This window comes from Bombina bombina, chromosome 9, assembly GCF_027579735.1.
Source record: "Bombina bombina isolate aBomBom1 chromosome 9, aBomBom1.pri, whole genome shotgun sequence".
In the NCBI taxonomy this organism is placed as follows: Eukaryota; Metazoa; Chordata; class Amphibia; order Anura; family Bombinatoridae; genus Bombina; species Bombina bombina.
This window is the reverse complement of record NC_069507.1, coordinates 171687065-172263780: the sequence shown is the minus strand read 5'-3', so window position 1 is coordinate 172263780 and position 576716 is coordinate 171687065. Positions and strand designations below refer to the sequence as shown.

At 37.7% G+C, this 576716-nt stretch overlaps 1 protein-coding gene across 1 annotated transcript; it reads left to right on the top strand.

Moving 5' to 3' along the window:
- The first annotated feature begins 198034 nt into the window (after nucleotides 1–198034).
- Nucleotides 198035–496551, top strand: KCNIP2 (potassium voltage-gated channel interacting protein 2). The gene is given in 10 exon segments (XM_053692956.1): nucleotides 198035–198137; nucleotides 445385–445509; nucleotides 458498–458567; nucleotides 464062–464105; nucleotides 464107–464133; nucleotides 464371–464462; nucleotides 465947–466055; nucleotides 481937–481999; nucleotides 483544–483579; nucleotides 496504–496551. Coding segments are annotated over 10 exon segments (717 nt in total).
- The last annotated feature ends 80165 nt before the right edge of the window (nucleotides 496552–576716 follow it).

Below are 576716 nucleotides of genomic sequence, written 5' to 3'. Positions count from 1 at the left end.
TTTTGGGCTAGATTATGAGTAGTGTGATAACAGCTACACGCAAGTGATATCGGGTTTATCGCGGCTCTGCGTGCTTCGGATGTAGCACTCGTATTATGAGTTGAAAGTAAAAGCGATTGAGCGCAATTGAAGTTAACGCGAGTCGGAATAGTGCAACCTTAGAGCTCTGGTTAGCTGTTTCACAAGACAAAAAAGAGTCACAAAACACATCAAAAATACATTGCAAAGTACAGTTACACCCATAACACTATCTAATAAATTTTTTTTTTAAATAATTGCACAAAAAAGTTATAAGGGTTCAAAGATATAGAGGTCTCAGTTGTAAGAAAAAGAGGCAGGCTTTAACATAGAGATATGCACATGTGTAAATTTGTGTGTGTGTGTGTGTATATGTATGTATATATATATATATATATATATATATATATATATGTACAGTATATATATATATATATATATATATATATATATATATATATGTAAGTGTGTGTGTGTACAAATGTATTTATATGTGTGTGTATATGTATTTAGAGACATACTGTATATACACATATAAACACATAACTACATATATAGACGTCCTTTGCAGTCAAGTAGATGAAAACATGAACAAACATATTTATGCAATATTCATATTTAATAAAGTGTTATACTGTGTATTTACTGTAAATAATTTACAATCCAATGTTCTACACGTAACAGAATATCTTCTAAGTATTTTTAAATAGATAAACCTATATATATATATATCTGTATATATCTATACCTATATATAATCATGTTATATGTAGGTATAGATATATACTGTACCAAAATACCATCAGATATATGTAGAAATATGTATTTATGAATAAATAGAACATATTCTTCTATGTGAAGAACATTGGAATGTGAAATATTCATATTTTCATGTCGGGTTAGAGCACTTACTAATATGTGATTGGGTTTTCGTACGTGCGTTAATGTGGTTGCGATATTCTAACTTAAGCTTTTTGCACACATAGAGTTAGCGAGCGAGTGAAAACTTTTTACTTTCAAATTGTAATAGGACAAGTGCAAAAAGCTTACTTCTAGCAGAAGTAAGCTTGCGAGTGAGAGCGTTCAATACCGCTCCACTCATTATTTTGCCCCCTTATGAGGAATAACATTTTAAGTTTAATATCCTTTACATTTGCATCTAATCTAGAAGAACTGATGGTATCAACTTTAAATTTGATATTTATCATTTGTATGTTAATTTTACATTAAGATAACATATCTGTCTCTAATAAAATGGCTATATTTTTATTGGAAGCTTTACTTAGTAGATGAAATATAGACAATTAATTACCAATAAGTGGTGCTTCATGAGAATATAACAGATATATATATTTTTTTTTTTTGTAGTGATTGTCATCTATCATCTGGGGCAGTACACGTGTCACAATCAGTGTTCCCTTTAAGGCCAGTTTTTTGAGCAGCCCAGCAGCGAAACAGTTAATAAGGGAACCACACCTTGCAGTCTGCATTGTGTAGTGTTTGCTAATTGCTCTAATTAACTGTTTCACTGCTGGGCTGCTCACAAAACTGGTGTTAGAGGGAACACGGCTCACAACCTGATCCAGCATATGAAACCATTTTTTTATACAACAAAGTTTCATCTCTATCTAATATTGTAAATCTTTCTTGTTTAATATATTTATACTCCCTGCAAACTTCTATACCCTATAGACATACACTGTACCAATTTAATCTTCTAGCAGTAAGTCCAGTAAGAGAATGAAATTAATGTATGGTAAATATAAGCACAGATCTGAAAACTCTTGGTAAACATAATTCTCACAACCCATCAAGTATCACCAGGTCAGCCAGTGTTACAATTCAACTGTAGCCATTTAATTATTTAATACATAACATATATCAATACAGACAACATGTGCAGCCCTTCAAGTAAAATAAGTTACCCAGAAGGGACATGGATGTTATTGCTCATCAATGTAATTTCACATCTCACATTAACAATAACTCCTCACTTAAACCAAGACTTTTAAACATGAGACAAAATAATTTCTAGAAATAATTTCTAAAACACTAATGGTTGGAACTATTGTGTTAGGTGCTTCAGAAGACCATTTCTCACAGTGGAAAACAATACCCAATGACCTAGTAAGCAGTTGCTATAGTTTAAAGCAAGAGTATGGAACCTATGGTATGGATGCTATGGTGTGGCCCTCCAGTGCTTTATAACTAGTCTTATCAGCATTCAAATCTTAAAGGGACAGTCTAGTCAAAATTAAACTTTCATGATTCAGATAGGGCATGGAATTGTAAACAACTTTACAATTTACTTATCATCAAAGTTGCTTTGTTCTGTTGGTATACTTTGTTGAAAGCTAAACCTAGGTAGGCTCATATGCGAAATTCAAAGCCCTTAAAGATTTCTTCTTATCTGCATTTTGACCGTTTTTCACAGCTAGACAGTGCTAGTTCAGATAACGATGTCCTCGCTTTCCGTGGAGTAATTTATGATTGGCTAAAATGCAAGTCTGTTAAAAGAACTGAAATAATGGAGGCAGTCTGCAGAGGCTTAGATACATGGTAATCACAGAGTTAAAACGTATATTAATATAACTGTGTTGGTTATGCAAAACTGGGGAATGGGTAATAAAGGGATTATCTAACTTAATAACAATTCTGGAGTAGACTGACCATTTAATTCTTCTATTTAGAATTATTTGTTTCTAAATCTAAAGTAGCATTTGAAATAACAAAATTGTTTGTTACAATCCCTCTTCCAAAGTCTATAAAGGCAAAGCATTATAATACTCTGCATAGAGAAAGAGCTACAGAAGTTAACCAGACTTTTCTCATGATTTTTGGACTTTTCTTTTTCAACCTCCTCAACCCAATTTCGCCTCTTTGGTCATGATATGTCTTTTTGTGCAGCTCCCCTTTCAGTGTTAAAAGCTTTTGCACATGCTCATTTCCCATTAATAAGTACAATCATTTCCAAGTTTAATAAAACATTCTAATTTATGAGTTAAAACATTATCAAAGCGGTTGAGAAATTATACATTTCCCATATTCCGTTAACTGTTCAAAAGATATTCTAATGTAGTGTTTGTTAGAACATTTTTTATAAATTCCTTTCTTTTATTATGTTTTTAATCCCTGCAGAGGGATTCAACAATATATAGTGAAAGGTTGCCAGAGAGCCAATAAAGAGCTGACATGTCAGTGGACTTATCCTCATCTGGAGCAGAATGGGGGTGTTCCAGGAGTGCAACTCCAACTACAAGTTGACCCATTTTGAAAGAGTTCAACACCTAGTAAAAGGAGGATATTAGCTTAAAAATAAAATGCTATAACAAAATACAGTGTTTTATTTATTAACCAGAACATCCCTTTAAGTGAAAAAAATTGGAATGACAAAATCATCATCATAACCATTTAATCAAATTGATGCCATTGCTATACATTTGCTATAAAACACATACAGCTAGATTACGAGTTTTGAGCGCTATAGGGAAAGTAACGAACGCAACAAAAGTTGCGTTATTTAACCCCCTATAGCGCAGCCATTACAAGTTTTTAAAAACCCGGCTTGTGCGGGCGCTATGGTGCTTTTAAGCTCCACACTGCACCAAAATACAAGCCCTGCTTCAACGTGCTCGTGCACACTTCCCCCATAGACATCAATGGGGAGAAAGTGTCATAAAAAGTCTAACACCTGCGATTGCGGAAAGAAAAGCTCCATAACGCAGCCCCATTGAAGTCTATGGGGAAAGAAAACTAATATTTAAATCTAACATCCTAACATAAACCCCATGTCTAAACACCCCTAATCTGCCCCCCACCGACATCCCGCCACCTACATAATGTTATTAACCCATAATCTGCCTCTCCAGATATCGCCGCCACCTAAATAAATCTATTAACCCCTTTTCCGCCGCACCCCAACATCGCTGCCACTATATTAAAGTTATTAACCCCTATTCCGCTGCACCCCAACATCGCTCACACTATAATAAATCTATTAACCCGTATTCCGCCGCTCCCCAACATCGCCGCAACTAAATAATAAAAATAATATAATAATAAAGTTATTAACCCCTAAACCTCTGGCCTCCCACATCACTACCACTAAATAAAACTATTAACTCCTAAACCGCCAGCCCCCACATTTCAACAACCTAAATTAAACTATTAAGCCCTAACCCTAACACCCCCTAACTTTAACATAATTAAAATATAGCTAAATTAAAGTTACAATTATTAACTAAATAATACCTGTGTACTTACCTGTGAAATAAAACCTAAGATAGCTAGCCAACTTAGATTTTATTTTTATATCACAGGTAAGTTTGTATTTATTTTAACTAGGTAGACTAGTTATTAAATAATTATTTACTAACTACCTAATCAGCCAATAGAATGAGAGCTGCTTAAATCCTATTGTCTGATTTGAACAGACATATGATTTTAGCAGCTCTAATTCCTATTGGCTGATTCAAGATTTTTAGCCAATAGGAATGCAAGGGACACCATCTTTAATTGCATCCCTTGCATTGAAGATTTAGTGTACGTCAGCGACCGTATGAAGAGGATGCTCCGCGCTGGATGTCTTCAGAATGGACCCGCTCCCCGCCGTCGGGATCAAGATAGAAGATGCTGCCTGGATGAATATTAAAGAGGCCACCTGGATGAAGACTTCTTGCCACTTGGATGAAGATCGTTGAAGCAGGACTTCAAAAACTGTAAGTGGATCTTTGGGGGCTAGTGATAGGTTGTTGTTTTTTTTTTTTTAAGGGTTTTTTGGGTGGGGTTTTTTTTTAGTTTAGGGTTTGGGCAATGTAAAAGAGCTAAAATGCCCTTTTAAGGGAAATGCCCATCCAAATGCCCTTTTTTTTTAGAGTTAGGTTTTTTATTAGGGGGGTTTGGTTGGGTGGTGGGTTTTACTGTTGGGGGGGTCTTTGTATTTTTTTTTTACAGGTAAAAGAGCTGATATCTTTGGGGCAATGCCCCACAAAAAGCCCTTATAAGGGCTATTGGTAGTTTTTTGTAGACTAGGTTTTTTTTTATTTTGATAGGGCTATTAGATTAGGTGTAATTCTTTTTTATTTTTGTTAATTTCGTTTTTTATTTTCCGTAATTTAGTGTTTGTTATTTTTTGTAATTTAGTATTTTTTTGTATTTAGATATTTTATCATTTTAGAGTAGTGTTATGATTTTTTTAATGTGTAGTTTAGTTTTAGTTAATTGGTAGTTAGTTTAATTTTAGTTTAATAGTTATATTAGTTTAATTGTTAGTTTAAATGTAATTTAAAATAGGGAAATTGTAATATTAATCTAAAGTTAGGGGGCGTTAGTTTTAGGGGTTACTAGTTTAAATTAGTTTATTGCGATGTGGGGACTTTCGGTTTAGGGGTTAATAATTTAGTTTAGTATATTTCCTTGTGGGGGCTTGCGGTTTAGGGGTTAATAGGTTTATTATAGTTGCAGTGGTGTAGGGCTTAAAGGATTACTTTCTGTTATAATTTTTAAGCTAAACAACTAACATATTAAAGTTAATAAACATTAATTAAAACCTACTGACCTATATTTTCTCCAAAACGAAGTTTCATAACGTTCTAAATAAGTTATATATTTTATTCGCCGATGATGTCACGTTATCCTGCCCACTATTTTCAGCACTGCATGTTCAAAATACTTAAACCAATAACTTTGTGTTTAAAGCGCCATTTTGAAACCTAGGTATTGTAAACGGATTGGTACAGAGCAAAAGATACCCACGGAGTGGGTTTGGAAAACAATTAAATTTGCAGACAAGATTTCTGATATACGGTAGAGATATGTTAATGAAATGCTATTGATAAAAAGCGTATTTGGGGTAGTTAGTTAGTAACAGGCATAGAAAATATTTACTTACAGTGGCCCTTTAATAACTTTAGTATAGTAGGGGCAATGTGGGCAGATGGCAGATTAGGGGTTAATTATATTTGAATAGTGTTTGCAATGCGGGAGGGCAACGGTTTAGGGGTAATAAGTTTATTATAGTGGTGACGATGTCAGGGAGCGGCGGAATGGGGTTAATATTTTGTTAAAGTGGCGGCGATATCAGGAGCGGAAGATTAGGGGTTAATAAATTTAATATAGTATTTGCAATGCGGGAGGGCCTCGGTTTAGGGGTTAATAGGTAGTTTATGGGTGTTAGTGTACTTTTTAACACTTTAGTTATGATTTTTATGTTACAGATTTGTAGCGTAAATCTCATAACTACTGCCTTTAGATGATGGTACGGATCTTGTCATTTTAGGCTGTAACTCAGTTTTTTTAGCCAGAACGCAAAACTCGTAATACCAGCACTATGGGAATCCCATTAAAAACGTAATTTTTAAGAGTGCGGTACTGACGTTGCGTTACAGGCTAAAAGGCTTGCGGTACACCTATACCATATTTTCAGCGTTAAAAGACGAACGCACAGACTTGTAATCTAGCTGATAATTTTTAATTACGTGAAGAGCTGTGAAAACTACCCTTGAAAAGCACGTGAAAAGTTTTCCTGTGTAAAATCAAATTTTCTCATTATATTGTTTCTCTTATTTAGGCATTTTAAATGAGTATTTAAATCAAGATTTCATTACCCATAAAAAAAAAATATTACACTTAATTAAAACAAATTGCAATGCACTTTCATTATTTATTTGTCCACCTTTACTGTAACTAAACTCAGTTTTCCACTTTCACAAAGAAGCTGTAATGCATTTAGTAGAATGCAGAACCCTGACAACCCTGCATGCAGCATTGTGATTGGTAGATGTATGCAGGAGCTTTTTTTTATGTCTTTCTCTAATTGGACGAAGCAAAGGAAGTAAGAAAAATAACATTCAAGAAGCTTTTCAAAGGGAGTGTCCTGGACTTGGATAACAATCTATATTCTTCAAATAAAATGGCAAATGCACAGGATTTTAAAACATTTTGTTTTGCATACAGATTTTTCCACTGCAGTAAATAAATGTGGATACATAAAAAAATGATATTTTAATGACCCTTTAACTAACTTGAAGAGCAATGTTGGCGCTTCTCTTTTCCGGAAAGGACAATGTAAATCCCCTTCAGAATCCAACTCAACAATATCTGCTATACCTCAAGATGGAGACTTACAATAGAAAAGCAAAGCACCAGCACTGAGACAAAGGACAAATGAATGTACTCACAGTGAAGTTGAAGATTCCAACGTTTATTTAATAATAAATATATCAGAATACTTTGAAAGAATCCAAATAGAATTAATAAAAACTAAAAGCTTAAAAACAGGTCATAATAAATTGTTCAAGCCCCCTTTCTCAAGATTAAATAACACAATAAAAGAGCTATATAACTAATTCAAATGGTGTAAATTCAAATGGACTTAAATGCTTTAGAATAGGAGCAAAAGCTATTGAATGGCTGAATTATTTTAGGAAACACTAAATATGGAAAAATGTGCCTGCAATTTATTACCTGGAGCATTAGTGACAAATAATCTTTAACAACTTAGATTTAATTACTAGCAAATTAGTGTTTTACAGATAAATCAACACAAAGAGAAAAAATCCAATAGCAGTTTAAATTAAACTCCACTAGAGACGTTAGATAATATGGTGTGTTCGTTAAAAACTGCCTTTTGTAAATTGTATAAGTATTTAATTAATTCCTTAACTAAATATGTTTATAAATCAAATTAATTTAGTAATAAAATATATTAAACACATGATTCTAAAACTGAGTTTATGATTAGTATATACTAAAAGTTTTGTTTAATTAATTTCCATTTATCCTAATTTTGTGTAATCACATCTTTTATGGGATAATACAATATATGTGGAAAAGAATGTTGGTTGTTTTTGGAGACAGCATTGTTATGTATGCCAAGTCCAGATGTTTTTCACAATGGCAAATACAGATTGTATGACAGGTAGCAATTAATGCAATCAATGCACAATAAATGCAATTATATATTACTAAAGGCAACGTGAAAAAATAGTACACTGATGATTCTATTGTCTATTTGTTTTCAGTGTTATTGTTTATTTTATTATTTATTTGTTTTTATTTATTTTTTAAAAAAAGGTTATAGCAAAATGGTTTTTTGGAAAGAAGAAAAAATATATAAAATAAATGTCAGATAATAATTTTTACAAAAGCATTATTGATGCACGTGTAATACCAAGTTGAATATTCTTAAACATCAAGGGCTCGATTTATCAAGCCTCTACGGCTGCAAGTTCTCACAAGAACTTGCTCGCCGTGATTTATCAAGCAGCGGTCACCAGAGCGGGATTGCATGTGAGCGCAAAATTGCGCTTGTGTGCAATGGCGAATACCTGCAGGTAATTTCGCCCCGCCACAGGCGAGCTGAGGTGTACAGGGGCGCGTTAATAAATCTAGCCCCAAATATGACATACCACATGAATTAAACAGTCTTAAAACAAAAGAAAAAGGAATAAGTGGATAAGAGGAAAAATAGATAAGGGGATTACAGTAACAGCAAGAAAAAAAATGAAAACATATTATCCAGTAGATTGTAAGATCTTCAGAGAAGGGTTCCTCTGCTACTGTATTAAAAGACCAGTAAATACAGTAGATTTGCATAATCAACTAATGCATGATAAAAAGACAATGCAATAGCACTTAGGGGGGCGAATTATACAGCGGATCATGTCCGCCGCACATCGATAAATGCCGACAGCATACGCTGTAGGCATTTAACATTGCACAAGCATTTCTAGTGAAATGCTTGTGCAATGCCGCCCCCTGCACATTTGCGGCCTATCGGCTGCTAGCAGGGGGTGTCAATCAACCCGATTGTATCCAATCGGGCTGATTGCTGTCCTCCACCTCAGAGGTGGCGGACGACCTCTGCTTCTTAACTCCTGTTTCTGGCGAGCCTGAAGGATCGCACAGAAACAGATATATTATATATAATTATTATTTTTTTATTTTTTTGACAAATAAACATATATGCATTTGTTAGCTGATGGCTGTCACATGATACATGAAGAGTCTATTTCCACTCACAAATGCATATATGTATATTCTGTACATTCCTGCACATGCTCAGTAGCAGCTGGTGACTCAAAAAGTGTAAATATAAAAACACTGTGCACATTTTGTTAATGGAAGTAAATTGGGAAGTTGTTTAAAATTACATGCTCTATCTGATTCATGAAAGTTTAATTTTGACTTGTGTTCGTTTAAGTTGTTTTGTATAGTCTGTAAATCATAGTAATAATAATGACAGTGAGAATGATACAATTGAAGGAGGAAACAGAATGGGAAGAAAAAAGCTAACAAATAGGGTTGGTCAAATATTTTGGCAGATTCTTTAAAAATAAAGACATTTTGGGAAAATGTACTAGTGGTTTATTTTTATTTATTTTCTTTTGTTTTTCTGGTTAGCTACCATTAATATAATTTTAATATTGTATATAAAGTTCAATTACAAAAAAAAATCTGAATTTTAAAATTAAATGTAGATTCTCAGAAAATTGAACATTTAAAGGGATATGAAAGTTTTTTTTTTTTATATGGGCATAGTATATATCCGCATTTAAGAAAAACAAAGCATTTTAGAAGCCAGGTATATAGCACACAAAAAGCCTCCTGAGTCTGTGAACAAGGTTTATCCGAAGTGTATCCGGCAGATATACTTTGGCTAGCTTTACGTATTAATAGTTTGTAATGGATTCTAATAAAGTTGATATTATTTTTATGAGTGAATATATATTTTCTTGTTTGACCACATTGTTTATTTTACCTCCCTTGTTGTACCCAATCAGGGACAGGTCTATACAATCACAGGCAACCTGTACCTATTAGGTAGACCCGCTAGTTAAAGGGACAATCTAGTCAAAATTAGACATGTGCGATTCGGTTTGGTTCGATTCGGAAATTCGGAAAATTCAGAAAATTCGGCGATTCGGATCGAACCGAATTTCCAAATTAAAATGTTGCTGAATTTTCCGAATCGAACCGAATCGAAACGATTCGTAAATTCAGATGGCCATTGGGATTACACTAGTATTATACAGTATGTTAGGTTAACACCTAATATACAGTATAATACTAGTCTAATCCCACCTAACACTTACCGAATTGCCGAATTTCCGAACTGAATCGAATCGAACCGAATCCTGCCGAATTTCTTCGAATCCGAATGAATCCGAAATGAATCAATTTGAAATTTTCCGAATTTGAATCGATCCGAACCGAACTTCGAAAAATTCCGAATCGATCCGAACCGAACCGAATTTTTTCACCATGCACATGTCTAGTCAAAATTAAACTTTCATGATTCAGATAGGGCATGTAATTTTAAACAAATTTCCATTTTACGGGGGGCGGAGCAAGCCTGGCAACTGAGCGGTCGCATACAGAGAGAGCTCTGCTCATACCATAAAGTTTATTGCTTACTAGACCGCTCAGTTTTGCCGAATATTACACAAAAGGGTACCTAATGACCTGGAGACCAGTACTTATGAATCTGAAGAGACAGTGAGAACTGTGATGGAAGATTAGAGCGTCTCTATTTTCTCTGCAACCTCAACCCGCTAGCTGCAGCGGCCATTTTACAGCCCAAGTGAAACAGTCGGCAAATGCAGAGTTGATAATTATATCTTAGTAGTTGACCTGATCACAATGCAGAGCTCCGGAGGAAGCCCTATCTAAGCAGACATCAGATTGGACCTTTAACCCTAGTGTGAGGTACTCTTAAGGTTGGCAGCCTAGGAGCCTACATAGATAGACATGGGTGATCAAATTATCACTGCGCTACGCTCCATGATTCACAGAATGGCCGCTCAACATGATATTCTAGTTGGGGAAATTAGATCTCTGTGTTGCCCTACGCAGGATACCCAAGGAGATGGCTCAAAGAACTTGAGTAACAGTTTGCATAACTCAGATACCACTCAGCAACCAAAAGAAGACACCAAATGCACTGAGAACGCAACTACAAGAGCTCCTGGTGAAACGGAGGATCGGTACAGCGTCCCTATGCTTCAGAGTCCCCTTGAGATCACGGTAGTGCAGAGAGGGGTTAGTTCCCCATTTTCAAGCAATTCGCTGACCTGGAAGGTACTTTGGCCCTCTGATCTGATGCCTCACCATTTTGCAAGGGGAGCGGCACTTCCTGTTCAAAGCCTGGCCCGGGAAACAACTCAACAACAAACAACGGACTTAGCTTGTTCACGGTCTGGGGCTGACACTGACAACGTTACATATCTAAGAGGTCTGCAGGTACCGCTTACAGCAGTGGCAGAATTGAGAGATGGAGCTGCGGTATTCTTACCTACTTTGTTAACCCTGCAAGGCCCAAACTTTATATTGCTTATACATCCTGACGTCTCAGTAATGGGAGTGGGCTGAAAGTCTCAACTGATATCCTATCTTTGTTACGGACGCTGCTTATATATAATATATCTGTTGTTATAGGAGTGTGCCGCTATTTGTTTACTCTGCCTGGACGCTAGTTTAGTTTATGGCATGATGTTAATTACTATTTAAACTTCAGATACTCCACAATATATACTCTAAGGCCTTAAGTTAAATGTATCAGGAGGTGGGTTAAGGGCTCTGTACAGAGGCAGTAGGAACTCAATCTCTTTCTACTATGTTTTGCATAAGTCCAGAATTGGCTAAAATATCTTTTATTTCAGGACAGGTAACTTTCAGTTTCATTACTTCTCCTTATTAGTTACTTAGGCATTTGTGCAGCCCAGGACTTGTTCTTTTCTCCTCTTATCCCTGATTAGTATCTATTGCATGTATGTGGTTTTAATCCTACTGTTTAAAGTTGGTTAAATGGGAAAGTGTTTTATCTAATTTCTATCAAAGCTCCTATATTATCTTGGTCTTATAAAGATCTATAATGTTTAATATGTCATATTTCAATGGTTTATACTTCTCTAGAACAGATATAGAGGGCTCTTTACTGATTGAGCAAATTTAGTCCTTGATCTCCAGGGTTACTACAGGACTGGCATACAATTACATAATTCCCCCTCTGAGCTCTCTTTAGATGTACATATGATATATAAAGATTGCAGGTTAAATACCCAGTTCACAATACAGGAGGGGTACATCCTGGGGACCCTGAGAATCCCATATACAGTCATATAAAGTGATCCTCTTCTCAGCCCAAATGTTTAAAATGTTTAAAATGTCCTGTTTAACCTATGCAGACTCACTTAAAAACCTCTTATAGAAAAGACTTACATTCTAACCTCATTTGAATTACACTCCCCATGTAACTAACAGGTCCCACCTCCAGACTTGTTGCGCACTATAATAGCTCTTATAAAATTCCTCTAGCCAGTTAATTACAATGTGAAAGCGCCAGCTTCACGCAGTTCTCCTAGGCCCATAATATACTAACCCCACTTAAGTGGCTCTTGTTCATACTGCCCTCCTCTCTCATTCTCCCACATAACTGTGTTCCATCAACTCGCTACCTTTCCTTTATGTTCTTACCCTCAGATGGAGCACATTTGTAACAGGGGTCCAACCTCCTCCCCCCCCCCCCCCCCGTTGTCGTTCTCTTTCTTTCTCTTTTCCTTTTCTTCTCATTCTCTAAAAGCAGCTTTTGTCTGCTGATTTTCCCCATCTTTCTATCCCCATACTAGGTCCAAAAGTGGCCACTTCAAATGCCAAGTTCCTTCTTAAATGTTCATAAGTTATGTAAGGTTCAAGAGAAGCCTTCCTTATCAATTGAGGAACCCACTATACAACTTAATATAAATATAAAATGAGGTTCAAGATGATTACCCATACTGACTCATTGTAAGACTGTTACTTTATTTTGAACATAACTGTTTGTCATATCATATGTTATATATATTTCATGGTATTTCATATTGGTTGTACTACTCTTATAAAGGTGAAGATAGAAGGATAACTCCTCAAAAGTGCAGTCAAAATATTTTAATAGATACAGGTTCAGACAAGTAAAAAATCACAACGTTTCGGGGTCAATACCCCTTAGTCATGTGATACAGCATAACCTTAACACACCTGTTTAAGTAGGCTAACAAATTAACCCTAAATGCACTTTGCAATTTTACTTTAACATAATCATGTGTAGATACTGACCCCTGCAGGCCAGGTGTGAAAATGGCATGTAAATTTAAAAACAATTTATCAGGAAGCCTCCAGTCACAATTTCTTAAAGAAAAGATGCAAAGTAAATACAAAATAATTGTTATGTGTGGTCACCCAAATGGATACATATAAAAATATGTCTAATTACTCAAGTGCATATATACAAAAGTGCATATATACAAAAAATTCATGTATACAGAAACACATTTTATGTTATTAAACAATAGATTGCATATCAAGCTGCCCCAATGTTGCTAAATTGGTAAATAAATGAATGATATTTCAGTATTTTTGTATATCAGTATTTTTAACTATACAGAGGGTAGTTACATAATAAAAGGACAGTCATGTCTTATTAAGAGATAGAGAAAGAAAACCTAGAGTGAAAACTCATAGCCTAATATCTCTTAAATACCTAATCAAAGGAATAACTTAATAAAACACAGACCAGTCAATCTCCCTATTCATCCCCTTCGGCTCCAGGGTATCTAATTTGAATATCCAAAAAGATTCACGTTGTTTTAATAGACGTGTTCTATTGCCACCACGTCTTGGGATCTTAATATGATCGATAACCTGGAACCGAAGTTGACTGACTTGATGGCCAGCTGACAAAAAATGATGTGCTACTGGGGCAGTATACACCTTGCACCTGATGTTACTCTTGTGCTCAGTGATACGGTCGCCCACCCGTCTGGTGGACTCACCCACATAGGCACGCCCACACGGACATTTGATCAAATAAATGACAAAGCTCGTATTGCAAGTGTAATAGTCCTTGTGCTTAAATTTATATCCTGTCTGAGGGTGCACAAAGTAGGGACTCTTAATGACTGACCCACAGTTTACACACCCCAAACAGGGAAAACAACCCAAGTTCTTTTTGGTGATATATCCCTGCTGAGGAGCTCTGCCAGCACCCAAATCTGCCTTTACCAAAGTATCTCTCAAGCTTTTATTACGCTTATAGGCTGGTAATGGATACTGACAGAACTCCTCAACATTGGGGATGCAATCTTGTAAAATACTCCAATGTTTGCGTACAATACGGGCAATGTCATTACTTTGTCTGCAGAAATTGGAAACAAAAACCATTCTTTTCCCTTTATCTTGTGAGGATTTTGGTTTAAATAATGTTTCTCTGTCTAGAGCAGACACATTTCGTATGGTCTCTTGAATCAAAGAAGGTGGATACCCCCTCTGGATGAATTTTTGGCCCATCTCTGCAAGTCTGATTTGTGATATATTGGAGTCGTCAACAATCCTTTTAACTCTGAGCATCTGACTGCGAGGCAGAGAGTGCACAAGAGGTAAAGGATGAGCACTTTCATAGTGAAGTAAACTGTTCCTATCAGTGGCTTTCCTGAATAAATCAGTCTTAAAACCTAGGCCACATTTGGTAACAGTTACATCCAAGAAATCAATATTGTGTTCGCTCCACACCAGTGTAAATTTAATATTGTTGGTAGCCTGATTTAAATCCGCCACAAAAGACTCCAGAGCCCCAACGTCGCCCAGCCAAATACCAAAAATATCGTCGATGTAGCGCCACCAAGTGGCGCCACACCGGCGAAATTCAGGGTGTTCAAAAACAAACCTCTCTTCAAATAAATTCATAAAAATATTGGCATAATTAGGGGCGACAATGGAGCCCATGGCAGTACCCTGCAGTTGCATATAAAACTGGTCCTCAAAAAGGAAATAATTGTTATACAAAATTATTTCCAATAGTTGTAAAATGAAGCCAACCTCAAAAGCAGAGTACAGCCCACAGGTTGACAGTGCACTATTCACAGCACCGATGCCACTAGCATGTGTGATGGATGTATACAGGCTAGTGACATCAAGGCTAAACAAGATCAATTTATCAGTGCCCAATTCCAGATTGTGTATCTTTGCAAGGAAATCATTAGTGTCCTTAATGAAAGTACATGACTGCTCCACCAATGGTCTCAAAATCTTATCCAAATAAATCGCAATATTTGAGAAGATGGAGTTAGTCCCTGCAACAATAGGACGACCAGGTGGAGCAGTCATGGACTTATGGACTTTGGGTAATACATAAAGGACCGGAGTGATCGGATCCTTAACCAGTAAAAATTGGCTAGTTTTCTTATCAATGATATTTGATCTCAGCGCAAAATCTACACAAACCTGAATTTCTTGTTTCAGTTTAAAAATGGGATTAGATGACACAGGTTTATACACAGATTGGACACTCAATTGGCGATTAATTTCATCCTTGTAGTAAGACTTATTGAGAATGACGGTAGCGCCGCCCTTATCCGCCGGTTTCAAAATGATGCCGGTATTCTCCTTAAGTCTACTCAAGGCTTGAGTATCGTTTTTAGTAAAATTGCTTTTATTGAATTTACCCTTCAAACGTTGGTTCTGCACACGTAGTTGTAATTTTTTAAGATCAGATAATACCAACTTTTCAAAGGTCTCAATGCCAAAATGTGTGTGTTGTGGATAAAATGCACTCTTATTCCTTAAACCTAAATCACCTATATTTAGAGACGGTCTGGGAGCAGGCAATATTGTATTAACACCATCTTTAATAGCATCTACAACATTCACCAATTTAGCAGCTACATTAGGAGCAACTGATGTTTGCCCAAGTCCCGGATGAGACCCATATGAGGTAGCATGCCAATATTTTAATCTAATGTTCCTGAAGAACCTATAGATGTCCTTATGAGTCTCAAAGGGGTTGAAATTGCTTGAAGGGCAGAATGACAAGCCTTTCTGAAGTACTCTCGCTTCACTGTTATCCAGTTGGTAATCTGAACTGTTAATAATTATATCTTGCGGGATCTCGTTGCCCTCCCCGGCTGTGGTCTCCCCGTCGTTCTCACCTTGACTTTGGGTGTCTGTTTGCCGCTTGTGTTTGCGGCCGCCACGTTTCCAGGGACCTCTTCGCCGTCGCTCTGAGATAAATCCGAGGAGTCAGAGCTGCTGTTGCTAACCGCCCCCGGCTGCTGCTGATGACGTCTTCTCTGGCCGGATGCGCTACGGCGCATCTTACCCTGTGGGTCATAGATCCATCTGTAAACACGATTGGACGAGTAGTCCTGCTCGTCACGTTGGAACTTGGTTCTCTTTCGTTCTTCGATGGTCTTTCTCATGTCGGCTATGAGATTCCGGTTGTCAGCCATTAGTTTGTCAAAGTCCACTGTGGAGGCGGTTTGTCTCATCTCATCCTCCAGCTTGGCAATGGATCCCTTGATCTCATCAATCTCCATTTGCAGATATTCTACAGTGAGTACAATAATATCGAAAGAGCACTTGTTTAAGATAAGTTCAAACTTGCGGCAATATTCAGTGTTCTCTTTCAGCAAGGTAGGACGTGTATTCATACGCAATCCACTCAGAGCGACGGCGAAGAGGTCCCTGGAAACGTGGCAGCCGCAAACACAAGCGGCAAACAGACACCCAAAGTCAAGGTGAGAACGACGGGGAGACCACAGCCGGGGAGGGCAACGAGATCCCGCAAGATATAATTATTAACAGTTCAGATTACCAACTGGATAACAGTGAAGCGAGAGTACTTCAGAAAGGCTTGTCATTCTGCCCTTCAAGCAATTTCAACCCCTTTGAGACTCATAAGGACATCTATAGGTTCTTCAGGAACATTAGATTAAAATATTGGCATGCTACCTCATATGGGTCTCATCCGGGACTTGGGCAAACATCAGTTGCTCCTAATGTAGCTGCTAAATTGGTGAATGTTGTAGATGCTATTAAAGATGGTGTTAATACAATATTGCCTGCTCCCAGACCGTCTCTAAATATAGGTGATTTAGGTTTAAGGAATAAGAGTGCATTTTATCCACAACACACACATTTTGGCATTGAGACCTTTGAAAAGTTGGTATTATCTGATCTTAAAAAATTACAACTACGTGTGCAGAACCAACGTTTGAAGGGTAAATTCAATAAAAGCAATTTTACTAAAAACGATACTCAAGCCTTGAGTAGACTTAAGGAGAATACCGGCATCATTTTGAAACCGGCGGATAAGGGCGGTGCTACCGTCATTCTCAATAAGTCTTACTACAAGGATGAAATTAATCGCCAATTGAGTGTCCAATCTGTGTATAAACCTGTGTCATCTAATCCCATTTTTAAACTGAAACAAGAAATTCAGGTTTGTGTAGATTTTGCGCTGAGATCAAATATCATTGATAAGAAAACTAGCCAATTTTTACTGGTTAAGGATCCGATCACTCCGGTCCTTTATGTATTACCCAAAGTCCATAAGTCCATGACTGCTCCACCTGGTCGTCCTATTGTTGCAGGGACTAACTCCATCTTCTCAAATATTGCGATTTATTTGGATAAGATTTTGAGACCATTGGTGGAGCAGTCATGTACTTTCATTAAGGACACTAATGATTTCCTTGCAAAGATACACAATCTGGAATTGGGCACTGATAAATTGATCTTGTTTAGCCTTGATGTCACTAGCCTGTATACATCCATCACACATGCTAGTGGCATCGGTGCTGTGAATAGTGCACTGTCAACCTGTGGGCTGTACTCTGCTTTTGAGGTTGGCTTCATTTTACAACTATTGGAAATAATTTTGTATAACAATTATTTCCTTTTTGAGGACCAGTTTTATATGCAACTGCAGGGTACTGCCATGGGCTCCAACGTCGCCCCTAATTATGCCAATATTTTTATGAATTTATTTAAAGAGAGGTTTGTTTTTGAACACCCTGAATTTCGCCGGTGTGGCGCCACTTGGTGGCGCTACATCTACGATATTTTTGGTATTTGGCTGGGCGACGTTGGGGCTCTGGAGTCTTTTGTGGCGGATTTAAATCAGGCTACCAACAATATTAAATTTACACTGGTGTGGAGCGAACACAATATTGATTTCTTGGATGTAACTGTTACCAAATGTGGCCTAGGTTTTAAGACTGATTTATTCAGGAAAGCCACTGATAGGAACAGTTTACTTCACTATGAAAGTGCTCATCCTTTACCTCTTGTGCACTCTCTGCCTCGCAGTCAGATGCTCAGAGTTAAAAGGATTGTTGACGACTCCAATATATCACAAATCAGACTTGCAGAGATGGGCCAAAAATTCATCCAGAGGGGGTATCCACCCTCTTTGATTCAAGAGACCATACGAAATGTGTCTGCTCTAGACAGAGAAACATTATTTAAACCAAAATCCTCACAAGATAAAGGGAAAAGAATGGTTTTTGTTTCCAATTTCTGCAGACAAAGTAATGACATTGCCCGTATTGTACGCAAACATTGGAGTATTTTACAAGATTGCATCCCCAATGTTGAGGAGTTCTGTCAGTATCCATTACCAGCCTATAAGCGTAATAAAAGCTTGAGAGATACTTTGGTAAAGGCAGATTTGGGCGCTGGCAGAGCTCCTCAGCAGGGATATATCACCAAAAAGAACTTGGGTTGTTTTCCCTGTTTGGGGTGTGTAAACTGTGGGTCAGTCATTAAGAGTCCCTACTTTGTGCACCCTCAGACAGGATATAAATTTAAGCACAAGGACTATTACACTTGCAATACGAGCTTTGTCATTTATTTGATCAAATGTCCGTGTGGGCGTGCCTATGTGGGTGAGTCCACCAGACGGGTGGGCGACCGTATCACTGAGCACAAGAGTAACATCAGGTGCAAGGTGTATACTGCCCCAGTAGCACATCATTTTTTGTCAGCTGGCCATCAAGTCAGTCAACTTCGGTTCCAGGTTATCGATCATATTAAGATCCCAAGACGTGGTGGCAATAGAACACGTCTATTAAAACAACGTGAATCTTTTTGGATATTCAAATTAGATACCCTGGAGCCGAAGGGGATGAATAGGGAGATTGACTGGTCTGTGTTTTATTAAGTTATTCCTTTGATTAGGTATTTAAGAGATATTAGGCTATGAGTTTTCACTCTAGGTTTTCTTTCTCTATCTCTTAATAAGACATGACTGTCCTTTTATTATGTAACTACCCTCTGTATAGTTAAAAATACTGATATACAAAAATACTGAAATATCATTCATTTATTTACCAATTTAGCAACATTGGGGCAGCTTGATATGCAATCTATTGTTTAATAACATAAAATTTGTTTCTGTATACATGAATTTTTTGTATATATGCACTTTTGTATATATGCACTTGAGTAATTAGACATATTTTTATATGTATCCATTTGGGTGACCACACATAACAATTATTTTGTATTTACTTTGCATCTTTTCTTTAAGAAATTGTGACTGGAGGCTTCCTGATAAATTGTTTTTAAATTTACATGCCATTTTCACACCTGGCCTGCAGGGGTCAGTATCTACACATGATTATGTTAAAGTAAAATTGCAAAGTGCATTTAGGGTTAATTTGTTAGCCTACTTAAACAGGTGTGTTAAGGTTATGCTGTATCACATGACTAAGGGGTATTGACCCCGAAACGTTGTGATTTTTTACTTGTCTGAACCTGTATCTATTAAAATATTTTGACTGCACTTTTGAGGAGTTATCCTTCTATCTTCACCTTTGTACCATTACGTTGGAGTGTGGCAGTCATTTCATAAGGATTACCCTCACCTTTTTGAGGATTTTTGCTGTATGCTGGACTCTATTTCAAATTGTACTACTCTTATAACCTCAATAAAAAATGTATATATAAAAAAAAAAAATTCCATTTTACTTTTTTCATCAAATTTGCTTTGTTCACTTTGTATTTTTTGTTGAAAACTGAAAAAAGGTAGGCTCATATTCTAATTTCTAAGCCCTCAAAGGCTGCCTCTTATCTCAGTGCATTTTGACAGTTTTTCAGAGTTAGAAAGTGCTAGTTTATGTGTACCATATAGACAACATTGTGCTCACTCCTGTGGAGTTATTTATGAGTCAGGCACTGATTGGCTAAAATGCAAGTCTTTCACAAGAACTGAGTTAAGGGGGCAGTCTACAGAGGCTAAGATTCAAAGTAATCACATAAGTAAAAAGTGTATTAATATAACTGTGTTGGCTGTGCAAAACTGGGGAATCTGTAATAAAAGGGAATATCTATGTTTTTAAACAATAAACATTCTGGAATAGACTGTCCCTTTAAAGCAGATAGCTAATCAGTTAATCATGTGACAGCAACTCAATGCTTAAAGAGGGACATTGAACACTAAATAAATTCTAGATAGAATTATGCATTCAAAGAAAAGATTAGTCTGAGAATAATGTAGATGTATTTTTTAAAGTTTTAATTAGTTGTTTAAACATTGACAAAATAAGTGCAAAGTGTTAGTGTCTATAAAACAAAGTGAGCTGCCATGTTGTAACTTAGGTTACCTTCTCTGCTGTGGCCAATTATGGACAGTTATAAATAGATCACTAGAGTGTGCAGCTAATGACTGTGTGAAATGTAACAGTGTTCTGCACTTTCATTTCTAACAAGATCTGAAAAGCTCACATTCTCAGAATGGAATTACAGGAAAAGGGGGGCAAAATAAATATGGAAAGTATATTGAAGAGTAAATGATACACATTTATCATTTTATATAACTATCTCAAAGTGTTTACTGTCCCTTTAGAAGCATGCAGACATGGTCAAGAGATCCAGTTGTTAAAACCAAGCATCAGATTGAGGATCAAGCATTATGTAGTGGCTTTGACTGTGGAGTAATTGTTGGGATTTTGAAGCACAGTAGACTCTAAAGTTTACAGAGAATGGTGTGAGAGAAAAAAAAAATACATCCAGTGAGCAGCAGTACTGAGGGCAAATATGTTTTGTTAATAGGTGAGGTGAGAGGAGAATGGCCAGACTGGTTCAGGTTGACAGGAAGACAACAGTAATTGATATAACTGTTACAAAAGTGTAGGTCCGGCTCTATAATGGGTCCTGGTGGGATCATGTGACCAAGCAGCACTTAACAGAGGCAGCACATAGGGAGAATATGGTATCTTTAAATTATCTTAAAGGACCCAAGTCACTTGTATATATCTGGGAATCTTGTCTGCCTTTAGGATGCAGTGTAATGGTTGGGTCTAGACTGTAGTTGAAAGACAGTCAGAGACATCATTTTGTTCTTGGACCCGGGCAGCACTTACTTGAGCCAGCTCTGTTTCTAAATACAGAACATCTACAGCAACAGAAGACCCCACCAAGTTACACTCCTGTCAGCATAGAACATGTGTGAAGTAGCTGGTGCAGTAACTGGTACACGATCACCGAACTGGAAAGCAGAAGATTGGAAAAATGTTGCCAGGTCTGTTATATCTTGCGCTCTCTTGTGACATGCACATGATGTAAGAATCCGAATTAGGTGTAAACATGAATCCGTGTATTCATCCTTCCTTACACTGTGTAGTAAGGCTCACGCCATCTTAAGCTGATTACACAAACTTAATGAGTTCAGTGTACTGCAATGGCCCTCACAGTCACAAGATATATTAATGTTTTTATCTCCTAGTTAAATCCATGCCACAAAGAATTTGGGCTATTCTGGGACACAAGAGATTAATTTGCAGTATGAATATGTTCCTAATAAAGTGGCCACTGAGTGTATAAGATCCTGCACTGATCATGCAATCACTAAAGTCTGCTGAAAACTCTAATACACAATTAAGTACAGAAACGGGTGGCAATAAAAAATGAAATTATAATGTAACATTCTTTTTACTCTGCCAATTATAATATCTAATGGGCAATGTTGAATTGGCTATGGCAACATGTTGGGCCTACGGCTTTTATCTGCCATCAAAATCTAATTTCTGAGTATCCTCCTGCACCTCATCCCTCAATTAAACTGGTCCCTATTAGGAATGAAATTTGCTTACACCTAGCAAACGTCCTTCATCTCACAAACAGCCAGTTAAACAATAAAACTTGGCACTTTTACCCACATTACAGTATACAAGGTGTATTTACTGATATGGTTAAGTCATACAACTTTCCCATTTAGCCAAATCTCTTCCCAAACTCTTTTCCCTCTTGGACTCTCCTGCAATGTTTGCCCCGTTTCCCTTCAAAGGACCCCATTGATCAAGCACTTTAAAGTCATTAAACTTTACAATTACGCTTCTTTTTTTAAATACTCACCTTTTTGTTACTGTAAACTTACCGCTGATCCTCTGCCTGCAGCTCCTTCAGTATTTAGCATATTGATGACGAGCGGCTTCCTCCAATCGTTGTGTGCCTCAGGAGCTGGATGCCAAAGGGGGCACACAATGATTGGAGGAAGATGGATCGTCATCGATCTACTCAATACTGAAGGAGTTGTGGGCGGAGGATCGGCGGTAAGTTTACAGTAACAAAAATGTAAGTATTTTAAAAAAGCGTAATTGTAACGTTTAATGACTTAAAGTATCCATGTTTTTAAGAGTATTTTTAAATACCAGACTTTAAGACATTCAACTTTACAATCACTTTAACTCCCCAGACTTCAGGAAAAACATAAGACTCTCTTTTTCATAGCAATATAAGAAAGCATTAAAGCAAAATTGCTCTTTAATGTTATACGTTTTATTCATTTTACCCTTTGATCCTCAAGTTGCAATACCTTATATTTCTACTTCAATGTGAAATACAGAAAAAGATTAAAATTGCACTGGGGTCTTTAAAACACATTATATGTCAGACACATTTATTGTTTTGAAGGAAAAAAGATACTTCCTAAATCTAAGAACATACTGGCATCCCAGAAGAAATCATCGATATATTAGAGAATATTGGCACATCTAAAGACATATTTGTAGTTTTTTAAGCCATTTTACTCTCAACAAAGTCGCTGGATTTTAAACTTTCTACTTTTCCAGTTTCTCAAACCAAAAGCAAAGCCAGTTACAGAATTATCACCTGTAAGTTTGCAGCAATTATGACTGGATCACCAAGGGAATGTGCCTGAAATGAATTTAGTCCTTGCTCACTTACATTGGAGCAAAAGGTTATTGCAGCAGATTGTGCTTAAACAGAACTTGACTAAATGAACAGACAGAGCACACTTGGGGCTTTGTATCATGTAATCTATTTTCTGAAAATAGATGCTTTCAGGGGGGTTCTGAAATTTAAAGGGACCTTGTAATGCAAAAATTAAATGTTCTAATGTTTTACAACATGTAAAGGGATAGTAAGCAACCAAAATGTTATTGTTTAAAAAGATAGATAATATCTTTATTTCCCATTCCCCAGTTTTGCATAACCAACAATTTTATAGAAATATACCTTTTACCTCTGTAATTACCTTGTCTCTTAATCATTACCCTATCTGAATAATGAAAGTTTCATTTGGACTTTGCTATCCGCTTAATTATTGTTTTGCTGGTGGTAACTGTGGGGTTGATCATAATCTATCATTTTATAATTATCTGCATGTTAACGACTACAGCTGTGTAAGTGATCCATCTCAAGATCACATTACTTTAATTTGTTATTTAACCCCTTAATATCATGGAAATAACTTGTATACCACATGCCTTTAATATTGTGGGTCTCACAACACTGGTAAGACTGCACTAATAATGCATATCTGCCTCCCTGAGATATTCAGCAAAAGAGTGAATACACCATTGTCAGCGACACCCCTGCTATTTAAAGGGACATTCCAGTCAATATTAAAATGCACATTGATGAATTACATCATTGAACAGAACGATATTTGCAATATATTTGTATTGGCAAAAATGCTTCTAGTAAAAGTTATGACAGTTTTTGTGATAACATTTTTCTCTGCACGTGCATGTGAAGCATAGCTAGATATTCTCAGTGCACCCGCATTTCTAAATACTGCAACTGCTCAGAGCACCAGTGGGGTTTGTATAATGTCAACCATTAAAGGGGCAGTAAACTTACAAACTAATGCTATATAATTCATTAAAATGAATGTAGCTCGCTCCCACTCTGGTCTAGTAGCAGCTACATTCATTTTAATAGCGCGACCGGGCACACTGTGACTAGACGGTGTTGCCGGATGTGCTGTGGAAAAACCAGACCTGCTCAGTAGAGCAAATACTGTTGTTCTGGTATAAGGAGCTTTTACATATAATTTCTTTGCAATAATTTAGTGTATAAAGCTGCCGGTAAGCTAATGTTATATAATTCTGTGCAGAATTATTTAACATTAGCTTGTAAGTTTACTGCCCCTTTAACAAATGGAGTCATTACTAGATGATACAAGCACCTTAGCAAGTGCTGTGTTTAAAATGCTGGTGCACGGTGCATACTTTGAAACAGCTATAGCTTTTATTAGAAGCATTTTTGCTAATACATGTATATTACAAAAGTGCTTATATTCAATTAATTAATGTATTACAATTTGGGCTGTAATGTCCCTTTAACTCCTTAGACTAAAAACAATAGTCATGTACTACTCGGTACATTGGCTGTCATTAAGGGTTTAAAGCTTATTTTAGTTTACATACATTATTTTTCCACTTCTCTAATAAACAATTTACATTTATTTATTTTATTTTATTTTTTAAAATCAAATATTCCAGTGAGAGAAACATTTTGTTTAGTTTTTTGCTTTGATTATTGGGCTTGCCAACATCCACTAAAAAGGTTTATTTTTTATCAGCTAATGACTAACTTGTCAACAGTGATAATTTGGGACCAAACTTACTTCATCATAGTTTCATAATTGAAATAAACAGCTTTCAAGGGACAGTCTGGCCAAAATGAAACCTTAATGATTCAGATAGTGCATGCAATTTTAAACAACTTTCCAATTTACTTTTATCATCAAATTTGCTTTGTTCCCTTGTTATTCTTTGTTGAAAACTAAACCTAGGTAGGCTCATATGCTAATTTCTAAGCCATTGAAGACCGCCTCTTATCTCAGTGCATATTGACAGTTTTTCACAGCTAGGCAGTGCTTGTTCATGTGTGTCATATAGATAACATTGTGCTCACTCCCATGGAGTCATTTTTGAGTCAGCACTGATTGGCTAAAATGCAAGTCTGTCAAAAAAATTGAGATAAGGGGGCAGTCTGCAGAGGCTTAGATACAAGGTAATCACAGACGTAGAAAGTATATTAATATAACCGTGTTGGTTATACAAAACTGGAGAATGGGTAATAAAGGGATTATTTATCTTTTTTTAAACAATAACAATTCTGGAGTAGACTGTCCCCTTAAGTTAACTTTTTTTGCTTGATAAAGAAAATATTTTAACTTGTGTAAATAGTGTTAATTTGCAGGAATTATAGAAATGTTTAGGTTTAATATAGTTTTAAGTAACTCTTGAAGGTTATGTGTTTCATGATCTATTTAAATGGATGCTAAACAATTTGAGATTGTTATATCAAATGCTTATTTATAAATAGCTAAAACAATTTACAGTATAATGTTATTCTTTATTTTGTCATCTTATCTTGTAATTTAAAGGGACAGTGTACTGTAATTTTATACTCCACTGATTGTATTTCCAATGATTAATTTTACATTTGTATTAAATTGCACCTTTATTTTTATTTTGTCATTTTAAATAACTGATGTTACTGTTGAAACCACCAACTATACTTAAAAGTACTGCAGTAATACCTATAAAAAAAAAGTGTGGCTTAAGAAAGAGAAAGTGCCCAACTCTTTTTAAAGGGTGTTCATGTGCCAGCTTTGAATACAACACATATCTGTGCTTCTTCCCAGTATAATTCTTCAGTAAACTGACTCTTTAACCCCTTAATGACCGAGGACGTGCAGGGTACGTCCTCAAAAAAAAGGCAGTTAACGCCTGAGGACGTACCCTGCACGTCCTCGGTGTGGAAAGCAGCTGGAAGCGATCCTGCTCGCTTCCAGCTGCTTTCCGGTTATTGCAGTGATGCCTCGATATGGAGGCATCCTGCAATAACCATACATGGCCATCCGATGCAGAGAGAGCCACTCTGTGGCCCTCTCTGCACCGGACATCGATGGCCGGTATCGTTGGTGGGTGGGAGCCGAATTGGGAGGCGGGTGGGCGGCCATCGGTGTTGCGCGTGACGTCACGGGGGGCGGGATCGGGATCGGGACCGTCGGGGGCGCGCACGGGCGCGCGCGCGCGTGCACGGGGGGGTGGCGGGCGGGCGCGTGCACGGGGCGGGAGCGGGTGGGAACCGCTACACTACAGAAAAGTAAAAAAGTAAAAGTAAAAAAAAAATGAAATAAACTTTTACTTTTACCATCTAAGGGATCTGGAAGGGGTGGGGGGTTGGTCTTGGGGGGGGGGGAAAGCTACACTACAGAAAAGGGACATATTTTATTTTAAAAAAAGCATTTTTTTTTCTCTAAACTGGGTACTGGCAGACAGCTGCCAGTACCCAAGATGGCGCACATTAAGTCAGAGGGGGAGGGTTAGAGAGCTGTTTAGTGGGGGATCAGTGAGGTTGGGGGCTAAGGGGGATCCCTACACAGAAGCATATGTAAATATGCTAACAAAAAATTCACAAAAAAGCCCAAATATACCTTTTATTTTAGTACTGGCAGAGTTTCTGCCAGTACTTAAGATGGCGGGGACATTTGTGGGGTAGGGGAGGGAAGAGAGATGTTTGGGAGGGATCAGGGGGTCTGATGTTTCAGGTGGGAGGCTGATCTTTACACTAAAGCTAAAATTAACCCTGCAAGCTCCCTACAAGCTACCTAATTAACCCCTTCACTGCTAGCCATAATACACGTGTGATGCGCAGCGCCATTTAGCAGCATTCTAATTACCAAAAAGCAACTCCAAAGTCATATATGTCTGCTATTTCTGAACAAAGGGGATCCCAGAGAAGCATTTACAACCATTTGTGCCATAATTGCACAAGCTGTTTGTAAATTATTTCAGTGAGAAACCTAAAATTGTGAAAAATTTTACGTTTTTTTTAATTTGATCGCATTTGGCGGTGAAATGGTGGCATGAAATATACCAAAATGGGCCTAGATCAATACTTGGGGTTGTCTACTACACTACACTAAAGCTAAAATTACCCCAAAAAGCTCCTTACATGCTCCCTAATTAACCCCTTCACTGCTGGGCATAATACACGTGTGGTGCGCAGTGGCATTTAGCGGCCTTCTAATTACCAAAAAGCAATGCCAAAGCCATATATGTCTGCTATTTCTGAACAAAGGGGATCCCAGAGAAGAATTTACAACCATTTATGCCATAATTGCACAAGCAGTATGTAAATAATTTCAGTGAGAAACTGAAAGTTTGTGAAAAAATTTGTGAAAAAGTGAACAATTTTTTGTATTTGATCGCATTTGGCGGTGAAATGGTGGCATGAAATATACCAAAATGGGCCTAGATCAATAATTTGGGATGTCTTCTAAAAAAAAATATATACATGTCAATGGATATTCAGGGATTCCTGAAAGATATTAGTGTTCTAATGTAACTAGCGTTAATTTTGAAAAAAAATGGTTTGAAAATAGCAAAGTGCTATTTGTATTTATGGCCCTATAAGTTACAAAAAAAGCAAAGAACATGTAAACATTGGGTATTTCTAAACTCAGGACAAAATTTAGAAACAATTTAGCATGGGTGTTTTTTGGTGGTTGTAGATATGTAACAGATTTTGGGGTTCAAAGTTAGAAAAAGTGTGTTTTTTTCCAATTTTCCTCATATTTTATAATTTTTTTTATAGTAAATGATAAGATATGATGAAAATAATGGTATTTTTAGAAAGTCCATTTAATGGCGAGAAAAACGGTATATAATATGTGTGGGTACAGTAAATGAGTAAGAGGAAAATTTCAGCTAAACACAAACACCGCAGAAATGTAAAAATAGCCTTGGTCCCAAACGGACAGAAAATGGAAAAGTGCTCTGGTCATTAAGGGGTTAAAAGGAAATAAAACCCTTTTTTTTTTCTTCCCTGATTCAGAGAGAGCATGTTATTTTGAACAACTTTCCAATTTTCTTTTTTTATTTAGTTTGTTGTATTCTCTTAATATCCTTTGTTGAACAGGAAACCTAGGTAGGCTCAGGAGCTGCTAATTGGGGGCTGCACATAAATGGCTCACATTTTCTTGGCTTACCCAATGCGTTCAGCTAGTTCCCAGTAGTGCATTGCTGCTTCTTCAACAAAGGATACCAAGAAGATTGAAACAAATTAGATAAAATAAAAGTACAGTAAATTAAAATAAGTAAATGGGAAAGTTATTTTAAAATGTATTCTCTGTATGAATCATTAAAGAAAATGTGTGGGTTTCATGTCCCTTTAAGTCAGAAACTGACATAGCACTGCCACATGCCTGACCCTAATTAGCCTCAACATATGTGATAAGATAAGAACTGCAAAACAATTGAATGTTTTATGACTGTGACTAGCTATGTCTATCACAGTCCAAAGAGACAGCAGCACTCACCAAATCTTCAAATTCCACAAATTTATTGGGACACCAAACTGCAAATTAAGACAACGTTTCTGACCTCTAGTCCTTAGTCATTTTGAAGAGTTGCTGAGTGCTGCTGTCTCATTGGACTGTGATTCTATGTATGGAGGACCTGGTGTGAAGCCCATGACAGATTTGCACCCCTTGAATATATATTGTTTGCTTTATATTAATTAGACTGTTTACTAGCTATGTCTATTCCAGTAACAACTTCAAATATGGCAAGTGGTCAGTGGAGTTTGGCTACTGAAAAACTGTTGCAGCAAATAAGATGTTAATGCATTCCACACATTTTCAAACTCACCCAGTATGTTAGATTATTGCAACAATGCAGACACATTTTGTAATTATAAGATGTTTACTGTCCCTTTTAACAACATTAATAGTATTAAACAAACAGGAAATAATCTAGATTCAGGACCACTTAATTTAAAGATCCTAGGCCCAAATCATGACACATACAGTAGCATCAGGCTGGAGATCCCTGCTGTAAAAGGGTGATTTTCTCTGCTCAACCCAAAGATATTGTTACAATAAAAGGTACCTTTTAATTATTTGTTTTCACACCACTTTGCTGTTTATTTGCGTCTGTTATTTTCAAGGTAATGCTTTTCAAATATTAACATGAACATTTGTTATTTTATACTTATGTTTCCCAGTATGTCTGTTACTCAATTAACATCTGTTAAGCCCTGTAATTTTCTAATCATTTGTACTTTTTGGGTAGGCTGACTGCATTTTAGTGTCCTACCGTTGTCATAGAAACAAATGACTAAGATCGCCTACCGTTGCTATAGTGTTTAGAACTGTTGTAGTCCCAGTACCTTTCACTCGCTCAGTCACCATCATTTACACGACGGAAAAATAACATTGAATTTCACTTTCCATACCATATGTTTTTCATACTTTCATTCCAAAAAATGCATAAATACAGAACAAGAAAGTAAAATTAAGTATTAGAAGAAACAGAGAAATGTCATATACATATGTGCCTGTTATATGTTACCTTGGATTAGTTGCTTTGCTTTGTTCTTAAAGCAATATTAAATTAAACATTAAATCAACCATAAATGTTAATTCTGCATAGTACAAAACATTTTGCAGTGCACTTCAATTATTTTTTGTCTGCTTTTATTGTAGTTTACTTACTTATGGTTGGTGCTGGAGAGCATCCTATTGGATCCAGAATTCTTAAGGCTCCATGTACTACTAAGGTTGCTTTTGAGCACTTGAGGGAAAGACTTGCTCATGTTAGCATCCTGTCCCCAATGAAAAAAGCAGCTGTCATAGGACAAGTTTCCATATACAAAAAGGCAAGTTTGTTCAGGGTGGTTAATAGGTCCAGCTCGCAAGGCCAGATTGGCCTACCAGGATACCAGGAGATTTCCCGGTGGGCTACAGAAGCTGGGGCTGTAAATCTACAATTTAAAGGAGTGATTAATGGACGCAATTAGGTTGTAGGTGCCTATGTAACAACAAGCTGACACTTATATTTAATACAAAGTAATATTATTTAATTAACAATATTGGGGAAGTAGTGTCCCAGTAATGCCCTTTGAGAAAAATGGGGCAGGTGCATTCTACTGACTCAACAGAAAATAGGGCTGGTATTCATATTTTTCCAGGGCTGCTTTTTATTCCCAATCCGTCCACGGAAACCAGTATGCAGAATTGCACAAGGCAATCCCTATGCAATAGCGCATGCAGGTAGCAGACATACAATGTCTGCTGCCTGTTTACTGCAAAGATGAAGAGACAGGTTCCCAAGTCAGGAACTGTATCCACCCACAGATTAGTACATGTTGTCCTAAGCCTACAACATACTATATATGGGGTCCTAATCCTACAACATTCTATATATGGGGTCCTAAGCCTACAACATTCTATATATGGGGTCCTAAGCCTACCACATTCTATATATGGGGTCCTAAGCATACAACATTCTATAGATGGGGTCCTAAACCTACAAAATACTATTTATGGGGTCCTAAGCCTATACAATTATATGTATAGGGTCCTAAACCTACAGCAGTCTATATATGGGGTCCTAAGCCTACCACATTCTATATAGTGATTGTTTTATTAGTGCAGTAGCACTCTTAAATATATACCTTAATGGTTCAGTACAAAGATAAGATAAACAATTGTAAAGAGGCCTTTTAAAGGAACATTTAACTAAAGGGTACAAATACAGTAGCATTACTGGTACTAACCTACGGCTAGATTTGGAGTTTTGTTGGTAACGACCCGAAAAGCTAACGCCGGCTTTTTTCTGGCCGCACCATAAAAATAACTCTGGTATTGAGAGTCCACATAAAGGCTGCGTTAGGCTCCAAAAAAGGAGCGTAGAGCATATTTAACGCAGCTTCAACTCTCGATACCAGAGTTGCTTACGCAAGCGGCCAGCCTCAAAAACGTGCTCGTGCACGATTCCCCCATAGGAAACAATGGGGCTGTTTGAGCTGAAAAAAAACCTAACACCTGCAAAAAAGCCGCGTTCAGCTCCTAACGCAGCCCCATTGTTTGCTATGCGGAAGCACTTCCTACGTCTGTACCTAACACTCTAACATGTACCCCGAGTCTAAACACCCCTAACCTTACACTTATTAACCCCTAATCTGCCGCCCCCGCTATCGCTGACCCCTGCATATTATTATTAACCCCTAATCTGCCGCTCCGTAAACCGCCGCTACTTACATTATCCCTATGTACCCCTAATCTGCTGCCCTAACATCGCTGACCCCTATATTATATTTATTAACCCCTAATCTCCCCCCCACAACGTCGCCTCCACCTGCCTACACTTATTAACCCCTAATCTGCCGAGGGGACCTGAGCGCTACTATAATAAAGTTATTAACCCCTAATCCGCCTCACTAACCCTATAATAAATAGTATTAACCCCTAATCTGCCCTCCCTAACATCGCCGACACCTAACTTCAATTATTAACCCCTAATCTGCCGACTGGAGCTCACCGCTATTCTAATAAATGTATTAACCCCTAAAGCTAAGTCTAACCCTAACACTAACACCCCCCTAAGTTAAATATAATTTACATCTAACAAAATTAATTATCTCTTATTAAATAAATTATTCCTATTTAAAGCTAAATACTTACCTGTAAAATAAATCCTAATATAGCTAAAATATAAATTATAATTACATTGTAGCTATTTTAGGATTAATATTTATTTTACAGGCAACTTTGCAATTATTTTAACCATGTACAATAGCTATTAAATAGTTAAGAACTATTTAATAGTTACCTAGTTAAAATAATTACAAAATTACCTGTAAAATAAATCCTAACCTAAGTTAGAATTAAACCTAACACTATACTATCATTAAATTAATTAAATAAAATACCTACAATTACCTACAATTAAACCTAACACTACACTATCAATAAATAAATTAAATACAATTCCTACAAATAACTACAATGAAATAAACTAACTAAAGTACAAAAAATAAAAAAGAACTAAGTTACAAAAAAGAAAAAAATATTTACAAACATAAGAAAAATATTACAACAATTTTAAACTAATTACACCTACTCTAAGCCCCCTAATAAAATAACAAAGACCCCCAAAATAAAAAATGCCCTACCCTATTCTAAATTACTAAAGTTCAAAGCTCTTTTACCTTACCAGCCCTGAACAGGGCCCTTTGCGGGGCATGCCCCAAGAAGTTCAGCTCTTTTGCCTGTAAAAAAAAACATACAATACCCCCCCAACAATACAACCCACCACCCACATACCCCTAATCTAACCCAAACCCCCCTTAAATAAACCTAACACTAGTAGATCATCCTACCTTGTCTTCACCTCACCAGGTATCACCGATGATCCGTCCTGGCTCCAAAATCTTCATCCAACCCAAGCGGGGGCTGGCGATACATCATCCGGTGGCTGAAGAGGTCCAGAAGAGGCTCCAAAGTCTTCATCCTATCCGGGAAGAAGAGGCGATCCGGACCGGCAACCATCTTGATCCAAGCGGCATCTTCTCTTCTATCTTCATCCGATGACGACCGGCTCCATCCTGAAGACCTCCACCGCGGACCCATCTTCTTCCGGCGACGTCTAACTGAAGAATGACGGTTCCTTTAAGGGACGTCATCCAAGATGGCGTCCCTCGAATTCCAATTGGCTGATAGGATTCTATCAGCCAATCGGAATTAAGGTAGGAATATTCTGATTGGCTGATGGAATCAGCCAATCAGAATCAAGTTTAATCCGATTGGCTGATCAATCAGCCAATCAGATTGAGCTCGCATTCTATTGGCTGTTCCGATCAGATAGAATCCTATCAGCCAATCTCAATTTGAGGGACGCCATTTTGGATGACGTCCCTTAAAGGAACCATCATTCTTCAGTTGGATGTCGCCGGAAGAAGATGGGAGCCGGTCGTCATCGGATGAAGATAGAAGATGCCGCTTGGATCAAGATGGTTGCAGGTCCGGATCGCCTCTTCTTCCGGGATAGGATGAAGACTTTGGAGCCTCTTCTGGACCTCTTCAGCCACCGGATGATGTATCGCCAGCCCCCGCTTGGGTTGGATGAAGATTTTGGAGCCAGGACAGATCGGTGATACCTGGTGAGGTGAAGACAAGGTAGGATGATCTTCAGGGGCTTAGTGTTAGGTTTATTTAAGGGGGGTTTGGGTTAGATTAGGGGTATGTGGGTGGTGGGTTGTAATGTTGGGGGGGGTATTGTATGTTTTTTTTTACAGGCAAAAGAGCTGAACTTCTTGGGGCATGCCCCGCAAAGGGCCCTGGTCAGGGCTGGTAAGGTAAAAGAGCTTTGAACTTTAGTAATTTAGAATAGGGTAGGGCATTTTTTATTTTGGGGGTCTTTGTTATTTTATTAGGGGGCTTATAGTAGGTGTAATTAGTTTAAAATTGTTGTAATATTTTTCTTATGTTTGTAAATATTTTTTTATTTTTTGTAACTTAGTTCTTTTTTATTTTTTGTACTTTAGTTAGTTTATTTCATTGTAGTTATTTGTAGATATTGTATTTAATTAATGTATTGATAGTGTAGTGTTTAATTGTAGGTAATTATAGGTATTTTATTTAATTAATTTATTGATAGTATAGTGTTAGGTTTAATTGTAACTTAGGTTAGGATTTATTTTACAGGTAATTTTGTAATTATTTTAACTAGGTAGCTATTAAATAGTTCTTAACTATTTAATAGCTATTGTACCTGGTTAAAATAATTACAAAGTTGTCTGTAAAATAAATATTAATCCTAAAATAGCTACAATGTAATTATAATTTATATTGTAGCTATATTAGGATTTATTTTACAGGTAAGTATTTAGCTTTAAAAAGGAATAATTTATTTAATAAGAGTTAATTTATTTAGTTAGATTAAAATTATATTTAACTTAGGGGGGTGTTAGTGTTAGGGTTAGACTTAGCTTTAGGGGTTAATACATTTATTAGAATAGCGGTGAGCTCCGGTCGGCAGATTAGGGGTTAATAATTGAAGTTAGGTGTCGGCGATGTTAGGGAGGGCAGATTAGGGGTTAATACTATTTATTATAGGGTTAGTGAGGCGGATTAGGGGTTAATAACTTTATTATAGTAGCGGTGCGGTCCGCTCAGCAGATTAGGGGTTAATAAGTGTAGGCAGGTGGAGGCGACGTTGAGGGGGGCAGATTAGGGGTTAATAAATATAATATAGGGGTCAGCTGTGTTAGGGGCAGCAGATTAGGGGTACATAGCTATAATGTAGGTGGCGGCGCTTTGCGGTCGGCAGATTAGGGGTTAATTATTGTAGGTAGCTGGCGGCGATGTTGTGGGGGGCAGATTAGGGGTTAATAAATATAATACAGGGGTCGGCGGTGTTAGGGGCAGCAGATTAGGGGTACATAAGTATAACGTAGGTGGCGGTCGACAGATTAGGGGTTAAAAAAATTTAATCTAGTGGCGGCGATGTGGGGGGGGCCTCGGTTTAGGGGTACATAGGTAGTTTATGGGTGTTAGTGTACTTTAGAGTACAGTAGTCAAGAGCTTTATGAACCGGCGTTAGCCCAAAAAGCTCTTAACTACTGACTTTTTTCTGCGGCTGGAGTTTTGTCGTTAGATTTCTAACGCTCACTTCAGACACGACTCTAAATACCGGAGTTAGAAAGATCCCATTGAAATGATAGGATACGCAATTGACGTAAGGGGATCTGCGGTATGGAAAAGTCGTGGCTGAAAAGTGAGCGTTAGACCCTTTTTTGAGTGACTCCAAATACCGGAGTTAGCCTAAAACCAGCGTTAGGAGCCTCTAACGCTGGTTTTCACAGCTAACGCCAAACTCCAAATCTAGCCGCTATTATTTTCCTTCTGTGCTTGCATCTATTTTAAAAGCCATTCTATTATTTTAACCCTTTATAGGTGCAGGTTAATTTTCATGCTGGGCACTGCCATCTTGTAGCACCCGAAGACACAAGTCACAGATCAGTGATGTAACATATTTTTGACAGCTATAACTTGTTCCTCTATTGAGCTCACCAATCTGAAGTGCATGATACAACTTGTCAAAAAGACAACGTCACTGATCTGTGAATATTGGCCAGAGCTACAATAGAGGCAGACTAGGAGCCCCTGCAGGGGGGTGGCACAAATTAGGTGCATGAAGTAAAAAACATTTAATGTGTATATTTATTTATTTTTGATGCCTAACTTGGGCTTCATAGTAGGGGACATATGTGGTTGCATAATGGCTAAAATGGGAGAATGGGATGGCTTTAAAGGGAGCTACAGCCACAAGAGAAAAAAACAATTGATTGTTTAAAGCAACCCTTCTATAACCATATAACTATAAAACCCAAATTATTTTAAACAAATATTAAAGGGACAGTCTACTCCAGATTTTTTTTATTTATTATTAAAAGATAGATAATCCCGCTGCGACTTCCGGTGGGCGGCGATCCAAGATTGCCAAGGATTCTTGAGGCTCTGTGCAGCTTTAAGCAAAAAGTGGCTATATATCTCGCCATCAACATATCCCTTGGCAACATTTGTGCCCGGGAACTTCCCTGGATCAAGGTACATCACCCCTTGGCCGCCGAGAAGCAGATTAAAATTTTAAAAGGCCATTTGGCACCGTGGCGTGCGTTCTGCTGCCATGCTGTATATAGTTTCTTTTCACTTCAGCTACATATTAAACTTGACTATGCGCCTTTTTGCTGTATTCTTATAACTATCTGGCACACTAGTTCCACCACTCTAAATACAGAGTGAACCATAAAACCTACAAGATCCACTACAATGTCTGTGTACAATTCGGCATACAAAAGCAACACAATAATCACTTTGCCACCACGCATTTAACTTAGTTTATATAGGTGTTTAGTTTAGTTGTAATTATAATAATAAAACCCCAATAATGAGTACACAAATCATATACAGTAATTATTATTTTCATTTGTAAAAACCTCTGAGTTGTATAAACATAATTGCACTATTAACTGTTTGAAATATCCCTACTGATGTGCTTCTTTGTTCTGATAATTTACTGTAACCACCCTGCAAAGTGGAATGATGTCCACATTGTCCAACTGTACTTATTGTTGGAAATAAATAAATAAAAGTTTAAAAAAAATAAATGAGATAGATAATCCCTTTATTACCCATTCCCCAGATTTGCACAGCCAACACAGTTATAATGATATACTTTTTGCCTCTGTGATTACCTTGTAGCTAAGCCTCTGCAGACTACCCCATTATTTCAGTGCTATTTTTAGACTTTTTGATTTATTTATCAATGTGCGGCGGACATGATACGTTACATCGTATCATGTCCGCTCGCACATTAATAAACTGGCCCCTCTATCTGAATTATGAAAGTTTAATTTTGACTGGACTGTCCATTTAAACATTTTTAGCAAGCATTGTTGGTTCAATAATGTTTATCTATTCTGTATACAAATGGTTCAACTAAAGTAGTTTCTAGTTTGAACAAATCACTGTTAGGTATTCAGGGAAACAATCTCGATAGAAGAAAGAAAGAAATAAAGAAATAAAGAAATAAAGAAAGAAAGATGATAAATAGATAGATAGATAGATAGATAGATAGATAGATAGATAGATAGATAGATAGATAGATAGATAGATGATAGATAGATAGATAGATATATAGATAGATAGATAGATAGATAGATAGGACAGGACAGAAGATCATTATACATTTTACATTCTCATTAGATGACTACTTTCCATCAGAACTTGCTTTTTTATTAGATAACACTAAGGGTACACAGAGCTTCACATCATGGATGAATCATCTCTCAGTGAGTCAACCAGGGGCGGAACTACTATTGGTGCAGCAGGTGCAGTGGCACCAGGGAACAAGTGCTGGGAGCAACAAGTTTATACACAGCCGTGGCCTATGTGGTCAGTATCTTTGTAAGGATACTTACCAGAATTATGCAGCACAGCATGTTCACTATTAGTGTATAGATATTCAGTAATTATACAGTACAGCATGTTCACTATTAGTGTATAGATATTCAGTAATTATACAGTACAGCATGTTCACTATTAGTGTATAGATATTCAGTAATTATACAGTACAGCATGTTCACTATTAGTGTATAGATATTCAGTAATTATACAGTACAGCATGTTCACTATTAGTGTATAGATATTCAGTAATTATACAGTACAGCATGTTCACTATTAGTGTATAGATATTCAGTAATTATACAGTACAGCATGTTCACTATTAGTGTATAGATAATAAGTAATTATACAGTACAGAATCTTGATCAGAGTATACATACATCATATTTATTCAGAGCAGTGAACTCATTAGGGTATAGTGTATAGAAATGTACATCATTATATAGAACTGTGTATATAAATACTCAGTATCATTATAAAGTGCAGTATGCTCATTATCAGTGTATGTGTGTGTATGCATGTATGCGTGTGTAGGCATGTGAGTGTGTGTGTGTGTGTGTATGTATGTGTGCGAGCATGCGTGTATGTGTATGCGTGTGCGTGTGTGTATGTGTGAGCGTGCATGCCTGTATGTGTATGAGTATGTGCATGCATATGTGTGTGAGTGCGCGTGCGTGTGTGTTTGTGCATGTGTGTGCGTGTATATGTGTGCAAGTGCATGTGCTTGTTTGTATATATGTGTGTGTAAGTGCATGTGCGTGTGTGAGAATGCATGGGAGTGTGTGAGAATGCATGTGAGTGTGTGAGAATGCATGTGCATGTGTGTGAGTGTGTGTGCATGTGTGTGCCTGTATTTGTGCGCATGTGGGTGAGTGTATGTGTGTGCGTGTATGTGTGTGCGAGTGCATGTGCTTGTTTGTATGTATGTGTGTGAGTGCATGTGCGTGTGTGAGAATGCATGTGCGTGTGTGAGAATGCATGTGAGTGTGTGAGAATGCATGTGCATGTGTATGTGTGTGAGTGCGTGTGTGTGCCTGTATTTGTGTGCGTGTGTGTGAGTGTATGTGTGTGCGTGTATTTGTGTGCCTGTGTGTGAGTATGTAGGTGTGTATGTATTTGTGTGTGTGAGTGCATGTGCTTGTGTGTGTATATGTGTGTGCCTGTATTTGGGTGTGTGAGTGCATGTGCTTGTGTGAATATGTAGGTGTGTATGTGTGTGCGTGTATTTGTGTGCATGTGTGAGTGCATGTGCTTGTGTGTGTATATGTGTGTGCCTGTATTTGTGTGTGTGTGTGCATGTGCTTATGTGTGAGTATGTAGGTGTGTATGTGTGTGCGTGTATGTCTGTGTGCTGACTACTTCAAACATAAGTATATACAGAGAAATTATGAGTAACAGGATTCCCCCTGTCACATGCACATCGCTACCTGTCTGTACAGCGGTCAGACCACCTTTTTATTCGCCTGACGGAGCTTGACATGACCATAGAGACTGAAATGAGTATTTCCCAGTGGACCAGCTTATCTTTTATAAGGAATTTAATCAAATTTATTTATTATGAGCCTAGAATTGTGAGGTGTCCAGTATAAAATGTGACAGTCCAGTCTTTCACCAAACTGCCAAGTAAAATTTATACAAAAATACTGGACATTCAAATGCTCTTTTTAAGTCCTGAGAGAGACAGGTAATTTTAAAAGAAATCCTATTTGTCTTTGCATTACAAATATGGCCCTGAAAGAATCAACACTGTGCATGCTCTATTCGTTACTAGCAGCCAAGTATAGTAAAAAGAAGAGGGTGTTACAACACTGCCCTGTGTGAACTACTGGCAGTCAAAGGGGGTCAAATCAATGTTGTGGGATAAAATCACTAAGTTATGAACAATATGTATGAGAGTGTCAAGGGGGGACCTAAACTACAGCTCTAAAGAGGGGAAATTGTGATCTCACCACCAGTGCCCTGTCACCAACAGGTAGTCCAGTATTTTGTGATGACCGGCTGGCATCCCTATAAGAGCTACATATAAACATAGATAACAAACAAAGCTGCCCATCAAGCCTTCTATCAAGTGTGAATATCATACTACCAACCATACCTGGACTTTACCAAAAGAATTTCTTAAAGATTTCAGGACTATATTGAGTATCAGTACATGTTACATAGCTGAGGCAAAGAATCCAGCTAAGTTATTTCCACTAAGTGTATGGTTTGAGATTTATTATTGTTTTGTTGCACATCAAATGTTGTTAACTAACTAATATATGTGAATAGCGCCCCCTACAGTTGGATACCTAGGTATCATCAACAGGTTTGGATATAAACATAGATGCAATGGCTATCATTTTTTAATACAGAAAATATTACTTATAAAATTGAGTACATTTTAGGTGCATTGTCTCTCCACAACTTTGAGTCAACAGATAACATTTCACATGCAAAAATAATAAAACAGAGATATCCAAAATAATGTAGGAAATGTAATTATTAGAAAAAAAAAGGTTTGTATCCATGTTGCCTTTCTGGATACAAATGAAAGTACAATATGAATAATGTTCTATGTTCATCTAAAAATAGCATTAGGAGAATAGCAGCTGAAAAATAATGCATTATCGCCATCTAGTGTCTACTTTGTTTTTTTACTCTTCTACTCAATATTATAAATATTATTAAAAGTGTTACATACACTAATGTGAGAAAATGAATCTTAGAGCACAGACTGTGATGAATTATCAAAATTGTATAGAACCATATGAAGCATTTCAAATAGTCATGGTTTACATATAAGAAAAAAGCACAGCCATCTAGTGCTGATCAATATTTTTTAAAGGGACACAAAACCCATTTTTTTCTTTCATAATACAGATGGAATGTGTGAGTTTATACAACGTTCCAATTTATTTCTAAAATCTAACTTGTTTTATTCTCTTGATATCCTTTGTTGAAAAGAATAGCCAGGTAGACTCAGGAGCTGCTGATTGGTTGCTGCACATAAACTCCTCATTTTATTGGCTCACCCAATTCATTAACTAGCACCCAGTAGTGCATTGCTGCTTCTTCAAGAAAGAATACCAAGAGAATGAAGCAAATAAGATAATAGAATAAATAGGAAAGTTATTTGCATTCAAATTTTGGGTTTCATGTCGTCCCCACACTACATAACATTTCAGGATGAGCCACCTTCAAGCTTGTTTGCATCTTCCTTATCTTTAAAGGGGCATAAATCAGCTCTAAAGCATTTAACCATACAGTTCCCTTTAAAGGGATCAAACATAGTAAAAGTCATCTGTGGACTACAGCTGCAGAACTGAACACAACAAATCACAGATGGCACTTGTGCATAAGGTTTCACTTGTTCTTCAAACAAATTATAGGATAACTAGCAGTTATTAGGGCTATAGGAGGCGACAAGCAATGATCCCTCCCTCCAAAATTTTACTTGAGGCGCCACCCTAAGCCCTTCTATATATATTTTGTGCCAGTGAGAGTAAAGAGTGATCATTTTTTACACCTTCATGCCAGTAAAATATAAAACAGGAAGTTAAAGGGACACTAAACCCAATTTTTTTCTTTCATTATTCAGATAGAGCATGACATTTTAAGCAACTTTCTAATTTACTCCTATTATCAATTTTTCTTTGCTCTCTTGCTATCTTTATTTGAAAAAAAGGCATCAAAGCTAAGGAGCCAGCAAATTTTTGGTTCAGACCATGGACAACACTTGTTTATTGGTGCTGTCCAATCAGCAAGGACAACCCAGGTTATTCACCAAAAATGGGCCTGCATCTAAACTTACATTCTTGCTTTTCAAATAAACATACCAAGAGAATGAAGAAAATTTGTAAATAGGAGTAAATTAGAAAGTTGCTTAAAATTACATGCTCTATCTGAATGACGAAAGAAAAAAAAAATTGGGTTCAGTGTCCCTTTAAAGGGACAGTAAACACCTTGTAATTAAAAAAATATTTCTTATGTGCTGCTAAAGAATAATATATCAGCCAAGTCTTAAAAGGACATAAAACCCAATTTTATTTTTCTTTCAGGATTTGGATATAGCATATAATTTTGAACAACTTTCCAATTTACTTCTGCTATCAGATTTTCTTGGTTTCTTGTTATCCTTTGTTAAAAAGCACGAAGATAAGTTCACCAATTTTGCAACAAGTCTAATAAAAATTATGTTAAAAAAATAGTGCACACAAAAGTTATAAGGGCTCAAAGATATGCAATCTCGGGTGACGAAGGGATTTTACATTGGCATACATACATATACATAGAGAAACATGGAATATATGTATACCGATATGTTTAACTATGGATATAATGAAAATATTTCATATTACAATCTTATGCACATTAAAGAATATCTCAGAGGGAGTTTCAAAGAGATATTCGCATATAGATCTTGAGATATCTAAACATATATATATATATATATATATATATATTCATATACATATATCGCTATAAATAGATATATCAGTCCAAAAATCATCACATATAGAGAGAAATATTTATTTAAAAATAAATAGAACATATTCTGTTACTAAAATATTTACACAATATGAAATATTCGCATTTTCATGTACACTTTGCGAGGAGAATACGTCATCGGCTTTGCGCAACAGATTAGGGTTTTAGTGGAGGTTTCTATTTGTCTTCTCCATTGACTTCTATAGAGAATACGTGAATGCGATTTGGCTGTTTGAATTACGCGACTTAAGGCGCGCAAACTAAGTTATTTTGCAACTTGTAATACCTGTGCAACCAAAAAAGCGCAAAAACCTGAACACGTGCAGTGTTTTCGCAATTGATTTGCTGTGTGGGTTTCATGTCCCTTTAAAGGGACCCATAACACTTGTCTGCTAAAACTTCTTAAAACTAACCTCTGAGCAAAAAAACCCTGTAGAAAGCATGGATATATATGTGATTTGTTCAGCTTACCCCAACCTGTTTAAATAAAGTAATTTAAATTACAATGTTGTTCCAGTGCTTGATGCTGCTATGTGTGCAGCCATATTGTAACGCACGTCACACACAGCGGTCACATGATGTGACGTGCACGGCATATTCTGTTATGTATGCTTAGAGGCACATCTGCATTCTGCACTGTGCAGATTCAGAAGCACTCTCTTACCGTGACTACAAAGCGTGCCCTGCAGTGTCTGATGAGGATGTTGTTCCCTGTCAAAAGTTTTATTGTGCAAAACAGATCACACTTTTTAAAGTTCCTAAACAAATCTTAAAATATAATAATTTATGTGGTTAGTTTACACAATCATAAACATATTATATATAATCTTCCTCTCCCGGAGCTTACTATTTACAATTATACCCGTGTCTGGGACCATGCATTCATACACGCTCAGTAACTTTAAAAACTGTGCACTCATTTTTTTTTTCAATTCATTCCACAATGCTAATTAATATTTTCCACCTGTATAATTTTCGTATCCATTTGTATATTTAGTGTCCATTTTATTCAAGCAAAGCCCCAGTCCGTGATCAATGTTTTGAACTTACTGCTCCCTACTCGCTCTCAGAGTCTCTTGTTGTTCTGTTGATCTCTGCATGCTACGGGGAAGGGGAACTGATATCAACGCTGAAGTGTGAATTGCTTTGCGGGGCAGATCTAAGCCCGTGCACAGCTGTTTGTTTTAGAACGGCTCTCCTCTGCTTTATTATACTTGTGTGACAGCTGAAAATAAATCACTGCAGTGGCAGCAAGCAGCTCTGAACCTGGTAAAATCAGACATGGAGTACGGCTGCAATTACATAAATACTAGAATTTGGTCCCCCCTTGGATATTGACCAATATAACATTTGCAATACAAAGTAATTTAAAACGCTTCATTTAAAAAGTTTTTTTTTGCATTCAGGAAGCAATTAAAAATTGCATGGACGCAGCATCAACATACAAAATACACAGGCCTAGATTTTGAGTTTTGTCGGTAAGGACCCGCGTAGCTAACGCCGGCTTTTTTCTGGCCGCACCATAAAAATAACTCTGGTATTGAGAGTCCACATAAAGGCTGCGTTAGGCTCCAAAAAAGGAGCGTAGAGCATATTTAACGCAGCTTCAACTCTCGATACCAGAGTTGCTTATGCAAGCGGCCAGCCTCAAAAACGTGCTTGTGCACGATTCCCCCATAGGAAACAATGGGGCTGTTTGAGCTGAAAAAAAAACTAACACCTGCAAAAAAGCTGCGTTCATCTCCTAACGCAGCCCCATTGTTTGCTATGCGTAAACACTTCCTACGTCTGCACCTAACACTCTAACATGTACCCCGAGTCTAAACACCCCTAACCTTGAACTTATTAACCCCTATTCTGCCGCCCCCGCTATCGCTGACCCCTGCATATTATTATTAACCCCTAATCTACCGCTCCGGACACCGTCGCTACTTACATTATCCCTATGTACCCCTAATCTGCTGCCCTAACATCGCCGACCCCTATATTATATTTATTAACCCCTAATCTGCCCCCCACAACGTCGCCTCCACCTGTCTACACTTATTAACCCCTAATCTGCCGAGCGGACCTGAGCGCTACTATAATAAAGTTATTAACCCCTAATACGCCTCACTAACCCTATAATAAATAGTATTAACCCCTAATCTGCCCTCCCTAACATCGCCGACACCTAACTTCAATTATTAACCCCTAATCTGCCGACCGGAGCTCACCGCTATTCTAATAAATGTATTAACCCCTAAAGCTAAGTCTAACCCTAACACTAACACCCCCCTAAGTTAAATATAATTTACATATAACGAAATTAATTAACTCTTATTAAATAAATTATTCCTATTTAAAGCTAAATACTTACCTGTAAAATAAATCCTAATATAGCTACAATATAAATTATAATTACATTGTAGCTATTTTAGGATTAATATTTATTTTACAGGCAACTTTGTAATTATTTTAACCAGGTACAATAGCTATTAAATAGTTAAGAAGTATTTAATAGTTACCTAGTTAAAATAATTACAAAATTACCTGTAAAATAAATCCTAACCTAAGTTACAATTAAACCTAACACTACCCTATCAATAAATTAATTAAATAAAATACCTACAATTACCTACAATTAAACCTAACACTACACTATCAATACATTAATTAAATACAATACCTACAAATAACTACAATGAAATAAACTAACTAAAGCACAAAAAATAAAAAAGAACTTTTACAAAAAATAAAAAAAATCTACAAACATAAGAAAAATATTACAACAATTTTAAACTAATTACACCTACTCTAAGCCCCCTAATAAAACAACAAAGCCCCCCAAAATAAAAAATGCCCTACCCTATTCTAAATTACTAAAGTTAAAAGCTCTTTTAACTTACCAGCCCTGAACAGGGCCCTTTGCGGGGCATGCCCCAAGAAGTTCAGCTCTTTTGCCTGTAAAAAAAAAACATACAATACCCCCCCCCAACATTACAACCCACCACCCACATACCCCTAATCTAACCCAAACCCCCCTTAAATAAACCTAACACTAAGCCCCTGAAGATCTTCCTACCTTGTCTTCACCATACCAGGTTCACCGATCGGTCCTGAAGAGCTCCTCCGATGTCCTGATCCAAGCCCAAGCGGGGGGCTGAAGATGTCCATGATCCGGTAGAAGTCTTCATCCAAGCGGGGCAGAAGAGGTCTTCTATCAGCCAATCGGAATTAAGGTAGGAATATTCTGATTGGCTGATGGAATCAGCCAATCAGAATCAAGTTCAATCTGTTCCTACCTTAATTCCGATTGGCTGATAGAATTCGAGGGACGCCATCTTGGATGACGTCATTTAAAGGAACCGGCATTCGTCGTTCAGTCGTCGGCCAGGATGGATGTTCCGCGTCGGAGGTCTTCAGGATGCTGCCGCTCCGTTCCAGATGGATGTCGATAAAAGATGCCGCCTGGATGAAGACTTCAATCTGATGGAAGACCTCTTCTGCCCCGCTTGGATGAAGACTTCAATTGGATGGAAGACCTCTTCTGCCCCGCTTGGATGAAGACTTCTACCGGATCATGGACATCTTCAGCCCCCCGCTTGGGCTTGGATCAGGACATCGGAGGAGCTCTTCAGGACCGATCGGTGAACCTGGTATGGTGAAGACAAGGTAGGAAGATCTTCAGGGGCTTAGTGTTAGGTTTATTTAAGGGGGGTTTGGGTTAGATTAGGGGTATGTGGGTGGTGGGTTGTAATGTTGGGGGGGTATTGTATGTTTTGTTTACAGGCAAAAGAGCTGAACTTCTTGGGGCATGCCCCGCAAAGGGCCCTGTTCAGGGCTGGTAAGGTAAAAGAGCTTTTAACTTTAGTAATTTAGAATAGGGTAGGGCATTTTTTATTTTGGGGGGCTTTGTTGTTTTATTAGGGGGCTTAGAGTAGGTGTAATTAGTTTAAAATTGTTGTAATATTTTTCTTATGTTTGTAGATATTTTTTTATTTTTTGTAACTTAGTTCTTTTTTATTTTTTTGTACTTTAGTTAGTTTATTTCATTGTAGTTATTTGTAGGTATTGTATTTAATTAATGTATTGATAGTGTAGTGTTAGGTTTAATTGTAGGTAATTGTAGGTATTTTATTTAATTAATTTAATGATAGTATAGTGTTAGGTTTAATTGTAACTTAGGTTAGGATTTATTTGACAGGTAATTTTGTAATTATTTTAACTAGGTAACTATTAAAAACTTCTTAACTATTTAATAGCTATTGTACCTGGTTAAAATAATTACAAATTTGCCTGTAAAATAAATATTAATCCTAAAATAGCTGCAATGTAATTATAATTTATATTGTAGCTATATTAGGATTTATTTTACAGGTAAGTATTTAGCTTTAAATAGGAATAATTTATTTAATAAGAGTTAATTAATTTTGTTAGATGTAAATTATATTTAACTTAGGGGGGTGTTAGTGTTAGACTTAGCTTTAGGGGTTAATACATTTATTAGAATAGCGGTGAGCTCCGGTCGGCAGATTAGGGGTTAATAATTGAAGTTAGGTGTCGGCGATGTTAGGGAGGGCAGATTAGGGGTTAATACTATTTATTATAGGGTTAGTGAGGCGGATTAGGGGTTAATAACTTTATTATAGTAGCGCTCAGGTCCGCTCGGCAGATTAGGGGTTAATAAGTGTAGGCAGGTGGAGGCGACGTTGTGGGGGGCAGATTAGGGGTTAATAAATATAATATAGGGGTCGGCAGTGTTAGGGGCAGCAGATTAGGGGTACATAAGGATAACGTAGGTGGCGGCGCTTTGCGGTCGGCAGATTAGGGGTTAATAAGTGTAGGTAGCTGGCGGCGACGTTGTGGGGGGCAGGTTAGGGCAAACTGAATTGAGCAAACTGAAAGCTGTGTCCTTAAAGGGTTAACCAATTGTTACTAGTATTACACAGAATATGTTTATCCCCTTAGTATCAACTCAATAATACAAACAGCAGTGGTTTTCTGCAGGCAGCAGTACTTACTTGCTTTCTCATTTCTGCCTTCCATCATGAGCACTATTGAAAACAATATTATCTACATATTTGTTATTAAAGTGATTGTAAACTTTCGAAAAACAAACTACTTTTATTTTTTTCTACGCTCCGCCTGCAAAGCATCGGCTTTTAGTGATTATAATGACGAATCAGTGTTTATCCAATCCTATCGGATTCCCCCATAGGTTTTTTTTTCCCAACTTTTTTGGCTCCATTGAAGTCTATGGGGTAATGTGATTCTGTGTTTGCGACTTCTCAAAGTCTATTTGTTGCCACAAACTTTTTAATTTCAACTTGTAATACGAGCGTAAATCTCCAAGCGCAAAAAAAACTACTTACAGTTTTAATGCTCAAATGTGAGTGAAAACTACCGCTCCACTCATAAACTAGCCCAAAAGCAGGAGACATACCAGTTCCAGAAATGTCCATTTTATCTGTATATATGTATACCAATAAATAATCATGTGTATATATATATATATATATATATATATATATATATATATATATATATATATATATATATATATATATATATATATATATATATATTTGTGCAAATATCCATCAAATATATATTTAAATATTTCTTTAAGAATAAATAGAATATATTCTGCTATGTGCAGAACATTAGGATTATGAAATATGCAATATTATCTTCTTATGTTGCACTTTTAAATAACAGCAATCACTTTGCTAGTGACTTGTGGGTGCTAGGTTTTTTTCCAATTTTTTCAGCTCCATTGAAGTCTAAAACCCACAAGTCACGCAAACACGGCTGTGGTTATTTAAAATCGCAACATAAGAAGATAATATTGCATATTTCATAATCCAGTGTTCAGCACATAACAGAATGTGTTCTGCTATCAGCCCTTTTCAGGGGTGTTCCAGGCTAACCTCATCAATAGTGCTTAATTGGGAGCTTCTAAGTACATTTTTAAAAGGTTTTATACTGGATTTTTATATCAGTATCTGTTTATATTCTTCTTTATAGTAGTGTCTATTACATGCAGTTACATGAAAATTGGTATATACTCTCCATTTAAAGCAGTTTGCAGGCCTTTTTTCCATAACACCTGAGACCTCTAATCTTTGAGCTTTTTTATGCAATAATTTTACTTAATCATTTTTATTAGATAGAGTTATTTTGAGTTTAATTGTACTTTTAAATGTATTAAAGCTATTTTTTGTGACACTTTTTTTCTAATGTAACAGTTAACCAAAGCTCTGAGGTTGCGGTAATCATTCTAGCGTAAATAGGGATTTTATTACAAGACCAGAGACTCATATTTTGCTTTCTTTCCTTTACTACTTAAATGCAGTTTTAAAAGTATACAGATATAAATACAAATAACTGTCAATATTTGAAAAAAGACAGCAAAAACAGTGTACAAACCAGTGACCAATAGAAATGGAGAACTGGTTAAACTAGAACAAAGTGACCAATCAGCTTGATAATATAGCCTATAAACTGTCCAACATCAAACAGCAAATCCTCTTTCTTTTACTGCTTCAGGAAAAGATAAGTATTGTGTTATCTCACTATTGTTAATAAACTTATATTTGGTATTTGGATAATCTTGTTATTTTTATTTAAAGTTATTTGGTTTATTATTTTATTATTAGCTTTTGTTTCTTATATATATTTTCCGTTGTTATAATTATTCAGTTTTTGTCTTTATTTATTGCAGTTATTATTATTATTATTCTTTATTTATAAAGCGCCAACAGATTCTGCAGCGCTGTTCATAGGTAACAAAGATAAAAGGACAGTACAATATGAGATACCAGACAAAATTTAACAAACAAATACAGGAGGAATTGGGAGCCCTGTTCCCGTGGGAACTTACAATCTAAATGGGTAGGAGGGTGAGAAACAGGAGGTGGGGACTGCAAAGGTGGGAGTGATGTTAGTGTGAAGTTAGATGAGGGCAACTATTAGGCAAGTGGAATTCATTAGTTACTGATTTGGTTATAGGCTTCCCTGAACAAGAAGGTCTTTAGGGAGCGTTTAAAGGAGGAGAGGTTGGGGGAAAGTCTGACAGCACGAGGAAGTGCGTTCCAGAGGGTTGGTGCCGCACGAGAGAAGTCCTGTAGTCTAGCATGAGAGGAGGTGATGGTAGAAGAGGCAAGGAGTAGATGGTTGTTGGATCTTAGGGGACGGGCTGGAGTATATTTGTTGATGAGTGAGGACAGGTATGGGGGGGCTGCATTGGTAAGAGCTTTGTAGGTCAAAGTGAGAATTTTGAATTTAATTCTGCTGTGAATGGGAAGCCAGTGAAGGGACTCACAGAGGGGTGCGGCAGATACAGAGCGTCGGGAGAGGTGGATTAGCCTAGCAGAGGCATTTAGGATGGATTGAAGGGGGGAGAGGCGGGAGAGAGGAAGGCCAGTTAGTAGGTTGTTACAGTAGTCAAGCCGGGAAATTACTAGGGAATGGATTAGCTGTTTAGTAGTTTCAGCGCTCAGAAAAGGACGGATTTTGGAGATATTGCGTAGGTGGTTGCGACAGGATGAAGAGAGCGATTGGATGTGGGGTATGAAGGACAGATTGGAGTCGAGTGTAACTCCAAGGCAGCGGACTTGGGGTGATGGGGAGATAGTGGTGTCACCGACAGTGATAGTAAAGTTAGAAACTGGAGTAGAATTAGTTGGGGGGATTAGAAGAAGCTCAGTCTTGGACATGTTGATTTTTAGGTGGTGAGAGGCCATCCAGGAAGAAATGCCAGATAAGCAGCTGCTGATGTGGGAAAGGACAGACGGAGAGAGTGCAGGGGTGCATAGGTAGATCTGAGTATCATCAGCATAGAGGTGATAGTTGAAGCCATAGCTACTAATAAGTTGACCCAGCGAGGAAGTATAAATAGAGAAGAGTAGTGGGCCTAGAACAGAGCCTTGAGGTACTCCAACAGACAGAGGCAGTGGAGAGGATGAGTCACCAGCAAATGAGACAGAAAAGGATCTATTAGAGAGATAAGAGTGGATCCAGGAGAGGGCAATGTCACAGAGCCCAAGGGAGCTGAGAGTCCGTAGGAGGAGGGGATGGTCAACAGTGTCAAAGGCAGCAGACAGGTCAAGTAAGATAAGTATAGAATAGTGGACATTGTTTTTAGCAGAAAGAAGATCGTTCGTAACCTTGGTGAGGGCAGTCTCAGTTGAGTGTTGGGGACGGAAGCCAGATTGCAGGGGGTCAAGCAGTGAGTTGGAGGATAGGAAGTGTGTTAGGCGATCGAAAACTAATTTTTCTAGGACTTTAGAAGCTAGCGGAAGTAGTGATATGGGGCGGTAGTTTGCAGGAGAATTGGGGTTGAGGGAGGGTTTTTTGAGAATGGGGGTGACCTTTGCATGTTTGAATGATGATGGAAATGAACCAGTAGTAAGGGATCGGTTGAATATGTGAGTAAGAGCTGGGGTGAGGGTAGAGGACAGAGAGGGTATTAGATATGAAGGGATAGGGTCAAGGGGGCATGTAGTGAGGTGTGAGGAAGATATTAGGTAACTCACTTCATTCTCAGTGGTTGGGGGGAAGGTACTGAGAGTGTTGGAGGGGGTGACCGGGGGTGCAGTTGAAAGGTTGCAGTCTTGTGGTGGGATGTTGCTTCTGATGGTAAGTGTTTTGTTGAAAAAGTAATCTGCCAAGTCTTGAGCACTAAAGTCAGATGAGGGGGGTGGTGCAGGTGGATAGAGGAGAGTGTTGAAAGTGGAGAAGAGACGTTTAGGGTTTGAGGAGTGAGAAGATATGAGAGAAGAGAAGTAGTTTTGCTTGGCTAAGTGAAGGGCAGAGGAGTAAGAATAAAGAATGAACTTACAGTGTAGGAAATCGTGTTCAGAGCGGGATTTCCTCCAGGCACGTTCAGCAGCACGGGAGCATTTTTGTAGATATCGTGTTTGCTGAGAGTGCCAGGGCTGGAGCTGACGACGTGGGGTTTTGCGTATTTGTGGAGGAGCAAGGGTGTCGAGTGCAGAGGAAAGAGTATTGTTATAGTGGTCTGTAGCAAGGTCAGGGCAGGATACCATGGAAGTGTGGGGAAGGCGTTTTTGAATAAGGTTAGAAAGTTGGAGAGGATCCACAGTGTGCAGATTTCTACAGGTGCGGAGGCGAGGGGTAGAAATAGGTTTAGCCTGTACATTGAGATTATAGGTGAGCAGATGGTGGTCTGAGATGGGAAATGGGCGACAGGTGACATCAGAAGGGGCGCAGAGGTAGGAGAATACCAGATCAAGAGAGTGTCCATCACGGTGAGTAGGGAATTGGGTGGATTGTGAAAGACTAAAGGAATTTGTGAGTGAGAGAAGTTTAGAGGCAGCAGGGGTAGATGGGTTATCAATGGGGATGTAGAAGTCCCCTAAGATTAGAGCAGGTGTATTTGTAGAGAGAAAGTGAGAAAGCCAGGCAGCAAAGTTGTCGAGGAATTGGGAGGTTGGTCCAGGGGGGCGATAAATAACTGCCACCTTGAGGGAGAGGGGGGAGAAAATGCGGATGCAATGAACTTCAAAGGAGGAGAAGGAGAGAGATGGATGAGGATGGAGGTGTTGATAGGAGCAGGAAGGGGACAGTAAGATTCCAACACCGCCACCATGTCTCTCACCTGGCCTAGGTGTGTGGCTAAAGTGCGTTAGAGCAGCAATGGAAGCAGTGTCAGAGGAAGAAAGCCAGGTTTCAGTAATTGCTAGAAGATTGAAAGCGTTAGAAACAAACAGGTCATGAACAGTTGTAAGTTTGTTACAAACAGAGCGTGCATTCCAGAGGGCACAAGAAAAGAGAGGGGATAAGCGCTGTGGGTTAATGGAGATGAGATTGTTGGGATCGCGTGACCTTGAGTTTGTATTGTGGGGGACTGAGCGAGAGTGTATGAGTGTGGTGATTGCTGCAGGGCCAGGGTTAGGAGAGATGTCACCACAAGCAAGCAGTAGTAGCAGTGAGAGTGACAGAAGGTGAGAGTGAGACTTGTAGGAGCGCGTATGACTAGACACAGGAGAGTAAGATGGGGAAGTGTTTCTAAGGAAACAGAGTAGTTCATGAGAGGACAGCATAGGGGATGAGAGGAGGGAGGGAGAGATAAGGATAGTGTGGGGATTATTGATGTTATAAGGGCAGTGAGTTTTAGGAAGATGGCAGACAGAAAGATCAGAAAGGACATAGAGAGCATTGTGCAGGTGTACAGTTAGTAAGGATCAGTGGCGTAGCGTGGGTTGTCAGTGCCCAGGGCAAGGCAAGTATTGCGCCCCCCCCCAACCCCATTTTAGATATGCTGCTTCTTCTTACATTTGGGAGAAACCAAGCAAAGACCCAAGCCTGGTAGATCACATAAAGCAAGGGACACTGTCTCCTCTCCCACAAAAATTTGTTGGAAGGGAACTTACTTGCTGGGTAATAGTAGAACCGTAATTAAGCTGCATTTTGCGTGTTGCTAGTATCAGGCAAAAATAGGGCTATAAGTAAGTCTGGTCCTGACACCTTACCTTAGTCGCGGAATCACCACATTCCTGACGGGTCGCAGAACAGAGCTGGGGGCCTGTCAGAATTTTTAGCCTCCCTTCTTCCCTTTGCTAAGTTGAGGCTGGAAGCGCCCCTCAGAATTATGCGCCCGGGGCAATCGCCCCTGTTGCCCCCCCCCACGCTACGCCACTGGTAAGGATTACCTGTTAGTGGGGTCTGCAGTTTACCCTCCAGTTTCTTAACTCGGACACTTATAATTCAGAGCCACTTTGAATTTCAGAGCCAAGGCTTCACAGAGCCAGCTCTCAGCTGTATATAGTGCAAAAATTAGGGATGGAATGATCTGATTCAAGGCAGCTGTGATTACAAGTAGACTAGTTAGGAAGACTGGAGTTACACACTTGTAAATTAGATGGGGGGTGAGCAAATGGCTGGGGGATGCACACAGAAATTATACAATGGAGCTGATAACAGTTATACAGAAAAAGTCATAAATTCAGACATCAGAGGAAATGCATAACAACCAGGGCATGAAATACAGAGAAGGAAATGCATACCAGTATATTGAAAAAACATTAAAGGGACGTGGGATAACAACCAGGGCATGAAATACAGAGAAGGAAATGCATACCAGTATATTGAAAAAACATTAAAGGGACGTGGGATAACAACCAGGGCATGAAATACAGAGAAGGAAATGCATACCAGTATATTGAAAAAACATTAAAGGGACGTGGGATAACAACCAGGGCATGAAATACAGAGAAGGAAATGCATACCAGTATATTGAAAAAACATTAAAGGGACGTGGGATAACAACCAGGGCATGAAATACAGAGAAGGAAATGCATACCTGTGGAGAGATGAGATGATGAATAGTTAGAACAATGCTCCTTCGTTTTTTTCCTATGTACCTTTCGTTTGTTTATCTTTTTAACCCTGCTTGTGCGCTCCGCTCTTGTGTATCTTCCTTCCGACATCCATCTTACTCCTGCCGGCTTAGCATGCATGCATAGTGAGTCTCCATTTTCCTACTGCGTAGTAGTCCCGCCTCCGTTTTCCCGCCCTCAATTTCCTCAGTACAGCTGTTGTTATACTTTGAATAGTCGCAATTTTGTTGCGTTCCTCATGAAAGTTTGTAATTTCAATCCGGTTTTATACTTTCAGCATTTCATGGTCTGTGTCTCCATCTAGTGCCCTGTTATTTATTACACTTATTTATAAATTGTTTTAGTCAATTAAATTTTTTATATACTATTTATTGGTATCAGTTCATTTTTGCTACTTCCTCTGGGGTCACTTTCTAGTTATACATTTTAGTGATTATATAGTTTATTTATCCTTATCAAATTAAATTTATTTATTAATTTTAGTTTTTTTAAAATGTATTTTTGACACACAAAATATCTCAGACTCCTGAATTAAATCCTTCACTTAATTCTGAAGGTGTTCAAAAAATGATAGATGTTTCTATGAACTCAATGTTGGAAAAAATTACCTTTTTAATCAATAAATCTAATTAAAAAAAGGCTGTTAAAAGAAAAAGAACTGTTTCCAGTGCTATTAAAGCAAGTAAAAAATTGGTTAAAAAATCTCGCCAACTTGCTTCTGGCTCTTTTGTTCCTTGCAGGAAAGGAAGAAAAACACCTGCTTTATCCTCTACTCCCAAGAAGTCACTGATCGGAGAGGCTTTGGCCAATAAAGATACTTTTGACGTTTGTTCTGATACTGAGTATAATTCCGATTCCTCATTGGATTTAGTTAAGTCTGATGATTTTTATCTCAATCTTCGTCTGAGGATTCTTCGGCCTCTCCGAAGGTTAAAAAATTTAAAAAATGTTTAAAGAAGTCTAAACATCTTGATTCTGAAAAGGGAAAGTTTTTTGATTGCCTAGGTAACCCTAGATTTAACGCTGATGATTTACATCATCCAAGATCTGCAGAGTGGTGTCCTTCTTCAGACATCGCAGATTTAAGCTTTGTCAGCCTTTGAAAAGAGATTTGCGTAATAAAATGAGGGCTGAATTCCCCAGACCTATTCTCCCTAATAATGCAGGCTGTACTCCTGAGGTTGACCCTAAGATCCTAAAATATATAGGTTCCCCGGGATTTAAGCTTAAAAAAGGGATGGATAGGGCCTGGAAAATATGTCAGGATAAAATGTTAGATACAATAGGTCCTTTATCTAAGCTTTTTGATTTATCTGATCAGGCACTTTATGATGACAACTCTTTATTAGACACAGTCATTGTTAGAGAATGGCTGCATAGGATGCTTAGTTTTCTAGGTAATGCTAATTCAGCTATGTATACAGAACGTAGACGTAACATTCTCAGAAGGATTGACCCCAGAGTATGTGACTTTGCTGTAAATGAAATTCATCCTGATACTAATGGCTTATTATTTGGAGACACTTTTAATAACCCTTTTGAGTGCTAAGCACTTTCCCACCTGGGTGCTAAGATTTTTTTTTTTTTTAATGTATTTTTTTTTAACAAATTTTTTTAAACTTTTTTTTATTTTTCTTCAGACCCCCAAGACTTACACTGTTGGAAAGGTTAGGCGGTCTGTAGCTGCTTAGATGCCTGAGATACAGGCTTCTAAGCAGCATGCCTCCTGCTCCTATACTTAACATTGTTAAGTATAAATAAAGTTGTGTGGTGATGTCATCACGTTATTGTGCGTGACGTCACCAGACAAAACGGGAAGCCCCGGCAATGCCTGTCACTATACAGGCACGATCACCGGGGTAGGAGCGGGTGGGAGCCCCCAGATCTCCCTCCAGGTGGGAGAGTGCTAGTGACAGCTCTGAGCCGTCATTAGCACCAGAGTGAGAAACTCTGTGACGGCTCAGAGCCATCATTAGCACTCAAGGGGTTAAAGAACTGAACTGTTACGTTAATACCTTTTCAAATTTAAATAAAGTCAGAACATCTATGAAAAAGATCTTTTATCAAGATAATTTTTCTGATCAGACAGGGAAAGGTAGAGGCCGTTTTCCCGGCCGTGCATCATATCGAAATTGGTCTCAATTCTCAAATCAGCAATTTCAACAATTTTATCAACAAAGACAGTTCCAGAATCCAGCTTCCCTTCCAGAGGGAGATCCTGGAATCCAAGATTTCAATGTTCAAGACAAAGATCTTGTGCCCCTCAAGGTAAATATTCCTTTTCTTCCTTCTCATGTTTCTTCCCAAAACATAATAGGAGGCAGAATCGCCCTTTTTGCACACAATTGGAACCTGATCACTTCAGATCAATGGGTCCTTCACACTGTTTCAGGACTTTTTATAGATTGTATTTCTCCTCCTGTACAAAATTCTCTTCCTCTTCCAATAAAATTTTCAGTTTCAGACAGAACTTTGGTTCAAGACGACATATCAAACCTTTTATCAAAACAAGCCATAGAACCGGCTTTAAATCCTCAAAATTGTTTCCTAAGCAATCTTTTTCGCATAAAAAAGAAAAATGGCCAATTTCGTCCAGTTATAAATTTAAGATCCTTAAATGCCTTTGTTGTCTATCAACATTTCAAAATGGAAGGCGTTCATCTTCTCAGAGATTGCCTTCTAGACAACAATTTCTTAGTCAGATTAGATCTGACAGATGCTTAGCTTTCAGTTCCTGTAGCTCAGGAACACAGGAAATTTCTCTCCTTTGTTTGGGAAGGCAAAATTTGGAGTTTCACTTGTATGCCTTTCGGTCTGTCCTCAGCTCCTTGGATCTTCACCAAATTAATGAAACCTATAATTACTTGGCTTTGTTTATGAAGCGTTCATCTTATCATCTATTTAGAAGATATTTTGATTATGAATCAGAGTTTGGTCATTCTAAATTCTCAGCTCCAGCTTACTATTTATATTCTGGAAAATTTGGGTTTCTTAGTCAAGAAAGAGAAATCAGTTATTTCTCCTTCCAAATCTTTAACCTTCTTGGGATTTCAAATAGACACATTGAATTCTACACTCAGTCTACCCAGAGAGAAAATTGTGAATATCAAGAAAGAAATTTCAAAAACTCTTTCTTTATCTTTGGTTCCCATCAGGACTATAGCCAGAATAGTTGGGTTACTCTCATCCTCTATTCAGGCTATTTTCCCTGCCCCTCTTCATTACAGGGAACTTCAACATTTGAAAATCTTTCATCTTCAGAAAGGTTTTTCATATTCCCACTTGATTCTTCTGTCTTCAGAAGCCAAAGAAGAACTTTCGTGGTGGCTCTCCCATATAGAAGCTTGGAATGGGAGGGCCATTTTTGGTAAGCTCCGGATTTAATTATAGAATCTGATGCCAGTCGTTTGGGCTGGGGAGCTCATTGCGGCCCTTCAATCACAGGCGGAAAATGGTCTTCATAAGAAAAAAGTTTTCATATCAACTGCTTAGAACTTTTGGCAGGCTCTTTTGCATTCAAGAGTTTTGTCAAAGATTCTTCGCCTGTGTCCATTTTACTCAGAATGGACAATATTTCTGCAGTATGTTATCTCAATCAAAATCGAGAGATTTATCGATTATTACGAAAGATTTTATTCACCTTTGCTTGGACAGACATATTTCTGTCAAAGCAGAATATATTCCAGGTTTATCCAATGTCACAGAGGATTGGGGTTCTTGCTATCTGACAGACTCGAGCGATTGGAAACTTCACACTCAAGTGTTTCATTTGCTTCAGTCTCTCACAGGACCATTTTCAATGGATCTGTTTGCTTCGAGACTGAATTTTTAGATTTGTCCTTATTTCAGTTGGCGTCCAGATGCCTTGGCGATCGATGCATTTTTCCATCCCTGGCCTCTTCAGACAGCGTATGCGTTCCCCCCATTTTCCATGATTCAGAGAACCATCTCAGTAGTCCAACGGGATCTCCTTTCAATTCTCCTAATCACTCCCCTTTGGCCATCTCAATCTTGGTACCCATCTCTTCTAGAATTGTCTGTCAACCATCCTGTTCTTCTTCCTCTGTTTCCTCTTCTTTTGTCAGATCCAGAAGGTCTTCCTCATGATCTTATCGTTCACGGATCTCTTCGTCTCATAGCTTGGTCAATTTCGGGCAATCTTCACCTCTCCAAGGCTTATCACAACAAGCTAAGGCGCTCCTTCAGGACTCTATGGCCCCTGGTACCAAAAAATGCTATTTTTCCTCATTGGTTCAGATGGTCTTGCTGGTGCTTGGAGAGAAGTTTGGATCCCTTTCAGTTGATGTAACTTTTATTATTAATTTTCTTACTACTCTTTTTGATTCAGGATTAGCATATAGGACCATTAATGTTTCTAGATCTGCTATTTCTGCTAAACATTTTTTTTTTTAGTAATAATTTTCCTGCTGGCCAACACCCTCTAATCTGTAAATTAATTAACGCTATTAAACTTAATAGACCTCCTGCTCCCAAATACTCTTCTTTTTGGGATGTTGACCTTGTGTTTTCTCTTTTTAAATCTTGGCCTTCTAATGAATTGTTATCCTTAAAACAACTTTCTGCCAAATTAGCTACTCTTTTATGCTTAATCTCTTTTCGTTGAGTTTCTGATGTGAGAGCTTTGGATTTAAACTCTAAATGTTTCACTCCTGAAGGTGTCACTTTCTTTATCTTTAAAAGAACTAAATATTTTTCAACTTCTATATTCTATCCTTATTTACCTTCTGAACTTCTTCTCAGTATGGTTGTATGTCTCAAGGAATATGAACGTAGAACTTCTTCCTTTCGTACCTCTTCTTCTAATCAACTTTTGTTATCTTTTGTTCCTCCTCATCATCCTGTGACATCTATCTCTATTGTCAGGTGGGTTTAATGGGTTATGAGTGAAGCAGGTATTGATTTGTCTTTTTCCGCTCACTCTGTTAGAGGATCAGCCGCTTCTAAAGCATTTTTGAAAGCTGCTACTCTTCAACAAATTTTGGATGCAGCTGACTGGTCTTCAGATTCCATATTTTAACAATTTTATTTTAAACCAATTGAACATGCCTCTCTTAATTTATTTTGTTAGTTGCTTTAAACTAGCAAAATATGAGTCTCTGGTCTTGTAATAAAATTCTGATTATCCTAAGTTATGAAGGTTTCATCTAGATTTTATTAAAGACACAGAGACAAGTATTTTCCCCCCTCTTCATTGATGTGTATATTTTCCCTCCCTTTATATGTATTATCATATTATTAATCTGTTTTATTGTACTTTGTTTTAGTTACCAATCCATAACCAGGATATCGTTTTAAGTGGTTTTGTTCCTTTTCATTTGAGTGGCAAGTCATCACTTCAATCAAGTTCATCCCAGTTTCTGCAAAGTTCCAGTTGGTTGTCAAATTCTTCACATCGTTTGGATATTTCCTCATGGATGGTCTTCTTCTTCCAGATTCTCCTCTTCAGTATTTTTTGTTGCCTTTTTGGTTGGTTTTATTTTTCATCAGGGACTTGGTTTTTCCTTCAACAGATGCCAAGAAAGATGATTTGCTGTTTGATGTTGGACAGTTTATAGGCTATATTATCAAGCTGATTGGTCACTTTGTTCTAGTTTAACCAGTTCTCCATTTCTATTGGTCACTGGTCTGTACACTGTTTTTACTGTCTTTTTTCAAATATTGACAGTTATTTGTATTTATTTCTGTATACTTTTAAAACTGAATTTAAGTAGTAAAGGAAAGAAAGCAAACTACTTGTCTCTGTGTCTTTAATAAAATCTAGATTATACCTTCACAATTTAGGATAATCCTGTGTTTGCATTTACTTTCAACTTGTAATACAAGCAGAATGACAGTGAAAACCCAATATTGCTTTAATTTAACCCTCTGTGTGTAAAATCAGTTGTTTTCTTATTATATTATTTTTATATTATATATTTATATTGTTAGAGATATTATGTAAATATTACTAGTACTCCTCATCTAATTAAAACAATATTTTTTGTAATTGCAGTGAGGGCACCGTGGGTACCTGAGAGTTTGCTAAATGCTCTCTACAGCACCATAGTAGTTACATGCCATAACTTTTCCTTGGATGTTAGATATATAACAACAATAATTAAATTGAATCATTCTCAGAGGCTGGCTATATTGCACACCGTGAGGATCTCTTGAATTTACTGTTACTAGTATACTATCAGTATTACATATATTGTATAATGGTGTATCCCTCAAATAATTGAAACCATATTTGTTAATGCAGTGGGGGTACGATGTAAGGTTGCCACCTCTCCCATGTTTTACTGGAAAATTATGCATTGCATATGCTGTAGGGTGTGCAGGGAGGAACATGAATAGTTCTACCCAGCAGGACTATTTATGTGCTGTCCAGATGCACAACACATGTTCCTCCCTGCAAACCTTGCAGCATGTGTAACTCATAACTTTCTAGGAAAACATGGCCAAAGTGGCAACCCTAGCACCATGGGTACCTGTGATTTTGCCACAGGCTCTCTTCAGCACCATAAAAGTTATATAGCATAGCTTTTCCTTTGGGTGTAAAATATATAACAAAAACAATAATTAATAGCAATAATTCTCAGTGGCTGGCTTTACTGCACACAGTGCAATCCCATGTCTGCCAGGAGTAAGAGATATGCAGAGCCAACTGGTACCAGAACTAGTAGCAGCAGCATCAGTAGCAGTAAGTGTCATCTAAGTCCACCCATAAAAGTAAAGAGGACAATAAGGGGGACTGAAGGTTTAGGTGCTGAATTTACATTGTTTGGCTCCAAGCCTCTTAGTATGATCAGGAGGGGGTCTAAAGTTACCAAGCAGTCTTTATGTACATGTCACCTCTTTAGTCTACTCCCAAAACCACCTGTACCAATGTTAGACCCAGTGTCACGATCAGTTTTACTACTGACATTTCTACCACTCTCAGCAGGACAGACAATGCAGGAGTAGTAGATGATCCCTTTGTACAAAGCAGTCAGGGAGCAGAGGCAGTTGATCAGATTTCCCCAGTCTCTGGTTTGACCAATGAGGATACATAATTCTAACTCCCAGCATCTCTTCTATAGCCGCCCTTTAATCTGGGTCAGGAGAAACTTGATTATGAGCCTAAGGATATAGTGAGCAAGGGGATTCCACCACATTGTGGGTTTTAGGCCAGAACATCCGGTGATGGGAAAGGGAAGCAAGGCAGGCAATCAGCTATTACATTTTCATTTCCCAGCCTGTATTTATATATAAAAAGAGACTAATCTAGCTGACCATCTAGTAATGAAATTTTCTGCTTGACCCAGTCTGTTTGTAGTTAGTAAAGTTTTTAAGAGCCTATGACCAGTACATAGTTTGAATATATTTCCCCATAGATAAGTTCTCCACTGCTTACTATATTTGCATTTATCTTTTATGACCTCATTGCAGAGTTCTACGTCTACCAAATAGTATTTTCATCTTGAGTGACAACTAAATACAACTCTGTCTTAAAACAATATACACACAATCAGCTACTTCCCTTAACTGTATGGTCATAATACCATTACTTCTGGATGCAAGCTTTTACTGAAAAAAAGTTTTCAACTGAGACACTTTGCATGCGATCTTTCATCTACTCCTTCAGCCTCCTGACAATTGCTGCTACTTTTCTACTTAGAATGCCACCAGGAACCACTTCACAATATTCATGGAAGGCATCAACCTTCCTCAAGAGATGAATGAACAAGGCTATGTCTTGACCAAGACTGACAGTGTGTGTTGGCTCCAGTTCCCTGTGATTTACCTATAAGGCTTTAGGACTGCCACCAACTGACCAATCATGTTCCACTTAGCTTTGACTACTGGGCTCACAATCCCAATGAATTGACAGGAAGCCATAGCATGGAGGATATCCCGTTGATGCTACAACATTCCACCATCTCCAAAGTCATTGGGATTGGGAGCCCAATAGTAATAAATGATAATCTGATAACCTGAACCTACAGCTGTATCAGTTGTACACTACCTCCTAATGAACATTTCTACCTTTTAGCAATGTAATCAGTGCTCCATCTTTTATTTTTCCCCTGCTATTTTGTAGCTAATGGTCAAAGTGGAGTTCTGAGAGACAAAGCCCTGTCCCCTGCCGTTGCAGTTGTCTCAATAGCCCCTTCCCCCCATTCATTTTCTGTAGGTAATATATGAAAATCAGCACTGCTCAACAAATATCACAATAAGCTTAATAACAAAATCACATAAAATAGTTATAAATGTCAAAATAACAATTCAATACACATTTGTTATCTGTTATTCATACTGTCAGTTTTCCTGTAATTTACCTTTGAAGATCATACATTATCATATTGATTTTAGAGAAACACAAGTTGTTGGCGATAGATGTTCTATTCCAGTGGAACTGCTAACAAATATTTACAAATAAAGTTTGAAATCTCTTGAATATACAAATTTTATTTTTCTAGGCCTCCACTTAAACAAAAAAACTTTTAAATTTTAAGAAACATATATATATTTTTTTTTACTTATTAGGCAATGTAAATAAATTAAAGCATAAAAGTAAACAAACCCATTTTAGAGTAGATTAAAATTTAAAATATTTTCTTCTTGTCTGAGGTGGAAATATTTAGTAATTCATTGCTCTGCAACATGAATAATTGGATTAGCAGTTAGGCTTCAAAAAATAATCTTTGGAAAGAGAAAAAAGGATAAAGCAAACAGATTAGGAAAACGATATAGTTACTCTTTAACATTATGCATTATATCATAATTAATAATATGCCCCAACTTGCAAAGAATATGTATTTTTGTTGTTTGAGAAATTAATTTGTAATGACAAAATGTTTACTTTCAAAATTATTGTGAAACTGAAACAAAACATTGACAAAAAAGATCTTTTACTACAATATTTAGATTACTAATATACAGTTAAAATCTCTTCAAAACAGTTACATGTAAATATGTATTTAAACTCAGTAAATTCAAATAAATTGAGACAACTATCAAGATATTATTTTTCAATTCTTGAACTGAACACTAGATGTCTCACTCAACTGTGCTATCCTTTGGAATCTTTTTTTTTTTTTTTAAAGGAACACTGTACCCAAATTTTTTCTTTTGTGATTCAGATAGAGCATGCAATTTGAAGCAACTTTCTAATGTACTCCTATTATCAAATTTTCTTCATTCTCTTGGTATGTTTATTTGAAAAGCAAGAATTTAAGTTTAGATGCCGGCCCATTTTTGGTGAACAACCTGGGTTGTCCTTGCTGATTGGGCAGCACCAATAAACAATTGCTGTCCATGGTTCTGAACCATAAATTTGCTGGCTCCTCAGCTTAGATGCCTTCTTTTTCAAATAAAGATATCAAGAGAACGAAGAAAAATTGATAATAGAAGTAAATTAGAAAGTTTCTTAAAATTACATGTTCTATCTGAATCACAAAAGAAAAAATTTGGGTACAGTGTCCCTTTAATTATTAGGCAATATTAAAAAGTTAAAACAAAAACAAGCAAGCCTGTTTTAGAGCAGATTAAAACAAAAGCTATCTTCTTTTTGTCTGAGGTGGTGCAACATGAATACTTGGACTAGCAGTTAGGCTTCAAAAAATAAACTTTGGAAAGAGAAAATAAAGGTAAAGAAAACAGATTAGGAAAACTATATAGTTACTCTTGAACATTATTAATAATATGCCCCAACTTGCAGAGAATATGTATTTTTGTTTAATTAATTAATTAATTTTTAAAGACAAAATGTATACTTCTCAAAATTAGTGTGAAATGAAACTAAAGACTGGCAAAAAAATATTTTACTACAATTTTTAGACTACTAATATACAGTTTAAAGAACCTGTAAAACAACTATATGTAAGTATTTATTTACATCTATCAATATGAAATTTTGCAATTCATTAACTGAACACTAGATGTCTCTCTCAACTGTGCTATCCTGATAGTAGTCTAGTTCACAAGCAATGATGCAGTTTTAATTCCTTGGTACAAACTAATTTACAGCTTCTTTTGAAAATTTTAAAATAAAAAGCATTAAAAACATTGCTTTTGTAAAAATGAAGATCTACCCTTTGTTATGCTGCAGCATGTGCATGTCTTTGCAGCATTTCAGCATGTATTGTTTAGAAAGAAGGCAGCATTAAATAGGCGATTTATTTTTAGTTAGTTTAATTTCAAAATTATTAAATATTGTATAAAAACAAAACCTCCTTGTCTTTCTGTAGGATAGGAGCAAGGAGAGGGTACAGATAAATGTCAAACAGTGGCATCCAGGAACAGATTTACATATTGTGTATCCTTAGGTGGCCCTAGTATTGCATGTCCCATAATGCTCAGCAATATCACCACTAGCATAAGCACATTTTAAATAAAGTAATGCTAACATCCTCCAGTACAATATTTACCTGACTGCACAGTCACATTACTATCCTGTACCCCTAAGATTAAAAATATCCTTAGACAACTGCCTACTATATGCAACTAGCTCTTATAGGCAATCCTGATGTCAATGGTTCCCCTGACACAGATAACCTTAAAATGATCTATTTGCCTTGTAGATAAGACTGATATCATTGCTTCCCACAACTCTCAAATGCCTGTTTGCTTTCTTCAACCTGGGATCGGCTATAATCTCACAAGCAATGTCAGACAGGGTCAATATTTTATCAGACTTTTAATGAAGTTTTCATTTATAAATCACAGAAGCTTTTTTCAAGGAAATTAAATAAATGCAATGTCTGACTTGGCTGATCCAAAGCAATACTTAATCTTTTTTATGCTACAGACTGGCTGGCTACTTTGCTGAACTGTTGCAGGCAACATCTGAAATCCAAACTAATTGAATGGTATATAAGCAAGGTACCTTCCATCACATGCATTAACATTTCAGTTTTCACTCATGTCATATACATATTTTTGTCCTATAAAATATTAAATTATGTGTAGGAAAGATATTTGCAGTATACTTTAATTATGTTTTCCCTTTTTCCTTGTGGGCTTTCCAATTACTGTTAAAAGTGGAATCGGCAGACACCAGACTGTTATATTCCACACACTCATTGGTTACACATTCTAGTGACCCATTTTATAACTGTGCCTGATTGGCCTCAGCAGAGATGGAAACCTAGGTTAAAACATTGTTGCACCAAGTGTTTTATGGACACTGAAGCTTTGTTGATATTTGAGCAACTAATCTAATTATTAAAAATGTTTCTACATCATTCTTAGGCCAATCATAGCTTTGACTACATCATTTTTTCTAGCATTTATTTAGTGTTCAATGTCCCCTTTAAGTGCAGAACAACTATTCAATAATGTTAATTTTCTGACTGAAACAAAATATATAAACACATATCTAACTAAATAGTATAATTTATTGTCATATGAAAAACCAAATGTTGTTTTCAGTTGTGCACTTCCAACTAATGCTCAACTAATGAGAACTTATAGGAAGTACCTGTCAGGTAATGAGCATTAGCAGGAAGTGCCTTTGAGCCAATGAGTATTAGTAGGAAATGTGAACGGTAGATGTGGAACAGCAATAGGGTTAATACTTTACACAAGCTGTAGATGCACGAACTCCACAGCACCACTCGTTATAAAAAGCATCTTCTTTTATTCCAAAAATTTGTAGGAAGTGCCTATCAGCCAATCAGCACTAGTAGGAAGTGCCTATCAGCAAATCAGCACTAGTAGGAAGTGCCTATCAGCAAATCAGCACTAGTAGGAAGTGCCTATCAGCCAATCAGCACTAGTAGGAAGTGCCTATCAGCCAATCAACACTAGTAGGAAGTGCCTATCAGCCAATCAGCACTAGTAGGATGTGCCTATCAGCAAGTGGCCTAGATTCAAGAAAACTAGTATGTAAAACTAAACGTTCTGAAAAAAACTTCACAACTTGAAAATTGTAGAATTATGAGAGATTTGTAACCTACCTCCACACGGATTTGGGTTGCAAGATCAGTTCTATTATATAAATTGAGTCTGATCTATCAGCTGCAATTTTCTTGCCATAGAGAATGAGTTCCACTGCCAAATACACTGACACACAAAAATACTGGGACCGATTTATCATCAGTCTGTCCGACATGATACGCTAAGTGGATCATGTCCGACAGACATCAATTAATGCCGACAGCATACACTGTCGGCATTTATCATTGCACAAGCAGTTTACAAGAACTACTTGTGCAATGCCAACCCTTTCACATTTGCGGCCAATTGGCCGCTAGCAGGGGGTGTCAATCAGCCTGATCGTATAGGATCGTGCGGATTGATGTCCGCAGCCTCAGAGCAGGCGGACCAGTTATGGAGCAGACCGCTGCTTCATAACTGCTTTTTTCAAGGCTCGTGCGGAACCTGGGGCAAGTTCCATTCAGAGCTTGATAATTCGGCCCCACTGTCACAACTTACATACAAAACAAAACTTTTAAAAGGTTTAACAGAAGTTAAAAAAAAAAGCTGTGAGGTTTCTGAAACGATTCTTGTTCTATCCTGCAAAACTACCCTAATAAATCACTTCTGCAAATATTTTACAATTATAAACATTTACAAAAATTTAATTTTTAAAAAATGTTTCCTAAGTGTCGCGGTATGCTGTGCAAGATATCATATGTTGGAGCACTTAAAGGGACATAAAACCCAAATGTTTCCTTTCATGATCCAGAGCATAAAAGTTTTTTTTAAAAAAAAAATCCAATTTACTTCTATAATCATATTTGCTTAATTTTCTTGGTATACTTTGTTGAAGGAGCAACAATGCACTACAGGGAGTTACTGAACACATCTGGTGAGCCAATGACAAGAGGCATATATATATATGCAGTCACCAATTAGCAGCTAGCTCCAAGTAGTGCATTGATGCTCCTTCAACAAAGGATACCATGGCAACAAAGCAAATTAGTTAATATAATTAAATTGGAAAGTTGCTTAAAATTACATACTCTGAGCTTGTCCGGATGGACAAGGTTTGCTTCTGTGAACCCACCCGGGTCACATAAAGTTGGCAGCAGCACAAGCATCTTTGTTTCGCAAAATCCATAAATACTGGTCTCTGATCTCGGAATGGATCGTGGCGGTATAAGCTATAATGCTAGCGTAATAGCCTGACCGAACAACTTGTAATATGGGAGAACTGAAAATTCCACACTCAAAAGCCATTTTTTGAGTGTGGAATGGAGAGTTGCGGTACAGGCTAAAACGCTAGTGGTATAGCTGTACCGCCGCTACTTGTAATACGGGAGACCTGCCATTCTGCGTGCAAAAAGCCAATTTTCAGCGGTATAGTTGTACCACAAAACTTGTAATTTGGCCCATTATTAGTTACGGCTCGCTTCCTAATCTGACACTGCGCTAAAGCCGAAGGTGCAATAGGAATACTTCACATTCCATGTTCTTTACATTTTTTTTTATTATTTTTAAATAAATATTTATATATAATATGTATATATATATATATATATATATATATATATATATATATATATATATATATATATATAAATATACAGATACATATACATATACATATGTAGATATAGATATATGCAGTATTATATATACAGATACAGATATATATAGAAATATCTAAAAATAAAATTTTCTACTATGTGAAGAACATAGGAATGTAAAGTATAAAAACACATTAAAACGTTAAAGATGAATATATATATATATATATATATATATATATATATATATATATATATATAGAGAGAGAGAGAGAGAGAGAGAGAGAGAGAGAGAGAGAGAGAGAGAGAGAGAGAGAGAGAGAGATTTGTTTATACATGTATATGTGCACATACATATTTACACAGCTAACAACATAAATACAGATATATACACATAAATACAAATATATAGACATGTACACATATGCACATATTTAGATAATATATACAGTATATATATACATAGGAGCCCTTGCAAGTCAAACACTTTGCCATATACCATATCCCTTTTAAAACTTTTTTTTATCAATATTAAAATTATATTTTTTATTTAAAAGTGTTAATATGAGTGTTATAGTTTATTTTAAAAAAAATCATGTGTTTGTGTAAATGTTTTAGCCCTCACATTTTACTTCAGGCCTTAAGTTGCGCTAAATATTCTAGCACAGTTTTGGCTTTTTCTTGTGCGCAACCTATAACCTTCAACTTGTAATATGAGTGCTATTTAGCGCGGTTGTGATTTCCATTGAAACTATAGGTTGTGCTAGAGCGATGACGGTCGTGCTAACCCTTCTCTGGTAAAAGGGATTAACCATGGACTTGTAATATCAAGTGGCACACTAATGTTAGCATAGTTTTGCGACATTGCTTATCGTGTCCCGTGCTATCATTAGCGCGCCACTTGTAATCTGTCCCTTTATGTCTCTTTAAAGGAATTCAGGTCACTTGTATATGTACCTTGTAACTGTGCCACTGAATAAATATTCCCTAGCTAAATATTGTTATATGTATTTGTATGGAACATGATTTATTTTCAGCCCAATAGATATCAGTAATATGCCAGTTATGAGTTAATGAACAAACTGTCTGCCATGCAGAGTACTCAGCTGCACTAAATGATGCTCTAATGTACGCAATTGCCACTTCACTGAAGTGTGCTGGGGGATGGGCTACTGTAAGAGATTGCAGAAGCCTCCCCCACCTGACAGAGTACATGCATAATCATCATACCCTAGTTTATTATCGCTCAGCATAAAGCATATCATATCATAATGCCACCCTTGGGCACTGCCATATTCACACAAAGCTTTGACCAATCACAACTTGACACATAGGGGTCGATTTATCAAAGGTTTCGCAAGCCTTTCGACCACCTACGACTGCAGGTTCTCACAAGAGAACCTGCAGTCCATATTTAAATTTCAATCTCCCGGTCTCGTCCGACCGAGGAGATTGACAGCTCCTGCCCGCGCATAATTAGCTGTGTGTGGGCAGGGGGTGGGATTGCACGTGAGCGCAAAATAGCGCATGTGTGCAATGCTGAATTCTGCCAGGGAAATTCAGCCCGCCAGAGGCGAGCTGCGGGGAGAGGCGTGTGTATGTGCGCCCTGTCCGCTGCAGCGTGATAAATCGAGCCCTTAGGGTATAATAATAAAAAAATCTTGTCAGTATGGAAAGAAATCAATCATATCCTTGGAGAGGGTTGGCAAATTATACTGTAAAGTATGTGTCTCTTAATTCAGAACCATGTATATATAGATAAACAGTTTTTAAGCTATTCCTTTTTAAAATGATTTGAGGTATCTTGCAGTACTGATGAGACTTCTTAGATCATCTCACCATACCAGAGAGCTTCAGATCAACAGGCCCTTAGTCTGTTTATTAGGTTCTGATTTATGCTGAAGTAAACTATTCTATGTACATTAGGACAAACCCTGTAGGATAATATTTATTATCCCTGGTTAATATAATCCATCAATAGATTAGATTTCTACCTTAGCATGCATGAGTTAATCAGCTTGTTTTTATTCCATCTTCGTTTGAACCATAAAGATCAGATATATGTTATACCTACTACATAGCTCCCGTCTCACATTTTGTGGGACTTTCATAGTCTGTGAGCACTGTCCCATTATCTATCCTCTCATTTTCCATTCAATATTAAAGTCACATATTCACAAAGTGAACCCGGGGAGCTCTACACGCCATCCTGACTCCATCCAGGCCAGAAAACATGTACCCAGGTAGCCCTCAGATTACGCCGGGTTAGGTTCCAGAAGGAATGGTTGTAAATCAAAACCGTTGTAAATTGAAACCCAGTTTATAATGTAAGTCAATGGGAAGTGAGGGAGTTAGGTTCCAGGCCCCTCTCAAAATTGTCATAAGTAACACCTAATACATTATTTTTAAAGCTTTGAAATGAAGACTTTAAATGCTAAACAGCATTATAAACCTAATAAAATAGATTGTATCATCATCAAAATAAGTTTAATGAACAAAAACATTTGCTAACAGCACTTAATAAAATTATCACACAAACACAGACTGTATCATCATCAATCTAAGTTTAATGAACAAAAACATTTGCTAAACAGCTACTAATAACATAATTACACAACAGGCTGTATCATCATCAAACTAAGTTTAATGAACAAAAATGTTTTTTTACTTGCCGTTTTCTGCAAACAGTTCTCTGCATTGAGTCTGCAGCTAAGGGAAGTAGCTGCTAGATCTTGTTCCTTAGAAAGCTGATCCATTGATCACGTCTGGCTTGCTTGCCTTTGCATCTCTTTGCTGCAACACAAGCGGACAGCTCCACCTACTGGCTATTTTAATGAATGCACTGCTTCTCAATGCTTTTCAATAGCAGTTAATGCTTTTCAATAGCAGCCACATGACTGAAAAGGGGCTTTATTCTGAAACGGCGCAAATTGAACCATCGTAAACCGAGGGTCACCTGTACTAGAATTAACCAAGTGGCAAATTAAAATGATTCTCAAGCATTTAGGGGATGGTTCTCACGCTTGAAAATTGCTGGTAAAACCAAAGGTTGTCAGAAACTTATAAAAGTTGAAAAGTTGTGAGTGGAACTTCTGTGTTTATGTGTGTGTATGTGTGTATGTATGTGTGTGTGAGTGTGTGTTTGTATGTGTGTGTGTGTATATGTATGTACGTATATGTGTGTGTATGAATGTGTGTGAGTGTGTATGTATGTGTGTGTATATGTATGTGTGTATGTATGTGTATGTATGTGTTTGTGTGTGTATGTATGTGTGTGCATGTGTATGTGTGTGTGTGTGTGTGTGTTTATGTGTGTGTGTGTATGTATGTGTATATATAAAAAGAGAGAAGCGCTCAACCTGGGAACGAACAATAGCATAATAGCTTGTTCTATGGCTAGTTACCACCCTAGAAGCAGCCTCTTTTTGCTCAATATGTGCCTTTCACAGAGAGAAACTTTCCTGTAGCATATCAGTCTGATCCTGACTTCACAGTACAGTCCAGCCCCGAAATACCAGGCAATCCCTCTTTGAACAAGAGAAACAGCAAAACCCCAGACGTACGTTTCGGCCTATTGTGGGCCTCGTCAGTGAGGTGCAGCCATATCCCTCTAGGCACACTGAGCAACGGGTCCACGTCTGGATTCCCGCATCACACTTAGGGAGACTTCCCTAAGTGTCATAATTTGCATAAATAAAAAGAGAGAAGCGCTCAACCTGGGAACGAACAATAGCATAATAGCTTGTTCTATGGCTAGTTACCACCCTAGAAGCAGCCTCTTTTTGCTCAATATGTGCCTTTCACAGAGAAAAACTTTCCTGTAGCATATCAGTCTGATCCTGACTTCACAGTACAGTCCAGCCCCGAAATACCAGTCAATCCCTCTCTGAACAAGAGAAACAGCAAAACCCCATACGTACGTTTCGGCCTATTGTGGGCCTCGTCAGTGAGGTGCAGCCATATCCCTCTAGGCACACTGAGCAACGGGGCTGCTTCCGGGTGGTAAATCGCCATAGAACAAGCCACTGAGCTGTTGTTCGTTCCTGGTAGAGCGCTTCTCTCTTTGTATGCAAATTATTATGACCCTGGGGAAGTCTCCCTATGGGTGATGGGGGAAACCAGACGTGGACTTCTTGCCCAGTGTGCTTAGAGGAATGTGGCTGCACCTCACTGATGAGGCCCAAACGAGGCCGAAACGATTGTCTGGGGTTGTAATGTTCCTTGTTCAGAGGAGAATTGCCTGGTATTTCGGGGCTGGACTGACCTTACTTGGCAGGATGAGACTGATATACTTCAGGAAAGTTTTCTTCTGTGAAAAGCACATTGGTCTAAAAGAGGCTGCTTCCGGGTGGTAAATCGCCATAGAACAAGCCACTGAGCTGTTGTTCGTTCTTGGTAGAGCGCTTCTCTCTTTGTATGCAAATTATTATGACCCTGGGGAAGTCTCCCTATGGGTGATGGGGGAAACCAGACGTGGACTCCTTGCCCAGTGTGCTTAGAGGAATGTGGCTGCACCTCACTGACGAGGCCCATAGGAGGCCGAAACGATCGTCTGGGGTTGTCATGTTCCTTGTTCAGAGGAGAATTGCCTGGTATTTCGGGGCTGGACTGACCTTACTTGGCAGGATGAGACTGATATACTTCAGGAAAGTTTTCTTCTGTGAAAAGCACACTGGTCTAAAAGAGGCTGCTTCCGGGTGGTAAATCGCCATAGAACAAGCCACTGAGCTGTTGTTCGTTCCTGGTAGAGCGCTTCTCTCTTTGTATGCAATGTATGTGTATATGTTTGTGTGTGCATGTGCATGTGCATGTGTGTATGTATGTATGTGTGTTTATGTATGTGTGTGTGTGTGTGTGTGTGTGTGTATGTATGTGTATATGTTTGTGTGTGTGTGTGTATGTACTGTATGTGTATATGTGTGTGTTTATGTATGTGTGTGTGGTTATGTGTGTGTTTGTTTGTATGTGTATATGTTTGTATGTGTATATGTTTGTGTGTGTATGTATGTGTGTGTGTTTATGTATGTGTGTGTGTGTGTGTGTGTATGTGTGTGTGTCTTTATGTGTGTGTGTGTGTTTGTATGTGTATATGTTTGTATGTGTATATGTTTGTGTGTGTGTGTGTGTTGTGTGTGTATGGGGAAGGTATAATTTTCTACTGGTTATTCCAGCTTTAGGGGTCTCAAAAAATAACAAATAACTTACGGCTAGATTACGAGTTTTGCGTTACAGGCTGTGCGGTGCTAACGAGCAGTTTATGCTCACCGCTCACTTACAGACATCGCTGGTATTACGAGTTTTTACAAACCAGACAAGAAGTGAGCGTTGAGCAAAATGTTGCTCATTACCGCACTCCAATACCAGCGCTGCTTACGTTAGCAGTGAGCTGGTGTCGCCGCCACCTACCTACACTTATTAACCCCTAATCTGTCGCCCCCAACGTCGCCGCCACATAAACCTAAGTCTAACCCTAACACCCCCTAACTTAAAAAGAATTAAAATAAATCTAAATAAAAATTCCTATCATTAACTACATTATTCCTATTTAAAACTAAATACTTACCTATAAAATGAACCCTAAGCTAGCTACAATATAACTAATAGTTACATTGTAGCTATTTTAGGATTTATTTTTATTTTACAGGCAAGTTTGTATTTATTCTAACTAGGAAGAATAGTTATTAAATAGTTATTAACTATTTAAAAACTACTTAGCTAAAATAAATATAAAGTTACCTGTAAAATAAAACCTAACCTAAATTACAATTACACCTAACACTACACTATAATTAAATTATTTCCCTAAATTAAATACAATTAAATAAAATTATCTAAAGTACAAAAACAACAAACACTAAATTACAGAAAATAATAAACAAATTACAAGATTTTTAAACTAATAACACCTAATCTAATCCCCCTAACAAAATAAAAAAGTCCCCCAAAATAAAAAAAGCCCTACCCTACACTAAATTACAAATAGCCCTTAAAAGGGCCTTTTGCAGGGCATTGCCCCAAAGTAATCAGCTCTTTTACCTGTAAAAAAATTACAAATACCCCCCCAACATTAAAACCCACCACCCACACCACCAACCCTACTCTATAACCCACCCAATACCCCCTTAAAAAACCTAACACCTTACCGGGAGAAGTCTTCATCCAACTGGGCCGAAGTCCTCAACGAAGCCGGGAGACATCTTCATCCAAGCCGGGCGAAGTGGTCCTCCAGACGGGCAGAAGTCTTCATCCAGACGGCATCTTCTATCTTCATCCATCCGTCGCGGAGTGGGTCCATCTTCAAGACATCCGTCGCGGAGCATCCCCTTCATCCGACTGCTAAGACTGAATGAAGGTTCCTTTAAATGACGCAATCAGCCAATAGGATTCAGCTGGCATTCTATTGGCTGTTCCAATCAGCCAATAGAATGTGAGCTCAATCCTATTGGCTGATTGCATCAGCCAATAGGATTTTTTCTACCTTAATTCTGATTGGCTGATAGAATTCTATCAGCCAATCGGAATTGAAGGGTCGTCATCTTGGATGACGTCATTTAAAGGAACCTTTATTCAGTCTTAGCCGTCGGATGAAGAGGATGCTCCGCGTCGGATGTCTTGAAGATGGACCCGCTCCGCACCGGATGGATGAAGATAGAAGATGCCGTCTGGATGAAGACTTCTGCCCGTCTGGAGGACCACTTCGCCCGGCTTGGATGAAGATGTCTCCCGGCTTCGTTGAGGACTTCGGCCCAGTTGGATGAAGACTTCTCCCGGTAAGGTGATCTTCAATCTGGATTTCGTCCCCATCACTCCACAAAGACAGCAATTGTTAAGGTTACCAACGACCTACTTATAGCAAAATCAAAAGGCCACTTCTCTCTGTTTATCCTCCTTGATCTGTCCGCAGCCTTTGACACTGTTGACCACCCTCTTTTGCTCCAAACCCTCCAATCCTTTGGCATCTGTGACACAGCCCTCTCGTGGCTCTCTTCCTACCTGTCAAACCGTACCTTTAGTGTAGCCTTCTCTGGGGCCTCCTCTGCCCCGTCACCAGTTTCTGTTGGAGTACCGCAAGGCTCTGTCCTCGGTCCCCTTCTCTTCTCAATCTACACATCATCACTAGGTTCCCTAATAAAGTCCCACGGTTTACAATATCATTTTTATGCTGACGACACCCAAATCTACTTCTCTGCACCAGACCTATCTCCTTCCTTGCTAACCCGTGTCACTAACTGTCTTTCTCACTTTTCTAACTGGATGTTCTCTCACTACCTCAAGCTAAATCTCTCCAAAACTGAGCTCCTTATTTTCCCCCCTTCTTCAAAACCCTCCACACCCAATCTCTCTATAACTGTCGACAACTCCATCATTACCCCTACCCCGCATGCCCGATGTCTCGGGGTCACATTTGACTCAGATCTGTCTTTCACTCCTCACATTCAGATTAGGGATTTAAAAGTTAAACCGGTTAGTGCCCTTCAGCCAATCCAATGTTTTTACACCCTTTATTAGGCCCATCTGTTGTAAGGGATTCTGAGAGCTATGAGTACGGCTAATATGCTGAAACGCGTAAGCTTATCAATTTACTGAAGGGCATGTCAATTGTCGTTTATGTTACCATACCTGTTTTATGGTTAATAAAGTTAATCATCTTTTACTGCGGCTTCGGACTTTCTTTAAGTATTCTACTTTGGGGCATGCCCTTTTAAGGGCTATTTGTAATTTAGTGTAGGGTAGGGCTTTTTTTATTTTGGGGGGGCTTTTCTATTTTGTTAGGGGGATTAAATTAGGTGTAATTAGTTTAAAAATCTTGTAATTTGTTTATTATTTTCTGTAATTTAGTGTTTGTTTGTTTTTGTACTTTAGATAATTTTATTTAATTGTATTTAATTGTATTTAATTTAGGGAAATAATTTAATTATAGTGTAGTGTTAGGTGTAATTGTAACTTAGGTTAGGTTTTATTTTACAGGTAACTTTGTATTTATTTTAGCTAGGTAGTTATTAAATAGTTAATAACTATTTAATAACTATTCTACCTAGTTAAAATAAATACAAACTTGCACGTAAAATAAAAATAAACCTTAAGCTAGCTACAATGTAACAATTAGTTATATTGTAGCTAGCTTAGGGTTTATTTTATAGGTAAGTATTTAGTTTTAAATAGGAATTATTTAGTTAATGATAGTAATTTTTATTTAGATTTATTTTAATTATATTTAAGTTAGGGGGTGTTAGGGTTAGGGTTAGACTTAGATTTTGGGGTTAATAACTTTAGTATAGTGGCGGCGACGTTGGGGGCAGCAGATTAGGGATTAATAAATGTAATAATATTAAACTAATGTTTGCGAGGCAGGAGTGCAGCGGTTTAGGGGTTAATATGTTTATTATAGTGACGGCAATGTCCGGTTTGGCAGATTAGGGGTTAAAAAATGTATTTTAGTGTTTGCGATGCGGGAGGGCCTTGGTTTAGTGGTTAATAGATAGTTTATGGGTGTTAGTGTACTTTTTAGCACTTTAGTTAAGAGTTTTATGCTACGGCGTTGTAGTGTAAAACTCTTAACTACTGACTTTATAATGCGGCACCAGTCTTGACAGGAGAGGGTCTACTGCTCACTTAATACCTCGTAATACCGGTGTTATGCAAGTCCCATTGAAAAAAGAGGATACGCCATTTACATAAGTGGATTTGCGGTATTTCAAAGTCTGGCCAAAAAAGTGAGCGGTAGACCTGTACCTGCAAGACTCGTAATACCAGCGGGCGTTAAAAAACAGCATTAGGACCTCTTAACGCTGCTTTTTAAACCTAACGCACAACTCGTAATCTAGCCGTTAATGTTTTAAAGGACTTTGGATGTGGGCATGAAGTATATTAAAGGGACATAGTAATCAAAATCTGTATTTTATTTATATGAAGGAGCAGCAGTTAAACATGCATGGAAAAAGTTAACTAAACTGTTGCTTACTAAAAAAAAGTTAACTAAACTTTTGCTTACTGGCTGATAGGGACAACTCCCACAAAAAAAAAGTTAGTTTATTCAGCACAGGAACATAATTTTTTTTTTTTTTTTTTATCAAAACAAGCACTGTCATAGGTTCGTCAAACATTCTCATTCAGATGGAAGAGAGAACATGTTCAATTTATTCTGCACAGGTCAATAAATAAAGGTTAATGACAAATCATGTCTTATGTGATTTTTCAACACAGGAATATATTTTGTTAGATTGTACAGAAAATATTTTGAGTACAACGTCCCTTTATCAATTCAGCAGCACATAATAACTATACTTTAGGGATTTCAATCTGTACACAACAAGCAGAAATTATGATTCCATATGGCACACAACAGGATTTCTTTATTCAAGTAAAGCAGGAATTATCATTTCCTACAATGTCCTAAACTAATTAGAGACATTTTGCTTTACTGTGCAATTGCTGGCACTTTGACAAATCAGAAATACAGTGGGCCTAGAGACCTCAGAGCCTCGATGCAAGAATCAATTAAAGGGGCAGTCTAGTCAAAATTAAACTTTCATAATTCAGATAGGGCATGTAATTTTAAACAACTTTCCAATTTACTTCTATTATCTAATTTGCTCAATTCTTTAGATATCCTTTGTTGAAGAAATAGCCATGCACATGTGTGAGCCAATCACACAAGGCCTCTATGTGCAGCAACCAATCAGCAGCTACTGAGCATATCTAGATATGCTTTTCAGCAAGTGATATCAAGAGAATGAAGCAAATGAGATAATAGAAGTAAATGGGAAAGTTGTTTAAAATGACATGCTCTTTCTAAATCACGAAAGAAAAAATGTGGGTTTCATGTCCCTTTAAGACCCCGCCAAAAAAACACAACCTTCTTCTCAGCTTCTCAGTCCCCTCACCCTCTTACCCACTCTCCTTTACACAGACCCTCTTAGCCCCGACTACCTCACCTAGCCCCCTCTTAACCCTTTCATCTCCCTCCCCCCTCACACAGTCCCCTCCTCACCATCTCAGCTTCTACACATACACACACACACACAGCCTCATCCTTCTTACCCTCTCAGTTCCCCTCTCCTCACAAAGCCCCCTTTTTCACTTCTCAACCCTCTCTCACAAGCAGGTAGCTCCCATAAGCTACCTCCCACAATCCCCTTCTCCCCCTCCCTCCGTCACACACAGCCCCCTCCTCATCCTCTTAGTCAAGCTCTCACTCACACACAGCCTGCTCCTCAAAAACACAAAAACATCTCCCACACACACACATACCATTCTCGCACACACCTCTCTCTCACTCACACACAGTCCGCTCCTCACAAACACACAATCTCTCCAACGCACACAAAAACTTCTCACACACACACACACACACACACATACCATTATTGCACACACCTTTCTCTCTCACACAAACACACACACATACACACCCCTCTCTCACACACATACCATTCTCGCACACACCTCTCTCTCACTCACACACAGTCCGCTCCTCACAAACACACAATCTCTCTCACGCACACAAAAACTTCTCCCACACACACACACACACATACCATTATTGCACACACCTCTCTCTCTCACACAAACACACACACATACACACCCCTCTCTCACACACATACCATTCTCGCACACACCTCTCTCTCACTCACACACAGTCCGCTCCTCACAAACACACAATCTCTCCCAAGCACACAAAAAACGTCTCACACACACACACATACCATTATTGCACACACCTCTCTCTCACACACACACACACACACACACCATTATTGCACACACCTCTCTCTCTCACACAAACACACACACATACACACCCCTCTCTCACACACATACACACCTCTCTCTCAAACCTACACACTCACACACAGACTTCTCTCTCACTTACCATGTTCTTAGTTTAGAGGAGGATTGCCTGGTATTTTGGGGGTGGACTAACCTGTATAGGCAGGATCAGACTGATATACTTCAGGAAAGTTCTCCTCTGTGAAAGCAGAATTGGGTTCCTGGGTGGCAATTTGCCAGAGAACAAGCTATTGATCTATTGTTTATTTCTGGTTGAGTGCTTGTACTTGTTGTTATTATGGAAAATATAACTCTTGGGGGTCTACCTAAGTGTCATGGGGGAAAGCTGACGTAGACTCCCTGCCCAATGTGCCTAGAGACATATGGCCACACCTCACTGAGTTCAGAGCTCCAGTGCCCGGCCGCACATGTGACGTCTTCAGACATGGAAGTTATGCCATTCCATTGTGATTTAACTGTCAAAATAAAAAGTTAAAATGAAATAAATAAATAAATAGAGAACATTTATCTATTTATCAAGCTGTCAACTTACTTGAATTTGACGGCACCAATACGCTCGCCTAAGATCGCCTAAAATCGCTGCCGCGGACCTGAATATGCTCTCCAAAGTTACCAAAAAGCTGTCAAAAAAACCTGCACCAAGTACGGGGCGATGACGATGAGCAGCGGACTGTTGTTAACTAACAGTCATTGATCTCGCTGCTCTTCAGCTTTTTCCCAGCTTTATTGGTATACTGTCACTAAACACCTCCACTATACTATACTGTTTTACCCCTAAACCGCCGCTCCTGGAGCCCACCACAACTCGAATAAACTTATTAACCCCTAAACCACCACTCCCGGACCCCGCCGCAACGAAATAAATGTATTAACCCCTAAACCGCCACTCCCGGAGCCCACCGCCACCTACATTATGTTATTAACCCCTAATCTGCCACCCTCTACACCGCCGCAACCTACATTACATTTATTAACCCCTAATCTGCTGCCCCCCAACGTCGCCGCCACTATTCTAAATGTATTAACCCCTAAACCTAAGTCTAACCCTAACCCTAACACCCCCTAACCTAAATATTATTTAATAAATCTAAATAAAAATTAATATTATTAACTAAATTATTCCTATTTAAAACTAAATACTTACCTGTAAAATAAACCCTAAGATAGCTACAATATAACTAATAGTTACATTGTATCTAGCTTAGGGTTTATTTTTATTTCGCAGGCAAGTTTGTATTTATTTTAACTAGGTAGAATAGTTAATAAATAGTTATTAACTATTTAATAACTACCTAGCTAAAATAAATACAAAAGTACCTGTAAAATAAAACCTAACCTAAGTTACAATAACACCTAACCTTACACTACAATTAAATAAATTAACTAAATTAACAACAATTAAATAAATTAAATTAAATTAGCTAAAGTACAAAAAAATAAAACACTAAATTACAGAAAATAAAAAACTAATTACAGATATTTAAACTAATTACAACAGCTCTTTTACCTGGAAAAAAATACAAACAACCCCTCCAACAGTAAAACCCACCACCCTCACAACCAACCCCCCAAATAAATTACTATCTAAAAAAACCTAAGCTCCCCATTGCCCTGAAAAGGGCATTTGGATAGGCATTGCCCTTAAAAGGGCAGTTAGCTCTTTTGCAGGCCCAAAGCCCTAACCTAAAAAATAAACCCACCAAATACACCCTTAAAAAAATCCTAACACTAACTCCATGAAGATTCACTTACCGGGAGACGTCTTCATCCAAGCTGCAAGATGTCCTCAACGAATCCGGCAGAAGTGGTCCTCCAGACGGGCAGAAGTGGTCCTCCAGACGGGCAGAAGTCTTCATCCAGACGGCATCTTCTATCTTCATCCTTCCGGCGCGGAGCGGGTCCAACTTCAAGACATCCGTCGCGGAGCATCCTCTTCCAACGACGTCTTCTTGCTGAATGAATATCACTTTAAGTGACGTCATCTAAGATGGCGTCCCTTCGATTTCGATTGGCTGATAGAATTCTATCAGCCAATCAGAATTAAGGTAGAAAAAAATCCTATTGGCTGATGCAATCTGCCAATAGGATTGAGCTGGCATTCTATTGGCTGTTCCAATCAGCCAATAGAATGCGAGCTCAATCCTATTGGCTGATTGGATCAGTCAATAGGATTGAAGTTCAATCCTATTGGCTGATTGCATCAGCCAATAGGATTTTTTCTACCTTAATTCCAATTGGCTGATAGAATTCTATCAGCCAGTCGGAATCGAAGGGACGCCATCTTGGCTGACGTCACTTAAAGTGATATTCATTCAGCAAGAAGACATCATTGGAAGAGGATGCTCCGCGTCAGATGTCTTGAAGATGGACCCGCTCCGCGCCGGAAGGATGAAGATAGAAGATGCCATCTGGATGAAGACTTCTGCCCATCTGAAGGATCACTTCTGCCCGTCTTGGATGAAGACTTCTGCCCATCTGGAGGACCACTTCGCCCGGCTTGGATGAAGACGTCTCCCGGTAAGTGAATCTTCATGGGGTTAGTATTAGGATTTTTTTAAGGGTGTATTGGGTGGGTTTTATTTTTAGATTAGGACTTGGGCCTGCAAAAGAGCTAAATGCCCTTTTAAGGGCAATGCCCATCCAAATGCCCTTTTCAGGGCAATGGGGAGCTAAGGTTTTTTAGATAGCTTTTTATTTGGGGGGTTGTTTGTGTGGCTGGTGGGTTTTATTATTGGGGGGGTTGTTTGTATTTTTTTAAAGGTAAAAGAGCTGATTTCTTATGGGCAATGCCCCGTAAAAGGCCCTTTTAAGGGGTATTTGTAGTTTATTGTAGGCTAGGGTTTTTTTTATTGTGGGGGGCTTTTTTATTTTCATAGGGCCCTTAGATTAGGTGTAATTAGTTTAAAGCTTTGATAATTTATTTTTTATTTTTTGTAACTTAGTGTTTATTTTTTTGTGTAACTTAGTGTTTGTTATTTTTTTGTAACTTAGTTAGTTTTTTGGAACTGTGTAATTTTTTAGTGTAGAATTAAATTATTTGAGTAGGGTTAGGTGTTTAAATATATAATATATTTATTTTAATTTGTAGTTTTATGTTATTTTAGTATAAAAGTAAGGTTAGATTAATTATTAATTTAATATAGTTTAATGTAATTTTATTATAATAGTTAGGGTAGGTTAATTAATAGTTTAATATAGTTTAATGTAATTTTATTATATAATAGGTTAGATTAATTAGTAATTTAATATAGTTTAATGTTATTTTATTATAACAGTTAGGGTAAGTTAATTAATTAATAGTTTAATATAGTTTAATTTAATTTTAAAGGTAAGTTTACATTTATTATAAGATAGGAATGAGTTAATATTTAATATAAAGTTAACGGGTTGTTAGGTTTAGGGATTAATAGGTTAATTAAGTTTATGGCGATGTGGGGGGCTGGCGGTTTAGGGGTAATACATTTATTCAGTTGCGGTGGGCTCCGGGAGCGGCAGGATAGGGGTTAATAACTTTATGTAGGTGGCAGTGTTATAGGGGGTGGCAGATTAGGGGTTAATAAGTATAATGTAGGTGGCGGTGGGCTCCGGGAGTGGCGGTTTAGGGGTTAATAAGTTTATTTAGTTGCGGCGGGGTCCAGGAGTGGCGGGATAGGGGTTAATAAGTTTATTTAGTTGCGGCAGGGTCCGGGAGCGGCAGGAAAGGGGTTAATAACTTTTATTTAGGTGCCAGCGGTGTAGGGGGTGGCAGATTAGGGGTGTTTAGACTCGGGGTACATGTTAGGGTGTTAGGTGTAAACATAACTATTATTCTCCCATAGGAATTAATGGGATATCGGGCAGAAGCAAACATAAGCTTTCGCTGCTTTCAGACTCACATTGGTTCCTATAGCATCCGCCACCTCCAGGGCGCCGGATTGAAAACCAGGTATGCTGGGCCGGAATAGCTGCGAGCGTACCTGGTAGTTATTTGATAACTAGCAAAATTAGTCAGATAGTGCCGAATTTGAATTCGGAACATCTGTAGTGACGTTAGCATCGATCTGTGTTGGACTGAGACCGGCGGATCGTATGTTACGTCACAAATTTCTACTTTTGCCAGTCTGGAGCCTTTGATAAATAAGGCGAATCAAGCTCTCCACAATTACGCTGCGGAATTCCAGCGTATTTGCGATTGACGGCTTGATAAATAGAGGCCTCTGTCTCTCTCCATACCTATTATTTCTACTTCCCTTTCTCACCCCCAAGACTTCTCACACACTGCTCCTGTACTCTGGAACTCTCTACACCGCTCCATCAAACTGTCTCTAACCTTGTATAGTTTCAGACACTCTTTGAATATCCACCTATTCAGAGAGGTTTATAATTTCTCCTCTAACTGTTTTTCATTCTAACCAAAATCAATCTTGTACTCCTTTGACTTGCTGCTGCAACTTCAATCCATGTGACAAGTTACCATACATTATGTCTCTGTACCCTCAACCAGTAGACTGTAATCTCTTTAGAGCAGGAACTTTCTTATCCTGTACTAGTTTTGTTTAGTATGTTATGCTTTTGTATCTCATCAGAAATATTTGTCATTGTTTACCCCTACTTTTGTATCCAGCGCTATGGAATATTGAGGTGTTATACAAATAAATAATAATAATTATAATAAGATCTATGGATTAAGCATATCCATTTATTTATTTGTTATATGGTAGAATGTCTACTGATGTATTTGCACTGAATAAATAAGAATAAGAATAAGATCTATGGATTAAGCATATCCGTGTATTTATTTGTTATATGGTAGAATGTCTACTGATGTATTTGCACTGAATAAATAAGAATAAGATCTATGGATTAAGCATATCCGTGTATTTATTTGTTATATGGTAGAATGTCTACTGATGTATTTGCACTGAATAAATAAGAATAAGAATAAGATTTATGGATTAAGCATATCCGTGTATTTATTTGTTATATGGTAGAATGTCTACTGATGTATTTGCACTGAATAAATAAGAATAAGATCTGTGTATTAAGCATATCCGTGTATTTATTTGTTATATGGTAGAATGTCTACTGATGTATTTGCACTGAATAAATAAAGTTTAAACTATTTTTAGCTACACAAGTAAATTTAGGTATAAGCAGTTTGATTTGTGTAGTTTCTTTTCCATTTTGTACACAAGAAGTAGTGGTATGGAGTACAACGTTATACTCTAGAACTTGTGTTCTCTTGTTTACCTTAGTTAAATATACAGGGCATCGGTTAAATATCAGGTTACTCCATCGGAAACATCTTGGAAACTCTAGAGGATCAAATGATTGAGTGACCTCTATTAAAATAGACTGCAACTTACAGTGTTAAGGACAATACACTAAGATTAGTCTTGCAGTAACAACTAAAGATGCCATTTACAACCATTAACCCAAATTCTCACTTAAAGAGCTTGGTGCTCAGAGAACTGTGAACATATTAGTCACTCACATTAGGTCATTTTGGCTGTTAAAACTTTTATTATTTCTCTTACAATTAATTTCTTGTCGCAGTTTGATTCATCACATTTTATCACACTAGCCTGGATTTGCAAGATCACAAATATGTTGAATGATAAAAACTGTTTGATTTTGCATCCTTCCTTCCTTAAAGGGACATGAAACCCCAATTATTTTTTTTTTCATGATTCAGATAAAGCACACAATTAAAAAAATATATATAAAATTTGTTTTGTTGTCAAGGTATTATTTGTTAAAGAGCATACTTAGGTAGATAGTGTGTAGGTGTCTGGAACTCTACATGACAGGAAACACTGCTGCCATCTTGTGGTCTTGCAAATGTATAACATTGTTGCAGATCTGCTGTCATATAGTGCTGGAGAAACATACATGCACCTGAGCCTACTTATCTGCTTTCCATCAAAGGATGACAAGAGTATAAAGTTAATTTGATAATAGAAGTAAGTTGGAAAGTTTTTAAAATACTATGGGCTAGATTACAAGTGGAGCGCTAAATTATCGCGTGCAAATTTGCAATAATTAACCAGCCATTATAAGTGGCTACCATGAGCTTGCGGTAGCAATAAGAACTCAGAAATCAGATCTCTGGTTAATTTTCTAAAAAACAACTGCACTAGGCAGTTTTTGAGGTCTATAGTTGGTGGGAGTGGGACGTTAGAAAAAAACAGCACTGAAAAGTTCCTTTACTTTGCGGTCTATGGGAACTGTGTGTTCCCAGTTAATATATATTTATTTGATTATATACATTTTTATGTGTTAATATGTGTATATACACATATTAACACACATATAAAGGAACTATCTGCGCTAATTCCCAATGATAGTGAAATACACCGGTTAAAATATAAATGCTACATAATAGCTATGCAACAGTCAATGATATAAATGTGCAAACAATGTTTAAAGAGAATGTCTCTGATGTTGAATAATTCAAACAGAATGACAAGTGAGTGTAGCACAGTGACGGCCGTATAAGAATGTCAAACTAGGTGTTTAATATAGAGCTGACCACAGTACCTCACTATGTTGATCTGCCAGTGTAGCAACAAAGCACAAATCGTGCCCTCCAAAATACGTTGGATTGATCCTTCCAAACAATCCAGCTCATAGTGGCGGCTTTTGCAAACGGATCCTAGGTCTGGCCGGAAGATGACGTCACCCAGTAGTGGGTATGGTGTCCAAGATGCTGCTCCAACGATACTGAGCTCGATCCTCTCAGCAAACCGGGTATACAGAAAGACAGGGAGACAAAAGGAGCGCAAAACTCGATTCAAGTGAGTTTTATTAAACAGAAATATAACGCAAACAAAGAATAACACTTACAAGATATGCAAAGAATAACAGCATGTAGTCAATACAGACAACCAGGTAAGCGGTTCACAGGATCTGGTCTGGGGAGATGAAAACCAATTGCCCCACACATAATACCACTGTGTCTACCAAAAGAGCAATCTCCGGTCATAGGATTTAGGAATTCATTATAAACAACCCATGTATTGTAACAAAATAACATTTATAGCACAAGTCAGACACAGCCCTGTGTTCTCTGGATTCCTAACCCAGGGCACTGTTTCTGAACCTCCAACAAAAACTATCACATAGTTCAGAAACAGAGCCCTGGGCTAGAAATCCAGATAACTGGGCTAGGAATCCAGAGAACACAGGACTGTGACTTGCTGCTGTAAGTGTTATTGTGTTACAATACATAGGTTGTTTATAGTGAATTCCTGAATCCTGAGACCGGAGATTGCTCTTTTGGGAGACACAGTGGTATTACGTGTGGGGCAATTGATTTTCATCTTCCCGGACCAGATACTGTGAACCGCTCACCTGGTTGTCTGTATTGACTACATGCCGTTATTCTTTGCATATCTTGTAAGTGTGATTCTTGGTTTGCGTTATATTTCTGTTTAATAAAACTCACTTGAATCAAGTTTTGCGCTCCTTTTGTCTTCCTGTCTTTCTGTTACACATATTAACACATACATATATATGTACATAAGCATATACATATATATTTCCTAACTGCTAAAGCGATATATAGTGCTCCACTTGTAATTGGGCCCTATGTCGGAATCATGAAAGAAACACTTTGGGGTTCCTGTCCCTTTTAATCACTCAATAATAGTGGAATAGAACCCTGTACCAGTTAGGGTGATACGAGAGTATCCCCAATCTATATATAGGGAGGCAATGCTTTTTGCATTTCACATGCCCACTCAAAGCTGTTTCCATTAAATCCCCAGTTTCCCATATATGCAATAAAGAGCATTAACAAAAAAACGAATTTGAAGAGTTTCATCCATAAAACCCATACACTTCCAAGTAAAGCTAAAGCCGTCCAATCAAAGGATTCATACACTACCAAGAATTACCACCAGACTCTCATCAGAATCTGGTGAAAGACTAAGATATGTTTTACTAGTTTTTTTTTTTATTAAAGTTTTAGGATGAATAAAGCTTTATATTACTACTATGATGGGGAAGATTTGACAAGCAGTCGTCTTGCTTAATCCACCATATCTGATTACAAAAACATTTAATTTTGCTGTTGCCTTAATGTACAAGATACTTACTGTGAAAAGTAATGGACTCTTTAATTTCTCACCTTGACGCTCTTCTGCAAAATTAAAGTGACATGATTTGAGTCTCTTAATCCTAAATGAATAAAATGATCTCATGTTTGTTTCTTGTTACATAATAGAGAAAGACTTACTTTATTCTCTAATAATTAACTTATATTTCAGTATATATTAAAGGTGGTACAATGAACTGGAGGACAAAGGTGTGTTGACCATTTTGCATGGGTGATCATATAGATTAAGGATAATGGTAGTGTAATCAGTATGATTGACTGAGTCTGGTAAACATGTCTCCCAAACTGACATCTTGCGTTCATTGCTCAGGTTTAATGAATCAAGATCAGTAGCTATGTTTCTTTGTCAGTGGCATTCAAGATGTCTCAGTGTGAGTCTGTTGCTTGTGCTCATGAATAGCAACATAGAAAATCCTGGTCTTAATTTTAGATTACTTAAAATTCTAATCTAACATATTGTAATACCTATTTGTGGTCAAATGTCGATACTTTGCAGGATCCCGTTCTGTGCAGTGAGAGTATATAGTTTTGAGAAAATGAAGTGGCTCATTAGTTTCAGTGGTAGAAATGGTGCCTTTTTACAAAACATGTTTACAGTGTGATACATGGTTAAAAGCCCCTATTCTAAATAGGAAAAGTTGCAGCCATTTTTTAATGTCAGATATGAATATCCTTTACAGCTATTCTTGTTTCTATGCCAAAAAAAAATATTTTTTTTATAATAAATGAATAACGAAAAATGTTACACTATAATTTATAATTACATATGCGGCGCCACCGGTATTTAGTTGGGTATTGCTATCACATATACGGTGCTGCATATAAATGCGTTGCGTATATTTCACCCATCGTCCGCTAATTTTACTCCCATAAACTAACATAGAACCGCGTCGCAAATCGGTATCACATATTCAGCGTAAGGACTTACACGGCGAAAATTGAGAAATTTGACTCCATTTTCACCTTGCCACACATAGGCAGGCGCAGAACACCTTGCTCTGAGTATATGAGCACTGTAACTGCCTAAAAGTATTAACCAACACCTAACGCATGTGCAATATCTACTTATTAACCGCCATCTCCCCCACCGCATTAACTATTAAAATATATTAACCCCCAATTCACCAAGCCCCACATCCCAAACTACCTAATAAAGTTATTAACCCCTAATCTGCCACCCCCACATCACAAATCTACCTAATAAAAGTATTAACCCCTAAATCCACCAACCTCAACATCGCAAACTACCTAATAAATCTATTATCCCCTAATCTGCCATCCCCCCACATCACATTGCAAAATATCTAATTAACTTATTAACCCCTACTCCACCAACCCCCCACAACGCAATAAAGCTAATTACACTATTAACCCCTAAAGCGCCAACCCCCCCACAAAGCAAATAACTAATTTAATTACTAAGCTCCCTAACCTAACACCCCCTAAATTAACCCCAATTACCTAAAATTATAAAAATACTAAATTACAATTAAAATAAAAAACCTAACATTACTGAAAGGTACCCGTTTAAATATGGGGTACCTTGAAAAATTAAAATCAGCCAATAGGATTAGAGCTACTGAAATCCTATTGGCTGATTTGAATTAGCCAATAGGATTTCAGTAGCTTAAATTCTTTTGGCTAATTTAAATCAGCCAATATGATTTCAGTAGCTCTAAACCTATTGGCTGATTTTAATTTTTCAGCCAATAGGAATGCAAGGTACCCCATATTTAAACAGGTACCTTGCATTTCATCTTCAGTGTGCGGCGACGATCGTACGAAGAGGATCTCCACTCTCGATGGCTCAACAGTCACCTCCGCTCCGCTCCGCACCGGCTTGGTCCTGGATGAAGATAGAAGAGGTCGCCGCGCTGGAAGAAGATATCGCTGCCTCCAAGAAGACCTTCAGGAATGGTGAGTAACTATTTGGGGGTTAGATTTAGGATTTTTTTTATTTTGTGGGTTTTTTGCCCATACAAATGCCCCTTTAGGGGTAATGGGTAGTTTAGGTTTTTTTAGTGTTATGTTTTTTTTATATTGGGTGGTTTGGTTGGTCGTGGGATTTTACTGTTAGGGGGACTTAGTATTTTTAAATGTAAAAGAGCTGTGTTTTATGGGATATTGGTAGTTTAGTTTAGATTAGGGGTTTTTATATTTTGGGGGGCTTTTTTATTTTCATAGGAATTTGGTTTAATTTTTTTATTTTTGATAATTTGGTTTATTATTTTCTGTAATGTTAGGCTTTTAATTTTTTGTAATTTTAGATTAATTTTAACTTAGTTTTTTTATTTTTAAAGTAATGTTAGGTTTTTTATTTTAATTGTAATTTAGTATTTTTTAATTTTAGATAATTAAGGTTAATTTAGGGGGTGTTAAGTTAGGGGGCTTGGTAATTAAATTAGTTATTTGCATTTTGGGGGGTTGGCGGTTTAGGGGTTAATAGTGTTGATAAGTACTTTGTGTTTTGGGGGGTTGGCTGATTAGAGGTTAATAGTGTTGATAGGTATTTGGCATTGTGGGTGAATGGCGGGTTAGGGGTTAATACATATATTAGGTAGATTGCAATGTGGGTGAAAGGCGGGTTAGGGGTTAATACATTTATTAGGTATATTGAGTTGTGGGGGGTTGGTGGTTTAGGGTTTAATACTTTTATTATTAGTTGTGATGTGGGGGGATTGCAGATATATAGGGGTTTTGACGTGTCGGGTTTATTTTTGGGAGGCGGTTAGACTTTTACAGGAGATTTAACTTTTTTTTTTCTTGTGTTCCGGCAGTTTCTAAACTGCCGTAAGTCACTGGCGACTCCAGAAAAGTCTATTTGCGCACATTTCTGGACAACGCTAGGTTATCCGACTTACAACAGTTTATGAACTGCCGGAGCCGTATATGTGATTTCCCGATGTGCAGGGTGAAATTACGGGCGACACAGGTTTCAGTAGTTACGCTGAAGCCTGTGCCGCATATGTAATCTTGCCCCAGGTATCTGAGGGAATGGAAATAAAATGATAAATATGGAATATATAATGACATTTATTATTTTATGAGGGGATTCAAAGTTTGATTTATTTTCTCTCTATCTCAAAACAGATCTTGGTTGTTATAGGCCCCTGCTATTTGATCACTGAGGTTTCTTATTCATGGCTTTCAAAATACTCTAAATCAAGTGTGGAAACCATAAGCCTGGGTTGGAGTCAAGCGGACCCCTTCAACGTGACCTAAACAAATAGAAAGGATGGGGATAGAGGGCAATTTATTTAGAGTTAAGGAGGATGTTGAGAATGGGATGGAAAGAGATGGTACCAAAAAGCAATATGGATGAATACAATGTATACAGCCTGGTAGAAAAAAGAAGGTTAAGGATGAAGATGAGAAATGATCAATAAAAAATATTGTTTAGTACTTAACTGTAAAACTTTACAAATATAAAGTTACAGATTTTATATTTATCCTTCCAGAAAAGTATGTTGTATTTTTTCTGTCAGATTATGAATTTTTCTTAAGTTTACAATAAAAAAAAAATCTTCACAGTCCAAGTGGTAAATGTGTAAATGCTTCAAAAATCTGTTTCCCTGTAGGATTCCAAGAATCCATTCACAGTATTTCAAAGGTCACTAAGTTTACAGTATAGCTAGTGTTACATAGAGCCACTTTGAAAAGCTATTTAACTTTTACTTAATTTTGCATTGGCCTAAAGCTTACAAAAAATGGTTTTGCTAATATTTGTGCCTGTGTAGAGCACAAATTCTTCCCCCCTCCCAAAACTTTGCCTGTCCTTCATAATTTAAAAGGGATGAAACATCCATTCCCATTTCCAAATAGGCATAATGCAGGAGGCTTGTAATTGGTTGCCTAGGCCCGTAGAGTCTGTGGTTGCTATGCCAACCATAATCACCTCTAGTTCACAGGACCCAGGCGCTGTGACATGAAGTATTCTGCAGGCTCACAGCATGAGTGAGTGAGAGAGAATATCACATATTATTTATAATCGCTATACTTGAAAATAGCATTTGACATTTCTGTTGTTAGAGGGAGTAATTTGCTTCAAAACATATTTTTTTCCATCTTACAATCCTCAAGTGTGAATTAAATTTTTTGAAGCACAAGTTATTCAAAATTAAGAGAAAGGAATTAAAAGAAAGCTTTTGGCTACTTGGAACCAACAATGATTTATTTCACTGGGATCATCTGCTAAATATATATTTTATTTTTTTCATCAAATGATGCAAAAAAGACTCAAACTTTTTTTAAATGGACGGCTTTTAAAAGAATTCTTGCATTCTACTGAAACACTAAAGTAAAATATTCCTCCACGCATCCTGCAGCTGATTTATTCAACATGTGCTGAATCTCCATAGGGCACGGAAAATCCGAGAAAGAAGACCGCACTTTGCCAGAAAACTGTGAAATTTTAAGAATTGTTAATGCACCATAACTTAATCTATTTCTGGGTTGGTCAACAGTGCCTGTATGTTTTATTTGATTCCATTACAATTGATTATCTGGGGCTGGATCTATTCATTGTTGCAAGGACAGGAGGGTCTTCTTGAAGCTGAAAATAATTGCAATTCAGACAGTGTGTACACTGTGTGTTACTGAACAATCCTACATCAGTGGTGCAGACCGCAAATATGAGCAGGTGTCAGAAAAGGTGCAAAAAACAGCTTAGCAAAGTAGCAAGATATTTTTATCATTTTGTCACTGGGACCCTAACGCCAGGTAAGGGCTTCTAGCTTTAACTTATCTTCTGCTTTACAGGCACATTTATCTTTCCAATTGTCTATGTGATGGGTTTGTTATGTCCTGCATATAAAAAGAATTGCAGGCCTGTGCAGTAATGAAATGGTTAATTCAAATCATGGCTCTTATTGCCAATTCATTTGTTTCTCTCGTCACCTTATATGCCAACCTTGTCAGCTTCATTTAACTAATAGGCATATTTTAATCGTGTCTTGTTATTTTCTTTACAATAGTATATAATGATATTTACATGATTATGATGTTTTAGTTGGCTATGCGTGTAATATATAGCATTAATTGTGTATGGAACTAATTAGAAACCAGTGAACTTTTTGTTAGAGCTGATATTACAAGTATGGCATGACTTAATTATGCAGATTGTAACACTTTTATTAGCAGTTCACTATGCTCATTAACCTTAGTGATGAAAGCTACTGTTTTTTTGCAGTATCTTTTATTTTTATTCTTATAACCCTTATTTTATTAAATACTAACAAAATGCAATAAACTTTATGTTAATTATTTGTTTTTGGAAGTACAAATAATTGTGCATATAGATTTCAATAAATATAATTATTCATATAGGACTATTTAAAGGAGAAATAGGTCTTTTGTTGAGGAAATGCCTTTCTAACATATTGCAAAAGGATATGTACTTCTCCTATGTCATAATACAATAAGATATTGGCATATTTTTACATAAAAAAGAAACATTGTATATATATATATATATATATATATATATATATATATATATATATATATATATATAACACACACACACATATATATACTGTATATACATTTATACACACACAGACATATATATATATATATATATATACACACACACACACACACATATATATCACATATATATAACACACACACACACACACACATATATATACTGTATATACATATACACACACACACAGACATATATATATATATATATATATATATATATATATATATCTATACACACATATATCACATATATATAACACACACACATATATATACTGTATATACATATACACACACACACAGACATATATATACTGTATATACATATACACACACACACACACATATATATACTGTATATATATATATATACACACACACACATATATATCACATATATATAACACACACACACACATATATATATACTGTATATACATATACACACACACACAGACATATATATATATATATATATATACACACATATATCACATATATATATATACACACTCACACACAAACACACATGCACACGCAGTATTACACATGCATGTACACACAGTACACAGTAACATGTTGTAATTGGCTCATGCCAAAATAATTATTTTGGTAAATAATTAACTGATTTAAGGTAGTAAAGTACAATCTTTAAAAACAAGACTAATACAAATGTGTGTATTATAATTAAGCAGAAGGCTTTTTTGTGTCAAAAAACGCTGTGTTCTGACTGTAATTAAAATGTTGGCATTTTCTCTGTCACAGATTTAGAAAGTTAATCAGTTCGTGTTTGGCAGCAGCAGAAATAAATTAAGGCATTGGTCTGCATTACATTGATCTTCTGAACACTTTGAAACAATTGGTTTCCATCCTCTTTACTATTGTCTATATATTTGGGGCTGAATTATCATTGTCTGGCATACTCTGTTAGCATTTAGCATTTATTATTGTTCAAGCAGTTCTGGTGAAATGCTTGTGCAATGCCGCACCCTGCAGATTCACGGCCAATCGGCCGCTAGTAGGGGTGTCAATCAGCCCGATTGTATAGGATTGGGCGGATTGATGTCCGCAGCCTCAGAGGCAGCAGACCAGTTAAGGAGCAGCAGTCTTAAGACCGCTGCTTAATAAGTGCTGTTTCCGGCGAGCCTGAAGGCTCGCACGGAAACAGGGGCATCAGGAGCCGTTCGGCCCTTGATAAATTGGCTCCTTGGAATCTATTTGCTAGGTAGAGTTTATAAGTCTATGGGACATATTTATCGAGCTCTGTATGGAGCTTGATGCCCTATGTTTCTGGTGAGCCTTCAGGCTCGCCGTAAACACAAGTTATGAAGCAGCGGTCTAAAGACCACTGCTCCATAACCTGTCCACCTGCTCTGAGGCCGCGGACAGACATTGCCAGAAATCAACCCGATCTCATACTATCGGGTTGATTGACACCCCCTGCTAGCGGCCGATTGGATTCACAAGAACTGCTGGTGCAATGATAAATGCCAAGAGCGTATGCTGTCAGCATTTATCGATGTGCAGCGGACATGATCCGCAAAATCGGATCATGTCCGCTCACACAATGGTAATTCGGCCCCTTTGTCTTGTCTATTTCTTCTGGCAGCAGAAAGATGCACAGATTGTCCAATTAAAAAAAAAGTAAGAATCATTAGATGTTGTTACCCTTTACATTGTTATGCTGAATTACCATGTCCCAAGATTCTAAAAACTGTTACAAAGTTAAAAGTTTTAATTTTGGCCCCTTGGCTCAGGCTGCCAATGTGTTGCAGCCCTCTGGCAACCAAAGGTTAAAAGTAGTGTAGCAGCTGTTTTAACAGGAATCATCTTTTTCTTGGCACTGAAATGTTATCTCACTGATAAACCTAACATATAGAACTTGTGAATAATCTTGCAAAGGATCACACAGCTACAATTACTACTAAATATGTTAAAAAAATATGTGAAAAGGTTTACTTTTAAACCCATAATCTCCACAATAGATTTTACATTTTGCTGTATATGTGCAGTATATACAGTAAATTTTTCGTCATTCTCTTGCTATCTTTAATTGCGAAAGCAGGAATGTAAGTTTAGGAGCCGGCCCATTTTTGGTTCAGCACCCTGGGTAGCGCTTGTTGATTGGTAGCTACATTTAGCCACCAATCAGCAAGTGCTACCGAGGTGCTGAATCAAAAATGGGCCAGTTCCTAAACTTACATTCCTGCTTTTCGAATAAAGATACCAAGAGAAGGAAGAAAAATTGATAATAGGAGTAAATTAAAAAGTTGTTTAAAATTGCTTGCTCTATCATGAAAGGAAAAAAATTGTGTTTCATATCCCAATAAGATATGCTGATTTTATGTCACTTTCTTCTGTACCCTTCATAATTAACCCTCTATAGTGCTTTATAATTGTATATATTTTAAAAAATAATGTATTGTGATCTAACACACCACAAATCTGTTTTCCTAGAGTACTGCTGTAACTGACACACCTCCCTACTGCCTGGTAGCTTACCATACATAAAATCAGAAATGTGAGACATAATGTGTTAACCTGTATAATGTGTTAACCTGTATAATGTGTTAACCTGTATAATGTGTTAAAAACCTGCGTCACAAATAATTTAACCTATGTGCCACAGTTTACTCACCCCAAATGTCTCCCTCCCTTTTCCTCTTCCTCGCTCCTCTACTCTTGCTTCGTTTTCTACTCTCCCACCCTCCCTTTTCTCCTCTACCTCCTTCCCTTTTCTCCTCTCCCTCCTTACTTTCTCTCCTTCTCCATTCTTTCCTCTTACTTCTCTCCTTTCCTTACCTCCCTTCTCTCTTCTCCCTTTCTCCCTTCTTTCCCTCCTTCCCTCTCTTTTCTCTTCTCATTCCCTCTCTTTTCTCTTATCCTTATTTTCCTTCTCTCCTCTCCCTTCTTTCCTCTCCCTTTTTTTTTTTTTTTTTCTCTCTCTCTCTCTCTCTCTCTCTCTCTCTCTCTCTCTCTCTCTCTCTCTCTCTCTCTCTCTCTCTCTCTCTCTCCCTTCTCTCCTCTCCCTCCCTTCTCTTCTCTTCTCTTCTCTCTCTCTCTCTCTCCCTCCCTCTATTTTCTCCTCTACCTCCCTTCATTCTCTCCATCCCCCCTTCTCCCCTTCTTTCCCTCATTTGCCATGTTTCACTCCCTTCCTCCTTTTTCTTCCCTCCTCTCATTAACTTTAGAAATGCCATGGAAAAAAATGGTAATGTAACACCCTGAAGAAAAAATATTATGGCTAAAAAATGCCTAAAACCTGGGGGGGGCAGCAGAATGTTGAGTGCCTAAAGCAGCACAAAACCTAAATATGTCACTGGTCCGGAAACATACCCCTTTTAAAGGTCAGGGTTAAATTACAGCAAAATATGTAAAATACACATAATTAAGCATTATGGGGTATAACATTTTAGTTTAATGTGCATTAAAAGTAATTGAGGTGCTCACATTGAATAAATACATATGGTCATATTTTTAACAACCTTTGCATTATGTAAAGTTACAAAATACTTTGTACAGGTACTGTTACTTTAATAAAATTGTTCCCACATAGCTACTTTGACATTGCTATACTATACATAATGCCTATTTAAACAAAAAAATATTTATTATTGATTTATATGTAAGATGGTAACTTCAACAAACAACATACTGTAAAATTGTGAAACATGACATAAATTGTGCAGCCATATGTATAAGATCTGTTTTAAAACAATTTGCAGTTTTTTTATGCCATGCTTTTTTTAATGTGCAATAAAATATTGAACAGTCTATATCCCTGGCTTTATCATATGTTTTCCAAGAGACCCCGGTGGTCTCTTGAATCTCAACTAAATACTTTGGCATCTACTTTTCAAGCTGTCAACTTTCTTGCATTCGACGGCATCAATACGCTCTCCTAAGATCGCCTAACATTGCGGCCGCGGACCTGAATACGTTCTCCATAGTTACCAAAAAGCTGTCAAAAAGCTGCGCACCAAGTACGATGAGCAGCGGACTGTTGTTAACTAACAGTCATCGATCTCGCTGCTCTTCGGCTTTTTTCAGCTTTCTTGGTACCCTGTCACTAAACACCCATACTATACAATACTGTTTACCCCCTAAACCACCGCTCCCGGACCCCGCTGCACCAAAATAAAGTTATTAACCTCTAAACCGCCGCTCCCGGAGGCCACCATTGCCCCAAAGTAATCAGCTCTTTTACCTGAAAAAAAAGTACAGTACCCCCCCACACATTAAAACCCACCACCCACACACCCAACCCTACTCTAAAACCCACCCAATACCCCCTTAAAAAAAACTAACACTAACCCCTTGAAGATCACCCTACCTTGAGACGTCTTCACCCAACCGGGCTGAAGTCCTCAACGAAGCCGGGCGAAGTGGTCCTCCAGACGGGCAGAAGTCTTCATCCAAGCCAGGCAGAAGAGGTCTTCCAGACGGGCAGAAGTCTTCATCCAGGCGGCATCTTCTATCTTCATCATCCAGCGGATCGTATGTTACATCACTAAATTCTACTTTTGCCGGTCTGTAGGGTTTGATAACTAAGGCGAATCAGGCTCGCCACAAATACGCTGCGGAATTCCAGTGTATTTGCGGTTGACGGCTTGATAAATACATGCCTGAGTGTGCTTGAAGGAGGGCTGAATTGTGCAACAAGCCATCCTACAGCCAGACTGACATATCTTTCAGCCTTGCTTATGAACCACATTGGTTCTTTTGTGCTATTGTGATACATTTCTTTGTGAGCCTTCACTTATATTAAAAAAGAAAACCAGACACTCACAGATCCCATTGTGCAACAGGTTCATACAACATCTGGGAGCCAAATTATGTTTTTCTGTTATTGTAAACCCTGGACACATAAGATTTTAAAAGAAAGATGCTTGCAAGGACATGATTGTGCAGCTTTATAAAGAGTAAGAATTGTAGTCTTTAGATGATTTGTTTTTATGTAAAATATGTGCCAGTTTTTATAATGTGTACGTTTAAACTGTAATCCAAATGTTTCCCTATATATGTTGTATTAGAATTATGGCTTCTTTTTTTTTAAATCTGGTCTTTTGTGCTACAACTGAATACTGTGTGAGTTTGAAGCAGGGCTGAATATTGTAGCAAGCAACAGTGTTTTCTTTGTGCCATAGTAATGCATTTGTTTGTGAACCGTCACTTACTTATCTCCAAAAGCTTCCAACAGTGCAACATAGCATTCAGAGTCAAAATATGGCGTTTGCTTCCCCTCTCTGACAACTTGGATGTTCGGTAATTCTTGACCTTCCTATGTGGGTACTCTAGCGTGTTGGTAAGGGTGGCTCTAGACCGTAAAGATAGGTAGTAAAACAAATGTGGCCATAAAGCCCCATATCAATGGTACACTGTGGTACTGGTGTGGGAGATTATTGTTTTTTTAATACTTATTCTTAGTTTCCTTAAAGGGATACTGAACCCAATTTTTTTTTCTTTCAATATTCAGATAGAGCATGAAATTTTAAGCAACTTTCTAATTTACTCCTGTTATCAATTGTTCTTTGTTCTCTTGGTATCTTTATTTGAGAAAGCAGAAATTTAAGCTTACGAGCGGGCCCATCTTTGGTTCAGTACCTGGGTAACGCTTGCTGATTGGTGGCTAAATGTAGCCACCAATCAGCAAGTGCTATCCATTGTGCTGAACCAAAAATGGGCTGGTTCATATGCTTGCATTCCTACTTTTTTAAATAAAGATACCAAGAGAATGAAGAAAATGTGATAATAGGAGTAAAGTAGAAAGTTGCTTAAAATTGCACGCTATGGGCCGTATACCCCTGTTTGCCCACGAGCCTTCAGGCTCGCCAGAAACAGAGATTAAGAAGCAGCGGTCTTAAGACCACTGCTCTTTAACTCGTCCGCTGCCTCAGAGGCTGCAGACATCAATCCGCCCGATCGAATACGATCGGGTTGATTGACACCATGTGCTAGTGGCCTATTGGCCGCGAATCTGCAGGGGGCAGCATTGCACAAGCAGTTCACCAGAACTGCTTGTGCAATGTTAAATGCCGATGTCGGGTTTTATCATGTACAACCGACTGTTAATAAATAGGCCTCTTTATCTGAATCATGAAAGAAAAAATTGTGTTCAGTATCCTTTTAATTAAACACTGAATTTACGTTTTTTTGGGGGGGGGTGTTTTGCTTTTTGTTTTTTTAAAGATTAAAGCAAATTTTTTGCAAAGATTAGAGCAAAGGACATTCAAAAAGCAACTGACTTGCAAATGAATGGCTATTTAAACCATGAAGAATCGGTGGTCTGTGGAAGATATAAAGGAACAGAAGCGCCACATGGCTTAGCACTGTATGTACTCTTGTGAAAAGGTATAAAAGATGTTTTACACTCACATTTAGTGGAGCACCCCTGTGGTGCTAATGAAGCAGGCTGGGATCAAACAGTCACCCAGCAGACTGACCTCAGGTGAGACTCCAAATCCAGTGTCACAGGATAAGGTACAGGAAGCAATATCCCAGCGAGGGGAAACTGTATGAGACACACGGTCCAGCCATCCCAGGGGAACCTCCACAGCAGGTGGAACACCAAACAACACACTGCTGATTTTTGGATCCTGGACTTGGTTCCCACCACAGACAGCTGCCTGGACCTAGTCATCTCACGACTCCACAGGAGTTATTGATATAATACACTCTTACCCTGTTATTGGGACTTACATCTTATTTATATATCCTTTGGTTTAATATTGTTATTTTATAGATATTAATTATATTTTTGTTTTTTTGTGTTTTAGATACTTCTGTATCACAGTTTCCCATATAGTTATTATATAGCCATAGAGCTAAAATTGTAAAGCGTCTATATATAGTTATATATCACTTTGTATCAGCTCTATCACACCACAATATACTATATAATTGTGCTATATAATCTACAATTGAGACCTGGAATATTGATTATTTGGTTCAACGGCGCCCCCTATTTAGCTTTTTTTTTAATATGAAGAATTGGTGGCGCTACAACAGTTACTTTGTGCGGATAGATGGGGGGCAGTAGAATTTAGAGCAAGATAGGCCTGTGGGTAGCATCACTGTTGCTCTATAGGTGGAAACTTTATGGGTGGAGGCAGAGTTGTGAGTGTTTTGTAAATGAGTTTAGACATGTCCTCCCCCTCAACCCAACAAGTGTCTTTATCCAATAGAATGCACACTAACAGATTGAGGAGCTTGTGCACACCTCTGTATATAACTGAACTGAATTTCCGTTCTGCAGTGTCCCCCACCAGCAAGCTCAACTATTTATAGCAATCTGAAACAGTGATCACTGTTGCATGCTCTCTTGTTACTCATTGTAGGTTTCAAGTCCATAACAGTCTAACCCACCAAGATTATCCAAACCCCATCTCTGGGTGCAAAAATCGTCTGTGCCATACATTCTCTTGGACTACAAAACCTCACAGCTTTAGACTCCAGTACCAATTTACAGAAGCAAAATAATAATTCATAAGATAACATTTAAAAACTGTAAAGGAATGTAGGCATCTTGATTATTTTGTGAAATTCATACAGCTTCTACTTTAGGCTTATCTGGATACTCATGAATAGGATTTATTGCTGACTATAATTTTTGTGGATGTAGAGAAGATTATTATTTCAGAAGAAGGGGCCCATTTATCAAGCGCCCGTGTTTCTGGCAAGCCTGCAGGCTCGCCAGAAACACCAGTTATGAAGCAGCGATCTAAAGACCGCTGCTCCGTAACCTAACCTCCTGCTCTGAGCAGGAGGACAGACATTGCCACAATTCAACGCAATCGAGTACGATCAGATTGATTGACACCCCCTGCTGGCAGCCGATTGGCCGCGAATCTGCAGGGGGCTGCATTGCACCAGCAGTTTATAAGAGCTGCTGGTGCAATGCTGAATACGGAGAGCGCATTGCTCTCTGCATTCAGCGAGGTCTGTCGGACCTGATCCGCACTGTCAGATCAGGTACTACAGACCTTTGTTAAATAGGCCCAGAAATGTTTTTACGGACTAACAACAACTTCATGATGAACATACATCTCTACAAAATGCATCAAAGCTTTTTACTAACTTTGTCTCTTTGCTTTACTTGAAGTTTCTGAACACAATATAGAAATCAATAGCCAATGAGTAGCATCACGTTTGTTGTTTTTTCGTTAAAAAAAATAATTAAAAAAATGATGTATATATATATATATAATTTTATTAGTAGTAGTATCTGAATATGCTTCTCAGGTATACTGAGAGATTGAAATAAAAGGATTCAGATATGGTACTGTGTGGTAACAATATAAATTTGTTCATGATTGCGTAAAATGAGAGAAAATAACACCCAAGCTTTCAAGTGATTCAAAAGCCTCTCAGCTTCCTGAACTTCAAAGAAAGATTAGAAAGAAAGTGTTTGAAAGTGTAATCAGGTTGAAAGGGTCTTTAAACATTAAATAAATGCTAGATAAAACGATATATTTAAAGAAAAGATTAGTCTGAGAATTACATGTAGATGTATGTTCTTAAAGTTTTATCAGTTTAAATATTGACAAAATAAGTGTAAAGTTTTAGTGTCTATAAAACAATGAGTGCTGCCATGTTGTAACTTAGGTTACTTTCTCTGCTGTGCGACAGTTAAATAGAAAATAAATAAATAGGTCACTAGAGTGTGCAGCCAATGACCGTATGGAATTTAACAGTGTTCTGCACTTCCATTTCTAAAAGGAACTGAAAAGTTCACAATTTCAGAATAGAATTACAGGAAACGAGGACAAAATAAATAATGAACGTATATTGCAGAGTTTTTCTTATATATACAGTTTATCATTTTATATTACCATCTAGGTGTTCACCAGTAATGTCCCTTTAAAGGGACATTCTAACTAAAAAAGTAAACCACTCTATTTTGTTAGAGCTGCTTATTTTTTTAATTATTTCTCTTCTGTCACTGTATGTTTAAACTCTGGTAAGAGGTGAAATGTGCTGTCAAAGTTGTGCACCCTAGAGTTATCCCCTACTTATACAGATAATAAGTCTATTGATTGAAGGATACACAAGTATGCCATTATAGATTAACTGACCAGCTGTATCCTGATATGAAATGGGAAACAGAAGAGTACTGGGTACATGTGTTTACACCTTAGCAGTTTATATTTTAGCTACAGTGTTCCTTTAAAGGGAGACTAAAGTTAAAATTAAACTTTCATGATTCAGATAGAGTATGCAATTTAAAGAGACCAATTTGTCCAAAATAGAGCGATGTTGGCCTCGCTAACCCATCTCTGGTAAATGCAATTTACCACGGACTTGTAATATCAAGTTGCAAGCTAAAGTTAGCATGGTCCAACAATACTGCGCTATCATTAGTGCGCCACTTGTAATCTAAGCTATCTAGACAATTCTTCTACATCATCATTTATTCAAAATAGAATTCCTGCAATTTCTTGCCATTTTTGTCTTTTGGGAAGGTAACAATTGTTCCAAACCAGTGTATTTTTCTTGTAGTACATTTCAGTTTCAGATGAAGAAGATGTGTGATCATTTACAAAAAAACGACAGAGACCATTAGATTGTATATCTTTGATCTGCTCCTTGCAGAGCATTAACCATGGTGTCATAACCCAGTTCAATTCAACAGATGGTAACCTATGTCCTGACATTAAAGGGATAGTAAATTTCCGACTATAAAAATGTTGCAATGAAAAGTATATTAGTTTGCAAGTAAAACCACATTTTTTTTTTTTTAAGTTTATATACATTTTATAATAAAAGATTTATCATCCTAATTGTTCCTCTGCCACCCCCCCCCCCCCTTATACATTCACTCTCTAAGGGCTTTAAAGGGGCTGTACTTCAAGATTGACATATGACACACACATTGATTGGATGTTCACTGGAATGGTCATTTAAAAAAAAAGAGTTAATCCAAGTGGGTTGGAATAACATTGCAATATAAGCATTACTATATGCACTAATTTAACCATTTCACAGATGAATTTAAAACAAAAAAAGCTACACATATACTTTTTTATGTCAAAGATTAAATATATGGCATTTGATTAGTTAAGGTTTACCATCACTTTAAAGTGTGACAAGAAAAAATACTTCTTTGTCATAGAAACGTTCTGCAGGATTTACAGTTTTGATAATAGTGATTTTTTTTTAACTTTATTCTTGATATGGAATAGTCTGCATTCCTCACAAATGGAAATGTGCACGTTTGATTAGGACACCATCCTTATAATTGCTGGCTCTGATAATCACCATGGTGATTGTAAAGGACTATCAACAATGTACATAGACAGAAGTGAATCATCATAAGCCTTTGGTCTCTTTTTTACATTATCTTATGTGCTATTTCTATGGTTACGATACAAACTACTCTAGTAAATCTGTAACTATGGGAAAAGAGAATAGATAAAAATAAAAGATGATATTTAGGAGCTATATATGAACTGAAATTGTGGTTGGTGATGGGGATTCTTGTGTGCTGAGATACTCATGGGAAGTTAAAGGGACATAAATACAATTTTTTTATTTTATGATTCAGATAGAGAAAACAATTGTTAAAAAAAAGTTTCTAATTTACTTCTATTATCAAATTTGTGTTGTTCTCATGTTATTCTTTGTTGAAGAGATATCTAGATAGGTAGCATATGTCTGAAGCACCACATAACAGGTAGGTTTGACTTTACACTTCCTGCATATTTTTGTGAATGGTTAAAGTATTTGTTTTGAAAGATATTTCTTTAGTAATGTACGCATCTCCTCCCCATATGAAATGCAGTATATACCCCTTAGCGAGACACCCTGTTTTAAGGGTAAAAAGTGGCTTTAGATCATTCCACATGGGAAATAGAAGTACTGGCGAGCATTCTTTAATAATCTAACCAGCCCAGATACCTTTGCATTACAGAGATCTCATGAGAGATTTCACTAAAATCTCATATTTCATAGTAAACTTTTTTTAAACGGAGGAGGGAAATAACATGACAATGCCTGCACATGCCAGATGTAAGCTCCCTTACAAGTCCTAGGACTGACATCCTCATTGGCTGCTTAAAGGCACAGTACACTGTAAAATTGTTTTTCCATAAATGTATTTTAAATGACTTGTTATACCAACTGCAGAGTATAAAATATTTGAGAAATTGCATTTTCAGGTTTATTTGTGTATATGAAGTAGCTGATTTTGTGCTTTGAAACTACAGCCTATTACAATGGGTTGAGCTTCAGGTAATATCAGATCTCATTATGTTATCACTTTGTGTACACAGACTTGCTTCCTTATCTTATATTTGTCTGGAACACCAAAGCTCAATACATAGAGAGAACAATGGAAGATTATATTTTTATTGCTTAACTATCATGCCCCCCACTGAGGGTGTAATCTCTTCTGCTGGCTGTGTTTACTTAGGCTTGTCAATAGCATATACGCCAGTATCAAAACTTTCAGTATAGGTTGGGAAACCACAAGCTAAATCAGCTATTTCAAATGCTGAAATATGAGTAAAGGAGCTACTTGCAACCAATTTAATACACTCTAGCAGGTAAAAAGGATCATTGGGAATAATTTAAAGGGGAGAAAGTTTTTGGGTGAACTGTCCCTTTAAAGTCTCTGCAATGGGATGTGGCTACTGAGGAAATATTGAGGTGAAATATCTTCCTTTTTTACATAGACATGTTTAGGTTATATTTTCTAGTCAGCTCTTTACAGCTATGGTGCATCACTTTTAAGTGCTTCAACATTTGGGTATCATGTCTCTTTAAAGGGAAAGTCTACTCCAGAATTGTTATTGTTTAACATAACCCACACTGTTATATTAATATACTTTTTTACATCTGTGATTACCTTGTATCTTAGCCTCGGCAGACTGCCCCCTTATTTCAGTTCTTTTGACAGACTTGCATTTTAGCTAATCAGTGCCCTCTCATAAGTAACTCCACAGGCGTGAGCACTATGTTATATATATATATATAGCACACATGAACTAACACCCTCTAGCTGTGAAAAATTGTCAACTGCATTTAGATAAGAGGGTTTAGAAATTAGCATATGAGCCTACCTACGTTTAGCTTTCAACTAAGAATACCAAGAGAACAAATTAAATTGGAAAGTTGTTTAAAATTACATGCCCTATCTAAATCAATTTTGACTAGACTGTCCCTTTAACAGCCTTCTCCAGTGGTATTGACTTGGCCTACAAAACAATGCAAATTTGCTAACAAAATGTTACATGCTTAGACTATTTTGTACGCAGTGCTTAATTTCTGATTCTAAACATACATAAATAAAAAAGAATTTAGTGTCTCTTTAAATGGTTGTTACTCCCATGTCAATCAACTTTGATACACATATTTTTATCCTCAATTTAAACTACAGGGAATGAAATGTATTCCTATTCGTTTCACAGATTCTCTGAATATTATTCATATTAATCACTTTACATAATCCCCTTTCCTCACTCTCATTTGCAGATTTCTAGTTGTGTCGTTCTTTTTTGCCACTTAAAACTTTGCAACTTCGTCATCATCTTTTCTTGAGGGATCATTATCTGTTGCTATGGAGAAAGTGCATGTTATAAATAAAAGCTGAACAATAAGTTCTCTGCTCATCAGTGCTAAACAGACATGAATTTGAAAAGAAGCTAGAGAAAATGATAGTTTATTGAAATAGGGAGATGTTGCTTCGCAAAGCAGGGGTAGATTAGGACATGAATACAAAGTTGGATAAGTGAGAACGAGATTTAAAGTGCACCTTTAAATATATAGGTTCAAAATAAAAGGATCTGAAAAACATTATTATTATTACTACTACCAATATAATAATAACTAAATAGAAGGGATTTTTTTTTCTAAAATGAGGGGAAGATGAACAACACCAACTACAAAGACTTCCTGAGGATTCTGAACTAACCTATCTATCCTTCATAATATTTATATATACAGGTGGCCCTCGGTTTACGCCGGTTCAGAATAACAACCTTTTTTTCATTCATGTGACTGCTATTGCACTAATTAAAATAGCCAGTAGGTGGAGCTGTCCGCTTGTGTTGCAGAAAATGTATGCAACTTAGCAGACTGAAATTAATCTGTGTACACAGAACAGACCTTAGCTATCAAGCAGCTTTCAAGCAACAAGATCTAGCAGCGCCTTCGCTATTATCTTCCTGTTTAGCTGCTTGAGGTGAGGGTGCCTAACTGCCTATTAATCACTCCAGATTAAAATGCATAGAATAGGTGCAGACCCAATATTATCTAACATGCTAACAATGCAGAGAACTGTTTGCAGAAAAATGCAAGTAAAACAATGTTTTTGTTCATTAAACTTAGTTTGATGATACAGTCTGTTGTGTGATTATTTAATTAGGTTTATAATGCTGTTTAGCATTTAAAGTCTTCATTTCAAAGCTTTAAAAATAATGTATTAGGTGTTACTTATGACAATTTTGAGAGGGGCCTGGAATCTAACTCCCTCACTTCCCATTGACTTATATATTTACACACACACACACACACACAATGAATAAGTAGAATCATTCTCAAAGATAAAAACTACTGAACATAAATCTCTACATAGAAATATAGATAAATAGATAGATGATAGATAGATAGATAGATAGATAGATAAATTAGATAGACAGGTAGATGATAGACTGACAGACAGGTAGATTATAGATAGATAAATAGATAGATGATAGATCGATACATTAGATAGACAGGTAGATGATAGACAGACAGGTAGATGATAGATAGATAAATAGATAGATGATAGATCGATAAATTAGATAGACAGGTAGATGATAGACAGACAAGTAGATGATAGATAAATAGATAGATAGATAGATAGATAGATAGATAGTGGAAGGTAAAAAGGGGTTACCTTAGAATCTTAATGCCGCCAATATTTTTTATCTCCCCCTATACAGACATGTGCATTCAGATTTGGACAAATAAAAAAATAACTAATTTTACTGTATTCTTTGGAGAGAGAGGGAGAAAGAGAGAACGGGATCCAAAAGAGTCATGGGGGACACATTACAATGCCACTTATTATTATATTTAGCTTCAGGGCAGTTTACTGTCCCTTTAATGAGTGCTAGGAGCCTTAGGGGTCGATTTATGAAGCAGCAAATGCTGCTTCCGACCCACTCCGCTTCAGTTCTGCCTGAAGTGGAAGTTAAGAAGCAGCGGTCCTAAGACCTCTGCTCCTTAACTCGTCTGCCACCTCTGAGGTGGCGGACAGCAATCAGCCGGATCGAATACGATCAGGTTGATTGACACCCCCCTGCTAGCGGCCAATTGTCTGCGAATCTGCAGGGGACGGTATTGCACCAGCGTATGCTGTCGGCATTTATCAATGTGTGGCAGACATGATTCGCTATAGCGGATCATGTCTGTCCGCGCCATGATAAATTTACCCCTTAGTGTCATATAGTTGTGTATGTAATGAAGTCAAAATCTCAACAACAACAAAAAAACAATCTACTATGTGTCATAAATCAATATAACCAGTCAGGCCATAAATTGCAATAAAAGAAAAAAAAGGAGAGGGCGCCACATAGTGTGAAAATGTCTTGATGATTCAAATCGTATTGCCTGAGGAAACGACCAGCTTACGGTCGAGAAACGCATTGCAGTGTTCGAATAAAAGCTTGTTACTTTTACATACACCGGGAGTTGTCATCGCTGCTTGACCGCATCACAAGCTGACCGCTATACCAGTGCATCGTATGGATTAAAGGTTTTCTGGAGCATAGCCGAGACCATTCCGGTACAGATCCAGACACAGCGGAATCAACGAGCTGAATCAGTGCACTAGCCGCTGTTGAGAGCTAGTCTGTCTGCTGGCACCGGTCACTAGTACAGTGCATTGTCATCCGGTAAGCCTTTTCAATTTTCAGTATACTATTTTATCAAGACATTTTCACACTATGAGGCGCCCTCTCCTCCTTTTTCTTTGATTACTTAGATATCCCACACACCGGGAAACAGAGGAGCAGCCTATCTTCAGATATTGCCAAGACTGTCTTTATTATTGTTGACCAGCTACCATTCTGGGTGATTTCTCCCATCCGGGAGCTAAACTTCATACATTGCATTTTTGAACATTGACTTGTGGGATCAGACTTATCGTTTATTATATTCTGAGCGCGCCCTTTCCAAGTTTCCAGTAGGGGAATTTGTTCATAACTTGCAATAGGACAAGGAAAAAGTGCCGTCATCCCAATGGTAAAGTGAGACTAAGGACTAGATTTATCATTTGCCAAAAGTCCTGATCAGTTGCAGGCTTGCTTATTTGATCCTGCAACTAATATTTATGAAGCACGGTTTAAACTTTGTCCGCCAACTTAGAGTTGGTAGATGAAAATTAACCCAGGATTCATTTGACAGGGGTGACTTGCAAGCGCTACTCTCACGCAACCGGTTGTGCGAGGGTAGGGGGGAAGCATTGCATGAGCGTTTGCTCTTGCAATGATAAATACGGGAAACACATGTACCCCACAATTTACAATGAAATGCGGACAAATTCACAACATGTGAACCCTGTCCACCTGCAAATTGATACATTTAGTCCTAAACTAATCATTATCTTTACAAAATAGAATAGGGTTCAAAATTCACTGTGGTCTAGCAGGAAAATCTGGTTACGTTTTGCTAGTAAAAAAAATCGCTATTTAGGCCAAGATTTATCAAGGGTACTCAACCACATTGGGTGCAGGTTCACACGAGCAAGGCTGCAGTCAAGATGTTTAAATCTGACAGCTGCGTCTCAACCCTATTCTCTACAAGTTATGTGGCGGATAGCAATCTCCCCAGACTTTTCCGACCAGGGAGATTGACAGCCCTTGCCCACGCATTATTGGCTGCATGCAGGCAGGGGGAGGGGTTGCACACGAGTATACACAAGCACATGTGTGCATTGATGAATCCGGACAGCGCATTTCTGCCCACCAGAGGCGAAGTCAGGTAGACAGGGGCAAGGATGTACACCCCTATATGCCAGTAGTATGATAACTCTAGCCCTAAGTAGTATTGCTAGCAGCAAAAAAAGGTATTGATTCAGCAAGTGTGTAAGATGTTTTCAGTAGTGTATTATTATACATTTGCAACCTTAGTAACTTTTCCAAAAGTTTGCAAGTCTGGTCTTAAAAAGTATGCACCGTGTACACCAGTACGGTATCCTATGTGGGTACGTATTACCATGCATGATAGATACAGAAAATTATTCTAGCAAATCTTGGACTGAGTATGTTACCTAGAATTGTAGTGTTACAAGAAGGTTTTTTCAGCACAGGACACATTTGCCAAGTCTTTGTTCTTACAACCTCAAAAAATAAATAATGCGCACAAGTGCATGTATTTTTTGGAAAGGTCAGTGAGGAATTATTTTTTTTAATAAATGGGCTATCATATTCCAGTTGTAAGCTTAAAGGGATACTGAACCTAAAATGTAGCCACCAATCAGCAAGCAATATCAAGGGTTCTGAACCAAAAACAGGCCGGCTCCTGAACTCACATTCCTGCTTTTCAAATAAAGATACCAAGAGAATGAAGAAATATTGATAATAGGAGTAAATAAGAAAGTTGATTAAAAATGCCTGCTCTATCTGAATCATGAAAGAAACAAATTGGGTTCAGTATCCCTTTAATTAGTGATATTAACAATAAAAGTTTTCATAGAGTTTAGTTGCTTTTTTTGCTTTCACTAACAGTTTTTAGAAAGACATTGAACACCTCTTGTGTATACAATTGTGTTTTGTCTCATACTCCCTAGAGTGGCCAGAAAACAAATTCTGTAATGAAATGCTGCAAATCAAATAGCTGGTTTAGGGAATTTACAGTATTTTGAGAACCTAAGTGACAATTTACTTCTCACTCTAGGGAGTGTGGGAAGACGTACAATGTTCATACAAAACAACAAGGTGTTTTATGTTCCTTTACATTTACAAATGGGAAAATATCTATTATTTTGCTATCACACACTAAATATAGGCATTATTTTGGATTAGAACATTTATACTTATTAAAAAAAAAAGTTAAATGATTTTGGTTGTTTTCCACAAAACTCTGTAGATAAATTTGCAATACTCCCAACAGCACGGGTCACGATATGTCAACATTGTTCTAGCACCAGAGTCGGTTTTACAGCCCAGGTGCCTGTAGGCACCAACACCTGAAGCACCCCCCACTCTCCCTGCTCACCAATGTGCCGTTGAACTTAACTAAGATGGCCGTCAGCAGTACTGCAGAGCGTATATTGTATGTATGTCCCCACTAGGAGGCTCAGGATAGTGGCCATAAGTCTATGGGGAGAAGTTAGCATGGTTGCGATATCCAAAGTCCTAAAGTTAGCGCGCCTCAATCTTTTGTTTACATGTTAAAATTTTCTTTTCAATTTTTTATATGCGGCTAATTCAACCATGATCATTTTTTACTTTAAGCACAGTTAGCGTGTGATGGGGGGGAATTAGCATGACACTTTTAATCTGGCCCATTTACAGGAGGCTTTCCAGGACAGATTGTTGAGGGGTCTTGTGAGCAGTGGCCTATCAGTATTGGGTGGGTCGAACTAAAATGGGATGGGTGAGCTCTTGGTGTGTTGTGGACAGGAAGATGTTTGCCCTGACTGTTTGGAGGTGTGGAATGACAGTAGCCATTCCTCCCTACCCTTGACAAGCGCACAAATCGGAGATGGCTGGGAGGTCTACTTAGTTGTGTATAGATACTGTATTACCATGCTCTGCATGCACAATCTGCCTATTAGAGGAATTATTATTTGTCTTCTTTGCCATTACTAGGGGGCATATTTAACAATGTGCGAGCAGACATGATACGACGCTGCACATTGATAAATGCCGACAGCTTACGCTATCATTGCACCAGCGGTTTTTGTGAACTTCTGGTGCAATGCCGCCCCCTGCAGATTTGCCGCTAACAGGGGGTGTCAATCAACCCGATCATATTTGATCGGGTTAATTTCTGTCTGCTGCCTCAGAGCAGGCAGAAAAGTTAGGGAGCAGCGGTCTTTACACCGCTGCTTCATAACTTCTGTTTCCGGCGAGCCTTCAGGGGCATCAAGCACCATACAGAGCTTGATAAATATGCCCCTAAATATCTAAAAGCAGTGTATTGTCATGGTTGTCAAGGTTTCTATAACAAATGTTTAGCTTGTTCCAAAAATAAAGGATACAGTGGAAAGTATTGTGGAAAGAATAGGAAAATGAGTTATAGGGAAATGAAGAGAGCTACATGGGTTGGAGAAGACCATGGATCCGATTCTCTGAATCTCTCTAGTCTGGTGAGATTCTATAAGATACTAAGACAGTATTACAAGTATCACAAGTCCCATCAGATATTGTTTAAAGGGCAATTTTATTCTGCGTACCTTTAAGAGGAGTTCACCTAAATTATGTATTTGAAGGAATGAACCTTACTTTACAATATAGTGCTCAGTAAAACAAATCTTTGTCCGGATTCCTGTTATGTATTTAAAAATACACCCAAAAGGATCTACTATATATGAGCAGAAAGTAGTTTAATTCTGACACAGTCTATAAGATTGTTTCTTTAATAACAGGCTACAAAATTGCTGACGAAGAAGATTTTCGATCTCAAGGACATCTTGCCTGCACTATTGTGACTTTCTTTCTCACATATTGGTCAGAAACGTTTTAAAAATTCCACTTAAAAATATGATTACTAAGAATAAGCATCAGCAGTTTTTAGCTTGTTTTATCTGTTTTTAAATGATAAAATGAATTGACACGAGAATATAATTATAATATACATTGGGATGTTTGTTTCTATTCAGCTTTCTTGTTCTATTTAATCACAGTAACATAATAACATTCTACAATATCTTTTTTCTTTCTTTCATTATATAGGACGGAAAATGTAATCATAAACAAAAACAATCGTAGGCAACAGCTTCAGACTACAAAATAAATCGAGTTTCTATTTTTTTAACTATGCAAAAACACTGTATTTGGTCATTTTTGTATATATTTATCAGCAATTTATGAGACATGAAAATCAAAATTAAACTTCCATGGTTCAGACAGAGGGGCCTATTTATGTAAGTGCGAGCGGACATGATCCGATATAGCGTATCATGTCCGCTGCACATCGATAAATGCCGACAGCATACGCTCTCTGCATTTATCATTGCACCAGCCAATCGGCCGCTAGCAGGGGGTGTCAATCAACCCGATCATATTCGATCAGGTTGATTTCTGGCGATTTGTGTCCGCCGCCTTTGAGTAGGCGGACAGGTTATGGAGCAGCGGTCTTTAGAAACACGGGGCATCAAGCTCCATACGGAAAGATTGTTCATTTAAAACTTGTTATCAAATTAACTTTGTTTTCTTGGTATCCTTTGTTGAAAAGCATGCATGTGTAGGCTCAGGAGCAGCAATGGACTACAGGGAGCTAGATGTTTTTTGATGACTACACACATATGCTCTGGAGCTAAATTTAATATGGCCTTACTCCTCCTGTATTGGCCCTTGTTTATCCAGTAAGACTGCCAAGCCCTGCTTGCATGCAATTGGTTGCATGCAAGCAGGACGTGGGGTTGCACATGTGATAGTCTGTGCAATTTTAAATTTCGGCAGCAGATGCTGATCCGCAAGACCGGAAGCATGCGAACAAGGTTCTCCCGAAGAGAACCCCTGTCCTCACGGATCTTATTGAATGAGGATCTTATTAAATAAATAAATATATATATATATATATATATATATATATATATATAGTTTTAATTGTTGATATATATATGATGGATTTATTTGGGGGGGGGGGAATTAGGGGTTGAATGTACCATGGGCACACAAGATCATTTTTATAGAAGAATATTGCCTATATGAACAAATTGTGATTATCCAGCATATATGTATCATTTAATTTTTTAAACAGCCATAACCAGCAATATGTGTGTTTCCAAAGAAGAAAAAGATCTATATTGAAGTAGAATTGAAAGAAAACTAATTTGATGTAATTTGATTGCGCCCCAGTAAAGCATTAACAACACTATAGGCTCAAAATAAAATAATTTCAGCCCCTAGTAGCCAACCTTAACAATGATCTGCAGTCAACTGCTTACTTTTCATTCATATCGATATAACATTTTTCTCTCTAATTATAAAAAATGATTCTGTGCTGAGTTTTCCAGGAGTTGGACAGTGTGGCATACGTTCATTTAAATTATGGATAGGTGCTTTGAAATGTTTTCTTTACTAAATCTGGTTTTAAATATTGATTCTTAATATTAAAATCATATTACATTATATTATTACAGTAATTACTGGAAATCCCAGCCCTGGTTTACTTAACCTGTTGAAATTCCAGTTTAAAAACTGGAAAACAGTGTATAACTTGCATATTGTATTACTTGCCTAATTAAATAAGCAATAACAAGAATAAAACTGGATTTCAGGATACAAATTGTTTCTAAGCAGTTACTATTTTAATTTTCTAATAAAAAATTTAGAAATATGTAGTGACATCTATATCTAAAAGAAACATAATTTATACTTACCTGATAAATTATTTTCTTTCCTGGCATGGAGGGTCCACAAAGCCATTCAATTACTAGTGGGAATTCAACTCCTGGCCACCAGGTGGAGGCAAAGAACACCCCAGGAAAATGACAAAAAGCAGTCTTAAAAATAAGGGCAGGTTGTGGACTCTCCATGCCAGTATAAGTATAAATTATGTTTTCTTTCCAATGGCATGGAGAGTCCACAAATCAATTCAATTACTAGTGGGAACCAATAACAAAGCTAGAGTCCACAGAATGGAAGGGAGGGATACACAAGACGGGCAAACCTAAACAGAAGGCACCACTGCTTGAAGAATTATCCTCCTAAAAGAAGCCTCAGCTGAGGCAAAAACATCAAATTTGCAAAATTTGGAAAAATTATGCAATGATGACCAAGTGGCTGCCTTGCAAATCTGTTCCATATAAACATCATTTTTAAAGGCCCAAGAGGGAGCCCTAATGGAGTGAGCCATAATTTTCTCTGTCCAGCTGTCTCATAAGCCAATCTAATAACACTTCTCAACCAGAAGGAAAGAGTAGAACAAGTTGCCTTCTGACCTCTCCGTTTACCAGGAAAGACAACAAAAAGAGCAGAAGATTGATGAAAATCTTTTGTAGCCTGTAAATAAAACTTTAAAGCACGCACAACATTCAGATTGTGCAATAACTGCTCCTTCTTAAAAGACGGATTAGGACAAAATGAAGGAACAACGATTTCTTGGTTAATATTGCGTTCCAAAACCACCTTAGGTGGAAATCCTAATTTAGTAAGGAGAACTGCCTTATCCACATGAAGAATAAGATAAGGAGAATCACACTGTAGAGACGAAAGCTCCAAAACTCTACGGGCAAAGGAAATTGCCAGCAGAAATAAAACCTTCCAGGACAATAACTTGATATCAATAGAATGCATAGGCTCAAATGGAGCCTGCTGCACTGCAGAACTTTAAGAACCAGATTAAAACTCCAAGGAGGAGCAATGGACCTAAACACAGGCCCAATTCTAACCAAAGCCTGGACAAAAGACTGAACATCTGGCAAAATTGCCAGACGCTTCTGCAGAAGAAACGACAGACCCGAAATGGAGTGAGTCCTAATTTTCTCTGGAGGCTGCTGTCCAGCTGTCTCATAAGCTAATCGAATAACACTTCTCAACCAGAAGGAGAGAGTAGAACAAGTTGCCTGCTGACCTCTCGGTTTACCAGAAAAACAACAAAAAGAGCAGAAGATTAACAAAAATCTTTCGTAGCCTGTAAATAAAACTTTAAAGCACGCACAACATCCAGATTGTGCAACAACTGCTCCTTCTTAAAAGAAGGATTAGGACAAAATGAAGGAACAACGATTTCTTGGTTAATATTGCGTTCCAAAACCACCTTAGGTGGAAATCCTAATTTAGTAAGGAGAACTGCCTTATCCGCATGAAGAATAAGATAAGGAGAATCACACTGTAGAGCCGAAAGCTCCAAAACTCTACGGGCAAAGGAAATTGCCAGCAGAAATAAAACCTTCCAGGACAATAACTTGATATCAATAGAATGCATAGGCTGCAGAACTTTAAGTACCAGATAAAGACTCCAAGGAGGAGCAATGGACCTAAACACAGGCCCAATTCTAACCAAAGCCTGGACAAAAGACTGAACATCTGGCAAAATTGCCAGATGCTTCTGCAGAAGAATCGACAGAGCCAAAATCTGACCCTTTAGGTTACTGACTAGGGATGGGCAAATGTTTTTATATTCAAATTTGAATGTTAGAACGAATGTTATTGTGAAATTTGATTTACATAATTGAATGTTGATAAAAACGAATATTCATAAAAATTCTATTATCGAATGTTATTTACAGTTTTTGAATGTGACATTCGAATTCGAATATGACATTCGAATTCGAATATTACATTTATAAAACACAGTATTAGACTCAAAATACTATTTCAAATTTGAATATAGTAGTCTCCTCTGAAAATAGAATGAGTCACACCAATAAGAGGCTGCACCAGCAACTGTCGCAATACTAGCAACTGGTGCAAACCCTGATGATGAAACATCTTTCTTAAATAACCCTGCAGTTTCTTATCCATAGGGTCTCTAAAGAGGAACTATCCTCAAGAGGAATAGTAGTTCTCTTGGCTAAGATAGATATAGCGCCCTCTATCCTAGGAACAGTGCACCACAGATCTCGCACTGAATCATCCACAGGAAACATCTTTTTAAACACAGGAGACAGGTTAAAAGGAACACCCGGCTTCTCCCATTCCTGAGATATAATGTCAGACATGCGATCTGGAAAAACCTCCATAGATTTAGGTTTGACATCAAAAACTCTATTCAGTTTATTAGACCTTTTAGGAGCCTCTGCAACTGTTTCAGAGTCATCCAAAGTAGCTAAAACCTCCTTCAAAAGTAAATGGAGATGCTCCAGTTTAAATCTAAAATTAACCTCCTCAGAATCTACTGTACTAGGAACTGCAGATTCTGAATTAGATATCTCGCCCTCAGAAGCTGCAGAGGAATGATCCTCTCTAGATAAATGATTAGATTTTCTCTTCCTTTTACCAGAACTAGGTAAAGCACTTAGGGCTGCAGAAACTGCAGAAGTCAACTTCGCAGCAAAATCTTTAAGGCAAACACTCCCAGAGACTGACTGAGAGGAACGGCAGGGCACTGCATGTGAATCTGTCAAAGACTGGGAAATGTTAGCAGAAGGCTGAGACAACCCCTGAACAGCATTATCCTGAGAAAAAGAAGGCTCAGATAAGGAATCCTTATCCTTAGATAATAAAACCTTATTAAGGTAAGGGAAACACAATTGCACAGGAGGTATAACCTGGGCATCTGCACAATAAAGACATTTATCAAATGACAGAGAAAGCTTGGGATCGGCATCCTTACTGACATAGACCTGTAGATAAAGAAAAAACAGAGTAACCAACCCTGGTTTTCTATATAGTGCTAGCAAAATGTTGGAAGGTAAGCAAAGACCACCTCGCTGTCTTCCAACTGCTAAAATCCACCATTATTCTTACTAAAGAGAATTACATGGACATAGCATAACCCCAGTCCTTGCTTCCAGGCAAAAGTACCCATTAAAGGATTAACAACTTGATTTCTTCAGACACCTTCTTCGCACATCACCTACAATGTTACACAGGCAAAGAATGACTGGGGATTGTGTTAAGTGGGAGGATACTTGAAGCTTTGCTGGGGTGTTCTTTGCCTCCACCTGGTGGCCAGGAGTTGAATTCCCACTAGTAATTGAATGGATTTGTGGACTCTCCATGCCATTGGAAAGAAAAATTACTTTATTTTCAATAAATTGCTAGATGTAAACAATAATGCAGCTTAAGCATATTCTAAGTAACTAAATATCTTTGCACTAGCTCTGTACCCCAGATAAACCTATGCTGGTCCTAAGTCAGACCTGGCTGAATGGTGGCCATATGTGTTTGCTGCTCCTCTCCAGGGTCATGTGAGTTTGCGGAACTCCAGTCTCTCTGGGTGCACTAAAGAAAAACTATTTTCCTGGTTAAATTACAAAAAATAAAGACAATAAAAAATACATAATTCAATTTTCATGAGGAACTAAATTGTGTATTTAGGGCTAGATTACAAGTGGAGCGCTTATATTAATGTACGCTAATAAAAGGGCAAATTTGAACGTTTATGTGCACACGTTAACCAGCCATTACAAGGGGTGGTAATGCTCCCGCAAGTTTGTGATTTACTTTGCGCTAAGCGCAATTAACCAGAGGTCAGACCTCTGTTTAATGATAAAAAGTTGCCCCAATAGCCTCCCAAATAAAGTGGACAGTATGAGCATTTTTCTTTTATTAATAAAAAAACTGCACAAAGCAGTTATAATAGTTTAAAGTGAGGAGATGTGGGGTGAAGACAAAAAACGGCACTGAAGGTGCCTTTACATAGATGGAAATGAGGACTGTGTTTTTACTCTAAATATATATGTATATGCTTATATACATATATATTTATGTGTTAATATGCTTATATACATATATATTTATGTGTTACTATGCTTATATACATATATATTTATGTGTTAATATGTGTATATACATATATATTTATGTGTTAATATGCTTATATACATATATATGTATGTGTTAATATGCTTATATACATATATATTTATGTGTTAATATGCTTATATACATATATATTTATGCGTTAATATGCTTATATACATATATATGTGTTAATATGTGTGTATACATATATATTTATGTGTTAATATGCTTATATACATATATATTTATGTGTTAATATGCTTATATACATATATATTTATGTGTTAATATGTGTATATACATATATATTTATGTGTTAATATGTGTATATACATATATATTTATGTGATAATATGTGTATATACATATATATTTATGTGTTAATATGTGTATATACATATATATTTATGTGTTAATATGCTTATATACATATATATTTATGTGTTAATATGTGTATATACATATATATTTATGTGTTACTATGCGTATATACATATATATTTATTTGTTAATATGTGTATATACATATATATTTATGTGTTAATATGCTTATATACATATATATTTATGTGTTAATATGCTTATATACATATATATTTATGTGTTAATATGTGTATATACATATATATTTATGTGTTAATATGCTTATATACATATATATTTATGTGTTAATATGTGTATATACATATATATTTATGTGTTAATATGTGTATATACATATATATTTATGTGTTACTATGTGTATATACATATATATTTATGTGTTAATATGCTTATATACATATATATTTATGTGTTAATATGTGTATATACATATATATTTATGTGTTAATATGCTTATATACATATATATTTATGTGTTAATATGTGTATATACATATATATTTATGTGTTAATATGTGTATATACATATATATTTATGTGTTAATATGCTTATATACATATATATTTATGTGATAATATGTGTATATACATATATATTTATGTGATAATATGTGTATATACATATATATTTATGTGTTAATATGCTTATATACATATATATTTATGTGATAATATGTGTATATACATATATATTTATGTGTTAATATGTGTATATACATATATATGTATGTGTTAATATGTGTATATACATATATATGTATGTGTTAATATGCTTATATACATATATATTTATGTGATAATATGTGTATATACATATATAATTATGTGATAATATGTGTATATACATATATATTTATGTGTTAATATGTGTATATACATATATATTTATGTGATAATATGTGTATATACATATATATTTATGTGTTAATATGCTTGTATACATATATATTTATGTGTTAATATGTGTATATACATATATATTTATGTGTTAATATGCTTATATATATACATATATATTTATGTGTTAATATGTGTATATACATATATATTTATGTGATAATATGCTTATATACATATATATTTATGTGTTAATATGTGTATATACATATATATTTATGTGTTAATATGTGTATATACATATATAGTTATGTGTTAATATGTGTATATACATATATATTTATGTGTTAATATGCTTATATACATATATATTTGTGTGTTAATATGTGTATATACATATATATTTATGTGTTAATAGGCTTATATACATATATATTTATGTGTTAATATGCTTATATACATATATATTTATGTGTTAATATGCTTATATACATATATATTATTGTGTTAATATGCTTATATACATATATATTTATGTTAATATGTGCATATACATATATATGTGTTAATATGCTTATATACATATATATTTATGTGTTAATATGTGTATATACATATATATTTATGTGTTAATATGCTTATATACATATATATTTATGTGTTAATATGTGTATATACATATATATTTATGTGTTAATATGCTTATATACATATTTATTTATGTGTTAATATGTGTATATACATATATATTTATGTGTTAATATGTGTATATACTTATATATATATTTATGTGTTAATATGCTTATATACATATATATTTATGTGTTAATATGCTTATAGACATATATATTTATGTTTTAATATGTGAATATACATATATATTTATGTGTTAATATGCTTATATACATATATATTTATGTGTTAATATGTGTATATTCATATATATTTATGTGTTAATATGTGTATATACATATATATTTATGTGTTAATATGCTTATATACATATATATTTATGTGTTAATATGCTTATAGACATATATATTTATGTTTTAATATGTGAATATACATATATATTTATGTGTTAATATGCTTATATACATATATATTTATGTGTTAATATGTGTATATTCATATATATTTATGTGTTAATATGTGTATATACATATATATTTATGTGATAATATGTGTATATACATATATATTTATGTGTTAATATGCGTATATACATATATATTTATGTGTTAATATGCTTATATACATATATATTTATGTGTTAATATGTGTATATTCATATATATTTATGTGTTAATATGTGTATATACATATATATTTATGTGATAATATGTGTATATACATATTTATTTATGTGTTAATATGCGTATATACATATATATTTATGTGTTACTATGTGTATATACATATATATTTATGTGTTTATATGTGTATATACGTATATATTTATGTGTTACTATGTGTATATACATATATATTTATGTGTTTATATGTGTATACATATATATTTATGTGTTAATATGCGTATATACATATATATTTATGTGTTAATATGCTTATATACATATATATTTATGTGATAATATGTGTATATACATACGGGAGTGATCACAATGTTATCTATATGGCTCACATGAACTAGATCTCCCCTGTTGTGAAAAGCAAATAAAAAATATATTTATGTGTTACTATGTGTATATACATATATATTTATGTGTTTATATGTGTATATACATATATATTTATGTGTTAATATGTGTATATACATATATATTTATGTGATAATATGTGTATATACATATATATTTATGTGTTAATATGTGTATATACATATATATTTATGTGTTAATATGCGTATATACATATATATTTATGTGTTACTATGTGTAAATACATATATATTTATGTGTTTATATGTGTATATACGTATATATTTATGTGTTACTATGTGTATATACATATATATTTATGTGTTTATATGTGTATATACATATATATTTATGTGTTAATATGCGTATATACATATATATTTATGTGTTAATATGCTTATATACATATATATTTATGTGATAATATGTGTATATACATACGGGAGTGATCACAATGTTATCTATATGGCTCACATGAACTAGATCTCCCCTGTTGTGAAAAGCAAATAAAAAATATATTTATGTGTTACTATGTGTATATACATATATATTTATGTGTTTATATGTGTATATACATATATATTTATGTGTTAATATGTGTATATACATATATATTTATGTGATAATATGTGTATATACATATATATTTATGTGTTAATATGTGTATATACATATATATTTATGTGTTAATATGCTTATATACATATATATTTATGTGTTAATATGTGTATATACATATATATATGTGTTAATATGTGTATATACATATATATGTATGTGTTAATATGCTTATATACATATATATTTATGTGTTAATATGTGTATATACATCTATATATATATATATATATATATATGTGTTAATATGTGTATATACATATATATTTATGTGTTAATATGTTTATATACATATATATTTATGTGTTAATATGCTTATATACATATATATTTAAGTGTTAATATGTGTATATACATATATATTTATGTGTTAATATGTGTATATACATATATATTTATGTGTTAATATGCTTATATACATATATATTTATGTGTTAATATGTGTATATACATATATATTTATGTGTTAATATGCTTATATACATATATATTTATGTGTTAATATGTGTATATACATATATATTTATGTGTTAATATGTGTATATACATATATATTTATGTGATAATATGTGTATATACATATATATTTATGTGATAATATGTGTATATACATATATATTTATGTGTTAATATGTGTATATACATATATATTTATGTGTTAATATGCTTATATACATATATATTTATGTGTTAATATGTGTATATACATATATATATGTGTTAATATGTGTATATACATATATATGTATGTGTTAATATGCTTATATACATATATATTTATGTGTTAATATGTGTATATACATCTATATATATATATATATATATATATGTGTGTTAATATGTGTATATACATATATATTTATGTGTTAATATGTTTATATACATATATATTTATGTGTTAATATGCTTATATACATATATATTTAAGTGTTAATATGTGTATATACATATATATTTATGTGTTAATATGTGTATATACATATATATTTATGTGTAAATATGCTTATATACATATATATTTATGTGTTAATATGTGTATATACATATATATTTATGTGTTAATATGTGTATATACATATATATTTATGTGATAATATGTGTATATACATATATATTTATGTGTTAATATGTGTATATACATATATATTTATGTGATAATATGTGTATATACATATATATTTATGTGTTAATATGTGTATATACATATATATTTATGTGATAATATGTGTATATATATATATATATTTATGTGTTAATATGTGTATATACATATATATTTATGTGATAATATGTGTATATACATATATATTTATGTGTTAATATGTGTATATACATACGGGAGTGATCACAATGTTATCTATATGGCTCACATGAACTAGATCTCCCCTGTTGTGAAAAGCAAATAAAAAAGTATGTGATAAGCGGCGGCCTTCAAGGGTTTAGAAATTGTCATATGAGCCTTCCTAGGTTTAGCCTTTAACTAAGAATAACAAGAGAACAAAGCAAAATTGGTGATAAAAGTAAATTGGAAAGTTGTTTAAAATTACATGCCCTATTTGAAACATGAAATGTTTTTTTGCACTTGCCTGTCCCTTTAAACAAATGTAATGAATGAAAGTGCCCCAGTTTTGAAGACTAATTGTCAACTTTGCAATCACTTTAATGAAGCATGCTCATCTTTAAAAGGACACTGAAGACAAATTTTCTCTTTCATGATTCAGATAGAGCATGCAATTTTAAGCAAATTCTAATTTTTCTCCTATTATCAAATTTTCTTCATTCTCTTGGTATCTTTATTTGAAATGCAAGAATGTAAGTTTAGATGCCGGCCCATTTTTGGTGAACAACCTGGGTTGTTCATGCTCATTGTTGGATAAATTCACTCACCAATAAACAAGTGCTGTCCAAGGTCCTGAACCAATAAAATAGCTTAGATGCCTTCTTTTCAAATAAAGATAGCAAGAGAACGAAGAAAAATTGATAATAGGAGTATATTAAAAATTTGCTTAAAATTGCATGCTCTATCTGAATCACAAAATAAATAAGTTGGTTTCAGTGCCCCTTTAATAGTTGTGAACTTCATAGGGAATAAAGAAGAAATGAAGAAAAATAAATAGTTTAGTATGTAGAGAATTTTGGGAATACCATGCTGCGTGGTTTGGAAAGGCAAGAACATCCGTTTGTACTTTTTCAAATTGTTAATTTGTGTTGGTTCCATGACTGTTGTTCCTCTGCTGCCATAAAAAATGTCTCCCATAGGAAATATAGGGTTGCCAGGTGACCAGTATTCAACCGGACAGTCCAATATTTTAGCTGGCTGTCCAGTAAAATCTTCACAAAAATACTGGACAGTTAAATGTCCAGTTTTTAAAGGACATCAGTGTAAATATTGCCGCAATGCACTACAAATGTGAAGCAGAAAAAAGTGCGGGCCATGAACTACTTACATGTGTTACTAGTAACCAAAGTGGTACAATTATTGATATGCATGTCATTGGCAGCCAAGGGGTAAAATGGCTGCCTAGCTTTGAAAAACGGGGATCACAAATGGGATCTAAGGTGGGCTTTGGTGGAGGGCAGCCTTGTGTGACCCACAGTTCATTATGCCCACTCACCTACAGATTGTCTGGTATTTTTACAGCTGGCAACCCTAAGGAAATAGCAGACAAATAGATTTTCGTTAATAAACAAAATTTAAACAACCCCATTAATGAATTTCAGATTAAACTTAAGTCTTTATTTTTGTAAATTTTATAAATGTTGACTTCTGGGTACCAATAGCAATACAAATTCTATAAACTGTAAAATACATGATGTATACTAAGAGGCATATACATTATCTGACAGCACTATCAAAGTTTGATCATTTAGAATACAATTTATATACTTTAAATTATAATACAAATGATTAATAAGATGTTTCAGTGGTGAAAGATAAAGATATTTTGTTAATATGCCCTTTTAGTTAATGAAAAAGCCAGAGAATGAAGTATTCTTGATTTATAGGCTCTAAATTTGTCTCATCTTGAGGAATAATCACATAGACTGTACCTGAATGACTCATCTAAACTCAACCAGGGAGATACTGTAATCCTGTGTGTGTCTCTTAAGGGGAAATTAAACACCTTGTAATTAAAATAAATTTCTGATATCTTGCTATAGAATAACATATTAGTCAAGTATAAACATTTTAAAACAAATGAAAATCTTGTTTACTGCAATTGTTTTCAGAAGCTAAATTCCACCCACAACTTAGCTTATTTATTGGAGACTGGAGTGAATCGAAGCTTGAGTCTGCAGACAACAAAGCTAGCCAAGGTCATTGGGTTTGTATAATATGCATTGTTTTGATGTTATTATCTGATATAGCCAATTAAGAACGGATATGTAATAGGGTTAGCCTGCAGTGTGCATTTACGGCTCTGAGAATTAGAAAATCCACAATTTTTGAAGCTTAATTAAATGGAAAATAAATAATAAAACTAAACTGCAAAGTTGTGTTACTACCTATAACTAAACATTTTATATGATAAAAATATCAAGGTGTTTACTGTCCCTTTCAAGGTTAAGGTTGGACAATGATATAAAAAACATTCTACAAATAGATATTAGCATTAAACTTATAGCATATTCTAAGATATAATATTTGCAAGCTAATTTTATGCTGCAAAAAATGCACGTTTATATCATATTCTAAAATTGTATAGAATGTCTGTTGCTATAAGAAACATGTTTTTGAAATGTATAAATATTTATGTAGCTATAAATTATCTTAAACTGAATGTTAGAATAAAATATATAGTGAATTACTGTATATATTACATGTATGAGTGCTGCATGATAGAGTGTATATTACATTGTTAGTTACCTCCCAATGGACTGATTCTCCCACTCACAAAGACGGTCACTCCCTTGACCTGATCTTTAGCTATCAATGCACTATTTTAAACTTCACAAACTCCCCTTTTCCTCTTTCTAACCACCATCTCCTCACTTGCAACATATCATCCCTCCCTACAACTCTCCCTCCTTCTACTCCTTACACCAAACTTCACAGAAGCATTATGTCATTAGATCAGCAACAGCTTGCTAATTCCCTCAAACCTCTCTACTCATCCTTCTCCTCCTTTTCCTGCCCTGACCAATCTATCTGCCACTATAATTCCACCCTTACATCCATCCTTGACAATCTGGCCTCTCTTACTATAGTTCGGAAATCACACACTCATCCTCAGCCGTGGCATACTCCTCTGACACGGTACCTACGCAGATGTTCCCGTACTGCTGAGCGGCACTGAAGAAAATCTCAGAGTTCAGCTGATTTTCTTCATAAAAAATTCATCTTGAACTCCTACTATTCTGCCCTTAATTTCTATAAGCAACATTACTTCTTTACTGTTATCTCTACTCTTTCTTCAAACCCAAAATGTCTGTTCTCCGCTTTCAATACTCTTCTCCACCCACACCCACCTACTAATGCAACTTCTCTGTCAGCTCAAGACTTTGCCAGCCACTTCAATAAGAAAATCGACTCCATCAGAAACTAAATCAGCTCTCAACATACTTCCATTCTCTCACCCCCTCAAACCCTCGCAATCAATCACAACCCACATAGCCATAAACTTAACTCTTTCTCCCCTGTTACTGAGGAAGAAGTTTCTGCACTTATACTTTCACCTCACTACCTGTCTGTCAGGCTGCCAGGAATCAGACTGAGACGAGAAGTGCAAAAATAATCACACCTTTATTAATAACAAAAAGCAATAAAAAGTCCACAAGTCAAACAACAAGCCAGGAGTCAAAGCCAGAGCTGCTAGTCAGATGAGCCGTGTCAGGAGCCAAAGTGAATAGTTAGACGAGACGAGACGAGCCAGGAGCCAAAGCAAGTAGTCAGACGAGCCAGAATCAGGAACAAGGAGAACACCAGAGTCAGGAACAAGCCAGAGATCAGGAACCAGAAGGGACGTCAGACAGGAACTGGAACTTACAAACAGGTCTGAGACAATGCAAGGGCAAAGCATACTGAACAGAGGCCCTTTAAATAATAAGTGATGACATCACAATTCTGAGACTGCAACCTCTCTCACACGGATGATGTACACCAGTCTGGCCATAAGAGGGCATGCAGGAAATGAGCAGCATCACACACTCTGCACCAGATTCAGCAAGAGAGGTGAGTAAAATGGCGGCCAGCAGCACATGGCAAACAAAGCAGGGAAAAAACCATGACAGTACCCTCCCCTCAATGACCCCTCCCCAGCGGGAGGACAAAAGGCTTATTGGGGACATGGGCATGGAAGGCACGGAGGAGAGTGGGAGCATGAACATCAGAGGAGGGAACCCATGAATGCTCCTCCATACCGTAGACCCTCCAGTGAACCAAATACTGTACGCAGCCCCTAGACATACGAGAGTCAATAATGCTGCTGACCTCATATTCTTCATGGTTGTCAACAGAGATAGGACGGAAACGAGACAACACAGTGGTAAACTGATTACAAACCAATGGTTTCAAGAGGGAGACATGAAAAACATTGGAGATGTGCATTGCAGGAGGAAGGTCAAGAGCATAGGCCACAAGATTGACCCATCAGGGGAATTTGAAAAGGACCAACATAACAGGGAGCCAGTTTTTTTGGAAGGCACATGAAGGTTCAAGTTGCAGGAGGACAGCCAAACCCTCTCACCAACCTGGTAGGAAGGCGCAGGCAGATGCCTACGATCAGCCTGGAACTTTTGGCGCTGCATATAATGATGAAGTCAATCCTGAATCTGCACCCACGTGGAACGGAGTTGCCGGAGATGCTCTTCCAAAGTCGGAATACCCTGAGACATGAATGAATCGGGCAACAAGGATGGTTGAAACCCATAATTCACCATAAATGGGGATAACTGGGAGGAAGCATTAATAGCACTATTACGAGCAAACTCTGCCCAAGGTAACAGTTCAGACCAATTATTGTGGTGATCTGAGACATAGCAATGGAGGAACTGTTCCAAAGTTTGATTAAACCGTTCCGCAGCCCCATTGGATTGAAGGTGATATGCCGAGGAGAAGGAAAGCTGGATCCCTATTTGAGCACAAAAGGAACACCAAAATCTGGAGACAAACTGGCTACCCCGGTCCGACACTATCTCCTTGGGTAACCCATGTAAACGAAAGACCTCCCGGGCAAAAATTGAAGCAAGCTCCTGAGCGGTAGGCAGCTTCTTCAAGGGAATGCAATGTGACATTTTTAAAAAACATTCAACCACCATAAGGATAACACTATTGCCATTGGAAACAAGGAGCTCGACAATAAAGTCCATAGAAAGATGTCTCCAAGAAGGTTGAATAAGACCCACAGGAAGACATTGAGGAGTCTTATTCTGTGCACATACTGAGCAGGAGGCAATATGCGCAGCAACATCAGAACGAAGACCAGGCCACCAGAATTTTCGAATGACAGACCAAATCATTTGGTTCTTTCCAGGGTGACCTGCGGCTTTAGGATAGTGGTAAGTGTGCAAAAGTTAAGTTAGAAGATTCTCAGGAACAAAACACTTACCACTTGGTGTCTCAGGAGGTGCATTGGTTTGTGCAGCCAGGATCTCCTCCCCCAAGGGAGAAGTTAAATTAGTATGGTAGCCAAAATATGGTCAGGAGGTATAACTGGAGTAGGTACAGACTCCTCCTTGGACAGAGGTGAAAATTGTCGAGAGAGGGCATCAGCCCTAACATTCTCACTACCAGGCAGGTAGGAGACCACATAATTAAACCGAGACAAACATTTTTGCTTTGGATAGTTAAGTTAAATTCTTGTGGTCAGTAAGAATGAGCACTGGTATGCTAGTACACACGAGAAGATGTCTCTATTCCTTGAGTGCCAAAATTATGGCCAGTAATTCCCTGTCGCCAAATTCATAATTGCACTCCGCTGGAGACAATTTCTTAGAGAAGAAACAGCATGGATGCAAGGAACCGTCAGGCATAGGACGTTGAGACAAGAGGGCACCTACTCCAGTCTCAGACAAATCTACCTCAAGAACGAAAGGCAGGACAGGGTTAGGATGAGCCAGAACTGGAGCAGCAGCAAATGCAGTCTTAAGACTATCAAAGGCCTTAATGGCAGTAGGTAAACAATGGAGTGGATCATTCTCTTTACGGGTCATGTCTGTGATAGGTTTAACCAAGGATGAAACGTTTTTAATAAACTTTCTATAGTAATTGGCGAACCCCAAAAAACGTTGAATAGACCGGAGACCAACTGTGCGAGGCCACTGCAGAACTGCAGATAACTTGTCAGGATTCATGGAGAACCCTGCAACGGAGATAACATAACCTAGGAAGGTTACTTGAGTCTGATGGAACTCACATTTCTCGAGTTTACAAAACAGGTCGTTCTCACATAGTCTCTGAAGAACCCGTGTAACATTAGAACGATGAGCCTCAAGTGTGGGTAAGTGTATGAGGATGTCGTCTAAGTACACCACAACACACTGTTGCCACATATCTCGTAGGACATCATTAATAAAATCCTGGAAAACAGCAGGAGCATTACATAGGCTAAAGGGCATTACAAAATAGTCATAATGCCCACTCCTGGTGTTAAATGCTGTTTTACATTTGTGGCCCTCCTTGATCCTAACGAGATTGTACGCTCCTCTCAAATCAAGTTTAGAAAAGACCGTAGCTCCCTTGAGGCGGTCAAAGAGTTCTGTAATGAGCGGAATAGGGTAAGCATTCTTAATGGTAAGATGATTAAGACCCCTATAATCGATGCATGGTCTTAACTCGCCACCCTTTTCCTTCACAAAGAAGAAGCCAGCCCCTGCAGGAGAGCAGGATTTGTGGACGATTCCCTGTGACAGAGCATTGGAAACATACTCCTCCATAGCACAATCCTCCGCAACAGACAGAGGGTAAACCCGACCCGAGGAGGAATGCCTCCGGGTTGCAGGTCTGTGGCCCAATCGTAAGACCGGTGAAGAGCAATGTACCGACACGCATCTTGTCAAAAAACATCTAGGAACTCTCGGTACTCCTCTGGCAATTGATATACCTAAGAAGTGCACAAGACTTTAACTGGTTTCCGAAGACCATTGGAAATACATTGCGGAGACCATGACAAAATTTCGGACCTGCACCATTCGAGACTGGGATTGTGCTTTTGGAGCCAGGGATAACCCAGAACAACTGGAAAATGTGGAGAGTTTATCACCTGGAACTGGAGGGTTTCAAAATGGAGAGCCCCCAACAGCCATGGATAACGGAGCGGTTTCGTGAGCAACAAGTGTGGACTGAAGGGGCCTGCCATCAATGGCCTCAATAGCAAGTGGAACGGACTGAGGCAAAACAGGAATGGAGTGCTTTGATACAAAAGCACCGTCAATTAAATAGCCTGCAGCACCGGAGTCAACAAGAGCTTGGAAAGGACAACCGTGACCAAAGGTTTCTCCTTTAGCGGTTCCGGGGACGAGGATAAACCACCCAAGGTCTTCCCCCGACAGGACCTTAGGTGTGAGTGTTTCCCAGCCGTGTAGGACAAAACTTTAAAAGGTGACCCTGTAACCCACAATAGAGGCAGAGTCCCTCCCTCCTCCTAAAGGCCCTCTCCACCACGGAGAGACGCTTAAATCCCAACTGCATCGGCTCAGCAGTACCTGGTGACTTGGGACCAGGAGGCATGGGAGGAGAGGGAGGCATGGGTGGGAACGAACACGTAGGAGACAACAGAACAGGAGGCTTCTGCAAGCGCTCCTTTAAAGAGGGCCTCTCTCTGATGTCAATTAGGATCAAAAAAGACACCAATGCCTCGAGATCCTCTTGTAAATCTCTGGCAGCAACTTCGTCTTTAATTGCATCAGAGAACCCATGAAAGAAGGCGGCAACGTGGGCTTCATTGTTCCAACCTACCTCGGCGGCAAGCGTACAGAACTCAATGGCATTCTGAGCAACAGATCTTGTACCTTGCTGAATGGACATGAGTCGTATAGCAGCAGAGGAGGAGCGAGCTGGAATATCAAATACCCTTCAAATACCCTTCGAAAGGAGGCCACAAATTCAGAGTTATTTGAAATCACAGATTTATTAGTCTCCCACAAGGGATTAGCCCAAGCAAGAGCTGTGTCAGAGAGTAACAAGATGAGAAATCCCACCTTAGCTCTGTCAGAGGGAAACGCCTGAGGTAGCATCTCAAAGTAAATGCCCACCTGATTCAAAAACCCTCTGCACTGAATAGGATCGCCTCCATATCACTGAGGTAGAGGTGCAGAACTGGACATGCACCTGGTAGGACTAGGTGCAGTAGTGGAAACAGGAGCAGCCATAACTTGCGGGACACTTTGGTCCAAATGTGCAGTGCTAGTCAGCAGGGTTTGCAGGACTAGTCCAAATTGATCCAAGCGGTGATCCTGTTCATCCATCCTGGACCTTGCGTAATGTCAGGGTGCCAGGAATCAGACTGAGATGAGAAGTGCAAAAATAATCAAACCTTTATTAATAACAAAAAAATAATAAAAAGTCCCCAAGTCAAACAACAAGCCAGGAGTCAAACCCAGAGCTGGTAGTCAGACAAGCCGAGTCAGGAGCCAAAGCGAATAGTCAGCCGAGTCAGGTGCCAAAGCAAGTAGTCAGAAGAGCCGGAATCAGGAACAAGGAGAACAGCAGAGGCAGGAACAAGCCAGAGATCAGGAACCAGGAGGGACGTCAGACAGCCAGGTAATACACAGGAACTGGAACTCACAAACAGGTCTGAGACAATGCAAGGGCAAAGCATACTGAATAGAGGCCCTTTAAATAATAAGTGATGACATCACAATTCTGATACTGCAACCTGTCTCACACGGATGATGTACACCAGTCTGGCCATAAGAGGGCGTGCAGAAAATGAGCAGCATCACACACTCTGCACCAGACTCAGCAAGAGAGGTGAGTAAAATGGTTGACAGCAGCACATGGCAAAAAAAGCAGGGATAAAACCCTGACCTTGTCCCCTTGACCCTATCCCCTCACAGCTACTAACCCTCCCTCTCTTCTACCCTTACCCCTATACTCACACACATTTTCAACCTCTCCCTCAGCACCGGTATATTTCCCTCATCTCTCATACATGCACTGGTCACACCTATCCTCAAAAAACCATCCCTTGTTCCAACATCCCCATCCAACTACCGTCCTCCTCCCCCTTGCCTCAAAGCATCTCAAAAAGCTAGTATATGCACACTATTCCATTTCCTTACATTAAACTCCCTCCTTGACCCACTGCAATCTGGATTTTGTCCCCATCACTCCACAGAGACAGCAATTGTTAAGGTTACCAATGACCTACTTACAGCAAAATCAAAAGGCCACTTCTCTCTGCTTATCCTCCTTGATCTGTCCGCAGCCTTTGATACTGTTGACCACCCTCTTTTGCTCCAAACCCTCCAATCCTTCGGCATTTGTGACACAGCCCTCTCGTGGTTCTCTTCCTACCTGTCAAACCGTACCTTTAGTGTAGCCTTCTCTGGGGCCTCCTCTGCCCCATCACCACTTCCTGTTGGTGTACCGCAAGGCTCTGTCTTCGGTCCCCTTCTCTTCTCTATCTACACGTCATCATTAGGTTCCCTAATTAAGTCCCAGGTTTCCAATATTATTTGTATGCCGACAACACCCAAATCTACTTCTCTGCACCAGACCTATCTCCTTCCCTGCTAACCCGTGTCAATAACTGTCTTTTTCACATTTCTTCCTGGATGTCCTTTCACTACCTCAAGCTAAATCTCTCCAAAAACTGAGCTCCTCATTTCCCCCCCTTCTTCCAAAATCTCCAGAATCTCCAGAAAATATATATTTTTGGAACTAAATGTTATTTGTATTAGGAGAGACTACATATCTGTCATTAGGAATTACTATCTGTAAATTCTGACCCTACATCTGTATTTGTATACATTCAAAGGGCGTAAATAAAACAGCATTGCAATATAATCTAATTAATTGTCTTATCTGCTTTTGCTGTAAAATATATATAAATATTGTGTTACTTCCTTTTCCTTTAGACAGGCTGAAGTGCCTCCATTATTAAGAGATATAGGTTTGTATTTGAAATAGATGGTTTTGCTTATTGAACTCCCCTAGCCTTAATTAGCTTTTCAATACCTAAATAAATGAGAAAACATGAGAAAGTCTGTTCTTTCTATGGGGTCTGCCTACTGAGGGTTAGATTACAAATGGCAATCTAACTGTTGCCCGTGAGCAAAAAGGAGTTTATTGCTCATGGCAGAAGTAGCGCACATATTATAGGTTGAAAGTAAATGCTTTACCTTGAGCGCAATTAAATTTAATATGTGTCAGAATAGCGCAACTTCAGAGCTCTAGTTAAAGGGACACTCAAGTCAAAATTAAGCTTTTATTATTCAGATAGAGCATGCAGTTTTTTTTTTGTTTTTTTTTTATTCTTTATTAACCAACAGTAAGAGAAGAAATAAATGATATTGTACAATAGTATAGTCTTGACTTGTTTCAAGATCAAAGAGATAAATAAAGAAAACAAATAGCAAAAAAAATAAAAAAATTCATCCACCTCTCTAGAAATTTAAAGGATTTCAACCTGGAGATATAGAGGAAAACCAAATAGTCAAAATATATTGGATGATCTTTAGCCCTCCATATTCTCCTGGAGGAATTTATATTTTGTCAAAGGATCAAAGCTAAAAAGTACCCTATTACTTTGTACCATTTTCTGTCGGGATTTTCTAGTTTTATATAGAAAAGAAAAAAGAAGGAAAAAGAGAAAAAAAAAAAAAAAAAAAAGAATAAATAAAGAAAATAAAAAAATAATAATTTTTAAATATCTCCACCTCTCGCTCAGCTCCCCCCATTCCCTCGGCTACCAAATGCCCAATAGCATTAAATCTGAGTTTTGAAAGGGAAAGATCATATATTCCTTTTCGTTTTCAGGGAGTGATTTAATATATACTATCCATTTGTTAAAAAATTTCCTTATGTCATCATCATTATTTATGTCTGTATCCTTTTGTTCTAGTAGGCATTGCTTTTTTAAGCAGTTCTGGATTTCAGACACGCTGGGCACTGAGCGCATTTTCCATTTTTTGCAGATTAGATATCTAGTAGCTAAAATGGAAATAGATATTAATTTATCATTAGGGTGACCTTTAATCTGGTTGTCTTTACAAAATATAATTTGATGTGGGGTGAAAGTTACAGGAGGGATTTCCAACACCTTATTTAGCCAGTATTCTAACTTGCACCAGGTTTTTCTCACTTTTGGACAAAACCAAAACATATGTTCTATATTGGCTGCTAGAAGTGAACATTTGGGGCATTTATCAAAACCTGAGTTGTAAACCCTGCGACCCATCTCCGGAGTGAAGTATGCCCTATGAAGAATTTTGAAATGCGCTTCCCGCCAAGTGGCTGAAAGAGTTATTTTTTTCACTTTACTTATGGATTGTTGGATTGTTTTTGAATCAACCCAATTCCATCCCGATAAAGAGGACCATGTTGCAGCAAGTCTTGCTAAGTTCTGATTACCCCTGTTAATTCCTAGGAGGTGATAGCACACTGATATAGACATCCGATTCACAGTCATGAGAGTAAGCCAATTTTCGATTTTACCAAGTTTCCAACACCACCCTGCCTCCCTAATTGCATCCAAAAGATAGTGCCTTATCTGCAGGTACGCAAAGAAGTCTTTATTAGATAAATTATATTCCCCTTTTAATTTTTCAAATGTTTTGATAGTTTTTTTGTCATCATCTATCAAAAGGGTCAATTTATTAAGCCCATTCTTATGCCATCTATTGAAGACCTCAGATTGCAGACCAGGTTGAAACTTTGGGTTCCCTATCAGGGTAAGATAATTTGAAATCTCAGGATTAAAAGACAGAAGTTTTGAAATTTTCCACCAAGCCTTTATGGGGTTAGAGATAGATTTAAGTCTTTTAATTTCTGGGGGTAACTCTTTTGGAGAAGAATGCAGGAGTGCTAAGGGTAAATAGGGATCGCAAATATTTAATTCAAGTTGGTTATTTAGAACATAGTCCTTAGATAAAATCCAGCCACTCGCTATTCGTGCTAGGGAGGTAAGATTATATGCTCTAATATCCGGGAGTGCCAAGCCTCCAAACTCTGATGGGAGAGAAAGTTTATTAAGGGAAATTCGCGCTTTTTTCCCTTGCCAAAGAAATTGACTGATTAAACTATTAATCAGCCTTACATCCCTCTCAAAGAGAATCACTGGAACATTCAAGAGTATATATAGCAGCTTGGGGAGAAGGATCATTTTAAACAGTGCCACTCGGCCCGAGAGCGAGAGAGGTAGTGTATGCCAAATTCTCAGTTTTTCTTTAATTTGTCTAATGATAGGAGGTATATTAAGTTCATATAATTTATCAGGGTTCACCGGAATATTTATTCCTAAATATTTAAATGAATCTAAAATTCTTTTGAAGGGATTATCTATACATGAGTCTTTATCCTTACGGATCCAATAAATTTCTGACTTAATTTTTGTGTTTGATATGTACAATAGCACATCGTCTGCATATAGACCAATTTTGATCTCATAGTTTGAAATCTTTATTCCTTCTAGGCTTTGTCGTACCATAATTGCCAAAGGTTCAATAGCCACATTGAACAAGAGGGGGGAGAGAGGGCACCCCTGGCGAGTTCCCCTTTCCAGGGTTATCGATGAAGATACAGCACCGTTAATAATCAAGCGTGTAGCTGAACTTTTATAGAGGTTCTCCACAAATTCAGGAAACTTGCCCTTGATTCCAAATTTGATCAGAGATGTATTGAGGTGCTTAAAAGTAACGGAGTCAAACGCTTTTTCTGCATCAATAGAAAGAATAGCCATGTCTGATCCTCCATACCTCTCCTCTATCCCCCCTCCTGTCTGAGATGCCCTTTCAAAGTGTTCCAAGGTAAGAATTACTTCTCTTATTTTTGCCGAGGAGTTCCGACCATTCATAAAACCAGCTTGGTCCGGGTGGATCACCTGTGGTAATATTTGCTGAAGTCTAAGTGCTAAGATAGAGGTAAGGATCTTATAGTCAGAATTAAGTAAGGCTATTGGCCTATAAGATTCTTTAAGCCTTGGATCCTTCCCTTCCTTAAGAATCAGAGTCGTATGTGAAGCCGAAAATGCAGGTGTAACTGGTTTACCATTCATATAATAATTATTATATAGATTTATTAAGTATGGAGAGATTTCTGAAGATAATATTTTGTAGAATTCACTAGGTAAGCCATCCGGACCCGCTGCCTTATTAGTAGAAAGACCTGAAATTACCTCGGATAGTTCTTGCTCTGATATAGGGGAATTAAGGCTACTGATATCATCCTCCGCCAATATGGGAGTTTTGATCTTGTTCCAAAACTCTGCTGCCTTATCATGATCATATCCTTTACAGGAATATAGATCTTGATAATATTTCACCAGAGTGGATGTAATTTTATCTGGGTTTAAGATTTGCTCACCCTTCTCTAGAATTTCTTCTATGTAAGATTGCTTTTTCTCATTGTTAACCATTCTGGCCAACATCTTTCCAGACTTGTTTCCAAATCTGTAGAGTTTGGCCTGGGTTTTTAGTTCCTTTTGTGTTTGTCGTGTTAAGATAAATGTGTCCCGGGCTTCTTTAGCCTGCACATATTTAGACCAATTTAAAGCATTCTTATGTAACATAAATTTGTTGTATGCGTTAGTCAGTGCTTTTTGTATCTCGCTATCCCTTACCTTCAGTTTCTTAGTCAGGGTTATATTGTAAGCTAGGATTTCACCCCTAAGAACCGCTTTAGCGGCTTCCCAGAACAATTCTGGACATTCGATGTATTCTGAATTGAAATGAAGATATTCCACAAATTTAGATCTAAGATGAGTTTTAAATTTCATATCCATCGCTAAATAGTATGGAAAATAAAAACGCGAGGATTTAAATCTTTGTTGTTCAAACTTGATGTCCAAAGTAATAGGGGCATGATCTGACAGCAGTATAGGGGCGATACCTGCTTGCACTCTTAGAGAGCCAAGGCGCTCATCTACAAGAAATAAGTCTATTCGGGACAAGGTTTTGTGTGCTTTTGAAAGACACGTGAATTCCTGAGTGTCTGGGTTCTGACTTCTCCAAATATCATATAGTGCTAAGTTCTGCTTTATTTTCTTAAACATTTTAGATTCTAAATTGTCCTTTTTCTGCTTTTTCTGCTTCGCAGATTCTCTAAGTCTATCTAACGGGCAATGCGGTGCCATATTAAAATCGCCACCTATGATTAAAAGCCCCGGATTACCGAGAAGGAGTTTAGTTTGAATTCTGTTCCAGAATTCTGGATCAAAGATGTTGGGACCATAGATATTACAGATTGTATAAATTTCCTGGGCAATTTTTACCTTTAACAGGACATACCTTCCCTCCGGATCGGGTTCGCAGTGAATCACCTCAAGGTGGGCTCTTTTCCCTATTAGGATTGCCACTCCCCTTTTTTTACCTACACTTGGCGAGAAGTATACCTCTCTAACCCATGAAGATTTAAGTTTGATAGATTCTTCTGAATTAAGATGGGTTTCTTGAATTAGCCCTATATCTGTCTGAGATTTCCTTAACTGTGTCAAAATGGTTTTTCGTTTGATTGGGGTGGAAATCCCTCCCACATTCCATGAGACTATTCTAAGTTTTTCTATTTCTTTGTGTCTTTAACTTGACTTGCAGGGGAGGTAAGAGAGAGAGAGCGAGAAAAGTGGACATAATCACTAGCAAAAAAAAAGAGAGAAAAGGAAAGAGGAAAAAAAAAAAAAAAAAAAGATATGTAGAAAAAAGTGAGTAAAGACTAAGACAAACTCCATTTGCCCCATCGACCCCAAATTGTGGGGTTTTCCCAGTTCTGAATTTATGCTGACTAAGTAAGGACTGCATTCTCTGTTACTCCTGAGTCTAAGGATAAGAAGAATTTCTCGGCTGTGTGTGCCTCCAGAAAAAAGTGTACTGTTCCATTGATGTTTACTTTAAGTTTGGCTGGATAAATTATGGTTGCGTTTATTCCAGAGTTTATGAATTTAGTACATATAGGTGCCAAATTTCTTCTCTTGGAAGCTGTCTCAGCCGAGAAATCCTGAAACATGAGGATTTTAGTTCCATTAATGATAAGAGGTTGTGCTTTGCGGTAAAATTGGAAAAGAGAGACTTTGTCTTGATAATTTAGTAGTTTTACAATAACAGGTCTAGGCCTATTGGAGTTTTGGGCTGACTGTGCTGGACCCAGTCTATGAGCCCGCTCTACCAAGATGTTATTATGTGTGGATGGGAGTTTAAGAGCTACTTTTAATGTATCAGAAACAAAGAGGGCTAAGTCCTCATATTGTTTCTCCTCTGGGAGGCCTATTATTCTAAAGTTGTTTCTTCTGCTATAATTTTCTAGATCTTCTAGTCTCGTGAAAATCTTTTGATTACTACTATTAATACTGTCCAACTTAGTGCCTTGCACTGCTACCATGTCTTCTAAATCAGATACTCTCTGCTCAACTTCCTGTATTCTTGAGGAGAATTGTCTAATTTCTTGTGATAGAGAGGAAATATCCTGCTTAATCTCCATCCTTAGAGCATTGAATTTAGGAGAGAGAGCATCAGAGATGTTGGCAACTAAGTTTTGGACATTTAATAGTTCAGTTGTAGCTACGGTTGATAGGGTTGATTGAATGTCAGGAATTGGGTCCTGTATACTCTTAGATTTCTTATCTCTTTGTCTACCTGCCATTCCTAGTGGAGATGTTTTTTGAGAGATACCAAGGAATTTATCCATATACTACAATAGGGGGAAAAAAAAGAAAAAAAAAAAAAAAAAAAGAGAAAGAGAAAAGGGGGATAGGAAAGTGGGAGGGGGGAGGACCAAGTGAAGGGTGATTGGGTGACCTGTGTAAAGTGGATAACCGTGAAGGTGCTGTGATTGCACCAGTGTAGGTGGTGGCTTCCGTGTGGATTTATGCAATTATTGTGCTAGTGATTATAGTTAAGGAGGGGGATGTGTTGGGTAGTGAGAGAAAAAAAATAAAAAATCAGGACCCTTAATAGGGAGTCAGTGGAGTGGTGGTGAAAATGTGTCAGTTCTATGTGAGGGGCTATGGAGTGTGGTGCCCTAATTAATGTGTATGTGAATTGGTCTATGCCAGTGGGGGGAAGAAAAAGGAGGAAAAACAAGGAATAGGAATGAGAAGAAAAAAAAAAAAAAAAGAAAAAGAAAAAAAAAGAGAATTTCTTCTTTTTCCCTTCTCCCCTTTTATCTTTTAAAGATGAGCAAGTAGACTTGTTATTATAGTTTCACAATCTATGACTTATTGTAACAGTGTATCTAGAGACGTTTAAGATAATACTATGTATTTGAGACAATCCTACATATTATTAATTTACTCTTTCTTTTAAGCAACAGGGACCTTGATGTTTTTAGCCTCTGAGATTAATATATTTAAGTAAATAGTAACAAGTAAAAATTAATGTATCACCTTATGAGCAGTAGAAACAAAAATTATAAGATGATACCTTTCAGAGATTTAGTTTTCCATGGTATCAAAGACTTTCAGTCTCTTAGAAAGAGATAGTGAAAAAATGTAGACAAAATTTAGGTTATAAAACAGGTCTCAGCTGTAGTGTGCACAAGATTTTCTAGGTTCATAAACAATTGAGCACTGTTTCAGCCCCCAACATAATTCAAACATTGCAGGAATTAAATAGAAATAATTTGTTCTAAAAAAAAACAGAAAAAAAAAAGAAAAACCAGTAGCATATAAAAAACAAAACAAACAAAAAAAAAACAAAGCAATTTGATTAGGCCATTAAACAGTCTTATAGGACTAAGACTTATAATGTCTGTAAACCTGGAGTTGTTATCTCCTTTGGTAACGTTATATTCAATCTAAGATGTGTCAATTGGCTACAAAGTTATGGCTGTATTAATCCGTTATCCGCCTTTCTTAAATGTCCAAGCAGGAATGGAATATGTCTGTTTGACTTGATTAGTACTTTCCTATGATGCCTTCCAGGATTAAACAGTCAATCTGTGTATCAAATTAACTAACCTCTTTTTAATTAAGTTCAATATTGCCCCGCATTAGCAGTAACTTTTACTGAGGCTTGTGGTTTGCCGCTGCAATGTGAGATATAGTGCAGTGTTCTTTTTTTTTCCCTTTTTTTTTTTTTAAGCAGAACTCACCCCCTCCTACGCTGTTACTCCGCTTACCACCCGCGACGTCCGGCTTCAGGCTGCTGTAAGACCAATCCGGGCCAGTCAAACCGGAGCTCGCCCCCTCAATCTTCTGCTCCAGGTAAGGAACACGACCAACTCCCCCCGCGCAGCACCGGTGGGGGGGGAGAGGATGGCGCCGCACCAAGCGGGCAATGCAGCTCCAAGTCAGCCACACACCGGGTTCACCAGCCCGTCCAGGCCCGACTCCTTCCCACGCAGCACCGGTGGGGGAAGGCAGGGGGCGGGCCCAAGACGGCGTGACCCGTAGGGACCGATGGAAGAGCAGACAAGCTGGCGGAGCTGCAGACCACTATTAGAGTTGACCTGTCAGGGGTGGGAGCCGCACGGAGGGGGAGAGAGTAAAATTTCCAAGGGATAGCGAAGATCCAGGCAAACTTAAGGACATTGAATTAAAGCTCCAGCAGTTCAAAACCTTTTCCAAAGCTAAGCGGGGAATAAGAAAAGGGTTCTCAGCCAAAAAAGCAGGCCAATTAGTCAGCAAGGTAGGCTCTAAACAGTGGGATGACGTGCCACTGAAAGGTTCCAGAGCGGTTATATAGTAGCTATCAGGGGGATAGCCCCAAGACCTGAGGCTGGTGCGGGAGTCCACCACCAATTTCCCAGTGACTGGAGAGACGAGCTGAGCAACACCTGTGCAGCACCTGTGTGTAGCTCCTCCTCCACCGGAACCAGAGCCTAGAGAATACCAGAGCATGCAGTTTTAAATAACTTTTCAATTTACTTCCATTAACAAAATGTATACATTCTTTTTTTTATTTAAACTTTTTCAGTCACCAGCTCCTACTGAGCATGTGCAATAATTCACAGAATAAACGTATATGCATTTGTGATTGGCTGATGGCTGTCACATGGTACGTGTATGCATTTGTGAATGGCTGATGGCTGTCACATGGTACAGGGGGAGTGGAAATAGACATAAATTTTAAAATTGTCAGAAAAATATCTACTCATTTGAAGTGCAATTGCATTGTCTTTTTATCATGCATTTGTTGATTATGCAAATCTACTGTGTTTGCTGGTCCTTTAACTGTTACGTGAGACAAAAAAGTTGCACAAAGCACATCAAAATAATTTAATATATGCAAAATAGGTGAATGGGTAATAAAGGGATTATCTATATTTTAAAACAATACAAATTCTGGAGTAGACTGTTCCTTGAAGTATGGTTAAATGTACCTGAGCTTGCAACATTTTACACAGAGATTGGTTGGGAGTGAATGGTTAGGAGACTAGGAACATGGATTCCACAAAGCTTTTTAAGAAGTGTATCCCTTATCGTCTCTTGATTTGCAATCGCTTGTAAACTGTGACAACTATATCACAACGTTAAAGGGACAATTCCAGCCAAAACTGGAATCCACATGGATACATTTCAGTTTTGAATAAAAGCATTTTGACGTATACATGTATTAGCATAAAGGCTTCTATTAAAAGTTATATTAGTTTTAAAAGTGTATTTAAATATGCACTGTGCACCAGCATTTTAAACACAGTGCTTGCTCAGAGAGTTTAAGGTACTTGCACCATCTGGTAATGGTTAATTGCTGACATGATACAAGCCCCACTGGTGCTCTGAGCAGCTGCAATATTTAAAATGCTGGTATACTGAGAATGTCTAATTATGTGTCACATGCAAACGGATTTTAAAAACTTTTTATTAGAAGTATGTTTGCCAATACATAGATATTGCAAATACATTTCTATTCAAAGATGTAATTCATCTATGTGCATTTATATTTGACTAGAATGTCCCTTTAAATGATTGTAAGACATCTTTTTTGCAATGATGACATATGAATACCAGGACAATGCTCTTTTATGTTTTAGATAAAGATGTGAATTTAAGCGACTTTCCAATTCACTTCTATTATCTAATGTGTTTGCTGTTTTGATATCCTTTGTTGAAAAGCATGCTTAGGTAGACTCAGGAGATGCTGATTGGTGGCTGCACATATATGCCTCATGTTATTGGCTCACCCAATGCATTCAGCTAGCTCCCAGTAGAGCATTGCTGCTTTTCAACAATGGATACCAAGAGAATAAAGCAAATTACATAACAGAAGTAAATTGTAAAGTACGCACTATCTGTATATGTTACCAATGCACAGAATAAAACCATCACTGCTGATATAATAGTAATGTTTAAAGGCAATTACAGTAGCTAAACATCACACAGTTAAAATGATCACTGGGTAATAAAGAAAAAATACAATTAAAATAAACAAAAGCAGAGGTGTCTATTTATATAGAGGAGGCTGGTGCTTTGCATCTATGGAATTAAACCTAAGTTGACTTTATCATGATATATCTTTGCCAGGGAATTGTGAGACTCCTGTATCTTTGTAATAGCCAAGGTGATACAAGGAAAAGTAGGACAGATCCTAATTAGTATGTGACTTATATCTGAATTGAGACCCACCCAGAATGAAAAATATTCTTCCTCTGTGTCTCCAAGGGAAACAGGACTGACAAATGTTGAACCTAGAGTGAAGTAAAAGATTTTTTTCCAATTACCTTGGACAGACTTTCTTTCCCAGTGAGATTATAATCGTGTGTGAGCAAAAATAGGTATGTGTTCTTCCTAAAGACACAATGCAGGGGGTTTATTCTATCAGCATGGCTGCACTGGTTGGCAAAAAATGTAGATCAGCATTTTATAATTTACCAAAGGTATACTGTCAGAATAAGAAACTGTTTTACATTGTTCCTATTAAAATATAATTATATTTAATTTTCTTTTATTTGTCTTGTTTTATATATTTGTCCATAACAGCAATAAATATAGCTACACAATATTGCAGTAATTGTCAAATGAAATCAATAACAAATTTGACTGCATTTTGATACTTTAGAAGTCATTTACACTTTTGCAGTCAATACAAAAACCTGAAAACTTCAAGAAAATCAGTTCAGCTGTTTTGAATTCAAGTTTTAAAGTTTAACAATTTTAAAATTGGAATCTAGGGGGAAGGTGTAGACACGGCTAAAGCCAAAACTACAAACCAGTAAACAGATCTCACAATAAACAGACAATGGCTTTCTTTTTCTTTTACTTCCATTGACTGGTTTATTGACCTAAAGAAAACACCTTTGTAATATAGCAATCTATGATTATATATCCTTGAAGAGTCATGCAGGCCCATTTATCAAGCTCCGTATGGAGCTTGAAGGGCCGTGTTTCTGGCGAGTCTTCAGACTCGCCAGAAACACAAGTTATGAAGCAGCGGTCTAAAGACCGCTGCTTCATAACCCTGTCCGCCTGCTCTGAGCAGGCGGACAGGAACCGCCGGAAATCAACCCGATCGAATACGATCGGGTTGATTGACAGCTCCCTGCTGGCGGCCGATTGGCCGCGAGTCAGCAGGGGGCGGCGTTGCACCAGCAGCTCTTGTGAGCTGCTGGTGCAATGTTAAATGTGGAGAGCGTATTGCTCTCCGCATTTAGCGAGGTCTTGCGGACCTGATCCGCCGTGTCGGATCAGGTCCGCAAGCCCTTTGATAAATGGGCCCCATTGTCTATTCCAAAAGGTGACCTCTGTAAAAACGAGGATTCTCCTGTAGGGAGAAATCTGTATTCTCATTCTGTTTTTGTCTGTACTTGTTGAACCCTACACTTATGTATGTATCTTTCATGCATTATCACATGTGAACATTGTCGTTATTTTTACTACTGAAAGATTGTATGTTCAAATATAACCTCAATAAAAAGTTTAAAAAAAAAAAAAAAAAAAAAACAGACAATGGCCTCTATTTATCAAGGTCTGTCGGACCTGATCCGACAGTGCGGATCAGGTCCGACAGACCTCGCTGAATACGGCGAGCAATACGCTCGCCGTATTCAGCATTGCAACAGCAGCTCACAAGAGCTGCTGGTGCAACGCCGCCCCCTGCAGACTCGCGGCCAATAGGCCGCCAGCAGGGGGGTGTCAATCAACCCGATCGTACTCGATCGGGTTGATTTCCGGCAATGTCTGTCCGCCTGCTCAGAGCAGGCAGACAGGTTATGGAGCAGCGGTCTTTGTGACAGCTGCTTCATAACTGCTGTTTCTGGCGAGCCTGCAGGCTCGCCAGAAACACGGGGCATCAAGCTCCATTCGGAGCTTATAAATATGCCCCACTGGGTGTAAGGTAAAATCTTGGTCTCAAGGTAAACTCTTGACAATTAAAGTGTGGCATCTTGTTTATGTAGTAGTGTAGTTTAATTATTGTGAGGAAGAGTTAAGTATTCTAAAGGTAGGTTGATTTTGTCCTATAATCTCTATGATAACAATCTTATCTTAAAATACAAGTCAGACTTGCTAAATTATTTCAAAGATTATCGGCTAGATTACAAGTGGCACACTAACAGTTGTGCGCGAGCGATAAGGGGGTATGCATACGTTGGAAGTAACGCGCCTTTTAATAAGTTGAAAGTAAACATGTTCACTTGAGGGCAATTTATTTTAACGCAACAGGATAGCACAACTTTAGAGTTTTGGTTAACTGTTACACGCAACAAAAAAGTTTAACAAAACACATAAAAAATACATTTAAAATTACAGTCACACTCATAATAATACTGCCTAATAAAAATATTGTAAAAAATATTGCATAAAAAAGTTATAATGGCTATAATATATGAGGTCTCACGTATTAGAAAAAAAGTAATGCAAAGGGATTTAACACAGAGATATATCCCTATACATCAAACCGAAAGGAAAAATGATATGGAGAATACCAACATTCCAAAAGTATGCACTTGTAGCACTCTGGGCCCTAAACTAAAGGGCAGGTGGTCCCACCAGGATTTTAAAATATAACTTTTATTATTGAAATTAAAAAACCAAATTGTTGGTTGAAGTACACACACAATTAAAATACACTCCAGTACCAAATTCTAGTGGTATTACGTTTATTTGATCACAAAATATTGAGATTAGGCCTATATATGTTCACAGTTATGAGTGATCTAAAAAGTAACAAATAATGTCCGCTAAATACTGTTGCAATATAAATGAAACAAACAGTAATTAGGAGTGTGAGTTGGGTACATATGATCAAAGATTGAGTGAATTTTGCCCCCTCTATTTAATAAAGATTCAAATTCCTAAATAGGAGTGTACCAGAATACCAGATAAAGATATGTCAGTAATATCAGGTATCTAATCAATATTAGTAAAGAACTTGAAATATATCAATTACTGTATAAAGTGGACTTGAAGTTCAGTGTTAAATTCCAGGCTTACTAAATCGGCCAGTGTGATTATGTATTATATTCAAACTAATAATAAACTATCAGTTGTAACTTTAAACAAATGCTGCCATATGCATCACAACTGCAGTATCAGTTGGATTCAATTATATGTCAGGCTGATGTCTATATTAGTTTTATTGGTTTATAGAATCACCTAAATACATAATGCTGACCCTTACATAAACCGAACTGTGTTTAATTATAATTTTCCATGTTAAATATGGGGACAAGGAAAATAGTCCTCAGTATCTAAGTAATTAGGATTATGTCAGGTAATCGTCTACTACTCCCTCTTCTCCAATATTCTATTCACGGTATCACTGGATCTGACACACCCCAGGCTGCTTTTCTGTTAATATTGTAACTTCGGTAAACTGCGGTAGCTTCCCACAGCTAATACTAGATCACATGAGATACAAAGTACTTGTTCAGCCCAGCTATTTGTGTTGGGTGTCAGAGTCAGTAATCCTCTATGGATAATCACGGTGAGCTTAGGTCCTGTTTTTCAGGCATCCACTATGTTTGAAAGGCTATATATATATGATATGACTAAGTCTGGCACAACCCAGGCTGTATAAATTATGTATTGTACGTTAAAGAGCCTTTTTAGTGGATCAATCTGGATAATAATTACCCGGTCAGCAAGTATAAGTCTACAGTTATTCATTCATCATTGAATTTATTCAGGCACACACCAATGCATATCTTGTCACAGAGTTCAGTTTATAAGTATGGCTAAGTCTGGCACAACCCAGGCTGTGTGTTTTATTACTGTTATAAATTACTGGAGCTGCGGTAACTCCCCACAGCTAATGTTCGTTCACACAAGCTGTGCAACACTCGTTCAGCCAAGATTTAAATATTCAAAGTCTGAGCAAAAAATCATCTGTGAGTAGACACAGAAAGTTTATATTAAGTTGTCCCAGTACCATTTATCTATGTGCCGCTAAGATTGTACTTTGCAAATAGTACTATCATTGAGTGATTTGGGTTCGTGTAGGGGTATGGTAATGACCCTAGTATGATAACAATACTACTTGCCCTCTTGATATTTAATTAATATAATAGAATATCCGTTTGAACAGTTATGTTCACAATATAGGAGCAGTGATGTGTGCCTGATCAATTCAGGAAACTAATAGTGACTGACAGTTTGTATTAGTGTACCGGGCAGTAAGCACCGTGCTGATCCACTACAAGGCTCTTTAACGTACAATATACAACATATAATCTGGGTTGTGCCAGACGTAGTCTAAACTTTATATATAGCCTGTCAATGTAGTGGATATTAGACAACTTAATATAAACTTTCTGTGTCTACTCACAGATGATTTTTTGCTCAGACTTTGAATATTTAAATCTTGGCTGAACGAGTGTTGCACAGCTTGTGTGAATGAACATTAGCTGTGGGGAGTTACCGCAGCTCCAGTAATTTATAACAGTAATAAAACACACAGCCTGGGTTGTGCCAGACTTAGCCATACTTATAAACTGAACTCTGTGACAAGATATGCATTGGTGTGTGCCTGAATAAATTCAATGATGAATGAATGACTGTAGACTTATACTTGCTGACCGGGTAATTATTATCCAGATTGATCCACTAAAAAGGCTCTTTAACGTACAATACAAAATTTATACAGCCTGGGTTGTGCCAGACTTAGTCATATCATATATATATAGCCTTTCAAACATAGTGGATTCCTGAAAAACAGGACCTAAGCTCACCATGATTATCCATAGAGGATTACTGACTCTGACACCCAACACAAATAGCTGGGCTGAACAAGTACTTTGTATCTCATGTGATCTAGTATTAGCTGTGGGAAGCTACCGCAGTTTACCGAAGTTACAATATTAACAGAAAAGCAGCCTGGGGTGTGTCAGATCCAGTGATACCGTGAATAGAATATTGGAGAAGAGGGAGTAGTAGACGATTACCTGACATAATCCTAATTACTTAGATACTGAGGACTATTTTCCTTGTCCCCATATTTAACATGGAAAATTATAATTAAACACAGTTCGGTTTATGTAAGGGTCAGCATTATGTATTTAGGTGATACTATAAACCAATAAAACTAATATAGACATCAGCCTGACATATAATTGAATCCAACTGATACTGCAGTTGTGATGCATATGGCAGCATTTGTTTAAAGTTACAACTGATAGTTTATTATTAGTTTGAATATAATACATAATCACACTGGCCGATTTAGTAAGCCTGGAATTTAACACTGAACTGCAAGTCCACTTTATACAGTAATTGATATATTTCAAGTTCTTTACTAATATTGATTAGATACCTGATATTACTGACATATCTTTATCTGGTATTCTGGTACACTCCTATTTAGGAATTTGAATCTTTATTAAATAGAGGGGGCAAAATTCACTCAATCTTTGATCATATGTACCCAACTCACACTCCTAATTACTGTTTGTTTCATTTATATTGCAACAGTATTTAGCGGACATTATTTGTTACTTTTTAGATCACTCATAACTGTGAACATATATAGGCCTAATCTCAATATTTTGTGATCAAATAAACGTAATACCACTAGAATTTGGTACTGGAGTGTATTTTAATTGTGTGTGTACTTCAACCAACAATTTGGTTTTTTAATTTCAATAATAAAAGTTATATTTTAAAATCCTGGTGGGACCACCTGCCCTTTAGTTTAGGGCCCAGAGTGCTACAAGTGCATACTTTTGGAATGTTGGTATTCTCCATATCATTTTTCCTTTCGGTTTGATTGATTTTGTGCACAAGCACCATTTCCTCTATATACTAACACAGTTACTATATATTAATCAGTTGAATATACAGGTAAATAAAATTAATATATATACACTGTGTGCAGAATTATTAGGCAAATGAGTATTTTGACCACATCATCCTCTTTATGCATGTTGTCTTACTCCAAGCTGTATAGGCTCGAAAGCCTACTACCAATTAAGCATATTAGGTGATGTGCATCTCTGTAATGAGAAGGGGTGTGGTCTAATGACATCAACACCCTATATCAGGTGTGCATAATTATTAGGCAACTTCCTTTCCTTTGGCAAAATGGGTCAAAAGAAGGACTTGACAGGCTCAGAAAAGTCAAAAATAGTGAGATATCTTGCAGAGGGATGCAGCACTCTTAAAATTGCAAAGCTTCTGAAGCGTGATCATCGAACAATCAAGCGTTTCATTCAAAATAGTCAACAGGGTCGCAAGAAGCGTGTGGAAAAACCAAGGAGCAAAATAACTGCCCATGAACTGAGAAAAGTCAAGCGTGCAGCTGCCAAGATGCCACTTGCCACCAGTTTGGCCATATTTCAGAGCTGCAACATCACTGGAGTGCCCAAAAGCACAAGGTGTGCAATACTCAGAGACATGGCCAAGGTAAGAAAGGCTGAAAGACGACCACCACTGAACAAGACACACAAGCTGAAACGTCAAGACTGGGCCAAGAAATATCTCAAGACTGATTTTTCTAAGGTTTTATGGACTGATGAAATAAGAGTGAGTCTTGATGGGCCAGATGGATGGGCCCGTGGCTGGATTGGTAAAGGGCAGAGAGCTCCAGTCCGACTCAGACGCCAGCAAGGTAGAGGTGGAGTACTGGTTTGGGCTGGTATCATCAAAGATGAGCTTGTGGGGCCTTTTTGGGTTGAGGATGGAGTCAAGCTCAACTCCCAGTCCTACTGCCAGTTTCTGGAAGACACCTTCTTCAAGCAGTGGTACAGGAAGAAGTCTGCATCCTTCAAGAAAAACATGATTTTCATCCAGGACAATGCTCCATCACACGCGTCCAAGTACTCCACAGAGTGGCTGGCAAGAAAGGGTATAAAAGAAGAAAATCTAATGACATGGCCTCCTTGTTCACCTGATCTGAACCCCATTGAGAACCTGTGGTCCATCATCAAATGTGAGATTTACAAGGAGGGAAGCAGTACACCTCTCTGAACAGTGTCTGGGAGGCTGTGGTTGCTGCTGCACGCAATGTTGATGGTGAACAGATCAAAACACTGACAGAATCCATGGATGGCAGGCTTTTGAGTGTCCTTGCAAAGAAAGGTGGCTATATTGGTCACTGATTTTTTTTTGTTTTGTTTTTGAATGTCAGAAATGTATATTTGTGAATGTTGAGATGTTATATTGGTTTCACTGGTAAAAATAAATAATTGAAATGGGTATATATTTGTTTTTTGTTAAGTTGCCTAATAATTATGCACAGTAATAGTCACCTGCACACACAAATATCCCCCTAAAATAGCTATAACTAAAAACAAACTAAAAACTACTTCCAAAACTATTCAGCTTTGATATTAATGAGTTTTTTGGGTTCATTGAGAACATGGTTGTTGTTCAATAATAAAATTAATCCTCAAAAATACAACTTGCCTAATAATTCTGCACTCCCTGTATATATATATATATATATATATACATATATATATATATATATATATATATATATATATACTGTATATATATACTGTATATATATATACTGTGTATATATATATATATATATAGGTATAGATATATGTTTTACCAAAATAACATCACATATATATAGAAATATATATTCAAGAATAAATAGAACATATTCTTCTATGTGAAGAACATTGGAATGTGAAATATTAATATGTAATGTAGGTTTAGCATACTTGCGAAAATGAGATTGTGTTTGTGCGTGAGTAAGGGTGCTATTTGTTCCCCCACTTTTCAGCTCCATTGAAGTCTATGGGGGAATATGTTAACAAGGTTGCGATATTCAAAGTTCTGCTTTTTGCACGCGTCAGGTTAGCGCGTGTGAAAACCTTTTACTTTCAACTTGTAATACACAAGCTACTCTACGCCTGCAAAAACCTGAAGACTAGTGGGGTTAACGTGCGAGCAGTATTGCAAACTTCCGCTCCGCTCATAATGTAGCCCCTTGTAATTACAAGACACTCCTGTTGTCTTTCTATAGAATAACATATCAGCCAACTGTAAGCATTTTTAAAACAAATTTAAATTGCCAAACTCTACCACCACTTACCTTATTTGGAGGAGCAAATTTGAACAGCTAGCCATGGTAATTTTGTTAGTATAAAGTGTTTTGCAGTTGTTATCTGTTAAAGCCAATTAGGGACATATATGTGGCAGAGTTAGCCTCATGCATTCTGTTGTTTGCTTTTTCAGCACTGAGAATTAGAAAAAGCCACACTTTGCAGAGATAAATTACTGGAAAAGGGGGTAAAAAATAATGAAAGCAGATTGCAACGTTGTTTTACTATACATAACTAAACATTTTAGATTACAATTTCAATGTGTTTACTGTCCCTTTAAGTATCACTCAATAGATCACTGTATAGCCCATCTGAACGACTTGTACATATGGGTTATACAATGATCTACTGAGAAGCACACATTTTAAAAATAATACCGCTATTAGTAGGTTTCAGTATTTAACTGTGTCTATAAAGCAGTTAAAAGGCACACCCTTTTCCACCAATAGAGCTATGAGGGTTGTCCTTATAAGTAGGGATGGGCGAATGTTTCGCAACATTCGAAAAACGGCATGAATTTTAACACATTCGTTCGAATTTCGAATGTTTACATAACATTCTAACATTCGATTTTCGAATGTTCTGTTTCGAATTTTACGATTACATTCGAAAATATTATTTTCGAAAAATTCGAATTTAGATTGTAATAGTATTTCTAATGCTTTTTCTTTAAATGTAATATTCGAATTATGCAATATTCTATATGGAAACATTCAAAATGATATATTTGTATCTATTATGTATCAATTTACTAGATTCCCGCCCTACCACATGAACTATTGAACTTCTGAATAGTATTTGTTAAATAGAATGTTAAATTCGAAATTTCGAATGTGGACATTCGATATAATTATAAACATTCGAATTCGAAAGTGACATTCGAAAACTGTAAATAACATTCGATTTTCGAATTTTTAAGAATATTCGTTCTTATCGACATTCGGATTTAGAATTCGAATTTCGGTAATAACATTCGTTCTACATTCGAAATTCGAAAATTTACACATTCGCCCATCCCTACTTATAAGCCTATCTATAAGCATTAGTCAGAAGTTTTAGACAATGTATATTCAGTGTGTATAAATGATAAAAATCTGCTATTTTATTTGTTTAGATTAATTTCCCTTTAATGGAAAAAATATGATATGGAAGTGTTGTTGCAAAACTTACTCTGATTAATTACTATATTCTGAAAGAGGTATCCATTTATTTACCCATGCTTACCTTATGCCTTTTCCTATAGGTGGTGAAGCGTGTCTGTGTTTGTTTTTTTCTAGGAGCGTCCATCAATTTATAAAATGTCAACTGCAGATCTATGGCAAAAGAGCTCATCAAACAAAGCAGAAATGTATGATTGCAAAAGCAAATATGTAAACAGGTGTTTGTGTATATATAGTGCACATACATGTTTGTTTAATGAACACAGAGTCAGCTAATACATCAACAATGAGAAAAAAAAGTATTTGTGAGTTCCTTAGTCAGGGGCATATTTGATTTGGATTATGTAACGTCAACACAGTGTTAAACTATATTTAAAGAAATATTAACCTCTTAGATGTTAAAGGATTACTTTCTGTTATAATTTTTAAGCTAAACAACTAACATATTAACGTTAATAAACATTAATTAAAACCTACTGACCTATATTTTCTCCAAAACGAAGATTCATAACGTTCTAAAAGTTATATCTTTTATTCGCCGATGATGTCACGTTATCCTGCCCACTATTTTCAGCACTGCATGTTCAAAATACTTAAACCAATAACTTTGTGTTTAAAGCGCCATTTTGAAACCTAGGTATTGTAAACGGATTGGTACAGAGCAAAGGATACCCACGGAGTGGATTTGGAAAACAATTAAATTTGCAGACAAGATTTCTGATATACGGTAGAGATATGTTAATGAAATGCTATTGATAAAAAGCGTATTTGGGGTAGTTAGTTAGTAACAGGCATAGAAAATATTTACTTACAGTGGCCCTTTAAAGATGAGTACTATACATTGTTTTTTTATGCAATGTGCCCCGCTCATTGATTTCTCTCTAATTTTAACACTATGTGGCCGAATTATCAAGCTCCAAGACCGCTGATCTATAACTTGTCAGCCTGCTCTGATGCGGTGGACAGAAATCAACCCGATCGAATACGATTAGGTTGATTGACACCCCCTGCTGCAGGGGGCGGTATTGCACAAGCAGTTCTGGTGAACTTCTTGAGCAATTATAAATGCTGACAGCGTATGCTGTCTGCATTTATCGATGTGCAGCGGACATGATACGCTACATCGTATCATGTCCGCTGCACTTTGATAAATATGCCCCTATACCTATACAACTTATACTTGAATACCATATGTGTTGTAATTTTGCTCACAAAAATCCTTAACTATCTACCTATCTGTCTGTCTGCTTTCTAGCTATTTATATGTTTATTTATCTATGTATATGCTTGTCTGTCTATCTATCTATATGTCTGTCTGTCTTTCTATCTATTTATGTTTGTCTTTCTATCTTTCTATTTATGTATATCTATTTATGTCTGTCTATTTATGTCTGTCTGTCTATCCATCTATCTATCTATCATCTATCTATCTATCTATCTATCTATCTATCTATCTATCGATCAGTCAGCCTGTCTGTCTGTTTATCTATCTATCTATCTATCTATCTATTGGTCAGCCTGCCTGCCTGTCTGTTTATCTATCTATCTATCTATCTATCTATCTATCTATCTATATGTCTCTCTATTTGACTATCTATCCATATTTCTGTATGGGGTCAATTTAACATGGTGCTGACAGACATGATCTGCTATAGCGGATCATGTCCACCGCACATCGATAAATGCCGACAGCATGCGCTGTCGGCATTTATCATTGCACCAGCAATTCTTGTGAACTGCTGGTGCAATAACGCCCCCTGCATATTCGCGGCCAATCGGCCACTAGCAGAGGGTGTCAATCAACCCGATCGTATTGGAACAGGTTGATTATCGGCAATATCTGTCCACCCCCTCAGAGCAGATGGACAGGTTATGGAGCAGCGGTCTTTAGACCGCTGCTTCATAACTTGTGTTTCTGATGAGCCTGAAGGCTTGCCAGAAACACGGGGTGATGGAGTTTGATAAATAGGCCCCTATGTCTCCAATTGCCACTTAGATTTTGAGAAGTCTAATGACAAGGCACTGTATTTCTTCTGTCAAACAAATCATTTAAAATTAGGCATGAGCATTTTTGGATATTCGGCATTCGTTTGTGCAAACGATTGTCGAATATGGCCACGGATTTGCATTAGATTAGATTAATAAATCCAAGCGCCGCTACCCACGGCCATATTCGGCATTTGTTGACACAGCAGAAGAACTAGGCAGGGGAAACCTATGTTACAACAAATCAGACATTACCATTCCTTTTTAGAAAATAAAACTTTACACATTTCTTGAATATTTAAACAACCAATATAATTCAAAAGAAAACAAAAAACACATCTACTTATTATTCTTAGGATAATATTTCCTTTGAATACATCAGATGTCTGACCCACAATGGCTGCTGGATCAGTGTAGGAGTTCAGTTATATCTGTCTTTTATTTGCTACCACAAAATAGATAAGAAAAACATACTCAAAAGATTTTTTAATTGGTCCATGAAACGCAAAATAATTGCAGTTTTAAATACATTCTAAATATGTATTTGTATGCAGATCTTTTGTCATGCAGTGATTAATTGCTGCTATATATTATGTAGAGCTTGTTAACTATTGTTGAGCAAATTACATTTGAATTATTTGCTAAGTATAGTGTTGCTGTCATATATTATATATTTCTTCATAAGCAAAACAGCTTCAGAGCTAAGGCAAGACCTGAGTATGCCTATTTTCAATGGCCATAAATGCATTACCAAATCCTTCAATATCTCTTATCTTTTTCTTGTAGCACATTATATTACATCTTAGCAAAACAAAACCACATACCAGTTATGTCTAAGTCATTTAAAAACGTTTTTTTTTAAAGTAATAATAAAACTGCATTCTAATGAACTAAAAACATTATCCTTCACTAATAGCATTTTGTATCTTTAATGTAGGGCCTTCAGGCTTTTGTACATTTTTAATGTGTACATCAATATTTATAATAAAAATGTTGAATATTTTGCTGTGGTTTGTGATTAGAAGAATTGCGTTAAGAATCATAAAAATACAAGTATTTAAAAAAAGCAAGAGTGAGTAAAATTACACTATATCTTATTTTATAGAGAATATAAATCAAATGATAGTTGAATCCATATTATCAAATCAAAATATCCTAGACACTTTGTATGTATATATATTTATAGTCACATTGTATAGTATTGGTATTTATTCCACTTTTTAAGAGAAAAGGGGCAACAGATGATAGATAGATAGACAGACAGATAGATATTTTATGTATTTAAAGGGACAGTCTAGTCAAAAATAAACTTTCATGATTTAGATAGGGCATGTAATTTTAAGCAGCTTTCCAATTTACTTTTATCGTCAATTTTTGCTTTGTAGTTGAAAGCTAAACCTAGGTAGGCACATATGCTAATTTCTAAACCCTTTGGAGGCCGCCTCTTTTCTGAATGCATTTTGACACTTTTTCACAACTAGAGGACGTTTGTTATCTATATGGCACACATGAACTTTGTGCTCACGCCCGTGGAGTTGGCTAGGAGTAAGCATTGATTGGCTACAATGCAAGTCTGTCAAAATAATTGAAATAAGGGGGCAGTCTGCAGAAGCTTAGATGCAAGGTAATCAAAGAGGTAAAAAGTGTATTAATATAACAGTGTTGGATATGCAAAACTGGGGAATGGGTAATAAAGGGATTATCTATGTTTTTAAACAATAAAAATGTTGGTATAGAAGGCCTGCAATTACATACCACAAAAGAAAACCATGCAGAATGAACTGCAAAGTTGTATCACTTGTTGTGCTGGTAGACAAATACCTCTTTATATAAGTTGCTTTAAGTAACTGATGACAAATTTGGTCCTATCTGTAAGTCAGATTAGATAACTTTTGATAATTGAGAGCAAAATCAACTTGGCTTCAAAATAAAGTAAAATTATATACGTTTAACAGACTTCTTATTTAAAAAAAAAAAAAAAAGCCAAATACATAAGTAGATACTAACAAGCCTCAATCTCTATTAAAAATGGTAAAAATTGTGTGAAACTTATCAAACAGAAATTAGAGTTAAACAACTAAATGTTTCTACTCTTGTGAAGATACCATCACAAGGGAACCAAAAGTACAAATATATTAATGTATTTCACATGTAAAGGCAATAAAATATAATAACAAATATTATTACAATAAATATAATTATTTTGCACAAACAAACTTATCAGTAGCTCCCATTCCAATTCAGCTATTCTAATCCATTTGAAAAAACTTTTCAAATGCATTTGTAGCACAATAGCATCCTCTATAACCTGTATAGGCAATTCACCAATGCTATTGAAATCTGTCAGAAAACACTTTTCTCCTTCTTTTTATTTTTTACAAGATTTTGAAATATTCAAATTCAACAGCATATGACCTCCTGAAAACCATACTGACTTATTTTAATCTGTGTATGTTATCTGTTTGCACAGTTTTTATTTATTGCTAATATTTTTGGTCATATTCAGCTCACATGTTAATAAATACAGATATTTTGGTTTAGTAAAAAGTGTGCAAGGGCAATAAATTTGGTTTGCGCAAATATTCGGACCGAATATTTCGAAAATGTTGTTTCCGTATATTTGGCTGCCATGCTATTCACTATTTGTTTAGGTTTAAAACAAAACGAATACTGAATGTTCATGAAACAAATTTAAATGTTCTTTTTGCTACAGGTGAAAAAGTTAACCTGCAGCGTTACATACTTATCTATAGCGCGCTGGAGAGCCACGCTAATCCGACCCAGGACACGCTAATAGGAGCGCACTCCGGGGCTCTGTGAAAAAGGGTCATGATTAGCACGGCTTTCCAGCTCACTTGACGTAAGTATTTTTAACCCCTAAACAATGGTGAGGTTATGAAATTTTAGCAACATGATCTCTAATTTCTCTGTAATACAAAACGATAGTAAATTTTCGCTGGGATATTAGAACCTTAAGGTAAAATAAAGGAAATAAATTAATAGTGATGAATTGCATCAGTATTTCTTAATTTTCTTAAATTTTTGTGGGGATTTCCTTCGGATATTCATGTCTTGAAAATGACATAAATATATCCGTATTTGTTAACAAATTTAAACTTGGAACGAAATGAATGCACATGTCAAGTCAAAAGTTGGAAATATTGTCTAATTCACACTTTCAAACTATGAAACTTATACTCATATTAAATGTGATTTTCTGAATGTTTATTTTTGATTGTAATAAAGTGTTTGGACATTGGAACATTTTTTTTATTTACGAGTAGTAAATAACATTTGGATATAATGTCATTGTTTATTTATTCCCTTTGTCCCATAATTTAACCCTAGAAATGATGCGATTTCCAATCGGCCTGAGTTTTTATAAAGTAATGGCTACCGACATGTTGCGATTTAGGGCTAGATTATCAAAAATGTGCCTTGTCAACAATTACAGGGGGCTGCCCTCCAGGAATTCTTTAAAAAGGGGGCTGTATATGGTTTTTGCAAGATGCTTCCAATAGTAAATCATGAAGTTCACTGGAAAGAGAAACCACAGGGAAGAGGGAATTTAGTAGGGAGCAGGAGGCAATTAAATATATTATATTACAATCACTACTAGTTTTTGTATGTATGTGTTTTTCTAATAGGGTATTATGTGTTTTATCATTATTATTTATTTATTTATATAGCGCCAACAGATTCTGCAGCGCTGTCCATGGGTACAAAGATAACAGTACAGTACAATACAATATAAAAGACACCAAACAAAGTTTAACAAATACAGGGGGAATTGAGGGCCCTGTACCCGTGGGAACTTACAATCTAGATGGGTAGGAGGGTGAGAAACAGGAGGTGGGGACTGCAAAGGTGAGAATGATGTTAGTGTGGAGTTTTGTGTATTTTTCATGTAGAGCATACATTTTTAAACTATTTCCCAATTTACTTTTATTATCAATTTTGCTTCATTCTCTTGCTATCCTTTATTGAATTTATTAAAGGAGCAGCAATGCACTCCTGGGAGCTTGCGGAACATGTTGGTAGGCCAATAAAAAAAGGAACAAATGTGCAGCCACCAATCAGCAGCTAGCTCACAGCTCCTGAGCATACCTAGGCATTACTTTCAACAAAGGATATTATTGGAACTAAGCAAATTAGATAATAGAAGTAAATTGGAAAGTTGTTTAAAATTGAACGTTCTATCTGAATTATGAAAGAAAAACATTGTGTTTGATTTCCCTTTTAGGGTTCTAAAGGGACATATTGTACTATAACATTTTCTTCCTTTTTATGTGTTCCGAATGATGTATTTTGCTTCTAGAGTGAATTAAATTGTTTGTAATCAGATTATTTACCTTTATTTTTGTCATTTGAAAAAGTTGATTTTGCGTTTTGAAACCACCACCTATACCGAAAAAATGAATACAACTGTATTCTCTGCACAAAATCTATGTAACCAGAAGAGAGTGAGAGGTTTTTGCATCTCAGATAGCTGGCTTTGCTCATTGAACCCCCAGCCATTTATGTGCAGGCTCAATCCACTTAAATGGGCGTGTCCTAGAGAGCAGCAGATGATCATTTTAATGAGCAAAACATCTATTTTAAATTAAAAAAAAAATCAAGGAAATGCCAATACATTTAACACTCTACATCAAGTCATATGGAACACATTAAAGAGAAACAATTTTTACAGTACAGTATCCCTTTAAAGTAAGTTTAACATTGCTTTGTTCCACACAGTTTGTGCAATTTTGTGACTCTTTAATATCTGTCCCTAATTCACTGCAGCAAAAAGATTAGATAAGGGAAACCTAGGTTTCATTATGGCAGCACCTATAACTTTAGATAAACTAAAGCTTTACACCTATTTCTTCAATTTTTTAAACAATTAATATATATTTAACTACTATATCAATATACTATTCTCAGGCCAATCTTTGCTTTGAAAACATTGTTATACCTAGAATTACTTAAAGGGACACTCAGGTCAAATTAAATTTTCATGATTCAGATAAAGCATGTAATTTTAGACACATTTCCAATTTACTTCCATTAAAAAAAATGTGCACAGTCTTTTATATTTACACTTTTTGAGTCACCAGCTCCTACTGAGCATGTGCAAGAATTCAAAGACTATATGTATATGCATTTGTGATTGGCTGATTGCTATCACATGGTACAGGGGGAGTGGAAATAGACATAACTTTGAAATTTGTTAGAAAAAAAAAAATCTACTGCTCATTTGAAATTCAGAGTAAATGCTATTGCATTGTCTTGCTATCTTGCATTTGTTGATTATGCAAATCGACTGCGTTTAGTGGTCCTTTAAGTGTTTAACCTCGCTGGAACCCTTTTTTTCATAATTCAGATAGAACATACAATTTTAACAACTTTCCCACTTACTTCTGTCATCACATTGTCTTTGTTTTCTTGGTATCCTTTGTTGAAGAACAGGAAGGTAAGCTCAGGAGTGTGCACATGCCTGGAGCAGTATATGGCACCAGTTTTGGAAGAATGTTATACATTAGTAAGAGCACTAGATGGCAGCACTATTTCTTGCTATGTAGTGTTCAGGATGTGTGCACGCTGCCTACCTAGATATCTCTTCAACAAAGAATATCATCACCAAGGGAACAAAGCAAATTTGATAATAGAATTAAATTGGAAACTTTTTTTTTCAAATTGTATGCTCTGTCTGAATCATGAAAGAAAAATGTGGGTTTCATGACCCTTTAAATATTTTGGTTCTTATATTGATCATTTTAAAGGGTCTTCAAGTAGATGCAAAAAGGTTTTATTTGGAGCAGGCTTCCATATAAGACAACAGGTGAGCTCCTATCTTACGCGTTTCGCGCATGAGCACATGCGCTTCATCAGAGATGCAGGATTCGGATATGAGCATGTAATTCTAAAACACTTTTCTATCCCCTTCTATTATCGTATTTACTTTTTGCTTGTGTTTTCCTTTTTTTAAAATCATATATACATATGCTTAGCAGCAGCAATGCATTACTCATTACTACACTAATTTGTCTTTAGTCGTTGGCTCACCAGATGGTTTCAGCTAACTCCCAGTAATGCATTGCTCCTCTGGGCAGACTTTACCTATGTATTTAATCCATTTGCAGGGTTTATATACTGTATATAGTTATATACGAGTAATAATGCAATAATAGAATGCACTTTTTTTGTCCTTTGACAAGCCCAGTAAATAAACTATGTGAGAGCATTTGGGGACTATGTATCAAAGGTCTTGCGGACCTGATCCGACAGTGCGGATCAGTTCCGCAAGACCTCGCGGAATGCGGAGAGCAATACGCTCTCCGTATTCAGCATTGCACCAGGAGCTCACAAGAGCTGCTGGTGCAACACCGCCCCCTGCAGACTCGCAGCCAATGGGCCGCCAGCAGGGAGGTGTCAATCAACCCGATCGTACTCTATCAGGTTGAATTGTGGCGATTCCTGTCCGCCTCCTCAGAGCAGGAGGACAGGGTTATGGAGCAGCGGTCTTTAGACCACTGCTTCATAACTGCTGTTTCTGGTGAGTCTGAAGACTCTCCATAAACACGGGCCCACAAGCTCCGTATGGAGCTTGATAAATGGGCCTCTTTGTGTGCATGCGCATGTGTGATGGATTTCTGTGGAGCTATAATTTATTGCATGCTGGTAAATGGGTAAATTTGTCTGTTTATGCGTGCACGATAAATAACCAGTCACAAGTGGCTGGTTATTGTTTCTGCGAGCTCGCGTTAACAATTAACGCTCCGAAAATTAACCAGAGATCAGATCTCTAGTTAATTTTCAAAATGTCCCCCAATTGCCCCCAAAATACAGTGTTGGTGTAACGGTTTAAGATTAAAAAAAATTGCAGCATTGTTATTTAAAAAAAAATAAAAACTAAATAACTGAGAGAAGCAGTTACGAGGGGTTAAACTGAGCGGTTGTGGGGTACCGCTTTAAAGTGCCTTTACATTGTGGTCTATGGGGAATGAGTATTCCCTATAAATGTATATGTATATGTATATTAATATATACATATATATATTTATGTGTTAACATTTGTATATACACATATTAACACATTAATGTATATGTATAAAAGCATATACATAAATATTTAAACTTTGCTGCCCATCGCTGCGCAATTTACCCCTTCACTGCACTAGGTTCTCAGCTGTGTCTGATGGCATGCAAATGAGGCTCCAATTGGAACCTATAAAAAAGCGTTCTTGTGAGTGCAAAGCTTCCATGCAATGCGAACACAAGGTCACATTCGCATTGCACTCTATTAGTAATGCCAGTGCACATTACTGAGTGGAGCGCAAATATCTCGCTTACGTAAGTAATATTTTGCGCTCCACTCCTAATCTGGTCCTATATTGGTGACTATTTTCTTCAATCATAAACACTTTTGTCAGCTATTTTCCAATGGAATTTTAGTATATTTAAAGGGACATAAAACAAGTTGGGTTAGAGAATTTGCCTGCAAATTTATACTGCAGTGCCTCACCATTGGTAAGGGGGTGGAGCAGACTGCTCCAGACAGCATGGTTTTGTAACTAATTCTGCTGATTTTTGAAAATTATTTTAAAATACTTCCTAGCAAACTATTTTTACTTAATTAGCCCTTTTAGAATATACACATATCTCATCCAGTTTTATGGCACTTTAATTTGTTCTTTTGAGGTTTGGTTTATCTGATGGCAGCAGAAAGATTTGAATATGATAAATTGATTTGAGATGTAATCTCTTCCGAAGAGCAACGTTTGGTGCTAAAAGTTTATTCCATTTTTATTAATGACACATATGGAACATATATTAATAAATTATGCATGCTAACAGATTAGAATTTTACAAAGTACACTTTTTTAACAAATCTCAAATCCTACTTATGTTTTCAGGCTATACTATAGCAATGATTGTTAAAGTACAACATATTGTTTTCTATTAAAATCATACAACTTATACTTCATTTTTTGTCTCATTAAGATGTATTAAATTTGATTTAAAGAAGGGGCATGAAGAGTAAGAGGAGTCTTCCTTCCCAAAATCTATTTAAAAACAGGAGGCAAAAATGTCTTTGGCATTTAGCAAAGATAACGTTTTTGCAAAAACTCAACTGAAATGAAATTTTAAGAACATACAGTGGTTGTGAAAATATATCATTTTATTAGGACTGGGCATGACTGGGCATGACATGGCACACTGAAAGCCAAGAACTGGGGTCATCTGATGTAGACTAGGTAGAGAACCAACAATCAATAACTATTATACGTACAGTGTGAGAGGGCACAACCATAGGTAAGGGGTATCAAGCAATTAGGGCCAGAGCCGGCTCAACCATGGGACCCAGGGGGTTTAACTGACCCAGGCAGCACATGACAAGGGGCAGCACTTCAGTTACTGAGACAGTCACTGTCAGACCCAGATCAATCCTGTCCTGTCTCCGTGGGGGAAGTTGCGGGTTCCAAGCAGCATAACCTCCTTCCCACTTATTTTGCAACAGTACATAAGCTTAGAAAGCATTACTTGCTAAGGAAGGCTTAGTAAGGTTTGTGGGCAGGCTAGTAGGTTGATATGTTAATCAGTGAAGTTATTACTGGGGGAGGGCGTCTTTTAATTCTCAGACTCAGGCAACAGAATAGCTTGACCGGGCCCCTATTAGAGGTATTGTTAAGCAAACACAGAAGGGGTTGTAACTGATGGAAGGGATGTAGGTGCAAACAATGGAAATGTCATAAGGAAGAAAAGAGATACATGTGAATATCCAATAAAATTGAATTTTACTACAAAAACAAGGAAGGCTAAAAATAACAGGTTGTAACACAGGGTCTGATGTTCTATAGCTCTCCACTCAGGGGAAATGATCTATGACGTCGTGTCAGTAAAGCGAGTTCCTTCAAAGAATTTTAGAAATGCAAATATATAGCGCTCTGTGTCGGAAGGGGAGACAATTATATTACAATACAATGGCTCTCCATGTCGGCGAGGTTTAGAATATCAGGCCCTAAGAGAGGACAAGAAGGTACAAATAATCAAGTAGTTGTAATAAAGAGAATGCGGAATTGTCGATAAGTTCTAACAAGCTGACAAAGGGAAAGTACAAATGGTGGAAAGGGTATAGCACAGGGAATCAGAAAATGTATAAAGGATGAAATAATTGTAGCATAGGGAATCGTGGATGGTGCAAATAATGTATAATTTGTAGCATAGGGAATGTACAGAACATATATATGTTGTAAAATATGCAATCAAGAAATCTACAAAGGAAAGAAAGATTTTAACAATGGGGAGAGTAAAGAGAAAGAATACATTGCATCCACAATTCAAAGTACACTTTAATATGAGTTGACACGCATAAAAAACACAATACACTTACAGGAAGTGAAGATAAAAACTGCACATCTGTGGGAAATACTCCAACAATCAGTATGAAACGAGACTCCACGGACCAGATGGGTCCCCCACTTTGCCGTCTGCATCTCAATGTGGATCCAGTAGATGTTGTTAACACAGTCCGTGTTACTGAGTCAATACTTAAAAGCAGCACCAAACAATAATATGTTTATACATGGGATCAAACTTTAAGAAACTCGTATGTCTCTGTCCGTAGTTGTCAGACACAACACGCTGCTTTGTTGACCACTCCCCTACGCCTTTCGTCAGCACGCTAGCCAACTTTCTCAAGGGTTCATTGGTGGTTAGTAGCATGTGTGTCTTCAAGCTGACAAAGGGAAGGTACAAATGGTGGATAGGTTATAGCACAGGGAATCATAAAATGTACAAAGGATGAAATAATTGTAGCATAGGGTATCATGGATGGTGCAAATAATGTATAATTTGTAGCATAGGGAATGTACAGAACATATATATGTTTTAAAATATGCAATCAAGAAATCTACAAAGGAAAGAAAGGTTTTAACAATGGGGAGAGGTTAATATATAAAGAATATATAAAGGATAGAGAGTAACATAGGGAATCTGAAAAGGTTTAATGGATGACAACGTTGTAGTACAGAGAATCAGAGAAGACAAAAAAAAACAAAAAAAAACAGAGGTTGTAGCATCAGAAAAGGTACAAAGGAAGGACAGGATATGGCAGGGAACAGGGGAGAGTACAGAAGATGAAGTAGTAGCACAGAGAATTAGGGAATGTACAAAGATTAGAAACTCCAAAGAATGAAATGGCTGAAGCATATGGAATCAGGGAAGCAACAAAGGGTGGAAAGACTGTTGCATAGGGAATCAAAAATGTTACAAAACATGAAAATAAGTATCTAAAAAAAAATTGGGACGTTACAAGAATGTGAAGCAACAAAAATTAAAAAAATGGAAGAAGGGAAGCGGGTAAAATACAAGAGGTGGGAACAAAGGGAAGAGAGGCAAGCGCACATGAGGCAATAGTACGATGCAAAGGTTCAAATGAAGAGATGAGAAAATGGTACAGCTGTTGGAATAAAAGATATATAGTAAGATTCAAGGGGGGGTGGATGCCTAGACAGAGCAGAGTACAAAAAGAACAGGTGTCATAATAATGGTAAATTAAGCAGAAAACCACAGTCGTGTATATATTGTAGTGAATATGTTAGTTTTGAACATTGTTGTCCTGTGAAAATCTAAGTAGGAAGTATAAAGATATATTTAGATTTAGAACCTGATATATTTAAGATTTGGTGCCTGATATTCAAAACCTCACTGGCATGGAGAGAAATCACACAAAATCTTGTGATTTTTTTTCAGACCTTGTATTGTAATGTAAGAGTCTCTGTTTCACATAAAGATCCCTACTTAGTAACAACATGTCTCAAGATAGAAATTGTGTTTCTAATTTTTTTGAAGGGCCTCACCGTACTGATGAGACTTCTTAGATCATCTCACCAGAACGGTGAGGTTGTGAATATCAGGCCCTTGATGAGAAGTAAAAGTAAGTTCTAAAGCTGCACAGACTAAATGTGGTAGAATACTGCTTTTATTGCATATTTCTGATTGAGACCTTTTATGAAATGTATGTAGCCCTGAGAAGAAAGTCATTATGAGTATTACAGTAACGATCATTTACTTGCATTGGTTTTTACCAAGCTCTCATAACTGTCAAGCAAACATTGTAAAATTAGAAGGTTGGATATTTATTTATTTCAATTATCTCCACCTCTCAAGTTATAGCTATTTGTCTGCCTTCATTGTTTTATTATTTTGCCTTGAGTAATTTCATGCGCTCATATTGTAGAATTTATAGCTTTCACCAGTTTTTAACTTCACCTATCTTTCTATCTTTCTATCAATCTATCGATCATGTATCTATCTGTCTAATCTATCTAATTTATCTATCTGACTATGGTTGGGAGCCACCCAACTTAGTTGACACAATGGGGTAGATTTATTAAATCTCGAGCGGACATGATTCGCTATAGGCAAAAGTCTGATGACTGGGTAACACCCGAAAATGTTTACTTGTTACACTATTAAAGGTGGTTATATTTACAAGACCGGAGAGTGTGCTTTCATCTAAGCATATATATATTACTTTAATGCCTCTTTAGATGTTTCAGTTTTCTTGGACTGAGTAAGGCACATTACCTCTTTTTTTATTTCTACTGCAAGATCCAAGTTTTCCACTGTTTATTAATTTGTGTCTAATTATAGATGAGTTAGTGGGTCAGATATATCACAGTCATTGACACAATTCTCAGGTGTTATTAACAGGTGCTAAATGAATTCTCTGTTTGGCAAACACAGGTGCTAGTTGTCAGCTGTGCTGTGTGAAAGTGCCACCGTCAAGGCAGAGTCCTTATTTGATTTACTGCTCTTGCCATTTTCTCTAAATTGCAGAAACAGATGGTTTATCTTTCATCTGTCATGAAAATTCTATAAATAGTGAACCCCATACAATGCAATTTCTTGAAACCTGTATCATTTTATAGTCTTTGACAATGCCAAGTATCTATACTGAGGTATTGTACAGGTAAAATGTAACAATGTATTGCTGGCAGAACTGTCTCAGATAGATTCATTCAAAATATTGAAGCATGGAAATATCTTCATTAATTAAAAGTACATGAAACCCATTTGTTTTCTTTTGGGATTCATATATAGGGCTCCATTTATTATTTTGACTCTGAGGAACCTCATCCGCTCGGAATCGATGCTTGTTAAATCTTGACCCCGGCTCATGCGTAGCCAATCGTGTGCGAGCATGGGCTGTCAATCATCTGGATCAGATTGGGAGGCTTTAACTCCATCTTAAAGGGATAGTAAACCCCAAAATTGTCTTTTATGATTCAGATAGAACATACAATTTTAAACAACTTCCCAATTTAATTCTATTATCACATTTTCTTCATTATCTTGTTATCCATTGCTGAAGAGACAGCATTGCACTACTGACAGGAAGCTGAAAATATCTATTTAGCCAATCACAAGAGACAAAGGTGTGGAGGCACTAATCAGCAGCAGCTCCCACTAGTGTATGATATGTGCGTATTCATTTTTTAACAAGGGATACTAAGAGAACGAATCACATTTGAAAATAGAAGTTAATTTAAACGTGTCTTAAAATGACCGGCTCTATCTGACTCATGCATGTTTAATTGTGACTTTCCTATCCCTTTAAAACTGCAGCAACTTATCTAGCGTTTCAGGTTCAGTTGCTCGAGCAGGAAATGCTAAGGCACCAAAGTTGCATTTGTATCTTAATAAATGGGGCCCAGACAGTACATTTCTAAACAATTTTCCAATTTACTTCTATTTTCAAATGTTCTTCATTCTATTGATATCCTTTGTTGAAGAAGCAACAATGCACTACTGGGAGCTAGCTGAACACATTGAGCCAGTGAAAAGAGGCATATGTGTGCAGCCACCAATCTGCAGCTAGCTCCCAGTTGTGCATTGCTGCTCTTGAGGCTACCTAGGTATGCTTATCAAAACAGGATACCAAGAGGACAAATGAAATTACATTACAGAAGTAAATTAGAAAGTTGTTTAAAATTTCATGCTCTTTGAATTATTAAAGTTTATTTTTTTTGTCCTTTAAAACCCCATTGTGGAGATGTTGCCAGCCACAATATCTTAGCCTAGATTCAATAAATCTAATTTTTTAAACTAATATCTCACTGAAAAAATGGCTGCAACATCACAACTCAAACATGGCGTAATTCATAAAGATGTGGACCTGCCTCGTGTTGCCATAATTGCAATACACAATTGTAAACAACTTTCCAACGTTATCAAAATGTGCACAATCTTTTTATGTGCACACTTTCTGAGGTACCAGCTACTACTGAGCAATAAATAGGTATATGCATTTTGTGATTGGCTGATGGTTGTCACATGATACAGGAGAGGGCAGAAAATGTAACTAACTTTGAAATTTGTCAGATAAAAATCTACTACTCATTTGAAATTCAATGTTGAATATTGTGTTTAATGATCCTTTAATGTCAGTAATGAGAAAATGTCAGAGTGATATTCCAAAATCATTCATATCGCCAGCAATATTTTATAGGAAGAACATTCCTTTAAAACATAAAAATAAAATGGAAAAACTGATTTATTGGAGTATTTTATTATTGCCCTCTTGCTTGCTTAACCCCCAAAGTTAAAGGGACATTAATGTCATTGTTTTATCTTTGCATCATAAATTATTCAATGCATTCCAAAATATATGCATGCAAAATACATATTTGAAAAGCAATTTCAACAACTGTAATTTTGTAAAAATTGTTTGACTGTCCTAGAAGTCTCAGGACAAACCGCTTGAAAAGCCTTATATATATATATATATATATATATATATATATATATATATATATATATAAATCCAAAAGGAAAACAAGTAGATGGCTCCAGCACTGTTTTTTAAAAGTGAAATAACCTTTATTAAGGTGACATAATGAACAGACAGCGACGTTTCGGGTAACGCAGACCCTTAATCATGCATGAGCCATCTACTTGTTTTCCTTTTGGATTTATACATTGGAGGTGAGCAGGACCCTCTGGCTACCGTGCACTCTGCTACCTATTCCTGAACTGTTGATTTGTGCTGGACCTATTGCTTCCTTTATATATATCACATCTCAAAAGAAACAGAAACATCTGAAAGGAAACAGCAACTGCCAGGGTGTCTAACAAATAAATTGTATCCAATATAGTAAAGAAGTAAAGATCCGCACTCACTGGACTTGTGTCAGTTGTGATATTTAATATAATAAATATCACAATTGACACCAGGCCAGTGAGTGCGGATCTTTACTATATTATATATATATATATATATATATATATATATATATATATATATATACATACAGATGTGGCCAAAAGTATTGGTACCCTTGAATTGTAACATTTTAAGGGAGAAACACAAAAAAGATTGTGTTGACAAGCCATAGTCCTTCTGGGAGACAGACAAAATAAAAGTAGAGCTTTTGGCAAATCAAAACCTGCTCCATATTTACAGAAGGAAGCTTTCAAAGAAAGGAACACCATCACTACCATGAAAGATGGAGAAGGCTCAGTGATGTTTTGGGTTTGCTTTGCTGCCTTTGCCATTGGATGCCTAGAATCTGTGCAGGGCACAATGAAATCAGAAGACTATCAAGGCACTCTGGAGTGAAACGTACGGCCCAATGTCAGAAAGCTGTGTCTCATGGGTCCTCCAGGTAATGGCCCAATACATACCTCAAAAAACACCAAAACATGGATGAGAAGAAAAGATTGGACCATTTCAAAATGGCCTTCTATGAGTCAGGATCTTAATCCCATTGAACATCTGTGGAAACAGTTGAAATTCACAGTTGGGAAAAGGCGCCTATCAATCTGAGAGAACTGGAGCAGTTTGCTCAAGAAGAGTGGTCCACAATCCCATTCGAGAAGTGTAGAGATCTTATTCAGAGCTACAGTAAGTGCTTGATTGCGGTTACTGTATCCAATGACTGTGCTACGAAATATTAGGTTAAGGGTACCAATATTTTTGTACGTGCCATTCTCATTTGTTTTAATGTTTAAAGTATTATGTGAAAGCATCAATCAAAAGAGAAATTTCTGTTTTGTTACATTTGAAATAAAGAATGGTGGATATCAAATACTTTACAGAGAAAATTGTGCGTTTTCCTAAAAAAGTGGAAGAGTTCCAATTCTCTCAGCCACATCTGTTTATATATCTAACCAAGCCCTGTATATCCGCCTAACCAAGCCCTGTATTGTCAGCACCCTACAGATATTTTCTGCTCGCTCACTTACTGTGCAGCTCGCTCCCAACCTCTATCTCCTTTTGACGCATGTACTGGGTTTGCAATGACGTCATCACAAGTGAGAAAAGCTGTTCAAGGCTTAAAATATGCTTGTGCCCTTTTTGAGCTAGATCTCCACATGCTGGATCTCACTGTCACATTTTCCTCTGTGCATGAGAACGCTAATGTGAGAGCGCTATAATGAACCACTGCCCGAGGTCAAATACATTGTCGCAAGTTTTCTCTGTCTATAAGTAGGGATCAGGTTACTTGTGATTGGTGGGGAGGTGGGCCCTCTAGAGATGATGATTCTGCCTTTCTCTAAGGACGGCTCTGCATCTTGCAGCACACATTAGAACTAAAAGGTTAAAAGTAAAGTATCAATATTTAAAGGGACAGTATACACAAATTTCCATACATGTAATAGACAATGCTATTAAGAGGAATATGCACAGATGCTGATCTTAAAATCCAGTATAAACCTTTTAAAAACCTTAGAAGTTCCCAGTTTAGCACTGTTGATGAGGTTAGGTTGGGACTGAAAGAGGCTGAGATAGAAGTAAGAGCAGACACCCCCCCCCCCTCTCCCACTCCCCTGCATATGAAAAGACAGATTACACAAACAGGAGCATGCAAGAATCTGTCATCTTGGGTCTACATCTGATACTTTGGGGCTTGGTTAGGAGTCTGAAAAACAGCACAATGTTATTAAATAATAAGCAAAACTAAACATTGTTACAAATACACTCCCAGATGGGCTATGGATCATCTACAAAACAGTTATGCAAATAAATATTTAGTGAACAATGTCCCTTTAAACATGCTTTTCATGATAATACAATCTTTAATGTAATTAGAACATTATTCTTACAATAAACTGCTGAAAGTTGTTTAAAATGGTATGCTCTGTCTAAATCATAAATGTATAATTATGACTTTACTGTCCATTTAATATACCTAACACACTGCTCTTCAGCGCAGAGTCAAGGTGACATACGAAACCTAAAATTACATTTCTGTCTTACTGTATATATGTCAGCATCCTTCTCTCTCTCCATGTGTCTGCAAATTGCCAGTTAGTATTGAAGGTACATTGCATGATCTAAATAAAATGTCAGTGTGTTTGTGCCGTACATTGGAGTATGATTTTATATTTCACCATTGAGACTTAGTAATGATGATGACTTTGCACTGTTTTTGGTTTAGCTGTTGAGGTGACAGCGGCTTCATAGTCGTACAAGCAACTAGACAAATTTTGCTTTTGAAAGGCCGGTTATATCAGAATGTGACAGCAACATCTGGGCTTTGTTATTTGGTGACAGCAAATGCATTGTGATTTTGAAGAGGTGACATTGCAAAGATCATGACGAGGGACGATTGTCCCATGTGCATTAAAACTCATTCCTCTTAAACGAGCACCATGATGATATGTGGAGATGTGAATTTGCTGTTGGGTAGATCCCTCCTGCCTTCACATTTACAATAAAAAAATATCATTCTGTCCTCATTTCTTATAAAGAGATATTAAAGTTTTTTTTACAAAAAATGTGCACAGTACATATCAGCAATTAAGAATTGCATTAAAAATTATCCATATACAGAATATTTTTAAAACTTTAGGATTTTTCAAAAAGTGTTTTGTAGTCCAGGGACACACCTACTTAAAAGGCAATGGAATATTGTTAATCTCCTTTCTTGTTATTTTTCTGCTGGAAAGCAGGTAGGTACATTCAGGAGTGTGCACGGGCCTGCAGTACTACAGTATATGGCAGCAGATTTGGAACAATGTGATACATTAGCAAGAGCACTAGATGACAGCACTATTTCCTTTCATGTAGTGCTCCAGACTTGTGCACGCTACCTATTTAGATATCTCTTCAACAAATAATAAGTAGAGAACAAAGCAAATTTGATAATAGAATTAAATTAGAAACTTTTTTAAAAATTGTATTCTCTATCTCAATCATGAAAAAAAAAGTTTTTGGTTTTATGTTCTTTTAAATATAAAACTAAATTTTCGGAGTAAAATGGACAGTCTAGTTAAAATTAAACTTTTATGATTCAGATAGGGAAATAAACATTTGTGTTTGTCCCCTTACTATTAATTCATTTTCATTGATTAATAATATACTTAGCTGATTGCTACTATGTCAACAGCTTTAAATGATAGTGCATACATGTATCCTCTTTAAAAGGGACAGTCTAGTCCAAAATAAACTTTCATGATTCAGATAGAGAATGTAATTTTAAACAATTTTCCAATCTACATCTATAACCAATTTTGCTTTGTTCTCTTGGTATTCTTAGTTGAAAGCTAAACCTAGGAGGTTCATATGCTAATTTCTAAGCCCTTGAAGGCCGCCTCTTCTCTCAGGGCATTTTGACAGTTTTTCACCACTAGAGGGTGTTAGTTCATGTGTGTCATATAGATAACACTGTGCTCACGCACGTGGAGTTCAGGTGAGCCAGCTCTGATTGACTAAAATGGATGTCTGTCAAAAGAACTGAAATAAGGGGGCAGTTTGCAGAGGCTTAGATATAAGGTAATCACAGAGGTAAAATGTGTATTTATATAACTGGTTTGGTTGTGCAAAACTAGGGAATGGGTAATAAAGGGATTATCTATCTTTTTAAACAAGAAAAATTATAGTGTAGACTGTCCCTTTAATATATTAGAGACTGAAATGTATCATTGTCATCTCTTCCTCTCTTGATAGCTAAAACCAATTAGTAGGCTTACAAAATAATTATTTTAATTCTAAGGTTAATTCTTTACTTTATTGATGGAATGTTTGTAACATTTTTTTATTGTTATACATGCGGAGCTGGCCCAGGGGTTTAAAGGGACATAAAACAAGTTGGGATAGAGACAAAATATAATAATGTGTACTTTAATTACTTTACCTGCAAATTTATACTGCAGTGCTCGTCATTAACACTTTCTTTTTAGTTTCTGAATTGTAAAGCTCTGACTCCCCCCACACATTTCCTTCTATGGCCGTATCTATATCTATTGTTGTTTTGGTCGAATGCAAAAGTGCATAGGGATTATCTGCTGGAGCATGACTAGAAGCTGTGAGCTCAGTTGGAATACAATGTCTGTGTCTAAACACTGATAAGGGGGGTGGAGTTGGCTTCTCCAGGCAGCTTAGCTATGTAATTCATTTAGCTTATTTTGAAAATGATTTTAAAATACTTGCCAGCAATTTTTAAACAATTTTTTATGCAAACTATTTTTAATTAATTAGCCCTTTTAGGATATGCACAGATCTCAACCTGTTTTATGTCCCTTTAATGCTCTTTTACCTGGCCCAGCACTAGGTGCACACACAATGCTGGCACTCAAAGTCTGGTGTCTTCTTGCTGTCTGTGTTTAGGGAGCACCGGCATGGATGACGGGGCTTAGTGGCAAATTACAGCCAGCTGAAGCCTCAAAATCACTGGCGAAATAGCTGAGGGAGGGTCAGAGGAAGCGGAGTGGAGGGCAGTAGGGAGGGTAGAGGTTGCAACTACTGGTGCTCACTCAGCTGGGGGGTGGTTCATTTAAGGCAGCTGCTGTCCCCTCGGGGCTCCTTGAGGCTCCTGAATGTGAGTGGTCCATAGGCTATGGGTCTATTGAAAGTGCACTAGCTGTAATTCTGCCCCTGGTTGTTATCCCCCCCCCCCCCCCACCTAGGTTCTTGGTGCCCTAGGCAACTGCCTAGCATTGCGTAATCGAGAGGCCGGTGCTTTATACATTCTAGTTTTTATTTAACCATTTAAAGTAAAAAAAATAACAAATTTTACATTAGTTAAATCATGTTTAACAATGTTATTATTGAACAAAATGTTTAATATACACTTCAGTACACTGTCATTTTTAAATGTCATCAATAAAGTGTAGTCATGCCTAATTCAGAATCTGTGTGACAGCAGCAAGTTGGCATCTGGTAATTATATGAATCACAGAAAGTTGTCTAAATTCATCATACCATGAAAGCATTCAGAACAAAAGCATATCAAGAATATACTTTGAACATACATAAGAAACAGGGTTTTTGCATATAAACAAGATGTTATAATACATTATATACATTCTAATAAGTCGTAGACATGAAACCCAAAATATTTCTTTCATGATTCAGGTAGAGAACACAATTTTAAACAGCGTTCTACTTTACTTCTAATATCTAATTTGTCTCATTCTCTTAGTATCATTTGTTGACTGAACACATGGGTGAAGCAATGACATTCGGTATATATATGCAGCCACCAATCAGCAGCTAGAACCTAGGTTCTTTGCTGCTTCTGAGCTTGCCTAGATAAACCTTTCAGCAAAGGATAACAAGAGAAGGGAGCACATATTAAATAGTAGAAGTAAATTGGAAAGTTGTTTAAAATTGTTTTCTCTATGTGAATCATAAAAGTAAAATTTTGGGTTTCATATCCCTTTAAGGCAACATGAAATGAGTTTTTATATAGCAGTTGATATAGTCTTAAAACAGCTGAAACACAAAATCTTGCAGCACCATCTTTTCTTGAATCATTGGGAACACATAAAAAGGGGAAAGAATTTAACAGTACAATGTCCTTTTAAGTGAAAGTATTCAGTAGTTAGTGAGTTATTGATTAGGTCTGCATTTTCAAAGTGATATTTTATTTGATAGAATTTTAGTGTAGACATTGACCAAATTTAGGGCTAGAATACAAAGTAGAGCGCTAAATTATTTGGTGCTTTTTCCGCGCGTCGGGTTAGCATTCATGAGAAAACTTTTTACTTTCAACTTGTAATACATGCGCTACCTGTCGCATGCAGAAAGTCTTCGTTTAGCTAATTTAATGTGCGAGTGGGAGCGATAAATTGTGCTCCACTCTTCAATCTTCAATCTAGCCCAAATTGTGTAAAACAATTGTCGACTTAGCATGCAACTAGGCAAATGCAAGTTGGCCATTTTGCAATTTGGTCAAAAATAATTCATTATAAAAATTGATATTAATTTTGGTTTTATCATTAAATTTTAATGAACTGTATTCATTTGCAGCAAAATGCTTTGTTTTTATTTTTTTGTTGTATGCAATGAAAATTACAGGGAAGAAAACTTATTTGAATAAATAGAATATAGATTGTTATTGCAAGAAACAATTTACATTACTTGTGAGGTGTTTTTTTTTTTTTTGGCCTTTGTAAATTTAAAGAGACACAAATTAAAGTTGTCTTATATAGAATACATAATCTAGATCAATAATGTATTACTGAGGATTGCCCACTGGAGGGCGCACCAACTCTAATTAATTATATCAAATTATTTACAGTCAAGTAACCATGGGAACTTGTGATGAAATATGTGAAAAGATCCTAATGAGTTTTTAAAACATTGTTATTATTATTATTGGTTATTTGTAGAGGGCCAACAGATTAAACAATAACAAAAAGATAGGAACTTTGAAGATTTATCGGGGGGGATCTTCTTTCTTGGAGAATTTATTGCACGGAAAAAAAAAAAGTTTTAATTGAAATTTTGATTCAAAGTTAAAGGAGGGTTTTCCAACCTACAACCTGTGGGTAAGAACAGACAACTTCTGCCATATACGCATGTTGTACAGAAGTGAGTGGAGGCAAATGTGTTGCTTGTAAAGCTTTTTTACTCATTTCACTTGCAGGGAGACAAGCAACATTAATTTTTACCATCTGGCGTATATTTATTATAGTGCAGATGACATGATACAATGTAGCGTATCATGTCCGCCGCACAACGATAAATGTCTTGTGAACTGCTGGTGCAATACCACCCCCTGCAGATTCGCGGCCAATTGGTCGCTAGCAGGGGGTGTCAATCAACCCGATCGTATTCGATCGGGTTGATTTCTGTCCGCTGCCTCAGAGTAGGCGGACAAGTTATGGAGCAGCAGTCTTTTTCCGGCGAGCCGTTAAATTTAAAATTGCATGCGCTATCTGAATCACGAAAGAAAAAAATTGGGTTCAGTGACCCTTAAAGGATAATTGAACAAAGTATACATTTTAATACTTTGTTACGTGGAAAAAAATATTTTTTCCCCACTATAGCTTCTTGTGAAGTGGAGATGCTGCTATAGAGGAAGTAGGTTGTGATAGAGTATGTACATCTAAAATGTTAAAATAACAAAATTATGCAGGATGCAGCACCAACATACTTCTTATTGCATTGCCCGCTATGGTTTCCAGCTGTGCGCCAAAAAATACTGGACACCAGTGGGTGGTCAGGAGAAACAGGTTGTCTAGTCATGATCAGACCCCATTGTCTACAGCCTGTCTTATTTATATGCTCCTATCAGAACTCGGATCAGACCTATCGACCAGTAACCCATCATTTAGGTGTCCAGTTTATATTATATATTTTAGTGGACAGAGAGCTAAAATACTGGATTGTCCATTAGTGGAAACCTGTCAACCCTATTGCACGCACAATTTGCTACACTACAAGTCCAAACAGGTCAAGCATATTGTCATGTTTATTCAAAAGAAAATAAACCATTAAAGGGGCAGTAAAAGTCAAAACTAAACTCATTATTCAGATAGAGCATTCATTTTAAAACAATTTTCCAATTTACTTCTATTATCTGATTTGCTTTGTTCTCTTTGCACCCTTTGTAGAAAAGCATAGGTAGGCTCAGGAGCAGCAATGAGCTACAGGGAGCTTGCTGTTGATTGGTGGCTGCACATATTTGCCTTTTCCCATTGGCTCACCAGATAGGTTTTGCTAGTTCACAGTAGTGTATTGCAGCACCATCAACAAAGGATACCAATAGAATGAAGCAAATTTGACACTAAAACAGGAGAAAATGACAGCGCTACACTGAATCAGGTGGGGCACCCGTAGAACTTCCCCTTTAAAAAAATAATCAAAAAGTAAAAACGGGGTGTATCTAATATCTGTTTCTCAGAAGACACACAACCACTCCCCTATAGTATAAACATATGGGACATAAATACAATCACCGACGTACACAACAGATATGTGAAAATACAACAGTCCCAAAATAAAACAGTCCCAAAAACCGTAGCTGGTTTAAGTCACACAAAAAGCATATAGACTGATTGTAGCAGGATTGGTGTGTTAACTTAGCTGAACCAGATGGAGGCAAAGTTTGTTCAGTAAATGTGCATACACGGCAAATCCGACGTGGTAATGTCCAGTTGGTCTGATGGAATATATGCTGAAGGATCCTTACAGGAGCAGCCGATGAATCACGGAACTCCAGCTATGTGTATATATATATGTGTTTTTTGTTTTTGTTTTTGTTTTTTTTTTATAGATTTAGTATTGGGCTAGTTTTATATCTTGATTAATTCTTGTGGCTTTATACATTGTTTGCATTTATGTTGGTGTTTTTATATGGATCAAATGATTTTATGAATTATAATATAGCTATATATATCTATTTTTATACAGCTAAATGCATTTAATACTTGTTTAGATATGTTGCTATTTTAGTGTAGTTATATATGTGTGAGCCTTTTTTAACCACTAGTGCCCATATAATCCAAGTAATCTGTCAGATACGAGTGTATTAGGATATATGTGGTAAAAAGGTAAATCCCTTCCTGAGAGTAAGTATGTCAGAGGTGTTTGTATAAATTGCAGTCATACAGGTAGTTTGTTAGCTTGTATTTTCATATACCCCTGAAGAAGTCTGCCTGTGTTCAGAGGAAACGCGTAGGGTAACTAACTCCTACCATCAAAGTGTTTAGGACTGCTGCTCTTTTGAGTTTCTCTTTGGCACCTGCCGTATGTGACAGGAAGTGGGTCTCTTGGTGCTGATGGTCGGCGTCTGAGGTGTTCCCGCTGAGATTTGCTACAGGCGAAAGACAACTAGCCAGAGGGCATTACCGCTCATACATTACTGTCATCTTGTAAGTGTGCAATTTTCTGTGTGTGTCATTTACCTGAATAAACGCTGCTGTGATTTGTGGATGCGCTGTTTTCTTCTTGTCATTTCTTATACAAATTTGACACTAAGGGGACGATTTAACAAAGTGAGGATGGACATGGTCCGCTGTAGCGGATCATGTCCACCGCACATCGATAAATGACTAAGGACCTATGAGAGGTCTGAAACGTTGTTTATTCATATTTTTATTCATATTTGGGATAGCATACGCTGTCGGCATTTATCATTGCACAAGCAGTTCTGTCAGGGGTGTCAATCAGGGGTGTCAATCAACCCGATCGTATGCGATTGTGCAGATTGAGGACTGCCGCCTCAGAGAAGGCGTACGACTTAAGGAGCAGCGGTCTTAAGACTGCTGCTCCTTAACTCTCGTATCCAGCGAGCCTGAAGGCTTGTGCGTAAACAGGTACATTCAGGGCCACTCGGCCCTTGTTTAATTGGCCCCTATAAGTAAATTGGAAAGTTGTTTAAATTTGTATGATCTATATGAATCATAAACATCTACTTTTGGGTTTTATTTTCCTTCATTGCATTAAATAAGTGGGACTCCTTAATTCACAATTATGGACACGTATTTTAATAGAAAACTGTGTCACATACGAAAAACATGTAAGAGCTTGAATATTAGTGTGTGAAACATACATAAATCTCTCATTCATTCATTTTTTTAAAGAAAAAAAATGTTATGAAGAAAATGTAAACGTCCTCCCTTTTAAATTACATTTAGAGTAACTGTAAATAATGACAAATGTGTACAATAATACACATAAAGATACCGTCTTTCATTCTTTTGGTATCCTTTGTTGAAAAGCATACCTAGGTAGGCTAAGACGCAGCAATGCACTACTGTGAGCTAGCTGCTGATTGGTGGCTGCACATCTATGCCTCTTGCCATTGGCTCAGCAAATTTGATCAGCTATCTCCCAATAAGGCATTGATGCTTCTTCAACAAGGAATACAAAAACAATGATGCAAATTATATTTAGGAAGTAAATTGGAAAGTTGTTTAAAACTGCATGCTGTATCTGAATCATGAAACAAAAATGTGGGGTTTCATATCCCTTTAAGCGTATATAAGATCAATATAAAATCGGCCACTGTATATTCCCAAAACAGGTTCTTCAAGCTGCACAGCTCCCCAGTCTTGCAGTACTTGTTCTAGCGCTTTCTCTGTATCTTTTTGCTTGGACCCAGGGGTGGACTGAGACCAATCAGGGTGCTGGACAAAAATTAGGAAAGGGCCCCCACTGTCTCACACTGACCCAAATGTATGCAAATGAACATGGAAACCTCCCTGCCCTGTCCCACCAGGCCCCAACCTCCAGGACCAGACCCCACACTCCATGGCCCTCACAGCGACAGACCCTTGACACACTCTAGGGCCACAGAGCATCAAACCCCACATCTAGGCACAAGGGCCCCCACTAAACCCACACTTAACTGCTTAGTTACTAATAGAGCCGCTGTCATCCCCAGCTAAACAGCACATCAGGAGACCTGGAGATTCCATTTGTGCCCCCCCCCCCCTTACATGTTGGGCCCTCGGTCCAGGTCCTATTTGCCAGGCTGATCAGTCCACACGTGCTTGGACCCCTGTAAGGAACCAGAATATTGGCAACGCATTTCAGCTGTATGAAAAGATCCTTTGTCAACCCATGTCTGGTTAAGTGCTAGATTGTCTATTTTATAGCGTGTTGCTTTGTTTCAGCAATTAACCCCTTCTTCTTCCCATATTGGTTGAGTGTATCTTTTCTAGATTTTATTAAAGCATTTCGGTCAGTCTGAATTCAGTATACTTTAGCTTACTTTTCTCGCTCATGTCCTGAGCATCTCCTGTGAATGAAGGACTTACACTGCAATAGATAAACTACTTTTCTAGATTGATTACGCTTGTATTTGTGTGGCCCAGGCAAGTCTGAGTGGTTTTAGACAGTGATTCCAAATAGAAAGCTTGATACAGGTGTGAAAAATTGCAAGTCCTTAGGTTATCTCGAGAAGTGTTTGAACTTGACAAAATACACCGGTTTTCATGCTGTCGCTCATGATTTTGAACAGCAGGTGTCCGTATTTCAAGTAGATTTTATGCAGATTCATTTGATTTTGAATAGAGCTGATTATGCTTTTAAACAACAAAAAACTTATAAAAAATATTAAAAAAAAAGTATAATTGACTTTTGCATTTAAAGGGACAGTCTACACCAGAATATTTATTGTTTTTTATTGTTTATTACCCATTCCCTAGTTTTGCATAACCAACACAGTTATAATTATACACGTTTTACCTCTGTGATTACCTTGTATCTAAACCTCTGAAAACTGCCCCTTATTTCAGTTCTTTTGACAGACTTGCATTTTAGCCAATCAGTGCGGGCTCCTAGGTAACTCCATGTGCATGAGCACAGTGTTATCTATATGAAACACATGAACTAACACCCTCTAGCGGTGAAAAACTGTCAAAATGCCCTAGCTAAGAGGCGGCCACAAGGTCTTAGAAATTAGCATATGAACCTCCTAGATTTAGCTTTCAACTAAGAATACCAAGAGAACAAAGCAAAATTGGTGAAAGAAGTAAATCGGAAAATTGTTTAAAATTACATTCTCTATCTGAATAATGAAAGTTTGTTTTGGACTAGTTTTGGACTTGTTTTGGACTAGACTGTCCCTTTAAGTTAGCTGTTGTGTTGCTGTAAAAAAATAGAGACACTAATTAATTTGAAATGCACAACGTTGTTATTTAAATTCACTTAGACGTACTTAGCAGGCTGAATGCACAAGGAAGGCTATCGCAAAACCTATGATAACTTTTCTCAGAAGCACATTGCAAAAATTCTTCAGAGTAAGGTCTAGATTACGAGTGGAGCGCAAAATTGTGCTTCACTCGTAATACCTGCACATGCAAATGCGCTCTGGTATTATAAGTTAAGCGCAATGTAAACTCAACCTTGTGTTCACATTACATGGAAGCTTTGTGCTCACAAAATTATGCTTTCTTGGGCTCCAATGGAAGCCTCGTTCTGATGCCGATAGACACAGCACAGAACCTAGCACAGTGAAGGGGGTAAGTCGCTGTTTGAAAGCATATTTAAAATATATATGTTTATGAATATGCATATATATATGTATGTGTTTATACATATATAAACATATATTTATGTATATAAGCATATACATATATATTTCAAGTGATAACAGTCCCCATAGACCACAATGTAAAGTTACTTTAGGTGCTATTTTTTCTAACACCCCACATTCACTCACGTTTACCCCTTTTAACTGCTTTGTGCAGTTATATTTTTTTTTTAAAAGCTCATATATTTTATTGTTAATTGGGGACATTTTTTTAATTTACCAGAGGTCTGACCTCTGGTTAATTTTCCTAGCGCAAAGTGCTACCTCAAGCTCGCGGTAGCATTAACCAGCCGCTTGTAATGGCTGGTTATTTAACATGCACACTTTAAATTATAGCTCCACTTGTAATTTAGCCCTAAATGTGTTTAATGTTCTACTGTGTATTTCAAATTCACTTTTATGCCAATTTAAACTTGTACAAAATGTTTTCAATCTGACCTAACTAGCAATGATGAAAGGAAAGAACCCCTTGACCCATTCAGTTTACTCTTTTCCTACCTGATTTATTCCTGGTCATTTATACTTGAGGGATAATTTAATGACCATTTAGTCTATTCCTTCCCTTCTGTCTGATTATATTTCATACAATGTTCTCTCAGGTAACATCATAGTGTATTTTCACAGCATCTTCATTTATCTGAAATAGCCACTGATCAGCTTTGTTGTTTTTATAGGTTAAAGGGACACTGAACCTAAATTTTTTTCTTTCGTGATTCAGATAGAGCATGCAATTTTAAACAACTTTCTAATTTACTCCTATTATCAATTTTTATTCATTCTCTTGCTTTCTTTATTTGAAAAATAAGGCATTTAAGCTATTTTTTTTTGTTTCAGAACCATGGAAAGCATTTTTTTATTGGTAGGTGAATTAATCCACCAATCAGCAAGAACAACACAGTGTGTTCACCAAAAATGGGCCGGCATTTAAACTTACATTTTTGCATTTCAAATAAAGATACCAAGAGAATGAAAAGAATTTGATAATAGGAGTAAATTAGAAAGTTGCTTAAAATTGCATGCTCTATCTGAATCACGATAGAAAAAAAATTGGTTTCAGTGTCCCTTTAATTTGAAGGTTTCTATCAGTTGTACCATATTTTCTACCTATCATATTCTCTACCACCTTCTTCAAGCATTGTTTTTAAAGTATGTGGACCTTCTCCCTCTATAAACTTCTAAACATCCTTCTACATAAAAAAATAATAGTAATAGTAATAATAATAATAATATAAAGTATTATGTGACACTTGATTTAATATTTTGTTTATGCATTTGATTTTCTAAACCATAAGTTAATCAATAAAATAAATACATTAATAAATAAATACAATGAATTAATACAAAGTTATAGAAAGTGTGCCATAGAGCATTATTTAAAAAAAATCCCATGATCTGAGTGCCCATGAGTGCCCCTTAGTACCCCTGAGTGTGCCCAGGTTCACTCAGATCAAGAAATAGAAGATGGATAGACCATTACTTGCAAGAACATGAACTGATAATTCCTTTGTTGAATGAGAAGTTATCATATTTGCTTTATTCTCTTTGAATCCTTTGTTGAATGAGAAGCAATGCGCTGCTGGGAAATAAACTTGTGAGCCAATAATAAGACACATGTGTAGAGCCACCAATCAGCTGCAACATTGCAGTTGCTGAGCATATATTCATGTGCTTTTCAACAAAGGATACCAAAAAATCAAAGCAAATTGTATAAGTAAATTGGAAAGTTGTTTAAAATCCTATGCTCTATCTGAATTATTAAAGTTAAATTTTCCCTTTACAGTCCCTTTAAAATTCCACAAATCTATTACAATGAATCATACATTCAGCATGTAATATGGTTTTGTTATTATAATCTCTATTACCCCTGCATTGTTATTTCAATTCAGTTGTATTAACAGGTTATTAAGGCTAAGGCAGATGCTATTTTTCACTGGCTAACACAATGCGTGATTATTAGACTCATTTTATTTGACATATTGACATCTCTTCTATATATAACAGCTCTTTCCCCATAGCAATGCTTTATATGGGATATAGTGAATATTTTATGTTACTCTAATCAATACAATCAGTAGACACTGACATTTTATTTATTGTAAGTTGCAGAGGCTAGAAGATATAAAAAAAGTAACTAAAATCATTAGAAATTAGGTGACAGAAATATGTTTTCTTCCAGTACATTATAACAGCTGTTTATTTTGCTTTCAAAAACATTTTGTTGACATAAACATTTGTATCATTGAAAATGAGAAACGTTTTACAGCTGCAGATTGTGTAATCTTTGCAACCAATTACTTTACAACTTGTTAATTGTAGACAAAGTTTAAAAATATAAATAGAACTGCAAATGTTTGATCATGCATTTACCATATATATTAAAGGGCTAGATTACAAGTGGAGCACTAAATTATTGCGCTCCGCAAACAGGCAAATGTGCCTGTTTGCGGGAGCGTGATAATTAATCAGCCATTACAAGTGGCTGGTTATTGCTACCGCAAGCTTGGGGTAGCAATTAGCGCTCCGAAAATGAACCAGAGGTGTGATCTCTGGATAATTTTCTAATAGTGCCCCAAATACACGCAAAATAAAGGGTATTGTAGTTTTTTATTTAAAACAAAATCTAGCTTTTTTTTTTAATAAAAAAACGGCACTAGGCAGTTTTGGGGCTTTAAAGTTGGTGGGAGTGGGGTGTTAGAAAAAAAATGCACTGAAAAGTGCCTTTACGTTGTGGTCTATGGGAACTGTGTGTTCCCATAGACCACAATGTAAATATTTATGCATATGATTATATACATTTGTGTATTCATATATATATTTATTAAAAATGATGCCCATTGCTGCGTTACTTACCCCCTTCGCTGTGCTAGGTTCTGATGCCATCTGTGACGAGGCTCCCATAGGAGCCTATGGAAGCATGATCTCGTGAGCGCAATGCTTCCTAGCAATGCGAACGTGAGCTCGAGTTTGCATTGCGATTAACTTGTAATACCAGCGCACATTATCGTATGCTGGTATTTCAAAGTGGAGGGCTAATATCGCTTGCTCGCAAGCGATATGTAACGCTACACATGTAATCTGACCCTATGAAATACCAGCCATAATGATGTGTTTAAATCAATGTCTAAAATTTGTTGTTTGAATAATAAATAACTACATAAATAAATAAGGACAATGTAATTGATGCTATATGTTACAACATAGACTTACCTATCTTCTCTTCTCTGCTGAATCAAATTAAGGATAGATTTAGATGAGTTATTAGAGTGAGCAAGACAATGACTGTGGCGTAAAGCAGTGTCAGACTTGTGAAGTCTGGAATCTGCACGTCAAATTTTAAAGCACACAGTTTACAAGATTAAAGTACAGGAAATGGGAACAAAATAAATCATGAAAGTATATATTTTTACTATATATAATGTAACATGTTTTATTTAATGTCTCTTTATATTCAAAGCTTAATTTCTCATAAAATATTTAATTTTTTACAGTAAAATAATGCAATTTGCAATGTACTTTGATCTTTTTTTGCATACAACTAGATAGATCTATAGATAGAAAAATAGACAAACATATGGCTAGATTTAGAGTTCTGCGGCCAAAGGGGTGCGTTAGCTACTCGTGCTTTTTTCCCCCCGCACCTTTTAAATATCGCTGGTATTTAGAGTTCACAGAAGGGCTGCGTTAGGCTCCAAAAAAGGGAGCGTAGAGCATATTTAACGCCACTGCAACTCTCGGTACCAGCGGTGCTTACGGACGCGGCCAGCTTAAAAAACGTGCTCGTACATGATTCCCCCATAGAAAACAATGGGGCTGTTTGAGCTGAAAAAAAACCTAACACCTGCAAAAAAGCAGCGTTCAGCTCCTAACGCAGCCCCATTGTTTCCTATGCGGAAACACTTCCTAAGTCTGCACCTAACACCCTAACATGTACCCCGAGTCTAAACACCCCTAACCTTACACTTATTAACCCCTAATCTGCTGCCCCCGCTATCGCTGACCCCTGCATTTTATTATTAACCCCTAATCTGCCGCTCCGTACACCGCCGCAACCTACATTATACCTATGTACCCCTAATCTGCTGCCCCTAACACCGCCGACCCCTATATTATATTTATTAACCCCTAATATGCCGCCCCCAACGTCGCCGCTACCTACCTACACTTATTAACCCCTAATCTGCCGACCGGACCGCGCCGCTATTATAATAAAGTTATTAACCCCTAATCCGCCTCACTCCCGCCTCAATAACCCTATAATAAATAGTATTAACCCCTAATCTGCCCTCCCTAACATCGCCGACACCTAACTTCAAGTATTAACCCCTAATCTGCAGATCGGAGCTCACCGCTACTCTAATAAATTTTTTAACCCCTAAAGCTAATTCTAACCCTAACCCTAACACCCCCCTAAGTTAAATATAATTTTATTCTAACGAAATAAATTAACTCTTATTAAATAAATTATCCCTATTTAAATCTAAATACTTACCTGTAAAATAAACCCTAATATAGCTACAATATAAATAATAATTATATTGTAGCTATTTTAGGATTAATATTTATTTTACAGGCAACTTTGTATTTATTTTAACCAGGTACAATAGCTATTAAATAGTTAATAACTATTTAATAGTTACCTAGTTAAAATAATTACAAAATTACCATGTAAAATAAATCCTAACCTAAGTTACAATTAAACCTAACACTACACTATCAATAAATTAATTAAATAAAATACCTACAATTATCTACAATTAAACCTAACACTACGCTATCAATAAATTAATTAATTAAAATACCTACAATTATCTACAATTAAACCTAACACTACACTATCAATAAATTAATTAAATACAATACCTACAAATAAATACAATTAAATAAACTAACTAAAGTACAAAAAATAAAAAAGAACTAAGTTACAAAAAATAAAAAAATATTTACAAACATTAGAAAAATATTACAACAATTTTAAACTAATTACACCTACTCTAAGCCCCCTAATAAAATAACAAAGCCCCCCAAAATAAAAAAATGCGCTACCCTATTCTAAAATTAAAATAGAAAAGCTCTTTTACCTTACCAGCCCTGAAAAGGGCCCTTTGCGGGGCATGCCCCAAAGAATTCAGCTCTTTTGCCTGTAAAAAAAAACCATACAATACCCCCCCCCAACATTACAACCCACCACCCACATACCCCTAATCTAACCCAAACCCCCCTTAAATAAACCTAACACTAAGCCCCTGAAGATCTCCCTACCTTGTCATCACCACACCGGGTCCCGATCTGTCCAGAAGAGCCTCCGATGTCTTGATCCAAGCCCAAGCTGGGGGCTGAAGAGTGACGTCCATCCTCGGGCTGAAGTCTGGATCCAAGCGGCGGCTGAAGAAATCCATCATCGGGCTGAAGTCTTGATCCAAGCGGGTGCTGAAGAAGTCTTCTTTCTTCCCGAGCCATCATCTTCCAGCCGACGCGGATCCATCCTCTTATACAGACGCCTACTCGCCGAATGACGGTTCCTTTAAATGACGTCATCCAAGATGGCGTCCGTCGAATTCCGATTGGCTGATAGGATTCTATCAACCAATCGGAATTAAGGTAGGAAAATTCTGATTGGCTGATGGAATCAGCCAATCAGATTCTAGTTCAATCCGATTGGCTGATCCGATCAGCCAATCAGATTGAGCTCGCATTCTATTGGCTGTTCCGATCAGCCAATAGAATGCGAGCTCAATCTGATTGGCTGATCGGATCAGCCAATCGGATTGAACTTGAATCTGATTGGCTGATTCCATCAGCCAATCAGAATTTTCCTACCTTAATTCCGATTGGCTGATAGAATCCTATCAGCCAATCGGAATTTGACGGACGCCATCTTGGATGACGTCATTTAAAGGAACCGTCATTCGGCGAGTAGGCGTCTGTAGAAGAGGATGGATCCGCGTCTGCTGGAAGATGATGGCTCGGGAAGAAAGAAGATTGAAGATGCTGCTTCATAGAAGACTTCATCCCGATGATGGACTTCTTCAGTGCCCGCTTGGATCAAGACTTCAGCCCGATGATGGATTTCTTCAGCCGCCGCTTGGATCCAGACTTCAGCCCGAGGATGGACGTCACTCTTCAGCCCCCCGCTTGGGCTTGGATGAAGATTTCGGAGGCTCTTCTGGACAGATCGGGACCCGGTGTGGTGAAGACAAGGTAGGGAGATCTTCAGGGGCTTAGTGTTAGGTTTATTTAAGGGGGGTTTGGGTTAGATTAGGGGTATGTGGGTGGTGGGTTGTAATGTTGGGGGGGGGTATTGTATGTTTTTTTTTTACAGGCAAAAGAGCTGAATTCTTTGGGGCATGCCCCGCAAAGGGCCCTTTTCAGGGCTGGTAAGGTAAAAGAGCTTTTCTATTTTAATTTTAGAATAGGGTAGGGCATTTTTTTTATTTTGGGGGGCTTTGTTATTTTATTAGGGGGCTTAGAGTAGGGGTAATTAGTTTAAAATTGTTGTAATATTTTTCTAATATTTGTAAATATTTTTTTATTTTTTGTAACTTAGTTCTTTTTTATTTTTTGTACTTTAGTTAGTTTATTTAATTGTATTTATTTGTAGGTATTGTATTTAATTAATTTATTGATAGTGTAGTGTTAGGTTTAATTGTAGATAATTGTAGGTATTTTATTTAATTAATGTATTGCTAGTGTAGTGTTAGGTTTAATTGTAACTTAGGTTAGGATTTATTTTACAGGTAATTTTGTAATTATTTTAACTAGGTAACTATTAAATAGTTATTAACTATTTAATAGCTATTGTACCTGGTTAAAATAAATACAAAGTTGCCTGTAAAATAAATATTAATCCTAAAATAGCTACAATATAATTATTATTTATATTGTAGCTATATTAGGGTTTATTTTACAGGTAAGTAATTAGATTTAAATAGGAATAATTTATTTAATAAGAGTTAATTTATTTCGTTAGAATAAAATTATATTTAACTTAGGGGGGTGTTAGGGTTAGGGTTAGAATTAGCTTTAGGGGTTAAAAAATTTATTAGAGTAGCAGTGAGCTCCGATCGGCAGATTAGGGGTTAATACTTGAAGTTAGGTGTCGGCGATGTTAGGGAGGGCAGATTAGGGGTTAATACTATTTATTATAGGGTTATTGAGGCGGGAGTGAGGCGGATTAGGGGTTAATAACTTTATTATAATAGCGGCGCGGTCCGGTCGGCAGATTAGGGGTTAATAAGTGTAGGTAGGTAGCGGCGACGTTGGGGGCGGCAGATTAGGGGTTAATAAATATAATATAGGGCTCGGCGGTGTTAGGGGCAGCAGATTAGGGGTTCATAGGGATAACGTAGGTGACAGCGGTGTGCGGTCGGTAGATTAGGGGTTAAAATGTTTTAATAGAGTGGCGACGATGTGGGGGGACCTCGGTTTAGGGGTACATAGGTAGTTTATGGGTGTTAGTGTACTTTAGAGCACAGTAGTTAAGAGCTTTATGAACCGGCGTTAGCCCAGAAAGCTCTTAACTACTGACTTTTTTCTGCGGCTGGAGTTTTGTCGTTAGATTTCTAACGCTCACTTCAGCCACGACTCTAAATACCGGCGTTAGGAAGATCCCATTGAAAAGATAGGATACGCAAATGGCGTAGGGGGATCTGCGGTATGGAAAAGTCGCGGCTGCAAAGTGAGCGTTAGACCCTTTCCTGACTGACTCCAAATACCAGAGGGCGGTAAAAACCAGCGTTTTGACGGCTACCGCCCAACTCTAAATCTAGCCGAGTGATAGATAGATAGATAGATAGATAGATAGATAAATAGATAGATAGACAGACAGATAGATAAATAGACAGATAGATGATAGATAGATAGATAGATAGATAGATAGATAGATAGATAGATGATAGATAGATAGATAGATAGATAGATAGACACAAAACACACACACAACGGTTTAAAATTCTATGTTTTGCATGCAGATCTTTTGCACGTTACAATGAATTAACAGTAACTAAAGATGACTGCCTATGTTTTCACGTGACAGTATGCTCTTAAAACCTTTATAGTTAAAAAAAATACATTCTCTAATTTGTTAGAGAGTGTAATTTTAAAACTGGAGACCCTGCATCTATGTGTTTAACCCTGGAAAAGGGCAATCTGGGCTTGAGTCTGCAGATGGCAATGCTAGTCACAGTCATTAAAGGGATATGAAACCCAACAATTTTATATTGGGATTTATACAGAGCATACAATTTAAGAAGTTTCCAATTCCATTATCAAATTTGCTTGTGTTTGCATAACCAGCACAGTTATATTAATATACTTTTATCTATGTGATTACTTTGCATCTAAGTCTCTGCAGACAGCCCCCTTATTTCATTTCTTTTGACAGACTTGTATTTTAGCCAATCAGTGCTGACTCATAAATAACCCCATGGGAGTGAGTACAATGCTATCTAAGTGGCACACATTAACTAGTGCACTGAGATAAGAGGCAGCCTTCAAGGGCTTAGAAATTATCATATGAGCCTACCTTGGTTAAGCTTTAAACAAAGAATACCAAGAGTAAATGTGATGATAAAATTGGAAAGTTACTTCAAAATGCATGCCCTAGAAGAAGACAAGGAGTGCTTCACATACTAGAGAAATATTATATAAATCATCTTAAAAAGAAGACAAGGAGTGCTTCACACATTAGAGATATATTATCTATACCATAATCGCGTTTGTAACGCGTCCGTCGGTGTCGCCAGTTGCGCACGCATCCTCAAAGGAATGTTGGCTGCATGAGGCAGCCAAAAGAATGTTGGCTGCTCGCGCATCCAAAAGAATCCACCTGGATGAAGTGAAGTGGCATCCAAGAAGCCTTAAAAAAGAAAAACACACAACCGCCCGCACAAAATAATTAAAAAACACATAACAGCCCGCAAGAAAAAAATATAAAAACACGTAACCGCCCGCACGAAGTATAACAAAAAAACCTAACCTCCAGCACGAAGTATCAACAAACACCTAAACCTTCAACCCCCACATCGCAAAATAATAAAGTGATTAACCCCCCCGAATCAGCAAATAACATAATGAAAATATTAACCCCTAAACCGCCAACCCCCCACATTGCAATAAACCCATTTAACATATTAACTCTAAAAAACGCTAACCTCCCACATCGCAATAATTCTAATTAACCTATTAACCCCTAAACCACCAAACCCCCACATCGCAATAACCCTAATTAACCTATTAACCCCTAAACCGCCAAACCCCACATTGCAATAACCCTAATTAATATATTAACCCCTATACCGCCAACCCCCACAACGCAAATAACTAATTTAATTACTAAGCCCCCTAACCTAACACCCCCTAAATTAACCCCAATTACTACTAAATCACAATTAAAATATCAAAAACTAACATTAAATTACAAAATATAAAAATTATCAAAAAAAAAGTATACCTAATCCCTAAGAAAATAAAAATGACCCGCCCCCCAAAATAAAAACACCACCTAATCTAAGCTACCAATAGCCCTTAAAAGGGCCTTTTCTTAGGGCATTGCCATAAGTTAAACAGCTCTTTTACCTCTAAAAAATACTAAGTCCCCCTAACAGTAAAAATCCCCCACCCACCAGACCCCCCAAAATAAAAAACCTAAAACTAAAAAAAAAACCTACCCATTGCCCCTAAAGGGGCATTTGTATAGGCATTACCCTTAAAAGGACAATCAGCTCTTTTTCTAACCCTAATCTAAAAAAAAAACACCCCAAAAATTAAAATAAAAAAACCTAAACCTAAGCCCCAAATAGGTACTCACTGTTCCTGAAGTCCGGCAGAGAAGGTCTTCTTCTAAATGGATCCATCATCTTCTATCTGCATCCGGAGTGAAGGAGTGCTTCACACACTAGAGATATATTATATATTTTATAAATCATCTGAAGAAAACAAGGTCTGTTTCACACACTAGAGATATATTATATATGATACAAATCCTCTGAATAAGAAGACAAGGGGGCCAATTTATCAAGGGTCGAAGGGCCCCTGATGCCCCTGTTTTCATGTGAGCCTTTAGGCTCGCTGGAAACAGCAGTTAAGAAGCAGCGGTCTGCCTGCTCTAAGACTACGGACATCAATCCGCCCGGTCATTAACGATCGGGTTGATTGATACCTCCTGCTAGTGGCCGATTGGAGGGGGTGGCATTGCACAAGCAAAACTAAATATGCTGAGTGGATCATGTTGGACAGACAGTTGATAAATCTGCCCCAAGAAGTGCTTCACACACTAGAGATATATTATATCTTATATAAATCATCTAAAGAAGAAGACAAGGAGTGCTTCACACACTAGAGATATATAATATTGTATATAAATCATCTAAAGAAGAAGACAAGGAGTGCTTCACACACTAGAGATATATTATATAAATCATCTGAAGAAGAAGACAAGGAGTGCTTCACACACTAGAGATATATTATATATTATATAAATCATCTGAAGAAGAAGACAAGTAGTGCTTCACACACTAGAGATATATTATATCTTATATAAATCATCTTAATAAGAAGACAATGAGTGCTTCTCACACTAGAAATATATTATATATTATATAAATCATCTAAAGAAGAAGACAAGAAGTGCTTCACACACTAGAGATATATTATATATTATATAAATCATCTGAAGAAGAAGACTAGGAGTGCTTCACACACTAGAGATATATATTATATAAATCATCTAAAGAAGAAGACAAGGAGTGCTTCACACACTAGAGATATATTATATACAGTATAATATAAATCATCTAAAGAAGAAAACAAGGAGTGCTTCACACACTAGAGATATATTATATAAATCATCTGAAGAAGAAGACAAGGAGTGCTTCACACGCTAGAGATATATTCTATAAATCATCTAAAGAAGAAGACAAGGAGTGCTTCACACACTAGAGATATATTATATATTATATAAATCATCTGAAGAAGAAGACAAGGAGTGCTTCACACACTAGAGATATATTATATATTATATAAATCATCTGAAGAAGAAGACAAGGAGTGCTTCACACACTAGAGATATATTATATATTATATAAATCATCTGAAGAAGAAGACAAGGAGTGCTTCACACGCTAGAGATATATTATATATTATATAAATCATCTTAATTAGAAGACAAGGAGTGCTTCACACACTAGAGATATATTATATATTATATAAATCATCTTAATTAGAAGACAAGGAGTGCTTCACACACTAGAGATAGAGAGGTCCATTTATCAAGCTCTGTACGGAGCTTGAGGGCCCGTGTTTCTGGCGAGTCTTCAGACTCGCCAGAAACAGCAGTTTTGAAGCAGCGGTCTAAAGACTGCTGTTCCATAACCCTGTCTGCCTGCTCTGAGCAGGCGGACAGGAATCGCCACAATTCAACCAGATCGAGTACGATCGGGTTGATTGACACCTCCCTGCTGGCGGCCGATTGGCCGCGAGTCTGCAGAGAGTGGCGTTGCACCAGCAGCTCTTGTGAGCTGCTGGTGCAATGCTGAATACGGAGAGCGTATTGCTCTCCGCATTCAGCGAGGTCTTGCGGACCTGATCCGCACTGTCGGATCAGGTCCACAAGACCTATGATAAATAGGCCTCATAGTATATATTATATAAATCATCTGAAGAAGAAGACTAGGAGTGCTTCACACACTAGAGATATATTATATATTATATATGATATAAATCATCTGAAGAAGAAGACAAGGAGTGCTTCACACACTAGAGATATATTATATATTATATAAATCATCTGAAGAAGAAGACAAGGAGTGCTTCACACACTAGAGATATATTATATATTATATAAATCATCTGAAGTAGAAGACAAGGAGTGCTTCACACACTAGAGATATATTATATATTATATAAATCATCTGAAGAAGAAGACAAGGAGTGCTTCACACACTAGAGATATATTATATATTATATAAATCATCTGAAGAAGAAGACAAGGAGTGCTTCACACGCTAGAGATATATTATATATTATATAAATCATCTTAATTAGAAGACAAGGAGTGCTTCACACACTAGAGATATATTATATATTATATAAATCATCTTAATTAGAAGACAAGGAGTGCTTCACACACTAGAGATAGAGAGGTCCATTTATCAAGCTCTGTACGGAGCTTGAGGGCCCGTGTTTCTGGCGAGTCTTCAGACTCGCCAGAAACAGCAGTTTTGAAGCAGCGGTCTAAAGACTGCTGTTCCATAACCCTGTCTGCCTGCTCTGAGCAGGCGGACAGGAATCGCCACAATTCAACCAGATCGAGTACGATCGGGTTGATTGACACCTCCCTGCTGGCGGCCGATTGGCCGCGAGTCTGCAGAGAGTGGCGTTGCACCAGCAGCTCTTGTGAGCTGCTGGTGCAATGCTGAATACGGAGAGCGTATTGCTCTCCGCATTCAGCGAGGTCTTGCGGACCTGATCCGCACTGTCGGATCAGGTCCACAAGACCTATGATAAATAGGCCTCATAGTATATATTATATAAATCATCTGAAGAAGAAGACTAGGAGTGCTTCACACACTAGAGATATATTATATATTATATATGATATAAATCATCTGAAGAAGAAGACAAGGAGTGCTTCACACACTAGAGATATATTATATATTATATAAATCATCTTAATAAGAAGACAATGAGTGCTTCTCACACTAGAAATATATTATATATTATATAAATCATCTGAAGAAGAAGACAAGGAGTGCTTCACACACTAGAGATATATTATATAAATCATCTGAAGAAGAAGACAAGGAGTGCTTCACACACTAGAGATATATTATATAAATCATCTGAAGAAGAAGACAAGGAGTGCTTCACACACTAGAGATATATTATATAAATCATCTGAAGAAGAAGACAAGGAGTGCTTCACACACTAGAGATATATTATATATTATATAAATCATCTTAATAAGAAGACAATGAGTGCTTCTCACACTAGAAATATATTATATATTATATAAATCATCTGAAGAAGAAGACAAGGAGTGCTTCACACACTAGAGATATATTATATATTATATAAATCATCTTAATAAGAAGACAATGAGTGCTTCTCAAACTAGAAATATATTATATATTATATAAATCATCTGAAGAAGAAGACAAGGAGTGCTTCACACACTAGAGATATATTATATATTATATAAATCATCTGAAGAATAAGACTAGGAGTGCTTCACACACTAGAGATATATTATATATTATATATGATATAAATCCTCTGAAGAAGAAGACTAGGAGTGCTTCACACACTAGAGATATATTATATATTATATATGATATAAATCATCTGAAGAAGAAGACTAGGAGTGCTTCACACACTAGAGATATATTATATATTATATATGATATAAATCATCTGCTTGATGCTTCTGTTTCTGTGCGAGCCTTCAGGCTCGCCGGAAAAATAAGTTATGAAGCAGCACTCTAAAGACCGCTGTTCCATAACTTGTCCACCTGCTCTGAGGCAGCGGACAAAAATCAACCCAATCGAATACAATCAGGTTGATTGACACCCCCTGCTAGCGACCAATTAGCCACGAATCTGCAGGGGGCGGCATTGCATAAGCAGTTCACAAAAACTGCTAGTGCAATGATAAATTGTATCATGTCCGCTCGCACTATGATAAATCTACCCCAAAGAGTGCTTTAAAACTTTGAAAGCTGCAAAAACGGATTGTGAATTATTTTGTGTATTATCTAAGGGACTTATTGCTTCCCAAATGTAGACTTTGCTGGGTTACCCTTCTTATATGTATTTTAACATGACTACTCCTAATAGGCTTTTTTACATTCCGTACATTTTACATCACTGGGGTCATCAACCATCTTTATTCCCTCTGAAATATAAGATATACCTGATTTGTTTGCTGTATTAATACCTTATATTTCTTTGCAGACATACAGTATAATATGGAGGAACCTATTACATGGGGAAAGAAGACAAGTTTAGAATCACTGAGTTGAAGCTGACAAACAGTAGTAGATACAAATGGGGCATCAATACCCCACATGCTAAACTTACTTGATAGCATTTTTGGATTGATACCATAAGTAGAGACCCAAAAGGAGACTATGGGGTAAATGTATTAAAGGGACAGTCAACACCAGAATTTTTGTTTTAAAAGATAGATAATCCCTTAATTACCAATTCCCCAGTTTTGCATAACCAACACAGTTATAATTATACACGTTTTACCTCTATAATTACCTTGTATCTAAGCCTCAGCAGACTGCCCCCTTATTTCAGTTCTTTTGACAGACTTGCAGTTTAGCCAATCAGCGCTGTCTCCATGGTAAATTCACGTGCATGAGCTCAATGTTATCTATATGAAATACGTGAACTAATGCCCTCTAGTGGTGAAAAACTATCAAAATGCATTTAGATTAGAGGCGGCCTTCAAGGTCTAAGAAATTAGCATATGAACCTCCTAGATTTAGCTTTCAACTAAGAATACCAAGAGAACAAAGCAAAGTTGGTGATAAAAGTAAATTGGAAAGTTGTTTAAAATTACATGCCCTATTTCAAACTCGAAAGTTTTTTTTGGACTTACTGTCCCTTTAAGCAGCGAGCGGACATGATTCACTGTAGCGAATTATGTTCGTCGACCTTGCTAAATGCCAACAGCATACTCTGTCATCATTTAATCATTTCTGGTGAAATGCTTGTGCAATGCGGCCCCCTGCTCACTGGTGGCCAATCGGCCGCTAGCAGGAGCCATCAATCATCCTGATTGGATTGGGATGATTTCAGTCCGCCAACTAAAAGGGCTCCGAAGCAGCATCCGCTGTTTAATAAATGGACCCCTATATGGCTAATTTGTATCCACTGAAACAGTTTTTATGGTCTGTTTTCTAGCAGCTGGAGAATTCAACATCAGCATCACTGCTATGTATTATTTTTTGCCTGCATAGTTCTTTGGTGTTACTAAAGCAAGAGAAAAAATGCATTCAATTTAAATCAATCTTAAGTTACAAGAGACAAACCAGCAGACGCCTCAGTTCTGCTGCAAATGTATTTCTAATAGGTTTGTGGTCTAGAGGCTGGCCAAGCGAAATGCTGATATATACTATGGATCTACAAATCCTTTATTTTACTTTCTAGATAAAAAGTAGTTTTCACTGTCACTTGATGGACATCAGTTGTATGTGAATGTGATAAACAAGTAGATCATTCATACATTTTAGTTTCATCAAGAAAAACACATTTTTATCATACATAAAATCTGCTATCTGCTGTAGTTACACACTGGCTTAGGTTCAGTAAAGATAAATATTTTGAGAAAAACCTTCCTATCTACTACTGAATTCTGCAATGCCAATTCCATGGCCTATATCCACTAAACATTTTTAGATCTCTCAAGTATGATGCATCATTTAAAACCTTTTATCACTTAGATTTTGTGCTTAAAGGGATAGCATGGTAAAACGGAATCAAGCATGGGTGTATTTCATTTTTAAATACAAGCATTTGTACAATATGCTTCCATATAGCAATATTGATCCTAGTAAAAGGCAACAATATTTAGAGTTTGGTGAATAGGGTACAATGGCCATATAGCAGTATTAATTAATTTGCTGCCACTGGAAATTCTGTAACAATTGGTAATATATAAGTATATATTCAGTAGTTTTCACTGATGATACATCAAAGATATATATATATATACTGTATATATATATATATATATATATATATATATATATATATATATATATATATATATAAAATCACTACTGACCATATATTGTGATAATTGTAATATATCTGATGCAGCATGTAAGCAGATGTGTTTCTAAATCGTAATGGGACATGAACCACTTTTAGATTGTAATATACATTTTTTTTAATTATGTGTAGAAAAAAAGGCTTTGCAGTGTACTTTTATTATGTATTTAGTCTTGCTTCCCTGACTTAATACTGCTATATTCCACAATGCACATTCTTTTAACCTATTTATAATTTCCCCTACTTGGCCTCAGCAGAGAGGGAAACTGTATTAATTAGTTTCATTATTAATCCCATTTTCCTGTCATTTATTTCTTAAAATTGTGGGCTTTCCAATTCCCTCTGAGTTTATATAAAGTAATGTTGTAACCCATCTTAGATTTATAAGCACGTTCTTCTTATTTCAAATCTCCTGCGGAGGACATTAGTAACCATTAGACATGAGCTGAGTGATAAAGTAACTATTTCATGGGGTTTAAAGTGTCTTTAATATTGCTATTTTCCCCACAGCCATTTTGTGTACACTTTAGTGAGTTTTTACACCTGTCTCTAATTACTCCCCACAAGCGTATAATGACCCAACCTCCTTTATGCCATGTAGGGGTACAAGAAACCTAATATTACAGGCTGATATACCTTTGATTTCCCAAAAAATATGTTTTTACAACATATTTCTTTCTTTCTGTTATTGGCCACAGTTTCTTTCTGTTATTAGTCAAAAAGATATGAAAGTCAAAATTAAACTTTCATGGTTCAGATAAAGGGGTCGATTAATCAAGGGCCGAATGGCCCCTGTTTGCCCTGTTTCCGTGCGAGCCTTCAGGCTCGCCGGAAACAGGACTTAAGAACCAGCGATCTTAAGACCGCTGCTCTTTAATTCATACGCTGCATCTGAGGCGGCGTACAGCAATCCGCCCGATCTTGTACGATCGGGCTGATTGACACCCCCTGCTGGCGGCCGTTTGGGGGGCGGCATTGCAGGGGGCGGCATTGCACAAGCAGTTCACTAGAACTGCTTGTGCAATGCTAAATGCCGACAGCCTATGCTGTCTACATTCAGCGATGTCTGGCGCACATGATACGCTGCAGCATATCATGTCCGCCAGGCATTGTTAAATCAGCCCCTAAGAATGCAATTTTTTTAATGAACTTTTAATATTACATGTACATTAGTAGCCTTTGTTTAAAAGCATTCCTAGGTAGGCTCAGGAGCATCACTGGTGACTGGTGGCTACACACATATGCCTTGCGGTAGCAATTAGTGCTCAGAAAATTAACCAGAGATCAGATCTCTGGTTAATTTTCTAAAAGTGCCCCAAATGCCCTCAAAATAGAGGGTATTTTATTTATTTTTTTATGGAAAAATGTCCCTTTGGTCTGCAAATAAATCAAGTGAAGTAACATACAATTCTTATCTTCGGGACTTATGACCCAATACGCACTCACCCCAGTTGTGGTACTTATACACTGTATTCTAGCATCCGTGTCTTATGAGTCTGCCGTCAGAAGTATTCCAGAGAGCACTGGGGAATCTGTATTTCATACAGACCGAGAGCTTACTCGGCAACCGCATTGACTGCTTCGTCCCAGCGACATCTCTATCCAAGTTATGGCTCGCGGCACTCGGCTCCAGACGATGACATCAGAAGTGACGTGTGGGGTGACAGTAGCCTTCACCCGGAGTTTGCGGTATCACTATGAGGAAAAACGGGATCCTTGAACTGGTAAAGCTTGTAGACAAAACGAAAAGGATAGGGTCCCGAGTCTGGTATGGTTCAAATCCCTTTTGCGGAAGAGATAATTTGCGCTCAACTTGTAATCTGGACCTAAATGTGTGAGGCACATTCACTTTTAAACAACAGGGGGAAGATAACGTAATATTTTCACACTATGCAGTAAAACATTGCAAGAAACAAGTAGTTAAAATACAAGTGATTTTCCAGCTAGTTATTTTTAAGATCATCAGCTTAAGAGCTGCTCTTGACAATCAATCCAGTTTTTGCATCTGTTCTGCACAGTATAACAGCACACTACAAATCAATTCCATTTATAAATAAGCACCAACCATACAACAGCGTAAAATGAGCCTATTTATGGGGTCTTATACACATAACTTTAACATGAGATTAAAGGGATTTAAAACCTACATTTTTTATTTTATGATTTCGATAGAACATGCGGTTTTAAACAACTTTACATGTACTTCTATTTTCAGATTTGCTTTGTTCTCTTGGTATCCTTTGTTGAGGGTGCAGCAATGCACTACTGGGAGCTAGCTAAACACATTAGGTGAGCCAATGACAACAGACATATAAGTGCAGCCACCAATCAGCAGCTAGCTCCAAGTAGTGCATTTCTGCTCTTGAGTCTACCCAGGTATGTTTTTCAACATAGGATAGCAAGAGTAATACAAAGTAATTTAGATAATAGACGTACATTGGAAAGTTGTTTACAAATGCATGCACTAAGGCCCATTTATCAAGCTCCGTATGGACCTTGTGGGCCCGTGTTGCTGGCGAGTCTTTAGACTCGCCAGAAACAGCAGTTATGAAGCAGCGGTCTAAAGACCGCTGCTCCATAACCCTGTCCGCCTGCTCTGAGCAGTACGATCGGGTTGATTGACACCTCCCTGCTGGTGGCCCATTGGCCGCGAGTCTTCAGGGGGCGGCGTTGCAATAGCAGCTCTTGGGAGCTGCTGGTGCAATGCTGGATACAGAGAGCGTATTGCGCTCCACATTCAGCGAGGCCTTGCGGACCTGATCTGCACTGTCGGATCAGGTCCGCAAGACCTTTGATAAATAGGCCTCACTGTCCGAATCATAAAAGAAAAACATGGGTTTATGTCCCTTTAAGATAAAGGAATGTCTTCATATATGAATATAATTGTTTGGTGAAGTACAAGATAAAATAATATACTAACATTTAGTGCAAATGTTTAATCTGGAAATATAATAAACCACTGACATGAAAATGATGCAATTTGTTGCAAACATACACACAGTGCTTACATAATTAATGTTACATTAAATGAACATTAAAGTATTTTTTTAATTTTGCATTAGAAATCATTCACAACATTGCAAATCACATGCGTGCAAACTAAACATTTAAAAAAATATTTTAAAACTGTCATTTTGTTAAAAAATTATGCATTGTTTTGCAGACCCAGGACACACCCCTTGGAAAGCCTATTGAATGTTGATTATCTTACTTCCTTTGGTGTGTCCAATTAAGGACAGATGTATATTATTTCCTGCACGTATCATCCAATCACAGATTGAAGGAGGATAGAGTTCTGCACTCAAGCCTCTCTGGGGGAATTAAACATAATTTTCAGAGCAAGAATACAGGAAAAACAGACAAAAAAATATATATAATTGTGCATTACAAAGTTCTTTATAATTATGCAAAATTAAACATTGTGGTCCAGATTACGAGTGGCGCACTAACAGTTCCGCTCAAGCAAAAAGGAGTTTGTCGCGGGTTTTTGCGTGTGTCGGCTTTAATGCTCGTTTTACAAGTTGAAAGTAAAGATGACCCCGTGAGTGCAATCATTATATATGCTAGGATGATTAGTGTCCTCAGAGCTCTGGATAACTGTTACGCAAATCTACAAAGTTGCACAAAACACATCAAAAATACATTGAAAAGTACAGTTACACTTATAACAACACTAATAAAAATTATTTTAAAAAAAATATTGCACAAAAAATTATATGGGCTCAAAGATATGAGGTATCAGGTATTAGAAAAAAAAAAGTCAGGTAAAGGTCTTTAACATAGAGATACATACATATACATGTCTAAATATGTGTACTGTATGTATGTATACATATATGTTTATATGTGTGTACATATGTATTTATATATACACACATAAACACATAAATACATATGTGCACATATATAAACTAAGGGTCTGTGTTGACTCGAAACGTCGCTGTTTTTATCTTTGTCTGAAACCTCAATAAAGTGAAATTTTATATGAAGAAGTGCTGACGCTATCTTGCTTTTTCCATAAACATATATATATATATATATATATATATATATATCTGTATATATCGATACCTATTTATAATCATCTCTCTCTATCGCTCTCTCTCTTTATAGATAGATAGATAGATAGATAGATAGATAGATAGATAGATAGATAGACAGATAGGTATATATATATATATATATATATATATATATATATATATATATATAATGTACCAAAATACCATCAGATATATGTAGAAATATGTATTTATGAATAAATAGAACACATTCTTCTATGTGAAGAACATTGGAATGTGAAATATTCATGTCAACTTAGTGCACTTGAGAATATGAGATCGGGTTTGTGTGCGAGTAGAGTGTTAGATTTTCCCTCCACTTATTTTGGTCTATTGACTTCTATGGGGGAATATGTTAACAAGCGCACAATATTCAATGCTCAGATTTTATACGTGTGTCGGATTATTGAGCGGCAAAAAATTTTAACTTTCAACTTGTAATACAAGTACTACCCAACACACAAAAAGCTTATTTCTAGAGCAGTTAATGATCAATGTATGGGGAACATCATTTTGAGTTTAATGTCCCTTTGAATAAAAAAATGAATCCCACATTTAATTTTATGAACCAAAATACATTTTTGCAATGTCCCTTCATTCTTTATTTTGTCCATTTATCTTATAATTAAACTTTGAAAATTGTGTTCTTTTTTCACCACCTCCAGAGACTGAAGTGCATGCCGCAGAAATCAGAAACTGACCTTGCAACATTCTAACAATTATTGATTGATTGGTGTATAAGTTTATTTATATATGTCTCTAACTTGTCACAAAAAAAGACAAGATAAACATACCCAATTGGCTTTGCAAGGGGTATGCAAATGGACTGCAAGACAATGAAAATTGTGCTATAAAAAAACTGTTTAAATAACTTCTAAAACAATTATATTGTAGGCAAACCTTTTGCAAAAAAAATAAACAAACTTTAGTCCCTTTCGGACAGTCGGTGGCAATAAAGTTACTGCAACAGTATGTTATTTAAATAGAACTTTGTCACTACCTATAGGGAGAATTGAAGCTTGACTTCATTGAAAGACATTTAACTCAGAATTTTATGTCACCAAACGTAAATAGAGAACACCAAATATCCATCATTGGTTTCCATAGTTACTGCGTTAAGCAAATCAATGATGTTGGTGTCATTGGAAAGGGAGGGCAAACTTCAAATCATTCTCTGCTTTCCTCTCTGACTCTTCACTTTCCTTTTCTCTTTCATTCTCTTTTTGTTTTTCTCCCTTATACATTATCTCTTTATTTTTCACTTTTTTGTATTTTTTCCTTCTTTGTTTATCTTTTTTTTCCACCCTGAACATTTCATACATTCCCATATTAACAAGGTGAAGATACAGAGATTGCAGAAACTTGAATCCATTTACTTTACTTTAGGACTAACAGCTATGACTATTAAGTGCATTGGTTTGGCATCCTACAGTTAATATATCTTGCCAGATTGTTCACTGTGCTTTAATGCAATGGGCAACAGGAATAAGAGACAACGTATATGGCAGCTACTTCAAATCTTTTTTCTTCTATGATGCTTTATTTTTCCTTCAACATTAATGGGAATTTTAGAATCAAGTATGATTTTGCTTCTGGCTAAAATGTTTGGATAACCCCAACCTTCAACATTTGAAGAAGACAAGTAAATAGAGAAAAAAAAAGAAATTTTATTTACATCTCTGCTTGTTTGGTGCCATGATACCATATCACCATGAACCTGGATGGACTTGAGATAATAGCAGTTATGGTGGTTTTAGTTCTCTTTATAAAGGTTCTCGAACAGTTTGGGCTATTTGAACCAGTCGGCGTAGAAGGTAAAATATGCTTTTTAAATACTGTTGAAAGTCTTTAAAATATTTTGAGTTGATTGCAAACCATTCCCAAGAGTTGATATAGTAATTGAAAGCAAATTTGCCACTGATAAATTGCAGGTAATGCAGGGAAGAACAGTATGATCTAGAATTAGATTTTTACATCATTTATGTTTATATATATATATATATATAGAGAGAGAGAGAGAGAGAGAGAGAGAGAGAGAGAGAGAGAGAGAGAGTTATATTTTCTTACATTATTTTAAGGGGATACAACAGTGGGGAAAAAATAAGTGTGTCAATAAAACAAAATCAAACCTCAGTATGTATTTGCCTTACAGTTGCAAGAATTTTTGTTAATATAAAAGATTGAAACTGATTATGGATAAAAGAAATATCTAGTTTTTTTAAAACAATTATGTTATTTCCAATTCTGTAATTTGAAAATAGTAGATTTCATGCTTTATGTTTTTTTTATAAAAGTTTTTATTGAAATGGATTGTCACAAATTTAACTTCATATTGTCGTCATGAACAGTAAAATGTATTTGCATAAAAGGAATGCAATTTTTACATTTTATTTGATTGTGTACAAAGTACATCATTTTGCTTTGCATATTTTATTTAGCCAGTAATATTTTAAATCTAGGCAGCCAATTACATTTTTATGAATTCTACACCGTTTTAACCCCTTGGTTGCTGGGGTGACTGCAGCATGTTGCAGAGTCATGTGTCACTGCAAAGTCAAGGGGTTAATATTTCCTGCTACACTTTTATTTTCAATATAAATCCAAGAAGTCATTGCCTGCTGTCATTTAGTTACACATTATAAAGGGTTAATGCCTGCTGCATAGTTACTCACTATAGACCGAAGATAATGTAACATAAAAAAAACAGCAACCTCCCACATGACTCTATCAGATGATTTCCTCACCTTGTAAAGTATTAATGAAGAGTTCAGGCCTTAGCTGTAATGGATCAGAGAGAGACCTGTGGCCACAATCCTCTTTGGACTGGCAAGATCAATTCATATTGTTCCTTTCAAATAAAACCAGGTTCATGATTCATCATACATTATAAACTTTATTATTATTTTTTTTCTTGCTTTAGAAATGACACCATGCAGTTTTCTTATTTTAATTTAAGGTTTATAGAGAGTTTCTTAGTTGTTTTATACAAACACATACACAGTACACCAATCAAACACATACAGATACCTTACACAAAGCAAGCACACAATTACACAAACAAACTCACACACACACACACACAGGACAAATATCACTTTGCTTTACCAGTCAGGGGGAATTACTATATATACAGGTTAGCTGTAGCAAGGACTTTATATGTAGATCAGTAAAGTTTAAATGATGTTGTGATCATGTGACTGGTTTTATAAAAGACTCTTTTACTAGGCTGAGGCTTTTATTAGGCTGAGGGGGTTGCTACCTCTGCAATTTTGTTCCTGGACATCTATACATTTACACAGACTGTAGGGTGTGTGGAGAGGAACTAAATGAGGGATTTCCACAACCACTAGGCACACTGAAATTAAAACAAACCAGAATTATTCAACTACATAAAGTTGTCTGTGCATGAAGGGGTGGAGGTGTGTGGAATGTGTTGGTGCTTATGGGGTGGGCTTGTGTGTGTTATGTGTTTGTTATGTAGTGTGGGTATACATGTGAATGCACGTGTGAGTATAATGTGTGTATGTAATGTGTGTGTGTGTGTGTGTGAAAGCTGTGTGTGAATGTGTGTGAGAGTAGTTTATGTGTGTGCATATGTGTTAGTGCATGTGTGAGTATAATGTGTGTGTGTGTGTGTGTGTGTGTGTGTGAAAGTTGTATGTGTATGTGTGTGAATGTATGTGAGAGTAGTTTATGTGTGTGCATATGTGTTAGTGCACATGTGAGTATAATGTGTGTATGTAATGTGTGTGTGTGTGTGTGAATGTGTGTGAGAGTAGTTTATGTGTGTGCATATGTGTTGGTGCATTATGTGAGTATTATGTGTGTGTGTGTGTGTGGGAATGTGTGTGAGAGTAGTTTATGTGTGTGCATATGTGTTAGTGCATATGTGCGTATAATGTGTGTGTGTGAAAGTTGTGTGTGTATATGTGTGAATGTGTGTGTGTGAAAGTTGTGTGTGTGTGAATGTGTGTGAGAGTAGTTTATGTGTGAGTGCATATGTGAGTATTATGTGTGTGTGTGAAAGTTGTGTGTGTGAATGTGTGTCAGAGTAGTTTATGTGTGTGCATATGTGTTAGTGCATGTGTGAGTATAATGTGTGTGTGTGTGAGTGTGTGTGTGAAAGTTGTGTGTGTATGTGTGTGAGAGTAGTTTCTGTGTGTGCATATGTGTTAGTGCATGTGTGAGTATAATGTGTGTGTGTGTGTGTGTGTGTGTGTGTGTGAAAGATGTGTGTGTATGTGTGTGAGAGTAGTTTATGTGTGTGCATATGTGTTGATGCATGTGTGAGTATAATGTGTGTGTGTGAAAGTTGTGTGTGTATGTGTGGGAATGTGTGGGAAAGTAGTTTATGTGTGTGCATATATGTTAGTGCATGTGTGAGTATAATGTTTGTGTGTGTGTATATGTGTGAATGTGTGTTAGAGTAGTTTATGTGTGTGCATATGTGTTAGTGCATGTGTGAGTATAATGTGTGTGTGTGTGTGTGTGAAAGTTGTGTGTGAGAGTAGTTTATGTGTGTGCATATGTGTTAATGCATGTGTGATTATAATGTGTATGTGTGTTAATGTGCAAGCGTAGTTTATGTGTGGGAGTATGTGTTAGTGTAATGTGTGTGATATGTGTAGTGTGTTTGTTCTGTAGTGTGTGTATTTGGGAGAGAGAGTGTAGTGTACGATTTATAATTATTCAGAATAAACCTATACCACAATATAGGCTCTACAAAAAATGCATATTAGCACAAAATGTATGTATAACAAACAATAAAGAAAAAGTACAAAGTCACAATTTAACTTTTATTATAAAATGTACAAAGCTCACAATGTATATACGGTCACACAAACCACTCAAAATCAATTTACAGATAGTGAGTCTGAAGAATCAGAATCAGACACTTCAATAAGCCGTAGAAATTCACAGTATTAGTACTACTCCAAAAGCATATACAAGATCACAACTATTAACCATTGGTAATTCAGTTAATTCAACCTCTTTCTTTTTTAGTTCAAACACAAACATTAGTAATACAGACCTCAACAGGCCTAACACCTTATCAATTCAGAAAACAAACACACACAAAAATCCTACAACTCCAACAAGACCAACCAGAAGAAGGCAACCAAGTTCATTCTCAAAAACCAGAATGGGAACCTAAGAGTCATAAATCTAACTGAAATCATATTAACAATAGATCACATTGAGGTACTGTGTAAGAGCCTCAGTTTTTGTCCAATTAATACTCTAAATACATTTGAAATTATTAAGGACATTAATCTCTTCACTAGAAAATAGTTAATAATAAAACTATTCCTCAAAACAGAATATGGAGACATTTGGACAATCTCTGCTCAAACTGCCCTAGACGACTTACAACATTTACTTCAGGAAAACAATATCAACCAAACTTTAGAAAGTAATTGTAGACTGCATATTGTAAATAAATCCAAAGACATATTACCTACTAATCTCTCACCTGAGATACAAGTATTTAACCAGTTAGTTTGTCAACAAATATAAAAACTCCTATATCATAGGTTTACCTGTAATTTAAACCCTCAGGAAACAAGAGCATTGAAAAAAATTCAAACTTGGGAGGACACTATTATTAAACCATCTGACAATGGTGAGAATGTGGTTCTGTGGCAGAAATATATTTACTTGGAAGAAGTTAATAAACAGATAAATAATGACAAATGCAACAAATAATTAATTGGCAATCCTACTGAAATGTTGTCATGTCGCGCTGCTCTAGCCGTTGCTAGGGGAACGGCGTCTCCTTCCCTGCTCGTTGTCAGGGGTAGTGTCGGGTCCAGATGCGTGCGGCGTTGACGTCATTGCCGCACGCTCCTGATGCTGGTCGGACCTCTGTGGCACGAATCCTGCGCCTATTTAAAGTTTGTACAAACGATCTGTCACTACCCAAGTATAGGTGTTACGTTGTGTGCTCCTGGGTGTGACAGATCGTTCTGGTATCTGGTAATGAGAGCCTAACTGAAAAAGCCAGTCAGTATGTTTATTTCAGATTAAGAGAATATCTGAATGCATTAACCTTCTTAGTTCAAAGAAACAATGGAGGTTTTACAAAAACTTGATATTTTACATTTATCTGAAAAATCCATACTAGTTACAGCTAACGTAGAATCACTCTACCAGTATAGAACACAAAATAGGAGAATAAGCTATATCAAACTTCCTGAAAACAAATCAGTTTGAAAATATGTTACTTACCCAGTTCATTTTACAGTTATTAAACTTTATTCTACCTTATAACTATTTCACATTGCAGGATTGTTTTTATTTACAGACACAAGGTACCGTGATGGGCATGGTATGTGCCCTCATCTACGCTAATTTATATTTGGGGTGGTGAGAAAGTTTAACAGCATTTACAGAAAAAAATTGTACACATACACAATATACAGTATCCCACTATGGATAAGGTATATAGAAGAGAATTCTGTTTTTTGGGAAGGTACACGACAGGAAGCTAACCTATGAGAGCAGCCAAAGTTAGGTTCATTTCTTGGATTTAAAAATACTTTAAAACAATGATGGAACACGTTGTACAATGTACAGAAGAGGAACAGCTACAAACACATTATTACATCAAGTACAGATGCCACTAGTAGCCTTAAAGCAATTCTAAAGGGGAAATTAATAAGGTTAAGAAGGGATTGTTCTATCTGATACAATTACTTTCAAAGTGAATCAATAGATTTAATTTCTTGATTAAAGGGACAGTCAAGTCCAAAAAAAACTTTCATGATTTAAAAAGGGAATGTAATTTTTAACAACTTTCCAATTTACTTTTTTATCACCAACATTGAGCTCATGCACGTGAAGTTACCCTGGAGTGAGCAATGATTTGCTAAAATGCAAGTCTGTCAAAAGAACTGAAATAAGGGGTCAGTTTGCAGAGGCTTAGATACAAAGTAATCCCAAAGGTAAAAAGTGTATTTATATAACAGTGTTGGTTATGCAAAACTGGGGAATGGGTAATAAAGGGATTATCTTTCTTTCTAAACAACAAAAATTCTGGTGTTGACTGTCCCTTTAAGACAAAGGGTTTTATCAAGCAGCAGGTTGCTGCTTTGGCGGCCCATCGTTTCAGGGTTGAAAGCAGTTAAGAAGCAGCGGTCGTAAGGCTGCTGTTCCTTAACCTGCCTGCCACCTTTAAGGTGGCAGATTGAATTCGTCCCAATCATATGAGTATATTTGAAAATGTTTATTGTTTAAGAAGATAGATAATCCCTTTATTACCCATTCTCCAGTTTTGCATAACCAACACTGTTATATTAATATACTTTTTACCTCTGTGATTACCTTGTATCTAAGCCTTTGTAGACTGCCCTCTTATATCAGTGCTTTCAACAGACATGCATTTTAGCCAATCAGTGCTGACTCTAAAAATAAATAGCTCCACAGGAGTGAGCACAATGTTATCTATATGCCACACGTGAACTAGTACTGTCTAACTTTGAAAAACTGTCAAAATGCACTGAGTTAAAATGCAGCCTTCAAAGGCTTAGAAATCAGTTTACGAGCCTACCTAAGCTAAGCATTCAACAAAGAATAGCAAGAAAACAAAGCAAATTTGATGATAAGTGTAAATGGGCAAGTTGTCTAAAATGACATGTTCTATCTGAATCGTGAAAGTTTAATTTTGACTTAACTGTCCCTTTAAATATGAATATTCCATAAATAGTTTTCATGTTTTCAGATACTTGACTGCAAAGGACTCCAATACACGTATATATGTCTATATATGTATACAGATGTATATATGTCTGTTAATACATATATATACAATAGGTACACACACATATTTAGACATGTATATGTATGTATCTCTACGATAAAGTCCTCTGCATGCCTTTTTTTCTAACAGCTAAGGGTCTTTAAATCCTTATAATTTTTTTATACAATATTAAAAAAACAGCTAGCGTGTCACTTGTAATCTAGCCCTATTGGCTGAACAATACCTTAACTTATATAATATGTTTAATCTTTAATAATATTAAGAACTATTGAATAGCTTTACTACCATGGGAAAAACAAAGGCGAGGGGGTTTCTCCTTTTATAAAATAGTTAATTTAGCAAACTAGTGGTATAATTATAGCTGTGTTCTTTTGGAAATCATAATACTAAACCTTCCCTATATTTCCCTATTGATATTCTGTCACTTCAATAGTAGTGGTTGAACTAAAATAACATTTCCAAATAGTTTTAATTTTCTAGCAGAGCAGCGAATACTTTATAAGACATTTGATAATGAAAGTTACATTTTAACTTCATTCTTTTTATTTAGTTAAATTATAATTTATACATAAATGTTGTGCTAATTTACATTCTTTGTAGCACCAACATTATATTGTCTTATAGGTTTGCTCTGTATAATTACAGATATATTAATGCGAATAACACACCAACCTGTATTGACCCAGTACTGCAATACAATTATTACAAGATCTACAGGAAGGATATGGTTTATCTTTCAATAATTTAGTCTCTCTTTCTCTTTTTGTAATATAGTGTATTGTGTGTGTAGTGCGTGTGAGTGCAGAGTCCTTAGCGTTTTGATGGTCTTGACTACGTTTTCAAACTATTACTATTTATTATGTAGGGTACGTTTTCAGGAGTAAATTAGAAAGCAATAGTATTAATATACATGCTGCTCTGTATAATGATTTTACTGACAGGTAGGTAGGTAGATAGATAGATACAGGCAGACAGACAGACAGCTAGATAGAGAGAGAGAGAGAGAGAGAGAGACACAGACAGACAGACAGACAGACAGATAGATAGATAGATAGATAGATAGATAGATAGATGTGTGGGATGTATCATGCTGTGTATGTGAGTGTAATGTGTTTGTTCTGTAGTGATTGTATGTGGGGGAATGTAGTGTGAGTGTGTGTGAGAGTAATGTGTTTATGTGTATGTAGGTTTATTCATGAATCATAAAGTATTGTGTGCTTTTCAGTAAAACCAGAAAAAGAACAAAGCAGAAATGTATAAAATCACACAAGGTGTAGGTGTGACATTATGGGAATTTATTATTTTCATGATTATATTCATCATGCTGTCTCATTGTCCTGGTCATCATTCCCGTTTCTATCATTTTAGATATAACCAAGTTAAGTTTTGTGTTAGAGGCTGTGCGGTGCTAACAAGCAGTTTTTTCTCACCACTCACTTACCTACAGCGCTGGTATTACGGGTATTTACAAACCCAGCGTTAAAAGTCAAGAAGTGAGCGTTGAGCAAAATTTTGCTCCTTAACACACTCCAATACCAGCGCTGCTTAAGTCAGCAGTGAGCTGGTCGTACGTGCTCGTGCACGATTTCACCATAGGAATCAACGGGAAGAGCCGGCTGAGAAAAAGTCTAACACCTTCAAAAAAGCAGCGTAAAACTCAGTAACGCAGCCCCATTGATTCCTATGGGGAAATAAAATGTATGTCTACCTAACACCCTAACATGAACCCCGAGTCTAAACACCCCTAATCTTACACTTATTAATCCTAATCTGCCGCCCCAGACATCGCCAACACCTGCATTATACTTATTAACCCCTAATCTGCCGCTCCGGACACCGCCGCCACCTACATTATACTTATGAACCCCTAATCTGCTGCCCCCAACATCGCCGACACCTACATTATATTTATTAACCCCTAATCTGCCGCCCCCAATGTCGCCGCAACCTACCTACACTTATTAACCCCTAATCTGCTGCCCCCAACATCGCCGCCATTATAATAAACATATTAACCCCTAAACTGCCGCACTCCCACCTCGCAAACATTAGTTAAATATTATTAACCCCTAATCTGCCGTCCCTAACATCGCCGCAAAATACCTACATTTATTAACCCCTAATCTGCCGCCCCCAACGTCGCCGCCACTATACTAAATGTATTAACCCCTAAACCTAAGTCTAACCCTAACACCCCCTAACATAAATATAATTACAATAAATCTAACTAAAAATTCCTATCATTAACTAAATAATTCCTATTTAAAACTAAATACTTACCTATAAAATAAACCCTGAGCTAGCTACAATATAACAAATAGTTACATTGTAGCTAGCTGGGCTTGTTTTTATTTTACAGGCAAGTTTGTATTTATTTTAACTAGGTACAATAGTTATTAAATAGTTATTAACTATTTAATAGCTACCTAGCTATAATAAATACAAAAGTACCTGTAAAATAAAACCTAACCTAAGTTACAATAACACCACACTACACTATAATTAAATAAATTAACTAAATTAACAATAATTAAATAAATTAAATTAAATTAGCTAAAGTACAAAAAAAACACTAAATTACAGAAAATAATAAACAAATTACAAGATATTTAAACTAATTACACCTAATCTAATAGCCCTATCAAAATAACCCCCCCCCCAAAATAAAAACCCTAGCCTAAACTAAACTATCAATAGCCCTTAAAAGGTCCTTTTGCAGGGCATTGCCCCAAAGTAATCAGCTCTTTTACCTGTAAAAAAAAATACAAACAACCCCCCAACAGTAAAACCCACCACCCACACAACCAACCCCCCAAATAAAATACTATCTAAAAAATCTTAAGCTCCCCATTGCCCTGAAAAGGGCATTTGGATGGGCATTGCCTTTAAAAGGGCATTTAGCTCTATTGCAGCCCAAACACTAATCTAAAAAATAAAACCCACCCAATACACCCTTAAAAAAACCTAACACTAACCCCCTGAAGATCGATTTACTGTTCTGAAGACCGGACATCCATCCTCAAGGAAGCGGCAGAAGTCTTCATCCAACCGGGCCGAAGTCCTCAACGAACCCTGGAGACGTCTTCATCCAAGCCGGGCGAAGTGGTCCTCCAGATGGGCAGAAGTCTTCATCCAGACGTCATCTTCTATCTTGTAATTTGTTTATTATTTTCTGTACTTTAGTGGGGGTTTTTTGTATTTTTGCTAATTTAATTAAATTTATTTAATTGTTTTTAATTTAGTTAATTTATTTGTAGGGTTAGGTTAGGTGTTATTGTAACTTAGGTTAGGTTTTATTTTACAGGTACTTTTGTATTTATTTTAGCTAGGTAGTTATTAAATAGTTAATAACTATTTAATAACTATTCTAAATAAATACAAACGTGCCTGTAAAATAAAAATAAACCCTAAGCTTGCTACAATGTAACTATTAGTTATATTGTAGCTAGCTTAGGGTTTATTTTACAGGTAAGTAGTATTAAATAGGAATTATTTAGGTAATAATATTAATATTTATTTAGATTTATTGAAACTATATTTAAGTTACGGGGTGTTAGGGTTAGACTTAGGTTTAGGGGTTAATAAATTTAGTATAGTGGCGGCAACGTTGGGGCGGCAGATTAGGGGTTAAGAAATGTAGGTAGGTGGCGGTGATGTTAGGGATGGCAGATTAGGGGTTAATAATATTTAACTAGTGTTTGCGAGGCGGGAGTGTGGCGGTTTAGGGGTTAATATGTTTATTATAGTTGTGGCGATGTCCGGAGCGGCAGATTAGGGGTTAAAAATTTTATTATAGTGTTTGCAATGCAGGAGGGCCTCGGTTTAGGGGTTAATAGGTAGTTTATGGGTGTTAGTGTACTTTTTAGCACTTTAGTTATGAGTTTTTTGCTACGGCGTTGTAACATAAAACTCATAACTACTGACTTTTAAATGCGTTAGGACTCTTGACGGTAGAGGGTATACCGCTCACTTTTTGTCCTCCCAGGACAGACTCATAATATCAGCACTATGGAAGTCCCATAGAAAAAAGACTTTACGAAGTTTACGTAAGTCGTTTTGTGGTAAGGCCAAAGAAGTGTGCGGTGCCCCTAAACCTGCAAGGCTCGTAATAGCAGCGGGCGTAAAAAAGCAGCATTAGGACCTCTTAACGCTGCTTTTTTACCTTAATGCACAACTTGTAATCTAGCCGAAAGAATGGTTATAGCCCACAAAAATGTGTATCTGGAATGGCCTGTGTGGTAGCAATTAGCACTCCAAAAATGAACTGGAGGTCAGACCTCTGGTTAATTTTAAAAAGATCCCCCAATTGCCCCCAAAATAATGTGTGTTTCCTTTATTAATAAAAAAAAAATTGTAGCATCCTATATTTTAGATAATAACTGTACAAAGCAGTTTTTAGGGGTTAAAGTGTGCGAGTGTGGGGTGTTAGAAAAAACGGCACTGAAAAGTGCCTATACATTGTGGTCTATGGAGACTGTGTGTTATCTATATATATTTATTTGTTAATATGTGTTAACACATAAATATATATGTATATATTCATATACATATATATTTACACTTTTCTGCCCATCGCTGCACTAGGTTCTCAGCTGTGTCTGACGGCAATGAGAACAAGGCTCCCATTGGAGCCTATAGAAACGCGCTCTTGTAAAAGCAAAGCTTCCATGCAATACCAAAGCGAGGTCACGTTCGCATTGCACTCAACTCGCAAAACCAGCGCACATTTACGTGCACTGGTATTACTAAGTGGAGTGCAAATATCATGCTCACGTAAGCGATATTTTGCGCTCCATTTGTAATCCGGCCCATAGTGTTCAAGGTAACTTAAAGGGAAATTGTAGCGAAAAAAATATAATCTTTCATTTTTTACACTACTCACTGATGATCTTTATGTGTTTAACCCCCACGAGATGGTTAACACATAGGTAAAGTCTAGCTCAGGAGCTAGAGTTCTAATGTGAGTAGTGCAAAAATGACATAGATAATAAATTAGAGCATGTTCCTTTAAAGGGACATTGTACTCATGTAGTCAATGGAGCTGACCTCGCCACTGTCGGAACTGAAGAGTGGCAGGTACAAATCTCTATATATCTTGCCATTTTTGAGCGGTTGTATTACGGAAACTTTTTTTCAGGAGATATTTCTTGTGTCACCTTTTTTTATAACATTGCACTGGCTACTGAAAGAACAAAATGAATTTTCTATGGCAATGAGTACTTCAGACTACACAGACTGTATAACTAAACACAAGAGTACGTACTTAATTATGAGACAAGGTCACCGGTAACAGCTCTAATGCATCTATCAAGGAATTTACTGTTCTCTGTGTTCACAAAATGCTTTTGATCTTTATTGATTGTTTTATTTTCCTGCACTGTCTTTATATAGTTACAATATAATGCAAGCAATAGACACGTTTATTTTATCATCCACTGTGTTTTTTTGTCAATATTTTATTTTGTAAATAGCATTTTTATGATGTCTGTATAAGCGGGGATCCTTTGACATACAGGTAGCCCTCAGTTTACGCCGGGGTTAGGTTCCAGAAGGAATGGTTGTAAATTGAAACCGTTGTAAATTGAAACCCAGTTTATAATGTAAGTCAATGGGAAGTGAGGGAGATAGGTTCCAGGCCCCTCTCAAAATTGTCATAAGTAACACCTAATACATTATTTTTAAAGCTTTGAAATGAAGACTTTAAATGCTAAACAGCATAATAAACCTAATAAAATAATCACACAAAACAGAATATATAATTAAACTAAGTTAAATGAACAAAAACATTTGCTAAACAGCATTATAAACCTAGTAAAATAATTACACAACACAGACTTCACTTGCATTTTTCTGCAAACAGTTCTTTCTATGCATTCCAATCTAGACTGATTTATAGACAGGAAGATCTTGTTCCTTTGAAATCTGCTCGATAGCTCAGGTCTGGTTAAACTGATTCATTTCAGCTTAGTTGGCTTTGCTGCAACACAAGCGGACAGCTCCACCTACTGGCTATTTTAATAAATGCACTGCTTCTCAATGATGTTCAATAGCAGTCACATGACTGGAAAAAAGGTTGTTATTCTGAAACGGTGTAAATTGAACCGTTGTAAAACGAGGGCCACCTGTATTTATAAAAGACAAATGTAAACTTGTTGTCTGAAAGGGGCAAGAGAGTCATAAGTAAACTTTTATGGTGCAGATAAGATATGCATGTCTTGTCTAAATTAAAAGTTTAGTAATGTAGGTGTAGACACTTTGAAAGACAATCTAATGAACGAGTTTGGACTTAGGAGTCAATTTATTAAAGTGCGGACGGACATGATACGATGTAGCGTATCATGTCTGCCGCACATCAATAAATGCTGACAGCATATGCTGTCGGCATTTATCATTGCACCAGCAGTTCACCAGAACTGCTTGTGCAATGCTGCCCCCTGCAGATTTGCGGCCAATCGGCTGCTAGCAGGGTATATCAATCAACCCGATCATATTCGATCGAGTTGATTTCTGTGACTGTCCCTCGCCTCAGAGCAGGCGGACAAGTTATGGAGCAGCGCGGCATCAAGCTTAGTGTGCATGAAGGCGCATCCACTATAAAAAACGTTCACAAAGGCCTTATCACATTCAAGGGTCTCTTAGGAAGATACAAAGCAGCAAGACAGTGGGGTAACGATTTACAGTTTAAAAAATAGTTAAAACCCAATAAAAAAGATTTAAGTATTTTGCATAGAAACTCATAATTGCCATTTTCTTTTCAGTTCACGCCAAAATGGAAATGGTCATTTAACAAACACTAGAAATAAATATTGTTTAAAACAAGCTTTGTGAAAGTTGCAAAGTAGCCATCTAGCGATAGAAAAAGAGTACACAGTCTGCCCATCCTTACAACCTAAAAAATGCATCTAGATGGGTTAGCAACGGTACGAATGGTAATGGATTGCAATAGTTAACTATCAAAGTCACAACTAAGCATTCTCATTAAAGGGACATTAAACACTTTGAGATGGTACTATAAAATGATAAAGCATAAATATATATATATATATATATATATATATATATATATATATATATATATATAACTCTGCTATATAGTTTCATTATTTATTTTGTCCCCTTTTCCTGTAATTCCTTTTTGAAATTGTGAGCTTTTCAGTTCCTGTTAGAAGTTGAAGTGCAGAACACTGTTATATTCCACACAGCCATTGGCTGCACACTCAAGTGACCTATTTATGACTTTCCTTAATTGGCCACAGAAGAGAAGGTAACCTAAGTTACAACATGGTAGCTCCCATTGTTTTATTGACACTAAAACTTTACACTTATTTTGTCGATATTTAAACAAGTAATGAAACTTTAAAAAATACATCTACATGTAGAATGCATCATTCTATCTAGCATTTATTTAGTTTAATGTCCCTTTAAAAACACGACTTACAATCAAATATTAAAAATGAAATATAATATCACTCCATTTGTAGACGGTGTCCTTAAGTGACTTTTCCTACAGATCCCCTACGCTGTTCAGGATATCATGTAGTCACACACAGGGGCGAAACTACAGGGGGTGCAGAGGTCGCAATTGTGACTGGGCCCCCCAGGGTGGGGGCCCAGCTTGAAAAAAAATAAAAAAAAATGTTTACAATAAAAAACGTTGACCTGCCACTGCCTGCACTGATATCATGTGAGTGTGACGTGATACTTCACTAGTGTCTCTGACTACAGGGGTTAGTGTTTCTGTTTTACCCATTGGTGTTTATGTGTGTGTGTGTGTGTGTGTGTGTATGTATGTGACTGTGTGTGTATTTATGCATGTATGTGTGTGTGTGTATTTATGTGTGTGTGTGTTTGTGTGTATGTTTGTGGAACCAGCAAATTACAGACCTTTTTTTACTACAGCATGGGGGGGCGGGGGGTAGACAGTGTCAGTCTATACAGTACCACTATATACAGTACGGGGGGGCTGGACAATTTCACAGACTACTGTGGTCACTTTATAAAGTACTGGGGCAGGTAGGGGCAGGTTGGGGCAGACCAGCCATCTCACCGGCAGATTACAGACTGTGTCACTAACTCACTGTATACAGTACTGGTGGGTTAAACAGTGTCACTATATACAGTAATATGGGGTCAGACCATCTCACAGACTGTGGGCACAGGGTACCTCCTTTTGCAGACATGTAATCTGATTCCCATTTTTTTTCTGTGTTAAATGTAAAAAAAAGATATGTATCAAATTCACTTTTTTTTGTGGGGGGGGGGGGCTTCTTAGATTCTTGCACCTGGGCCCTGTGGTTTCTAGTTATGCCTCTGACACACACACATATATATATATATATATATATATCTGTATATGAAGCTATACATATGTAAATGTCTGCCCTGGCCCCTGTATACAGCCTCTCCAGTAGGGATGAATGGAGTTTAAATTGATATGAAATGTAACTAAGGTGCATTTCTTGTCTTCTGTGGCCTTTTTAGAATGTTTGACATATTTGCAAAATAAAAGATGGTTTGCAAAAGCTGCAAAATAGTTTGAAAGTTTCCCAATGTGCCCTTTCTAGGACTTATTAAGTGCCTATAGGTGTCATACCATAAGCCAAAGCTGGACTTAAAATGCTGTTGAAAAGTGACCGAAAAATGCATTGTGATCGCCAAGATCCATAGGGAAAATGGACCTTGTATATCTAACTTAAAATAATTAAGGGGACAGTAAAAGTCCAAATTAAACTTTCATGATACCGATAGAACATGCAAACTTTTCAATTTACCTCTATTATAAAATTTGCTTTGTCCTCTTCATATTATTTGTTGAAGAGCAAACCTATAAGGCTGATAGGAGTGTACACACGTCTTTAGATTTTTATGGCAGCAGTTTTGGCAAATATGTGTAACATTGATATAAACATTGTTGAAAGCACTGCTGCCAGATGGCTTAAGATATGTACACTTTCCGTTTAAATTTAATTTTGACTTTACTGTCCCTTTAAGCTAATTAACACATCCCACAATTTAAAGTGTTGTATTCTTCAAAAAAAGTAGATGATCATTCAAATAGAAGTATTTATAAGTAATAGCAAATATAAATGTACCAATCATTATAAAATGAAGTCTAACATATCTGTTTACCATAATGATTTTACATACTGAATGTTAATAGAATCTTAGAAGGCAATGAGTTGGGAGATACACAGATCATACACTTCTATCTATATCTTCTATATTCAATTTTGAGCCTAATCATAAAAATATTGGCCAGTAATTTACTGATCAAGTGGAAACCTTTACTTTAAGCACCTTAGTTACATTTCTTGTGCATCCTTAATGGGTTTGTCTTGTATTAATGATTGTACAGGGATGGGAGAACTGTACTGTGGCAATAAAGGGACATAAACCACTAAAAAGAAAATGTGTTAAAACATTTTATTACTGCACTTTTGCTTGCATATCACTATATGTTTAACACTTGAAAGTGGTTAAATACATAGTTAAAGTGAGCTGTAGAATAGCATTGCACTACTGGGAGCTAGCTCAACACATCTGTTGAGCCAATGACAAGAGGTATATATGTATAGCCTTAGCCATCAACCACCAGTGAGCTCCCAATAGTGTATACTACTCCTTAGCCTATCTAGGTTTGCTCTTCAACCAAGGATACCAGAAGAACAAACTCAATTTCATAATATAAGCAAATTAAAAAATATCTTAAAATGGCATGCTTTGTTTCAATTATGTAAGTTAAAGGGATACTAAACCCAATTTCTTTTTTTTCATGATTCAGATGAGTGCAATTTTAAGCAACTTTCTAATTTACTCGTATTGACAATTTTTCTTTGTTCTTTTGCTATCTTTATTTAAAAAGCAGGGATGTAAAACTTACATGTAGCCACCAATAAGCAAGCATAACCCAGGTTCTGAACCAAAAAACTGTCCAGCTCCTAAATTTTAATTTCCTGCTTTTTAAATAAAGATAGCAAGAGAACAAAGAAAATTAGTTAATAGGAGTAAATTAGAAAGTTGCTTAAAATTGCATGTTCTATCTGATTCATGAAAACAAAATTGGGTTTAGTGTCCCTTTAACTTTGGACTTTTTATGCCCCTTTAATTTCTGAAGGAATTCCTGCTACATTAATGAATTCCTCTCAGAACTTCAGAGCTTGGACTCCTTTTAGCTTTCTCTCCTGGTTAACCTTGATTTACTATTACGGTGACTCAAAGACTTCTGTTTATCTTAGGCAACTCCACCTTCTCACTCATCGTTTCGCCTTGATTGTCTAATATCTACATTCTGTTTATATTCAAAATTATATTATTGTGTGCAGCAACAGCCTAGACTTCTTTATATACCCCAAGCCAGTAATGCATCCCAGCCTCTGTCCTACAGTTCGTCTTTAGTCATATAACTTAGATCAGTGTCTCTCAACCGCGGTCCTCAAGTTCGCATATTTTTATTATAGCTAGTAGAGCCTGTATCATTGTTCCAGATACCTGATAAGCTTTCTGAATTTAACTGAGAAGTTCCATGCTAACGTAACTTTACATACATGCAAATGTTATTACACCGTAGGTAGTTATATAGTGGAATAAAACTATTGATATGCTATATGATGGAATAAGACTAGTGATATGCTATATGCTGGAATAAGACAATTGATATGCTATATGCTGGAATAAGACTAGTGATATGCTATATGCTTGAATAAGACTAGTGATATGCTATATGCTGGAATAAGACTAGTTATATGCTATATGCTGGAATAAGACTAGTGATATGCTATATGCTGGAATAAGACTAGTTATATGCTATATGCTGGAATAAGACTAGTGATATGCTATATGCTGGAATAAGACTAGTGATATGCTATATGATGGAATAAGACTAGTGATATGCTATATGCTGGAATAAGACTAGTTATATGCTATATGCTGGAATAAGACTAGTGATATGCTATATGATGGAATAAGACTAGTTATATGCTATATGCTGGAATGAGACTAGTGATATGCTATATGATGGAATAAGACTAGTGATATGCTATATGCTGGAATAAGACTAGTGATATGCTATATGCTGGAATAAGACTAGTTATATGCTATATGCTGGAATAAGACTAGTGATATGCTATATGATGGAATAAGACTAGTGATATGCTATATGCTGGAATAAGACTAGTGATATGCTATATGATGGAATAAGACTAGTGATATGCTATATGCTGGAATAAGACTAGTGATATGCTATATGATGGAATAAGACTAGTTATATGCTATATGCTGGAATAAGACTAGTGATATGCTATATGCTTGAATAAGACTAGTGATATGCTATATGCTTGAATAAGACTAGTGATATGCTATATGCTTGAATAAGACTAGTGATATGCTATATGCTTGAATAAGACTAGTGATATGCTATATGATGGAATAAGACTAGTGATATGCTATATGCTTGAATAAGACTAGTGATATGCTATATGCTTGAATAAGACTAGTGATATGCTATATGCTTGAATAAGACTAGTGATATGCTATATGATGGAATAAGACTAGTTATATGCTATATGCTGGAATAAGACTAGTGATATGCTATATAATGGAATAAGACTAGTGATATGCTATATGCTGGAATAAGACTAGTGATATGCTATATGCTGGAATAAGACTAGTTATATGCTATATGCTGGAATAAGACTAGTGATATGCTATATGATGGAATAAGACTAGTGATATGCTATATGCTGGAATAAGACTAGTGATATGCTATATGATGGAATAAGACTAGTGATATGCTATATGCTGGAATAAGACTAGTGATATGCTATATGATGAAATAAGACTAGTTATATGCTATATGCTGGAATAAGACTAGTGATATGCTATATGCTGGAATAAGACTAGTGATATGCTATATGCTGGAATAAGACTAGTGATATGCTATATGCTGGAATAAGACTAGTGATATGCTATATGCTGGAATAAGACTAGTGATATGCTATATGCTGGAATAAGACTAGTTATATGCTATATGCTGGAATAAGACTAGTGATATGCTATATGCTGGAATAAGACTAGTTATATGCTATATGCTGGAATAAGACTAGTGATATGCTATATGCTGGAATAAGACTAGTGATATGCTATATGCTGGAATAAGACTAGTGATATGCTATATGATGGAATAAGACTAGTGATATGCTATATGCTGGAATAAGACTAGTGATATGCTATATGATGAAATAAGACTAGTTATATGCTATATGCTGGAATAAGACTAGTGATATGCTATATGATGGAATAAGACTAGTGATATGCTATATGCTTGAATAAGACTAGTGATATGCTATATGCTGGAATAAGACTAGTGATATGCTATATGCTGGAATAAGACTAGTGATATGCTATATGATGGAATAAGACTAGTGATATGCTATATGCTGGAATAAGACTAGTGATATGCTATATGCTGGAATAAGACTAGTGATATGCTATATGCTGGAATAAGACTAGTGATATGCTATATGTTGGAATAAGACTAGTGATATGCTATATGCTTGAATAAGACTAGTGATATGCTATATGCTGGAATAAGACTAGTGATATGCTATATGCTTGAATAAGACTAGTGATATGCTATATGCTTGAATAAGACTAGTGATATGCTATATGCTGGAATAAGACTAGTTATATGCTATATGCTGGAATAAGACTAGTGATATGCTATATGCTGGAATAAGACTAGTGATATGCTATATGCTGGAATAAGACTAGTTATATGCTATATGCTGGAATAAGACTAGTGATATGCTATATGCTGGAATAAGACTAGTGATATGTTATATGCTTGAATAAGAGTAGTGATATGCTATATGCTTGAATAAGACTAGTGATATGCTATATGCTGGAATAAGACTAGTGATATGCTATATGCTGGAATAAGACTAGTTATATGCTATATGCTGGAATAAGACAATTGATATGCTATATGCTGTTCCCCATGGGTGTATGTGTTCTTTAAAAAAACACATCTTATAAGAAGACTAAAGACCAACATAAGCCTGGCGAAGTATGCAAACATAGTTATAAAATAACAAGTATATGAGATAGTGAGTATTTCTAAGCAGAATTAGGGCCACTCTTTGTCTCAAATGTAAACCCAATATTCGCCGAAGGGTGACCAACAACTACCCTGAACACACACGGGCCATATAATAGGGAATTCAAATTAGAGAGAAGAGTTTTTAAGCTTGAAGTGTACTTGGTTATGGTTATACTGCTATACCCCTGAAATATCCTGGATTGTTACTAAAGTAGCTTTATATTATCATATAGTAACAAGCTGGAGGAGTTTCTTATTTTAGATGTAAAACTATGCAATAATCAGCCCCAAATTGCTAAAACAAACATTTGTTATGTGCACAACTATAGGACCGTAAAGGAAGTTATGAGGGACATTAAACACTTTTAGATGGTAATATAAAATGATAAATCTTATATATATATAAAAAAAACTCTGCAATATACTTTCATTATTTATTTTGTTCCCTTTTACCTGTAATTCTATTCTGAAATGGTGAGCTTTTCAGTTCCTGTTAGAAATGGAAGTGTATTCCACACAGCCATTGGTTGCACACTCTAGTGACCTATTTATAACTGTCTCTAATTGGCCACAGCAGAGAAGGTAACCTAAGTTACAACATGGCAGCTCCTATTGTTTTATAGACACTGCTCTTATTTTGTCAATATTCAAACAACTAATGAAATCCAAAAAATACATCTAAATGTTATTCTCAGACTAATCTTTTCTTTGACTGCATCATTCTATCTTGCCTTTATTTAGCGTTTAATGTCCCTTTAACAGAAACAGCTAAATATAGGTCTTAACTGGAGACAATTGGATATCTTTACCTCTTAGGTGCTATCATGGAATATGAGATAGCCTAGCCTTTAGCTGCACCAAATGCAACCTATGGCGCTCTAAGACGTATAAGGACCTCATAGGCATAATATGAACACATATACAATAACAGAGGAAGTAAAAGGCACATACGGGTAGATTTATGAAATGTCGGACCGACATGATTCACTGTCGCGAACATGTCCGCCGACATTGCTAAATGTCGACAGCATACACTGTCAGCATTTATCATTGCACAAGCACTTCTGATGAAATGCTTGTGCAATGCCGCGTATCCGATAGGGATGATTGCTGTCCACCACCTCAGAGGTGGCGGGTGAGTTAAGGAGCAGCGGTCTTATGACCGCTGCTTCTTAACTTTTGCTTCCGGTGAGCCTAAAGGTTTGCGCGGAAACAGCTGCATCTGCAGCATAATAAATCTACCCCATAAACGTATCTAATTAATGAAATAACAGTAGTGAGGCACATCTCAATAATCCTTATCCACCAACATTGTTTAGCTCATGCGGTGCTTGAATCTTCATATCATTAAGAGTTGAAAACTAGGTTCCCAAAGCTTAATATGGTGTTATTCCACAAGAGTTCCATTAGTGAAAAATAGCGTAATATAGACCAATTGATCAAGAGTTGCATGGTCGCTGTTCTTTAAATAATATAAAATTATGCCACACCAGTTCTCCTGAGGGGTGTAAAGCTTGGCATGATATCTTGGCTAGATTTATCACTAAAGTTCTGTGTTGCTCGAGGGTCTTCATCAAAGGTCCCAAAGCTTCCATATCTTGATCCTCCATGTGTCAGTGTATCAATTGAATTTTTGCTGCATTTCAGCAATGCCCACCAGTATGATCTGGACATTTTTGCGGATACATATGTCCCTGCAGACTTACATGGCACCTCTAAATCTGGGTCTGCAGTGTGGGCGGGTTGATGGGCCTCGGCTCCTGACCATTTTCTCCGCTTCGAGACCTTGTTAAATTCAATCTCTCCCAGCTGTATTATTTTAGTTTGCGTAGTGCTTGATAGAGCCGGAGGTTGACGTTGGGGCCCTATAACATCGCTCCGGATGAGTAGCACATGTATGCTGTTAGTTGGTGAGGCTTCAACAATGGAGGTTGAGCTGACTGCGGTCCGCAGCGTATCTGTACAGAGTGCTTGGTGATGGTCCAAGAGACGTAACTAACTCCATAGTGAAAGGAAAACAGGTTCTGGAGATGTTGTAACATAGATTGTATTATGGCAATTGAAACATTACTGCTTACCCCGAGTTACAGCGGGGGGTACCGAGATTCACAGGTTAGGCCGCCATCTGAACTCCCAGTGGTATAGAACACAGCCTGTAAGTCATACATGCAACATATATTGACCTATCTAACACTCTTAGACTCAGTGAGTCCCAATCTGTAATATGCTATTGTGGATGGTGCAGATATCTTGAGATAGGCAGCAGATTTCTCAGATTTCATTGCAGAGCTGCTGTTTTTGCGGCCATTTCAGTCGCTGCCTAGACACGCCCCCAGAACATCCATTTTATAACAGCTTTCCAATTTACTTTTATCATTAATTTTGCATATTCCTCTTGGTATCCTTTATTTAAGGAGCAGCAATGCCTACTGGGAACTAACTGAACACATCAGTAAGCCAATGAAAAGAGGCATATATGTTTAGCCGCTAATCAGCTGCTAGCTTCCAGCTCCTGAACAGAACTAGATGTGCTTTTAAACAAATGATACCAAGAGAACTAAGCAAACTAGATAATACAAGTAGATTGGAAAGTTGTTTAAAATTATATGCTCTATCTGAATCATGAAATAATAAAATTCGGGTTTTATGTCCCTTTAAGTATTATCATTTACACAGCCCAAGGAAACACAAATATCACCTTCATTTTAAACCAACAAACTTAAACCATTTTTTGTTTCCTAAAACTTTGTAAAGATAGTGGGAATCTAAATCAAGAAAGTTGACACAGGTTATAAATGATTAATTACAAACCACACAAACTCTGAAGCTTTTAAAGGATAATTTCATAGCACTTTTGGCCACAACCCAAAAGGAGGTATTTTCAAGTGCATTGAGTTAATCAATTTGCTGGCAGCTTTATAAGATAGTAAATCAGATCAGATACGCCTGGAATTGCATGGCGATAATAGAACTTTACATTTGTAACTCGATTGTTTTTTCTGTTTCAAAAATGGTGATGGACTACAGCAAAAAAGAAAGAAAAAAGTATTACAGGAATGTGCCATATTTACCTATGTTGTGTAAATTGAACGTTCTTACAAATAACAAATAAAACATTAATTTGTTGCATATTATTTTTACAATTCTTTGTCTGTCTATACCACTGGTTTACAAACCTGTCCTCAGACCTCCCTAACAGGACACATTTTGAGGATATCTGAACTGGAGCACAGGTTAAATAATCAGCTGATTAGTTAACAGGGTTATTTTACCTGCTCTCTTCCAAGGTAATCCTGAGAACCTGGCCTGTTGGGGAGGCCTGAGGACAGGTTTGAAGTCCAGTGGTCTATACATTATTTACATTATAATACAATCAGTGCCTTTCTGAGTTTCATCACTTTCATGTCTACTTTTTTCAGTTTATCCACTATTTTTGCAACATTTCAATGACATCTTTTTTTACCCATCATGACAATGTGTATCACCCAATTGTTTGGCTGTGTCTTAATCTCTATCATAACACAATAAGACCTTTGTCAATGAAGTCACTTCAGTTCACCAATGATTCCCTTAAACTGACTTCATCATTTACCGTATTCTTGATTAAATGCTCTTAGGTGGATAAGTTTTCATTTCATTTTGCACTTTTGTATATATTGGAAGCCAGTTTACCTATGGATTATACATTTTGTGAAAAAGATGGATTTATATATATATATATATATATATATACTAGTCCTAAAGCCCGTGTACACGGGCCAATTTTTTAGGTACCGCGGTTCTCTCTCCCCATCCCCCCCCCCTCTCTCTCTCTCTCTCTCTCCCCCTTCTCTCCCCCCCCTCTCCCCCCCTTTCTCTTCTATTCTGTTCTCTCTCTCTCTCCCCCCCTCTCTCCCCCCCCTCTCTCCCCCCTTCTTCTCTCTCTCTCTCCCCCCTCTTCTCTCTCTCTCTCCCCCCCTCTCTCCCCCCCTCTTCTCTCTCTCTCTCTCTCTCTCTCCCCCTCTTCTCTCTCTCTCTCCCCCCCTCTTCTCTCTCTCTCCCCCCCTCTTCTCTCTCTCTCCCCCCCTCTTCTCTCTCTCCCCCCCCCCTTCCTCTCTCCCCCTTCTCTCTGATTGGCTGCAAATCTGCAGGGAGCAGTGCTGCACCAGCAGTTCACAAGAGCTGCTGGTGCAATGCTGAATGCAGAGATCCACTGATCGGATCATGTCGGACAGACATTTCATAAATAGGCCCCTATGTCTGAGGAAGGGACCTCAGTGGTTTTTTAATAGTTTTCTTCTCATTCAATTTCTTTACGCCATTATACAAATCCTGTATCATTTCTTCTTTCTATTTCTTTGAAACATTGTGTAGAACTAAAGAATGTTTTGTATAGGTTATTTTGTTGATTTTTGCAAAACACGTTACTTACTGCACAAATTGCTTCCTAAATAATTTACCTGCTGGAGTGTATTACATTGTTTACAAATATTTCATTTACATTCATTTTATGTTTAGAAATAGTTTTGTTTGCCTGTTGTATGTCCGTCTATACTGAAAAGTTCACTACTTAAAGGGACACTCAAGTCAAAATTAAAATTTCATTATTCAGATAGAGCATGCAATTGTAACCAAATTTCCAATTTACTTCCATTAACAAAATGTGCGCAGTCTTTTTATATTTAAACTTTTCAAAATCACCAGCTCCTACTGAGCATGTGCAAGAATTCACAGAATAAACGTATATGCATTTGTGATTGGCTGATGGCTGTCACATGGTACGTGTATGCATTTGTGATTGGCTGATGGCTGTCACATGGTACAGGGGAGTGTAAATTGACATAACATAAGAAAAAAATCTACTACTCATTTGAAGTTCAGGCTAAGTGTTATTGTATTGTTATTAGTTTGTTGATAGTTTGTTGATTATGCAAATTTACTGTGTTTACTGGTCCTTTAACTACTGATTATATAAAAGCTATGTAAACAAGAAGGTTTAAATGAAATCATGCTCCCTGTGGGGATGAGATATTAAGGTACTAAAATGTTTATTTTCCATAGTTCTCTCAAAGTATTGGTCTGTACAGTGAGAGATAAGAGAAGGTTGACCCTGTGTATATCTACAGAGAGATAAAATAATGAGGTCTGCTTTCCCTGCACGCTGTGGGTTGTTATTTCAGTTAGCAGAAGCAGCTATTTCATGTGCAAGAAGAGCAATATCCCATACATTTTAAACTCTCCAGCTAGCATAAGAGGTCACTGGAGACACATAAGGGGAATCAATTTTACAGTAATCTGACCCTTTAACTAACAATAGTATTAGATTTGGTGCCATGTTTCTTTTGGGTGGTAAAGGGTAGCCAAGAAATACTTGGATTTTGGATAATTTATGTTATAATGCAGAAAACATAAGCATGTACCTACTAGAGTATTTCTATTTTTAGTAACTAAGGGGCCGATTTATCATTGTGCGGGAGGACATGATATGATGCAGCGGATCATGTCCATCGCACATCGATAAATGCTGACAGCATACGCTGTCTGCAATTATAATTGCACAAGCATTACTCGGAAATGCTTGTGCAATGCCGCCCCCTGCACATTCGTGGGCAATCAGCCGCTAGCAGGGGGTGTCAATCATCACGATCGTATCGGATTGGGATGATTGCTGTCCACCGCCTCAGAGATGGCAGACGAGTTAAGGAGCAGCGGTCTTAAGACCGCTGCATCTTAACTTCAGTTTCAGGGGATCCTAAAACTACGGGGGGGGGGGTAGATTGCAGCATCCGCTGATTGATAAATATACCCCTACGAGTACAGTGTATTTAGTGCTGCGGAATCTGTTGGCGCTCTACAAATAACCAATGATAATAATAATAGTAATGATATTTACATGTCTTTGTAAGCCTGCCTCTTCCTAATCCTAGATAAAAGACTGCTTTGTATATTATGCAACTCTATGATTTAAACTATTTTGGATTCATAATTATGTTTGATGTATATAAAAAAATGTCATAAATACTGATTCCCTATGTCTTTAATAGTAATTTATAATAAAATAATGTTGAAAGCATTGATGAAAAAGTAAATAAATACCCTTTATAACTACAGAAGATTTAAAAAAAAAAATCAGTTAAACAATTAATTAGATATATTATTTTTGCCATTTAAGTTCTGCTCTAAAAATCATAGCATAGAAATATATTGTATTGAGTCTACAAATGTGTTGTACTCAATGTTTTGTCTTATAAATAATATTACAGTATTCTGTAAGGGCAAGTATCATCTCTTATACCAATACCCCTTGTGGGGATCTCAATTTTATCTAATAAATATTAAATGTGCTGATTGGCTTGCTCAGGTCCGTATCTGCTTACAACACTGTATGTTGGGAAGGCATTGATTGAAACTGAAGTCATCTTAGTGACCCTCCGGTGAAATATAATAATATGTAGGAAATAGATTAATGGCAAAATGAATTGAACTAAATATTACAATGCAGGTATTTACTTACTAATAGGCTTGTGTCATGAAATTGGAACCAAAGCTACATTTTACCATTGTTTGTATATATTAATTAGTATATGAGTATTTTAAACAATTATATAAGTTATTGTGCCTGCAATGAACAAAACATTGCTAGTATCTAATCAATAGTATTCAATCAAAACTTCAGGCACTATAAAAGAGTAATTAGGTGTTTCCCTAGAAAAATGCAGCCAAAAATCACTAACTTATTATAGGTAAGAGCAATCCAGTATTTTCTCACATATATATATATATATATATATACATATATATATATATATATATATATAGTATATATATATATATATATATATAGTATATATATATATATATATATATCCTTCAAGCGACCTATGACTGAAATATGCCATCATTGCTTGCAAAAGTACTAGTATATGCCTTTCTATTGGCTGATTGGAATAGCCAATAGAATGCAAGCTCAATCCTATTGGCTGATCTAATCAGCCAATAGGATGAAAGCTCAATCCTATTAGCTGATTGCAACAGCCAATAGGATTTTTTCCCCCTTAATTCCTATTGGCTGATAGAATTCTATCAGCCAATCGGAATGTAAGGGACGCCATCATGGATGACGTAATTTAAAGGGAAACTTCATTCTTCAAGAGACGTCGTAAGAAGAAGTATTAACTTACATTCACTTTTGGTAATTCATTGCCTTTCATAGCATGATAATAATGTTTTAGCATTTAGTAAAATGCTTTTCCAATATGTGTGAAGTCACACTTTTTCTTTCTTTTCTTTTTTCTTTTAGTTTGGGCGCTCACATTATTTGCAATTAGGATAGACAATCTGTAATATTAAGCAACTATTACTAGAAGTCTGAGATTAGCATTTATTTTATAGTTACATAATAGTGTGAAATTAATTCATAGTAAAATCACATATAAATTGTAAGTATGTGGCTATACTGTAATTTAACACACATGTAACTTTTGTTAATTGTATATGAAAGTACAGTCTTTATAAGTATAAGAGTAAGGCTTTAATTGAATGTTTTGTTTACCTAAGTGTCAATTTGTATAGCCTAGATTTAGAGTTGGGCGGTAGCCATCAAAACCAGCGTTAGAGGCTCCTAACGCTGGTTTTTACCGCCCTCTGGTATTTGAAGCCAGTCATTAAAGGGTCTAACGCTCACTTTTCAGCCGCGACTTTTTCATACCGCAGATCCCCTTACGTCAATTGCGTATCCTATCTTTTCAATGGGATCTTTCTAACGCTGGTATTTGTCGTGTCGGAAGTGAGCGTTAGAACTCTAATGACAAAATTCCAGCCGCAGAAAAAAGTCAGTAGTTAAGAGCTTTCTGGGCTAACGCCGGTTCATAAAGCTCTTAACACCCATAAACTACCTATGTACCCCTAAACCGAGGTCCCCCCACATCGCTGCCACTATATTTAAATTTTTTAACCCCTAATCTGCCGCTCCGTATACCACCGCCAACTACGTTATCCCTATGTACCCCTAATCTGCTGCCCCTAACACCGATGACCCCTATATTATATTTATTAACCCCTAATCTGCCCCCCACAACGTCGCCGCCAGCTACCTACAATTATTAACCCCTAATCTGCCGACCGGAGCTCACCGCTAGTATAATAAATGTATTAACCCCTAATCCGCCTCACTCCCGCCTCAATAACCCTATAATAAATAGTATTAACCCCTAATCTGCCCTCCCTAAAATCGCCGACAGCTAACTTCAAGTATTAACCCCTAATCTGCCGATCGGAGCTCACCGCTACTCTACTAAATTGTTTAACCCCTTAAGCTAATTCTAACCCTAACACTAACACCCCCCTAAGTTAAATATAATTTTTATCTAACAAAATAAATTAAGTCTTATTAAATAAATTATTCCTATTTAAATCTAAATACTTACCTGTAAAATAAATCCTAATATAGCTACAATATAAATTATAATTATATCTTAGCTATTTTAGGATTAATATTTATTTTACAGGTAACTTTGTAATTATTTTAACCAGGTACAATAGCTATTAAATAGTTAATAACTATTTAATAGCTACCTAGTTAAAATAATTACAAAATTACCTGTAAAATAAATCCTAACCTAAGTTACAATTAAACCTAACACTACACTAGCAATAAATTAATTAAATAAAATACCTACAATTATCTACAATTAAACCTAACACTACACTATCAATAAATTAATTAAATACAATATCTACAAATAAATACAATGAAATAAACTAACTAAAGTACAAAAAATAAAAAAATATTTACAAACATTAGAAAAATATTACAACAATTTTAAACTAATTGCACCTACTCTAAGCCCCCTAATAAAATAACAAAGACCCCCAAAATAAAAAAAATGCCCTACCCTATTCTAAATTACAAAGGAACCGTCATTCGTCGGGAAGTCGTCAGAAGATGGAGCCGGTCCTCATCGGATGAAGATAGAAGATGCCGCTTGGAAGAAGATGGTTGCCGGTCCGGATCTACTCTTCTTCCCGTATAGGATGAAGACTTTGGACCCTCTTCTGGACTTCTTCAGCCATCGGATGATGGATGTCTAGCCCCCGCTTGGGCTTGGATGAAGATTTCGGAGCCTGGAACGATCGGTGATACCTGGCATGGTGAAGACAAGGTAGGAAGATCTTCAGGGGCTTAGTGTTAGGTTTATTTAAGGGGGGTTGGGGGTTTGGGTTAGATTAGGGGTATGTGGGTGGTGGGTTGTAATGTTGGGGGGGGGGTATTGTATGTTTTTTTTTACAGGCAAAAGAGCTGAATTCTTTGGGGCATGCCCCGCAAAGGGCCCTTTTAAGGGCTGGTAAGGTAAAAGAGCTTTGAACTTTTGTAATTTAGAATAGAGTAGGGCATTTTTTTATTAAGGGGGTCTTTGTTATTTTATTAGGGGGCTTAGAGTAGGTGTAATTAGTTTAAAATTGTTGTAATATTTTTCTAATGTTTGTAAATATTTTTTTATTTTTTGTTACTTAGTTCTTTTTTATTTTTTGTACTTTAGTTAGTTTATTTAATTGTATTTATTTGTAGATATTGTATTTAATTAATTTATTGATAGTGTAGTGTTAGGTTTAATTGTAGATAATTGTAGGTATTTTATTTAATTAATTTATTGATAGTGTAGTGTTAGGTTTAATTGTAACTTAGGTTAGGATTTATTTTACAGGTAATTTTGTAATTATTTTAACTATTTTAGCTATTAAATAGTTCTTATTTAATAGCTATTGTACCTGGTTAAAATAAATACAAAGTTACCTGTAAAATAAATATAAATCCTAAAATAGCTATAATATAATTATAATTTATATTGTAGCTATATTAGGATTTATTTTACAGGTAAGTATTTAGCTTTAAATAGGAATAATTTATTTAATAAGAGTTAATTTATTTCGTTAGATTTAAATTATATTTAATTTAGGGGGGGTGTTAGGGTTAGGGTTAGACTTAGCTTTAGGGGTTAATCCATTTATTACAGTAGCGGTGAGATTCGGTCGGCAGATTAGGGGTTAATAATTGAAGTTAGGTGTCGGCGATGTTAGGGAGGGCAGATTAGGGGTTAATACTATTTATTATAGGGTTATTGAGGCGGGAGTGAGGCGGATTAGGGGTTAATAACTTTATTATAGTAGCGGTGCGGTCCGCTCGGCAGATTAGGGGTTAATAAGTGTAGGCAGGTGTCGGCGACGTTGAGGGGGGCAGATTAGGGGTAAATAAATATAATATAGGGGTCGGCGGTGTTAGGGGCAGCAGATTAGGGGTACATAGGGATAATGTAGGTAGCGGCGGTTTACGGAGCGGCAGATTAGGGGTTAAAAAAAATATGCAGGTGTCAGCGATAGCGGGGGCGGCAGATTAGGGGCTAATAAGTGTAAGGTTAGGGGTGTTTAGACTCGGGGTTCATGTTAGGGTGTTAGGTGCAGCCTTAGGAAGTGTTTCCCCATAGAAAACAATGGGGCTGCGTTAGGAGCTGAACGCTGCTTTTTTTCAGCTCAAATGGCCCCATTGTTTTCTATGGGGGAATCGTGCACAAGCACATTTTTGAAGCTGGCCGCGTCCGTAAGCACCGCTGGTATCTAGAGTTGCAGTGGCGTTAAATTATGCTCTACGCTCCCTTTTTGGAGCCTAACGCACTGAAAACCCAGCCATTCTGTGAACTCTAAATACCAGCGGTATTTAAAAGGTGCGGGGGGAAAAAAGCACGCTTAGCTAACGCACCTCTTTGGCCGCCAAACTCTAAATCTAGCCGTATGTGAGGTCACAAGTGAAGATTTAAATGGTTAACATGATCAGAGAATTGTAAAAAGTATCAGGTTACACTAATGATGGTTTACAGGTGTTTCCATACAAACTTAATATGAGCCTATAAAAGGCTCCAGTATATGGTACTATCTAGGTATCTGATGACGGCTTAGGCCAAAACGCGTCATATCAGACAGCTTATACTTGCAAGTATATTTTTTTACTCTCAAATTGCTGCTTATTTAAATAAATGCTTTGAAAATTTCTATCCTGTGCTCCGTTTTTTCTTGTGACTATATGCTCCGCGCCGGATGTCTTGAAGATGGACCCGCTCCACGCTGGATGGATGAAGATGGAAGATGCCGTCTAAATGAAGACTTCTGCCCGCTTGGATGAAGACTACTTCTGCCCGCTTGGATGAAGACTTCTGCCGGCTTGGATGAGGACTCCGCCGCCTGGATGAGGATCGATGTCCGGTCTTCAAAAACTGTAAGTGGATTGTCGGGGGTTAGTGTTAGGTTTTTTTAAGGTTTTATTGGGTGGGTTTTATTTTTAGCTTAGGGTTTTGGGCAATGTAAAAGAGCTAAATGCCCTTTTAAGGGCAATGCCCATCCAAATGCCCTTTTCAGGGCAATGGGGAGCTTAGGTTTATTTAGATAGGATTTTATTTAGGGAGTTGGTTGTGTGGGTGGTGGGTTTTACTGTTGGGGGGTTGGTTGTATTTTTTTACAGGTAAAAGAGCTGATTTCTTTAGGGCAATGCCCCACAAAAGGCCCTTTTAAGGGCTATTGGCAGTTTAGTGTAGGCTAGGTTTTTTTTTAATTTTGGGGGGCTTTTTTTATTTTGATAGGGCTATTAGATTAGGAGTAATTTGTTTTTATTTTTGATAATTTCTTTTTTTATTTTGTGTAATTTAGTGCTTATTATTTTTTGTTCTTTAGATAAATGTATTTTTTAAATTTCATTTATTTAATTTTATTGTAATTTTAGGTGTTAGTGTAACTCAGGTTAGGTTTTATTTTACAGGTAACTTTGTATTTATTTTAACTAGGTAGCTAGTAAATAGTTAATAACTATTTACTAACTAGTCTACCTAGTTAAAAAAAATACAAACTTACCTGTGAAATAAAAATAAAATCTAAGGCCTAGATTTGGAGTTTGGCGGTAGCCATGAAAACCAGCGTTAGAGGCTCCTAACGCTGGTTTTAGGCTACCGCTGGTATTTGGAGTCACTCAAAATAGGGTCTATTGCTCACTTTTCAGCCGCGACTTTTCCATACCGCAGATCCCCTTACGTAAATTGCGTATCCTATCTTTTCAATGGGATTTTTATAACTCCGGTATTTAGAGTCGTTTCTGAAGTGAGCGTTAGACATCTAACGACAAAACTCCAGCTGCAGGAAAAAAGTCAGTAGTTAAGAGCTTTCTGGGCTAACGCCGGTTTATAAAGCTCTTAACTACTGTGCTCTAAAGTACACTAACACCCATAAACTACCTATGTACCCCTAAACCGAGGTCCCCCCACATCGCCGACACTCGAAAAAAATTTTTTAACCCCTAATCTGCCGACCGCCACCTACGTTATCCTTATGTACCCCTAATCTGCTGCCCCTAACACCGCCGACCCCTGTATTATATTTATTAACCCCTAATCTGCCCCCCTCAATGTCGCCTCCACCTGCCTACACTTATTAACCCCTAATCTGCCAACCGCAAAGCTCCGCCACCTACGTTATCCTTATGTACCCCTAATCTGCTGCCCCTAACACCGCCGACCCCTATATTATATTTATTAACTCCTAATCTGCCCCCCTCAACGTCGCCTCCACCTGCCTACACTTATTAACCCCTAATCTGCCGACCGGACCTGAGCGCTACTATAATAAAGTTATTAACCCCTAATCCGCATCACTAACCCTATCATAAATAGCATTAACCCCTAATCTGCCCTCCCTAGCATCGCCGACACCTAACTTCAATTATTAACCCCTAATCTGCCGACCGAATCTCGCCGCTATTCTAATAAATTTATTAACCCCTAAAGCTAAGTCTAACCCTAATACTAACACCCCCCTAAGTTAAATATAATTTAAATCTAACGAAATTAATTAACTCTTATTAAATAAATTATTCCTATTTAAAGCTAAATACTTACCTGTAAAATAAACCCTAATATAGCTACACTATAAATTATAATTATATTATAGCTATTTTAGGATTTATATTTATTTTACAGGTAACTTTGTATTTATTTTAACCATGTACAATAGCTATTAAATAGTTAAGAACTATTTAATAGCTAAAATAGTTAAAATAATTACAAATTTACCTGTAAAAGAAATCCTAACCTAAGTTACAAATAAACCTAACACTAGACTATCAATAAATTAATTAAATAAACTACCTACAATTACCTACAATTAACCTAACACTACACTATCAATAAATTAATTAAATACAATTGCTACAAATAAATACAATTAAATAAACTAGCTAAAGTACAAAAAATAAAAAAGAACTAAGTTACAAAAAATAAAAAAATATTTACAAACATAAGAAAAATATTACAACAATTTTAAACTAATTACACCTACTCTAAGCCCCCTAATAAAATAACAAAGCCCCCCAAAATAAAAAAATGCCCTACCCTATTCTAAATTACTAAAGTTCAAAGCTCTTTTACCTTACCAGCCCTGAACAGGGCCCTTTGCGGGGCATGCCCCAAGAAATACAGCTCTTTTGCCTGTAAAAAAAAAACATACAATACCCCCCCCAACATTACAACCCACCACCCACATACCCCTAATCTAACCCAAACCCCCCTTAAATAAACCTAACACTAAGCCCCTGAAGATCTTCCTACCTTATCTAAACCATACCAGGTTCACCGATCCGTCCTCCGATGTCCTGATCCAAGCCCAAGCGGGGGGCTGAAGAGGTCCATGATCCGGCTGAAGTCTTCATCCAAGTGGGGCAGAAGAGGTCTTCCATCCGATTGAAGTCTTCATCCAAGCGGCATCCATCCGGAGCGAAGCGGCAGCATCCTGAAGACCTCCACCGCGGAACATCCATCCTGGCCGACGACTGAACGACGAATGACGGTTCCTTTAAATGACGTCATCCAAGATGGCGTCCCTCGAATTCCGATTGGCTGATAGGATTCTATCAGCCAATCGGAATTAAGGTAGGAATATTCTGATTGGCTGATGGAATCAGCCAATCAGAATCAAGTTCAATCCGATTGGCTGATCCGATCAGCCAATCAGATTGAGCTTGCATTCTATTGGCTGTTCCGATCAGCCAATCAGAATATTCCTACCTTAATTCTGATTGGCTGATAGAATCCTATCAGCCAATCGGAATTCGAGGAACGCCATCTTGGATGACGTCATTTAAAGGAACCGTCATTCGTCGTTCAGTCGTCGGCCAGGATGGATGTTCCGCGGTGGAGGTCTTCAGGATGCTGCCGCTTCGCTCAGGATGGATGCCGCTTGGATGAAGACTTCAATCGGATGGAAGACCTCTTCTGCCCCGCTTGGATGAAGACTTTAGCCGGATCATGGACCTCTTCAGCCCCCCGCTTGGGCTTGGATCAGGACATCGGAGGAGCTCTTCAGGACGGATCGGTGAACCTGGTATGGTGAAGATAAGGTAGGAAGATCTTCAGGGGCTTAGTGTTAGGTTTATTTAAGGGGGGGTTGGGTTAGATTAGGGGTATGTGGGTGGTGGGTTGTAATGTTGGGGGGGGGGTATTGTATGCTTTTTTTTACAGGCAAAAGAGCTGTATTTCTTGGGGCATGCCCCGCAAAGGGCCCTGTTCAGGGCTGGTAAGGTAAAAGAGCTTTGAACTTTAGTAATTTAGAATAGGGTAGGGCATTTTTTTATTTTGGGGGGCTTTGTTATTTTATTAGGGGGCTTAGAGTAGGTGTAATTAGTTTAAAATTGTTGTAATATTTTTCTTATGTTTGTAAATATTTTTTTATTTTTTGTAACTTAGTTCTTTTTTATTTTTTGTACTTTAGCTAGTTTATTTAATTGTATTTATTTGTAGCAATTGTATTTAATTAATTTATTAATAGTGTAGTCTTAGGTTAATTGTAGGTAATTGTAGGTAGTTTATTTAATTAATTTATTGATAGTGTAGTGTTAGGTTTATTTGTAACTTAGGTTAGGATTTCTTTTACAAGTAAATTTGTAATTATTTTAACTATTTTAGCTATTAAATAGTTCTTAACTTTTTAATAGCTATTGTACATGGTTAAAATAAATACAAAGTTATATCGCCTGCTGGCACTTTACTCAGCGGCCAGTACACTGTGTATAGGCATGTATCCTCCAGGTGCTCCGTGGATTCAACTCAAGGATGTATATACCTTAGAAAGTAGAGAGGAGACTCCACATAGTGTAATATGTTTTTTCAAAAAGATGGAGGAAACATGTATTATGCTTACCAAAGGAATTGGCACTGTTCTGTGACCAGTGCGATCTCGCCTGCTAGCACCTTATACAGCGGCTAGTATACTGTGTGTTGGTTTGTCCTCTCTGTAAAAGGTCTGTAGTTTTAGCCGTGTACGTTACTTAGTAATAAAATGTCTGTTATATTGTAACAACCAGGTATATAATGGTTGTTACTATTTAAGTAGTTAAGGTAGTCTGTAACTTAACGGCACTAACATAAAATAGAATAAAATTTGGACAGCTTCCAGGTAAAATTTAAAAGGCTTTAATGACGCGTTTCTCAACCAGCTACGGGTCGTTTCATCAGATATAAAGCAGAATCTGCTTTATATCTGATGAAATGACCCGTAGCTGGTTGAGAAACGCGTCATTAAAGCCTTTTAAATTTTACCTGGAAGCTGTCCAAATTTTATTCTATTTTATGTTAGTGCCGTTAAGTTACAGACTACCTTAACTACTTAAATAGTAACAACCATTATATACCTGGTTGTTACAATATAACAGACATTTTATTACTAAGTAACGTACACGGCTAAAACTACAGACCTTTTACAGAGAGGACAAACCAACACACAGTATACTAGCCGCTGTATAAGGTGCTAGCAGGCGAGATCGCACTGGTCACAGAACAGTGCCAATTCCTTTGGTAAGCATAATACATGTTTCCTCCATCTTTTTGAAAAAACATATTACACTATGTGGAGTCTCCTCTCTACTTTCTAAGGTATATACATCCTTGAGTTGAATCCACGGAGCACCTGGAGGATACATGCCTATACACAGTGTACTGGCCGCTGAGTAAAGTGCCAGCAGGCGATATAGCACTGGTCAGAGTTCAGTGCAACTTGTTTTGGTAAGCGCAATATTTGTGTTTTATTATCTGCTGTGAACCAAACATTATCACACTATTGGCGCCCTCTTTTTTTCCTTTTTCTGCCTCAGTAATACCCACCCGCTCTCTGGGATCAAGAGGAGCTGCCCCGCCACAATCACCTCCTGGCGGCTATCTGTTTTCTATGGACCAAGACGCCGGATTTTAACACATTGGGACTTGGTATTATATCTATGATAACTATCACTCTGTCCTAGAAGATTTTTGTTTTCAGTTTTGTTGCATTTTTATTTTCATATTTGTATGTTTTCATTCTTTGTTGCATCGTTTGCTTTTCAATTTGAGTGTGGAGCTATTTGTCACTCCCATTTTTTCCCGCCCCGTTTTTTCAAAACCATCAGCGCGCCTTTTTTGTATCCCCTTCTGGGATACTACAGTTTAAATACAAAGTTACCTGTAAAATAAATATAAATCCTAAAATAGCTATAATATAATTATAATTTATAGTGTAGCTATATTAGGGTTTATTTTACAGGTAAGTATTTAGCTTTAAATAGGAATAATTTATTTAATAAGAGTTAATTAATTTCGTTAGATTTAAATTATATTTAACTTAGGGGGGTGTTAGTATTAGGGTTAGACTTAGCTTTAGGGGTTAATACATTTATTAGAATAGCGGCGAGATTCGGTCGGCAGATTAGGGGTTAATAATTGAAGTTAGGTGTCGGCGATGTTAGGGAGGGCAGATTAGGGGTTAATACTATTTATGATAGGGTTAGTGATGCGGATTAGGGGTTAATAACTTTATTATAGTAGCGCTCAGGTCCGGTCGGCAGATTAGGGGTTAATAAGTGTAGGCAGGTGGAGGCGACGTTGTGGGGGGCAGATTAGGGGTTAATAAATATAATATAGGGGTCGGCGATGTTAGGGCAGCAGATTAGGGGTACATAGGGATAATGTAAGTAGCGGCGGTTTACGGAGCAGCAGATTAGGGATTAATAATAATATGCAGGGGTCAGCGATAGCGTGGGCGGCAGATTAGGGGTTAATAAGTGTAAGGTTAGGGGTGTTTAGACTCAGGATACATTTTAGAGTGTAAAGTGCAGACGTAGGAAGGGTTACCGCATAGCAAACAATGGGGCTGCGTTAGGAGCTGAACGCGGCTTTTTTGCAGGTGTTTGGGTTTTTTTCAGCTCAAACAGCCCCATTGTTTCCTATGGGGGAATCGTGCACGAGCACGTTTTTGAGGCTGGCCGCGTCCGTAAGCAACTCTGGTATTGAGAGTTGAAGCTGCGTTAAAAATGCTCTACGCTCCTTTTTTGGAGCCTAACGCAGCCTTTATGTGGACTCTCAATACCAGAGTTATTTTTATGGTGTGGCCAGAAAAAAGCCGGCGTTAGTTTTTCGGGTCGTTACCGACAAAACTCCAAATCTAGCGGTAAGATAGCTACAATGTAACTATTAGTTATATTGTAGCTAGCTTATGGTTTATTTTACAGGTAAGTATTTAGTTTTAAATAGGAATTATTTAGTTATTAATAATAGGTTTTATTTAGAATTATTTTTAGGGGTGTTAGGGTTAGGGTTACATTAGGGTTAGGGTTAGACTTAGGGTTGGGGTTAGGTTTAGGGGTTAATATATTTATTTAATGTTAGTGATGTGGGAGGCCAGAGGTTTAGGGGTTAATATATTTATTTAGTGTTAGTGATGTGGGAGGCCAGATGTTTAGGGGTTAATAACTTAAGTATAGTTGCGGCGGCGGCGACATTGGGGGTGGCAGATTAGGGGTTAATAACTTTATGTAGGTGGCAGCGACATTGGGGCGGCAGATTAGGGGTTAATAAGTGTAGGTAGGTGGCGGCGACATTGGGGGCGGCAGATTAGGGGTTAATAAGTGTAATGTAGGTGTCGGCGATGTTGGGGGCGGCAGATTAGGGGTGTTTATACTAGGGGTTTATGTTAGGGTGTTAGGTTTAAACATACATTTTCTTTCCCCATAGACATCAATGGGTCAGCGTTACGGAGCTTTACGCTCTGCGATTGCAGGTGTTAGGCTTTTTTTTAGCCGGCTCTTCCCATTGATGTCTATGGGGAAATTGTGCATGAGCACATCAAAACACTGCTTGTATTTGGGTGCGGTATGGAGCTCAACCCAACCATATCACCTGCACAAGCCGTTTTTTTTGCAAACCTGTAATAGCAGTGCTATTAAAGGAGAGCAGTGACAATAACTTGCAAGTTATTCGCGAGCCAGCCATAACGCAAAACTCGTAATCTGGCTGATTATTTCTGAATATGCTATATTACAAGCCTTATCCGAGGAACATATTGATTCTCTATATATGCACACTTATCTTAACTATCCTAGATTAAGTCTCCTATAAAAATAATGAATTTCTATGATTATATACCAATGCTTAATAGTTGGACCACCAATCTAGAAAGCTGTCTGCACACTATACCAGTAATATTAAAAGATTGTATCTACAGCTACCTTTGAATTAATGGATACTGTCTAGTAATTAGTGTCTTTTACATTATAAATGATTTTATGTTATTAAAATGAATATAAGAATGTATATAAATATGTATATAAAAGATGTTTACAAATGTATATGAAAAAGGGGGGCAAGAGAGGGGGCAAAAAGGGAAAGGGGACCCCCTCCCCCAATCTGTATATATTTATCTAGCTAAATAAGACAAGCACTGACAAGTGGTGCTTGTGTTATTTAGGTTGTCCGCCGCCTGTAAATTTATCATGGGCTCTGAGGGGCCTGAAATTTACAGATGACAGGCAGGTCTTGTGCGCCATACGGGCCACAGGTTGCTGTCCCCTGGTTTAAAGGGACAGTATAGTAAAAAATGTTCAGAATTCAGATAGAGCATGCCACTTTAACAAAGGATGCAAAGAGAACAAAGCACATTTGATAGTAGAAGTGTATTAGAAAGTTGTTGTCATTGGCTCATCAGATGTGTTTAGCTAGTTCCCAGTAGGGCATTTCTGCTCCTGAGCCTACCCTTCAGCAAAAGATATCAAGAGAGGAGTAAGCAAATTTGGTCATATAAATACATTGAAAGTTTTTACTTGCTCTGTTTGAATCATCTCATTTAGATTTTACTGTCCCTTTAAGCATTCATCACTTTATTAAAATGAAACCCATACTTAGCTGGGTATAAACAACCAACCCAATTGGATTTTACTATTCATTTTGTTGAGTATAATTTAAAAAAATCAACTGCCCATCAATGAAGCTAATTCTGCTCTGTCCCTCTACCAGCTTTTCTTATAAATATCTTGGCTCACCCTGACTTCACCCATGGGCCTGCTAGTTTGTAAAATAACCTTTAACTGCCAAGTGACTTGTGTAATACAATCAGACACTATAACGGAGGAGAGGAAAGTGATGCCACCAGCATTTTTATGGATAAACAAGTGAACATTTAGTGGATTTAAAGGGATACTTAACCCAATTTTTTTCTTTAATGATTCATGAGCATGCAATTTTAAGCAAATTTCTAATTTACTCCTATTATCAATTTTTCTTTGTTCTATTGCTATCTTTATTTAAAAAGCAGGAATGTAAAGCATAGGAGTCGGCCAATTTCTGGTTCAGAACCTGGGTTATGCTTGCTTATTGGTGGCTAAATGTCAGCCGCCAATAAGCAAATTCTATCCATGGTGCTGAACCTAAAATAGGCCGGTTTCTAAGCTTTAAATTCCTGCTTTTTAAATAAAGAGAACAAGAAAACAAAGAAAAATTGATATTAGGATTAAATTAGAAAGTTGCTAAAAACTGCATTCTCTGTCTGAATCATAAAAAATGGGTTTAGTATCCCTTTAAGTCTCAAATTAGAACAGTTCTAAAGTTTTCTAAAACTGATAGACGGTATGAAGCCACAAAACCATTTTTCTATGTCAAAGCAAAAAGTCTTATAAGTGGTAGCTGATACAAACATGACTGACTACAAATTTTTGTTATTTTTATGTAGGCTTTTAAACCATATCTACTCCCCCCCCCCCACCACCACCACCCACCCACAGGTTTTAGGCCTTTTTTGGCCATAATATTTTTAGATGAGGGTGTAACATGGCATTTTTCATGGCATTTCCAAAGTAAATGTATATATATATAAAGTGTATTTATGGTGTGTGTGAAGTGCAGTGTGTATGTGTGTAGTAAGACTCAAAAAGTGCTGCCCCCCCAAATCTGCCGCCCTAGGCAAGTGCCTTGTTTGCCTAGGCCACAATGTGCCCCTGTATATAATATATATCAAGGGCGTATTATGGCCTAGACCAACAAGGCCAGTGCCTAGGGCAGCAGATTTGGGAGGGGCAGCACATCTGCCCTATCCTCTCTCTAAAAGCCAGCACACAGTACAGTGAGCGATAAAGTGCAGGCTTTTACAGAGAAGACAAGGCACGTGCGCTAATCAAGGTAGTGCTCTTTTAAACCGTGGCTTCATTTAGAGCTGCCAGCATTTTTGCAGTAGAAGCGTTCTTGGTGAGAAACTTGCCCAGGGATATGCTTTCAAGGTGAGGCTGGAGGAGATATGCTGTCTCACCTTGTCAGCTGTGGTGGGTCTGCAAGTGCAGTGCTTATTGCAGGTCTTAGTAACTAACTGACTGGATGCGTCTGTGCACTGCTTAGATCAGCTTGTGATGTCTAATCATTGACTCTTAGCGCTAATGCATGTTAGCTAGCTTTCTCTGCATTCATGAACCGACAGAGTAAATAGTAAACGGACACTTAAAAAGTGTCATCATTACTTGAATGATGGTAATTACTGTATGTTGTTGCATGTAAAGGGCAGTGATTGTTTTAAAGTGTATTCTTCTTTCTCTCCCTTCCTCTCTCCCTTCTTTCCCGTTCTCCCTTCCTCCCTCAACTCACTCACTCACTCCCTCCCTAAACTCCCTCCCTTCTTTCCCTCCCTCCCTTCTTTCTCTCAACTCCCTCCCTTGCTCCCTTCTTTCCCTCCTTTCTTGCCCTCCCCACTTTTCTCTTCTTTCTCTCCCTCCCTTCCTTCTTTCCTTTCCTTCCCTTTTCTACCCTCCCCTTCTTTTCTCTCCCTTCTCTCAGGGATAAAATGGTATGAGATGCATGCAATTCAACCCACCTGTATGCAAGTGTTTTGCTAGCCCATTTTATTTTGAATTGTTACAATTGTTATGAAAAAAAATAAAAAAAATTTTTACACACAGACCCAAAAAAATATTAAAGGGAAAAAAATGCCAAAACCTTTTTTTTTTGGGGGGGGGCAGCAGAATTTTGAGTGCCTAGGGCAGCACAATTCCTAAATATGCCACTGATAGATATATATATATATATATATATATATATATATATAGTAACAAGTAGGTGCACTCTCACAAACTCAATAGTTCATATGCCAGGGTACTGAGTATGTAACTGTAGAATTCATAGAAATCTGGACTTATGAAAGTTGCAATACTCCTTTATTACAAACCAGTGATGTTCCAGGGCATTCACCCCTTCATCAGACCATCATATATATATATATATATATATTTATATAAAACAGGTATTTAAAAAAAAAAATGCATTGAAGCCAGTGTACAGATAAGTTTTCTAAGGTGCCCTTGACTCTTTTGATTGCTGAAACATTTTTCGTATGTTAGGATAAATGTCTGTTGTTCTTTTCTAGCAAGGCTTTGTCAGCAAGGGCGTCCCAGTAGTTTATATAAATCATGATGATTGAACTCAAAGCAGATTCACCAAGACAGAAGTAGGTTAGAATATTTGTTGACTTACCAGAATATAGTTTTCAAACAATTCTTAATATGTACATTCCAGGAGGGATTAATTAGAGAGCAGACAGTTTTAATTATCACCAACTATATCTAGCGTTTTGATCTAGAAACCAATTTAAATACTAAGGGCCCAATGATCAAAAGCTCTCTTCTCTTACAAGATTATCTAAGGTGTCTTATCAAGTTATCAGTACTGTGAGGTCCTTAAAACATTTTACAAAGGCAAATTTTAGGTTCAGACCTGTTTATCTCAAGGTTCTAGAAGTGAAAGAGAGACACCTACATTACAACAGTGATGACTAACATTCCTGACATATGGGGCTACATATTAATATTCTGAAGCAGAAATGTAGTTCCAACCATATTCCAATACCATGACTGAGCCAGCCACAACATTTTGGATCTGATATGATGGACATTGGGCAAAAATATGGACAACAAGATGCTTAGGAAAGGTATCCCCATATTCTACCTAGCTTATTTCTTCCAGGTAAGCACTATTCATAATGTCACCTTTTTTCCTCTTCCCATCTTATCTCTCTTGTTTTCATTTTCCAGAGACTGGATAATATTAAAAGGACATGAAACCCAAATGTTTTCTTTCGTGGTTCAGATAGAGCATGACACTTTAAAGAACTTTCTGATTTACTTCTATTATCACATTTTCTTCATTCTCTTGGTATCTTTTGTTGAAAAGTAGAGACGTATGCTCAGAAGCATGCACGTGTCTGGAGCACTAGATGACAGCACTATTTCCTGCCATGTTGTGTTCAAGACACGTAGCTAGGTATCTCCTCAACAAAGAATACTATTGGAACGAAGCAAATTTGATAATAGAATCAAATTGGAAACTTTTTTGAATTTGTTTGCTCTGTCTGAATCACATGCCATATAGTTCTCCAGACCTGTGCACGCTCCTAAACCTACATCCCTTCTTTTCAACAAAAAGATACCAAGAAAATGAAGAAAATTTGATAATAGAAGTAAATTAGAATGTTGTTTAAAATTGCCTGCTCTATCTGAATCATGATTAAGAAATGTTGGGTTTCCAGTCCCTTTAAGCTTTAGAAATAAGAAAACCTAATAAATAGTACTGAAGCTACTCAAAAAATGTCTTCTAAAAAATGATTCCATGTAATTAGTAAACTGATTTATTAAAAGTCAATTTGAGGACTTGATTTAATATGTCTCCATTGTATTAATAAATGCAACAAATATTGATAAAAGCTTTCAAGCAAGCACCTTAAGTAGGGTTAACTTATATCTAATAAGAAATTCAATTTCAACTTGACTCTCTTTGCCTTGGTTACGTTCTTCATCAGACGCTTACACAGCATAATCATTTGAAGTCACTTTCACTGACTGTCACAGAGCTCTACAGATAATATGAAGGTCATTTGGATAGATGAAGGTCTTTTTAAATCTGTTTTCCTTGGATTGATGTTAAATGCTTAGTAGCATTACTTGTACCAACAGAAAAGAATAATATATTTAAAGGTACAGTATAGTCACATTTTTAATTGTTGTGTGTCCAGGGAGCAGTCAATTTTATAAAGAAAACAGTTACACTTCCTTACTTTGTTATTATATTATTATTATCAGTTTTTTGTAGAGTGCCACCGGGTTCCGTGTTAAAGGCCAATTGCTCTTACGAATAAACTAACTTCTCCACTGTACAGATATAACAATCCAAACGTTTCACTGTTACCTATTAGCTGCTACAACATCAACCGTGTTAGAATATCTGAAGGGGCAGGGGATTGTTATTGTATTTCACATTAAAGTATGCTAGGGGGCCTAGTTATCAAGCCGTCAACCTCAAATACGCTGCGTATTCCGCAGCGTATTTGTGGCGAGGCTGATACGCCTTAGTTATCAAAGGCTCGAGACCGGCAAAAGTAGAATTTTGTGACGTAAGCTTCGATCCGCCGGACTCAGTCCGACACAGATCGATTCTTACGTCACTCCAGATGTTCCGCACACAAGTGCGGCACATTCTCACTACTTTTGCTAGCTATCAAAAAACTAGCAGGTACGCTCGGCACTTTTACGGCCCAGCGTACCTGGTTTTCAAAGCGTCAGCCTGGAGGCGGCGGATCCCATAGGAATCAATGGGAGTCTGACCATAGCGAAAGTACAAGTTCGCTGCTGACAGACATCCCATTGATTTCTATGGGAGCTGTCTACACCTAACACCCTAACATGTACCCCGAGTCTAAACACCACTAATCTGACCCCCCCCCTACACCGCCGCAACTAAATAAAGTTATTACCCCCTAAACCGCCGCTCCCGGAGCCCACCGCAAGCTACTCTATACATATTAACCCCTAAACCGCCGCTCCCGGAGCCCACCGCAACTATAATAAATGTATTAACCCCTAACCCGCCGCTCCCTGAACCCGCCGCAACCTATATTAAATGTATTAACCCCTATCCTGCCCCCCCTACACCGTCGCCACCTATAATACATTTATTAACCCCTAATCTGCCCCCCCTACACCGTCGCCACCTATAATAAATTTATTAACCCCTATCCTGCCCCCCACTACGCCGCCGCCACTGTAATAAAATTATTAACCCCTAAACCTAACCCTAACCCTAACGCCCCCTAACTTAAATATTAATTAAATAAATCTAAATAAATTAACTCTTATTAACTAAATGAATCCTATTTAAAACTAAATACTTACCTTTAAAATAAACCCTAATATAGCTACAATATAAATAATAATTATATTCTAGCTATCTTAGGATTTATTTTTATTTTACAGGTACCTTTCAATTTATTTTAACCATGTACAATAGCTATTAAATAGTTATTAACTATTTAATAGCTAACCTAGCTAAAATAAAGAGAAATGTACCTGTGAAATAAATCCTAACCTAAGTTACAATTACACCTAACACTACACTATACTTTAATAAATTATTCCTATTTAAAAATAAATACTTACCTGTAAAATAAACCCTAAGATAGCTACAATGTAATTAATAATTATATTCTAGCTATCTTAGGATTTATATTTATTTTACAGGTAACTTTGTATTTATTTTAGCTAGTTAGAATAGTTATTAAATAGTTATTAACTATTTAATAACTACCTAGCTAAAAGAAATACAATATTACCTGTAAAATAAATCCTAACTTAAGTTACAATTAAACCTAATACTACACTATCATTAAATTAACTAAATAAACTACCTACAAAGAACTACAATGAAATACAATTACATAAACTAACTAAAGTACAAAAAATAAAAAAAGCTAAGTTACAAAAAATAAAAAATTAAGTTACAAACATGTTAAAAATATTACAACAATTTTAAGCTACTTACACCTAATCTAAGCCCCCTAATAAAATAACAAACCCCCCCAAAATAAAAAAAATCCCTACCCTATTCTAAATTACATAAATTTCAAAGCTCTTTTACCTTACCAGCCCTTAAAAGGGCCATTTGTTGGGGCATGCCCCAAAAAGTTCAGCTCTTTTGCCTGTAAAATAAAAATACAACCCCCCCCAACATTAAAACCCACCACCCACATACCCCTAATCTAACCCAAACCCCCCTGACAAAAACCTAACACTACTCCCCTGAAGATCATCCTACCTTGAGTCGTCTTCACTCAGCCGAGCCACCGATGGAACTGAAGAGGACATCCGGAGCGGAAGAAGTTAATCCTCCAAGCGGCGCTGAAGAAATCTTCCATCCGATGAAGTCATCATCCAGGCGGCGCTGAAGAAGTCTTCGATCCGGCCGATGTCATCTTCAAAGAGGCGCTGAAGAGGTCTTCTATCCGGGCGAAGTCATCTTCCAAGCCGGGTCTTGAATCTTCCTTCCGCCGACGCGGAACCACCTTCTTCACCGACGGACTACGACGAATGACGGCTCCTTTAAGGGACGTCATCCAAGATGGCGTCCCCTCAATTCCGATTGGCTGATAGGATTCTATCAGCCAATCGGAATTAAGGTAGGAAAATCTGATTGGCTGATGGAATCAGCCAATCAGATTGAGCTCGCATTCTATTGGCTGTTCCGATCAGCCAATAGAATGCGAGCTCAATCTGATTGGCTGATTGGATCAGCCAATCGGATTGAACTTGAATCTGATTGGCTGATTCCATCAGCCAATCAGATTTTCCTACCTTAATTCCGATTGGCTGATAGAATCCTATCAGCCAATCGGAATTGAGGGGATGCCATCTTGGATGACGTCCCTTAAAGGAGCCGTCATTCGTCGTAGTCCGTCGGTGAAGAAGGTGGTTCCGCGTCGGCGGAAGGAAGATTCAAGACCCGGCTTGGAAGATGACTTCGCCCGGATAGAAGACCTCTTCAGCGCCTCTTTGAAGATGACATCGGCCGGATCGAAGACTTCTTCAGCGCCGCCTGGATGATGACTTCATCGGATGGAAGATTTCTTCAGCGCCGCTTGGAGGATTAACTTCTTCCGCTCCGGATGTCCTCTTCAGTTCCATCGGTGGCTCGGCTGAGTGAAGACGACTCAAGGTAGGATGATCTTCAGGGGATTAGTGTTAGGTTTTTGTAAGGGGGGTTTGGGTTAGAATAGGGGTATGTGGGTGGTGGGTTTTAATGTTGGGGGGGGTTGTATTTTTATTTTACAGGCAAAAGAGCTGAACTTTTTGGGGCATGCCCCCACAAATGGCCCTTTTAAGGGTGGTAAGGTAAAAGAGCTTTGAAATTTATGTAATTTAGAATAGGGTAGGGATTTTTTTTATTTTGGGGGGGTTTGTTATTTTATTAGGGGGCTTAGATTAGGTGTAAGTAGCTTAAAATTGTTGTATAATTTTTAACATGTTTGTAACTCAGGCCTAGATTTAGAGTTCGGCGGTAGCCGTCAAAACCAGCGTTAGAGGCTCCTAACGCTGGTTTTGGCCGCCCGCTGGTATTTGGAGTCAGTGATTAAAGGGTCTAACGCTCACTTTACAGCCGCGACTTTTCCATACCGCAGATCCCCCTACGCCATTTGCGTAGCCTATCTTTTCAATGGGATCTTTCTAACGCTGGTATTTAGAGTCGTTTCTGCAGTGAGCGTTAGAGCTCTAACGACAAGATTCCAGCCGCCTGAAAATAGCAGGAGTTAAGAGCTTTCTGGCTAACGCCGGTTTATAAAGCTCTTAACTACTGTACCCTAAAGTACACTAACACCCATAAACTACCTATGTACCCCTAAACCGAGGTCCCCCCACATCGCCGCCACTCGATTAAAATTTTTAACCCCTAATCTGCCGACCGCCACCTACGTTATACTTATGTACCCCTAATCTGCTGCCCCTAACCCCGCCGACCCCTATATTATATTTATTAACCCCTAACTTGCCCCCCACAACGTCGCCGCAAGCTACTTAAAATAATTAACCCCTAATCTTCCGACCGCAAAGCGCCGCCACCTACGTTATCCCTATGTACCCCTAATCTTCTGCCCCTAACATCGCCGACCCCTATGTTATATTTATTAACCCCTAATCTGCCCCCCACAACGTCGCCGACACCTACCTACACTTATTAACCCCTAATCTGCCGAGCGGACCTGAGCGCTACTATAATAAAGTTATTAACCCCTAATCCGCCTCACTAACCCTATCATAAATAGTATTAACCCCTAATCTGCCCTCCCTAACATCGCCGACACCTACCTTCAATTATTAACCCCTAATCTGCCGACCGGAGCTCACCGCTATTCTAATAAATGTATTAACCCCTAAAGCTAAGTCTAACCCTAACACTAACACCCCCCTAAGTTAAATATAATTTTTATCTAACGAAATAAATTAACTCTTATTAAATAAATGATTCCTATTTAAAGCTAAATACTTACCTGTAAAATAAATCCTAATATAGCTACAATATAAATTACATTTATATTATAGCTATTTTAGGATTAATATTTATTTTACAGGTAACTTTGTATTTATTTTAACCAGGTACAATAGCTATTAAATAGTTAAGAACTATTTAATAGTTACCTAGTTAAAATAATTACAAATTTACCTGTAAAATAAATCCTAACCTAAGATATAATTAAACCTAACACTACCCTATCAATAAAATAATTAAATAAACTACCTACAATTACCTACAATTAACCTAACACTACACTATCAATAAATTAATTAAACACAATTGCTACAAATAAATACAATTGAATAAACTATCTAAAGTACAAAAAATAAAAAAGAACTAAGTTACAGAAAATAAAAAAATATATTTACAAACATAAGAAAAATATTACAACAATTTTAAACTAATTACACCTACTCTAAGCCCCCTAATAAAATAACAAAGACCCCCAAAATAAAAAATTCCCTACCCTATTCTAAAATACAAAAATTACAAGCTCTTTTACCTTACCAGCCCTGAACAGGGCCCTTTGCGGGGCATGCCCCAAGAAGTTCAGCTCTTTTGCCTGTAAAAAAAAACATACAATACCCCCCCCCCCAACATTACAACCCACCACCCACATACCCCTAATCTAACCCAAACCCCCTTAAATAAACCTAACACTAATCCCCTGAAGATCTTCCTACCTTGTCTTCACCATCCAGGTATCACCGATCCGTCCTGGCTCCAAGATCTTCATCCAACCCAAGCGGGGGTTGGCGATCCATAATCCGGTGCTCCAAAGTCTTCCTCCTATCCGGCAAGAAGAGGACATCCGGACCGGCAAACATCTTCTCCAAGCGGCATCTTCTATGTTCTTCCATCCGATGACGACTGGCTCCATCTTGAAGACCTCCAGCGCGGATCCATCCTCTTCTTCCGACGACTAGACGACGAATGACGGTTCCTTTAAGGGACGTCATCCAAGATGGCGTCCCTCGAATTCCGATTGGCTGATAGGATTCTATCAGCCAATCGGAATTAAGGTAGGAATTTTCTGATTGGCTGATGGAATCAGCCAATCAGAATCAAGTTCAATCCGATTGGCTGATCCAATCAGCCAATCAGATTGAGCTCGCATTCTATTGGCTGTTCCGATCAGCCAATAGAATGCGAGCTCAATCTGATTGGCTGATTGGATCAGCCAATCGGATTGAACTTGATTCTGATTGGCTGATTCCATCAGCCAATCAGAAAATTCCTACCTTAATTCCGATTGGCTGATAGAATCCTATCAGCCAATCGGAATTCGAGGGACGCCATCTTGGATGACGTCCCTTAAAGGAACCGTCATTCGTCGTCTAGTCGTCGGAAGAAGAGGATGGATCCGCGCTGGAGGTCTTCAAGATGGAGCCAGTCGTCATCGGATGGAAGAACATAGAAGATGCCGCTTGGAGAAGATGTTTGCCGGTCCGGATGTCCTCTTCTTGCCGGATAGGAGGAAGACTTTGGAGCACCGGATTATGGATCGCCAACCCCCGCTTGGGTTGGATGAAGATCTTGGAGCCAGGACGGATCGGTGATACCTGGATGGTGAAGACAAGGTAGGAAGATCTTCAGGGGATTAGTGTTAGGTTTATTTAAGGGGGTTTGGGTTAGATTAGGGGTATGTGGGTGGTGGGTTGTAATGTTGGGGGGGGGGTATTGTATGTTTTTTTTTACAGGCAAAAGAGCTGAAATTCTTGGGGCATGCCCCGCAAAGGGCCCTGTTCAGGGCTGGTAAGGTAAAAGAGCTTGTAATTTTTGTATTTTAGAATAGGGTAGGGAATTTTTTATTTTGGGGGTCTTTGTTATTTTATTAGGGGGCTTAGAGTAGGTGTAATTAGTTTAAAATTGTTGTAATATTTTTCTTATGTTTGTAAATATTTTTTTATTTTCTGTAACTTAGTTCTTTTTTATTTTTTGTACTTTAGATAGTTTATTTAATTGTATTTATTTGTAGCAATTGTGTTTAATTAATTTATTGATAGTGTAGTGTTAGGTTAATTGTAGGTAATTGTAGGTAGTTTATTTAATTATTTTATTGATAGGGTAGTGTTAGGTTTAATTATATCTTAGGTTAGGATTTATTTTACAGGTAAATTTGTAATTATTTTAACTAGGTAACTATTAAATAGTTCTTAACTATTTAATAGCTATTGTACCTGGTTAAAATAAATACAAAGTTACCTGTAAAATAAATATTAATCCTAAAATAGCTATAATATAAATGTAATTTATATTGTAGCTATATTAGGATTTATTTTACAGGTAAGTATTTAGCTTTAAATAGGAATCATTTATTTAATAAGAGTTAATTTATTTCGTTAGATAAAAATTATATTTAAGTTAGGGGGGTGTTAGTGTTAGGGTTAGAATTAGCTTTAGGGGTTAATACATTTATTAGAATAGCGGTGAGCTCCGGTCGGCAGATTAGGGGTTAATAATTGAAGGTAGGTGTCGGCGATGTTAGGGAGGGCAGATTAGGGGTTAATACTATTTATGATAGGGTTAGTGAGGCGGATTAGGGGTTAATAACTTTATTATAGTAGCGCTCAGGTCCGCTCGGCAGATTAGGGGTTAATAAGTGTAGGTAGGTGTCGGCGACGTTGTGGGGGGCAGATTAGGGGTTAATAAATATAACATAGGGGTCGGCGATGTTAGGGCAGCAGATTAGGGGTACATAGGGATAACGTAGGTGGCGGCGGTTTACGGAGCGGCAGATTAGGGGTTAAAAGTGTAATGCAGGGGTCAGCGATAGCGGGGGCGGCAGATTAGGGGTTAATAAGTGTAAGGCTAGGGGTGTTTAGACTCGGGGTACATGTTAGAGTGTTAGGTGCAGACGTAGGAAGTGTTTCCCCATAGGAAACAATGGGGCTGCGTTAGGAGCTGAACGCTGCTTTTTTGCAGGTGTTAGGTTTTTTTTCAGCTCAAACAGCCCCATTGTTTCCTATGGGAGAATCGTGCACGAGCACGTTTTTTAGGCCGGCCGCGTCCGTAAGCAACTCTGGTATCGAGAGTTGCATTTGCGCTAAATATGCTCTACGCTCCTTTTTTGGAGCCTAACGCAGCATTTGTTTGAACTCTCGATACCAGAGTTAAATTTATGGTGCGGCCAGAAAAAAACCCGCGGAGCGTTAACAGCCCTTTTACCGCCGAACTCTAAATCTAGCCGTAAATTTTTTATTTTTTGTAACTTAGCTTTTTTTATTTTTTGTACTTTAGTTAGTTTATGTAATTGTATTTCATTGTAGTTCTTTGTAGGTAGTTTATTTAGTTAATTTAATGATAGTGTAGTATTAGGTTTAATTGTAACTTAAGTTAGGATTTATTTTACAGGTAATTTTGTATTTCTTTTAGCTAGGTAGTTATTAAATAGTTAATAACTATTTAATAACTATTCTAACTAGCTAAAATAAATACAAAGTTACCTGTAAAATAAATATAAATCCTAAAATAGCTATAATATAATTATTAATTACATTGTAGCTATCTTAGGGTTTATTTTACATGTAAGTATTTATTTTTAAATAGGAATAATTTATTAAAGTATAGTGTAGTGTTAGGTGTAATTGTAACTTAGGTTAGGATTTATTTCACAGGTACATTTCTCTTTATTTTAGCTAGGTAAGCTATTAAATAGTTAATAACTATTTAATAGTTATTGTACATGGTTAAAATAAATTGAAAGGTACCTGTAAAATAAAAATAAATCCTAAGATAGCTAGAATATAATTATTATTTATATTGTAGCTATATTAGGGTTTATTTTAAAGGTAAGTATTTAGTTTTAAATAGGATTCATTTAGTTAATAAGAGTTAATTTATTTAGATTTATTTAATTAATATTTAAGTTAGGGGGGCGTTATGGTTAGGGTTAGACTTAGGTTTAGGGGTTAATCATTTTATTACAGTGGCGGCGGCGTAGTGGGGGGCAGGATAGGGGTTAATAAATTTATTATAGGTTGCGGCGGGTTCATGGAGCGGCGGTTTAGGGGTTAAACTATTTATTTAGTTGCGGAGAGGTGCGGGATCAGCAGGATAGGGGTTAATAATTTTATAATAGAGGGCGACGGTATAGGGGGGGCAGGATAGGGGTTACTAGGTATAATGTAGGTGGCAGCGGTGTCCGGGAGCGGCGGTTTAGGGGTTAATACATTTATAAGAGTTGCGGCAGGGTCTAGGAGCGGCGGTTTAGGGGTTAATACATTTATAAGAGTTGCGGCAGGGTCTAGGAGCGGCGGTTTAGGGGTTAGTAACTTTATTGAGTTGCGGGGGGCTCCGGGGGCGCCGGTATAGGGGGTAGAACAGTGCAGTTTAGTGTGAGTGCTTAGTGACAGGCTAGCAATAAAGCTGGGAAAAAGCCGAAGGGCAGCGAGATCGGATGAGTGATAACTGTCACAGTCCGCTGCTCATCGCCCCGCTGCTTTTTGACAGCTTTATTTGATAACTTAGGCGTATTTTTTCAGGTCCGCGGCGGCGAAGGTAGGCGAGCTTAGGCGGACGTATTGGGCCGGCGAAGCCAGAAAAGTAGACGGCTTGATAACTAGCCCCCTAGATCTCTATATTTTTATGGAAACAGCCTGTCCAAAATATAAACTGCTCTACTGATAATTAGATTTTTTGTGACAATATTGTTGTTCTAATATTTTTTATTATTATTATCATTTATTTGTATAGCGCTGCAGCATTTTATATTACTGGTTCAACCCTAGTGCCTCATTTGAATGTATGAGGGAGGTATAGTTATTGTATTGTCTATATTTCTCTCTACTGGTCTCTATGGTACACTTAAGAAGAACTGTTATGGTTTTCATTTGCTCTCTTCATTTTGCTCTGTCTTTTGCAATATTTTTGTAAATACTGTAGCTGTATTAAATATTTTTCTCAATGTACCAAACCACTGACTGAGGACTTATTAATTTCCTTTCTCCAATACATAAACCATTTCCTGTTTCAACCTTGCCTGCTGCTGCATTAAAGGAACATTAAAGTCAAAATTAAACGTTCATGATGTAGATAGAGCATGCAATGTTAAGAGGCTTTTAAATTTACTTCTGCTATAATTTTTTTTTTTCTTGGTATCCTTTCTTGAAACACAAAGCTAGATAGGCTTAGGAGTTAACTAGTGATTGGTGGTTACACACTTGAGCCACTGACTTGTCATTGACTCAGCAGTTTCGCATTCCCCATTGTTGAAAAGAAAACCTGCAAACAACATAGCATATTTGCATTAGCAAATGTGAAATATTTACAGTAAATACATAGTTAAAATCTTTATTAAAGGGACACTAAACCTTAAAATTTTCTTTCATTATTCAGATAGAGAATACAAATTTAAGCAACATTACTTCTATTATTTATTTTGCTTAATTTTTTAGATATTCTTAGTTGAAGAAAAAGCAATGCACATGGGTGAGCCAATCACCCCAGGCTTCTATGTGGAGGAACCAATCAGCAGATACTGGGCCTATCTAGATATGCTTTTCAGCAAAGCATATCAAGAGAATAAAACAAATGAGATAATAGATGTAAATTAGAAAGTTTTTTTTAAAAATGCATGCTCTTTCTAAATCATGAAAGAAAAAATGTGGGTGCCATGTCCCTTTAAATATAAATATTGAAAATATATGTTTTTACATCTTTTCATCTACTTAATGGCAAAGGGCTCTAATACACTTATATACAGTATGTATTCATGTGTATATATAACTGTAAATATATATATATATATATATATATATATATATACTGTATATATATATATATATATATATATATATATACACATATAAATACATTAATATACTGTATATATACACATATAAATACATTAATATACAGTACTGTATATATACACATATAAATACATTAATATACTGTATATATACACATATAAATACATTAATATACAGTACTGTATATATACACATATAAATACATTAATATACAGTACTGTATATATACACATATAAATACATTAATATACTGTATATATACACATATAAATACATTAATATACAGTACTGTATATATACACATATAAATACATTAATATACTGTATATATACACATATATAGACATATCTATATACATACAAATACATCTTTAGCAATATATGTGTATGTATCTCTATACTTTGGCTGCTTTTTTTCTAACACCCGAGATCTCATATCCTTGAGCCATTCTAACTTTTTTGTTCAGCATTTTAAAAAAAAATGTTTATTAGACAGTATCAATATGAGTGTAAGGGGCCCATTTATCAAGCTCTGTATGGAGCTTAAGGGCCCGTGTTTCTGGCAAGCCTTCAGATTCGCCAGAAACACAAGTTATGGAGCAGCGGTCTCAAGACCGCTGCTCCATAACCTGTCCGCCTACTCTGAGGAGTCGGACGGACATTGCCGCAATTCAATTGATTGACACCCCCCTGCTAGTGGCTGATTGGTCGCGAATCTGCAGGGGGCGGCGTTGCATCAGCAGTTCACAAGAGCTACTGGTGCAATGCTGAATGCGGAGAGCGTATTGTTCTCCACATTCAGCGAGGTCTATCGGACATGATCCGCGATGTCGGATCATGTCCGACAGGCCTTTCATAAATAGGCCCCTGTGTGTACTTTGTAATGTATTTTTGAAGGGCTTTGTGTAACTTTTTTGTTTTGGAAAACAGTTAACCACAGCTCTGAAAGCTGTAAGGATTGAAGAGTAAATGGCGAAAACACAATATCACTGGCGCAAAACAGTTTGAGTCTCACTTGTAATCTAACCCTTAATATTGCACTCTTGTCCTCTTATTTAGTTAAAAGAGGATTATAGTTGAAAAATGGCATGCTCTTATCCGTTAGCTTGTGTAATCTTCAGACTATCGACCCTGCTCTACTGTGTATTTAGCCCAGCAAAGGGGTTAAACACACAGTAAAAGGTCCGCTCGGGACCCGCAGTGCACTGCGGGTCCCGAACTGAACCCTCCACTGATCCAATCAGCAGAGTTAGTCACACAACTCAGATGTGCAACTAGCGCTGCTGATTAAATACACAGTAGAGCAGAATCAATAGTAGTAAAATTACATACTATAATGGCCCTTTAATAATGTTGATGTATCTGACAGCTTAATGTCTTTAGTTCCCTTGTGACTTAAATAAGAAATAGAATTGACTGTTTTTTCAGTAACTGTGGTATAGTTTGTCAATTTCCTATGTGAAATTTGTTAATATTTTAGTCTCCCTTATTTTTATCAAAAGAAAGTTGTCAACTCTGAGGAGGACAAAGATATAGGGCGAGATTTATTACAAGGCAAATGCCCCAATCAGTTGCAGGATCGCTCATTTGTGCCTGTAACTGGTATTTAAACCCTCTCCACCAAACTGGAGTTGGTGGATGAAAATCACCCCAGATTCATCGAACTGGGTGATTGACAAGGCCTACTCTCACGCAATTGGTTGCATGAGGGTAGGGAGCGGTATTGCGTGAGTGTTCCCTTGTGCAATGATAAATATGGGAACACATTTGGCCCCACAATTAGCAATAAGATGCAGACAGGTTCACAACATGTGAATCCTGCCTGCTCGCAAATTGATCAATTTTGCCCATAGCCTAGTAATGTGTCAGTTGTTTTACATACTATGACATTTCCATTAAACTGAGTTATTTCCTTGTAGATATAGTTGTACATTCTACAAAATATGTGTGTATGAGTATTTATGTGTTTTTCACATATATATTATCTCTGGACTAAACTACTATTTATTCTGCATTTTTTGCTCGCAATACATTCATATGAATTTATGTTTCTAGCAATATTTGGAAATAATACAGTGACCTTGTTCAGGTTAGCTCTTTGACACTGATTTCAATAAACCTGACTTATAGTTCATTGGCGACTATTACAGTGAGATGGTATTTGTTGTATATTTTTAGTGTTCTATCTTTTTTTCTTTCTGGTGCTTGAGGCTTAAAAAGATAACTTCACTTCAATTTATCCTCAATATATTGATGTGTATATATGTGTGTCAACCATGTGACAAAGTGGTTGTTAAATAGCCAAGGGGCTTAATAAATCAAACTGATATTGCAAAAGCATCTTTGACATTTTACTAATAGCATACTTTATGACTGAACAGAAAGGAAACATGGCATGCATCTTAATACCGATGCACTGGATCCTGAAGCCATTAATTTAGAGAACGTTAGGCATTTATCTTGGATCTTATCGTACATGTATATGTAAAGCAGTATTACATACCCATTATAAAACTGTGTTAAGCTATTTAAGATGCAATGTTTCACGCTGTTCATAAATTACTTATTACTTTTGAGAATAGCTAAATGTCTTAAACAGTTCAGAAAATGGTCTTTCATCAATGCATAAACACCATTTACACTTACTGTAGATTGTAAGCTCTGCAGGGAATAAGGCCCTGTAATCCTTCTGTCCCAGTCTGCCTTCCCTGCCTTATCTTTATTTATTTAGTGTCCGTTGGTGCATTACAAATAAATGGCTAGATCACGAGTTTTATCGGTAGAGCCGTGCGGTGCTAACAAGCCTTTTTTTTTCACCGCTCACTTAAAACAACGCTGGTATTATGAGTTTTATGAATGGCTGCGTTAGCCAAAATTTAGCTCCACATCTCACCTCGATACCAGCGTTGCTTAAGTCAGCGGTAAGCTGGCTAAACGTGCTCGTGCACGATTTCCCCATAGGAAACAATGGGGCTGAGCCGGCTGAAAAAAAACCTAACACCTGCAAAAAAGCAGCGTTCAGCTCCTAACGCAGCCCTATTGTTTCCTATGGGAAAATAAAAAATATGTCTACTCCTAACACCCTAACATGAACCCCGAGTCTAAACACCCCTTATCTTACACTTATTAACCCCTAATCTGCCGCCCCCGACATCGTCGCCACCTGCATTATTTTATTAACCCCTAATCTGCCACTCCGGACACCGCCGCCACCTACATTATACCTATGAACCCCTAATCTGCTGCCCCTAACATCGCCGACACCTACATTATATTTATGAACACCCCTATGCCACTATACTAAATTTATTAACCCCTAAACCTAAGTCTAACCCTAACCTTTCCTAACTTAAATCTAATTTAAATAAATCTAAAAAAAAATACTATTATTAACTAAATTATTCCTATTTAAAACTAAATACCGATAAAATAAACCCTAATATAGCTACAATATAACTAATAGTTACATTATAGCTATTTTAGGGTTTATTTTTATTTTACAGGCAACTTTGTATTTATTTTAACTAGGTAGAATAGTTCTTAAATAGTTATTAACTATTTAATAACTTCCTAGTTAAAATAAGTACACATTTACCTGTAAAATAAATCCTAACCTAAATTACAATTACACCTAACACTACACTATAATTAAACTAATTACCTAAACTACCTACAATTAATTACAATTAAATTAAATAAACTAAATTATGGAAAAAAGCAAACACTAAATTACAGAAAATTAAAAAAGAATTACAAGAATTTTAAACTAATTACACCTAATCTAATCCCCCTAATAAAATAAAAAAGCCCCCAAAATAATAAAATTCCCTACCCTATACTAAATTACAAATAGCCCTTAAAAGGGCCTTTTGCGGGGCATTGCCCCAAAGTAATCAGCTCTTTTACCTGCAAAAAAAAATACAATAACCCCCCAACATTACAACCCACCACCCACACACCCCTACTCTAAAACCCACCCAATCCCCCCTTAAAAAAAACTAACACTAACCCCCTGAAGATCACCCTATCTTGAGCCGTCTTCACCCAGCCGGGCACAAGTGGTCCTCCATACGGCAGAAGTCTTCATCCGATCGGGGCAGAAAAGGTCCTCCAGACGGCAGAAGGCTTCATCCAGGCGGCATCTTCTATCTTCATCCTTCCGGGTCCATCTTCAATCCAGCATCCTCTTCAAACGAAGTCCTAACGAAGAATGAAGGTTCCTTTAAATGACGTCATCCAAGATGGCGTCCCTTGAATTCCGATTGGCTGATAGAATCCTATCAGCCAATCGGAATTAAGGTAGGAAAAATCCTATTGACTGATGTAATCAGCCAATCGGATTGAAGTTCAATCCTATTGGCTGATTGGATCAGCCAATCAGATTGAACTTCAATCTGATTGGCTGATAGCATCAGCAAATAGGATTTTTCCTACCTTAATTCCGATTGGCTGATTTGATTCATCATAGGAGTCATCTTGGATGACGTCATTTAAAGGAACCTTCATTCTTCGTTAGGACTTTGAAGAGGATGCTCCGCGTTGGCTGGATTGAAGATGGACCCGCTCCGCTCCGGAAGGATGAAGATAGAAGATGCCACCTGGATGAAGCCTTCTGCCATCTGGAGGACCTCTTCTGCCCCGATCGGATGAAGACTTCTGCCGTATGGAGGACCACTTGTGACCGGCTGGGTGAAGATGGCTCAAGGTTTATGTTACGGCGTTAGCCCATAAAACTCTTAACTACTGACTTTCAAATGCGGTAGGAGTCTTGACAGGAGAGGGTCTACCACTCACTTCTTCCAAGACTCATAATACCAGCGTTAGGCAAATCCCATTAAAAAGATAGGATATTCAATTGACGTAAGGGGATTTGCGGTAGCCTCGAGTTGTGGAAGAAAAGTGAGCGGTACACCTGTACCTGCAAGACTCGTAATACCAGCGGGCGTTAAAAAGCAGCGTTGGGACCTCTCAACGCTGCTTTTTTAGGCTAAAGCAGAACTCGTGATCTAGCCGAAAGATTCTAATAATTTAGAGCATTATATAGCTTTTAATACCATTTTTCAAATCAATTTACTTTATTATAATTACATTTTTTCATAAGTATGTACTTAATTTAAAGAAGGCTTGCCAAATATCTGGCCCATGGGACACATCACATACCTCCCTCTAATCATTGGTGGTGCCATTTTGGAACCTAGGTCACACTGCACATATCTGAAGGAAATTTGATGTAAACAGGTCAGCCACATAATGCAGCGAAAGCAAAATATCAGCATATCGGCACCCAAGACTAGAGGGAGGTGGGGAATAACCTCAATACAGGGGCGGAACTACCAGGGGTGCAGTTTTCGCAACTGTGACCGGGTCCAGCAGGAGGGGGGCTAGCTTCAGCAAAAAAAAATTAAAAAATAATAATTGAAATTAATAATGATCCCTGATCCCTGACTGTGGCGCGCACATTTGCCCCTCCTCTGCTACTGACTGACTGCACATGTAGTCAGTCAGTGAGAGAGACTTCACTGAGCTGGGTGGCGTGAGATTAGCATAGTCAGTATTGTTGAGATCCAGACAGCAGAGAGGAGGTGCACATTAGCAGTGGGAGGAGAACTACAGACAAAGGTGTGTAGTATATAGAAGACAGTGATGGAGAGGAGGGGTGTGGCAGAGGAGAGGCTGCAGGCTAATGCGTATTTATTTACAATGCTTCAAATATACGAGAAGGGGTAGATGGATGTCCCTCTATGTAATTATATCTTGCATTATAATTGGAAAGGTTTCTTCTTTTCATTAAAGAAAAAATATAGGTTTAATGTGCCTTTTAAGATTTATTGGATATTAAGTAATACCTATAATACCTATAAGTTGTTTTTTTTTTAAACATGCATATTTATCAAATTTACATTTTTGGGAGGGCCTTTCTCAGATTCTTGCGCCTGGACCCTGTGGTTTCTAATTACGCCTCTGCCTCAATACAATGGTTATAAAAGGTATTTTGTGTTTAATGTCCCTTTAATAGTAACTCATTTTGTATGTGATGTTTAAATGACTAATGCGATTATTATCAAATGTTATAGTAAGGAATTATCTTTAGAACTTAAAATAAGTCTAAAGAAATGTCACCATTTGTGATCAGCAAGGGCAGATCTAGGGGGAGCAAGGGATGAAAAGCACCCACAACTGCCTAACCATAACCCTGACCACCTGGCTATGCCTATCCCCCCCCCCGAATAATAAGGTATTTGGAACTGCCTTTTGGAACCAGCCCTCCATTCAATAAAATATTTTAACAATGCTAAATTTTCAGAGGCCTAGATTTGGAGTTTGGCGTTAGCCCTGAAAACCAGCGTTAGAGGCTCCTAACGCTGGTTTTAGGCTACCTCCGGTATTTGGAGTCACTCAAAAAAGGGTCTAACGCTCACTTTTCAGCCGCAACTTTTCCATACCGCAGATCCCCTTACGTCAATTGCGTATCCTATCTTTTCAATGGGATCTTTCTAACTCCGGTATTTAGAGTTGTGTCTGAAGTGAGCGTTAGACATCTAACGACAAAACTCCAGCCGCAGGAAAAAAGTCAGTAGTTAAGAGCTTTCTGGGCTAACGCCGGTTTATAAAGCTCCTAACTACTGTACTCTAAAGTACACTAACACCCATAAACTACCTATGTACCCCTAAACCGAGGTCCCCCCACATCGCCGACACTCGATTAAATTTTTTAACCCCTAATCTGCCGACCGCCACCTACGTTATACTTATGTACCCCTAATCTGCTGCCTTTAACACCGCCGACCCCTATATTATATTTATTAACCCCTAACCTGCCCCCCACAACGTCGCAGCCAGCTACCTACAATAATTAACCCCTAATCTGCCGACCGCAAAGCGCCGCCACCTACATTATACTTATGTACCCCTAATCTGCTGCCCCTAACACCGCCGACCCCTACATTATATTTATTAACCCCTAATCTGCCCCCCTCAACGTCGCCTCCACCTGCCTACACTTATTAACCCCTAATCTGCCGAGCGGACCACACCGCTATTATTATAAAGTTATTAACCCCTAATCCGCCTCACTAACCCTATAATAAATAGTATTAACCCCTAATCTGCCCTCCCTAACATCGCCGACACCTAACTTCAAACATTAACCCCTAATCTGCCGACTGGAGCTCACCGCTATTCTAATAAATGTATTAACCCCTAAAGCTAAGTCTAACCCTAACACTAACACCCCCTAAGTTAAATATAATTTAAATCTAACGAAATTAATTAACTCTTATTAAATAAATTATTCCTATTTAAAGCTAAATACTTACCTGTAAAATAAATCCTAATATAGCTACAATATAAATTATAATTATATTATAGCTATTTTAGGATTTATATTTATTTTACAGGTAACTTTATATTTATTTTAACCAGGTACAATAGCTATTAAATAGTTAAGAACTATTTAATAGCTAAAATAGTTAAAATAATTACAAAATTACCTGTAAAATAAATCCTAACCTAAGTTACAATTAAACCTAACACTACACTATCAATAAATTAATTAAATAAACTACCTACAATTACCTACAATTAACCTAACACTACACTATCAATAAATTAATTAAAAACAATTCCTACAAATAAATACAATTAAATAAACTAGCTAAAGTACAAAAAATAAAAAAGAACTAAGTTACAACAAATAAAAAAATATTTACAAACATAAGAAATATATTACAACAATTTTAAACTAATTACAACTACTCTAAGCCCCCTAATAAAATAACAAAGCCCCCCAAAATAAAAAAATGCCCTACCCTATTCTAAATTACTAAAGTTCAAAGCTCTTTTACCTTACCAGCCCTGAACAGGGCCCTTTGCGGGGCATGCCCCAAGAAGTTCAGCTCTTTTGCCTGTAAAAAAAAACATACAATACCCAAGCCCCCCAACATTACAACCCACCACCCACATACCCCTAATCTAACCCAAACCCCCCTTAAATAAACCTAACACTAAGCCCCTGAAGATCATCCTACCTTGTCTTCACCTCACCGGGTTCACCGATCTGTCCAGAAGAGCTCCTCCGATGTCCTGATCCAAGCCCAAGCGGGGGGCTGAAGAGGTCCATGATCCGGCTGAAGTCTTCATCCAAGCGGGGCAGAAGAGGTCTTCCATCCGATTGAAGTCTTCATCCAAGTGGGATCTTCTATGATCATTCATCCGGAGCGGAGCGGCAGGATCCTGAAGACCTCCGACGCGGAACACCCATCCTGGCCGACGACTGAACGACGAATGACGGTTCCTTTAAATGACGTCATCCAAGATGGCGTCCCTCGAATTCCGATTGGCTGATAGGATTCTATCAGCCAATCGGAATTAAGGTAGGAATATTCTGATTGGCTGATGGAGTCAGCCAATCAGAATCAAGTTCAATCCGATTGGCTGATCCGATCAGCCAATCAGATTGAGCTCGCATTCTATTGGCTGATCGGAACAGCCAATAGAATGCGAGCTCAATCTGATTGGCTGATTGGATCAGCCAATCGGATTGAACTTGATTCTGATTGGCTGATTCCATCAACCAATCAGAATATTCCTACCTTAATTCCGATTGGCTGATAGAATCCTATCAGCCAATCGGAATTCGAGGGACGCCATCTTGGATGACGTCATTTAAAGGAACCGTCATTCGTCGTTCAGTCGTCGGCCAGGATGGATGTTCCGCGTCGGAGGTCTTCAGGATGCTGCCGCTTTGCTCCGGATGGATGCCGCTTGGATGAAGACTTCAATCGGATGGAAGACCTCTTCTGCCCCGCTTGGATGAAGACTTCAGCCGGATCATGGACCTCTTCATCCCCCCGCTTGGGCTTGGATCAGGACATCGGAGGAGCTCTTCTGCACGGATCGGTGTGATACCCGGTGAGGTGAAGACAAGGTAGGATGATCTTCAGGGGCTTAGTGTTAGGTTTATTTAAGGGGGGTTTGGGTTAGATTAGGGGTATGTGGGTGGTGGGTTGTAATGTTGGGGGGGGGTATTGTATGTTTTTTTTTACAGGCAAAAGAGCTGAATTTCTTGGGGCATGCCCCGCAAAGGGCCCTGTTCAGGGCTGGTAAGGTAAAAGAGCTTTGAACTTTAGTAATTTAGAATAGGGTAGGGCATTTTTTTATTTTGGGGGGCTTTGTTATTTTATTAGGGGGCTTAGAGTAGGTGTAATTAGTTTAAAATTGTTGTAATATTTTTCTTATGTTTGTAAATATTTTTTTATTTTTTGTAACTTAGTTCTTTTTTATTTTTTGTACTTTAGCTAGTTTATTTAATTGTATTTATTTGTAGGAATTGTATTTAATTAATTTATTGATAGTGTAGTGTTAGGTTAATTGTAGGTAATTGTAGGTAGTTTATTTAATTAATTTATTGATAGTGTAGTGTTAGGTTTAATTGTAACTTAGGTTAGGATTTATTTTACAGGCAATTTTGTAATTATTTTAACTATTTTAGCTATTAAATAGTTCTTAACTATTTAATAGCTATTGTACCTGGTTAAAATAAATACAAAGTTACCTGTAAAATAAATATAAATCCTAAAATAGCTATAATATAATTATAATTTATATTGTAGCTATATTAGGATTTATTTTACAGGTAAGTATTTAGCTTTAAATAGGAATAATTTATTTAATAAGAGTTAATTAATTTCGTTAGATTTAAATTATATTTAACTTAGGGGGGTGTTAGTGTTAGGGTTAGATTTAGCTTTAGGGGATAATACATTTATTAGAATAGCAGTGAGCTCCAATCGGCAGATTAGGGGTTAATGTTTGAAGTTAGGTGTCGGCGATGTTAGGGAGGGCAGATTAGGGGTTAATACTATTTATTATAGGGTTAGTGAGGCGGATTAGGGGTTAATAACTTTATAATAATAGCGGTGCGGTCCGGTCGGCAGATTAGGGGTTAATAAGTGTAGGCAGGTGGAGGCGACGTTGTGGGGGGCAGATTAGGGGTTAATAAATATAATATAGGGGTCGGCGATGTTAGGGCAGCAGATTAGGGGTACATAGGGATAATGTAAGTAGCGGCGGTTTACGAAGCGGCAGATTAGGGGTTAATAATAATATGCAGGGGTCAGCGATAGCGGGGGCGGCAGATTAGGGGTTAATAAGTGTAAGGTTAGGGGTGTTTAGACTCGGGGTACATGTTAGAGTGTTAGGTGCAGACGTAGGAAGTGTTTCCGCATAGCAAACAATGGGGCTGCGTTAGGAGCTGAACGCGGCTTTTTTGCAGGTGTTAGGTTTTTTTTTAGCTCAAACAGCCCCATGGTTTTCTATGGGAGAATCGTGCACGAGCACGTTTTTGAGGCTGGCCGCTTGCGTAAGCAACTCTGGTATCGAGAGTTGAAGCTGCGTTAAATATGCTCTACGCTCCTTTTTTGGAGCCTAACGCAGCCTTTATGTGGACTCTCAATACCAGAGTTATTTTTATGGTGCGGCCAGAAAAATGCCGGCGTTAGCTACGCGGGTCTTTACCGTCAAAACTCCAAATCTAGGCCTTAGTGTTTCAGTTAAAAATACACTTTACCACTCCTTGCATAGAGGTTAAACATATAGTTAAAGTGCTTCCCATTGTACAAGTATTGCCACTTGTAAGAAGGACATGTTGGTTTCATTTTTGGCACATCTCTCAACTTTTGTCTCCAGAACTAGGAAGATCAGGCAGGAGTCTGTGCTAGAAAAAGTTGAAGAAGTAAGGAAAAGCTCCCAATCTATGATAATCCTGTGAAATGACATACAGAGCAAATCTTTATCAGGCTATTGTTAAATATAAAATAGCTGGGGGGGTTTCAAAATTTGTATTAATACTTTATTGATAGTAGACCTAAATCACAGATTAAGTTTTCAAAAATGTATTCAAACTATATTTTGGAGCATATGGAGTATTTCTGCCTAACAATATTTGATCCCAAGCAATGGGCACCAGAGGAATGAAGAGATGGCTTTTGAGTGGCAGAAACTGTATGATCCAGGAGAGATGTTTATCTGATACAATATTTTATTAAAGCAGTCCAAATATATGGCTTGGGACCTTAGTTGGGTTTTGTGCAGTGAGTCATGTCTTGGATTTCTTGGAGGGATTTAGGAAGGCTTAGGTTATGGCCCAATTATTTTTGGACCTGATAATCAAAAACTTGCCGGAATGGAGAGAAATCACACACAATTTTGGGGGTCTTTTTTTGATCATTATATTGCAATGTATGCATCTATCCTTAATACCCAAAAGCCCTGCATAGTGAGATAAACAGCTTTCAAACTAAAATTTGCCTTTCTAAAAGTCTTTGAGAGATCACACAGTACTGACAAAACTTTTTTGATCATCTTGCCAGAGCCGAGAGCTTTAGATCATAGGGCCCTTGGTGAGGCTTAGATAGGCTAGGATATCTTGTTGGAGCTTGGGTAGACTGAGGGCATGTCTTGTATATATTGATGGAGTTTGAGCAGACTAAGAGTATGGCTTAATATATAGTTGGGGGTTGGTGAACTGGGTCTTTGCTTCTGTCTCTTGTTGGGGTTTGCGCAGGCCTGGGACATGTCTTAGATAGCTTGGTTTGGTTTATGTAGTCTGTGGCATGTCTTGTTTTTTTTAGATTTAGAAAATCTATGGGCATGCCTTCAATATCTTGTGTAGACTGGTGCATGGTCTGGATATCTTGATGGGATTTGTGTAAGCTGCAGTCATGTTTCTGGTCTACTGGTCAGTTTTTGTCAGACTAGGTGTACGTCTTCAATATCTTGGCGAGTTTTGGGTAGTCTGAAGGCATGTTTTTAATTTATTGGTGGAGTTTAAGTAGGCTGGACACCTGGCTTGGATAACTTGGTGGGGTTTGGATAGAGTGGTGGCATGGCTTTATTCACTTGATGGGGTTTGGGCAAGTTGAGTGCATATTTTGGATATTTTGGTGGGATTTATGTAGGAACAGGGTATGGCCTCTGTATCTTGGTGGAGTTTGAGCAGGCTAATGCCATGTATTGGATATCTTGGTGGGGTTTGGGTGGACTGCAGACATGGCTCTGATATCTTGGTGGGGTTTGGGTAGGCTGTGACATATCTTGTATACGTTGGTGGGGTTTAGTCAGGATGGGGGCATGTCTTGTATATGTTGGTGAGGTTTAGGCAGGATGGGGGCATGGCTCTGATACCTTGGGGGTGTTTGGGAAGAATGGGGGCATGGCTCTGATATACTGATGAAGTTTGGCTCTGATATCTTGGTGGGATTTGGGCAGGATGGGGGCATGTCTTGTATATATTGATGAGGTTCATGCAGGATGGGATATGTTGGTGGGATTTATGTAGGAACAAGGCATGGCCTCCGTATCTTGGTGGAGTTTGAGCAGGGTAATGACATGTATTGGATATATTAGTGGGGTTTGGGTGGACTAGGGACATGGCTCTGATATCTTGGTGGGGTTTGAGTAGGCTGGGACGTATCTTGTATATGTTGGTGGGGTTTGGCCAGCATGGGGGCATGGCTCTGATACCTTGGGGGTGTTTGGGCAGGATGAGGGCACGACTCTGATATTATGGTGGAGTTTAGGCAGGATGGGGCATAGCTCTGATATCTTGGTGGGGTTTGGCTAGGCTAGCGCAGAATCCAAACACAACAATAAGATATCCTGATGATAAACACTGGTCTAGACAGTCTTTATAAGGCTGAGAAAAGCCTGATGAGGGATAAATAGAACCTTGGCTATTGCTTAAAAAAATGTTAGCTATAACAAAGATAGGGATCTAATAATATGCTATTTTTAGTAGCAAGGAGAAATATATTTTTTCAACTGCAAAACTATGGATCACTGTAGAAACACTTAGGGCCAGATTACCTATGGAGTGCTAACTGTTATGTGTGAACGATAGGGGTATTATTACGGTTGTTTGCACGCATTGGAAGTAGTGTTCGTATGACAAGTTGAAAGTAAACTTGTTTGCTGGAGCGCAATTTAATTTAACACACATTGGTTATCACGTCCTCAGAGCTTTGGTTAACTGTTACGCTTGAATACATCAAAAAGTACAGTTACACTCATAATAGTACTGTCCGATAAAAAATTGCTGTAAAAAGTTATAACGGCTCAAAGATAGTAGGCCTCAGGTATTAGGGGAAAAAAAGCCTGCAAAGGACTTTAGCATAGAGATATATACGTATACATGTCTAAATATATATTTTTATGCGTGTGTGTGTATATATATATATATATATATATATATATATATATATGTGTGTGTGTGTGTGTGTATGTGTGCACATACTGTATGTATTTATGTATCAGATATATATAGAAATATATATATAATAATAAAAAGCACATTATTTTCTACGTGAAGATGTATGTAAAGTATGTGTTTTGCGCTTTGCATTTTTCAATTTAGATCTTAATGTGGTCGAGTTAGTGCACATGAGAACATAGGATTTTTAAGGCGCGTTATTGAAATGTTACATATAAAATATTAATAAAAATAAATATAAATTATTCAAAATTAATAAAAAATACTGTAAAATATATAGATATATTCTATGGATTATTTTTTTTTTTTACAGTATGTTTATTAGTTTTTAATAATTTATATTAATTTTTATTAATATTTATATTTATATCTGATACATAAACACATAAATACAAATGTATACATATCTAGAACTATATATAAGTGCAACATGTAAAATAATTTTTATGCAAAATTCATATTTTATCAAATGTTTAACTATGTATCTACTGTAAATATTTCACATTCCAATGTTCTGCACATAGGGGAATATGGTTTAAGTATTTTAAAATGGATATTACTATATATAGTGCGGTGCAAAAGTCACCATTAGATTTGTTGTTTTAGAAAACTTTTAATTACCATCCATATTTATTTTTCAGGCTATTAAGATACAAAATAAATACAGGAAATATGTACACAAAATATAAAACACAATTTTCAGAACAAAATGGCTTCTAAGTCAGTATTTAGTGTGACCTCCCTTGGCACTAAGCACATCTTGAACTCTTTTGGGGAGACTATCCTGAACTTTTCTGAAGTAATCTTTTGGTATATTATACCAGGTTTACATAGAAACATAGAATTTGACGGTAGATAAGAACCAAAAAGGCCCATCAAGTGTACCCATATTACATGTTACTTTTTCCTTAGAATGGCCTTATGCGTGTCCCAGGCATTTTTGAATTCCTCTACAGTCTTTGTGTTTACCACCTCAAATGGAAGTGTATTCCATGAATCCACCACCCTTTATGTAAAAAAATGCTTCCTCAAATTTCTCCTGAATCTTTTACCCTCTAACTTTAGATTGTGACCCCTTGTTTTGACCTTTATTTTTTGGTGAAAAATGCTTTCAGCTTCTATTTTATTAAGTCCCTTTATATACTTGAAGGTTTCTATCATGTCACCTCTTCCCCTTCTATCCTCTAAACTATACATATTTAGATCATAGAGTCTTTCTTTGTACGTTTTATATTTTAGACCATGTACCATTTTAGTAGCCCTCATTTGGACAGCTTATAGTTTATTTATATCTTTCTGAAGATATGGTCTCCAGAACTGTACACAGTATTCCAGATTTGGTCTAACTAATGTTCTGTAAAGTGGCATAAGATCCTTGCAATTTCTGCTACTAATACCTCTTCCAATGCAACCAAGTATTCGACTGGCCTTACTGGCTACACTGTTGCATTGTTTACCAAATTTTAAATCATCTGAAATAATAATTCCCAAGTCCCTATCTTCTTTAGTTACAGTCAGTAATGTACCATTGAGACTATAATTGGCCTTTGGGTTTTTGGATCCAATATGCATAATTTTGCTCTTGGTAATATTACATTTCAGATCCCATTTATTTGACCAGTCCTCTAGTTTACTCACATTATTATTTACAGTAACATCCCTTAATAGAATCTTACTATCTTTACCATCTGTTGTAAAGACTGAACAAAAGTAATCATTTAAACAGTTTGCTATTTGTTTATCTTCTTCCACTACTCTATCATCATTCGTGAGTCTAACTATCCCTCTGTTAGTTTTTCTCTTTTCACTGATATATCTAAAGAAGGTTTTGTCATCGTTTTTTACAGATTGTGCTATTGTGTCTTCTGCATCAGCTTTAGCCTTTCTGATTAACTGCTTTGTCATCTTTTGATGGTTTGCGGGACTTCTTCCAGTCTCTCAAAGAAGATACTCTGAGAAACTTCTCATCAGATCTTGAAAGTTTTCTTGGACTTCCTATCCTTTCTTGTTCTTGACCTCTCTTGATTCTTCATATGTCTTTATAACAGCTTGAATACCACATCTTGAGTACCCAGTTTGTTTGCTGAATTCCTTTTGAGAGTGGCCTTGCTGATGCAAAAGTATGATTTTATGTCTGTAAAATTCTGTGATCTTTGGCATTTTGAATGGAATTATGTGATTGAAAGTTGGTCTTATTAGCAAGCTTCCAATGAATTAAACTCATTCCACATGTGTATGTAATCCTTAAGCATGTCTTGCACAAACCTGGTGTAATAGACCTTTTTCACAGCAGTTATTTTGACATGGGATAGTAGGACAAATACAGTTGTTAGCAATTACAATTATTAGGGTTCCATTCCATTTAGGTTTACGAGAGCCAGGTTCCTGCTATTGCTCAAGTGTAAGGGGTGGTCACACTAAATGTTTGCTTCTTTTCCCTATAGAAGCTGTTATTTCTGATTTTTGTTTTGTTTTCTGTTTGTATTCTAATAAAGAGACAGAGAAATAAATATATATGGTCATTATACCATTGCTAAAACAACAAATCTAATGGTGGCCTAAGACTTTTGTACAGTACTGTGTATCTGTATATATCTATACCTATATCTAATCATATATATATCTATGGGTATAGCTATGTATTTTACCAAAATAATATTATATATATATATATAAATCAATGTAAATATTTGCATAGGAAATTAGCACATCTAGGCAAGTATCCCCGCTTGCTTTTCCCCAGAAATAACTCATATACAATGTTACCAATGCACATGAGAATTCTGGGTAAGTTATGCAAATTAGATATGCAAATTCTCAGTTTTTTTGCTTCAAAATAATATTGTTTTAACACAGCTATCCTTTTAACAGGATTATTACAGCAAATAAACCTGTTAATACCTATATATATATGTGTGTGTATTTATTAATAAATAGAACATGTTCTGCTATTTGAAGAACATTGGGATATGTTTCATGTCGGGTTAGTGCACTTGGTTTTTTTCTACTTTGCACTCCATTGAAGTTTATGGGCAAATACATTAATGCAATTGAGATATTGAAAGTTTGGCTTTTTACGCACATTGGGTTAGCTCGTGAGCGAAATTTTTTTACTTTCAACTTGTAATACGCACAGTATTTGACACGTACAAAAAACTTAATTCTAGCAGAGTTAGCGAGTGATAATTATCACTCCACTTGTTATCTGGCCCTTAAACGGGGAATCTACATGTTTTTCCACTTACAGCTCCCAGCAACTAAAAAAGGACTTGAGTTTGTTAGTCCATCATTATGTCATGTCAATGTATGCTTAAGCATATTAATCATGGTTCAGTTCGGTCTCTCTCTGGGACATTCTATTCATATTTTTTCTGAACTTAGAAAGCAGTTAGCTAACTCTAAGGGCATTGCCCCCAAACACCAGTAGAAATGCAGATCCAGAAGTCCAGTCTTCCAAGTACTTTACAATTGGGGAGATTGCTAGAATGTGTACAGAGAAATTGAGTGTGATAGAAATGATCTTTTACAGCATAATGTTTAGCATCACTGAATTGCTTAAGGGGTAAACAATAAATATCCCTGTTCTTTGGGACAGAGGCAATGGATGGCAGAATGTCTAAGGAATGGATTAGAAATTGAATCGTTTGTTGCCACTTTTAACTGTCTTTTGGGACTTTTCAAGTGTTAATAGACAAGGATTTTGACAGATTAATGATGGTTAAAAGTGATCTTAATGAGCATTCATTGTTCAGGTGGACAGTTTGGAATTGTTTTTAAATCTTGTCTATAGACCTAAGTTAAAGTACAATAAATCATTTCAATTGCTTTTATTGAGATAACCCAAGATTCTAAAATTGCTTGTGTGAGGGAGCTTGGTACATATGGAGAAAACAAGTAATATATTCATTAAATACACCATTGCTTATATACATTCAAACTCAGTAGTGCAGCAATTACAATTGCAATATTCTTAGAATGATTTAAACACATTTTATTGTTTAAATCATGTTTTGCTCTTTCAGAATCCTTGCACATCGAAATCTCAATAAATTAATTGTTGAAGGAATCGTAAAACTACTGCTCTATAGTGTGTTTTTCTATGTATATGTCTATGTGTGTGTATGTGTATGGCTATGTGTGTGTGCATGTGTGTATGTCTATGTGTGTGCGCACATGTGTGTGCAAGTCTATGTGTGTGCGCACATGTGTGTGCGCACATGTGTGTATGCAGGTCTATGCATGTGTGCACGTGTGTATGTTTATGTCTATGTGTGAGTGCATGTGTGTATGTGTATGTCTAGGTGAGTGAGTCTGATATATAACGTGATAAATAATTCTCTGTAACAACTATCTCACTCTGATTTTGGAAATCAAAAATAATATTAATCCCATTTCAAACTTCTGAAAATTGTTTGCACTTTTTTCACATTAAATTTAAAGAGCACTTCGTAAAAGTACCACTAAATACAGTAGCATTGAATAATTGATACATATTCAATAAAAAGACAAGGCATTAGCACTTACTTTGAATTTGAAATAAGCAGTAGAATATATTCTGGCAAATTTCAAGTCAATTCAATTTTCCCTCCCCCTGTATCATGTGACAGCCATCAGCCAATCACAAAATACATGCACGTATATACTGTGAACATTTGCACATGCTCAGTAGGAGCTGAAGCCTAAGAATGTGTGCATACAAAAAGAATGTGCACATTTTGATAACGGATGTATATTGGAAACTTTTTTTAGATCGCATGCTTTATCTGAATTTATAAAACTTGAATTTATATTTAAGTGGCCTTTAAACTTTTTTTATGTAAAACAAATACCTGCTTCTCTCTGTTTGTATTCAAAATATGTTTGTCATATATATTTTGAATACCAACAGAAAGAGAAGCAGACAAGGCCCAAAGGAGGCCAAAAAGATCATCTGGGGTTGCCATGTTCCTTAGTCAGCGGAGAACTGTCTAGTATTTTGGCGCTGGACTGACCTTGTTAAGCAGGATAAGACTGATATACTTCAGGAACATTTTCCTCTGTGAAAAGCACAACTGGGCTAAAAGAAGCTACTCCCAGGTGGCAGCCAAGCCATAGAACAAGCCACCGAGCTGTTGTTCGTTCCTAGCAGATTGCTTCTTTTTCTGTCTGTAGAAATATTTTGAATACCATGCCCTTTTAAATAAATAGCTAGTGCTCAAAAATACAAAAGGACAAAAACGTTTATAAAAAAACAAAAACTTAATATAGAAAACAGAAAAATACTAGGAAGGATGACTTGTGTGTTCTTTGCTGCAGATTGTTGCAGAAAATACTTTTGCAAATGCATTTTTCAGGATATTCACACCATTGTCAATAACCTTAATAATGATCAATACATTCTGCAAGAGCCAAAAATAACCAAGTAAGAGACAAAGAGAGAGTGGTTCAATCAAAGCTATTGATTGCAGAGCTTTTTATTGTGTTATCAATAATTCAGAATAATGTAATGTTGATGATGTACATTCACAAAGAGTCAATCATAAGGCTATATTTAACCATTTATATGGATGTAAGGTGAGAGATCTTTTAACAGATTAATGATAGCTGTGTCAGCATCTTTTTCTCAGAATCTATTTAATCCCCAGTGTAGCTAAGAAATTAAACTACTGTACTGTACTGTGATAAGATGTTAATGATCAAATGCACAATGCAATTATCTTAAATAAATATATTATCAGAATATATACTGTAAATGCATGTATGTGTGATATATACTGTATATATATATATATATATATATATATATACACTGTATGTATATATATATATATATATATATATATATATATATATTTAGCCAGAAAAAAATGCACTCTCAGGACTTTCATAAATAAGTTACTTTTATTCCTGTAACGTTTTCGGAGGTCTTGCCTCCTTCATCAGCATCTTGCTGATGAAGGAGGCAAGACCTCCGAAAACGTTACAGGAATAAAAGTAACTTATTTATGAAAGTCCTGAGAGTGCATTTTTTTCTGGCTAAATATTTTCTACAAATTTGCACCCAGGCAGTTTTCCTCTGTGGGCGAGTTCTGGTGTTTTGGATACCTATATATATATATATATATATACATATACACTGTGTGCAGAATTATTAGGCAAATGAGTATTTTGACCACATCATCCTCTTTATGCATGTTGTCTTACTCCAAGCTGTAAGGCTCGAAAGCCTACTACCAATTAAGCATATTAGGTGATGTGCATCTCTGTAATGAGAAGGGGTGTGGTCTAATGACATCAACACCCTATATCAGGTGTGCATAATTATTAGGCAACTTCCTTTCCTTTGGCAAAATGGGTCAAAAGAAGGACTTGACAGGCTCAGAAAAGTCAAAAATAGTGAGATATCTTGCAGAGGGATGCAGCACTCTTAAAATTGCAAAGCTTCTGAAGCGTGATCATTGAACAATCAAGCGTTTCATTCAAAATAGTCAACAGAGTCGCAAGAAGCGTGTGGAAAAACCAAGGCGCAAAATAACTGCCCATGAACTGAGAAAAGTCAAGCGTGCAGCTGCCAAGATGCCACTTGCCACCAGTTTGGCCATATTTCAGAGCTGCAACATCACTGGAGTGCCCAAAAGCACAAGGTGTGCAATACTCAGAGACATGGCCGAGGTAAGAAAGGCTGAAAGACAACCACCACTGAACAAGACACACAAGCTGAAACGTCAAGACTGGGCCAAGAAATATCTCAAGACTGATTTTTCTAAGGTTTTATGGACTGATGAAATGAGAGTGAGTCTTGATGGGCCAGATGGATGGGCCCGTGGCTGGATTGGTAAAGGGCAGAGAGCTCCAGTCCGACTCAGATGCCAGCAAGGTGGAGGTGGAGTACTGGTTTGGGCTGGTATCATCAAAGATGAGCTTGTGGGGCCTTTTCGGGTTGAGGATGGAGTCAAGCTCAACTCCCAGTCCTACTGCCAGTTTCTGGAAGACACCTTCTTCAAGCAGTGGTACAGGAAGAAGTCTGCATCCTTCAAGAAAAACATGATTTTCATGCAGGACAATGCTCCATCACACGCGTCCAAGTACTCCACAGCGTGGCTGGCAAGAAAGGGTATAAAAGAAGAAAATCTAATGACATGGCCTCCTTGTTCACCTGATCTGAACCCCATTGAGAACCTGTGGTCCATCATCAAATGTGAGATTTACAAGGAGGGAAAACAGTACACCTCTCTGAACGGTGTCTGGGAGGCTGTGGTTGCTGCTGCACGCAATGTTGATGGTGAACAGATCAAAACACTGACAGAATCCATGGATGGCAGGCTTTTGAGTGTCCTTGCAAAGAAAGGTGGCTATATTGGTCACTGATTTGTTTTTGTTTTGTTTTTGAATGTCAGAAATGTATATTTGTGAATGTTGAGATGTTATATTGGTTTCACTGGTAAAAATAAATAATTGAAATGGGTATATATTTGTTTTTTGTTAAGTTGCCTAATAATTATGCACAGTAATAGTCACCTGCACACACAGATATCCCCCTAAAATAGCTATAACTAAAAACAAACTAAAAACTACTTCCAAAACTATTCAGCTTTGATATTAATGAGTTTTTTGGGTTCATTGAGAACATGGTTGTTGTTCAATAATAAAATTAATCCTCAAAAATACAACTTGCCTAATAATTCTGCACTCCCTGTATATATATAACAACCATTAAAATTATGGGGAGGCGAAAAGTGAGTTTAAAATCCTCCACTAAATGCAAAATATAGAGAAAATAACTCATTGTGTAAACAATTTACAAGTCTAAACAAGTCAGAAGACTTGCTTTAAACCCAGAAACTCTCTGACTACACTGTTTCCAATGCAGCAAAGGAATCTGGGTAAGATATGCAAATGAGGTTCACAATGACTCACCTTTTTACTTTTAGCCTGCTTTTTAAGACAGACTTCCCTTTACGCCATAGCACTGCTGCATTACACAGCTTTTATGCTTAGCTAGGGTTAGTACAGTGATTCAGACCAATCCCAGGACAGCTGTCTCGTGGTTTTTGCCACTCATCAGCTGGGAGTAGGTTGAATCACTGCTTGGTAAAGTTCATTTCTGGGGGAAATTCAACAACAATTAAAATTATGGGGAGGCGAAAAGTGAGTTTAAAATCCTCCACTAAATACAAAATATAGAGAAAATAATTCATTGTGTAAACCATTTACAAATCTAAACAAGTCAGAAGACTTGCTTTAAACCCAGAAACTCTCTGACTACACTGTTTCCAATGCAGCAAAGGAATCTGGGTAAGATATGCAAATGAGGTTCACAATGACTCACCTTTTTACTTTTAGCCTGCTTTTTAAGACAGACTTCAACCTACTCCCAGCTGATGAGTGGCAAAAACCACGAAACAGCTGTCCTGGGATTGGTCTGAATCACTGTACTAACCCTAGCTAAGCATAAAAGCTTTGTAATGCAGCAGTGCTATGGCGTAAAGGGAAGTCTGTCTTAAAAAGCAGGCTAAAAGTAAAAAGGTGAGTCATTGTCAACCTCATTTGCATATCTTACCCAGATTCCTTTGCTGCATTGGAAACAGTGTAGTCAGAGAGTTTCTGGGTTTAAAGCAAGTCTTCTGACTTCTTTAGATTTGTAAATGGTTTACACAATGAGTTATTTTCTCTATATATTATATATATATATATATATATATATATATATATATATATATATATAAAAAATATATATTTATATACACATATATACATATCACATACAAACAAGCATACATTTTTTCCTTTGCAAAGTGATCACAATCTTTCCAAGTCAAACACAGCTGAGATTTAAATTGTAAAAATGTGACAAGTGATAAAGTGACAAATATGAAAATATTGGCATAAGTTTCGAAACTCGACTGTACTGTACAGAAATGTTTGTCTTTGCTGATTTTCTGTCAATGCGTTCTAGATACTTTAAATCATTTTTGTAGACTATTTACTGTAAAAACCTGTGCAAAAGATCTTAATCACCAATAATCAACACAGAATGACAAACTGTTAAATCCTAAACACAATTACGCGATTGCTGATAGAAATCTTGTTTAAGATGAAATTACTGTAACTTACAATCATGAAAATGTGAGTATGAAATTAAAACAAAACTTTTATAAGCAAGATTGCTAAATGCCATTTCTAGATATCCCAGTCATTACCATTTTCTCGTTTTTCCTGCAGATCTCGTTAGCGTTACACAATATCACATATTTGTTTATTAAATAATACATGTACACATGTAAATGTCTGTTCCACCTACTACTGGTGGACTGTACAATAGTGTTGAATATAGGTTTAACATGTGCAATATAATAGATATATTCCAAATTGTCTTGGAATACTCAAAAACATGTAAAAAAAAAGGCAAGTTTTGCTGTCAAAATATAGTGCAAAATTTGTATTCAGGGAGATTGTGATTGCCGGAGCTGTCCATACATCAAATAGGTGATTTTACCAATATCTGCTTATATCCAATGCCATCTCCAGTACGGAAATGGTATTATCATTTAGATTGTGATTGCTCTGAACATGAAAAACACATATGTTTTGCACTGCACTAACAAAATAGCCGACAAACAGAATCACAAAGATTGGATTCAGCCACGTAGTTAAAATGGACAGTCTACACCAGAATGTTTATTGTTTAAAAAGATAGATAATCCCTTTATTACCCATTCCCCAGTTTTGCAAAACTAACACAGTTAAATTAATTTATGTTTTACCTCTGTGATTACCTTGTATATTAGCCTCTGCAGACTGCCCCCTTATCTCAGTGCTTTTGGTATACATGCAGTTTAGCCAATCAGTGCAGACTCCTAAATAACTCCACGGGAGTGAGCACAATGTTATCTATATGACACACACATAAACTAGTACTGTCACAGGGGCCGAATTATCAAGCTCCGAATGGAGCTTGATGCCCCTTGTTTCCGGCGGACCTTCAGGCTCCCCGGAAACAGAAGTTATGAAGCAGCGGTCTAAAGTCTGCTCTATAACTTGTCCACCTGCTCTGAGGCGGCGGACAGAAATCAACCCGATCGAATACGATCGGGTTGATTGACACCCCCTGCTAGCGGCCGTGAATCTGCAGGGGGCAGTATTGCATAAGCAGTTCTGGTGAACTGCTTGTGTAATAATAAATGCAGACAGCGTATGCTGTCGGCATTTATCAATGTGCAGTGGACATGATACGCTACATCGTATCATGTCCGCTCGTACTTTGATAAATATGCCCCTAACTGTAAAAAACTTTCAAAATGCTCTGAGCTAAGAGGCGATTTTCAACGGTTTAGAAATCAGTTTGAGCCTACGTAGGTTTAGCTTTTCAAAAGGGGACAAAGCACAATTATTGATAAAAGTCCATTGGAAAGTAGTTAAAATGTCATGTCATTTTGGCTAGATTGTCCCTTTAAAGTCATTCCAAGAGCAATGTAGAGCAATACACTTGTGGGAGTTTGCTGAACAAATTTGGTGAGTCAATGATAAGAAATGTGTGTGTAATCACCAATCATCAGCTAGCTCCCAGTAGTGCATTGATTCTCCGGAACCTACCTAGGTATGCTTTTTAACACATACAAAAAGAGAGAAGTGCTTAACCTGGGAGCGAACACTAGCATAATAGCTTGTTCTATGGCTAGTAACCACCCAAGAAGCAGCCTCTTTTTGCTCAACATGTGCCTTTCACAGAGAAGAACTTTCCTGTAGTATATCAGTATATCAGTCTCACTCCCATCCTGACTTAACAGTACAGTCCAGCCCCAAAATACCAGGCAATCCTTCTCTGAACAAGAGAAACGGCAAAACCACGGACATACGTTTCAGCCTAGTGTGGACCTCGTCAGTAAGGTGCAGCCATATCCCTCTAGGCACACTGAGCAAGGGGTCCAATTCTGGCTTCCTGCATTACCCTTAGGGAGACTTCCTTCAGGGTCATAATTTGCATAAATAAAAAAGGAGAAGCGCTCAACCTGGGAACAAACAATAGCATAATAGCTTGTTCTATTACCAGATACCACCCAAGAAACAGCCTCTTTTTGCTCAGCATGTGCCTTTCACAGAGAAGAACTTTCCTGTAGCATATGAGTCTGATCCTGACTAAACAGTGCAGTCCCGACATACCAGGCAATCCTTCTCTGAACGAGAGAAACAGCAAAACCCAAGCTGTACATTTCAGCCTAGTGTAGGTCTCGTCAGTGAGGTGCATCCATATTCCTGTAGGCACACTGAGCAACGGGTCCAGGTCTGACTTCCCACATCACCCTTAGGGAGACTTCCTTCAGGGTCATTATTTGCATATACAAAAAGAGAGAAGTGTGTAATACATTGCACTTTAGTGATTTGCATAACTTTGCCTTTGTTTTAATGAAGTGTTTCATTTTATCTTTAAAAAATGTGTGTCAAACCAAGATATAATTCTTAGATTGAACGGAACTCCAGTTAGTAAAGAACTTAATAACTAGATATTAAAAGCAAGTCCATTTTTATATTGATGTTAAAATAAAATGAATTGCAAATTTGTATTATGAAACATGAAAAAACAGGAATACTCTATATTTTCTATTACAGAATTGAATGTGCAAGTTTTAAACTTTAGGATTTTATTTGCATGAAAACGGTGTAATGTGTAAACTAAAACATTTTGATTTATTTTGTAACACATACTCTCCTAGCTTCAATGTCTCTCAGTGTCACATACAGAACTTATTCAATTGTGCATTTGTTAATGCACCATATAAAATGTAGTATAACCAGTCTCCTGGCCCCTGAAATCAAAGTAATGGTGTAAAAATTATTAATATTCATCTCATGCTCTAGCAAAATCTGTTCAAGTTACTTCTGATTTTCGAAAGCACCATATTTTGCATAAACCATTTAATTGTGACCTGGCATTGTATAAAATCTATACAATTTATTTGGTCATCAAGCAGCAGTTAAATAAAAATTTGGCTGTGTGAAGCTGCCCCCCCCCCCCTACAATCGGCACAAATAAAAAATCCACTGTGTTTTGTTAGTGCTAGTTTAGTACTAGTACAGAAAAGGTGAAATCGCTGTACCTACTGGCACACAAGGGGTGTAAATTACTGCTCTATGCTGCTGGCACAAGTGTGATCAAGAATTCACTCCTACTTGCAAAGAGAGTTTTATTTATTACTTTGTGTATGTGTGTTACAGACATAAAAAGGTTAACTCACTCTATGTGATTCTGGTAGAAATATTGGATAAAACATTCACTGTCTTGTGTATTACCGGCTGCCAAGAGGGCAAAACCACTGTTTTGTGTTTTACTGGTAGCCATCTGGTACAAAATACATGCTCTTTGGTACTGAAAACCAAGAAGAGTAAAATATCTATGTGTACTACTGCCACTCAAGGGGAGTAAAATCACTGCTCTGTGTGCCACCCAAGGGGGGTAAAATCACTGCTCTATGTGTACTACTGCCACCCAAGGGAAGTAAAATCACTGTTCTGTGTGTACTACTGCCACCCAAGGGAAGTAAAATCACTGCTCTGTGTGTACTACTGCCACTCAAGGGAAGTAAAATCACTGCTCTGTGTGTACTACTGCCACTCAAGGGAAGTAAAATCACTGCTCTGTGTGTACTACTGCCACTCAAGGGAAGTAAAATCACTGCTCTGTGTATACTGCTGCCACTCAAGGGAAGTAAAATCACTGCTCTGTGTATACTACTGCCACTCAAGGGAAGTAAAATCACTGCTCTGTGTGTACTACTGCCACTCAATGGGAGTAAATTATTGCTCTGTATGTGCTACTGCCACTCAAGGGAAGTAAAATCACTGCTCTGTGTGTACTACTGCCACTCAAGGAAAGTAAAATTATTGTTCTGTATGTGCTACTGCCACTCAATGGGAGTAAAATCACTGCTCTGTGTGTACTACTGCCACTCAAGAAGAGTAAAATCACTGCTCTGTGTGTACTACTGCCACTCAAGAAGAGTAAAATCACTGCTCTGTGTGTACTACCGCCACTCAAGGGGAGTAAAATCACTGCTCTGTGTGTACTACCACCACTCAAGAACAGTAAAATCACTGCTCTGTGTGTACTACTGCCACTCAAGAAGAGTAAAATCACTGCTCTGTGTGTACTACCACCACTCAAGAAGAGTAAAATCACTGCTCTGTATGTACTACTGCCACTCAAGGGGAGTAAAATCACTGCTCTGTGTGTACTACCGCCACTCAAGCAGAGTAAAATCATTGCTCTGTGTGTACTACCGCCACTCAAGAAGAGTAAAATTACTGCTCTGTGTGTACTACCGCCACTCAAGAAGAGTAAAATCACTGCTCTGTGTGTACTACTGCCACTCAAGGGGAGTAAAATCATTGCTCTATATATCTGGTGGTCAAGGGGAGTCAATTCATAGCTGTGTGAATTGCTCTCAGCCACGTGTGTTACCAGAAACCAAGGTTGTAAATGCTTTACTTTGTGTGAGTTCAAATTACTTCTTTGTATGTATCACTAGCAACCAGGCAGTAAAATCACTGCTTTACTTATTTCTAGTCAGTTAGAAAAAAACATAAAGGACAGAGCTTGAATTGGAATTAAAGGGACATGGAACCCAATTTTTTCTTCTTTCATGATTCAGATAGAGCATGACATTTTAAGCAACTTTCTAATTTACTCCTATTATACATTTTTCTTCGTTCTCTTGCTATCTTTATTTTAAAAGCAGGAATGTAAATCTTAGCAGCCAGCCCATTTTAGGTTCAGCACCATGGATAGTGCTTGCTTATTGGGGGCTTACATTTACCCACCTATAAGCAAGCATAACCCAGGTTCTCAACCAAAAATGGGCCAGCTCCTATGCATCACATTCCTGCTTTTAAAATAAAGATAGCAAGAGAATGAAGAAAAATTTATAATAACAGTAAATTAGAAAGTTGCTTAAACTTGCATGCTCTATCTGAATCATGAAAGAAAAAAATGTGGGTTTAGTGTCCCTTTAAGTTGGGGCCATAGCTGAAGTAGAAGATAGCAACTCCATTTTCTGGTCACCTGCAAGTTATTTAGTGTGTTTTGTGTTTGAAAGCCAACAACCCTAATTGCAATTGCTTTTGAATAAAGTCACATGGCTCTTCTAATGGAGCTGGAAAAAAACTATGGATAGTTGATTTAATTAACAGTTTATCAGTATAAATATTGAGGTACAAGAATACAAATGAATGTGAATGATTAATCACACAATGTGAACCAGTAATATCACAGATTGAAAAGGAAGCAAATTTCTGTTTTCAAACTCCATATTTCTGTAAAACCTTAGAAAAGGTATCTGTAAATGATCTAATATTCACACCATCTAAACCATTTGCAATATTATTTTATCTTTATGAAAACACAGTTCAATATTTTTTTCTATTCGTTCCTCTTCTGTACAATACTTTTGTTTTTCCATAGCTTTTTATTGATGAGTCTATTATCCTTATCCTGCTATATCCATGAGTGTTACTGAGTTACCAAGGTCATTGCATTCATACTAGATCAAATGATGTAGTCAACTGCTCTGAACATAGCCACTAGAATAATGTGTTTTTATATTTGATAAATGCTGTTGGAGAAGAGATTTCTTATCTCCTTCCTGAGGATGTATCACGAGAATTGTTCTTTGCTAAAATTCTGTAGCATTTATATTTAACACAGTGACAGCCAGGGAGTTCACATGCTTCAGAATATAACAATCCCAGTCACTCAATCTTAAAAGGATATTAAATAGTATGAGATTGTAATATAAAATGTTTAATTATGTGTTGTTATAAAAACTTTGCAATATACTTTCACAATTTATTTTGCTCCCCTTTCCTGTAATTTAACTTTGAAAACTGTTGGTTTTCAAATTCCACTAAGTTTCTATAACATAATGGGTGCTGCCATGTTTGAACTTATGTTGCCACTTATCTGTTTCCCCTGCTGAAGACAACTGGGGACAGATATGAAACAGGCAATAAAAGAGACTGTCCAAAAAGAGATTCCACTTTTTTGTTTGCACAAACAGAGATAAATAGAAAACTAGTTCAAAAATGGCAGAGTCCATTTCTGTATAGAAGCTAAAGTAATTTATAGAAACTAAACATTTACACTTATATTTTCAATTTTTAAACAACTAATATAATTGTAAAAACACTTCTACATATTATTCTAAGGTTAATGTTTTAAAAACATCATTATGTATAGACTGTATAACTGTTTAACATCCCTTTAATCATGTATTAGTTTACATTTATTTTATCAGTAAAAAATATATATATATTTCTGCAATGAGTTTAGTCTATGAAACCCTAAATTAAATATTTACTGGTGGACAAAAAGTTGCTTCTAATGTTCCCCAGATCAAATATATCAAATTAAAGGGACACTCTACAATTGTTGCGGAAAACACGACGTAAATTATTACACTCTATTGTTACACGCTATCTGATATAAAATATTCATATAAATATTAATTAAAAAATGTATAAGGGTTAAAAGGTTTATGGTATGTGACAAGGTGTTTGACTGGAAAGAGCTATAATATATATATATATATATATATATATATATATATATATATATATATATATATATATATAGGTATCCAAAACACCAAAACTCGCCCACAAAGGAAAAATGCCTGGGTGCAAATTTGTAGAAGATATGCAGCCAAAAGAAAATGCACTCTCAGGACTTTCAAAAACAGGTTACTTTTATTTCTGTAACGTTTTCGGAGGTCTTGCCTCCTTCATCAGCATAAATAAAGTCAAAACAAACAAACTCTTAAATAGTGACATACTCACTCAAAATCATTTCAAACCACTACCTGTGCTGGCGCCAAAATTACCGGTGTTGGAACGCATAATGCGTTCCAAATGTGCTAAGTGGCGGAAGTAGTGCGCCAAACTACTTCCGGTTGTCAAAATTCTATAGCCGTAAATAATCGGCTTTCTCTATGTGAATGCCATAATTATAAAACCATTGTGGCATATTATCTAAACGCATAAAGCAAACTCTTAGCGTGCAAACGATTGTGCTGATACTTTGATTAGTGATAGTAAATGTGACAGCCGCTTGTTGCCATGACAACTTAAACAATGCTGGAGTGTAATCCTGTACAGGGACAGACTAACAGTAACTATGTTTCTGAATACACCAAAGTGTGTTAAAACAGGCATGATGTTTGGCTACAATGTAAGTGTTTAAAGATGGTGTATATATTGATAAAAGAGGATAAACACATCTAATTATTAGGCACGCCAGCTGATATATTGTGCTATATATATATGTGTAGTGTTACCTTATATTGAAGATATTGAGTCAATATGTCCAATATTCATAGAGGAATCTCATATGGAGATATGTACCTCCGATATATAGCCTTCAAATTCTACATAACTAAAATATTAACGATTATCGTTTATCTGCGATCTTCCCATTAGTATGAGCTGTTAAAATGCATATTATTCCTATCCTCTGTCAAAAACCCTTTATGTATTTTTGAAATTTATACCGCTCACCTAGTTCCTATTCAGTGATGGGGTTATGTATTAACACCATATTAATTCTCGTTATAAGAGCTACGTGGGTCATATATGTATATTCCACTGCTATCTTGTGGCTAACAATGCCCTCATATGCTCCCTATTTAAACACTCCAAAGCGTTTAGGCACAAACGTACAAAAGATGAATAAACTTAAACTTAAAAATTAAACTAAAAATAAAAATAATAAATGAAAGCAATTGATGTGACGGTCTTTCCATTAATTTAAACACTATCCCATTCGGGATGGATTTAGCTCTAATAGTCCTTGATTTTCGTATATGCAGAATAAAGGACGTTGAGTCATTCACTTCTGTTTTTATGTATAATGTGATCCACTCTGTGTTTATTTCTGTGCGTTCTTCGTTGTCTTCTATTGCCCCCTGGACCTCTAGGTTAATATTGCCCTTAGGATTGAATGCTTAGTATGCATCATATTCTCCTGGTTATTGTGCCATCAAATTATTTTCCATGTTGTTGTTTTCTTCTTCCTGGGATGCTTAAGGATCTAGTGTCCAGTTTTGGCTATGTGTACTGCTATGTGTGAAAAAACTGGTAACTCCAAGGCACCACTATCCGACTTCCACGCAGGTATTAGAAATACCAAAGACTCCTACCCCTGGTGCTGTGTGCCAACATGGTTTAGGAGCACCCCTAGAACGAGGCACGCCGGCCATACGGCGCACAGAGTCATAATAGTCTAGGTGCCGTACCCTGCGCTTGTATCACATTATATAGCTGTATTACACCAAAGCCTTGAAGTCAGGGGTGGTATTGAGCCCCCCTGGATAAATGGTACCCAGTCGGTACATCCATTGTGCCTCCCGTTGCAGAAGTATTTTACCTCTGTCTCCCCCTCTATCTAATGGGGGTACATGATCAATGAGTGTGTATCTTATTGATGCCACCGAGTGTCTGTACTCTGCACAGTGTCTCGCTACCGGTTGTTCTGATTCCCCGGATTTGTGAGCCGACCTTATGGCATGCCGATGATTGGCCATCCTTTCTCTCAGGGTACCTGTTGTTTTACCGACATAGTGCCAAGAGCATGGGCATACCAATAAGTAGATGACAAATGTGGTCGTACAGGTAATCAAATGTCGTATGTGGAACTGCTTGTTGGTATGGGGATGGTTAAATATTCTGGTACTTATAAGTCCATTACAGGTAGTGCATCCTAAGCATCGATAAGATCCTCTGATGTTGGTATGTGTCCTGGGATTATAGCTTGCCTTTGAGTCAGTCTTGACTAATAAGTCTCGCAGATTTGTGCCCCTCCTATAACCGACCATAGGCGTAAGATGTTTGCTAAATTGTAATTTTGGATCAGTGGAAATGATAGGCCAATGTGTCCTTAAAGAGAGATTTATCAATATATACACCATCTTTAAACACTTACATTGTAGCCAAACATCATGCCTGTTTTAACACACTTTGGTGTATTCAGAAACATAGTTACTGTTAGTCTGTCCCTGTACAGGATTACACTCCAGCATTGTTTAAGTTGTCATGGCAACAAGCGGCTGTCACATTTACTATCACTAATCAAAGTATCAGCACAATCGTTTGCACGCTAAGAGTTTGCTTTATGCGTTTAGATAATATGCCACAATGGTTTTATAATTATGGCATTCACATAGAGAAAGCCGATTATTTACGGCTATAGAATTTTGACAACCGGAAGTAGTTTGGCGCACTACTTCCGCCACTTAGCACATTTGGAACGCATTATGCGTTCCAACACCGGTAATTTTGGCGCCAGCACAGGTAGTGGTTTTGAAATGATTTTGAGTGAGTATGTCACTATTTAAGAGTTTGTTTGTTTTCACTTTATTTATGCTGATGAAGGAGGCAAGACCTCCGAAAACGTTACAGAAATAAAAGTAACCTGTTTTTGAAAGTCCTGAGAGTGCATTTTCTTTTGGCTGCATATATATATATATATATATATTTATATACATACAAACACACACACACATATATATTGTATGTGTATCTATGTATATACATACAAATATGCACATAATAATACATATATACACATGCATATACATTTATGAACTTTTGAGCCCTTTCCACTCAAATACCTTAAAGCTGAAAAAGCTTTTTTTTAATAAATTTTAATATTTTAGAATGTATTTTACTGTGTAGTTAATGTAAATATTTTACATTCAAATGTTCTTCACATAGTAGAAAATGTTCTTTTAATATATTTATATAGATATATAGGTATAGATATATATTTTACAAAAAAAAAGAATCAGAGATATATAGAAATATATATTTAAAAATAAAAAGAACATTTTCTTCTATGCGAAGAACATTCGAATTTAAAAGTATTCATAACAACCTTTGGATTTAGCACTCATAAAAAGTTCCTATATTAAGGTGCATAATGTATATATCTCATGTAAAATATTATAAATATATTATTTTTAATTATTAATAATTGTTATAACATATATTTAAATATTATAATGATTTAGAATTTTTAAAAACCTCTATAAAAATTATTGTTATTAATATTTCTATTAATAATATTCAATATTTTATATAAATAAATACATAACACACCCTAATATAACGCCTGTTACATATGCTCAAAACCCAACAGGGGTAAAAAAAAATTGTTTAGGTGTGCTAATTCGAAGGTAGTTATTAATAATTTAAAATCCTATGTTATTCACATAAATTAAAATGTTCTGTTTATTTTAAAATATATATATGTGTGTGTGTATATACATTTATATAGACATAGATATATAGGTATATATATATATATATATATATATATATATATATATATACACAAATAGAAATAAATGTCTCTCACTGGATTTATAGTGAATCAAATCATTCCTTTATTCACAATCTCCATCCCCAAAACGTCATGTTGTGTGAAAAGAGGAACTATTTGATTCACTATAAATCCAGTGAGTGCCATATATTTCTATTTTGGATGTATGCTGATTTAGTACCCTGGTCTATTTGTCTCTGCAGTAGGTGAGAGTGCATATTTTGAGGATTTTATATATATATGAAAATAACATTTTCTTCTATGTGATGAACATTGGAATGTTGAATATTCATAACTTACTTCAGCTTTTGCATTTTAGGTCAACTTGTTTACTAGCGGTAACTTAAGAATTGTGGATAAAATCAAAAGGAGAAGATATCCACTGTAGCATGCACAACAGCACTATGTGCTCTGAGTAAGAAGGCAGGAATTGAGAGAGTATAAAATATAACTTTTATTATATTAAAATTAAAAATGGGTAAGAACCAATATTACAATTGTAGTATGAAGTATATATGGTATTGACCCAAGGAATCAGTATTGATTGTGAGCCTTTAAATCAATATCTACTCATTAATCATCCAGGGAATAATACTAGAACAGGGAGCATTAATATATGTCTAGTGACGCTTATGGTTGTGCCAGAGTGAACAGAAGTGGCCTGTGTAATTTCCAATTAGCCAGTACTAGAAGAAACAAAATTCATGCAGAGTAGCAAAGTAAACAAAGTATTCTGGTATCCTTACTACTGCTAGGATGTAATATTGGTCTAAACAAGTACTGAATAGTGTTAAAGGGACAGTATATGCCAATTTTCATATAACTGCTTGTAATAGACACTACTATAAAGAATAATATGCACAGATACTGATATAAAAATCCAGTATAAAACCGTTTAAAAACTTACTTAGAAGCTTCCAGTTTAGCTCTGTTTAAAAGGTTATGGGAACACCCACTGCAAGAGGGAAATAACAGACTGCCCCCCCCCCCCATTTCCCTTCCTTTGCATATGAAAAGACCCTTTACACAAACAGAAGCAAGCTGGAGTAGGTATACGTCGGTATTCTCCTAAAACTTTGGGGCTTGGTTAGGAGTCTGAAAATCAGAGCAATGTTATTAAAAAAATAAGCAAAACTATCCATTTAAAAAATATATATATTGTATAGGCTATAAAAATGGATCATCTACAAAACATTTATGCAAAGAAAAATCTAGTGTATAATGTCCCTTTAATTAAATTATATTGAAATATAATACACTACCAATGGCTAAGTGATTGCTGCTAGATTAAGATATAGGGGTGGATTTTCCAATGTCTGGTGGACATGATACTCTGTAGCGTATCATGTCTGCCAGAAATCGCTAAATGCCGACAGCATACGCTGTCGGCATTTAATATTGCACAAGCAGGTCTGGTGAACTGCTTATGCAATGCCGCCCCCTGCAGATTCGCGGCCAACCGGACGCTAGCAGGGGGTGTCAATCAACCTGATCGCATAGGATCGGGCAGATTGATGTCCACAACCTCAGAGGCAGCGGACCAGTTAAGGAGCAGCGGTCTTAAGACTGCTGCTTCATAACTGCTGTTTACGGCGAGCCTGAAGCCTCGCATGGAAACAGGGGCATCAGGAGTCATTCGGCCCTTGATAAATCAGCCCCATAGTCTCAATAACGAGTCATAGTAAAGTTCTTAGAGTGATTGATTCACTATTGTGGTTAAGTGGGGATTGACGATATGTACAGTCACTATTGCAACCATGTATATGCTCAAGTACAAATGGTCATCCACCCACTAGGCATGTTTAGTAAAGCAGTAAAAAAATATAAAGTAGTTGTAATAGTAGTTAGGATACTTAGCAATGCTTACATTCGCTATTGCTTTATGCCTGGGAGAGGATTACTATGTTGCTAATAATAAGCGTGATGCTGTGTATAATCTAGTAGTGATCCTCACTCCCCTAACCAATATATTCTGTAAAACAGGGTTACGTATATGTCCACAATAGTTACCTAATCTCCATTAGTTGAAATGGTAAGTGGCAATGCACACATCTTGTTTACTAGCGGTGTTCGCGGGCAATCGAAATAGCTAAATAGCGCTCCACTTGTAATCTAACCCAGAATGTTCTTTTCAAAAGAGCCTGATATTCTTAAAAACATTCCCTTATTTTTACTATGTGTTTAACCCTTGCAACCCCCTGGAAAAGTTGTGCAACTGTTCTAGTCCACACATGGAAGCCAGTGAGCTACATGTGTATGCTTCATTCATTGGCTGTATCTTTATCCTGTGCATAATGGAGTTTTCCAGGAATGCAACTTTGACTACTTTTTTTTTTTTTTTTTTAATTATGTTTACAATAGAATACCACTTTAAATGCCTTATTTATATTTCTACTTGTTTTGCATATTAAAGGGACATTGTATTGTAAAACTTTTTCCTCTTTACTGCCTTCCAATCATCCATTTTACCTGCTGGAAAGTATTACATGTTTTACAAATATCTCATTTGCCTTTATTTTTCCATTTGAAATAGATAATGTTGCCTATTGAAACCACCACCTATAAAATTTCAATACTGCAGTAATTAGAGCATTTTATTATTAGAAAAAAATTGGTAACTGTGTTTTTAAACTCTGCACAGAGGTTAAAAACATAGTTAAATTAGCTTTTAGGAGCCGCAATGCTTTGCCACTGTTCAGCAGGATAGAAATGGCGAGCCAATCAGGAGCAGTACATATACATAACCACCAATCACAAGTCATTTCTAGCTCTGGACCAGCCTGGACCAAGTTTGCATGGTGAGCAAGTTAAATTATGGATTCAACCCTTTTTGTAAAGGTTAAGAACATACGGCTAGATTATGAGTTTTGCGTTATGAGTCAAAAAAAGCAGCGTTATGGGTTATAACGCTGCTTTTTCACTACCGCTGCTATTACGAGTCTTGTAGGTACAGCTGTCCCGCACACTTTATTTTCCGTACCGCAAATTAACTTACGCAGTTTGCGTAAAGTCTTTTTTCAATGGGACTTCCATAGCGCCGATATAACAATTTTTCTGGAAGACCAGAAAGTGAGAGGTATAGCCTATCCCGCAAGATTCGTAACGCATTCTAAAGTCAGTAGTTATGAGTTTTACGCTACAAAGCTGTAGCATAAAAGTCATAACTAAAGTGCTAAAAAGTACACTAACACCCATAAACTACCTTTTAACCCCTAAAGCGAGGCCTTCCCGCATCGCAAACACTAAAATAAAATTATTAACCCCTAATCTCGACATCGCCACCACTATAATAAACATATTAACCCCTAAACCACCGCACTCCCGCATCACAAACACTAGTTAAATATTATTAACCCCTAATCTGCCACCCCTAACATCGCTGCCACCTACCTACATTTATTAACCCCTAATCTGCTGTCCCCAACATCGCCACTATACTAAATTTATTAACCCCTAAACCTAACCCCCCCTAACTTAAATATAATTAAAATAAATCTGAATAAAAATTACTATCATTACCTAAATTATTCCTATTTAAAACTAAATACTTACCTATAAAATAAATCCTAAGCTACAGTAGCTACAATATAACTAATAGTTACATTGTATCTATCTTAGGGTTTATTTTTATTTTACAGGCAAGTTTGTATTTATTTTAACTAGGTACAATAGTTACTAAATAGTTGTTAACTATTTACAAACTACCTAGTTAAAATAAATACAAATTTACCTTTAAAATAAAACCTAACCTGAGTTACACTAACACCTAACTTTAAACTACAATTAAATTAAATTAATTAAAGGGACACTCAGGCTTTATTAAATTTTCATGATTCAGATAGAGCATGCAATTTTAAACAACTTTCCAATTTACTTCCATTAAAAAAAATGTGCACAGTCTTTTATATTTACACTTTTTTTGATTCACCAGCTCCTACTGAGCATGTGCAAAAAAAATACTAACTAAAAAAAACTAAGCTCCCCATTGCCCTGAAAAGGGCATTTGGATGGGTATTGCCCTTAAAAGGACATTTAGCTCTATTGCTGCCAAAACCCCAATCTAAAAGTAAAACCCACCCAATAAACCCTTAAAAAAAACTAACACCAACCCCCGAAGATCCACTTACAGTTTAGAAGACCGGACATCCATCCTAAACGAAGCCGGGAGAAGTCCTCAGAGAAGCGGCAAGAAGTCTTCAACGAAGCCAGGAGAAGTCTTCATCCAAGCCGGCAGAAGTGGTCCTCCAGACGTGCAGAAGTCTTCATCCAGACGGCATCTTCTATCTTCATCCATCCAGAGCGGAGCGGGTCCATCTTCAATACATCCGTCGTGGAGCATCCTCTTCTGTTGACGGCTAACAACGAATGAAGGTTCCATTAAATGACGTAATCAAAGATGGCGTCCCTTGAATTCCGATTGGCTGATAGAATTCTATCAGCCAATCGGAATTAAAGGTGAAAAAATCCTATTGGCTGATGCAATCAGCCAATAGGATTGAGCTTCAATCCTTTTGGCTGATCCAATCCTTTTGGCTGATCAGTCAATAGGATTGAAGCTCAATCCTATTGGCTAATGTAATTGCATCAGCCAATAGGATTTTTTCACCTTAAATTCTGATTAGCTGATAGAATTCTATCAGCCAATCAGAATTCAAGGGACGCCATCTTGGATGACACCATTTAAAGGAACCTTCATTCGGGAAGAAGACTTCGATTGAAGAGGATGCTCCGCGCCGGATGGATGGATGAAGATAGAAGATGCCGTCTGGATAAAGACTTCTGCCCGTCTGGAGGACCACTTCTGCTGGCTTGGATGAAGACTTCTTGCCGCTTCGCTGAGGACTTCTCCCGGCTTCGTTTAGGATGGATGTCCGGTCTTCAAAACTGTAAGTGGATCTTCGGGGGTTGGTGTTAGGTTTTTTTAAAGGTTTATTGTGTGGGTTTTACTTTTATATTAGGGTTTGGGCAGCAATAGAGCTAAATGCCCTTTTAAGGGCAATGCCCATCCAAATGCCCTTTTCAGGGCAATGGGGAGCTTAGGTTTTTTTAGTTAGTATTTTATTTGGGGGGTTGGTTGTGTGGGTGGTGTGTTTTACTGTTGAGGGGGTGTTTGTATTTTTTTTTACAGGTAAAAGAGCTGATTTCTTTGGGGCAATGCCCCGCAAAATGCCCTTTTAAGGGCTATTGGTAGTTTAGTTTAGGCTAGGGTTTTTTTTATTTTGTTGGGCTTTTTTATTTTGATAGGGCTATTAGATTAGGTGTAATTAGTTTAAATATTTGATAATGTCTTTTTTATTTTGTGTAATTTAGTGTTTGTTTTTTTGTAATTTAGGTATTTGTATTTAATTTAGTTAATTGTATTTAATTTAGTTAATTGTATTTAATTTAGGTAATTTATTTAATTGTAGTGTAAGGTTAGGTGTTAGTGTAACTCAGATTAGGTTTTATTTTACAGGTAAATTTATATTTATTTTAGCTAGGTAGTTAGTAAATAGTTAATAACTATTTAGTAACTATTCTACCTAGTTAAAATAAATACAAACTTGCCTGTAAAATAAAAATAAATCCTAAGCTAGATACAATGTAACTATTAGTTATATTGTAGCTAGCTTAGGGTTTATTTTACAGGTAAGTATTTAGTTTTAAATAGGAATTGTTTAGTTATTAATAGTAGGTTTTATTTAGATTTATTTTAATTATATTTAAGTTAGGGGGTGTTAGGGTTAGGGTTAGACTTAGGTTTAGGGGTTATTAAATTTAGTATAGCGGCGGCGACGTTGGGGGCAGCAGATTAGGGGTTAATAACTGTAATGTAGGTTGCGGCGATGTTAGGGGTGGCAGATTATGGGTTAATAATATTTAACTAGTGTTTGCGAGGCGGGAGAGTAGCGGTTTAGGGGTTAATAACTTTAGTGGAGGCGACGTTGGGGACGGCAGATTAGGGGTTAATAAATGAAGGTAGGTGGCGGCGATGTTAGGGACGGAATTTAGGGGTTAATAATAATATGTAACTAGTGTTTGCGATGCGGGAGTGCGGCGGTTTAGGGGTTAATATGTTTATTCTAGAGGCGGCGATGTCCGGAGCAGCAGATTAGGGGTTAATAATTTTATTTTAGTGTTTGCGATGTGGAAGGGCCTCGGTTTAGGGGTTAATAGGTAGTTTATGGGTGTTAGTGTACTTTCTAGCACTATAGTTATGAGTTTTATGCTACAGCTTTGTAATAATAACTACTGACTTTAGAATGCGTTACGAATCTTGCAGGATAGGCTGTACCGCTCACTTTTTGGCCTAAAAAAAAAGCTTGTAATACCAGCGCTATGGAAGTCCCATTGAAAAAATACTTTACAAAAGTTGCGTTTGTTAATTTGCGGTACAGCCAAAAAAGTGTGCGGGACAGCTATACCTACAAGACTCAGCGGTAGTGAAAAAGCAGCGTTATGAGCCTTAACGCTGCTTTTTTACTCATAACGCAAAACTCGTAATCTAGCCGTTTATTTTATAGGTAAGTATTTAGTTTTAAATAGGAATAATTTAGGTAATGATAGGAATTTTATTTAGATTTATTTTAATTATATTTAAGTTAGGGGTGTTAGGGTTAGGGTTAGACTTAGGTTTAGGGGTTAATAAATTTAGTATAGTGGCGGCAGATTAGGAGTTAATAATATTTAACTAGTGTTTGCTATGCAGGAGTGCAGCAGTTTAGGGGTTAATATGTTTATTATAGTGGCAGCGATGTCCGGAGCGGCAGAGTAGGGGTTAATAAGTATAATATAGGTGTCTGCGATGTTGGGGACAGCAGATTAGGGGTGTTTAGACTCAGGGTTCATGTTAGGGTGTTAGGTGTAAACATACATTTTGTTTCCCCAAAGGAATCAATGGGGCTGCGTTACGGAGCTTTACGCTGCTTTTTTGCAGGTGTTAGGCTTTTTTTCAGCCGGCTCTCCCCATTGATGTCTATGCGAAATCGTGCACGAGCACGTAAAACCAGCTCACCGCTGACTTAAGCAGCGCTGGTATTGGAGTGCGGTATGGAGCACAATTTTGCTCTACGCTCACTTCTTGTCTAATAACGCTGGGTTTATGAAAACCTTTAATACCAGCGCTGTAGGTAAGTGGACAATAACAATAACATGCAAGTTAGCACCGCACCCCTCTTACCGCAAAACTCGCAATCTAGCCGATAGTTAACAATGAACATTCTGGTAATAAAAAATTGTTGTAAGTAATTAAAGCATTTTCTTATTTTGTTAGTAAGACCCTTTAAAGTACATTTTTAAAAAATAAATTTCAGTGTTTTGTTCAAACACATAGTAACAAAAATGAATTTTCTTTAAAATTAAAATGATCTAAAAAAATATAGCATTTTATTTTTTAATCAGAATGTCCATTTAAGTCTTTGTTCGTATATAGAGACCTCAAACATCACATGCACTGCATACAGATGAAGTTACACTTAAAAACTAAATTACACTTGCTGAATAATTTGAGCTGAAATTCTTAAAAAACAGTCACATATTTATCAGAATACTTCAGACTGTTACTTATTAGCAAATAATTTCATTTATTATACCGATAGTACATTGAATAATATAGTTATCTTCCAATATGCTGCCCCCAGATTATGTAATTGGCGCTTTATGGGATATTGTTATTTATAAGTCTACTCTGATGGATTTCATTTGTAAATTTATGGGGACTTATAGATTAAGCAGGTTTATTATATATGTATTATTTTCTCTATTATTGTAGATATCAAATGCAAATGCACAATACAAAATAGTAAATAAGTGATACATTGAAACACAAAACCTTCAAAAGCAAGTAATAGCCATTGATGAGAAATAGTATGATGCTAAGTTCAATGGATATTAAACACTTAGGCCTAGATTTGGAGTTCGGCGGTAGCCGTCAAAACCAGCGTTAGAGGCTCCTAACGCTGGTTTTGGCCGCCCGCTGGTATTTGGAGTCAGTGATTAAAGGGTCTAACGCTCACTTTTCAGCCGCGACTTTTCCATACCGCAGATCCCCCTACGCCATTTGCGTAGCCTATCTTTTCAATGGGATCTTTCTAACGCCGGTATTTAGAGTCGTGTCTGAAGTGAGCGTTAGACATCTAACGACAAAATTCCAGCCGCCTGAAAATAGCAGGAGTTAAGAGCTTTCTGGCTAACGCCGGTTCATAAAGCTCTTAACTACTGTACCCTAAAGTACACTAACACCCATAAACTACCTATGTACCCCTAAACCGAGCTCCCCCCACATCGCCGCCACTCGATTTAAATTTTTAACCCCTAATCTGCCGACCGCCACCTACGTTATACTTATGTACCCCTAATCTGCTGCCCCTAACCCCGCCGACCCCTATATTATATTTCTTAACCCCTAACTTGCCCCCCACAACGTCGCCGCAAGCTACTTAAAATAATTAACCCCTAATCTTCCGACCGCAAATCGCCGCCACCTACGTTATCCCTATGTACCCCTAATCTGCTACCCCTAACATCGCCGACCCCTATATTATATTTATTAACCCCTAATCTGCCCCCCTCAACGTCGCCGACACCTGCCTACACTTATTAACCCCTAATCTGCCGAGCGGACCTGAGCGCTACTATAATAAAGTTATGAACCCCTAACCCGCCTCACTAACCCTATCATAAATAGTATTAACCCCTAATCTGCCCTCCCTAACATCGCCGACACCTAACTTCAATTATTAACCCCTAATCTGCCGACCGGAGCTCACCGCTATTCTAATAAATGTATTAACCCCTAAAGCTAAGTCTAACCCTAACCCTAACACCCCCCTAAGTTAAATATAATTTTTATCTAACGAAATAAATTAACTCTTATTAAATAACTTATTCCTATTTAAAGCTAAATACTTACCTGTAAAATACATCCTAATATAGCTACAATATAAATTATAATTATATTATAGCTATTTTAGGATTAATATTTATTTTACAGGTAACTTTGTAATTATTTTAACCAGGTACAATAGCTATTAAATAGTTAAGAACTATTTAATAGTTACCTAGTTAAAATAATAACAAAATTACCTGTAAAATAAGTCCTAACCTAAGATATAATTAAACCTAACACTACCCTATCAATAAAATAATTAAATAAACTACCTACAATTACCTACAATTAACCTAACACTACACTATCAATAAATTAATTAAATACAATTCCTACAAATAAATACAATTAAATAAACTAGCTAAAGTACAAAAAATAAAAAAGATCTAAGTTACAGAAAATAAAAAAATATTTACAAACATAATAAAAATATTACAACAATTTTAAACTAATTACACCTACTCTAAGCCCCCTAATAAAATAACAAAGCCCCCCAAAATTAAAAATTCCCTACCCTATTCTAAATTAAAAAAGTTACAAGCTCTTTTACCTTACCAGCCCTGAACAGGGCCCTTTGCGGGGCATGCCCCAAGAATTTCAGCTCTTTTGCCTGTAAAAGAATAAATACAATACCCCCCCCCCAACATTACAACCCACCACCCACATACCCCTAATCTAACCCAAACCCCCCTTAAATAAACCTAACACTAAGCCCCTGAAGATCTTCCTACCTTGTCTTCACCATACCAGGTTCACCGATCCGTCCTGAAGAGCTCCTCCGATGTCCTGATCCAAGCCCAAGCGGGGGCTGAAGAGGTCCATGATCCGGTCAAAGTCTTCATCCAAGCGGGGCAGAAGAGGATCTTCCATCCGATTGAAGTCATCATCCAGGCGGCATCTTCGATCTTCTTCCATCCGGAGCGAAGCGGCAGGATCCTGAAGACATCCAGCGCGGAACATCCATCCGGACCGACGACTGAACGACGAATGACTGTTCCTTTAAGGGACGTCATCCAAGATGGCGTCCCTCGAATTCCGATTGGCTGATAGGATTCTATCAGCCAATCGGAATTAAGGTAGGAATTTTCTGATTGGCTGATGGAATCAGCCAATCAGAATCAAGTTCAATCCGATTGGCTGATCCAATCAGCCAATCAGATTGAGCTCGCATTCTATTGGCTGTTCCGATCAGCCAATAGAATGCGAGCTCAATCTGATTGGCTGATTGGATCGGCCAATCGGATTGAACTAGATTCTGATTGGCTGATTCCATCAGCCAATCAGAAAATTCCTACCTTAATTCCGATTGGCTGATAGAATCCTATCAGCCAATCGGAATTCGAGGGACGCCATCTTGGATGACGTCCCTTAAAGGAACAGTCATTCGTCGTTCAGTCGTCGGTCCGGATGGATGTTCCGCGCTGGATGTCTTCAGGATCCTGCCGCTTCGCTCCGGATGGAAGAAGATCGAAGATGCCGCCTGGATGATGACTTCAATCGGATGGAAGATCCTCTTCTGCCCCGCTTGGATGAAGACTTTGACCGGATCATGGACCTCTTCAGCCCCCGCTTGGGCTTGGATCAGGACATCGGAGGAGCTCTTCAGGACGGATCGGTGAACCTGGTATGGTGAAGACAAGGTAGGAAGATCTTCAGGGGCTTAGTGTTAGGTTTATTTAAGGGGGGTTTGGGTTAGATTAGGGGTATGTGGGTGGTGGGTTGTAATGTTGGGGGGGGGGTATTGTATTTATTCTTTTACAGGCAAAAGAGCTGAAATTCTTGGGGCATGCCCCGCAAAGGGCCCTGTTCAGGGCTGGTAAGGTAAAAGAGCTTGTAACTTTTTTAATTTAGAATAGGGTAGGGAATTCTTTATTTTGGGGGGCTTTGTTATTTTATTAGGGGGCTTAGAGTAGGTGTAATTAGTTTAAAATTGTTGTAATATTTTTATTATGTTTGTAAATATTTTTTTATTTTCTGTAACTTAGATCTTTTTTATTTTTTGTACTTTAGCTAGTTTATTTAATTGTATTTATTTGTAGGAATTGTATTTAATTAATTTATTGATAGTGTAGTGTTAGGTTAATTGTAGGTAATTGTAGGTAGTTTATTTAATTATTTTATTGATAGTGTAGTGTTAGGTTTAATTGTAACTTAGGTTAGGACTTATTTTACAGGTAATTTTGTTATTATTTTAACTAGGTAACTATTAAATAGTTCTTAACTATTTAATAGCTATTGTACCTGGTTAAAATAATTACAAAGTTACCTGTAAAATAAATATTAATCCTATAATAGCTATAATATAATTATAATTTATATTGTAGCTATATTAGGATGTATTTTACAGGTAAGTATTTAGCTTTAAATAGGAATCATTTATTTAATAAGAGTTAATTTATTTCGTTAGATAAAAATTATATTTAACTTAGGGGGGTGTTAGGGTTAGACTTAGCTTTAGGGGTTAATACATTTATTAGAATAGCGGTGAGCTCCGGTCGGCAGATTAGGGGTTAATAATTGAAGTTAGGTGTCGGCGATGTTAGGGAGGGCAGATTAGGGGTTAATACTATTTATGATAGGGTTAGTGAGGCGGATTAGGGGTTAATAACTTTATTATAGTAGCGCTCAGGTCCGCTCGGCAGATTAGGGGTTAATAAGTGTAGGCAGGTGTCGGCGACGTTGAGGGGGGCAGATTAGGGGTTAATAAATATAATATAGGGGTCGGCGATGTTAGGGCAGCAGATTAGGGGTACATAGGGATAACTAGGTTGCGGCGGTTTACGGAGCGGCAGATTAGGGGTTTAAAAAAATATGCAGGGGTCAGCGATAGCGGGGGCGGCAGATTAGGGGTTAATAAGTGTAAGGTTAGGGGTGTTTAGACTCGGGGTACATGTTAGAGTGTTAGGTGCAGACGTAGGAAGTGTTTCCCCATAGGAAACAATGGGGCTGCGTTAGGAGCTGAACGCTGCTTTTTTGCAGGTGTTAGGTTTTTTTTCAGCTCAAACAGCCCCATTGTTTCCTATGGGGGAATCGTGCACGAGCACGTTTTTGAGGCCGGCCGCGTCCGTAAGCAACTCTGGTATCGAGAGTTGCATTTGCGGTAAAAATGCTCTACGCTCCTTTTTTGGAGCCTAACGCAGCATTTGATTAAACTCTCGATACCAGAGTTAATTTTATGGTGCGGCCAGAAAAAAGCCCGCGGAGCGTTAACAGCCCTTTTACCGCCGAACTCCAAATCTAGGCCTTAATAAATTCTAGATCTAAAACTAAGAGTATGCTTTGAATAATATAACTATTCATGTTTTAACAGTATGTTAGTTGTGTAAAGATCTGAAAAATAATAAATAGTTATTTTCTATGAAGTAATGGGTGCTGTCATGTTGAAATCTAGGTTTCCCTTATCTAATCTCTTCTGCTGAGGACAATTATGGACAGATATAAAAGAGTTAACAACATGTGCAAACAACTGATGTATGGAATCCAGCAAAGGTTAAGATGATTACTTTATGAGCTCCTTTATAACTAACTGCCTATGCAGGGAGTATGTGAAAAGAGGAACAGGCTTTTAAATCTAGAGTAACTAAGTTACAACATGGCATCACCCATTACTTTATACAAACTCACGGGAATTGGAAAAAAACTAAAATTTTAGGAAAAGGGGACAAAATAAATAATGAAAGCATATTGCAATGTTTTTTTTTTACTATACATTTAGCTAACATTTTATATTACAATCTCAAAGTATTAAATGCTCCATTAAAGGAGCACTAAACACCAAATTAAAACCCCATAAATGGCTAATTACAAGTGGTGCGCTAAATGTTGAGCACAAGTGGAAAGGGGATTATCACGGCTCTTTGCCACATCTGAAGTAGTGCACATATTACACTTTGAGAGTAAACACGATTGCTTGAGCGCAATTGAATTTAGGGCGACTTCAGAACTCTGGTTAACTGTTACGCAAGGCTAAAAAGTGGCACAAAACACATAAAAATACATTTAACAGTACAGTTACACTCATAATAATTTCTAATCAAAATTATTTAAAAAAAATTGCATAAAAAAGTTATAATGGCTCAAAGATATGAGGTCTCGGGTGTTTGTTAAAGACCTTTGCACTCCTTTTTTTTCTAAGTGATACATATACATATCTAAATATGTGTGTATATATATATATATGTGTGTGTGTGTGTGTGTATGTGTATTTATAGGTGTATATATATGTATTTACAGACATATATACACATATAAACACATAAATACATATGTATACATACAGTATATACTATATATAGACATATATATATGAGTGTGTGTGTATTTATAGGTGTATATATATGTATTTACAGACATATATACACATATAAACACATAAATACATATGTATACATACAGTATATACTATATATAGATATAGATATATATATGTGTGTGTGTGTGTGCACTGGAGCCCTTTGCAGTCAAGTAGCTGAAAACATGTAAAATCATATTTATGCAATATTCATATTTAGAGCCATACAGTATATAATATATATATATATATATATATATATATATATATATATATATATATATATATATATATATATATATATATGTGTGTGTGTGCATGTGTATTTATAGGTGTATATATATATATATGTATTTACAGACATATATACACATATAAACAAATAAATACATATGTATACATACAGTATATACTATATATAGATATATATATATATATATATATATATGTGTGTGTGTGTGTGTGTGTGTGTGTGTGTGTGTGTGCACTGGAGCCCTTTGCAGTCAAGTAGCTGAAAACATGTAAAATCATATTTATGCAATATTCATATTTAGGGCCAGATTAAAAGTGGAGCGCTATTTAGCAATTTTGCTCGCGTGCTAAATGCGCTAGAAGTAAACTTTTTGCACACATTGTGTTGTGCTCATATTACAAGTTGAAAGTAAAAAGTTATCACTCATGCGCTAACCTGATGCGTGCAATAAGCAGAACTTAGAATATTGCGCACTCGATAACCTTTTCTCCCCCATAATAGTCAATGGAGAAAAAAAGTGGGAAAAATCCTTACTCTAGTGCTAATCCGAATGTATATTCTCAAGTGTGCTAACCTGACATAAAAATATGAATATTTCACATTCCAATGTTCTTCACATAGCAGAATATGTTCTATTTGTTCATAAATACATATTTCTACATATAGTACCTATACCTATATATATATATATATATATATAGAGAGAGAGAGAGAGAGAGAGAGAGAGGTATAGATCTATACAGATATATATAGGAATATCTATTTATAAATACATAGAACATATTTCCCTATGTGCAGAACATTGGAATGTGACATATGTACAGTAAATACATAGTTAACACATTTATTAAAAATGAATATTGCATAAATTTGCTTTGACATGTTTTCATGTACTTGACTGCAAAGGGCTCCAATGCACTTGTATATGTCTATATATGTGTACATATGTATTTATTTGTTTATATCTGTATACACTATATGTAGCTAAATACATATATACACATATAAAAATAGATATATACACATAGATATATACACATATAAATACATATATACACATATAAATAGATATATACACATATAAATACATATATACACATATAAATACATGTAAATATTTGCATAGGAAATTAGCACATCTAGGCAAGTATCCCCGCATGCTTTTCCCCAGAAATTCTTAATATACAATGTTTCCAATGCACAAGAGACTTGTGGGTAAGATATGCAAATTAGATATGCAAATTCTCTTTTTTTTGCTTCAAAATACTGTTTTGACACAGCGATCCTTTTAACAGGATTATGACAGCAAACCAGAAATCACTCACTAGACAAGCCTGTTTCGTTCTTTTTGGAACTCATCAATAGGAGATAGATTTCTGGTTGCTGCATTGGTAAAGCTATTTTCATGGTTAAACCAAAATTCATTAAAATTATGGGGGGAGATAAAAAACTGAAATTAAAATCCTCCATGTCTCAAAATTAAATCAATGTAAATATTTGCATAGGAAATTAGTACATCTAGGCAAGTATCCCCGCTTGCTTTTCCCCAGAAATTCTTAATATACAATGTTTCCAATGCACAAGAGAATTGTGGGTAAGATATGCAAATTAGATATGCAAATTCTCAGGGGTTTTTTGCTTCAAAATACTGTTTTGACACAGCAATCCTTTTAAACAGGATTATGACAGCAAACCAGAAATCACTCACTAGACAAGCCTGTTTCGTTCTTTTTGGAACTCGATGCAGTGACTCGATGCACTCTGAGAAGATTTATCATGTTACATCAGCCTTCACCCACAGCCGCTTGAGTAATGTCAGGTTTACCCGGGTAATTCTATATATATACATATAAACATACATACATAGCCATCTTTAGACATGTATATGGATGTATCTCTATTTTAAATCCCTTTTTGCCTGCTTTTTTTCCCCCTAACACTTTGAGCCTTTATAACTAGTGTTATTAGTGTTATTATGACTGTAAGTATAATTTGTAATGTATTTTTCCTGTGTTTTGTGAAACTTTTTTGTTTTGCAAAACAGTTAACCAGAGCTCTGAGGTCATGGTAATCATTTTAGCGTAAATCACGATTGCACTCACAAGTTCGCAATTATTTTTAACTTTTAATACGAGCGCACAAACTATATAGAAATATGTATTTAAGAATAAATAGAACATATTCTTCTATGTGAAGAACATTAGAATGTGAAATTTTAATATTTCATGTTGGGTTAGCGCTCGTGCGAAATCTGGTTAAATGCGTGTTAGGTTTTTTTTTCCCCTTTTTCGCGCTTTTTGCACTTGTGGGAAAACTTTTTACTTTCACCTTTTAATACCTGCACTACCCAAATTTATATGTGCATACATATATACACATGCATACACATATACTGTATATATACACTTCTGATCCCAGTGAAATAGCTTGAAACACCATTATCATTTTTAAACTATTTTAATATGTTTTAATGTGTTTTGAATAGAAATACTTGAAATTCCTATGTTCTTTTTATTTTTTAAATATATCTATATATAGAATAGTATATATATATATATATATATATATACAGTATGTATCTATATATTCATATATATATATATATATAGGTATAGATATATATTTTGCAAAAACTAATATTTATACAAATATATATACTGTATATATATTTAAAAATTAAAAGAATAATTTCTTCTAAGTCATGAACATAGGAATGTGAAGTATTCCTAAAGCACTTTCTGCAGTTGATCTAATGCAGTGTCAGGTTTTACGCGAGTGATAAATGAGAAGGATTTCTCCAGTGCGTCCCATAGAAGTCTATAGGGAGAAGGAGTTGGGGCACATATTCGCACTTCTGAGTCTCTCCAACTTTTTAACTTTCAACTTGTAATACCCCCACTAATCTGGCTGAGAAAAAAATAATAATAATAATTTGTGCACCACTTGTAATCTGGGCCTATGTGTTTAACCCCTTTTTGGGGGTCTGTCTAACTATCTGAACACATGCTTTATTAAAGGGACACTGAACCCAAAAAAAAATTCTTTTGTGATTCAGATAGAGCATGCAATTTTAAGCAACTTTCTAATTTACTCCTATTATCAATTTGTTTTCGTTCTCTTGCTATCTTTATTTGAAAAAGAAGGCGTCCAAGCTTTTTTTTTTTTGGTTCAGGCCTCTGGACAGAACTTTTTTATTGGTGGATGAATTTATCCACCAATCAGCAAGAGCAACCCAGGTTGTTCACCAAAATAGGCCAGCATCTAAACTTACATTCTTGCATTTCAAATAAAGATACCAAGAGAATGAAGAAAATTTGATAATAGGAGTAAACTATTGATAAGTTGCTTAAAATTTCATGCTCTATCTGAATCACAAAAGAAAAAATTTGGGTTCAGTGTCCCTTTAAGTGATAAATGTCATTAGAATGTTCCATGCGGTTCTAACAGTGCTGGGCTTTAATGTTGTTAGGACAGCATTGAATGTCCTACTTACCCTTTTTGGCATCCTGCAGTCTCCTCCTTTTGTATAATGGGAAATCAAACTAGGGGGGCCTCGCATCACAGGCAGTCCCCCATGATCTGATCCCGGCCTTGAAATCACGTAATCGCATCGACAATCGCGTGATTTCATTTTTCAAGCAAGTGATTACATTGGAACTTAATTCCAATGTTAAACACTTACTCCTGGCATGCAGGGGTTAAAAGAACGCTTCCTGCAAAGCATGATGGGACAGATTACCTCACAGCATGTTATGTCATCTAAAGAAAACTGCAGCTTTTGTGCTGCAGTGAATGATGAGATGGCTGAGAGCAGAAATAATTCATGAAAATATAAAAAAAACATACTTTTTTAACCTTTTTTACCAATAATTCAGTTAGGATAAGACATATAAATTTGATGGTTTTAAGATTCTTTTTACTGGATCTACCTTTAACGCAAAACAAAAAAAGTCATTATAAGGTAAACTGCATTTTTGAATTTAAAAAAAATTGCAGACATCAATAAAATATAGAAAAATATTATTAAGTCACAAAGAAACCCATAAGTAACACAGAGACTGATTGATTTTACATACACATATTTTACCTAATTGTGGTGCCAGCAATGAAGCAATTTCCTACAAAGGATATGTTTTTTATTGAATTCTGCCATCTAGTGGGCAACAGCTTAATTACTACATATTTGTGAATAGTAAAGTAGGTTTTTGATTCTGCTGGTTAAAACCTCATATTGTATATGTTGCATTCTATGTGTCTGATTTGCATTCTCTTTTCATACTTGACAAACATATTTAAAATGATTGCAGCCATCTTTTAAATGGGCAATAAACAACTTTAATATGACAGTTACTACTCACCATGCTATTGGTTTTGCTTCTCTGCCTCCCAGCTCTCTTTAGAGCCATTTGCTTATTTTAACCTTTTACAGGTACTGGCTGGGAAGCTCTATATTTTCATACCAGGCACTGCAGTCTTAGAACATATTTATTTTGTCCCCTGTGGCAACAGTGAACATTCATAGATCAGTGATGTTCTTGGCTTATTCAGAGCTGCATCATGCAAACTAGTAATCTATGGTAACGCACTCTACGCCAGCACCACCATCAAGCTCCAAAAGAGACTACAGCGCATCCAGAACTCCTCGGCCAGACTAATCCTTGACATCCCTCGTCAATGCCACATAACCAAATACCTGCGGGACCTGCACTGGCTCCCCATCAACAAAAGAATAACCTTCAAGCTTCTCACCCACGCATTCAAGGCCCTCCACAACATCGGTCCCGAATACTTGAACCACCGCTTTACCTTCTACACCCCTGCCAGACAACTTTGATCGGCCGACCAAGCCCTCGCTGTCATCCCCCGCATCAGGAAAACCACAGCGGGAGGCAGATCCTTCTCTCACCTGGCTGCCAAGACTTGGAACACCCTCCCGCTGCACCTTAGACAAGCTACCGCCCTAACTAATTTCATAAAGGACCTCAAGACCTGGCTCTTCGACTGAACTGCAACCCTCAGCGCCTTGAGACCCTTACGGGTGAATAGCCGCGCTTTACAAGAACCCAATAGATAGATAGATAGATAGATAGATAGATAGATAGATAGATAGATAGATAGTAATCAAATACAGAGGATGAGATTCACATTCAGATGCATACACATTTTTAAAAGTTACATAAAATGTATAAAAAGTCTTCTTCCTGGATATACAACAAAGATATTTCAACTGTGGCAGCAATCACAGCTCACTAGGCTTCACCAACTCCTTCACCCTCTGACCTTCGAGATAGTGTCTTTCCATGAGTTGCAGACTCGCTACAGTCTCCCATCTACCCACAAATTTGCATATTTTCAATGCAGACATTATATTTTTAAATTAGTTTCGGAGGGACTGTTATCTAAGGAACCATCTAATTTAGATAAACTATGTGCCTTGGCAAGATTAGGTTCTTATAGACTCTCTCACACATATAACCTCCTACTTCACCATTTTGAAGACTCCGCTTTACGCGGGATTTTGTTGAAGTGGTCACATTATAAGGACCTAGAAGTAGACACTGCTTTAATTGCTGCGAGCTTTAAGAGGGCGAATTTCTGTACTATCTCTGCTAACCTGAGAGAATCTCATATGAAGTTCTTGCACCAATCTTAAATCACTCCTGGTATGTGTACTAACTGGGTTCCTGGGGCTCAGAATCTTTGCAATAAATGTAGAAACAGCTCTCCTGACTGGATTCATTTGTTATGGGAATGCCCTAAGGTACAGAGATTTTGGCAAAAGATTTCATATTGGCTAACCAAATTGACTAAACAAAAAGTACCCCTCACACCACATCATGTGATTTTCTTGATTCCAAAAGACTTGACGCTCACATACGACATCTTTATAACTACAGTCCTCATGCTAGCTAAACACATCATGTTAAAGGAATGGGTGAGTAGTCGCTCCTTACCTTTTCAGCAATTGCTCAGGAAAGTACATACCCAGATGTTAATCAAACAGGCAGACACTAAAGGGTGATCCTGAGAAGAGAATAAAATGTTTCCTTCTTAAATGGGAGGTCTACTTATTGCATCTACCGGTAGTTGTGAGGGACAGAGTTATTTTACCATTTAAAAATAGCCTGTATGTTTTAAATGAGAATCTTAAGGGTAATTGGTGCATATCCTCTGGTTAAGTCCATCTATATCCCCTTTATGCATATAGCTAAGAATATAGTTACAATCTAGACCCTCTCTGGAGCCTCTATGGTTGCCTAGTGTTCCCTTCATGCCGACCTATGTGGGGGGATCCGGAGGCGTTCTGGGTAAGTACCGTTTTCATTTTAGTTAATGTGTTCTAGTTAACATGTTTCTTTTTGTTTTGTAAGAAAAACTTCTGAAAAATTGGATCCAATTTACATGCACGTAAACTTCATCATTGTATTTCATTTTGTACTACAGTCTTTGTATTCCTACTCTTATGTATATGATTATGACAAAATGTTTGAACTGTTGCGACTGTTCTTTTCGTGCATGTCTTGGATCTTTTCATAAATAAAGTTTTAAAAATTTTTTTTTTTTTAAAAATGTATAAAAAGTCACTAAAATACTATAGAGAAATGAACCCTCTGAAAATGTAATGCAGAACATAGCTGGTGTACCAATCAGTTGTGTTTGCAATGTGTTTGGCTCCCCAAGCAGGGCTTTACCTGTGTGTTTAGCATATTTGCAGGCCTATAGTGAGCCTATTTAAATTCATTTTTGGTAGTTTATATTGTTGTTGTAACTTAAAGGGACAATCTAGTCAAAGTTAAACTTTCATGATTTAGATAGGGCATGCAATTTTAAACAACTTTCCAATTCACTTTTATTATCAAATTTGCTTTGTTCTTTTGGTATTCTTTGTTGAAAGCTAAATCTAGGTAGACTCATATGCTAAATTCTAAGCCCTTGAGGCTGCCCCTTATTTTAATGCATTTGACAGTTTTTCACAGCTAGAGGGTGTTATTTCATGTGTGCCATATAGATATCATTTTGTAGTTACAAATGAGAGGGCACTGATTGGCTACATGCAAGTCTGTCAAAAGAACTGAAATAAGGGGGCAGTCTGCAAAGGCTTAGATACAAGGTAATCAGAGGTAAAATGTATATTTTATAACAGTGTTGGTTATGCAAAACTGGGGAATGGGTAATAAAGGGACTGTCTATCTTTTAAAACAAAAAAAAATCTGGTTTAGACTGTCCCTTTAAGGACAAGCAGTGAAATGTAAGATTCACAAGAACAAGATGCAGCTTTGTCTACACTAGGAACACAGCTAGGAGTGACCATCTCAAACTGAGATTTGACATTTTGGAGAAAACACTGAAAGTATTTTATATGCACAATTAATAAGACCACTCCCACATCGGATGAAGAATTAGTAAAACAGGAACATTTACATTTGACAAAAAGAATATACAAATTTTCACATGACACAAAATAAATTTGACTCAGTGAATTAGAACAAGTAGTCAGATCTTTGGAATTTGTAAAATAATACATATACTGTATATGGACAAGGCATGGCATACTTGTGACTTACTGCTTCACAGGAAGGATATACCATAGACCTAGGCATATAAGTACCGATATTAGGTTTGATATAATGGAATCTGGGGGGAGTTGGTTTCTCAAACAATGTCCTAGAACATCAGAACGTGCAGAGTTGTTCATAAAATAGATAAATGGAATGGGAACTTTCAAAATATTTTTGTGGTTGATTAAGATTAAAAAAACAAGGAAGTTTTAGTATAGATTGTCCAGTGTAAAACTCTCCATTTTCCCAAACAACATTATTACTTTATTTATGACCTAAACTTGTGGTCTTTCAGAGGGACAAAATAATTATCATTGAGGTATTCTGGTCACAGAATTACCATATTTGCCCCTGAGAAGTATACATTAATGTATTGGAAACTCAATTAATAAAATAAAATGATTTGCAAACCATTATAAATTTTGCAGCACACCTGATATACAAACATAGGCCTTCAATGTCTAAGGGCCCATTCCACTTTAAATAGACAAAGTAGTATAGGTGATATCATTTTAACCAATGGTAGTTTTGTTAATATTTTAAATAGTTGTAAGTGTCAGCATGTTGTCAGGCTAAGACTATGCCAGGAAGCCGAAACGCGTCAGTCTGTCATGCTGACACACTGTGTATTTTATTAATGCTTTTATATGGATAAAGATTTTCCAATAAAGTTTTGCAATTTTATATAACGAAGATACCTTGGATTATCATTTTTTTCTACTAATTCCTCATGTGCACTAACCCGACACAAATTCTATTAAAGGATTAAAATGAAACTTTAACGATTCAGATAGGGCATACAATTTCAAACAACTTTCCAATTTACTTTTATCATCAAATTTGCTTTGTTCTCATCATATTCTTTGTTGAAATTTAAACCTAGGTAGGCTCATAGGCCATTGAAGATCACCTATTATCTCAGTACATTATATTAGATGTTAGCAGCTAGACAATGCTAGTTAATGTGCACCCTATAGATAACATTGTGCTCACTCCTGTGGAGTTAGGCGGGAGTCAGCACTAAAATGCAAATTTGTAAATAGCACTGAGATATTGGAGCAGTCTGCAGAGGTTTAGATACAAGGTAATCACAGAGTTAAAAAGTGTACTAATATAACAGTCTGGGTTATGCAAAACTGGGGAATGGGTAGTTAAGGGATTATCTATATTTTTAAACAATAAAAATGTTCAACTAGTCTGTCCCTTTAAGGGAGCTGGATGGAGGGGTTGGTATACAAACCCCTCAGTCTCAGCTCCCTGAAGGCTGAAGCCCTAGAAACCTCTAAGGCCCATCATTTGAAAGGTCATTTTAAGCTCTGTGTCTTGGTGTGTGTTTGAGGGTTTAAGCATAAACACTTAAAAACAAATAAAAAAATAAAAGTACGCACGTTTTAAGCACAACATATCCTCTAACCACTCTAACAAGCCATCACAAAGGCCTATAGACACCAAGACCCCTTGTTGTAAAGCCCCTCTTAAAAATAGAGCCCCTATAAAAGTTTTAGTAGCCAGGGGATAACTGTGGTATTAGTATTCACCTAGCGTGAATAAATGCTCATGTACCCAAAAGGCCCTTATTTATATGTGTATAACCCCTTCTTTTTACCATAAAGTTTAGGGATAAAACACACAAACACAATTGTTTATAACTTTGCTTTTGTTTGTTTTATTACTCAAAAAGTAATAAAACAAACAATGGATGGGAAGACGCGAGTGGAGGCATGGCGGTAATAGCTTGCTCACATCTTTAAAAGGGGTATGTTTTTAAATGTGTGTCATATTGATTTTAAGTGTGCTGCATATTTGTTTGGTTACATGCTGACATTTGACAAAGGCACATATTGGTGCCGAAACGTTATGTCTTTTTAATGATTTCTAAATAAATTGTTATATTTTACTAAGACCATTGAGTGCCTGCATTCTGTGGACGTTGTGGATTATTTACAGCAGAGCACTGTGGTACTTAACAAGTGGTGAGATTGTGCTTTCCCTTTAAGGAACTGTATATATATATATATATATATATATATATATATATAATATTTATGGTTTTGTCACTGAAAAATGACCTACAGTAGGGCCTATATGTGCGTAGCATCTAAAAACTGCAAAACAATTCAGCACAGGGGTGGCAATGGTGCAGCAATTAAAGGGTTAAACAATAATAAAGATAAATGATACGCATTCATTTCTATATGTTAACTAAGTCATAAGGAATGCACCAATATTTGGCGCCAGACATTTTCCAATACAATAACTGAAAAGAATAGAATATTTTATTGTTAGCCCAAAGAAATTCAGATATGGGCATCATACATGACTTTCACAGAAATATAAATAAAGATGAAAGGCCAGGAACAATAGATTCTTACATAATAAATATCTACCTCTTGTGCTGTGTTTGTATAGGCCATACTGATTGTTAGTCCTGCTACATTAAATTATATTACTAATTTGCAACAGTTTTTGTTTTAGGAACAATATGATAGCCAGGGATGGGTTAGTAAATATTATATATCTATTGATCATAGCTTCCAGAATATTTAGAGAAAAAGGCATACATGAATATGTGTTTTCTAGAAACTATTAACTTCTTTGCCTGCCACAGAATACTGCAATTCATTACATAGCAATGCATTGCACTGCCCTCTAGCAGTGAAGTGGTTGCTCCAATTAAAAAAAATATAAAAAATATAATTGTTAAGAAACTGGATAACGAACAACAGATGTGGATATTTAGCAGAATAGGATTTTAGAGACAGGGGCGGATCCAGAGCACGATATCAGAAGGGGCAATGTGACAAATTATTGTGCGACACATATCTACATACACACACATATACACAAACATTTACACATAAACCCAAACATACACAGATACACACACATATATATATATATACACATCCATACACATACACACAAACTAATATACACACACATGTGCATACACACACCCAATTACAGACATATATACACGCACACACATACACTCATATACACAAACACATATACACACAAATATAAACACATATGTACATACACACACATATATACAAACACATAAACACACATATATATATACATATCCATACACATACACACACACAAACTAATATACACACACACATGCGCATACGCACACCCAATTACAGACATATATACATACACACCTTATACACACATACACACAAATATAAACACATATGCACATACACACACACATGCACATATATACAAACATACACACACATGCTCATATACACATAAACATGCACACACACATGCATGCACATATAAACACTAATATACGCCCACAGAGATACACTTGCACATACACACACACACACACATATATATATATATATATATATATATATATACACACACAATCATACAAACATTTACATATACACAGATGCACGCACACATGTACATACACACAAATATATACACAATCACGCACACATATACACACACACACATGTACATACACACAAATATATACACAATCACGCACACATATACACACACACACATGTACATACACAATTACACACACATATATACACAAATCCCAATTCCACTAACCTAATGTAGAATATCATCCTCCTTTATGTGAAGTCAAGCAGGTAACTTGTAGGGTGGAAGCTCAGGCGAGTGTTTAAAGAGTAAATACCAGTGCGGAGCAAGGAAGCATCTAACAGCGCTATCTGCTGGGCTTTAATAGAAAATTATTTTTAAAATTATCACAAAGGTTCAGTTTAGTGCTGGGGCAGTGCGTGCCTTACCTTTCTTTCTCTGAGTGCTGACCTTTTTTCACTGGCTGTCACTGTGACAGCAGCCTGTCTAGCTCTGCTGTAGAGGGAGGCAATGGCCCTGTTGCCCCCCTCTGGATCCAATACTGTTTAGAGATGATCTGACATAAAAGCAAGGAATAGCACAATATTAAAGGGATAGGGAGGCAAAAATTAAAATGTGCATTGGTGTATTTAAATTTTAAATAGAAACATGTTTGCAATATACATCCACTAGTAAAAAAACTCTAGTAAAGTTTTTATTCTTTAAGGGGCATATGCACATATGCTTTGTGTGAGTTCTGTTCAGACCTGTGGTCCTGCAATCTGATTCAACCACACACCCACATTTTAAAATTTCAGATCAGGCTCCTGATCACATGCCCACATCAGATCTCAGATCAGAATCCTTGACCTGCAACTCTTCCAAACCACATGTACAGTTAGATCTAAAACTTGCACTATACATTGCATTCCCATGTCACACATCACATTAGACTCCATAGATCACACCAGAATTCAGATCAGCCCTCAGAACCCTACAGCTGATCTGTTCTCTACATGCCCATATCAGGACTCAGATAAGATCCCAAGAACATGCAGCCTCACTCTCATCCACATTGTCACATCAGACCTCAGCTCAGACCCCTATCCCTCTATCCCCACTCAGCTGAATTGTCCTATATTCAACCTTATTGCTATCACAGACCTCAAAGCCCTGGAACTCCTCTATATGCCCCATGCCACATCACACCTCATCACATTTTCAGAATGGTTATACATTTAAAGCATCATATGTATCAGATATGGGAAAGACCAGAAATATTAAACTGTCAAAACATTAAAGGGACAGTAAACACCTTGTAGGACATTTCTGTTGTGTTAAAATACAAAAAGAAAAAGAACACCTAATGGCACATACGTTAACCAAATAATTATTGGATACATATGAGTGAGGTCAATAACATAAAACTTAACTTTTAATAATTTACTTATAAATGTATCGGAGACACCTGAAACAATAGTTAAAGGGACACTGAACCCAAATTTTTTTCTTTCGTGATTCAGATAGAGCATGACATTTTAAGCAACTTTCTAATTTACTCCTATTATCAAATTTTCTTCATACTCTTGGTATCTTTATTTGAAATGCAAGAATGTAAGTTTAGATGCTGGCCCATTTTTGTTGTCCTTGCTGATTGGTGGATAAATTCATCCACCAATAAACAAGTGCTGTCCAGAGTAATGAACCCCAAAAAAATGCTTAGATGCCTTCTTTTTCAAATAAAGATAGCAAGAGAACAAAGAAAAGGTGATAATATGAGTAAATTAGAAAGTTGCTTAAAATTGCATGCTCTATCTGAATCACAAAATAAAAATGTTGTGTTCAGTGTCCCTTTAAGTATCAGCGTTCCTAAGACTGCTGCTCCTTAACCCCTTAACGACCAACGACGTATGGGGTACGTCCTGCAAAAAAATGCAGTTAATGACCAAGGACGTACCCCGTACGTCGTTGGTCTTTGAAAGCAGTGGAAGCGATCCTTATCACTTCCAACTGCTTTCATGTTATAGCAGTGATGCCTCGATATTGAGGCATCCTGCTATAACATTTTTTAGCCGTCCGATGCAGAGAGAGCCACCCTGTGGCCCTCTCTGCATCGGCCATTGATGGCCATGTTCGTTGGTGGGTGGGAGCTTACCCAGGGAGGCGGGTGGGTGGCCATCGGTGGGAAGGGGGGCGGGATCGAGTGCGGGTGCGCGCGCGTGCACGGGAGCGGGTGCGCACGCGTGCACGGGAGCGGGTGCGCGCGCGGGCAGGTGGGAACCTACACTATGGAACAATGGTGGGAGCACAAGGTGGTACTCGGTGGGAGTGAGGGTGGGCATTTAAAAAATATTTAGCATATCTGGCAGGGGTTGGGGGGTTGGGGGTTGAGGGAGGGCAGCTACACTACAGAAAACAGTATTTTTTTAAAAATAAATAAAAATAACCATATTTGATTTCAAACTGGGCACTGGCAGACAGCTGCCAGTACCCAATATGGCGCAATAAGGCAGGGAGAGGGGGGGTTAGAGAGCTGTTTGGGGGGGATCAGGGAGGTTGGGGGCTAAGGGAGGATACTACAGAACAGAATTATTATTTAACCCCCCCCAAAAAAAACCCTCTTATTTTAGTACTGGCAGACTTACTGCCAGTACTTAAGATGGCGGGGACAATTGTGGGGTGGGGGAGGGAAGAGAGCTGTTTGGGAGGGATCTGGGGGTGTGATGTGTCATGTGGGAGGTTGATACCTACACTAAAGCTAAAATTAACCCTACAAGCTCCCTAAAAGCTCCCTAATTAACCCCTTCACTGCTGGGCATTATACACGTATGGTGCGCAGCGGCATTTAGCTGCCTTCTAATTACCAAAAAGCAAAGCCAAAGCCATATATGTCTGCTATTTCTGAACAAAGGGGATCCCAGAGAAGCTTTTACAACCATTTATGCCATAATTGCACAAGCTGTTTGTAAATAATTTTAGTGAGAAACCTAAAATTGGGAAAATTTTACGTTTTATTTTTATTTGTTCGCATTTGGCGGTGAAATGGTAGCATGAAATATACCAAAATGGGCCTAGATCAATACTTTGGGTTGTCTACTACACTACACTAAAGCTAAAATTAAAACTACAAGCTCCCTACATGCTCCCTAATTAACCCCTTCACTGCTGGGCATAATACACGTGTGGTGCGCAGCGGCATTTAGCGGCCTTCTAAATACCAAAAAGCGATGCCAAAGCCATATATGTCTGCTATTTTTTAACAAAGGGGATCCCAGAGAAACATTTACAACCATGTATGCCATAATTGCACAAGTTGTTTGTAAATAATTTCAATGAGAAACCTAAAGTTTGTGAAAACATTTGTGAAAAAGTGAACATTTTTTTTTATTTGATCGCATTTGGTAGTGAAATGGTGGCATGAAATATACTAAAATGGGCCTAGATCAATACTTTGGGATGTCTTCTAAAAAAATATATATACATGTCAAGGGATATTCAGGGATTCCAGACAGATATCAGTGTCCCAATGTAACTAGCGCTAATTTTGAAAAAAAGTGGTTTGGAAATAGCAAAGTGCTACTTGTATTTATTGCCCTATAACTTGCAAAAAAAGCAAAGAACGTGTAAACATTGGGTATTTCTAAACTCAGGACAAAATTTAGAAACTATTTAGCATGGGTGTTTTTTGGTGGTTGTAGATGTGTAACAGATTTTGGGGGTCAAAGTTAGAAAAACTGCATTTTTTTCCATTTTTTCCTCATATTTTATAATTTTTTTTATAGTAAATTATAAGATATGATGAAAATAATGGTATCTTTAGAAAGCCCATTTAATGGTGAGAAAAACTGTATATAATATGTGTGGGTACAGTAAATGAGTAAGAGGAAAATTACAGCTAAACACAAACACCGCAGAAATGTAAAAATAGCCTTGGTCCCAAACGGACAGAAAATGGAAAAGTGCTGTGGTCATTAAGGGGTTAATCTGTCCTACACCTAAAATGTGGTGGATTGAAAACATCCCGATCATAATGTTATCCTGATTTTAAGAATACCTCATATGTCTATGTTTCCAAGTAATTTATAGCAAATATAGACCAAAGACTACAAAGATGGAATTATTGGTTTAATGCTAACATTTACTATGCTTGAACTGTAAGCTAAATAGCAGTCATCCAATTAAAAAATGCTGCACAAAGAAATGTATTTGTAGAATTTAGACACCCCAGGGTATTTATCTAGAGCAGTGCTTTCCAAACTGTGTGTCGTGACACATTAGTGTGTCAGCGACAGTGTGTAGGTGTTTCCCTGCTTCAGCACACATTTTTTTTAATTAAAAATTCTTTACATTTTTTGGGGGGCTTCCGACTTTTCGCCTGCCTGTTACCCATATCACGTGGTTGACACGTGATTGATACCTAGTGGGTCACAGATCATCTTAACCTATTGGTGCAGCTTAGCAGGAACTGAAACTATTCCCATTGGCGGCACATTGGCTCCTGACTGCACGTGTAGTCTCCTCAATCAGCTTGAGACTGCACCCGTATAGTCAGTGAGTGGGACAGCAGTGTGTTTGCAGCACAGGCAGTAGTCAGACGGACTCGCAGAGCTCTGAGGGCAGCAGATTAAATGCTGAGCTGAAGTCAGTGGGGGTTTTTTTGCAGCTAGCTCCCAGTAGTGCATTGCTGCTCCTGCTCTTGATATATGGATAGGAAGTGGAAGCTTAAAAATGCTTGCTGATGAAATGTGAGTGTCTTTAGCTAATATTCCACTAAATATTCAGAAACTGTGTTCATCCCATCAACTTCATACATCCCATTAAAATATTAAGTAACTATTGGTGTTATAGTTTATTTAATTCTTGCACATACATACTGTTACTTGTAAATACATTTAGTTATTATATAATTTATGTATGTGTCTGTATCTCTTAAAACAAGTTAGTTTAACCTCCTGTTTACTGGTACAACTGAATTACTGTGTCGCGAAATGATGTAGGTCTAAAAAGTGTGTCGCCAACATGAAAAGTTTGGAAAGCTCTGATCTAGAGGTATTTTGACACATTATATTTAACCTTTTTATTGCGAAGGACAGAAAATAAATTTAGGGGTAAAAAATAAAAAGTCCCACTTTATTAAAATAAAATTTTTTAATAATAATTTATTAAAATAAATTGTACACTTTTATCACTGTAGGTGTTCAATTGGAAACAATGGAAGGAGCAAAAGGGAGGGGCAAATGGCTGTCACAGTGATCACATGATCATATGCTACTTTTGTGTGCATCACTGAACAGCATCACTCTTGAGATCGATTGTTCAATGCGCCTGATACCAGCATGCACTGGGGCATGCTAGTACTCAGACTCCCAAATATTTTCTTTCATGATTTAGAGCATGCAATTTTTGAACAACTTTCTAATTTACTTTTATTATCAAAATGTCTTCCTTCTCTTGGTATATTGTGGTGAAAAGCAGCCCATCTCTGGGACACTATATGGCAGCAGTTTTACAATAATGTTTTCCATTTGTAGGAGCACTAGCTGGCAGCTCTATTTCCATTTGTAGGAGCACTAGCTGGCAGCTCTATTTCTATTTGTAGGAGCACCACTAGCTGGCAGCTCTATTTCCATTTGTAGGAGCACTAGCTGGCAGCTCTATTTCCATTTGTAGGAGCACTAGCTGGCAGCTCTATTTCCATTTGTAGGAGTACTAGCTGGCAGCTCTATTTACATTTGTAGGAGCACTAGCTGGCAGCTCTATTTACATTTGTAGGAGCACTAGCTGGCAGCTCTATTTCCATTTGTAGGAGTACTAGCTGGCAGCTCTATTTACATTTGTAGGAGCACTAGCTGGCAGCTCTATTTACATTTGTAGGAGCACTAGCTGGCAGCTCTATTTACATTTGTAGGAGCACTAGCTGGCAGCTCTATTTCCATTTGTAGGAGTACTAGCTGGCAGCTCTATTTACATTTGTAGGAGCACTAGCTGGCAGCTCTATTTCCATTTGTAGGAGCACTAGCTGGCAGCTCTATTTCCATTTGTAGGAGCACTAGCTGGCAGCTCTATTTCCATTTGTAGGAGCACTAGCTGGCAGCTCTATTTCCATTTGTAGGAGCACTAGCTGGCAGCTCTATTTACATTTGTAGGAGCACTAGCTGGCAGCTCTATTTACATTTGTAGGAGCACTAGCTGGCAGCTCTATTTACATTTGTAGGAGCACTAGCTGGCAGCTCTATTTCCATTTGTAGGAGCACTAGCTGGCAGCTCTATTTCCATTTGTAGGAGCATTAGCTGGCAGCTCTAGTTCCATTTGTAGGAGCACTAGCTGGCAGCTATATTTACATTTGTAGGAGCACTAGCTGGCAGCTCTATGTCCATTTGTAGGAGCACTAGCTGGCAACTCTATTTCCATTTGTAGGAGCACTAGCTGGCAGCTCTATTTCCATTTGTAGGAGCACTAGCTGGCAGCTCTATTTCCATTTGTAGGAGCACTAGCTGGCAGCTCTATTTCCATTTGTAGGAGCACTAGCTGGCAGCTCTATTTCCATTTGGAATCTCTGCTACTTTGGGACAGTTGTTTCCAATTTGGTGACTGTTTATTTTGTTGTTTTAGTTTTGTAAATTGTAAATTTGAAAATGTATAATTTGATCTTAAAGGGATATGAAACACATTTTTCTTTCATGAGTAAGATAGAGCATGACATTTGAAGCAAATTTTTAATTGACTCTTATGATAATTTTTTGTTTGTTCTCTTGGTTTCTTTATTTGAAAAGCAGGAACAGAAGTTTAACAGCCGGCCCATTTTTGGTTCAACACTTGGGTAGCGCTTGCTGATTGGTGGCTAAATATAGTGCACTATATGGCAGCAATTTTGCAAGAATTGTATACATTTGCAAGAGCACTAGATGGCAGCACTATTTCCTGTCATATAGTGCTCCAGATGCCTACCTGTTATCTACTCAACAAAGAATACCATGAAAACAAAGCAAATTTGATCATAGAAAAAAATACATTGGAAACTTTTTTTTTTGATGTCGGAATAACAATGGCAGTGTTTTGTGTTGCATATCCTTTTAAAGGGCCACTGTAAGTAAATATTTTCTATGCCTGTTACTAACTAACTACCCCAAATACGCTTTTTATCAATAGCATTTCATTAACATATCTCTACCGTATGTCAGAAATCTTGTCTGCAAATTTAATTGTTTTCCAAACCCACTTCGTGGGTATCCTTTGCTCTGTACCAATCCGTTTACAATACCTAGGTTTCAAAATGGCGCTTTAAACACAAAGTTATTGGTTTAAGTATTTTGAACATGCAGTGCTGAAAATAGTGGGCAGGATAACGTGACATCATCGGCGAATAAAAGATATAACTTTTAGAACGTTATGAAACTTCGTTTTGGAGAAAATATAGGTCAGTAGGTTTTAATTAATGTTTATTAACTTTAATATGTTAGTTGTTTAGCTTAAAAATTATAACAGAAAGTAATCCTTTAAACAACCACATTTAATTTCTCTCTTCTGTAGTTCACTCTAATATTTAGTTATTTGGTCAAATGCTGATATTTATTATGGACATTGCAAATTTAGCAGTTGTCTGTATGATCTTAATTGTTCCTTTTCTTTTATTATTTTTTATTTTTGCATGACATTTACATACTGTAGATGTTGCTTTCCATCAGTGTAAATGGAGAGCTGATTGCATTTCAGATGTCCTCATCATCATTAAGGGTCCAGTAATTAGTGTGAATATTAAACCAATTCCTTGAAAACATTATTTCTTTTTCCAGACAGATTGCAAATCAATAACATAAAAGCAAGTAAATATTATTAAAAAGAGCTTTATGGATATCAACCACTTCTCAGTATATACAAATAGATTACAATGACAATACACATTAAACTCTTAAAAACCACTAAGAGCTGTTTTGTATAATAAATGTTCTCTGTCCTTCAAATAATTCCATTATTTTCATTTCTTGTTTGAATAATTTAAAAGACATTTGTATTTCTTCAGCTGTCTGACTTACATTCTCGCTGAGAAACTCTTGAATTACCTACATTAGAATTGTTGGGTCAAATTATCCTTTAGATTGATCTTCAATCTCAAGTTTATGAGATGTGAATGTCATTAGACAAAGTAGGCAGTTGCCTATTATAATTCTTCTTTCATACAAGCTTCTTAAAGGGACATAAAAGGGAAGAAAGAAAATGCTGTAATGTGTAAGAACATATTATTGCACTGTTGCTTGAATATAACGTTGTCTTTAACCTCTAAAAACATAGTTAAAGGGACAGTCTAGTGAAAATAAAACTTTAATGATAGATAGATAGGGAACGCAATTTTAAACAGCTTTCTAGTTCACTTGTATCATCAAATTTGCTTTGTTCTCTTGGTATTCTTAGTTGAAAGCTAAACCTAGGTAGGCTCAAATGCTAATTTCTAAGACCTTGAAGTCTGCTTCTAATCTCAATGCATTTGACCGTTTTTCACAGGTAGAGGGCGTTAGTTCATGTGTGCCATATAGAAAACATTGTGCTCATGCCATGGAGTTACTTATGAGAGGGCACTGACTGGCTAAAATGCATGTCTGTCAAAAGAACTGAGATAAGGGGACAGTCTGCAGAGGCTTAGATACAAGGTAATCACAGAGGTAAAAAGTATATTAATATAACTGTGTTGGTTATGCAAAACTGGGGAATGGGTAATAAAGGACTATCTAAATTCTGGCGTAGACTGTCCCTTTAACATAAGCTCCAAAGCATCAATGCACTACTGGGACCTTTGAACACATCTGTTGAGCAAATGACAAGAAGCATCATGCATGTATGTGCAGCCACCAATCATCAGTTAGCTCCCAATATTGAACTGCTACTCCTGTGCCTACCTAGGTATGCATGTTAATAAAGGATATGAAGAGAAAAAAAAAAGTCAATTTGATAATACAAGTTAGTTGAACATTTCATGAAATTGCATGCGCTATCTGAACCATGAAACTTTAACTTTCACGCCCATTTCATTTTGAACATTTTGTGTGCCGTACACTTGGGTGTAAAGAAAACCTAATCAGAGACTGTACCTTAGGGTTTACAGTGGGGCGCTAATTTCTTCCATTGGGCACCAGCCTAAGCATATTTTCTCTCCCTTGTGTTTGTAATGTCATAGTAATGAGTGACTGTAGTCTGACTTGCCCGAGAGGAAAATAAGGGTAGGCAAATTTCCATTTTGTAACATTGTTATTGTAGAATGAATATTCCCATGTTATAGTCCTTCTACAATTTAAATTAGTCTAAACCATGAATGTTAACATTCTAAGTTGGATGTAACATGAGAATATTTAAATTAAAAAATTTAAATATTATATTCAAATGTTGATTCTCAAAAAAATAAATTCTATAAGAATAAAGAATGGAGGGTTAAATGGACATAAAACCCAAACATTTTCTTTCATGATTCAGATAGGGCATACAATTTTAAACAACTTACTTCTATTATCACATTTTCTTGTTATCCTTTGTTGAAAAGCAGGAATGTAAACTTTGAAGTGTGCACGTGTCTGCAGCACTATATCACAGCAGTTTTGCCACAATGTTATACATTAACAAGAGCACTAGATGGCAGCACTATGAGGCTATGACTACGGCTGAAACGCGTAAGCCAGATTTTGCTTTGCTCTTTCTAACAACCATTACGGGTACTGCTGTCCTGTACTTTTTTAATGATTTCGAAATAAAGTAAGAATTTTAATTTCACATCAGCAGTGGTGATTTTTTTGTTTTTTCTGCAACAGCACTATTTCCTGTCATGTAGTCCACACATGTGCACGCTACCTATCTAGATATCAATTCAACAAAGACTAACATAAGAATGAAGCAAATTTGATAATAGAAGTAAATTTGATTATTTTTTTTAAATTGTATTCTCTATCTGAATCTTGAAAAAACATTTTTTTATTTTCATGTCCCTTTAATATTCCAATATTAAAACATAAAAGTCAATACCTGAATCTTACATTTAAAGGGGCATGTAACCCAATATTTTTCTTTCACGATTCAGATAGAACATTCAGTTTTAAACAACTTTCTAATTAAGTTCTATTATCATATTTTCTTTGTTCCTTTTGGTATATTTTGTTGAAAAGGATGGAAGTAAGCTCAGGCTTATTTCTTCTGTTTGCGTAGCTTTTCTGTAGCTAGTACTCCTGTACCGAAATGTTCACAACAGGAAAAGCAGCAATTTCACATGACAAAATAATGGTAGCGTTGACATTTTCAATAAACTTCAGGATGTAAAATGTATCTTTGGGATCTTATATTAAAGAGGATAACATTTTACAATACTTTGTCTCACAATTTTTATTTCATGGTTCAGATAGAGATACAATTTTAATGTATATCTGAAGCACTTTATGGCAGCAGTTTTGCAAGAGCAGTAGATTACAGCACTAGTTACTGTCATGTATACTTCCAGACACCTACCTAGGTATCTCTTCAACAAATAATAGCATTAGAACAAACCAAATTTGATAATAGAAATCAATGGGAAACTTCTTATTTTTTAAACTGTATGCTGCAACACAAAATAAAATGTGAGGGTTTAATTTCCTTTTAAAGGGATACTAAATCCAAAAATTTTATTTAATGATTCAGATAGAGCATGGAATTTTAAGCAACTTTCTAGTTTATTCCTATTATCAATTTTTCTTTGTTCTCTTGCTATGTTTATTTAAAAAGCAGGAATGTAAAGCTTAGGAGCTGGCCCATTTTTGGTTCAGGACCTGGGTTACGCTTGCTTATTGGTTGGCTGAATGTAGTCACCAATAAGTAAGCACTATCCAGGGTGCTGAACCTATAATGGGCCGGCTGCAGAGCTTTACATTCCTGCTTTTTAAATAAAGATAGCAAGAGAACAAAGGAAAATTGATAATAAGAGTAAATTAGAAAGTTGTTTAAAATTGCATACTCTGTATCATGAAAGAAAAATTGGGTTAGTGTCCCTTTAAGGAATGTTAACATTGATGTGCAAATAAACAACCCTGTGACAATCTTTTAGGATGAACAAATTGATGCAATATTGATTATTTTTAATGAGTTTGAGGTCATTCATCAATTTCTACTGATGAAGACAATGGAGACTAATTTACACTATTTCAATTAAATAAATAACAATAAAAACAACAATTAAAGGGGCATACAAGTTCAATAGTTTACTGGCGCTTTATTGCACCAGAATCCTAATTTAACATATTTTGTAATATTAATTGTATTAAGGTGAGCTAGTTTACACTTTTTTTAATCTGAGTAGGCAATTCTTCACTTAGAAAAAAATATTTTGAATCAGCAGAGTGATTATTTGTATATTATACCATCTATCTGATTCATGAAGTTAAAGGGACATGCAACCAAAATCTGTTTTCTTTTAAGATTCATATGAAGCATTCAATTTTAAACAGCTTTCAATTTTACTCATATTATAGCATTTGCTTCATTCTCTTAGTATCCTTTGTTGAAAGAGTATAAATAAAATACTGGGAGCTAGCTAAAAACATCAGGTGATCCAATGACAAGAGGCATGTATGTGCAGCCACCAATCACCAGCTAGCGTCCAGCTACCTAGGTATGCTTTTCAACAAAGGATGCAAATAGAATAAAGCAAAATAGATAATAGAAGTAAATTGTAAAGTTATTTAAAATTGTATATTCTATCTGAATTATTGAGGGGGGGGGGGGGCGGCTGAGCTTTAAATTAAATCATTCATACACTGTACCTGTTAAGAGAATCATATATTGTGCCAGCTACTATTTAGTGCGTATTATCTCGGACAAATAAATGCCACTACCAGCTCTCTATTTGAATGGAGGTTCACATGGGCATAAAGTAACAGCAATAAGTGAAATAGTGATCATTTTTCCTAGAATTGTGGCTAATATATTATTATAGTAAACATGATTCTGTTTAAAACTGAAAAGCATTGATGTTCATTTCAGTTATGAGTTTTATGCCCCTTTAAAGGAATAGTAAACACTTAAATTGCAACAATTTTCTGCAGTCTTCCAATAGATCAAAATATCAGAAAAGTCTGAATTATACTAGAACAGATTAACACCTTGTTTGCTACAGATGTTTTTTAATAATCAATCTCCTCTCCACTCAGAAATTTGGTAATTTGGAGGTGCCCCAACTTTCTTTATTGCAAGGTGTTATTTGTTTTTTTAGTTTTCTGGAGAGATTTTTTCATTTAAATGACAGAAAAAGGGGCAAAATAAAAAAAGTGTATTTCAAAGTTGTTTAACTATGAATAAAGGACTGCTAGCTACCCTCTAATTTGTGACAGCATGTCGTTTTAATACTAGTGCTCTTGCAATTGTATGTGTTTAACCCCCATAAAGCATAGACAAACTACCACTTTGGAGCATGTACTTTTTCACTGTAATGTCCCTTTAAATATTAAAGGGATATAAAACCTATTTTTATTCTTTCCTGATTCAGATAGAGCATGCAATTTTAAGCAACTTTCTACATTTAGCCACCAATCGGCAAGCGCTACCCAGGAGCTTAACCAAAAATGGCCTGACTCCTAAGCTTACATTCCTGCTTATCAAATAAAAAATACCAAGAGACTGAAGAAAAGTTGATAATAGGAGTAAATTAGAAAGTTGCTTAAAATTGCATGCTCTATGTGAATCATGAAAGAAAAAAATTGGGTTTCATATAACTTTAAGTCTTAAGTGATTATCCCCCCACACTTTAAAATAATGAGTTAAAGAGATTATTTTAGAAACATCAATAGGTTCTTGTATGAAGCTTTAAACAAATATGGTAATTTTCTTTCAGAACCTGTGACATTAGCTAATTTAAACATTGTTGCAAAATAAACTGTGAGGAATCCAGTGGTTGGAAAGTATTGTTTTGCATATCAGTGACAGCTGAGAACCAGGCAGGAGAGGGGGAGATGGGAAAGCTTGGGAGAAGGGTTATATGACTAGCAACTCATGGGAACAGATGCATCCTCTGCTCTGTAATGAACTACCTGTTTCTAGGCTGCTTTAGCTATGTTAGGCAGCTGGGGACAAATATGTTGAGTAAACCAAAAGTGTATCAGAAATCAGTCTATTAAGTGGAAGAGGGAAGACCTGGGACTCAAACATTTCAAGGGTTATGGACAACTTACCAGCCCATGAGACGAGAAGAAAAACTACTGGGATGTTTTGGAGAGATGGATACACACCCTGATGATATTGATGGAAGAATTTGGGTGTGTTCTGGTGAGCCTGCAAGATACTGGAAATTGTAATAGGGTCTGGTTAGCAAAAAAAAAAAATATGGATTAGAGCCTGGAAGTATCAGACCGTCATTTACAAGAATTAAAAAAAACTTTTTGCAAGAATTTTGGATGAAATGAGCAACAAGTCAGAGTTCTTCACAGATCAGCTGAATCAGCTCAGATGGAGTGATCAGTGTATTTTACTGCTTATTTAAGAGTGCAAAAGAAAGATCAAACAGTGAGAGGTCTGTAATAAACATGTAAAATGACAGCTAAATTCTATTAATCTTCATGGATTTAGTACTGTACCCTGATGGAAACCATATATGCAATACCTGTTTCCTTGAGATGCGTAAAAAGTGAGCCAGGACTCAGAGGTCACATTAGAGTGACTACCAGTGATGTAAGAGACATCTACTATAGCTGGACATTCCTAGACAGTGAATGGTGAAGCAGAGAACAGCTGAGATCTCTACTTCCCCAGTCCCAGGGACCTACCTAGAATGTTCCTAGAGGAAGAGTGGAAATCAGAGGGACTGCAGACACTGGGAATCGTGTTTTTAATCTTCACCTCTATTAAACTGCTGCACTTTCTGGGACTTATAGACTTTTCTGAAGACGGTAAGTAAGTCTTGAAGGCTACAACACTTTCTGGATGACAAAGCATAGTAAGGGTTAAGGTTTTGTAAACCATATATATATGTGATGGTGAGGCACATTCAGATATTACCTTAATTACAATAAAAAACAAAAATCCTCCTTTATGTTCCTCAGTTAAAAATGAGCAGTAAACTATACCTATATTTTTGTTTATTACAATCCTTTCTGGCAGCTAAGGGGTTAATCACGGGAAACTATTTTATTGGTTGGAATGCCTCATGTTTTAAATAATACTGTGTAGGTGAGGTCTTACTGTTTCCTTTATCTTCTCATTGAAGTGACAATTACAATTGTGTCTGGAGAAAAGGTGAAACTTTAGAAGGGCAGGTACCAGGTAAACTTCAGGAAAAAGTTTACACTTGGTTATGATCTTTTCATAAGTAACTTTGATAGATTCTATCCAACATAACTAGAGATAACATATTTTAAATAAGTTTAAATGTATTTTTTTATAATAAAAATGCACACAGTAGGTGCAAATTCTAAATGATGTATTTTGCATGTAATTACTAATGTCCCAGCATTTTAAAGGAGAATCATTTTAACTTTTTATCTTAATTAAGAAGTGCATTTTGCAGTAATTGATTAACATTTAGGCCATTTTTTACACATTAAGCTACATTAAGCCATTTCGCATTAAATGTTTTAGGATGTCTCTTTTTATTTGTACTGTTAAAGGGATTCTAAACCCACGTTTTTTCTTTCATGATTCAGATAGAGCATGAAATTTTAAGCAACTTTCTAATTTATTCCTATTATCAATTTTTCTTCATTCTCTTGCTATCTTTATTTAAAAAGCAGGAATGTAAAATCTTAGCAGCCAGCCCATTTTAGGTTCAGCACCATGGATATCACTTGCTTATTGGTGGCTTACATTTAGCTACCAATAAGCAAGCATAACCCAGGTTCTCAACCAAAAATCGTCCGGCTCCTATGCATCACATTCCTGCTTTTTAAATAAAGATAGCAAGAGAATGAAGAAAATTTGATAATAGGAGTAAATTAGAAAGCTGCTTAAAATCGCATGCTCTGTCTGAATAATAAAAGAAAAAAATTTGGTTTAGTGTCTCTTTAACATTAGAAGTGTATCTATTTATTTATTTTATAATAAAGTACTCTAAAGAATTATTCAATGTTGTGCTATAATCCTCACACTCTTTTCTACATCTGAATCATATCTTTTCTCTGCTATCAAAGGAAGCCCTGGTTAGTTTTTCATGTTTGGAACAAGAACTGATCAGCAGTTGCAAAGTACATTACCTGGGGAATTTAAAGCCTGTTTTTTGGTTTTCTATTAATCCTACAGAAGAACTGTCACATTAAAATGCAAAAATTGTTTAATTACAAATGATAAAAACAACTTTACAGCATCCTTTTCTTATTATTCTTTTTTTCTATTTATTTGTGTGTAATTTAACTTGTAGTAGTTTCATTGCCCATAGAGAGGCTGGAGTGCATTTTGAAGAATTCTTACTTTTGACCCTGCAACATTTTACACAATAAATGCTTAATCAGTGTACAAACTCATTTATATTTGCCCCTATTTCGCTACAGCAGATGAAGCAACAAAAACATACCTGATGGTTTTAAGGGTATGCTCTTAGACTGTAAAATTATGCATATATATATTTTTATATATATATATATATACACACACACATAGCTGGAAAATTTCCCTAGTCCCAGGCTAGTGAGACAATTCAGCAGATTTGTAAAATGAATAGGCTTTTCCTATACTTCATATTGAGTGGGTTTATAACTTTCTCTCTCCTGACTACTGTTCTCTGACTGTTAAACCATACTGATATATTTCCTCCCCTGATATATTAACTCACACAAGGGGTAGGACAAATTCACAATTAAACACAATAAATAAATAATTATATAGGCACATCCTATCACTTAAATTAAAACGTAGATGTTGTAATATACCATTTTTGACCAATTCATGTAGCTCAACTCATATCAAATAAAGCAGTGTAAACCGAGCAATCAAATCCTTCTCTGTTACATTTAAATATGTGAGACATTTAAAACCATTTTTACTATCCATCCATACTTCGTTGTACATATTCTACTGGGTTTTAAAACCTGACCGCAGGCCTCACTAACAGGCCACATTTGGAAGATATCTTAACTGGAGCACAGGCGAAATAATCAGCTGATGAGTAAAGTTATTTTACCTGCTCTCATCCAAGGTTATCCGAAATTTTAGCCTGTGGAGATGGCCTGAGGAAAGGTTTGAAAACCAGTGACAATAATAAGAACAGTGGTTTTCTCAGTTATTCCTCTTTATTGGTGTACATAGGTTGCAAACATAACCAAGGTATGTGTGCACAATATCACTGATTTTAAAGGGATATTATGGTGTTAAAATTACATGCTCTAATCTAATATGTTAGAGAAAATTGCACAGGGATTTTTTTTTTTTGGTCTTCTATAGTTTTTTTTACAATGTATTAAAGGGACACAAAACCTAAAATGTTTATATCATGATTCAGACAGAGCATACACTTTTAAAATACTTTCCAATTTACTTCTGGTATCTAATTTGCTTCATTCTCTTGGTATCCTTTGTTGACAAGCATACCTAGGTAGACTCAGTAGCTGGCTGTTAACTAGTGCTGATTGGTGGCTGTATCTATATGCCTCTTGTCATTGCTTCAAACAATGTGTTCAGCTAGCTCCCAGGAGTGCATTGTTGCTCCTTGAACAAAGGATACCAAGAGAATGAAGAAAATGTGCTAATTAAAGTATATTGGAAAGTTGTGTAAAATTTTTAATCATGAAAGAAAACATTGGGGTTTTATGGCTCTTGAAGTTGTTACATATTTGCTGTTTATTTGAATAGCACAACAACGTGTATGTGCCTTGTGAAAACTGATGGTAGCCTTGTTTGTGAAAGAAATAATAAACTGCCTTACAACAAATTCTAGTTACACATCATAAAAAGCCAAGGCTAGGAAAGCACATTAACATAAATTATAAATTCTTAATTATGTCAAATGGAATATGCTGGAAACAAAATATTGCTGAGGCAGTTAGACGGAAATAAGATTAAATTAGAAAGAAAACCTTGAGCAAAATGACATTTAAGTGGATGACTATGTTGTACAAATATAGTAACATTTAACCTTCTTTTTATTCATAATTATTTTGCCAAGATGGTGCCAAAATGTACTATTTTCTTTAATGTCTATTTCTTAATTGGTTGCCTCACATAATTACAGCATTTACACTGTGAATTGCTTTATTTACTGTTTTCAAATGAACGTTTAACACAAGAATATTCTGGAAATTGTGCATTAATTTAATTTAAGATGAACATGCTGCTGAATTTTCTTAGGCAATGCAGGCAACTGCCTAATGGCTGGATTACGAGTCTTGCGTTATGACTAAAAAAGCAGCATTAAGCCTCATAACGCTGCTTTTTTACTACCACTGGTATTATGAATCTTGCAGACTGAGGGGCACCGCACACTTTTTTGGCCTTACCCCCAATCAACTTACGCAAATTGCGTATAGTCCTTTTTCTATTATACTTCCATAGCTCCGGTATTACGAGCTTGTCCTGGGAGGCCAAAAAGTGAGCGGTACAGCCTATCCCACAAGATTCGTACCACATTCTAAAGTCAGTAGTTATGAGTTTTACACTACAAAGCTGTAACATAAAACTTATAACTAAAGTGCTAACAAGTACACTAACATCCATAAACTACCTATTAACCCCTAAACCGAGGCCCTCCTGCATCGCAAACACTAAAATTAAATTATTAACCCCTAATCTGCCGCTCCGGACATCGCCTCCACTATAATAAACATATTTACCCCTAAACCGCCGCACTCCCGCCTCGCAAACATTAGTTAAATATTATTAACCCCTAATCTGCTGTCCCTAACATCGCCGCCACCTACCTACATTTATTAACCCCTAATCTGCCGCCCCAACATCGCCACCACTATATTAAATGTATTAACCCCTAAATCTAAGTCTAACCCTAACCCTAACACCCCCTAACTTAAATATAATTAAAATAAATCTAAATAAAAATTACTATCATTATCTAAATAATTCCTATTTAAAACTAAATACTTACCTATAAAATAAACCCTAAGCTAGCTACAATATAACTAATAGTTACATTGTAGCTAGCTTAGGGTTTATTTTTATTTTACAGGCAAGTTTGTATTTATTTTAACTAGGTAGAATAGTTACGAAATAGTTATTAACTATTTAATAACTACCTAGCTAAAATAAATACAAATGTACCTGTAAAATAAAAACTAACTTGTCTTACATTAACACCTAACCTAACCCTACAATTAAATAAATTCCCTAAATTAAATACAATTAAATAAATTCAAAACAATGATCTAAATTACCACAAAAAAACACGAAATTACAGAAAATAAAAAACAAATTACAAGATCTTTAAACTAATTACACCTAATCTAATAGCCCTATCAAAATAAAAAAAGCCCACCCAAAATAAAAAAAACCCTAGCCTAAACTAAACTACCAATAGCCCTTAAAAGGGCCTTTTGCGGGGCATTGCCCCAAAGAATATTGGCAGAAAGTCTGCCAGTACTAAAATAAAAAACATTTTTTTTATTTTTATTTTTATATTGATTCTGCAGTGTTAGATCCGCCCTTAGCCCCCAACCTCCCTGATCCCCTATACAACTCTCTATCCCTCCCCCCTCTATCTATTTGCCACCATCTTGGGAACTGGCAGCTGTCTGCTAGTACCCAGTTTGCCAAAAAAATTTTTTTTATATATATATATAAATAATAAAACATTTTCTGTAGTGTAGCTGCCCCCTCAATACCTCCCCTCTCCTTATCCCTCCTTCCCATACATTTACAATATACTTATGTACACACAAGCACCCCCCCCGCCACAACACTCCCACCGCATCGCGCACACTTCTGTGTGACTGGATCAGGAAATTGACCGACAATGGGCCACCCACCCACCTCCCTGCTACAGCTCCCACTCACCAATGATTGGCACCATCGATGTCATCACTGCAATACCCTGAAAGCATCTGGAAGTGATAACCATCGCTTCCAGTGCTTGAAACCCAGAGGACGTGTCAAGCAAGTCCTTGGGCCTTAACTGTATTTTTTGTAGGAAGTGCCTGACATGTCCTTGGTTGTTAAGGGGTTAAAAGCAGGAATGTAAAGCTTAAGACCCAGCCCATTTTTGGTTGAGAACTTGGGTTATGCTTGCTTATTGGTTTGCTAAATGTAGCCACCAATAAGAAAGCACTATAAGGGTGCTGAATCTAAAATGGGTTGGCTCCTAAGCTTTAAATTTCTGCTTTTTAAATAAAGATAGAAAGAGAATGAAAACAATTGAGGAGTAAATTAGAAAGTTGCTTACAATTGCATGCTCTATCTGAATCATGAAAGAACACATTTGGGATTAGTATTCCTTCAATTATTCTACTGCTATTAAAGGGACATGACACTCTTTCATGCTTCAGATAGAGCATACACTTTTTTAGAAAAACTTTCCAATTTACTGCTATTATCTAATTTATTTAGTTATCTTGGAATCTGTTGTTGAAAAGCATACCTAGGAAGGCTAAGGAGCTGGAAACCAGCTTCTGATTGGTGGCTGCACATATATGCCGCTTGTCATTGGCTTACCAATGTGTTCAGCTAGCTCCCAGTAGTGCATTGCTGCCCCTCAAATAAAATATATCAAGAGAATGAAACAAAAATTTAAAAAGAAGCAAAGCGGAAATTGTTTAAAAATATATGCTCTATCTAAGTCATGAAAGAAATATTTTTGGTTCATTTAAGTGCAAATGTAAAATCTCTTTATTTAACATAATGATTAATGGTACAAATACAAATTAACACCCTGAGAGTAAAAAACACAAACTTGAGATACAGGTACGTCTAGCTATAGGATTACAGCACTATATATAGATACAGGTACTCACACTCTTCAGTGCTACGTCTAGCTCTAGGATTACAGCAGTATATAGATACAGGTACTCACACTCTTCAGTGCTACGTCTAGCTATAGGATTACAACTATATATAGAGATACAGGTACTCACACTCTTCAGTGCTACGTCTAGCTATAGGATTACAGCAGTATATATAGATACAGGTACTCACACTCTTCAGTGTTACGTCTAGCTATAGGATTACAGCACTATATATAGATACAGGTACTCACACTCTTCAGTTCTACGTCTAGCTATAGGATTACAGCACTATATATAGATACAGGTACTCACACTCTTCAGTGCTACGTCTAGCTATAGGATTACAGCACTATATATAGATACAGGTACTCACACTCTTCAGTGCTACATCTAGCTATAGGATTACAGCACTATATATAGATACAGGTACTCACACTCTTCAGTGCTACATCTAGCTATAGGATTACAGCCCTATATATAGATACAGGTACTCACACTCTTCAGTGCTACATTCAGCTCTAGGATTGCATCACTATATAAAGAAACAGGTACTCACACTCTTCATAACTTTGTCTAGCTCTAGGATTACATAATTATATGAAATACTCTCAGGCATCCAGGTCCGCTTCTTTCAGCATTTATTTAAAACAATATTAAAAACATAATAAATATTAAAATAAAAGAACATACAGCCATTTTATCTGGTTAGTTCTATAACGTGTATTAAGAACTACACCCACTTTGGGGTTGCTTAACACAAGAGCTGGAAACCAGTTCTGGTAAGCAAAACAGAGACGATCACGCATCCTATTTGTTAACTGGTCCCTCACATACCTACAAGGAAGGGTGGAATTCTATATACACGTTGCCGGACTGAATAACCAGATTAAATGGCTGTATGTTCTTTTATTTTAATATTTAATATGTAGGGCATAATGGTTATTAGTGTAAGTAATAGTATACTTTTCAGTATTGATTGGCTCTGCTTCATCCAATGCAATGTCAGATGTATTGTCAACTGAGGAGTCAGCTGCAACTACAATGAAGACAAAGGAAGACTGGTATGGCATCTATCGTTAAGAGAGGTAAGCATTCCGATGCTCTGTATTTTATTTATTTTTTGTAGACATCTGATAATCAGGAGACCCCAGTTCTGAAAATAGGAAATGTTATAGTTATGTTAAAGCTGTGAACGCACTGCATGGTTTACTGTATGGGCCAGAGCTGAGGGTTTCACTAAGGGAGAATGTCCCAGTATGATCTGAGGGAATTAACAACAGTGCACTTCACAAACTAGGATACATCGAAATTTTATGCACTTTTGTCCACCAATTCAAGTTAGTAACAAAGGTGAAAATGCAGGTATTTAAACATAAATTAGGTTTTCCTTGAGAGCAGTTGTTCTATAAATACATATAAAATGGAGATGAGCAATAAGCACATTTTTCTAATTGCTTTGTAAGCCAATCCTTGAATTGGATGCACTGTCCTACATTCTCACCCATAATGCTCAAATCATCTCACAGGCTGAATAGTCATGCCTCTAAATATTCACACCACCCTGACACAGCCCTAGACAATCATAGTTCAATTCCAGGACACTCTGCCCTGCGCACAGGCTGCTGAGACTCGGCCCCTGGCCCCAGCAATGTTGGGCTATGTGTATAAAGTCAAATTTATAAACAATTATCAGGGTCCCTAAATCACAATTACATCCCAGTTTTGTTTTAGTAATGCTCTCACAATGTGGGACATAGTATAGTGTATATATTATGTAGGTCTAAGCTTATATCTAGATTTATATCTGTGTTAAGTTTTATATGTGGCCTAGGAGGAGGTTTAAGGCTATGTACTGTATGTCTCCATAACTTGGTTTCTGTCTGTTACAATGTCTACATTTATGACTAGACCAATAGCTTTCTACAGGTTTTTACCTGTCTCTATATCTATGCCTAGTGTATGTCTAGATCTATGCCATTACTAAGCTTACTGTCTCTGGATCGATGCCTACATTTACATCTGTGTATTATGTCTATAATTACATATGCGCCTACATACAAATCTGTCACTAGATATAAATCTATAGTTCAACTAACTAATCTATTATGTTAGAGCATTTTCTTATTGTACTTTTGCTTGGCTATAACTATAAACTTAAGCTGAACACAGCTGGTGATTGGAAGGTATTCACATATGCTGCTCCTTATTGGCTCTCTGTCCTGTGTTCAGCTCAGGATCAGCAAACCATTGTTGCTATGGAGCTGACTTCAACTCTGAAGTCTTTTCATTAAGAGGTGAATGTCAGTTGAATTAAATCATTTCAATTGCCACCATTAACTCTGCATTATTAAGGGACAAACCCAGTGAGTGAGTATCACCTGCAAGAAGAGTTAGCCCTGCACATCACATAGTTAATGCTGTGTACAATTCACCTAACATATGAGAATTGCAGGTGAATTGAATGCAGCATTAAAGGGACACTTAACCCAATTTTTTTCCCCTTCATGATTCAGATAGAGCATGAAATTTTAAGCAACTGTCTATTTTACTCCTATTATCATTTTTTCTTCGTTCTCTTGCTATCTTTATTTTAAAAGCAGGAATGTAAATCTTAGCAGCCAGCCCATTTTAGGTTCAGCACCATGGATAGTGCTTGCTTATTGGATGCTTACATTTACCCACCAATAATCAAGCATAACCCAGGTTCTCAACCAAAAATGGGCTTGCTCCTATGCATCACATTCCTGCTTTTTAAATAAAGATAGCAAGAGAACAAAGAAAAAATGATAATAGGAGTAAATTAGAAAGTTGCTTAAAAATGCATATTCTATCTGAATCATGAAAGAAAACATTTGGGTTAAGGGACCCTTTAAGTTAACTATGCATTGTGCAGGTCTAACTCTAACTTCTTGCAGAAGATACTCACTGAGTTTGGACCTTTATAATTCATAGTTAATTAAATATTTCAAATTACCTACAATTCACCTGCAATTAATCTCTTTGTGAATAGAGCCCTATGTGTTTGCAGGGAACCAGGGGAATATGTGGTAGGTATATTGGGCAACCCCCCAATCTTTAACAGTCCCCCAATATCAGAGGCAGTTGGGAGGAAAGCAAATATTAATACAAATTTGGGGGTCGAGGGTTTGGGGCAGCAGATTACACAGTGCTTAGGGCAGCACAAAAACACTTACACCACTAAGGTATAGACAAGCAAAAGTGGAATAAGCAAATGCTATAAAGCATTACAGACATTTTGTATTTTCGGTTTATGTCGCTTTAACATCTGAAGCTAGATCGGTTCCTGTTTGTATCTTCGCATACACACGACACCAAGAAGATACACGCTACACTCTGCTTACTACTTCTTTCCTGCCAGGAGTGCTCGTACTGCAATAGATCAAGTCGCTACATATCCAAAAGTACACAGATACGGCATTGCAATGTGCAAAAAACACCATTTATTGAAATCCATGTCTTCTGTTCTTTGCTATTTAAAGGATATCAATACATGGTGTTTTTAACCTTTTTTAACACCTTCTTGTTTGTACCTTGTCTAGGTTGTTACTGAATATTTGTCAATCTCCCAGAAAGAGTTCACCTACAAATAAATCTGCACTGGAGTCACAATAAAATATTTTAGTTCAATACAATGTGTTTTCTCCCATTTAGTTTACAATATTGAAGGAATTCATTCTAAAATATTACTGTATAGCAGAAGGCCACATAGTTTGTTTAAGTAATCAATTCTGGGAAATCAACTGAAGCAAGTAATACAATTAAATAAAAACTACTTAACACAGAATGTCTTGTTTCATTGTTTATAGCACTCACTTTAGCTTAATGTTTCATTCAGGTCCGGAAACGTTAGATGATATCTGCTTAACCTGTAGGTGTCTGGTCACTCTTTAAATAATGTAGCAGTAATGAAACTCATTGTGTTAATTAGTATACATGTTACCAAGTTCCTGGACATCATGACATCTAAAATGCTGAGGAAAAAACCCTCAAAAAGAAACTATAATGAGAATGTTACATTTTGTTTTTAATTTTTAACTAAGGTAATATTTGTCGATAAGATTTGAAAGTATCAACATTGTATTGTCCTTTGTATTGAAGGGATATAAAATAAATTGTGTTGTACTTTGTTGCCTCTTAAAGAGGGCGATATATATATATATATATATATATTGCATACAAAGAGAGAAGCGCTCTACCAGGAACGAACAACAGCTCAGTGGCTTGTTCTATGGCGATTTACCACCCGGAAGCAGCCTCTTTTAGACCAGTGTGCTTTTCACAGAAGAAAACTTTCCTGAAGTATATCAGTCTGATCCTGCCAAGTAAGGTCAGTCCAGCCCCGAAATACCAGGCAATTCTCCTCTGAACAAGGAACATGACAACCCCAGACGATCGTTTCGGCCTCCTATGGGCCTCGTCAGTGAGGTGCAGCCACATTCCTCTAAGCACACTGAGCAAGGAGTCCACGTCTGGTTTCCCCCATCACCCATAGGGAGACTTCCCCAGGGTCATAATAATTTGCATACAAAGAGGAAGCGCTCTACCAGGAACGAACAACAGCTCAGTGGCTTGTTCTATGGCGATTTACCACCCGGAAGCAGCCTCTTTTAGACCAGTGTGCTTTTCACAGAAGAAAACTTTCCTGAAGTATATCAGTCTGATCCCGCCAAGTAAGGTCAGTCCAGCCCCGAAATACCAGGCAATTCTCCTCTGAACAAGGAACATGACAACCCCAGACGATCGTTTCGGCCTCCTATGGGCCTCGTCAGTGAGGTGCAGCCACATTCCTCTAAGCACACTGAGCAAGGAGTCCACGTCTGGTTTCCCCCATCACCCATAGGGAGACTTCCCCAGGGTCATAATAATTTGCATACAAAGAGAGAAGCGCTCTACCAGGAACGAACAACAGCTCAGTGGCTTGTTCTATGGCGATTTACCACCCGGAAGCAGCCTCTTTTAGACCAGTGTGCTTTTCACAGAAGAAAACTTTCCTGAAGTATATCAGTCTGATCCCGCCAAGTAAGGTCAGTCCAGCCCCGAAATACCAGGCAATTCTCCTCTGAACAAGGAACATGACAACCCAGACGATCGTTTCGGCCTCCTATGGGCCTCGTCAGTGAGGTGCAGCCACATTCCTCTAAGCACACTGAGCAAGGAGTCCACGTCTGGTTTCCCCCATCACCCATAGGGAGACTTCCCCAGGGTCATAATAATTTGCATACAAAGAGAGAAGCGCTCTACCAGGAACGAACAACAGCTCAGTGGCTTGTTCTATGGCGATTTACCACCCGGAAGCAGCCTCTTTTAGACCAGTGTGCTTTTCACAGAAAACTTTCCTGAAGTATATCAGTCTGATCCCGCCAAGTAAGGTCAGTCCAGCCCCGAAATACCAGGCAATTCTCCTCTGAACAAGGAACATGACAACCCCAGACGATCGTTTCGGCCTCCTATGGGCCTCGTCAGTGAGGTGCAGCCACATTCCTCTAAGCACACTGGGCAAGGAGTCCACGTCTGGTTTCCCCCATCACCCATAGGGAGACTTCCCCAGGGTCATAATAATTTGCATACAAAGAGAGAAGCGCTCTACCAGGAACGAACAACAGCTCAGTGGCTTGTTCTATGGCGATTTACCACCCGGAAGCAGCCTCTTTTAGACCAGTGTGCTTTTCACAGAAGAAAACTTTCCTGAAGTATATCAGTCTGATCCCGCCAAGTAAGGTCAGTCCAGCCCCGAAATACCAGGCAATTCTCCTCTGAACAAGGAACATGACAACCCCAGACGATCGTTTCGGCCTCCTATGGGCCTCGTCAGTGGTGCAGCCACATTCCTCTAAGCACACTGAGCAAGGAGTCCACGTCTGGTTTCCCCCATCACCCATAGGGAGACTTCCCCAGGGTCATAATAATTTGCATACAAAGAGAGAAGCGCTCTACCAGGAACGAACAACAGCTCAGTGGCTTGTTCTATGGCGATTTACCACCCGGAAGCAGCCTCTTTTAGACCAGTGTGCTTTTCACAGAAGAAAACTTTCCTGAAGTATATCAGTCTGATCCGCCAAGTAAGGTCAGTCCAGCCCCGAAATACCAGGCAATTCTCCTCTGAACAAGGAACATGACAACCCCAGACGATCGTTTCGGCCTCCTATGGGCCTGGTCAGTGAGGTGCAGCCACATTCCTCTAAGCACACTGAGCAAGGAGTCCACGTCTGGTTTCCCCATCACCCATAGGGAGACTTCCCCAGGGTCATAATAATTTGCATACAAAGAGAGAAGCGCTCTACCAGGAACGAACAACAGCTCAGTGGCTTGTTCTATGGCGATTTACCACCCGGAAGCAGCCTCTTTTAGACCAGTGTGCTTTTCACAGAAGAAAACTTTCCTGAAGTATATCAGTCTGATCCCGCCAAGTAAGGTCAGTCCAGCCCCGAAATACCAGGCAATTCTCCTCTGAACAAGGAACATGACAACCCCAGACGATCGTTTCGGCCTCCTATGGGCCTCGTCAGTGAGGTGCAGCCACATTCCTCTAAGCACACTGAGCAAGGAGTCCACGTCTGGTTTCCCCCATCACCCATAGGGAGACTTCCCCAGGGTCATAATAATTTGCACGTGGACTCCTTGCTCAGTGTGCTTAGAGGAATGTGGCTGCACCTCACTGACGAGGCCCATAGGAGGCCGAAACGATCGTCTGGGGTTGTCATGTTCCTTGTTCAGAGGAGAATTGCCTGGTATTTCGGGGCTGGACTGACCTTACTTGGCGGGATCAGACTGATATACTTCAGGAAAGTTTTCTTCTGTGAAAAGCACACTGGTCTAAAAGAGGGCTTCCGGGTGGAAAATCGCCATAGAACAAGCCACTGAGCTGTTGTTCGTTCCTGGTAGAGCGCTTCTCTCTTTGTATGCAAATTATTATGACCCTGGGGAAGTCTCCCTATGGGTGATGGGGGAAACCAGACGTGGACTCCTTGCTCAGTGTGCTTAGAGGAATGTGGCTGCACCTCACTGACGAGGCCCATAGGAGGCCGAAACGATCGTCTGGGGTTGTCATGTTCCTTGTTCAGAGGAGAATTGCCTGGTATTTCGGGGCTGGACTGACCTTACTTGGCGGGATCAGACTGATATACTTCAGGAAAGTTTTCTTCTGTGAAAAGCACACTGGTCTAAAAGAGGCTGCTTCCGGGTGGAAAATCGCCATAGAACAAGCCACTGAGCTGTTGTTCCTGGTAGAGCGCTTCTCTCTTTGTATGCAAATTATTATGACCCTGGGGAAGTCTCCCTAGGGGTGATGGGGGAAACCAGACGTGGACTCCTTGCTCAGTGTGCTTAGAGGAATGTGGCTGCACCTCACTGACGAGGCCCATAGGAGGCCGAAACGATCGTCTGGGGTTGTCATGTTCCTTGTTCAGAGGAGAATTGCCTGGTATTTCGGGGCTGGACTGACCTTACTTGGCGGGATCAGACTGATATACTTCAGGAAAGTTTTCTTCTGTGAAAAGCACACTGGTCTAAAAGAGGCTGCTTCCGGGTGGAAAATCGCCATAGAACAAGCCACTGAGCTGTTGTTCGTTCCTGGTAGAGCGCTTCTCTCTTTGTATGCAAATTATTATGACCCTGGGGAAGTCTCCCTATGGGTGATGGGGGAAACCAGACGTGGACTCCTTGCTCAGTGTGCTTAGAGGAATGTGGCTGCACCTCACTGACGAGGCCCATAGGAGGCCGAAACGATCGTCTGGGGTTGTCATGTTCCTTGTTCAGAGGAGAATTGCCTGGTATTTCGGGGCTGGACTGACCTTACTTGGCGGGATCAGACTGATATACTTCAGGAAAGTTTTCTTCTGTGAAAAGCACACTGGTCTAAAAGAGGCTGCTTCCGGGTGGTAAATCGCCATAGAACAAGCCACTGAGCTGTTGTTCGTTCCTGGTAGAGCGCTTCTCTCTTTGTATGCAAATTATTATGACCCTGGGGAAGTCTCCCTATGGGTGATGGGGGAAACCAGACGTGGACTCCTTGCTCAGTGTGCTTAGAGGAATGTGGCTGCACCTCACTGACGAGGCCCATAGGAGGCCGAAACGATCGTCTGGGGTTGTCATGTTCCTTGTTCAGAGGAGAATTGCCTGGTATTTCGGGGCTGGACTGACCTTACTTGGCGGGATCAGACTGATATACTTCAGGAAAGTTTTCTTCTGTGAAAAGCACACTGGTCTAAAAGAGGCTGCTTCCGGGTGGTAAATCGCCATAGAACAAGCCACTGAGCTGTTGTTCGTTCCTGGTAGAGCGCTTCTCTCTTTGTATGCAAATTATTATGACCCTGGGGAAGTCTCCCTATGGGTGATGGGGGAAACCAGACGTGGACTCCTTGCTCAGTGTGCTTAGAGGAATGTGGCTGCACCTCACTGACGAGGCCCATAGGAGGCCGAAACGATCGTCTGGGGTTGTCATGTTCCTTGTTCAGAGGAGAATTGCCTGGTATTTCGGGGCTGGACTGACCTTACTTGGCGGGATCAGACTGATATACTTCAGGAAAGTTTTCTTCTGTGAAAAGCACACTGGTCTAAAAGAGGCTGCTTCCGGGTGGTAAATCGCCATAGAACAAGCCACTGAGCTGTTGTTCGTTCCTGGTAGAGCGCTTCTCTCTTTGTATGCAAATTATTATGACCCTGGGGAAGTCTCCCTATGGGTGATGGGGGAAACCAGACGTGGACTCCTTGCTCAGTGTGCTTAGAGGAATGTGGCTGCACCTCACTGACGAGGCCCATAGGAGGCCGAAACGATCGTCTGGGGTTGTCATGTTCCTTGTTCAGAGGAGAATTGCCTGGTATTTCGGGGCTGGACTGACCTTACTTGGCGGGATCAGACTGATATACTTCAGGAAAGTTTTCTTCTGTGAAAAGCACACTGGTCTAAAAGAGGCTGCTTCCGGGTGGTAAATCGCCATAGAACAAGCCACTGAGCTGTTGTTCGTTCCTGGTAGAGCGCTTCTCTCTTTGTATGCAAATTATTATGACCCTGGGGAAGTCTCCCTATGGGTGATGGGGGAAACCAGACGTGGACTCCTTGCTCAGTGTGCTTAGAGGAATGTGGCTGCACCTCACTGACGAGGCCCATAGGAGGCCGAAACGATCGTCTGGGGTTGTCATGTTCCTTGTTCAGAGGAGAATTGCCTGGTATTTCGGGGCTGGACTGACCTTACTTGGCGGGATCAGACTGATATACTTCAGGAAAGTTTTCTTCTGTGAAAAGCACACTGGTCTAAAAGAGGCTGCTTCCGGGTGGTAAATCGCCATAGAACAAGCCACTGAGCTGTTGTTCGTTCCTGGTAGAGCGCTTCTCTCTTTGTATGCAATATATATATATATATATATATATCGCCCTCTTTAAGAGGCAACAAAGTACAACACAATTTATTTTATATCCCTTCAATACAAAGGACAATACAATGTTGATACTTTCAAATCTTATCGACAAATATTACCTTAGTTAAAAATTAAAAACAAAATGTAACATTCTCATTATAGTTTCTTTTTGAGGGTTTTTTCCTCAGCATTTTAGTCATGATGTCCAGGAACTTGGTAACATGTATACTAATTAACACAATGAGTTTCATTACTGCTACATTATTTAAAGAGTGACCAGACACCTACAGGTTAAGCAGATATCATCTAACGTTTCCGGACCTGAATGAAACATTAAGCTAAAGTGAGTGCTATAAACAATGAAACAAGACATTCTGTGTTAAGTAGTTTTTATTTAATTGTATTACTTGCTTCAGTTGATTTCCCAGAATTGATTACTTAAACAAACTATGTGGCCTTCTGCTATACAGTAATATTTTAGAATGAATTCCTTCAATATTGTAAACTAAATGGGAGAAAACACATTGTATTGAACTAAAATATTTTATTGTGACTCCAGTGCAGATTTATTTGTAGGTGAACTCTTTCTGGGAGATTGACAAATATTCAGTAACAACCTAGACAAGGTACAAACAAGAAGGTGTTAAAAAAGGTTAAAAACACCATGTATTGATATCCTTTAAATAGCAAAGAACAGAAGACATGGATTTCAATAAATGGTGTTTTTTGCACATTGCAATGCCGTATCTGTGTACTTTTGGATATGTAGCGACTTGATCTATTGCAGTACGAGCACTCCTGGCAGGAAAGAAGTAGTAAGCAGAGTGTAGCGTGTATCTTCTTGGTGTCGTGTGTATGCGAAGATACAAACAGGAACCGATCTAGCTTCAGATGTTAAAGCGACATAAACCGAAAATACAAAATGTCTGTAATGCTTTATAGCATTTGCTTATTCCACTTTTGCTTGTCTATACCTTAGTGGTGTAAGTGTTTTTGTGCTGCCCTAAGCACTGTGTAATCTGCTGCCCCAAACCCTCGACCCCCAAATTTGTATTAATATTTGCTTTCCTCCCAACTGCCTCTGATATTGGGGGACTGTTAAAGATTGGGGGGTTGCCCAATATACCTACCACATATTCCCCTGGTTCCCTGCAAACACATAGGGCTCTATTCACAAAGAGATTAATTGCAGGTGAATTGTAGGTAATTTGAAATATTTAATTAACTATGAATTATAAAGGTCCAAACTCAGTGAGTATCTTCTGCAAGAAGTTAGAGTTAGACCTGCACAATGCATAGTTAACTTAAAGGGTCCCTTAACCCAAATGTTTTCTTTCATGATTCAGATAGAATATGCATTTTTAAGCAACTTTCTAATTTACTCCTATTATCATTTTTTCTTTGTTCTCTTGCTATCTTTATTTAAAAAGCAGGAATGTGATGCATAGGAGCAAGCCCATTTTTGGTTGAGAACCTGGGTTATGCTTGATTATTGGTGGGTAAATGTAAGCATCCAATAAGCAAGCACTATCCATGGTGCTGAACCTAAAATGGGCTGGCTGCTAAGATTTACATTCCTGCTTTTAAAATAAAGATAGCAAGAGAACGAAGAAAAAATGATAATAGGAGTAAAATAGACAGTTGCTTAAAATTTCATGCTCTATCTGAATCATGAAGGGGAAAAAAATTGGGTTAAGTGTCCCTTTAATGCTGCATTCAATTCACCTGCAATTCTCATATGTTAGGTGAATTGTACACAGCATTAACTATGTGATGTGCAGGGCTAACTCTTCTTGCAGGTGATACTCACTCACTGGGTTTGTCCCTTAATAATGCAGAGTTAATGGTGGCAATTGAAATGATTTAATTCAACTGACATTCACCTCTTAATGAAAAGACTTCAGAGTTGAAGTCAGCTCCATAGCAACAATGGTTTGCTGATCCTGAGCTGAACACAGGACAGAGAGCCAATAAGGAGCAGCATATGTGAATACCTTCCAATCACCAGCTGTGTTCAGCTTAAGTTTATAGTTATAGCCAAGCAAAAGTACAATAAGAAAATGCTCTAACATAATAGATTAGTTAGTTGAACTATAGATTTATATCTAGTGACAGATTTGTATGTAGGCGCATATGTAATTATAGACATAATACACAGATGTAAATGTAGGCATCGATCCAGAGACAGTAAGCTTAGTAATGGCATAGATCTAGACATACACTAGGCATAGATATAGAGACAGGTAAAAACCTGTAGAAAGCTATTGGTCTAGTCATAAATGTAGACATTGTAACAGACAGAAACCAAGTTATGGAGACATACAGTACATAGCCTTAAACCTCCTCCTAGGCCACATATAAAACTTAACACAGATATAAATCTAGATATAAGCTTAGACCTACATAATATATACACTATACTATGTCCCACATTGTGAGAGCATTACTAAAACAAAACTGGGATGTAATTGTGATTTAGGGACCCTGATAATTGTTTATAAATTTGACTTTATACACATAGCCCAACATTGCTGGGGCCAGGGCCGAGTCTCAGCAGCCTGTGCGCAGGGCAGAGTGTCCTGGAATTGAACTATGATTGTCTAGGGCTGTGTCAGGGTGGTGTGAATATTTAGAGGCATGACTATTCAGCCTGTGAGATGATTTGAGCATTATGGGTGAGAATGTAGGACAGTGCATCCAATTCAAGGATTGGCTTACAAAGCAATTAGAAAAATGTGCTTATTGCTCATCTCCATTTTATATGTATTTATAGAACAACTGCTCTCAAGGAAAACCTAATTTATGTTTAAATACCTGCATTTTCACCTTTGTTACTAACTTGAATTGGTGGACAAAAGTGCATAAAATTTCGATGTATCCTAGTTTGTGAAGTGCACTGTTGTTAATTCCCTCAGATCATACTGGGACATTCTCCCTTAGTGAAACCCTCAGCTCTGGCCCATACAGTAAACCATGCAGTGCGTTCACAGCTTTAACATAACTATAACATTTCCTATTTTCAGAACTGGGGTCTCCTGATTATCAGATGTCTACAAAAAATAAATAAAATACAGAGCATCGGAATGCTTACCTCTCTTAACGATAGATGCCATACCAGTCTTCCTTTGTCTTCATTGTAGTTGCAGCTGACTCCTCAGTTGACAATACATCTGACATTGCATTGGATGAAGCAGAGCCAATCAATACTGAAAAGTATACTATTACTTACACTAATAACCATTATGCCCTACATATTAAATATTAAAATAAAAGAACATACAGCCATTTAATCTGGTTATTCAGTCCGGCAACGTGTATATAGAATTCCACCCTTCCTTGTAGGTATGTGAGGGACCAGTTAACAAATAGGATGCGTGATCGTCTCTGTTTTGCTTACCAGAACTGGTTTCCAGCTCTTGTGTTAAGCAACCCCAAAGTGGGTGTAGTTCTTAATACACGTTATAGAACTAACCAGATAAAATGGCTGTATGTTCTTTTATTTTAATATTTATTATGTTTTTAATATTGTTTTAAATAAATGCTGAAAGAAGCGGACCTGGATGCCTGAGAGTATTTCATATAATTATGTAATCCTAGAGCTAGACAAAGTTATGAAGAGTGTGAGTACCTGTTTCTTTATATAGTGATGCAATCCTAGAGCTGAATGTAGCACTGAAGAGTGTGAGTACCTGTATCTATATATAGGGCTGTAATCCTATAGCTAGATGTAGCACTGAAGAGTGTGAGTACCTGTATCTATATATAGTACTGTAATCCTATAGCTAGATGTAGCACTGAAGAGTGTGAGTACCTGTATCTATATATAGTGCTGTAATCCTATAGCTAGACGTAGCACTGAAGAGTGTGAGTACCTGTATCTTTATATAGTGCTGTAATCCTATAGCTAGACGTAGAACTGAAGAGTGTGAGTACCTGTATCTATATATAGTGCTGTAATCCTATAGCTAGACGTAACACTGAAGAGTGTGAGTACCTGTATCTATATATACTGCTGTAATCCTATAGCTAGACGTAGCACTGAAGAGTGTGAGTACCTGTATCTATATATAGTGTTGTAATCCTATAGCTAGACGTAGCACTGAAGAGTGTGAGTACCTGTATCTATATATACTGCTGTAATCCTAGAGCTAGACGTAGCACTGAAGAGTGTGAGTACCTGTATCTATATATAGTGCTGTAATCCTATAGCTAGACGTACCTGTATCTCAAGTTTGTGTTTTTTACTCTCAGGGTGTTAATTTGTATTTGTACCATTAATCATTATGTTAAATAAAGAGATTTTACATTTGCACTTAAATGAACCAAAAATATTTCTTTCATGACTTAGATAGAGCATATATTTTTAAACAATTTCCGCTTTGCTTCTTTTTAAATTTTTGTTTCATTCTCTTGATATATTTTATTTGAGGGGCAGCAATGCACTACTGGGAGCTAGCTGAACACATTGGTAAGCCAATGACAAGCGGCATATATGTGCAGCCACCAATCAGAAGCTGGTTTCCAGCTCCTTAGCCTTCCTAGGTATGCTTTTCAACAACAGATTCCAAGATAACTAAATAAATTAGATAATAGCAGTAAATTGGAAAGTTTTTCTAAAAAAGTGTATGCTCTATCTGAAGCATGAAAGAGTGTCATGTCCCTTTAATAGCAGTAGAATAATTGAAGGAATACTAATCCCAAATGTGTTCTTTCATGATTCAGATAGAGCATGCAATTGTAAGCAACTTTCTAATTTACTCCTCAATTGTTTTCATTCTCTTTCTATCTTTATTTAAAAAGCAGAAATTTAAAGCTTAGGAGCCAACCCATTTTAGATTCAGCACCCTTTATAGTGCTTTCTTATTGGTGGCTACATTTAGCAAACCAATAAGCAAGCATAACCCAAGTTCTCAACCAAAAATGGGCTGGGTCTTAAGCTTTACATTCCTGCTTTTTAACCCCTTAACAACCAAGGACATGTCAGGCACTTCCTACAAAAAATACAGTTAAGGCCCAAGGACTTGCTTGACACGTCCTCTGGGGTTTCAAGCACTGGAAGCGATGGTTATCACTTCCAGATGCTTTCAGGGTATTGCAGTGATGACATCGATGGTGCCAATCATTGGTGAGTGGGAGCTGTAGCAGGGAGGTGGGTGGGTGGCCCATTGTCGGTCAATTTCCTGATCCAGTCACACAGAAGTGTGCGCGATGCGGTGGGAGTGTTGTGGGGGGGGGGGTGCTTGTGTGTACATAAGTATATTGTAAATGTATGGGAAGGAGGGATAAGGAGAGGGGAGGTATTGAGGGGGCAGCTACACTACAGAAAATGTTTTATTATTTATATATATATATAAAAAAATTTTTTTGGCAAACTGGGTACTAGCAGACAGCTGCCAGTTCCCAAGATGGTGGCAAATAGATAGAGGGGGGAGGGATAGAGAGTTGTATAGGGGATCAGGGAGGTTGGGGGCTAAGGGCGGATCTAACACTGCAGAATCAATATAAAAATAAAAAAAAAAAATGTTTTTTATTTTAGTACTGGCAGACTTTCTGCCAATACTTAAGATGGCGGTGACAATTATGAGGTGGGGGAGGGAAGAGAACTGTTTGAGGGGAGTCAGGGAAGGATCAGGGGGTGGGATGTGTCAGGTGGGAGGCTGATCTCTACACTAAAGCTAAAATGAACCCTACAAGCTACCTAATTAACCCCTTCACTGCTGGGCATAATACAAGTGTGGTGCACAGCTGCATTTAGTGGCCTTCTAATTACCAAACAATAATGCCAAAGCCATATATGTCTGCTATTTATATACAAAGGGGATACCAGAGAAGCATTTACAACCATTTGGGCCATAATTGCGCACGCTGTTTGTAAATAATTTCAGTGAGAAACCTAAAGTTTGTGAAAAAGTTGATTTTTTTTATTTGATCGCATTTGGCGGTGAAATTGTGGCATGAAATATACTAAAATGGGCCTAGATCAATACTTTGGGTTGTCTACTAAAAATAGGTAGTGATGTCGTGAATTGTTCCAGGCGAACATAGCATGTTCGCGTTCGCCGCAGCGGGCGAACATATGCGATGTTCGATCCGCCCCCTATTCGTCATCATTGAGTAAACTTTGACCCTGTATCTCACAGTCTGCAGACACATTCCAGCCAATCAGCAGCAGACACTCCCTCCTAGACCCTCCCAGCTCCTAGCCAGCAGCCATTTTAGATTCATTCGGAAGCTGCATTGTTAGTGAGAGGAGGGACAGTGTAGCTGCTGATTTTATAGGGAAATTGATAGCTAGGCTAGTGTATTCATTGTCCACTACAGTCCTAAAGGACTCATCTGATCTCTGCTATAAGGACAGCACCCCAAAAAAGCCCTTTTTAGGGCTAGAACATCATTTTTTTCCCCTGTGTAATCTAATTGCAGTTGCTTGCCTGCCAAGCCACTTGCCCAGTGCCACCACTCATATCTGGTGTAACAGTAGTGTAAATTTAAAAAAAAAAAAAACATTTTTGACTGTGAAAAAACAGTCTGCTAGTGTAATCTAATTGCAGTTGCCTGCCTGCCTGCCTGCCTGCCAGCGTGTGTGCCAGGCCCACTTGCCCAGTGCCACCACTCATATCTGGTGTAACAGTAGTGTAAATTTAAAAAAACAAAACTTTTTTGACTGTGAAACATCAGTCTGCTTGTGTAATCTAATTGCAGTTGCCTGCCAGCGTGTGTGCCAGGCCCACTTGCCCAGTGCCACCACTCATATCTGTTGTAACAGTAGTGTAAATTTAAAAAAAAAACTTTTTTGACTGTGAAACATCAGTCTGCTTGTGTAATCTAATTGCAGTTGCCTGCCTGCCTGCCAGCGTGTGTGCCAGGCCCACTTGCCCAGTGCCACCACTCATATCTGGTGTAACAGTAGTGTAAATTTAAAAAAAAAAACTTTTTTGACTGTGAAACATCAGTCTGCTTGTGTAATCTAATTCCAGTTGCCTGCCTGCCAGTGTGTGTGCCAGGCTCACTTGCCCAGTGCCACCACTCATATCTGGTGTAACAGTAGTGTAAATTTAAAAAAAAAAAACTTTTTTGACTGTGAAACATCAGTCTGCTAGTGTAATCAAATTGCAGTTGCCTGCCTGCCAGCGTGTGTGCCAGGCCCACTTGCCCAGTGCCACCACTCATATCTGGTGTAACAGTAGTGTAAATTAAAAAAAAAATTTGACTGTGAAACATCAGTCTGCTAGTGTAATCTAATTGCAGTTGCCTGCCTGCCAGCGTGTGTGCCAGGCTCACAGCGTATACTGTGCCCACTTGCCCAGTGCCACCACTCATATCTGGTGTAACAGTAGTGTAATTTTAAAAAAAACTTTTTTGACTGTGCCCAGTGGCACCACTCATATCTTGTTTAATAGTAGTGTAAGTGTACATTTAAAAAAATAAAAACTTTTTGGATTGTGAAACATCAGTCTCCTTTTTTGTGTCCGGCTCACAGCGTATACTGGGCCCACTTGCCCAGTGCCACCACTCATATCTTGTTTAATAGTAGTGTAAGTGTACATTTAAAAACCAAAAACACTTTTTGGACTGTGAAACATCAGTCTGCTTTTTTTGTGTCAGGCTCACAGCTTATACTGGACCCACTTGCCCAGTGCCACCACTCATATCTTGTTTAATAGAAGTGTAAGTGTACATTTAAAAAAATAAAAACTTTTTGGACTGTGAAACATCAGTCTGCTTTTTTGTGTCAGGCTCACAGCATATACTGTGCCCACTTGCCCAGTGCCACCACTCATATCTTGTTTAATAATAGTGTAAGTGTACATTTAAAAACCAAAAAAACATTTTGGACTGTGAAACATCAGTCTGCTTTTTTGTGTCAGGCTCACAGTTTATACTGGGCCCACTTGCCCAGTGCCACCACTCATATCTTGTTTAATAGTAGTGTAAGTGTAAATTTAAAAAAATAAAAACTTTTTGGACTGTGAGACATCAGTCTGCTTTTTTGTGTCAGGCTCACAGCGTATACTGGGCCCACTTGCCCAGTGCCACCACTCATATCTTGTTTAATAGTAGTGTAAGTGTACATTTAAAAACCAAAAAAACTTTTTGGACTGTGAAACATCAGTCTGCTTTTTTGTGTCAGGCTCACAGCTTATACTGGGCCCACTTGCCCAGTGGCACCACTCATATCTTGTTTAATAGTAGTGTAAGTGTACATTTGAAAAAATAAAAACTTTTTGGACTGTGAAACATCAGTCTGCTTTTTTGTGTCAGGCTCACAGCGTATACTGTGCCCACTTGCCCAGTGCCACCACTCATATCTTGTTTAATAGTAGTGTAAGTGTACATTTAAAAAAAACAAAAAACTTTTTGGACTGTGAAACATCAGTTTGCTTTTTTGTGTCAGGCTCACAGCTTATACTGGGCCCACTTGCCCAGTGCCACCACTCATATCTTGTTTAATAGTAGTGTAAGTGTACATTTAAAAAAAAATCCATGCCATATACACGACCCCTGATAGGGGGCGTAACAGGTATTAAACTGATCAGAATAGTACTACTTAACACACAACTCATATCTGGTGGCACAGTAGATTGCACGCGCAGTGCCCCATATTTGAAGTAGGAGGACCGACCAAGCATCTTTTTCCATCTCCCGGTTCCTCAAATCCATGCCATATACACGTCCCCTGGCGCCACAACTGCCTCTGGGAACCTTACCATGGGTCACAGACCGCACGTCTTGTAATTCTCTGTCTGGGAAATTATCTATCTATCAAATCTATCTATTTATCTATCAAATCTATCTATCGTATCTATCAAATGTATATTGCATCTATTGATCTATCTATCTAATCTATGTATCTATCTATCTATCAAATCTATCTATCTCGTGGTTGTGCAAATGGACTGTTTGCGGTTGTTTGCGGTGCATTAAACGGGGAGTTTGGTCTGTCACTGTGAAGCGCGCGTAATCCTTACACTACCTGATCGATACAACATCATACCTGATGTTTTAAAGCATGTTATTCCAAACAGTTTAGGAATGTTAGGTGATTTATGCCCTTTATGGATTAAAACCAGACTCTGCATCAACTATGTAATTTTCCGTGGGAGTTTTGCCATGGATCCCCCTCCGGCATGCCACAGTCCAGGTGTTAGTACCCTTGAAACAACTTTTCCATCAATTTTCTGAAAAAATGGCAAAACCAGGTTTGCCCTGTGCAATGTCTTTAGTCCCTTAGCCACAAGTACATAAGGTGCAGTGTGTTATTCCCCTTTTTATATAGCAAGCTTTATATGAACTACAGGTACAGGTTGCTAAATGCGGTTAGATACACTCTCACTCACCCCGCTCTTCATGCGGCAGCATCACTTGGTCTGTCCTCCCGGATCTGACTCCTTTCAAAGCAGAAGGAAGAGGTCTTACCTGGTGTAGAGTGTCCGCTTGCAACCTCCACAGTCGCGGTTCCTGTTGCGTCCCAAATTTCACAGCTCGCCCGGTCACAGCTGCACCTGATGCTGCCTTCCAATTTGGGATGTTATCCTGAGAGCAAACTCCTTCCTGTTTGCAAGTTACATGAAGTAAAAAAGAAGAGGCGGATCCATCCAATACTTCCAAAACACTGTGAATTTATTGTAGCAATTTTCTTTCACAAACAATTGTTGCAAAAAAACTTCAGAGACACACACTTAAAACCATAGGAGCTGATGTGAGGTCCGGTTTCAGTCTTACATGTTTCGGCGGATCCTGACCGCCTTAATCATAGACCATCGTGTTCGCAAACGGAAAATTTTAAAAATTTTAAGTTTGAGACATCACTAAAAATAGGGTGACCATATTGCCGCTTTAAAAAGGGACACATATGAAAATACAAAGCAAAGAACATGTAAACATTGAGTATTTCTAAACTCAGGACAAAATTTAGAAACTATTTAGCATGGTTGTTTTTGTTTGGTTGTAGTGATGTGTAACAGATTTTGGGGGTCAAAGTTAGAAAAAGTGTGTTTTTTTTTCCAATTTTTCATATTTTATAAAAAAAAAATTATAGTAAATTATATGATTAAAATAATGGTATCTATGGAAAGTCCATTTAATGCCAAGAAAAACTATATATAATATGTGTGGGTACAGTAAATGAGTAAGAGGAAAATTACAGCTAAACACAAACACCACAAAAATGTAAAAATAGCACTGGTCTCTAACAGTAAGAAAATTGAAAAATGGTCTGGTCACTAAGGGGTTAAATAAGGATAGCAAGAGAACGAAAAAAAATTGATAATAGCAGTAATTAGAAAGTTGCTTAAAATTTCATGCGTTATCTGAATCATTAAAGAAAACATTTGGGTTTAGTGTCCCTTTAAGCAAGAAAATTACTAGGAAACTATTGATAGGAAACCCCCAAAGCCCCTACATATTTTTAATCACCTCTTTCCAATAGCTACATATGTGTGGACAATCCCACCAAATATAAAGTAGAGTTCTTTTTTGCTCACAATTTCTCCAACATGATCAGTAATAATGGGGTAAATTGCATGAAGGCGTTGAGGATTACGATACAAACACATACATTTTCTATGAAGATAACTTTTTATTGTGTTATGTTCTCTATTGTTCTGGTTGCTCTTCTTTGCTGTCACTGATGATCTGTAAAGGAGTTATCCCAGATGACTGGTGTAGGATGAAACCATATGTCCCTCAAAGCACAAGAGTGCATCACCTCCCTAAAGTGACTTGGCAGCTCAGACAAATTTATATAACAATTCAAGAAGTTATCATTTATGACAAATTGATGGCACTCTCAGTATTGAGATCTGGAGATAGGTTGTGCTATCTATATTATTATGGGATTAGATGAGACTCCATATCTACACCTCATCCTAGTGCTATTGAATATCTAAGATTGTTTTTAAGGGTCAATTATAGATAACTTTCATACAGTATGACTCTTGTCTATACCTCACAAATAAAAGCATGTTATCAGTACAATTTTATGTTCCCTTCTAAGAAAGCTATAAGGAGGTCTAAAATGTACTGATAATATGTGTGAAACGGGAATCACAATGTAACATAAGTTATGTTATATACAGCATTTGTATTTGGGCATCATACAATAAATATAATATATAAATACTAATATCTTGATGCTATCACTTACCTACTTGGAACATATATAACCTATATCTACAGTACCATGTTTTAATTGTTCAGACTAATTGCAAAGGGTACAACACAGAACATGAAATAAGGTACAGCATGCCCCTTTTTTGTTGCAAATGCCATCATCTACCAAACCTATAAAACCATATTGATGTTTACCTTTCCTGTTTCATGGTACACGTTCTGCCTGTATTCACTCTTCCCTATTTATAACCAACAATACTGATTAATTGGATATTGTTAAATAATTTCTGCTAATCTGCAGTCTCTATTTATATAAGTCACAGGAGCTTCTATTAATGTGGGAGATCATTTGATGTTGTCCAATTTTCCCTTTACTGTTAAAGGTCCATTATAGAGCAAAAATGAAAAGCTTTGAATTTGTTATAGCAAGTAATTTTAATACAAGCAACCCTGCAACAGGACTGTTAGTCCCAAGTGACATTGACACAATCAGCAGGGACAATGGCACAGCTGGGTAATTCTGACTACTAGCGTTAATTAGCTTAGCAGCAGTTCTCTGCAGGTCTTGAGCAGTACTTTATGTATTTAACCCATTTGTGGGGGGTAAACACATAGAACTGCAGTGTATCTAGTGTTAAAATGGCAATAATAGCTCTTTAAAGTTGTTAAGAGAGTTTGTCAATAGCAACATTGTCTACTACAATTTATAAATCTGAAATTAATATATACGTGCATAACTTTTATGGTCAAGAGCAAGAGTAATCTTAATATTGAATCCTAGACTGGATCTTCAAAGGGACATGAAACCCAATTTTTCTCTTTCATGATTTAGATAGAGAATATGATTTTAAACAACTTTCCAATTTACTTCTATTATCCATTTTAGCTTCCTTCTCTTAGTATCTTTTGTTGAAGAAACAGCAATGCACATGGGTGAGCCAATAACATGAGGCATACATGTGCAGCCCCCAATCAGCAGCTCCTCAGTCTATCTAGATATGCTTTTAAACAAAGGGTACCAAGAGAACAAAACAAATTAGATGTTAGAAATAAATTGGAAAGTTGTTTAAAATTGAATGCTTTCTCTGAATCATGGAATAAAAAAATTGTGTTTCATGTCCCTTTAATATTTTTTTACTCTATATATCTATGATTTTTATACAATAACTTACAAATTGATATGACTTTTTTATTGTTCCGTGTTGCATTAAGATATTCAGTTATACTCCACGTGAGATTTTATTTATAAATAAAAAGCCGTTTGCTTAACTGGCGCATGTTACATTCAATAGAAACATATTTTGGTTCTAAATTGCTATCTAAGCTTACAAACACTTATACTTTCTATTGCACACATTAAATTGTCTCATGTCGGCTCTTACAAATGAAATCTGGAAATATAATGCCCCCTGATCTAATATTGTCTTGACCACAAAAGGACATAACTTCACACAAAGGACTATTTTCATATACTGCCAACTGAGCTATTAGTCGGATATATCATTTATGTATGTATGTGTATTTCCCTTTATTCAAACTGTTTGGTTCTGATTTATACTTGAAAACAATAATAGAGCACTCAAAAGAACTTATAATTCTTTGAGGGTTTTTTTTGGACGGGGGCCTGGTTCCAATCCATCTGATTTCCTGTACAAGGTTGTATGAGACTACATCGGCATAAACTACTGCTCTGGGGGAGAATGTGAAATATTGTTTTAAACTAAAGCAAATTATTAGATATGTGCGGTTCGGTTCAATTCGGAAATTCTGCAAATTCGGATCGAACCAAATTTCCGACTTAAAATTCTGCCGAATTTTCCGAATCTAACCGAATTAGTTTGAATCGATTCGTAAATTCGGGATGGCCATTGGATTACACTAGTATTGTACAGTATGTTAGGTTAACACCTAATATACAGTAGAATACTAGTCTAATCCCACCTAACACTTACCGAAATGCCAAATTTCCGAACCGAACCGAATCCAGACGAATTTCTTTGAATCCGAATGAATCCATTCAGAATTTTCCAAATTCGAATCGATCTGAACTTCGAAAAATTCCGAATCGATCCGAACCGAATTTTTTCGCCATGCACATGTCTACAAATTATAGTACCAATAAATACAATATAATTGCATAATTAAATGGGCATTAAACAATTTGAGATGGTAATATAAAATGATAAATCATAAATATATATTATATTACACACAGCCATTGGCTGCACACTCTAGTGACCTATTTATAACTGTCCCTAATAGGTTACTTTATCTGCTGTAGCCAAAGTTACAACATGGCAACTCCCATTGTTTTATAGACACTAAAACTTTACACTTATTTTGTCATTATTTAAACAGCTAACGAAACTTTAAAAAATACATCTACATGTTATTATCAGACTTCTTTTTTCTTTGGACGCATTATTCTATCTAGCATTTATTTAGTGTTTAATGTCCCTTTAACAAGTGCATAATAAAAAGACAATGCAATAACACTTACTCTGAATTTTAAATGAGAAGTAGATTTTTTCTTTCTGACAAATTTCAAATGCACTTAAAGGGACAGTCAACACCAGAATTTTTGTTGTTTAAAAAGATAGATAATCCCTTTATTACCCATTCCCCAGTTGTACATAACCAATACAGTTATAACAATATACTTTTTACCTCGGTGATTACCTTGTTTATAAGTCTCTGCAAACTGCCCCCTGATCACATGACATTTTATTTATTAACTTGACTTTCATTTTAGCCAATTAGTGCAGTGTCTTCCACAAGCCACGGACGTGATCACAATGTTATCTATATGGCTCACATGAACTAGCTCTCCCCTGTTGTGAAAAGCAAATAAAAAAGCATGTGATATAAGGCAGCCTTCAAGGGCTTAGAAATTATCATATGAGCCTTCCTAGGTTTAGCTTTCAACTAAGCATACCAAGAGAACAAAGCAAAATTGGTGATAAAAGTAAATTGGAAAGTTGTTTTAAATTAAATGCCCTATTTGAAACATACAAGTTTTTTTTGGACTTGACTGTCCCTTTAAATTTGCATCATGTGTCAGCCATCAGCCAATCACAGATTCATATATGTATGCACTGTGAATTTCTTGCACATGCCCAATAGTAGTTGCTGCCTCTGTTAATGTGCACTATTTTATAATGAAAGTAAATTGGAATGTGTCTTAAAATGGCATGCTCTATATGTCTTATGAAAGTTTAATTTTGACTTTAGTGTCCCTTTAATGGAAATAATTTTTGCATGCTGGTTTCGGCTTGGGCATGTAATAGTTGAGTGGCACTCTGGTACCATATTACAATAATTGTAATTGATCTGTTGAGTTGTTCAAGAGATAGTAGTTGACTCCTTTATATATATGTCCCATTTGAGGACCTTCAACAAACACATTTTAATTGCTGCAGAAATAATTTGTAGCCAATCATCTGATATCAGTGGTTTAAAATGCTCTATGGTCTTTTTGCATTTACAATAGAACCAGTAACAGTTCCAATACAAAGTGCAACTTGAAAGGTTGGGTTGGTTCAGCACCCCGATTGAACTGACACTGTATATCATTTTTTTATTGATTCATTTATAGAACATTCAACCGGATGAGATTGTGAAATTTAGATGTACATTTATTGTGGATTCCTTTCTCTCGTTAGAGGAAAAATATTGTTTTTTATGCTTTTAACCTTCAAATTTTAACTAATTTTGTATTAATTTGATCTCATTAAAGGGAAATCCAACTTAGAGCAACTCATCTAGATTCACAGCAAATGCTTTTTTCATTTAAAAAAAAAACAGTAGTATTAATTTTTGGTTGCATTGAGTTCAAAACTTAATTTACATTTCTTAAAAGAAACTTTTTTTTTCTCCATAAAAAAAGTATTTTTATTTCCAAAATCTAAAAATTACAACTGTATGTTTACTTCACTATGTTTAGGGTATACAAATTCCTAGAGATGTGCATTTGGATCCATCATGAAGATCCGAAAGTGGAGTATGCAGATCTTTTCATAGCCAGATCACCACACTAAGATCTGGATTTGCACAGAACTTAGTGTAGTGATCTTTCACTAGAATCAATCCAGGTATGAAAAGATCTGAACTGCATGAGCTGCCACCTATATCCTCATTCGGATCCTCACAAAACCAAATGAAACCAAATGAACATCTCTACAAATAATTCTATTTATTCCATGTACCTTGAACAAATAACAAAAATCAAAAAGACAGTACAGTAGTTACGTCATATGATAGCACAGAATTATTTTTTCTTTCTCACTGCAGAACTCTTCTTAAAAGGAAAAAAAAAGGAAAGAAACGTATATGACGAAAGTATTAAATTTAATTGTAAAATTAACATTTTTCAGGGTCCAATTTAGTAACCCGAAGGTGCAAGAAAGCCAGGAAGCATCTACTGCCAGAAGTTGAAAATCTTGTGCGTTCATGCCCCTGCTCTTGTGCAACCAATTTCAGAGAGCAGATTCTGTCAATCAGATCAGTATGGGATGCTTAAAAGGGATACAATACCCTTATGCTAAATCACATGAAAGTGATGCCACATAATAGTAAAAAGCTGAAGAGAAAATATCACCTGAGCACCTCTGTGTAAAAAGGGACAATATTTTACTTCAAAATTTCTTTAGCTCACAATAGTAAGTGCTCTGTGAACAGTTATCCTTCAGCTACTATCAGCTGCATGTTGAAAAAAAACTACAACAATCAGCTTCATCAGTGGTGATGTTACACTCTGCTTTCCTGTGAGGTTTCATAGTAAACTTCCTTAGACTGAGGAGGGAAATCACATGACTGTGCCTGCACATGCCATATGCATGCTCCCTTGCAAGTCCTGGGACTAGCATCCTGATTGGCTGCTTAAAGTCTTTTTACAATAGGATGCAGCTACTGAGTACAATTTGAGGTAAGGGATCTTCCTTTTTACATAGAGATGTTCAGATGATATGTTCTAGTCAGCTTTTTACAGCTATGCTGCATCACTTTCAAGTGCTTCAAACACTATAAGTCTGTCACCATTTAAGTGATTGAGAGGTTTGCGAAGCAGCAATCTTATAACCACTACCACTTAGCTTGTTGTTGCTTGCTAACGTAAGCAAACCTGCACCTCAATGGCTTCCAAGATGCATATGCAGATTGATAAATGAAACCCTTTATCTCAGAGGAACTACAAACTTACAGTATATGTTTTTTTACATCAGATTTCTGAGGCATATGTCACCTTATAGTAGCATTATACTCTGGAGTTTAGATTCAAATTCAGTACAGGGGGCAATGTTTGCTAATGTTTAACATATGCTCCTACATAAACTATTGCTGGCAGGTTGTTATATGGATGAATAGGATACATGGCAACTAACTATGGACAATTTTACATTTTGTGTTAAAGGGACATAAAACAAGTTGGGATAAAGACACAATAATATAATATGTACTTTAATTACTTTACCTGCAAATTTATACTGCAGTGCCTCGCCATTAACCCTTTCTTTTTAGTTTCTGAATTGTAAAGCTCTAACTTCCCCCACACAATTCCTTTTATGGCTGTATCTATGTTTATTTTCTTTTGGTAGAAGGCAAAATTGAATAGGGATTATCTGCTGGAGCATGCCTAGAAGCTGGAAACTCAGTTGAAATACAATGCCTGTGTCTAAACACTGATAAGGGGGTGGAGTTAGCTGCTCCAGACAGTTAGCTATGTAATTCCTTTTGCTTATTTTTGAAAATTATTTTAAAATACTTGCCAGCAATTTAAAAAAAAAAATGTATGCAAACTATTTTAAATTAATTAGCCCTTTTAGGATATGCACAGATCTCAACCTGTTTTATGGCACTTTAAGTTCCCTTGAAACAAACACTGATTCTGATCTTTTGATTAAAAAGATTATCTGCTATAATTATGATAATTATTAAACCCTTTTTTTCCTATTTATTCTCTCTCCTCAAATAATTCCTTAATTGGAGTATTTGTACTTAAAGGGATAATAAACAGTGCTCATTTGGTAAAAACAAATATGTTAAATCAAAGTAAATATAAAAAGAAAAGGTTGTGTAAATAAAACAGCAAATAACTTACTTGGGCCTAGATTTGGAGTTTGGCGTTAGCCGTGAAAACCAGCGTTAGAGGCTCCTAACGCTGGTTTTAGGCTAACTCCGGTATTTGGAGTCACTCAAAATAGGGTCTAACCCTCACTTTTCAGCCGCGACTTTTCAATACCGCAGATCCCCTTACGTAAATTGCGTATCCTATCTTTTCAATGGGATCTTTCTAACTCTGGTATTTAGAGTTGTGGCTGAAGTGAGCGTTAGACATCTAACGACAAAACTCCAGCCGCAGGAAAAAAGTCAGTAGTTAAGAGCTTTCTGGGCTAACGCCGGTTCATAAAGCTCTTAACTACTGTACTCTAAAGTACACTAACATCCATAAACTACCTATGTACCCCTAAACTGAGGCCCCCCACATCGCCGCCACTCTATTAAATTTTTTTAACCCCTAATCTGCCGACCGCCACCTACGTTATACTTATGTACCCCTAATCTGCTGCCCCTAACACCGCCGACCCCGTATTATATTTATTAACCCCTAATCTGCCCCCACAACGTCGCCTCCACCTGCCTACACTTATTAACCCCTAATCTGCCGAGCAGACCGCACCGCTACTATTATAAAGTTATTAACCCCTAATCCGCATCACTAACCCTATAATAAATAGTATTAACCCCTAATCTGCCCTCCCTAACATCGCCGACACCTAACTTCAAACATTAACCCCTAATCTGCCGACCGGAGCTCACCGCTACTATAATAAATGTATTAACCCTTAAAGCTAAGTCTAAACCTAACACTAACACCCCCCTAAATTTAATATAATTGTAATCTAACGAAAATAAATTAACTCTTATTAAATAAATTATTCCTAATTAAAGCTAAATATTTACCTGTAAAATAAATCCTAATATAGCTACACTATAAATTATAATTATATTATAGCTATTTTAGGATAATATTTATTTCCAGGTAACTTTGTATTTATTTTAACCAGGTACAATAGCTATTAAATAGTTAAGAACTATTTAATAGCTAAAATAGTTAAAATAATTACAAAATTACCTGTAAAATAAATCCTAACCTAAGTTACAATTAAACCTAACACTATACTATCATTAAATTAATTAAATAAAATACCTACAATTACCTACAATTAAACCTAACACTACACTAGCAATAAATTAATTAAATAAAATACCTACAATTACCTACAATTAAACCTAACACTACACTATAAAATAAATTAAATACAATTCCTACAAATAACTACAATGATAAACTAACTAAAGTACAAAAAATAAAAAAGAACTAAGTTACAAAAAATAAAAAAATATTTACAAACATAAGAAAAATATTACAACAATTTTAAACTAATTACACCTACTCTAAGCCCCCTAATAAAATAACAAAGACCCCCAAAATAACAAAATGCCCTACCCTATTCTAAATTACTACATTTCAAAGCTCTTTTACCTTACCAGCCCTGAACAGGGCCCTTTGCTGGGCATGCCACAAGAAATTCAGCTCTTTTGCCTGTAAAAAAAAACATACAATACCCCCCCTCCCCAACATTACAACCCACCACCCACATACCCCTAATCTAACCCAAACCCCCCTTAAATAAACCTGATCCAATCAGCCAATCAGATTGAGCTCGCATTCTATTGGCTGATCGGAACAGCCAATAGAATGCAAGCTCAATCTGATTGGCCGATCGAATCAGCCAATCGGATTGAACTTGATTCTGATTGGCTGATTCCATCAGCCAATCAGAATATTCCTACCTTAATTCCGATTGGCTGATAGAATCCTTAAAGGAACCGTCATTCGGCTAGTAGGCGTCGGGAGAAGAGGATGTCTTGCGTCGGAGGTCTGCACGATGATCCGGAAGAAAGCAAGATTGAAGATTGCCGTTGATAGAAGACTTCATCCGGAATCATGGGACCTCTTCAGCTCCCGCTTGGATGAAGACTTCATCAGGATCATGGACCTCTTCAGCCCCCCGCCTTGGGCTTGGATCAGGACATCGGAGGAGCTCTTCAGGACGGATCGGTGAACTGATATGGTGAAGATAAGGTAGGAAGATCTTCAGGGCTTAGTGTTAGGTTTATTTAAGGGGGCTTGGGTAGATTAGGGGTATGTGGGTGGTGGGTTGTAATGTTGGGGGGCTTGGGTATTGTATGTTTTTTTTTACAGGCAAAAGAGCTGAACTTCTTGGGCATGCCCTGCAAAGGGCCCTGTTCAGGGCTGGTAAGGTAAAAAGAGCTTTGAACTTTAGTTATTTAGAATAGGGTAGGGCATTTTTTTATTTTGGGGGGCTTTGTTATTTTATTAGGGGGCTTAGAGTAAGTGTAATTAGTTTAAAATTGTTGTAATATTTTTTCTTATGTTGTAAATATTTTTTTATTTTTTGTAACTTAGTTGTTTTTTATTTTTTGTACTTTAGCAAGTTTATTTAATTGTATTTATTTGTAGGAATTGTATTTAATTAATTTATTGATAGTGTAGTGTTAGGTTAATTGTAGGTAATTGTAGGTAGTTTATTTAATTAATTTATTGATTAGTATAGTGTTAGGTTTAATTGTAACTTAGGTTAGGATTTCTTTTTACAGTAAATTTGTAATTATTTTAACTATTTTTAGCTATTGTACCTGGTTAAAATAAAATACAAAGTTACCTGTAAATAAATATTAATCCTAAAATAGCTATAATATAATTATAATTTATATTGTAGCTATATTAGGATTTATTTTACAGGAAAGTATTTAGCTTTAATTAGGAATAATTTATTTAATAAGAGTTAATTAATTTCGTTAGATTAAAATTATATTTAATTTAGGGGGGTGTTAGGGTTAGGGTTAGACTTAGCTTTAGGGGTTAATCCATTTATTAGAATAGCTGTGAAGCTTCTGGTCGGCATATTAGGGGTTATAATGACGGTTAGGTGTCGGCGATGTTAGGGAGGGCAGATTAGGGGTTAATACTATTTATTATAGGGTTAGTGAGGCGGGATTAGGGGTTAATAAACTTTATTATAGTAGCGCTCAGGTCCGGTCGGCAGATTAGGGGTTAATAAGTGTAGGCAGGTGGAGGCGACGTTGAGGGGGCAGATTAGGGGTTAATAAATATAATATAGGGGTCGGCGATGTTAGGGCAGCAGATTAGGGGTACATAGGGATAATGTAAGTAGCGGCGGTTTACGGAGCGCAGATTAGGGAGTTAATAATAATATGCAGGGGTCGGCGATAGCGGGGGCAGCAGATTAGGGGTTAATAAGTGTAAGGTTAGGGGTGTTTAGACTCGGGGTACATGTTAGAGTGTTAGGTGCAGACGTAGGAAGGGTTATCGCATAGCAAAACAATGGGGCTGCGTTAGGAGCTGAACGCGGCTTTTTTGCAGGTGTTAGTTTTTTTTTCAGCTCAAACAGCCCCATTGTTTCCTATGGGAGAATCGTGCCGAGCACGTTTTTTAGGCTGGAGCGTCCATAAGCAACTCTGGTATCGAGAGTTTGAAGCTGCGTTAAAAATGGCTCTACGCTCCTTTTTGGAGCCTATCGCAGCCTTATGTGGACTCTCAATACCAGAGTTATTTTTATGGTGCGGCCAGAAAAAAGCCGGCGTTAGTTTTTTGGGTCGTTACCGACAAAACTCCAAATCTAGGCCTTGTTTTCTTGCAGAAAGTCTCAGTGTAGCCCCTGCCCCCCGGTGTTTTAAAGCAGAGGATTTTCAAATTCTATGTTTTTATTTTGTCAGTTCTGAGCATGAGCAAATCTGACTCCCTGTGATCTTCTAGTCTATTCACTAACCTAGATGTTTTATGACATCAGGCTAAGATAAAACTTCCTGCAAAGGCCTCCTCCTCCTTGTAGGGCTGTGACAGGAAACACAAATGTAGTGTAAAAATAAATAAATGCAATGTAAAAATCTATTTAATTAAATAAATAAATACATATTGCAATGATTTACATTAACCCCTTAACGACCAAGGACGTACGCCACACGTCCTCAAAAAAAATGCAGTTAATGACCGAGGACGTGTGGCGTACGTCCTTGGTCTGGAAAGCAGCTGGAAGCGATCCTGCTCGCTTCCAGCTGCTTTCCGGTTATTGCAGTGATGCCTCGATATGGAGGCATCCTGCAATAACCCCCCTTGGCCATCCGATGCAGAGAGAGCCACTCTGTGGCCCTCTCTGCACCGGACATCGATGGCCGGTATCGTTGGTGGGTGGGAGCTTACGTGGGAGGCGGGGTGGGCGGCCATCGATGCTGTGTATGGAGTGGAGGGGGGCGGGATCGGGGGCGGGACCCACGGGGGCGCGCACATGCACGGGGGTTGGTGGGCGGGCGCGTGCACGGGGCGGGAGCGGGGGGTGCGGGTGGGAACCGCTACACTACAGAAAATCAAAGTTAAAAGTAAATAAAACATAAGACATTTTAAATATTTAAAATATAATCTAAGGGATCAGGAAGGGGTTGTGGGTTGGTCTTGGTGGGGGGGGAAGCTACACTACAGAAAAGGGCTATTTTTTTTTAAAAAAAGGCACATTTTTTGCAAAACTGGGTACTGGCAGACAGCTGCCAGTACCCAAGATGGCGCCCATTAAGGCAGAGGGCAAGGGTTAGAGAGCTGTTAGGTGGGGGATCAGTGAGGTTGGGGTCTAAGGGGGGATCATACACATCAGCATATGTAAATATGCTTTTTTTTTTTTTTTTCTTTAAAAAGGGCCAAATACCTTTTATTTTAGTACTGGCAGAGTTTCTGCCAGTACTTAAGATGGCGGGGACAATTGTGGGGTGGGGGAGGGAAGAGAGCTGTTTGGGAGGGATCAGGGGGTCTGATGTTTCAGGTGGGAGGCTGAGCTCTACACTAAAGATAAAATTAACCCTGCAAGCTCCCTACAAGCTACATAATTAACCCCTTCACTGCTATCCATAATACACGTGTGATGCGCAGCGGCATTTAGAGGCCTTCTAATTACCAAAAAGCAATGCCAAAGCCATATATGTCTGCTATTTCTGAACAAAGGGGATCCCAGAGAAGCATTTACAACCATTTGTGCCATAATTGCACAAGCTGTTTGTAAATAATTTCAGTGAGAAACCTAAAATTGAGAAAAAATTAACTTTTTTTTTAATTTGATCGCATTTGGCGGTGAAATGGTGGCATAAAATATACCAAAATTGGCCTAGATCAATACTTGGGGTTGTCTACTACACTACACTAAAGCTAAAACTATCCCAAAAAGCTCCTACATGCTCCCTAATTAACCCCTTCACTGCTGGGCATAATACACGTGTGGTGCGCAGTGGCATTTAGCGGCCTTCTAATTACCAAAAAGCAACGCCAAAGTCATATATGTCTGCTATTTCTGCACAAAGGGGATCCCAGAGAAGAATTTACAACCATTTATGCCATAATTGCACAAGCTGTTTGTAAATAATTTAAGTTAGAAACCAAAAGTTTGTGAAAAAAATTGTGAAAAGTGAACGATTTTTTGTATTTGATCGCATTTGGCGGTGAAATGGTGGCATGAAATATACCAAAATGGGCCTAGATCAATACTTTGGGTTGTCTACTAAAAATAAATATATACATGTCAAGGGATATTCAGGGATTCCTGAAAGATATCAGTGTTCTAATGTAACTAGCGCTAATTTTGAAAAGAAATGGTTTGGAAATAGCAAAGTGCTACTTGTATTTATGGCCCTATAGTTTACAAAAAAAGCAAAGAACATGTAAACATTGGGTATTTCTAAAATCAGGACAAAATTTAGAAACTATTTAGCATGGGTGTTTTTTTGTGGTTGTAGATGTGTAACAGATTTTGGGGGTCAAAGTTAGAAAAAGTGTGTTTTTTTCCATTTTTTCCTCATATTTTATAAAAAAATTTATAGTAAATTATAAGATATGATGAAAATAATGGTATCTTTAGAAATTCCATTTAAGGGCGAGAAAAACGGTATATAATATGTGTGGGTACAGTAAATGAATAAGAGGAAAATTACAGCTAAACACAAACACCTCAAAAATCTAAAAATAGCCTTGGTCCCAAACGGACAGAAAATGGAAAAGTGCTGTGGTCATTAAGGGGTTAAAGGGATACTGAACCCAATTTTATTCTTTAATGATTCAGATTGAGCATGCAATTTTAAGCAACTTTCTAATTTACTCCTGTTATCAATTTTTCTTCGTTCTCTTGGTATCTTTATTTGAAAAAGCAGGAATGTAAGCTTACGAGCGAGCCCATTTTTGGTTTAGCACCCTAGATAGGGCTTGCGGATTGGTGGCTGCATTACATAGCAGGAATAGTTTTGATAAGTCAGCAGGGTGCATTTGCAGCTTTGACAATTAGAAAATCCACAATTTGTAGAGTTAATTATGCAAAAGGGGGCAAAATAATTAATGAAAGTATATTGTAAAGTTGTTTTATTACACATAACTGAACATTTTATATAAAAATATAAAAGTGTTCATTGTCCCTTTAAGGGATCTTCTATTGTATTTGTACTTCAAACTGTGCAAGTGCATAGCACATGAGAAAATATTCCATATTTTTGGCATATAAGAAACATCAAACTCAAATGAGAAAAATCTAAAGAAAAAAAACAACAATATGCCAATACTATGGGTGGGAGGTTTTACTTTAGTCAAACTTGGGTTTCATTACAAATTATTCCTTAAAACAACTTCTAAGGGGTCTATTTAACAAGGGCCGAATGGCCCCTGTTCCCCTTGTTTCCGCACGAGCCTTCAGGCTCGCCGGAAACAGGAGTTAAGAAGCAGCGGTCTTAAGACCGCTGCTCCTAAACTCATATGCCGCCTCTGAGGTGGCGTATAGCAATCCGCCCGATCATGTACGATTGAGCTGATTGACACCCCCTGCTAGCGTCCGATTAGCCGCGAATCTGCAGGGGGCGGTATCACACCAGTAGTTCACAAGAACTGCTGGTGCAATGAGAAATGCCAACAGCGTATGCTGTCTGCATTCATCGATGTGTAGCGGACCTGATTCGCTATAGCGGATCATGTCCGTCCGCACATATATAAATAGACCCCTAAGAGTCGATATGAGAAATGAATGCTGCGTGATAAAGGAGTTGGGGAACAGTTGCAGCTAGTGTCTGAGTACAGGCATCAGATACATCATAAATGAGTTGTAAAAAAAAAAAACAAGAGGAGAAAGACAGGCTAAACGTTTTTACTCCTGTTATCAATTTTTCTTCGTTCTCTTGGTATCTTTATTTGAAAAAGCAGGAATTTAAGCTTACAAGCCGGTCCATCTTTGGTTCAGCACTTGGGTACAGCTTGCTGATTGGTGGTTAAATGTACCCACCAATCAGCAAGCGCTATCCAGGGTGCTGAACCTAAAATGGGCTGGTTTGTAAGCTTACATTACTGCGTTTTCAAATCAAGATACCAAGAGAATGAAGAAAATTTTATAATTGAACTAACTTAGAAAGTTGCTTAAAATTGCATGCTCTATCTGAATCATGAAAGAAAAAATTTGGGTTCAGTATCCCTTTAAGTATGAGCAACTGCTTAGTGTTTTTTATTACAACAATGGAACAGACTGTTTAACATCCCTTTGAAGGGACATGCCTGTGTCTAAACACTAATAAGAGTGGGTGGAGTTGGTTGCTTCAGGCAGCTTAGCTATGTAATTCATTTTGCTTATTTTTGGGGGGGGAATTGAAATACTTGCCAGCAATTTTTAAACAATTTATTTTTATGCAAACTATTTTTAATTAATTAGCCCTTGTAGGATATGCACAGATCTCAACCTGTTTTATGTCCCTTTAATTTGCATTTGCATCTTTAATTAGTCATTTTTAGGTTTAAAAGGTGTAAGTACACTGATATTATTGATCTGAAAATGTGAGGCGATTAGTAGCTATGCACCTATTATGAGCCTGATTTGATCAGTGGTCTAGTTTACCTAACGACCGGTAGTGCATTGCTGGTCTGGAGTGGACTTGAACTATGGGTTTAAAGGGACATTAAACACTTTAGGCTCGATCACATATGCAGCGTAGTGATGTCGCGAACTGAAAATTTTCCGTTCACGAACAGCAAACACGAACGTCCGCAACTGTTCGCGAACGTGCGAACCGGGCGAACCGCCATTGACATCAATAGGCAGGCGAATTTTAAAACCAACAGGGACTCTTTCTGGCCACAATAGTGATGGAAAAGTTGTTTCAAGGGGGACTAACACCTGGACTGTGGCATGCCGGAGGGGGATCCATGGCAAAACTCCCACGTAAAATTACATAGTTGATGCAGAGTCTGGTTTTAATCCATAAAGGGCATAAATCACCTAACATTCCTAAATTGTTTGGAATAACGTGCTTTAAAACATCAGGTATGATGTTGTATCGATCAGGTAGTGTAAGGGTTACGCCCGCTTCACAGTGACAGACCAAACTCCCCGTTTAACGCACCGCAAACAGTCCATTTGCACAACCACGAGATAGATAGATTTGATAGATACATAGATTAGATAGATAGATCAATAGATGCAATATACATTTGATAGATACGATAGATAGATTTGATAGATAAATAGATAGATTTGATAGATAGATAATTTCCCAGACAGAGAATTACAAGACGTGCGGTCTGGGACCCATGGTAAGGTTCCCAGAGGCAGTTGCGGCGCCAGGGGACGTGTATATGGCATGGATTTGAGGAACCGGGAGATGGAAAAAGATGCTTGGTCGGTCCTCCTACTTAAAATTTGGGGCACTGCGCGTGCAATCTACTGTGCCACCAGATATGAGTGGTGTGTTAAGTAGTACTATTCTGATCAGTTCTGATCACTATTCTGATCAGTTTAATACCTGTTACTCCCCCTATAAAGTTTTTTTTTTTTTTTTTAAATTTACACTACTGTTACAACAGATATGAGTGGTGGCACTGTGGGCAAGTGGGCCTGGCACACAAGCTGGCAGGCAACTGCAATTAGATTACACTAGCAGACTGATGTTTCACAGTCAAAAAAAGTTTTTTGTTTTTAAATTTACACTACTGTTACAACAGATATGAGTGGTGGCACTGTGGGCCTGGCACACACGCTGGCAGGCAGGCAATTGCAATTAGATTACACAAGCAGACTGATGTTTCACAGTCAAAAGTTTTTTTTTTTTTAAATTTACACTAATGTTACACCAGATATGAGTGGTGGCAACGGGCAAGTGGGCACAGTATACACTGTGAGCCTGGCACACATGCTGGCAGGCAGGCAACTGCAATTAGATTACACAGGGGGAAAAAAACAGCCCTAAAAAGGGCTTTTTGGGGTGCTGTCCTTACAGCAGAGATCAGATGAGTCCTTCAGGACTGTAGTGGACACTGAATACACTAGCCTAGCTATCAATTTCCCTATTAAATCAGCAGCAGCTACACTGTCCCTCCTCTCACTAAGAAAGCAGCTTCCGAATGAATCTAAAATGGCTGCTGTCCAGGAGCTGGGAGGGTCTGGGAGGGAGGGTCTGCTGCTGATTGGCTGGAATGTGTCTACAGACTGTGAGATACAGGGTCACAGTTTACTCAATGACGACGAATAGGGGGCGGATCGAACATCGCATATGTTCACCCGCCGTTGCGAACGAGAACAAGCTATGTTCCCCGGCGAACTATTCGGGACATTACTAAATTGCAGCGTCGCCGGCGACGACAGATTTTACGCGATTTTGGTTTTACATATACGGCGTAGCATACATGTTACACAGTATATTTCACCCTTCGGGCGTTTTTTTTTTAGCCATAGACTAACATAGAACAGACACGCAATTTGGTATCCAATATACAGCGTAAGGACTTACGCGCGCAGAATTCAGAAAATCTACTCCATACTCATCTCGCCACAAATTGCAAGCGCAGCAACCCTTGCACTGACTAAAAAAGCAATGTAACTTCCTGGAAGCCTTAGCAAACACATACATTTAAGCAGCATCTCAAGGTTAAAGGGACAGTATACTATGATATTGTTTTTTTAAGGTTTATTTGTGTATTTGAAATAGTTTGAAACCACAACATAATCAAATGGATTGAGCTTGTAGGTACTTTATCACATTGTGGACATATACTTGCTTATTTACTTTAAATTGTATTACCTTCATCTCTTTAGAACCCACTGGAGTGTAATTTATTCTAATGCTAACACAGCTTGGCACTGATGCCAAAATATATAAAGGGACAGTCAAGTCCAAAGAAAACCTTCTTCTTTTAAATAGGGCATGTTATTTCAAACTACTTTCAGATTTAATTATAACACTTGCTTTGTTTTCTTGGTATTCTTAGTTGAAAGCAAAACCTAGGATGGCTCATATGATAATTTCTAAGAACTTCTCGAAAAGGCTGCCTCTTTGCAATTGTGTCAAACCAATCACAGACACCACAACCTCTCACCTGCAGACTTAAAACACCTGATAATGCCCACCCTATCAGTAACATCACTACTATATATACCAAAGTGTCAATCTATATTGGATGTGAGATACATTGATTTACATCTTAGAAGTGAATATTACTATATGTACCCTTCAGAAACAACTATTGTGGATGTGAGGTATAGTACAAGAATATGTCATAAACAGGATAAAATTACCTTTTTTGTGCCATTTCCACACAGGTCTTATTATATGTCTTAACAATATTAGTGTACTAAAACACACCTCACATGGATGTGGATGACAATTATATGGTACATAACAGAGGACAAGATTTATGGTGAACTATAAGAATATTTATTTATTTTTTTGGCTTCTTGGATGAGGGAGCTAAGGTGACTGTAGTGGATTGCCTTGTTCTCCTGGTTTGAGAAGATTCTGATGTTTCTGCTGGTGTGCTGGCCACAGATGATAGGCTGGAGGCAGTGTCCTGCTGGTGTGTAAAGTGCTCAACCAACACACCCAAGAGTTGATTTTGTTCTTGCCATCTATTGTCCATCTGCATCATCAGACAGAATTCGCATCATCTGTGATTGGTTATGAACACTTGCACTTAACGATGCTGCCATGTCCCTCTGTTGCTCTATGCTACGTTGTTGTCTCCTCTCTTGGATCTTGAAGAACCTCTCTTGGCCTCTTTGTCTGCTCTCGGAGCTTGTTATGAGCCTCCTCTGGAGTGCAATGTATTCCTCACCCTGGGGAGAATACAATGCATCCACAGGCTCTTGAGCAGCAGGGCTTTTAGTTGCTTGAGGTGCAGGTTCAGCTGCATCTGCTGGTTCTGTTGGGACAGGTTCAGCTGCATCTGCTGGTTCTGTTGGGACAGGTTCAGCTGCATCTGCTGGTTCTGTTGGGACAGGTTCAGCTGCATCTGCTGGTTCTGTTGGGACAGGTTCAGCTGCATCTGCTGGTGCTTGAGTACTTTCAGCTATATTTTCATCTGCAGATGGTGGAGCTCTCCCAAGTGATGAGGATGGTGGAGCTCTCCCTAGTGAGGAGGATGGTGGAGCTCTCCCAAGTGATGAGGATGGTGGAGCTCTCAGGGTGGATTGATAGTCCCACTGATGACCAGTGTGTGACCACTCAGCCTGTCCAGTTGGCACTTCTTGTGACATAGTCTGTGTGTAAAAGCCATGACTGCCCAGAGATTGTGTTGGGGGGGGGGGTAAATACATGGACCCTTTGTGGCTGTCTTGGCTCCCCCTCAAAGCCAAAAGAAGAATATTCCTCTGGCCAGGAATCTTGCCAGGGGTTATATGGCAATGGTGGTGGCATCACTCCCGGGTCCTCAACTGAAGCCATCCAACCCTGCTCATGCCTGGGAGCATACTGTTCATGCATGTGTTTGCCTGAAGACTGGTGGTGGTGGCTGCATGCCTGTGACTGGTGGTGGTGGTGGCGGCATGCCTGTTTGTATCCTCATGACAGGAGGTTCTATGGAAGAGTCAAATGATGAGAGGGATTAGTACAGTATATATGTCCATGTGGGCATACAATGTACATTGATACATGCTAGGGCCTATACTGATTCTCATGTCAAACTCAAACTCTACTGATTCGCATGTGCACATTGTGATTTGTGATATGAGGGATTTTAATATGCGCAGTATACAGGTATGTGTTTCATACAATAGTTATATGTACATGTCAATGATGGAAAAAATGTATTCTTTAAGTGACACTATGGTCACACAATTTACTTTAGCCTGATGTAGGCACAGAACCTGCTTTCTTGAGCTAAAAGTATTGTGATGGCTATAGTGTCCATTTACTGAAAACTCTACATGTGGCTTGTGGCCTGTGTTACTCTGAGACACGTTAGTATTGCACTATTTCACCTCATATCATGAATTGCATTGTGTTAAGTAGCATTAATGTCAAATATAATTGTAGATGTTTTTGTTAGTAGGCCAAATACCATGCTCCTCATTGTGTACATGAATGTGTGATATTAAAGGATGTTATATCTCAAATACATATAATACTGGTGTGTGGGATGTTACTCACCAGCATGATGTGCTGTGGTTGCAGCCCCTGAGTCACGAGCCCCTGGAAGTCCACGGACTGCTGTGATACTCAGGGACCTGCGTATCATCTCCTCCCAGGTGTTATATTCTATGTCCAGGGATGGACCACCGCCTGTTCCCCTCTGGTACATAGCTTCCTGCCCCATCTTTTCTTTCACCCGCCTCTTGCAGTTATTCCACCGCTTTTTAAGGCCCTCAACAGTCCTCCTCTGCGGGGCCACACTGTTGACGGCATCCTCTACCGCCAACCATACTGTTTTTCGCCTTTTGGCTCCGCCTTGGCCCTTCTGCTGCCAAAAGAGGGCACTGTAAATGTCCATGATGGCCTGGACTAGGGCAACATTTTCATCAAATGATAAGTTGGGACAACTCAGCCTCTCATCCTCCATGGACACCTGGCTTGCTCCCTGTGATGTCCCTGGTGTGGGTTCCTCCCTATCCTCTCCCTCCTCCCCCCTTCTGTCCCCATGTGCACCCTCTGTCCCTCTCCTAGATGTGCCTGGTCTCTGGGGCTCTCGGGCATCTCCCCTCCCATCATCCCTTCTAGCTCTCCCTCTCCCCACTCCACTTACTCCCTGACGGGGACCCCACTGCTCCTCCTGTCCTCTACAATACTCCTCTCCCTGCCACTCCTCTCCCCTCCTCCCCTCTGCCCTACCTCTCCCTGCCATCCTCACACTACACACACTCACTCCCAGTTCAATCACACATAATCACAACCAAACACTCAGCCTATCACACTGTAAAATTGAAATAAAATGTGTGAGGTGTTAGAAAAAAAGTGTGGTGTATTTGTATATGTATGTATGCAAAATGTGTGCAATATGTAAAAATATGTGTAAGTGTACAAGCTTAATCAAACAACAATGCGACCTAATGAACTCCTCTGTTTGTGCCTCTCTCTCTACTCTGACTAATCCCCCACCCCACTGTAGTGTGCGGTAGCTTAACGAACCATCCAAACACACTGAAGAAAATGGCGGCTGCGCATGGGTTTATATATGAATTTTGAATAGCGTAATTACGTGTCGCATTTTTAGATGAAGTCGCGGTTCATTTTTACGAGTGTTAGCCCAATTTGCATAAAACTACTCTTTATTGAGACTTTCCGTGGACAAAATACTGGCGTAAGTTACTTGCGACGACTAAAATGTGTATTTGCGCACATTTCAGAAGATCGCCAGTTTGTCCTACTTACGCCAGTTTAGCATCTAACGGCGCAGTATATGTAATACCCCGATGTGCAAGGTGAAATTACGGGTGAAGCGGGTTCCCACGCTTGCGCCGAAACCTGCGCCGTATATGTGATCGCGCCCTTTGAGAGAGATTGTTATTTAAAATGTTTAGTTATGCATCATGTAACAACTTTGCAATATATTGGTGATCTATTTTGCACTCTTCATGTCATTTAGCTGTGAAAATTAAGGAAGTTCTAATTTTCAGACTTTGAAATGCACCTTGTTAAAACAATAGACTAACCCTGTTACATATCTGCTTTTAATTGCTTTAAAGGGAAATTAAATATCTCAAGATATTTATATAAATTGTTTAATTCAATGTAGTAAAACAACCTTGCAACATACTTTCATTATTTATTTTGTTCTCCTTTCCTGTAATTCCTAGAGTCAGTGCAGGTTCTTAGAACCGATAACGTTAAAAGGATATGAAAAACAATTTTTTTCTTCATAATTAAAGTAGCCAACTATCACAAAGCACTACTCAGGGTGCTGAACCAAACATGGGCTGGCTCCTAAGCTTTACATTCCTGTTTTTTTTTTTCAAATACTGATACCAAGAGAACAAAGAAAAATTGATAATTGGAGTAAATTAGATAGTTGCTTAAAATTGCATGCTCTATCTGAATCATAAAATTAAAAAAAATTGTTTTTCATATCCCTTTAAGCAAGGTGTTAGTGCGGCCAGAGTTCTGGCAAGAAGAGGATCTGGTTAGCACGTCTCCAGAGTGCGTTAAGGTAAGTATTTGTATCTACTGGTGAACTTTTAACCTGTAGTTACGTAAACATTTACATTTGCTTAACAAAAAGGAATGTAAATGTTTAACGAAAATTTAATTTTCGTTTCGTTTTGAACAAAATAAAAAACGAATAGTGCAGGCAACAAATATTCGGGGAAACAAATTTCCTCAAATATCCCAAAGGAAAATTGTTGGCTGCACAACCCTATTGCATATACTTATACATATACATACACATAGAAAACATTGATCAAAAATGCTTCGGACCAGAAGAGGTTTGGATTTTGGAATAGTTTGGATTTTGGAATATTTGTATCTTTAAAATGGGACAGTTTGGAGAGGTGATGGAACCAAGTGTAAACAATAATATCTTATGTCATTTTAGGTAATATTTACATGTCATAATACAGTTTATACATGTAAGCTAAAAGTAGTTTTATATCATTTTTAATACTTTTGTATACATAGTACCCTCAGAAACATAGTTCAGCCCTGTAATCAGAAAGGTAATATTTGGGGGGGATTTAAAGGGACAGTCAACACCAGATTTTTTTGTTGTTTAAAAAGAAAGATAATCCCTTTATTACCCATTCCCCAGTTTTGCATAACCAACACTGTTATAGAAATATAATTTTCACCTCTGTGATTACCTTGTATCTAAGCCTCTGCAAACTGCCCCCTTAGTTCAGTTCTTTTGACAGACATGCATTTTAGCCAATCAGTGCTGGCTCCTGGGTAACTTCATGTGCATGAGCTCAATGTTATCTATATGAAACACATGAACTAATGCCCACTAGTGGTCAAAATGCATTCAGATTAGATGCAGTCTTCAATGTCTAAGAAATTAGCATATGAACCTTCTAGAATTAGCTTTCAACTAAGAATATGAAAAGAACAAAGCAATATTGGTGATAAAAGTAAATTGTAAAGTTGTTTAAAATGACATTCCCTATTTAAATCATGAAAGTCTTTTTTGGACTAGACTGTCCCTTAAAAAAAAAAGCCACTATTTGTATTTTAGAACATAAAAAACAAACCAAAGATACAGGCGGGGGGAAATAATATTTTTTTTATCATTTTATTTAAAAAAAAAATGTTAATTAAAATTTTGGATTTCAGAATAAGTTTGGATTTGATGATTTCTATATACTATGCACCTATTTACACATATTTACACACTCATATGTTTAACTGGTCTTTGTTAACATTTTACATAAATTGTAACATGACATCACTCTATACACAATAATTTAAAACGGGGTGCTCTAATAAAGATTTTTATTTTCTATTTACGGATATTCCTTAAATGTGTACCTCGCATACTCCCTCCTTGTGTGTTAGCTTTGATTTAGAGGCGATAATACTGTTCATTTTTGTTTGGCCAGGATGACTGAATGGTACCTATAGGTGTTAGCAACCATCCATGAAAAAACAAAATGATACAGTTCTCACTATTCTCTTGCAATAACACAAATGACAATGTACAGATTTCTAACTCATATCTGTTCAAAATTCAAGGTTCTGCTTTTATTTTAAAAAGAATGGAGTGTGTAGTGGGAGTAAGAGTTATATTATGATAATAAATAACAATGACATATTTCATTTAGTTGGAAGGTCTCAGCACTTTTCAAAGCCATCTGCAGTGGAAAAAAAGCCTGATCCATGTTGCCTTACCTCTTCAATCACTGCCCACTGGTGCAGATGGTACCTCCGCAGTTGGTAGCATTTACTGGTAGAATATAGACGTTTTATGTTTAAGAGCATAATCCACAGGCACATAAAGAAATTTAGATTTTGATTCGGTTAGGACATTAGAAAACATCAATAACAGAACCAAGGTTGAAAAAGTGGACTTTAAGAGAAGAGAGCTTGGTGGAAGGGAAAGAATATTTTGTGCAAGAATTGAAATCATCAGAAAATAAGAAACTAGTACATCGAATAATGGCGTTTATTCCACAAACTGCCAGCGCCATGCTTAAGGGCGTGAAAGTGTTGATTCCTATTAAATCCAAGAAGAAAAGTAATAGTAAGTAATCTAACTATCCTGTCTCTAATTTAAATACATTAGTTTGTTTTTTTATATTACTTTTGTAATTTACTCATATTGTAATATATTATATTTTTGTGCTAAAAATGTTTTGTTTTTGTCTTTTCTTTAGAGATAGGATTTTTTTTCTCCAAAAATCTGGTGTCTTTTTTGCTTTCCTAATAATTCTACAAAGAACCATTTTTTTTTAGTGTTACATAATAAATACTTTAACTACTGTATACAAAATTATTAAGATACTCTTTTCCTAAATCATCATCTTTTTTAAATCATATTTAACAATTTAAAGGGAAAATATACAAAGAATCTAAACATTTTCTTTATAAGAATAAAAAGATATAATATAAACTAATAAGAAAAGGTTTTATGTTTGTTTTTTATATAGCGTGTTGTGCATAGAATTTTCATATATTTCCTTTAGTGATTGCATCATTGTACCATATTTGTTGCATAGGTAAATTAAGAAAAATTTTAGCAATAAAACTTTTAAAAATGTTGTCCATTACAGCATCTTTCTCTAAAAATATATATTTTAGTATTGTATTAAACAAGATCACATATTGACAACATTTTGCTGTTCCCAAGCTTGTTCTGTCGGCAAAAGGATGCGTTGTGGCAAAATGCATTTTCATTTTAGAATCCATGCCTTTATAGCAGAGGTGACCATTCTATAGCCCAAGGGCCACATTTGTCTCTATAAAAGTTCTGTGTGGCCCTCAGCACAGACATCAGAAATTAGTTGGCAAAAAAAGAGAAGGAATTCCATGCGTCTCATTAAGTAATTAAGTATGTTGGCAGTTTTGACATAAATTGAGCTATATGTTTATTAGAAACCCCAGACAAGTAAGAGTGACCTCAGCTGGGTTAGCCGCCCCCCTCCCCCCATCCTAATTTTAAAACAAGCTTCATTCTTTTGGTTAGATATTTGTTAGATCAATTGTTGTTTTTGTTATATCTAGCACACAAGAAGTGGTATTAACAATTATTTGGAGGGGGATTAACCCATCATCAGCCCCCTCAACAAAAAATTGACAAAAAAAATATTTATTTTGATAGATATTTGTTAGATCAGGTATGATCAATTATTTGTTTTGTTAGATCTAACATAATTACAGAGATATTAGGTTTCAGGTTTTCAAAAAAATCATTCAGGGTAGTAGATCTTTGTTAGATCAGGTAAGATCAAGTGTTTATTATGTTAGATCTAACAAGCAAAAGCCGGTAGTAACAATTATTTGGAGGGGGGTTAACCCGTTATCAGCCCCCCTTAACAAAAATTTGGATGAAAAGTTATTTAATTTGATAGATATTTCTTAGATCAGGTATGATCAGTCAGTCGTTTTGTTAGATGTAACATAATTACAGAGATATTAGGTAATAAATTAGAGGGGCTACCTCCACAAATCAAAATTTCCGACAAAGAATCATTCAGGCTGATAAACCTTTGTTAAATCAGAATAAATCCAGTGTTCATAATCATGCAAAAAGAAGGAAAACGGAGTCCATGTTACCAGTGAATAACAGTTTATTGTATATGGGACATTACAATTCAATGGTATGCTCCCCTAGATCTGACGCATTTCACGCATGGGACATACGCTTCATCAGAGATCTGAGTGTTTATAATGTTAGATCTAACTTGCAAAAGGTGGTATTAATAATCAAATCATGGGAGCTTCTATGTTTTCAAAATGGGGTTCTAGCCCCCATAACAAAAATGCACCAAAAGTTATATTATTTGATACATTTTTGTTAGATCAGGTATGATCAATCCATTGTTTTGTTTGACCTAATATAACAGAGATATTAGGTATTCAATAGTTAACAATTTAAGACAAAAAAATCAGCTGCTCTCATTTAACATTGCACAAGCCACTGTGCACAACGGGTCCATTGACATTAAAACTTCTGTTTGTACTGTACATTTGCACATAGTGTTGTAAAACATTCCCTCACAATATAAACGTTTAATAAGAATATTTTACAGCAGTATGTGCAACTGTACAGTACAAACAAAAGTTTTATTGTCAATGGAACCGTTGCGCGCATGAGCAGTTAACAGCTTTAGGCAACATAAAGACACTGTCAGAATTAGCTACCAACAGCTTAAGCTACGCATGCGCGCATGGACATCGCTGCTTTAAGATTGAATAGGAGACTAATTTCATCTCTGTCGAGATTAGCTACCCGAGGATGTGAGCATGAATATAATTATGTAATTGCATTCCAGAGATTCTTTTGAAAAATCTGTGGTATGCAATTACGTAATTGTGAGCATGCGCACGTCGATGTAGCTATTTTCAACAGAACACCGCTACTCACTGATTATTAATTGATATATTGTGCTCAGTAAGCAAAGGGACAACGTTATTTATAATTCTTGATATACTTTGCAGCCCTCTCTTGTGAAAACTAGATTATTTATATGATAATTACAAATATTACCTGTTATGAGATGGCAGAGGTGGGGGTAACTCAGCCCTGGGTATAGCATACTTCATTTAGTATATTTGAGAGTCAGCAGATGGGGATTTGATGTGGGATTATTTATTGCTTTCTGTAATATAAAAAGTGAGTTGCAAGATTATATAAATATCCAACATGCCTAAAAACACACAGTGACCTGGCATGATTAAGTTCCCCATAGAGGGCCAGATTTCAAGTGGAGCGCTAAATTATTTTAAATTTGCTTTTGCGGGCGTGCAATAATTAACCAGCCATTACAAGTGGCTGGTTATTGCTACTGCAAGCTCGCGGTAGCAATCAGCGTTTATAAAATTAACCAGAGATCAGATCTCTGGTTAATTTTATAAATGTGCCCCAAAATATAGTGTAGTGTATTTTATTTAAAAATAAAGATAGCAGCATCTTTATTTTTTAATAAAATTACTGCAACAGGGGGAATGTTGGCAGGAGTAGTGGGGTGAAAAGTAAATATATATGTATATGTTTATATACATATATATTTATAATGGCTGCGCTACTTACTCGCTTTCACATTGCTGACAACTTGTAATACCAGCGCACATTATCGTACGCTGGTATTACACAGTGGAGCGCAAATATCGCATTTATGAAAGCGATATCTAGTGTTCCACTTGTAATCTGGCCCGCACAGTTTTAATTCTGCCAGAAACAATGATGGTATTTTCTAGCATTCATAGAGAATGAGCCAGAATGGTGTGCATATGTTTTTAATGCATTTTATAAGACCTTTGATAGTTTTCTGCACCTTGAATCATTGTTTATCTATACCACTTCTGCTGCTTTAATATAATTATTTCACAAATTATTCAGAAATGTGCTATTAACTTCAGATCATGACCAGGTTTATTATGGTATTTCTTGTTATTTCCTGGAAAAAAATAATTAAGTAATTAATCCAATACTGTTTAAAATATTTCTATCATATTAACTCTTTCTAGTTGTATATAATGTAATAGTGTAGGTGAGGTTAGACTAGGTATCTATAAAGTGGCACATATACAATAGGAAACTGGTACATATATAAACTGATAATGAGTCATACCTAGAAGAAAAAACATGAATTAAAGGGATGTCCAACATTTTCATGATTCAGGTAGAGTATACAATTTTAAATAACTTTACAATGTATTCTATTATTTAATTTGCTTTATTCTCTTACTATCCTTTGATGAAGAAGCAACAATGGATTACTGGGAGCTAGCTGAACACATTGGTTGATGCAGTAACGAGGCATATATGTGCAGCCACCAATTAGCAGCTCCTAAGCTTACCTATGTATCCTTTTCAACAAAGGATGCCAAAGAACAAAACATATTAGATAATAAAAGTAAATTAGAAGGTGGTTTAAAATCACATGCTCTATCTGAATCATGAAAGAAAAAAAATGGGTTTCGTGTCCCATTAATGCAGGTAACAAATAAATTTACTTACTCAATTGCCTGCAACCAAGCCACACTCCAATTCACCTGTCCCATTTATCAGATATTGTTGACCTGGGATTCCATCAGGTAGTTTAGATGTAAGTTTTTCAGCTACTAAGGGCTAGATTTATTAAAGCCCTACGGCTGCAAGTTCTCACAAGAACTTGCTCGCCGTCATTTATCAAGCAGCGGTCACCAGACCGCCGCTTTCCTAACCTCTTCGCCACCTCTAAGGTGGCGAAATTCAATCTCCTCGGTCTAGTCAGACCGAGGAGATTGACAGCTCCTGCCCGGCGCGATTGGCTGTGCGCGGGCAGGGGGCGGGATTGGACGCACGTGCAAAATTACGCTCGTGTGCAATGGCAAATACCTGCAGGTAATTTCGCCCTGCCACAGGCAAACTGAGGCGTACAGGGGCGCGTATACGCGCCCCTGTCCGCCTCAGCTTTAAAAAATCTAGCCCTAAGTTTCAGCTGTCAGTGTAACTAGGGAACTCCTTTTGTGGTCTCTTCTAACATACAAATAAAAAACTATTTCTACAAATATTCAAAATTATTACTTTTAGTGTTTTAAAAAATGTAATATCCAGAATGGTTACTGTCTCAAGTTTGTTTTTATGAATTGGAGAGAAGAGTTATATTTCAGGCTTATGAAAAACACGTTTATGTTATAAGAAAAATGTAAATGACTATAGTGAAGCAGCAAAATGTCAGGAGAAAAGAATTGTTTATAGCATTTAACCCAAATGTGTGCTTCACTTTAACAAACAGAGACATAGATAGATGATATGCAATAGAAATTTACAACTTTACAATGATATTATGCCCTTTAACATAACCTGCAAGCTTTGTATAATTATTTCTAATTAAAAGGGATACTGAACCCAAATTTTTTTTCGTGACAGAGCATGCAATTTTAAACAACTTTCTAATTTACTCCTATTATCAATTTTTCTTTGTTCTCTTGGAATCTTTATTTGAAAAAGCAGGAATGTAAGCTTACGAGCCAGCCCATTTTTGGTTTAGCGCCCTAGATAGGGCTTGCGGATTGGTGGCTGCATTACATAGCAGGAATAGTTTTGATAAGTCCGCAGGGTGCATTTGCAGCTTTGACAATTTGTAGAGTTAATTATGCAAAAGAGGGCAAAATAATTAATGAAAGTATATTGTAAAGTTGTTTTATTACACATAACTAAACATTTTATATAAAAATCTAAAAGTGTTCATTGTCCCTTTAAGGGATCTTCTATTGTATTTGTACTTCAAACTGTGCAAGTGCATAGCACATGAGAAAAAATATTCCATATTTCTGGCATATAAGAAACATCAAACTCAAATGAGAAAAATCTAAAGAAAAAAAACAACAATATGCCAATACTATGGGTGGGAGGTTTTACTTTAGTCAAACTTGGGTTTCATTACAAATTATTCCTTAAAACAACTTCTAAGGGGTCTATTTAACAAGGGCCGAATGGCCCCTGTTCCCCTTGTTTCCGCACGAGCCTTCAGGCTCGCCGGAAACAGGAGTTAAGAAGCAGCGGTCTTAAGACCGCTGCTCCTAAACTCATATGCCGCCTCTGAGGTGGCGTATAGCAATCCGCCCGATCGTGTACGATTGAGCTGATTGACACCCCCTGCTAGCGGCCGATTAGCCGCGAATCTGCAGGGGGCGGTATCACACCAGTAGTTCACAAGAACTGCTGGTGCAATGAGAAATGCCAACAGCGTATGCTGTCTGCATTCATCATTGTGTAGCGGACCTGATTCGCTATAGCGGATCATGTCCGTCCGCACATATATAAATAGACCCCTAAGAGTCGATATGAGAAATGAATGCTGCGTGATAAAGGAGTTGGGGAACAGTTGCAGCTAGTGTCTGAGTACAGGCATCAGATACATCATAAATGAGTTGTAAAAAAAAAAACCAGAGGAGAAAGACAGGCTAAACGTTTCACCTGGGAGCAGCCTCTTTTAGTCCAAATGTACCTTTCACAGAAGAGAACTTTCCTGAAGTATATCAGTCTGATCCCACTTAAAGAGGATAGTTGAGCCCCAAAATACCAGGCAATTATCCTCCAAATGAGGTACATGACAACCCCAGACAATCATTTCAGGCCTTCTGTGGGCCTTGTCAGTGAGGTGCAGCCATATCCCTCCAGGCACACTGGGCAAGGAGTCCACATCTGGTTTCCCCATTCATTTAGGAACCAACAACCCCCTTTTTATATGAGCAAGGGAGGGTATTTTTAAATAGGTATATTTGGAATAACCCACAAAAAGATAAGCACCCAAAAGTAAAATGACACAATCTGTGACTTATTTACTGGTGAAATCACACACTTCCTCCTATTACCCAATGAATGGCATTTGTAACCACACACAATCCTGCTTATCAAGCTTGTACGCTCTCGGATCAGCACGTTGAGGCCTTATTTTGAACATGTCCTATTGCAGAGTGCATTTGAGTGGTACATTTTTCAAGTACTAAGTTTTTTTATTAAGTTGTATATCACAAAATCTGGACATTGTTTGAATATTAAAATTCTGGACATGTTGTTGCTTTATAGCATTTTATTCCGTTTACTAATTGAACCAACTGTTGGATTGGTTGGTTATTTGTATACATTTCTATGCATTATATATGAATTGTGTTTTAGAAGAATATCTTTTTCTGGTTAAACATAGATTTTATCTTACTGTATATTACTTCAATTTTCTTATTCCTTGAAATAAAATATATATACTGTATATATATTTAAAATATGTGCATTCTTTTGTGAATGCATTCATTAAATTATATATGTTCAGTATGGCATAATTTGTTTCACTTTTTGATGTAAGGGAATGACTTAAATTACTCAAGAAAACAGGGGGTTCAAATTAGATTTTCAAGCAGGCCAGAAATTATGAAATCACTGCTTGAATACAGGTGAAAAAAATCAGGTGCACAAACCCTCCAACATTTCCCATGTTGTATCTGTGACATGGAAGAAGGGACAGAGTCTAATAGTCCATGGAAAGAGTTCTGGCAGCACACAGTCAGGATGGGGCAGAGTTGGGATGTGATGTAGACAGGAGTGGTCCTGGTCTTGGGTCATGGAGGAAGAGTGCAACAGGATCAGAATGCTGGATGATTGGGAGTTGTTGGTCCATTTACATTGTCTAGACCAAGATTCTTCAATTCCATGGCCCCCATGCAGGATAGATATCAGGAATATCTGAACTAGTGCACAATATCCATTGTTACCAACATGTTCTCGACCAAGATAACCCTGAACATATAGTCTGTTAGTTCAATTTTAGTACTGAGGACTAGAATTAAAGAACCATAGTTTAAACCATGTGCAGAGTATCAAATATATTCTTGCCTCCTATTACCCCATGATGTTTAAGTTGTGGGCACTATAGAGCCTGGTTTCTCAACAGCTGGGCCACAGCCCAGTAGCGGGCCTCGACAGCCCTCCTGGTGGGCCATGAACTAAAATGCCCCAACAGCAAACTGTGACAGACCTGCCACTCCACACATAAGAAATACAGTGCGGACCTGTCAGAGTGCCAGTGCACATGTAGCGGAAGTTCAGTCGGACGACAGTGTGGGACAGAAGCAGATAGGACTGGATCTTGGCACTGCAGTTAAGTTATACCAGCCCACTAACACCAATTAATGAATATATTTTCTTCCCCCACTTACACTAATGCATTATAAATAATATATATCTATACATACATACATTCTACAGGGCCCCGGACATCTCCGGCTAAAATGCATCAGGCCTTGTGGTCACTTGGTTTGAGAACCACTGCTATAAGAGCACCTTAAGTATCAATACATCTTCCATTGGTTACAAACTCTTGAATAAGATGCTGTATATCCTTACTACAAGTTTAGTTTCTTTGTTTTTTAGCCAATTTTCAACATTCCTGCTTTTTTTTTTAGATACACCGAGAAAATTGAATATTTTTAGGAGCTCCTGTTAATCTCTACTGAAGGAAACCAGTTAAAGTACTAAATTAGTTTTCCAGAGTTGGTAAAATAGTTTAGGTTCTTTACCAATGTAACTAAAGGGACATGAAAGTCTAAATTGAGGTTTCAAGATTCAGACAGTGTCAGTTTCTTAAAAAAACCTTTCCAATTTAATTTAGTTATCAAATGTATTTAATTATCTTGGCATCCTGTGTTAAAATTCAGCTCTTTTCCATGAGAGAATACCTAGGTATGCTCAGCAGCATATATAACGCTGATATTGTTTCAAACACTTTTTCTCTTAAAACTGCACATTCTATCTGAATCATGAATGTTTAGTAAAGTTAAAAATGTTCATGATTCAGACAGAACATGCAATTTTAAACCCACTTTCTAATTTACTTCTATTATCAAATGCTTTGTTCTTTTGGTATCCTTTGTTGAAGAGTATAAATAAACCTAGGTAGGCTCATATGATCTCAGGAGGGTACAAATGTCTTAAAGGGACATAATACTCATATGCTAAATCACTTGAAACTGATGCAGTATAACTGTAAAAAGCTGACAGGAAAATATCACCTGAGCATCTCTATGTAAAAAAGGAAGATATTTTACCTCACAATCTCTTCAGCTCAGCAGAGTTAGTTCTGTGTAAAAAGTTATACTCAACTGCTCCCAGCTGCAGGTAAAAAAAAATAAAAAAAAATGAAGAAATGAACAGCAGCCAATCAGCATCAGCAGTGCTGAGGTCATGAACTTTTACTGTGATCTCATGAGATTTGACTTGACTCTCATGAGATTTCATTGTAAGCTTCCTTTACCTGATTGGTGAAATAAGATGAGAGTGCACAATGCTCATCCCTTCAGATGTCCCAGGACAGACACACTAAAATGCTGCTTAGAAATCCTTTACAATGGGAGGTGGCTACTGAGGAACTTATGAGATAAAATATCTTTCTTTTTTACATAGAGATGTTCAGGAGATATTTTCTAGTCAGCTTTTTACAGCTATGCTGCATCACTTTCAAGTGTTTAAACATTTGGGTATTATGGCCCTTTAAGCACTTTATGGCACAACTGTTTGCAACAATGCTCTGCTGCTATACATTGCTAAAGACACATGAACTTCAACAAACACATCAAGAAAAAAAAAAAAACTTGATAATTAAAGTGAATTGGAAATGGTTTGCTAATTCACTGCTCTATCTGTATCACAAAAGTTACATTTTGTCTTTACTGTCCCTTAAAATAATTTCTTTGTTCTCCGTTGTGTAAATAATATTTTTTTGCTTTGTTCTGCAAGCATCAAAAAGACATAGAATATTACAATCTTGCTGAAATTCTGCTTAATTTCCTTTACGAGCTTAAAAAAACAGAGGCACAAAAAAAGTACTGATATTCTAAATAATTAAACATGAAAAAGCCAGGACAGCAATAATAAAGTGCTATATGCATTTGTGTGCATGAAAGGAACAGATGTTTTACTCTTAACATGTCCAAATGTCACTGTTGCATGCTAATGTACTTATGCTTGTTTAATTTGATGTCAGAACTAATAAGAACTTATTCTGTTATCCTTTACAACATGCAATTTATTAATATATGTTTATTGTTGTTTTAATCCTATTTGATTGTTCTTTACTCTCTTTTCTATTCATTGCACATTCATTTTTCAACCTTGTGTTTCGCCATATGGATGACCCAGTACTTTTATATTATTATGTGTCCTTTCATATATCATTATACATTCAAGATATTCTTACTTATGTATTTGGAATATAAAGGGACAGTCTACACCAGAATTGTTGTTGTTTAAAAAGATAGATAATCCCTTTATTACCCATTCCCCAGTTTTGCATAACCAACACAGTTATATGAATACACTTTTTACCTCTGTGATTACCTTGTATCAAAGCCTCTGCATTCTGCCCCCTTATTTCAGTTCTTTTGACAGACTTGCATTTTTGCCAATCAGTGCTGACTCCTAGGTAACTCCACGGGCATGAGCACAATGTTATCTATATGACACGCATGAACTAACGCCCTCTAGCTGTGAAAAACAGTCAAAATACATTCAGATAAGAAGCAGTCTTCAAGGGCTAAAAAATTAGCATATGAGCCTACCTAGGTTTAGCTTTCAACTAAGAATACCAAGAGAAGAAAGCAAAATTGATGATAAAAGTAAATTAGAAAGTTGTTTAAAATTACATGCCCTATCTGAATCCTGAAAGTTTACTTATGACTAGACAGTCCCTTTAATAGAAACCGATTATACTGTTGTTTAAGTTATATCACAATAGCTCTGAAGAAAATATGTTGTATTTATACTTTAATTATATTTTTAGTATTAATTTCTAAATTCCATGGTTATCCAATGAAGGAACATTATGAAAAATATGTTTCCAAAATCATTTGTAATGGCTGCACACTATTCTTTATGTTATTAATGCTAGCCCTGCTCCTTGGAAAACAAGCAAAAAAGGAAATTTTTAGGGTACCCAAATTCTGACTAGTGATGTCCCGAACTGTTCGCCCACGAACGGTTCCCAGCGAACATAGCTTGCTCGCGTTTGCGGCTGCGGGCGAACACATGGCGATGTTCGATCTGCCCCTATGTGTCATCATTGAGGAAACTTTGACCCTGTATGTCACAGCCGTCTGACACATTAGAGCCAATCAACATCAGACACTCCCTCACAGACCCTCCCAGCTACTCGGAAGCCGCCATTTTAGACTCATAATGACCTTGCTTTGTTAGTGAGAGGACGTGTTGTGTTTGTGCTCCTGACATTATAGGTAAATACATAGCTAGGCTAGTGTATTTAGTGTCCACTACAGTCCAGAAGGACTCCACCCATCTCTGCTGCAAGGACAGCACCCCAAAAAGCCCTTTTTAGGGCTATATTTCGTGCGTTTTTTTTTTTGGTTTTTTTCGTATTTTTATTAGCATTTGCCTGGCTTTCAGCCTGTGTGTTTAAGGCTCACAGCATATGCTGTGATTACTGCCACCACTGATATCTCCCTAACAACATTAGTTTAAACTTAACTAACCAAAAATTTTAATTATTTTGCTAGGGTAATTTTTATAATTTTATAATTTCATTTTCTATCAGTCCTGTGTCACACAGCATATACTCTGGCTCATTGCTCTGTGCCAGCCACCAGTGTTAATATCCGTTTATAACATTATTTTAAATTAAAAAAAAAAAATAATAATAATTTTGCTAGTGTAATCTAATTTCATTTTCTATCAGGCCTGTGTCTGTCAGGCTCACACAGCATTAATATACCTCTTTTTTTTTCAGTCTTTTGGTTAATTGGTCTGTGCCAGGCAGCCACCACTCATATCTTCTTCACCTTAATTTAAATATAAAAAAAAAGTTTAAATTTTTTTGATAGTGTAATCTAATATAATTTTCTATCAGGCCTGCGTGTTTTGCTGACATACAGAGCCTACTGTGTTTACTTGCTGCCCTCCCTAGTCTATGAGCCACGTCTCATATGTGTTTAACCTTTTTTTAATTTCCCCCCAAAAAAATTTAAATCATTTTTCTAGTGTAATCTAATAGTATTTTCTATCAGGCGTGTGTGTATCTGACTTACAGAGCCTACTGTTTTTAATAGCTGCCCTTCCAAGGCTATCAGCCACAACTCATATGTATGTGCTTCACCTTTTTCTTTAAATTGCCAAAAAAAAGTCTTTAAATCATTATGCTAGTGTAATCTAATTTTATTTTCTATCAGGCCTGTGTCTAACTGTCTATCTGACTTACACAGCATACTGTTGTTAATTGCTGCCCTACGTAGCAGCCAACCAGTGCGACCACTCATATGTGCATTGCACTTCTTAACATTTTTTTAATATTAAAATCTAAAATTTTAAAATATTTTGCTAGTGTAATCTAACTTAATTTTCTATCAGGCCTGTGTTTTTGTCACTTACACAGCATACTGTGTTAAATTGCTGCCCTACCTACCATCCACAACCAGTGGCACCAATCATAATTCTTGTAACAGTATCAAAAAAATTAAAATTCATAATTTTTTGGACTGCAAATATTCAGTCTACTAGTGCCATTGAATTACAGTTTCCTCCTGCCTGCCAGCCTGTGTGCCAGGCACAAACTAGCTAATTAGTGCCACCAATTCTAGTTGTTGTAAAAGTATTGTTAATCTTTAAAATTCCAAATTGATCGCTTGTAATTCATCAGTTTGCTTGTGCCATTGAATTGCACTTTCCTCCTGCCTGCCAGCGTGTTTTCCACGCCCAACTAGCCAATTAGTGGCACCAATCATAATTCTTGTAACAGTATATTAAAAATTAAAAATCATAATTTTTTGGACTGCAAATAGTCAGTCTCCTAGTGCCATTGAATTGCATTTTCCTCCTGCCTGCCAGCCTGTGTGAGCTCGATTGAGCTATGTAATCTATGTATCTATCTATCTATCAAATCTATCTATCTCGTGGTTGTGCAAGTGGACTGTTTGCAGTTGATTGCGGTGCGTTACACTTGGAGTTTGCTCTGTCACTGTGATGCGGCCGTAACCCTTACACTACCTGATAGATACGACATCATAACTGATGTTTTAAAGCACGTTATTGCAAAGAATTTGGGAATGTTAGGTGATTTAGGCCCTTTATGGGTTAAAAGCAGATTCTGCATAAACTATGTAATTTTCCATGGGAGTTTTGCCAGGGATCCCCCTCCAGCATGCCACAGTCCAGGTGTTAGTCCCCTTGAAACAACTTTTCCATCACTAGTGGCCAGAAAGAGTCCTTGTAGGTTTTAAAGTTCGCCTGCCTATTGAAGTCAATGGCGGTTCGCGAACAATACCGGAAGTTCGAGTCCGCCGTTCACGAACTGAAATTTTTATGTTCGCGACATCACTAATTCTGACTAGAAAATATCAAATATCTATGTAAAAAGGGAAGATATTTAACCTTAAAGATTCCTTAGTAGCCACATCCTATTGTAAAGGGACTTTAAGAAGCCAATCAAGGCAGCTGGCCTGAGGATAATGAGATGCATTTAGTAATTATATTAGTTGATTAAATATTGAAGAAATACGTATAAGAAAGACTGAGTTTTCATAAAGTAGTTGGTGCAGTCATGTTGTACTCCAGGTTTCCCTGTGTTTAAAAGCCAGTTCTTTATTTCATCAACTCTGCTGAGGTCAGTTAGGGACAGATAGAAATTGAACTACATAATCTTATAGAGCTAGATAACAAGTAGGGCATAATTAATAGCGCAGGGTGCTTTATCTTTTGTGTGACCTCACACAATAAATAATGCAGAGTCTGGTATTACTAGTGATCATTAAATACTTTAACCAAATCAGCTTAGCATGCCCTGTGCATTTAACAGATAGCACAGAGAGTACTTTTAGCGTACTCATTGTGCTCATATAACAAGGGTGAGTTAAAGGGATACTGAAATTTTTTTTCTCTTATGATTTAGATAGAGGGGTCTATTTATCAAGCTCAGAATGGAGCTTAATGCCCCGTGTTTCTGACGAGCCTTCAGGCTCCCCAGAAACACAAGTTATGAAGCAGCGGTCTAAAGACCGCTGCTCCATAACTTGTCCGTCTGCTCTGAGATGGCGGACAGACATTGCCGAAAATCAACCCGATCCAATACAATCGGGTTGATTGACACCCCTGCTGGTGGCTGATTGGCCGCGAATCTGCAAGGGGCAGCGTTGCACCAGCAGTTCACAAGAACTGCGTATGTTGTCGGCATTTATCGATGTGCGGCGGACATGGTTTGCTATTGCGGATCATGTCTGTCCGCACAATGATAAATGGACCCCAGAGCATGCAATTTTAAGCAACTTTCTAATTTACTCCTATTATACATTTTTCTTTGTTCTTTTGGTATCTTTATTTGAAGCAGCATGAATGTAAAGTTTAAGAGCCGGACCATATTTGGTTCAGCACTTGGGTAGCGCTTGCCGATTGGTGGCTAAATGCTGCCACCAATCATCAAGCGCTATCCAGGGTGCTAAACCAAAATTGGGCCAGTTCATAGGCTTATATTCCCGCTTTTTCAAATAAAGATACAAAGTGAACAAAGAAAAATTGATAATAGGACTAAATTAGTAAATTGCTTAAAATTGCATGCTCTATCGGAATCATTAAAGCAAAAAATTGGGTTCAGTATATCTTTAAGTGTTTCGCTTCAGCACAATCCTAAATACCTCTGTAAAATGTAGCACTTTTTAAGACCTGAAATAAACCATTATTATTAATAATAGCATAGCACAGAATTAGCGCTCCAGTAGGGTTGCCAACTTTCTTTGAAGATAATAAGGGAGACTAAGGAATCGACAAATTTCATGTACGAAATCTATAAATTATACAGTAGTTACTGGGGAAAAAAACTTTATTTTAAAATGTGATACAGTTTGGTACAGCAAATTATTTCATACAAGCCATCTTCATTTGCACAGGTTAGCTTAATACATTTAATAACTTTATGCAAATCCTTGCATTCTATTTTATTGTCAGAAACATCAAAATTATTAACTAAATAAGAGTATTAGAGTACAATATTAAATGTTTAAAATGTTTATATGTTGTAAAAAAAAAACAAGGGAGAAAAATATGTTCTAAGAGCAGATAAATAAGTGAGACTGTAAAAAAAAATTGGTAAATAAGCAAGATCCCTGAAAATAATGGGAGGTTTAGCAACCCTACGCTCAAGCAATATCCGACATTTTACTGCGTGCCCCCATAGCAATCTGTTAAGTGAGGAAGTTAGTGCACCCTAGACCAGTGTTTCTCAACTCCTGACCTCAAATACCCCGAACAGGCCAGATTTTCATGATATTCATTATATCTGAGAACAGGTGAAGTAACCATGGATACTAACCTGCTCACATCCATCAACTGATTATTTCACCTGTGATCTAGTGAAGATATCATTAAAATATATCCTGTTAGGGGTCCTGAGAACTGGAGTTGAGAAACACTGTCACTAGAGAAATAAAAGTAAATTTGAGCAAAAAAAAAAAAAAGCACAATTGCTTGAGCGATGTTAACGGACAATAGTGCTAATGTTTTTGTGCTTCACTTCTAATGTAGGCCATTGTTTTCAATGTCCCTTTAAAATGAACCTATGTTTTATAGCACACTAATCCAATTAAAGGCAAGTCAAAATATGCATTTTTTTATGTAACACTTCCATTGCATTAACATTTTTGCGTGCTTTTTTAAAATTGTAATCATTTAAAAGTACCTCAGTGTAGTGCAATTAGGGATTGTTAGAAATAGGTCATACTACACATGGGTAGTACTTTTCTTCTTAAAGTGGCAATAAAGTCATAATTAGACATTCATGATTTAGATAGAGAATACAATTTTAAACAACTTTCCAATTTACGTCTTATTGAATGTGCTTTCTTCTCTTGTTATCCTTTGCTGAAAGGTTTATCTAAGAAAGCTCAGGAGCAAAGAAACCTAGGTTCTAGCTGCTGATTAGTGGCTGCATATATAAACTGATTGTCATTGCGCTCCTTCAGCAAATGATACCAAGAGAATGTAACTAATTTGTTAATAGAAGTAAACTAGAAAGTTTTTAAAATTGTATGTTCTACCTTAATCATGAAAGAAAAAATGTGGGTTTTATGTCCCAGGAAAGTCTACCCCATATAAAACTTATTTTAAATACTAAAAATACAAATATATCCTTTTTTTTTAGATCTGGTGTTTACTGACCCTTTAAAGTCACAAATGAACTAAAAGAGACTGCACAATGAGAATATAGAAACTAGCAGCTATAGCTAGCACTGTTTTCAGCTCAGCACCTCATAATAGGACATTAGACCCCAAAATATTATTTCATGGTTCAGATAGAGCATGCAATTCTAAATGACTACCCAATTTACTTCTATTATCAATTTTGCTTTATCTTGGTATCCTATGTTGAAAGAACAGCACTGCACTACTGGGAGCTAGCTGAACATATAAGGTAAGTCAGTCACAAAAGGCATATATGTACATCCACCAATCAGCAGCTTGCTCCCAGTAGTGCATTGCTGCTTGTGAACCTACCTAGTTATACTTTTCTACAAAATATATCAAGAGAACAAAGCAAATTAGATAATAGAAGTAAATTGGAAATTTGTTTATAATTGTACTCTCTATTTGAATCATGAAAGAAAAATGAATGGGTTTCTTTTCCCTTTAAGGCTTGTTTAATATTAATTTACTCATAGTTGTTTTACATTGATCATGTGAAAATGTAATACGTTAAAGGGACACTGAACCGAATTTCTTTTTCTTTAGTGATTCAGATAGAGCATGCAATTTTAAGCAACTTTCTAATTTACTCCTATTATCAATTTTTCTTCGTTCTCTTGCTATCTTTATTTGACAAAGAAGGCATCTAAGCTAAGGATGGGGCGGCATCTAAACTTACATTCTTGCTTTTAAAATAAAGATACCAAGAGAATGAAGAAAATTTGATAATAGGAGAAAATTAGAAAGTTGCTTAAAATTGCATGCTCTATCTGAATCACGAAAGAAAAAAAATGGGTTCAGTGTCCCTTTAAGTAAACAGATAACTTTCCATTCAGTCTGTCTGAATTAGCAAATAAGTTCATTGTAAGGTATAGGTAGGGTAATAGTATATCAGTTACACTTTTGTATGTCTGTGAGGTATACTTTCAGTCAACTTGAAAATTAGAATAAAGCAATTTATGTAAGAGCAGTAATAGATAGCAAAGATATTACATGAAGTGAGCTATTTTTTGTACAGTAGTTAAAACATATAAGTAGGTCTATTTTAAAGGGAGAGTCTACACCAGAATTTTTATTGTTTGAAAGATAGATGATCCCTATTACCCATTCCACAGTTTTGCATAACCAACACAGTTATAGTAATACACTCTTTACCTCTGTGATTATCTTGTATCTTAGCCCCTGCAGACTGCCCTCTTATTTCGGTTCTTTTGACAGACTTGTATTTTAGCCAATCAGTTCTGACTCCTAGGTAATTCCACCTGTGTGAGCACAATGTTATCTATATGACACACAAACTAATGTCCTTTAGTGGTGAAAAACTGTCAAAATGCATTAAAATAAGAGGCGACCTTCAAGGTCTAAGAAATTAGCATATGAGCTTAACTAGGTTTAGCTTTCAACTAAGAATACCAAGAGATCAAAGCAAAATTGGTGAAAAAAGTAAAATGGAAAGTTGTTTAAAATGGCATGCCCTATCTGAATCATGAAAGTTTATTTTGGACTAGACTGTCTCTTTAAGGGAAAAATCTTATGACTAGGTATGTGCAAAATTGTGTTATTAGGATATTCGTTTGTCAAACAAATTCTAAACATGGCCACGGGTAGCAGCATTCATATATTTTTTTTGGCACAGGATATATTAGTGTTAAAGGAATAGTCTAGTCAAAATTAAACTTTTGTGATTCAGATAGAGCAAGCAATTTGAAGCAACTTTCTAATTTACTACTAATATACATTTTTTTCGTCCTCTCTGTATTTTTATTTGAAAAAGAAGGAATGTAAGCATAGAAGCCGGACCATTTTTGGTTCAGAATCTGGGTGGCGCTTCCTGATTGGTGTCTAAATGAAGCCACCAATCAGCAAACACTACCCAGATGTTAAACCAAAATTGGGCCAGCTCCTAAGCTTACTTTCAAATAAAGATTTCAATAGAACAAAGAAAAAATTATAATCATATGAGTAAATTTGAAAGTTGCTTAAAATTGCATGCTCTATCTGAATCATGACTAGACTGTCCCTTTAATCTGTGCAAATCCAGATCTGTGTGTGTTGCACTTTAAGGGACATGATACCCAAATGGTGAAGCACTTGAAAGTAATGCAGCATAACTGTAAAAAGCTGACTGGAAAATCACCTGAACGTCTCTGTTTAAAAAGGAAATATATTTTTCCTCGAAATTCCCTCAGTAGCCACATCCCATGGTAAAGTGACTTTAAATGGGACAGTCTAGACAAAATTAAACTTTCATTATTCAGATAAGGCACGTAATTTTAAACAACTTTCCAACTTTGTTGAAAACTAAACATAGGTAGGCTCATATGCTAATTTCTAAGCCCTTGAAGGCCACCTCTTACCTCAGTGCATTTTGACTGTTTTTTAACAGCTAGACAGCACTAGTTCATGTTTGTGCTCATCCTGTGGGGTTATTTTATGAGTCAACACTGACGGGCTAAAATGCAATCTTTCAAAAGAACTAAAACAAGGGGGCAGTCTGCAGAGGCTTAGATACAAGTTAATCACAGAGGCAAAAAGTATATGAATATAACCGTGTTGGTTATTCAAAACTTTGAATGGGTAATATAGGGATTATCTATCTTTTTAAACAATAAAAAAATTCTAGAGTAGTCCCTTTAAAGGGACACAATCAAAATTAAACTTTTATTATTCAGATAGAGCATGCCATTTTAAACAACTTTCCAATTTACTTCCAATAACAAAATGTGCACAGTCTTTTTATATATTTAAACTTTTTGAGTCGCCAGCTCCTACTGAGCATGTGCAAGAATAAGTGTGTATGCATTTGTGAATGGCTGATGGCTGTCACATGGTACGTGCATGCATTTGTGAATGGCTGATTGCTGTCACACGGTACGTGTATGCATTTGTGAATGGCTGATGGCTGTCACATGGTACAGGGGAGTGGAAAACGAAATAACTAAAATTGTCATAAAAAAAATCTACTACTCATTTGAAGTTCAGACTAAGTGATATTGCATTGTCTTCTTATCTTGCATTTGTTGATTATGCAAATCTACTATGTTGACTGGTCCTTTAAGTTATATTTACACCCAAGTTTACAGCACACAAAATGGTCAAAATTAAATGGGCGTGAAAGTCAAAATATGCAAACCTGGGGAATGAAAGCAGAAATATAAAAACATATGCGCTCACCCACTGATATAAAATAAACAAAAATTAAAAGTTGATATAATAATAATAATAATTATACCATGAAAAGAATCCTAATTATTAGCAACAATGAATTTCATTAAAGAATCATAGAAAGTACAAATGATATAGTCACCAAAAGTCTCCACTACTTATTCTCTGATAGAGAGACAAAAATGTTTATGACTGAATTCTCTGAGTCCCAGAACGAACGTTCCCTTCATATGCAGCCCAGCTTCTCAATGTTAAGAGTATTTCCCGAACACATAGTAAACGCTTCTCTGCAGATAGTGTGCCTCTCGGTTAACAGGTATGGGAGTACTTTTCTTTTCCAGCCAGTAGCAAAACTTGTACGTGTACTCCAAACACTGGTATGTTGACAGCCACAGAAGCCTTCACAGGACACTCCCCAAAACTGGGGGATGGGAAATAACAGGGTTATCCATCTTTTTAAACAATACAAATTCTGGAGTAGACTGTCCCTTTAAGTATCCAATCAGAATGCTAGTCCCAGGACTTGCAAGAAAAATATTAATAAAATAGAAATACAAATTTAAGTAGAATTAAATTGTATATAAAACAGCATATTTAAAAAGTTCAAAGTAGGATATGCTTTAGATTTAGTCATAAGTGGCTTGAAAGTGCTTTTTTAAAGGTACATAAAACCCAAAAAAATGTGTCATGATTCAGATAGAGAATACAATTTTTTTTTCTTCCAATTTACTATTATCAAATTTGCTTTGCTCTTGTTATTCTTTGTTGAAGAGATATCTAGATAGGTAGCGTGCACATGTCTGGAGCACTACATGACAGGAAATAGTTCTGCCACCTAATGCTCTTACTAGTTTATATCATTGATGCAAAACTGGTGTCATATAGTGGTGCAGACACCTGCACACTCCTGAACTTACATTCCTGCTTTGTAACAAAGGATAACAAGAAAACATTGAAAATTTGATAATAGAAGTAAATTAAAAAGTTGTTTAAAATTGAATGTTCTATCCGAATCATGAAAGAAAACTCTTGGTATTTATATACCTTTAATATGTTTTGAAGGTTTATATGCACAGAATTGACATTTCTGTTAGACTACAATTAAAAATTGTGGCTTTTATCTATCTTTAACACTGAGTGGACTAGTAACTTTCTACCTCAGGACAAGTAATCCCCCCAACTAGTAAACTGTCCTAATATTTTCTACCCCTTTATATACATGTTTGATAACAAAAATTTAGTTGACAGACCGTAAATTAGGACTGCACGTTTGTGCTTAGTGGCATGATAAGATTAAGTTATAGCTTCATCTATAGAGAGTAGAGTACTAGCACTATACAACCTCTTGTTTCTAAACTCTAAAAAAAATATAGCTTTGATACCAAGGACAACAAAGGAAAGACATTATGAGAGTTTCCTGTTAGACAAGGATTTTATGAGCGAGCTCTTGGTGATGGGGCTGCATTAATGCATACAGCCCACTTTATGTAATAGAATCATTTTAAAATCTCTGATATGACACATTATCTCATTTTGATGTTTGTGTCTTTCTCAGTTGTTTTTTGTTCTGAGTATTTTAGAATACATTAAACACAGTCTGCTACATTAGATAAGGCCTTGAAAGAAAATTACAAGCATGGTCATAAGTGGTCTGCTGTTTTGCAAAAAACTATTTTCATTCCCATAGCTACAATCTTAAAGGGACATCAATGTAATTATTTATATATGCATAGAATATATTAGCAGTTAAAGGGACAGTCAACACCAGAATTTTTCCTGTTTTAAAAGATAGATAATCCCTTAATTACCCATTCCCCACTTTTGCATAACCAACACAGTTATAATTATACACGTTTTACCTCTGTAATGACCTTGTATCTAAACCTCTGCAGATTGCCCCCTTATTTCAGTTATTTTGACAGACTTGCATTTTAGCCAATCAGTGCTCACGCCTCGTAATTTCACGTGCATGAGCTTGATGTTATCTATATGAAGCACATGAACTAACGCCCTCTAGTGGTGAAAAACTGTCAAAATGCATTTAGATTAGAGGGGGCCTTTAAGATCTAAGAAATTAGCATATGAACCTCCTAGGTTTAGCTTTTAACTAAGAATACCAAGAGAACAAAGCAAAATTGGTGATAAAAGTAAATTGGAATGTTGTTTAAAATTACATGCCCTATTTGAATCATAAAAGTTTTTTTAGGACTTAACTGTCCCTTTAAGTTCTGCATTGCAAAAAGATCTGCATACAAAATAAATGCCTTGAAAGCAATTTAATGCTGCAAAATTTGCATTGTTTTAAAGGAACATTAAACAATTTGAACTTGCAATATAACATGTTTAATTATGTATATTAAAAAAACTTTGCAATATATTTTGTATTATTTATTTGATGTTTTTCCATATCCAGTTAGGTTCTATAAAGTAATGGGCTATGTTGAAACCTGGGTTTCTCCTTATCTAATATTGTTTTCTGATGACAATTAGAGCTATGTATAGAACAGGCAATACCTTATAAACTCTGCAAACTGTGCCTGAGAGGAAATCCTGTTAGATAGTTACTTTAATAGTCATATTTCCCACAGTCATTGTTTGCACAATGTTTTAACACTTTATTGCCTGTTTTATATATGTCCTTAATTTTCCATAGCAAAGGAGATTAGATAAGGGGAACCTAGGTTTCAACATGGCGGTGCCCATTACTTTATAGAAATTAAAACATTATTTCTTCAAAATATAAATAAACATAATTATGAAACATAAATCTACATATTATTCTCAGGTTAATCTTTGCTTAAATATATTTATATCTAGCATTATGTCCTGATTTGCAGAACTTCCCTAAACCCCACCCACAGATGACCCATTTACACACACAAACTGCCCATACATGCCTACTGACATCCAAGCACACTCACAACTGAAAATTAACAACACAGGCAAAATCAGCTATTTCAATTTCTGAAATAAAGGTAAACATATATATTGTAAACAATTCCATACACTCCAGCAGGCAAAGGATTATTGGGCACAATATAAAGAGGAGAAAAAAATGAGGGTACACTATCCCATTAAATAACCCTTACCTCTTCTAATCCCACAAATGTTGTTTTTTTTTTTTAAAGTTAACATTGGTGATAAGAACAATTTCTAATGTTTTTAATACTTGAGAACTTAAAGGGATAGTTTACCCAAAACATTTCTCCCTTTTAAATTGTTCCCAATTATCGATTTTACCTGCTGGAGTGTATTAAATTGTGTAAAAGTAGCTAGTTTACCCTTATTTTGACATTTGAAATAGTGGATTTAGCCTGTGGAATCCCTACCTCTACTGCAAGTTTCTATACTAGTGTCTAGGCTATTGACAAGGCTAACGGCTAGATTTAGAGTTCTGCGGCCAAAAGGGTGCGTTAGCTACGCTGGCTTTTTTTCTCCCGCACCTTTTAAATACCGCTGGTATTTAGAGTTCACAGAAGGGCTGCGTTAGGCTCCAAAAAGGGAGCGTAGAGCATATTTACCGCCACTGCAACTCTAGATACCAGCGTTGCTTACGGACGCGGCCAGCTTCAAAAACGTGCTCGTGCACGATTCCCCATAGGAAACAATGGGGCTGTTTGAGCTGAAAAAAAACCTAACACCTGCAAAAAAGCAGCGTTCAGCTCCTAACGCAGCTACATTGTTTCCTATGGGGAAACACTTCCTAAGTCTGCACCTAACACCCTAACATGTTCCCCGAGTCTAAACACCCCTAACTTACACTTATTAACCCCTAATCTGCCGCCCCGCTATCGCTGACCCTGCATATTATTATTAACCCCTAATCTGCCGCTCCGTACACCGCCGCCAGCTACGTTATCCCTATGTACCCCTAATCTGCTGCCCCTAACATCGCCGACCACTATGTTATATTTATTAACCCCTAATCTGCCGCCCCCGCTATCGCTGACACCTGCATATTATTATTAACCCCTAATCTGCCGCTCCGTACACCGCCGCAACCTACATTATCCCTATGTACCCCTAATCTGCTGCCCCTAACACCGCCGACCCTATATTATATTTATTAACCCCTAATCTGCCGCCCCCAACGTCGCCTCCACCTACCTACAATTATTAACCCCTAATCTGCCGACCGGATCTCACCGCTACTATAATAAATGTATTAACCCCTAAAGCTAAGTCTAACCCTAACCTAACACCCCCCTAAGTTAAATATAATTTAAATCTAACAAATAAATTAACTCTTATTAAATAACTTATTCCTATTTAAAGCTAAATACTTACCTGTAAAATAAACCCTAATATAGCTACAATATAAATTATAATTATATTGTAGCTATTTTAGGATTAATATTTATTTTACAGGCAACTTTGTAATTATATTAACCAGGTACAATAGCTATTAAATAGTTAATAACTATTTAATAGTTACCTAGTTAAAATAATTACAAAATTACCTGTAAAATAAATCCTAACCTAAGTTACAATTAAACCTAACACTACACTATCAATAAATTAATTAAATACAATACCTACAATTATACAATTAAATAAACTAACTAAATACAAAAAATAAAAAAAACTAATTAAAAACAAAAAAAACAAAAAAAAAAAAAAAAACAAAAAATAAAAAAATATTTACAAACATTAGAAAAATATTACAACAATTTTAAACTAATTACACCTACTCTAAGCCCCCTAATAAAATAACAAAGCCCCCAAAATAAAAAAATGCCCTACCCTATTCTAAAATTAAAAAGTTAAAAGCTCTTTTACCTTACCAGCCCTGAAAAGGGCCCTTTGCGGGGCATGCCCCAAAGAATTCAGCTCTTTTGCCTGTAAAAAAAACACATACAATACCCCCCCACAACATTACAACCCACCACCCACATACCCCTAATCTAACCCAAACCCCCCTTAAATAAACCTAACACTAAGCCCCTGAAGATCTTCCTACCTTATCTTCACCTCGCCGGGTATCACACCGATCCGTCCTGGCTCCGATGTCTTGATCCAAGCCCAAGCGGGGGGCTGAAGATGTCCATGATCCGGCTGAAGTCTTCATCCAAGCGGGAGCTGAAGAGGTCCATGATCCGGCTGAAGTCTTCTATCAACGGCATCTTCAATCTTCTTTCTTCCGGATCCATGTTCATCCCGCCGACGCGGAACATCCATCTTCACCGACGACTTCCCGACGAATGACGGTTCCTTTAAGGGACGTCATCCAAGATGGTCCCTCGAATTCCGATTGGCTGATAGGATTCTATCAGCCAATCGGAATTAAGGTAGGAAAATTCTGATTGGCTGATGGAATCAGCCAATCAGAATCAAGTTCAATCCGATTGGCTGATCCGATCAGCCAATCAGATTGAGCTCAATTCTATTGGCTGATCGGAACAGCCAATAGAATGAACTCAATCTGATTGGCTGATCCATCAGCCAATCGAATTTTCCTACCTTAATTCCGATTGGCTGATAGAATCCTATCAGCCAATCGGAATTCGAGGGACGCCATCTTGGATGACGTCCCTTAAAGGAACCGTCATTCGTCGGGAAGTCGTCGGTGAAGATGGATGTTCCGCGTCGGCGGGATGAACACATGGATCCGGAAGAAAGAAGATTGAAGATGCCGTTGATAGAAGACTTCAGCCGGATCATGGACCTCTTCAGCTCCCGCTTGGATGAAGACTTCAGCCGGATCATGGACATCTTCAGCCCCCCGCTTGGGCTTGGATCAAGACATCGGAGCCAGGACGGATCGTGTGAACCCGGCGAGGTGAAGACAAGGTAGGGAGATCTTCAGGGGCTTAGTGTTAGGTTTATTTAAGGGGGGTTTGGGTTAGATTAGGGGTATGTGGGTGGTGGGTTGTAATGTTGGGGGGGTATTGTATGTTTTTTTTACAGGCAAAAGAGCTGAATTCTTTGGGGCATGCCCCGCAAAGGGCCCTTTTCAGGGCTGGTAAGGTAAAAGAGCTTTGAACTTTTTAATTTAGAATAGGGTAGGGCATTTTTTTATTTTGGGGGCTTTGTTATTTTATTAGGGGGCTTAGAGTAGGTGTAATTAGTTTAAAATTGTTGTAATATTTTTCTAATGTTTGTAAATATTTTTTTATTTTTTGTACTTTAGTTTATTTCATTGTATTTATTTGTAGGTATTGTATTTAATTAATTTATTGATAGTGTAGTGTTAGGTTTAATTGTAGGTAGTTGTAGGTATTGTATTAAATTAATTTATTGATAGTGTAGTGTTAGGTTTAATTGTAACTTAGGTTAGGATTTATTTTCCAGGTAATTTTGTAATTATTTAACTAGGTAACTATTAAATAGTTCTTAACTAATTATAAGCTATTGTACCTGGTTAAAAATAAATACAAAGTTGCCTGTAAAATAAATATTAATCCTAAAATAGCTACAATATAATTTTTATTTATATTGTAGCTATATTAGGGTTTATTTTACCAGGTAAGTATTTAGCTTTAAATAGGAATAATCTATTTAATAAGAGTTAATTTATTTTGTTAGATTTAATTATATTTACTTAGGGGGGTGTTAGTGTTAGGGTTAGACTTAGCTTTAGGGGTTGATACATTTATTATAGTAGCGGTGAAGTCCGGTCGGCAGATTAGGGGCAACATACTTGAAGTTAAGTGTCGGTGAGGTTAGGGAGGGCAGGTTACGGGTTAATACTAATTTATTATAGGGTTATTGAGGCGGGAGTGAGGCAAATTAGGGGGTAATACATTTATTATAGTAGCGGCAAGGTCGGTCAGGTAGATTAGGTGTTAATAAGTGTAAGTAGGTGTCGGCGACGTTGAGGGGGCAGATTAGGGTTAATAAATATAATATAGGGGTCGGCGGTGTTAGGGGCAGCAGATTAGGGGGTACATAAGTATAAACGTAGGTGGCGGCGGTGTGCGGTCAGCAGATTAGGGGTTAAAAAATTTAATCGAGTGGCCGTGATGTGGGGGACCTCGGTTTAGGGGTACATAGGTAGTTTATGGGTGTTAGTGTACTTTAGAGCACAGTAGTTAAGGGCTTTATGAACCGGCATTAGCCCAAAAACTCCTGTTTTTTTTTCTGCGGCTGGAGTTTTGTTGTTAGATTTCTAACGCTCAATTCAGCCACGACTCTAAATACCGGCGTTAGAAAGATCCCATTGAAAAGATAGGATACGCAAATGGCGTAGGGGGATCTGTGGTATGAAAGTTGCGGCTAGCAAAGTGAGCTTTAGACCCTTTAATGACTGACTCCAAATACCAGCGGGCGGTAAAAACCAGCGTTAGGAGCCTCTAACGCTGGTTTTGACGGCTACCGCCAACTCTAAATCTAGGCCTAAGTAAACACAGCCAGCAGAAGAAATTACACTCCGTGGGGTGCAAGACAGTTAAGTAATTAAATGATCCTTTTCCATTCTTCTCTCTATGTATTGAGCTTTAGTTTTCTAGACAAATATAAGATAAGGAAGCACAAGTGTGTGTACATAAAGTTATAACGTAATGAGATCTGATATTACCTGAAGCTCAACCCATTGTAATAAGCTGTGGTTTAAAAGCACAAATCCAGCTACTTCATATACACAAATAAACCTGAAAATGCAATTTCTCATACATTTAATACTCTGCAGCTGGTAAAACAAGTCATTGAAAATACATTAATATAAAAACAATTTTACAGTGTACTGTCCTTTTAAACTCCGTAAACAATTTTTATGGACAGTATTATCCTGAATATTGCCCCTGTAAAAGCAACAACAAAATGTGTCTTTGATCTGCATATATCTGATCCAGGGCTAGTTAGAACAGTATCATTAGTGACAATAGTAACATTAACAGCACATTAAACACCTCTTGCTTTTCTGTAAAAAAAAATGTGCTTCATCCTATGCTCTCCAAAGAGCCTAAAAAGCAAAATCTGTAACCGTCCTAGGTTATCAAAATGCTGCGAACTGCTGAAACAATCTATTTCATTTGCAGCATTTGTAGGTTATAGAATTTGCTTTTTATCCTCTCTGGGTAGTGGAGCCAAGCACAATTTAACAAAAAACCTTCAGAAAAGTTTCTCTAATGATTTTTCTACAAAATAAACCATGAAAGTCTATGGAAATTGTGTTAATAAATCCCTTGAAAAGATTTTCTTAATGATTGTGTTCAAACCCAATGTTTGAAGCAATGTGATACATTATTGCAAACACTGGTGCCACAGAGTAATTAAGACACATGCACACTTCTGAGCTCCTATATGCCTACCTAGGTTTACTCTTCAAAAAAGGATACCAAAAGAATAAAGCAAATTTAGATAAGTAAATTGAAACGTTTTTTTAAAATCACATGCTGTATGAGTTTATGTAAGTTAATTATAACTTTACTCTCTCATTAAAGGGACACTAAACCCATTTTTTTATTATGATTTGGATAGAGCATGCAATTGTAAGCAACTTTCTAATTTACTTCTATTAACAATTTTTTTTCGTTCTCTTGCCATCTTTATTTGAAAAACCAAGAATGAAAGCTTAGGAGCCGGCCCATTTTCGTTCAGCACTATGGATGCTTTTCAAATAAAGATATCAAGAGAACAAAGAAAAATTGATAATAGTAGTAAATTAGAAAGTTGCTTAAAATTACGTGCTCTATCCGAATCATGCAGGTAATTGGGGCAACTTTTTTTTTTATGAAAAAAATATGTGATGCAGGGAGCGCTAAAAAAGCTAATTAGCTAGAAAAGCTGAAAGTAGGATATATGAGGGTCAGAGCTATATATTTAAACAAAATTATAAAAAATTAATTTAAGTGGTTTAAAATACTTAAAAATAGTACATACAGTACAGAATGACTAAACTAAGAACCTCTGTGATAAAAGGTACATGAGAATCGATATTGCACAAGTGGATAATACAAAAATATAAAAGTAAATGCAAATACAGAATGCGTAATGTATAAACTGTCCGTTAGGTTAGGATAACATCAATAGTGTACTCCAAATAGTTCAACAGTAGGTGTCCAGAAATTCTTAATGTAGTGAATGTGTGTCCTAAAAGTAGTCCAGAACCAAAAATGATCATACACTGAATAAAAAAAGATAAGTATATAAATATATACCAAAAAAGCAAAACCAAATCCAAAAGAGTCTGAATCTAAAAAGTATGTGTGAAAAATAGGAGTGTTCAAAAATTAATGTGTCCAAAAATTAAATAAAAACAAAAATTTAAAAAAATAACATTAAAAAAATAAAATAAAAAAAAATTACAAAATAAATAAATAAATAAAAATAAGTGAAATAAATGTGTCCAATACTTTTGATCACTTTTGTATTATCTTTTTGGTATATTTTTTGGTATATATTTATATACTTATCTTTTTGATTCAGTGTATGATCACTTTTGTATCTGGACTACTTTTGGAACACACATTCACTCTACGTTAAGGATTTCTGGACACCTACTGTTGAACTATTTGGACTACACTATTGATGTTATCCTAACCTAACGGACAGTTTATACATAACGCATTCTGTATTTGCATTTACTTTTATATTTTTCTATTTCTGTATTTTTGTATTATCCACTTGTGCAATATTGATTCTCATGTACCTTTTATCACAGAGGTTCTTGGTTTAGTCATTATGTACTGTATGTACTATTTTCAAGTATTTTAAACCACTTTTAAATTATTTTTTTATAATTTTGTATAAATATATAGCTCTGACCCTCATATATCCTAATTTCAGCTAGATATGTGCATGATCGAAAAATTTGTTTCGGTTCGGATCGATTCAGAGATTTTCGAATTTTGTTTCGGATCGATTCGAATTCGGAAAACTTCGAATGAATTTGTTTCGGATTCATTCGGATTCGAAAAAATTTGTCTGGATTCGGTTCGATTCTGTTCGGTTCGGAAATTCGGTATGTGTGCTGTGTATTAGACTAGTATTATGTACTGTATATTAGGTGTAACCCATAGCAGAGTGATATAACCTAATATACTGTACAATACTAGTGTAATCCATGGCCATCCGAATTTACCGAATAAATCTTAACTAATTCGAATTTATTCTGTAAATTCAGCAGTATTTTAATTCGGAAATTCGCTTCGATCCGAATCTCAGAATTTGCCGAATTTGCCGAATTTCCAAATCGATCCGAAACGAATTGCACATATCTAATTTCAGCTTCTCTAGCTAATTAGCTTTTTTAGCGCTCCCCGCATCGCATATTTTTTTCAGGTTCTTTCTAAGATCTGGTTGAGAGATCTTGCCACTAGGAGGGGCTTATGTAGTACACTTAGGCACTGTGGAACTTTTTATTTTTAACAAGAGGTCTGACCTCTGGTTAATTACGCTTTAGCACAAAGTGAAACCGCAAGCTCACGGTAGCATTAACCAGCCACTTGTAATGGCTGGTTATATAATGTGTGCCCTCCCATAAATTGGCAAATTTGCCCTTTTACAGGCACGCGTTAAGATAGCGCTCCACTTGTAATCTGGCCCTATGTATTGGAAGACCATAAAGAGGAATGGGGACACAGGTTACCCCATACTTGTATTTAAGTCAAGAAATGAACTGAAAATCTATTTTAGTAGTTAAAACAAAGACCGGAGAGTCAACCAATCAGGACAGTGCACAGAGAGTAGTGGAGTTCTGTTAAGACAGTGCATGACATTGCGTTAAGCTCTTCAGAAATCCCTTTATCACTTTAAAGAGGATATTTGACTGCCATGAGCTTCGATTGTGAGCAATAACTGGCATTTGAAAAGGAAATAATGATTTTGAATAGTATATTAGTAGAGTATTTATTCTATATTTCGGATACCTAAAAAGTTAACAATTAGAAAATAGAAAGTTTAATTGGACTTTATGTCTATGTTTAAAGCATAACATGGAAGATTTCCAAGTACGTGTTGCCTGACACGTTTTGCGCCTCCTAGAAGCGGTTTGTACCGGGCAGGGAGTAACTTTTTCTAAGTAGACACTTTCTGTAGACGCATTTGGAGCCTCAGCGTATTTGAGGAGGCCTTCTTGTTGATACATCTGTCAAAGTAACACAACATTACCAAATGCGTTGGCTTATAGACAGTCATGGTGTCTGTTCATGCTTTGTGAAAGGGTAACTCCTTTCAAAAGGCTAATTTAAAAAATGATTCAACAAACTTTAGGTGTGGAAATTCCATATCAAGGAGCACTAGTGGCAAAATGATTATTTCTTTAATTTGCATAAACGTATTCATTTACAACATCATCAATATAGTTTATTGTTAGAAAGAAAAAGGATGTCTACTTAACAAGATTCCAATCTAGGTATATTTGCTTCCTAAATGAGATATGATTTAGGATGAGGCTATACAGGGTCATTTGAGTCCAAGATCACTTTTCAGCTTCCATTCAAAGGAATATGAAAATAGGGCCTGTCAAGGTTAACATTCTTGGAGATTGTTGACTGAGTAAATAATGTCTTGATGGACAGTGGATAGTTTTACATGCGATACTAAGATAATTAAAGCATCTACAGGTATCACAGATATGTCAACAATAATTAGGACAAATCTGAGGCCTTAGGCTGGACAAATCCACTTACACGTTATTTTGTATATTTTAGAGATTGCAAATGATTACCACTAGAAATCAGTTGTTTTACTCCCTGATGGATGCCTACTTGTTAATATAACCAAGTCAGTGAGCATCTATGACCATGCTTGAGTTTCACTCCGGTTCCGGCACACCTTTCTAGTGGAGATAGGGGTGTGTCAATATGTACTAAAATACTGGCATTTACATGTTAAATCTATCTATGTCAGTCTGTCTGTCTGTCTATGTCTGTCCATCTATATATCTGTCTGTATGTTCTGTCTATCTATCTATCTGTATGTAATTTTTTTTGTATGTCAAATATCTTATTTTCCATCCTTTTCCGAGCTAAGATTGTTTAGATTTTCAGTAACTGAAATTCCTTGCTTTGTATCCTTCACTTTATTCTTTTCACAAATCATCTTCCGACTCATAGGTTGCTGTCCTTGTCCCTATATTAATAAATCGCATGTTGGTTTTGTCTGCTTGCTGACAGTTTGCTTGTTTTTCCTTTGTATTTGAGTTTGCACAATACTCAGTATGCACAAGAGAGAACAGGACACAACTTGTCATGAAAACTGTCTTATTTGAATAATAAAGCGCACAGAGCTTGTTAAGATATTGCTAGTGAAGCACATGTTAAGTAACTAGTTGCAATGGTTCAGTTCAACAAGACATATCTGGGCCAGGCAAACATTTCTTTTATAGAACACATGTCAGATTTGAAATGCAAGGTCATTTTAAGTATTCCAAAATATCCCCTGTGCTGTAACAAGAAAAGAAAGGTAGGTTTAAAAATACTGAATGTGTGACAGAGAAGTCTATAGAGAGAAATTTGTTCTAGACTGTAACAAGCCACTTATTGGTGAGCAAATCCAATAACATTGCACATCTGATAACAGCAGCTAAAGTGTGGCCCTATACGGGAAATCAGTATTCTACCTTTTAGCCATATGAATATAAAATACAGAGCACACATGAACTTAAAATAAATTCTCATATCTAAACCTTGTTGTTAACTTTTAGACACATCAAGACAGACACACAGAATCTTCAACCATAGTTTCTGACAGTTCCGTATTAATAATATTTTATGACTTGCAGCAATATATACAATTAAATGGTAATGTACTAATCATTTCCTTGGTCTCAGGATCACAAATTACATTATAAATCAATATATTAGATGCTTTTCCTGATTATTTTGACACTCAATGAGTCAGCTGTCATTTAGGGAAAGATAATGGTACTGCAATAATTATTTTAAGCTCTCCAATATCAACTGGTAATTGATACTATAATCAACTTTCAAAAATACATTAAAATTTAATAAAAAGAGGTTTATAAATGTAAATTTAAAACAGTACATTTTTTATTTCCCAATCATGTACACATACTTGATCACACATAAATTCATAGGTGTTTTAAAGGGATCATAAAAAACCCAAATAAAAATAAAATAAAAAAATCTGATTTCTATTATCTAATTTGCTTTCTTCTATTGCTATACTTTGTAGAAAAAGCATACATAGGGTGGGCTCAGGAGTAGCAATGCATTACTGAGAATTAGCAGGTAATCAGTGTGGCTGCACTTATATGCCTCTTGTCGTTGGTTTCACCTGATCTAGCTCCCACTAGTGCATTGCTGATCCTTCAACAAAGGATACCAAGAGAATAAAGAAGATATAAAAATATAGAAGTAAATTGGAAAGTTGTTTCTATCTGAATCATGAAAGAAGAATGTGGGGTTCTACACCCCTTTAAGTGAAATGCAGACATAGATTGAAAGATAGACAGACATGTACATTTGAATGTATCTGTCTCCAAAATAAAGTTAAAAGACATCAAACTAAATTATTCTTGAGTTGTAAACAAATTTCTCTGCATATGAGTTTTACGTAATTGAACATAATTTACATTAACGAATATGCGCTACAAACTGCAAATATTTAGATGCTGTGCAACAATATTTTTATGTTTACTGTCCCTTTAATGTTAGTACATAACTGACAATCACCTAGATTACAAGTTGTGCGCTAAACACGGTGCGGTAAATAACGCTAAAAATTTTGCGGTACCCGCACTTTTCCATAGCGGCTGCCATTACAGTTACTAAAAACTTCTTTGTGTTGTGCGGTATGGTGCGTTAAGCTTCATATCGCACAAAAGCCAATTACTGGACTTGACGTGCGGGGGGTTCATGCACGTTTTCCCCTTAGACATCAATAGAGAAAAAGTGGTTATATAAAACTAAACACCTGCGATTGGGGAATGGCGATCGCTATAACGCAATTCCCATTAGATGTCTATGGAGACAAGAAAGTTATGTATAAAATCTAACACCCCCTAAACGTAAACCCCTAGTCTAAATACCCCTAATCCGCCACCCCCGACATCGCCAACACTAAATAAAGATATTAACCCCTAAACAGGCACCCTATCGCCAACACTACAATAAACCTATTAACCCTAATCCGTCGCCACACGCCATCGCTAACACCTAAATAAACCTATTAACTCCTAAACCGCTGACCCCCCCACATTGTTTAACACCAAATAAACCTATTAACCCCCTAAAACCGCCAGACACCCAAATCGCAATTACTCAACGAAAACTATTAACTCCTAAACCGTCAAACACCCACATTGCGACCAATTAAACTATTAACCCCCTAAACCTAACACCTCCCCTAACTTTAAATTACACTTACAATATAACTACCTCTAAAAGAAACAAAAACTTACCTGTGAAATAAATAAAAACCTAAAGCTTAAACCATAAATAAACCTAATATTAGCAAAAAATAGCAGTCTAAAAATAGAGAAAAATAAAAAAAAAATCTAAGATTACAAAAAAATAAACAAAATTATCCAAAATAAAAAAATTAAACCTAATCTAATACCCCTATAAAAACAAAAAAGCCACCCAATAAACATAAAAACATCCCCCTAATCTAACAATAAACTACCAATAGCCCTTAAAAGGGCCTTTTTGTAGGGCATTTTTGTAGCTCTTAGCTCTTTATTACCCAAGAAAATTATAAAGTCATCCCTAACAATACAACCCCCCCACCCACCCAAAACCCCAAAATAACAAAGACCTAACTAAAAAAAAATCCTAAAAATACCCAATCAGCTCTTTTAGTGCCCATTGAAAAACAAAAAAAAAAGCCCTAATCTAAAAAAAACACTCAAAAAACAAAACAAAAAATCTAACACTAACCCCAACAAATGACAATTCTTACTTGTTTTATTGGTGAAACAGAGGCTCCACAAACATACAAAAATAATATTTTATTTAAGACAGAAATATTCATTGGTTTAACATTAAAACTAGAAGACATTTGAAAATGCCCTGTTTAAGAATGCTTGCTAAGAATAAAGTGTTATTTAATATTGTTTCATGGCATTTTGCTCTAATTACAAATGGTAACAATTGATTAATGATTGATTCTGGTTGAAAAATCTTTCCAATATTAATAAAACTGCAATTTTATGAGTTCATGACAAGTTGTTGACTGCTTTATAAAATTTTGAGTATAATAACATTTATCCACCTTCTCCTCTATTTAGATGTGAAATCAAGATTGCCCCTCAAAGTGCAAGGGGGAAATATGTTCTGAACAAAGTGGCATGCCTCTTTTGATTATGCATGTGTATGAAGATTTTGCTTAGTTTGTTTTTGCAAAACACTGAAAATTTTCTGATTAATCCATTTATACTGTATATATATATATATATATATTGATATATTATATATATATATATATATATATAGTATATATATATACTACATACACAAAAGTCTATTGGAACATGCACTCACTTAAAAATGATGGAAGAAAGATGAATCCACTAAAAAATTCTCTGTGCCAAACAACAAACAACTTGATCTCATAATGAAAATTAAATTAGTAATTGAACATAACCAAGCAAAATCTCTTTTTTTAACTCAACATTTTTGTTGTAAACAATGATATTTTTAACATTTTGGGAATGTTGATATTCATTTGTTGCTTAATATTTTGTTTTTTTCTGGTGAATTTCAGGCACTGTTCCAAGTCAAAATAAAAAAGCTTTCAAACAACGCTTCCTCAAACTCTTACCTTGTTGCAAACCTCAGACTACCCCCTCAATCAGTGGAAAGCAAGTGATTTTTATTTTAATTGTAACTTGTTTCATTTACATTTGCCATAGTTTTTGATTGCTTTACCAAACACATTTTCTGTTAGAAAACAGTGTTGTATTACTATATATTATTATATTATCAGTTATTTGTAGAGCGCCAACAGATTCAGCAGCTTCTTCTTGAAAATGTTGTTTCCCCCTTAAAAAAGCATGCCGCCAAGAATTACAGCTGTACAGGCTCCAGATTGACTGCAGGCACTATCCCTAGCCAATCAGAAGCTAATACATCTGTAATTCATATTCTTTATTATTTTATTATTATTCTTTATTTATAAAGCGCCAACAGATTCCACAGCGCTGCCCATGGTACAAAGATTAAAGTACAACGGAGAAACAATACAATATAAGACAAAACTTACAGACAAATACAGGGCCCTATTCCCGTGGTGAACTTACAATCTAGATGGGTAGGAGGATGGGAAACAGAACGTGGGGACTGCGGAGGTGAGAATGATGTGTAGTGAGTAGTTAGATGAGGACAACTGTTAGGGCAAGTCAATATTCATTAGTTACTGAGTTGGGTAATAAGCATCCCTGAACATAAAAAGGTCTTTAGGGAGCGTTTAAAAGGAGGACAGGTTTGGGGAAAGTCTGACAGCTTGAGGAAGTGCGTTCCAGAGGGTTGGTGCCGCACGAGAGAAGTCCTGTAGTCTAGGCATGGGAGGAGGTGATGGTAGAGGATGTAGAGAGCAAGGGGTCATTGTTGGATCTTAGGGGGGCAGGGGTGGAGTGTATTTGTTGATGAGTGAGGACAGGTAGTGTGGGGTAAGAATTGTGAGGGCTTTCTAGGTCAAGATGAGAATTTTGAATTTAATTTAATATTCAGAAAGAAGTTCAAAATTATGAAGTTGGCTGTGTCAGAGTCATATCTAATTTAATTTCAGATTTAAATGTATTATTTGGTTCAGGGAAGCGATAAAGATAGTAGGGGGATATTTATCAAAGCCTCAACTTTGTTTGGCCATTCGCCGGCACCAATACTCTCGCCTAAGATCGCAGGCTGCGTATCTCAATACTCTCTCCTAAGTTATGAAAAAAGTCCTGACAAAAAGATGCGCACCAAGTATGGGGCGATGAGCATCGGACTGTTAACTATCAGTCATTGATCTCGCGTCTATTCGGCTTTTTCCAAACTTTATTTATACCCTGTCACTAAACACCCGCCACTATACTAAAATGTTTAACCCCTATCTTGCCGCTACCCGACCCCACCGCAACCCCTTCTCCCGCCGCTTCCCCGACCCCACCGCAACATAATACATTATTAACCCCATCCTGTACAGCTCCCCGGACCCCGCTGCAACCTAAATAAATGTATTAACCCCTAAACCTCTGGCCTCCCATATCACTACCACTAACCTAAACCCTATAACCCCTAAGACCGCCAGCCCCCACATCACCAAAAACTAAATTAAGCTATTAACCTCCTAAACCTAACAACCCCCTAACTTTAAATTTAAAATTACAACATCCCCTATCTTCAAATAAATTTAAACTTACCTGTAGAATTAAAATAAACTATATTAAACTATTAATTAACTGACCCTATTATACTACAATTAAAACTACCAATTAAATTAACTAAATTACATATTAAAAAACCCTAACCCTACTCAAATTATTTAAATATACTATTAAACCTTATTAAAAGTACTACATTACTAAAAATAAAAAAAAACTATGTTACAAAAAAAACACTAAATTGCGAAAAATAAAAAAACACATTATCAAAAATAAAAAAGAATTACACCTAATCAAATAGCCCTATAAAAATAAAAAAGCCCCCCAAAATAAAAAAAAAAACCTTAGCCTACAATAACCTACCAATGGCACTAAAAAGGGCATTTTGTGGGGCATTTGCCCCAAAGAAATCAGCTCTTTTACCTGTAAAAAAAATACAAACACCCCCCCAACTGTATAATCCACCACCCAACCAACCAACCTCCAAGCACTTTGTGCTGATTGGAACAGCCAATAGGATTTTAGCAGCTCTAATCCTATTGGCTGATTGAAATCTTTCAGCCAAAAGGAATGCAAGGGACGCCATCTTGAATGACGTCACTTGCATTGAAGTTCCAGTTTACGGTGGCGACCATATGAAGGGGATGCTCTGCGCCGGACGTCTTCAGGTTGGACCCGCTCTCACGCCGGATGGATGAAGATAGAAGATGCCATCTAGATGAAGACTTCCTTGCCGCCTGGATGATGACTTCGCCGGCTGGATGAAGATCGAAGAGGCCGCCTGGATGAAGACTTCTTGCCGGATGGATGGATGGATCCTTCAAGCGGGACTTCAATAACTGTAAGTGATTCATCGGGGGTTAGTGTTAGGTTTATTTAAGGATTTTTTGGGTGGGTTTTATTCTTATATAGGGTCCCGGGCATGTAAAAGAGCTAAATGCCCTTTTAAGGGCAATGCCCATACAAATGTCCTTTTCAGGGCAATGGGAGCTAGGTTATTTTAGATAGGTTTTTATTTGGGGGGTTAGGTTGGTTGGGGGTGTTTTATTTATTTTTTTACAGGTAAAACACCTGATTTCTTTGGGGCAATGCCCCACAAAAGGCCCTTTTAAGGCCATTGGTAGTTTATTGTAGGCTAGGGTTTTTTTTATTTTGTGGGGGCTTTTTTATTTTGATAGGGCTATTAGATTAGGTGTAATTCTTTTTTTAATTTTTTGATAATATGGTTTTTTTATTTTTCGTAATTTAGTGGGGGGTTTGTAACTTAGCTTTTTTTTCTTTGGTATTGTAATACTTTTAATAAGGTTTAATAGTATATTTAAAATAATTTGAGTAGGGTTAGGGTTTTTTAATATGTAATTTAGTTAATTAAATTGGTAGTTTAATTTAATTGTAGTATAATAGTTAGGGTAGGTTAATTAATAGTTTAATATATTTTATTTTAATTCTACAGGTAAGTTTAAATTTATTTGAAGATAGGGATGTTGTAATTTTAATTTAAAGTTAGGGGGGTTGTTAGGTTTAGGGGTTAATAGCTTAATTTAGTTTTGACAATGTGGGGGGGCTGGCGGTTTAGGGGTTATAGGTTTAGTTAGTGGTAGTGATGTGGGAGGCTAGAGGTTTAGGGGTTAATACGTTTATTTAGTGTTGGCGAACGGCGGGATAGGGGTTAAAAATAATGCATTTAGGTTGCGGCGATGTCGAGGAGCGGATGGGATAGGGGTTAATACTTTATTTAGGTTGCGTCGATATCGGGGCAGCAGATTAGGGGAGTTTAGACTCTGGGTTTATGTTAGGGTGTTAGGTGTAAACGTAACTTGGTTTCATACCATAGAAATCAATTGGATATCTGGCAGCATCGAACATAAGCTTTCGGTGCTTTCAGACTCCCATTGATTTCTATAGCATCCGCGGCCCTCCAGGGTGGCGGATTGAAAAACCAGGTACGCTGGGCCAGAATAGCTGCGAGCGTACCTTTAACTATTTGGTAAATGGGAAAAAGTATCAGAGCCGAATGTGTATTCGGGAACATCTGTAATGACGTAAGCATCGATCTGCGTCAGATTGAGACCGGCGGATCGTATGTTACGTCACACATTTCAACATTTGCCGGTCTGTAGGCTTTGATAACTAAGTCGATCAATCTTGCAACAATTACGATGCGGAATTCCGGCGTATTGCGGTTGACGGCAAGAGATTATGTAAGATGCAACTAAAGTGAGATATATATATATATATATATATATATATATATATATAATATATATATATACACACACACACACATACATACATACATACGAGAAAATTATCCATGGTGTGTATATGTTTCCAAAATAAAAAAAGAAAGGGGGCAACTTAATTTGGGTTAAACCATTAGTAAAATAGTGCACTGTTGCACAATTATTTATAAAAAAATAAAGGAAATTTTGCTGCACCCAAAAAAACCCAACCTACTACTCATATTGTTTTCCTGTAACTGCAGTTCTCTTTAACTCATTACAGAATCCAGTTGCTAAAGCTCTGCATTTTATACTGGTCGCCGCCATCTTGTAGCTCACGTATTGTTGTATCCTGTGATAGAGGCTGTGCACGTTCACAGATCTGCTTTTATACTTCAGTTTAGTTCACATATTATTGAGCTCTCTTTGCACAGTTTAAAAGTAAAATAACAAAAATAAGCTCCAAGATGGAGTCTCGAGTGTGAAGATGCAGAGCTTCACTAACTGATCATTTAAAGGGGTTAAAATAATTGAAATATTTGGAAGACAGCTGCAGGCACAGGAGGGAAAAACATTAGCATAGTAGCCATTCTATTGTAGTTGTAAAAAGCAGTTTAATGTCCCTTTAATTTTATTGATATTGTCTTTAAATGTTGCACATTTTATTTAAAGGGTTGTGAAACCCAAACATTCAGACAGAGCATACAAAAGTTTCTAACTGACTTCTTTTATCAAATTTGCTGTGTTCCCATGATATTCGGGTGTTGAAGAGATACCTAGGTAGGCATAGGGAGCACTACATGATAGGAAATAGTGCTGCCATCTAGTGCTCTTGCAAATGGATAACATTCTTGCAAAACTGCTGCCATATAGTGCTCCCTAAAAGGGCCGGCCTCCTAAGCTTACGTCCCTGCTTTTCAACAAAAGATACCAAGAAAACAAAAGAAAACATGATAATAGAGGTAAATATAAAGTTTTTTTTAAAAATCATATGCTCTATCTGAATCATGAAACAAACATTTTGGGTTTCGTATCCCTTTAAGCAAATAATTTACAAACGCTTGTTTTGTTGTCATCTGTTGTCAGTCTGTTAACTTTCCAGCTGTTTAAGTACATTTTTTCATTTCGTGTATAACTGCGCTGAAAAAGGGTTAGTGCCGACTTCTAAATATTTGGGGCCAGAATATAAGGGGGAGCGCTAATTAACACTCCTGCTCGAGCGTTTATTACGCTAGCAGTTCGGCTTTTTGCGCTCGTCGGGTTGTGCCGGTATTATGAGTTAAAGTAAACTGTTTTGCTTGGGCACTACCCTGGCAAGTGCAAAAATACGAACATAGAATATCGTGTGCGCATTCACATATTCCCCCCATAGAAGTCAATGGAGGCAAAAAAAGTGTGGGGAGGGAAACCTACCACCCTACTCGCATGCATACCCGATTGGCATAGTTCAGTGCGCTAACCCGGCACGAAAATATGAATAATTCACATTCCAATGTTCTTCACATAGAAGAATATGTTCTATTTATTCATAAAAAATTCTACATATATCTGATGATTTTTGGGTACAATATAATATCTATGAACTAGACAATATATAGTAAAATTATAACCGTGTGTATAATCAAACAAATGAAGAGGGAAAATTATACCATACAACATCGTGCACTATAAGGTCATGTGTTATATTTATTAGGTGATCTTTTTCATACCTCAAAGAAAATGGAAAGAAACTTTAATAGTGTTAAACCATATGCAAAAATCCCTTTAAGTATAATAAGAAAATTACTCACATGATTTTGAGCTACTATACCTCTAAGTGACGCGCTCAGAACAAATGGATCTAAGACTTATATTGGTTGTAGGGGGTTCCAGTATTTAATAACAAAAATACAAACATGATAAAAACAAAGATTCTTTAAAAAGCAAATAAACGTCTGTCACTCTGGGGTCCCAACAGCTATCAACAGTAAAACTTTCAGCCCTCCTTCTTAGATAGATATCAGAAGGGTCCGGTGCAACTTAGTTTTAATATGCCTGCCCCTCCTTGTGACTTTGCCTTTGTAACTGCTGACACCGACGTACGTTTCACCCTGTCCAGCTTTTTCCTTGAGACCCCAGAGTACCGAATAATAATTGCCTTTTAATTTCTGCATGCAATATTTTTTAATATAATTTTATTAGATAGTGTTATTATGAGTGTAACTATACTTTGTAATGTATTTTTGATGCGTTTTGTGCTACTTTTATGTTTTGTGAAACAGTTAACCAGAGCGCAAACACCCGCGATAATCCCCTTATCACTCGCTCAAAGGTTGGCACTCCATCGTATCTAGCCCTATATCAGAAAACCCTGTGTATTGTGTTGGGCATATAACCAATATCTATGACTTCCCTAACCTGTTAGAATCCTAGGAACTCTCTTCACTCTTTCTTGCTGTTCTCTGTGACAGATAGCACCCAACCTGAGGTGAAAATTAAATGTTGTTTGCAAACAAAGAGGACACATTGGGGGCCGATTTATCAGCTTCATATGGAACTTGATGCCCCTTGTTTCTAAAGACCGCTGCTCCATAACTTGTCCGCCTGCTCTGAGGCATTGGACAGAAATCAATCACATTGAAATACGATCGGGTGGATTGACACACCCCTGCTAGCTGGCCGCAAATCTGCAGGGGGCAGCATTGCACCAGCAGTTCACAAGATAATCTTTCCCATAATGTTGATGATTTTTATGTGGCTTTAAAGGGACATGAACTCCAATTTTTTTTTCTTTCGTGATTCAGAAATTTTAAGCAACTTTCTAAGTTACTTCTATTATCTAATTTGTTTTGTTTCTTTTGGTATCCTTTGTTGTAAAGAATAAATAGATAGCACCTTAAAGGTACAGTCTAGTCAAAATTAAACTTTAATGATTCACATAGGGCATGCAATTTTAAAACAACTCTCCAATTTACTTTTATCATCAAATATGCTTTGTTCTCTTTGTATTCTTTGTTAAAAGATAAACCTAGATAGGCTCAAAAAATGATTTCTAAGCCATTGAACTGCCTCATCTCAGCGCATTTTGACAGTTTTTCACAGTTAGACAGTGCTAGTTCATGTGTGTCATACACACCCGTGGAGTTATTTATGAGTCAGAATTGACTGGCTAAAATGCATGTCTGTTGAAAGAACTGAAATAAGGGGGCAGCCTGCAGAGGCTTAGATAGAAGGTAATCACAGAGGTAAAAACTGTATTAATATAACCATGTTGGTTATTCAAAACTGAGGAATAGTTAATAAAGTAATGATCTATCTTTTTAAACAATAACATTTTTCAAGTAGGCTGTCCCTTTAACACAGCCCAATCTATTTTAGCATGACCTGTACTGTTAATGGGTAGCTCTGGGAGCGATTGACTGCAATTAAAAAAGCACTATAATACTGTCAGGTTATGTTGGCAACAGAGTTCTAATTAGTGAATCACAACTGCAGACCAAATCGTTATATAGAGGGTAAAGGGTTTTGAGAGGGATACTCCTGCTATCTTGTTACAGGAGAAGCTTTGGTAGTCGTTATAGGCTGAAGGTGGCTAGAAATATGTATTAGTATAATGGTATACTCCCAATACTAGCACGATGATTGTTGTATCCTATTCAGTATGGAGAATACTTGGAAGCCCACAGTCCTAAGGCTGAACAGGTTAATACAGTTAGTTTATTATAGCCTTATGGCGACAGTAGGAGAATTGAGTACCTGCAGCGCTGTCACAGCAGCGGGTGATTGGAATCCGTTCCCGTATTGTGTAGAGGGAGAAGTGGCCTTGTTTGTTGCAGCCGCAGAGCCTGGGGTGGGTGTGCGTGAAATCGTCCAATCAGGACACTGGAACTGCTGACAGGCTGTGGGGACGGAGAACGCACACAGCAGGCATGCAAACAGGAACGCTGAGAATCAGTATACGGCACAGAGCTGACAAGCCGTAAGTAAAAAGTTCAGTAGTTAGGTTGCACAGCTATGCACCAGCAGATATCCATGGTTGTTATGCTTGCCAAGATAGTGGAGTGAACAGTTTGTAGTGACCTGTTCCTTGTAACGTAGGCTACTGGTAAACACACACTGCTGCAAGTTGAGTCTTGTATAACCCTTGATGGAATAAGGTTGTAGTGGAGAGCACTAAACGTAGTGCTAAGGATATAATCCACAAAGTTGGTAATTTTAGCTTTAGCCAGAGGTTAGGAGTAGCTGCGTCAATGTAGCTTGAACAGTAACTCAAACAAATTAATTGGCAGGTGGAAGGGGGAGGAGTAGCCTAATATAAGGTGTGCTTAAAGGTACATACATGCTGACAGGTACCTGACAGATCCCCCCGTCAAAGGAGCTGCACCGCAGCATCAGGAACCGGGTTTATCCGGATGGTCTTGATGGAATCGAGCAATCAGACGAGTGGCGTTGACATTAGCGATAGGTTCCCAAGAATCCTCCTCCGAGGAATAACCTTTCCATCTGATTAAGTACTGTAAACGTCCATGATGAAGTCTGGAATTCAATGTAGAAGAGACTTCATAGATGGTTCTCATCTTCGACCACCGGTGGGGATGTCTGACCGGATGTCTGTTGTCTGGTAGAAACATAGGGCTTCAAAAGAGAGACATGGAAGGTGGGATGTACAGGAAATCTCCGGAGGGAGAGCCAAAGTGACAGCATTTTCGTTTAGTATTTTAATTATCTCATAGGGTCCTATGAATAGTGTGAGAACTTCCTTGACAGTGTTTTTAGTTTTAGGTGTTTTGTTGAGAGCCATACCTTATCACCTAAGCGGTAAGGAGGGGGTTTACGTCTCTTTGAGTCGTAGTACTGTTTTTGTTTTTGTTGAGCCAGCTGAATGTTCTCCTTGAGAAATCAAAGACATCTGATAAGGTCCTGGAAGTATCGTCTACTTTTGGAGAAGTGGTGTTGAGATGTGGATAAAGATGGAAGGTTCTGTGGTATCCGTAATTAGCATAAAACGGAGAACACTTTATGGAAGAGTTTAGTGTGTTATTGTAAGCATACTCTGCCATAGGTATGTTAGTCTCCCAATCATCTTGTTGGTGGGAACAATAGCAGCGTATATATTGCTCTATCCACTGATTAACTCTCTCCGTTTGTCCGTTCGTTTGTGGATGGAAAGCTGTACTATAGCGATGGTCAATTTTCAGAACAGAGCACAGATGTCTCCAACACCTGGAAGTGATTGCGAACCCCTGTCTGATACTATAATAGAAGGTAACCCATGGAGGCATACAACATGTTTTAAGAAGAGAGCTGCGGTTTCTGGTAGCAGTGGAAGTTTGTGATGAGGGATGAAGTGTGCCATCTTTGTGAGGGAAATCCACCATGACCATGATAGTGTTAGAGTGGTTTGACACGGGTAGTTCCACAATAAAGTCCATACCTACTGTGTGCCAAGGTCTCTCGGGTATAGGAAGTGGTTTGAGGTTGCCAAAAGGTTTGGATTTCTCTGACTTAGACACCGCACAAACCTGACAAGACTTGATGTAGGCGTCCACAGGTCGCTGGAGATTCGGCCACCAGAAGTTTCTTGTAATAAGTTCACTAGTTTTACGAATACCTGGGTGGCCTGCGAGTGGAGAGTCATGGTGTTCTTGGAGAATCTCTTCCCTTAATGTAGGCGGTATGTAAATCTTGCCATGAACGTGAGTGATACCTCTGGAATCAAGGTGCTGAAGGTCTTTGGATAAAGTGGTGTCCGCTTGTTGGTGAGAACGGAGTGTGGAGGAAGCAAGTCTTGAGATTCCCAAGAAATGTTGGGGTGACAAGATATGAGAAGGTTGTGTATTTTGTAATTGAAGCTCTCTGAATTCCTGTGATAGCTGATCAACACGTTGTGTGAGGTTATATACAACGTTGGGAAGGTCTGCTGGATCCATTATGGGGCCAATTAATATGTCAGGTTATGTTGGCAACAGAGTTCTTGTTATATTGTATATTTAAATGTTTTATTTCTAACAAGTAAATAGTAGAAATGTTGCTCCTTTGATAATTCTGTCTAAAAGTTGGAGCTTAAACTTAAGGCAGAGTATCTGTGAGCAATTACTGTAATGTGGTGAGAATCTGGGTTGTATCTTTAATGAAAAATAAACCTTTTAAAGCAACAAGATAAGAAAAACAGAAAACACTAGTTCAGTGAATTCAAATGATGCAAATCAGAAAAATGCAAAATAGAATATATTAGTGCATATAACAGGATAAGTAGTAAATAAGTATAGTCCGTTTCACACACTCACTCAGATAAGTAATTCAGCTTGTTATAGTCTAGGGTAGAAATGTCAGAGAGATACTTGCAGTTCACAAATATACACTTAGCCAGCATAAGGTTTGTAGGAAAGATTATACCTTCGGTTTGGTAAAGTAGAAAGTACAGACCGTGAACTGAAGATCAGAGCGGCAGAGCGTTGTGTGGCGTCTCAGCGGTAGCTCCGACTGAGCGGTGTGTGACTCACTTCCGGTTTCGGCGAGCAGGCAGCTGGAACGCTGCAAGGGGAGATTAGTGACAGCGTGCGAATACCTATTGATAGCAAAAAAAAGAGAAGGTAATGCAGGTTGTCAGATGAATCTGGATAGCGATATATTGGTAATTCCAGGAGGTTTCCCAAGGTGACAGGTGAACCTGTGAAATAAGCATAAAGTAGCCAGGAGAGCAAAAAAGGATGATACTCCTTAGAGGGTAACATCAATTATCAGGCAGTGAATAGAAGGCGTGAAGGTGATTAAATAGGGAGAGAGGAAAGTGGGAGGGATATGCCTTAAAGGTATATCACAGGTTCTAATTAGTGAATCACAACTGCAGACCAAATCGTTATATAGAGGTAAAGGGTTTTGAGAGGGATACTCCTGCTATCTTGTTACAGGAGAAGCTTTGGTAGTCGTTATAGGCTGAAGGTGGCTAGAAATATGTATTAGTATAATGGTATACTCCCAATACTAGCACGATGATTGTTGTATCCTATTCAGTATGGAGAATACTTGGAAGCCCACAGGTCCTAAGGCTGAACAGGTTAATACAGTTAGTTTATTATAGCCTTATGGCGACAGTAAGAGAATTGAGTACCCTGCAGCGCTGTCACAGCAGCGGGTGATTGGAATCCGTTCCCGTATTGTGTAGAGGGAGAAGTGCCTTGTTGTTGCAGCCGCAGAGCCTGGGGTAGGTGTGCGTGAATCGTCCAATCAGGACACTGGAACTGCTGACAGGCTGTGGGGACGGAGAACGCACACAGCAGGCATGCAAACAGGAACGCTGAGAATCAGTATACGGCACAGAGCTGACAAGCCGTAAGTAAAAAGTTCAGTAGTTAGGGTTGCACAGCTATGCGCCAGCAGATATCCGTGGTTGTTATGCTTGCCAAGATAGTGGGAGTGAACAGTTTGTAGTGACCTGTTTCCTTGTAACGTAGGCTACTGGTAAACACACACTGCTGCAAGTTGAGTCTTATTATAAACCCTTGATGGAATAAGGTTGTAGTGGAGAGCACTAAACGTAGTGCTAAGGATATAATCCACAAAGTTGGTAATTTTAGCTTTAGCCAGAGGTTAGGAGTAGCTGCGTCAATGTAGCTTGAACAGTAACTCAAACGAATTAATTGGCAGGTGGAAGGGGGAGGAGTAGCCTAATATAAGGTGTGCTTAAAGGTACATACATGCTGACAGGTACCTGACAAATACAGCTGTATTTTTGAAGACCTTACGTAAATTATTATTATTAATAGTATAGGATAGTATTACGTGAAGAACTCCACTACTTGTGCAACATGGGTTTATCTCACCGTCGGCTCAGCACTAGAACAATATCCAATATGAATTTTAGAAGTCTATCATGTGAGGGATTTAGCTCACCAGAGCGATCAAACATGCAGATGCGCAATATATTATCCCTTGAGCAATAAAAAAAAATAACTTTGCACTTGCTATATCAGTGCAAAAAATATTTTGCACTCCACTTGTAATTTAGGCCACTATGGCCTAGATTACGAGCATTGCGTTATGGTGCGGTACGGATATACTGCTAAAAATTGCCCATTGTGCGTGGAATAGCCGGTAACGCATATTACGAGTCGTCGCGGTATAGGCTGTAACACAAGCATATTAGCCTTAACGCAACCCTCCATTCCGCACTCAAAAAATTACGTTTGAGTGCAGGATTTTCCATAGCACCGTATTACAGCTTGCGCGGTCCGGCTAAAATGCTTGCATTACAGCCTATACCGACACGATCCATTCCGCCATCTAAGACCAGTAGTTATGGATTTTACGAAACAAAAAGTTTCACAAAACTCATAACTAAAATGTTACAAAGTACACTAACATCCATAAACCGCCACCCTTCCACATCGCAAACACTATATTGAACCTATTAACCCCTAATCTACCGCCCACCCACAGCGCCGACACTTAAATAAACCTATTAACCCCCAAACTGCCAGCCCCCCCACATCGTAACTAATAAAATAAAAAACTGCCAAAAAAAAAAAAAATCTTAACTCTAAACCCCCAGATAGGTACTCATGGTTCCTGAAGTCTGGGGGTAAAGGCTTCTTCCAAGTGGTGACCTCTTCTATCTTCTTCCAGGACCGCGGAACTGAAGACCAGAGACAGCGGAACTAATCTAAGCACTCATCTTTTTTGTGAACACACCCTACTTGGTTGATTTTTTCCAAATACCAAGTGATCACTGGCAACTGATTTGAACAGTTCTCTTATATACTTTGTTTTAAACTGTATTTTTAAATTTTTATGTGTAATTTTGTTGTTTATTAAACCAGTAAAATTTTTAAACTTTTCACCATATACTCACAAAATATACCAAGAAAAACAAAGAAACATTGCTAAAAGTAAAAAAAAAAAAAGGAAATTAGAAAGTTATTTAAAATCACATGCTCTATCTGAATCATGAAAGAAAAAAAAATTGGGTTTCATATCCCTTTAATATTAAACTTGGTCCTAATTAAAGGAATATGAAAGCAGTCTATCCTATTCTACATAAACTAAATCTGCCATTACAAATTAGCTTACATGAATTGGATTACATTTCATTCCCATTTAGTGAGATTAATTCTCTGGAGTTGTGTGAGACGTGGCGTAATGTTCAGGATCACTGTCCTCCTGTTACCTGTTTGGCACACTGTCTGGCACATGTATTCAAGTATGCTTGAATTTAGTTGTTATATACATTTTAAAAAAGGTTTCAGGAATCTTCTGGTCAAAATTGTATAAATGTACTCCCTAGTAAATTGCTTAGGGCCCTATGGAATTTTTCAAATAAACATGACTAATAAATTAAAGGGACAGTCTAGTCTAAAATAAACTTTCATGATTCAGATAGGACATGTAATTTTAAACAATTTTCAAATTTACTTTTATCACCAATTTTGCTTTGTTCTCTTGGGATTCTTAGTTGAAAGCTACATCTAGGAGGTTCATATGCTAATTTCTAAGCCCTTGAAGTCCACCTCTTAGCTCAGGGCATTTTGACAGTTTTTCACCACTAGAGGGTGTTAGTTCATGTGTTTCATATAGATAACACACAGTGCTCATGCACGTGAAGTTCCAGGAAGCCAGCACTGATTGGCTAAAATGCAAGTCTGTCAAAAGAACTGAAATTAGGGGGCAGTTTGCAGAGGCTTAGATACAATGTAATTACAGAGGTAAAAAGTGTATTAATATTACTGTGTTGGTTGTGCAAAACTAGGGAATGTGTAATAAAGAGATTATCTATCTTTTAAAACAATAACAATTCTGGTGTAGACTGTCCCTTTAAAGGGACATACAAATATTGTTTCAAAAGACATATCAGTATAGGTTGCAAAAGTAATTCTTTGAAAAGTTATCATTGATAAAAGAATACATTTTCATTTATATGAAAACATTTCCAATGTTAGCATAAGCTGTGTCTAAACACATTTCCCTAATATGCATTTATTAAATAGGGTGATGTCATGGGGCCTAATTATCAAACGTGCCAGCGGATCATGTCCGCCGCACATAGATAAATGTAGACAGCATACGATGTTGGCATTTATCATTGCACAAGCATTTCTAGTGAAATGCTTGTGCAATTCCGCCACTGCACATTTGCGACCAATCGGCCGCTAGCAGGGGTGTCAATCATCCCGATCGTATCTGATCAGGCTGATTGCTGTCTGCCGCCTCCGAGGGGGTGGAAAAGTTAAGGAGCAGCGGTCTTAAAGGGACAGTCTACACCAAAAATTTTCTTATTTAAAAAAAAAAGATAATCCCTTTATTACCCATTTCCCGTTTTTGCATAACCAACACTCTTATATTAATATAATTTTTACCTCTGTGATTACCTTGTATCTAAGCCTCTGCAGACCCAAGTGCTTTTGACAGACATGCAGTGTAGTCAATCAGTGAATGTCAGGGTTTTTTCCCTCTTTTGTTTGCCATGTGCTGCTGGCAGCCATTTTACTCACCTCTCTTGTTGACTTTCCTGCACTTCCTTTTATGGCCAGACTGGTGTTCATCATCAGTGTGAGACAGGATGCAGTCTCAGAATTGTAATGTCATCACTTATTATTTAAAGGTCCTCTGTTCATTATGCTTTTGCCCTTGCGTTGTCTCAGCTCCTGTTTATTACCTGGCTGTCTGACGTCCCTCCTGGTTCCTGATCCCTGGCTTCTTCCTGACTCTGCTGTTCTCCTTGTTCCCGATTCCGGCTTGTCTGACTACTCGCTTTGGCTCCTGACTCGGCTCGTCTGACTACTAGCTCTGGTTTTGATTCCTTGCTTATTATTTGTTTTGTGGACTTTTTATTATTTTTTGCTATTAATAAAGGTGTGATTATTTTTGCACTTCTCGTCTCTGTCTGATTCCTGGCACCCTGACATTACGCAAGGGCCATGAATCCTGATGGAACTAATAATCCACCTTTACCTGCCATAATTTCCAGGATAGATGCACAGGATCACCGCTTGGATCAATTTGCACTAGCCCTGCAAACCCTGCTGACTCGCACTGCACATTTGAACCAAAGTGTCTCGCAAGTTATGGCTGCTCCTGTTTCCGCTGCTGCACCTAGTCCTACCAGGTGCATGTTCGGTTCTGCACCTCTACCTCAGCGATATGGAGGCGATCCTATTCAGTGCAGAGGGTTTTTGAACCAGGTGGGCATTTACTTTGAGATGTTACCTCAGGCGTTTCCCTCTGACAGAGCTAAGGTGGGATTTCTCATCTCGTTACTCTCTGACACAGCTCTTGCCTGAGCTAATCCCTTGTGGGAGACTAATAAACCTGTGATTTCAAATTACCCTGAATTTGTGGCCTCCTTTCGAAGGGTGTTTGATGTTCCGGCTCACTCCTCCTCTGCTGCTAAATGACTCATGTCCATTCAGCAAGGTACAAGATCTGTTGCTCAGTATGCCATTGAGTTTCGTATGCTTGCCGCAGAGGTAGGTTGGAACAATGGAGCCCTTGTTGCCGCCTTCTTTCATGGGCTCTCTGATGCTATTAAAGACGAAGTTGCTGCCAAGAGATTTACCAGAGGATCTCGAGGCATTGATGTCTTTTTTGATCCTAATTGACATCAGACTCAGAGAGAGGCCCTCTTTCAAGGAGTGCTTACGGAAGCATCCTGTTCCATTGTCTCCTAGGTGTTCGTTCCCACCCATGCCTCCTGGTCCCGGGTCAACAGGTACTGCTGAGCCGATGCAGTTGGGATTCACGTGTCTCTCCGCGGTGGAGAGGGCATTTAGGAGGAGGGAGGGGCTCTGCCTCTATTGTGGGTTACAGGGCCACCTTTTGAAGTCTCTTCCTGCACGGCCGGGAAACGCTCACACCTAAGGTCCTGTCGGGGGGCAGACCTTGGGTGGTTTATCCTTGCCCCCGGAACCGCTAAAGGAGAAACCTTTGGTCACAGTTGTCCTTTCCTGGGTGGACTCCTCCATAGTCTCCCAGGCTCTTTTTGACTCCGGTGCTGCGGACTATTTCATTGACAGTGCTTTTGTATCAAAGCACTCCACTCCTGCTTTGCCTTGGTCTGTTCCGCTTGCTATTGAGGCCATTGATGGCAGGCCCCTTCAGCCTGCACTCGTTACTCACGAAACTGCTCCATTATCCATGGCTGTTGAGGCTCTTCATTTTGAAACCCTCCAGTTCCAGGTGATAAACTCTCCACATTTTCCGGTTGTTCTGGGTTATCCCTGGCTCCAAAGCACAATCCCAGTCTTGACTGGCTCAGGTCCGAAATTTTGTCGTGGTCTTCGCAATGTATTTCCACTTGTCTTCGGAAACCAGTTAAAGTCTTGTGCACTTCTTCGGTATCTCAATTGCCAGAGGAGTATTGAGAGTTCCTAGACGTTTTTGACAAGGTGCGTGCCGGTACGTTGCCTCCTCACCGGTCTTACGATTGTGCCATAGACCTGCAACCCGGAGCCATTCCTCCTTGGGGGCCGGGTTTAACCTCTGTCTGTCATGGAGAATTGTGCTATGGAGGGGTATGTTGCTCTGTCGCGGGGGATCATCCGCAAATCCTGCTCTCCTGCAGGGGCTGGCTTCTTCTTTGTGAAGAAAAAGGGTGGCGAGTTAAGACCATGCATTGATTATAGGGTTCTTAATCATCTTACCATTAGGAATGCTTACCCTATTACGCTCATTATGGAACTCTTTGACCCCCTCAAGGGAGCTACAGTCTTTACTAAACTTTATTTGAGAGGAGCATACAATCTCGTTAGGATTAAGGAGGGTCACGAATGGAAAACAGCATTTAACACCAGGAGCGGGCATTATGAGTATCTTGTAATGCCCTTTTGGCCTATGTAATGCTCCTGCTGTTCTCCAGGAATTTATTAATGATGTCCTACGAGATATATTGCAACAGTGTGTTGTGGTGTACTTAGACGACATCCTCATTCACTCACCCACACTTGAGGCTCATTGTTCTGATGTTACACAGGTTCTTCAGAGACTACGTGAGAACAGCCTGTTTTGTAAACTCAAGAAATGTGAGTTCCATCAGACTCAAGTAACCTTCCTAGGTTATGATATCTCCGTTGCAGGGTTCTCCATGGATCCTGACAAGTTATCTGCAGTTCTGCAGTGGCCTCGCCCAGTTGGTCTTCGGTCTATTCAATGTTTTTTGGGTTCGCCAATTACTATAGAAAGTTTATTAAAAACTTTTCTTCCTTGGTCAAACCTATCACAGACATGACCCGTAAAGAGAATGATCCACTCCATTGGTCACCTACTGCCATTAAGGCCTTTGATAGTCTTAAAACTGCCTTTGCTGCAGCTCCAGATCTGACTCATCCTAACCCTGTCCTGCCTTTTTGTTCTTGAGGTCGATGCATCAGAGACTGGAGTAGGTGCCCTCTTGTCTCAACGTCCTATGCCTGACTGTTCCTTGCATCCGTGTGGTTTCTTTTCTAAGAAATTGTTTCCAGCAGAGTGCAATTATGAAATTTGCGACAGGGAATCACTGGCCATAATTCTTACCGACCACAAGAATTTAACTTATCTATCTGAAGCAAAACGTTTGTCGCCCCGACAGGCCAGATGGGCGCTATTTTTGTCTCGGTTTAATTATGTGGTCTCCTACCTGCCTGGTAGTAAGAATGTTAGGGCTGATGCCCTCTCTTGACATTTTTTTCCACTGTCCAAGGAGAAGTCTGTACCTACTCCAGTTATACCTCCTGACCATATTTTTGCTACCATACGTACTAATTTGACTTCTCCCTTGGGGGAGGAGATCCTGGCTGCACAAACCAATGCACCTCCTGAAAAACCTAGTGGTAAGTGTTTTGTTCCTGAAAATCTTCGAACAAAACTTTTGCACACTTACCACTATCCTAAAGCCACAGGTCACCCAGGCAAGAACCAAATGATTTGGTCTGTCACTCGACAATTCTGGTGGCCAGGTCTTCGTTCTGATGTTGCTGCGTATGTTGCCTCCTGCTCAGTTTGTGCACAGAATAAGACTCCTTATCGTCTTCCTGGGGGTCTTCAACCTATTTCTAATGGTGAGCGTCCTTGGACACATCTTTCCATGGACTTCATTGTCGAGCTCCCGGTATCCAATGGCAATACTGTTATCCTTATAGTGGTTGACCGTTTTTCTAAAATGTCACATTGCTTTCCCTTGAAGAAGTTGCCTACCGCTCAGGAGCTTGCTTCAATTTTTGCCCGGGAGGTCTTCCGTTTACATGGGTTACTCAAGGAGATAGTGTCGGACCGGGGTAGCTAGTTTGTCTCCAGATTTTGGCGTTCCTTTTGTGCTCAAATGGGGATCTAGCTTTCCTTCTCCTCGGCATATCACCATCAATCCAATGGGGCTGCGGAACGGTCTAATCAAGCTCTGGAACAGTTCCTCCATTGCTATGTCTCAGATCACCACAATAATTGGTCTAAACTGTTACCTTGGGCAGAGTTTGCGCGTAATAGTGCTATTAATGCTTCCTCCAAGTTATCCCCGTTCATGGCGAGTTATGGGTTTCAACCATCCTTGTTGCCCGATTCATTCATGTCTCAGGGTATTCCGGCTTTGGAGGAGCATCTCCGGCAAATCCGTTCCATGTGGGTGCAGATTCAGGATTGCCTTCATCATTCTATGCAGCGCCAAAAGTTCCAGGCCGATCATAGGCGTCTGCCCGAGCCTTCCTACCAGGTTGGTGAGAGAGTTTGGCTGTCCTCCCGCAACTTGAACCTTTGTGTGCCTTCCAATAAACTGGCTCCCCGTTATGTTGGTCCTTTTCGAATACTCTGACGGGTCAATACTGTGGCCTACGCTCTTGACCTTCCTCCTGCAATGCGCATCTCCAATGTTTTTCATGTCTCCCTCTTGAAACCATTGGTTTGTAATCAGTTTACCACTGTGTTGCCTCGTCCCCATCCTATCTTTGTTGACAACCATGAGGAGTATGAGGTCAGCAGCATTATTGACTCTCGTATGTCCCGGGGCCGCGTACAGTATTTGGTTCACTGGAGGGGCTACGGTCTGGAAGAGCGTTCATGGGTACCCTCCTCTGATGTTCATGCTCCCACCCTCCTCCGTGCCTTCCATGCCCGTTTCCCCAATAAGCCTTTTGTCCTCCCGCGGGGGAGGGGTCATTGAGGGGAGGGTACTGTCAGGGTTTTTTCCCTGTTTTGTTTGCTATGTGCTGCTGGCAGCCATTTTACTCACCTCTTTTGCTGACTTGGTGCATTCTGTGTGATGCTGCTCATTTCCTGCACTTCCTTTTATGGCCAGACTGGTGTTCATCATCAGTGTGAGACAGGATGCAGTTTCAGAATTGTGATTTAATCACTTATTATTTAAAGGGCCTCTGTTCATTATGCTTTGCCCTTGCGTTGTCTCAGACCTGTTTGTGAGAGCTCCTGTTTATTACCTGGCTGTCTGACGTCCCTCCTGGTTCCTGATCCCTGGCTTGTTCCTGACTCTCAATGCTAACTATTGGGATATCAGCACCGCTGTGTAGTGCAAAATGTGACAGAGTATGGCTGCTATACTCCCAAAAAACTTATAAATCACAGAGAGTCACCAGCACTATAAAATGTAGAAATTATTTATTCTTTATACAGGAATCATAATCATACAGCGACGTTTCTGGGATTTAACCCCTTACTCATGCTCAGCATGAGTAAGGGGTTAAATCCCAGAAACGTCGCTGTATGATTATGATTCCTGTATAAAGAATTTCTATGTTTTATAGTGCTGGTGACTCTCTGTGATTCATTGTTCCTGACTTTGCTGTTCTCCTTGTTCCTGATTCCGGCTCATCCGACTACTCACTTTGGCTCCCGACTCGGCTCATCTGACTATTCGCTTTGGCTCCTGACTCGGCTCATCTGACTACCAGCTCTGGTTTTGATTCCTGGCTTATTATTTCTTTTGTGAACTTTTTATTATTTTTTGCTATTAATAAAGGTGTGATTATTTTTGCACTTCTCGTCTCTGTCTGATTCCTGGCACCCTGACAGTGAAGACTCCTAAAAAACTTTACGGGAGTGAGCAGAATGTTATCTATATGACACACATGAACTAACACTGTCTAACTGTGAAAAACTTTCAAAATGCTCTGAGCTAAGAGGCAGTTTTCAACGGTTTAGAAATCAGTTTGAGCCTAACTAGGTTTAACTTTTGAAAAATACCACCAAGGGAACAAAGCAAATTTGATGATAAAAGTCAATTGGAAAGTTGTTTAAAATTGCATGCCCTATCAGAACCATGAAAGATTAGTTTTGACTTTACTGTCCCTTTAATACCGCTGCTTCTTAACTCCTTTTTTCCGACGAGCCTGAAGGCTTGGGCAGAAACAGATACATTCGGCTCAATATGGGGCTTGATAAATCGGCCTCCATGGATGGAATCCGGAGCGTGCACAGAAAACAAATATGTATGCAACCAGCTTAGTTTTATAATGGCGGTAAGACAAAAGCTTGTTATAGTTATCATTTTAGCAATTAATGGAGTTTATCATAATCTATCATTCGACAGTTATTTGCACGTTAACTGCTGCTGCTAAGCTATTTTCAATGTCAACATAATCACAATCAGCTATTTCAATTGTTTATCAGAAACATGTTTTCCATTATCAGTTTTGTGAAAAATATATTTACCATGTGCCAGTCCTACTTGGTGTGATCATAATCCAAAGGGCTCCATTTAAGAAGAGCCGGACAGACAGGGTGTCACGATATGTTCTGCTCCTTTAAATTATTTCTCATTCCAACCTATCCTCTGTTTAAGTTCCCCCTTATCTACCAGTCATTGCTGGTTTATTGAAGTGGAGTGGACGCTATCCGTTTTGGATTTCCTACCTTCTGCTTATCCAGTCTTTGGAATTACCACTAGTCTTTTTTACAAGAATTATCGTTTTGCTTGTTACCTCAAGTCGCCAGGATCTCTTATTCCTCATTTCCATCTGTGAGACTCGCCGTGACTGACGTCATCAGCTACTGCCGGCTAAGTCTCCCTCTACTTACTCCTTGCTGCAGTCGCAGTATAGTGCCGATGACCTCCGATTCCCTACTCTTCAGTCTGCTGCATTCTGTTTAACCCTCCTGCAATCTCAGCTTCAGTGTAAACGACTGGGAACAGGTAACTCGATCTTTATGCCTTATTTTCTCTATTCTGTGTTTACTCATTTACACAGCTAAAGGAACCTGCGGCTAGATTAAGACAAAGAGGTAACCTTATCCATTTTTATTTGGGTCACCTCCTTGTCACATTTTCATCACTTTTCAGTGATAATTAACTATTAGCAAACTTATAGTTAAACCTCTTGTTGCATTATTACACAGGGGCAGACATTTCTACTCCTGTCCGCCATGCATCGCGGCTAGCGGGCAGCAATAAGCTGCCGCATTTATTATTGCACAATTCGCTGCATGTGCAACGCCACCCCTGTTCGGGCACGAGCAGGGGCTGTCAATCTCCCCGGTCTGAGAAGTCTGGGGGGATTGAGAAAAGCCACTTTACAGTTGGTGTAGCAGGTTAAGAAGCAGCGGTATGATGAACGCAGCTTCTTAAAAGGGACACTGAACCCAAATTTTTCTTTTGTGATTCAGAATAGAGCATGACATTTTAAGCAGCTTTCTAATTTACTCCTATTTTCAAATGTTCTTTATTCTCTTGGTATCTTTATTTGAAATGCAAGAATGTAAGTTTAGATGCCGGCCCATTTTTGGTGAACAACCTAGGTTGTTCTTGCTGATTGGTGGATAAATTCATCCACCAATCAAAAACTGCTGTCCAGAATTCTGAACCAAGAAAAAAAGCTTATATGCCTTCTTTTTCATATAAAGATAGCAAGAAAACGAAGAAAAATTGATAATAGGAGTAAATTAGAAAGTTGCTTAAAATTGCATGCTCTATCTGAATCATGAAAGAACATTTTTGAGTTCAGTGTCCCTTTAACTGTCGGCTGCAGGCTTGCACCTTCGTAGCTTCTTAAACGGAACCTAAATATTCAATAATTATAAACACATTTTCAGGGCCTTTTATTCACTGACCAAACAAACTTATTGCCGAATACCCCAAAATGTTTTCATATGTAACATAGGTTTTGCACATAAATAAATGTTCAAAGAAATGAGAACAGCATCAGTCTGTGAAGAGGTGCACGTACCAAGGTCCTGCCATCGACCTCAAAATGACATCAAATCCACAAATAGAACAGCACCATCCAAAAGGTAAGATAAAATGTTTCTTTATTGGGATATAACCAAACACAGCACAGCAACACAACGTTTCGGTCAGGTGACCTTAATCATGTGATATCACATGATTAAGGTCACCTGACCGAAACGTCGTGTTGCTGTGCTGTGTTTGGTTATATCCCAATAAAGAAACATTTTATCTTACCTTTTGGATGGTGCTGTTCTATTTGTGGATTTGCACATTAATAAAACAGGCTGAAATTACCCCTGCCACGTGGCATTAGGAAGCAACATTGAATCCCTTAAATAGACACACACACACATACTGTCTTTTAGAACTACAGGTAAATTGCACACAGCAGCACTACAATCTATTAAAATTGATTAATCAACATAAACAGCCTTCACTGTATGATATAATTAGCTAATTCATTAAATACATTTTTGTTTGTTAGAAATTAAGTACATTTGTTTTTTTTGGATTACAAAATCAGGAGATTAACAATGCAGATAATGATTTTCTGTTGCTTTCAGACGGTAACAATTTCTAAGTTCAGGTGTTATAATATCAGAAGCATTTTATGAATGTGATCACTGAAAAAACACACTGACAAAGGGCTAGATTACAAGTGGCATGCTAAGCATAGCTTGAGTAGCATTATCAATATCGCAACCGTGCTAACTTTAGCGCGGTATTACAAGTTGAAAGTAAATGCGACCACTTGAGCACAAACTAAACTTGCATTTGTCAGGTTAGAAAGACTGAAGACCTTGTGTAAAGGGTTAGGCCTAAAATAAAAGTTGCACCAAACACAACATAAATACATTAAAATAAACAGTTACACTCATATATACACTATATGACAAACATTTGTCATAGAAATATTACTAAAAATGATTTATAAGGGTTCAAAGGTATATTGTATAAGGGGAGTGTCAAAGGAGCGCCAAAGAGTGTGCTAACAGAGTATATGGTGAAAGTTTAAAAATTATACTGGTTTAATAAACAACAAAATTACACATAAAAATGTAAAAATACAATCTAAAACAAAGTATATAAGAGAACTGTTCAAATCAGTTGCCAGTGATCACTTGGTATTTGGAAAAAAATCACCCAAGTAGGGTGTGTGCACAAAAAAGATGAGTGCTTAAATCAGTTCCGCGATCTCTGGTCTTCAGTTCCACGGTCCTGGATGAAGATAGAAGAGGTTGCCACTTGGAAGAAGCCTTTACCGCCAGACTTCCGGAGCCGTGAGTACCTATCTGGGGGTTAGAGTTAGGATTTTTTTTAATTTTTGGCAGTTTTTTATTTTTTAGATTAGGGATTTGGGCGCTGTAAAGAGCTGAATGCCCTTTAAAGGGCAGTAAAAGAGCTGAATACCCTTTTAAGGACAATGCCCATACAAATGCCCCTTTAGGGGCAATGGGTCGTTTAGGATTTTTTAGTGTTAGTTTTTTTTTTTGGGGGGGGGGTTTGGTGGGTGGGTGGTTTTTACTGTTAGGGGGAACTTAAAAGAGCTGTTTAACTTAGGGCAATGACCTACAAAAGCCCCTTTTAAGGGCTATTGGTAGTTTAGTATTAGATTAGGAGGTGTTTTATTTTGGGGAGAGGCTTTTTTATTTTCATAGAGATAAGGTTTAAATTTGTTATTTTTGAAAATTTTCTTTATTATTTTATGTAATGTTAGACTTTTTATTTTCTGTAGCTTAATTTAAACTTAGTTGTTTTTTTATTTTAATTGTAATTTAGGATTATTTTAATTTATGTAATGGGGTTCATTTATGGCGTTTAGTGATTAGTTATTTGCATTGTGGGGTTTGGCGGTTTAGGGGTTAATAGATTTATTAGGTTAATTGCGATGTGGGTTAATAGTAGTTTAGGGGTTAATAGATGTATTAGGTTAATTGTGATGTGGATTAATGGCGGATTAGGGGTTAATAGTTTAAATAGATGGTTTGCGTTGTGGGGCATTGAAGATTAGGGGTTAATAGTTTTAATAGCTAGTTTGCGTTGTGGGACATGGCGGTTTAGAGGTTAATACATTTATTATAAGTTGAGATGTGGGGGGGGGATGGTGGATAGAGGGGTTTTGATGTGCCGGGTTAGATTTCAATGGGAAAAAGGTCTCAAAGAGCACCTTTTTCTTGTTTTACACCTAGTTGAGCTGGGTGTTATTTTTGTTAATGTATCAGCAGCCTTCGTCATTGTATTTACGGTTTACGCGGGCATAGGAAACCGAGTATTATTTAAAGATTAGCGGCTTCCTATACTTTGTATGGGACACGATAATGTTTTCGTCAGCCTGAGTCCGGCTGCCAAAATTGGGTTATAACGGGCCGTTGGAAGCAGTCGATAAACGATCTTGCTTCCGACAGCTTATTTATCGGTTTGTGAGTGCACGCAAACCTAATTACAGATTAATGGAAACTAGCCCTAGGTTAGGTAATTGTTTATATTTAAGTGAGCTTGTGTGTATACTCTCTTGGCACTGTATACTATTCTCTTTTCCGTATATTGTATAAAGCCATGTATTGTGTGTGTGTGTGTATATGTGTGTATATATACACATATATACATATATACACACACACACATATACACACAGGTGAAACTCAAATAATTAGAATATTGTGCAAAAGTTCATTTATTTCACTAATGCAACTTAAAAGGTAAAACTAATATATGAGATAGACTCGTTACATGCAAAGCAAGATAGTTCAAGCCGTGATTCATTATAATTGTGATGATTATGGCTTACAGCTCATGAAAACCCCAAATCCACAATCTCAGAAAATTAGAATATTACATGCAATCAAAACAAGGATTGTACATACCTGTAGAACAATATCGGATCTCTGAAAAGTATAAGCATGCATACTGTATGTACTCAGTACTTGGTTTGGGCCCCTTTTGTAGCAATTACTGCCTCAATGCGGCGTGGCATGGAAGCTATCAGCCTGTGGCACTGCTGAGGTGTTATGGAAGACCGGGATGCTTCAATAGCGGCCTTCAGCTCTTCTGCATTGTTCGGACTCATGTCTCATTTTTCTCTTGGCACTGCCCCATAGATTCTCTATGGGGTTCAGGTCAGGCGAGTTTGCTGGCCAATCAAGCACAGTAAGCCTACGATCATTGAACCAGGTTTTGGTGCTTTTGGCAGTGTGGGCAGGGGCCAAGTCCTGCTGGAAAATGAAGTCAGCATCCCCATAGAGCTCGTCTGTGGAAGGAAGCATGAAGTGCTCCAAAATCTCCTGGTAGACAGCTGCGTTGACCCTGGACTTAATGAAGCACAGTGGACCAACACCAGCAGATGACATGGTTCCCCAAATCAACACAGACTGTGGAAACTTCACACTGGACTTCAAGCATCTTGCAGTGTGCGCCTCTCCATTCTTCCTCCATACTCTGGGTCCTTGGTTTCCAAATGAGATGCAAATTTTACTCTCATCAGAAAAGAGGACTTTGGACCACTGAGCAACAAACCAGGTCTGTTTTTCTTTAGCCCCGGTAAAGACGCTTCTGGCGTTGTTTGTTGTTCAGGAGTGGCTTGACAAGAGGAATACGACATTTGAAGTCCATGTCCAAGATTCGTCTGTGTGTGGTGGCTATTGTGAAAGTCCCCAACACTTTTGAATAGCCTTTTCCTGACAATCCTCTCAAGGCTGCGGTCATCCCTGCTACTTGTGCACCTTTTTCTTCCACACTTTTCCCTTCCACATAACTTTCTATTAATGTGCTTTAATACAGCACTTTGGGAACATCCAACTTCTTTTGCAATTACCTTTTGAGGCTTTCCCTCCTTATGGAGGGTGTCAATGATGGTTTTCTGCACAACTGTCAGGTCAGCAGTCTTTCCCATGATTGTGATTCCTACTGAACCAGACAGAGACCATTTTGAGGAACCCTTTGCAGGTGTTATGGCTTAATTAGCTGATTAGAGTGGGACACTTTGAGCCTAGAATATTGCACCTTTTCACAATATTCTAATTTTCTGAGATTGTGGATTTGGGGTTTTCATGAGCTGTAAGCCATAATTATCACAATTATGACAAATCACGGCTTGAACTATCTTGCTTTGCATGTAATGAGTCTATCTCATATTTTAGTTTCACATTTTAAGTTGCATTAGTGAAATAAATGAACTTTTGCGCAATATTCTAATTTTTCAAGTTTCACCTGTGTGTATATGTGTGTGTGTATATATATATATATATATATATATATATATATATATGTGTGTGTGTGTTTGTGTAATGTGTGTATATGTGTGTGTCTAAATAATAATTCTATATTAATACTTAAATATTTACACAGTAAAACACTAACTATTTATCATTAACATTATCAGATATATATAGAAATATATATTTAAAAATAATAAGAAAAACTTTTCTATTGAAGAACATAGAAATATAAAATATGCATAACGCGCTTTGGGTTTCGCACTGTAAGTCTAACGCGATGATGGGTTAGTGCACATGAAGTATTAGTTACCTTAAGGCGTATTATGTAAACATTAAATATTGAATAAAAGATTAATAATAATAATTCATAATTATAATTACTGTAAAAAAAAAATATATATATATATACATACATACACACACACACACACACACACACACACACACATATATATATATATACACATATATATATATATATATATATATATATATACACACACACACATCCTATTGATTTTTTAGAATATTTTAGTACATCCATAATAATTACATTCATTATTAATGATATAACGGATATCTTGTTTTACATTAATTATTAAAGTGAATGTAAATTTTAGTGCTTAAGTGCCCGGTTTCTAATAATTTGATTAAAAACAGGGTCACTTTAATTAATCAAAATTTACATTTCACTCATTGTGAAAAAATACTTACCTTTTAAACTTGACAGCCGCTCCAGCTTCCCCCGGTCATCGCAAAACCATTTCTGAAATAATGGATCGTTAATCCTCCAATCACGGCTTCCACCCCCCCACCCCCCCCCACGGGAAATAGTGTCTGATTCTTAGCCGTGATTGGAGGAAGCCGGATTCCTCATTTTAGACACAGGAAGAGGCTTTGGGACGGGCTGAGGAAGCTGGAGCGGCTGTCAAGTTTAAAAGGTAAGTTTTTTTTCACAACACGAGTGAAATGTACATTTTTATGAATTAAAGTGTCCCTGTTTTTAATCGAAATTCTAAAAACCGGGAACTTTAGCATCAAAATTTACATTCACTTTAATGTTTAATAAATTCATAACGCACCTTAATGTAACATGTCAGGTTAGCGCACATGAAGAATAAGTGTTCTTGTGTCAGGTTTATGTGCTCTAACCCGACAGGAGTTCAAAAAACTAACTGCTAATGGTGTTTACTCTCGAGCAGGAGCACTAAACACCGCTCCACTTGTAATCTAGCCCAGTATCGGCTATGTTCAGAAATCGTTATCTAATGAATACAATCACAACCTTGTGATCAACCACTTTGGAAAGAGCTTATTTTCTGTTCGATAGAGTAAAATGACAAATATGGATAAGTAATGTGATACAGAGTGAGAGTGTAAAGAAGAGAAAAGCAAAACAAAGATTGGTTACTGAATGAGTAAAAGTGCTGAGACCAATCCATTCAGTATTTCATTGCCATAAGTGACTGCTTTACAAACAATACTGGGTTTTTTTTTGTATTGGGTGCAAAATAAAATGAATAGGCTAGTAAAGTCAAAATGAAACGTACACGATTCAGATACAAATGCCTTTTTAAGGGGACACTAAAGTCAAAATGAACTGTCATGATTTAGCTACAGCATCCAGTTTTAAGAGACTTTCTAATTTACCTCTATTATCAAATTGTGCACAGACTTTTCATGTACACACTTTCTGAGGCACCACCTCCTTCTGAGCATGTGCACAAGTTTGAAGGGTATACGTATACTACTCTGTGATTGGCTGTCACATGATACAGGGGGCAAGTAAATGGGGGGGAATTTGTCAGAAACAAAATCAACTGCTTATTTGAAATTCAGAATACGTGTTTTTGCACTGTCTTTTTATTATTCAATTGCTAATTATAAAATTCTACTGTATATTTATTGGTCCTTTAAACAACTTTACAAATTTACTTCTATTATCAAATTTGCTTTGTTCTGCTGGTATCCTTTGTTGAAGTATAAATCTAGGTATTATCATAAAAGCTCAGGATTTTGCCAACATTTCAAAAAAAATTCTAGGGACATTTTGTAGCAGCGCAAACAAGTGGGTTACAGGAATACTGATGACCAACTGTTCAACTGCTCCGCCCACTCAGTTCTGCAATCAAAACACACCCATTTGATAGTAATAGTATAATTTAGACTTATCCATAGTTTATTATACAGATTACAGCATCAAGCTCTTACACCTACCCAGTCTCTAGAACACATTCTGGGTAGATGGTTATTTTTACAACACAGCATCACAATTAGGCAGACAAATAATATGTGAACCCATTCAATAATATTAACAATATTCCATTAGGAATTCATTATATTTAAATAATACACTATATCTATTTATCTATCATCTATCTATATGTATACTGTATATGTGTGTGTGTGTGTGTGTGTGTGTGTGTATATTTATACACACGCCAAATGTTGGGCAAAAGAGGTAGCATTTCCAGGGACAAATAAAATCTAGGGACATACAACAAAATCCAGGGACTGTCCCTAGAAATCAGAGACTGTTGGCAACTATGCATGCGTCTTTGTTGTGTTTGTAGCAATGCTATACACTGTTTTTATAAAGGGGAGCAGGGTCGCCACTAGAAATTTTGGGACCCCTGACTTAACTATTGATCAGGCCCCCCCTTTCCCTTTGACATGTGCAATTTTTGACCAAGTGACTAAAACGTACATGCACTTTATTCTTAAGTGTAGTCAAAACTTGGAAATGTTGTAAAGTAACACACAAATACAGAAACTCACAGACACACTCATACACTGAAACACACACTCACAAATAAGGATTCACATATAGACACTCTAGCAGACACGCAAAGAAACACACAAACACACTCAGACACAGACACCCAAACAGACACTCAGTACTTGTTTACATTGACCTGACAAGTAATGAGGTAGACTACAGTTTTGTCAAAAAAGGAGATTTACAAAACAAAATATGAAGTTCTGATTATCTTTTTGTCAAGGAAGATGCCAACTAAATGATGAAAACAGCCCTGAACTGACTAAACAATAATTGAAAGGTTAAATGGTGGATTGGTGACTTCCGGAAAGGTCTCAGGCCTCTATTTATCAAGGCCAATGGGCCGCCAGCAGGGGGGTGTCAATCAACCCGATCGGGTTGATTTTCCGCGATGTCTGTCTGCCTGCTCAGAGCAGGTGGACCGGTTATGGAGCAGCGGTCTTTGTTACCGCTGCTTCATAACTGCCCTTTCTGGCGAGCCTGCAGGCTCCCCAGAAACATGGGGCATCAAGCTCCATTCAGAGCTTGATAAATATGCCCCTCAGTCTCAAAGTCTGTAGAAAGATGTGAATAATCAGTAGTAAAGGTCAAAATGTTCTAAAAAGGAACAGACAATGGACACACACACACACACACAAACTCAAATACAAACTTGCACATACACCCAAGGAAACACCGACAGTCACAGCCTCAGAAAACACACAAAGACATACACAAACACACACACACAGAGACACCCACAGAAAACACGCAAAGACATACACACACAGAGAGACAACCACAGAAAACACACAAAGACATACATACACACACACCCTCACAGACATACACAGAAAACACACAGACATATACACTCTCACAGAGACACCCACAGAAAATGCACAGACATACACACACCCTCAAAGATACACCCACAGAAAACACACAAACACATTCACACCCACCCTCACAGAGGCATCCAGAGAAAATACACAAAGACATACATACCCACCCTCACAGAGAGACCCACAGAAAAAAAATACATACACACTCATAAAGACCCAAACAAAAGCACAAAGACAAACACAGACACCCACAGAAACACTCACAGGATGTAAAAATTCTGCACATTGCATCCCCTAAATCAACAGTGTGTGACATGCATGATAAAAAAAATTGCAGAAATTTAAGAGATCACTTTTTAAAGAATCATATTTGTAAATGTGCAAACAAAAATAATTCTGTGAATTCAAAATTGTACATTAATGATCTGGGTAGATGGCTAGATGAAGATGTTTGTTCCCCCCCCCCCCCCATTTCCCCCAGCCAAGAGCACCACTTCAAATATGGTGTACAAATGTTCCCATCTGTCAGCTGTACTTATGGATTTTGAAAATGCTGTATTGTCTTGGTGGAACCATAAGGTGTGGTACTCAGTCTCATACCATTAGATCTGGTTAAATGCAGGATTTAGGCTTGTTTGTATGTATTTCAAAATTAAGTCAATTGTAGTGTAAACTAAACAGTGTTAAGTTAACCTGTCTCATTTCAAACACTGAGCAGTCTGAGAGTATAACATTTTATGCAGATGTAAAAATCTTAGATAAAATGCCTCCTTATATCTAGAAAGTCTTTGCATAAAGGGGCGGTAAACTGGAATGTAATTAAAATATTAAAATATATAAATTCATTTAAAAAAAAAAACTTTGTATCTGCCAAAAGAGCACCTACCATTTGTGTATTAAGGAGGAAACATTTCTGCATAGCTTTAAATATAGAATTTCTACAGCATTGTCAAATAATCATAAATACACTGCCGCATATTGCTAAAAAATGTGTTTTATGGACCCCTGGCTCCACCATACAACTACTACCACGCTGAAGTTACAATCCAAAATTGCTCAAAGAAATAAAAAACATTTACTAAGTAAGTCCTACCTCCTCTGCAAATGTGTATAGTGGTTTAGTGCGCACTCAGAAATCCTCTCAAATGCTAATGCTTTACTCCTTGTAATAACATTTCCCATGCTCAATAGCACTCTGCTGTAGTACCCTCTGGTGGCTGCCAAAATTTGTTTTTTTTTATTAAATAAGTTGTTCTTGCCTCATGGGGCCCATTGGGCCCCTGACAGGAGTCACCCCATGATGACAGCCCTGAAGGAGAGAGTTTACCATCAAGAATATTAATTCAATTTGATAATATAAGTAAATTGCACATTTGTTAACATTTTCGTACTTTATCTGAATCATGAAAGCTTAACTTTTAAAATGTAAATCTATTCTCTGTGGATAAGGTATATATTGATGTCCTATGAAAAAAAAATCCTAGAAAAAGTAAATTTAATTTTTAGCAAACCCCTGGTAACAGATGCCACTGTTGATCACTTTTTGTTATATACAGTGGGGGTCACTAAACTTACTTGCTTCCAAGGGGAGGGTGAAGGTCACTAGCCAATTAATATAAGAGAGTTTGACTGGGAAGACCTGCATAAACATTTTTTTAAACTTGCAAACTACACAGATGGGTGACAGATTTCTAGCAGATGATCAATATCAGCATTATCTACTATTTAATAACCACAGACCGTAGCTGTAGGTAGGACCTGAAAATCCTTAATGTCCTACAGTTTTTTTTTTTTTAATGAGAAGCCAATCTAACATTTCATATAGCACATCTGATTATTTTGATGTTAGCAGTTAAGCATGAAAAAAACAACCATTATTACGAACATGTTAGCAACTAATATGGATGTGCAAACAAAGGCAGTGCGAGTGTTATGTTGGACATAAATTACAAACAGTGGGGCCGATTTATCATTGTCTGTCTGACATGATACGCTGTAGTGTATCATGTCCAACAGACATCGCTGATTGCCGACAGCAAACGCTGTCGGCATTTAACATTGCACAAGCAGTTCTGCTGAACTGCTTCTGCAATGCCGCCCCCTGCAGGTTCACGGCCAATCAGCCACTAGCAGGGGGTGTCAATCAACTCAATCGTATAGGATCGGACGGATTGCAGACCGCAGCCTCAGAGGCAACGGACCAGTTATGAAGCAGTGGTCTTAAGACCGCTGCTTCATATCTGCTGTTTCCGGCGAGCCTGAAGGCTTGCGCAGAAACAGGGGCATCAGGGGCCATTCGGCCCTTAATAAATCGGCCCCATAGTCTGTCTAAGTCAATTTAACAAAATTAAAATGCACTTTTAGATAACAAAAAATAAATTAGTAATTATCATATGATTTGAATGTCATTATTTTAATCTAAAAATGGATAATTAGTTACATTTATCTTCGTTGATTTCATTGCTATTAATGGAAGTCTAACTGCTACAGCATTTTTCTCAAATGTGAGTTTAATTGCCAAAGCATCTTTAATAATCTTTTAGTTAATGATACTAGATTTTTTTTTCTCAAATGTTCTCTTAATATATAATATTAGGAGATAAACACAGTTTTCATCTGTATAATAATTGTTCAAGAGTGCTTTTCAAATAGTATTTGGCAGAGTTTGTCCACACTAAGAATTTTTGATAAACTATAACTATAAAAAAGTATTGTTCAATGTGCCTAGAGGGATATGGCTGCACCTCACTGGCTAGGCCCAAAGGAGGCCAAAAACATTGTCTGGGGTTGCCATTTTGCTTGTTCTGAAAGGGAGAACGGCCTGGTATTTCAGGACTGGACTGGCCTTGTTCCGACTGATATACTTCAGGAAAGTTCTCCAATGTGAAAAACTCCTGGGTGGTAACTGGATCATAGAACAAGCTACTGAGCTATTGTTCATTCCCGTCAGATTGCTTCTCTTCCTGTATGTATTTGTATTATGACCGTGGGAAAAGTCTCCTTATGGGTGACAGAGGAAACCAGACGTGGACTCCTTGCCCAAGGAATATGGCTGCACCTCACTGACAAGGCACAAAGGAGGCAGAAACTATCATCTGGGGTTGCCATTTCCCTTAAATAAAGAGATAAGTGCTCAACCTGGGAACGAACAATAGCATAATAGCTTGTTCTATGGCCAGTTACCACCCAAGAAGCAGCCTCTTTTTGCTCAACATGTGCCTTTCACAGAGAAGAACTTTCCTGAAGCATATCAGTCTGATCCTGACTTCACAGTACAGTCCAGCCCCGAAATACCAGGCAATCCCTCTCTGAAAGAGAGAAACAGCAAAACCCCAGACATACGTTTCGACCTATGGTGGGTCTCGTCAATGAGGTGCAGCCATATCCCTCTAGGCACACTGAGCAACGGGTCCACGTCTGGATTCCCGCATCACACTTAGGGAAGTTTCCCTAAGTGTCATAATTTGCATAAATAAAAAGAGAGAAGTGCTCAACCAGAAAACGAACAATAGCATAATAGCTTGTTCTATGGGTAGTTACCACCCAATAACCAGCCTCTTTTTGCTCAACATGCGTCTTTCACAGAGAAGAACTTTCCTGAAGCATATCAGTCTGATCCTGACTTCACAGTACAGTCCAGCACAAAATAAATAAATATATATATATATATATATTTTAATAGGAGATCCCCAAAGGAGATAAAAAGGAGGCCGATGCATCGCCCAAAAGCTGGTTCAAGGTAAATTTATTTAGAAAAGGTGCTAGTACATAGGTGAAAACAAAGACTTAACATCTGACGCGTTTCGCACATGCGCTTCATCAGAGGTCTGATGAAGCGCATGTGCGCATGCGCGAAACGCGTCAGGTGTTAAGTCTTTGTTTTCACCTATGTACTAGCACCTTTGTAAATAAATTTACCTTGAACCAGCTTTTGGGCGATGCATCGGCCTCCTTTTGTTCTCCTTTGGGGATCTCCTATTACCATATCCAGCGGATGAGATACCGCTTTGGCCGTTTGTTACCCAGAGCCCGTATCCTGACCTAAGGAGCCTTCTACCTCTAGGACCCAGTGGACGCCTGGTACGTTCCAGCGGATCTCCTGTGCGACGCTGCACACACTCACGCTCAATACCTTCCAGTGGACCTTCTGTGCGACGCTGCACACTACTCTGACGTCAGAGCCCTGGTCTATTGAGGATGACGAGAGACGTGGACACGGACATTACCCCCCATCGGAACTAGTGGGCTTTGGCCTATCTGGGATCTTCGTAGGAAGTTGTCCGGTACCCACATATACTAAGAACTGGTCTGGTCCACCTACCGTGAAGGTATATTCCACTTTTTCCTTACTTTGCACACCTGGATTGTGCTTTGGCTCAACAGGTTTTCCAGTGGGGACTTTTCACGTAACAGCCCACTCCTTATGTTTAAAAACAGTCTACACTGGAACTGTCTTATATGCGCTTTGATTACACACAGCTCAGCTCAGCACCTGGGACTCTGTATGATTATTTTGTACACATTTTGGCAAGCATAACTTTTGCCTAACATAAGAATGGACATTAACACTTGCTATAATCTATTATTTTGAATTTGAGAACTTTCCATATTCGAATATTGATTGTATGTACATTGGTGTTTAAGGTTCCCATTAATCACCTGCTACCTATCCTTGTTTTTTGATATATATATATATATATATATATATATATATATATATATATATATATATATACATATATACATATACATATATACACACACACACATATACATCGATACACACACACAGTCGTATGCAAAAGTTTAGGCACCCCTGACAATTTCCATGATTTTCATTTATAAACAATTGGATGTTTGGATCAGCAATTTCATTTTGCTCTATCAAATAACTGAAGGACACAGTAATATTTCAGTAGTGAAATGAGGTTTATTGGATCAACAGAAAATGTGCAATATGCATCAAAACAAAATTAGACAGGTGCATACATTTGAGCACCCCAACAGAAATATTGCATCAATATTTAGTAGAGTCTCATTTAGCAGAAATAACAGCCTCTAGACGCTTCCTATAGCCTGTAATGAGTGTCTGGATTCTGGATGAAGATATTTTGAACCATTCCTCCTTGCAAAATATCTCCAGTTCAGTTAGGTTTGATGGTTGCCGAGCATAGACAGCCCACTTCAAATCACCCACAGATTTTCAATGATATTCAGGTCTGGGGACTGGAATGGCCATTCCAGAACATTGTACTTGTTCCTCTGCATACAGGTGAAACTCGAAAAATTTGAATATTGTGAAAAAGTTCATTTATTTCACTAATGCAACTTAAAAGGTGAAACTAATATATGAGATAGACTCATTATATGCAAAGCAAGATAGTTCAAGCCGTGATTTGTCATGATTGTGATGATTATGGCTTACAGCTCATAAAAACCCAAAATCCACAATCTCAGAAAATTAGAATATTGTGAAAAGGTGCAATATTCTAGGCTCGAAGTGTCCCACTCTAATCAGCTAATTAAGCCATAACACCTGCAAAGGGTTCCTGAGCCTTTAAATGGTCTCTCCGTCTGGTTCAGTAGGAATCACAATCATGGGAAAGACTGCTGACCTGACAGTTGTGCAGAAAACCATCATTGACACCCTCCATAAGGAGGGATTGCCTCAAAGGGTAATTGCAAAAGAAGTTCCCAAAGTGCTGTATTAAAGCATATTAATAGAAAGTTATGTGGAAGGGAAAAGTGTGGAAGAAAAAGGTGTACAAGCAGCAGGGATGACCGCAGCCTGGAGAGGATTGTCAGGAAAAGGCTATTCAAAAGTGTTGGGGACTTTCACAATAGCCACCACACACAGACGGATCCTGGACATGGGCTTCAAATGTCGTATTCCTCTTGTCAAGCCACTCCTGAACAACAAACAATGTCAGAAGCGTCTTACCTGGGCTAAAGAAAAACAGACCTGGTCTGTTGCTCAGTGGTCCAAAGTCCTCTTTTCTGATGAGAGCAAATTTTGCATCTCATTTGGAAACCAAGGACCAAGGGAGTATGGAGGAAGAATGGAGAGGCACACATTGCAAGATGCTTGAAGTCCAGTGTGAAGTTTCCACAGCCTGTGTTGATTTGGGGAGCCATGTCATCTGCTGGTGTTGGTCCACTGTGCTTCATTAAGTCCAGGGTCAACGCAGACGTCTACCAGGAGATTTTGGATGCCCTTCATGCTTGCTTCCGCAGACAAGCTCTATGGGGATGCTGACTTCATTTTCCAGCAGGATTTGGCACCTGCCCACACTGCCAAAAGCACCAAAACCTGGTTCAATGACCGTGGAATTACTGTGCTTGATTGGCCAGCAAACTCGTCTCACCTGAACCCCATAGAGAATATATGGGGCATTGCCAAGAGAAAGATGAGAGACATGAGACCGAACAATTCAGAAGAGCTGAAGGCCGCTATTGAAGCATTCTGGTCTTTCATAACACCTCAGCAGTGCCACAGGCTGATAGCTTCCATGCCACGCCGCATTGAGGCAGTAATTGCTGCAAAAGGGGCCCAAACCAAGTACTGAGTACATACAGTATGCATGCTTATACTTTTCAGAGGTCCGATATTGTTCTACAGGTATGTACAATCCTTGTTTTATTGATTGCATGTTAAATTCTAATTTTCTGAGATTGTGGATTTGGGGTTTTCATGAGCTGTAAGCCATAATCATCACAATCATGACAAATCACGGCTTGAACTATCTTGCTTTGCATGTAATGAGTCTCTCTCATATATTAGTTTCACCTTTTAAGTTGCATTAGTGAAATAAATTAACTTTTGCACGATATTCTAATTTTTTTAATTTCACCTGTAAATGTCAGAGTAGATTTTGAGCAGCGTTTTGGGTAGTTGTCTTGATTAAATATCCAGCCCCGGCGTAACGTCAACTTTGTTACTGATTCCTCAACATTATTCTCAAGTATCTGCTGATATTGAGTGGAATCCATGCGACCCTCAACTTTAACAAGATTCCCAGTACCGGCATTGGCCACACAGCCCAACAGCATGATGGAACATCCACAAAATTTTACTGTGGCTAGCAAGTGTTTGTCTTGCAACGCTGTGTTCTTTTGCCGCCATACATAACGCCTCTTGTTATGACCAAATAACTCAATCTTTGTTTCATCAGTCCACAGCACCTTCTTCCAAAATGAAGCTGGCTTGTCCAAATGTGCATTTGCATACATCAAGTGACTCTGTTTGTGGCGTGTGTGTCACTCTCTCATACGCTGAATTGTTGAATGATGCAGTGTGACACCATCTGCAGCAAGATGATTTTGTAGGTCTTTCGAGGTGGTCTGTGGGCTGTTTTTGACCTCTCTCACCATCCTTTGCCTCTCTAATATTTTACTTCTGGCCTTAACAAGAACTGTGCCTGTGGTCTTCCATTTCCTCACAGTGGACACTAACAGCCTAAATCTCTGTGATAGCTTTTTGTAGCCTTCCCCTAAACCATAATGTTGAACAATCTTTGTTTTCAGGTCATTTGAGAGTTGTTTTGAGGCCCCATGTTGCCACTCTTCAGAAGAGAGTCAAAGAGAACAACAACTTGCAATTGGCCACCTTAAATACCTTTTCTCACGATTGGATGCACCTGTCTATGAAGTTCAAGGTTTAATGGGCTCATCAAACCAATTGTGTGTTCCAATTAATGTGCTAGGTAGTTACAGGTATTCAAATCAACAAAATGACAAGGGTGCCCAAATTTGTGCACCTGTCTAATTTCATTTTGATGCATATTGCACATTTTCTGTTAATCCAATTAACCTCATTTCACTACTGAAATATTACTGTGCCCTTCAGTTATTTGATAGATCAAAATGAAATCCAAACACCCAATTATTTATAAATGGAAATCATGGAAAATGTCAGGGGTGCATAAACTTTTGCATACGACTGTATGTATGTACGACTGTATATATATATATATATATATATATATATATATATATATATATATATATATATATACATATACACACACATATACACACACACATACATACACAATATATATATATATATATTTATATATACACACACACACACACATATATATATATATATATATATATATATATATATATATATATATATATATATATATATATATATATATATATATATACATACACACACACACACACTTTTGAGCCCTTTCTAGTCAAATACCTTTAAACTTTTTTTTTTTTAATTGCAATGTTATAACATGTTTTACTGTGTTATGAATATATATTTTACATTCCAATGTTCTTCACTTAGAGAAAATGTTCTTTGTATTTTTAAATTTAAAGTCCTGAAGTTAGCGTGCATCGGACTTTCGCTCGCGCACTAACTTTTTACTTTCAGCATGTAATACGCATGCTAACCAGGCCGCATAAAATTTAACTTTGAGCACAGTTAGCACAAGAGTGAAACATTTTGTTAGCTCACCACTTGTAATCTCACCACATATTTAAAGTGAGCACCTCACCCTCAATAACCTTTAACATCCAAATTTTCAATTGTTTTTGGTATTACTGCAATGTGTAGCAAATAATTTGTAGAAAATGAAAGGGTGAATCCACTGCGATAGATTAGATAGATAGATAGATAGATAGATAGATAGATAGATAGATAGATAGATAGATAGATAGATAGATAGATAAGATAGACAGACAGACAGACTACAGGCTGGCACTTTTTACTTGAATAGGATCATGCTCCGGAACCTGTATATTTGCCAAGGGGAATGTATTTGTGAAGCCACACACTAGAGCAGAGCTTTCCAAACTTTTCATGTTGGTGACACACTTTTTAGACCTACATAATTTCGCGACACAGTAATTCAGTTGTACTAGCAAACAGGAGGTTAAACTAACTTGTTTTAAGAGATATGGACAAATACATAAATTATTTAATAATGAAATGTATTTACAAGTAACAGTATGTATGTGCAAGAATTAAAAAAAAAGTTTAATAACACCAATAGCTACTTGATATTTTAATGGGATGTATGAGGTTGATGGGATGAACACAATTTCTGAATATTTAGTGGAATATTAGAAAAAGACACTTGCATTTCATCATCAAGCTTTTCTTAAGCTTCCACTTCCTATCCATATATCAAGAGCAGCAATGCACTACTGGGAGCTAGCTGCAGAAAATAACCCCTCTGACTTCAGCTCAGCGTTTAAACTGCCGCCCTCAGAGCTCGGTGAGTCCGATTGACTACTGACCGCGCTGCAAACACACTGCTCTCCCACTCCCTGACTACACATGCAGTCACAAGCCGACTAAGGAGACTACACGTGCAGTCACGAGCCAATGTGCCGCCAATGGGAATAGTTTCAGTTCCCACTGAGCTGCGCCAATAGGTTAAGATGATATGTGTCCGCCTAGGTATCAATCACGTGTCAACCATGTGATATGCGTAGCAGGCAGGCAGAAAGTCAGAAACCAAAAAAAAAAAAATTTAAAAAAAATTGTGCTGAAGCAGGGACACACCTACACACTGCTGCCGACACACTAGTGTGTCCCGACACACAGTTTGGAAAGCACTGCACTAGAGGAACAGTTGCAGCTAATAGCAGAGCAAAGCATTAGTTTACTACGAGCTCTCTGTATAGCTGTAAGCATTACACTCGTGACTGCCTGCAACACATTGTTTACTTTGCTGTCCACAAGTTTCCTGAGCATTTAAAGTAGACTACCATGCATGTATACTTTGCACTGCTCTGAGCCGCAATGGTACCTCTACTGAGCATACTATTCATTTTTTCTGTTAAATTGCGCTTTAAAGGGACATTTGGGCAGCACAATTTCCTGCCATGTAGTGCTTCCGACACTTCGGTATCTCTTCAACAAAGAATATCATGAGAACTAAGCAAATTTCATAATAGAAGTAAATCGGAAACTTTTTAGATATTTCTGAATCACAAAAGAAAATTTTGGGGTTTCATGTCCCTTTAACAATTCTGAAATAGCTATTGCTGGCTTGTAGCACACTGGCGATGACACAGACTGAATTATGGCCAATGCAATACAACCTACTGCCGGATCTCAGCAACAATGCTTCTATTCTAAACTGAAATGCATGGCTAATATATCCTTTTAAAGGGCAAGTCAACCCAAAAATTGTTTGTTACTTCGATTTAGTAATTAACGTTCTTTACAGCAAACTGTAGCCCATTTATGATGTAAATATACTTTACAAGTAAAAACACTTACTTGTCCTGCTCCGGCTGTTTTGAAATGGCCGCCTGACCCCTCCTTTCCCTGACGTCACCCAAACTGAATTTTTGTCTTCAACTAAGTGATCCGTGTAAATTCTGCGTGTGCACGTGTTTCGTGCATGCATAATGTGCCATTTTTATCAAGGGGGTCTTAGCATTCGTATGAAAATGCAGCTTAAAATGACCCCTTGACAAAAAAGGCGCATTGCGTATGCACGAAACACGTGCATGCGCAGGATCGATATGGATCACTTAGTTGGAGCTAAAAATTCAGTTTGGGTGATAGAGAAATGAAGGGTCAGGTTGGAGCAGGACAGACAAGTAAGTGTTTTTGCTTGTAAAGTATATTTACATCAAAAATGTGCTACAGTTTGCTGTAAATATAGTTCATTAATAAATCAAAGTAAGTAACCATAATTTTTGGGTTGACTTGCCTATTAAGTATATACATCTATTACTTTGTTCTTCATTCTTTTAGAATACTTCTGTCTTGACTAATCTGGTTTCTTTGTGTTTTACAGATAGTGTTGAAGATGAATTTGAGCTCGCTACAGTTTGTCATCGCCCCGAAGGGTTGGAACAGTTACAAGAACAAAGCAAATTCACTAAAAGAGAACTTCAGGTTCTTTATAGAGGCTTTAAAAATGTGAGTACTATTGCTTATTAGTGAAAAACAAAGTGTTAAAATGTTAAAACAGACCGTTTATACTGAATCACATAATTATTGCTTCCACAGTGATAGATGAAAATTGGATATTTGTGTGTGAGTATTGACAAGGCTTGATCTATACAATAGGCAACCTATTTGCATCTCATATATATAATTTATTGGAAAACATGCCAGTCCTGATAAATGTTATGAGAATTATATGATTTAGGGTTATTACTTTAGGGTCAGTGAGACTTGTAGTGCTAATGGGACTGTTACTGCTCACAGTAACCATTTATATGACCACCTTTAAAAATGTGAAATTAAAACTTGATTATCATGGGTAATGTGCACACAATAATCAGCTTGTAATAGCAAGGTAAATGTGACTAGCACACTATTTAACATGTCCATGATAAGAATGGCACACTCTAATTTAACCTCCGTGGTTATTATCTACACAATGCTTTTAGTGCGGATGACAAACACGTGTTGTCATCTTGGGGGGGGGGGGGGGCTTTCAGAATTCATTGCGCGCCCCCCCTGCACTAACTCTGCATCCCGGCTGGCCTGGAATCCCGGTGGCTGCAGAGGGCTTAAGGGAGCTGGATTGAAGGGGAAAGTATTCCCCTTAAAGGGACATGAAACCCAAAATTGTTCTTTCATTATTTTGGATAGAGAATACAATTTAAAAAAAGTTTCCCTTTTAATTCTATTATCAAATTTGCTTTGTTCTCATGTTATTCTTTATTGAAGCTATACCTTGGTAGGTAATATTGCCGCCATCTAGTACTTTTGGTAATGTATAACAATGTTGCAAAACTATTACCATATTGTGCTACAGACCTATGCACACTTCTGAGCTTACATCCCTGCTTTTTCAACAAAGGATAACAAAAAAAATGAAGACAACTTGATAATAGAAGTAAATCGGAAATTTGTTTACACAGTACTTTTCCATTTTCTGACCGTTTGGGACCAGGGGCTATTTTTAAATTTCTGCAGTGTTTGTGTTTAGCTGTAATTTTCCTCTTACTCATTCACTGTACCCACACATATTATATACCGTTTTACTTGCCATTAAAAGGTCAGAAAAGTTTGTTTTTTTAAAACTAGTAGTTGGTCTGTAAGCTGCATGTATAATACTTTCTGATTATAAATTGTTTTGGTCTAAAAATTTCTGACAGCCTCGGGAGACAGTAACTGAAATGGGTCCAAGCAATCGACCAATCACATTGTTTATTATAATTACTGAAATAAATATTCAGTAAGGCGATTAATGTTACTACATACACGCATGTTTTATCCGTGTGAAGCTTCCTCCAATCACAGCTTTCCCCCCAGGGTAGTCATTGCCTGAGGCCATGCTGTGATTGGAGGAAGCCAGATTAGTCATTGCTGACGTGTGAATAGAGGATCTCTAGGTGGGGGAAGCTGCTCTAGCTGTGAAAAGAAAAAAAAGGTAATTTCTTTCATGTAATTGGCAAGAGTCCATGAGCTAGTGACGTATGGGATATACAATCCTACCAGGAGGGACAAAGTTTCCCAAACCTCAAAATGTCTATAAATACACCCCGCACCACACCCATAATTCAGTTTTACAAACGTTGCCTCCTATGGAGGTGGTGAAGTAAGTTTGTGCTAAGATTTCTACGTTGATATGCGCTTCTCAGCATTTTTGAAGCCCGTTTCCTCTCAGAGTACAGTGAATGTCAGAGGGATGTGAAGGGAGTATCACCTCTTGAATGCAATGGTTTTCCTCACGGGGATCTATTTCATAGGTTCTCTGTTATCGGTCATAGAGATTCATCTCCTACCTCCCTTTCAGATCAACGATATACTCCTCTACTGATAACTGTTTCAGTACTGGTTTGGCTATCTGCTATATGTGGATGGGTGTCTTAAGGTAAGTATGTTTTCATTACTTAAGACACTCTCAGCTATGGTTTGGCACTTTATGTATTTATATAAAGTTTTAAATATATGTTTTGTACTTATATTTGCCATGATTCAGGTTTCAGTATATTTCCTTTTGCAGACTGTCAGTTTCATATCTGGGAAATGCATTTTTTCGAAATGTATTTCTTACCTGGGGTGTAGTCTTTTTTCAATTGACTGTCATTTTTCAAATTCGCGGGCAGAATTAGGCTCGCGGGGGCGCAAAATGCTTAAGTTTATTGCATCATTCTTGGCCCAAGGTTTTTTGGCGCAAAGTTACATTCATTGACACAAATTCATCATTTCCGGCGTCATAGTTGACGCCAGGTCCTTTCACAAGGTTGCGTCAGCTATGAAGCAAGTGTGTCGTTTCCGGACGTTTTTGGCGCCAAAAAATATTTTTCTGTTTGTTGTGCATCATACTTGGCGCCAAATATTTTCATTAGTTTAGACCCCATTCCTATTTGCCTCTTGCCTTTTTCTATGTCAGAGGGCTATTCTGTTTGCATTTTTTCCCATTCCTGAAACTGCCATATAAGGAAATTGATCATTTTGCTTTATATGTTGTCTTTTTCTCTTACATTTGCAAGATGTCTCAATCTGTTCCTGTCTCAAAATTCACTGTTTGATCCCTGCTGCCTGATAACAGTTCTACCAAAGCTAAGTGCATTTGTTGTAAACTTGTTGAGATTATACCTCCAGCTGTGGTTTGTAATAGTTGTCATGATAAACTTTTACATGCAGAAAATGTATCCATCAGTAATAGTTCATAACCTGTTGCTGTTCCTTCAACATCTAATGCACAAGATATACCTGTAAATTTAAAATAATTTATTTCTGATTCTATTCAGAAGGCTTTGTCTGCCATTCCGCCTTCTAATAAACGTGAAAGGTCTTTTAAAACTTCTCATAAGGTTGATGAAATTTCAAATGACCAGCAACATACTGAATTATCCTTCTCTGATGAGGATCTATCTGATTCAGAAGATCCTGCCTCAGATATTGACACTGATAAATCCTCTTATTTATTTAAATTGGTGTATATTCGTTCTTTGTTAAAAGAAGTGTTGATTACATTGTATATGGAGGAAACTAGTCCTCTTGATATTAAAACTAGTAAACGTTTAAATTCTGTTTATAAACCACCTGTGGTTATTCCAGATGTTTTTCCAATTCCTGATGCTATTTCTGATATGATTTCAAAAGGAATGGAATAAGCCTGGTACTTCTTTTATTCCTTCTTCAAGGTTTAAAAAATTGTATCCTTTGCCAGAAGTTAGATTGGAGTTTTGTGAAAAGATCCCCAAAGTTGATGGGGCTCTCTCTACTCTTGCTAAACGTACTACTATTCCTACGGAAGATAGTACTTCATTTAAAGATCCTTTAGATAGGAAACTTGAATCTTATCTAAGGAAAGCTTATTTATAATCAGATCATCTTCTTAGGCCTGCAATTTCTTTGGCTGATGTTGTGGCTGCTTCAACTTTTTGGTTGGATACTTTAGCACAACAAGTATCGGATCATGATTTGTCTAGCATTGTTAAGTTGATTCAACATGCTAATAATTTAATTTGTGATGTCATTTTTTATATTATCAAAATTGATGTTAAATCTATGTCTTTAGCTATTTTAGCTAGAAGAGCTTTGTGGCTTAAATCTTGGAATGCTGATATGACTTTTAAGTCCAGATTGCTATCTCTTTCTTTCCAAGGTAATAAATGATTTGGTTCTCAGTTGGATTCAATAATTTCAACTGTTACTGGGGGGGAAGGGAGTTTTTTTGCCTCAGGATAAAAAACCTAAGGGTAAATCTAAAGCTTTTAATCGTTTTCATTCCGTTCGACAAAATAAGGAACAGAAACCTGATCCTTCCCCCAAGGAATCTGCTTCCAATTCGAAGCCTTCTTCAAATTGGAATAAATCCAAGTCATTTAAGAGATCAAAACCAGCCCCCAAGTCCACATGAAGGTGTGGCCCTCATTCCAGCTCAGCTGGTAGGGGGCAGATTAAAAATTTTCAAAGATGTTTGGATCAATTCGGTCCAAAATCATTGGATTCAGAGTATTGTCTCTCAGGGGTACAGAATAGGATTCAGAGTAAGACCGCCTGTGAGAAGATTTCTTCTCTCATGCATTCCAGTAAACCCAGTAAAGGCTCAGGCTTTTCTGAAGTGTGTTTCAGACCTGGAGTTATCAGGGGTAATCATGCCAGTTCCGTTTCAGGAACAGGGTCTGGGGTTTTATTCAAATATATTCATTGTCCCAAAGAAAGAAAATTCATTCAGACAAGGTTTTGGATCTAAAGATTTTGAATTGATATGTAAGAGTACCAACTTTCAAAATCGTGACTATAAGGACTATTCTGCCTTTTGTTCAGGAAGGGCATTATATGTCCACAATAGACTTACAGGATGCATATCTTCATATTCCGATTCATCCAGATCACTATCAGTTCCTGAGATTCTCTTTTCTAGACAAGCATTACCAATTTGTTGCTCTTCCTTTTGGCCTAGCGACAGCTCCAAGAATCTTTTCAAAGGTTCTAGGTGCCCTACTCTCTGTAATCAGGAGCGGGGTATTGCGGTATTTCCTTATTTGGACGATATCTTGGTACTCGCTCAGTCTTTACGTTCTGCAGAATCTCACACGAATCAACTAGTGTTGTTTCTTCGAAGACATGGTTGGAGGATCAATTTACCAAAAAGTTCTTCGGTTCCTCATACAAGGGTAACCTTTTTAGGTTTCCAGATAGATTGTGTCCATGACTTAGTCTCTAACAGACAAGAGATGTTTGAAATTCGTTGCAGCCTGTCGGAACCTTCAGTCTCAGTCATTCCCTTCAGTAGCTCTGTGCATGGAAGTTTTAGGTCTCATGACTGCAGCATCGGATGCGATCCCCTTTGCTCGTTTTCATATGAGACCTCTACAGCTTTGTATGCTGAACCAATGGTGCAGTGATTATACAAGGATAACACAATTAATATCCTGAAATCCCAATGTTCGACTTTCTCTGACTTGATGGTTAGATCACCATCGTATAGTTTTAGGAGCCTCTTTCGTCCGTCCAACCTGGACTGTGATCACAACAGATGCAAGTCTTTCAGGTTAGGGAGCTGTTTGGGGATCTCTGACAGCACAAGGAGTTTGGAAATCTCAAGAGGCGAGATTACCAATCAATATTTTGGAACTGTGCGATGCTCAGGGCTCTTCAATTTTGGCCTCTGTTGAAGAGAGAACCGTTCATTTGTTTTCAGACAGACAATGTCACAACTATGGCATATGTCAATCATCAGGGTGGGACTCACAGTCCTCAAGCTATGAAAGAAGTATCTTGGATACTTGTTTGGGCGGAATCCAGCTCCTGTCTAATTTCTGAGGTTCATATCCCAGGTATAGACAATTGGGAAGCGGATTACCTCAGTGGTCAGACTTTACATCCGGGAGAATGGTCTCTCCACCCAGATGTGTTTTGTCAAATTGTTCATATGTGGGGGCTTCCAGAAATAGATCTGATGGCATCTCATCTGGAAAAAAAACTTCCTAAGTACTTGTCCAGGTCCAGGGATCCTCAGGCGGAAGCAGTGGATACATTGACACTTCCTTGGTGTTATCAACCTGCGTATATTTTCCCACCTCTAGTTCTTCTTCCAAGAGTAATCTCCAAGATCATCATGGAGCAATCATTTGTGCTGCTGGTAGCTCCAGCATGGCCTCACAGGTTTTAATATGCAGATCTTGTTTGGATGTTTTTTTCCATCAGGATCTCGAATCATTAAATTTGAAGGTATGGAGATTGAACGCTTAGTCATAGAGGTTTCTCTGACTCAGTGATTAATACTATGTTGCAGGCTCGTAAATCTGTTTCTAGAAAGATTTATTATCGAGTTTGGAAGACTTACATTTTATGGTGTTCTCATAAATTCTCTTGGCAATCTTTTAGAATTCCTAGAATTTTACAGTTTCTTCAAGATGGTTTGGATAAAGGTTTGTCTGCAAGTTCCTTGAAATGACAAATCTCTGCTCTTTCTGTTTTATTTCACAGAAAGATTGCTAAACTTCCTGATATTCATTGTTTTGTGCATGCTTTGGTTCGTATCAAGCCTGACATTAAATCAATCTCTCCTCCTTGGAGTCTTAATTTGGATTTGAAGGCTTTACAGGCTCTTCCATTTGAGCCTATGCATTCTTTGGACATTAAAAAAAACTTTCTTGGAAAGTGTTGTTTCTTTTGGCTATCTTTTCTGCTAGAAGAGTTTCTGAATTGTCTGCTCTCTCTTGTGAATCTCCTTTTCTGATTTTTCATCAGGATAAGGCGGTTTTGCAGACTTCATTTAAATTCTTACCTAAGGTTGTGAATTCTAACAACATTATTAGAGAAATTGTTGTTCCTTTCTTGTGTCCTAATCCTAAGAATTCTTTGGAGAGATCCTTACATTCTTTGGATGTGGTAAGAGCTTTGAAATATTATGTTGAAGCTACTAAATATTTCAGGAAGACTTCTAGTCTATTTGTTATATTTTCTGGTTCTAGGAAAGGTCAGAAGGCTTCTGCTGTTTCCTTGGCTTAAGCTTTTGATTCATCAAGCTTATTTGGAGTCGGGTCAAGCTCCGCCTCAGCGAATTACAGCTCATTCTACTAGATTAGTCTCTACTTTGTGGGCTTTTAAGAATGAAGCTTCAGTTGATCAGATTTGCAAAGCAGCAACTTGGTCTTCTTTGCATACATTTACTAAATTCTACCGTTTTGATGTATTTGCTTCTTCTGAAGCAGTTTTTGGTAGAAAAGTTCTTCAGGCAGCTGTTTCAGTTTGATTCTTCTGCTTTTGATTTATGAGATTAAACTTATATTTTGGGTTGTGGATTCATTTTTTTCAGCAGAAAATGGCTATTTTTATCCCTCCCTCTCTAGTGACTCTTGCGTGGAGTTCCACATCTTGGGTATTGCTATCCCATACGTCACTAGCTCATGGACTCTTGCCAATTACATGAAAGAAAACATAATTTATGTAAGAACTTGCCTGATAAATTAATTTCTTTCATATTGGCAAGAGTCCATGAGGCCCACCCCTTTTTTATGGTGGTTATGATTTTTTTGTATAAAGCACAATTCCTTTGTTAATGCTTTTTACTCCTTTCTTTATCACCCCACTACTTGGCTATTCATTAAACTCAATTATGGGTGTGGTGAGGGGTGTATTTATAGGCATTTGGGAAACTTTGCCCCTCCTGGTAGGATTGTATATCCCATACGTCACTAGCTCATGGACTCTTGCTAATATGAAAGAAATTAATTTATCAGGTAAGTTCTTACATAAATTATGGGTTTTTTTTAACAAAACGACTGCTTTGTAAACTTTGATGAATGAAAGTGCCCCTGTTTTTAATAGTATTTTTAAAAAATGGGCTTTCGTTCACCAAAGATTACCTTCACTTAAGTACTGGTAGAGTTAAGTACTGCCAGTGCTAAAATAAAAGGCCTTTTTTTTTTCATTTTTTTTTTTTTTAAATATATATTCTGCTGTGTAGGATACCCCCTTAGCCCCTAACCTCCCTGATCCCCCCCAAACAGCTCTTTAACCCTCCCCCCTCTACCTTATTGTCCGCCATCTTGGGTACTGGCAGCTGTCTGCCAGTACCCAGTTTGCCATGCAATTAGCTTTTTATATATAAAAAAAATGTTTTTTCTGTAGTGTAGCTGCCCCCCAAATAACCTACCCCCACCCCTTCCCAGATCCCTTAGATAAAATTTCCCCCCTGATCCCGCCCCCCTCTGCTGGATATCCTCCAGCGATGGGCCACCCACCCGCCTCCGTGCAATGGCTCTCACCCACTAACGATCTGCACCATTACTGGCCAATGCAGAGAGGGCCACAGAGGCATCGCAACAATGCCCTGAAAGCGGCTGGGAGCAATCATGATCGCTTCCATCGCTTGAAACCCCTGAGGACGTACCTGGCCATTTTTTGTAGGACGTACTCTGTACGTCATCGGTCGTTAAAGGAATATAAAACCCAAAAAATGTCTCTCATTATTTAGATAGAGCATGTGATTTAAAACAACTTTCCAATTTGTATCTATTTCCAAATGTAATTCATTAGCTAGTAAAACACATCTAGGGAACTAATGACAAGAGGCATTTATGTGCAGCCACCAATCAGCAGCCAGCTCCCAGTAATGCTTTGCTGCTCCTGAGCCTACCTATCGCCTAGATTTAGAGTTTGGCGTTAGCCGTCAAAACCAGCGTTAGGGGCTCCTAACGCTGGTTTTGGGCTACCGCTGGTATTTAGAGTCAGTCAGGAAAGGGTCTAACGCTCACTTTGCAGCCGCGACTTTTCCATACCGCAGATCCCCCTACGCCATTTGCGTATCCTATCTTTTCAATGGGATATTTCTAACGCCGGTATTTAGAGTCTTGGCTGAAGTGAGCGTTAGAAATCTAACGACAAAACTCCAGCCGCAGAGAAAAGCCAGGAGTTAAGAGCTTTCTGGGCTAACGCCGGTTCATAAAGCTCTTAACTACTGTGCTCTAAAGTACACTTACACCCATAAACTACCTATGTACCCCTAAACCGAGGCCCCCCACATCACCGCCACTCTATTACATTTTTTTAACCCCTAATCTGCCGACCGCACACCGCCGCAACCTACGTTATCCCTATGTACCCCTAATCTGCTGCCCCTAACACCGCCGACCCCTATATTATATTTATTAACCCCTAATCTGCCCCCCCCCAACGTCGCCGCTACCTACCTACAATTATTAACCCCTAATCTGCCGACCGGACCTCACCGCTACTATAATAATGTTATTAACCCCTAATCCGCCTCACTCCCGCCTCAATAATCCTATAATAAATAGTATTAACCCCTAATCTGCCCTCCCTAACATCAGCGACACCTAACTTCAAGTATTAACCCCTAATCTGCCGACCGGACCTCACCACTACTCTAATAAATTTATTAACCCCTAAAGCTAAGTCTAACCCTAACCCTAACACCCCCCTAAATTAAATATAATTTAAATCTAACGAAATAAAATAAGTCTTATTAAATAAATTATTCCTATTTAAAGCTAAATACTTACCTGTAAAATAAACCCTAATAATCATTATATTGTAGCTATTTTAGGATTTATATTTATTTTACAGGCAACTTTGCATTTATTTTAACCAGGTACAATAGCTATTAAATAGTTAATAACTATTTAATAGCTACCTAGTTAAAATAATTACCAAATTACCTGTAAAATAAATCCTAACCTAAGTTACAATTAAACCTAACACTACACTATCAATAAATTAATTAAATAAAATACCTACAATTATCTACAATTAAACCTAACACTACACTATCATTAATTAAATAAATTACCTACAAATAAATACAATTAAATAAACTAACTAAAGTACAAAAAATAAAAAAAGCTAAGTTACAAAAAATAAAAAAATAATTTATAAACATAATAAAAATATTACAACAATTTTAAGCTAATTACACCTACTCTAAGCCCCCTAATAAAATAACAAAGCCCCCTAAAATAAAAAAATGCCCTACCCTATTGTAAAATTAAAATTGAAAAGCTCTTTTACCTTACCAGCCCTTAAAAGGGCTTTTTGCGGGGCATGCCCCAAAGAATTCTGCTCTTTTGCCTGTAAAAAAAAAAACATACAATACCCCTCCAACATTACAAACCCACCACCCACATACCCCTAATCTAACCCAAACCCCCCTTAAATAAACCTAACACTAAGTCCCTGAAGATCCTTCTACCTTGTCTTCACCACGCCGGGTATCACCAATCAGTCCTCCAGAGGGTCCCGAAGTCTTCATCCTATCCGGGCAGAAGAGGAGATCCGGACCGGCAAACATCTTCATCCAAGCGGCATCTTCTATCTTCATCCATCCGACGACAAGCGGCTCCATCTTCAAGACCTCCGGCGCGGATCCATCCTCTTCTTCCGACGTCCTAACACAGAATGAAGGTTCCTTTAAGGGACGTCATCCAAGATGGCGTCCCTCGAATTCGGATTGGCTGATAGGATTCTATCAGCCAATCGGAATTAAGGTAGGAAAAATCTGATTGGCTGATTTAATCAGCCAATCAGATTGAGCTTGCATTCTATTGGCTGTTCCGATCAGCCAATAGAATGCGAGCTCAATCGGATTGGCTGATTGGATCAGCCAATCGGATTGAACTTGAATCTGATTGGCTGATTCCATCAGCCAATCAGATTTTTCCTACCTTAATTCCGATTGGCTGATAGAATCCTATCAGCCAATCGGAATTCGAGGGACGCCATCTTGGATGACGTCCCTTAAAGGAACCTTCATTCTGTGTTAGGACGTCGAAAGAAGAGGTTGGATCCGCGCCGGAGGTCTTGAAGATGGAGCCGCTCGTAGTCGGATGGATGAAGATAGAAGATGCCGCTTGGATGAAGATGTTTGCCGGTCCAGATCTCCTCTTCTGCCCGGATAGGATTTTGACTTTGGAGCCTCTTCTGGACTTCTTCTTGCCGGATAGGATGAAGACTTCGGGACCCTCTGGAGGACCGATCGGTGATACCCGGCATGGTGAAGACAAGGTAGGAAGATCTTCATGGGCTTAGAGTTAGGTTTATTTAAGGGGGGTTTGGGTTAGATTAGGGGTATGTGGGTGGTGGGTTGTAATGTTGGGGGGGGGGGGGTATTGTATGTTTTTTTTTACAGGCAAAAGAGCAGAATTCTTTGGGGCATGCCCCGCAAAAAGCCCTTTTAAGGGCTGGTAAGGTAAAAGAGCTTTTCAATTTTAATTTTAGAATAGGGTAGGGCATTTTTTTATTTTGGGGGGCTTTGTTATTTTATTAGGGGGCTTAGAGTAGGTGTAATTAGCTTAAAATTGTTGTAATATTTTTATTATGTTTGTAAATAATTTTTTTATTTTTTGTAACTTAGCTTTTTTTATTTTTTGTACTTTAGTTAGTTTATTTAATTGTATTTATTTGTAGATATTTGTAGGTCATTTATTTAATGAAAGTGTAGTGTTAGGTTTAATTGTAGATAATTGTAGGTATTTTATTTAATTAATTTATTGATAGTGTAGTGTTAGGTTTAATTGTAATTTAGGTTAGGATTTATTTTACAGGTAAATTGGTAATTATTTTAACTAGGTAGCTATTAAATAGTTATTAACTATTTAATAGCTATTGTACCTGGTTAAAATAAATGCAAAGTTGCCTGTAAAATAAATATAAATCCTAAAATAGCTACAATATAATTATAATTTATATTGTAGCTATATTAGGGTTTATTTTACAGGTAAGTATTTAGCTTTAAATAGGAATAATTTATTTAATAAGAAATAATTTATTTTGTTAGATAAAAATTATATTTAACTTAAGGGGGTGTTAGGGTTAGACTTAGCTTTAGGGGTTAATAACTTTATTAGAGTAGCAGATTAGGGGTTAATAAGTGTAGGTAGGTAGCGGCGACGTTGGGGGCGGCAGATTAGGGGTTAATATATATAATATAGGGGTCGGTGGTGTTAGGGGCAGCAGATTAGGGGTACATAGGGATAACGTAGGTGGCGACGGTGTACAGAGCGGCAGATTAGGAGTAAAAAAAATGCAGGGGTCAGCGATAGCAGGGGCGGCAGATTAGGGGTTAATAAGTGTAAGGTTAGGGGTGTGTAGACTCGGGGTTCATGTTAGGGTGTTAGGTGCAGTCATAGGAAGTGTTTCCCCATAGGAAACAATGGGGCTGCGTTAGGAGCTGAACGCTGCTTTTTTGCAGGTGTTAGGTTTTTTTTCAGCTCAAACGGCCCCATTATTTCCTATGGGGGAATCATGCACGAGCACGTTTTTGAAGCTGGCCGCGTCCGTAAGCACGTATTGAGAGTTGCAGTGGCGGTAAATATGCTATACGCTCCCTTTTTGGAGCCTAACGCAGCCCTTCTGTGAACTCTAAATACCAGCGGTATTTAAAAGGTGCGGGCGGAAAAAAACCAGCGCTAGCTACGCGGGTCGCTACCGACAAAACTCTAAATCTAGCCGTATGTATCCTGTTCAATAACTTAGATTATTTAAGTAAATTGGAAAGTTGTTAGAAATCACATGCTCTGTCTGAATCACAAAAGAAAAACATTAGGCTTCATGTCTCTTTAAGACCTAAAGACCTCAAATACACATAATTTGAAAGGCAATCACCTGCTCTTTCAAACAGTGGGTAACTTGGGGTGTACAGTCAAAGCACATTTTTTAAATAAAAATATATAAAACACATTTTGTAGAAAAAGAGTCTCTATGGGCCTGTAACAGTTCCTCAAAAAGCCCTAGAGACCCTCAGGACCACTAGATTTAAAGCTTTGGAAGCCCTTTTTTTAAAACATGCCCCTTTAGGACCTTTAATAGCCAGGTGCTTACTGTAGTAATAGTTATCACCTGGAGAGAATAATTGTGCATTTACTTGAGCAGAGGCTCATGGGAGCTCCTATGTACAGATTGAAGTTATATACATATTCCCAAAGGGACTTTTTTTTTTTTTTTTTTTTTTTTAATATATGTGGATAAACACTTCCCTTTACAACGAAGTTTAGAATAAAAACAGACTATTTTTTTACAACCTTGTTTATTAAAATGTAAATACAAATATACATTTTGTAACACATTTTGTTGCATGAGTTCTCACATGTCATGATATATATACATAAATAATGGTATAGTTTAAATTTGATAAAATCAATATATAATTTGTGTCGGTATCTCTCTAAAAATTATCTACAGTGGGGCTTAAATGTGAGCTGCACCTAAAACTCCAAAACAGCTCAGCACAGGGAGGGGAAATGGCTGAGAAGTTAAAGGGATAGGAAAGTGAAAATTAAACGTGCGCAATTCAGATATAGCACATAATTTTATTATTTATTTCCAGGGTGCCAGTATAAGTTTATTACATATTTATTTGAATGTTCAACAGACACAATTCCATTGTCAATATGATACATTTAAAAAAATTAATCAGATTTTTGTTGATATATTCATGGTTTGTATTGCCAAACATTTTGATTTATTTTAACAGGAATGTCCAAGTGGCATTGTTAATGAAGACAATTTCAAACAGATTTACTCCCAGTTTTTTCCTCAAGGAGGTAAATGCTTATTTTTTTTTTAAGATAACTTTCTATCAATTGTTATATCTTATTAGCATATTTATTGTGGTAAAGCATAGGAGTATACAGTAGGTATAAAATCTAATGATTTATATTTATTCACATGACGGAACATAGCATTTAAAAAGATCATATGCATATGAAGAGGTAGCTGTTAAAAATGTTACATTTTTTTGCCTAAACACAAGCGACACGAAATACTTAAATTTGTTTACTTCTTGCTAGTGCTTTTTGGGTGATGGTAGGTCCTTCACATTAATGATCAGAGGCTGAAAGATACCAATACCCACTGTACATTCTGTATATATTTCCATAAAAAAAAGAGCTTTTAGTGGAAGACAGTACCAATTATTTATTTTCAAGAAATTGTAAAATTACAAAAAAAAAAAAAATTATGTAAAAAAAATATGTAAAAAGACATATTTAACACAAAGAAATGTAGCTATACAACTGTAGAAGAAAATCTAAAATGGTACAATGGGTCAATGATCGTTTGGTATGGCATAAAGCCCAAATTCATAATAATAATAATAATAATAATAATAATAATAATAAAAATATATATATATATTGACAAAAATACTCTTCTTTGCATTTTGTCCTGGGAACAGCAGAAAGACCTCCATACTTACTGGATTTAGATATAAATGTCTTGGCCTGTTTATTCTCATACAATTTGCAGGAATACAGTTTTAACATAAACAAAACTAAAAAAAATCCTTGCACAATGGTGCTTGCTAAACAGAATAAAGCATTTCTGACTAAAGTTTTGTGGCTTCTTCACACAACTGCAAAATTACAAACAGATTTCAAAACATAGAGACCTAGAACCTCCAGACAGCAGCACATAATCAGTCTTTCACATACAGGTTCTAACTAAAAGCCCCAGCACATACTTAATTAGCTGCAGGTGAGAAAATCTTCGCTTGTAGGGAAAACCTGAACTGGATTCCTCACCTGCAATTCTCTGACCCACCCAAGCTGTGGAGTGGGTTACCAGCTTATGAGACACAATTATATAATACATTTTTAATACCATTAATAGCATTGCAAAATTTCTGAGGAAACATATTTTATTGTACACAATCCCCTTAGCTCTGTCACAATATATATATTTACAATCTTCTGGTTTCTCACTGAAATTATTTATACTCGACCTGAGCAGTCATAGGACAAATATAAAATCTTCTTTATGATCGCCAGTGTGGAGGAATACCTGAAATGTAGGGGTTTGTCATTGGTTTTGGTAATTAGATGCCTCTAAGTGCAACTGTGCATCACAATTCTGAAAGAGGATTTCTTGACACACATTTTACTCCTATGACCATGTTTTACAACAGAATCCCCTTATGGGGTAATACAAATAAAAATAAAAAAAACTCTTCTGGGAAGCTTTTTTTAACTTGTTAGTTCTCATCAGCAGAAACAAAAGGTTTAATTTATTACTGAGTTGCATATTTCCAGGGCAACATTAGTGGAAACAGTTGTTCCTCTGAGTGACAGAACCCTTGAAATGTGGTAGTAGATTTCTAGGGTGAAGTTCACCTTTATGTAGGCTGACCATATTGCCGCTTTAAAAAGGGACACATATGAAAAATACATATGTCAGGGCTGTTTTCGGGGCTGTTTAAAGAAATGGTTTTGTATAAGAACCCTCACATATGTATTTTTCATATGTGTTCCTTCTTAAAGCGGCAATATGGTCAGCCTACCTTTATGGAATTAGGTGCAGCAAAACAAAATCATATCTGCATAGCTGCTTTGTGCCATTTTCTTGGCAAACAGGCCCTTGCCTTCAGGTCCCAATGCCTTGAGGACTTGGGAACCCCTTTAGTCTTTTGGTGCCACCATTGGTTCTATAACTGAGACCAACAGTTGCCAACAGTTCCTCCGGCGCTATGAAAGTCCCATTGAAAATAGACTATGCGCAAATTGCGTAAGTTGATTTGCGGTAAGGCCAAAAAAGTGTGCGGTGCCCCTAAATCTGCAAGATTCGTAATAGCAGCGGTAATAAAAAAGCAGCGTTATGAGCCTTAACGCTGCTTTTTTACTCATAACGCAATACTCGTAATCTAGTTGATACAGCCATGGGAGTACAGATATTTTTAGAGGGGGGGGGGGATAAAGTTTCCACAGAAAAATATCAGTGGCAATATATGCAGCAGCAAATAGCTCATTGGTATTAAGAGTAACTCAGTTGGGTGCATAGGGGTGAGCAACATGTTGCATTAGGGTTTGCACCCACACATATATAAAAGCCAAGGCTGGCTTTTGTCAGTTGCTGTGGGTGACTAGACAGTTAAAAAGAAGATAGAATCATGTTTGTTGGTAAAACATGAGGGAGTAACCTGGAATGGGCAGTAGGGTCCAGACAAGTCATTCTGGACTGAAGTTTGGGGATTGATTTTGGACTGCAGTTTGGGGATTGAGCCTGGTCAGTCCAGCCATACTCAGATCTGCATGATGTTGCACATACACATCAAGCCTAGGAATTCACTATAAAACATACAAGATAATGGTAAGATCTTTTTAAAAAAAAAAAAAATACACAGTTCCACCAGCGCACGAACTGTGGCAAACATTTACTTGCATTCCCCTGAGAAATGGTAAGAAATAAATTGTAACTTGCGTTTAACAGTGAAACTGACACATTAGCAGGAACATTTCACACACATGAAACGTGCAGTTAATAGATATACTAAATTTAGAAACACGAACTGACAGTTTTAAGCTTTAACAAAGGAATACATCTCCTTTTGCACAGAGATATATTCTCATGCAGAGACCCATAGGCACCTCTACATAGCCATAAAAGGGCAGATACAGATTTAATGCCCATCGTATTTTCCCTTAGTCTTGCATGACATTACAGTTATTTAAAGAGTGATGAGAACTCAAAACCACACACACACTTAGATAGATAGATAGATAGATAGATAGATAGATAGATAGATAGATAGATATATGGATAGATAGATAGATAGATAGAAACACACACAAACAAACTTCAAACAAACATCTACATTACACACATGAAACAGAAGAACAGATAGAAAAAAATATATAAATTACTGATGATGCTGGCTGATGTTTTACATATGGAACCTGTACCACATGTTCTGGTCTCTCTTCCCCTTTCTGAGGAACCAACAAGTTGCTGGTTACATTAGGCAGCCAATAGGAGAGATCCTTTTAACATCAAATCCCAGGCTAGAGCTCCAATCAAACTCCAGTGCTGCGGTGCTGATCGTGCCTTGCTTATTAGAAATATTAAAGGGACACTGAACCCAAATTTTTTCTTTCGTGATTCAGATAGAGCATGCAATTTTAAGAAAATGTCTAATTTACTCCTATTATCCAATTTTTTTTTCATTCTCTTGCTATCTTTATTTGAAAAAGAAGGCATCTTTGTTCAGAGATCTGGACAGCACTTTTTTATTGGTGGATGAATTTATCCACCAATCAGCAAGGACAACCCAGGCTGTTTACCAAAAAATGGGCTGGCATCTAACTTACATTCTTGCATTTCAAATAAAGATAACAAGAGAATAAAGAAAATCTGATAATAGGAGTAAATTAGAAAGTTGCTTAAAATTGCATGCTCTATCTGAATCATATAGCGCTGCGGAATCTGTTGGCGCTCTACAAATAACCGATAATAATAATAATCATGGAAGAAAAAATTTGGGTTCAGTGTCCCTGTAACCTGCAGGGGAGCTCTAGAGCAGCAAACTAGGCCTTCAGCAGCACTGAGAAATCTAAACATAAAGGATGTGCTTATGAATAGATATATGGGGCAAAATTCCAAGGGGGGCATATTGTGCCCCTTGTAGACTTCCATGGGGGACAACCATTACTCCTAACTTGCTTTTTTGCAAACCAATATTAAATATATAAAGTAATCACCAGGTTATGACAATACCATCAGAGTAAGGCATTATCACTAGTATTTTACACTAATGTTAAAATCTCATGGTGCAATTATACTTTAGCACATAGACATGTTTTAAACCATTTGCAGGTGGTGCAATCCACAAAATGTAAAAGGACTTTCTGATGCAGAAAAAATTAAAAGCTATAATTTGTTAGATAATGTAAATTTAGTATTTCTGATTCTAGCTATGCTAGTGTAAAAAATGAGCCACAAAGCTTTAATTTGGCTGGTGTAAAATGTTATCTTCTGTTTCTCGTACAAAAAAAATCAGGTGTTAAGTGTAATACTACCCCCCTCTTCATTTAACACTCAGAAACATGGTAGATTTTGGAAGAAAATTTGCATCTCAGAGTATGTTAATTAACAATTAAAACCTGATAGTGTAAAACAGTTTCACCTTAGATGCAACAGACATGCAATATATTAGATAAATTATATACTTTGTTAAATATTTTCAATGTCAGACTCCTGGGTTTAAGTAATATATTTACTTCCTGGTTTAAAGCAATATCTTATTTATAGAATTAGGAAGTATTTTAAATATTCATATTGTTTTATTTAATATGCAATTGCTTTCTATGCTTTAAAAATGGTTAACATTCAGTAATAGTTATGAAGGGCATTTTGTCCCTTGACGCCTACTGAAAGAAGCTAAAAAAATTGAGTCCTTTAATGACCACATATGGCAAGCTAAGATTCAATAACGGGCTCAATGCAAACTCAATGCACAAAATATAGTTTTTTCATTGGCTGTTACTGTATTTTAATTCTGAAAATGATGGACTTTCAAGTTTCTGTTAGACTCCAGACTTAACCTTGCTATATTTCATGTAGTCATTGCTTGCATATTCTAGTAACTCATTTATAGCTCTCCCTGACTGGGGCCTCAGCAAAGATATTAAATAAATTACTGAAACTAGGATACAACATTGCTTTATAGAAACTAAGGGGTCAATTTATTAATGTGCAGACGGACATGTTCCGCTGTAGCGATCATGTCTGCCGCACATCCATAAATGCCAAGAGCATACGCTGTCGGCATTTATCATTGCACAAGCATTTCACTATAAATGCTTGTCCAATGCCGCCCCCTGCACATTCACAGCCAATCGGGTGCTAGCAGGAGGTGTCAATCAACCCGATCGTATGCATTCGGGCTGATTGCTGTCCGCCGCCTCAAAGGTGGCGGACAAGTTAAGGAGCAGCGGTCTTAAGACGGCTGCTTCTTAACTCCTGTTTCCGGCGAGACTGAAGGCTCGCGTGGAAACAGGTGTATACTGCCCCATTCGGGCCGTGATAAATCGGCCCCTAAAACTTGATACTCAATATTCAATATTTAAACTAATATATTTATTAAAAAAAATGTATATCTTCAAATTATTGTTAGACTAATTTTTTCTTTAAATATGTAATACCATCTAGCTTTTATTTAGTGTTTAATGTCTTTTCAAGTAAATATAGAATGACATATCAAAAATATAAGTACATACAATTTGTGTTATTAATATGTACAACCCTAACTTCATGTTTGTTTTCTAGACTCCAGCATGTACGCACATTTTCTATTCAATGCATTTGACACGGGACCATAATGGATCTGTCAGCTTTGAGGTGAGATATATTATGATGGTGAGATTGGATGACTAATATGGACAAATATTTAGTTCACTTTACCTTATACTAAATGCATAAGAGTACAAGATTCATATGAAATGAAACATCTGATGAGCCATATGTATATGGGGAATGAGGGTGTTTTCTAATAGAAGTGCTACAAACTCTGTCTAAAATTCTGTTTCCATCTCTTGTTTGTTCATTTTTATTTTTTTGGTAGGATTTTGTGAGCAGGATTATCTGTTATTCTACGAGGGAGGTATAGATGACAAACTCAATTGGGCCTTCAACTTGTATGACCTAAACAAAGATGGCTGCATCACTAAAAGAGGTACGTCTTAGAAATATGGCTTTATAAAAGTGCACATGGAATCTTGAAGGGATTATGAGATAGTAAATACCCAATGAAAACTGTGTGTCTCATTTAGTTGAGTTGGTAAACATAAATGATGTAAAGAAATTATACATTTTTGAAAATCAATAGGCAGAATTCAACTATGTGAATGTGCTTGTTACCAATAAAGGGCTAGATTACAAGGGCGCACTAACATTATTCCCCGCGGTATTGAAATATTGCACACGCGTTAACTTAAGTGTGTAGTACAAGTTATAAGCAACCAAGCACAAACTCAATTTGCACTCACCAGGTTAGCATGTCTGAACAACAACTGGTCACCACAATTTTAGGTTCTGGCAAAGTCTGCCAGTATGCAGTTTAGCGCTTATTTTTTTATATATATATTTCTGTAGTGTAGATCCCTCCTCACCCTCCCACTTCTCTGTTCCCCACAAACAGCTCTTTAACCCTCCCCCTCCCACTGCTCCTCGCCATAATTGTTACTGGCAGCCAGTCTGCCTGTAACAAATTATAATTTATTTTTATTTTATTTTACATTATTATTAATTTTATTTCTTTTTCTGCAGTGTAAGGATCCCCTCCCCGATAACTTTTTTTATGTAGCGTAGGGTCCTCCCCCTTTCAGCCAATATTGTTCCATAGTGTAGGACCGCAACATGCGCCTTTGTGTTGGACACAGGTAGGTACTAGGTACGCTGGGCAAAGTATTGTGTGACTAACCATATGCCTATTGCAATATAGGCAGTGGGCAGTTTTCAAACAGCAGTGATACATTTTAAAATAGCTATTTGTTTGTATATACGTGTATACTGCAAAAATGCTTGATCAAGCTTTATTTGCACTGCTGCACATTTGTAATTTGACTTTTAGGTCCTCTTAATGTTGCTATTGTGTCAGAGTTCCCATTTCCTTAAAGGGACAGTCAACTCCCAAAAAATGTTTTATTTTATAAAAAGATAGATAATCCCTTTATTACCGATTCCCCAGTTCTGCACAGCTTACATGGTTATATTAATATACTTCTTACTTCTATGATTACCTTGAAGCTTTGCCTTTTCTTACAGCCCTCTTATCTCATGGCTATTTATTTATTATATATTGACTTGCATTTTAGCCAATTAGTGCTGTGTCCTGCACAACTCCACGGGAGAGAGCGCACTTATCTATATGGCACATATGAATTAGCAGTCTCTAGTTGTTAAAAGCTAATAAAAATGCATGCAATAAAAGACTGTCTGTAGTGGCTTAGAAACAGGCAGACATGTAAAGGTTTTAAGGTTATAAATTATATTAATATAACAATGTTGTTGTGCAAGGTCGGGGAATGAGTAGTAAAGGTGTTATCTATCTTTTTAAACAATAAAAATCCTGGTGTAGACTGACCCTTTAATGAAGGTTTAATTTTGTACATTTTAAATAAAATGGTATATTAATGCATTCCTTGCACATATTGCAGGAAATGATGGACATCATGAAATCTATTTATGATATGATGGGGAAATACACCTACCCAAATATGCATGAAGATGCCCCAAGAGAGCATGTGGAAAACTTTTTTCAGGTAAGATTCCAAAGTCAATGCATCTTCCAAGCAATACAAAAAAAAAAGTATTTAAACGGCAACCATGCATATTGCAAAATAAGAAAAATGTGTGGGAAACGGAGTTCCAAGACCAAACTCAACCTCTTGGATGTGGACTACAACAGTGCTCCTCAACCTCTTCAGTAGCAACAAAGTACCCTTAGAGTTATAATAGTTTTCCTAAGCCCCCCCCCCCAACCATAACATAGTTTTAATTTAAAACCACTCATATGATTAAAAAAGGTAAAACACTGCTGTACATCTTTGATCTTGATCAGGTTTACATTGGTTCTGAAAACTATTCTAAAAATGATTTATTTTTAACATCTACAGCAAAGCTTTACAAATCTTTTGGTACCTGAATATTCAGAACCTTATTCTTCTGACACTTTGAACTAAGCAGGAAGAGAAAAAAAATAATATCAGGTACTCCTCACTGTGGGCTAAATCACAAGTTAGATTTATCGCTCCCGCTTGCACCATAACTGTGTTCGACTTCAGCTTTTTTGCGCGTCAGATACTGCACGTATTACAAGTTAAAAGTAAAAAGGTTTTGTGCTGGCTAACCCGACACATGCAAAAAGCCAAAGTTACAATATCTTGACAGTGTTACCTTATTCACCCATAGGGGTTGATTTATGAAGCAGCGGATTCTGCTTCCTACCCACTCTGCTTCAGGTCCGCCTGAAGCAGAATTTAAGAAGCAGCGGGTCCGTAAGACCACTGCTCCTTACTTATCCACCACCTCTGAGGCGGCAGATAGCAATTATCCCGATCAGATACGATCGGGATGATTGACACCCCTGATTGCGAATCTGCAGGTGGCGGCATTGCACAAGCATTTCACGAGAAATGCTTGTGCAATTTTAAAGGGATAGTCAACACCAGAATTTTTGTTGTTTAAAAAGATAGATAATCCCTTTATTACCCATTCCTCAGTTTTGCATAACCGACACAGTTATATTAATATACTTTTTTTTTTTTTTTTTTTTTTTCAAAAAAAGCTTTATTGATGTAAATTCAAGATATAAACATACATGAACCAGAAAAATAGAAAAAGAATGTACAAAATTATATAGACATTTTGATATTGTTTTTCCATTTACAAGCATCTTCTCTATGTCCATTTTGGACTACAGATATAAAAGTATATGCTGGAGGCAATAAAATTACAATCATCAGAATATAGGTGCAAACCGTGAAGATATCTGAGAAGAGATAGCAGAGGGAGAGAAAAGGGGGGAGTGATAGAGGAGCGAGAAAGGGGAGGAGAGAGGAGAGGAGAAAAAAAAAAAAAAAAAGGGGGAAGGGGATGGATAATTAACTCAGAATGTCTTATTCCCAGATTCCCAAGATCAATTCATGAGTTTTCTAATTTTTTCTATTTTAAGATAATGATATCTTTCTAAGGTAATGAGCTCTGAGACTTGATGTTTCCATTCAAGTATAGATGGAACACATTGTTTCTTCCACCTTTTGGGTATGAGTTTTTTTTGCGCCTGTTAACATTATCAGGAGGAGTGTTAGTTTGGTGGGGTCTTTTAATTTAGGTAGAGAGCAAAACAGGATGCTCTCTGGTGTGTTTGGTATATGAGTTCCTAGCAAATCTGATATGTAAGTAAAACTTCTGACCAGAACTTTTGTAATCTGGGGGCAGGACCACCAAATATGGACCAGGGTGCCTTCCTCACCGCAGCCTCTCCAGCACTTGTTGTTCACTGAGGGATATATTTTATGGATCCTCGAAGGGGTTAGGTACCAGCGACTCAAGAATTTTATGTGGATTTCCTGTATAGTAGCGGATACAGAGGAGCGCTTTGTAAGTGTAAAGGCATTAATCCAAGAGTCGCGGTCTATTTCATGTTGTATTTCTCTATTCCAGGCTAGTGTATAAGATGGGAGTGTTGTGGGGTCGTCTAGTAGAGTCAATTTATATAGTAAGGAAATAGATGTCTGGGGGTATCTGTTAGGGTGCAAGTTTTTACAAAGGGTGTGAGTCCCCTCCCATATCCTTCCTATGTTTGTGATGAGAGATGTAATGACGTAGTTGACTGTATCGAAGCCACGAAGAGAAAATCTCCCCGTGAGTTTCCATTAAATGAGCTTGTGATTTAGTGATGTTATTTTCGGTGAGGAACTTCATAGTTCCTGTTTTAAGGTTATATGGTTGCTTAACATGGAAGCCCATCTTCCAGTATGGGAGATCCATGTTTTCAATTATGGGAGTAAGTGGGGACTGCCTGGTTGAGGTTTGTCTGCTAGTAGCTAAAAGCTTATCCCATTCAGCTAGAGTTTCGGCAGTCATTGTGTATTTATGTAACTGCTTTGGTCTATGTGATGGAAGGGACCATGCCAATGTGCCTACATTATTCCTCATGAAGATTTGCCTATCTAGATGTATCCATGCCTTGTTAATAGTATTATGGGACCATTCCACTATGTGCTGAAGGAAAATCGCCCTTCTGTATGCCATTAAATTTGGTACTCCTAGGCCTCCCCCATCCCTTGTCATGTACATAGTTTTACGTGGAACTCTAGGTTTTAGGTTGGCCCATATGTAACTCTCAATTATGGATTGTAGTTGTTTAATATATCCTTCGTGCGTTGGTATTGGAAGCGCTTGGAGTACGTACAGAATTCTTGGTAGAACATTCATTTGAATTACTCCAATCCTCCCTAACCAAGACAGGGGTTTGTTTTTCCAGCTTGAAAGGTCTCTAATTATTTCATTTTTTAATGGGATATAATTATGTTTAAAAAGGTCTTGTACGGAAGGTGTCAGAAACACTCCTAGATATTTAAGCTTGTGTTGGGCTACTGGGATATTATATAGTTCCTTTAATTTTTGTATATGGTGAGTTTGGGTATTAACGTTCAACAGCTCTGATTTATTTAGATTAAGGAGGAAGTTAGACACCTCCCCATATGTCTTCAATTCTTTTAATAATTCAGGTAATGAGGTTTCTGCCTCAGTGAGAGTGAAGAGGATATCGTCTGCATATAGTGCTTGTTTGAATTCTGTGTCCCCAACTGTTATCCCCTTAATTTTAGTGTTTTTCCTAATTTTTTGAGCAAGTATTTCGATGGAAATGGCAAACAATAGGGGTGAGAGCGGACATCCCTGTCTTGTCCCGTTCTTGATGTAGAAGGAGTCTGATAGTGTACCATTAACTCACACTCTTGCGTTAGGGGCTGAGTATAGGGCCATAGACATGTTTAAAAATGGCTTTGGGATTCCCATCTCTCTCATTGCCTCCTGTAGAAAAGACCAGCTGACCCTATCAAAGGCCTTTTCTGCGTCTGTCGAGAATAATACCATTGGAACCCCCACTACTCTAGCATGGTTTGTTAATTGTATGACTTTGATTATGTTATCCCTAGCCTCCCTTCCAGGTATAAATCCCACCTGATCATTGGAAATCAAGGTGGGTAAAAATTTATTTAGCCTGTTTGCTAAGATCTTTGCTAATATCTTCATGTCCGAATTTATTAATGATATTGGTCTGAAATTTCCTGGGCATGTGGCTGGTTTACCTGGTTTGGCTAGTACTGTAATATGTGCTTCTAATAACATCTGTGATAGCGTGGGGTCTTCTCTAAGATTGTTAAATAGGATCAACATGTGTGCTGCTAAGGCTCCTTCACATTTTTTATAGTATTTTGATGTGAACCCGTCAGGGCCCGGGCTTTTATTTTAAGGGAATCTGTAATAGCTTGGTGAAGTTCCTCTAATGTTATAGGGGCCGCTAATGTATCTGCTGCTTTCTTGTCTAGGACTGGGAGTCCTAAGTCTTTAAAATAAAGTTGGATTTTTCTTTGTAAGCTAGGGTGTCTTGAGTTTTATCTTCGTCTAAATTGTAGAGTGTATTGTAGAATTTTCTAAAGGTTGCGGCAATTTTGGAGCTGTCCTTAACTGTTTGTCCCTCTGGGGTGGTAAGAGAGTGGATGTAAGTGTTTAATTGCTTCCTTCTTAAATTTCTAGCCAATATTCTACCCGGTTTATTCCCACCTTCATAATAAAACTGTTTGAGTTATAGTGCTTTGCGTTGGTGAGTCTCTGTCAGGTGTTGTTTAAGCGCTAGTCTTGCTTCCATGAGGTCGTGTTGGATTGTATCATCTGAGGGGTTGTTTTTGTGTTTAGTTTCTAGTGTACTAACTCTTTGTAATAGATTCGTATGTTTTTCCCTAGCTTGTCTGTTTAGCTTGGATTTTTGTTTTATTAGTGTCCCTCTAATGACTGTTTTATGTGCTTCCCATTCCACTTGATGAGAGGTGGAGGATTGGGAATTGATTGTAAAATATTCTTTTATATCTTTTTGTATTTCCTCTAACAGTAAAGGATCATTTAATAAGGAGTCATCCATTCTCCATATCCTAGCTGCTATTGGGATATCTGGCCAGAGAACTCTACACGTAACCGGGGCGTGGTCTGACCAGGTTATAGGCCCAATTTCGCAATCACAAACAATAGAGAGGCCCTGCGAATCAGTGAATATATGATCAATTCTAGTGTAGCAATTATGAGGGCTGGAGTAAAAAGTGAAATCCTTATCTGAGGGATGGAGAGTTCTCCATGTATCGTGAAGTGTGAGATTTTGAAAGGTGCTTTTGATAGATTTCAGAGTGGTTTTAGGCACACTGGACATTCCCCTAGAAGAGTCCAGAGATGGTTCGAGTGATATATTAAAGTCTCCTGCAGCGAAAATTATTCCCTGAGAGTAGTCAAGAATTACATTAGCTATTTTTTTAAAGAACCCTGCTTGTGCTTGATTGGGGGCATATATGTTAAGGAGTGTTATTTGGTGTCCGTACAGAAGACCTCTTAGTAGGATAAAACGCCCTTCGGGATCCCTTTCAGTGTGGGTAATTTGTACTGGGAGTGTCTTGTGGATAAGAATGCCGACTCTGGCTCGCTTATCGGGGCCCGAAGCAAAATAGGCTACGGGATAATGTGTATTATACCATTTGGGCTCCCTGCCTTTCTGAAAATGGGTCTCCTGGAGCATTAGAATGTGGCTATTTAATTTATTCAGTTCTCGAAAAGCAATGGAGCGTTTACCAGGATTGTTCAATCCCTTCGCATTTATTGTGGTTATTTGTATGGTATGATCCTGAAATTTGCTAGCTTTGGGGTGCATGTTTGAGCTTTAGGTGGGGGGAAAGGGATAAAAAAAAAAAAATTGAAGAGAAGCAGAGGTAGTAGAGAGAGGTAGGAAGAAAGATGAAAAGTCAGGAAGGTTTCCTTCTTTCAGTATATCCCGGAGTTATAACAACAAATTTAGCAACATAAGAAAGAGAGAAACACAAAAAGAAAAGTTTTCTGTTTTGAAGTGCTTTTTCTCTTTTTGCTTTTTATATCCAAAAATATAAACAATAGACTTACAATTGAATAAGAACTTAACCTAACGGAGGTAGTATACCCATGTTTAGCTAATAAAACTTAATAATATTGTATTTGCTAAGAAAAACCTGGCAATTGAGGGAGGGGAAGAGGGAGACATAGAGGAGGGGAAAAGGAGAAGAAAAAAGGGCAGGTAGGGGAAGAGTAGTGGGGTAATGGGATGGATCGAGTAGTAATATATGGCCAATTAAATATACATTATCTTGGTCGAGAGAGTCTTCTAAATCAATGGACACACTATAGTATAATAGCGTCTTCTAGCATATCACATTCATATCTGACATTTCTGTTGGTGTATTCGCCCTAAGGGGTGAGGTAAGGGAGGATAGAAGGGAAGAAGAAGGGTAGGGGGAGGGTGGGGGGAAAGAAGAGGAGTAGGGGGAGAGAGGAGAGAGTGAAGGGGAAGAGGAAAGAGGGGGGAGGGGGAGGAGGGGGGGAGGGGGGGAAGGGAAAGGAGGGATTAATAGAGGAAGAGGGGGAAGGGGAGGGAGGATGAGGTAAGGGGAATGAAGGAGGAGAGCATTATGGATGGCGAGGGGGGGACTGAAGGTCACACAACTAAAAATGGGGGAGAAAGAACATTATATCAATGTATATTAATATACATCCTCAGGGATCTGGTCCTTCACGACATCTGTCGAACCTTGCATCCAACAGAAAAAAATTACACCTTCTACTCTCATCCTCACAAAAAATATACGAGGATTGACTACCTCCTCACCGACTCTGCGGGCCTTGCGATAACAACTAGCTGCTCGATTGATCCGATTACGTGGTCTGATCATGCCCCGGTTAGATGCACGATCAACTGGCCCAATACACCGATAACACCATTTGTTTGGCGGTTAGACGAATATCTACTTGATGATAAACATCTGGTACAAAAACTAAACTACAGCATTGAAGAATACTTTCGTCTAAACGCAGATGGAAACTTAGACAACACAGTCGTATGGGAAGCTCATAAATGCGTTACTAGAAGCCTGCTTCTGAGACACAGCGCAGCTCTACGCAGGTCCAAAAGAGACACCTACAATGATCTGCTAGCAAAAGTGGCTCAAGCAGAACTAGCGCATAAAGAGCAACCTAATAGTGACGGAAAACAGGAGAGTCTGGCGGCTGCCAGATCAGCCCTGTTACGCCATCTGCGAGAAGAACAACACAAAAAAGCACTAATTCTTCGCCAACAATTCTTCGAGCATAGCGATAAGGCAGGTAAATTCCTGGCACGAGCCCTTGCCAGGAAGAGACTCCGCTCGTACGTCTACGAAATGGTTGATAGCCAAAACAGGGAGTGCAAAGACGGTCAATCAATTGCCACTGTCTTTGGAAATTTTTACGAATCCCTATATAATCTGCATACTACAGCACATGGACGGGAGGCCCCTGTGGATGGGCAGACCTCTGAGCAGAGGATACTGGATTACCTTGCAAAAACTGATTTACCAAGTCTGTCTGACGAAGAGGCAGAACAATTGGATGCCCCTCTCACTGCAGAGGAGATTCTAATAGCTATTAAAAGCCTTCCAGTGGGCAAAAGCCCTGGTCCGGACGGATTTGGGATCCGCTATTATAAAAAATTTGCGGGACTTCTAGTCCCACACTTACTTCTACTGTTCAACAGGCTACCCGTAACACCTGAGCTACCACGCTCGATGCTGGAAGCATTCATCTCGGTCATCCCGAAGCCGGGTAAACCAGAAAACCTGCCTGGCAGTTACAGGCCCATCTCCTTGCTTAACTGCGATGTTAAGATCTTGGCCAAAGTGATCGCGAATCGCCTCAAAACTTTTCTCCCTAGGTTGGTCAGTACAGACCAAACAGGGTTCATCCCGGCCCGAGAAGCTCGCGACAACACCCTAAGGGTCATGCAACTGGTCTCTTATGCACAGGCCAACTCCGCTCCGTTGGTACTTGTCTCAACGGACGCGGAGAAGGCCTTTGACCGGGTGAACTGGGCCTTTATGAGACATACATTAGGAAAAATGGGGTTCGGGGCACGCTTCACGAACCTCGTATTCTCCCTGTACTCAAACCCTAACGCTAGGATTCGTGTTAATGGCTTACTCTCAGATCCCTTCCCTATATCCAACGGTACAAGGCAGGGGTGCCCTTTGTCCCCCCTGCTCTTTGCTATGGTTATAGAAGTCCTGGCGTGCCGCATTCGAACCAACAGTGATATTGTTGGTGTTCGGGCGGGAGGAACAGAACACAAGCTGGCAATGTACGCCGACGATGTCCTACTAACTCTTGCTGATAATGCACGTTCACTGCAGGCATCGCTGGAGGAATTCGAGGCGTTCGGCTGTGTGTCGGACTTTTCATTAAACCTCTCAAAATCTGAGATCCTAAATGTCTCCATCCCACCGGAGATATTTGTGGAGCAGGGGTACAGATGCCCTTTGAAAATAGTACCACAGCACCTGAAATACCTAGGTATCAATTTAGCATCCACTGTCAAAGAAATGGTCAACCTAAACTATAAAAGTATTAGGGATGATATCCTACGGGACTTTGCGGCTTGGGGAAGTAAAACCATCTCCTGGATGGGCCGCATAAACGTCGTCAAAATGAATGTCTTGCCCAGGGTCCTATATATTATGCAGGCTATCCCTCTGGCATCAGCTGGCCACTTAATCCAACAGATTCAAGCGGCAATAGAGACATACATCTGGAAGGGATTGAAGCCCAGGATACAAAAACTAACCATGTATCTTCCTAGGAACAGAGGCGGGGCTGGCGTCCCACGCTTGCATGCCTATTTTAGAGCAATCTTACTACAACGACTTGTAGAGTGGTGCCACTGCTCACAGAATAAAGCATGGATAAATTTGGATAGAGAGATACTTCAAAGGGGGAACGTTGGTTCACTCGCATGGATCAGCCCTAATCACCGCCCAAATTGGGCAGTACAGTACCCCCTGATCTGGGATGTGTTGCAGACCTGGGACAGATTACTTAGGAGCGGGAGATATATCTCTACGGCTATCTCACCAGTTATGCCGGTTCGAGAAAATCCAGATAATGGTATTGAGATCAAACCATTCTCTCATGACGATAACTACCCACTGTCGGAAGTTGCCATATCAAATGTGCTGACAGACGGTAAAATTAAAACACAGAAGGAGTTGGCGGACTGGGACGGCGAATTATTCTCCTCATGGTTTAGAGTGGCCCAATTGAGCCACTTTGTCAGCACTATCAGCAAGAAAGACTCCCTTAGTAGGCAGAAAACGCATTTTGAAGCACTATGCACATCAGAGACCCCCCCAAAACATTTGATCTCGATACTTTACAAGCTTTTGATGGAAGGAGGTGGGGAGGTGGTCCCCTCGTATGTAGCTGCCTGGAAGAGAGATCTAGAGCTCGAGATAGACACTAAAACCTGGCAAGTAATTTTTAATAGAGCTAGGCGTGCATCGGCATCTGCAAAATTACAAGAGATGCACTTCAAATTCCTGAGTAGGTGGTACCTCACCCCTCAGAGGCTGAAAAAAATTTACCCCAATGCCTGTGGGGAGTGCTGGAGGGGCGGCTTGCGGGGGAGACGGATCTATACTACACATTTGGTGGCACTGCCCACGCATACAACCTTTTTGGGTGAGTGTATTTAGAGAAATTAGCAGATTGTTGCAGATCATTCTCCCACCGAACCCTAAATACCTGATTTATCACGAGTTCCCAAAGTTAGCTATGGAAGCCAAATGCCACTTGTTTCTTTTAATGCTAAATGGAGCTAAGGGACTTATACCAAGACACTGGAAATCTCTCCAAACTCCGAGCACCAGAGGATGGAAAGCAGAAGTCCGAAATTTACTAGACTCACGAGTAATGTCATTAATCTGGGAAGGTAGGAGCCTATAATCTGCTCTGTGTCTGTTAGTGTACAGGTGTCGATCCTATATTGGCCCCTTGGAATTGGTCTGTGGAACATGATTCAGTCCCTTTTCACCCTCCACTCCCGTCCCCATCCCCTCCCCCACCCCTTATGGGGGTGTTTTTTTTTTTTTTTTTCCCCTTTACCTCTCTCTCTCCTTCTTCTCTCGTCTCTCTCTCCATCATCTTCCCACTCTCTGAACCCCCTCCTTTCATAATCCCCTTACTTATATCCTATTTTTCCCCAATCGCCCCTTAGGTGATACTTCCTTTATGCACTAGTATCATATACTGAGTTGAACGTTTTACTGAAGAAGCCTAATGCAATATGAGGCGTTTATCTTGGAGCCTGTAATCTTATGGGCTCTGGGATGGGCCCATGCCTCGATCAAGCAAACTCTTATTTTCTATGTCTTTCTTTCATTATCCTTTGATATGTATTAAACTTCGCACTTAATAAGCTCATGTAACAATTAACTATATGTCAATAATGTTCAGATGTTCTGTTCCTATATAACACTTGTGTAATGGCTTAAAATGTCTCTTTACAATGATGGTTTGTTAAGCCTCCAAGAACAATTGTACTGTAACACATCAATGAGACAACTGCTGTAACATAATGTCTGTTCATTAAATAAAGCTTATTGTTTAAAATAAAAAAAAAAAGAAGAAAAGAAAAAAAAAAAAAGGGAAAAAAAAGAAAGGGGAAGAAAAAAAAAAAAAAGAAAAAAAGAGGAAGAAAGAAAAAAAAAAAAAAAAAACTATATGTGGCTGCACATATATGCCTCTTGTCCAGGGCCGGATTGGGCAGGCGGGATACCGGGAAAAATCCTGGTGGGCCGCCGGCCGACAGCTCAGCTGGGCTGGCCTAGCCCTGGCTGCTGCTGTTGTCTGTGTATAAAAATATTTCTGCAATTGCAGCTTTGCTGAGCCTGATTTCAATATAATTGTGGTCCTGTTACAGTGTAGTAATTTTTTTTTATTAAACTTTATTATTTGTTTCATAATTTAACCCCCTCGCCGCTGGCCCGCTACCTCTGCAAGTTAAACCGGCCGGTGCTGTGGCCGCTGGTGCTAACTAACCCCCTAAGGCCGTCACCCACCTTACTATAAAACCAGCCAGCCTGTCATCTTTACAGTGACTGAGTCTGTGTCTGTCACAGTGACAGTCTCACACAGTCACAGGCTCAGTATGTCTGAGGCAGGCCAGCGAAGGAGGACTCAGGAGGATTCAGGTCAGGAATCCTCATATGCGGACCGGGTCAGGTGGGGCGGGCCGGCGGCTGTGATATCACAACAAGTTTGACTCACCGCACCACTTGACATAGTGGAGGGAGCGGGAGCCTCAGCCTGGGAGCAGCAGCGTGCCAGCGTCTGCGTCGCAGCGTCAGTGATTGAGCACTGAGCTCAAGCAGGCCATGTGGGGGCACATGTGACACACTGCTATCGAGTGGCCCAGTGCAGTGGACAGTGGGAGTCAGAGCCAGAGCCAGCAGGGAGGGACAACACAGCAGCACTGTACTGAAGTTGCTGCAACTTTGGGCAGCACCCGGCATTGGCACATTTGGAAGAAGGCAGCAGAGCAGAGACTGAGAGGCAGGCAGCCAGCAGGGCAGGCACATCATCTTTATTCGGTAAGGGTTCAAGACAAGTCACATTTGTTTGCAGTATATATATATCTTTTTTTATATTATTATTGTGATGAATGTTTTGTGAAGTTAACTTGTGAACAGATTGTGATGATAGTATAGTGACTGAGACTGAGTGTGAAACTCCAGAACTGTAGAAGACTGACTGTGTCAAAAATTAAAAAATATGGCAGACTGTTTTATATAAGCATCATGGCATCAGACATCTACACTTACACAACACTTCATGCAGATATATTCATTATGGTGGAGATATATTTATTCATAGTGTTTTTACTTGGAGCATTAAAAAAACACTATGAATAAATATATCTCCACCATAGTTGCTATTATCTAATCCCAGAAAGGTTATCTGAATTGTTTGCTGGATTTTCTAAATGGGTAGATGTTGCAGAGATAATAGTATGTATGTAACCCCAATCTATTACTCCAGTCAATATTGTAGCCAGCTACTGTCTGGCTAAGCAAATAGTTTAGAGCACTAATATATTACTAAATTTGATACAGCAATCAAATATGTTTTTAAGTAGTATACATATTTTTTTTTTAATTGATATTATTTTTAGACTATGCATCTATTTTAATTGGCATATTAAATAATCCTATACTCTGAAAGTTTTAGTTTTGAGGGGTCATGTGGTGTGTGTATGTTTTGCACCTGCATGTATGTGTATGTGGTGTGTGTCGGTTTGTATGTGTATGTTTGTGTCTGCATGTATGTGTGTGTTGTGGTATGCATGTGTATATAGTGTGTCTGCATGTGTATGTTGTGTGTCTGCATGTATGTGTACGCTGTGTATGTGATGTGTCTGCAAGTATGTGTAAGTATATCTGCAAGTATTTCATTTGTGTATAAACTGCCTGCTTAACTCACAATATTTTTTATTTTATATTATATATATATATATATATATATATATATATATATATATATATATATCTATATGAGTTGAAGGGAAAACCAGCTAGAGCATAGTTGGCTGGCTTGGAGGGGGCGTGGCTAGGTTGGAGGGGGCGGGGTTGGGCTGGTCTATACAAATTTCCAGGGCTGGTCAAATTTCCCAGTCCGGCCCTGCTCTTGTCATTGGCTTACCAATGTTTTCAGCTAGTTCCCAGTAGTGTATATTTTACATTCTTCTTTAATAAAGGATTCTAAGTGAATGAATCAAAATTTATAAAAGAAGGAAAGTTGTTTAAAAATGTACGCTCTATCTGAATCATAAAGGAAAAATGTGGGTTTAATGACCCTTTATGACCCAATGGGATAAAAGAATATAAGATATAACATTTTCTACCATGCATATAACAAATGGAGCAATTAAGGAGATATGGAGGTCAGACGTATACTGGAGGAATGGAAAATGTGTTAAATAGTGAAATAAAGTGTATGATTTGTGTATTGTTTAAGATAAATATACTGTGTCAACAGGAGGCTATATGCTCAAAAATAGAATAAAATAAAATAAAAATAAAATAAAAATTGGTTTGACATTATATTGCTCACTTAAGAGAAAAATAAAGTATATATAAAAAAATATACGTGAATCATGTGAAGAGTTACTTAATATTAATTTTAAAAGAAAGAAAAAATAAAAATGTGAAAAAAAGGTTATTAATAAGTATTAATAATTAAAATGGACTGAATCTTGATAACTTACAAGACTATCAGATTGTGCATAATAGAAATAAGAAAAAAGAGGAAAGTGCAGGTCAGGACAGTTATGTCTATTTATCCCATTATTCATTTTGGTCTTCACCTAATTTTGTCATTTTAGGCTTTTTTGGGGGAAATACTCCTGTGGTTATTTGATGTAAGGATATTGTGTTTACAAGTATACATTGTAGTTATTATAATCGTTTAATCCATATGGTTTAACACTATTAAGTAGGTGTACCCATTTACATTCCATTCTTAACAAACTTTGTTCAATGTCACCTCCTCTTATGCCCAGAGTTGCCTTTTGTAATACTGTAAATTGTAACAGATGTTCATTACTGTTATGTTTGTGGTAGAAATGTTTTGCTACACTTGTTATGGTTTTATTCTTTTCCAAGTCTTTCTTGGCATTTCTGATGTTTCTACTATGTTCCATGATTCTTGTTCTTACTTGTCGTGATGTCATTCCGACATAGAACAATTTACACGGACATTGTAATGCATAGACAACTCCTAATGTGGTGCATGAGAAATGGGCTGACAGTGAATATTTCCTTCCATATTTATCATGGATGTCCTTAATTTTCCAGACTTTTGGACATGTGCTACATGTTCCACATGGGAACATGCCTTTAGATTGACTTTCTTTTTTTATATTATGGATATAATGACTTTTGACCAAGGTATCTTTAAGGTTCCTAGGTCTTTTATATCCTATGGATACCCTGTCACCAATCTGGCTTGCTAGTAGGGGATCATTTAATAGGATGCGCCAATTCTCATTTATTACATTTGTAACTTGATTTATTTGTGGGTGAAATTATGTAATCAATCTTGGTTTGTTATCCACTTTTTTTGGACGTGATTGCAATAAAGTCTGATGATCCATTTTAATAACCTGTGTGTTCGCTCTTTTGATTGAGCGTTTACTATACCCTCTATCCTGTAGTCTGCTAGATAGTTTCTTGGCTTCCAGTTTGTAAAACATTGTATGCCTAAGAGCTAAGTACAATAGCATATATAATATAAATAAGTTTAACAATTTAAAACTACTGTGGTTTGTACAACATACGCACTAAAGTGTCTAATGATTGTTTGACCTGAATTACAGGCTGAACACGTAACACAGTAATATCACCCTTGATTCTATTACAAGTAGATATATATAGATTTTGTTCGTTGTACAAATACTATCTTGCTAGAACTAAAGATTCTAACTCAATATGAGAACGCAATGACAAGTCGTTAAATCTACAAAGTAACCAAAGACATACTTTTACTTTTGCAACCTTCTAGTGCACATAATAAATTAACCTGTTGTTTTCCCATATGTACCAAGCACATCGACATACTCAATCTAAGCACAGTAAAATAAACACTAATGTTGTAAAGCTAATGACATACAACTTACGCTTAGCCAAGTAAATTCATTTATCTTTCACCTAAACTAACGCTATAACTAAGCTTTATAGGGACTCAAGATCCAATATAAAATCAATACAGTGGAATTATTCCTGCATACTCCAGCAGGAAGATCCCAAGCTGTACCTTATACACAAGCCAATAATACGGCCAAGAGGACTAATAAAGTACATATATAAAACAATATTGGATTCTTATCTGATCCCCAGGATACTTGTATCTTAATTAATCAACATTACTATTACAAGATAATACATAGGAGAAGTGTATATAATAATTGTGGGCAGCAGAACTAAACTATACACTTGCTGTCTTTAAATAAAAATTAAATAAAAGTTATTTTTTATTATCTTTTTTTGCAATATATTACAAACTATTTACACTATTAGTGCATAAAAGCATACTTTTCTGACATACTCACTGACTGTGAGCTATGTCTTTCTAGTAATATGTTATGACTAAGCTTACGCACTGCTCCTTTAAGTGAACTACTACATATTTATATGAATATATATTTACTTTGACAAGTCACTTTAGGAGAGACCTTTTAGTTTGTACTTTATATTTTTGTTTCCATTTTTTGCTAATACAAATCAGATAAGGAGAGTTGCAAGAGAGAGCCGACAACTCAGAAACTCTTCTAGCAGAAGAGATAGCCAAAAGAAATAACACTTTCCAAGAAAGTAGTTTAATATCCAAAGAATGTATAGGCTCAAAAGGAGGAGCCTGCAAAATCCTTAAAACCAAATTAAGACTCCAAGGAGGAGAAATAGACTTAATTACAGGTTTAATATGAACCAGAAGCATTAAAGGAAGAGGGGTAATATACAAAAACTTTTTGGCACCAAGTATGACTCATGGCGCAAAAGGAAGTAAAAAAAATGTTGGCGCAAAAGATAACATTAGGAAATGACGCAACTCACATCATAACAAGCGCGACTTCGCGCCAAAATAACTCACGTCAACAAAGACGCAGGACATGATGAGACTTGCTTCACCCTAGACGCAATTCCGTGCCAAAAATGACGCCATAAAAAAATGGCATTTTGCGTCCTCGCGGGCCTAGTTTGCCCGTGAACATTTTGGAAAACAAAGTAAAATTGAAAGAACTGAAACCCCAGGTAAGAAAAAATTTAAATAATCTTCCCAAACATAAATTCCATACTGAAACTGATAGTCTGCAGAAAAGGGAAATATACATAGACCTGACTCATGGCAAATATAAGCAAACACATATATTTAAAACTTTACAATATAATATAAAGCGCCAAACATAGCTGAGAGTATCTTAAAAAATGATACATACTTACTAGAAGACACCCATCCACATATAGCACACAGCCAATCCAGTACTGAAAAATATCAGATGGTATAGGAGTATAACGTTGATCTGAAAAGGGAGGCAGGGGATGAATCCTGCAACTGATTACAGAGAGCCTTTGAATAGATTTCCCATGGGTGAAACCATAAAATCAATAGGCAATACTCCCTTCACATCTCTCTGACAAACACTGTACTCAGAGGAATTGGGCTTCAGAATGCTTAGAAGCGCCTATCGCAGAAGAAATCAAGTACAACTTACTTTACCACCTCCATAGGAGGCAAAGTTTGTAAAACTGAGGTATGTGTGTTGTGGGAGGTGTATTTATAGGCATTTTGAGGTTTAGGAAACTTTGCCCCCTCCTGGTAGGAATGTATATCCCATACATCACTAGCTCATGGACTCTTACATGAAAGAAAGAAATATTCTTTCTATTTAATGTTTACCTCTGGGTTGTGATTAAAATGCATGTAATGTACATTTCATTTGTTTCTACATTTATTGGAGTAAATAATCATATTTTGTATTCCTTAGAAAATGGACAAAAATCAGGATGGTGTGGTTACAATTGAAGAGTTCATTGAATCTTGTCAGAAGGTAAGTGATCAAATCTGCTGGTTTTATCCAGTAACCACAATTTAACCTTAGGTCTAACCTTATTGAGAGATCTGGAATTCTGAATCTGTCTATGCCATATGTGCTAGTGGTGTGTATGTATATATATATATATATATATATATATACACAGTATATACAGTGGATATAAAAAGTCTACACACCCCTGTTAAAATGGCAGGTTTCTGTGATGTAAAAAATGAGACAAGGATAAATCATTTCAGAACTTTTTCCACCTTTAATGTTACCTTTAAACTACACAACTCAATTGAAAAACAAACTGAAATCTTTAAGGTGGAGGGAAGTAAACAAAAAAAAAAACTAAAATAATGTGGTTGCATAAGTGTGCTGTGTTGTAGCTGTGTTCAGAATTAAGCAATCAAATTCAAAACCATGTTAAATAAGAGTCATCACACACCTGCCATAATTTAAAGTGCCTCTGATTAACCCTGAATAAAGTTCAGCTGTTCTAGTAGGTCTTTCCTGACATTTTCTTAGTCGCGTCCTACACAAAAGCTATGGTCCGGACTCCGCAGAAAGCTTACAAAGCATCAGAGGGATCTCATTGTTAAAAGGTATCAGTCAGGAGAAGGGTACAAAAGAATTTCCAAGGCATTAGATATACCATGGAACACAGTTAACACAGTCATCATCAAGTGGAGAACATATGGCACAACTGAACTGAGAACTGGATGTTACTCCAAAATTGATGAAAAGACGAGAAGAAAACTGGTCTGGGAGGCTACCAAGAGACCTACAGCAACATTAATCCTTTGAGTGCTAATGACGGCTCTGAGCCGTCACACAGTTTCTCACTCTGGTGCTAATGACGGCTCAGAGCCATCATGAGCACTCTCCCACCTTGAGGGAGATCTGGGGGCTCCTAAACGCTCATACCCCGGCGATAGTGCCTGTAGAGACCCAGGCATCTCCGGGGGGGGGGTGATAATGTCACTGCGCAACTTTATTTCTACTTAATCCTGTATCTCATGCATCTAAGCAGCTACAGACCCCCAAGACCCACTGTTGGAAAGATAATTGCCTAACCTTTCCAACAGTGTAAGTATTGTGGGTCTGTAAAAAAAAATAAAAGTAAAAAAAAAAAAAAAAAATATTAGCACCCAGGTGGGAAAGTTCTTAGCACTCAAATGGTTAAAGGAGCTGCAGGAATATCTGGCAAGTACTGGCTGTGTAGTACATGTGACAACAATCTCCCGTATTCTTCATATGTTTGGGCTTTGGGGTAGACGGCAAAACCGAAGCCTTTTCTTACGAAGAGAAACATCCAAGCCCAGCTAAATTTAGCAAAAACACATCTGAAGTCTTCCAAAAGCATGTGAGAAAAGGTGTTATGGTCTGATGAAACCAAGGTTGAACTTTTTGGCAATAATTCCAAAAGATATGTTTGGCGCAAAAACAACACTGCATATCACCAAAAGAACACCATACCCACAGTGAAGCATGGTGGTGGTAGCATCATGTTTTGGGTCTGTTTTTCTTCAGCTGGTACTCGGGCCTTATTCAAGTTAGAGGGAATTATGAACAGTTCCAAATACCAGTCAATATTGGCACAAAACCTTCAGGCTTCTGCTAGAAAGCTGAACATGAAGAGGAACCTCATCTTTCAGTATGACAACGATCCAAAGCATGCATCCAAATCAACAAAGGAATGGCTTCACCAGAAGAAGATTAATGTTTTGGAATGGCCCAGCCAGAGCCCAGACCTGAATCCAATCGAAAATCTGTGAGGGGATCTGAAGAGGGCTGTGCACAGGAGATGCCCTCGCAATCTGACAGATTTGGAGTGTTTTTGCAAAGAAGAGTGGGCAAATCTTGCCAAGTCAAAATGTGCCATGCTGATAGACTCATACCCAAAAAGAGTGCTGTAATAAAATCAACAAAGTATTAGTTCATGCAACCATATTATTTTATTTTTTTATTTTTACTTCCCTTCACCTAAAAGATTTCAGTTTGTTTTTCAATTGAGTTGCATAGTTTATAGGTCACATTAAAGGTTGAAAAAGTTCTGAAATGATTTATCTTTGCCTCATTTTTTTACATCACAGAAACCTGACATTTTAACCGGGGTGTGTAGACTTTTTATATCCACTGTGTGTATATATATATATATATATATATATATATATATACTCAAACATAAGTGAATATATATAAACAAGGTCTGTCTGTACTTGTTCCAACTTCCTCTGAATCATCCTGAGCCTCATCAGCTAGCTGCTCCCACGCAAGCAGTGGCCGCCAGGACCGCAGGAACCTAGGCATGGTGTGTGTAATACGCATGTACCTGTATCACAGCACAAGGTCAAGCTGGAATCAAAGCTCTCACACACATAGATGTTACACACACAGATACATATGTATTACACATACAGGGGCCGAATGATCAAGCTTCGAATGGAGCTTGATGCCCCTGTTTTTGCGCATTTTTGGTCACTGCCAGTTATGTGTTCATTGAATAATTGAGGTGCACAGCAGTTATGAAACAACTGTCTTAAGACCGCTGCTCCATAACTGGTCCGCTGCCTCTGAGGCTGCGGTCTGCAATCCGCCCGATCCTATACAATCAGGCTGATTGACACCCCCTGCTAGCGGCTAGATTGGCCGCAAATCTGCAGGGGGCTGCATTGCACAAGCAGTTCTGGTGAACTGCTTGTGCAATGTTAAATGCCGACAGGGTATGCTGTTGGCATTTAGCGATGTCTGTCGGACATTGATAAATTGGCCCCACAGCCTGTATATGTTATACGTGTTTATCTGTGTGTGTAACATCTATGTGTGTGAGAGCTCTGATTCCAGCGTCACCTTGTGTCTCCTAAAACATGCTAATTCATATATCACAGGGAAGGAGAAATTAAATGTGAATGGGATATAAACTATCTCCACTCAGTATAAAAATTATGTGTATGCATAAAAAAAGCATAAATAAATTATGTGTATGTGTATATATATATATATTAACATGCTAACCAAGGCCTGTAGAGTCTGAAATGTAACTTTTGTGTTTTTAACAATTTCTCTGAGCACTGCACAGTCTGACCTTGAGGTGATTTGCTGGAATGTCCATTCCTGGCAAGATTAGCAACTGTCTTTAATGTTGTCCAATTGTGAATAATATTTCTCACTGTAGAATAATGGACTTTAAATTGTTTGGAAATGGCCTTATAACCCTTTCCAGATTGATGGGCAACAACAATTGCTTCTCTAAGATCATTTCTGATGTCATTCCTCCTTGGCATTGTGTTAACAAATATCTGAATGCTCCAGACCAGCAAACTGCTAATGTTTCGGCTTTTATAGAGGTGGTCCCACTTGCTGATGATCAATTAATCAAGGGCATTTGTTTAGCAGCACCTGGCTGCTACTTAGGGGCCTATTTATGAAAGGCCTGTTGGACATGATCCGACATTGCGGATCATGTCCGACAGACCTTGCTCAATGCGGAGAGCAAAACGCTCTCCACATTCAGCATTGCACCAGCAGCTCTTGTGAACTGCTGGTGCAACGCCGCCTCATGCAGATTCGCAGGGGGGTGTCAATCAACCCGATCGTATTCGATGTCTGTTCGCTTTCTCAGAGCAGGCGGACAGGTTATGGAACAGCGGTCTTTAGACCGATGCTCCATAACTTGTGTTTCTGGCGAGTCTGAAGGCTCACCAGAAACACGGGCCCTCAAGCTCCATACAGAGCTTGATAAAAGGGCCCCTTAGTCTCTTAATTCCTATGGAAGCAGTAAGGGTATACTTAGGTTTTCACACATGGCTTCTCCATTTTGGCTTTATTTTTGTTTAATTAATCATGACACGGTGTAATATGTCATGTGTTGTTGTTCATCTGAGGTTGTATATACCTCATTTTAAGACCTGCTAAGGACCAGGTGATTGTTATTAGGTCCTGATACATAAAACCATAGAATTCCAAGAAGGTGTTCTTTCTTTTTAACATGACTGTATATACTGTACACATAAATACACACACGTGTTCAAAAGTCACCAGCCACCAGTGCATCAGGGGATGTTTTGTAGCATTTTATTGACCCCATTTGCCACATTTTTCATGCAGAGAAGAAATTCAAATATTTAGCAATCATTTGAAAGTTAATTTGTTCATTGAAATGTAACATTATATCAAATATTTGTTCTTTAAATTGAATGTTCAAAAATGTTTGATTTACAGGGAAAAAAGTTAAACGGTCTACAAGAATCAACAATTGAATATCACATTTCTATATTTTAAATTTGATTTAAGGAAAAACATAGTTATTATAGGTCATTGTTATATTCAACAGACTTTTAGGTACAGTATATTTGTTCTAAAGAGACATTCAGTGGTGCAAGATTAATGTCCAAAGACTTTTCATTCTACTGTTGGCCAACTCTGTACAGTTTACATATATATTAATATCAAGAACGTATTGCCTGCAGCCCAGGTTATGCACTTCTCCCTTTCATTCAACCCCAAAAGCCAAGTGAGATGCCATACAAGTTTTCCTCATTTAGATGCTATTTCTTACATTTGACAAATATATTGGCTGCATCTTATTGATAACTTCTAATACTGTTACCAAATAACATCTCACTTTAATTTTTAAATTATCTTTGAATGTCTGAAAAATCAAAGCCAATTAATGGGCTAGGTGAGTGGCGTGCTAACTGTAGTGCAAGAGCGATATGGGGTAATTCTTGGCTCTTTGCGCACGAATTATGAGTTGAAAGTAAATGCGTTTGCTTGAGCGCAATCAAATTTAACAAGCATCAGTTTAACGTGACTTCAGAGCTCTGGTTAACTGTTACGCCAGACAAAAAAGTTGCACAAAACATCAAAAATGCATTTAACACTACAGTTACACTGAAATTAACGATGTCTGATAAAAATTATTTTTAAAAAAAAATGCATTAACCCTTTGAGTGCTAAGCACTATCCCACCTGGGTACTAAGCTGATTTAAGTTTTTTTTATTTTTTTTAAATATATTTTTTTGTAACTTTTTATTTACACCGTTAGAAAGGTTAGGCGATTACCTTTCCAATGGTGTATCTTCCAATCTTGGGGGTCTGTAGCTGCTTAGATGCCTGAGATACAGGCTTCTAAGCAGCATGCCCCCTTTCCCTATTCTTGTCATTGTCACTTTTCAATAAAGTTGTGCAGTGACGTCATTACGCGTGATATCACCACGCAAAACCTGAATCCCCGGCGATGCCTGTCACTATACAGGCCTGATCGCCGGGGTAGGAACTGTTGGGAGCCCCCAGATCTCCCTCAAGGTGTGAGAGTGCTAGCGACGGCTCTGAGCTGTCGTTGAGACCTGAGTGGGAAACTCTTTGACGGCTCAGAGCCGTTGTTAGCACTCAAGGGGTTAAAAAGTTATAAAGGCTCAAAGATATGAGGTATCAGGTGTTAGGGGGAAAAAGGCCTGCAAAGGGCTTTAACATAGAGATACATACAATATCTAATCCATCAAGATGAGACACTCAAGATCTTCAAAATCTTGATAATTGGAGAAAACTTGACATCTTAATCAGATTCACAAACCCAGTTCTGCAGGGCCTGACTGGAGCATTCAGATTACTGAAGAATGCTCTATTCAATTCAAACTAGGGGGGCGATTTATCATTGTGCGGGGGCGGACATGATCCGCTATAGTGGATCATGTCCTTCCCACATTGATAAATGCCGAAAGCATATGTTGTCGGCGTTAATCATTGCACAAGCATTCCTTATGAAATGCTTGTGCAATGCTGCCTTCTGCAGATTCACTAGTAGGGGATGTCAATCATCCTGATCGTATCAGATCAGGATGATTTCTGTCTGCCGCCTCAGAGGTGGTGGACGAGTTAAGGAGCAGTGGTCTTAAGACCGCTGCTTCTTAACTTATGTTTCCGGTGAGCCTGAAGGCTCGCGCGGAAACAGCTGCATTCGCATCTACATAAATCGGCCCCTATGACTTATCAGGTCTATCTCTGGGAGACCCCATTTTTCCACAATATAGTAAAAAACTAATTGAAGGAGAAAACATTCCTATTGAAGGGCTTAACTCCTTCCTCGGATGCAAAATATAGAACATTTTTTCAGTGTTCAATCAAAAAAACTTGAGACTTCCTCAATCATTGATAAGGAACTGCATGCCCCCCCCCCTTTGATCATGGATATAAGCTACAGCTGTAACATTGAGTTAAAACTTGGATACATTTCTCCTTTCAAAAGAGGACAGCCCTGAAGGGACCTAAAGATTGTCAGAGATATTTATTGCTAATCTTGGTAAACTCCCTGAGCACTCCTGGACCTCCAAACTGAACCACAATCCCAGATTATGGTGTCTACAGACATTATTTTCCAAGTTGGGTTAATAAAGGAAAACTATCCACCGTGACAGAAAAAGCCTCAATGAAGAATCCAATAGGATTCTATGAGGTAGATGAGTGAAATCTTTGTACCATTTTCGAAGCATGCAAAGTTGAAGAGGTCTCATTTGAAACTGTGCAAAAGGAAGAACATATGATGCTGCAACCATCAGGCCTAACACATCTATACATTGAGCTACAGATGGGTTGGAAAGTAGATCTGATCTCTAGTTAATGAATTTGAGCGCAAAGTGCTGACGCAAGCTCAAAATAGCCCATTTACAGGTTCACGTTAAATTAGCGCTACACTTGTAATCTAGCCCTATATATCTATACCTATATATCTATGATTTTATATAGGTATAGACGTATACATATATATATAGGTAGTAGATAGCGCACTCCCACTCACAAATTCTTACAGACCAGGGTGCATATGCAGTTAAATAAAAAGATTCAATATATGCAATCTCTAGATTTACAACACAGCAATCTTTAATACGTTTAATAATATTAAAGATCGCTGCGTTGTAAATCCAGAGAGTGCATATATTTGAACTGGTTGCCGGTGTGACTTCTATATTGTCAGCACCTGTTAATTGATACAGGTGAGTTTTTTTAATTACAAATTACAGGAACATCACAAACTTGGGCCTAGATTTAGAGTTCGGCGGTAGCCGTCAAAACCAGCGTTAGAGGCTCCTAACGCTGGTTTTGGCCGCCCGCTGGTATTTGGAGTCAGTGATTAAAGGGTCTAACGCTCACTTTTCAGCCGCGACTTTTCCATACCGCAGATCCCCCTACGCCATTTGCGTAGCCTATCTTTTCAATGGGATCTTCCTAACGCCGGTATTTAGAGTCGTTTCTGCAGTGAGCGTTAGAGCTCTAACGACAAGATTCCAGCCGCCTGAAAATAGCAGGAGTTAAGAGCTTTCTGGCTAACGCCGGTTTATAAAGCTCTTAACTACTGTACCCTAAAGTACACTAACACCCATAAACTACCTATGTACCCCTAAACCGAGGTCCCCCCACATCGCCGCCACTCGATTAAAATTTTTAACCCCTAATCTGCCGACCGCCACCTACGTTATACTTATGTACCCCTAATCTGCTGCCCCTAACACCGCCGACCCCTGTATTATATCTATTAACCCCTAACTTGCCCCCCACAACGTCGCCGCAAGCTACTTAAAATAATTAACCCCTAATCTTCCGACCGCAAATCGCCGCCACCTACGTTATCCCTATGTACCCCTAATCTGCTACCCCTAACATCGCCGACCCCTATGTTATATTTATTAACCCTAATCTGCCCCCCTCAACGTCGCCGACACCTACCTACACTTATTAACCCTAATCTGCCGACCGGAGCTCACCGCTATTCTAATAAATGTATTAACCCCTAAAGCTAAGTCTAACCCTAACACTAACACCCCCCTAAGTTAAATATAATTTTTATCTAACGAAATAAATTAACTCTTATTAAATAAATAATTCCTATTTAAAGCTAAATACTTACCTGTAAAATACATCCTAATATAGCTACAATATAAATTATAATTATATTATAGCTATTTTAGGATTAATATTTATTTTACAGGCAACTTTGTAATTATTTTAACCAGGTACAATAGCTATTAAATAGTTAAGAACTATTTAATAGTTACCTAGTTAAAATAATAACAAATTTACCTGTAAAATAAATCCTAACCTAAGATATAATTAAACCTAACACTACCCTATCAATAAAATAATTAAATAAACTACCTACAATTACCTACAATTAACCTAACACTACACTATCAATAAATTAATTAAACACAATTGCTACAAATAAATACAATTAAATAAACTATCTAAAGTACAAAAAATAAAAAAGAACTAAGTTACAGAAAATAATAAAATATTTACAAACATAAGAAAAATATTACAACAATTTTAAACTAATTACACCTACTCTAAGCCCCCTAATAAAATAACAAAGCCCCCCAAAATAAAAAATTCCCTACCCTATTCTAAAATACAAATATTACAAGCTCTTTTACCTTACCAGCCCTGAACAGGGCCCTTTGCGGGGCATGCCCCAAGAATTTCAGCTCTTTTGCCTGTAAAAAAAAACATACAATACCCCCCCCCCCAACATTACAACCCACCACCCACATACCCCTAATCTAACCCAAACCCCCCTTAAATAAACCTAACACTAATCCCCTGAAGATCTTCCTACCTTGTCTTCACCATACCAGGTTCACCGATCCGTCCTGGCTCCAAGATCTTCATCCAACCCAAGCGGGGGTTGGCGATCCATAATCCGGTGCTCCAAAGTCTTCCTCCTATCCGGCAAGAAGAGGACATCCGGACCGGCAAACATCTTCTCCAAGCGGCATCTTCTATCTTCTTCCATCCGATGACGACCGGCTCCATCTTGAAGACCTCCAGCGCGGATCCATCCTCTTCTTCCGACGACTAGACGACGAATGACGGTTCCTTTAAGGGACGTCATCCAAGATGGCGTCCCTCGAATTCCGATTGGCTGATAGGATTCTATCAGCCAATCGGAATTAAGGTAGGAATTTTCTGATTGGCTGATGGAATCAGCCAATCAGAATATAGTTCAATCCGATTGGCTGATCCAATCAGCCAATCAGATTGAGCTCGCATTCTATTGGCTGTTCCGATCAGCCAATAGAATGCGAGCTCAATCTGATTGGCTGATTGGATCAGCCAATCGGATTGAACTATATTCTGATTGGCTGATTCCATCAGCCAATCAGAAAATTCCTACCTTAATTCCGATTGGCTGATAGAATCCTATCAGCCAATCGAATTCGAGGGACGCCATCTTGGATGACGTCCCTTAAAGGAACCGTCATTCGTCGTCTAGTCGTCGGAAGAAGAGGATGGATCCGCGCTGGAGGTCTTCAAGATGGAGCCGGTCGTCATCGGATGGAAGAAGATAGAAGATGCCGCTTGGAGAAGATGTTTGCCGGTCCGGATGTCCTCTTCTTGCCGGATAGGAGGAAGACTTTGGAGCACCGGATTATGGATCGCCAACCCCCGCTTGGGTTGGATGAAGATCTTGGAGCCAGGACGGATCGGTGAACCTGGTATGGTGAAGACAAGGTAGGAAGATCTTCAGGGGATTAGTGTTAGGTTTATTTAAGGGGGGTTTGGGTTAGATTAGGGGTATGTGGGTGGTGGGTTGTAATGTTGGGGGGGGGGGTATTGTATGTTTTTTTTTACAGGCAAAAGAGCTGAAATTCTTGGGGCATGCCCCGCAAAGGGCCCTGTTCAGGGCTGGTAAGGTAAAAGAGCTTGTAATATTTGTATTTTAGAATAGGGTAGGGAATTTTTTATTTTGGGGGGCTTTGTTATTTTATTAGGGGGCTTAGAGTAGGTGTAATTAGTTTAAAATTGTTGTAATATTTTTCTTATGTTTGTAAATATTTTATTATTTTCTGTAACTTAGTTCTTTTTATTTTTTGTACTTTAGATAGTTTATTTAATTGTATTTATTTGTAGCAATTGTGTTTAATTAATTTATTGATAGTGTAGTGTTAGGTTAATTGTAGGTAATTGTAGGTAGTTTATTTAATTATTTTATTGATAGGGTAGTGTTAGGTTTAATTATATCTTAGGTTAGGATTTATTTTACAGGTAAATTTGTTATTATTTTAACTAGGTAACTATTAAATAGTTCTTAACTATTTAATAGCTATTGTACCTGGTTAAAATAATTACAAAGTTGCCTGTAAAATAAATATTAATCCTAAAATAGCTATAATATAATTATAATTTATATTGTAGCTATATTAGGATTTATTTTACAGGTAAGTATTTAGCTTTAAATAGGAATCATTTATTTAATAAGAGTTAATTTATTTCGTTAGATAAAAATTATATTTAACTTAGGGGGGGTGTTAGTGTTAGGGTTAGACTTAGCTTTAGGGGTTAATACATTTATTAGAATAGCGGTGAGCTCCGGTCGGCAGATTAGGGGTTAATAATTGAAGGTAGGTGTCGGCGATGTTAGGGAGGGCAGATTAGGGGTTAATACTATTTATGATAGGGTTAGTGAGGCGGATTAGGGGTTAATAACTTTATTATAGTAGCGCTCAGGTCCGCTCGGCAGATTAGGGGTTAATAAGTGTAGGCAGGTGTCGGCGACGTTGTGGGGGGCAGATTAGGGGTTAATAAATATAACATAGGGGTCGGCGATGTTAGGGCAGCAGATTAGGGGTACATAGGGATAACGTAGGTGGCGGCGGTTTACGGAGCGGCAGATTAGGGGTTAAAAGTGTAATGCAGGGGTCAGCGATAGCGGGGGCGGCAGATTAGGGGTTAATAAGTGTAAGGTTAGGGGTGTTTAGACTCGGGTACATGTTAGAGTGTTAGGTGCAGACGTAGGAAGTGTTTCCCCATAGGAAACAATGGGGCTGCGTTAAGAGCTGAACGCTGCTTTTTTGCAGGTGTTAGGTTTTTTTTCAGCTCAAACTGCCCCATTGTTTCATATGGGAGAATCGTGCACGAGCACGTTTTTGATGCCGGCCGCGTCCGTAAGCAACTCTGGTATCGAGAGTTGCATTTGCGGTAAATATGCTCTACGCTCCTTTTTTGGAGCCTAACGCAGCATTTGTTTGAACTCTCGATACCAGAGTTAAATTTATGGTGCGGCCAGAAAAAAACCCGCGGAGCGTTAACAGCCCTTTTACCGCCGAACTCCAAATCTAGGCCTTGGAATGCAATTATTTCTTACAATTTTGAGAATGTGCCAATAATTTTGTCCAGTCCATTTTTGGAGTTTTGCGTGGAATGTGTCAGATTTGGCTTTTTTTCCTCTACTTTTTGTGTCATACAATACAAACAAACAAAATAAACATGAGAATGCCTAAACATTTATAATTGCAACAATGTTCTATGCGAATTGGTGCATTATCTGACAGAAATGCAGGGGTGCCAATATTTTTGGCAATGACTATATATATATATATATATATATATATATCTATTTAAAAATACTTAGAGTATATTTTGCTATGTGCAGAACATTGTAATGTGATATGTTTACAGCAAATACACAGTATAACACTTTATTAAATATGAATATTGCATAAATATGTTTTTACATGTTTTCATCTACTTAACTGCAAAGGACTCCAATGCACTTCTATATATTTCTGTATATGTGTACATTTATATTTATGTGTTTATATGGGTATATATGTCACATATAAATACATATGTACACATTCATACATAAATAAAAAGAGAGAAGCGCTCAACCTGGGAACGAACAATAGCATAATAGCTTGCTCTATGGCTAGTAACCACCCAAGAAGCAGCCTCTTTTTGCTCAACATGTGCCTTTCACAGAGATGAACTTTCCTGTAGCATATCAGTCTGATCCCGACTCAACAGTACAGTCCATCACCGAAAATACCAGGCAATCCCTCTCTGAACAAGAGATACAGCAAAACCCCAGATGTATGTTTCGGCCTATTGTGGGCCTCATCAGTGAGGTGCAGCCATATCCCTCTAGGCACACTGAGCAACAGGTCCACGTCTGGATTCCCGCATCACACCTAGGGAGACTTCCCTAAGAGTCATCATTTGCATAAATAAAAAGAGAGAAGCGCTCAACCTGGGAATGAACAATAGCATAATAGCTTGTTCTATGGCTAGTTACCACCCAAGAAGCAGCCTCTTTTTGCTCAACATGTGCCTTTCACAGAGAAGAACTTTCCTGTAGCATATCAGTCTGATCCTGACTTAAAAGTACAGTCCAGCCACGAAATACCAGGCAATACCTCTCTGACCAAGAGAAACAGCAAAACCCCAGACGTACATTTTTGCCTATTGTGGGCCTCTTCAGTGAGGTGCAGCCATATCCCTCTATGCACACTGAGCAATGGGTCCACATCTGAATTCCCACATTACGCTTAGGGAGACTTCCCTAAAAGTCATAATTTGCATAAATAAAAAGAGAGAAGCGCTCAACCTGGGAATGAACAATAGCATAATAGCTTGTTCTATGGCTAGTTACCACCCAAGAAGCAGCCTCTTTTTGCTCAACATGTGCCTTTCACAGAGAAGAACTTTTCTGTAGCATATCAGTCTCATCCTGACTTAACAGTACAGTCCAGCCCAGAAATACCAGGCAATCCCTCACTGAACAAGAGAAACGTACATCTGGGGTTTTGCCGCTTCCCTTGTTCAGCCATAGAACAAGCTATTATGCTATTGTTCATTCCCAGGTTGAGCACTTCTCTCTTTTTAATTTATGCAAATTATGACTCTTAGGGAAGTCTCTCTAAGTGTGATGCGGGAATACAGACATGGACCCATTGCTCAGTGTTCCTAGAGGGATATGGCTGCACCTCACTGATGAGGCTCACACTAGGCAGAAACGTACGTCTGGGGTTTAGCCATTTCCCTTGTTCAGAGAGGGATTGCCTAGTATTTTGGGGATGGACTGTACTGTTAAGTCAGGATCAGACTGATATGCTACAGGAAAGTTCTTATATGTGAAGAGGCTGCTTCTTGGGTGGTAACTAGCCATAGAACAAGCTATTATGCTATTGTTCATTCCCAGGTTGAGCGCTTCTCTCTTTTAATTTATGCAAATTATTACTCTTAGGGAAGTCTCCCTAAGTGTGATGTGGGAATTCAGACGTGGACCCGTTGCTCAGTGTGCCTAGAGGCATATGGCTGCACCTCACTGACGAGGTTTACACTAGACCGAAACGTACGTCTGGGGTTTTGCCGTTTCCCTTGTTCAGAGAGGGATTACCTGGTATTTCGGGGCTGGACTGTACTGTGAAATCAGGATCAGACTGATATGCTACAGGAAAGTTCTTCTCTGTGAAAGGTACATGTTGAGCAAAAAGAGGCTGCTTCTTGGGAGGTAACTAGCCATAGAACAAGTTATTATGCTATTGTTCGTTCCCAGGTTGAGCGCTTCTCTCTTTTAATTTACACATTTATACATACTTATAAATCTTTAGACATAAATATGTATGTATCTCAGTGTCAAAGCCCTTTGCCTGACCTTTTTCTCTAACACCTGAAACATCATATCTTTGAGCACTTATAACTTGTGTGCAATACTTTTTTTAATAATGTTTATTACATAGTGTTATTATGAGTGTAACTATACTTTGTAACATATTTTGGATGTGTTTTGTGCAACTTATTTGTTTAGCAAAACAGCTAACTTAAGCTAATCATTCTAGCGTAAATCGCAATTGCGCTTAAGCAATTACTTTCAACTCGTAATACCATATGTAAGCCCGACGAGCACAAACACCCGCGATAAACTCCTTATCCACTCGTGATCTGGCTCTAAGTATGAAAAGTCTAAGTAATAAAAGTTGAATTAGTCTGTTACATGTGTATGGCTATGATGTACCTTAAAACTTGCGTATCTACTAATGGCCTAGAGGGCCCATCCATTGCTGTGTACGGCACAACAGTGGCTCTATGTGTGGAGTATATCAACGACCAAACAGAAGGAGGCTAAGGTAACAGTCCCCTCCACCTGTGGCAGACTGGAAACTAACTCCTTCACTGGGAGGGTTTATGACACTGCCCAATACTCCAATCTTCCCTCTGTCCCTCAGTAGCAGCTCTCTGAGGTAAAAAAGGGGCATCAAATTGGTCTGAGGACTGCTTTCAATGAAGAATCACCTAAACTCTTCACCTTCCTCCTGTGAGGCAAAAAAAAGACTGGAATACCAGAGACGTGGGAGGGATTAAGTGCTCTTAGTGCTTTGGGAATCTTTGTCTACTCCTAGTGGCCCTGAGTTGAATCCCAGGTGTAATGGCTCATGGACTCTCACCGCCTTATGAAAGAAAAAATTAGTTTTACTAGAAAATATGACAATTATTTTTCACTTAAAGTTTGATGTTACTGTTTATAATAATTTATTATAAAAGCTGGAAAAACAAATGCTGTATTAAAAAAAATAAAGCATTCCTATAGTTAAAAAAATATATTTCACAAGCTACAATGTATAATGGTTTGTTTACTACTTTTCTATTGTTCCAATTATATATATTTTTTTGTGTTATTACATATTTTGATGTATTTTCATTTAACTGATTTGACTTATCTTTTTTTATTCTTTAGGATGAAAACATCATGAGATCCATGCAGTTATTTGACAATGTCATTTAGCGACAATGCTGTAAAATGAGATTTTATGAAGACCACCCTTTCAGATAAACTTTCTTCTGGTTGCACAATTACAGAATAGTGTGTTCAATGCAAACTGCAAATGCAATTAATATTTCTGTATGAATCCTTTGGCTGTTGTAAAATCCAAATTATCAGAAAGTGGACCCTCACAGGAAGTTTCCCAAGATGTTGCCTACACACTGCTACCTATGATAATATGGATGGATCATGCTTTTTGGTTCCTTTATGAACTGGAAGAAACTACATTGCCATGATTGGAATGAGTGTGTCACCTATAGTTCCTGTACTGGAGATATTGGGAAAAGTGTTTTTCTATAAACAATATCTAACAAACTTTCTGCTGAAGTCCAAAAACCAGGGAAACTTACTTTCATAATTGTTTGGCTTTTTTGCGGTTTAACTCTTATGGAAAATGTTCATGTGTTTTGTTTGTTTTGGGTTTTTTTGGCTTATAAATTAACAAATTGCATCTATAATTAGCCTATTTTTTTCTTAATATCATGTTTTTTGTTTCTCAGCTTATGATATTTAAATACCTCAGCTATGTGAATAAACCCAAACTTTACTAGCTAGTGAGAAAGCTTTAGTTACCAAATCACCAGGTTGCTTAAATGGTAGAATTCTGATGAGTGGTCATTTATCATTCTACAGATAAATTTTTTGGAAACATACTTTATGTTACTTGTTTTATTTATAAAAAAAAAAAAGTATGGCCCCTTTTCTAGTTTATTGGTCTCAAAAATATAAAAATGTGTTTGGATCTAAAAGTATATTTAAAAAATCAATTTAAGACCACCACATGTAATAGGACTGTTTTATTTTGGGACAATGAATGCATAACGACATATTTTTGGTGTTGGAATTTGTATTTGTTTGGCAATAATTCCCAGAATGAATGAAGTATTTGAGATAATAATGCTAAACCGAAGTATGAATTTACAGGTTTGGGGGTCATACTATTTCAAATTTAAGGAGCACTTTCTTTACTTAACTGTGTGTATAACTTGGTATTCTCATCTATGGTTACGACAGATTAACATGTCAGTACCTCTCAGCTGAGGGTTTTACAAGGAAGTAAAATCACAAGAGAAGAAGTGGATCACTTGATAGTCAGAACATTGAGATAATAGTTAGAATTAGAGTTGTATATATAGACACTGCATTGACACATAATAGACTATTTGTTCAAAGAAAGCTATTGTTCTCTCTGTATTGTTGAAACTATCTTTATTAGACCATCAATTTTCTTACTTTTAAAGATTTTATATTAAAAAAATATGAAACATTGTCTATATACACAAGATAAATGACAAAAGTTCATAAGTAATGTGCTTCCAATACACTGTTTCTATCCACAGTACTCATGCCCTTCTAGGTACAGTGACGAGTACGGCTCTCACAGGTGTTAGGCAATGTATCTGAGCAAAAAAGGTACAACCACAGATCTCAGTATTTAAATGATACTTTTGTAGTTTTAATTACCTTTTAGATATCTTACTTTGAGGTCATTGGCCTATGATCCAGGCATCTCTTTACCCCAAGCCAACATACATGTATCACTCTGAAAAGCTGCAAACATTTTTAAAAGACATTCCAATTCATCAGCTACGCTATTTACTAATCCAGTTAGACAACTATATGCACCAAATCATTATAAATAATTTCCCATATTCCATATTCACCTAACACAATTAAACCTTCACCACTGAAACTGTCCACTGTGCTAAAGCTGCACTATAGTATTAACCAATATACCACAGATACCCTTACTGCAATTAACTCCCCTCCTCAGAGTCAAAGTAATCTTAGATGTGAATCCCATTCCTACACACATCTTGTACACACATCTTATATAAAAAAAATAGAAAAATATATATAAAAACATGAAAATATATGAAGAGACATTCCTTAAAAAATAAAATATAGTGTTACAATACTAATAGTGTTTGTGATATACCGTAGAGCGTGAAAAAAAAGGTTCTTGAATAAATTACTATTATTATTAGTTGTTTGTAGAGCGCCAACAGATTCCACAGCGCTATAAACATAGGTATAATATGCCAAGGTAGCATTTATAGGAGACAAATAGATAGAGGGCTCCACCAAGAGTCACACTGTTGTAAATCAGCTCTCATGAAGGTGATCTACAAAACAGCTGGGCTCATAGGGTTTCAAGAGGATGACAAAAGGAGGAGAGGATCTTAGGTATGAAAAGCTTAGTGTATATTGTATGCATCCCTGAACAGTAGAGTCTTTAAGGAGCGATTGAAACTCTGAAAACTAGACAAGAGTCATGTGGAGCGAGGCAGAGAGTTCCACAAGACCAATAGAAAAATTTATCTATACTGCAAATATTTTCAGATACTTATCAAAGAAGTGTAGTAATCCAAATTACAGAATTAAATAATGAATATATAGGAGTAGATTTACCAAAGGCTGGGTCGACATCTCCGCCCCTGTCCACCCTGCATCACAGGTAGTGGGCAGCAATATGCTGCATACGAGCAATGGCTGTCAATCATAACGTTCTGAGACATCTGGGGGGTTGAGGATCGCCACTTATGAGTTGGCATAGTAGATTAAAGTTGGTGTAGTAGGTAAGAAGCAGAGATCTGATGAGGCGCTCCAAAGCTGAATTTACAGCTTCTTAAATGGAGCCCAAAATGCTTAAAAAAAAAAGAAAACAGATTGTAATACATATCGTTCTTTGTCATTGGTATTCATCAAACTTTAAATTACGATATTAAACTTTTTTTTTTTTTTTAAAGCTAAAAATATTAGCTGTATTAATACAGTTAAACATATTTTAATTTTAAAACTATATGATTGCGGCATACTCTGGACATGCATTTTAAAAGTGACTTGTGGGGGGTCAGAAAATGTATTTAATTCTTCAGGGGCATTATAAGTTAAAAAATGTTTGCAAGTAATGATATTCCTTCTTTGAAATGCCTAAGCCATGCTATGTGCATAAAGATATTAATTGACACACTGTACATACATTGATTTTTGTATTCAAATTAATGTCAGGAGTTAGGTCACAGAAAACAGCAATGATACTTCTAGGTCACAGGGGTTCCTGGCACACACACTGCATCCTCCAGGCTTCCATGGGGCTCCAAAACTACAATGAAGCAACAAGGTTAAAAGCCTTGAACAACAGGACTGAGCGGTTCTGTATGCTAATCAAAAACAACAAAAGGCTGCACTATGAAATCAATACAAATAATGATTACATGGGGGTGACCCAGCAACATGGGATGCATTTGACGCTAGATTTAGCAATTAGTTATCTATGATTGTTGTTTTTGAGGACATAGGTCATCCATAGTCCAGTCTATGAAATTCCATTAACATGAAGTTTTACCTTAAATTAAGTAATTGACTAACCTTTAAAGGGCTTGTTTATAAACATTAGCTCTTTTAAAATGTTGTCTGAAGTTAAGTTCTACTTCTATCATTAATTTTTACTGTTATGACTTTCCTCTCCTTCTAAATGTGTCCGGCGGTGTGCATGTGCTTCGACATTTGGGTATCATATCCCTTTAAGCAGGACCACCTCCATCAGCTTGGTATTTGTTTAGGATGTAATAAGGAGGACAGCAGAGCCAATGTGAAGCCATAATGCCTGTACCATTGAAATGTACCTAAGCCTTTCAGCATGGTAGTGCACATGTCCATATTTAAACAGAGCAGCATTATGGCTTCCTATATTTGTAACAACCAAATCCAGGTCTTCTGTTATGCCAGGTTTACCATCACTTTAAGTGCTGTTTCAATGTAAGGGCTGTGAGAAGTGATAATAGCACAGTAGATGACTTTGCAGTTAACGGTATGACAATTTGAATAAAAGTATTTTCAAGAACAGAGATCAGATAACGTATGATTTATTCATCAAAAAGATTATCAGAATTTGTAACCATTACAGAATGCATCCTAATTGAGTGTAATGGGTAGTGCTTAAACAACCCTAAAACTAATATGTATCTGTTTGGGAAGTGTATAATTGTAGAACTGTTACATTTTATTCAGTACTGGTCCCTTTAAAGGGACATTAAACCATTTATTTTATACTGCATATGTTTAATAGCTGCCTAGAGTGTGCTTGGGTCAGTGCCAGTTCTCTCATTAATCCATAAAAACATTATTGGCACTCATATGAGTGCGTACTTGCATGCTATAGCCCACAGCTATTATTTTTTGTATTGCTTGTGGGCTCTACAGCCAATCAAAAGGCATCAAAATAAATCAGAGTGAGCTTATGCGCCTCTACTTCTGAAGCTATCCTTTGTATGACTGGCCAAGCTGTGCTACAGTGCATGTATAGTCCGCGCCGCCTACCAACAAAAGAAAAAGCTAACTGCGGGCTATGGGCAGCCAATAGCGTATGTACACAAGCACGCACCCACGGGGTGCAGATAATTTAGGAATTAATGGGTGCACTGGCAATGAGGCAAGCAAACTCTATATAGTGCTATTTAACAGATACAACATCAAAAATAGTTGACTTCCTCTTTAAGAATGAAAGTTAACTGTATGCAAAACATTTTTACTATAATAATGTATCCTTGCTAAAGCCCAACAATTAATATGATGTCCTCAGTATATACTATTATCAATTACATTTTCTTGATTCCACAGAACTGAATGCCTTATTTAAGGGGGTTTACTGATGTCCATTTAAAATACCACTGGAAAAGTCCCTTTAATACCCATTACTATGAAACTGCTGCAGTATGGGGAAAGTTTTATTGTTCATTTTTTCACACATACAAAACTTTTGTTCTCTTTTCTATGCTTTTGTTCCAAAACAAACAAAATCAATACACTGTGTATTTTTTTTAATTTGTTCTACATTAAAGGGACATTAAACACTAAATATATTTCATATACCTTTAACTAATTGTATCGCAAAATTGTGCCTTTTAGGTAAAGGACTGCAATCATCCCGATCCAAAATTATCGAGATGATTGACACCCCCTGCTAGCGTCTGCGAATGTGCAGGGGGCTGCATTGCACAAGCATTTCACAAGAAATGCTTGTGCAATGTTAAATTCTGACAGCGTATGCTGTCGGCATTTAGCGATGCGGGGCAGACATGATTTGCTACAGCGAATCATATCCACCTGGCACTTGATAAATTGGCCCCCTAGGCTCCAATGGGAGCCTCGTTCTGATGCTGATAGACACGGCACAGAACCTAAAATAGTGAAGGGGGTAAGTATATACACATATTAACACATAAATATATATTAACAATTAAAACACAATCCCTATAGACCACAATGTAAAGGCACTAACACCCCACATCCGCTCACTTTAACCCCTTATAACTGCTTTGTGCAGAAAATATGATTATATATTTTATTTTTGAAAAGTAAGTATACTCATAATTGCTGGTTATTTAACGTGCGCCCGTAAATGGGAAATTTGCCTGTTTAGGGGCGCATGTTAAATTAGCGCTCCACTTGTAATCTAGCCACAATTTTGGACTAGGTTTCACTGCAGGTATCCAGAAAGTTACTCCACATTTTCAAACACATCAGCACTGTAATGCAATGATAGCTAGATTTCAACATGGCGGCAGCCATAACTAGAGCAAACTGGGGAATTACCTACAGAAACAAAACACAGTCGTTCATTATTTCCTAATCGTAGACACTCACACTGTACACAGTATTTTGTGCAAAACATTTTTGGAAATTGGATTTAAGAAGAAAGCACTTCTAGCACTGATCCTCCAGATTTATAGACACAAATATATTAGGGTTAGATTCATTTGATTTGTAATGTGATATAGATTTCCTATGCATTCATATTTTTCCTTGGAAAGTGCAATAATTTCCCATCCAAATAATGAGATGAATGGATTTTTTTTATTGTAGTAGGTGAATTAAAAGAGACAAATTAGTAGCATGCTTAAGGAATACAGACATTACTTGTGACTGTGTTTTCCTCAGCCGATATATGTATATTATATGTATATATAAAAGCTGAGAAATACAAATAGCAATAGCCCAGTGCTGGGAAATACAAAATCAAACCTTTTCCAGCTGGCTTTCATAACATCAGGTTGCAATGAATACAGAATGTGGCAATCTCACTGCATGAAATGTTCTGATTAAAAGTTGTATTAAACGTACATTTCTAAATTTGATTTGACGGAATGTTTTTATCATAAATTCCTTTATTGCATTTTGTTGACTGTATGCCTGTTTCATCTTAACTATGTAGGTAATACAGCACTCGCCTAAAAGTCACATTTATTCGCATGAACTATGTATATATTCCATTCTGCCACTGTATTTAAAGGGACATACAACGCAAACATTTTCTTTCATGATTGAGATAAAACAAACTATTTTAAACAACTTTCCAATTTACTTCTATTATCCAATTGTCTTTGTTTTCTTGTTATCTTTTGTTGAAAAGCATGGATGTAAGCTCAGGCATGTGCACATGTCTGCAGCACTATATGGCAGCAGGGCCGGATTGGCCTACCAGGATACCAGGAGATTTCCCGGTGGGCTGCAGCAGCTGGGGCTGGAAAGCTACAATTTAAAGGGGTGATTGATTGATACAATTGGGTTGTAGTTTTGCTATATAATCTCAATCTGGCATTTTTGTTTAATACAAAGTAATATAATTTAATTCTTAAAAAATATTAGGGGAGGAGTATCCCAGTAATGCCCTTTGAGAAAAATGGGGCATTTGCATTCTACTGACTCAACATAAAATAGGGCTGGTCTTCATATTTTTCCAGGGCTGCTTTTTATTCCCTGTCTGGCCCTGTATGGCAGCAGTTTTGCAACAATGTTATACATTAGCAAGAACACTAGATAGCAAGAACACTAGATGGCAGTCGTACTTGTGCACACTACCTACCTAGGTATCTCTTCAACAAAGAATAACATGAGAAGGAAGCAATTTTGATAATAAAAGTATATTGCAAGCTTTTTTTAAATTGTATTCTCTATCCGAATCATGAAAGAAAAATGTTGGGTTTCATGGCCCTTTAAAGGTGTCTAGGTTGGGTGTTGGCCTACAATAGCTGCTTTGCATTTCAGATATGTATATTTTGTACAAAATAAAATAAAAAATAAAAACACGATTGCTATGCACAGTAGATGTTGGTGTGATGCTTCTTTCTGCTATTTTGCTAAAGTTTAAAGTAAAACATTAATTTCATCAATAAAACTGTACGTTTTTTTTAAACATGAATTGTTAAAATGGTCTCTTATTGGTGACTAATTTTATAGGGGTTACATTTTAACTAGGAACAACAAATAACCACGGTTTCTTCTAAAGTAAAACTTAATATTTATTGAACATCCTTAAAAGACAAGTGTCAGCAGCAAACATGGAGCAGCAATGGGGTGCTGTGTGTCAGACCAGCTTACGCATTTCGGCGGAAGCAGTAATCATAGCCTGGTAGGTCTGGCACACAGTACCTATTTAAACAGTGATAATGCCATATCATTGGCTAAAACCAACAAGCATAGCACGCCCAGCTTAGTCTGGTGTGCCATTGAACAAATACCAGTTGTTGAGAGAGGAGGAGACAGGATTAGGCGTCTGAAGATACAGGAGATGTACTGCATTTTAAAACTGAAAACTTGAATCCCTTATAGATTAAATTTGATTAACTTTTGGCAGTGACGTCGCCTGCCTCTCCTATCATATAACTAATGTCAGCCTATGCCTGTAGTTTGTGCTCATATACTCTTGTAAAGCCTGGTGCTCATCCGAATGGCACCCTTTGGATTGGCTCATTTTGATTCTATATAACAGGGCCCAGTAAATGGTTACTCTGATTGTATCTATCTCCTATCTTATAATATTCATCTTGGGTCAGAATATTCATAGTTCATTATATAATTTATGATTTATTTATTTATGTATTTATTGTTTGCATAGGCATGTGAGTTATGCAATTGAGGTTTAATTTATGTACCTTTGGATGAATGAATTATCTAAGCCATCCAATTGAGGATTTATTCTGACAATCTATTTGTAAATAGATCCAGTATGTGCTTACCATACATATGTAACTATATTAATCTATTTTATTATTTATACATCACTAAATATGAATATTTGTACACAATATGTATAAAATAGTACAGGTATCCCTCAGTTTACGCTGGGGTTAGGTTCCAGAAGGAATGGTTGTAAATACAAACCGTTTTAAATTGAAACCCAGTTTATAATGTAAGTCAATGGGAAGTGAGGGAGTTAGGTTCCAGTCCCTCTCAAAATTGACATAAGTAACACCTAATACATTATTTTTAAAGCTTTGAAATGAAGACTTTAAATGCTAAACAGCATTATAAACCTAATGAAATAATCACACAAAAGACTGTATCATCAAACTATGTTTAATGAACAAAAACATTTTTTTAATTGCATTTTTCTGCAAACAGTTCTCTGCATGTTAGATAATATTGGGTCTGCAGCTATTCTATGCATTTCAATCTGGACTGATTTATAGGCAGTTAGGCACCCTCACCTCAAGCAGCTGGACAGGAAAATAAAAGGGAAGTGGCTTCTAAATCTTGTTGCTCGATAGCTCAGGTCTGTGGTCTGTGCACACTGATTAATTTCAGTCTGATAAGCTTGCATATCTTTGCTGCAACCCAAGTGGACAGCTCCGCCTACTGGCTATTTTAATCAATGTACTGCTTCTCAATGCTTTTCAATAGCAGTCATATAACTGAAAAAAAAGGTTGTTATTCTGAAATGGCGCAAATTGAACCATCGTAAACCGAGGGCCACCTGTATTGACAGGTTTGATATATGTGTGTGTGCATATTTCTTTACTGTCACACATCACTTCCCTGTTGGGTATAACATCGATTTTCTATTGAACTATTATCTACTTGATAATTAGGATGTATATATACCTCTATACTGTTGTGTAAATCTATTTAATAAACATTCTAATAGTTTTGTTATCCAGAGATTCTGTATGGGTGCCATATACATATATAATATATGTATTTACTCTTTCATATTTGTATTCACGCTCCTAATATTTAATATCCATTTCACGTTTTTTGTCATATTTTTGAAACATTATGTTTATTAGAATGATTATCTGACTTATCGTGCTGCTAATCATTGAAACATTTTAGCATTGTGTAATAGCATTTATGAGCGTGCTATGCTTTTTGGTTTGAGCCAATGATATGGCATTATCACTGTTTAAATAGGTACTGTGTGCCAGACCTACCAGGCTATGATTACAGCTTCCGCCAAAACGCGCAAGCCGGTGTTCTAAAGTAACAGGTATACCATAGTAATGTGTATACTACGTCACTTCTGGTGACGTATTATCAGCTGTTGGAGGGGTGTGCCGCTCAATTGCGCATGCGCAAGAGGACCAATCTCCTACAAACAGCTGTTTCAGGAGATTTACTTGCAAACAACGGGTCACAGGATTCTTTGGACCGTACTTTGCAATACGCATCCGCACATGGCCCTACTCTGTGCGCCGCCGTGTTTGGAATTTTTTAATAAAGGCTACATTTTTCTATGAAGTCTGGTGAATGCTCCAATATTTTATTCCGGTGGGGTGGGGTAGGGAAGGTGAGGGTGTGTGGTGTGGGTATCATGACCGTAGTACTATGCTGTCACATTTGTCACTGTCATGCATATACTTTTTAGCTCACTCAAATAGACTCTAGAATCTAGAGTGTATTTGAGTGAGCTAAAAACTATATGCATGACAGTCACATATAGAGTCTAGATTATATTGAATAAAGCGGCCGCAGTGAGCGCGTGCGCAGTGAAGGCTATAAGCCTCTATAAATTATGATTATGGGCCATATATTTCCTCGACCCGTTGTTTACTTTACATCAGCTGTTTGGAGGAGGTTGGGCCTCTTGCGCATGCGCATTGTGCGCAACACCCCTCCAGCAGCTGAGTCACGTGATCTAAAGTGACGTGGTATACACATTCCTATGCGGTATACCACTTTATTTAGATCACCAGTCTGACGCACAGCAACCCATTGCTGCTCCATGTTTGCTGCTAACACTTGTCTTTTAAGGATGTTCAATAAAGATTAAGTTTTACTTTTCAAAGAAACCGTGGATATTTGTTGTACCTTGTTGCATCTTTGCCTGCTCATGGTTTCTTCAATACTGGGACAGCCGGCTTGGATTCCATTAGCTAAACGGCTCCCACGTGACGTCAGGCGCCAGATTTCTCCCTTGCTAGCGGTTTCAGATGTGGCTACAGCAGTGAGGGACATCATACTTGATACGGACGTCTGGGTTACCTGGAGCGGATCCGTGAGTAGACTCAGCACAGGGCTGAGTTTCCACCTGCATCAGGGACTCCTGCTGAGATTAAGGCTGAAGGTCCGATTACTGCAATCTTAGGAGCTGAGCTTTTAAGTTTATTTACTCTGCCTTTAGTGCCAAGAGTCGTTCAAAGTGAGCTGGGGATATTTGTATTAATACCAATGTCAAATGTACATCATTGACTCGTACCCCTATATAACAGTTTGGATCAGGCTTTTAAACCACATAGTGGCTATTAATTTTGGCTGAGAACTATTCTCTATGATGGACACTGAGTAATAAGGAATTATCTTGTTTTTTGTTTACATTTTAACTAGTCTAAACCAATCCAGTAGAAATCGACCTTCACATTAAAATTAACCACCATAATCCCGTCTACTGTATCACCCAATAACCTGAAAAGAGCTGGACTCTCGGGTACCTATAGGCAAAAGCCACGCAGTGCAATTACTTAGTCCTCATATTGTCAGTAACACTTATAATTCAGGAATTTCACAACTATATTTCCAGTAATTTATACAGATTAATGATTTAACCCAGTGATTGCCAGTTACACACAGTGCAATGATGGGGAATTCAGGTCAAAATGGTTAGGGTTTAGATGCAGTGGGGGAACTCAAGTCACCATGACTAGGGTTTAGGCGTGGTGGGGGAATCCAAGTCAGCATGGTTTTGGTTTAGGTTCAGTGGGTAAGCATGTTTATAGTTTACGTGAGGTGGGGGTATCCAGGTAAACAAGGTTGGGTTATGTGTGGTGAAGGAATCCAAGTCAGCATACTAAGGGTTTAGGTGTCGGGGGTAATTCAGGCCAGCATGGCTAGGGTTTAGGTGTAGTAGGAGAATCCAGGTCAATATGGCTAGGGTTTAGGTGCACTGGGGGCATCCAAGTCAGAATGATTAGGTTTTAAGTGCAGTGGAGGAATCAATCCAGATATTTACAGAAAGTCGAGCTCTCAGTCACAAATGAAAAACAGCTCAGTATCTTATTCTTTGACAAGTCACCACCTGGTAACAGCTTCTTTTATCCCAACTGTAGTAATTACAGACAATAAATTTATTGGAGTGTGATCCAACCTTATTAGGTCGGTCCAGTACCAACATATCAGGCAACCGCAGATGATCATTCTGCCTTTCTGGGGGCCTTGTCAGTGAGGTGCAGCCATATCCCTCAAGGCACATTATGCAGGGAATCCACATCTGGCCCATACCACCCCCAGGGCCATAATACACATATTTACAGGAATTAACCACAACAGGTTAGTAGATTGTTCTTTGTATAGTCACCTCCTAGGAGCAGCCTATTTTAGCCAATTATGCTTTTCATAGAAAAGAGCTTTTCTAAAGTATATTAGTCTGATCCCATCTGAAAAGGCCAATCCAGCCCCAAAATACCAGGCAATACCTCTCTGGACATGGCAACCCCAGATAATTGTGGCAGCCTCCTGTGGGCCTCATCAGTGAGGTGCAGTTATAACTCTTTAGGTATATTGGGCTTGGGGTCTCTGCCTGGTTTCCCCCATCACCTTAAGGGAGATTTTTCCCAGGGTCATAATGCACATATGTACAGAAGGAGAAACACTTAAACAGAAATGAACAACAGATCAGGTCAAACAGATTGTGATTACTAAAGTATAGTTATCCATGAAATCTATTGGTGATGTTTTTACATCTAGTCAGATCCAATCCTCAACCCTGATTAATATTTTCAGGCATTAGAAGTATGCACTATGAGACATTTTAAAAATTATGTTTGACAAAAAAATACAAAGATTCTAAAGTGGGTGAGGTCCATGCCAGTGGTTTCCATCTATAGAGTATGCAACCTTTATTTAAGGTGTTCTTCAGGATAGATAAAATCATTAGTTAACACACTAAAGAACATTATTATGAAAGTTACGACAACTTTTGAGGGTACAAATGAAAAAGTGAAAGATGTTAAGTATATGGGGCCGAATTATCATTGTCTGGCGGACATGATAAGCTGTAGCGTATTATGTCTGCCCGACATTGCTGAATCTCCACAGCATATGCTGTCGGCATTTAACATTGCACAAGCAGTTAAAGTGAACTGCTTGTGCAATGCCGCCCCCTGCAGATTTGCAGGGGTGTCAATCAGCCCGATCGTATGAGAGGCGGACCAGTTAAGGGGCAGCGGTCTTAAGACTGCTGCTTCATAACTGCTGTTACTGGCTAGCCTGAAGGCTTGCACAGAAACAGTGGCATCAGGGGCCATTCAGCCTTTGATAAATCGTCCCCTATGTGTTAAGTACAAACCCAATTCTGAAAAAGTTGGGACAGTATGGAAAATGCAAAAAAAAACATAAGGAGTCATTTGAAAATTCAATTCACCCTGTACTATATTGAAAACACATTATTTGATGTTTTACTTTGTGATTTTAATGTATTTTTGAACATAAACACTCATTTGAAATCTGATGACTGCAACACACGCCAAAAAAGTTGGGAAAGTCGATTGTTTACCACTGTGTAGCATCACCTTTTCTTTTAATAACACTTATTAAACTTGTGGGCACTGAAGACACCAGTTGGGTAAGTTTGTCGAGCTGAATTTTCCCCCATTCATCCATTATGCATGTCTTCAGCTGCGCAACTGTACGTGGCCTTCGTTGCCTTATTTTGCGCTTCATAATGCGCCACACATTCTCAATCAGAGACAGGTCAGGACAGCAGGCAGGCCATGCTAACTCCAGCACTCTCTGCTTATGCAACCATGCACTTGTAATCCGGGCAGAATGTGGTTTGGCGTTGTCCTGCTTGAAAATGCAGGGATGTCCCTGAAAAAAAACCACATCTGGATGGCAGCATATGTTGTTCCAAAATGTATACATATCTTTCTCCATTAATGGTGCCCTCACAGATGTGCAAGTTACCCATGCCATGGGCACTGACACACCCCCATACCATGACAGATGCTGGCTTTTGGGCCTTACGCTGATAACAGCTTGGATGGTTCTTTTTCTCTTTGGCACGGAAAACAAGACGGCTGTTTTTTCCAAAAAATATTTGAAATATTGACTTGTTAGATCACAAAACACAATCTCACTGAGCTACTGTCAATCTCAGATTAGACTGAGCCCAGAGAAGTCAGCAGCGCTTCTGGACAATGTTGAGGTATGGCTTCTGCTTTGCATAGTAAAGCCTTAACCTTCATCTGTTATTGCAGCGGTGAATGGTGTTGACTGACAAAGGTTTACCAAAATATTCCCCAGCCTATGTCAGGATATTCATTACAAATGTTGTTCTCAAAGTTTTGGATTATTTGCTGATGCATCTGTTGGCAGATTGGTGAGCCTTGATCCATCCTTGCTCCTGAAGGACTAGGCCTTATTGGGATGCTCCTTATATACTATGATTACACGATTGCCTCACCTGTTTCACATCACCTTCTTATTTCAACTTGTCACATCGCTATTAGTCCTAAATTGCCCCTGTCCCAACTTTTTTGGAATTTGTTGCAGTCACCAGATTTTAATTGAGTGTATATTTTCAAAAATACATTAAATTCACAAAGTAAAACATCAAATAATGTGTTAATAATGTGTTATCAATATAGTACAGGGTGAATTGAACTTTGAAATTACTCTTTTTGTTTGTTTCTTTTGCATTTTCCATACTGTTCCAACTTTTTCGGAATTGGGGTTGTATATTGTTGTATGTATCTAAGGAAACACATAAAACCTGATAGTTTGAAGCAAGTCTTACAAAGTGAGATAAAGCTTTTAGAGCTTTTAGAGAATGAGAAGTCATGTAAACCACAACGTGAAAAATTTATAACAGGGGAAGAGATCACAGGGTTTTTTCAAACACTGAAAACCAGATATAGGATGTTAAACAATTACTTTCTTCCCCATGAGACTATTATGGCTGCCAGCATCCTTTACAAATATACTAGATGACCAGCTGGTGACCTGGAGGTGGGTAAGTAAGACTATAATTAGACCTCAGATCACACCTAGATTTTTGAGCTTTCTATGAGCCACACACCCACATAAGATCCAATATCCAGGATGAGTAGATCATACCTTAGATCAGACCCCTGATCCCTCTCTCTCTGTTATATAAGTACATTATAACTCAGATCAGACCCCTGGCCCTATGGCACTTCAGTCATATGAGAACATTATACCTCAGGTCAGACCCCTGGTCCTGCAGCCTCTCTCTCTGCTATATGAGCACATCATACCTCAGATCAGACCCATGGCTCTACAGCCTCTCTCACTGCTATATGAGCACATCATACCTCAGATCAGACCCATGGCTCTACAGCCTCTCTCACTGCTATATGAGCACATCATACCTCAGATCAGACCCTTGGGGGCCGATTTAATAATGTCTGGTGGACATGATACCCTGTAGCGTATCATGTCCGCCAGACATCGCTGAATGCCGACCCTGTCGGCATTTAGCATTGCACAAGCAGTTCTAGTGAAAGGCTTGTGCAATGCTGCCCCCTGCAGATTGTGCAATGCCGCTCCACTAGCAGGGGATGTCAATCAGCCCGATCATATAGGATCGGGCGGATTGATGTCCCAAGCCTGGAGACAGCAGACCAGTTAAGGAGCAGCGGTCTTAAGACTGTTTCTTCTTAACTGCTGGTTCCGGCGAGAATGAAGGCTCGCGCAGAAACAAGGGTAACAGGGGCCATTCAGCCCTTTGTTAAATCGGCCCCATAGTCCTGTAGCCACTCTCTCTGCTATATGAGCATATCATACCTCAGATCAGAACCTTGCTCGTGTAGCCTCTCTCTCTACTATATGAGCACATCATACCTCAGTTCAGAACCTTGCTCATGTAGCCTCTTTCTCTGCTATATGAGCACATCATACCTCAGGTCAGAACCTTGCTCGTGTAGCCTCTCTCTCTGCTATATGAGCACATCATACCTCAGGTCAGAACCTTGCTCATGTAGCCTCTCTCTCTGCTATATGAGCACATCATACCTCAGATCAGAACCTTGCTCATGTAGCCTCTCTCTCTGCTATATGAGCACATCATACCTCAGATCAGAACCTTGCTCGTGTAGACTCTCTCTCTCTGCTATATGAGCACATCATACCTCAGGTCAGAACCTTGCTCGTGTAGCCTCTCTCTCTGCTATATGAGCACATCATACCTCAGATCAGAACCTTGCTTGTGTAGCCTCTCTCTCTGCTATATGAGCACATCATACCTCAGATCAGAACCTTGCTCATGTAGCCTCTCTCTCTGCTATATGAGCACATCATACCTCAGATCAGAACCTTGCTCGTGTAGCCTCTCTCTCTGCTATATGAGCACATCATACCTCAGATCAGAACCTTGCTCGTGTAGCCTCTCTCTCTGCTATATGAGCACATCATACCTCAGGTCAGAACCTTGCTCGTGTAGCCTCTCTCTCTGCTATATGAGCACATCATACCTCAGGTCAGAACCTTGCTCGTGTAGCCTCTCTCTCTGCTATATGAGCACATCATACCTCAGATCAGAACCTTGCTCATGTAGCCTCTCTCTCTGCTATATGAGCACATCATACCTCAGATCAGAACCTTGCTCATGTAGCCTCTCTCTCTGCTATATGAGCACATCATACCTCAGGTCAGAACCTTTCTCATGTAGCCTCTCTCTTTGCTATATGAGCACATCATACCTCAGATCAGAACCTTGCTCATGTAGCCTCTCTCTCTGCTATGTGAGCACATCATACCTCAGATCAGAACCTTGCTCATGTAGCCTCTCTCTCTGCTATATGAGCACATCATACCTCAGGTCAGAACCTTGCTCGTGTAGCCTCTCTCTCTGCTATATGAGCACATCATACCTCAGATCAGAACCTTGCTCGTGTAGCCTCTCTCTCTGCTATATGAGCACATCATACCTCAGATCAGAACCTTGCTCATGTAGCCTCTCTCTCTGCTATATGAGCACATCATACTTCAGATCAGACCCGGGTCCTGCATCCTCTCTCTCTGCTATATGAGCACATTATACCTCAGATCAGACCCCTGGTCCTGCAGCCTCTCTCTCTCTGCTATATGAGCACATCATACCTCAGATCAGACCCCTGGCCCTACAGACTCTCTCAATGCTATATGAGCACATTATACCTCAGCTCAGACCCCTGGTTCTACAGCCTCTCTCTCTCTCTGCTTTATGAGCACATCATACCTCAGTTTAGATCCCTGTCCCTGCAGTCTCTCTCTCTGCTATCAGACTCCTGACCATATAGCCCTTCAGGCAACTATATAAGCAAATTATATCTCAGATCAGAGCCCTGGTTTTGCAGCCTCTTTCTCTGCTATATGTGCACATCATACCTCAGATGAGACCCCTAGTTTTGCAGCCTCTTTCTCTGCTATATGTGCACATCATACCTCAGATGAGACCCCTGGTTCTGCAGCCTCTCTCTCTGCTATATGAGCACATCATACCTCAGATCAGACCCCTGGTTCTGCAGCCTCTCTCTCTGCTATATGAGCACATCATACCTCAGATCAGACCCCGGGTTCTGCAGCCTCTATCCCTGCTATATGAGCACATCATACCTCAGATCAGAAGCCTGGTTCTGCAGCCTCTTTCTCTGCTATATGAGGACATCATACCTCAGGTAAGACCCTTGGTCCTCTAGCCTCTCTCTCTCTGCTATATGAGCACATCATACCTCAGATCAGACCCTTGGGGGCCGATTTAATAATGTCTGGTGGACATGATACCCTGTAGCGTATCATGTCCGCCAGACATCGCTGAATGCCGACCCTGTCGGCATTTAGCATTGCACAGCAGTTCTAGTGAACTGCTTGTGCAATGCTGCCCCCTGCAGATTGTGCAATGCCGCTCCACTAGCAGGGGGTGTCAATCAGCCCGATTGTATAGGATCGGGCGGATTGATGTCCCAAGCCTGGAGGCAGCAGACCAGTTAAGGAGCAGCGGTCTTAAGACTGTTTCTTCTTAACTGCTGTTTCCGGCGAGAATGAAGGCTCACGCAGAAACAAGGGTAACAGGGGCCATTCAGCCCTTTGTTAAATCGGCCCCATAGTCCTGTAGCCACTCTCTCTGCTATATGAGCATATCATACCTCAGATCAGAACCTTGCTCGTGTAGCCTCTCTCTCTGCTATATGAGCACATCATACCTCAGATCAGAACCTTGCTCGTGTAGCCTCTCTCTCTGCTATATGAGCACATCATTCCTCAGGTCAGAACCTTGCTCATGTAGCCTCTCTCTCTGCTATATGAGCACATCATACCTCAGATCAGAACCTTGCTCATGTAGCTTCTTTCTCTGCTATATGAGCACATCATACCTCAGGTCAGAACCTTGCTCGTGTAGCCTCTCTCTCTGCTATATGAGCACATCATACCTCAGATCAGAACCTTGCTCGTGTAGCCTCTCTCTCTGCTATATGAGCACATCATACCTCAGGTAAGAACCTTGCTCATGTAGCCTCTCTCTCTGCTATATGAGCACATCATACCTCAGGTAAGAACCTTGCTCGTGTAGCCTCTCTCTCTGCTATATGAGCACATCATACCTCAGGTCAGAACCTTGCTCGTGTAGCCTCTCTCTCTGCTATATGAGCACATCATACCTCAGATCAGAACCTTGCTCATGTAGCCTCTCTCTCTGCTATATGAGCACATCATACCTCAGGTCAGAACCTTGCTCGTGTAGCCTCTCTCTCTGCTATATGAGCACATCATACCTCAGTTCAGAACCTTGCTCGTGTAGCCTCTCTCTCTGCTATATGAGCACATCATACTTCAGATCAGAACCTTGCTCGTGTAGCCTCTCTCTCTGCTATATGAGCACATCATACCTCAGATCAGAACCTTGCTCGTGTAGCCTCTCTCTCTGCTATATGAGCACATCATACCTCAGATCAGAACCTTGCTCATGTAGCCTCTCTCTCTGCTATATGAGCACATCATACCTCAGATCAGAAACCTGCTCATGTAGCCTCTCTCTCTGCTATATGAGCACATCATACCTCAGATCAGAACCTTGCTCATGTAGCCTCTCTCTCTGCTATATGAGCACATCATACCTCAGATCAGAACCTTGCTTGTGTAGCCTCTCTCTCTGCTATATGAGCACATCATACCTCAGGTCAGACCCCTGGCCCATAGACTTCACCTATCAGCAGCAAGTCCACATAAATGTTCAAATCCACACTTTTGACCTTACAGCATATGAGCTTAATATACCTCAGATCAGAACTCTGGCCTTATTGACATTAAGAACCAGATTACGAATGGAGCGCTAACAGTTACGTGTAAGCGATAAGGGATTTTATCGCAGGTGTTCGTGGGCGTCAGATTTTTCACTCGTTTTAAAAGATGAAAGTAAACGCAATCACTTGAGCGCAATTGTAGTTAAGTCGCAAAACAAAAAAGTGTCACAAACCACAACAAAAATACATTACAAAGTACATTTACACTCATAATAACACATCTAATAAAAATTATTACAGATAATATTGCACAAAAAAGTTATAAGTGCTCAAAGATATGAGATCTCAGGTGTTAGAAAAAAAAAAGCAGACAAAGGGCTGGCTGCATATATATATTGATTGTGGTTGACTCACCCATGTGTTCAGTTAGAAACCATTAGTGCATTGCTGCTCCTTCAACAAATAATACCAAGAGAATGAAACAGATTAGATAATAGAAGTAAATTAGAAAGTTGTTTAAAATTGTATTCTCTATCTGAATCATGAAATATATTTTTGGGGTTTCATGTCCCTTTAATCAGCTAAAGGAGCACATCATACCTCAGATCAGACCCCTGGCCGCCCCCCCCCCCCCTTTAACAACAAGCACACATGAAAGTTCAAATACACACCCTTGGCCTTGCAGCATACCTCAGATCAGACCCCTGGTCCTGCAGCCCCTCTGTCTGCTATATGGGCACGTTATACCTCAGATCAGACCCCTGTTCCTGCAGCCCCTCTCTGTCAGCAACAAGCCCATATGAAAGTTCAAATATACACCCCTGGGGGGCGGGACTGGCCAGCAACTGAGCCAGTCGCATGTTCTGGGAGCTCCGTAAAAATAGCATCTATGAAAGCCTCATACTGTGGATATACCCCAAAAAGAAAATTGCTGAACTACTGCATAATCATACTAGGTGAAGCCCTGGATATGCTGATAAGTGCTTGGTAATGTATTAGTCCTCTAGCCTCTCTCTCTCTGCTATATGAGCACATCATACCTCAGATCAGACCCTTGGGGGCCGATTTAATAATGTCTGGTGGACATGATACCCTGTAGCGTATCATGTCCGCCAGACATCGCTGAATGCCGACCCTGTCGGCATTTAGCATTGCACAGCAGTTCTAGTGAACTGCTTGTGCAATGCTGCCCCCTGCAGATTGTGCAATGCCGCTCCACTAGCAGGGGGTGTCAATCAGCCCGATTGTATAGGATCGGGCGGATTGATGTCCCAAGCCTGGAGGCAGCAGACCAGTTAAGGAGCAGCGGTCTTAAGACTGTTTCTTCTTAACTGCTGTTTCCGGCGAGAATGAAGGCTCACGCAGAAACAAGGGTAACAGGGGCCATTCAGCCCTTTGTTAAATCGGCCCCATAGTCCTGTAGCCACTCTCTCTGCTATATGAGCATATCATACCTCAGATCAGAACCTTGCTCGTGTAGCCTCTCTCTCTGCTATATGAGCACATCATACCTCAGATCAGAACCTTGCTCGTGTAGCCTCTCTCTCTGCTATATGAGCACATCATTCCTCAGGTCAGAACCTTGCTCATGTAGCCTCTCTCTCTGCTATATGAGCACATCATACCTCAGATCAGAACCTTGCTCATGTAGCTTCTTTCTCTGCTATATGAGCACATCATACCTCAGGTCAGAACCTTGCTCGTGTAGCCTCTCTCTCTGCTATATGAGCACATCATACCTCAGATCAGAACCTTGCTCGTGTAGCCTCTCTCTCTGCTATATGAGCACATCATACCTCAGGTAAGAACCTTGCTCATGTAGCCTCTCTCTCTGCTATATGAGCACATCATACCTCAGGTAAGAACCTTGCTCGTGTAGCCTCTCTCTCTGCTATATGAGCACATCATACCTCAGGTCAGAACCTTGCTCGTGTAGCCTCTCTCTCTGCTATATGAGCACATCATACCTCAGATCAGAACCTTGCTCATGTAGCCTCTCTCTCTGCTATATGAGCACATCATACCTCAGGTCAGAACCTTGCTCGTGTAGCCTCTCTCTCTGCTATATGAGCACATCATACCTCAGTTCAGAACCTTGCTCGTGTAGCCTCTCTCTCTGCTATATGAGCACATCATACTTCAGATCAGAACCTTGCTCGTGTAGCCTCTCTCTCTGCTATATGAGCACATCATACCTCAGATCAGAACCTTGCTCATGTAGCCTCTCTCTCTGCTATATGAGCACATCATACCTCAGATCAGAACCTTGCTCATGTAGCCTCTCTCTCTGCTATATGAGCACATCATACCTCAGATCAGAAACCTGCTCATGTAGCCTCTCTCTCTGCTATATGAGCACATCATACCTCAGATCAGAACCTTGCTCATGTAGCCTCTCTCTCTGCTATATGAGCACATCATACCTCAGATCAGAACCTTGCTTGTGTAGCCTCTCTCTCTGCTATATGAGCACATCATACCTCAGGTCAGACCCCTGGCCCATAGACTTCACCTATCAGCAGCAAGTCCACATAAATGTTCAAATCCACACTTTTGACCTTACAGCATATGAGCTTAATATACCTCAGATCAGAACTCTGGCCTTATTGACATTAAGAACCAGATTACAAATGGAGCGCTAACAGTTACGTGTAAGCGATAAGGGATTTTATCGCAGGTGTTCGTGGGCGTCAGATTTTTCACTCGTTTTAAAAGATGAAAGTAAACGCAATCACTTGAGCGCAATTGTAGTTAAGTCGCAAAACAAAAAAGTGTCACAAACCACAACAAAAATACATTACAAAGTACATTTACACTCATAATAACACATCTAATAAAAATTATTACAAAAAATATTGCACAAAAAAGTTATAAGGGCTCAAAGATATGAGATCTCAGGTGTTAGAAAAAAAAAGCAGACAAAGGGCTGGCTGCATATATATATTGATTGTGGTTGACTCACCCATGTGTTCAGTTAGAAACCATTAGTGCATTGCTGCTCCTTCAACAAATAATACCAAGAGAATGAAACAGATTAGATAATAGAAGTAAATTAGAAAGTTGTTTAAAATTGTATTCTCTATCTGAATCATGAAATATATTTTTGGGGTTTCATGTCCCTTTAATCAGCTAAAGGAGCACATCATACCTCAGATCAGACCCCTGGCCGCCCCCCCCCCCCTTTAACAACAAGCACACATGAAAGTTCAAATACACACCCTTGGCCTTGCAGCATACCTCAGATCAGACCCCTGGTCCTGCAGCCCCTCTGTCTGCTATATGGGCACGTTATACCTCAGATCAGACCCCTGTTCCTGCAGCCCCTCTCTGTCAGCAACAAGCCCATATGAAAGTTCAAATATACACCCCTGGGGGGCGGGACTGGCCAGCAACTGAGCCAGTCGCATGTTCTGGAAGCTCCGTAAAAATAGCATCTATGAAAGCCTCATACTGTGGATATACCCCAAAAAGAAAATTGCTGAACTACTGCATAATCATACTAGGTGAAGCCCTGGATATGCTGATAAGTGCTTGGTAATTTATTGATCTATACTGAGCTGAAAATCTGTTTAGGATTGGGCCGTATCACCAAGAAGCGCCATCTTGGCATATTTTTGCACCCTGCTGGGATATTACACACTACACTCTGAACCACCCAACTGATCTTTAAACTTGGGGTCTTTTTAATGCCTGAGGTGTGTCACAGTACTAGCCACTATGGAACCGCAAATATCGTACTCCGCTGTCAGAGAACTTCTAGAAGAGCATGGGAGAAAGCTATGTAAGAGACTTGATGCACTTATTTGTATGTCTCAAGCAATGCGCATGCATAGTGACGGCCTCATGGTGGAGCGCAATGCGGTGCAGGAACCGCAGAGCAGCATGGCGCTTGCAGCTCCTCAAGTCTGCTCTTTTCCGTTGATGCTGACAGGCACAGACCCTGGGACTACGTCTCTCTCAGCTAGCATGCATATGCGGTCACTAGCAGCTTATCCCAAGGAGGAGGAGGACTGCGTCACTGAGAGTCTGGTGCTACAACGAGACACATTACTTGCAGCTCTCCACACAGACTTCTCTCAGCCGCTGGCTGGTACGGCTCTCAGAGTGCCTTTGGGGTTGGACTATCCACACTCGCTCCGACTAGACGGCTGTGAGGGCTGGCAGATCCTACAGATTCTCCAAGTTAGATCATCATGGCATCATGCTTTCCAGAGTCTCTGGTCTGGCATCGGATAAGTGAGGGGTTGTATCTTTGAGGATGTGTTGATGTCTGAGGGGATTGCCGTTGATGAGACACTCTCTCTATGTATATAATTGATGTTCCCAAATAATATACTATGATGCTTGTTGCGGCTTGTTATGAAGGCCCTAGGGCCTGATATTTGGACTTGCACTCTGTACTTGCTCATTTGCCCAGATTAAGCTTCTATGCTATATAATTATACTGCTCACTGTTACCATGTTTCTCATTCCTATGGGCCTTGTTCTCAGTGGATTTTGTTTTTCACTTTTGGGACCTTCATATTAAGAAAGTACCTGCTAATGTATGGGTTGTTTTTTTCCCCCACTCCCGCTTCTATGTTGTTGTTTTTGTTAAGTTCTATCAAATCTACCTGTGCCCCCTATGTTGATTTGGGTCTAACTGTTTGTACCTCACAAACCCATTAGTTCCTAATTGAATTATTATAGCTGATTTGTGAATATTATCTATAAGTCTGTTTAGCCTTCTACTACTTAATACCCAGTGTTTATAGCCCCTTTATAACCATAATCCTGCTGGAGGGGCAGTTGCTCTGCTATTCTGTAATTTCTCTGAGGTTTTCTATTATACTCTATGGATCAGAGCTACGTCTATAATTATTTACAAATGTTTTCTATTATATATAAGCTAACATATTGGGCCTCTACTGAGACTCAGTCACTATTTCTTTTATATGCTATTGTCAGAGATCCATAGTCTAACATTACAGAACTACTTTGTACAGGTTCCAAAGAGGATTATTCTGCCTAAAATTCCCCTGATGTCCCTTGTAAAGATTATATCACAGTAAGCTAGTAATCAAGTTAATTATAACACATAGCCATATGTTGGACTTAATGCCCCTAGAGTATGTCTTATGTGATATTTTGGAACTCCTGACTACACATAGTGCCAAATGAGAATGTTCCCCTAGCATTATTGTAGTCCCCTCTAGAAAATTTGTAGTCTCCTGTCTTGTGAGAGAGCGCATTTTTGAGGAGTGCTCTCATACCAAATATACTTTCAGTTGCATAGCCCCTAAGGAAGGGGACTCTATCACCAGCCCTGGATCTGCCCCCCCTTATTGTGTGGTTTGGGATAAACAGCTTATCCTCCACACTTCCTATTTGACAGAGTTATGAAGTCTCTGTCCTATCCGTGGGGCCTTTTCTTTGGATTATACCTACATGTGTGTGTGACTGACTGACTCTTCCGGATCTTATTATTGTTAGTTCTATCGTGACTATTATTTTGTGTTCTAAAGCCTGTAAATTGTTCACTCTTGTTACTTTTGTATACATATCAGTTCATATATATATTTAATGTAAGTGATAGATTCCTTGTTAAGATACATAGAAGCTAGAGGATCTAAGGTTACCAACATAAGTGTTTCCCGAGTTCCTCATAGAATGAGACCTTGTTGGAGCGAGTGCTGATCAACAAAGGAGGAATAATACTGCTATGTTTACATATATACTCTCTCTTAAATATACTATGTTAACTGTCGTGCCTTCAATTTATTTAAATGTTAACTTGCAGAAGAGTTAGCAGAAGATAGCTTCATGATCTTCTTTATGTGACTTAGACTGTAACTGTTGTTTCTTGTGCCCATGTTGAACCAACTTGTAATTTTATGTTGCTCATATTTTATTCATATCACTGTTTTGTGTTATGTATTGTCTAATATCTCTTGAAGATGCTTAAGCGGGTTTTGTCTGAGTATGATATTACTGTCTTAATGGTGTGTCTTCCTCTATACCCTAATTTTCAGATCCCATGGGTGGATCTCTGGTACATTGATGACACTATGCAGATACAACAATAAAATGAGGTGCAATTTTGAAGGGTAATATTCGGTACAGGCTAGGCGAGATGTGATTTCCTGCTTGTTGATGTTTTGCACTATGTAACCAAGATCTCATGTATTAATGTACTTGTGATGTTGCCCTTCAATTTGTAATTGTTATGTGTTTGTTTGGATTACCTCAATAAAAACATTTTTTCAAAAAAAAAATATACACCCCTGGCCTTGCAGCATATGAGTACACCATTCCTCAGATCAGACCCCTGGCCCTGCATCTCCCCTCTGTCAGCAACAAGTCCACATGAGAGATCAAATCCACACCCCTGACCTTGCAGTATACCTCATATCAGACCCCTGGACCTGCAGCCTCTCTCTCTGCTATATGGGCACATTATACCTCAGATCAGACCTCTGGCCAGTCAGCTAAACTGTAGAACAATGAGTATTATCATGTAAAAAAAATGTTTGTGACGGTATTAAATAATGCAACTATTAACAAACAATTGTTAGCAAGCATACATGTACATTTTTCAATCCAACTAGAAGTGAATTGGGGGTCAGATTCGTTACTTGTGCGTTTCTTGTGTGTATTTGTACTTTTTGTGTGCATATTTTCACCTGTACAATAAACTTACTAATATTTATTTTACCATAAATAATGTTCTGATCCAATAAATATTATTTTAATTGTCAAATAAATGTTCTAATAAACTCAGAGACTATTTTAATTTTTATTTATAGTAAAACTGTCATATATTAATTTTCCCTATACTATTTGCAAATGGAACTGTGGTGATAAAATGATAATAATTTACAGTTCAACATAGTCAAGATTTTCAGATGAATCAATGAATAGCATATTTTGAGTTATACTCTGGTTTCTCTTCAGAATGCGCAAATAATATGCCTTTTTTACCATATTTTGATTTCTGCTGACCTCTTGTGGCTAAAGTTTGTACTACATTAAGTAACAGTTCACCACGTGAAAATGGGCACTACAAACTTCAATTGATTACTGTACAATAAATATTATTTTAATTGTCAAATAAATGTTGAAATAAACTCAGAGACTATTCAAATATGTATTTACAGTAAAACTGTCATATATTCTTTTTTTTTTTTTTTTTTTTTTTTCAGATTTCAAAAGAGCTTTATTTAGTTTGTCATTCTTACAGGTAATAGTATGCATACGATGAAAGAAGGTAACAAAACATAAACAAGATTAGCAAATCAAGGACTCATAACATCCTTTAGTTGATCTAAAACATACTTTTTGAGATGTATAATGAGTAGTACAAAAAAATTCCGTATGTATAACAGTTAGTTTGAAACATATAATGAGATTTTGTAAAACAAATGGGGGAGAACTAAGAAGTTCCCTCCCGGGCGGAAAAGAAGGGGGGGATAAAAGAATAGAAATAAGAAGAGTGAAGGAGGAGCAGGGAGTTTGGGGAGTATATCATTAAAGTAGAGTAGTCTCGTCGAAAGAGAGAAGGTTAATTCTGGGGGAGTCTATCTCTAGCTCAAGCACCCTAGTCTGTCCAGGAGGGCTAGGAGGAAGAGAGGACATTGGGTCTCCAAGTAGTGTCATAAATAACTTGCCAATCAGCCCATATTAGCTCAAATAGGTCAGAGTTGCCTAGATTGTAAAATATACTTTTTTCCATAGTGTATAGGTAAGCCATATAAGAGCAAACTCTCGTCCAGCTGGGGGGGGATTCTGACTTCCAGTCAGAGGCTATCAGGTGTTTGATGGTCATGAATAGGTAGATACTTATGCAAGCATGATGTTTGGGAATGGAATGAGTGCCTATGTGTAGGAGGGCTACTGCCGGAGAATTATTTAGGGAAATTCCTAATTTGGGAAGGACTCTGAAACATTTAAGCCACAGGGGGCGTATTTTGGGACATTCCCACCAGATGTGTAGGGAGTCCCCTCTCTGACCACAACCTCTCCAACAGTACGGGGATGTACCAGGATATATTTTAGCTAACCTGGTGGGCACATAGTACCAATGAGCCATCAGCTTATAAAAAGTTTCAAAAAGGGTGATACAATGTATAGTTTTTTTAGTTCGTTCAAGCGCCTGTTCCCAATCAGTTGCTGTAAAAGTTCTGCTCAGGAAGGATCCCCACTTTACTAGGTGTGGGGCTAGATCTGAGGATGGTTCAGAGTTTCCAGGTGGACTCCCACAAGGTTAAGGGCCGATTTGATTGAGGTTTAAAGCCCCAGGAGATCAAAAAGTTTTTAACTCTAAGATATTCAAATTTCAGAATGTGGGGCAATGCACCGTCAGCTCCGAGCTGTGTGTCAGTCTTGAATCCACATTCTGGTGTCGGAAGCCAAAGATCCGAAACCGTCAGTATTCCCAACTGGGACCATTTGGATGGATGGGCGTCCTGTAGTCCCACTAGTAGGCCGGGCAAGGAGGCTATGGGAGAGGGGTGGGGAGCAATCTGTGCGGAGTGGCGGATTTTATCCCAGAATTGCAGGCATTCCCGAATGATAGGATTTATTAGGAACAAATCCCTGCGACAATGTGCAGGCGTCCAGATCAGGTCATGTAGGGTTAGGTTGAAGGGTAAGGAGGCCTGCTCAATAGACTTCCATTTAGAAGAAGACTGTGAGACTCCCCATTGGGAGACATGGGTGAGCATGGCTCCCTCATAGTATTTTACCATCGAGGGAGAGCCCAGACCTCCCTGTGACCGAGGCAACTGTAATATTCTCTGCGCCACCCTTGGGGGTTTACCCTGCCAAATGTGCTTAGTAACCTCGCTCTGAAACTGTAGCAAGATATGCCTGGGAACTTTGATTGGTAGACATCGGAATAAATATGTGAGTCGAGGAAGGAAGGACATTTTTAGGGCAGCGATTCGTCCAAGCCAAGAAACCTGGGAAAGGTTCCACTTCTCGTTAAGGGAACGAAGGTCTGACAATAGGGGGAGGTAGTTGTCTCTGATGACCCGAGGGAGGTCGTTGGACAGTCTAACTCCCAAGTGGGTCACTGAGGATTCCGACCATTTATACGGATATTTAATCTTTAAGGGGGCAATATACGAATTCTGAAAGCCTTGGGTGTAGATCTCAGTTTTAGAGATATTAAGTTTATAATGAGAGTGAGCACCAAACTCCCTGACTAATAGTAGGAGCCTAGGCAGGGTGGTCGCGAGGTCTGACGAGAACAGGGTAATGTCGTCAGCAAATAGAGCTATGTTGTGTTTCGTGCCACATAGGGTGATGCCACTCATGTGTGGGTCAAGTCTGATTTTTTCTGCCAACGGCTCAATGGCCAGTGCGAAAAGGAGGGGCGATAGGGGGCAGCCCTGCCTAGTCCCGTTGGAAATCTGAAAGGGGGGAGTTTGGAAGCCGACACCCCTTACCGAAGCGGAGGGAGTAGAGTATAAAGCTTTAATTGCGCCCAACAGGGAACTTGGGAACTTAAGGGTGTCAAGTACTTCCCAGAGGAATCGCCATCTCACCCGATCAAAGGCCTTTTCTGCATCTAATGATATGATTGCTACGGGTTTGTTCATACTGAAAGACAGGGCCATAATATTCAAGAGACGTCTGGTGTTATCCGGGCCCTCCCTTTTAGGGATAAATCCCACCTGATCTGGGTTGATCAGAGAGGGGAGAAGGTTGGCAATACGGTTGGCTAAGATTTTGGAGAAAAATTTAATATCAGTATTGATTAGTGAGATTGGCCTGTAGCTGGAGCAGAGGGAGGGATCTTTACCAGGTTTTAGTATAGTTACAATGGTGGCTACAAGGAATTCATTCTTGAATTTACCCTCTTCTCTAGCTAGATTAAAGAGTCTAAGGAGTAGGGGGGAAATTTCTTGGTTGTAGGTTTTATAGAAGTGTACTGGGAAGCCATCCGGTCCAGGTGATTTGAATGATTTAGAATTTTTAATGACTTGTTGAACTTCTCTAAGAGAGAATGGTAAATTTAGAGTATCACTTTGATCGGGTGAGAGGGATGGAAGATTTAGAGATTTTAAATATTCACAAATGGAATCTTCCGGGGTTACGGGGGGGTTCTCGGATTTTTCAATATTATATAGTTTAGAGTAAAATTCAGCAAAAGATTCCCCTATGTGCGAGGGGATTTTAAGGAGAGAGCCTTCCCTGACAATACCATGTATACGTGAAATACTAGTCCTATTCCTGAGTTTCCTGGCTAAAAGGGTGTCCGCCCTATTGCCCTTATAAAAGTAAAGTTGTTTGAGTTTGGTTAGGTTATTCTGTGTTCTCCGAAGTTCTAGTTGGGAAATGTGGTTTTTAATATCAGTTATTTGGGCCGTTAGGGGGGCAGTGGGTTTAGTTCTATTTTGGCCTTCAAGTTCTCTGAGCTTAATGTGAGACTGAGCCAGCGAGAGACCCGCTTGCCTTCTAAGTTTGGCTTGTTCAGATATCATGAAGCCTCTTATGGTTGCTTTAGCAGCTCCCCATAGGGTATCATCAGCTACCTGTGCCCGGTCATTAACTTTAAGGAAATGCCCGATTTCCGTGCGTAGTTTCTCCCTGAAAGGGATATCCTGTAGTAAGTGGTGGGGCATGCGCCAGGAGGGTCTAGAGTGGGTGGTATTGGTAGAGATGAGGTCAATGATAACGCAGTCATGGTCTGACCAATGACAGATTTGGATGGACGCGTTAGTCACTAGGTCTAGAGAGTCTGCTGTGGAGAATATGTAGTCGAGGCGTGAGTATTGTCGGTGTGAGTGTGAATAGTGCGTGTAGTCTCGATCTTGAGTGTGTATAGACCTCCAAATATCAAACAGTCCTGATCCCGTCATGAGGGTACGGAAGTTTGCTGCCAGTCGTTCGTTAGGAGAGAGGGCCCCAGCCTTGTCAGGAGCTGTCCTGTCTAATCTGGGTTCCCAGGTCATATTGAAATCGCCCGAGATAATAACCCTGCCTTGTTGATGTTGAGAAATGATATGAAGTATGTGTTTGAGGCACTTAGGTTGATGAGTGTTGGGTAGGTAAACTGATGCAAGTGTGTAGAGCACATGATTAATGTTACAAATTAGAATTATGTATCTGGCTTGTGGATCTTTAACAGTCAAGATTGGTTCAATGGCTAGCCTCCTGTGGAGGAGGATTGCAGTACCCCTAGCTTTTTTTGTGAATGGAGCGTACTCAATATGTGTATAATCTCTAGAGGAGAGTCTAATCTGTTCGTCTTTGAGCCAATGAGTCTCCTGTAGGAACACCACATCAGGGTTGTGGTGTTTCAGAGAGCGCAGTAAAAGACTTCTCTTAAAGGGAGTATTAAGTCCTCTTACATTTTGAGTAAGAAACCTCAAAGGAGAGCCTGTCATAGATAGTAATGATTAAGAATTGTAGGGAAGGAGGAAGAGGTTCTGGGTCAGGGGGACAGAAAGGGGGAAAGAGAAAGGGAGGGTAAGTAAGTAGGTAGGAAGGGCACTTGGAAGTGCCTCTGGAGTGGTGGAAGTAGTCCACCGCAGATGAGCCCTAGAGTGGGCTTCAGTTGGGGGGTTGAGAACAGAACTCCGGAGCTAGCACATCGGAGTAGGAACGTCAGCCCCGCTCTAAGCATAATTTTATCAGAGTATAAAGTGCTTAAACCTTAATAAACATAAAACAGCAAGTAGTATAACTTATCATAACTTATTATATATAACTTATTCCATAAGTAAACAATTTAACATATCAAAAGGTCTCCCTACAGCCTCATCTTGGCAGAGATGTAGGCCAGGTAGCGAGAACCACCAGGAGAGACCCCAGGGTCAACTAACTTCTGAGCCAGGACTCATGATTTCCGCAAAAATCTATTCAGTGGACTCAGAGTGTCCCATAGGAGGCTGTGAATGTTGTGTCTTAGGCCTTTTTATTCTCTGTTCTTTTGTCGACCATTCAGGGGCTGAGGCTCTCAGGGCATTTTGGGATTGAGCCCGGGTATTGAGAGGGTCCACAAGAAGACCCCATGAGGCCAGTAGTGTCGTACCCTGAGATGGTGTAGTGACGGTTATGGTTTGGTTGTCCTTGGTGATTATGAGCCTAGTTGGGAACCCCCAGCGGTATCGGTAATTAGCCTTGCGCAAAGCAGTGGTCACTGAATGGAAGTGTCGACGTTGCTGAAGAGTATGTGCAGAAAGGTCAGGTAAGATCTGTATCCCCTCAAATCTACTACTTAAACTTGGTTTACGGTAAGCAGCCTGAAGGAGGCGATCTTTATATAAATAACTGTGAAAGCACACCACAATGTCTCTCGGCTTGTCGGAGCTCACTGATCTGGGGCGCAATGCTCTGTGCGCTCTCTCCATTGTGCTAGTTAGGCCTTCAGGGGTGCCTATGAGTTCTTTGAAGAGGTCTTGCAGGTAGCCTTGGATATCCGCTGAGGTCACTGTTTCCGGAACCCCTCTAAATCTGATATTACTTCGTCTCGATCTGTCTTCCATGTCAGCTAATTTAGATTCTAGCTGCGAGATCTGCTCAGCAAGATTTTCAGCGTAGGCCAGGATGTTGGATTGGTCCACAGCCTGATCATCTTGCTTGCGCTCCAGAGCATCAACTCTGTCACCAATTTCCGAAATTTCCTTCTTGAGCTCCGCAGAACTGCGCTGAATTTCTTGGGTGATGGACTTGGTCTGAATGGCTAGAAGTTTCTTAAGTGATGATTCTGTGATATAATGTTGGGAAGAAGATGCAGAATGCTGACTAGATTGGGACTCTTCGTCTTGGGAGTCCTGTTCGCTCATCTCACCTCCTGGTTGGGGTGGGGGTTCCTTGGTTATGTGGGTGAAGTGATCAAAGACTGTTTTCCTAGGTTTGGGGTTGGATTTTGAATGCTTCTTTATCATGTGAGGCATCTTGTATGCAGATAGGCAGATATCCAGCGGAAACAGTAGGCAGTCTCTGGGGGCCCAAGATAGTGTCCTGCTGTTTTGTAGGGAATTCAAAGGTTATACATACTAAAGCAAAGCACTTAATCTACATGACACCTGTCTCGTAGTTACAGCGGGGCTGAGTCACATTTAAAGAGGAAGAGTTACATTAGTACAGATATGTGTTGCAGCTACCCAAGTCCCCCACCTCAGGGAAAGAGGGATACGACCCGAAGGAAGGGAAAAGGAAGTTGGAGATGACCCACCCGGACTGGCCGGGCAGGAGCGGGGAGGTGAGGGGTTAAATAGCAACAGTCATAGAAAAAAAAACAAAAGAAAAAAAAACAGATAATATGTCACAGATAGCTATACACAGGGCCTGTGGATGAAGATACAGCTGTTATATGGGGTTACTGAGAGCAATAAAACAATAAACAAGACCCCGGGGGGTAGAGAAAAACAGCTAGTTAAGGGTTATAGTGAAGCCTGTGGAAGGAAAGAGTTGTTATTAAATGACATTACACCATAGGCATTACGCCTAAGGACAATTGCACTGACGCAGCAGCCTTTCACATTTGTTCTGATGTTAAAAGTCCAGATTTTAGTTCCAGAATTTTCAAAAAGAAAAGAAAGAAAAAAAAAAAGTTGGAGTGAAAGTGAAGTGGCAATGGCAGAGTCATCCAGGTTAGCTGGCAGAGTTAGAAATGGTGCCAGGCATTGATTAGGGATGAAATCAGTTATCTTCCTCCCCAAATATAGAATGCGAGGGGATAAGGGTCTCTAGCGTGATACAGGATAATCCTGCTCTATTTCTTTGTAGGTTGCCAGATGGGGGATACAGCCATAAGGTGAACAGAGGTTAGTTGAGATATGCTGCAGCAAGTGTGTCTGGAATATATATCTCCTTGGGCAGGGAGCAGGGTATTTATAACTATAAAAAAGGCACCTGAGGTAAAAAGGGGACTGTTTCTTTCAATTTCTCCCCACTGTGTGAGTGCAGGAGAGAATAGGATTGTAGCAGTAGCAGGTATGTAGGGGCTGGGGCCTGCAAAACGGAGGAACAGATACTTTGGTGCACAAAACAAGATTTGAATAAAAGTTCCTTACCCTGTCTGGAAGCTGTTCAGTGCTGTAATGTAGGCTCAACAGAGAGGGGTTCTCCCTCCTGTTGGTGTGAGACACCGGTTACTGCGGGTGAGAGGGGTCTTCTGGGCCCAAGATGGCGGATATTCGCGCCCTTTTTATTTTTTTATCTTTCCCCCCTGGATGGTGTGTGAGGGGTCCGACAGAGGCAGAGGTCCCCGGCCAGACTAGCCAGGACCTCCGTGTCAGCAGCTGTAAGCAGGTAAGGTTAGATGAGCGCTCCGGTGCTGGATCTGAGTGCTCCGAAAGCGTTGAGGCCCTCCGGGACCTCCGAGCAGGGTGCTCGAGTAGAGAGTAGGCTCCCAGGGTAAGGCGGTACCTCCGCTAGCGCGCTCTGGAGCGGATCCCCGGCCCTCCGGAGCGGTAACAAGCGGGTACGAGCAGCGGTAAACAGGAGAGGTAACGTACCCCAGCAGACCCTCCGGAGTGGAGCCCCAACCCTCCGGAACAATGGGTACAGGTACAAACTGGAGAGGGGTTCGCTGGGATCGATCTTCGCCGGCTAGGCAGTAGCAGTTGGGTGCAGGCTGCAGGAGGAGGAAGGGTGGTCCTAGGTTGAGGTGGTGGGACCCGGAGTGGATCCCCAGTCCTCCGGTAGGGAAATAACAGAGCCTGCTCTTTCTTCAGGTATAGGAGGCCCAACACCCAGCTCAGTAATTGCTCCGCTCCTGGGAGACTTCTGTAAGATGGCGGATCGCTCCAAATTTGTTAGGCGTTTGGGGGTGATCTCCTGCTATATTATTTAGTCGTGACCGGTATTATGGCCTCAGGGGTGTTTAAAGGCCTTTGGAGTGACCTTCCGGCCCGGAGTAGGCCGCAGCCTCGGACTTTCCCAGTTTTCCTCTGGTACTCAGGTCCGGATCAGGAACCACCTTCTAAAAGGATGAAATTTGCAGGGTAAATTCGGGTGTGCAGGCTAAGGATACTACCCTGTGCTTAAGGATGGCCTTGCTGGGCTTATCAAAATAGCTTTTTTGTCAGATTTTAATCCGATTTATCAGGAGCTCCTCACAAACACTTCTGCCTCGATGGCTGGCTAGCTCCGCCCCCCATATATTCATTTTTACTAAACTATTTGCTAATGGAACTGGGGTGATAAAATGATGACAATAGAGGGGCGTGTCTCTGGGCAGCACCTTGAATGGTAGCAATATCGGTTGCTCCAAGGGAATCCCAGATAATCTGCCTTTTATCAGTGACCAAGAAGATCATCCAACTCCCACACCTTGATACTAAAAGTCCACAGATCAAACTGAGTCGGTGGATACTATATCATTGGTATTATAACCTTTGGAAATCAATCCGGAGCTTTGAGGCCTAAGGCAGTTACTTCAATATAAGGCTCTCAACCCCCCCCCCCCCCCCCGGTATCTAGTAAGCCGGGTATGCAGTGCAAAGACACTAATACTTCTTGCAAAAAAAAGAGAATAGCTTGCGACATTCCTACCTTCAGAGACAAGGGGTATAACGTTTCTGCATATTACTAATGCATTATCCCTTCAATATGAAGCTGGACTCTGAATGGATCCTTTGGGAAGTCACAGCCATGCTGGATTCTCACTACAATAAGCTGTGCGCAATTATTGACGAGGAATATGCCTCCCTAAAAGATATATGTGCAAGGGCTAAAGGAGAGCCGCAAGCTTCACAGGAACTACATGTCGAATCTATCATGTACCCGCTCCAAACACCTTTTTTGACTTTAACTACCACTTGCACACAACTTTCCCTCCATGGTGAAAGCTATCCAGACACAGCAGCAGAGTGTAAACAACAGCCTAGACCCACGGATGATTTCACTGACCGCCATCACAAAGGTACCTGTTTATAGCGCTTGTGATCTGAGACCTGCAAGCACACTTCTTCAGCCCTGCGTCACTCCTCCAGAGGATCCAACTGAGACCCGTGAGTATGCGTCAAGGGAGACAGATTCTCCCAGGGAGGTGCTGCATTTCTTTTACAGAAGCCATTGCCAGCAGTATAGAACTGGTGTAGGCTGAATTTATCCCTAATCCGTTGTCGCATGACAGAGTATTCTGTGGACAACCCAGGTATAGATCCATAAGCCTGCTTAGTGACATAATGCCTGTAATCTAGCTGAGGGTCTTGAACTTTAATTGAGTGTGAGGATATAGACTCTGCCACAGTTAAACTTGGGATCACTAAGAGGACCTGAACGCTCTACACAAAGAACTATGCTTAACACTCTGCTAAGAATGTACCTACAGTTTACTTTGGGCTCCACATATATCAGTATGGGTCATATTTTAGTCTTATACTGTAAATAAGTCCTTTAACTTGTTGTTACTTCCTAGGGTTACAAGGGATAATGTTCACACATGCTGCAATACCCCTACCTACCGTTATCAATGCGCAGCTTTAAGCTCTGAATAGTATATAGGGATTTTTTATTAATGTGCATAACTGCATCTGCACGGAATGGGTTGCAAGCCACACGTAGGGGACTATGTGAATAGAAGAGGTGTATGCAGCGACCCACTTTGCAGAGACGACCCTGACTACAGGGGACTAATTGAGAATTGAAGTTTAACTCTAAAGGTATATCTTTGCACTGATGTCTATATGTAGATCTAGGAGGGGGATATAGTCACATATCTCTACCATGCTATGGCTGTTGGAGATGCGTCAGTGCTAGGGGTCTGCATGGAACTACAGAGAACAAGCAGCATCACATGCCTTAACTCTGGACTCTTTAGGCACTTAGTTAATCTGTTAGTAAAATGTGGAATGTTACCTGCTCATTTATTTTCTTGATTTATTCTTATGGCCCTGTTGTGTTCATGCAGCATGTGTTTCTCTGCTAATAGTATGATGTTTGTGCACCCTAAGTCTAACAGTTAACGTATATATTTCCATAGGGGTAAATTATTTAATAGCAGCTGTTTTCTTAATATTACCTTGCCATAATCCTTGTTTTCTTATATGTTACGGGAGGCTGGTATAGTAGAGCCACTTTTGCTGCCTTGTTTAACTTCTTAAAAGTACACTCTGGCGGTTAGCTTCCATGTTTACCGCTCCATGATCGTACTTCCCTATATGAAAAGGCAGATCTTCTACATTAATGATACATGTTTTTAACCCCCATAAACTTTTATGGGATCTTTTCTTAGTTGTAATCACTTCAACAACCATCCAGGTGGTCTTTATATGCATATGTCTATCTTATGGACCCCTGGAGTCAAGGTTATATTTCTATGATAATTGCTCAGAATGTTGAGGGAGGGTTAACCTGGTGGACCAAACCATTATATCTACTACAGTTCGCCTTTAAAATTTTATTGAAAACCGCTGTGCACGTCCAGGGCTCCTGGTTTCACTTTATAACAGGTCATATCATTTGTTCAATCATATATTGTGACTGGATAACCCACCACAACTGTTATTATTCCCCAAAGTTAACAACTACAGACCCCTTCTATAGATGAAGGCTTTCTTTCCCACTACCTTATTTTGAAGAACCCTCCGTTTTCGCACAAGTTTTAAATAGAAAGGTTATGTCCTGATAAGAGAGTTATTCCTATGTTGTGTGTGGATATTGTTACCTATTCTCCCCAACCACAACTATTTCCATATATTACTATTTGTTGCTTAAAAGCGGCAATGTTTAACATATCAACAGTCCATGAGTGGCCATCTGTGTCATCATATTTCCTCCTCTATAATACTCAAATATATCAGAGATCATGAGTGTCTCCTTGTGTTTATAGAGTTAATTATACTTGTTAAAAAGAGGTCCTAACTCTAACATGCACCATAACATCAATAATATTTATTTCTACTGTTCAGATACCTAAATATTGTAATAATCAGCGATATGTCACTATCTATGTTTGTCGTACATGAATATATTATTGTAATTGTTATTACCTCAATAAAAACCTTCTTTTAAAAAAAACAAAAAATGTGACAATACAGTTCAACATTGTCAAGGTGTAGTGGAGATTTTCAGATGAATCAATGTGAAGACCACACAAATATTATGCTTTTTTACCATTTTTTTATTTCTACTGACATCTTGTGGCTGAAGTTTGTACTACATTAAATAACGCTACACCAAGTAAAAATCGCCACAACTTAATTTGCTTATGGTAAGCTTCAATATAAGTATTTGCATACGCTGTCAGCATTTATCATTGCACAAGCATTTCTGGTGAACTGCTTGTGCAATGCCGCCCCTTGCAGATTCGCGGCCAATCGGCTGCTAGCAGTGGGTGTCAATCAGCCCGATCGTATAGGATCAGGCGGATTGAAGACCGCAGCCTCAGTGGCAGCGGACAAGTTATGGAGCAGCGGTCTTTAGACCGCTGCTTCATAACTACTGTTTTCGGCGAGCATGAAAGTTAAAACTTGGTAGGCTCGTATGCTAATTTCTAAGCCGTTGAACTACCTAATTTCTCAGTGCATTTTGACAGTTAGACACTGTTAGTTCATGTGTGTCATATAGAACACATTGTACTCATTCCTGTGCAGTTATTTAAAAATCTGCACTGATTGGCTAAACTGTCTTTCAAAAGAACTAAGATAAGGGGGCTGTCTGCAGAGGCTTAGATACAAGGCAATCACAGAGGTAAAAAGTGTATTAATATAACGGTGTTGGTTATGCAAAACTGGGGAGTGGCTAATAAAAGGATTTTATGGCAAGACAGGAGGCTTCATATTTTGCATTAATCTTTACAGACTTCCAAACAGCAGCAAAGAAAAAACAACAACATAGTAACAAAAAAATCCAATCAGCAGAGAGTAGACAATATAACCACATAACCACAGTAAATAACTTCCTCTTTGCTGCCTTCCAGACAGCAGGTGATGTATCTTATGCAATTGCAAATTTATTTCAAATACAATATTTTAGTATAACTATGTTTAGTTAATATTTTTCTGTAATATACTTATTTTAGTATAACTATGTTTAGTTAATATTTTTCTGTAATATACTTATTTTAGTATAACTATGTTTAGTTAATATTTTTCTGTAATATACTTATTTTCCTGTAAATTTCTGTGTAATTCACAATCCCTAAACATTTGGTAGTTACCGTATTTTATTTTATTTTGTAACCTAACCTACTATAGATACCCAAGAGAATTCTACTATAGCCTATTCGGGTCTCAAGAGGTTTTGGTATTACCCTATCATATCTATAAACACTCTTATGTTTGCTATAATTAAATTCTGTTTCTTCAACAACTTTGGTTTCATTTTGTTGGTGTTATAGTGTGTGCAACGGCATTCTGTAAACTAAATATTAGCATTGCTGCTGCATGTGTTTATCCCTCCATTGCTCCAGATACTTTAAAAGACCCGTAATTTGGTGTTTCTGGAATCCGAAATTCAGACCCGATTCTTACAAACTATCCTTGCGCTTCATCCGGCCGCTTCTGGCCCTTTTTTCCCCTTAGCGATTCCGACACACGTCACGTGACCGTTGCGGCCTTGACCGCTTCAGGCCTCCTGCCTTACTCCATTCTAATATCCTTCAGCAGACACGCTTCAGGCCGCAATTCTAGCTGCACGATGCACGCGCTGCTGGTTTAGTCTCTCATCCGGTGCCATGCTAAGGGCCCATGTGGACTCGCGACTGACCAGTAACCAGCTCCGTCGGTCACACGTGGCACTTTTTGGCACGACACTTGATCACAGTGTCGCGGTATGATTTTGAGCCATAACAAATTCCTATCGTTAGACGGTATCCTATAGAAAGTTAAACATTTGAGCACTGCATCATTAAATATGTATCCATAATGTGCCATGCAAATCAGGCAACTAAATTCCTAGTGCACCTTAGTGCAAATCTGACGTCTAAATGTCACTTCACGCATCTTTACATAAAAAGTATTAAAGTCCCTATTCAAACATAAATAATTAAAAACATTCTCCAGTGGCACAGACAGAGCAAACTGATCTCTCAACCTGGAGTCCCGGGACCAATTACACCAGGCAGGGCCCAGCCAGAGGGTCACCAGCGATGTCCCCGCTGTGCATTTAAAAAGGGCTAGAGGGCATATGGGTAATATAGAATTTACTGCAACATTAAATTTAAATTAATTTTATATATAACCTTAGTTTCCACCATGCCCCTTTTAGAGCACTATTGCTCTGACAATGAGTTAAACTGCTGCCTAGCTTCTCATGTCCTAGGATTAGGTTCTTAATTTTTAAGGCTTTTCTTACCTTTTTTCATTGGTACTTGTTTTGTTGCATGTATGATTATTTGTATGTAGGGGTGTCTGTACACATATGTATGTATGTGTATATATATATATATATATATATATATATATATATATATATATATATATATATATATGAAAAGAATGCACTCTCTGGATTTATAAATCCAGAGAGTACATTCATGTAATTTATTTATATTATTTCTGATGCACCCTGGTATGAATCGTTTTAAAGGTTTGTGAGAGTGCTGCAATCCTCAATTTGGATATATATATATGTAGGTGAGTGTGTAGATTTATATATATCTATATGTATATCTTAGGTCTGCGCTGGTGGCTTAGTGGTTAGCTTTGCAGCCTTGGCAGCAGAAGGTTCTGTGCTTGAGTCCAGCCGTGTGCCTTTAATGGTGCTTGACCTTTAATCATCTTAAAAATAAACTCTATTATATCCACTGATAAGACCTCATACTCAAAGGAGGAGGTCCTAGATACTGTTAGTTTGGCTCCCACAGGCCATTTCTTAGAGCAGTGTTTCCCAAACCCAGTCCTCAGGACCCTTACTCAGGCCAGATATACATTGTATCTTAACTAGAACACAGGTGAAACAATCAGCTCACCCATCAGCTGATTATTTCACCTGTGCTCTAGTTAAGATATAATGAATATCTGGCCTGAGTAAGGGTCCTGAGGACTGGGTTTGGGAAACACTGTCTTAGAGGGATTAACACTCAATTTCCCAGAGGATTCTAACCAATCAATAACAAATGGCTTAGTGGGCTAAGACACTGTATTATATTTTAAAGAAGGAAGAAAACCCCAGAAATATCTCCTGACTTCTAGGATTCAGATGAGGATCCTTCACATTCCAGCAAAGCTGTGGCATCCCAATCTAGTGTCCTTCTAAAAGCAAAGCACCAATACATAAATTGAAGGCCCTTCCCCCAGGCAGTATAAATAGGGGCGACTGAACCTCCTCCCCGGAGGTAAAATGGGGTAATTGAATCCTAGTCCCTTAGGGTGAAATTCAGGAACATCTGAGCTCAGACTCTGACCTTTTTCTTTGGAGGATCTGGATCAGGATTATTACCCGGGTCCTGATTGGGATTCGGGTGATCCTTCCGATAGAGATCTTCTAATTGCCCTTTTACAGGACCCCTCTGGGGGAGCCCACACAGATGAGGAAGTTTAGGAGGGTCTCCTGGATCCTGCTGGTAATCCTATATTTATTCCTAACTCTCGCTCTTGAGTGGTCTCCTCATCCGTCCGGGTTCCTACAGAGACGCCTTCGTAGGCCTTCCCTTCCCGAAGCATAGACTCAATCCTGATTTTGTCTGTATTGCTATTCTTTTATCCAGAAAAGGAAAGAGCCCTAGAAGAAGCATGGAGAGATCCCTCTGAGGTGTCCAGGATAATTCCTGGACATTCCTGATCCTTTGGCCAAAATTAACTTTTCTGTTAAAGGGACACTGAACCCTAATTTTTTCTTTTGTGATTCAGATAGAGCATGCAATTTTAAGAAACTTTCTAATTTACTCATATTATCAATTTTTCTTATTTCTCTTGGTATCTTTATTTGAAAAGCAAGAATGTAAGTTTAGAAGCCGGCCCATTTTTGTTGAAAAACCTGGCTTGTTCATGATGATTGGTGGATAAATTCACCCACCAATAAACAAGTGCTGTCCAGTGTACTAAACCAAAAATTGTCTGTCTCCTTAGCTTAGCAGACTTCTTTTTCAAATAAAGATAGCAAGAGAACGAAGTAAAATTGATAATAGGAGTAAATTAGAAAGTTGCTTAAAATTGCATGCTCTTTCTGAATCATGAAATAAACTATTTGGGTTCAGTATCCCTTTAAGGCTCTTCTCTCTGGCTCCTCCTTTGATCCTTCCTTGATAGAGATTGGGCCTCTAGAGCCTTTAATCTGATATCTACGCTAATGTTTTCTCTCTAGCGAGAGACGTAGAGCTGCACTCTGGCGCAATGCCTCCAAATTGGCTGTTCTGGCAACCTCTTTCTCATACCTAGACCTTTTGTTCAGAGATTCTTTCTTTTCTTACCAGTATGAGAAATTATGTGTTGATATCTCTTCTATAGACAAATTCAGGCCTCCCTTCGGTAGGTATTCCAACCTAGGTGGGATTTTTGCCAGGGCCGGCAAATTAGTAAGGGAGATGTGGTGTAGTGGTTAGTTTCATTACTCCTCAAGCAGGTGATTGTGGGTTTGTACCCAGGTAAGCTCCTCTTTTTCTTACTAGGTAAGCTCCTGTTTTCTCATCTGGCATGTGCTTCTGCCGGCTCATGGGCCTCAACCAGCTCAAGTGACCCTCAGTTTATATTTTGACCGGGTTACTAAAGCAACCTGTTTCTTGTCTCAAAGAAATCTGGGGGTTTCCGTCTGGTCATCAACATGAGAGACCTCAACTTTTGTGGGGTTCCACCTCTTCAGATTGGAGGGCATTCTAATAAGAGATTGTCTCCACCTTATTGACTAGATGGTACGCCTCGTCAAGACAGTTGCTTAGTGGACGGTGCCTGCGTCACTACTTTTCTGCAAATCCAACTATTCCTTTGGACAACTTAGATCTGGCAGTTTTCTGTCTCCATTCAGTCTCAGCTCCACTCCCTAGTGTTTCCCTAAAATTCTCATGCCAGTGGTGGCTGGTCTCCAGGCTTGTGTTTTTTTCATCTCTTGATTTACCTAGACTTATCTTCTTTTAACACTGGCCTAGGACCTGTTGTTGTCTCAACCATGTGACTTCACTCTCTTCTCACTTCGCTTCTAGAGGCTGTTTCATCTAGTATTCGTCTTGTTTTCTCAGGATCCAGAAATTTTGGCCCTAAGGGCAACTGAATCACCTAGTCTGGCAAATTTTAAGGGTTCCTGGTCTTTAAAGGCTTTCGCTTGAGGCTTCCTTCCTATTGTGCGAACCTGGACCCCAAGTACTAGTAGGATTCTGCTAACTCACTCTGGGCAGTCTGGGTTCGTTGGTATGTGGGAAGAGATGTTGATAATTTTCAGTCCATCCTTCCATGATAGTGTGTTTTCTCACTTTATCAAAGGAATATTCTCTGTTCTGCTCTGCCCTTTCTGTGGTTGTCTTCCCTTTGTGGGTGCCATTGTTCAGTCTGCCATCTTTTCCTGACTTTCGGTTCTGTACCCTCCTAAACCTAGCCTTTTTCTTTTCAGCTTTCAGCAACCTTGGCCATGCTCCTTGGCCTGGTTTCATCTTGGCAAGTTTCTGACTTGAGGTTTCTGGATGTTCATTCTACATTTTTTCTCCGGAAGGCGTCTCACAGATCCTCATCACCCCCTAAGCTTTGGTTTTATCCAATTTTTCAGAGGATTTGCATATCTGTGTAGCCTTGGTCTTACAGTTGAACTTTCTATGCTCTTTGCCAGGTCCTCTTTCTGGGATCAGAGGGTTTATGCCTGAGGCAGAAACTTCCTCTCATGCTTCTTTGGGAAGCTGTAGCCTTCAGGTTTTGTTGGCCATTACCGTTTGGTCTTCGGGCTTTGTATTTTCTTAAAATCTGCTCCTCATGCATTCCTTTCTGTCCTTTCAGGGCGTTAAAATATGCAAAATATGAAGTCTCCTGTCTTGCCATAAATTTCAGATTATTATAACTTTGGTGCCTAAATAATCAACATTTTATTAAAGACAGGAGGTGAGTATTTCCCTCCTCTTTCCCCCCTGGAAAAAAATAAATAAATATATAAATATATACATATATTTCTATATGTTGTTGTGCATCTATTGTATTAAACTTAGTTAATCCTTTTTCTCCTTAGGTTGTTTCCTGTTATAGTAGCAGTATTACTACTCCTTTTCTGTTATTTTTTAGCTTAGCGGACCTTTGATCGCTTGGAATCGAAATATCTGCATTCACTTCTTCTTCAATGGAATCTCCATGTTCGTCCTCTTTCAAGTTTTCTAGTGATGGGCTTTCCTACTTCTGTTACGACAGCGAAAAAAGGAAGTTATTTACTGTGGTTATGTGGTTATATTGTCTGCTCTCTGCTGATTGTCAGGATAGGTAAAGTCCAGAGTTAGACCCAAATGCTAGAATGAGGTTAATAACACCCTAGCACAGTGAGTATATACCAGGACCTGACCCTGCGACAGCTGTAGTATAATATACTCACAGTAGGGTCAGGAGAAGAAACTTCGTGTAGAAAGGGTTAACCAATAGAGTAATTAGGCAGGCAATGTCCAGCAATGTGTAATCAGGCAGGTAAGGGTTAACCAATAGAATAGTCAGGCAAGCAATATCCAGTAACGTGTAATCAGGCAGATAGGGGTTAACCAGTAGAGTAATCAAGCAATCAAAGTCCAGCAACGTGTAATCAAGCAGATAGGGGTTAACCAATAGAGTAGTCAGGTAAGCAATGTCCAGCAATGTGTAATCAGGCAGGTAAGGGTTAACCAATAGAGTAGTCAGGTAAGCAGTGTCCAGCAACATATTATCAGGCAGGTAGGGGTTAACCAATAGAGTAGTCAGGTAAGCAGTGTCCAGCAACGTGTTATCAGGCAGGTAGGGGTTAACCAATAGAGTAGTCAGGTAAGCAGTGTCCAGCAACGTGTTATCAGGCAGGTAGGGGTTAACCAATAGAGTAGTCAGGTAAGCAGTGTCCAGCAACGATATCAGGCAGGTAGGGTTTTAGGGTTCAGAATAAGCAGGCACAGATTCAGAATATATCACAAGAATAGATTTGTACTCACATAGCCCACGAGTAAAAACAAACAGGCACCGATGAGAGGAGACGCCGGGAATAAGAAGGCCTCCTGACGTCATCGGAAGGCCGACAGGAACAGGGTTGCTAAGCAACCAATGAAAGCGCTACGACAGAGGAAGCGATCAGCAGCTGAGCGATCGCGACAGTGCCCCCACCTCAAGGACCCCTCCGGGGAACACGAACAGGCTTAGAAGGATTCTGGGCGTGGAACTGTTAGATCAAAGCAGAGGCACGGACATGAGAAGCAGGTTCCCAATAACGTTCAGTGATGGGATATCCCTTCCAATGGACCAAATAGTACAGACGGTTACCCCTTAATCTGGAATCAAGAATGTGACTGATCTCAAATTCCAAAGTGCCATCCACAAGGAACGGAGAGGGAACTCTACATTTGGTGGAAAACCGGTTAGAGACTGCTGGTTTAAGAAGAGATACGTGAAAGATAGGGTGAATCTTCAAGTTGTCTGGTAAAGCCACCCTGTAGGCAATAGAACATACCTTGGAAACAATCCTGAATGGTCCGATGTATTTGGGACCCAATTTAGCACAGGGTTGTTTGAGTCGGATGAATCTGGTGGAAATCCAAACCTTGTCTCCAGTCCGAAAAGAGGGCGCCTTCCGGCGTCTGCGATCAGCAAATCGTTTATACTTTTGAGTAGAGAGAAGAAGGATTTCCCGAATCTTCTTCCAGTGTTTACAGAGACTTCTCACTGTACGATCTGCTCCAGGAACTCCAGAACCTCCCGAAGACATAGGAAAAGTTCTAGGTTCTAATCCATAGGCTGCCTTGAAAGGAGAAGTCTGTAAAGAAGAGTTGAAGCGGGAATTGTAAGCAAGTTCTGCTAAAGGAAGAAGTTGCGACCAATTGGAGTGCTGATGATTAACATAGTGCCTGAGATAGGACTCAAGAGATTGATTTACCCGCTCAGTTTGACCGTTGGACTGAGGATGATGCGCAGTAGAAAGAGATATGCACAGAGATTTCCAAAATCTTGAGACAAATTGAACTCCTCAATCAGAAACGATGTCCAAAGGAAAACCATGTAATCTGGTGATATGGAGAATAAACAATTCAGCGAGTTTCTGGGCCGATGGTAATCCAGTTAAAGGAACAAAATGAGCTGCTTTGGAAAACCTGTCTACCACAACCCATATGGTCTTGTTTCCGGCAGAATTAGGAAGATCTGTAATATTGTCCATGGAAACATGAGACCAGGGATAGTACGGAACAGGCAGAGGTTGTAAGAGCCCAAGAGGTAATGATGAAGATTGTTTATTTGAGGTACAGGAAGTACAAGCTGCAACATAATCCTTGACATCTTTGCCCATGGAAGGCCACCAGACATGTTGTTTGAGTCTCCACAAAGTATTACGTACTCCTGGATGTCCAGACAGAACATTATCATGAGCCCAACAAAGAAGTTTTAGGCGGAATTCAGTAGGTACAAATAAGATCCCAGGAGATATGTTATACGATGAAGGAACAGAAGCTTGAGCGGACTGTAACACTTGTAAAGGAAACGTAGATAACTGAGCCAGATCTTTAGCAGGGCGAAGAATGGGTTCAGAATCCAGAAATGTAGAATCAGAAGCCAGGAATTGTCTAGATAAAGCGTCTGCTTTCGTATTCTTAGAGCCAGGAATATAAGAGAGGACAAAATTAAATCTGGAGAAGAACAGAGCCCATCGGGCTTGACGTGAGTTGAGGCGTTTGGCAGTATGAAGATACAGAAGATTTTTATGGTCTGTGAGTATAAGAAACGGTTGAACAGTGCCTTCAAGCAGATGTCTCCATTCTTCCAAAGCCATTTTAATAGCTAACAGTTCTTTGTTTCCAACGTCATAATTCAGTTCGGAAGTATTGAACTTCTTGGAGAAAAATCCCACAGGAAGAATCTTGCTAGAAACAGGATTTCGCTGAGATAGTACTGCCCCAGCAGCAATCAGAGAAGCATCCACTTCAAGAATGAATTGAAGAGTCGGAACAGGATGGCAAAGAATGGGAGCTGAAGTAAATGCAGACTTTAGAGATTCAAATGCCTGTAAAGCTAGATCAGACCAATGCTTGCAATCCTGACCCTTTTTAGTAAGAGCAGTAAGGTGTGCCGAGATGTTAGCAAAGTCATTTATGAACTTACTATAGTAATTGGCAAACCCCAGGAACCTTTGAAGAGATTTTAAGGAAGTAGGTCTAGGCCAGTCTAGGATAGCCGACAGTTTGTCAGAATCCATCTTGAATCCAGACGGAGAAATAATGTAACCCAAGAAAGGAATAGATTCTTGATGAAAAGAACACTTTTCAAGCTTGGCAAAGAGAAAATTTTCACGTAATCTCTGGAGTACTAATGTAACATGATGAATGTGATCCTGTACAGTCCGGGAATAAATCAGAATATCATCAAGATAGATAATAACGAATTGATTAAGATAGTCTCTGAATATTTCATTAACGAAATGTTGGAAAACTGCAGGGGCATTGCATAACCCAAAAGGCATAACTAAATATTCGTAGTGTCCAAACCTAGTGTTGAAGGCAGTTTTCCACTCGTCCCCTTTATGAATCCTGACCAAATTATACGCCCCACGAAGATCCAATTTGGTAAAGATAGAAGCACCCTGGAGACGATCAAATAATTCGGGAATGAGAGGGAGTGGATAACAATTCTTGATTGTAATTTGATTAAGAGCTCGATAATCAATGCAAGGACGAAGACCTCCATCTTTCTTTTCCACAAAGAAGAAACCTGCCCCTACTGGAGAAGAAGAAGGGCGGATAAAACCTCGGGCCAAATTATCCTTGATATATTCCTCAAGTGAAACATTTTCTTGACGAGAAAGTGGGTAAGTTTTACCCTTAGGTAGAGGTGCTCCTGGTAATAAGTCAATGGGACAATCAAAGGTCCGGTGAGGAGGTAATACTTCAGCATCTTTTTTGGAAAAAACATCTTAAAAAGAATGATATTGTTCAGGCAAAGAATCAGGAACGTCCAAAACTGCCACAACAGTACTGGAAGTTTTGGGAGCATTCCGTAGACATTGTGTGAAACAAGAAGATCCCCAAGCAACAAGCTCTCCTTTAGACCAGGAAAAAACTGGATCATGTAGTTGAAGCCAAGGAAGTCCCAAAATGAGGGGAAACTGTGGGGAAGAGATGATGTCAAAACAAATGGTTTTGGAATGAAGTACTCCTACAGACATGAGAAGAGGAATGGTAGAATATCGAATGAAACCAGAACCTTAAGGTTGACCACTGACAGTAGTGACTTTAATTATTTGGCTCTTGGAAAGCAAAGGAATACGAAAAGCATTGACAAACTCTGAATCCATAAACATTCCTGCAGCTCCAGAGTCGATGAGTGCTTGAGCCTGAAATTTGATGTTGCCAAAGCGGACAGTAACCGGAACAAACAGCTTGGGATTGAGGGAAGAAAAAGAACTTTGGCTTAACTCAGCCCCTCTTCCTGGAGTTAAGCCCTGGCTTTTACTGGACGAGTTGGACAATCTTTTAACATATGCCCTTTAATACCGCAGTAAAGACATAGTCCCAGATTACGCCTTCTGAGACGTTCAGCTTCGGATAATTTAATAGCACCAACCTCCATGGGTTCACTTGACTCAGAGATGGAAGTATTTGGAGTAGGAAGTTTTGGAGACTGAGGCATAGGACGAAAGGAAGATCTGATAAAGGATCTTCTGTTACGGTCACGTTCATGGAGACGCTCAGAGTAACGAGCATCAAGCTTGATACATAGGTTGATAAGATCTTCTAGAGAATCGGGAAGATCCCTATAAACCAATTCGTCTTTCAAACGATCACAAAGACCTTTACGAAATGCTGCACGCAGTGCCCCATGATTCCACATAGTTTCAGCAGCTAAAGTCCGGAATTCTATAGCGTATTGTGCTACAGAAAGAGATCCTTGTCTTAAATCTAAAAGTCCTGCTTCAGCCGCCGCTGATCTACCAGGTTTATCAAACACAGAAGAAAATATAGATACAAAAGTGTCAATATCCTGGAGCAAAGGATCATCCTTTTCCAACAGTGGAGAAACCCAAGCCAGGGCTTTACCCTTCATAAGAGAAATTAAAAAGGTGATCTTGGAGGAAGAGGAAACAAACATCTGAGGATTATTTCTGAAGTGAAGGCGGCACTGATTAAGAAATCCTCGACAGTCTTCAGGATTGCCGTCATATTTATCCGGTAGTGGAATTCTAGGAATAAAGTGTTCTGCAGGTTGTGGCGGATTAAACGCAGGGTTAGAGCTGGTCGCAGGAACAACAGGTGTTGCTGAGGCTTGAGAAGGAGGAGAAAGGTTATGCAAAAGAGCAGTTATTTGATCCAATTTAGAATCCAGGGATTGCAGGTGTGCAGAGTGGGTTCCAAGAAGCTGTCCCTGTAGAGCCACAGCTCTGGATAACTCACCAGGGTCCATTATATGGCCTGTTTGTAATTTCAGGATAGGTAAAGTCCAGAGTTAGACCCAAATGCTAGAATGAGGTTAATAACACCCTAGCACAGTGAGTATATACCAGGACCTGACCCTGCGACAGCTGTAGTATAATATACTCACAGTAATAGACTGGAAGATGACACAGCAGGGTCAGGAGAAGAAACTTCGTGTAGAAAGGGTTAACCAATAGAGTAATCAGGCAGGCAATGTCCAGCAACGTGTAATCAGGCAGGTAAGGGTTAACCAATAGAATAGTCAGGCAAGCAATATCCAGTAACGTGTAATCAGGCAGATAGGGGTTAACCAGTAGAGTAATCAAGCAATCAAAGTCCAGCAACGTGTAATCAAGCAGATAGGGGTTAACCAATAGAGTAGTCAGGTAAGCAATGTCCAGCAATGTGTAATCAGGCAGGTAAGGGTTAACCAATAGAGTAGTCAGGTAAGCAGTGTCCAGCAACGTATTATCAGGCAGGTAGGGGTTAACCAATAGAGTAGTCAGGTAAGCAGTGTCCAGCAACATATTATCAGGCAGGTAGGGGTTAACCAATAGAGTAGTCAGGTAAGCAGTGTCCAGCAACGTGTTATCAGGCAGGTAGGGGTTAACCAATAGAGTAGTCAGGTAAGCAGTGTCCAGCAACGTGTTATCAGGCAGGTAGGGGTTAACCAATAGAGTAGTCAGGTAAGCAGTGTCCAGCAACGATATCAGGCAGGTAGGGTTTTAGGGTTCAGAATAAGCAGGCACAGATTCAGAATATATCACAAGAATAGATTTGTACTCACATAGCCCACAAGTAAAAACAAACAGGCACCGATGAGAGGAGACGCCGGGAATAAGAAGGCCTCCTGACGTCATCGGAAGGCCGACAGGAACAGGGTTGCTAAGCAACCAATGAAAGCGCTACCGCGCTGAGACAGAGGAAGCGATCAGCAGCTGAGCGGTCGCGACACTGATTGGATGTTTTTTGTTACTATGTTGTTGTTTTTTCTTTTACTAATGTTTGGAAGTCAGTAAAGATTAATGCAAAATATTCACCTCCTGTCTTTAATAAAATCTAGATTATTTAGGCACCAAGGTTAGAACAATCTTAACTATCTTTTTAAACAATAAAATGTCTGGAGTAGACTGTCCCTTTAACTTCAGTGTACATTTTGTTTCTTATACCTTCATTTCAGAATCAGAATAACAAATAGTCTTCTATACCTAATTTACTAATTACACTGTTAAAGTGTTAGAAACATTAGTGCACTTAACCCATAGAGAACGTTAGAAAAAATATTTTTATTTCTTACATTATTTGCTAAGGTTTGTTCACCACATAACATTTGTAATCACTATCATGCATCATTGAAGTTGAAGGATGGTATATGTGCATACATAATTTATGTCTACTCTTTATGAGAAACAGACACATAGGGGTTGATTTATTAAAGGGACACTGTAACCCAAAAAGTTTATTTTGTAATTCAGAAAGAGCATGCAATTATAAGCAACTTTCTAATTTACTCCTATTATAAATTTTTCTTCGTTCTCTTGCTATCATTATTTGAAAAAGAAGGCATCTAAGCTTTTTTTGGTTTCAGTACTCTGGACAGCACTTTTTTATTGGTGGATGAATTTATCCACCAATCAGCAAGGACAACCCAGGTTGTTCACCAAAAATGGGCCGGCATCTAAACTTATATTCTTGCATTTCAAATAAAGATACAAAGATATAAAGTTATTAACCCCTAAACCGCCGCCAGCTATATTAAATCTATAACCCCCTAAAGTGAGCCCCTAACACCGCCGCCATCTACCTTACCTACCCCCTAAAGTGAGCCCCTACCCCGCCGCTATCGATTTTAAAATTATTAACCCCTAATCTAATCCCCCTACCCCGCCGCCATCTATATTAAATTATTTAACCCCTAAAATACTAAACTATCCCTACCACTAAACCTAAGTCTAACCCTACAAATAGCCCTGAAAAGGGCTTTTTGCGTGGCATTGCCCCAAAGTAACAGCTCTTTTGCCAGCCCTTAAAAGGGCTTTTGGCGGGGCTTTGTCACAAAGTAAACTGCTCTTTTGCCTACAATCTACATCCCCCTACACCGCGGCCACCTATAATAAATGTATTAACCCCTAATCTAATCCCCCTACACCGCCGCCAGCTATATTAACCCTAATTATATTAGGGTTAATATAGTTAATATAGTTATTATATTATATATATTAACTATATTAACCCCAATTATATTAGGATTCATATAGTTAATATCGTTATTATAATTATATATATATATTAAGTATAATAACCCTATCTAACTCTAACATCCTAACTAAACTCTTATTAAAATAAATCTAATATTAATATTATTAATTAAAATATTCCTATTTAAATCTAAATACTTACCTATAAAATAAACCCACAGGCCTAGATTTAGAGTTCGGCGGTAAAAGGGCTGTTAACGCTCCGCGGGTTTTTTTCTGGCCGCACCATAAATTTAACTCTGGTATCGAGAGTTCAAACAAATGCTGCGTTAGGCTCCAAAAAAGGAGCGTAGAGCATTTTTACCGCAAATGCAACTCTCGATACCAGAGTTGCTTACGGACGCGGCCGGCCTCAAAAACGTGCTCGTGCACGATTCTCCCATAGGAAACAATGGGGCTGTTTGAGCTGAAAAAAAACCTAACACCTGCAAAAAAGCAGCGTTCAGCTCCTAACGCAGCCCCATTGTTTCCTATGGGGAAACACTTCCTACGTCTGCACCTAACACTCTAACATGTACCCCGAGTCTAAACACCCCTAACCTTACACTTATTAACCCCTAATCTGCCGCCCCCGCTATCGCTGACCCCTGCATTACACTTTTAACCCCTAATCTGCCGCTCCGTAAACCGCCGCCACCTACGTTATCCCTATGTACCCCTAATCTGCTGCCCTAACATCGCCGACCCCTATGTTATATTTATTAACCCCTAATCTGCCCCCCACAACGTCGCCGACACCTACCTACACTTATTAACCCCTAATCCGCCTCACTAACCCTATCATAAATAGTATTAACCCCTAATCTGCCCTCCCTAACATCGCCGACACCTAACTTCAATTATTAACCCCTAATCTGCCGACCGGAGCTCACCGCTATTCTAATAAATGTATTAACCCCTAAAGCTAAATCTAACCCTAACACTAACACCCCCCTAACTTAAATATAATTTACATCTAACGAAATAAATTAACTCTTATTAAATAACTTATTCCTATTTAAAGCTAAATACTTACCTGTAAAATAAATCATAATATAGCTACAATATAAATTACATTTATATTATAGCTATTTTAGGATTAATATTTATTTTACAGGCAACTTTGTAATTATTTTAACCAGGTACAATAGCTATTAAATAGTTAAGAACTATTTAATAGTTACCTAGTTAAAATAATTACAAATTGACCTGTAAAATAAATCCTAACCTAAGTTATAATTAAACCTAACACTACCCTATCAATAAAATAATTAAATAAACTACCTACAATTACCTACAATTAACCTAACACTACACTATCAATAAATTAAATAAACACAATTGCTACAAATAAATACAATTAAATAAACTATCTAAAGTACAAAAAATAAAAAAGAACTAAGTTACAGAAAATAAAAAAATATTTACAAACATAAGAAAAATATTACAACAATTTTAAACTAATTACACCTACTCTAAGCCCCCTAATAAAATAACAAAGACCCCCAAAATAAAAAATTCCCTACCCTATTCTAAAATACAAAAATTACAAGCTCTTTTACCTTACCAGCCCTGAACAGGGCCCTTTGCGGGGCATGCCCCAAGAATTTCAGCTCTTTTGCCTGTAAAAAAAAACATACAATACCCCCCCCCCCAACATTACAACCCACCACCCACATACCCCTAATCTAACCCAAACCCCCCTTAAATAAACCTAACACTAAGCCCCTGAAGATCTTCCTACCTTGTCTTCACCTCACCAGGTATCACCGATCCGTCCTGGCTCCAAGATCTTCATCCAACCCAAGCGGGGGTTGGCGATCCATAATCCGGTGCTCCAAAGTCTTCCTCCTATCCGGCAAGAAGAGGACATCCGGACCGGCAAACATCTTCTCCAAGCGGCATCTTCTATGTTCTTCCATCCGATGACGACCGGCTCCATCTTGAAGACCTCCAGCGCGGATCCATCCTCTTCTTCCGACGACTAGACGACGAATGACGGTTCCTTTAAGGGACGTCATCCAAGATGGCGTCCCTCGAATTCCGATTGGCTGATAGGATTCTATCAGCCAATCGGAATTAAGGTAGGAATTTTCTGATTGGCTGATGGAATCAGCCAATCAGAATCAAGTTCAATCCGATTGGCCGATCCCATCAGCCAATCAGATTGAGCTCGCATTCTATTGGCTGATCGGAACAGCCAATAGAATGCGAGCTCAATCTGATTGGCTGATTGGATCGGCCAATCGGATTGAACTTGATTCTGATTGGCTGATTCCATCAGCCAATCAGAAAATTCCTACCTTAATTCCGATTGGCTGATAGAATCCTATCAGCCAATCGGAATTCGAGGGACGCCATCTTGGATGACGTCCCTTAAAGGAACCGTCATTCGTCGTCTAGTCGTCGGAAGAAGAGGATGGATCCGCGCTGGAGGTCTTCAAGATGGAGCCGGTCGTCATCGGATGGAAGAACATAGAAGATGCCGCTTGGAGAAGATGTTTGCCGGTCCGGATGTCCTCTTCTTGCCGGATAGGAGGAAGACTTTGGAGCACCGGATTATGGATCGCCAACCCCCGCTTGGGTTGGATGAAGATCTTGGAGCCAGGACGGATCGGTGATACCTGGTGAGGTGAAGACAAGGTAGGAAGATCTTCAGGGGCTTAGTGTTAGGTTTATTTAAGGGGGGTTTGGGTTAGATTAGGGGTATGTGGGTGGTGGGTTGTAATGTTGGGTATTGTATGTTTTTTTTTACAGGCAAAAGAGCTGAAATTCTTGGGGCATGCCCCGCAAAGGGCCCTGTTCAGGGCTGGTAAGGTAAAAGAGCTTGTAATTTTTGTATTTTAGAATAGGGTAGGGAATTTTTTATTTTGGGGGTCTTTGTTATTTTATTAGGGGGCTTAGAGTAGGTGTAATTAGTTTAAAATTGTTGTAATATTTTTCTTATGTTTGTAAATATTTTTTTATTTTCTGTAACTTAGTTCTTTTTTATTTTTTGTACTTTAGATAGTTTATTTAATTGTATTTATTTGTAGCAATTGTGTTTATTTAATTTATTGATAGTGTAGTGTTAGGTTAATTGTAGGTAATTGTAGGTAGTTTATTTAATTATTTTATTGATAGGGTAGTGTTAGGTTTAATTATAACTTAGGTTAGGATTTATTTTACAGGTCAATTTGTAATTATTTTAACTAGGTAACTATTAAATAGTTCTTAACTATTTAATAGCTATTGTACCTGGTTAAAATAATTACAAAGTTGCCTGTAAAATAAATATTAATCCTAAAATAGCTATAATATAAATGTAATTTATATTGTAGCTATATTATGATTTATTTTACAGGTAAGTATTTAGCTTTAAATAGGAATAAGTTATTTAATAAGAGTTAATTTATTTCGTTAGATGTAAATTATATTTAAGTTAGGGGGGTGTTAGTGTTAGGGTTAGACTTAGCTTTAGGGGTTAATACATTTATTAGAATAGCGGTGAGCTCCGGTCGGCAGATTAGGGGTTAATAATTGAAGTTAGGTGTCGGCGATGTTAGGGAGGGCAGATTAGGGGTTAATAATATTTATGATAGGGTTAGTGAGGCGGATTAGGGGTTAATACATTTATTATAGTAGCGCTCAGGTCCGCTCGGCAGATTAGGGGTTAATAAGTGTAGGTAGGTGTCGGCGACGTTGTGGGGGGCAGATTAGGGGTTAATAAATATAACATAGGGGTCGGCGATGTTAGGGGCAGCAGATTAGGGGTACATAGGGATAACGTAGGTGGCGGCGATTTGCGGTCGGAAGATTAGGGGTTAATTATTTTAAGTAGCTTGCGGCGACGTTGTGGGGGGCAAGTTAGGGGTTAATAAATATAATATAGGGGTCGGCGGGGTTAGGGGCAGCAGATTAGGGGTACATAAGTATAACGTAGGTGGCGGTCGGCAGATTAGGGGTTAAAAATTTTAATCGAGTGGCGGCGATGTGGGGGGACCTCGGTTTAGGGGTACATAGGTAGTTTATGGGTGTTAGTGTACTTTAGGGTACAGTAGTTAAGAGCTTTATAAACCGGCGTTAGCCAGAAAGCTCTTAACTCCTGCTATTTTCAGGCGGCTGGAATCTTGTCGTTAGAGCTCTAACGCTCACTGCAGAAACGACTCTAAATACCAGCGTTAGAAAGATCCCATTGAAAAGATAGGCTACGCAAATGGCGTAGGGGGATCTGCGGTATGGAAAAGTCGCGGCTGAAAAGTGAGCGTTAGACCCTTTAATCACTGACTCCAAATACCAGCGGGCGCCCAAAACCAGCGTTAGGAGCCTCTAACGCTGGTTTTGACGGCTACCGCCGAACTCTAAATCTAGGCCTAAGATAGCTACAATATAATTAATAATTACATTATAGCTATGTTAGGGTTTATATTTATTTTACAGGTAAATTGTTAATTATTTTAACTAGGTATAATAGCTATTAAATAGTTATTAACTATTTAATAGCTACCTAGTTAAAATAATTACCCAATTACCTGTAAAATAAATCCTTACCTAAGTTACAAATACACCTACACTATCAATAAATTAAATAAACTACAAATATCTATCTAAAAATACAATTAAATAAACTAAACTAAATTACAAAAAAAAAAAACACTAAATTACAAAAAATAAAAAAAAGATTACAAGATTTTTAAGCTAATTACACCTATTCTAAGCCCCCTAATAAAATAATAAAGCCCCCCAAAATAAAAAAATTCCCTACCCTATTCTAAATTAAAAAAAGTTCAAAGCTCTTTTACCTTACCAGCCCTTAAAAAGGCCTTTTGTGGGGGCATGCCCCAAAGAAAACTGCTCTTTTGCCTGCAAAAGAAAACACAATACCACCCCCCAACATTACAACCCACCACCCACATACCCCTAATCTAACCCAAACCCCCCTTAAATAAACCTAACACTACCCCCCAGAAGATCTCCCTACCTTGTATTCACCCAGCCGGGCCGAACCGATCCAGGCGATGTGTTCCAGAGAGCGGCAGCCAATCAGATTCAGGTTCAATACGATTGGCTGATTGGTTCAGCCAATCGGATTGAACTTGAATCTGAGTGGCTGATTCAATCAGCCAATCAGATTTTTCTACCTTAATTCCGATTGGCTGATAGAATCCTATCAGCCAATCGGAATTCGGCAGACGCCATCTTGGATGACGTCATTTAAAGGAACCTCATTCGTCGGGAAGTCGTCGTGCCGGAAGGATGCTCCGCGGCGGAGGAGCGAAGTAAGAAGATTGAAGATGCCGATTTGCTTGAAGACGTCGCCGATGGAAGAAGACTCTCTGCCGCTTGCTTCAAGACATCGCCCAGATGGAAGAAGACTCTCTGCCGCTTGCTGGAACACATCGCCTGGATCGGTTCGGCCCGGCTGGGTGAATACAAGGTAGGGAGATCTTCTGGGGGGTAGTGTTAAGTTTATTTAAGGGGGGTTTGGGTTAGATTAGGGGTATGTGGGTGGTGGGTTGTAATGTTGGGGGGTGGTATTGTGGTTTTTTTTGCAGGCAAAAGAGCAGTTTTCTTTGGGGCATGCCCCCACAAAAGGCCCTTTTAAGGGCTGGTAAGGTAAAAGAGCTTTGAACTTTTTTTAATTTAGAATAGGGTAGGGAATTTTTTTATTTTGGGGGGCTTTATTATTTTATTAGGGGGCTTAGAATAGGTGTAATTAGCTTAAAAATCTTGTAATCTTTTTTTATTTTTTGTAATTTAGTGTTGTTTTTTTTTGTAATTTAGTTTAGTTTATTTAATTGTATTTTTAGATAGATATTTGTAGTTTATTTAATTTATTGATAGTGTAGGTGTATTTGTAACTTAGGTTAGGATTTATTTTACAGGTAATTGGGTAATTATTTTAACTAGGTAGCTATTAAATAGTTCATAACTATTTAATAGCTATTATACCTAGTTAAAATAATTAACTATTTACCTGTAAAATAAATATAAACCCTAACATAGCTATAATATAATTATTAATTACATTGTAGCTATCTTAGGGTTTATTTTATAGGTAAGTATTTAGATTTAAATAGGAATATTTTAGTTTATAATATGACTTAGATTTATTTAATAAGAATTTAGTTAGGGGTGTTAGGGTTAGATAGAGTTAATATAGTTTATATAAATACTATAGTAACTATATTAACTATATATAATGTAATAACTATATTAACTATAATATACTTAGGGTTAATATAGATAATATAGCTGGCGGCGGGGTAGGTAGATTAAATTAGGGGTTAATATTTTTAATATAGATGGCGGCGGTGTAAGGGGTTCACATTAGGGGATAGATCAGTTAGATGGTGGCGGTTTTAGGGGCTCACAGTAGGGGGTTAGTTTATGTAGATGGCGACGGTTTAGGGGTTAAATACTTTATTATGGATTGCGGCGGGGGATCGCGGTTGACAGGGAGATAGACATTGCGCATGCGTTAGGTGTTAGGTTTATTTTAGCAGATCGCGGTTGACAGGGAGATAGACATTGCGCATGCGTTAGGTGTTAGGTTTATTTTAGCAGCCAGTTTAGGGAGTTACGGGGCTCCAATAGTCAGCGTAAGGCTTCTTACGGCTGCTTTTTGTTGCGAGGTGAAAATGGGGTAAGATTTCTACATTTTCGCCACGTAAGTCCTTACGCTGTATATTGGATACCAAACTGCGCGGGTTTGGTATACCTGCCTATGGCCCAAAAAACTACGGGCGACGGCAGAAATATACGCGCGTAACTTCTAGGTTACGCCGTATATAGGATACCAAACCCGCACAAATATTGGCGTCGCCGACTTTTGCGGGCGACGATTTTTATCGGATTGACCCCCTGTATTTCAGATGGAATTGTCTTTATAAATTTGCATTTCCCTAGAGTTTCATGGGTGATGGTAAATGTAGCTCAGTCCTGGGTTCAGTCAAAGAAAACTGTGTATTACTACAAAAAATGTTTTAAGTGCAGTAAAGGTAATTTTTGGTGTTTTACAGTAGTAGTAGTATTTAAACAGAACACATCATGGTTGGCTCCAGCAGACCTGTTGTATAAGATTTTTATACAAATACTGCTTCTGTTTACTGCTGAGATGTAGATATTGTCTGTAGCTTGCATTTTGTTGCTCTTGTATTTTTCTTGTTTTTGGTTGGCCAAAATTTTGAGAGTAAATATTTTCAAATTTTGTTTTCTGTAAAAATCTAATGAATTTTAGAGACATGATATTTACTTGTTGTCTTGGTCCCATCTAAATGTTTTTTTTTACAAACAAAAGCTTTACAGTACTTTGTTTTCTTACAAAGAAGATGGTCGTTTGCTGAGTGGACCAGCATTTATTTTATAGTTGCCCTAGTCAGGTTAAAATGATTGACTTCTGCTCATTTATAAATGGAATATAATGTCCATTTTATAAAGATTGTAATTTTTTTGCACATTTTTTTTTTTTTGCAAAGGATTAATTTCTGTAAATTCGTTACACCTAGAGCTGTAGCTTGCCCCTATACATATGTTAATGTAAATTCCTTCCTGTTAGGGGAAGGTGCAGGAAGGTAGTTTGGCAAGGTAGATTGTGAATGTGTGACACACTACTTGGATTTACAAGTAATATAGTTTAGAGCAATATTTTAAAAGCACAAACATTTTTAACATTTTTCACTGTTTAAACTTAAAACATCTAAAGGGTGTTTAATTTAGCCTGGGTTTTCAATTTGGTCTATATTTTAAGACTCAAATGTTTTTTTGTTTAGTTTTTTTAAATGCTTGATTTCTGCTCCTTATATACAAAATTATCTCCTTTACAAGAAGTCTAAATTGCTTAACTTCTGTTTAGTCTGGTGTTTCATTGCCCTATAGATATGATGTTAATTCCTTGCATTCTGGGCAGGTTAAATAGTCTGGCAAACTATGCTGTGAGTGACACACTATTCGGAGACTGTTCCCCAGATTTAAAATAAAAATATTGAGCAGTGGTTAGGAAAACTAAAATTTAACTATATTACCATCTCTGCTTGAAAGCTGACCTGCTTAAAAACAGATCTAATTACTACCCCTACTAGATGCTAGCTAACTGCTATGTCCTTTGTTGTGTAAAATTAGCATCTCAATGGTACCTTGTACATTCTGTGTTAACATCTCTTAAAAAGAAAACTGCTATGCTGTGAGAGAGACACTATTCAGAGTCTGTTCCCCAGATTACATTCGGTGGTTAGGAAAACAATTGGCTAGAGTACGAGTTTTGCGGTATGAGTGAAAAAGCAGCATTAAGCCTCATAACACTGCTTTGTCACTACCGCTGGTATTATGAGTCTTGCAGGTTTAGGGGCACCGCACACTTTTTTGGCCTGAACGCAAATTAACTTACACAATTTGCGTGAAGTCTTTTTTCAATGGGACTTCCTTGCGCCGGTATTACGAGTCTGCCTGGAAGGCCAAAAAGTGAGCGGTACACCCTATACCGCCAAGATCGATACTGTAAACTGAAAGTCAGTAGTTATGGGTTTTATGCTACAACGCCATAACATAAAACTCATAACTAAAGTGCTCAAAAGTACACTAACACCCATAAACTACCTATTAACCCCTAAACCGAGGCCCTTCCGCATTGCAAACACTAAAATAAAATTATTAACCCCTAATCCGCCGCTCTGGACATCACCGCCACTATAATAAACATATTAACCCCTAAACCACCGTACTCCCACCTCGCAAACACTATTTAAATATTATTAACCCCTAATCTTACGTCCCTAACATTGCCGCCACCGACCTTCATTTATTAACCCCTAATCTGCCTCTCCCAACGTCGCCGCCACTATACTAAAGTTATTAACCCCTAAACCTAAGTCGAACCCTAACCATAACACCCCCTAACCTAAATATAATTAAAATAAATCTAAAGAAAACCTACTATTAATAATTAAATAATTCCTATTTAAAACTAAATACTTACCTGTGAAATAAACCCTAAGATAGCTACAATATAACTAATAGTAACATTGTATATATCTTAGGGTTTATTTTTTATTTTACAGGCAAGTTTGTATTTATTTTAACTAGGTAGAATAGTTACTAAATAGTTATTAACTATTTACTAACTACCTAGCTAAAATAAATACAAATTTACCTGTAAAATAAAACCTAACCTGTCTTACACTAACACCTAACCTTACACTACAATTAAATAAATTACATTAATTAAATACAATTACCTAAATTGCAAAAAAACAACAACACTAAATTACACAAAATAAAAAACAAATTACAAGATATTTAAACTAATTACACCTAATCTAATAGAACTATCTAAATAAAAAAAAGCCCCCCCAAAATAAAAAAAAGCCCTAGCCTAAACTACCAATAGCCCTTAAATGGGCCTTTTGCGGGGCATTGCCCCAAAGAAATCAACTCTTTTACCTGTCAAAAAAATACAAACAACCGCCCAACAGTAAAACCCACCAGCCACACAACCAACACCCCAAATAAAACCCTAACTAAAAAAACCTAAGCTCCCCATTGCCCTGAAAAGGGCATTTGTATGGGCATTGCCCTTAAAAGGGAATTTAGCTCTATTGCTTCCCAAACCCTAACCTAAAAACAAAACCCACCCAATAAACCCTTAAAAAAACCTAACACTAACCCCTGAAGATCCACTTACAGTTTTAAAGAGCCGACATCCATCCTCAACGACAGCCATCCTCATACTATTGACTGATCCAATCAGCCAATAGGATTGAGCTCGCATTCTATTGGCTGATTTCTTTGGGGCAATGCCCCGCAAAAGGCCCTTTTAAGGGCTATTGGTAGTTTAGTTTAGGCTTGGGGTTTTTTTTATTTTGGGGGGGCTTTTTTATTTTGATAGGGCTATTAGATTAGGTGTAATTAGTTTAAATATCTTGTAATTTGTTTTTTATTTTGTGTAATTTGGTGTTTTTTTATTTATAATTTAGGTATTTGTATTTAATTTAGTTAATTGTATTTAATTTAGGTAATTAATTTAATTGTAGTGTAAGGTTAGGTGTAAGACAGGTTAGGTTTTATTTACAGGTAAATTTGTATTTATTTTAGCTAGGTAGTTAGTAAATAGTTCATAACTATTTAGTAACTATTCTACCTAGTTAAAATAAATACAAACTTGCCTGTAAAATAAAAATAAACCCTAAGCTAATGTAACTATTAGTTATATTGTAGCTATCTTAGGGTTTATTTTACAGGTAAGTATTTAGTTTTAAATAGGAATTATTTAGTTATTAATAGTAGGTTTTCTTTAGATTTATTTTAATTATATTTAAGTTAGGGGGTGTTAGGGTTAGGGTTAGACTTAGGTTTAGGGGTTAATAACTTTAGTATAGTGGCAGCGACGTTGGGGGCGGCAGATTAGGGGTTAATAAATAAAGGTAGGTGACGGCGATGTTAGGGACGGCAGATTAGGGGTTAATAATATTTAAATAGTGTTTGAGATGCAGGAGTGCGGCGGTTTAGGGGTTAATATGTTTATTATAGTGGTGGCGATGTCTGGAGTTGCAGATTAGTGGTTAATAAGTATAATGTAGGTGTCGGCGATGTCGGGGGCAGCGGATTAGGGGTTAATAAGTGTAAGATTAGGGTTGTTTAGACTCAGGGTTCATGTTAGGGTGTTAGGTGTAAACATAAATTTAGTTTCCCCATAGGAATCAATGGGGCTGCGTTACGGAGCTTTACACTGCTTTATTGCAGGTTAGGGTTAGGGTTAGTTTTTATTGCAGGTGTTAGACTTTTTTTCAGCTGGCTCTCCCCACTGATGTATATGGGAAAATTATGCACAAGCACGTATAACCAGCTCACCGCTGACTTAAGCAGCGCTGGTATTGGCGTGCGGTATGGAGCACAAGTTTGCTCTACACTCACTTCTTGCCTTTTAACGCCGGTTTATAAAAACCTGTAATACCAGCGCTGTAGGTAAGTGAGTGGTGACAATAATGTGCAAGTTAGCACCGCACCCCTCTTACCGCAAAACTCGTAATCTAGCCAATTGATTCTAGTATATATATGTATATATTTTAATATTTTTTTATTTTAGTTCTAACGGCTATCTGCTAAAATGTCTGGGAAAAACTATATTTCACAGGAAATCTGTGATTATTTTAACAATTATATTCATAAATATAATGGTCCATTCCTCATCCCAGAAGCTAAAAACCCCAAGTGTGAAAGTGTTTTTAGAGATACTAACACAGGTAGTAACTCTTAAAAAGATTAATAATAATAAAAGAAAATATATGATAGCGCAGGCAGTGATGTCAACAATAAGGGGACTAGCAAACATTATTGGAGACTTGACATAAATAAAGATCTTAAATTAAAATTAGATAATGGACATAAAACCAAATTTTTTTCTTTCATGATTCAGATAGAGCATTTACTTTTAAACAACTTTCCAATTTACATCAGTTATCAAATTTTCTTTGTTTTCTTGTTATCCTTTGTTGAAAAGCTGGGATGTAAGCTCATGAGTGTGCACGTGTCCACAAAACTATATGGCAGCAGTTTTGCAACAATGTTATACATTAGTAGGAGCACTAGATGGCAGCACTATTTCCTGTCATGTAGTGATTCAGGCATGTGCACGCTACCTACCTAGGTATCCCTTCACAAAGAATAACATGAGAACAAAACAAATTTGATAATAGAAGTAAATTGGAAACTTTTTAAAAATTATATTCTCTATCTAAATAATGAAAGACAATTTTTGGGTTTACTGTCCCTTTAACCTTTCTGCTTTAACTAACACCATACAGATTGGTAAATTACAACGTCAATTAAAATTAACAGAACACAGCAGAAACGAATACTGAAATAAAATTACTGAGTTATAGATGAAAATAAAACAAGAAGAAAAAATAATTAGTGATATTTCTGGGAACAATGCAGATTGTGATCACTTACTGTCACAAAAGAGAGAGCCAAAATGTAATGCAGGACCAGTATGTAGGGAATTAGTGTCTAGTTCCACTCAGTCTCACAAGTAACAGGGTTAGAAATAAGATAACCCCTATTCAGTTCATTGACTGAGGGCCCAAAAGGGAAAAAGCAGATTGGTAGTGTGCAATATTCACTGTAAAATATAGTTATGGGAGCAGAATTAGTCACCTTCTTATAATGAAATAGTTGATTCACAGAAGTTAGTATGCAGATATGATACAGTTGGTAAGTTGTGCACAAACATATAGCTGGTGTAAAACGGTTGTTTTATCAAACAATTACCTTCTATTTGAGAGATTACGGTAAACACAGGTAAGTAGCTTGAACAACATTACAACAGTTCAGGTAGGAGGATATGACAAGTTTTACCTTGGTCTTTATGCTTGGTACCTGCAGATGAATAGTGCAGTCTGATTTTCCTAATCACCACTGTGAAGAGGGAGAGGTGTACCTCTGCACGGAAGCTTGTGAGAGTGCAGCTGACAGGCTGCAGCGCAGGAGGCACGAAGGACGCTTGTGAGATGGTGACACAGCAGGACTGTGGTAGCTTCAGTAGAGGCCGCTGGAGGTTTGCACCGGAAGTGGATGCGTAGTTAGAGGTGAGCTAAATCGGCTCTTTTAGTTCTGAGGGTGAAACTGTAATACTTTACAAACAAGGCAAAAGGTAAATAAGCAGCAGATAGGAGTAAAGATGCCAAACACAGGTTAGTAACGTAGTACCAATAAAAGCACAAAACAGCAAAAAGTAATCCTTAATACTTATTGTAATCCAGGCTTAAGTGGAGAGTAGGAAAGATCCAGAAATCCTACCTACAAACAATCCTAAGCAAGGTGTGGTAGGAAGGAGGAGCCTTATATAGGCAGGTAACTTTAAGGTACAGGCCATAACCATGACACAAAACAAGTGCTAAAACAAGATAATATGCCACTGGGTCCCACTAAAAACCCAATTTCTTTTCCAATTGCCCCTGTCATAATATCTGAGCATTTTAACACCCCAAAACGTCCTACAGGTTTTTCAAATCAGACTAGGCCAATGACTGTAGCAGATAAAGACATTTTTCAGAAATGGTGGGGCACAATCCCCACAAACAGCTTTAATATCTTTTCACATTGGTTTCACAAGGGGTCTGAAAAAGCCATTAAAGTAGGTATGAGCATGCAGGAATGGACAGAATTGCTTCAAGATGCCATGGGCCCCTATGCCAACAGGTTATTAGGATTCACCTCAAGCATATCTGATCAGGCTGGGAGAATAGTTAAAGGGATACTGAACCCAATTTTTTTCTTTTGTAATTCAGAAAGAGCATGCAATTTTAAGCAACTTTCTAATTTGCTCCTATTATCAATTGTTCTTCATTCTCTTGCTATCTTTATTTGAAAAAGAAGGTATCTAAGCTTTTTTTGGTTTCAGTGCTCTGGACAGCACTTTTTTATTGGTGGATGAATTTATCCACCAATCAGCAAGGACAACCCAGATTGTTCACCAAAAATGGGCCGGCATCTAAACTGACATTCGTGCATTTCAAATAAAGATACCAAGAGAATGAAGAAAATTTGATAATAGGAGTAAATTAGAAAGTTGCTTAAAATTGCATGCTCAATCTGAATCACGAAAGAAAAATTTTGGGTACAGTGTCCCTTTAAAACCTTTTTCAACTTTACTAGTCTAGAAAAATTGATTAGTGAAATTACCATGAGACCTCTAGATGGGCCATTTGAAGTAGCAAAAAGAGTTGTATTCTGGTGTGTGCTGCGCCAGCCACAGACCCAAATGGTACAAATGGTACATACAGAGGGTACTTGAAGCTCTCCCTAGAAAGTGTCAGGAGTTTGTAAAGCTGTATGATCCAAACTCCACAAACTTAGATATGGTGCTCACTAGAGCTGAGAAGTGGTGGAATTATCACCCATACACCATTAAAGGGACAGTAAAGTCAAAACTAAACTTTCATGATTCAGATACAGCATGCAATTTTAAACAACTTTCCTATTTACTTTTATTATCAAATTTTCTTTGTTCCCTTGGGGTATTTTTGGAAAACTAAACTTAGGTAGGCTCAAACGGATTTCTTAAACCGTTGAAAACCGCCTCTTAGCTCAGAGCATTTTGAAAGTTTTTCACAGTTAGACAGTGTTAGTTCATGTGTGTAATATAGATAACATTGTGCTCAGTCCCGTGAAGTTATTTAGGAGTCTTCACTGATTGACTACACTGCATGTCTGTCAAAAGCACTTAGATAAGGAAGCTGTCTGCAGAGGCATAGATACAAGGTAATCACAGAGGTAAAAAAACATATTAATATAACTGTGTTGGTTATGCAAAAACGGGGAATGGGTAATAAAGGGATTATCTATCTTTTTAAATAAGAAACATTTTGGTGTAGACTGTCCCTTTAAGGCAATTTCTGCGGGGAAGCCGTCACTGGAGAACAATCTGAATATTCACAGGCAGGAATCAGAGAGGGGTAACAGAAGGAATGTTTGGGGATATCAGAAACGTAGAGCATCAAATACAGGAAACTGGAGAGACAGGAATTTAAATGGCGATATTAACAGAGGAGAAAATAAGTATAAAAATTGGAGGCTGAGGCCAAATGAGTTAAGCAATAAGGCCAACTTAAGTTATTGGGAACTCAAACAACAAAACAGGAGAATGATAGATGAAATTGGGTTTCTAAAGAAACAACTGACAGAGCTGGAGTGCTCAAATTAAATAATTCATTTTTTGTTTATAAGCATATTTGTTTGCAGGGCACTGGTACCATGTAATGTGTATTTTAGTTTTAAAGGGACAGTCTACCATAGAATTGTTATTGTTTTAGAAGATAGATAATCCCTTTATTACCCATTCCCCAGTTATACATAACCAACACAGTTATATTAATACACTTTTTACCTCTGTGATTACCTTGTATCTAGGAACCTTCTTCCAGCCCCCAGATCACATGACTGACTGTGTATTATCTATTCTATTGTCTTAAATTTAGCATTGTTTTGTGCTAAATCTTAAATAACCCCCTGTGCCTGAACATAGTGTTATCTATATGGCCCACATGTACTTTCTGTCTCTTTGTGTTGAAAAGAGATTTAAAAAGCATATGATAAGAGGCAGCCCTCAAAGGCTTAGAAATTAGCATATGAGCCTACCTATGTTTAGTTTAAACTAAGAATACCAAGAGAAAAAAAAAAACAAATTTGATGATAAAAGTAAATTGGAAAGTTGATTAAAATTAAAAGTCCTATCTGAATAATGAAAGTTTAATTTATACTAGACTGTCCCTTTAAGTTTAATTCATAATTTTAAGTGTTTTCATTATCAAGTTTTAAATATGCCAATATTTAGAATGCATAGTTAATTGATGCATTCTCTTTCTAAAAACAAATAACAGATACCTCCATTGTGATTACTTTTGGGACGCCACATGCAAGAAAATGTTCATGTAAACTGTCTGAAGTCTTATCTTTCAGAAAGAAAACCAATGAAGACAGAAGATTATAGATTGTTGTTTTTCAGGTGTTTTCAGGACTGATCTTACCATGAATCTATGATGGTGGAGTTGGACAAATTAAATAAGTATAAAATGTATCACAATAGAGATGTAAAATGGGGCATTAGGCCAAAATTATATATAGTATAAAGGGGTAAATAATCATATAGGACAAGCAACATAAGTTTAAGTAAGTGGGCGAGTGGGATGATGCAATGATAGAGGCACATCACAACTTGAAGTTAATAACTGTGAATGTGGTTTCTACTGCAGATGGAGTGTTGTAGTGTGAAGTAAATATATGCCTGGTTTTAATCTCTTTTCATTCCTTTGAGGGTCTTGGAAAAAACAAAGTGGTTCAAAGAGAGACGATTGGTAAAGCAAAAGCAAGGACTAGATGAAAAAAGCAAGGAGCAGATGCCAAAAGATGACAACCAAGAACTTCAGTGAACCATTATAACTTTTGTTTTACAAGCACAATTCACACTTTATTAATAAAGATTTTACTACACGCATACCCATCTAGTGTATCCAAACTCACGCACTCATACATGAACTTTTAATTTTTCCCAATTTTAAGACCATTGTATAAATGTTGCTAATGGGATTTAGCATAGGATTTTGTGTTTCTATGTATAATATTGAGTGAATTTTTTTTTAATGAATTGTATAAAGTTAGACTAGGAATTGACAGTCCTAGGAAAGTACAGAAGAGCTCATATCGCCGAGGGAATGATTCCGAAGTGATGGTGGGAGAATTTTCCCTGTAAGGTTTTCGCTCCATCTGTGTTCTTCTGTATTAGTGGGTATAACTAGAAAACAGGGCAACATAGAAGAAGAAAAATTGAGGGAATGTGGTAACATTTTTTCACTGGATTATTAATGTAGCTGTTATTAAAATATACTACTGAATTACCTTTAGGGAGCCCAAAAACATTTTTGCACCAGGGCCCTCAGTAGAGTAGGTCCGCTACTGAATCTGTATACACAATTTTTGCAAGACAGCAGGATGATGATTTCATTAGGCTGTTAAAACAGCAGTTGTTACCGAGAAACGCTTAGCTATTTTTATACTTTTGATAAAACATTTTCTATATGCATATGCTCTTTACAAGTTATTGGGTTTTATGCTGCATTTTGTAAATCCATTTGTGCAGCTTTAACCCAGCCTCTGCCTGCTGTATCTGTTATCCAGAACTGTGAAGCCTGTCCATGCTATCCAGTTTTGTCCTATCCTTGTAAAGCAGATTACTAAGTCCCACCTCCCTTGGTCGTATATGTGTGTTGACATTTGTCAGGAGGTGAGCCTGCCAAGCGACTCTGAAGTCTCGGCCTGCCGATGTGCACTGTTATGTGCCGATCTCACATGTGAGTGTACTTCTCTATTATCCCTAGTACTGGTTGTGATGTTTCTGCACCATGTAGCACCTTTGTTTATTTATTTTAGGAGGATGGATTGCTTCTTAGCTGTTGTTGGGGATTTGTAATTGGGTCTGTTTTTACTAGTAGATCTATTAAATTAGTACCATGGAGAAAAAGCAACTCTTGGTGTTCCCTGTGTTGTAAATGGTTATTGAGGATCTGATGCCAGAATGTCCCAATTTTTCTTCAAATTCTTGCCCAGTCTCCTCATAGTTGGACTGAAAGTCATAATCATCAAGTCTCTCTTTTTGTTGCTTGGGTGACTTCTTACTTAAAAGATCCATACTTGATTGTGTTATTGTCTCCTCAAACTGTTGTTAAAGAATTTTGGAATGATATCATTGTTGAACAAATTTATTTTTCATTTTTTGTAGGTGTGAGACCCCTAACATGTAATCATTGTTGTTCCTCCAAATTCAAAAGAACTGTCATTTTGAAATACCTCTTATCAGTGAATGTGGATGAGAACTGTCAGCTCTGAGAGTTTCATTGTGATCCGTCGGTTTTGTGAATACTGATGTTTGTACTTTATTCCCCAGATGTGTAATTTGTAAATTCAAGAAAGAAATGGTTGTATCATGATATGTGATTTTGAATTTAACTGGTGTTTCCGTATTGTTTATACATTGGAACCAGTTTAATAATGATAATTCACTGCCAAATTAAAAACACATCATCAATGTATCTTTTAAAAGTATATATTATGCGGTGCTTGTGACCAAATATGTATATCTTCAAAATATGCCATATACAGATTGGCATATGCTGGGGCCATGTTCGACCCCATTACTGATGTTTGTACTTTATTCCCCAGATGTGTAATTTGTAAATCCAAGAAAGAAATGGTTGTATCATGATATGTGAGTTTGAATTTAACTGGCGTTTCCGTATTGTTTATATATTGGAACCAGTTTAATAATGATAATTCACTGCCAAATTAAAAAGACATCATCGATGTATCTTTTAAAAGTATATATTATGCTGTGCTTGTGACCAAATATGTATATCTTCAAAAATGCCATATACAGATTGGCATATGCTAGGGCCATGTTCGACCCCATCACTGTGCCAAGTAACTGTAAAAAAAAAAAATTTGAAAATGAAAGTAATTGGTTGTTAAACACTTCTCTATCAATGATAATCAATATTATATGGGAGGCCCATGGTATTTATTGCAGTTTAGAGTAAACTGTGTGATTTCTTGTAGTCGCTGATGGTGTATGATGGTATATAAACTGTTAGCATTCATTGTGACAAATCTTCTTCCTCCCTGTGTAGTATCTTTAAGATATGCTTTTGTATCTGTTACAATAGGTTGAAGTAATACATCAATGTATTGTGCTACGGGTTGCAGTATCAATCCTCTGGGAGACATTATTGGTCTGCTAGATGGGTTATGTAGCAATTTTGGGATTTTCAAGACTGTGTATCGTACAGGTACTTTCGGGTGAGAATCAACCTATCCAGTTGATATAGTTCCGCCCTTGTCAGCTGGTCTGATCACAGTCATGTGTTCATTTTGTAATGCTTTAATTGTTGGCCTCTCTTAAGCTGTCAGGTTGTGTGTCCATCTTGTCTATAATAATTCATTTTTCATTTCCTGGATGGCAAATCCAGCGAATGTTTTAATGCTGGATGATATTCTTTTAGTTTCAATCTTCATTGAAAATGTGTTATGTCTATCATCAAATCCAGTTTAGTTGTGTTGCCGACTAGAAACATATGATAAGCCCTTATTAAGTAATTGTATTTCATTTGTGGTTAATGTGTAGTCACTAAGATTAACAACTATGTTGTCTTGTATCATCTCCTGCGTGGTGGTTTTGTACTTTGTTAACAAGAGTAATCACACTGACTGCAGTAAAACTGCAGACAAGTGATAGAGTACAGCTGCGCTGTCAAAAGGACAGCTTGATGTGTGTAGTATACTAATTAGTAAATAATTCTCAATGAGTGCAACTATACCTATATAACTGAAGATATGTTTAATACAATAAAACCTTAAATTCAGCACAATAAAATCATAAATAAATCATTACATAAAAAAATCAAAACATAATATAATACATACATTCAAATTTGCATAATATATAAATAATAAGTGAAACCAGCAGACAAAATATTAAATTATTAAAAAGCCTTTTAGCAAACAAAAAAAAGGAAAGGCTTTTTTATATAAGTCTTTTTGTAGGTAGAGTGAAAGCAATGATGGCTCCAGTAGAAGATTATTAGTTAGAGCATACAGAGCAAGCCGTTTTTAGTAAAAAAGAGGAGAAGCGTTAGCAATTAGTCTTTTTTTTCCTTTTTTTTCTCCAAGCTGCAGAGTTGATAAAGCTGCAGAATAGAGGCGAGAAGAAAGGACAAGAAAGCTCTTTTTACAAACAAGACAAAGTTCAATTTGGCAAGGTTTTTACTAATACTTACACCGGGTGCCAGTGGTGAATCCCTGTATGCGATGTCGGTCCGGGCGGCAACTCCTGAGTAGTCATATACCTTCGTGGAGGGATGAAAAACAAACTCAGAACAAAGTTGCGGCTCTCGATTCAGTAGGGCTACGGAAGCACAAGTAATCCACAATAGTGGACTATTGGGGATTACTAGCCAATAGGATTGAACTTCAATCCTATTGGCTGATTGCATCTTGGATGACGTCATTTAAAGGAACCGTCATTCAGTAAGAAGACTCCGGATGAAGAGGATGCTCCGCGTCAGATGTCTTGAAGATGGACCCGCTCCACGTTGGATGGATGAAGATAGAAGATGCCGTCTGGATGAAGACTTCTGCCCGTCTGGAGGACCACTTCGCCCGGCTTGGATGAAGACTTCTCCCGGCTTCGTTGAGGACTTTGGCCCGGTTGGATGAAGACTTCTGCTGCTTCCTTGAGGATGGATGTCCAGTCTTCAGAACAGTAAGTCGACCTTCAGGGGGTTAGTGTTAGGTTTTATTAAGGGTTTATTGGGTGGGTTTTATTTTTAGGTTAAGGCTTTGGGCCGAAAAAGAGCGAACTGCCCTTTTAAGGGCAATACCCATCCAAATGTCCTTTTCAGGGCAATCGGGAGCTTAGGTTTTTTTAGTTAGGCTTTTATTTGGGGGGTTGGTTGTGTGGGTGGTGGGTTTTACTGTTGGGGGGGTTGTTTGTATTTTTTTTTTACAGGTAAAAGAGCTGATTACTTTGGGTCAATGCCCCGCAAAAGGCCCTTTTAAGGGCTATTGATAGTTTAGTTTAGGCTAGGGTTTTTTTTATTTTGGGTTTTGTTTATTTTATTTTGATAGGGCTATTAGATTAGGTGTAATTAGTTTATATATCTTGTAATTTGTTTATTATTTTCTGTAATTTAGTGGGGGGGGTTGTACTTTAGCTAATTGTATTTAATTTATTTAATTGTATTTAATTTAGGTCATTTATTTAATTGTAGTGTAGTGTTAGGTGTTAGTGTTACTTAGGTTAGGTTTTATTTTACAGGTACTTTTGTATTTATTTTAGCTAGGTAGTCATTAAATAGTTAATAACTATTTAGTAACTATTCTACCTAGTTAAAATAAATACAAACTTGCCTGTAAAATAAAAATAAACCCTAAGATAGCTACAATGTAACTATTAGTTATATTGTAACTAGTTTAGGGTTTATTTTACAGGTAAGTATTTCTTTTTAAATAGGAATTATTTAGGTAATAATATTAATTTTTATTCAGATTTATTTTAATTATATTTAAGTTAGGGGGTGTTAGGGTTATGGTTAGACTTAGGTTTAGGGGTTAATACATTTAGTATTAATAAATATAATGTAGGTGTCGGAGATGTTGGGGGCAGCAGATTAGGGATTAATAAGTATAATGTAGGTGGCCGCGATGTCCGGAGCGGTAGATTAGGGGTTAATAAATATAATGTAGGTGGCGACGATGTCGGGGGCGGCAGATTAGGGGTTAATAAGTGTAAGATTATGGGTGTTTAGACTCGGGGTTCATGTTAGGGTGCTAGGTGTAAACATAACTTTTATTTCCCCATAGGAATCAATGGGGCTGCGTTACTGAGTTTTACGCTGCTTTTTTTTTGCAGGTGTTAGACTTTTTCTCAGCCGGCTCTCCTTGTTGATTCCTATGGGGAAATCGTGCACAAGCACATACGACCAGCTCACCGCTGATTTAACCAGTGCGGTATGGAGCTCAATTTTGCTCAACGCTCACTTCTTGCATTTTAACGCTGGGTTTGTAAAAACCTGTAATACCAGTGCTGCAAGTAAGTGAGCAATGAGAAAAAAAACTGCTCGTTAGTGTGGTGGTAATTAGTACCAGAATATAAAACCAAAGGGGTTGTCCACTTTTTAAAATTATTTTATTGGAAGACAAATAATATAGGTATGAAGATTAACAATTATCTATAGGCTACAAAATATAAAACAAGTCTCAAGAAATACCAAGAGCTACAAACATAAATTACAGTCCAAATTATATGGGGCAACTCTATTTTAAACAAACCCAGATTAAGCAATATTAACTAAACATAGTGAACAAGAGAATTTATCCCAAAGTAAAATGTATACAAATGCTAATATACTCAGCCAGTTCAGTCCTCCAATGCTCTCTCTCATCAGTTGCTTCCAGGAGGTGAGGAAGATAAAAAAGTGTGTATACTAACTGTTGGCTCCCATTGTATACTTAATTCACTTAAGGTGTGTCCTACCATACACCAATCAAAAGGCTACATGGGAGTGTCCTTCTTAGACAAAGACTAGGCCAGAGGCCTAGTCTATATTTTACTACTTGAACACTCTAGGGATAAATTCTCTGGTTTTATGACACCACATTCCCCCACTTTAATTTCTCCTATGTTGCCCCATTTTCTATTTATACCCATTAATACAGAAGAACCCAGTGGGAGCGAAAACCTTATAGGAAAAATTCAACCCACCGTCCCTCTGGAATAAATCCCTTGGCGACTTGAGCTCTTCTGTACTTTCCTAGGACTGTCAACTGCTAACCTAAATGTTATACAATTAATAATAAAAAAAACTAACTATTACTCCCAACACAATCCAAACAAATTAATAAAAGTCAGAAAAACAAATTATCAGAAGATAGAGAGAAATGTGGGTGCATGACGGTGGGTTTGGCAAAGCATACTTACCTGATGAGGGATGTGTATGTGATTGTGTGTGAATTTATGGATAAACTTTATTAGAAGAGTATGCAGTCGTGCCTGAACAACAAGAATAACACTTAAATAAAGTAATTTTGGTTCCTTGCTTTCAGCTTCCTCTTCATCTTCTTTAATATCAAGTATCCTTCAGATCAGATAATAGTTTATTCCCGGTCATGGAGCAAAAGATGGCAGCTCCTATTTCTTCATTTTTAATGCTGTTTGAGATGTCGGCTATGTTCTCCTCCACTAGTTGTAAATTGTGGGCAATGGTGTGTATGTCATCTACATTGTCTCCCAACTTCTCTACAATAAGTGAGTCGGCTACTCCACCTGTTTTCATGGCATGGCCAAAACCATCTGTCAGAGAGTTAATTCTGCTATTAAGTCCTATGATATCAGCTGAGTTCCACACACCTAATTCGGTTCCGACTCCTCCCAAAATTGTTGCTATGGTATCTCTCTTGTCCCTTCTCTTTGTTTCTGTCCACTCATCAATAATCTCCTGTGTCCTTCCTTTGAACCATTCGCGCTGCTGTCTTGAGCACCTTAAAGGAATCATGAAATAATTAAAATCTAACCTTATAGGTAATATGTCCATCCCACACCTTGTACCACAGTTTCATGTGTAGGGACTACAATGATTCCCCTTTTTGGCCATGGAATTCTTATCTGATCTTTACAATGTTCCCTTTTCTGTACTGAAAGTGTTACCTCATCTACTGTTAATACACACCCCTCTCCAGTGTTAAGATTGCATTTCAATTCTTTATTGGGATGTGAAGCTATAGTGGCAACCTCCCATTCACAACCCTCATTTAAAGATATGTTGCTTACTATGATATTAATATGTTTATAGTATCCTTGGGAGGTTGAAGTCAATTTCACACGATCTATAAATATTCCTTTAGCTGTTACCTGCCCATTTCTAACCACCCAGTTCCATTCTTGTCCCTTGGTCACATTTATTGGTGCCCTAAGAGCTAACCCCATACTATCATTTGGCAACATGATATTCAAATGTAAGTCACCAATTTCTTTTACTTTTAACTCCCTCGGCCAAATGAATCTATCTGCCTGTATATATCTATCCTCTATTCCTGTTAAAATAAGTCCCTTATATGCTGTATCGTGTGGTCTAATTGGTGGTCTCCCTCTTCCCATTCCGATACAGTTTATACTCATCAGTTGTGCCAGAAAAAGACACCATCCTCCTTGGCTAGGTTTCATTTCTTCTGAACTCAATCTTCTGACGAGCCTGTGAATAAACTAATAACTTGTAATTAGTGAATGGGGAAATATATTTTTCTCATTCTCTTCTTATTTCTTCTGTATTTCCCTGGGTGAAAGAGAGAGAAGATAAAAAAACAAAACACAAAACAGGACCAAAATATAGTTAGCATATAAACATAAGGCATAGAAAACAGGAAATGTATAGATCATTATAGGAACTTTATGGTATGACTATTAAAATCATTTTCATCCCTCTTCATTTTTTTTTATTTTTTTTTGCTACCCACATACTCAATTTCCCAAAATGAATTATCATTTGCTGCCTTTAACTTACACCCATTTTATTTTCCTGGCCTAACTATTATGATTTTCTAGGTCTTAGGGTGTATGTGTACTTTCTAAGGCATGTTGTTTGCTGGGTCCCTAACCTTGTCTTTTTTAAATCGTTTTAATTTACTTGCATGCAGCCAGACTTCTCCTTTTTCTGCATGGTCAATCAGGTATACTGCAGCCCCTAATCTATCTATGACCGTATATGGACCCTTCCATCTTGCTCTACCCCATGGTAGAAGTTCATCATGGTTTTGTACCATAATCCTGTCACCAGCCTGGTATGTAGTTATATCTCCTGAGGCATCATGCCATCTCTTCCGTTGGTGGTACTGATTCTCATCTTCTACTGCTGCTGCTTTGTGCACAATTTCTAGATGTGTAGCAAGCTCTTTTACCCATTCATCTGTGATGGCTGCAGTTTGTAATGCCACTGGTGCTGGAATGGTCATCCAGTTGGTCCAGGATGGCATTGGCCTCCCCATAAGGATTTCATAGGGTGAAAACCCTGTAGATCTAGAGGGTCTGGCTCTAAGCCTTGCACATACCAAAGGTACATAGGTGTCCCAGGCTGACCCATGTTCTGCAACCAATTTCATAAGTTCTCTTTTTACAGTCCCATTCATCCGTTCAACTTGACCTGCTGCCTGTGGATGGTAAGGTATGTGATATTTCAGATCTATTCCAACCATTTTGCACATTTCCTTCATTACATTTCCAATAAATGCAGCTCCATTATCACAATCAATTACTTGTGGGACCCCCACACAGTAATTACTTCATTCACTAGTTTCATGGCAGTTGTTACCGCTGTACAGTTCCTTGTTGGGATTGCGATCATCCATCTTGAAAATCTATCCACTACCATCAAAATGTATTTATTCCCTCGTGTGGTTGTTGGCAGTGGTCCAGTATAATCAATTTGAATTCTTTCCCATGGTCCTACAGGTGGCTGTCTCATTAGTTCTCCCCTTTTCTTTCTATTAGATCGATCAAATCTAGCACAGGTGAGGCAGCCGTCCAAAAAATCTTCAAGGTCCTTATTCTGTCCATGCCACCATCCCATCTTCTGTATTTTTTCCTTTGCTTCCTTTATCTTTGGGTGTCCTCCTGCTTGTGACCCATGTATCCATCTAAGGATGTCTTTCCTAATATGGAATGGTACAACCCAGACAGGAAAGCCATCTTCTTGTACACAAACCAGACCCTTTTCTTCCACTATCATTTTCCCTTTATGATGTACTTCCTATCCTCCTCTTATTCTCATTCTGAGTTCTTTAATTTCAGCATCTTCATCTTGAAGTTCTTGCAATTCTTGCATTCTCTTTTGTACCACTTTAGATTCTCCCCTTGTTGTTGCAGCTACAGTTAGCTTTCTTTCTTCATAGTCTGGTTTCCATTCCTCAGCCCACTTTGCTGCTTGTTTTGCTCGATGATCTGCAAGGTTATTTCCTTTTCGATGAGGCCCTGTTCTTTTGTGGGCACGTACTTTAATCATATTGATTCTTTGAAAGTCATGGGATAGAGTCTCCACAATTTGCCAAAGACCGTGAAATTTTACTGTTGATCCATCTGTAGCCAAGAATTTATTGCTAGCCCACCATTTCAGCAACAGACATGTTCCTCTGAAAACCCAGTCACTGTCCAAGACTATTGTCACCCTGTCACTTTTTCCTGATTCTTGGTAAAGAACTTGCACAACAGCTGCTAGCTCTGCATATTGTGCTGAGGAAGCTTTTCGCTTGAATCCAAATTCTTCTAAAATCTCATCACTCTGAATCTTTACTCCAGCAATCCCTGAAACTCTTTTTCCTTGTACATGATGACAACTACCATCTGTGTACCAAATAGGTTCTTTAGTCATCATTAAGTTAGTGGCATCTTTGAATACTGGGTGACACGTTGGTCCTGGGTTGACCTGACATTCATGTGCATTTCCTTTAATACAAGCTCCAGCTACCCATTGCTTTGGCTCTTTTAATTCATGTGTTGAAATGTTATCTGCAAGTAATGCCACTGTCCATTTTTGTATACGAGCATTATTAATATGACTGATTGTCAGACTTCCTTGCCTGAGTACTTTTAAAGGTGTATGGTGGGTACAGATAATTACATTTTGTGTGCCAAATAGGTATTTAAATCGCTTCACTGCCCAGTATGCGGCCAATATGATTCTCTCACACCATCCAAATTTCAGTTCCACAGCTGAAAGTGTCTGGGATCCGAATGCCACTGGTCGCTTTGTGTTACCCCAGGTCTGAGTAATGACTACTCCATGTGCATCTGGCATTGTGATGGGATACAACCTGAACTCTTTTTCATGGTCAGGACTTGCAAGGGTTGGTGCACTACCTAGTTCTGTCTTCAACTGGTTAACAGCCTTAGTATGTTCATCAGACCAATCCCAATTTTCTGCTCTAAGAATTTCATACAAGGGTTGAGCCAGCTGTGCATATCTTGGAGTGAATTCTCTACAGAAGCCCATCATTCCTAACAAAGATTGTAGTGCTGTACGATCAGTTGGGATTGGTAGTTAAGCAATCACTTTTGCTCTATCCTGATCAATTGTTCTACCCCCTCCAGTTATAGTTACTCCCAAGAAATGAACTTCCTTGCAGGCCAACTGAGCTTTTGCACCATTTAATTTTAGTCCTGCATTATTAATACACTCTAGCAAGAGTGTCAGATCTTGTTGATGTTGTTCCATATTTGGAGACTGAAGAAGCACATAGTCCACATATTGGATGATACGTTCAGGTCGCGGGAATTGTGATAATGCTTCCTTCATGTGTGTATGGAAAATAGCTGGGGCATCACAGTACCCTTGTGGCAGAACTGTGAAGGCATACTGCCGTCCTTCCCAGGTAAATGCAGTCCGGTATTGGCATTCTTTTTCCAGGGGTATTGACCAGAATCCATTTGCTACATCTATTACTGTAAATATTCTCATTTCTGGTGATATCTTTGACATCATTTCACAATAGACTGATACGACTGGTGCCATTCTCTTTGCTAGTTTGTTGACAGCTCTGTAATCAATGGTAAGTCTCCAGGATGGAGCTGTTTTGCCTTCTGCTTCACTGGTTTTCAATACTGCCTTCTTGACAGGCCAACAAGGAGAATTACATCCATATCCATTTCCAGATTTTATGATTCCACGTTCCTCCAGTGTCTCTATCATTTCTGTAATAGAAACCACAGATTCCCTTGGAACTGGGTATTCCTTCTGCCATGGTGGATCTTTTCCTTCAAGTAGCACTGTTGTATCCATTCTCCCACAATCAAGCTTATCTCTTGCCCATACTGGAATTGCTTGCACGAGTTGCTTCAACCATTCTGGTCGTCCCTCCAACTGTAGCCTGTTTTCTCCTAGGCTTTTTACTGGTGCCACTATGTATGCCATGGGACACACTGTACCATTTGTCTGTGTTGTCCCTCCATGTTTCTCACTACCTGGTTCCTTTTTCCACAAGCATTGGTTGGCAAAGTCTACAATAAATTTACCTTTTTTTTAATGCTTCTATCCCTAATATTTCCTCAGGCCATCCAACTATAGCTTCAACTTTAACTGTTTCTCCCCCCACCTTAATCTCTATCAGCCCTGCACTGACTTCCTGTGGGTTCCCTGTAACTCCTACTATTTTAACTAAGCTGTTCCCATTTGTGACCCTGTTTGTCATAGTAACCACCGCACCACTGTCTAACAACATGTGTTTTCCCACCCCTGCAATGTAAGTAAATATGGTGGGCCGACCTGCCTCATCCATGCCAAGGTCAGCTGCATGTATGAGGCGGTCTTGAGCAGGGGTTGGGCCTCTTCACTCTGATTTGTGTTTCTCTTACTCCTTTATTACAGTATATTGTGTCCTATTTTCCTCACGTTGTGGCTTCCTATCTGCCTCTATTTGCCTCTTTAATGCTTCTATTTCTTCTCCCATCCTGTCATTCTGCTTTCTCAGGTCCCAGTATCCCATATTGCCTTTATTATCTTCCATATCATTCCTTCTCCAGTCACCGTTGTGCCTTTCCTTGTTGTTATTTTCTGCCACTTCATTCCTTCTCCAGTCACCACTGTATCTTTCCTGCTGTAAATCAGCACGCCTATTTATTCTCCAGTTTCCATTGATTCTATTACGAATTGTTCCACTGTGGCTCTTCACGTTTTTTTCTCCAATTACTTTGCATTGTCTTACCTGCTTCTACTTTAAATGGTTTTACTGCTGAGACTGCACATGCTTGATCTTTGTGTGAGTAATCCATCCACCACTTAACTGCCCTGGTTAATACCATTTCCAAATCTGTAGGCATTTGATCAAACAGATGCACAAATTCCTGGCATTCACGGGGAAGGGCTTCAAGCACACGAGCTATATGTGCTGCTGATCCCTGTACCATTGGTGTCTGTGGCTGCCTTAGGGTGCACCAGAAGAGTATTCTCTGTGCTACCTCCCGGGGGCCATCTGTAGGCCTCATTGTAATGTGGCTAATTTCCTTTTCTACATTAGTTAAGTAGAAGTAGGTTGCAGCTATTCTTCCAGCTTGATCTGAAACACTTGTGTTAAATCCCAATAGTCTGCTTGCAAATGGACCCAGAGCAAATTCTAGTAATTCAGTCCATTCATCAAAACACAGACCTCCTTTTTGTGCCTTCTCAGCTCCCCTCTGAAACCAATGTGTGAACTTGTTGAAATCATTCTGAGGCATGGCACCCCACCATTTCTGAAAATTGTCTTTATCCATCATAGACATGGGGCGAGTCTGCATTGAAAAACCTGTAGGTGTTTTTTGTGCATTAAAAGTCTCAGATACTATAACTGGTGCTAAAGGCACAGGTAGTAGTAATTGACCTTGCTCTATATCTTGTTTTGCCTCTCTTTTACTAGGCCATAGCGACTCCAAATTCGGGTATAATCTTGGAATGACTTTTCCTTCCTTGTCTTCCTGTATATAAGATTTGTTTTTTTGCTCCATTATAATATTTTGAAGCTCTGTGATTTTACACTCATATGAATCTCTCTGGTCTTCAATTATTCTCAGTTCATCCTCTAGTTCTTCCACCATATTCGTTGTTCTAAGTGATGCTATTTTTAGACAGTCTCTATTGTTTAGTGCCTCATCCATCTTTCCTGTGAGATCTTTATTTTCCTTCTTTAATGTTTCTATTATGTATGCAAGTCCACCAATTGTAGCAATGACTGCTTGAACTACTAATGCTTTACGTTTCTTATTAGAGTTCTTTTTGTTTAACACTATTTGTGTTAACACATCCATAAAACCTTCATATGTGTTATTTTTTGATTCACAGGGTTCTGGAAGAATATATGGCCCATCATGTTTGTTAATATCATCTTTAAAATATTCCCTTACTGCATCAGAAAAATATTTTGCCCCAGGAAAACAGAATTTATGCTTACCTGATAAATTACTTTCTCCAACATTGGTGTGTCCGGTCCACGGCGTCATCCTTACTTATGGGATATTCTCTTCCCCAACAGGAAATGGCAAAGAGTCCCAGCAAAGCTGGCCATATAGTCCCTCCTAGGCTCAGCCCACCCCAGTCATTCTCTTTGCCGTTGCACAGGCAACATCTCCACGGAGATGGTTAAGAGTTTTTTGGTGTTTAAATGTAGCTTTTATTCTTCTATCAAGTGTTTGTTATTTTAAAATAGTGCTGGTATGTACTATTTACTCTGAAACAGAAAAGGATGAAGATTTCTGTTTGTGAGAGGAAGATGATTTTAGCAGACAGTAACTAAAATCGATTGCTGTTTCCACATAGGACTGTTGAGATGAAGTAACTTCAGTTGGGGGAAGCAGTTAGCAGACTTTTCTGCTTAAGGTATGACTAGCCATATTTCTAACAAGACGATGTAATGCTGGAAGGCTGTCATTTCCCCTCATGGGGACCGGTAAGCCATTTTCTTAGTCAAACAAACAGAATAAAGGGCTTATTATGGGCTAAAAAACTGGTAGACATTTTTATGGGCTAAATCGATTGCTTTATTTGGGCATTTTATTCATATTTATGCTGACAATTTGCATTTATAAACTTGGGGAACGTTTATTAAACGGCAGGCACTGTGTTAGACACCTTTTCCAGTCAGGGGGCCTTCCTAGTTGTAGACTGAGCCTCATTTTCGCGCCATTACTGCGCAGTTGTTTTTTGAGAGCAGGGCATGCAGATGCATGTGTGAGGATCTAAAAATTGCTGGAAAAGCTTCTAGAAGGCGTCAATTGGTATCGTATTCCCCTCTGGGCTTGGTTGGGTCTCAGCAAAGACTATAGCTGGGACTGTATAGGGGTTAAATTTATAAACGGCTCCGGTTCCGTTAAATTTGGTGTGCAATACTATTAATGCTTTAAGACACTGTGGTGAAATTTTGGTAATTTTTGAACAATTCCTTCATACTTTTTCACATATTCAGTAATAAAGTGTTTTCTGT